This window comes from Oncorhynchus mykiss, chromosome 17, assembly GCF_013265735.2.
Source record: "Oncorhynchus mykiss isolate Arlee chromosome 17, USDA_OmykA_1.1, whole genome shotgun sequence".
Lineage (NCBI taxonomy): Eukaryota > Metazoa > Chordata > Actinopteri > Salmoniformes > Salmonidae > Oncorhynchus > Oncorhynchus mykiss.
Genome location: NC_048581.1, coordinates 93970851 through 94485850, shown reverse-complemented (window position 1 = coordinate 94485850; position 515000 = coordinate 93970851). Strand labels below are relative to the sequence as shown.

General features: G+C 42.9%; 7 protein-coding genes and 1 long non-coding RNA gene across 13 annotated transcripts in view; 5 read left to right on the top strand and 3 right to left on the bottom strand.

Moving 5' to 3' along the window:
* acad9 (acyl-CoA dehydrogenase family, member 9) overlaps positions 1 to 1570 on the top strand; it is a 34924-nt gene extending 33354 nt beyond the window's left edge. For both annotated transcript variants that reach the window (XM_036951004.1, XM_036951003.1), the window contains one exon: positions 1076 to 1570. In XM_036951004.1, the coding sequence (XP_036806899.1) occupies positions 1076 to 1176 (101 nt within the window). In that variant the 3' untranslated portion in view covers positions 1177 to 1570. The remainder of the gene's footprint in view (positions 1 to 1075) is intronic.
* Positions 1571 to 55417: 53847 nt separating this feature from the next.
* Positions 55418 to 87308, bottom strand: nuf2 (UF2 component of NDC80 kinetochore complex). 2 transcript variants are annotated; one of them, XM_036951002.1, is made up of 13 exons: positions 87194 to 87308; positions 84366 to 84493; positions 84134 to 84208; positions 79323 to 79399; positions 74843 to 74904; positions 68197 to 68294; positions 63274 to 63347; positions 62978 to 63071; positions 62799 to 62861; positions 62444 to 62722; positions 60066 to 60241; positions 58057 to 58192; positions 55418 to 56077 (listed from the first exon to the last, which is right to left on the bottom strand). In XM_036951002.1, the coding sequence occupies exons 2-13, from the start codon at positions 84486 to 84488 to the stop codon at positions 55970 to 55972; spliced, it is 1365 nt and encodes a 454-aa protein (XP_036806897.1). In that variant the 5' UTR covers positions 84489 to 84493; positions 87194 to 87308; the 3' UTR covers positions 55418 to 55969. The 2 variants fall into 2 exon arrangements, with proteins under 2 accessions (XP_036806897.1, XP_036806896.1); XM_036951001.1 differs by lacking the exon at positions 87194 to 87308 and adding an exon at positions 84783 to 84931.
* A 5610-nt stretch (positions 87309 to 92918) lies between these two features.
* LOC110494858 (cellular nucleic acid-binding protein) lies at positions 92919 to 122084 on the top strand. The gene is made up of 6 exons (XM_036951000.1): positions 92919 to 93071; positions 102817 to 102938; positions 106691 to 106756; positions 107233 to 107303; positions 116517 to 116644; positions 120493 to 122084. Exons 2-6 carry the CDS (start codon positions 102836 to 102838, stop codon positions 120608 to 120610), a joined length of 486 nt encoding a protein of 161 aa, XP_036806895.1. The 5' UTR covers positions 92919 to 93071; positions 102817 to 102835; the 3' UTR covers positions 120611 to 122084.
* A 7343-nt stretch (positions 122085 to 129427) lies between these two features.
* On the bottom strand, positions 129428 to 130412 carry LOC110494863. Its single transcript, XR_002469334.2, has 2 exons — positions 130256 to 130412; positions 129428 to 129549 (listed from the first exon to the last, which is right to left on the bottom strand). It is a non-coding gene; the product is annotated as an uncharacterized LOC110494863 (long non-coding RNA).
* Positions 130413 to 130777: 365 nt separating this feature from the next.
* On the top strand, positions 130778 to 162130 carry isy1 (ISY1 splicing factor homolog). Its single transcript, XM_036950999.1, has 10 exons — positions 130778 to 130938; positions 135896 to 135918; positions 143245 to 143296; positions 143445 to 143553; positions 143649 to 143761; positions 153547 to 153664; positions 153763 to 153885; positions 160739 to 160851; positions 161003 to 161095; positions 161651 to 162130. Exons 1-10 carry the CDS (start codon positions 130936 to 130938, stop codon positions 161756 to 161758), a joined length of 855 nt encoding a protein of 284 aa, XP_036806894.1. The 5' UTR covers positions 130778 to 130935; the 3' UTR covers positions 161759 to 162130.
* A 2034-nt stretch (positions 162131 to 164164) lies between these two features.
* Positions 164165 to 228700, top strand: LOC110494846 (probable E3 ubiquitin-protein ligase makorin-2). 3 transcript variants are annotated; one of them, XM_036950998.1, is made up of 10 exons: positions 164165 to 164316; positions 185850 to 185978; positions 186111 to 186301; positions 200148 to 200467; positions 200700 to 200894; positions 201024 to 201043; positions 201319 to 201429; positions 207820 to 207964; positions 216668 to 216771; positions 227360 to 227496. In XM_036950998.1, exons 1-9 carry the CDS (start codon positions 164291 to 164293, stop codon positions 216734 to 216736), a joined length of 1206 nt encoding a protein of 401 aa, XP_036806893.1. In that variant the 5' UTR covers positions 164165 to 164290; the 3' UTR covers positions 216737 to 216771; positions 227360 to 227496. The 3 variants fall into 3 exon arrangements, with proteins under 3 accessions (XP_036806893.1, XP_036806891.1, XP_036806892.1); XM_036950996.1 differs by lacking the exon at positions 216668 to 216771 and having other exon boundaries at positions 227360 to 228700; XM_036950997.1 differs by lacking the exons at positions 201024 to 201043; positions 216668 to 216771 and having other exon boundaries at positions 200700 to 200905; positions 227360 to 228700.
* A 5148-nt stretch (positions 228701 to 233848) lies between these two features.
* On the bottom strand, positions 233849 to 512148 carry LOC110494842 (synapsin-2). Its single transcript, XM_036950994.1, has 13 exons — positions 511194 to 512148; positions 475011 to 475068; positions 455339 to 455430; positions 414857 to 415013; positions 413980 to 414069; positions 281079 to 281141; positions 273996 to 274138; positions 265757 to 265831; positions 259147 to 259249; positions 252909 to 253040; positions 247017 to 247068; positions 239349 to 240762; positions 233849 to 236010 (listed from the first exon to the last, which is right to left on the bottom strand). Exons 1-13 carry the CDS (start codon positions 511595 to 511597, stop codon positions 235854 to 235856), a joined length of 2940 nt encoding a protein of 979 aa, XP_036806889.1. The 5' UTR covers positions 511598 to 512148; the 3' UTR covers positions 233849 to 235853.
* LOC110494853 (metalloproteinase inhibitor 2) lies at positions 344359 to 401982 on the top strand. 2 transcript variants are annotated; one of them, XM_036950995.1, is made up of 3 exons: positions 344359 to 344566; positions 353914 to 354038; positions 400477 to 401982. In XM_036950995.1, exons 2-3 carry the CDS (start codon positions 353919 to 353921, stop codon positions 400672 to 400674), a joined length of 318 nt encoding a protein of 105 aa, XP_036806890.1. In that variant the 5' UTR covers positions 344359 to 344566; positions 353914 to 353918; the 3' UTR covers positions 400675 to 401982. The 2 variants fall into 2 exon arrangements, with proteins under 2 accessions (XP_036806890.1, XP_021425858.2); XM_021570183.2 differs by lacking the exon at positions 344359 to 344566 and having other exon boundaries at positions 353789 to 354038.
* Positions 512149 to 515000: the final 2852 nt, after the last annotated feature.

Here is a 515000-nt window from a genome sequence, read left to right as displayed (position 1 = left end):
ACACAACGTCCTCAGAGAGAGAGAATCGGTTACACAACGTCCTCAGAGAGAGAGAATCGGTTACACAACGTCCTCAGAGAGAGAGAATCGGTTACACAACGTCCTCAGAGAGAGAGAATCGGTTACACAAGGTCCTCAGAGAGAATCGGTTACACAACGTCCTCAGAGAGAGAGAATCGGTTACACAACGTCCTCAGAGAGAGGGAATCGTTTACACAACGTCCTCAGAGAGAGGGAATCGTTTACACAACGTCCTCAGAGAGAGGGAATCGGTTACACAACGTCCTCAGAGAGAGGGAATCGGTTACACAACGTCCTCAGAGAGAGGGAATCGGTTACACAACGTCCTCAGAGAGAGAGAATTGGTTACACAACGTCCTCAGAGAGAGAGAATCGGTTACACACCGTCCTCGGAGAGAAAATTGGTTACACAACGTCCTCAGAGAAAATCTGTGACACAACGTCCTCGGAAAGAGAATCGGTTACGCAACGTCCTCAGAAAGAGAATCGGTTACACAAGGTCCTCAGAGGGAGAGAATCGGTTACACTAGGTCCTCAGAGAGAGAGAATCGGTTACGCAAGGTCCTCAGAGAGAGAGAATCGGTTACACAACGTCCTCAGAGAGAGGGAATCGGTTACACAACGTCCTCAGAGAGAGGGAATCGGTTACACAACGTCCTCAGAGAGATGGAATCGGTTACACAACGTCCTCAGAGAGAGGGAATCGGTTACACAACGTCCTCAGAGAGAGGGAATCGGTTACACAACGTCCTCAGAGAGAGGGAATCGGTTACACAACGTCCTCAGAGAGAGGGAATCGGTTACACAACGTCCTCAGAGAGAGGGAATCGGTTACACAACGTCCTCAGAGAGAGAGAATCGGTTACACAACGTCCTCAGAGAGAGAGAATCGGTTACACAACGTCTGTCAGAAAGAAAATCTGTTACACAACGTCCTCAGAGAAAATACATCTGTATATTGTTTTATCAGATCAATAGTTGTAGGCTAGTTTGTGTGTGTGTGTGTAATGAAGGTAGTTTGTGTGTAGGCTAATGAATGTTATTTTTGTTTCAGACTCACCTGAGAACCAAGATGAGAACATTAAGAAGATCGCCAGGGAGGTTTTGGAGAAGAGAACCTATGTCTGTTCCCACCCTCTGGACAGAACCTTCTAGAACCTGAACAGAATAACAGAACTCTGACTGGAGGAGACATGGTGTCCTATTCCCTATGCAGTGCACTACTTTGGGCCAGAGCCATATGTAGCAACCTAAAAGTGGGGCACTGTAAAGGCATTAGGGGGCCACTAGAGACTGACCTCGGGGTCCTGTGACCCTAAATTTCCATCCATGGCTACATGCCTCTACTTTTCTATTGTTAACTAGCAATAACTAACTCCTCAGTTCTGAAGCAACTCTTGATATGATGTTAATTTAATTCTGTATATCATTTATAACTACGATGGAATATAATGACCTTGTTTTACTGATGGTACTTTGGTTGAAGTGAACAGTGGTTGTAGGTTAACGGCCATTTATTCTATTAAAGTGTTGATTTCTTTCATCCAAAGTGCTTCTTGTATTCATAGTGTGGTTTCAGTCTGATGTTGGTCCGAAATGGTACCCTGTTCCCTGAACAATAAGTTGTGCATCATGTAGGGAATGTTGGGCCATTTGGGACTCAAGGTGACATCCCTGACTGGCTGTCATTGGCCGGCTGACTGTCTGATGTCATAGGGGGTGGTGGGTTTCTAGTAGATATGGACTCTCCTCTTCCGTTAGGGGCGGAGCCAACCTCTAGTACTGAAAGGACCTCTGCTTCAGGAACTCCCTGCAGAAAGTGACATCACACTTATGTATTATGGGCCTTTAGGCTGGATAGACCTGAGACGGCTCCTACAGCCATCGGGTACAGACCCTATTTCCCATTTCTAATCAATACTTTTGAAGTCATCTTTATGTCTCTACTGTTATGATTATCTTGTGAACATAATGTTAGTCTGTATGTTAAAGGTTGTGAGGGTACGTGACGTGATGCTTGTTGTGGAAGGAAAGTTGTTGGGGGGATGGTGTTGTCGTCCCAGCTCAGACGGGTCCAGGAACGGTCCCAGGACAAACAACGTGATCTCATCAACAAAGCTGTTAAGAAGCCTTTCGGACCTAGACTTGGCGCTCCGGTACTGCTTGCCATGTGGTAGCAGAGAAAACAGTCTGACTAGAGTGGCTGGTGAGGTGAGGCCAGGCTTTCTGAGAAAGTATTTCATTGGTCGATCCTTCAGCATGTCCTGCAGCTTCCCTGGGTTGGCGCCATCTATGTGGCAGCTCGGATTCAGATATTTAGATTCAGTGTTTAATAGTCACATGTATAGGTGTTATTACAGTGTAATAGTCACATGTATAGGTGTTATTACGGTGTAATAGTCACATGTACAGGGTTGCAGGTGTTATTACAGTGTAATAGTCACATACAGTGTTGCAGGTGTTATTACAGGGTACAGTGTTTAATAGTCACATGTATAGGTGTTATTACAGTGTAATAGTCACATGTACAGGGTTACAGGTGTTATTACAGGGTACAGTGTTTAATAGCCACATGTACAGTGTTGCAGGTGTTATTACGGTGTAATAGTCACATGTACAGGGTTACAGGTGTTATTACAGGGTACAGTGTTTAATAGTCACATGTACAGGGTTGCAGGTGTTATTACGGTGTAATAGTCACATGTACAGGGTTGCAGGTGTTATTACAGGGTAATAGTCACATGTACAGGGTTACAGGTGTTATTACAGGGTACCGTGTTTAATAGTCACATGTACAGGGTTGCAGGTGTTATTACGGTGTAATAGTCACATGTACAGGGTTACAGGTGTTATTACAGTGTTTTATAGTCACATGTACAGGGTTACAGGTGTTATTACAGTGTTTAATAGTCACATGTACAGGGTTACAGGTGTTATTACAGTGTTTAATAGTCACATGTACAGTGTTGCAGGTGTTATTACAGTGTTTAATAGTCACATGTACAGGGTTACAGGTGTTATTACAGTGTTTAATAGTCACATGTACAGTGTTGCAGGTGTTATTACAGTGTTTAATAGTCACATGTACAGGGTTACAGGTGTTATTACAGTGTTTAATAGTCACATGTACAGGGTAGCAGGTGTTATTACAGTGTTTAATAGTCACATGTACAGTGTTGCAGGTGTTATTACAGTGTTTAATAGTCACATGTACAGGGTTACAGGTGTTATTACAGGGTACAGTGTTTAATAGTCACATGTACAGGGTTGCAGGTGTTATTACAGGGTACAGTGTTTAATAGTCACATGTACAGGGTTACAGGTGTTATTACAGTGTTTAATAGTCACATGTACAGGGTCACAAGTGTTATTACAGGGTACAGTGTTTAATAGTCACATGTACAGGGTTGCAGGTGTTATTACAGTGTTTAATAGTCACATGTACAGGGTTGCAGGTGTTATTACAGGGTACAGTGTTTAATAGTCACATGTACAGGGTTGCAGGTGTTATTACAGTGTTTAATAGTCACATGTACAGGGTTGCAGGTGTTATTACAGTGTTTAATAGTCACATGTACAGGGTTGTAGGTGTTATTACAGGGTACAGTGTTTAATAGTCACATGTACAGGGTTGCAGGTGTTATTACAGTGTTTAATAGTCACATGTACAGGGTTACAGGTGCTATTACAGGGTTTAATAGTCACATGTACAGGGTTACAGGTGTTATTACAGTGTTTTATAGTCACATGTACAGTGTTGCAGGTGTTATTAGTGGTTAATAGTCACATGTACAGGGTTGCAGGTGTTATTACAGTGTTTAATAGTCACATGTACAGGGTTACAGGTGTTATTACAGTGTTTTATAGTCACATGTACAGTGTTGCAGGTGTTATTAGTGTTTAATAGTCACATGTACAGGGTTACAGGTGTTATTAGTGTTTAATAGTCACATGTACAGGGTTACAGGTGTTATTACAGGGTACAGTGTTTAATAGTCACATGTACAGGGTTACAGGTGTTATTAGTGTTTAATAGTCACATGTACAGTGTTGCAGGTGTTATTACAGTGTTTAATAGTCACATGTACAGGGTTGCAGGTGTTATTACAGTGTTTAATAGTCACATGTCCAGGGTTGCAGGTGTTATTACAGTGTTTTATAGTCACATGTACAGGGTTACAGGTGTTATTACAGTGTTTAATAGTCACATTTTCAGGGTTACAGGTGTTATTACAGGGTACAGTGTTTAATAGTCACATGTACAGGGTTGCAGGTGTTATTACAGTGTTTAATAGTCACATGTACAGGGTTACAGGTGTTATTACAGGGTACAGTGTTTAATAGTCACATGTACAGGGTTGCAGGTGTTATTACAGGGTACAGTGTTTAATAGTCACATGTACAGGGTTACAGGTGTTATTACAGTGTTTTATAGTCACATGTACAGGGTAGCAGGTGTTATTACAGGGTACAGTGTTTAATAGTCACATGTACAGGGTTGCAGGTGTTATTACAGTGTTTTATAGTCACATGTACAGGGTTACAGGTGTTATTACAGTGTTTTATAGTCACATGTACAGGGTAGCAGGTGTTATTACAGTGTTTAATAGTCACATGTACAGGGTAGCAGGTGTTATTACAGTGTTTAATAGTCACATGTACAGGGTTGTAGGTGTTATTACAGGGTACAGTGTTTAATAGTCACATGTACAGGGTAGCAGGTGTTATTACAGTGTTTAATAGTCACATGTACAGGGTTAAAGGTGTTATTACAGGGTACAGTGTTTAATAGTCACATGTACAGGGTTGCAGGTGTTATTACAGTGTTTAATAGTCACATGTACAGGGTAGCAGGTGTTATTACAGTGTTTAATAGTCACATGTACAGGGTAGCAGGTGTTATTACAGTGTTTAATAATCACATGTACAGGGTTACAGGTGTTATTACAGGGTACAGTGTTTAATAGTCACATGTACAGGGTTACAGGTGTTATTACAGGGTACAGTGTTTAATAGTCACATGTACAGGGTTGTAGGTGTTATTACAGTGTTTTATAGTCACATGTACAGGGTAGCAGGTGTTATTACAGGGTACAGTGTTTAATAGTCACATGTACAGGGTTACAGGTGTTATTAGTGTTTAATAGTCACATGTACAGGGTTACAGGTGTTATTACAGTGTTTTATAGTCACATGTACAGGGTAGCAGGTGTTATTACAGTGTTTAATAGTCACATGTACAGGGTTGTAGGTGTTATTACAGGGTACAGTGTTTAATAGTCACATGTACAGGGTTGTAGGTGTTATTACGGTGTAATAGTCACATGTACAGGGTTGTAGGTGTTATTACAGGGTACAGTGTTTAATAGTCACATGTACAGGGTTGCAGGTGTTATTAGTGTTTAATAGTCACATGTACAGGGTTACAGGTGTTATTAGTGTTTAATAGTCACATGTACAGGGTTACAGGTGTTATTACAGGGTACAGTGTTTAATAGTCACATGTACAGGGTTACAGGTGTTATTAGTGTTTAATAGTCACGTGTACAGGGTTGCAGGTGTTATTACAGTGTTTAATAGTCACACGTACAGTGTTGCATGTGTTATTAGTGTTTAATAGTCACATGTACAGTGTTGCAGGTGTTATTACAGTGTTTAATAGTCACATGTACAGGGTTGCAGGTGTTATTACAGTGTTTAATAGTCACATGTCCAGGGTTGCAGGTGTTATTACAGTGTTTTATAGTCACATGTACAGGGTTACAGGTGTTATTACAGTGTTTAATAGTCACATTTTCAGGGTTACAGGTGTTATTACAGGGTACAGTGTTTAATAGTCACATGTACAGGGTTGCAGGTGTTATTACAGTGTTTAATAGTCACATGTACAGGGTTACAGGTGTTATTACAGGGTACAGTGTTTAATAGTCACATGTACAGGGTTGCAGGTGTTATTACAGGGTACAGTGTTTAATAGTCACATGTACAGGGTTACAGGTGTTATTACAGTGTTTTATAGTCACATGTACAGGGTAGCAGGTGTTATTACAGGGTACAGTGTTTAATAGTCACATGTACAGGGTTACAGGTGTTATTAGTGTTTAATAGTCACATGTACAGGGTAGCAGGTGTTATTACAGTGTTTAATAGTCACATGTACAGGGTTGTAGGTGTTATTACAGGGTACAATGTTTAATAGTCACATGTACAGGGTAGCAGGTGTTATTACAGTGTTTAATAGTCACATGTACAGGGTTGTAGGTGTTATTACAGGGTACAGTGTTTAATAGTCACATGTACAGGGTAGCAGGTGTTATTACAGTGTTTAATAGTCACATGTACAGGGTTACAGGTGTTATTACAGGGTACAGTGTTTAATAGTCACATGTACAGGGTTGCAGGTGTTATTACAGTGTTTAATAGTCACATGTACAGGGTTACAGGTGTTATTACAGTGTTTTATAGTCACATGTACAGTGTTGCAGGTGTTATTAGTGTTTAATAGTCACATGTACAGGGTTACAGGTGTTATTAGTGTTTAATAGTCACATGTACAGGGTTACAGGTGTTATTACAGGGTACAGTGTTTAATAGTCACATGTACAGGGTTACAGGTGTTATTAGTGTTTAATAGTCACGTGTACAGGGTTGCAGGTGTTATTACAGTGTTTAATAGTCACACGTACAGTGTTGCATGTGTTATTGGTGTTTAATAGTCACATGTACAGTGTTGCAGGTGTTATTACAGTGTTTAATAGTCACATGTACAGGGTTGCAGGTGTTATTACAGTGTTTAATAGTCACATGTCCAGGGTTGCAGGTGTTATTACAGTGTTTTATAGTCACATGTACAGGGTTACAGGTGTTATTACAGTGTTTAATAGTCACATTTTCAGGGTTACAGGTGTTATTACAGGGTACAGTGTTTAATAGTCACATGTACAGGGTTGCAGGTGTTATTACAGTGTTTAATAGTCACATGTACAGGGTTACAGGTGTTATTACAGGGTACAGTGTTTAATAGTCACATGTACAGGGTTGCAGGTGTTATTACAGGGTACAGTGTTTAATAGTCACATGTACAGGGTTACAGGTGTTATTACAGTGTTTTATAGTCACATGTACAGGGTAGCAGGTGTTATTACAGGGTACAGTGTTTAATAGTCACATGTACAGGGTTGCAGGTGTTATTACAGTGTTTTATAGTCACATGTACAGGGTTACAGGTGTTATTACAGTGTTTTATAGTCACATGTACAGGGTAGCAGGTGTTATTACAGTGTTTAATAGTCACATGTACAGGGTAGCAGGTGTTATTACAGTGTTTAATAGTCACATGTACAGGGTTGTAGGTGTTATTACAGGGTACAGTGTTTAATAGTCACATGTACAGGGTAGCAGGTGTTATTACAGTGTTTAATAGTCACATGTACAGGGTTAAAGGTGTTATTACAGGGTACAGTGTTTAATAGTCACATGTACAGGGTTGCAGGTGTTATTACAGTGTTTAATAGTCACATGTACAGGGTAGCAGGTGTTATTACAGTGTTTAATAGTCACATGTACAGGGTAGCAGGTGTTATTACAGTGTTTAATAATCACATGTACAGGGTTACAGGTGTTATTACAGGGTACAGTGTTTAATAGTCACATGTACAGGGTTGCAGGTGTTATTACAGTGTTTAATAGTCACATGTACAGGGTTACAGGTGTTATTACAGGGTACAGTGTTTAATAGTCACATGTACAGGGTTACAGGTGTTATTACAGGGTACAGTGTTTAATAGTCACATGTACAGGGTTGTAGGTGTTATTACAGTGTTTTATAGTCACATGTACAGGGTAGCAGGTGTTATTACAGGGTACAGTGTTTAATAGTCACATGTACAGGGTTACAGGTGTTATTAGTGTTTAATAGTCACATGTACAGGGTTACAGGTGTTATTACAGTGTTTTATAGTCACATGTACAGGGTAGCAGGTGTTATTACAGTGTTTAATAGTCACATGTACAGGGTTGTAGGTGTTATTACAGGGTACAGTGTTTAATAGTCACATGTACAGGGTTGTAGGTGTTATTACGGTGTAATAGTCACATGTACAGGGTTGTAGGTGTTATTACAGGGTACAGTGTTTAATAGTCACATGTACAGGGTTACAGGTGTTATTAGTGTTTAATAGTCACATGTACAGGGTTGCAGGTGTTATTAGTGTTTAATAGTCACATGTACAGGGTTACAGGTGTTATTAGTGTTTAATAGTCACATGTACAGGGTTACAGGTGTTATTACAGGGTACAGTGTTTAATAGTCACATGTACAGGGTTACAGGTGTTATTAGTGTTTAATAGTCACGTGTACAGGGTTGCAGGTGTTATTACAGTGTTTAATAGTCACACGTACAGTGTTGCATGTGTTATTAGTGTTTAATAGTCACATGTACAGTGTTGCAGGTGTTATTACAGTGTTTAATAGTCACATGTACAGGGTTGCAGGTGTTATTACAGTGTTTAATAGTCACATGTCCAGGGTTGCAGGTGTTATTACAGTGTTTTATAGTCACATGTACAGGGTTACAGGTGTTATTACAGTGTTTAATAGTCACATTTTCAGGGTTACAGGTGTTATTACAGGGTACAGTGTTTAATAGTCACATGTACAGGGTTGCAGGTGTTATTACAGTGTTTAATAGTCACATGTACAGGGTTACAGGTGTTATTACAGTGTTTTATAGTCACATGTACAGGGTAGCAGGTGTTATTACAGTGTTTAATAGTCACATGTACAGGGTTGTAGGTGTTATTACAGGGTACAGTGTTTAATAGTCACATGTACAGGGTTACAGGTGTTATTAGTGTTTAATAGTCACATGTACAGGGTTGCAGGTGTTATTAGTGTTTAATAGTCACATGTACAGGGTTACAGGTGTTATTAGTGTTTAATAGTCACATGTACAGGGTTACAGGTGTTATTACAGGGTACAGTGTTTAATAGTCACATGTACAGGGTTACAGGTGTTATTAGTGTTTAATAGTCACGTGTACAGGGTTGCAGGTGTTATTACAGTGTTTAATAGTCACACGTACAGTGTTGCATGTGTTATTAGTGTTTAATAGTCACATGTACAGTGTTGCAGGTGTTATTACAGTGTTTAATAGTCACATGTACAGGGTTGCAGGTGTTATTACAGTGTTTAATAGTCACATGTCCAGGGTTGCAGGTGTTATTACAGTGTTTTATAGTCACATGTACAGGGTTACAGGTGTTATTACAGTGTTTAATAGTCACATTTTCAGGGTTACAGGTGTTATTACAGGGTACAGTGTTTAATAGTCACATGTACAGGGTTGCAGGTGTTATTACAGTGTTTAATAGTCACATGTACAGGGTTACAGGTGTTATTACAGGGTACAGTGTTTAATAGTCACATGTACAGGGTTGCAGGTGTTATTACAGGGTACAGTGTTTAATAGTCACATGTACAGGGTTACAGGTGTTATTACAGTGTTTTATAGTCACATGTACAGGGTAGCAGGTGTTATTACAGGGTACAGTGTTTAATAGTCACATGTACAGGGTTACAGGTGTTATTAGTGTTTAATAGTCACATGTACAGGGTTACAGGTGTTATTACAGTGTTTTATAGTCACATGTACAGGGTAGCAGGTGTTATTACAGTGTTTAATAGTCACATGTACAGGGTTGTAGGTGTTATTACAGGGTACAGTGTTTAATAGTCACATGTACAGGGTAGCAGGTGTTATTACAGTGTTTAATAGTCACATGTACAGGGTTGTAGGTGTTATTACAGGGTACAGTGTTTAATAGTCACATGTACAGGGTAGCAGGTGTTATTACAGTGTTTAATAGTCACATGTACAGGGTTACAGGTGTTATTACAGGGTACAGTGTTTAATAGTCACATGTACAGGGTTGCAGGTGTTATTACAGTGTTTAATAGTCACATGTACAGGGTAGCAGGTGTTATTACAGTGTTTAATAGTCACATGTACAGGGTAGCAGGTGTTATTACAGTGTTTAATAATCACATGTACAGGGTTACAGGTGTTATTACAGGGTACAGTGTTTAATAGTCACATGTACAGGGTTGCAGGTGTTATTACAGTGTTTAATAGTCACATGTACAGGGTTACAGGTGTTATTACAGGGTACAGTGTTTAATAGTCACATGTACAGGGTTACAGGTGTTATTACAGGGTACAGTGTTTAATAGTCACATGTACAGGGTTGTAGGTGTTATTACAGTGTTTTATAGTCACATGTACAGGGTAGCAGGTGTTATTACAGGGTACAGTGTTTAATAGTCACATGTACAGGGTTACAGGTGTTATTAGTGTTTAATAGTCACATGTACAGGGTTACAGGTGTTATTACAGTGTTTTATAGTCACATGTACAGGGTAGCAGGTGTTATTACAGTGTTTAATAGTCACATGTACAGGGTTGTAGGTGTTATTACAGGGTACAGTGTTTAATAGTCACATGTACAGGGTTGTAGGTGTTATTACGGTGTAATAGTCACATGTACAGGGTTGTAGGTGTTATTACAGGGTACAGTGTTTAATAGTCACATGTACAGGGTTGCAGGTGTTATTAGTGTTTAATAGTCACATGTACAGGGTTACAGGTGTTATTAGTGTTTAATAGTCACATGTACAGGGTTACAGGTGTTATTACAGGGTACAGTGTTTAATAGTCACATGTACAGTGTTGCATGTGTTATTAGTGTTTAATAGTCACATGTACAGTGTTGCAGGTGTTATTACAGTGTTTAATAGTCACATGTACAGGGTTGCAGGTGTTATTACAGTGTTTAATAGTCACATGTCCAGGGTTGCAGGTGTTATTACAGTGTTTTATAGTCACATGTACAGGGTTACAGGTGTTATTACAGTGTTTAATAGTCACATTTTCAGGGTTACAGGTGTTATTACAGGGTACAGTGTTTAATAGTCACATGTACAGGGTTACAGGTGTTATTACAGGGTACAGTGTTTAATAGTCACATGTACAGGGTTGCAGGTGTTATTACAGGGTACAGTGTTTAATAGTCACATGTACAGGGTTACAGGTGTTATTACAGTGTTTTATAGTCACATGTACAGGGTAGCAGGTGTTATTACAGGGTACAGTGTTTAATAGTCACATGTACAGGGTTACAGGTGTTATTAGTGTTTAATAGTCACATGTACAGGGTTACAGGTGTTATTACAGTGTTTTATAGTCACATGTACAGGGTAGCAGGTGTTATTACAGTGTTTAATAGTCACATGTACAGGGTTGTAGGTGTTATTACAGGGTACAGTGTTTAATAGTCACATGTACAGGGTAGCAGGTGTTATTACAGTGTTTAATAGTCACATGTACAGGGTTACAGGTGTTATTACAGGGTACAGTGTTTAATAGTCACATGTACAGGGTTGTAGGTGTTATTACAGTGTTTAATAGTCACATGTACAGGGTAGCAGGTGTTATTACAGTGTTTAATAGTCACATGTACAGGGTAGCAGGTGTTATTACAGTGTTTAATAATCACATGTACAGGGTTACAGGTGTTATTACAGGGTACAGTGTTTAATAGTCACATGTACAGGGTTGCAGGTGTTATTACAGTGTTTAATAGTCACATGTACAGGGTTACAGGTGTTATTACAGGGTACAGTGTTTAATAGTCACATGTACAGGGTTACAGGTGTTATTACAGGGTACAGTGTTTAATAGTCACATGTACAGGGTTACAGGTGTTATTACAGTGTTTTATAGTCACATGTACAGGGTAGCAGGTGTTATTACAGGGTACAGTGTTTAATAGTCACATGTACAGGGTTACAGGTGTTATTACAGTGTTTTATAGTCACATGTACAGGGTTACAGGTGTTATTAGTGTTTAATAGTCACATGTACAGGGTTACAGGTGTTATTACAGTGTTTTATAGTCACATGTACAGGGTAGCAGGTGTTATTACAGTGTTTAATAGTCACATGTACAGGGTTACAGGTGTTATTACAGGGTACAGTGTTTAATAGTCACATGTACAGGGTTACAGGTGTTATTACAGGGTACAGTGTTTAATAGTCACATGTACAGGGTTACAGGTGTTATTACAGTGTTTTATAGTCACATGTACAGGGTAGCAGGTGTTATTACAGGGTACAGTGTTTAATAGTCACATGTACAGGGTTACAGGTGTTATTACAGTGTTTTATAGTCACATGTACAGGGTTACAGGTGTTATTAGTGTTTAATAGTCACATGTACAGGGTTACAGGTGTTATTACAGTGTTTTATAGTCACATGTACAGGGTAGCAGGTGTTATTACAGTGTTTAATAGTCACATGTACAGGGTTGTAGGTGTTATTACAGGGTACAGTGTTTAATAGTCACATGTACAGGGTTGTAGGTGTTATTACGGTGTAATAGTCACATGTACAGGGTTGTAGGTGTTATTACAGGGTACAGTGTTTAATAGTCACATGTACAGGGTTGCAGGTGTTATTACAGGGTACAGTGTTTAATAGTCACATGTACAGGGTAGCAGGTGTTATTACAGTGTTTAATAGTCACATGTACAGGGTTGTAGGTGTTATTACAGGGTACAGTGTTTAATAGTCACATGTACAGGGTTGCAGGTGTTATTACAGGGTATAGTGTTTAATAGTCACATGTACAGGGTTGTAGGTGTTATTACAGGGTACAGTGTTTAATAGTCACATGTACAGGGTTGCAGGTGTTATTACAGTGTTTAATAGTCACATGTACAGGGTTACAGGTGTTATTACAGTGTTTAATAGTCACATGTACAGGGTTACAGGTGTTATTACAGTGTTTTATAGTCACATGTACAGTGTTGCTGGTGTTATTAGTGTTTAATAGTCACATGTACAGGGTTGCAGGTGTTATTACAGTGTTTAATAGTCACATGTACAGGGTTACAGGTGTTATTACAGTGTTTAATAGTCACATTTACAGGGTTGCAGGTGTTATTACAGTGTTTAATAGTCACATGTACAGGGTTACAGGTGTTATTACAGGGTACAGTGTTTAATAGTCACATGTACAGGGTTACAGGTGTTATTACAGTGTTTTATAGTCACATGTACAGGGTAGCAGGTGTTATTACAGGGTACAGTGTTTAATAGTCACATGTACAGGGTTACAGGTGTTATTACAGTGTTTTATAGTCACATGTACAGGGTTACAGGTGTTATTAGTGTTTAATAGTCACATGTACAGGGTTACAGGTGTTATTACAGTGTTTTATAGTCACATGTACAGGGTAGCAGGTGTTATTACAGTGTTTAATAGTCACATGTACAGGGTTGTAGGTGTTATTACAGGGTACAGTGTTTAATAGTCACATGTACAGGGTTGTAGGTGTTATTACGGTGTAATAGTCACATGTACAGGGTTGTAGGTGTTATTACAGGGTACAGTGTTTAATAGTCACATGTACAGGGTTGCAGGTGTTATTACAGGGTACAGTGTTTAATAGTCACATGTACAGGGTAGCAGGTGTTATTACAGTGTTTAATAGTCACATGTACAGGGTTGTAGGTGTTATTACAGGGTACAGTGTTTAATAGTCACATGTACAGGGTTGCAGGTGTTATTACAGGGTATAGTGTTTAATAGTCACATGTACAGGGTTGTAGGTGTTATTACAGGGTACAGTGTTTAATAGTCACATGTACAGGGTTGCAGGTGTTATTACAGTGTTTAATAGTCACATGTACAGGGTTACAGGTGTTATTACAGTGTTTAATAGTCACATGTACAGGGTTACAGGTGTTATTACAGTGTTTTATAGTCACATGTACAGTGTTGCAGGTGTTATTAGTGTTTAATAGTCACATGTACAGGGTTGCAGGTGTTATTACAGGGTACAGTGTTTAATAGTCACATGTACAGGGTTGTAGGTGTTATTACGGTGTAATAGTCACATGTACAGGGTTGTAGGTGTTATTACAGGGTACAGTGTTTAATAGTCACATGTACAGGGTTGCAGGTGTTATTAGTGTTTAATAGTCACATGTACAGGGTTACAGGTGTTATTAGTGTTTAATAGTCACATGTACAGGGTTACAGGTGTTATTACAGGGTACAGTGTTTAATAGTCACATGTACAGTGTTGCATGTGTTATTAGTGTTTAATAGTCACATGTACAGTGTTGCAGGTGTTATTACAGTGTTTAATAGTCACATGTACAGGGTTGCAGGTGTTATTACAGTGTTTAATAGTCACATGTCCAGGGTTGCAGGTGTTATTACAGTGTTTTATAGTCACATGTACAGGGTTACAGGTGTTATTACAGTGTTTAATAGTCACATTTTCAGGGTTACAGGTGTTATTACAGGGTACAGTGTTTAATAGTCACATGTACAGGGTTACAGGTGTTATTACAGGGTACAGTGTTTAATAGTCACATGTACAGGGTTGCAGGTGTTATTACAGGGTACAGTGTTTAATAGTCACATGTACAGGGTTACAGGTGTTATTACAGTGTTTTATAGTCACATGTACAGGGTAGCAGGTGTTATTACAGGGTACAGTGTTTAATAGTCACATGTACAGGGTTACAGGTGTTATTAGTGTTTAATAGTCACATGTCCAGGGTTGCAGGTGTTATTACAGTGTTTTATAGTCACATGTACAGGGTTACAGGTGTTATTACAGTGTTTAATAGTCACATTTTCAGGGTTACAGGTGTTATTACAGGGTACAGTGTTTAATAGTCACATGTACAGGGTTGCAGGTGTTATTACAGTGTTTAATAGTCACATGTACAGGGTTACAGGTGTTATTACAGGGTACAGTGTTTAATAGTCACATGTACAGGGTTGCAGGTGTTATTACAGGGTACAGTGTTTAATAGTCACATGTACAGGGTTACAGGTGTTATTACAGTGTTTTATAGTCACATGTACAGGGTAGCAGGTGTTATTACAGGGTACAGTGTTTAATAGTCACATGTACAGGGTTGCAGGTGTTATTACAGTGTTTTATAGTCACATGTACAGGGTTACAGGTGTTATTACAGTGTTTTATAGTCACATGTACAGGGTAGCAGGTGTTATTACAGTGTTTAATAGTCACATGTACAGGGTAGCAGGTGTTATTACAGTGTTTAATAGTCACATGTACAGGGTTGTAGGTGTTATTACAGGGTACAGTGTTTAATAGTCACATTTACAGGGTAGCAGGTGTTATTACAGTGTTTAATAGTCACATGTACAGGGTTAAAGGTGTTATTACAGGGTACAGTGTTTAATAGTCACATGTACAGGGTTGCAGGTGTTATTACAGTGTTTAATAGTCACATGTACAGGGTAGCAGGTGTTATTACAGTGTTTAATAGTCACATGTACAGGGTAGCAGGTGTTATTACAGTGTTTAATAATCACATGTACAGGGTTACAGGTGTTATTACAGGGTACAGTGTTTAATAGTCACATGTACAGGGTTACAGGTGTTATTACAGGGTACAGTGTTTAATAGTCACATGTACAGGGTTGTAGGTGTTATTACAGTGTTTTATAGTCACATGTACAGGGTAGCAGGTGTTATTACAGGGTACAGTGTTTAATAGTCACATGTACAGGGTTACAGGTGTTATTAGTGTTTAATAGTCACATGTACAGGGTTACAGGTGTTATTACAGTGTTTTATAGTCACATGTACAGGGTAGCAGGTGTTATTACAGTGTTTAATAGTCACATGTACAGGGTTGTAGGTGTTATTACAGGGTACAGTGTTTAATAGTCACATGTACAGGGTTGTAGGTGTTATTACGGTGTAATAGTCACATGTACAGGGTTGTAGGTGTTATTACAGGGTACAGTGTTTAATAGTCACATGTACAGGGTTGCAGGTGTTATTAGTGTTTAATAGTCACATGTACAGGGTTACAGGTGTTATTAGTGTTTAATAGTCACATGTACAGGGTTACAGGTGTTATTACAGGGTACAGTGTTTAATAGTCACATGTACAGGGTTACAGGTGTTATTAGTGTTTAATAGTCACGTGTACAGGGTTGCAGGTGTTATTACAGTGTTTAATAGTCACACGTACAGTGTTGCATGTGTTATTAGTGTTTAATAGTCACATGTACAGTGTTGCAGGTGTTATTACAGTGTTTAATAGTCACATGTACAGGGTTGCAGGTGTTATTACAGTGTTTAATAGTCACATGTCCAGGGTTGCAGGTGTTATTACAGTGTTTTATAGTCACATGTACAGGGTTACAGGTGTTATTACAGTGTTTAATAGTCACATTTTCAGGGTTACAGGTGTTATTACAGGGTACAGTGTTTAATAGTCACATGTACAGGGTTGCAGGTGTTATTACAGTGTTTAATAGTCACATGTACAGGGTTACAGGTGTTATTACAGGGTACAGTGTTTAATAGTCACATGTACAGGGTTGCAGGTGTTATTACAGGGTACAGTGTTTAATAGTCACATGTACAGGGTTACAGGTGTTATTACAGTGTTTTATAGTCACATGTACAGGGTAGCAGGTGTTATTACAGGGTACAGTGTTTAATAGTCACATGTACAGGGTTACAGGTGTTATTAGTGTTTAATAGTCACATGTACAGGGTAGCAGGTGTTATTACAGTGTTTAATAGTCACATGTACAGGGTTGTAGGTGTTATTACAGGGTACAATGTTTAATAGTCACATGTACAGGGTAGCAGGTGTTATTACAGTGTTTAATAGTCACATGTACAGGGTTGTAGGTGTTATTACAGGGTACAGTGTTTAATAGTCACATGTACAGGGTAGCAGGTGTTATTACAGTGTTTAATAGTCACATGTACAGGGTTACAGGTGTTATTACAGGGTACAGTGTTTAATAGTCACATGTACAGGGTTGCAGGTGTTATTACAGTGTTTAATAGTCACATGTACAGGGTTACAGGTGTTATTACAGTGTTTTATAGTCACATGTACAGTGTTGCAGGTGTTATTAGTGTTTAATAGTCACATGTACAGGGTTACAGGTGTTATTAGTGTTTAATAGTCACATGTACAGGGTTACAGGTGTTATTACAGGGTACAGTGTTTAATAGTCACATGTACAGGGTTACAGGTGTTATTAGTGTTTAATAGTCACGTGTACAGGGTTGCAGGTGTTATTACAGTGTTTAATAGTCACACGTACAGTGTTGCATGTGTTATTGGTGTTTAATAGTCACATGTACAGTGTTGCAGGTGTTATTACAGTGTTTAATAGTCACATGTACAGGGTTGCAGGTGTTATTACAGTGTTTAATAGTCACATGTCCAGGGTTGCAGGTGTTATTACAGTGTTTTATAGTCACATGTACAGGGTTACAGGTGTTATTACAGTGTTTAATAGTCACATTTTCAGGGTTACAGGTGTTATTACAGGGTACAGTGTTTAATAGTCACATGTACAGGGTTGCAGGTGTTATTACAGTGTTTAATAGTCACATGTACAGGGTTACAGGTGTTATTACAGGGTACAGTGTTTAATAGTCACATGTACAGGGTTGCAGGTGTTATTACAGGGTACAGTGTTTAATAGTCACATGTACAGGGTTACAGGTGTTATTACAGTGTTTTATAGTCACATGTACAGGGTAGCAGGTGTTATTACAGGGTACAGTGTTTAATAGTCACATGTACAGGGTTGCAGGTGTTATTACAGTGTTTTATAGTCACATGTACAGGGTTACAGGTGTTATTACAGTGTTTTATAGTCACATGTACAGGGTAGCAGGTGTTATTACAGTGTTTAATAGTCACATGTACAGGGTAGCAGGTGTTATTACAGTGTTTAATAGTCACATGTACAGGGTTGTAGGTGTTATTACAGGGTACAGTGTTTAATAGTCACATGTACAGGGTAGCAGGTGTTATTACAGTGTTTAATAGTCACATGTACAGGGTTAAAGGTGTTATTACAGGGTACAGTGTTTAATAGTCACATGTACAGGGTTGCAGGTGTTATTACAGTGTTTAATAGTCACATGTACAGGGTAGCAGGTGTTATTACAGTGTTTAATAGTCACATGTACAGGGTAGCAGGTGTTATTACAGTGTTTAATAATCACATGTACAGGGTTACAGGTGTTATTACAGGGTACAGTGTTTAATAGTCACATGTACAGGGTTGCAGGTGTTATTACAGTGTTTAATAGTCACATGTACAGGGTTACAGGTGTTATTACAGGGTACAGTGTTTAATAGTCACATGTACAGGGTTACAGGTGTTATTACAGGGTACAGTGTTTAATAGTCACATGTACAGGGTTGTAGGTGTTATTACAGTGTTTTATAGTCACATGTACAGGGTAGCAGGTGTTATTACAGGGTACAGTGTTTAATAGTCACATGTACAGGGTTACAGGTGTTATTAGTGTTTAATAGTCACATGTACAGGGTTACAGGTGTTATTACAGTGTTTTATAGTCACATGTACAGGGTAGCAGGTGTTATTACAGTGTTTAATAGTCACATGTACAGGGTTGTAGGTGTTATTACAGGGTACAGTGTTTAATAGTCACATGTACAGGGTTGTAGGTGTTATTACGGTGTAATAGTCACATGTACAGGGTTGTAGGTGTTATTACAGGGTACAGTGTTTAATAGTCACATGTACAGGGTTACAGGTGTTATTAGTGTTTAATAGTCACATGTACAGGGTTGCAGGTGTTATTAGTGTTTAATAGTCACATGTACAGGGTTACAGGTGTTATTAGTGTTTAATAGTCACATGTACAGGGTTACAGGTGTTATTACAGGGTACAGTGTTTAATAGTCACATGTACAGGGTTACAGGTGTTATTAGTGTTTAATAGTCACGTGTACAGGGTTGCAGGTGTTATTACAGTGTTTAATAGTCACACGTACAGTGTTGCATGTGTTATTAGTGTTTAATAGTCACATGTACAGTGTTGCAGGTGTTATTACAGTGTTTAATAGTCACATGTACAGGGTTGCAGGTGTTATTACAGTGTTTAATAGTCACATGTCCAGGGTTGCAGGTGTTATTACAGTGTTTTATAGTCACATGTACAGGGTTACAGGTGTTATTACAGTGTTTAATAGTCACATTTTCAGGGTTACAGGTGTTATTACAGGGTACAGTGTTTAATAGTCACATGTACAGGGTTGCAGGTGTTATTACAGTGTTTAATAGTCACATGTACAGGGTTACAGGTGTTATTACAGTGTTTTATAGTCACATGTACAGGGTAGCAGGTGTTATTACAGTGTTTAATAGTCACATGTACAGGGTTGTAGGTGTTATTACAGGGTACAGTGTTTAATAGTCACATGTACAGGGTTACAGGTGTTATTAGTGTTTAATAGTCACATGTACAGGGTTGCAGGTGTTATTAGTGTTTAATAGTCACATGTACAGGGTTACAGGTGTTATTAGTGTTTAATAGTCACATGTACAGGGTTACAGGTGTTATTACAGGGTACAGTGTTTAATAGTCACATGTACAGGGTTACAGGTGTTATTAGTGTTTAATAGTCACGTGTACAGGGTTGCAGGTGTTATTACAGTGTTTAATAGTCACACGTACAGTGTTGCATGTGTTATTAGTGTTTAATAGTCACATGTACAGTGTTGCAGGTGTTATTACAGTGTTTAATAGTCACATGTACAGGGTTGCAGGTGTTATTACAGTGTTTAATAGTCACATGTCCAGGGTTGCAGGTGTTATTACAGTGTTTTATAGTCACATGTACAGGGTTACAGGTGTTATTACAGTGTTTAATAGTCACATTTTCAGGGTTACAGGTGTTATTACAGGGTACAGTGTTTAATAGTCACATGTACAGGGTTGCAGGTGTTATTACAGTGTTTAATAGTCACATGTACAGGGTTACAGGTGTTATTACAGGGTACAGTGTTTAATAGTCACATGTACAGGGTTGCAGGTGTTATTACAGGGTACAGTGTTTAATAGTCACATGTACAGGGTTACAGGTGTTATTACAGTGTTTTATAGTCACATGTACAGGGTAGCAGGTGTTATTACAGGGTACAGTGTTTAATAGTCACATGTACAGGGTTACAGGTGTTATTAGTGTTTAATAGTCACATGTACAGGGTTACAGGTGTTATTACAGTGTTTTATAGTCACATGTACAGGGTAGCAGGTGTTATTACAGTGTTTAATAGTCACATGTACAGGGTTGTAGGTGTTATTACAGGGTACAGTGTTTAATAGTCACATGTACAGGGTAGCAGGTGTTATTACAGTGTTTAATAGTCACATGTACAGGGTTGTAGGTGTTATTACAGGGTACAGTGTTTAATAGTCACATGTACAGGGTAGCAGGTGTTATTACAGTGTTTAATAGTCACATGTACAGGGTTACAGGTGTTATTACAGGGTACAGTGTTTAATAGTCACATGTACAGGGTTGCAGGTGTTATTACAGTGTTTAATAGTCACATGTACAGGGTAGCAGGTGTTATTACAGTGTTTAATAGTCACATGTACAGGGTAGCAGGTGTTATTACAGTGTTTAATAATCACATGTACAGGGTTACAGGTGTTATTACAGGGTACAGTGTTTAATAGTCACATGTACAGGGTTGCAGGTGTTATTACAGTGTTTAATAGTCACATGTACAGGGTTACAGGTGTTATTACAGGGTACAGTGTTTAATAGTCACATGTACAGGGTTACAGGTGTTATTACAGGGTACAGTGTTTAATAGTCACATGTACAGGGTTGTAGGTGTTATTACAGTGTTTTATAGTCACATGTACAGGGTAGCAGGTGTTATTACAGGGTACAGTGTTTAATAGTCACATGTACAGGGTTACAGGTGTTATTAGTGTTTAATAGTCACATGTACAGGGTTACAGGTGTTATTACAGTGTTTTATAGTCACATGTACAGGGTAGCAGGTGTTATTACAGTGTTTAATAGTCACATGTACAGGGTTGTAGGTGTTATTACAGGGTACAGTGTTTAATAGTCACATGTACAGGGTTGTAGGTGTTATTACGGTGTAATAGTCACATGTACAGGGTTGTAGGTGTTATTACAGGGTACAGTGTTTAATAGTCACATGTACAGGGTTGCAGGTGTTATTAGTGTTTAATAGTCACATGTACAGGGTTACAGGTGTTATTAGTGTTTAATAGTCACATGTACAGGGTTACAGGTGTTATTACAGGGTACAGTGTTTAATAGTCACATGTACAGTGTTGCATGTGTTATTAGTGTTTAATAGTCACATGTACAGTGTTGCAGGTGTTATTACAGTGTTTAATAGTCACATGTACAGGGTTGCAGGTGTTATTACAGTGTTTAATAGTCACATGTCCAGGGTTGCAGGTGTTATTACAGTGTTTTATAGTCACATGTACAGGGTTACAGGTGTTATTACAGTGTTTAATAGTCACATTTTCAGGGTTACAGGTGTTATTACAGGGTACAGTGTTTAATAGTCACATGTACAGGGTTACAGGTGTTATTACAGGGTACAGTGTTTAATAGTCACATGTACAGGGTTGCAGGTGTTATTACAGGGTACAGTGTTTAATAGTCACATGTACAGGGTTACAGGTGTTATTACAGTGTTTTATAGTCACATGTACAGGGTAGCAGGTGTTATTACAGGGTACAGTGTTTAATAGTCACATGTACAGGGTTACAGGTGTTATTAGTGTTTAATAGTCACATGTACAGGGTTACAGGTGTTATTACAGTGTTTTATAGTCACATGTACAGGGTAGCAGGTGTTATTACAGTGTTTAATAGTCACATGTACAGGGTTGTAGGTGTTATTACAGGGTACAGTGTTTAATAGTCACATGTACAGGGTAGCAGGTGTTATTACAGTGTTTAATAGTCACATGTACAGGGTTACAGGTGTTATTACAGGGTACAGTGTTTAATAGTCACATGTACAGGGTTGTAGGTGTTATTACAGTGTTTAATAGTCACATGTACAGGGTAGCAGGTGTTATTACAGTGTTTAATAGTCACATGTACAGGGTAGCAGGTGTTATTACAGTGTTTAATAATCACATGTACAGGGTTACAGGTGTTATTACAGGGTACAGTGTTTAATAGTCACATGTACAGGGTTGCAGGTGTTATTACAGTGTTTAATAGTCACATGTACAGGGTTACAGGTGTTATTACAGGGTACAGTGTTTAATAGTCACATGTACAGGGTTACAGGTGTTATTACAGGGTACAGTGTTTAATAGTCACATGTACAGGGTTACAGGTGTTATTACAGTGTTTTATAGTCACATGTACAGGGTAGCAGGTGTTATTACAGGGTACAGTGTTTAATAGTCACATGTACAGGGTTACAGGTGTTATTACAGTGTTTTATAGTCACATGTACAGGGTTACAGGTGTTATTAGTGTTTAATAGTCACATGTACAGGGTTACAGGTGTTATTACAGTGTTTTATAGTCACATGTACAGGGTAGCAGGTGTTATTACAGTGTTTAATAGTCACATGTACAGGGTTACAGGTGTTATTACAGGGTACAGTGTTTAATAGTCACATGTACAGGGTTACAGGTGTTATTACAGGGTACAGTGTTTAATAGTCACATGTACAGGGTTACAGGTGTTATTACAGTGTTTTATAGTCACATGTACAGGGTAGCAGGTGTTATTACAGGGTACAGTGTTTAATAGTCACATGTACAGGGTTACAGGTGTTATTACAGTGTTTTATAGTCACATGTACAGGGTTACAGGTGTTATTAGTGTTTAATAGTCACATGTACAGGGTTACAGGTGTTATTACAGTGTTTTATAGTCACATGTACAGGGTAGCAGGTGTTATTACAGTGTTTAATAGTCACATGTACAGGGTTGTAGGTGTTATTACAGGGTACAGTGTTTAATAGTCACATGTACAGGGTTGTAGGTGTTATTACGGTGTAATAGTCACATGTACAGGGTTGTAGGTGTTATTACAGGGTACAGTGTTTAATAGTCACATGTACAGGGTTGCAGGTGTTATTACAGGGTACAGTGTTTAATAGTCACATGTACAGGGTAGCAGGTGTTATTACAGTGTTTAATAGTCACATGTACAGGGTTGTAGGTGTTATTACAGGGTACAGTGTTTAATAGTCACATGTACAGGGTTGCAGGTGTTATTACAGGGTATAGTGTTTAATAGTCACATGTACAGGGTTGTAGGTGTTATTACAGGGTACAGTGTTTAATAGTCACATGTACAGGGTTGCAGGTGTTATTACAGTGTTTAATAGTCACATGTACAGGGTTACAGGTGTTATTACAGTGTTTAATAGTCACATGTACAGGGTTACAGGTGTTATTACAGTGTTTTATAGTCACATGTACAGTGTTGCAGGTGTTATTAGTGTTTAATAGTCACATGTACAGGGTTGCAGGTGTTATTACAGTGTTTAATAGTCACATGTACAGGGTTACAGGTGTTATTACAGTGTTTAATAGTCACATTTACAGGGTTGCAGGTGTTATTACAGTGTTTAATAGTCACATGTACAGGGTTACAGGTGTTATTACAGGGTACAGTGTTTAATAGTCACATGTACAGGGTTACAGGTGTTATTACAGTGTTTTATAGTCACATGTACAGGGTAGCAGGTGTTATTACAGGGTACAGTGTTTAATAGTCACATGTACAGGGTTACAGGTGTTATTACAGTGTTTTATAGTCACATGTACAGGGTTACAGGTGTTATTAGTGTTTAATAGTCACATGTACAGGGTTACAGGTGTTATTACAGTGTTTTATAGTCACATGTACAGGGTAGCAGGTGTTATTACAGTGTTTAATAGTCACATGTACAGGGTTGTAGGTGTTATTACAGGGTACAGTGTTTAATAGTCACATGTACAGGGTTGTAGGTGTTATTACGGTGTAATAGTCACATGTACAGGGTTGTAGGTGTTATTACAGGGTACAGTGTTTAATAGTCACATGTACAGGGTTGCAGGTGTTATTACAGGGTACAGTGTTTAATAGTCACATGTACAGGGTAGCAGGTGTTATTACAGTGTTTAATAGTCACATGTACAGGGTTGTAGGTGTTATTACAGGGTACAGTGTTTAATAGTCACATGTACAGGGTTGCAGGTGTTATTACAGGGTATAGTGTTTAATAGTCACATGTACAGGGTTGTAGGTGTTATTACAGGGTACAGTGTTTAATAGTCACATGTACAGGGTTGCAGGTGTTATTACAGTGTTTAATAGTCACATGTACAGGGTTACAGGTGTTATTACAGTGTTTAATAGTCACATGTACAGGGTTACAGGTGTTATTACAGTGTTTTATAGTCACATGTACAGTGTTGCAGGTGTTATTAGTGTTTAATAGTCACATGTACAGGGTTGCAGGTGTTATTACAGGGTACAGTGTTTAATAGTCACATGTACAGGGTTGTAGGTGTTATTACGGTGTAATAGTCACATGTACAGGGTTGTAGGTGTTATTACAGGGTACAGTGTTTAATAGTCACATGTACAGGGTTGCAGGTGTTATTAGTGTTTAATAGTCACATGTACAGGGTTACAGGTGTTATTAGTGTTTAATAGTCACATGTACAGGGTTACAGGTGTTATTACAGGGTACAGTGTTTAATAGTCACATGTACAGTGTTGCATGTGTTATTAGTGTTTAATAGTCACATGTACAGTGTTGCAGGTGTTATTACAGTGTTTAATAGTCACATGTACAGGGTTGCAGGTGTTATTACAGTGTTTAATAGTCACATGTCCAGGGTTGCAGGTGTTATTACAGTGTTTTATAGTCACATGTACAGGGTTACAGGTGTTATTACAGTGTTTAATAGTCACATTTTCAGGGTTACAGGTGTTATTACAGGGTACAGTGTTTAATAGTCACATGTACAGGGTTACAGGTGTTATTACAGGGTACAGTGTTTAATAGTCACATGTACAGGGTTGCAGGTGTTATTACAGGGTACAGTGTTTAATAGTCACATGTACAGGGTTACAGGTGTTATTACAGTGTTTTATAGTCACATGTACAGGGTAGCAGGTGTTATTACAGGGTACAGTGTTTAATAGTCACATGTACAGGGTTACAGGTGTTATTAGTGTTTAATAGTCACATGTCCAGGGTTGCAGGTGTTATTACAGTGTTTTATAGTCACATGTACAGGGTTACAGGTGTTATTACAGTGTTTAATAGTCACATTTTCAGGGTTACAGGTGTTATTACAGGGTACAGTGTTTAATAGTCACATGTACAGGGTTGCAGGTGTTATTACAGTGTTTAATAGTCACATGTACAGGGTTACAGGTGTTATTACAGGGTACAGTGTTTAATAGTCACATGTACAGGGTTGCAGGTGTTATTACAGGGTACAGTGTTTAATAGTCACATGTACAGGGTTACAGGTGTTATTACAGTGTTTTATAGTCACATGTACAGGGTAGCAGGTGTTATTACAGGGTACAGTGTTTAATAGTCACATGTACAGGGTTGCAGGTGTTATTACAGTGTTTTATAGTCACATGTACAGGGTTACAGGTGTTATTACAGTGTTTTATAGTCACATGTACAGGGTAGCAGGTGTTATTACAGTGTTTAATAGTCACATGTACAGGGTAGCAGGTGTTATTACAGTGTTTAATAGTCACATGTACAGGGTTGTAGGTGTTATTACAGGGTACAGTGTTTAATAGTCACATGTACAGGGTAGCAGGTGTTATTACAGTGTTTAATAGTCACATGTACAGGGTTAAAGGTGTTATTACAGGGTACAGTGTTTAATAGTCACATGTACAGGGTTGCAGGTGTTATTACAGTGTTTAATAGTCACATGTACAGGGTAGCAGGTGTTATTACAGTGTTTAATAGTCACATGTACAGGGTAGCAGGTGTTATTACAGTGTTTAATAATCACATGTACAGGGTTACAGGTGTTATTACAGGGTACAGTGTTTAATAGTCACATGTACAGGGTTGCAGGTGTTATTACAGTGTTTAATAGTCACATGTACAGGGTTACAGGTGTTATTACAGGGTACAGTGTTTAATAGTCACATGTACAGGGTTACAGGTGTTATTACAGGGTACAGTGTTTAATAGTCACATGTACAGGGTTGTAGGTGTTATTACAGTGTTTTATAGTCACATGTACAGGGTAGCAGGTGTTATTACAGGGTACAGTGTTTAATAGTCACATGTACAGGGTTACAGGTGTTATTAGTGTTTAATAGTCACATGTACAGGGTTACAGGTGTTATTACAGTGTTTTATAGTCACATGTACAGGGTAGCAGGTGTTATTACAGTGTTTAATAGTCACATGTACAGGGTTGTAGGTGTTATTACAGGGTACAGTGTTTAATAGTCACATGTACAGGGTTGTAGGTGTTATTACGGTGTAATAGTCACATGTACAGGGTTGTAGGTGTTATTACAGGGTACAGTGTTTAATAGTCACATGTACAGGGTTACAGGTGTTATTAGTGTTTAATAGTCACATGTACAGGGTTGCAGGTGTTATTAGTGTTTAATAGTCACATGTACAGGGTTACAGGTGTTATTAGTGTTTAATAGTCACATGTACAGGGTTACAGGTGTTATTACAGGGTACAGTGTTTAATAGTCACATGTACAGGGTTACAGGTGTTATTAGTGTTTAATAGTCACGTGTACAGGGTTGCAGGTGTTATTACAGTGTTTAATAGTCACACGTACAGTGTTGCATGTGTTATTAGTGTTTAATAGTCACATGTACAGTGTTGCAGGTGTTATTACAGTGTTTAATAGTCACATGTACAGGGTTGCAGGTGTTATTACAGTGTTTAATAGTCACATGTCCAGGGTTGCAGGTGTTATTACAGTGTTTTATAGTCACATGTACAGGGTTACAGGTGTTATTACAGTGTTTAATAGTCACATTTTCAGGGTTACAGGTGTTATTACAGGGTACAGTGTTTAATAGTCACATGTACAGGGTTGCAGGTGTTATTACAGTGTTTAATAGTCGCATGTACAGGGTTACAGGTGTTATTACAGTGTTTTATAGTCACATGTACAGGGTAGCAGGTGTTATTACAGTGTTTAATAGTCACATGTACAGGGTTGTAGGTGTTATTACAGGGTACAGTGTTTAATAGTCACATGTACAGGGTTACAGGTGTTATTAGTGTTTAATAGTCACATGTACAGGGTTGCAGGTGTTATTAGTGTTTAATAGTCACATGTACAGGGTTACAGGTGTTATTAGTGTTTAATAGTCACATGTACAGGGTTACAGGTGTTATTACAGGGTACAGTGTTTAATAGTCACATGTACAGGGTTACAGGTGTTATTAGTGTTTAATAGTCACATGTACAGGGTTGCAGGTGTTATTACAGTGTTTAATAGTCACACGTACAGTGTTGCATGTGTTATTAGTGTTTAATAGTCACATGTACAGTGTTGCAGGTGTTATTACAGTGTTTAATAGTCACATGTACAGGGTTGCAGGTGTTATTACAGTGTTTAATAGTCACATGTCCAGGGTTGCAGGTGTTATTACAGTGTTTTATAGTCACATGTACAGGGTTACAGGTGTTATTACAGTGTTTAATAGTCACATTTTCAGGGTTACAGGTGTTATTACAGGGTACAGTGTTTAATAGTCACATGTACAGGGTTGCAGGTGTTATTACAGTGTTTAATAGTCACATGTACAGGGTTACAGGTGTTATTACAGGGTACAGTGTTTAATAGTCACATGTACAGGGTTGCAGGTGTTATTACAGGGTACAGTGTTTAATAGTCACATGTACAGGGTTACAGGTGTTATTACAGTGTTTTATAGTCACATGTACAGGGTAGCAGGTGTTATTACAGGGTACAGTGTTTAATAGTCACATGTACAGGGTTACAGGTGTTATTAGTGTTTAATAGTCACATGTACAGGGTTACAGGTGTTATTACAGTGTTTTATAGTCACATGTACAGGGTAGCAGGTGTTATTACAGTGTTTAATAGTCACATGTACAGGGTTGTAGGTGTTATTACAGGGTACAGTGTTTAATAGTCACATGTACAGGGTAGCAGGTGTTATTACAGTGTTTAATAGTCACATGTACAGGGTTGTAGGTGTTATTACAGGGTACAGTGTTTAATAGTCACATGTACAGGGTAGCAGGTGTTATTACAGTGTTTAATAGTCACATGTACAGGGTTACAGGTGTTATTACAGGGTACAGTGTTTAATAGTCACATGTACAGGGTTGCAGGTGTTATTACAGTGTTTAATAGTCACATGTACAGGGTAGCAGGTGTTATTACAGTGTTTAATAGTCACATGTACAGGGTAGCAGGTGTTATTACAGTGTTTAATAATCACATGTACAGGGTTACAGGTGTTATTACAGGGTACAGTGTTTAATAGTCACATGTACAGGGTTGCAGGTGTTATTACAGTGTTTAATAGTCACATGTACAGGGTTACAGGTGTTATTACAGGGTACAGTGTTTAATAGTCACATGTACAGGGTTACAGGTGTTATTACAGGGTACAGTGTTTAATAGTCACATGTACAGGGTTGTAGGTGTTATTACAGTGTTTTATAGTCACATGTACAGGGTAGCAGGTGTTATTACAGGGTACAGTGTTTAATAGTCACATGTACAGGGTTACAGGTGTTATTAGTGTTTAATAGTCACATGTACAGGGTTACAGGTGTTATTACAGTGTTTTATAGTCACATGTACAGGGTAGCAGGTGTTATTACAGTGTTTAATAGTCACATGTACAGGGTTGTAGGTGTTATTACAGGGTACAGTGTTTAATAGTCACATGTACAGGGTTGTAGGTGTTATTACGGTGTAATAGTCACATGTACAGGGTTGTAGGTGTTATTACAGGGTACAGTGTTTAATAGTCACATGTACAGGGTTGCAGGTGTTATTAGTGTTTAATAGTCACATGTACAGGGTTACAGGTGTTATTAGTGTTTAATAGTCACATGTACAGGGTTACAGGTGTTATTACAGGGTACAGTGTTTAATAGTCACATGTACAGTGTTGCATGTGTTATTAGTGTTTAATAGTCACATGTACAGTGTTGCAGGTGTTATTACAGTGTTTAATAGTCACATGTACAGGGTTGCAGGTGTTATTACAGTGTTTAATAGTCACATGTCCAGGGTTGCAGGTGTTATTACAGTGTTTTATAGTCACATGTACAGGGTTACAGGTGTTATTACAGTGTTTAATAGTCACATTTTCAGGGTTACAGGTGTTATTACAGGGTACAGTGTTTAATAGTCACATGTACAGGGTTACAGGTGTTATTACAGGGTACAGTGTTTAATAGTCACATGTACAGGGTTGCAGGTGTTATTACAGGGTACAGTGTTTAATAGTCACATGTACAGGGTTACAGGTGTTATTACAGTGTTTTATAGTCACATGTACAGGGTAGCAGGTGTTATTACAGGGTACAGTGTTTAATAGTCACATGTACAGGGTTACAGGTGTTATTAGTGTTTAATAGTCACATGTACAGGGTTACAGGTGTTATTACAGTGTTTTATAGTCACATGTACAGGGTAGCAGGTGTTATTACAGTGTTTAATAGTCACATGTACAGGGTTGTAGGTGTTATTACAGGGTACAGTGTTTAATAGTCACATGTACAGGGTAGCAGGTGTTATTACAGTGTTTAATAGTCACATGTACAGGGTTACAGGTGTTATTACAGGGTACAGTGTTTAATAGTCACATGTACAGGGTTGTAGGTGTTATTACAGTGTTTAATAGTCACATGTACAGGGTAGCAGGTGTTATTACAGTGTTTAATAGTCACATGTACAGGGTAGCAGGTGTTATTACAGTGTTTAATAATCACATGTACAGGGTTACAGGTGTTATTACAGGGTACAGTGTTTAATAGTCACATGTACAGGGTTGCAGGTGTTATTACAGTGTTTAATAGTCACATGTACAGGGTTACAGGTGTTATTACAGGGTACAGTGTTTAATAGTCACATGTACAGGGTTACAGGTGTTATTACAGGGTACAGTGTTTAATAGTCACATGTACAGGGTTACAGGTGTTATTACAGTGTTTTATAGTCACATGTACAGGGTAGCAGGTGTTATTACAGGGTACAGTGTTTAATAGTCACATGTACAGGGTTACAGGTGTTATTACAGTGTTTTATAGTCACATGTACAGGGTTACAGGTGTTATTAGTGTTTAATAGTCACATGTACAGGGTTACAGGTGTTATTACAGTGTTTTATAGTCACATGTACAGGGTAGCAGGTGTTATTACAGTGTTTAATAGTCACATGTACAGGGTTACAGGTGTTATTACAGGGTACAGTGTTTAATAGTCACATGTACAGGGTTACAGGTGTTATTACAGGGTACAGTGTTTAATAGTCACATGTACAGGGTTACAGGTGTTATTACAGTGTTTTATAGTCACATGTACAGGGTAGCAGGTGTTATTACAGGGTACAGTGTTTAATAGTCACATGTACAGGGTTACAGGTGTTATTACAGTGTTTTATAGTCACATGTACAGGGTTACAGGTGTTATTAGTGTTTAATAGTCACATGTACAGGGTTACAGGTGTTATTACAGTGTTTTATAGTCACATGTACAGGGTAGCAGGTGTTATTACAGTGTTTAATAGTCACATGTACAGGGTTGTAGGTGTTATTACAGGGTACAGTGTTTAATAGTCACATGTACAGGGTTGTAGGTGTTATTACGGTGTAATAGTCACATGTACAGGGTTGTAGGTGTTATTACAGGGTACAGTGTTTAATAGTCACATGTACAGGGTTGCAGGTGTTATTACAGGGTACAGTGTTTAATAGTCACATGTACAGGGTAGCAGGTGTTATTACAGTGTTTAATAGTCACATGTACAGGGTTGTAGGTGTTATTACAGGGTACAGTGTTTAATAGTCACATGTACAGGGTTGCAGGTGTTATTACAGGGTATAGTGTTTAATAGTCACATGTACAGGGTTGTAGGTGTTATTACAGGGTACAGTGTTTAATAGTCACATGTACAGGGTTGCAGGTGTTATTACAGTGTTTAATAGTCACATGTACAGGGTTACAGGTGTTATTACAGTGTTTAATAGTCACATGTACAGGGTTACAGGTGTTATTACAGTGTTTTATAGTCACATGTACAGTGTTGCAGGTGTTATTAGTGTTTAATAGTCACATGTACAGGGTTGCAGGTGTTATTACAGTGTTTAATAGTCACATGTACAGGGTTACAGGTGTTATTACAGTGTTTAATAGTCACATTTACAGGGTTGCAGGTGTTATTACAGTGTTTAATAGTCACATGTACAGGGTTACAGGTGTTATTACAGGGTACAGTGTTTAATAGTCACATGTACAGGGTTACAGGTGTTATTACAGTGTTTTATAGTCACATGTACAGGGTAGCAGGTGTTATTACAGGGTACAGTGTTTAATAGTCACATGTACAGGGTTACAGGTGTTATTACAGTGTTTTATAGTCACATGTACAGGGTTACAGGTGTTATTAGTGTTTAATAGTCACATGTACAGGGTTACAGGTGTTATTACAGTGTTTTATAGTCACATGTACAGGGTAGCAGGTGTTATTACAGTGTTTAATAGTCACATGTACAGGGTTGTAGGTGTTATTACAGGGTACAGTGTTTAATAGTCACATGTACAGGGTTGTAGGTGTTATTACGGTGTAATAGTCACATGTACAGGGTTGTAGGTGTTATTACAGGGTACAGTGTTTAATAGTCACATGTACAGGGTTGCAGGTGTTATTACAGGGTACAGTGTTTAATAGTCACATGTACAGGGTAGCAGGTGTTATTACAGTGTTTAATAGTCACATGTACAGGGTTGTAGGTGTTATTACAGGGTACAGTGTTTAATAGTCACATGTACAGGGTTGCAGGTGTTATTACAGGGTATAGTGTTTAATAGTCACATGTACAGGGTTGTAGGTGTTATTACAGGGTACAGTGTTTAATAGTCACATGTACAGGGTTGCAGGTGTTATTACAGTGTTTAATAGTCACATGTACAGGGTTACAGGTGTTATTACAGTGTTTAATAGTCACATGTACAGGGTTACAGGTGTTATTACAGTGTTTTATAGTCACATGTACAGTGTTGCAGGTGTTATTAGTGTTTAATAGTCACATGTACAGGGTTGCAGGTGTTATTACAGGGTACAGTGTTTAATAGTCACATGTACAGGGTTGTAGGTGTTATTACGGTGTAATAGTCACATGTACAGGGTTGTAGGTGTTATTACAGGGTACAGTGTTTAATAGTCACATGTACAGGGTTGCAGGTGTTATTAGTGTTTAATAGTCACATGTACAGGGTTACAGGTGTTATTAGTGTTTAATAGTCACATGTACAGGGTTACAGGTGTTATTACAGGGTACAGTGTTTAATAGTCACATGTACAGTGTTGCATGTGTTATTAGTGTTTAATAGTCACATGTACAGTGTTGCAGGTGTTATTACAGTGTTTAATAGTCACATGTACAGGGTTGCAGGTGTTATTACAGTGTTTAATAGTCACATGTCCAGGGTTGCAGGTGTTATTACAGTGTTTTATAGTCACATGTACAGGGTTACAGGTGTTATTACAGTGTTTAATAGTCACATTTTCAGGGTTACAGGTGTTATTACAGGGTACAGTGTTTAATAGTCACATGTACAGGGTTGCAGGTGTTATTACAGGGTACAGTGTTTAATAGTCACATGTACAGGGTTACAGGTGTTATTACAGTGTTTTATAGTCACATGTACAGGGTAGCAGGTGTTATTACAGGGTACAGTGTTTAATAGTCACATGTACAGGGTTACAGGTGTTATTAGTGTTTAATAGTCACATGTACAGGGTTACAGGTGTTATTACAGTGTTTTATAGTCACATGTACAGGGTAGCAGGTGTTATTACAGTGTTTAATAGTCACATGTACAGGGTTGTAGGTGTTATTACAGGGTACAGTGTTTAATAGTCACATGTACAGGGTAGCAGGTGTTATTACAGTGTTTAATAGTCACATGTACAGGGTTACAGGTGTTATTACAGGGTACAGTGTTTAATAGTCACATGTACAGGGTTGTAGGTGTTATTACAGTGTTTAATAGTCACATGTACAGGGTAGCAGGTGTTATTACAGTGTTTAATAGTCACATGTACAGGGTAGCAGGTGTTATTACAGTGTTTAATAATCACATGTACAGGGTTACAGGTGTTATTACAGGGTACAGTGTTTAATAGTCACATGTACAGGGTTGCAGGTGTTATTACAGTGTTTAATAGTCACATGTACAGGGTTACAGGTGTTATTACAGGGTACAGTGTTTAATAGTCACATGTACAGGGTTACAGGTGTTATTACAGGGTACAGTGTTTAATAGTCACATGTACAGGGTTACAGGTGTTATTACAGTGTTTTATAGTCACATGTACAGGGTAGCAGGTGTTATTACAGGGTACAGTGTTTAATAGTCACATGTACAGGGTTACAGGTGTTATTACAGTGTTTTATAGTCACATGTACAGGGTTACAGGTGTTATTAGTGTTTAATAGTCACATGTACAGGGTTACAGGTGTTATTACAGTGTTTTATAGTCACATGTACAGGGTAGCAGGTGTTATTACAGTGTTTAATAGTCACATGTACAGGGTTACAGGTGTTATTACAGGGTACAGTGTTTAATAGTCACATGTACAGGGTTACAGGTGTTATTACAGGGTACAGTGTTTAATAGTCACATGTACAGGGTTACAGGTGTTATTACAGTGTTTTATAGTCACATGTACAGGGTAGCAGGTGTTATTACAGGGTACAGTGTTTAATAGTCACATGTACAGGGTTACAGGTGTTATTACAGTGTTTTATAGTCACATGTACAGGGTTACAGGTGTTATTAGTGTTTAATAGTCACATGTACAGGGTTACAGGTGTTATTACAGTGTTTTATAGTCACATGTACAGGGTAGCAGGTGTTATTACAGTGTTTAATAGTCACATGTACAGGGTTGTAGGTGTTATTACAGGGTACAGTGTTTAATAGTCACATGTACAGGGTTGTAGGTGTTATTACGGTGTAATAGTCACATGTACAGGGTTGTAGGTGTTATTACAGGGTACAGTGTTTAATAGTCACATGTACAGGGTTGCAGGTGTTATTACAGGGTACAGTGTTTAATAGTCACATGTACAGGGTAGCAGGTGTTATTACAGTGTTTAATAGTCACATGTACAGGGTTGTAGGTGTTATTACAGGGTACAGTGTTTAATAGTCACATGTACAGGGTTGCAGGTGTTATTACAGGGTATAGTGTGTAATAGTCACATGTACAGGGTTGTAGGTGTTATTACAGGGTACAGTGTTTAATAGTCACATGTACAGGGTTGCAGGTGTTATTACAGTGTTTAATAGTCACATGTACAGGGTTACAGGTGTTATTACAGTGTTTAATAGTCACATGTACAGGGTTACAGGTGTTATTACAGTGTTTTATAGTCACATGTACAGTGTTGCAGGTGTTATTAGTGTTTAATAGTCACATGTACAGGGTTGCAGGTGTTATTACAGTGTTTAATAGTCACATGTACAGGGTTACAGGTGTTATTACAGTGTTTAATAGTCACATTTACAGGGTTGCAGGTGTTATTACAGTGTTTAATAGTCACATGTACAGGGTTACAGGTGTTATTACAGGGTACAGTGTTTAATAGTTACATGTACAGGGTTGCAGGTGTTATTACAGGGTACAGTGTTTAATAGGCACATGTACAGGGTTGCAGGTGTTATTACAGTGTTTAATAGTCACATGTACAGGGTTACAGGTGTTATTACAGTGTTTAACAGTCACATGTACAGGGTTACAGGTGTTATTACAGGGTACAGTGTTTAATAGTCACATGTACAGGGTTGCAGGTGTTATTACAGTGTTTAATAGTCACATGTACAGGGTTGCAGGTGTTATTACAGTGTTTTATAGTCACATGTACAGGGTTGCAGGTGTTATTACAGTGTTTTATAGTCACATGTACAGGGTTGCAGGTGTTATTAGTGTTTTAATAGTCACATTTACAGGGTTGTAGGTGTTATTACAGTGTTTAATATTCACATGTACAGGCTTGCAGGTGTTATTACAGTGTTTAATAGTCACATGTACAGGGTTACAGGTGTTATTACAGTATTTAATAGTCACATGTACAGGGTTGCAGGTGTTATTACAGGGTACAGTGTTTAATAGTCACATGTACAGGGTTGCAGGTGTTATTACAGTGTTTAATAGTCACATGTACAGGGTTGAGATGCTATGGTGACCAGCGAGCTGAGATAAGGGGGGACTTTACCTAGCAGGGTCTTGTAGATGACATGGAGCCAGTGGGTTTGGCGGCGAGTATGAAGCGAGGGCCAGCCAACGAGAGCGTACAGGTCGCAATGGTGGGTAGTATATGGGGCTTTGGTGACAAAACGGATTGCACTGTGATAGACTGCATCCAATTTGTTGAGTAGGGTATTGGAGGCTATTTTGTAAATGACATCGCCAAAGTCGAGGATTGGTAGGATGGTCAGTTTTACAAGGGTATGTTTGGCAGCATGAGTGAAGGATGCTTTGTTGCGAAATAGGAAGCCAATTCTAGATTTAACTTTGGATTGGAGATGTTTGATATGGGTCTGGAAGGAGAGTTTACAGTCTAACCAGACACCTAAGTATTTGTAGTTGTCCACGTATTCTAAGTCAGAGCCGCACAGAGTAGTGATGTTGGACAGGCGGGTGGGGTAGGTGCAGGTAGCGATCGGTTGAAGAGCATGCATTTAGTTTTACTTGTATTTAAGAGCAATTGGAGGCCACGGAAGGAGAGTTGTATGGCATTGAAGCTTGCCTGGAGGGTTGTTAACACTGTGTCCAAAGAAGGGCCGGAAGTATACAGAATGGTGTCGTCTGCGTAGAGGTGGATCAGAGACTCACCAGCAGCAAGAGCGACCTCATTGATGTATACAGAGAAGAGAGTCGGTCCAATAATTGAACCCTGTGGCACCCCCATAGAGACTGCCATAGGTCCGGACAACAGACCCTCCGATTTGACACACTGAACTCTATCAGAGAAGTAGTTGGTGAACCAGGCGAGGCAATCATTTGAGAAACCAAGGCTGTTGAGTCTGCCGATGAGGATGTGGTGATTGACAGAGTCGAAAGCCTTGGCCAGATCAATGAATACGGCTGCACAGTAATGTTTCTTATCGATGGCGGTTAAGATATCGTTTAGGACCTTGAGCGTGGCTGAGGTGCACCCATGACCAGCACTGAAACCAGATTACATAGCAGAGAAGGTATGGTGAGATTCAAAATGGTCGGTAATCTGTTTGTTGACTTGGCTTTCGAAGACCTTAGAAAGGCATGGTAGGATAGATATAGGTCTGTAGCAGTTTGGGTCAAGAGTGTCCCCCCCTTTGAAGAGGGGGATGACCGCAGCTGCTTTCCAATCTTTGGGAATCTCAGACGACACGAAAGAGAGGTTGAACAGGCTAGTAATAGGGGTGGCAACAATTTCGGCAGATCATTTTAGAAAGAAAGGGTCCAGATTGTCTAGCCCGGCTGATTTGTAGGGGTCCAGATTTTGCAGCTCTTTCAGAACATCAGCTGAATGGATTTGGGAGAAGGAGAAATGGGGAAGGCTTGGGCGAGTTGCTGTTGGGGGTGCAGTGCTGTTGACAGGGGTAGGAGTAGCCAGGTGGAAAGCATGGCCAGCAGTAGAAAAATGCTTATTGAAATTTTCAATTATGGTGGATTTATCAGTGGTGACAGTGTTTCCTATCTTCAGTGCAGTGGGCAGCTGGGAGGAGGTGTTCTTATTCTCCATGGACTTTACAGTGTCCCAGAACTTTTTTGAGTTAGTGTTGCAAGAAGCAAATTTCTGCTTGAAAAAGCTAGCCTTGGCTTTTCCAACTGCCAGTGTATAATGGTTTCTAGCTTCCCTGAACAGCTGCATATAACGGGGGCTGTTCGATGCTAATGCAGAACGCCATAGGATGTTTTTGTGTTGGTTAAGGGCAGTCAGGTCTGGGGAGAACCAAGGTCTATATCTGTTCCTGGTTCTACATTTCATGAATGGGGCATGTTTATTTAAGATGGTTAGGAAGGCATTTAAAAAAAATATCCAGGCATCCTCTACTGACGGGATGAGGTCAATATCCTTCCAGGATACCCCGGACAGGTCGATTAGAAAGGCCTGCTCGCTGAAGTGTTTCAGGGAGCGTTTTACAGTGATGAGAGGAGGTCGTTTGACCGCTGACCCATTACGGATGCAGGCAATGAGGCAGTGATCGCTGAGATCTTGGTTGAAGACAGCAGAGGTGTATTTAGAGGGCAAGTTGGTTAGGATGATATCTATGAGGGTGCCCGTGTTTAAGGGAGGTACCTGGTAGGTTCATTGATAATTTTTGTGAGATTGAGGGCATCAAGTTTAGATTGTAGGATGGCTGGGGTGTTAAGCATGTTCCAGTTTAGGTCGCCTAGCAGCACGAGCTCTGAAGATAGATGGGGGGCAATCAGTTCACAAATGTTGTAGTTTGGAATTAAAATGTCTGAATTTTTGGTGGTCTTCCTAAGCCAGGATTCAGACACAGCTAGAACATCCGGGTTGGCAGAGTGTGCTAAAGCAGTGAATAGAACAAACATAGGGAGGAGGCTTCTAATGTTAACATGCATGAAACCAAGGCTATTACGGTTACAGAAGTCGTCAAAAGAGAGCGCCTGGGGAATAGGAGTGGAGCTAGGCACTGCAGGGCCTGGATTCACCTCTACATCGCCAGAGGAACATAGGAGGAGTAGAATAAGGGTGCGGCTAAAAGCAATAAGAATTGGTCGTCTAGAACGTCTGGAACAGAGAGTAAAAGGAGGTTTCTGGGGGCGATAAAATAGCATCAAGGTATAATGTACAGACAAAGGTAAGGTAGGATGTGAATACAGTGGAGGTAAACCTAGGTATTGAGTGATGAAGAGAGAGATATTGTCTCTAGAAACATCATTGAAACCAGGAGATGTCATTGCATGTGTGGGTGGTGGAACTAATAGGTTGGATAAGGTATAGTGAGCAGGACTAGAGGCTCTACAGTGAAATAAGCCAATAAACACTAACCAGAACAGCAATGGACAAGACATATTGACATTAAGGAGAGGCATGCTTAGTCGAGTGATCAAAAGGGTCCAGTGAGTGGAGAGGTTGGTTGAGGGTCACGGCGATTTAGACAGCTAGCCAGGCCATCGGTAGCAAGCTAGCATAGGATGGAGGTATGTTGTTAGCCACCTCTTGCGTTCGGTCAGTAGATTAGTGGGGTTCCGTGTGGTAGAGGGGATTAATCCAAATCACACAACAACAACAAAAATAAGAACAATAGATATAGTTATAGAGGCCCGAGAAGAAAACATAATAATAATAAAAATAAATAAATTGTCCGATTGTCTATTCAGATAGCAGCCGGTAAGACAGCTAACGGTTAGCGGGCCGCAGATGGGCGTTCAGGTAACGTCGCGATGGAGGAGCCAGCCGGATCTCCTTCAGGTAGATAACGTCGGCAGTCCAGTTGTGAAGGCCCGGTGGGGCTCCGCGTAGGCAGTAAAACGGGTCCGGATAGGTGACTGCAGCCCAGGAGTGAATGATGGAACTCAGGAGTGATTGACGGAGCTGGCTAGCACCGGAATAATTGATGTTTGCTCCGGAATCGACGAAAGCCGATTGTCACACGGATAGCAGCTAGCTAGCTAGCTGTGAGATCCGGGTATGAATGTCCAGAGAACAGTTGAAATCCAGGGACATGGAGAGAATAATTGGTCCGGTATGTTCCGTTCCGAGCCGCGCTGCGCCGTACAAAACTGGCGATGGATTTTCGATAGATTTTCGAGCTAAAGGATAGCTGATGACCACAAACCGTGGTTAGCTGAATACTAACGATTTGCCAGTAAAGAAGCTAACTAGCTTCTGATTAGCTTCTGGATTAGCTTCTGGGCTAGCTCCTGGCTAGCTTCTGGCTAGTTTCTGGCTAGCTTCTTGGAGTTTCTGGCTAGCTTCTTGGAGGATTACAGATCTGAGGTAAATAATACTTTTTTATAAATATAAATTGGTGAGGCGGGTTGCAGGAGAGTGTTTTGAAGATGAGTTGATGGAAAAAAAAAATGTATGTGAAAAAAGTTGTAAATATATATATAAACAGGACACGACAAGAGGAGGACAAAAGACGTCTGAACTGCTATGCGATCTTGGAGTTATATGTGTATATATATGTGTTATTAGTGTTTTAATAGTCACATGTACAGGGTAGCAGGTGTTATTACAGTGTTTAATAGTCACATGTACAGGGTAGCAGGTGTTATTACAGGGTACAGTGTTTAATAGTCACATGTACAGGGTAGCAGGTGTTATTACAGGGTACAGTGTTTAATTGTCACATGTACAGGGTAACAGGTGTTATTACAGTGTTTAATAGTCACATGTACAGGGTAGCAGGTGTTATTACAGGGTACAGTGTTTAATAGTCACATGTACAGGGTTGCAGGTGTTATTACAGGGTACAGTGTTTAATAGTCACATGTACAGGGTTGTAGGTGTTATTATAGTGTTTAATAGTCACATGTACACGGTAGCAGGTGTTATTACAGGGTACAGCGTTTAATAGTCACATATACAGGGTTGTAGGTGTTATTACAGTGTTTAATAGTCACATGTACAGGGTTGCAGGTGTTATTACAGGGTACAGTGTTTAATAGTCACATGTACAGGGTTGTAGGTGTTATTACAGTGTTTAATAGTCACATGTACAGGGTAGCAGGCGTTATTAGTGTTTTAATAGTCACATGTACAGGGTAGCAGGTGTTATTACAGTGTTTAATAGTCACATGTACAGGGTTGTAGGTGTTATTACAGGGTACAGTGTTTAATAGTCACATGTACAGGGTAGCAGGTGTTATTACAGGGTACAGTGTTTAATAGTCATATGTACAGGGTAGCAGGTGTTATTACAGGGTACAGTGTTTAATAGTCACATGTACAGGGTTGCAGGTGTTATTACAGGGTACAGTGTTTAATAGTCACATGTACAGGGTTGTAGGTGTTATTACAGTGTTTAATAGTCACATGTACACGGTAGCAGGTGTTATTACAGGGTACAGTGTTTAATAGTCACATGTACAGGGTTGTAGGTGTTATTACAGTGTTTAATAGTCACATGTACAGGGTAGCAGGTGTTATTAGTGTTTAATAGTCACATGTACAGGGTTGTAGGTGTTATTACAGGGTACAGTGTTTAATAGTCACATGTACAGGGTAGCAGGTGTTATTAGTGTTAGACTCAACCCACTCATGTCGAGTTTAGCGAAAAAATCCTGGCACGACCTGCCGTACCCTCCTAGGGACGGCATGGAAGAGTACTAGTAAGCTAGCGACTCAACCCCTGTAAGGGTCAGAGGCAGAGAATCCCAGTGGAGAGAGGGGAGCCAGCAAGGGCGGTTCGTCACTCCAGTGCCTTGCCGTTCACCCAATCATAGGACTAACTGAAGAGATGAGTCTTCAGTAAAGACTTATAGGATTAAAAAATGTGTGTCCTAGGTCCTGACAGTTCTGGGCAGACTCAGGACAACTTTTGGAGAAAGACAGAGTAATTTGATATTTTCATCGAAGACGTTAATTAATTCATGGTTGCTGAAGTGAAGGCCGTCCTCTCTTTGAGAAGGCTGCTTTTTAGTTCGCTTTCAGACAAATAAATAATGGATTGTTTTTATTCTCAATTCATTTGGAAAAGTAGGCTGAACAAGCAGCAGTGAGGGCTCTTTGTTACGGTTTTCTTCCGATGAAGGAGAGGCGGACCAAAATGCAGCGTGGTAATTTTGATACATGTTTAATAAACGAAAAAACACAAACAATACAAAACAAAAACGTAACGTGAAAACCTATACAGCCTATCTGGTGCAAACAAACACAGAGACAGGAACAATCACCCATGAAACACTCAAAGAATATGGCTGCCTAAATATGGTTCCCAATCAGAGACAACGATAAACACCTGCCTCTGATTGAGAACCACTTCAGGCTACCATAGACTTTTCTAGATAACCCCACTATACCACAATCCCAATACCTACAAAACCCCAAGACAAAACACACCACATAATAAACCCATGTCACACCCTGGCCTGACCAAAATAAATAAAGAAAACACAAAATACTAAGACCAGGGCGTGACACACTTCGATATTGCTCTATTTACGTTCCAATTTTCTGTTTCTGATTTTCTGGAGCTTCAGGACTCTGGTATTTTCTGTATACCATGGAACTAATTTCTTGTGACAAATGTTATGTTTTTAGAGATGCGACCGCATCCCAGTTATTACGCAAGGTTACCTTTAGATCCTTGGTTAGGTGGTTAACTGATTTTTGTAATCTGACGTACTTGGGTAGGTGGAGAGAGTCTGGAAGAGCATCTTGGAATCTTTGGGTTGTCCGAGAATTTTTGATAATCCTTAGTTGGGCTCTGAGCAGATTATTTGTTGTGATTCCAACCATAATAAAATGGTGGTCCAATAGTCCAGGATTATGAGAAAAAACATTTACATCTGTTGTGGAGAATCGTAACAAAATTTAACACAAGAACTTGTGAATTCAATATAGGCTTTTAATACAAACATATCAGAAGCCTAGATGGTCTGCGGAACACACACTTTTCCAGAGCACTGGCTCTGATTTATACACATACAACATATGAGTCCATCCCACATACAAATGAAGTTACTTCCCTCAGTCCCTCTGCCACCATTATCTTTCAATCTGTGCTTCCTGCTTGTTCACGCCCAATAACGCCCATATCTGCTTTCAGTCAAGTTATAATGGTGACAGGACCTCTTCATGTCCCAAAAATAATACATGCCCATCTTATCCTATGGACCCCTTATGTTCAGTTTGGTGTGGTCTTTGGTATATCTGTCCTTATTAGGACTAGTAGACTATGTGTCTCTTCTCTTCATGTCCTAAAAATATATACCCTATGTCTATAGTCCATCAGTTGGTCATTTGGCTGACCCCCTCCTTGTATGTCCCTCTGACCTTGGTATGTCCAGCTGTCCTATGCTCTCATGGCCTTACTTTGGCTTCCTGTCCTATACAATAGACAATGCATTTTACCAGAATGGCAAATGCACTCTAAGTGTATCTTTCTGTTGTGGTAGAGTATTATGTTTCTCCCTATATGTACATCTCGCTCCCACACATCCACAATATTTATTCCACCGGACCAAACTGGATACAGGGTATGACTGTGGAAATGCGTAGGTCCGGAGGCGTTGCATTTAAATCCATTGAGCCAATGATTGCTCCGAAAGCCTTTTGGAGTGGGTCAGTGGACCATGTGAATATTATATTCCATGACTACAAGGTCCAATAGGAATTCAGTGAACCCAGGAGGCCTGTAAACAGTAGCTATAAACAGTGGGCTGTATAGATCTTATAACTAGAAGCTCAAAAGACAAACGCAGTCTTAATTTCTTTTATTGAAATGTGCTCTCATAAATGTTTGCAACACCTCCACCAGGATGACCAGGGGATATTTAACACAGTAAATTCATTAGGCTTGAGCCATGTTTGTCAGGCCAATCACATCAAGGTTATGATCACTGATTAGTTCATTGTCTACGACTGCCTTGGAAGTGAGGGATGTAACATTAAGTAGTCCTATTTTGAGATGTGAGATATCACAATCTCGTTCAGGAATGGAGGTCTTTATTCCAGTGAGATTGCTAAGGCGAACACCTTCATGTTTAGTTTTGCCCGACCTAGATCGAGGCACAGACACGGTCTCAATGGGGATAGCTGAGCTGACTACACAGACTATGCTCGTGGCAGATCCACTAAGCTGTCAGGCTGGCTACAGCCCGCTGCCTGGCATGCACCGCTGCCTGGCATCTCATAGTGACGCTAGAAGCATTATTGCCCTGTCTGTGTTCATACATAAGATTCAAGATGGCACCAACAGATCGGGCAGCTCCTCTTCTAGCTTTTAAGCAACTTTGTATTTTTTTCTGGGTTATTTCTTATATTATTAGCCCAGAAAATGTTTTGTGTTTATTATATACAGCCGGAAATATCCAAAAGTTATCAGAGCAGGGATAACCAGTATTACGACCGGGAATTGGATCCTTTGTTCGTACCCCCCAGGGCAATTAAACTTATCCCAGAGGATGATCCAAAACACAGCCAGCGGAGAAGAGGTATTCGGAGTGGACTTCTAATCCAACTCAGGAGGCGCGCACACCATCCACTCCTTCCAAGTGTATTACTCGCTAATATTTAGTCTCTGAATAATAAGGTAGACGAGCTCAAGGCGAGAATCTCCTTCCAGAGAGACATCAGGTATTGTAACATACTCTGTCTCATGGAATATACTGTCTTTGTCCTTACAGCCAGCTGGGTTCTCAGTATATCCCGCAGACAGTAATAAAGAACTCTCCAGGAAGAAGAAAGGTGTGATGTGATTGTGATAACATACAGAAACTCAAGTCCTTTTGTTCACCCGACCTAGAATAGCTCACAATCAAATGCCGACCTTATTACCTCCCAAGAGAATTCTCTTCGGTTATAGTCACAGCCATGTATATTTCCCCTCAAGCCGATACCACGATGGCCCTCAAAGAACTTCACTGGACTTTATGCAAACTGGAAACCACATATCCTGAGGCGGCATTTATTGTAGATGGGGATTTTAACAAAAAGTTAAACGCTACCCAAGTTCTACCAACACTGACACTCGCTCTGGGAAAACTTTAGACCACTGCTACTCAGCTTTTCGAAATGTCTACAAGGCCCTCTCCTGCCATCCCGTCAGCAAATCTTATCACAACTCCATTTTGCTCCTCCCTTCCTATAGGCAGGCACTCAAACAGGAAGTACCCGTGCTAAAGACTATTCAACGCTGGTCTGACCAATCGGAATCCACTCTTCAAGATCGTTTTGATCACGCACTCAGATATATTCCGGGTAGCCTCAAAGAATAACATCGACGAATACACAGATACGGTGACTGAGTTTATCAGGAAGTGTATAGGAGATGACGTACCCAGTGTGACTATTAAAACCTACCCTAGCCAGAAACTGTGAATAGATGGCAGCATTGGCACAAAACTGAAAGCGCAAACCATCACATTTAACCATGGCAAGGTGACTAGGAATATGGCTGAATACTAACAGTGTAGTTATTCCCTCCGTAAGGCAATCAAACAGGCAACTCGTCAGTATAGAGACAAAGTGGAGTCACAATTCAATGGCTCAGACACGAGACGTATGTGGCAGGGTCTACAGGCAATCACGGATTACGAAGGGGAATCCAGCCACGTCGTGCACACCGTCGTCTTGCTTCTGGACAAGCTAAACACCTTTTTTGCCCGCATTGAGGATAACACAGTGCAAATGACGCGGCCCGCTACCAAAGACTGTGGGCTCTCCTTCTCCGTGGCCGGTGTTAGTAAGACATTTAACTTCTTATGGCTGAAATCCCACTACCGGGATCGATATTACAACAGCCAGTGAAAGTGCAGAAATCTCATAATTAAAATTCCTCAAACATACAAGTATTTTACACCATTATAATGATACACTTGTTGTTAATCCCACCACAGTGTCCGATTCCAAAAACGCTTTACGACGAAAGCACACCAAACGATTATGTTAGGTGAGTGCCTCGTCACAGAAAAACACAGCCATTTTTCCAGCCAAAGAGAGGAGTCACAAAAAGCAGAAATAGAGATAAAATGAATCACTAACCTTTGATGATCTTCATCAGATGACACTCATAGGACTTCATGTTACACAATACATGTATGTTTTGTTCGATAAAGTTAATATTTATATCCAAAAATCTCAGTTTACATTGGCGCGTTATGTTCAGTAGTTCAAAAACATCCGGTGATTTTTGCAGAGAGCCACATCAATTTACAGAAATACTCATAATAAACATTGCTAAAAGATACAAGTGTTATGCATGGAATTTTAGATCCACTTCTCCTTAATGCAACCGCTGTGTCAGATTTCAAAAAACCTTTATATTAAAAGCACACCATGCAATAATCTGAGTACAGCGCTCAGACACAAATACAAGCCATACAGATACCCGCTATGGAGTCAACAGAAGTCAGAAATAGCATTATAAATATTCACTTACCTTTGATGATCTGAATGCACTCCCAGGAATCCCAGTTCCACAATAAATGTTTGTTTTGTTCGATAAAGTCCATCATTTATGTCCAAATTTATGTCCTTGTTGTTCATGCATTTAGTTCACAAATCCAAATTCATGAGGCGCGATCCCTAGGTCCAGACGAAAAGTCAAAAAGTTCCATTACAGTCCGTAGAAACATGTCAAGCGATGTATAGAATTAATCTTTAGGATGTTTTTAACATAAATCTTCAATAATGTTCCAACCAGAGAATTCCTTTGTCTTTAGAAATGCAATGGAACGCAGCTACCTCTCACGGGAGAGCGCATGATCAGCTAATGGCAGACACCTGATTGAAAGAGCTCTCTTTCTCTCCCCCTTCATAGTAGAAGCCTAAAACAAGGTCCTAAAGACTGTTGACATCTAGTGGAAGCCTTAGGAAGTGCATTATGACCCCATAGACACTGTATATTCGATAGGCAAAGAGTTGAAAAACTACAAACCTCAGATTTCCCACTTCCTGGTTGGATTGTTTCTCAGGTTTTTGCCTGCCATATGAGTTCTGTTATACTCACAGACATCATTCAAACAATTTTAGAAACTTCAGAGTGCATATCTTAGCTTCTGGGCCTGAGTAGCAGGCAGTTTACTCTGGACACCTTATTCATCCAATCTACTCAATACTGCCCCCCAGCCATAGATAGCGGCCCAGACAGTATCCCTAGCCACGTTCTCAGAACATGCGCAGACCAGCTGGCTGGAGTGTTTGGTCGATGGGGGCAACCGAGATTTCTTTAGTCCAGCAGTTGCAAGTATATAAATACAGTCATAAAGTATTCAGAACCCTTGACTTTTCCACATTTTGTTATGTTACAGCCTTATTCTAAAATAGATATTTTTAAATACAGGTAAAAACTCGTCCATCTACACACACTATCCAATAATGGCAAAGCGAAAACAGGTTTTTAGAAATTTTTGCAAATACATATTTAAAAAAATCCATACCTCCATAAGTATTCAGACCCTTTGCTATGAGACTCTAAATTGAGCTCAGGTCCATCCTGTTTCCGTTGATCATCCTTGAGATGTTTATACAACTTGATTGGAGTCAACTTGTGGTAAATTCAATTGATTGGACATGATTTGGAAAGACACACCTGTCTATATAAGGTCCCACAGTTGACAGCGCATGTCAGAGTAAAAATCAAGCCATGAGGTCAAAGGAATTGTCCGTAAAGCCCCGAGACAGGATTGTGTCAAGGCACAGATCTGGGAAAGGATTCCAACAAATGTCTGCAGCATTGAAGGTCCCCAAGAACACAGTGGCCTCCATCATTCTTAAATGAAAAAAGTTTGGAACCACCAAGACTCTTCCTAGAGCTGGTCGCCCGGCAAAACAAAGCAATCTGGGGAAGTAGGGCCTTGGTCAGGGAGGTGACCAAGAACCCTATGGTCACTTTGATAGAGCTCCAGAGATGTGGAGCTGGGAGAACCTTCCAGAAGGACAACCATCTCTGCAGCACTCCACCAATCAGGCCTTTATGGTAGAGTGGCCAGACGGAAGCCACTCCTCAGTAAAAGGCACATGACAGCCCACTTGCAGTTTGCCAAAAGGCACCTAAAGACTCTCAGACCATGTAAAACAAGATTCTCTGGTCTGATGAAACCAAGACTGAACTCTTTGGCCTGAATGCCAAGCGTCACGTCAGGAGGAAACCAGGCATCACTCATCACCTGGCTAATACCATCCCTACGGCGAAAGCATCATGCTGTAGGGATGTTTTTCAGCGTCAGGGACCGGGAGACTAGTCAGGATCGAGAGAAAGATGAACGGAGCAAAGTACAGAAAGATCCTTGATGAAAACCTGCTCAATATCGCTCTGTTACCTCAGACTGGGGTGAAGGTTCACCTTCCAACAGGACAATGCAGGAGTGGCTTCCAACCTGACAGCTTGAGAGGATCTGCAGAGAAGAATGGGAGAAACTCCTCAAATACAGTTGTGCTAAGCTTGTAGCGCCATACCCAAGAAATCACTATCAAATCAAATTGTATTTTTCTATTTTTGAGAATGTGGGAATGGTCCATGGGTATTTAAAGATCAATCATGTCACAGTTGTTTTATTTTGTGACATCAGGAAGAACAGAATAACGGTAGCTTTGGAAGTGTACGTTTCTCAGTTATTCGTTTTCTGCCTGAATGTTGTGTAAAATATATGATTGAATATGAAACTAATTGTGTGAAGATGTAATGTCATATTGGCCTTCTAAACAAGATACTTGTTTATTTATAAAGTTTTAACTAGTCAGTGGCCCCTGTGAGGCCAGACATTTCATCAGGCATCATGGACCACCCCTTCTTCCACAGAGTATAAAACCCACTTCCTACAAAATATACATTAAGTCAGAGAAGGCCCGGGACAGAGTCCCCACGTTGGAATGGCTGCAATTCTATAGACCATTAGACCATACAGCTGTAGTTTTGGCTACACGGCTGGAAATGGTTCAACTCTGAGACTATCGATTACTGCAGAATAAGAGCAATTTCTAGAATTTCTAGCTACAAGTTACGTAAACCGAGAACGAGAATACCGACAACCACCACGCAGCATCTATTCTATGAGAACTTTTCCGAATGGTACTCTGAAGTATCCAGTCTAACCTCCTATAACCGTGAAATACATTGTGACTTCTGGGAAAGTTAACCAGAGACTCTGATGAACTCTACAGAATGATTGAGTGAGAGAGACAATGACATACAAGAGTAAATATGTACATCGCAATTTATTTCAGAATGAGCAGCCGTTCATGTGCAAAATATTAGCATGTCCATGAGTACAATTGATGGCAGGTAGCCTAGTGGTTAGAGCGTTGGACTAGTAACCAGAAGGTTGCCAGATCAAATCCCAGAGTGGACAAGTTAAAAGTCTGTTGTTCTGCCCCTGATCAAGCCAGTTAACCCACTATTCCTAGGCCGTCATTGTAAATAAGAATTTGTTCTTAACTGACTTAAAATAAACAAGTGTGTGTAATCCATCTTGTCTGCCCCACCTCTTTCCTTTGTATACCAAGCTGTCATATCGGCTTAGCCCACTAGGGACTTTTCTATCATTGTTAGTAACCAATATCTACTGTTTGTATTTCTGTAATTATTTAGTTGGTTAGTAAATAAATAATTAAGCCAATTTGTATATTGCTGATTCCTAATGGAAACTAGGCTTCGTGCAGATAACCAAGAATTGTACAACTTTTGGAATGAGACTAACAAGGTAACAATTAATATAATAATCATTCATTGAAGACTGTAATTGATACGATATTATAATATCTGAAGAGTTATATTCAGGAAATTATAACTCGGTAACTCTAAACATTTTCCCGTGGTGCCCCGACTTCCTAGTTAATTAACATGTACATGATTAATTTAATCACGTAATAATTGGATATGGATAAGTCTTCACATTTAATGATACACAAGACTCGACAACACTCACCGTGGCCAGATGACCAGTCCATCGCTGCTCAAGCATCCATTTCAGTTTCTCTCCTGTATATATGGCAGCCACAGTTTGTTTCCTAAGAAACAGTAGCTGCTCACAAACACAGTTGCTCGCACAGTTGTAACAGAGTACAATTTAAATGTTCTCACACCCGGTTGGGTCTTTAGTCCCAACCACTTTAATTGTCTACCATGAATTGGGGGGAATTGTGGTTAAGGCACTAACAAGTTAATCGTCTTTCCTAAGCGAATAATCTAACATCGCCAGCAATAGTCCATCTCCCCCTTGCATCCAAAGTTCCCCTGAGAGGAAGCTCGTTGACAGAAAGGAATTCCACAATGTCCACAATCGATGACAAATACGATTTCTTTCAAGCTGTGCAGAATTCACAAGTGTTAATCTCTGCTCCCTGTGCATTCCTTGCTTGTCTATCTGTCCAAAGTACCATGCATTTCAAATGTTCTTTGCTTAATGCGTGCCTCCCCAGTCCCTTGTTGCTATCAATGGCACGTTGCCAGTTATTATTTCCAGTTTGGGTGAATGCCTTTTCGGAGTTCGCATTGTAGCTGATGTAAAATGTTCAACAAGGATAGCCGAAAGCTGCATCTGCCTTGCAGGAATATTTCAGCCACTCTCTGCCTTTGAACCATGTGTACAAAATGCCCATTTTCTCCCACAGTACAGGCGGGTTGGGTATTTCCCCAGACAATCCTGCGCTGGCTCCTCATCACTGAGGTCATCAGGCACTAACGGAGGCGTCAGTGCTTGTAATATCCTGGCGGTGCTGCTGCTAGGTTCGGATTTGGCGGCTGCAGGACCTCCTTAGGTTGGTTACCTCCTATGTCACCTTCTATGTCACGCAGGTGCCTTGCCTGCTGGGATCAATGGCATTGGCCTCGGTGATTAGCGTTGGCTTATCAGCCTTGGCCTCTGTGGCAAGCTTCTCCCCCTCCCCACCGCTTTGATCTGATGCTGCTGTTGTGCCCTGGCAAAGCCACTTTATAATATTTATTATGATATCAGCTACCTACCTCACAATTAACATTAGCTAAATTCCATCCAGCTGCGCGGTGATTTTTTTTTTTCGTAGAACATAACTTTGAAAGTAAACCTGACGGTCAAATTGACCCCGCCCTTCTACTGTGAAGGCCAATCGTTTTTTTTCAACTGGTAAAATGTGTATGACGTATGTATGATGCGTGCAAGGGAGTTGCATGAACGAAGCATACACAACTAATCGGTTGGGCATGACGGATTGTGGGACCGAATAAGGATCCAAAACTGATGGGGCACAATATTCCAACTAAGGGGGCATTGCCCCCTCGTAGGCCCAGGCCTGAATCACCTCTGCTTAGTCTAATACAGTGACAACTAAAAGATACCAAAACCTATTTAGTCTAACCAACGTAAGCTAAATATGTGACTCGTTTCAGGAAATTAGTTGTGGTACAGGAGCGCCATTGAACGTAAACTTAATTTTCTTAATCAAAATGCGTTTTTTGGCAGAAATGCCTTCTGGACATGTAAACTTTCATGTGGCTTAATAACAAACTTGTATGCCATCTGTAAATATTAATACAATTGTTAAATTACAAGTCTAGTTGTTTTAGCCACCGAAAAAGACAGCAAACTTCCCGCAAGCCATGATTGCCTGAGATAATGAGTGGGCTGGACATGCCGAGAGAGGAGTTTGGATTGGTCTGACATGTAGCACTCTTCTGTCTATATCCCGTGGTAGAACTGCATAAGTGTTGCTCTCCACTTTCTGGAGGACCGAGTTTTGAAATCAGTGGAATTAGAGTATGCTAGCTAAGGAGATGGAGAAAATTCTGGTCTGATTGCAAATATGCAGACGGAGTCAAAAAGAGAACACAGTTGTATAAAACACCTGTCTCCAGATTACATCTTCAAACTAAGGGCATCCATGACAGAGAGGGATAAGCATCTATCCATGTAAACAGGTACGATAGTCTCGCTGGCTACATTTTCAGATATTACACGTTTCTAATTTTGCCAGAAAGTCGTTTTAATTTCAAGTTAGTGTACTATTAGCTAGCTAGCTAGCCTATTAGCTAGCTAGCTAACGTTAGCTGGCTGGCTAGCTAGCTAGCTAACATTACGTGTACGTTACGTGTTAAGTTAGCAAACTTTCAAAGCAGAATTACTTTCCCATTGTTCCTCAACTGTAGTGTATGATATACCAGTCTACTTTTATCCAATGTATAAAACACCATTTCACATTTTTCAGTACTAGGGTTAAAAGAAAATTCATACATCTATACAGTAACATAATAGTATTCTGATTAGTCAGTCCTGATTGAAATGTATACATAGTCATTATTGATAAAAATTCCCTTAACAGTACACTGCAGCATCCACCGAGAGGTTCTTGGGTACACTACAGCATCCACCTAGAGGCTCTTGGGTACACTGCAGCATCCTCCTAGAGGCTCTTGGGTAAACTGCAGCATCCACCTAGAGGCTCTTGGGTAGACTGCAGCATCCACCTAGAGGCTCTTGGGTAAACTGCAGCATCCACCTAGAGGCTCTTGGGTAGACTGCAGCATCCACCTAGAGGCTCTTGGGTAAACTGCAGCATCCACCGAGAGGCTCTTGGGTAGACTGCAGCATCCACCTAGAGGCTTTTAGGTAAACTGCAGCATCCACCTAGAGGTTCTTGGGTAGACTGCAGCATCCACCGAGAGGTTCTTGGGTAGACTGCAGCATCCACCGAGAGGCTCTTGAGTAGACTGCAGCATCCACCGAGAGGCTCTTGGGTAAACTGCAGCATCCACCGAGAGGTTCTTGGGTCACTGCAGCATCCACCGAGAGGTTCTTGGGTCACTTCAGCATCCACCGAGAGGCTCTTGGGTACACTGCAGCATCCACCGAGAGGTTCTTGGGTCACTGCAGCATCCACCGAGAGGCTCTTGGGTACACTGCAGCATCCACCGAGAGGTTCTTGGGTCACTGCAGCATCCACCGAGAGGTTCTTGGGTAGACTGCAGCATCCACCGAGGGGCTCTTGGGTAGACTGCAGCATCCACCTAGAGGCTCTTGGGTAGACTGCAGCATCCACCTAGAGGCTCTTGGGTAGACTGCAGCATCCACCTAGAGGCTCTTGAGTAAACTGCAGCATCCACGAGAGGCTCTTGGGTACACTGCAGCATCCACCGAGAGGTTCTTGGGTACACTGCAGCATCCACCGAGAGGCTCTTGGGTACACTGCAGCATCCACCGAGAGGTTCTTGGGTACACTACAGCATCCACTGAGAGGCTCTTGGGTACACTGCAGCGTCCACCGAGAGGTTCTTGCTACCAAGGGAATGCCTGACAGCTTGAAAGACGTTTTGGACACTACAGTGAAAATGGTTAACTTTGTTAAAGCGAAGCCCCTGAACTCTCGTGTACTTTCTGTGCTGGTTATCAAGGGGCAAAGTATTGAAACGTTTTTTTTAATTGATTAATTGAGAGACGAGCTTAAAGTTTTCTTTCCTGACCATAATTTTCACTTGTCTGGCCTGTCTGGGTGATGTTTTTTCTCGCCTGAATGTTCTGAATCTAGGATTACAGGGACTCTCCGCAACTATATTCAATGTGCGGGACAAAATTGAGGCTATGATTAAAAAGTTCAAACTCTTCTCTGTCTGCATTGCAGGCAAGCTTCAATGCCATACAACTCTCCTTCCGTGGCCTCCAATTGCTCTTAAATATAAGTAAAATTAAATACATGCTTTTCAACCGACCGCTGCCTGCACCTGCCCGCCTGTCCAACATCACTACTCTGGACGGCTCCGACTTAGAATACGTGGACAACTACAAATACCTAGGTGTCTGGTTAGACTGTAAACTCTCCTTCCAGACCCACATCAAACATCTCCAATCCAAAGTTACATCTAGAATTGGCTTCCTATTTCGCAAAAGAGCATCCTTCACTCATGCTGCCAAACATACCCTTGTAAAACTGACCATCCTACCAATCCTCGACTTCGGCGATGTCATTTACAAAATAGCCTCCAATACCCTACTCAACAAATTGGATGCAGTCTATCACAGTGCAATCCGTTTTGTCACCAAAGCCCCATATACTACCCACCATTGCGACCTGTACACTCTCGTTGGCTGGCCCTCGCTTCATACTCCTCGCCAAATCCACTGGCTCCATGTCATCTACAAGACCCTGCTAGGTAAAGTCCCCCCTTATCTCAGCTCGCTGGTCACCATAGCAGCACCCATCTGGAGCACGCGCTCCAGCAGGTATATCTCTCTAGTCACCCACAAAACCAATTATTTCTTTGGCTGCATCTCCTTCCAGTTCTCTGCTGCCAATGACTGGAACGAACTGCAAAAATCTCTGAAACTGGAAACACGTATCTCCCTCACTAGCTTTAAGCACCAACTGTCAGAGCAGCTCACATATTACTGCACCTGTACATAGCCCACCTATAATTTAGCCCAAACAACTACCTCTTTCCCTACTGTATTTATTTTGCTCCTTTGCACCCCATTATTTTTATTTCTACTTTGCACATTCTTCCACTGAAAATCTACCATTCCAGTGTTTTACTTGCTATATTGTATTTACTTTGCCACCATGGCCTTTTTTTGCCTTTACTCATTTGCTCTCATCGTATATAGACTTGTTTATACTGTATTATTGACTGTATGTTTGTTTTACTCCATGTGTAACTCTGTGTCGTTGTATGTGTCGAACTGCTTTGCTTTATCTTGGCCAGGTCGCAATTGTAAATGAGAACTTGTTCTCAACTTGCCTACCTGGTTAAATAAAGGTTAAATATATTTTTTTTAAATAACAAGGACAACACACAGATCTTTCCATCAGTGTGATTTTTTATGTGCAAATGAACTCGAGCTTATGGACAATGTCATGTGATGTAGTGAAGCACCTGAGTGAGTTGGGCGCTCAGTTACGCAGGTACTTTCCCAAAACGGATGACACAAACAACTGGATTTGTTATCCCTTTCATGATCTGCCTCCAGTCCACTTACCGATATCTGAACAAGAGAGCCTCATCGAAATTGCAACAAGTGGTTCTGTGAAAATTGTCGTAGCCTTAGCTGGACGCTGCTGCTGTTTCTGTAACTCCTGCTGCAGTGTCCAAAGGATCCTCAGCTGTCTTCCTCTTCCGGTCATTGTGGCTGTGTTGGGGAGATGGGTCAGAGGTTGATGGAGTTGCAGGGCAGGGAGCACGGGTTCGCCTGGACTGTGGGTTGGGTGTTGGTGAGAAGGGCCTGGGCTTTGGAGAGGGGCCGGGGAGGTGAGCAATCTTAAAACATCTCCATGGTCTACGTTGAGCTAAAATGTTTACCCAAAATAACTGATTTCATAAACATCTGCTAATCATTATAACACCACAGTGCCTGTTTTCAGATGTTTGAACTAGCCCTGCTAATATGTATGATTTGACACAACACAGGCACTGAAAATTTCCCACTCAGAATTTCTTCTTTCCAGAAAAGTAGGTCAGCTGAACGTAAGACCACAAACACACACTGCGGCCCCACTCTTCTCCTTCACCCATTTCAGATTGAGAACACACCGGCCCCAAATCCAAATCTTTCTCAATATTTCTTTGATATCGGTGTTCAAATTTCATGTTCACCGGATGTGCTACCTGTCCCAGACCTGCTGTTTTCAACCCTCTAGAGACAGCAGGAGCGGTATAATAATCGCCTATGAAAAGCCAACTGACATTTACTCCGGTTTCACCCTCGACAACTACTGTGATTATTATTTGACCCTGCTGGTCATCAATGAACATTTGAACATCTTGGCCGTGTTCTAATTTCCACCCGGCACAGCCAGAATGTGACTGGCCACCCCTCATAACCTGGTTCCTCTCTAGGTTTCTTCCTAGGTTTTGGCCTTTCTAGGGAGTGTTTCCTAGCCACCGTGCTTCTACACCTGCATCGCTTGCTGTTTGGGATTTTAGGCTGGGTTTCTGTACAGCCCTTTGAGATATCAGCTGATGTAAGAAGGGCTATATAAATTGATTTTGATTTGATGAGATCTGTGACATATCCCTCCAGCTGTTGTCTTTTGATGCTGCTTGTCAGAATATGACCGCATCGAAGAGTTGTAAAGGTGTTCTCATGTCTCACCAGTTTGCACAGACGCACCTCAAAACTGGACAAACACATAATTGCAGGGAGCAAATCTCAAAATAAAACCACAAAAACAGGAAGATTCTGCTGCTGCTTCTTCTTTTTCTGTGGGTTTTATGGCGGGCTACACTAAAACAAAGTGTTTTGCCGCCACCAACTGGACGGTTTGAAACCAAAACAGGTAACAGCTGTGGCGACCAGTCATTCAGGGCAGGTAGGGCACACCACATTATTAGCAAAATAATTAAAACTCCCACTTCCCTCTTTTAGTTCTCCATATCTCCCTTTTCAGGTTCCAGGACCTGACAGGGCGGTACGGCTCCAGGACCTGAGAGGGTACCACCCTCTCAGGTCCTAGTAATGCACACAAGTTACAAATTACACAAAAAAACACAATAGCACAATTGGTTTGGAGACCGTAAAACAGCAGCTATCTCCTCCGGCACCATCTAATTATATAGTCATGCTATTCAATTGTTTTGTTTAATATACAAAATTGAAAAGTGGTCACATGAATAAACATTAACAGATGGTGACGCCGCAGAGTGAGAATAGATATTTTTATTCACAAATAAAAGTTGCATGTTTGTATGTTACCAAAATAAGACATGGAGAGGAGTCAACTACACTGGGTTAGAAGTTAGCATAGCTAAACTAATGACAGATGTGGAGAAGTCAACTACACTGGGTCAGAAGTTAGCTGAGCTAAACTAATGACAGAGATGTGGAGAAGTCAACTACACTGGGTTAGAAGTTAGCTGAGCTAAACTAATGACAGATGTGGAGAAGTCAACTACACTGGGTCAGAAGTTAGCAGAGCTAAACTAATGACAGGGATGTGGAGAAGTCAACTACACTGGGTTAGAAGTTAGCTGAGCTAAACTAATGACAGAGATGTGGAGAAGTCAACTACACTGGGTTAGAAGTTAGCAGAGCTAAACTAATGACAGAGATGTGGAGAAGTCAACTACACTGGGTTAGAAGTTAGCTGAGCTAAACTAATGACAGAGATGTGGAGAAGTCAACTACACTGGGTTAGAAGTTAGCAGAGCTAAACTAATGACAGAGATGTGGAGAAGTCAACTACACTGGGTCAGAAGTTAGCAGTCATCTTGACGATGTCGTTGTTGCCTTCGACGACGTGGTTCTGTATGCGTTTATGGAAGTGATCCAGAGCTGCCAGCAGACGATCAAACAGGTCCTGGTGGCCATATAGAGAAATATGAAAAGGTGATTGGTTCAGTGTCAAGGTTGATATTCCACCAGTGTACTTGGACTTAAAATTGTGTTGCAAAATGCATTCATATTCAGACCTGCCAACCTGTAAGGTGTGTAGATACACTATATATATTACACTATATACAGTGCCTTGCGAAAGTATTCGGCCCCCTTGAACTTTGCGACCTTTTGCCACATTTCAGGCTTCAAACATAAAGATATAAAACTGTATTTTTTTTGTGAAGAAGCAACAACAAGTGGGACACAATCATGAAGTGGAACGACATTTATTGGATATTTCAAACTTTTTTAACAAATCAAAAACTGAAAAATTGGGCGTGCAAAATTATTCAGCCCATTTACTTTCAGTGCAGCAAACTCTCTCCAGAAGTTCAGTGAGGATCTCTGAATGATCCAATGTTAACCTAAATGACTAATGATGATAAATACAATCCACCTGTGTGTAATCAAGTCTCCGTATAAATGCACCTGCACTGTGATAGTCTCAGAGGTCCGTTAAAAGCGCAGAGAGCATCATGAAGAACAAGGAACACACCAGGCAGGTCCGAGATACTGTTGTGAAGAAGTTTAAAGCCGGATTTGGATACAAAAAGATTTCCCAAGCTTTAAACATCCCAAGGAGCACTGTGCAAGCGATAATATTGAAATGGAAGGAGTATCAGACCACTGCAAATCTACCAAGACCTGCCCATCCCTCTAAACTTTCAGCTCATACAAGGAGAAGACTGATCAGAGATGCAGCCAAGAGGCCCATGATCACTCTGGATGAACTGCAGAGATCTACAGCTGAGGTGGGAGACTCTGTCCATAGGACAACAATCAGTCGTATATTGCACAAATCTGGCCTTTATGGAAGAGTGGCAAGAAGAAAGCCATTTCTTAAAGATATCCATAAAAAGTGTCGTTTAAAGTTTGCCACAAGCCACCTGGGAGACACACCAAACATGTGGAAGAAGGTGCTCTGGTCAGATGAAACCAAAATTGAACTTTTTGGCAACAATGCAAGACGTTATGTTTGGCGTAAAAGCAACACAGCTCATCACACTGAACACACCATCCCCACTGTCAAACATGGTGGTGGCAGCATCATGGTTTGGGCCTGCTTTTCTTCAGCAGGGACAGGGAAGATGGTTAAAATTGATGGGAAGATGGATGAAGCCAAATACAGGACCATTCTGGAAGAAAACCTGATGGAGTCTGCAAAAGACCTGAGACTGGGACGGAATTTTGTCTTCCAACAAGACAATGATCCAAAACACAAAGCAAAATCTACAATGGAATGGTTCAAAAATAAACATATCCAGGTGTTAGAATGGCCAAGTCAAAGTCCAGACCTGAATCCAATCGAGAATCTGTGGAAAGAACTGAAAACTGCTGTTCACAAATGCTCTCCATCCAACCTCAGAGCTCGAGCTGTTTTGCAAGGAGGAATGGGAAAAAATGTCAGTCTCTCGATGTGCAAAACTGATAGAGACATACCCCAAGCGACTTACAGCTGTAATCGCAGGAAAAGGTGGCGCTACAAAGTATTAACTTAAGGGGGCTGAATAATTTTGCACGCCCAGTTTTTGATTTGTTAAAAAAGTTTGAAATATCCAATAAATGTCGTTCCACTTCATGATTGTGTCCCACTTGTTGTTGATTCTTCACAAAAAAATAGTTTTATATCTTTATGTTTGAAGCCTGAAATGTGGCAAAAGGTCGCAAAGTTCAAGGGGGCCGAATACTTTCACAAGGCACTGTGTGTGTGTGTGTGTGTGTGTGTGTGTATGTATGTATATATATATATTACACTGTTTAACTACATACCTCACACTATAGATATTATACATGTAAGGTGTGTAGATATACAGTACCTGAGCTCTCGCCGTCTCCTGACTGCCTGCGGGTGTTCCTCAGGTTGGTCATCTAGACATTTATGTTGTGCCTGTGGTGTGTTACCTGTGCTTTCTCAGTCTCCTGACTGCAGGTGTCCCTCAGGTTGGTCATCTGACTGCGGAGGTGTTGAGAATCTCTGTCTCTCTCCTGGATCTGGTCCGCTATCTGCTCCCTCTTCTGGTGAACATTGTCACACTGACTATAGAGACACACATATTTCATTTAAGCATACTCCTCCCTACTCTTCTCTTCCCCTCCCTACTCTTCTCCTCCCCTCCCTACTATTCTCTTCCCTTCTCCTCCCCTCCCTACTATTCTCCTCTCCTCCCCACACTTCCCTTCTCCTCCCCTCCCTTCTCTACTCTTCTCCTCCCCTCCCTACTCTTCTCCTCCCCTCCCTACTCTTCTCTTCTGTTCTCCTCCCCTCCCTACTCTTCTCCTCCCATCCCTACTCTTCTCCTCCCATCCCATCCCAACTCACCTCCTCTCTCATCCTCCCCTCCCCCTACTCTTCTCCTCCCCACACTTCTCTCCTCCTCCCCTCCCTTCTCTACTCTTCTCCTCCCCTCCCTACTCTTCTCCTCCCCTCCCTACTCTTCTCTTCTGTTCTCCTCCCCTCCCTACTCTTCTCCTCCCATCCCTACTCTTCTCCTCCCATCCCATCCCAACTCACCTCCTCTCTCATCCTCCCCTCCCCCTACTCTTCTCCTCCCCCCACACTTCTCCTCCCCTCTCTACTTCACTTCTCCTCCCATCCCTATTCCTCCCCTCCCTACTCTTCTCCTCCCCTCCCCTCTCTACTCTTCTCCTCTACTCTTCTCCTCCCCTCCCCCTACTCTTCTCCTCCCCTCTACTCTTCCCCTCCCTACTCTTCTCCTCCCCTCTCCTCCTCCCTACTCTTCTCTTCTCCTCCCCTCCCTACTCTTTTCCTCCCCTCCCTCCCTACTCTTCTCCTCCCCTCTACTCTTCCCCCCCCTCCTCCCCCTAGTCTACTCCTCTCCCCCTTAGTCTTCTCCTCCCCTCTCTACTCTTCCCCTCCCTACTCTTCTCCTCCCCTCCCTACTCTTCCCCTCCCCCTACTCTTCTCCTCCCCTTCCCCTACTCTTCTCCTCCCCTCTCTACTCTCCCCCCCCTCCCCACTCTTCCACTCCCCTCCCCTTCTCCTCCCCCTACTCTTCTCCCCCCCTCTCTACTCCCCCCCCCCCCTAGTCTTCTCCTCCCCTCCCTACTCCTCTCCCCCTTAGTCTTCTCCTCCCCTCTCTACTCTTCCCCTCCGCTCCCCTCCCTACTCTTCCCCTCCCCTCCCCACTCTTCCACTCCCCTCCCCTTCTCCTCCCCCTACTCTTCTCCCCCCCCCCTTCCCCCTACTCCCCACTCCTCTCCTCCCCTCCCTCCTCCTCTCTACTCTTCTCCCCCCCCCTACTCCTCTCTACTCTTCTCCCCCCCCACTCCTCCCTCTCTACTCTTCTCCCCCCCCCCACTCCTCCCTCTCTACTCTTCTCCCCCCCCCACTCCTCCCCCCTAGTCTTCTCCTCCCCTCCCTACTCCTCTCCCCCTTAGTCTTCTCCTCCCCTCCCTACTCTTCCCCTCCCTACTCTTCTCCTCCCCTCCCTACTCTTCTCCTCCCCTCCCCCTACTCTTCTCCTCCCCCTACTCTTCTCCTCCCCTCCCCCTACTCTTCTCCTCCCCTCCCCCTACTCCTCCCCTCCCTAGTCTTCTCCTCCACCCTAGTCTTCTCCTCCCCTCTCTACTCTTCCCCTCCCTACACTTCTCCTCCCCTCCCCACTCCTCTCCTCCCGCCTAGTCTTCTCCTCCCCACTCTTCTCTTCTCCTCCCCACTCTTCTCCTCCCCTCCCTACACTTTTCTCTTCTCCTCCACTCATCTACTCCCCTCATCTACTCTTCTCCTCCCCTCATCTACTCTTCTCCTCCCCTCATCTACTCTTCTCCTCCCCTCATCTACTCTTCTCCTCCCCTCATCTACTCCCCTCATCTACTCTTCTCCTCCCCTCATCTACGCTTCTCCTCCCCTCATCTACGCTTCTCCTCCCCTACTCGTTCCCCTCTCATACCCCAGTACATCCTCAATGTATTGATCCTTAATCTCCTTCTTCTTCTGTCGTCGCATATGTTGTTTGGACTCCTTGTCCATCTTCATCCCTAAAGATCTCTTCAGCTGGCCCTCCTCCACACTATGGTTCTTCAGTTCCTTCTGCTGTGCCTCATACACACACACCAGAGCCTGGGCCTACACACACACACCCACACACACACACACCTTAGCCTATTGCACCTCAGACGGCAAAAGCATTACATTTGAGGTCCAAGTAGGACAGTAACACAGTAGGACAGTAAAGCAGTAACACAGTAGGACAGTAACACAGTAGGACAGTAACACAGTACACAGCGGTACTGGAGCTGTTGGGTCTAACAACAGTACTAACCTTTTCCTGGTGCTGTTGGGTCTAACAACAACAACAGTACCAACCTCTTCCTGGTGCTGTTGGGTCTAACAACAACAGTACTAACCTCTTCCTGGTGAAGTTGGGTCTAACAACAACAACAACAACAGTACTAACCTCTTCCTGGTGCTGTTGGGTCTAACAACAACAGTACTAACCTCTTCCTGGTGCTGTTGGGTCTAACAACAACAGTTCTAACCTCTTCCTGGTGAAGTTGGGTCTAACAACAGCAACAACAGTACTAACCTCTTCCTGGTGCTGTTGGATCTAACAACAACAACAGTACTAACCTCTACCTGGTGCTGTTTGGTCTAACATCAACAACAGTACTAACCTCTTCCTGGTGCTGTTGGGTCTAACAACAGTACTAACCTCTTGCTGGTGCAATTGGGTCTAACAACAACAGTACTAACCTCTTCCTGGTGCTGTTGGGTCTAACAACAACAGTACTAACCTCTTCCTGGTGAAGTTGGGTCTAACAACAACAACAACAGTACTAACCTCTTCTTGGTGCTGTTGGGTCTAACAACAACAACAGTACTAACCTCTTCCTGATGCTGTTGGGTCTAACAACAACAGTTCTAACCTCTTCCTGGTGAAGTTGGGTCTAACAACAACAACAACAGTACTAACCTCTTCTTGGTGCTGTTGGGTCTAACAACAACAACAGTACTAACCTCTTCCTGGTGCTGTTGGGTCTAACAACAACAACAGTACTAACCTCTTCCTGGTGCTGTTGGGTCTAACAACAACAACAGTACTAACCTCTTCCTGGTGCTGTTGGGTCTAACAACAACAACAGTACTAACCTCTTCCTGATGCTGTTGTGTCTAACAACAACAACAACAACAGTACTAACCTCTTCCTGGTGCTGTTGGATCTAACAACAACAGTACTAACCTCTACCTGGTGCTGTTGGGTCTAACAACAACAACAGTACTAACCTCTACCTGGTGCTGTTGGGTCTAACAACAACAACAGTACTAACCTCTACCTGGTGCTGTTTGGTCTAACATCAACAACAGTACTAACCTCTTCCTGGTGCTGTTGGGTCTAACAACAGTACTAACCTCTTGCTGGTGCAATTGGGTCTAACAACAACAGTACTAACCTCTTCCTGGTGCTGTTGGGTCTAACAACAACAACAACAGTACTAACCTCTTCCTGGTGCTGTTGGGTCTAACAACAACAGTACTAACCTCTTCCTGGTGAAGTTGGGTCTAACAACAACAACAACAGTACTAACCTCTTCTTGGTGCTGTTGGGTCTAACAACAACAACAGTACTAACCTCTTGCTGGTGCAATTGGGTCTAACAACAACAACAGTACTAACCTCTTCCTGGTGCTGTTGGGTCTAACAACAACAACAACAGAACTAACCTCTTCCTGGTGCTGTTGGGTCTAACAACAACAGTACTAACCTCTTCCTGGTGCTGTTGGGTCTAACAACAACAGTTCTAACCTCTTCCTGGTGTAGTTGGGTCTAACAACAACAACAACAGTACTAACCTCTTCCTGGTGCTGTTGGGTCTAACAACAACAGTACTAACCTCTTCCTGGTGCTGTTGGGTCTAACAACAACAGTACTAACCTCTTCCTGGTGCTGTTGGGTCTAACAACAACAGTACTAACCTCTTCCTGGTGCTGTTGGGTCTAACAACAACAACAGTACTAACCTCTTCCTGGTGCTGTTGGGTCTAACAACAACAACAACAGTACTAACCTCTTCCTGGTGCTGTTGGGTCTAACAACAACAGTTCTAACCTCTTCCTGGTGCTGTTGGGTCTAACAACAACAACAACAGTACTAACCTCTTCCTGGTGCTGTTGGGTCTAACAACAACAACAGTACTAACCTCTTGCTGGTGCTGTTGGGTCTAACAACAACAACAGTACTAACCTCTTCCTGGTGCTGTTGGGTCTAACAACAACAACAGTACTAACCTCTTCCTGGTGCTGTTGGGTCTAACAACAACAACAGTACTAACCTCTTCCTGGTGCTGTTGGGTCTTGTTCATGGAGCTCTGGAGGTCCTGCAGTAGTTTAAATATCAGCTGGATGTCAGCCTCGCTGTGAGTCACACCCTGGACATTACTCTGCAGCCCTACCAGACGCTCGTCTGCCGTCTCGATGGCCAGCTTGATGTTCTTCACATTTTCCTTCATCTTCTCCATCTGAATCTTCATCTCTTCAGGAGACTCAACGATCTGAGACTTTAGCTTACCAATGTTCTCCTTTAGAGTGGCCACATCAACCTTCAACTGGGTCTGACAGACACACATTTTAGTCGTAGGATAATCATTTTAACATTTCAAAGCATTCTTCAGCTTGATCATAACGTACCAATTTTTGGGACTTCTCTGCCATCTCCGTTTTCCACTCTGCAATATTCTCATTGATAGCATTCTGAAACAAAACATAAAGGTTTCTTCTTGAACAAGTCCACAGTCCCTCCCCAGTTGTCTTTTGTTCTGTATGGTACCTAATGAATATGACCTGGTGGAGTACTGTACAGTACCTACCACTTCCTGGTATTGGTGCATGGTGTTGGTCTGCAGGTCAGACAGAGCAGAGTCCAATTCCCTCGCTTCAGCCTGCTGCTCTGGGGGGATGGTACTGGAGAGAGGAGTCAGAGGTCAGAAGTACAACAGATCGTTTCATCTTCCAGGGCTGCATCTCAATAGTCTAATGCACTACAGATCGTTTCATCTTCCAGGGCTGCATCTCAATAGTCTAATGCACTACAGATCGTTTCATCTTCCAGGGCTGCATCTCAATAGTCTTGTGGCATCCTCTCCTTCACTCGCTCAACACTTACGTCAGCTTGTCCATTTTCTTCTGAGCGTCTTTAGTTCCTCGTGAGTAAGCCTGAAGCTTGTCCATGTCTTCTCTCTGAAACAACGAGAACACACTACTGTTACCATACCCTTCACACTACTGTACCCTACCCTTCACACTACCATACCCTGCACATTACAGTACCCTACCGTACCCTGCCCTTCACACAACCCTACCATACCATTCACACAACACTACCGTACCCTTCACACTACGCTACCGTGCCATATACAACCCTAACCTACCGTACCAGAGGTCAGCCGATTAATTAGGGCTGATTTCATAACAATTCGTAATCAGCCTTTTTGGACACCGGTTATGGCCAATTACATTGCAATCCACGAGGAGACTGTGTGGCAGGTTGACCACCTGTTACGCGAGTGCAGCGTCAAAAGGACCTTGTGGCTGCAATGAGCCAAGGTAAGTTGCTAGCTAGCATTAAACTTATCTTACAAAAAAAAAACAATCAATCTTCACATAATTACTAGTTAACTACACATGGTTGATGATATTACTAGGTTAACGAGATTGTCGTTAATGCGGTACCTGTTAATTTATCGTCGAATCACAGCCTACTTCAACTTCGCCAAACGAGTGATGATTTAACAAAAGCACATTCGCGAAAAAAGCACAATCGTTGCACAAATGTAACCATAAACATCAATGCCTTCCTTAAAATCAATACACAGGAGTATATTTTTTGTTTACCTGCATATGTAGTTAACCTCTGCGAGTAAGGCTAGTTTCCTGAATTTCCGCCTGTCTGACTGCCCAAAGTAAACTGCCTGTTACTCAGGCCCAGAAGCTAGGACATTGGATAGAATTGGATAGAAAACACTCTAAAGTTTCTAAAACTGTTAAAATAATGTCTGGGAGTATAACAGAACTGATATTGCAGGCAAAAACCAGAGGAAAATCGATCAGGAATAATTTTTTTGGGAGCTCAGAATGACTTCCAATGCAATGCTATTGAAAGATCTAATTTCCACCTCCCAGATTGCAGTTCCTTTGGCTTCCAGTAGATGTCAACAGTCTTTATACAAGGTTTTAGGCTTGTTTCTTTCTTTTTTAAATGAAGAACTATTTGTAGTCGTTCCAAGTCTTTTTGCGCGCGTGAACGTGGGCGCGCTCTTTGTTCTTTTTTTGCTATTGAACATGGTAATATCCGTCTGAAATATGATCATTTATTTAGATATTAGACAACATGAGGATTAATTAAAAAAACATTGACTCAGAACCTTTTTGGAATCCTTTGTATGCATGTTGAAGGACTGGATTATTGTATTCAATGGCGCCAACTAAACAGCGTTTTTGGGATATAAAGAAGGACTTTATCGAACAAAACAACCATTCATTGTGTAGCTGGGACCCCTGGGATTGCAAACAGAGGATGCTCTTCAAAAGTAAGTAATTCATTTTATTGCTATTTGGTGTCGCCTGTGCTCATTTGAAAAGAATGTTGTTGTGGGGCACTGTCCTCAGACAATCGAATGCTATGCTTTCGCCATGAAGCCTTTTTGAAATCTGACAACGCAGTTCGATTACCAAGATTCTAAGCTTAATAATCATGTATGACACTTGTATTTTCATGAATGTGTAATATTACGATTTTGTATTTTGAATTTGGCGCACTCCGATTTCACCGGATGTTGTCGAATTTGATCCCGCTAGCGGGATCTCCTCTCTAAGAGGTTTTAAAATAAATGCATGTTAGCAGGCAATATTGACTAGGGAAATTGTGTCACATCTCTTGCGTTCAGTGCAAGCAGAGTCAGGGTATATGCAGCAGTTTGGGCCGCCTGGCTTGTTACGAACTGTTGAAAGGCCATTTATTCCTAACAAAGCCTGTAATTAATTTGCCAGAATTTTACATAATTATTACATAACATTGAAGGTTGTGCAATGTAACAGCAATGTTTAGACTTAGGGTCTAAACCCATTCGATAAAATACAGAACGGTTCCGTATTTCTCTGAAAGAATAAGCATTTTTTCCCCGAAATGTTAGCTTTCGGATTTGACCATATTAATGACCAATGGCTTGTATTTCTGTGTGTTTATTATATTATAATTAAGTCTATGATTTAATATTTGATAGAGCGGTCTGACTGAGCGGTAGTAGGCAGCAGCAGGCTTGTAAGCATTCATTCAAACAGCAGCTCTTAGCAATGCTTGAAGCACAGCGCTGTGTATGACTTCAAGCCTATGAACTCCCAAGATTAGGCTGGAAATACTAAAGTGCCTATAAGAACATCCAGTAGTCAAAAGGTATATGAAATACAAATGGTAGAGAGAGAAATAGTTATCGCGTCATAATTTCTATAATAACTACAACCTAAAACTTCTTAACTGGGAATATTGAAGTCTCATGTTAAAAGGAACCACCAGCTTTCATATGTTCTCAAGTTCTGAGCAAGGAACTTAAACATTAGCTTTTTTACATGGCACATATTGCACTTTTACTTTCTTCTCCAACACTGTGTTTTTGCATTATTTAAACCAAATTGAACATGTTTAAATATTTGTTTATGTATTAAGTTAAAATAAAAGTGTTCATTGTTAATTCAATATTGTCATTATTACACACACACACACATATATTATATATATATATATATATATATATATAATATATATATTATATATATATATATATATATATATTATAATATATATATAATATAATATATATATAATATATATATTATATATATATAATATATATATATATAATATATATATATTATATATATAATATATATATATATATATAAAATATATATATATATATAATATATATATATATATATATATACACGTATATACATATATATATATACATATATATATATACATATATATATGTATATATATATGTATATACATATATATATATATATATATGTATATACATATATATATATATATATATATGTATATATATATACGTATATACATATATATATACATATATATATACATATATATATATACATATATATATATATATATATATATATACATATATATATATACATATATATATATATATATATATATATATATATATATATATACATATATATATATATATATATATATACATACACACACATACATATATATACGTATATACATACACGTATATACACACACATATATACACACACACATATACACACACATTCATATACACATACATATACGTATATCAGCTTTTTTGGTCCTCCAATAAATCGGTATCGGTGTTGAAAAATCATAATCGGTCAACCTCTATACTGTACCATACCCTTCACAAAGTACAGACTACTGTTACAGTACCATACTAATAAAGCACACAATGAAACACATAGTAGTGTTTAGTCGGTGTTTAACATCTTAGAACACAATGCAGCTAGTCTGGTACAATGCTTTTTAGTGCAACCATCCAACATTCTGTTGTTACACCATATAGCCTACCCTCACAGCACAGAAAGTCCTGTCTCTGACAATGTGTCTCAGCGGTAACTGAGCAGTAGGGGATAATTTGTCTCAGCGGTAACTGAGCAGTAGGGGGAAATGTGTCCCAGCTGTACCTGAGCAGTAGGGGGAAATGTGTCCCAGCTGTACCTGAGCAGTAGGGGAGAATGTGTCCCAGTGGTAACTGAGCAGTAGGGGATAATGTGTCCCAGTGGTAACTGAGCAGTAGGGGAGAATGTGTCCCAGTTGTAACTGAGCAGTAGGGGAGAATGTGTCCCAGTTGTAACTGAGCAGTAGGGGAGAATGTGTCCCAGTTGTAACTGAGCAGTAGGGGATAATGTGTCCCAGTTGTAACTGAGCAGTAGGGGATAATGTGTCCCAGTTGTAACTGAGCAGTAGGGGAGAATGTGTCCCAGTTGTAACTGAGCAGTAGGGGATAATGTGTCCCAGTTGTAACTGAGCAGTAGGGGATAATGTGTCCCAGTTGTAACTGAGCAGTAGGGGATAATGTGTCCCAGTGGTAACTGAGCAGTAGGGGATAATGTGTCCCAGTTGTAACTGAGCAGTAGGGGAGAATGTGTCCCAGTTGTAACTGAGCAGTAGGGGATAATGTGTCCCAGTTGTAACTGAGCAGTAGGGGATAATGTGTCCCAGTTGTAACTGAGCAGTAGGGGAGAATGTGTCCCAGTGGTAACTGAGCAGTAGGGGATAATGTGTCCCAGTTGTAACTGAGCAGTAGGGGAGAATGTGTCCCAGTGGTAACTGAGCAGTAGGGGAGAATGTGTCCCAGTTGTAACTGAGCAGTAGGGGATAATGTGTCCCAGTTGTAACTGAGCAGTAGGGGAGAATGTGTCCCAGTGTTAACTGAGCAGTAGGGGAGAATGTGTCCCAGTGGTAACTGAGCAGTAGGGGAGAATGTGTCCCAGTTGTAACTGAGCAGTAGGGGAGAATGTGTCCCAGTTGTAACTGAGCAGTAGGGGAGAATGTGTCCCAGTTGTAACTGAGCAGTAGGGGATAATGTGTCCCAGTTGTAACTGAGCAGTAGGGGAGAATGTGTCCCAGTGGTAACTGAGCAGTAGGGGATAATGTGTCCCAGTGATAACTGAGCAGTAGGGGATAATGTGTCCCAGTTGTAACTGAGCAGTAGGGGAGAATGTGTCCCAGTTGTAACTGAGCAGTAGGGGATAATGTGTCTCAGTGGTAACGGAGCAGTAGGGGATAATGTGTCCCAGCGGTAACTGAGCAGTAGGGGATAATGTGTCCCAGTTGTAACTGAGCAGTAGGGGAGAATGTGTCCCAGTTGTAACAGAGCAGTAGGGGATAATGTGTCCCAGTGGTAACTGAGCAGTAGCGGATAATGTGTCTCAGTGGTAACGGAGCAGTAGGGGATAATGTGTCCCAGTGGTAACTGAGCAGTAGGGGATAATGTATCTCAGTCAGACTTACAAATCTCTCCTGGTGTCCCATAGTCATATCAAGCCTCTGCTTCCTGAAGTGAAGGTAGTTCATGATGCCACTCAGGATGGTCACCGTCCTCTTCACCTCTGTAAAGGAAGGACAGACAGGGAGATAGGAAGGTTATCTAAGGGTGGTGGGCGTGGATAGGGATTTAACATATCAGCTAACCACATGATATGAATTAGCAATCTGGTGTCTAACTGCACAGTCGATGACATGGCACACAACCATCGAATGACGCTAGGGATGTGCTTCTTTCCCTTTCAAGACGATTCGATACATGGGCTCTCTAATACGGTACGTTGTAGTTTAAAACTATTTGGTTTGATTAAAGGAATTAATTGATGCAATGCACTAACATTTGTTGCAGAAACATTAATTTCCCATTGTAAATTAAAATCTGCTGCTGATGGAGGTCGTGAGCTAGTGTGCGACCCTCATTTGTGCTTTCACCCTCAACCCTCATTTGTGCTCTGTCACCCTCAACCCTCATTTGTGCTCTCCGTCACCCTCAACCCTCATTTGTGTGCTCAGTCACACTCTCCCCCAATAAGAGATGTCTACTGCAGCCCTCAACCTCCACAAACAACACCCGTTCTGCCAGTCACATTCTGTTAAAGGTCCCCAAAGCACACACATCCCTGGGTCACTCCTCTTTTCAATTCGCTGCAGCTAGCGACTGGAACGAGCTGCAACAAACACTCAAACTGGACAGTTTTATCTCCATCTCTTCATTCAAAGACTCAATCATGGACAGTCTTACTGACGGTTGTGGCTGCTTTGCGTGATGTATCGCCTCGAGTCTTCTAGGGTATGACGCTACAAGCTTGGCACACCTGTATCTGGGGAGTTTCTCCCATTATTCTCTGAAGATCTTCTCAAGCTCTGTCAGGTTGGATGGGGAGCGTTGCTGCACAGCTATTTTCAGGTCTCTACAGAGATGTTCGATTGGGTTCAAGTCTGAGCTCTGGCTGGGCCACTCAAGGACATTACGAGACTGGTCCTGAAGCCACTCCTGCGTTGTCTTGGCTGTGTGCTTCGGCTCATTGTCCTGTTTGAGCGCTCTGGAGCAGGTTTTCATCAAGGATCTCTGTACTTTGCTCCGTTCATCTTTGCCTCGATCCTGACTAGTTTCCCAGTCCCTGCCGCTGAAAAACATCCAACAGCATGATGCTTGACCACCGTGCTTCACAGTAGGGATGGTGGCAGGTTTCCTCCAGACGAGATGCTGGGCATTCAGGCAAAAGAGTTCCATCTTGGTTTCATCACACCAGAGAATCTTGTTTCTCATGGTCTGAGTCTTTAGGTGCCTATTGGCAAATTCCAAGTGGGCTGCCATGTGCCTTTTACTGAGGAGTGGCTTCCATCTAGCCACTCTACCATAAAGGTCTGATTGGTGGAGAGCTGCAGAGATGGTTGTCCTTCTGGATGGTTCTCCAATCTCCACAGAGGAACTCTGGAGCTCTGTCAGAGTGTCCATTGGGTTCTTGGTCACCTCTCTGACCACGGTTGCTCAGTTTGGCTGGACAGCCCACTCTAGGAAGAGTCTTCTTCCATTTAAGAAGTTACTGTCTCGGAGCTCGATGGACAATTCCTTCGACCTCATGGCTTGCTTTTTGCTCTGACATGCACCACCACTGTAGGAAGAGTCTTGGTGGTTCCAAACGCCTTCCATTGAAGAATGATGGAGGCCACTGTGTTCTTGGGCACCTTCAATTCTGCAGACATTTTTTGGTACCATTCCCCAGATCTGTGCCTCGACACAATCCTGTCTCTGAGCTCTACGGACAATTCCTTCGACCACATGGCTTGGTTTTTGCTCTGACATGCTGTGGATCTTATATAGACGTGTGTGCCTTTCCAAATCATGTCCAATCAATTGAATTTACCACAGGTGAATCAAGTTGTAGAAACATCTCAAGGATGATCAATAGAAACAGAATGCACCTGAGCTCAATTTAACTAGGCAAGTCAGTTAGGAACAAATTATTATTTACAATGACGGCCTACCAAAAGGCAAAAGGCTGCCTGCGGGGACGGGGGCCTGGGATTAAAATAAATAAATACAATATCAAATATAGGACAAAACACACATCACAACGAGAAAACATAACACTACATAAAGAGAGACCTAAGACAACAACATAGTAAGGCAGAAACACAGCATGGTAGCAACACAACATAACATGGTAGCAACACAAAAAAAAAATGGTACAAACATTAAATGGGCAGTCAACAGCACAAAGGTCAAGAAGGTAGAGACAACAATACATAGAATGCTAGAATCCTGACTAGAACCAAAAAATTTGATCATATTACTCCAGTGCTAGCCTCTCTACACTGGCTTCCTGTCAAAGCAAGGGCTGATTTCAAGGTTTTACTGCTAACCTACAAAGCATTACATGGGCTTGCTCCTATCTATCTCTCTGATTTGGTCCTGCCGTACATACCTACACGTACGCTACGGTCACAAGACGCAGGCCTCCTAATTGTCCCTAGAATTTTTAAGCAAACAGCTGGAGGCAGGGCTTTCTCCTATAGAGCTCCATTTTTATGGAACGGTCTGCCTACCCATGTCAGAGACGCAAACTCGGTCTCAACCTTTAAGTCTCTACTGAAGACTCATCTCTTCAGTGGGTCATATGATTGAGTGTAGTCTGGCCCAGGAGTGGGAGGGTGAACGGAAAGGCTCTGGAGCAACGAACCACCCTTGCTGTCTCTGCCTGGCCGGTTCCCCTCTTTCCACTGGGATTCTCTGCCTCTAACCCTATTACAGGGGCTGAGTCACTGGCTTTACTGGGGCTCTCTCATGCCGTCCCTGGAGGAGGTGCGTCACCTGAGTGGGTTGAGTCACTGATGTGGTCATCCTGTCTGGGTTGGCGCCCCCCCCCCCCCCCTTAAGTTGTGCCGTGGCGGAGGTCTTTGTGGGCTATACTCAGCCTTGTCTCAGGATGGTAAGTTGGTGGTTGAAGATATCCCTCTAGTGGTGTGGGGGCTGTGCTTTGGCAAAGTGGGTGGGGTTATATCCTTCCTGTTTGGCCCTGTCCGGGGGTGTCCTCGGAGTGGGCCACAGTGTCTCCTGACCCCTCCTGTCTCAGCCTCCAGTATTTATGCTGCAGTAGTTTATGTGTCGGGGGGCTAGGGTCAGTTTGTTATATCTGGAGTACTTCTCCTGTCCTATTCGGTGTCCTGTGTGAATCTAAGTGTGCGTTCTCTAATTCTCTCTTTCTCTCTTTCTCTCTCTCGGAGGACCTGAGCCCTAGGACCATGCCCCAGGAATACCTGACATGATGACTCCTTGCTGTCCCCAGTCCACCTGACTGTGCTGCTGCTCCAGTTTCAACTATTCTTCCTTATTATTATTCGACCATGCTGATCATTTATGAACATTTGAACATCTTGGCCATGTTCTGTTATAATCTCCACCCGGCACAGCCAGAAGAGGACTGGCCATCCCACATATGCTCTCTCTAATTCTCTCTTTCTTTCTCTCTCTCGGAGGACCTGAGCCCTAGGACCATGCCCCAGGAATACCTGACATGATGACTCCTTGCTGTCCCCAGTCCACCTGACTGTGCTGCTGCTCCAGTTTCAACTATTCTGCCTTATTATTATTCGACCATGCTGGTCATTTATGAACATTTGAACATCTTGACCATGTTTTGTTATAATCTCCACCCGGCACAGCCAGAAGAGGACTGGCCACCCATACATAGCCTGGTTCCTCTCTAGGTTTCTTCCTAGGTTTTGGCCTTTCTAGGGAGTTTTTCCTAGCCACCGTGCTTCTTCACCTGCATTGCTTGCTGTTTGGGGTTTTAGGCTGGGTTTCTGTACAGCACTTTGAGATATCAGCTGATGTACGAAGGGCTATATAAAATAAATTTGATTTGATTTACATCACACAAAGCAGCCACAACCGTCAGTAAGAGTCCATGATTGAGTCTTTTAATGAAGAGATGGAGATAAAACTGTCCAGTTTAGTGTTTTTTGCAGCTCGTTCCAGTCGCTAGCTGCAGTGAACTGAAAAGACGAGCAACCCAGGGATGTGTGTGCTTTGGGGACCTTTAGCAGGATGTGACTGGCAGAGCGGGTATTGTATGTGAAGGATGAGGGCTGCAGTAGATATCTCAGGAGGGAGTGAGGTCTAAGAGGGTTTTATAAATAAGCATCAACCAGTGGGTCTTGCAATGGGTATACAGAGATGAGGAGTATAGAGTGCAGTGACGTGTCATATAAGGAGCATTGGTGACAAATCTGATGGTCAAATGGTAAATAACGTCTAGCCGCTCGAGAGCACCCTTACCTGCCGATCTATAAATTATGTCTCCGTACTCTAGCCTGGGTAGGATGGTCATCTGAATCAGGGTTAGTTTGGCAGCTGGGGTGAAGGAGGAGCGATTACGATAGAGGAAACGAAGTCTAGATTGAACTTTAGCCTGCAGCTTTGATATGTGCTGAGAGAAGGACAGTGCACCATCTAGCCATACTCCCAAGTACTTGTATGAGGTGACTACCTCAAGCTCTAAACCCTCAGCGGTAGTAATAACACATGGGAAGAGGGGCATTCTTTTTACCAAACCACATGACCTTTGTTTTGGAGGCCAAAGACCCCCCCCAGAGACACCAATTCTTAGAAGAACGGCCCACAAGAACGAAATGGTCTACGGTATCAAAAGCTATGGCCAAGTCAATAAAAATAGCAGCACAATGGTGACATTGAGTTATTTTAAGGTTGCATTGACACATCCATAATGTGAGCGGAAACCAGATTGCATACCCGAGAGAATACTATAGACATCAAGAAAGCCAGTCAGTTGATTAGACCAGTTTTCCCAACACTTTTGATAAACAGGGAATAATAGAAATAGGCCTATAACAGTTAGGATCAGCTTGATCTCCCCCTTTAAATAAAGGACGAACTGTGGCTGCCTTCTAAGCAATGGGAACCTCCCCAGAAAGGAGAGAAAGGCTAAAAAGTTGGAGATAAGGTTGCTGCCCCCCCATCTGACCCAGATGTTTTTTGGGGGTCAAGTTTAAGGAGCTCCTTTAGCACCTCGGACTCTGTGACTGCCTGCAGGGAGAAACTTTTAGCTCGGCAGGGGAAAAAGAGGGAGAAGCATCAGGGATAGTCACATTAGAAGGGGTGGGAGATGAGGAAATGTTGGACGTGCAAGGAGGCATGGCTGAGTCAAATAGGAATGTTGACTTAATGAAGTGGTGATTAAAGAGCTCAGCCATGTGCTTCTTGTCAGCAACAACCACATCTACAATACTTATGTAAATACGGTATATGTTTTTTACTTTTAATAAATGTGGAAACATTTCTAAAAACCTGTTTTCTCTTTGTCATTATGGGGTATTGTAGGAACAACATTTATTTAATCCATTTTAGAATAAGGCTGTAACATAACAAAATGTGGAAAAAGGGGTCTGAATAGTTTCCGAATGCAAGGGGTTGGGGTTGAGGGTAGCTGAATGATTAAAAACAAACAAAAGATAACTATTGTAAAATGTATAAGCTGGAAGTAGTAAACTAATGAGTAACAACACGTGTTGTTGTTCATTAGTTTACTCCAATTTGGGGGGTGGTAGGGTTAGGGGAAAATAATAAATGAAAATATATATATTTTTCTTCTCATATAAACACACACACATATGCATATACACACATATATAGAAGGGGAAAAATATGTATATCTAGGGGATTGGAAATTATGAAGACAATTACATGGATGAAAATACAATCTATTTGTAATATTAAAGCTCATCTACAAAACAATATTTAAAAAATACCATGTATACTGATTGTTTCGAGCAATACTACCAAAAGTATTGCTGATAGTGAACCTGAACAATTAAAATAAACTCTAATGTAAGCCCCGAGCAGAATGTAGTTTACCTATAGCCAGGTGAGAGTTGTAGCCTAAGCTACCGCAGAGGCACTTTTATTCAGGTAAAACACAATTTTCAACAGCAACAAAAATGTTGATAACAAAAATAACTTACTTACAAATTACTTTGATTGTCACTCAACTAATAAAGCCTAATCTTGCGCAAGCCATTTCACCAAAATCTGAATGTTGAAGGTGACCTGCAGATGTGCCAGATCAGGAATAGGCCTACCTCTCGTTGGTCAGCGGGCGAAGCTGTGCACAGTTTGACTACTGATATTGCCTGGTGTTGTTCAGCATGCAAAATGACTTGTAGATCAATAACTGTCAATATAATTACATGCTTAGTTCAACACTGCATGAGAGGACGCCGAGGTATTTTCCGGAAGGTAGAAAGAAAGCAATTGGAGCAAAACTTTTTAGTGAACCTGCAATTCGTAACCCTGCATGCTACATTTGGATCGTATGGGGTTCCACGCTCATATCTTAAACATTTGAACCTGGGACCGATGCATATTAGTGAATCGTTACATCCCTAATTGATGCAATTCAATGTAGTTGGGCAGGAACTTGATCAAGATGGACGTTCAGTTTCCGACAGCAGCCAGGTGACATCCTCAATGTGAGACAAATATCTGCTAGGTCATATGGTGAAAATAACCCTTCCACTGCAATATCTTGGCATCAGTAAGATAAAGAAGACAGAAATGGCGTAGATGCTCTTTCAGACAGCTCATACTCACTGGGAGCCAGCAGGTCGTTCAGTGAGAAGTCATACACATAGCACATCCGCAGGAACTGACGCCTGGAACAGAAGAGACATACAGGATGAAAAACAGTATAACCGGCTCCACACTGTTAAAACAGTATAACCGGCTCCACACTGTTAAAACAGTATAACCGGATCCACACTGTTAAAACAGTATAACCGGCTCCACACTGTTAACTTCGTATGGCTGGGGGCAGTATTGAGTAGCTTGGATGAATAAGGTGCCCAGAGTAAACTGCCTGCTACTCAGTCCCAGTTGCTAATATATGCATATTAGTATATTTGGATAGAAAACACTCTGAAGTTTCTAAAACTGTTTGAATGATGTCTGTGAGTATAACAGAACTCATATGGCAGACAAAAACCTGAGAACAAAATCCAACCAGAAAGTGAGAAATCTGAGGTTGGTCGTTTTTCCAACTCATTCCCTATTAAAGATACAGTGGGATATTGGTCATGTTGCACTTCCTAAGGCTTCCACTAGATGTCAATAGTCTTTAGAACCTTGTTTGATGCTTCTACTGTGAAGTGGGGCCGACTGAGAGGGGAATGAGTCCGGTGTCTGGCAGAGAGCCACGAACTGGCCACACTCGTTCACGTGAGAGCGACCTGCGTTCCATTGCAATTCTACAGACAAAGGAATTCTCCGATTGGAACGTTATTGAAGATTTATGATAAGAACATCCTAAAGATTGATTCTATACTTCGTTTGACATGTTTTTACGGACTGTAACAACTTTTTGACATTTTGTCTGCAACTAGTGAATGCGCTTTGTGAGTTTGGGTTTCTTTACCAAACGCGCTAACGAAAGAAGCTATTTGGACATAAATGATTGACATTATCGAACAAAACATACATGTATTGTGTAACATGAAGTCCTATGAGTGTCATCTGATGAAGATCAAAGGTTAGTGATTAATTCTCTCTTTATTTCTGATTTTTGTGACTCCTCTCATTGGCTGGAAAAATGGCTGTGTTTATCTGTGACTTAACATAATCGTTTGTGGTGCTTTTGCCATAAAGCCTATTTGAAGTCGGACACTGTGGTGGGATTAACAAGAAGTGTATCTTTAAAATGGTGTGAAAAAGTTGTATGTTTGAGGAATTTGAATTATGGGATTTCTGTTGTTTTAAATTTGGAGCCCTGCACTTTCACTGGCTGTTGTCATGTCAATCCCGTTAGCGGGATCTCAGCCCAAAGAAGTTTTAAAACAGTATAATTGATTCACACTGTGACAACAATATAACAATTTAAAGCAAATCAAGAAAAGTGCTAAAAATAGCCCACATGAACATATGTAGCCCAAGAAACAAGGTTCATGAAATCAATTACTTGCTTGTAACAAATGACATACATATTCTCTCTCTGAAACTCACTTGGATAATACCTTTAATGATACAGTTGTAGCAATACACAGTGGTGACCTAAATATTGACTGGCTTTCATCAAGCTGCCCACTAAAGAAAAACCTTCAAACTGTAACCAGTACCTGCAACCTAGGATTTTAAATTATGTTAAATCGATTTCTTCAGAGTGAGGAAATTGTAGGTTAAGGATTAATGATTTTGTTCATTGGCAAGATTAGCATACTTAGGCATAACTTTCCAGCAACACATGCAAAACCTACACATCCAAGTATAACTGAGCAAATTATGAAAGACAAGCATTGTAACTTTAAATTATGTAAATTGGGTGTGGAAGGGGGGGGGGGGTGGGGGGGGGATCTATCAACAATGACAACTTGGATGGAAAATTACTGCAGGCGATATTGCCACTCCTATCTGCTCTCTCTTCAATCTAAGCTTACAAAAAAAGTGTGTACCATGAGACCTGGAGGGAAGCAAGTCATTCTTCAAACCCAAGAATAGTAAATCACCCTCTACTATTTATTATTTACATTTAACTAGGCAAGTCAGTTAAGAACAAATTCTAATTTTCAATGACGGCCTAGGAACAGTGGGTTAACTGCCTTGTTCAGGGGCAGAACGACGACCTTGTCAGCTCGGGGATTTGATCTTGCAAGCTTTCGGTTACTAGTCCAACGCTCTAACCACTAGGCTACCCTGCCGCCCCCTAGCTCAAATAGCAGACCAATCAGACTGTTACTAACCCTTAGTAAACGTTGTGTTTGATCAGATACAATGCTATTTTACAGGAAACAAATTGGCAGACTTTCAGCACGCTTATAGGGATGGGCATTCAACATGCATGGCACTTACACAAATTACTGATGATTGGCTGAGAGAAATTGATGATAAAATGATTGTGGGCGCTGTTTTGTTAGACTTCAATGCGGCTTTTTATATGATCGATGATAGTCTGCTGCTGGAAAAACGTACATGTTATGGCTTTACACCCCCAACTATATTGTGGATAAAGAGTTCGGTCTTCCAGAAAATGTTCTTTAATGGAATCCAGGTAGAATAAGGCAGGGCAGCTGTCTAGGCCCCTTACTTTTTCCCCAATATTTACTAATGACCTACCACTGGCTATGAGTAAAGCCTGTGTGTCTATGTATTCGGATGACTCAACACTATACAGGTCAGGTACTACAGCAAGTGAAATCACTGCAACACTTAAAGAGATGCAGTCAGTTTCAGAATGGGTGGCAAGAAAAAAGTTAGTACTAAATATTTCAAACACTAAAAGCATTGTATTTGGGGCAAATCATTCACTTAATCGTGTAATGAATAATGAGGAAATTGAGGAGACTGTTATGGTAAAAACATATTGATGCAACAGTTGCTAAGATGGGTAGAAATCTGTCCATAATAAAGCATTGCTCTGCCTTCTTAACAGCACTATCAACAAGGCAGGTCCTGCAGGCCCTAGTTTTGTCACACCTGTACTACTGCCCAGTCGTGTGGTCCGGTGCCACAAAGAGGGACTTAGGAAAATTGCAGTTGGCTCAGAACAGGGCAACTCATGCAAGAAGTAGAATATGGAGAAAAATAATACAAATACACCTAATGGAACAGTGAAGTCACACTCACAGGTACACAAAACACACACCCTACACACCTGGATAGTGTGTTGTAGTAGACTAGTGGCCTGAGGACTTAATGTACTGTGAAATCTGTTGGAAAATGTATTTTAATGTTTAAAAGTGTTACTATAATGTATATTATACTGCCTTAATTTTTACTGGTCCCCAGAAAGAGTAGCTTATGGCTTAGCAGCAGCTAGTGGGGATCCATAATAAATACACCTCCATGACCCCGAGCCATCCACCGGGGATCCATAATAAATACACCTCCATGACCCCGAGCCATCCACCGGGGATCCATAATAAATACACCTCCATGACCCCAAGCCATCCACCGGGATCCATAATAAATACACCTCCATGACCCCGGGCCATCCACCGGGGATCCATAATAAATACACCTCCATGACCCCGAGCCATCCACCGGGGATCCATAATAAATACACCTCCATGACCCCGAGCCATCCACCGGGGATCCATAATAAATACACCTCCATGACCCCGAGCCATCCACCGGGGATCCATAATAAATACACCTCCATGACCCCAAGCCATCCACCGGGGATCCATAATAAATACACCTCCATGACCCCGGGCCATCCACCGGGGATCCATAATAAATACACCTCCATGACCCCAAGCCATCCACCGGGGATCCATAATAAATACACCTCCATGACCCCGGGCCATCCACCGGGGATCCATAATAAATACAAAAAACGGACTCCACACAGTTAGAACATTATGACAGATTCACACTTAAAACATTTCTAACCGTGTGGAATCAGTTTCACAGATCAGTAAAAAGCAATCTCAGGCAGACGACAACAACTCACATCCTGAGGTAGACAATATCATTAACAGCAGCAGTTCACATCCTCAGGTAGACAACAACTCACATCCTCAGGTAGACAACAACTCACATCCTCAGGTAGACAACAACTCACATCCTCAGGTAGACAATATCATTAACAGCAGCAGTTCACATCCTTAGGTAGACAACAACTCACATCCTCAGGTAGACAACAACTCACATCCTCAGGTAAACAACAACTCACATTCTCAGGTAGACAATATCATTAACAGCAGCAGTTCACATCCTCAGGTAGACAACAACTCACATCCTCGGGTAGACAACAACTCACATTCTCAGGTAGACAATATCATTAACAGCAGCAGTTCACATCCTCAGGTAGACAACAACTCACATCCTCAGGTAGATAACAACTCACATCCTCAGGTAGACAACAACTCACATTCTCAGGTAGACAATATCATTAACAGCAGCAGTTCACATCCTTAGGTAGACAACAACTCACATCCTCAGGTAGACAACTCACATTCTCAGGTAGACAATATCATTAACAGCAGCAGTTCACATCCTCGGGTAGACAACAACTCACATTCTCAGGTAGACAATATCATTAACAGCAGCAGTTCACATCCTCAGGTAGACAACAACTCACATCCTCAGGTAGACACTCATGACAGCAGTGGGCCACTCATGGAGCTGGGGGTGCTGGATGTTTTCAGAGAATGGGACCTGTAGGGAAACACATCAGATAGAAATAACAGGGCTCGGATTAATCAGATACATACATACAATGCCTTTAGAAAGTTTTCACGGGCCTAGACTTTTCCACATTTGTAATACAGACGGAATTTAAAATGGATTACATTTAGATTATGTCCCTGGCCTATACACAATACCTGAAAGTGTCAAAGTGGACTTAAGTTTTTAGAAATTGTTACAAATTAATTAAAAATGAAAAGCTGAAATGTCGTGAGTGAATAAGTATTCAACCTCTAAATAAGTTCAAGTCACATAATAAGTTGCATGAACTCACTGTGTGCAAAAACGTTTTTGAATGACTACCTCATCTCTGTATCCCACACATAGAATTATCTGTAAGTTCCCTCAGTCGAGCACTGAATTTCAAACCGATTCAACCACAAAGACAAGGGAGGATTTCCAATACCTTTCAAAGAATGGGTCAAAATAAAAAAAAGCAGACATTGAATATCCCTCAGTTGCCAGAGAGGAAGGAAACCGCTCAGGATTTCACCATGAGACCAATGGGGACTTTAAAATAGTTAGAGTTGAATTGCTGTGATAGGAGAAAACTGAGGCTGGATCAACAACATTTTAGTTACTCCACAATACTAACCTAAATAACGGAGTGAAAAGAAGGAAGCCTGTACAGAATAAAAATATTCCAAAACATGTTATATTTGGGGCAAATCCAACACATTACTGAGTATCACTTCATATTTTTAAGCATGGTGGTGGCTGCATCATGTTATGGGTATGCTTGTCATCAGTAAAGACTAGGGAGTTTTTTGTTTTGAATAAAAAATAAACAGAAAATAGCTAAGCACAGGCAAAATCCTAGAGGAAAACCTGGTTCGGTCTGCTTTCCAACACTCACTGAGAGACAAATTCACCTTTCAGCAGGACAATGACCTAAAACACAAGGCCAAATATACACTGGAGTTGCTTTCCAAGATTACATTGAATGTTCCCAAGTGGCCTAGTTACAGTTTTTACTTAAAATCTGCTTGGAAATCTAATGGCAAGACATGAAAATGGCAGTCTAGCAATGATCAACAAACAACTTGACAGCGCTTGAAGAAATGTATAAAGAATAAATGTGCAAATATTGGACAATCCAGGTGTGGAAAGCTCTCAGAGACTTACCCAAAAAGCCTCACAGCTGTAATCGCTGCCAAAGGTGCAAAGTATTGACTCATATCCTAACTGTAGGTATTGAGTGTAAGGTTTCAACTGGTGAACATGAGTCTGGGACTTAGGGGCCTAATGTAAATGGGATGGATGCATTTCGTTTTCAATACATTTGCAAAAATGTATAAAATGTTTTCACTTTGTCATTATGGAGTATTGTTTGTAGATGGGTTAGATTATTTTTTTTTATTGAATTCAGGCTGTAAGAACTAAATGTGGAATAAGTCAAGGGGTGTGAATACTTTCTGAAGGCTCTGTATCAGTCAAGGGGCGTGAATACATTCTGAAGGCTCTTTATCAGTCAAGGGGTGTGAATACTTTCTGAAGGCTCTGTATCAGTCAAGGGGTGTGAATACTTTCTGAAGGCTCAGTATATACTGCACATACAGTGGGGTCCAAAAGTATTAATGATTGACATCCTTGAAAAAGATTAAAGTAAAAATGAGTTATTTGTAGGAAAATATTTTGGGGAAATTATATTATAGTAATACAATTACTCAGAGATCTTGTTTAACAGGTAATATATATTTTTCTCAAAAAGATCGGGGTCAAAATTATTCACGCACCTTTTTTCAATACCTCACTCTGCTGGGATAACGACAATACCTCACCCTGCTGGGATAACGACAATACCTCACCTTGCTGGGATAACGACAATACCTCACCCTGCTGGGATAATGACAATACCTCACCCTGCTGGGATAACTACAATACCTCACCCTGCTGGGATAATGACAATACCTCACCCTGCTGGGATAACGACAATACCTCACCCTGCTGGGATAACGACAATACCTCACCCTGCTGGGATAACGACAATACCTCACCCTGCTGGGATAACGACAATACCTCACCCTGCTGGGATAACGACAATACCTCACCTGGCTGGGATAACGACAATACCTCACCTTGCTGGGATAACGACAATACCTCACCTTGCTGGGATAACAACAATACCTCACCCTGCTGGGATAACGACAATACCTGCTGGGATAACGACAATACCTGCTGGGATAACGACAATACCTGCTGGGATAACGACAATACCTGCTGGAATAACGACAATACCTCACCCTGCTGGGATAACGACAATACCTCACCCTGCTGGGATAACGACAATACCTCACCCTGCTGGGATAACGACAATACCTCACCTTGCTGGGATAACGACAATACCTCACCTTGCTGGGATAACGACAATACCTCACCTTGCTGGGATAACGACAATACCTCACCCTGCTGGGATAACGACAATACCTCACCCTGCTGGGATAACGACAATACCTGCTGGGATAACGACAATACCTCACCCTGCTGGGATAACGACAATACCTCACCCTGCTGGGATAACGACAATACCTCACCCTGCTGGGATAACGACAATACCTCACCCTGCTGGGATAACGACAATACCTGCTGGGATAACGACAATACCTCACCCTGCTGGGATAACGACAATACCTCACCTTGCTGGGATAACAACAAAGCCTTTTTCTAAAACGATTTATGAGATTGGAGAAGACATTGTGAGGGATCTTAGACCATTCCTCCATACAGAATCCTTCCAGATCCTTGAAATCCTTTGTCTACGCTAATGGACAGCCCTCCACAATTCAATTCACAGCCCTGCATCCCCGCCATCAGACAGTTAAGGATGTTTACACAATCCAAAAACAATCCATTATAAATCACACTCTGGGTCGGGTGGGCATCATTTGAAAGCTTGTTCTATTGCCAACATGACTAGCTAAGTTATAAAATCTAATCTTACAGTGTTGTTAGGCTTTCACAAAGCACCAATCGATTGGTCGATTGGTGCTTTGACTGCAGGAATGTCCACCAGAGCTGTTGCCAGAGAATGTCGTGTTAATTTCTCTGCCATAAGACGCCTCCAAATTCCTTTTAGAGAATTTAGCAGTACGTCCAACTGGCCTCACTACCGCAGTCCACGTGAAAACACGCCAGCCCAGGACCTCCACATTCAGCTTCTTCACCTGCGGGATTGTCTGAGACCAGCCAATGGGACAGCTGATGAAACTGAGGAGTAATTCTGTCTGTAATAAAGATTTTTTGGAGGGGCTCATTCTGATTGGCTGGGCCTGGCTCCCCAGTGAGTGGGCCTATGGGTCTCCCAAGGCCGTGCCCCTGCCCAGTCATATGAAATACATAGATTAGGGATTAAGTTATTTCAATTGACTGATATGAACTGCAAAGCCTTAAAATCTTTGCATGTTGAGTTAAAATTTTTGTTCAGTAAATACAGTACATATATATAGAACATTTATTTAACTAGGTAAGTCAGTTAAGAACAAAATCTATTTACAATTACGGCCTACCCCGGGAAAAACCCGGAAGACTCTGGGCCAATTGTGCGCCGCCCTATGGGACTCCCAATCACAGCCGGATGTGACACAACCCGGATTCGAACCAGTTACTATAGTGACGCCTCTTGCACTGAGACTCACTGCCTTAGACCGCAGTGCAACTCAGGAGCCTGAGTGGGGGCATTGAAAAAAATCAAGGTTTTAATCACACTGGGCCTTTAAGGTCAACACCATCATGAACTTCAACCAGTACCAGGCCATTTTTGCAAAAACCTAGTTGCCTCTGCCAGCAGGCTGAAACTTGTGCGCAAGTTGAGTTGCAAGGAAAAAAACACAGACACTGGACAGAGGAACTCTGCCTAGAAGGCCAGCGTCCCGGAGTCGCCGCTTCACTGTTGACGTTGAGACTGGTGTTTTGCAGGTACTATTTAATGAAGCTGACAGTTGAGGACTTGTGAGGCGTCTGTTTCTCAAACTAGACACTCTAATGTACTTGTCCTCTTGCTCAGTTGTGCACCGGGACCTCCCACTCCTCTTTCTATTCTGGTTAGAACTGTTCTGTGAAGGGAGTCATAGCATTGTACGAGATCTTAAGTTTCTTGGCAATTTCTCAAAATGGAAAAGTCATAATTTCTCAGAACAATAACAGACTGATGAATTTCAGAAGAAAGAAAGTTTTGTTTCTGGCCATTTTGAGACTGTAATCAAATCCACAAATGCTGACGCTCCAGATACCAGATACTGAACTAGTCTAAAGAAGGACAGTTTTATTGCTTCTTTAATCCGAACAGTTTTCAGCTGTGCTAACATAATCGCAAAAGGGTTTTCTAATGATCACTTAGCCTTTTAAAATTATAAATTTGGATTAGCCAACACAACGTGCCATTGGAACACAGGAGTGATGGTTGCTGATAATGGGCATCTGTACGCCTATGTAGATATTCCATTAAAAACCAGCCGTTTCCAGCTCATTTACAACATCTACACTGTATTTCTGATCAATCTGGTGTTATTTTAATGGAATTTTTTTTTGCCTTTCTTTCAACAACTAGGACATTTCTAAGTGACCCCAAACGTGTATACAGTAGTGCATATTGAATTGATTAAAAGTAATATAACCATATTTGTACAAGCATTTTGCTACATCCACAATAAGCTAAACATGTGTATGTGACCAATAAAATATTATTTGTAGTGTAAGTGTACATACCATGTAATGACACTCAGGCTTGAAGCGGTACAGGAGTTGCAGTATTCTCATGTACAGTCTCTGTACTGCATCTGGCTACAATGGGGACAACAACATTGTATTACACTACCAACATTGGCAGCTGCAAATAAATTATAACTTTTATTTGAGTCATATACACAACACAACCTCTGTGTGTGTTATTGGAGAACTCATGCAGTCATATTCATGCTAATTTAAAAACGTGTATTACCTTTGGGCTCGGGGCAAGGTCGTTCTTAGTGAAATGTTTTGCCTCCTGCCCGGTAAGGACCTCAGTGCGGAAAAAGGTTACGATGGCGTCCACTTTATACACGGGGAAAGTGTTCTCCGTCATTGTTCCTATGAATAATATAAAAAACGGAATCAACAAACAATTCGAATTCAGATCAAAGGTTTTACTTGGGTATTTGGTTACGGTACACTACCATTTCTCATATCAGTACATTTGAACTTGTGGTCTGCTTTAACGTTAACTAGCTAACATTCACGACTTAACGTTAGCCCAGATAGCTAACTTGGCTACCTCGCTTGCTTTGTCTGACACACATAATCGTTATAAATGTTTAAAGCTAGATTATTCAAACAGTGATTCTTAGTATAACGACTTTGCAATGAATAGTTTGATTACCTGATATTGTGTTGTTGACTACAGAGCAAACAAGTAGCTAACTATTTCACGTCTGGTATTTCGATTTTTGGCGCTTTCGAGGTAACTTCCGTGTTTTTCGAATTCTTCAGTTGATGATTGGTGCGCCACCGCATGGTTTGGGGTCGTCACTGGTTTAAACAGTCACAAAGTCATAAATCACGGCCATTTCTGCAGTTTATCTTCTTAAATCTAATTTTCAACCTAACCTTAATCACACTGCAAACACTTGGTGGCAGGTAGCCTAGTGGTTAGAGCATTGGGCCAGTAACCAAAGGTTGCTGGATCAAATCCTGAGCTAACAAGATAAAAATCTGTTTTTCTGCCCCTGAACAAGGCAGTTAACCCACTGTACCCTGATAGGTTGTCATTGTAAATAAGAATTTGTTCTTAACTGACTTGCCTAGTTAAAATAAATTAGCCTAACCTTAAATGATGATCAAAAACCCTTTCAGTTTTCGTTAATTTTTAAGACATTTTGGAAAGTTAACGTTAACCAACTCATTTAGAACACGCAGTCCCAATCTACATCTGGTTAGCTAGCTGCCCCAGAGAACTCCACATGTCAAGAGCATGTTACAAGCAGAAAAGTAAACAAAGTACTTATAAGGATGGAAAACTGGGTTACATGTAGCGTAGTCAGTGTATGGAGAAGTCAGGGCTAGCCAGCCAGACACTTCAGAGGATGTGGGCTACTTGGCCTGGGTATGTTGGGTATGTTTTTACATTCTGGAATGTTCAGTTGAACGGAAACGGTGCTGTACTGATTGACAAGTTGGAAAACGGGGAGGGGTTGGGTTGTGAAACGCTGTCAGCATGGCCAACGTAGCCTAGTGGAGCGTTGGGCCAGTAACCGAAAGGTTCCCATCTAGCAAAGAGGAATTGACCCAGAAGCAGCCCTCTTCCGTGGGACCGGAACTGATTGAATCGGCCAGGAATCGTGTTTCGGACTCGGCCCGGAATCAAAATGAATGACTGCCCAGAATCGGCCCAAGTACATCGGCCGTTTCTGTCTACCGGAATTCAGCCGACTTTGGCGGCATCTTAAAGAAACGCCCCAGAAGCGGCCAGATGAAAATAAATGTATACAAAATGACCCAATTTAGTCATTTTAAATATGACTATGATACATTTGATTCATACAAATCATACCCATCCACAAAAAACATTTTGTGTCGGAGGGAACACCATACACCTAGTGACCATGTCAGCGTGCATGTGCCTAGCCCTCCACAAGAATCGCTATAGCACAAGGACATCCCGGCCGGCCAAACATTCCCCTAACTCGGACGACGCTGGGACAATTGTGCATCGCCTCATGGTCTCCCGGTCGGCACGGGTCTCGAACCAGCATATGTAGAAACACAGTTAACACTGAGATGCAGCACAAAATATCCAAATACAAAAATACTACACAGGACTCTCATTAAAATGTTAATTGTATTTTTTTGGTCACAGAAACAATGAGAAAATATGGAATAAATTAATAAATAATGAAATGTTAATTATATAAAGCAGCCCGTTTAATCATCTGGCAGAGTAGCCCAAATCGGCCCAAGCCCCAAGTAATACATTTGGACCAGATAATTCACACAGGAATCGGCCCGAGCTTAATCCCCGCATCCTAGCCATAAGTAATACTGCCGCTGGTGGCCCAGACTCGGGCCACATGACTTTGGCCGAGTGTGACTCTCAGCCGAGTGCCCGACTCTCAGCCGGAATCGGCCCAAATCCACTGTGCTATCTGGGTTGCTGGATCGAATCCCCGAGCTGACAAGGTACAAATCTGTCGTTCTGCCCCTGACCAAGGCAGTTAACCCACTGTTCCCCGGGTGATGAAGACGTGGATGTTGATTATGGCAGCTCCCCGCACCTCTCTGATTCAGAGGGGTTGGGTTAAATGCAGAAGACACATTTCAGTTGTACAACCGACTAGGATTGCAGTCCAAACACTTAAAAGACACAACCTGTCCCCTCAGCCCTCAAATGAAGTGGACACTTCTGATGATGTATTATGACGTCTGACGACGGGATAACACTTGTGGGGGGAGGAGGGAATGATTTTAAAATGGACCATACTTGGCCAGAAATAGTCACTTGTTCATCCAGCTATGATTGTTTTCAACTTGTGGGTGCTTTATATGCGCTACAGTCAATTATGAGTAAATGTCTACTTATATTAAATATATCATTATTCATATAAGGCGAGGGTAAGTATTTTAAGTGTTTGGACCACAGCTCGGGTCTTTCCCTTTCCCAATGCCCTTTACATACGTGCAACCTTTCGGTTACAAGTCCAACGCTCTAACCACTAGGCTACCTGTCGCCCCAAACATGCCGTTCAGTACAAACCGTTCTGCAACGTAGCAAACGTTCAAGTGAACTGAACGCACCTCAGGACAGTGGCGAGGTGGGAGGTGTGGCGGCAGCCCCCTCTCTTTCCCTTGGCTTCTATATCTGATGCTCAGTTGCTGTTCTTTCGGCTTCATACTGCGACACCTAAGGTACCTGGTAAACATTACAGAGAGTTACGTTAACATCGGAGTCAGATTTTCCCAATCAGTTCCGAAGTTTAACCGGAACGGCCATACTGGCTTGGTAAGGTTAGCCAAAGGTGTGCTTAGCAAATGTAATTAACAGTTTATTACAATAGCTGATCATTATTTGAATTTTAAGACACAGTTGCAGTGTAATGATTTGATATTTTCTCAAAATATGTTGTTTGATCAGCTTGGTTTTAAAATCAAATCAAATGTATTTATAAAGCCCTTTTTGCATCAGTAGATGTCACAAAGTGCTTATGCAGAAACACAGCCTAAAACCTCAAACAGAAAGCAATGCAAAAATCTAAATAAACCCATCAGAGAGATAGCAAAAACATTAGGTGTGACCAAATCAACTATTTGGTACATTCTTAAAAAGAAAGAATGCACTAGTGAGCACAGGAACACCAAAAGGCCCGGAAGACCACGGATAACAACTGGTGGATGACAGAATAATTATTCCCTGGTGAAGAAAAACCCCTTCACAACAGTTGGCCAGACCAGGAACACCATCCAGGAGGTAGGCATTTCTGTGTCAAAGTCAGCAATCAAGAGAAGACTTCACCAGAGTAAATACAGAGGGTTTACCACAAGATGTAAGCCTCAAAAACAGGAAGACCAGATTACCAGTTTGCTAAAAAACATTTAAAAAGCATGCACAGTTCTGGCTACCTGGACTATTTGCATTGGAAGAAACCTAGAGAGGAACCAGGCTCCGAGGGGTGGCCAACAGAGAGGGTTGCCTTGCTTTTAGCTCTTTGCAAACTTTGCAGTATTTTGTTTTTTATTTATTATTTCTTACATTATTAGACCAGAAAATATTTTATGTTATTACATACAGCCGAGAAGAACTATTGTATATCAGAGCGGCGGTAACTCACCAGCACTACAACCAGGAATACAACTTTCCTGAAGCAGATCCTTTGTTTGCACCCACCAGGGCAATTGAACTGATTCCAGAGGCTGACCCAAGACAACGTTGGCGAATGAGAGGTACTGAGAGTGGTCTTCTGGTCGGACTTAGGAGGCGCACACACCACCCATCGCTTCCGAGTATATTACTCGCTAATGTTCAGTCTCTGGATAATAAAGTTGACAAACCAGACATCAGGGATTGTACTCTCTTGGGATATACTGTCTGAGCCGGTCGAGCCAGCTGCATTCTCAGTTCATCGCGCAAACAGGAATAAATATCTCTCCGGGATGAAGAAGGGTGTATGTTTCATGATTAACAACTCATGGTGTAGTTGTGATAACAAACAGGATCTCAAGTCCTTCTGTTAACCCGACCTAGGATACCTCACAATCAAATGCTGACCATATTATCTCCCAATACCATTTTTGGGGGTTATAGTCACGGCCACGTATATCCCCACTCAAGCCGATACCATGACAGCCCTCAAAGAACTTCACTGAACTTTATGCAAACTGGAAACCACATATCCCGAGGCCACAATTATCGTAGCTGGGGATTTAATAAAGAAAATTTGAGAAAAAGGCTGCCGAAGTTCTATCAACACATAGACTGTAGTATTCGTGCTGCCAAATCACTCGACCATTGCTACTTCCGGGATGCCTACAAGGCCCTTCCCAACCCTCCTTTCGGCAAATCTGACCACGACTCTATTTTGCTCTTCTCTTCCTATAGCCAGACACTCAAACAGGAAGTACCCGTGCTAAGGACTATTAAACGCTGGTCTGACCAATCAGAATCCCCGCTTCAAGATTGTTTTAATCACGAGGACAGGGATATGTTCCGGGTAGCTTCTGAGAATAATATCAACGAACATACTGATACGGTGACTGAGTTTACCAGGAAGTGTATAGGTGATGTTGTGCCCACTGTGACTATAAAAACCTACCCTAACCAGAAACTATGGATAAATGGCGGCAATCGCGCAAAACTGAAAGCACGAACCACCGCATTTAACCATGGCAAGGGGACTGGGTATATGGCAGAATACAAACAGTGCAGTTATTCCCTCCGTAAAGCAATCAAACAGGTAAAACATCAGTATAGAGACAAAGTGGAGTCGCAATTCAACGGCTCAGACTAGAGACGTATGTGGCAGGGTCTACAGACAATCATAGACTTCAAAAGGAAAATCAGCCACATTGCAGACACCTTGCTTCCAGACAAGCTAAACACCTTCTTCGCCCACTTTGAGGATAACGCAGTGCCACCGACACGGCCAGCTACCAAGGACTGTGGGCTCTCCTTCTCCGTGGTCCAGACAGCATCCCAAGCCACGTCCACAGAGCATGCGCAGGCCAGCTGGCTGGTGTGTTTACGGGTATATTCAATCTCTCCTTCAAATCAAACCGATGCAAGTATGCTCCCTCTAATTCTCTTTCTCTACCTCCCCTCCCGAAGGACCTGAGCCCCGGGACCATGCCTCAGGACAACCTGACCTGATGACTCCTTGTTGTCCCCAGTCCACATGATCATGTTGCTTCTCCAGTTTCAACTGTTCTGCCTGCAGCTATGGAACCCTGACCTTGTCCCGGACCTGCTGTTTTTCGACTCTCTCTACCGCACCTGCTGTCTGTAAGTCTGAATGCTCGGCTATGAAAAGCCAACTAACATTTACTCCTGAGGTGCTGACCTGTTGCAACCTCTACAACTACTGTGATTATTTCTTATTATCTATGAACGTTTGAACATATTGGCCGTGTACTATTATAATCTCTACTCGGCACAGCCAGAAGAGGACTTGCCATCCCTCAGAGCCTGGTTCCTCTCTAGGTTTCTTCCTAGGTTCCTGGGTTCCTGTGACACCCCCCTCCTTAAAATGAGGGTCCCACCCTCAACCCAAATTTCGGCCCAACATATTCAAAACAATCCAAAGTTCCCCAAAAAGAAAAAAGGATACCAGTCCCGGCTCCTAGCAGTATACCCCTTGTCCCCCAGCTGACTGTCCGCCCCTCAAACTTGGCAGCCCTGGTACCTGAGGAGCAATTTAAGAGGAAAGAGGCGCAGACAGCCTGTAGGGGTAAGCAGAGAGAAGATACAAACTAGGTTAAAGGAGCACGGGACTGAGCATCAGCAATGATATTATCCTTACCACTAATGTGTCTAATATCAAGGTTGAATGGTTGCAAGAACAAAGCCCAACGCATCAGGCGCTGGTTGGGATTTTGCAGGGACCTCAGAAAAATAAGTGGGTTGTGGTCAGTGAACACAGTTAAAGGGGTCAAACCAGAACCAACATCGACTTCGAAGTGCTGTAAAGCCCAAATGAGACCTAAAGCCTCCCCTTCAATTACAGAATAGTTTTGCTGATACTTATTACATTTCCGGGAGAAGAAACTGACTGGACACTCAACATTGTCATCATTCTGGGGTGGCAGGGTAGCCTAGTGGTTAGAGTGTTGGACTAGTAACTGGAAGGTGGCAAGTTCAAACCCCTGAGCTGACAAGGTACAAATCTCTCGTTCTGCCCCTGAACAGGCAGTTAACCCACTGTTCCAAGGCTGTCATTGAAAATAAGAATTTGTTCTTAACTGATTTGCCAATTTAAATAAAGGTAAAAAATAAATTATCTTTGATATGGTGTCTACCTGCAATTTGAAAGGTTTCCCAAAATTTGGTGCTGCAAACACACATTTGATTGATTGACCTGAACATATTGGCCGTGTACTATTATAATTGTAGAGGTATAGCTCAGCAGTATCAAGCTGATCATTAAGCTTGAGGCCTTGGGTCAGAGCCCTGTGCAACTGGGTCCTGGACTTCCTGATGGGCAGCCCCAGGTGGTGAAGGTACTGGGGCCCCACAAGGGTACGTGCATCCTGTATCACCGCCTGGTACGGCAACTGCAAGGCTCTCCCGATCTGCAAACTACCTGCCCTCCAGGACACCTACAGGAAGGCCAAAAAGATAATCAAGGACATCAGCCATCCGAGCCACTGCCTGTTCACCCCGCTATCATCCAGAAGGTGCATCAAAGCTGGGACCGAGAGACTGAAAAACAGCTTCTATCTCAAGGCCATCAAACTGTTAAACAGCCATCACAAAAACAGAGATGCATGCTGCTGCCTACATACAGACTTGAAATCATTGGCCACTTTAATAAATGGATCACTACTCACTTTAATAATGCCACTTTAATAATGTTTACATATCTTGCATTACTCATCTCATATGTACAGTGCCTTGCGAAAGTATTCGGCCCCCTTGAACTTTGCGACCTTTTGCCAATAATTTTGCACGCCCAATTTTTCAGTTTTTGATTTGTTAAAAAAGTTTGAAATATCCAATAAATGTCATTCCACTTCATGATTGTGTCCCACTTGTTGTTGATTCTTCACAAAAAAATACAGTTTTATATCTTTATGTTTGAAGCCTGAAATGTGGCAAAAGGTTGCAAAGTTCAAGGGGGCCGAATACTTTCGCAAGGCACTGTATATACTGTATTTTATACCATCTATTGCATCTTGCCTATGCTACTCGGTCATCCATACATGTATATGCATATATTCTTATTACATCCCTTTACTTAGATTTGTGTGTATTAGGTTGTTGTTGTGGAATTGTGAGATTACTTGTTAGATACTACCACACTGTCGGAACTAGAAGCACAAGCATTTCGCTACACTCGCAATAACATCTGCTAACCACGTGTATGTGACCAATAAAATTTTATTTGAAATGTTAGGCTTTCCTGAGAAAAGGACGACCAAATAGGCCTACCAATAAACATTTATCCATTAGCTAAAGCTAAACTATGCCCTGGCACCATAAAACATCTATCAAAGGTTTGATATTTCAGCACTATCGACAGCGATCGGTATTCTACTTTGTGAGTGGCTGTCTGGCAAACACATTTGATTAATAAATTGGGCGTGAACGCCAACCTTGCTAGAGAAACTACGTTACTCCAGTGTCCTGAAGACGGCCTTGTCGGTGGTCTGGGTGGTGGGGGTATGTTGCGGAAGGGAGGACATGACATGGACATTGTGCTTCTTCATCAAGCGGAGGAACTCCATGTTGAAGACGTGACTGCTGTCAGTCCAAATCAAATCAAATTGTATTTGTCACATGCGCCGAATACAACAGGTGTAGGTAGACCTCACAGAGAAAGCTTACTTACAAGCCCTTATCCAACAATGCAGTTTTAAGAAAAATAAGTGGTGAGTTAAAAATAATTAAAGAGCAACAGTTAAATAGCGAGGATATCTACAGGGGGTACCGGTACAAAGTCAATGTATGGGGGCACAGGTTAGTCGAGGTGATTGAGGTAATATGTACATGTAGGAGTTAAAGTGACTATGCAAAGATAATAAACAGAGAGTAAAAGCGTGTGTGTGGGGGGCCCTTGAGCAAGGCACTTAACCCTAATTGCAGGGAGAAAGCTATTTTTACCAGACGCATGCCAGCTCCTGGAGTCTGGGTACATGTCCTGACTCTACTCTTTCAGAGCACCTCTCATTTTCTCCTCACTCCATGGATTGTGTTTCATCCCTTTTCTTCGGTTCTCTTTTCTTTTTTACTGTAGATGGCGTGACGGTTTAACAAGGCTCTTTCCAACAGATACATGCAGTATAAACACAAAGGCCTAGTATGGGGAGACGACTTAATGTAACGGTCTGTTTGAAAACCAGAGCAGAGCCGTGTGCAAAAGCAGCGCCCATGTGGAGGGGAGAAGGACAGGACCGAAGTAGCGGACCGTGTGCAAACCGCGTGTGGCGCAGAGGACAGACCGACAACAACCAGGCGCGGTCTGAGGTGAGTGGCTGTAATAAAGGACACAAATATAACCCGTGGAAGATATGTTTAAATACTTCACATGTGTCGTAAAGATTCGCAGTGTGTCTAAAGTACGACCGAAATGTTAATGAATGCAAGGCGAGCTGTTGTGGTTCCTTGGCTAGCTAGCTAACGTTCAATACATTTTCTAACAACGCACTTTGGTCTACTGTGCGCGGGAAAGGTGCAGAGTTTAATTATTTATTTTTCCAGATCCAGACTTTGTCTCGAAAGAAATCTGCAAATATATTTAAGTCACAATTTGAAATTATTTTATAAAACGCATATCGTCTTTGTTTTGGTGTTGTTTACCTAGTTAGCTAGCGTAGATAGATGCAGTGGTATCAAAGGCAGTTTCTAAACACCATGTAACATCGCGAGACTTCCGGCAACGCTTGACAAGCAGGCCGGGATTTGTGAAGTCTTAACTAAGGAACAATTGTTCACTTCTCAAAATGTCCCCAAATATAAAGGCACAACCTAGATTCGAGCCAATGTCTTATGTAGTTGAACATGTTAAGACTCCAACCGCGTGAAAGTGACAAACTGACACGTTTTCTTTTGAGGCAAAAACAACTTTATATAAGAGTGCCTTTGATTTACACTTTGCACATGCGTATGTTGGCGTTAGATGACCGATGACGTGTTCTGGGAATGAGCGGAGCTAGCCAATGTCGCAACAATAACAACAATACAGGGACATTCCAGTGAAAACAATGAAATAATATAACACAACCCCCCCCCCCCCCCCCCCCCGCCCCCCAAAAATAATAAATCAGGACATCATTAATATGTAACAAAGCAATGAGACCTTAACATACATTCAGAGACATGACTTATAATTTTTCAAACTTTTTCAGTTTCACAAGTTTGAGGGATTTATAAAATTGTAACAGTTCAATGAAAAAAAAACGACAAAATAACGAATTTTTCACCCCATTTACATTTGTGAATAAAATATTTGGCCAAGAGAATAATAATGTTAATTGTTATGATCAGGATTTCAAGGATAAGCATAATGCCATTTAACATCATCAAAGATAAACATAGGTAATTTTGGAGATTTCATACACAGCCATTCATGAATTTCAATCCATAGTTCATACTAGAATAGCGGCATGAACACAAAAAAAGCTCTATAGATTCTGAATCAGAGGAACAAAAAACACAAGGCATTTTGTCAAAATTGAATCTTTTGTGCAAGAAATCATTAACAGGGTAGATGGTAGAAAATATTTAAAAATGTGTTTCTTTAACTTTTGTGATAACTGGACAAGTAAGGTAAAAGGTAGTCTCTTTTGACCATAGCATGGGTTGGTCCCTTCCATAGCATTATATTTCATTATAATCACCAAAAAGGACTTAATTAACTGCCAATCGTATCCACTTATTGTTGCTTTTTTTTAATCCAGAAGATTCAAGTCATTAATTTGTAAACTAGGAAAAGTGGGAACAACAATATAACAAAGTGTTCTTAATAAGTCCATGTAAAGGAAGTGGGATTGCTTTGCAAACCTTCATAGGTGGTGAGGGTAGGTAACAACATCTCCACCCCGCTGATCCTCAACACTGGGGACCCACAAGGGTGCGTTCTGAGCCCTCTCCTGTACTCCCTGTTCACCCACGACTGCGTGGCCACGCACGACTCCAACTCAATCATCAAGTTTGCGGACGACACTACAGTGGTAGGCTTGATTACCAACAACGACGAGACGGCCTACAGGGAGGAGGTGAGGGCCCTCGGAGTGTGGTGTCAGGAAAATAACCTCACACTCAACGTCAACAAAACTAAGGAGATGATTGTGGACTTCAGGAAACAGCAGAGGGAACACCCCCCCCTATCCACATCGATGGGACAGTAGTGGAGAGGGTAGTAAGTTTTAAGTTCCTCGGTGTACACATCACAGACAAACTGAATTGGTCCACCCACACAGACAGCATCGTGAAGAAGGCGCAGCAGCGCCTCTTCAACCTCAGGAGGCTGAAGAAATTCGGCTTGTCACCAAAAACACTCACAAACTTCTACAGATGCACAATCGAGAGCATCCTGTCGGGCTGTATCACCAACTGCTCCGCACACAACCGTAAGGCTCTCCAGAGGATAGTGAGGTCTGCACAGCGCATCACCGTGGGCAAACTACCTGCCCTCCAGGACACCTACACCACCCGATGTCACAGGAAGGCCATAAAGATCATCAAGGACAACAACCACCCGAGCCACTGCCTGTTCACCCCGCTATCATCCAGAAGGCGAGGTCAGTACAGGTGCATCAAAGCTGGGACCGAGAGACTGAAAAACAGCTTCTATCTCAAGGCCATCAGACTGTTAAACAGCCACCACTAACATTGAGTGGCTGCTGCCAACACACTGACTCAACTCCAGCCACTTTAATAATGTGAATTGATGGAAATTGATGTAAAATATATCACTAGCCACTTTAAACAATGCTACTTAATATAATGTTTACATACCCTACATTATTCATCTCATATGTATATGTATATACTGTACTCTATATCATCTACTGCATCTTTATGTAATACATGTATCACTAGCCACTTTAAACTATGCCACTTTGTTTACATACCCTACATTACTCATCTCATATGTATATACTGTACTTGATACCATCTACTGCATCTTGCCTATGCCGTTCTGTACCATCACTCATTCATATATCTTTATGTACATATTCTTTATCCCTTTACACTTGTGTGTATAAGGTAGTAGTTTTGGAATTGTTAGGTTAGATTACTTGTTGGTTATTACTGCATTGTCGGAACTAGAATCACAAGCATTTCGCTACACTCGCATTAACATCTGCTAACCATGTGTATGTGACAAATAAATTAGATTTGATTTGATATATTCTCTCTGAGTAATATTAACCTGAAATGTACCGATTAACTCATCAAACGGCAAAAACTCCCCAGTGTTGTCTACCAAATCACGTATAAAATAAATACTCTTGTCAAACCAAAGGCCTTTGAAAATGGATTTCCTATTAATTTTAAAACTTTATTATTCCTAATCAATGCCTTGTGTGTATGGGTGTGGGGGGGGGGGGTTGTGCTTGAATATAATCTTCCAGAAAAATAACATTTGCTGGTGACACAATTTCACAGGTAATTTTAGAGGGTCTAAATCAAATTTAATTCGGAATTTAAGTCCACCAAGTTCATTGAACAGACTGTTAGGGATATGCTACCACATAGAGGTAGGATTAGACAGACATAATTTTAACCATAATTCTAAAAGCACCCACTAACGACTCAAAATCAATAGCCTGTAAACCTTCACGATCAAAGTCTTTCACTAATTGTGATTTCCGAATATAATGCGTTTTATTCCTCCAAACAAATCTAAATAACAGAATTTACATTTTTTTTTATGTTATTAGAAGAAAGAAAGAGGGACTGATTTGGGTAAATGCTTCTAGATAAACCATCTGTCTTGGACAAAAGAATACAACCCATAATTGAGATATCAATGAAACTCATGGAATTAATCCTATGATTTGATGTTTAAAGGTCCTCTATCTGAAATGTTTTTAGTGATAACAATTCCTAAATATTTACCTTCCTTTTTAACAGGTATTGATGCAATGTTGATGGAATATGACATCGCCTAGTACAGTGGTTCTTAACTGATTTTGCCTGGGGACCCAAAATTGACAATGACAATTGAGTCGAGACCCAATATTATGGACTATTGATTCCATTTTGTAATGTCATATTGCAGCTATCTTCTTGGGCATGCTTCACTTCAAATCAAATTTTATTTGTCAAATACACAGTTAGCAGATGTTAATGTGAGCGTAGCTAAATGCTTGTGCTTCTAGTTCTGACAGTGCAGTAATATGGATAAAGAAATCTAACAATTCAACAACAACAACCTAATACACACATCTAAAAGAGGTGAATGAGAATATGTCCATATAAGTATATGGATGAGTGATGGCTGAGCGGCATAGGCAAGGTGTAATATATGAAATAACTATATACATGTGGTATGAGTAATGTGAGATATGTAAACATGATTAAAGTGGCATTATTTAGAGTTGCATTGTATAAAGTGACGAGTGATCAATTTATTCAAGTGGCCAGTGATTGGGTCTCAATGTATGCAGCAGCCTCTCTGAGTTAGTGTAGTTAGTGATGGCTGTTTAGCAGGCCCTCTGAAACTGGCCTTGAGATAGAAGCTGTTTTTCAGTCTCTCGGTCCCAGCTTTGATGCACCTGTACTGACCTCGCCATCTGGATGATAGAGGTGTGAACAGGCAGTGGCTCTGGTGTTTTTTGTCCTTGATAATCTTTTTGGCCTTCCTGTGACATCAGGTGCTGTAGGTGTCATGGAAGCCGGTAGTTTGCCCCTGGTAATGCGTTGGACCCACCGATCCTGTAGAGGTTAATTAACAGGTTTTTTCAGTGTGTCGCCATGCACTTTGTTGATCAATCTCGAAATCAGCTTTGGGAAACATCTCAATCCTCCTGTTAGAAACATGATTTTCCCAAACGGTAAGCTTCATCTTGAAGGAATCCACTTTGTCCATCTGTTCAAATCGATTGTGCCCCGGTCCCTTTCTTTGGCACATTGAGTGAATTCAGATTAGAGGTCGACCGATTAATCGGAATGGACAATTTAATTAGGGCCGATTTCAATTTCATAACAATAGGAAATCTGTATTTTTTTATTTTTTTTAAAATTTAAAATTATTTAAGAAATATAGATATATTTTTTCATACCTTTTATTTAACTAGGCAAGTCAGTTAAGAACACTTTCTTATTTTCAATGACGGCCTAGGAACGAACGGTGGGTTAACTGCCTTGTTCAGGGGCAGAAAGACAGATTTTCACCTTGTCAGCTCGGGGGAGCCAATCTTGCAACCTTACAGTTAACTAGTCCAACGCAATAACGACCTGCCTCTCTCTCATTGCACTCCACAAGGAGACTGCCTGTTACGCAAATGCAGTAAGCCAAGGTAAGTTGCTAGCTAGCATTAAACTTATCTTATAAAAAACAATCAATCATAATCACTAGTTAACTACACATGGTTGATGATATTACTAGATATTATCTAGCGTGTCCTTTGTTGCATATAATCTGACTGAGCATACAAGTATCTAAGTATATGACTGAGCGGTGGTAGGCAGAAGCAGGCGCATAAACATTCATTCAAACAGCACTTTCGTGCGTTTTGCCAGCAGCTCTTCGTTGTGCGTCAAGCATTGAGCTGTTTATGACTTCAAGCCTATCAACTCTTGAGATGAGTATGGTGTAACCGAAGTGAAATGGCTAGCTAGTTAGCGCGTGCTAACTAGAGGGACGGAAGCTATACTGTTACACTGGCAATACTAAAGTGCCTATAAGAACATCCAATAGTCAAAGGTTAATGAAATACAAATGGTATAGAGGGAAATAGTCCTACAATTCCTATAATAACTACAAGCTAAAACTTCTTACCTGGGAATATTGAAGACTCATGTGAAAAGGAACCACCAGATTTCATATGTTCTCAAGTTCTGAGCAAGCAAAGTTCAAATCCCCGAGCTGACAAGGTACAACTCTGTCGTTCTGCCCCTGAACAGGCAGTTAACCCACTGTTCCTAGGCCGTCATTGAAAATAAGAATTTGTTCTTAACTGACTTGCCTAGTAAAATAAAGGTCAAATAAAAATGTAAAAAATAAAAATGTTCTGAGCAAGGAACTGAAACATTAGCTTTCTTACATGGCACATATTGCACTTTCACTTTCTTCTCCAACACTTTGTTTTTGCATTATTTAAACCAAATTGAACATGTTTCATTATTTACTTGAGGCTAAATTGATTTTATTGATGTATTATATTAAGTTAAAATAAGTGTTCATTTCGTATTGTTGTAATTGTCATTATTACAAATAAAATAAAATAAATTGGCCGATTTAATCGGTATCAGCTTCTTTGGTCCTCCAATAATCGGTATCAGCGTTGAAAAATCATAATCGGTCGACCTCTAATTCAGATGATTAAAAATAACCACCAGGAAATGTTCAGTCAGGTGACTTGTTTTCCGAAACAAACGTGGCAATCTCTGCTTGAAGCTCATAAAAGCGACCCAACGCCATCTGTGGATTCATCAAGCTGCAGTGCGTAATGTCCATTTGCAGTGATGCGCTCTGATGTCTGGCGCGTTGTCCTCCGACATGTCCTGGATTCTCCTCCTCATGGGGATAAGGGTATGATGGTTTTAAGTTTGTTGGTGGCTGACTCTCCCAAGATTTCAGTGCACATATCAATCGCAGCAAGGAGTATGAGATCCTCTGAGCTGGTGTGGGCTTTTTTGCACTTAACAATGCGCTGGGCCACAAGGTATGATGCGCAAAGTGCCTTTTCTTGTACCGTGCAGTCGTTATTCTATGAATCTTGTACGGCCTGTAGATATTGACATTTTATTTTAAAGTCAACTGTCTTATCTCTGTGGCTTGGATGCTTGGTGTCCAGATGCCTCTTCCTTTTGGAGGGTTTCATGCTCTCATTGGCTAACAGCTCATTCCATAGGATGCACAGCGGTCTACACTCACCCTGCCTGTCTTCTAAATATGTAGAACCATATTTGATGAAGTCAGGGTGGTATTTTCTCTTCTTGACCGGGACCGGGTTGTCTGCCTTGTTGACATTGGAAGCAGCAGTAGATAAAGAGGAAGCTGCACCTTTTAAAAACTGCGAGAACGTTATTGTATTGGTCAGTGAGTATGTGCCAACCCTCTGAAACTGAAACATCACTGCGGACGCTCTGCACGTGTAAAGTCAGCAACAATTAGCGGTGCAACGGTATCCTTGCAAAATATAAGTTTAGGTGGAGCTGTTACCTTTCAAAATAATATAATAATTTTTTATATATTCCCGCGACCCCTTAAAATCCTCCCGTGACCCCCAAGTTGAGAATCACTGGCCTAGTATGATTGGGGATTTACAGTGCATTCGGAAAGTATTCAGACTCCTTGAATTCTTCCACATTTTGTTCCGTTACAGCCTTATTTAAAAAATGTCTAATCTACACACAATACTCCATAATGACAAAGCAAAAACATGTTTTAAGACATGTTTGCTAATTTCTTCAAAATAAAAACGGAAATATTACATTTACATAAGTATTCAGACCCTTTACTCAGTACTTTGTTGAAGCACCTTTGGCAGCGATAACAGCCTTGAGTCTTCTTGGGTATGACACTACAAGCTTGGCACACCTGTATTTGGGGAGTTTCTCCCATTCTTCTCTGCAGATCCTCTCAAGCTCTGTCAGGTTGGATGGGGAGCGTTGCTGCACAGCTATTTTCAGATCTCTCCAGAGTAGAGGTCGACCGATTATGATTTTTCAACACCCCGACAACGGTTATTGGAGGTCCAAAAAAAGCCAATACCTAATCATCGGCCGATTTGTTATTTATTTATTTTTGTATACATTTTTTTTGTAATAAAAAAAAAAATTATATATTTTTTTAAATATAATGACAATTACAACAATACTGAATTAACACTTATTTTAACTTAAAATAATGCAGAAATAAAATAAATGTAATTTAAAAAAAATTAGAAAACATGTTCAATTTGGTTTAAATAATGCAAAAACACAGTGTTGGAGAAGAAAGTAAAAGTGCAATATGTGCCATGTAAAAAAGCTAACGTTTAAGTTCCTTGCTCAGAATATGAGACCATGAAAGCTGGTGGTTCCTTTTAACATGAGTCTTCAATATTCCCAGGTTTGTTTGTTTTCATTTTGATTTGGATAGAATTTTGATTAACCTTTCTGATCTCCCCATCCCGGATCCGGGATCGTGAATACAGACTCAAGCTCATTACCATAACGCAACGTTAACTATTCATGAAAATCGCAAATGAAATGAAATAAATATGCTAGCTCTCAAGCTTAGCCTTTTGTTAACAACACTGTCATCTCAGATTTTCAAAATATGCTTCTCAACCATTGCAAAACAAGCATTTGTGTAACAGTATTGATGGCTAACGTAGCATTTAGCATTAGCATTCAGCTGGCAACATTTACACAAAAAAACAGAAAAGCATTCAAATAAAATCATTTACCTTTGAAGAACTTCAGATGTTTTCAATGAGGAGACTCTCAGATAGCAAATGTTCAGTTTTTCCTGAAAGATTATTTGTTTAGGACAAATCGCTCCGTTTTCTGCGTCACGTTTAGCTATGAAAAACCCCCTGTATCCAGGATTGTGTAAATCTATCAGCAAGCTCATTAGCATAACACAACGTTAACTATTTATGAAAATCGCAAATGAAATGAAATAAATATGCCATCTCTCAAGCTTAGCCTTTTGTAAACAACACTGTCATCTCAGATTTTCAAAATATGCTTCTCAACCATAGGAAAACAATCATTTGTGTAAAAGTAGCTAGCTAGCGTTAGCATTTAGCGTTAGCATTTAGCGTTAGCATTAGCGTTAGCATCCAGCACGCAACATTAACAAAAACATAAAAGCCTTCAAATAAAATCATTTACCTTTGAAGAACTTCTGATGTTTTCAATGAGGATACTCTCAGTTAGATAGCAGATGCTCAGTTTTTCCAAAAAGATTCCTTGTGTATTAGAAATAGCTCCGTTTTATACATCACATTTGGCTACCAAAAAAAATCCGAAAATTCAGTCCTCAAAACGCGAACTTTTTTCCAAATTAACTCCATAATATCGACTGAAAACATGGCAAACGTTTAGAATCAATCATCAAGGTGTTTTTCACATATCTCTTCATTGATACATCGTTCTTGGACACATGCTTTCTCCCCTGAATCAAATGGTAAAGTAGAAGCAGCTGGCAATTGCGCACCGAATTCGACGCAGGACACCAGGCGGACACTTGGAAAATGTAGTCTCTTATGGTCAATCTTCCAATGATATGCCTACAAATACGTCACAATGCTGCTAAGACCTTGGGCGAACGACAGAAAGTGTAGGCTCATTCCTTGCGCAATCACAGCCATATAAGGAGACAATGGAAAACAGAGCTTCAGAAATTCTGCTAATTCCTGGTTGATGCATCATCTTGGTTTCGCCTGTAGAATGAGTTCTGGGGCACTTACAGACAAAATCTTTGCAGATTCTGAAACTTCAGAGTGTTTTCTTTCCAAAACTGTCAATAATATGCATAGTCGAGCATCTTTTCGTGACAAAATATCGCGCTTAAAACGGGAACGTTTTTTATCCAAAAATAAAATAGCGCCCCTAGAGCTCTAACAGGTTAACCACATGACAATGATTTTGAGATATAAAGACGTTCTAATAAATTAAATCGTTTCATGAAAACCATAACTGGCAGGCAAATTGGTAGAAATGGTACGAGAAATTGTCATTCCACATGAGAAAGGTTGACGAACCCTAGAGTAATGGCAGAATCAGCGAAAGCCAGCAGGAGCGGGAGGAGAATGGTTGGGTCAGGTTAAGGGTTTTCTCTTCTCCTTATCTAGATCTCTGGCACCCTCTTGATGCATCAAACCTTAAACTTAAAGCATCAGACCAGCTCAATGCACATAGTTGATTTTATTCAAACACCGGGTGTGTCTATATATGAAAAAATGACATGTTGAAATATTTAGAGAATTCAATTGGTCGAAGAACAGATGACTTTCGGTCTACCAAGATTTTGTTTAAATCGGGGACAGCCCTAGACTGTCTGTCTGTATTAGGGCTGACTGTATGTGTCTGTCTCTCTCCTCAGGTTGTAGGAACTAGTGGAGATGAGTAGTAATGAGTGTTTTGGATGCGGACGTACCGGCCACTGGATCAAGAACTGTCCGAATGCCGGGCGGGGACGAGGCAAGGGCCGCGGGAGGGGGAAAGGTAAGGTACTGACTACATTACAGGGTAGTGATCAATAGACGGGGAAAGGTACTGACTACATTACAGGGTGGTGACTACATTATAGGGTAGTGATCAATAGACGGGGAACGGAACTGACTACATTACAGGGTGGTGACTACATTATAGGGTAGTGATCAATAGACGCGGAACAGAACTGAATTACATTACAGGGTGGTGATCAATAGACGGGGAAAGGTAAGGTACTGACTACATTACAGGGTAGTGATCAATAGACGGGGAAAGGTATGGTACTGACTACATTACAGGGTATTGATCAATAGATGGGGAAAGGTAAGGTACTGACTACAGGGTAGTGATCAATAGACGGGGAAAGGTATGGTACTGACTACATTACAGGGTATTGATCAATAGATGGGGAAAGGTAAGGTACTGACTACAGGGTAGTGATCAATAGACGGGGAAAGGTATGGTACTGACTACATTACAGGGTAGTGATCAATAGACAGGGAAAGGTAAGGTACTGACTACATTACAGGGTGGTGATCAATAGACGGGGAAAGGTAAGGTACTGACTACATTACAGGGTAGTGATCAATAGACGGGGAACGGTACTGACTACATTACAGGGTAGTGATCAATAGACGGGGAACGGTACTGACTACATTACAGGGTATTGATCAATAGACGGGGAAAGGTACTGACTACATTACAGGGTATTGATCAATAGACGGGGAAAGGTAAGGTACTGACTACATTACAGGGTAGTGATCAATAGACGGGAAGGTACTGACTACATTACAGGGTGGTGATCAATAGATGGGGAAAGGTAAGGTACTGACTACATTACAAGGTATTGATCAATAGACGGGGAAAGGTAAGGTACTGACTACATTACAGGGTGGTGATCAATAGATGGGGAACGGAACTTACTACATTACAGGGTGGTGATCAATAGACTGTGAAAGGTACTGACTACATTACAGGGTGGTGATTAATAGACGGTGAAAGATACTGACTACATTACAGGGTAGTGATCAATAGATGGGGAAAGGTAAGGTACTGACTACAGGGTAGTGATCAATAGACGGGGAAAGGTATGGTACTGACTACATTACAGGGTATTGATCAATAGATGGGGAAAGGTAAGGTACTGACTACAGGGTAGTGATCAATAGACGGGGAAAGGTATGGTACTGACTACATTACAGGGTAGTGATCAATAGACAGGGAAAGGTAAGGTACTGACTACATTACAGGGTGGTGATCAATAGATGGGGAACGGAACTTACTACATTACAGGGTGGTGATCAATAGACTGTGAAAGGTACTGACTACATTACAGGGTGGTGATTAATAGACGGTGAAAGATACTGACTACATTACAGGGTAGTGATCAATAGATGGGGAAAGGTAAGGTACTGACTACAGGGTAGTGATCAATAGACGCGGAAAGGAATGGTACTGACTACATTACAGGGTATTGATCAATAGATGGGGAAAGGTAAGGTACTGACTACAGGGTAGTGATCAATAGACGGGGAAAGGTATGGTACTGACTACATTACAGGGTGGTGATCAATAGACGGGGAAAGGTACTGACTACATTACAGGGTGGTGATCAATAGATGGGGTAAGGTACTGACTACATTACAGGGTATTGATCAATAGACGGGGAACGGTACTGACTACATTACAGGGTGGTGATCAATAGACAGGGAAAGGCAAGGTACTGACTACATTACAGGGTGGTGATCAATAGACAGGGAAAGGTAAGGTACTGACTACATTATAGGGTAGTGATCAATAGACGGGGAAAGGTAAGGTACTGACTACATTACAGGGTAGTGATCAATAGACGGGGAAAGGTACTGACTACATTATAGGGTATTGATCAATAGACGGTGAAAGGTACTGACTACATTACAGGGTAGTGATCAATAGACAGGGAAAGGTACTGACTACATTACAGGGTGGTGATCAATAGATGGGGAAAGGTAAGGTACTGACTACATTACAGGGTGGTGATCAATAGACGGGGAAAGGTAAGGTACTGACTACATTACAGGGTATTGATCAATAGACGGGGAAAGGTAAGGTACTGACTACATTACAGGGTAGTGATCAATAGACGGGGAAAGGTACTGACTACATTACAGGGTGGTGATCAATAGACGGGGAAAGGTAAGGTACTGACTACATTACAGGGTATTGATCAATAGATGGGGAAAGGTAAGGTACTGACTACATTACAGGGTATTGATCAATAGATGGGGAAAGGAAAGGTACTGACTACATTACAGGGTGGTGATCAATAGACTGGGAAGGTACTGACTACATTACAGGGTGGTGATCAATAGACGGGGAAAGGTACTGACTACATTACAGGGTGGTGATCAATAGACTGTAAAAGGTACTGACTACATTACAGGGTGGTGATCAATAGATGGGGAAAGGTACTGACTACATTACAAGGTAGTGATCAATAGATGGGGAAAGGTACTGACTACATTACAGGGTGGTGATCAATAGACGGGGAAAGGTACTGACTACATTACAGGGTGGTGATCAATAGACGGGGAAAGGTAAGCTACTGACTACATTACAGGGTGGTGATCAATAGACTGGGAAAGGTATTGACTACATTACAGGGTGGTGATCAATAGATGGGGAAAGGTAAGGTATTGACTACATTACAGGGTGGTGATCAATAGACGGGGAAAGGTACTGACTACATTACATGGTAGTGATCAATAGACGGGGAAAGGTACTGACTACATTACAAGGTAGTGATCAATAGACGGGGAAAGGTACTGACTACATTACAGGGTGGTGATCAATAGACGGGGAAATGTAAGGTACTGACTACATTACAGGGTAGTGATCAATAGACGGGGAAAGGTAAGGTACTGACTACATTACAGGGTAGTGATCAATAGACGGGGAAAGGTACTGACTACATTACAGGGTATTGATCAATAGACGGGGAAAGGTATGGTACTGACTACATTACAGGGTATTGATCAATAGACAGGGAAAGGTACTGACTACATTACAGGGTAGTGATCAATAGACGGAGAAAGGTACTGACTACATTACAGGGTATTGATCAATAGACGGGGAAAGGTACTGACTACATTACAGGGTATTGATCAATAGACGGGGAAAGGTATGGAACTGACTACATTACAAGGTATTGATCAATAGATGGGGAAAGGTAAGGTACTGACTACAGGGTAGTGATCAATAGATGGTGTAAGGTACTGACTACAGGGTAGTGATCAATAGATGTTGCAAGGTACTGACTACATTACATGGTAGTGATCAATAGACTGTAAAAGGTACTGACTACATTACAAGGTATTGATCAATAGATGGGGAAAGGTAAGGTACTGACTACAGGGTAGTCAGGGCTTTTGAAACTGTAAAATAACGTTCAGGTAGTATTCAACCTTCCCATGTAACTCAGTTTCAAAAACAATTATCCTGTTTGGTGTTCCAGTGCATGGCCTGTGTGCTAACTTGGCCCTGGGCAGCACTGAGCCTGTGTGCTAACTTGGCCCTGGGCAGCACTGAGCCTGTGTGCTAACTTGGCCCTGGGCAGCACTGAGCCTGTGTGCTAACTTGGCCCTGGGCAGCACTGAGCCTGTGTGCTAACTTGGCCCTGGGCAGCACTGAGCCTGTGTGCTAACTTCTAAGTCAATTCCCATTGTCACATGTCTAGCAAAGCAATGATGTGATTTTCCAATAATAATGTTATTCCTGTTCCTCAGATCTGTTCTGCTATCGCTGTGGCGAGCCTGGTCACGTCGCCAGAGACTGTGAGAGGACTGAGGATGGTGAGGACTTCTCCAGCTTAGAAAAATGTTGACCACATTTGTGTGTACATCACACCAATTTATAAGTTTGATTATTAGTCTGATGTTAGGTTAGTGAGATGTTCCTGTATGTGTTAGTTCTCTCCCAGCATGCTATAACTGTTCTGTGTTTATGCAGCATGCTATAACTGTTCTGTGTTTCTGCAGCATGCTATAACTGCTCTGTGTTTCTGCAGCATGCTATAACTGCTCTGTGTTTCTGCAGCATGCTATAACTGCTCTGTGTTTCTGCAGCATGCTATAACTGCTCGGTGTTTCTGCAGCATGCTATAACTGTTCTGTGTTTCTGCAGCATGCTATAACTGTTCTGTGTTTCTGCAGCGTGCTATAACTGTTCTGTGTTTCTGCAGCGTGCTATAACTGCTCTGTGTTTCTGCAGCGTGCTATAACTGCTCTGTGTTTCTGCAGCGTGCTATAACTGCTCTGTGTTTCTGCAGCGTGCTATAACTGTGGTCGTGGAGGACACATCTCCAGGGACTGTAAGGAGCCCAAGAAGGAGAGGGAACAGGTGTGTTATAACTGTCATGGCTTGGGTGTTATAATATTATTATGTAATATTATTATGCAGGCCGGTGTGTTCATGGTAATCATGTTATTATTAGGTCCCTATAAAATCACATTTTTTTTTTGTCTGATTATGTTCTTTTTGTGGGGGAATGGTGTAGTTCCCTTTTAATACAAGTGTTCACCAGCCAGAGACTGTTGTTTGGTTAGCAGTGTTTCTGTAGTACAGCCACCTAGCGCTGTTGTTTGGTTAGCAGTGTTTCTGTAGTACAGCCACCTAGCACTGTTGTTGTTTGGTTAGCAGTGTTTCTGTAGTACAGCCACCTAGCACTGTTGTTGTTTGGTTAGCAGTGTTTCTGTTGTACAGCCACCTAGCGCTGTTGTTTGGTTAGCAGTGTTTCTGTAGTCACCTAGCGCTGTTGTTTGATTAGCAGTGTTTCTGTAGTACAGCCACCTAGCGCTGTTGTTTGATTAGCAGTGTTTCTGTAGTACAGCCACCTAGCGCTGTTGTTTGGTTAGCAGTGTTTCTGTAGTACAGCCACCTAGCACTGTTGTTGTTTGATTAGCAGTGTTTCTGTAGTACAGCCACCTAGCGCTGTTGTTTGATTAGCAGTGTTTCTGTAGTACAGCCACCTAGCGCTGTTGTTTGGTTAGCAGTGTTTCTGTAGTACAGCCACCTAGCACTGTTGTTGTTTGGTTAGCAGTGTTTCTGTTGTACAGCCACCTAGCACTGCTGTTGTTTGGTTAGCAGTGTTTCTGTTGTACAGCCACCTAGCACTGTTGTTTGATTAGCAGTGTTTCTGTAGTACAGCCACCAAGCACTATTGTTTGATTAGCAATGTTTCTGTAGTACAGCCACCAAGCACTGTTGTTTGGTTAGCAGTGTTTCTGTAGTGCTTCTGTGATTGTGCAGAGTTTTCAAAACAAATGACCACTGGATTGATGCAAATCATTTCTATCATTCTGCCAGGTAGGCATTAGCTACTTTGTAGTTAACATTTAATAGAGGAGGTTTTTGGGAGTCTTTCCCTCTACCAGAAGACAGTTATCATTAGCATTATCTCTAACAGCTGCACAGAGTGTAGACCAGACATATAGAGCAGCACAACACACAGACGGGGGCGTTCCTGTTGTGACGGCCCTGAATTTTTCTGAACCGTCTCAGTGCTTCTCCTTCCAATAGGGTGCTTTCCCTCTAATTCCCAATTAAATAGCCAGCATCTGCTGCGCAAAAGTGGGGTTGTGATGGAGACGTGAATGAGGATGTGTTCAACCCTCAGTTCCGAAGCTTCTCTATTCCGTTTGTTTTGTTGCCGTTAAACGTGTGTTTTGTAGCCTAATAGAGTTTACCCAGGATCAGACTACCTTTCTCAGTTGGTGGATTGGATTGTCTGACTGACCGACTGACTACAACCTTTTTGTATACGGTATTTCATTTGTTTTGATGTATACTGTGATGATTCATGTAGTTAGTTGTAGTTGAGGACTTAGTAAGAGTTGATACGCTTTAAAGTTCTGTGGTAAAATAATTGTTATATTGATTGTATGATTAATACTGGGTTTACGCTACACTTGAATGAACGGACAAACATTGCGTGACTAAGGTCACGGGAGTTCCCTGAACTCCTTTACCGGGCTGGACTCTTTTTAGGCCCGAGGTACAGAACATTTCTGGAGGAATCAGAACTCATTGTGTTATATTATTATTATATGTGTGTGTTTAATCATTTATGTTGGTAATACAACCCACACAAAAGAATACAGTTGTTTTTGAAGTTCTTTCCAATGTTTTAAGGGTTTATGGAAAGTTTATTTCCATCCTGACTTTTACATAAGTCCTTTGTATTGGTGTAGACTTGACGGACCAGATGGGACTCATTCCCTCCCAAACCAAAAGGAGAAACCAATGTTTTCTCTGGTAGGCACAACCTACCTGGCACCCCTATAAATAATAACCTCAAGTCAAAACCGTTACACTGTGCTCTTTCAGAAAGTTGCACTGATCCAATCACTGATCCATTTTGTTAGTATCTTATGATTAACTTGGGCAAATTAATGCATTTCATAATTTTCACTATGTAAATGTATGCACTCACTACTGTAAGTCGCTATGGATAAGAGTGTCTGCTAAATGACAATAATACAGTAAGCTTTCATGAATTTGTTCTGTATTTGGGGACTGTGAAAAGACCCCCGGTGGCATGTCTGGTGGGGTAAGTGTTATGCACGTGAGTGAGGACCCAAAAGCGGTTTAACAAAAACAGAGTCCTTTAATGTCAAAACAAACAACCCGCAGAGAGGGCGACAAATGAAACATAAAGTCCTTCTGAAATCACAGAAGAGTTCCCCTTCTAGCAGCAGAGGAGATTAGCTGGGTTGTAGAGGACAGAGGTACCTGATCACACGTAGCCTCAGATGAACAGGCAGATTCCGACAGGACAGGACAAGGTTGAAGCAAACAAGACGATAGTTTGGTTCTGGCATGAGAAACTCAAACGAGAATCTGACAAAGACAGAAGCAGGAACAGAGAGAGAAATAGAGACCTAATCAGAGGGAAAAAAGGGAACAGGTGGGAAAAGGGTGAACGAGGTAGTTAGAGAAGATGAGGAGCAGCTGGGGGAAGGAGGGGAAGAGAAGGTAACCTAATACGACCAGCAGAGGGAGATGGAGTGAAGAGAAAGAACAGGAACAAGACATAATATGACAATACATGACAGTAAGTGTGTGTGTCAGAGCTGTGTGTAAGTCGACTATGTAAACATTTTTGAGATTTTTAACACCATCTTATTTTTTTATTCAACCTTTATTTAACTAGGCAAGTCAGTTAAGAACAAATTCTTATTTACAATGACGACCTGGGATAAAAAATGTAAATGTTTTTAAATGAACACGTTTATTTTAACTTAATATAATACATAAATAAAATCTATTTAGTCTCAAATAAACAATGAAACATGTTAAATTTGGTTTAAATAATGCAAAAACACGGTGTTGGAGAAGAAAGTAAACGTGCCATGTGAAAAGCTAACATTTAAGTTCCTTGCTCAGAACATGAGAACATATGACAGCTGGTGGTACCTTTTTAACAGGAGTCTTCAGGGCTTTGTGATGGCCTCTCCAATACCTTGACTCTGTTGTCCTTAAGCCATTTTGCCACAACTTTGGAAGTATGCTTGGGGTCATTGTCCATTTGGAAGACCCATTTGCGACCAAGCTTCAACTTCTTGAGTGATGTCTTGAGATGTTGCTTCAATATATCCATGTAATTTTCCATCCTCATGATGCCATCTAGTTTGTGAAGTGCACCAATCCCTCCTGCGGCAAAGCACCCCCACAACATGATGCTGCCACCCCTGTCCTTCACGGTTGGGATGGTGTTCTTCGGCTTGGAAGCCTCCCCCTTTTTCCTCCAAACATAACGATGGTCATTATGGCCAAAATGACCATCGTATTTTTGTTTCATCAGACCAGAGGACATTTCATCAAAAAGTACAATCTTTGTCCCCATGTGCAGTTGCAAACCGTAGTCTGGCTTTTTTATGGCGGTTTTGGAGCAGTGGCTTCTTCCTTGCTGAGCAGCCTTTCAGGTTATGTCGATATAGGACTTGTTTTACTGTGGATATAGATACTTATGTTCCTGTTTCCTCCAGCATCTTCACAAGGTCCTTTGCTGTTGTTCTGGGATTGATTTGCACTTTTCGCACCAAAGTACGTTAATCTCTAGGAGACAGAACGCGTCTCCTTCCTGAGCGGTATGATGGCTGCGTTGTCCCAAAGTGTTTATTCTTGCGTACTGTTGTTTGTTCAGATGAACGTGGTACCTTCAGGGATTTGGAAATTGCTCCCAAGGATGAACCAGACTTGTGGAGGTCTCCAATTTTTTTTTCTAAGGTCTTGAATGATTTATTTTGATTTTCCCATGATGTCAAGCAAAGAGGCACTGAGTTTGAAGGTAGGCCTTGAAATACATCCACAGGTACACCTCAAATGGACTCAAATGATGTCAATTAACCTATCAGAAGCTTCTAAAGCCATGACATAATTTTCTGGAATTTACCAAGCTCTTTAAAGGCACAGTCAACTGAGTGTATGTTAACTTCTGACCCACTGGAATTGTGATACAGTGAAAAAGGACTTGTGTCATGCACAAAGTAGATGTCCTAACTGACTTGCCAAAACTGTAGTTTCTTAACAAGAAATGTGTGGAGTGGTTGAAAAACGAGTTTTAATGACTCCAACCTAAGTGTATGTAAACTTCTGACTTCAACTGTATATACAGCAACACCTCCCCCATAAGCATGTATGTCTCTTCTATAGATGTTTTATCCTTGTATTGTTACTGTTGTATCATCAAATGAATTATCTAAGTGAGCCTCAGAAATGGCTAATATATGAATGTTGTCTAATTTTTTGCAAGTTATTGATTTCATTAACCATATTTCTAAGGCTACATATTTTAATAAGGAATTTTCAGCCCTCTCCCTGGTAGCTTATCAGAGATAAGAATATGGAAAAGAGAAAATAAAGCAAGAGAAAAAATATACATTCAGCAGTCATTAATCAGTTGGTGTGTGTGTGTGTGTGTGTGTGTGTGTGTGTGCTGCGGGGTTGAAGCTACGAAGCCATAGGCTTGGCTCTCTCATCCCTTCCAGGAGGGAGGGTGGACAATGAGCCTGTCTTAGCAGATGTAAGCAAGCGCTTTGTCAGCTTTCAGGGCTGGGATAAGTTCTTTCCTCTTCTGGCACACAGCTTCAGGATAGTCCTCGTTGAGGAAGATATACGTTCCTCTCAAGATCTTGGCTCTTTCAAGAACCGCTACCTTGTCCTTGAACCTCAGGAACTTGACCACTATCGGCCTTGGTCTGTCACCGGGGCCGGTGGTGGGTTTTCCAGTCCTGTGGGGCGCGATCCACCTCAATCTTCTTGTGATTCATCTTCAATTTCTCAGAGATCATTTCCCTCACTTTGTCCTCAGACTCCGTCCAAGTCTCATTTGGAGATTCTGCAATTCCGTCCACAACCATGTTGTTCCGCCTTGGTGGTCCCTTGAGATAATCTGATTTCTCCATCATTGTTATCATGGATTCACATACACACCTGTTCCTCAGGTCCTGAACCTCTCTGGTCAGGTCGTCCATTATTTTATTAGTTGAATCCACCAGTATTTGGACATAACATTTTAAAATATTTTCTTGTGGTAACAACTGCTTTTAGAACTCTATTTACTTTTAAAAGATCCTTCACCTGTGGTTTAGAAACACCTATCACTGGTACTCCAGCCAGCTTTGGTCTTTGTCATGGTAGCAATGTAGGTTATATTGTTACTCCTCTCAGTTCCAGACAGGACAGGTTATACTGTTACTCCTCTCAGTTCCAGACAGGTTATACTGTTACTCCTCTCAGTTCCAGACAGGACAGGTTATACTGTTACTCCTATCAGTTCCAGACAGGACAGGTTATACTGTTACTACTCTCAGTTCCAGACAGGACAGGTTATACTGTTACTCCTCTCAGTTCCAGACAGGACAGGTTATACTGTTACTCCTCTCAGTTCCAGACAGGACAGGTTATACTGTTACTCCTCTCAGTTCCAGACAGGACAGGTTATACTGTTACTCCTCTCAGTTCCAGACAGGACAGGTTATACTGTTACTCCTCTCAGTTCCAGACAGGACAGGTTATACTGTTACTCCTCTCAGTTCCAGACAGGACAGGTTATACTGTTACTCCTCTCAGTTCCAGACAGGACAGGTTATACTGTTACTCCTCTCAGTTCCAGACAGGACAGGTTATACTGTTACTCCTCTCAGTCCCAGACAGGTTATACTGTTACTCCTCTCAGTTCCAGACAGGACAGGTTATACTGTTACTCCTCTCAGTTCCAGACAGGTTATACTGTTACTCCTCTCAGTTCCAGATGGGACAGGTCATACTGTTACTCCTCTCAGTTCCAGACAGGACAGGTTATACTGTTACTCCTCTCAGTTCCAGACAGGACAGGTTATACTGTTACTCCTCTCAGTTCCAGACAGGACAGGTTATACTGTTACTCCTCTCAGTTCCAGACAGGACAGGTTATACTGTTACTCCTATCAGTTCCAGACAGGACAGGTTATACTGTTACTCCTATCAGTTCCAGGCAGGACAGGTCATACTGTTACTCCTCTCAGTTCCAGACAGGACAGGTTATACTGTTACTCCTCTCAGTTCCAGACAGGACAGGTTATACTGTTACTCCTCTCAATTCCAGACAGGTTATACTGTTATTCCTCTCAGTTCCAGACAGGACAGGTTATACTGTTACTCCTCTCAGTTCCAGACAGGACAGGTTATACTGTTACTCCTCTCAGTTCCAGACAGGACAGGTTATACTGTTACTCCTCTCAATTCCAGACAGGTTATACTGTTACTCCTCTCAGTTCCAGACAGGATGGGTTATACTGTTACTCCTATCAGTTCCAGACAGGATGGGTTATACTGTTACTCCTCTCAGTTCCAGACAGGACAGGTTATACTGTTACTCCTCTCCTCTCAGTTCCAGACAGAACAAGTTATGCTGTTACTCCTCTCAGTTCCAGACAGGACAGGTTATACTGTTTCTCCTCTCAGTTCCAGACAGGACAGGTTATACTGTTACTCCTCTCAGTTCCAGACAAGACAGGTTATACTGTTCCTCCTCTCAATTCCAGACAGGTTATACTGTTACTCCTATCAGTTCCAGACAGGACAGGTCATACTGTTACTCCTCTCAGTTCCAGACAGGTTATACTGTTACCCCTCTCAGTTCCAGACAGGACAGGTTATACTGTTACTCCTCTCAGTTCCAGACAGGACAGGTTATACTGTTACTCCTCTCAGTTCCAGATAGGACAGGTTATACTGTTACTCCTCTCAGTTCCAGACAGGACAGGTTATACTGTTACTCCTCTCAGTTCCAGACAGGACAGGTTATACTGTTACTCCTCTCAGTTCCAGACAGGACAGGTTATACTGTTACTCCTCTCAGTTCCAGACAGGACAGGTTATACTGTTACTCCTCTCAGTTCCAGACAGGACAGGTTATACTGTTACTCCTCTCAGTTCCAGACAGGACAGGTTATACTGTTACTCCTCTCAGTTCCAGACAGGACAGGTTATACTGTTACTCCTCTCAGTTCCAGACAGGACAGGTTATACTGTTACTCCTCTCAGTTCCAGACAGGACAGGTTATACTGTTACTCCTCTCAGTCCCAGACAGGTTATACTGTTACTCCTCTCAGTTCCAGACAGGACAGGTTATACTGTTACTCCTCTCAGTTCCAGACAGGTTATACTGTTACTCCTATCAGTTCCAGACAGGACAGGTCATACTGTTACTCCTCTCAGTTCCAGACAGGACAGGTTATACTGTTACTCATCTCAGTTCCAGACAGGACAGGTCATACTGTTAGTCGTCTCAGTTCCAGATGGGACAGGTCATACTGTTACTCCTCTCAGTTCCAGACAGGACAGGTTATACTGTTACTCCTCTCAGTTCCAGACAGGACAGGTTATACTGTTACTCCTCTCAGTTCCAGACAGGACAGGTTATACTGTTACTCCTCTCAGTTCCAGACAGGACAGGTTATACTGTTACTCCTATCAGTTCCAGACAGGACAGGTTATACTGTTACTCCTATCAGTTCCAGGCAGGACAGGTCATACTGTTACTCCTCTCAGTTCCAGACAGGACAGGTTATACTGTTACTCCTCTCAGTTCCAGACAGGACAGGTTATACTGTTACTCCTCTCAATTCCAGACAGGTTATACTGTTATTCCTCTCAGTTCCAGACAGGACAGGTTATACTGTTACTCCTCTCAGTTCCAGACAGGACAGGTTATACTGTTACTCCTCTCAGTTCCAGACAGGACAGGTTATACTGTTACTCCTCTCAATTCCAGACAGGTTATACTGTTACTCCTCTCAGTTCCAGACAGGATGGGTTATACTGTTACTCCTATCAGTTCCAGACAGGATGGGTTATACTGTTACTCCTCTCAGTTCCAGACAGGACAGGTTATACTGTTACTCCTCTCCTCTCAGTTCCAGACAGAACAAGTTATGCTGTTACTCCTCTCAGTTCCAGACAGGACAGGTTATACTGTTTCTCCTCTCAGTTCCAGACAGGACAGGTTATACTGTTACTCCTCTCAGTTCCAGACAAGACAGGTTATACTGTTCCTCCTCTCAATTCCAGACAGGTTATACTGTTACTCCTATCAGTTCCAGACAGGACAGGTCATACTGTTACTCCTCTCAGTTCCAGACAGGTTATACTGTTACCCCTCTCAGTTCCAGACAGGACAGGTTATACTGTTACTCCTCTCAGTTCCAGACAGGACAGGTTATACTGTTACTCCTCTCAGTTCCAGACAGGACAGGTTATACTGTTACTCCTCTCAGTTCCAGACAGGACAGGTTATACTGTTACTCCTCTCAGTTCCAGACAGGACAGGTTATACTGTTACTCCTCTCAGTTCCAGACAGGTTATACTGTTACTCCTCTCAGTTCCAGACAGGACAGGTTAAACTGTTACTCCTCTCAGTTCCAGACAGGTTAAACTGTTACTCCTCTCAGTTCCAGACAGGTTATACTGTTACCCCTCTCAGTTCCAGACAGGACAGGTTATACTGTTACTCCTCTCAGATCCAGACAAGACAGGTTATACTGTTCCTCCTCTCAGTTCCAGACAGGACAGGTTATACTGTTACTCCTCTCAGTCCCAGACAGGACAGGTTATACTGTTATTCCTCTCAGTTCCAGACAAGACAGGTTATACTGTTCCTCCTCTCAGTTCCAGACAGGGCAGGTCGCAGGGAAGATTGAAAAAACAAACAGCAGGGCTCTAGACAGCCACATGCCCGGGAGAGTCCGCTGTCCCAGCCGTAATGGATAACCGCGTTGCAGGCTGCTTTCAAGCCCTCAAGAAAACCCTGCTAGCTTGATAGCCTAGCTGCTAGCTAGCTGCCTATCTGCTCTGCCAAACATCTCCTCAGACCGGTACTTGGTTTGCAGGATGACTGGACATATAGTAGTGGTCCCAGCAACTAATGCTGACTGCGTCTGGATTCCGTCCATATTTTCCACAATGCAGATTTTATAGGCCCCTAATATAATGCAGGTGTGTTATCACTGTGGCAAGGCCGGTGATTATATTCTTAATTGTTATGTTATATTATAACGTTATATTGCAGGTCTGTTATAACTGTGGCAAGGCCGGCCATGTGGCCCGGGACTGTGACCATGCCAACGAGCAGAAGTGCTACTCCTGTGGAGGCTTCGGACACATCCAGAAGGGCTGTGACAAGGTCAAGTGTTACAGGTGAGTTAACGAAGATGTGTCCTAGTAATGGGGGGCATCTAGAAGGGCTGTGACAAGGTCAAGTGTTACAGGTGAGTTAACGAAGATGCACACCATTACTAGGACACATCTAGAAGGGCTGTGACAAGGTCAAGTGTTACAGGTGAGTTAACGAAGATGTGTCCTAGTAATGGGGGGCATCTAGAAGGGCTGTGACAAGGTCAAGTGTTACAGGTGAGTTAACGAAGATGCACACCATTACTGGGACACATCTAGAAGGGCTGTGACAAGGTCAAGTGTTACAGGTGAGTTAACGAAGATGCACACCATTACTAGGACACATCTAGAAGGGCTGTGACAAGGTCAATTGTCACAGGTGAGTTAACTTGTTGAGTGTAGGGGGCAGAATTTTAGTTTTTGGCCAAAAAACATACCCATTTGAAACAGCCTATTTCTCAGGCCCAGAAACTAGAACATGCATATAATTGTCAGATTATGATAGAAAACACTCTAAAGTTTCCAAAACTGTCAAAATATTGTCTGCGAGTATAACAGAACTGATATTGCAGGCGAAAACCTGCGGAAAATCCAAAAAGGAAGTGCTGTCTTGCCTCCATTTAAAGGGATATCAACCAGATTCCTTATTCTATGGCTTTCTCAAGGTGTGAACAGTCTTTAGACATAGTTTCAGCCTTTTATTTTGAAAAATGAGTGAGAAAGAACCCATCGCGTCGGTGCCAGCAGAGTTTTTCATGCGCAACAGCCATTTTCTCTCTCGCTCCTATGGAAGAAGCTACATTCCGGTTGACATATTATCGATTATATATTGTAAAAACAATCTGAGGATTGATTTATAAAAAACTTTGACATGTTTCTATGACCATTACGGATACTATGTGGAATTTTCGTCTGCAATGTCGTGACCGCTCGAGCCTGTGGATTTCTGAACATAATGTGCCAAACAAATGGAGGTATCTTGGATATAAAAATAATCTTTATGGAACAAAAGGAACATTTATTGTGTAACTGGGAGCCTTGTGAGTGCAAACATTTGAAGATCATCAAAGGTAAGCGATATAATTTATTGATTTTCTGACTTTCGTGACCAATCTACTTGGCTGCTAGCTGTTTGTTATATCAAATCAAATTTTATTTGTCACATACACGTGGTTAGCAGATGTTAATGCGAGGGTAGCGAAATGCTTGTGCTTCTAGTTCCGACAATGCAGTAATAAAAAACGAGTAATCTAGCTAACAATTCCAAAACTACTACCTTATACACACAAGTGTAAAGGGATAAAGAATATGTACATAAAGATATATGAATGAGCGATAGTACAGAGCGGCATAGGCAAGATGCAGTAGATGGTATCGAGTACAGTATATACATATGAGATGAGTATGTAAACAAAGTGGCATAGTTTAAAGTGGCTAGTGATACATGTATTACATAAAGATGCAGTAGATGATATAGAGTACAGTATATACGTATACATACGAGATAAATAATGTAGGGTATGTAAGCATTATATTAAGTAGCATTGTTTAAAGTGGCTAGTGATATATTTTCCATCAATTTCCATCAATTCCCATTATTAAAGTGGCTGGAGTTGAGTCAGTGTGTTGGCAGCAGCCACTCAATGTTAGTGGTGGCTGTTTAACAGTCTGATGGCCTTGAGATAGAAGCTGTTTTTCAGTCTCTCGGTCCCAGCTTTGATGCACCTGTACTGACCTCGCCTTCTGGATGATAGCGGGGTGAACAGGCAGTGGCTCGGGTGGTTGTTGTCCTTGATGATCTTTATGGCCTTCCTGTGACATCGGGTGGTGTAGGTGTCCTGGAGGGCAGGTAGTTTGCCCCCGGTGATGCATTGTGCAGACCTCACTACCCTCTGGAGAGCCTTACGGTTGTGGGCGGAGCAGTTGCCGTACCAGGCGGTGATACAGCTCGACAGGATGCTCTCGATTGTGCATCTGTAGAAGTTTGTGAGTGCTTTTGGTGACAAGCCGAATTTCTTCAGCCTCCTGAGGTTGAAGAGGCTCTGCTGCGCCTTCTTCACGATGCTGTCTGTGTGGGTGGACCAATTCTGTTTGTCTGTGATGTGTACGCCGAGGAACTTAAAACTTACTACCCTCTCCACTACTGTTCCATCGATGTGGATAGGGGGGTGTTCCCTCTGCTATTTCCTGAAGTCCACAATCATCTCCTTAGTTTTGTTGACGTTGAGTGTGAGGTTATTTTCCTGACACCACACTCCGAGGGCCCTCACCTCCTCCCTGTAGGCCGTCTCGTCGTTGTGTTGTCCACAAACTTGATGATTGAGTTGGAGGCGTGTGTGGCCACGCAGTCGTGGGTGAACAGGGAGTACAGGAGAGGGCTCAGAACGCACCCTTGTGTGGCCCCAGTGTTGAGGATCAGCGGGGTGGAGATGTTGTTACCTACCCTCACCACCTGGGGGCGGCCTGTCAGGAAGTCCAGTACCCAGTTGCACAGGGCGGGGTCGAGACCCAGGGTCTCGAGCTTAATGACGAGTTTGGAGGGTACTATGGTGTTAAATGCTGAGCTGTAGTCGATGAACAGCATTCTCACATAGGTATTCCTCTTGTCCAGATGGGTTAGGGCAGTGTGCAGTGTGGTTGAGATTGCATCGTCTGTGGACCTATTGGGGCAGTAAGCAAATTGGAGTGGGTTTTGGGTGTCAGGTAGGGTGGAGGTGATATGGTCCTTGACTAGTCTCTCAAAGCACTTCATGATGACGGAGGTGAGTGCTACGGGGCGGTAGTCGTTTAATATTTTGTCTACTGAGAGAGATGGATAGCTTTCGCCTAAAAGCTTTATTGAAATCTGACACGCCAGGTGGATTATCAACAAGCTAAGCTGTGTTTTGCTATATTGCACTTGTAATTTCATGAAAATTTCATATTTTAGTAATTTAATATGAATTTGGCAATTCAGTGGATGTTGATGAAAATGATCCCGCTAACGAGATGGGTGCGTCAAGAAGTTAGCGAAGATGCACACCATTACTAGGACACATCTAGAAGGGCTGTGACAAGGTCAAGTGTTACAGGTGAGTTAATGAAGATGCACACCATTACTAGGACACATCTAGAAGGGCTGTGACAAGGTCAAGTGTTACAGGTGAGTTAATGAAGATGCACACCATTACTAGGACACATCTAGAAGGGCTGTGACAAGGTCAAGTGTTACAGGTGAGTTAATGAAGATGCACACCATTACTAGGACACATCTAGAAGGGCTGTGACAAGGTCAAGTGTTACAGGTGAGTTAATGAAGATGCACACCATTACTAGGACACATCTAGAAGGGCTGTGACAAGGTCAAGTGTTACAGGTGAGTTAATGAAGATGCACACCATTACTAGGACACATCTAGAAGGGCTGTGACAAGGTCAAGTGTTACAGGTGAGTTAATGAAGATGCACACCATTACTAGGACACATCTAGAAGGGCTGTGACAAGGTCAAGTGTTACAGGTGAGTTAATGAAGATGCACACCATTACTAGGACACATCCAGAAGACCTGTGAGCACATATATATATTTTTTTACAAGGTATACTGGCCAGTGTATCGTTAAGCTGCTTATATGTTTGAGTTGCAGCAGCCATGAACAGCTTTATAAATGGACATCAAGAGTGTGTGTGTGTGTGTGTGCTGACCAGCAGGTAGGACTAATGTGTCAGGTACAAATCAGTTGGAAAGGTGATGTTTAGGCCTGATACCAAAAGATGAGACATTATAGCATTCTTGTTTAAATATCAGGACATAAAACATTGTCCCGAATAACAAATGAATGAAAACACTCCCTTCTCTTACCTAAACCTCATCTTTCTCCTCTGTCTCCCACCAGGTGTGGTGAGATCGGCCATGTTGCCGTCCAGTGCAGCAAGGCCAGCGAAGTCAACTGCTACAACTGCGGAAAGTCTGGTCACCTGGCTAAAGAATGCACCATCGAGGCCACGGCCTAGCACTCTGCTGCCTTCCTATGCCCCTCCCTTTTCACATGGATGGTTGTATTATTTTGTCTGAATCGTCCCCTCTGGCCCACGGCAGGCTACGGAGGATAGTCCCACACCAGTTCGCTGGAAAAGCAGGACAGGGGGTGAAACATCCACTTTCTGCATTTAATCAAACATGTTTGTTTAGTTTGGTAGAGGTTAATGTATAATGCTTGTTAAAGAACCCCCTTTCCATGCCACTGGTGACCAGGGATGAATGATGAGTGGATGCCCTCCCTACCAGGTCTGGGAAAACAGCACTTAGTGAGAGTGAGTGGGTAGGAAGTCTGAGCTTCCCATAAAGATTGACTTTGTTTTAGTTTTCTTGAACAAAACGGAGTCTACCTGCAATAGAGTGACTGACGTGCGACAGCAGCCCCGGCCAGCAGTCATTATGTTTACGGTTCAGTCCGACGGCAGCATGTAGGCAGGCAGACAGACAGATAGACGGCAGCATGCAGACAGGGAGATAACATGCCCCAACACTGTATGAATACTGTGAGAGAAATTACAAGATTATGTTATAATACTTTTATTGCATCAAATAGCTGTTTTATGCAACAGAATAGAGGGTTCTTATAACTCTATTGTGTCTGTGTGAACTGAAAGTGGGCCTCTGGGAGATTTAACACAAGAGATTTCCGATGTCTTTTGGGTGATATAACCTAAAGAGACCGCATTCCATAGCATGACTTAATGTTTCTGTTCGTAGTGGTACCAGGGAGAGATGACCCCAGGGCCAAACCCTGGTCTCTACTGTTTTTACAGCAGATACTTGTTATTCACAGCAGACAGTATCGTTCATACTAATCTTAACCTTGTGACCCAATCCATACATTTGTTGTTCGTCATGTAGACTGAAAGGGGTGTCTTGGCTGTAAAAGACCTTTGTACTTTTGTGTCGGGGCTCTATGAATCATCTGGGGGTGATTCGTCGACCAGCCATCGTTATCGTAGAGCACTCAATCGATTCACTTTATATTTGTGTGTTGTATTGACCTGCTCCCTTATTAATAAGTGAATAAAGATTTAGTTTAAGTATAACTCTGACTTGTGATAAGTTTCCCTCATTTGATTGTAAAGAAATTAACCAACACAATAGACAGTCAGCAAATTCATCAAATAAATGATTATCAATTCATAAAAGGTGCATTTCTTTGGACAGTGTTAGTTGCTGAATGTCACTGTAGAAAGAGGATCCCATGATTGGAGCAAGGTGATGTATTATAACCATGGGGAAAGATGCAACTTCACAAGGAATGAGTAGATAAGAAAATCTAAATGTTTTTTTTTGTACAATATATCTTAAGACTACTGTAAAAAAATATATATATAATTTGCTTGTTCTCTGTTTTTAAGTGGAAAGGTAATGCAACTGAAGTCCTAGAATATTAAAATGTCTTAACGTAATTTTAACCTGAATAAAGCACAGGAAGGGAAGTTAGACTGAACATTCTGAGTTCATATCTTCAAACAGTTAATTGCTGATGTATTCTGTTTATTCACATTGATGTATAATGACAACACGAGGCATCCCTCAGCAGCCTCCACTGATTGACAAGCATGTTTACAATCTACAAGTACATACAGTATTTTTCTCGTGGAGTATTGATGACACATTCTACATGTGTGAAGAACTTTGATTTGGTTAAGTGAGTTTTGATCTATTATAGCTAAACAAGGTGTAGGGCTTGCAAACATCACGATCTAGTGTTCGTCTGCCGATCGTTCAGTACATTTTTCACGCGATTCTACATGTCAAATCGGTGCGCGCACTATTCACAAATTTCGTTCACGAAGTACTCAGCCAGCAAATTATATTAGCGTGTCTGAGCCCTTTTAAAGTTGCTGCGCTAGAACTAGTTAAATGAGGGTTACACGGAACCCAAACCGGTTGCGAGCGTGCGCTATCGTGCAAAAAAATATTTTGTCCCCCTACACCAAATGCGATCACGACACGCCGGTTAAAATATCAAAACAAACTCTGAACCAATGACATTAATTTGGGGACAGGTCGAAAAGCATTAAACATGTATAGCTAGTTAGCTTGCACTTGCTAGCTAATTTGCCCTATTTAGCTAGCTTGCTGTTGCTAACTAATTTGTCCTGGGATATAAACATTGAGTTGTTATTTTACCTGAAATGCACAAGGTCCTCTACTCCGACAATTAAACCACACATAAAACGACCAACCAAATCGTTTCTAGTCATCTCTCCTCCTTCCAGGCTTTTTCATCTTAGAACTTACATGGTGATCGCATCTACACTTTCATAGTATTACCATGACAACCAGTTTGTCTTTCAATCACCCACGTGGGTATAACCATCATTGGTTATACCCACATGGGTGATTGAAAGACAAACTGGAGATGGCACGTGGGTACCGGTTTCTATAAACCAATGAGGAGATGGGAGAGGCAGGACTTGTAGCGCGATCTGCGTCAGAAATAGGAGTTCTACCTCACCACTATCTCTCTCTCTCCTGACAGCCTGAGTAACCTGGCACTCCACACCTCACCACTATATCTCTCTCTCTCTCTCCTGACAGCCTGAGTAACCTGGCACTCCACACCTCACCACTATCTCTCTCTCTCTCCTGACAGCCTGAGTAACCTGGCACTCCACACCTCACCACTATCTCTCTCTCTCCTGACAGCCTGAGTAACCTGGAACTCCACACCTCATCACTGGAGTTCCCAAGCAGAGGAAGAAAAAGGACTAAGGTTAGGATTGGGGGATAAACATTTAGGATTGGGGAATAAAGGGTTAGGATTGGGGAATAAACATTTAGGATTGGGGAATAAAGGGTCAAGATTGGGAATAAACATTTAGAATTGGGGATAAACATTTAGAATTGGGGATAAACATTTAGGATTGGGGATAAACAGTTAGGACTGGGGAATAAAGGGTTAGGATTGGGGGATAAACATTTAGGACTGGGGGATAAACAGTTAGGACTGGGGCATAAACAGGTAGGACTGGGGGATAAACAGTTAGGATTGGGGAATAAAGGGTTAGGACTGGGGGATAAACAGTTAGGACTGGGGGATAAACAGTTAGGACTGGGGGATAAACAGTTAGGATTGGGGAATAAAGGGTTAGGATTGGGGATAAACAGTTAGGACTGGGGCATAAACAGTTAGGACTGGGGGATAAATGGTTAGGATTGGGGATAAACAGTTAGGATTTGGGATAAACAGTTAGGACTGGGGGATAAATGGTTAGGACTGGGGGTTAAACAGTTCGGATTGGGGATAAACAGTTAGGACTGGGGGATAGAGGGTTAGGATTGGGGATAAGCATTTAGGATTGGGGGATAAACAGTTAGGACTGGGGGATAAAGGGTTAGGATTGGGGATAAAGGGTTAGGATTGGGGATAAAGGGTTAGGATTGGGGGATAGAGGGTTAGAATTGGGGATAAACAGTTAAGATTGGGGATAAACAGTTAGGATTGGGGATAAACAGTTAGGATTGGGGATAAACAGTTAGGATTGGGGATAAACAGTTAGGATTGGGGATAAACAATTAGGATTGGGGATAAACAGTTAGGATTGGGGATAAACAGTTAGGACTGGGGATAAAAAGTTAGGACTGGGGATAAACATTTAGGACTGGGGATAAACAGTTAGGATTGGGGATAAACAGTTAGGACTGGGGATAAACATTTAGGACTGGGGATAAACAGTTAGGATTGGGGATAAACAGTTAGGACTGGGGATAAAAAGTTAGGACTGGGGATAAACAGTTAATTTTTCTCTCCATATCCCCGGATTCCTACCGCAAACTCTGAACCCTTTCATCTGGATCATGGCAGCTAACCGCAACCCGGGTTGACTACTCCTGGCTAACGTTTCCGTGCAGGAGCACGCACCAACTAGCCTGGGGCTAGCCCATGCTAGACCCATCTCTCGGCTAGGGCTCCTGGGCTACTCTTGAAGCCCACTCCTCGGCTACAATATCCAAACCCCTTCTACTGCCGGTACGGGCCACGGAACCCCGCCGATCCTTCATGACTGGAATACCGACATAATCTGCCCGAGGATCCCAACAGGCCCCTCAGGCGCGATGTCCCCTGAAGGCCCATTCTGCTAACCGCAGCCTGCTAGCTATCTGTAGCATATTGGACTGTTAGCTGATCCACCGGCCAGTTTCTTGGACCACTATACCCATTTTGCCAATTGGACTTGGACCCCTCTGCTACTTGGAACCCTACTAATTCCACAACTGGTCTATCGACTTCGGCCAACTGTCTGAATCGCCGTGTCCCCAGCCAGCCCAACCACTCACTGGACACATACGATCACTTGGCTACACATGCCTCTCCCTAATATGCCTTGTCCATTACTGTCCTGGTTAGTGATTACTGTCTTATTTCACTGTAGAGCCTCTAGTCCTGCTCAATATGCCTTAACCAACCATGTTGTTCCACCTCCTACATATGCGATGACATCACCTGGTTTAAACATCTCTAGAGACTATATCTCTGTCTTCATTACTCAATGCCTAAGTTTACCTCCAATGTACTCACTTCCTACCTTACCTTTGTCTGTACACTATGCCTTGAAGCTATGCTATCGTGCCCAGAAACCTGCTCCTTTTCATCTCTGTACCGAACGTGCTAGACGGCCAGTTCTTATAGCCTTTATCCGTACCCTTATCCTACTTCTCCTTTGTTTGTCTCTGTGAATGGTTTGTCCTCTGACAAATCAACTGTAAATTTCAGTGTTCCTCAAGGTTCTGTTTTAGGACCACTATTGTTTTCACTATATATTTTACCTCTTGGGGATGTCATTCGAAAACATAATGTTAACTTTCACTGCTATGCGGATGACACACAGCTGTACATTTCAATGAAACATGGTGAAGCCCCAAAATTGCCCTCGCTAGAAGCCTGTGTTTCAGACATAAGGAAGAGGATGGCTGCAAACGTTCTACTTTTAAACTCGGACAAAACAGAGATGCTTGTTCTAGGTCCCAAGAAACAAAGATCTTCTGTTGAATCTGACAATTAATCTTAATGGTTGTACAGTCGTCTCAAATAAAACTGTGAAGGACCTCGGCGTTACTCTGGATCCTGATCTCTCTTTTGACGCACATATCGACTGTTTCAAGGACAGCTTTTTTCCATTTACGTAACATTGCAAAAATCAGACATTTTCTATCCAAAAATGATGCAGAAAAATTAATCCATGCTTTTGTTACTTCTAGGTTAGACTACTGCAATGCTCTACTTTCCGGCTACCCGGATAAAGCACTAAATAAACTTCAGTTAGTGCTAAATACAGCTGCTAGAATCCTGACTAGTACCATTTTTTAAAATCATATTACTCCAGTCATAGCCTCCCTACACTGGCTTCCTGTCAAGGCAAGGGCTGATTTCAAGGTTTTACTGCTAACCTACAAAGCATTACATGAGCTTGCTCCTACCTATCTCTCTGATTTGGTCCTGCCGTACATTCCTACACGTACGCTACGGCCTCCTAATTGTCCCTAGAATTTCTAAGCAAACAGCTGGAGGCAGGGCTTTCTCCTATAAAGCTCAATTTTTATGGATTGGTCTGCCTACCCATGTGAGAGACGCAAATTCGATCTCAACCTTTAAGTCTTTACTGAAGACTCATCTCTTCAGTGGGTCATATGATTGAGTGTAGTCTGGCCCAGGAGTGTGAAGGTGAACGGAAAGGCTCTGGAGCAACGAACCGCCCTTGCTGTCTCTGCCTGGCCGGTTCCCCTCTTCCCACAGGGATTCTCTGCCTCTAACCCTATTACAGGGGCTGAGTCACTGGCTTACTGGTGCTCTTTCATGCCGTGCCTAGGAGGGGTGCGTCACTTGAGTGGGTTGAGTCACTGATGTGATCTTCCTGTCTGGGTTGACGTCCCCCCTTGGGTTGTGCGGTGGCGGAGATCTTTGTGGGCTATACTCAGCCTTCTCTCAGGATGTTAAGTTGGTGGTTGAAGACATCCCTCTAGTGGTGTGGGGGCTGTGCTTTGGCAAAGTGGGTGGGGTTATATCCTTCCTGTTTGGCACTGTCCTGTCTTATTCAGTGTCCTGCGTGAAATTAAGTATGCTCTCTCTAATTCTCTCTTTCTTTCTCTCTCTCGGAGTACCTGAGCCCTAGGGCCATGCCTCAGGACTACCTGGCATGATGACTCCTTGCTGTCCCCAGTCCACCTGGCCGTGCTGCTGCTCCAGTTTCAACTGTTCTGCCTGTGATTATTTTTATTTGACCATGCTGGTCATTTATGAACATTTGAACATCTTGGCCATGTTCTGTTATAATCTCCACCTGGCACAGCCAGAAGAGGACTGGCCACCCCTCATAGCCTGTTTCCTCTCTAGGTCTCTTCCTAGGTTTTGGCCTTTCTAGGGAGTTTTTCCTAGCCACCGTGCTTCTACACCTGCATTGCTTGCCGTTTGGAGGTTTCTGTACAGCACTTTGGGTTTCTGTTCAGGCTGGGTTTCTGTACAGCACTTCGAGATATCAGCTGATGTATGAAGGGCTATATAAATACATTTGATTTCCTCTGGTGATGTAGAGGTTAATCCAGGCCCTGCAGTGCCTAGCTCCACTCCAATTCCCCAGGTGCTCTCATTTGTTGACATCTGTAACCGTAAAAGCCTTGGTTTCATGCATGTTAACATTAAAAGCCTACTCCTTAAGTTTGTTTTACTCACTGCTTTAGCACATTCTGCCAACCCGGATGTCTTAGCCGTGTCTGAATCCTGGCTTAGGAAAACCACCAAAAACCCTGAAATTTCCATCCCTAACTCTAACATTTTCCGCCAAGAAAGAACTGCCAAAGGGGGCGGTGTTGCAATCTACTGCAGAGATAGCCTGCAGAGTTCTGTCTTACTATCCAGGTTTGTACCAAACAATTCAAGCTTCTACTTCTAAAAATGACCTTTCCAGAAACAAGTCTCTTACCGTTGCCGCTTGCTATAGACCACCCTCTGCCACCAGCTGTGCCCTGGACACCATATGTGAATTGATAGCCCCACATCTATCTTCTGAGCTCGTGCTGTTAGGTGACCCAAATTGTGACATGTTTAACACCCCGGCCATCCTACAATCTAAGCTTGATGCCCTCAATCTCACACAAATTATCAATGAACCTACCAGGTACAACCCCAAATCCATAAACACGGGCACCCTCATAGATATCATCCTAACTAACTCGCCCTCCAAGTACACCTCTGCTGTTTTCAACCAAGATCTCAGCGATCACTGCCTCATTGCCTGCATCTGCAATAGGTCTGCGGTCAAACTTCATCACTGTCAAACACTCCCTAAAACAGTTCTGCGAACAGGCCTTTCTAATTGACTGGCCGGGGTATCCTGGAATGACATTGACCTCATCCCGACAGTAGAGGATGTCTGGTTATTCTTTAAAAGTGCCTTCCTCACCATCTTAAATAAGCATGCTCCATTCAAAAAATGTAGAACTAGGAATAGATATAGCCCTTGGTTCACTCCAGACCTGTCTGCCCTTGACCAGCACAAAAACATCCTGTGGTGTCCTGCATTAGCATCGAATAGCCCCCGTGATATGATCTCGTTAGCTGGCCCTCGCTTCATACTCGTCGCCAAACCCACTGGCTCCAGGTCATCTACAAGTCTCTGCTAGGTAAAACCCCGCTTTATCTCAGCTCACTGTTCACCATAGTAGCACCCACCCGTAGCACGCGCTCCAGCAGGTATATCTCACTGGTCACCCCCAAAGCCAATTCTTCCTTTGGCCGCCTCTCCTTCCAGTTCTCTGCTGCCAATGACTGGAACGAACTGCAAAAATCTCTGAAGCTGGAGACTCTTACCTCCCTCACTAGCTTTAAGCACCAGCTGTTAGAGCAGCTCACAGATCACTGCACCTGTACATAGCTCATCTGTAAATAGCCCATCCAATCTACCTCATCACCAGACTGTATTTATTTATCTTCCTCCTTTGCACCCCAGTATCTCAACTTGCACATTCATCTTCTGCACATCCTATCATTCCAGTGTTTAATTGCTATTTTGTAATTACTTTGCCACCATGGCCTATTTATTGCCTTTCCTCTCTTTGCACATGCTGTATTATTGACTGTACATTTGTTTATTCCATGTGTAACTCTGTGTTGTTGTACTGTATGTGTCAAACTGCTTTGCTTTATTTTGGCCAGGTCGCAGTTGTAAATGAGAACTTGTTCTCAACTAGCCAACCTAGTTAAATAAAGGTGAAATAAAAAAAATGAATTCAAATGTTAGGATGTTGGAGCCCTGTCTCTCTCTTCATTCAAATGTTTTTACCATATCCTGTATAAAGCAAATGGCTGTTACCATAGTGTATAAAACTAACTGTAAGCACTAAGTCAATTATTTAACAACTAAGTTACTAAATACTGGAGGTCTGGAGGGTAGTAGGCATTTATTTTACAGTATAGTGTGGTTAGGACAACCCCTAAATATATTAAAGGCCCCACACATACTGGGGTTAGGACAACCCCCTTATATTAAAGACCCCTCACATCGTGGGGATAGGACAACCCCTTTATATTAAAGACCCCTCACATCGTGGGGATAGGACAACCCCTTTATATTAAAGGCCCCTCACATCGTGGGGATAGGACAACTCCTTTATATTAAAGACCCCTCACATAGTGGGGATAGGACAACTCCTTTATATTAAAGGCCCCTCACATAGTGGGGATAGGATAACCCCTTTATATAAAGGCCCCTCACATCGTGGGGATAGGATAACCCCTTTATATTAAAGGCCCCTCACATCGTGGAGTCTTAAACACACACACACAGGTTATAATGTTATTTATTTAAACAGCAAAATAAAATAAAAATGTAATTAAAAAGGGTGAACAATAGCTGCAACCTGTCCTTGTAGAGATCTGACATAACGTTCAGATTACTTTCAGAACCTGTAGGGGAGCAAAGGAAAATGAATCAATGTTTTATAGTCGATGCTTAATTTTTTATTTATTTCACCAGGTAGGACAGTTGAGAACAAGTTCTCATTTACAACTGCGACCTGGCCGAGATAAAGCAAAGCAGTGCGACAAAAACAAACAACACAGAGTTACACATGGAATAAACAAACGTACAGTCAATAACACAATAGAAAAAATATATGTACAGTGTGTGCAAATGTAGAATAGGGAGGTAAGGCAATAAATAGGCCATAGAGGCGAAATAATTACAATTGAGCCGAAATAATTACAATTGAGCATTAACACTAGAGTGATGGATGTGCAGATGATGATGTGCAAGTAGAGATACTAGGGTGCAAGAGGGTAAGTAATAATATGGGGGTGATGTAGTTGAGTGTGCTATTTACAGATTGGCTGTGTTCAGGTAGTGATCGGTAAACTGCTCTGACAGCTGATTCTTAATGAACACCACGACAAACATAACAGTTATCTAGGCTATTTCAGCTGTGTGAATAGTAAACAAGCACCATCAGGACAATTCTTAGACATGATGGCTACGCAATATTCACAGTTTTGTGTAGCATTCTTACAATATACCCACAATATATCATGAATGTAGGCAGTTGAGGTAAAAATGCACAGAAATAATGCAACAAACACACTGTCAGAGTCATACAAAAATAAAGAAACAGCTTACACCATGAGATTCAGTTCGATTGTTTATGAAGGCTTTTCAACAAATCTGGACTATTTGATCATAAAAAAATGCGTTATGTATAAACTAAAACAAAAATCCGAATTTCTGCACGTTTGGGTGCCTTTGCGTCAACTTTCAACTTTGACACCAGAACGCAACGTTCTACTTCCTGTTGGTTTCGCAGCGTTTACCGAAGAGTTTCTAAATTCAGAGGCGCAACATCCCTAGACTTCCGGGAACGCTTGCGAAACAGACATGCTCAGAGTTTGGGGTTTGAGAAGTCACTGAGAAAAGTGAAAAATACTTCCTTAGTTGTTAATTTTCGCGAAATCTAAAGGCATAACCTAGATTCGAGACAATGTCTTAAGTAGTTGAACATGTGAAAGTGACAAACTGACTGAAATGATTTTGAATTGACGGCCTGCACATGCGCAGTTTGGCGCGATACGACCGTTAGATCAGACGGCTAGTTTCTGCGCATGAGCTTATCTAGCCAACGTCGCCATGACATCGCCTACACGTGTGAATGGGGCTTTCTATTGCAGAAGCAGTTTTAGCCTATCTTCATACGGTACTGTCTTTGGTGCACCCGCTTTCAACTTGTGAAAAACATCTAGCAAACGTTTTGGAAGAGGTGTTCAAAGACTGAAGTAACTACTTTAGCTAGATAATCAACATATATGGTAAGTAATAAACGTACTTCATGTATTTAGTCAGAGATAAGTAATACTTTAAGAAGTTAATGTAGCTATCAATCTTGCTTTTAGCTAGCTGGCTAACTTTAGCTGCTAGCCCTAGAAGCTAGCTTGTTATCACAAATGTTTTAAAAAAATGTTCCTCGACTAACTAGCTAATTGTTTGAGTTAATTTCCCATGGACCACGTGATGCTACTGATTTTCATAGCTGTAAGAAACGCACAACTAACTTTTAACTTAGGTAAATCCATCACTTTTTGACAGCATCTCTTTTGATTCAAACAACTTTCCATACATGTTTGCCTATGGGAGATGTGGTCAGAACGTTACCTTTTGGACCTGGTTGCCAAAACATTCAGAAGATATAGGTGCTCAAAGTTGACCCTTATTGCATGCATTTACATTTGAGTCATTTAGCAGACGTTCATACCCAGAGCGAATTAAAGGAGAAATTAGGGTAAAGTGCCTTGCTCAAGGGCACATCAACAGATTTGACACTTAGACTGCTCGAGGGATTCCAGCTAGTCAAAAAGTTAAGATTTAAAGTGGGGTTGTTGTTTTGAAATAGATATCGCCTCTCCCTAAATAGCAGGAAGCAGAGTGTACAGTCAACTTGCCAGTTCTTGATTATGGTGACACCATTTACCAGATTGCAGCAGCTACAACTCTTAAACCTTTGGATGCTGTCTACGATGGCGCCATTTGTTTTATCACTGTTGGCAGGTTTAATACTCACCACTGCATCCTGTATCAACAGGTTGGCTGGTCCTCATTAAAGTCCTGTAGATCAATTAATTATTCCATTTTTTTTCAAACGGCGACCGCACAAGCTTCCAACTTCCCTAACTCTGTTGCTAACATATAAAATGTTAGATGAGATGCCATACCCACTAGCAGGATTGGTTAACTCTTGAGGTCCCTCTGGTCTCTTCCAATTGAGGAAAATCCTCCTTTAGCTTATTTGCTCCAAATTGTTGGAATAACCTACAAAATTCATTGCATCTTGATCCCCTAGTGCAGTTTAGGACTTTGTTGTTAAGTGAATTCATTGAGGATTGCAGTTGTTTTTATTGTAGTGGTATATTTGTTGAATTTGTGGTGAGGTTGTGCCTTGTTATTTGTATTCTTGTTTTAATTGTGATCTTAATTGTTCATGTTGTGACAAAATGTTTGTACTCAGTACACCATTGGGAATGAGACGCTGGTTTCAGTTGGGCTACCCTGAATAAATACACGTTAATAATAAATTGAAGAGTTGTCTACTTGTCTGGGGTAAATGGGGGGGGGGGGGGGGGGGGAGTTGGACAACCAGAACATACATTTCAGATGTTCGAATGGACAAGTAAGAAAATCACTATCAAACTATTACTCCGATCAGAATTGGATCAGGCAGTGGCGCTGCCGCAGCACACAGCGGGGCAGTGCATAGTTTACTTTCTGAGTAAATTGCCTATATTCCTATTTGCTATAGCCCATGTCAATTCATGTTATATTTACACAAAGCAAGGGAACAATGTGGACACAGCTAGTCTCACCAAAGCGGTGCAAAATATCCGGTCAGAAAATGTTGTTTCTCTCTCTTGAATGTTGGATGATCTAGGTTATTTTTCTAGTGGACACTCCAGTGTCTGTCTGATTGTTGTATCAGTCCATATATTTGACCTGGCCTATTAAACCACTCAGTGGATATGAATATGACCTGGTCTATTAAACCACTCAGTGGGTATGACCTGGCCTATTAAACCACTCAGGGAATATGAATATGACCTGGTCTATTAAACCCCTCAGTGAATATGACCTGGTCTATTAATCCCCTCAGTGGATATGACCTGGTCTATTAAACCCCTCAGTGGAAATGATTATGACCTGGTCTATTAAACCACTCAGTGGATATGAATATGACCTGGTCTATTAAACCACTCAGTGGGTATGACCTGGCCTATTAAACCACTCAGGGAATATGAATATGACCTGGTCTATTAAACCCCTCAGTGAATATGACCTGGTCTATTAATCCCCTCAGTGGATATGACCTGGTCTATTAAACCCCTCAGTGGAAATGATTATGACCTGGTCTATTAAACCACTCAGTGGATATGAATATGACCTGGTCTATTAAACCACTCAGTGGATATGAATATGACCTGGTCTATTAAACCACTCAGTGGATATGAGTATGACCTGGTCTATTAAACCACTCAGTGGATATGACCTGGTCTATTAAACCCCTCGGTGGATATGACCTGGTCTATTAAACCCCTCGGTGGATATGACCTGGTCTATTAAACCCCTCGGTGGATATGACCTGGTCTATTAAACCACTCAGTGGATATGACCTGGTCTATTAAACCACTCAGTGGATATGACCTGGTCTATTAAACCACTCAGTGGATATGACCTGGTCTATTAAACCACTCAGTGGATATGACCTGGTCTATTAAACCACTCAGTGGATATGACCTGGTCTATTAAACCACTCAGTGGATATGACCTGGTCTATTAAACCACTCAGTGGATATGACCTGGTCTATTAAACCACTCAGTGGATATGACCTGGTCTATTAAACCACTCAGTGGATATTAATATGACCTGGTCTATTAAACCCCTCAGTGGATATGACCTGGTCTATTAAACCACTCAGTGGATATGACCTGGTCTATTAAACCACTCAGTGGATATGACCTGGTCTATTAAACCACTCAGTGGATATGACCTGGTCTATTAAACCCCTCAGTGGATATGAATATGACCTGGTCTATTAAACCCCTCAGTGTATATGACCTGGTCTATTAAACCCCTCAGTGAATATGAATATGACCTGGTCTATTAAACCCCTCAGTGTATATGACCTGGTCTATTAAACCCCTCAGTGAATATGAATATGACCTGGTCTATTAAACCCCTCAGTGGATATGACCTGGTCTATTAAACCCCTCAGTTGATATGACCTGGTCTATTAAACCACTCAGTGGATATGACCTGGTCTATTAAACCCCTCAGTTGATATGACCTGGTCTATTAAACCACTCAGTGGATATGACCTGGTCTATTAAACCCCTCAGTTGATATGACCTGGTCTATTAAACCACTCAGTGGATATGACCTGGTCTATTAAACCCCTCAGTTGATATGACCTAGTCTAATAAGTGAAGTGAAATTGAACAAACAATACAATAATGGGAAAAATCAAATGTATTTATATAGCCCTTCGTAAATCAGCTGATATCTCAAAGTGCTGTACAGAAACCCAGCCTAAAACCCCAAACAGCAAGCAATGCAGGTGTAGAAGCACGGTGGCTAGGAAAAACTCCCTTGAAAGGCCAAAACCTAGGAAGAAACCTAGAGAGGAACCAGGCTATGTGGGGTGGCCAGTCCTCTTCTGGCTGTGCCGGGTGGAGATTATAACAGAACATGGCCAAGATGTTCAAATGTTCATAAATGACCAGCATGGTCGAATAATAATAAGTCAGAACAGTTGAAACTGGAGCAGCAGCACGGCCAGGTGGACCTAATGAGTCAAAACAAAACTTAGGCCACGGCCAGCTACGTGTTTCTTTCCTCAGTTTTCCTCCGCTGTAGCCTATTTTCAGATTATTCTAGCAATATGCAACCAACTACAACACATAGTAGCCTAGGCCTAAGAAAGGAGGAAAACATGGGATCAGATTATAGTGATTCAGTTCTGAGGACAGTAGAGTTGCTCTGCAGCCCATGATGACCATTCAACCATCACAAGACGAACAGCCAGCGAGGCTCCTTGACTGTCACCTGCTCTATCTGCACGCTGCTACCACAGATCAGACCTAGACTTCTACACATCTCTATAGTACCAGATAGACCCAGACTACTACACATCTCCATAGTACCAGATAGGCCTAGACTACTACACATCTCTATAGTACCAGATAGACCTAGATTACTACACATCTCTATAGTACCAGATAGACTACTACACATCTCTATAGTACCAGATAGGCCTAGACTACTACACATCTCTATAGTACCAGATAGGCCTAGACTACTACACATCTCTATAGTACCAGATAGACCTAGACTACTACACATCTCTATATTACCAGATAGACCTAGACTACTACACATCTCTATAGTACCAGATAGGCCTAGACTACTACACATCTCTATATTACCAGATAGACCCAGACTACTACACATCTCTATAGTACCAGATAGACCTAGACTACTACACATCTCTATAGTACCAGATAGACCTAGACTACTACACATCTCTATAGTACCAGATAGACCTAGACTACTACACATCTCTATAGTACCAGATAGGCCTAGACTACTACACATCTCTATATTACCAGATAGACCTAGACTACTACACATCTCTATAGTACCAGATAGACCTAGACTACTACACATCTCTATATTACCAGATAGACCTAGACTACTACACATCTCTATAGTACCAGATAGACCTAGACTACTACACATCTCTATAGTACCAGATAGGCCTAGACTACTACACATCTCTATATTACCAGATAGACCTAGACTACTACACATCTCTATAGTACCAGATAGACCTAGACTACTACACATCTCTATATTACCAGATAGACCTAGACTACAGCAGTCTTTTTTATGGTACATTTTCTTTTATAGCTGGCCGCTAGGGGGCGTTAACATTGTCTTTGGCGGTGGTCACCAACCAAGCGCAGACAATTATTTCAGATCCTTCCTATGTACTTTACTAGTTTTCAGTCACCCGTTTGGCCGATGGTGTTATGGACTCTTTTTCGCACAAGTTAAAAACCCTGTTATCGTTTGTTTTGGCATTTAGGTGCAAAAATGAACTCTCTGAGCACTTCTATAATGGGCAAATATGTATGGAAAGTTTTGTTCAAATAGAAAGGGGTGCTGTCAAAGTGATTGGGTTCAAATGGATTGACCATTTGTTGTTTTCTTTCTAATAGGCTCGTAATGCAGAGAAGGCCATGTAAGTATATGCTTGTCTTATATTGTGATTATATTGAGCCATAGGCCCACTGTCATAAATTAATGTGAGAGAATACTGATGCTATTTCTGTTTATAGTCTACGTGGTGTCTCTGTCATGTAGCCACTGAACATGTCGCTCACTATGTTATGCTCTGGTGTCTAACTGATACAGTGTTTTCTATTCACGCCGGCTGTCGACTAATCAGCTGGTTACAGGCTCATTTTCAGTCAAGCTACGTTTTCCATTTCATATTAACTAGGCTACTTTTCTTTTAAAAGTTTCAATTCGCTAGTCTGTCGAGTCCTTTCCTGCTAGAATGAACAATATGCATCTCCAGGTGATCTATTGATAGGACAGTCAGTCACAAAGCCAGCGATAACGGAATCACAGCAGAGAGGAAGAGGCGACGCGACAGGTTTCACTCTCGCCAAAATCTGTCCAAAATAAGCCCTATGCATTTCTATGGACTTAATCCCATTGTTAGGGTGGAGAAGTGTATATAATGAGATGCTCACATCTCTAGTTGCAGTTGAATTTCTTTACACCAAGGAGGAAGAGAGAGCATGATGCTCGTGGATGATATGGTCGATGATATTACTAGTTTATCTAGCTTGTCCTGCGTTGCATATAATCGATGCCTGTTAATTTACCATTGAATCATAGACTACTTCGCCAAATAGTTATTTAACAAGCGCATTCGGTAAAAAAGCAGTCGTTGCACCAATGTGTACCTAACCATAAACATCAACGCCTTTCTTAAAATCAATACACAAGTATATATTTTTAAACCTGCATATTTAGTTAATATTGCCTGTTAACATGAATTTCTTTTAACTAGGGAAATTGTGTCACTTCTCTTGCGTTCATTGCATGCAGAGTCAGGGTATATGCAACAGTTTGGGCCGCCTGGCTCGTTGAAAACTAATTTGCCAGAATTTTACGTAATTATGACATCAAATTGATTTATATAGCCCTCAATCATATGACCCACTGAAGAGATAAGTCTTCAGTAAAGACTTAAAGGTTGAGACCGAATTTGCGTCTCTGACATGGGTAGGCAGACCAATCCATAAAAATGGAGCTCTATAGGAGAAAGCCCTGCCTCCAGCTGTTTGCTTAGAAATTCTATGGACAATTAGGAGGCCTGCGTCTTGTGACCGTAGCGTACGTGTAGGTATGTACGGCAGGACCAAATCAGAGAGATAGGTAGGAGCAAGCCCATGTAATGCTTTGTAGGTTAGCAGTAAAACCTTGAAATCAGCCCTTGCTTTGACAGGAAGCCAGTGTAGGGAGGCTAGCACTGGAGTAATATGATCAAATGTTTTGTTTCTAGTCAGGATTCTAGCAGCCATATTTAGCACTAACTGAAGTTTATTTAACATTGAATAACATTGAAGGTTGTGCAATGTAACAGCAATATTTAGACTTATGGATGCCGCCCGTTGGATAAAATACGGAACGGTTCCGTATTTCACTGAAAAAGTAAACGTTTTGTTTTCGAAATGATAGTTTCCGGATTTGACCATATTAATGACCTAAGGCTTGTATTTCTGTGTGTTATTATGTTATAATTAAGTCTATGATTTGATAGAGCAGTCTGACTGAGCGGTGGTAGGCAGCAGGCTAAAGCATTCATTCCAGCAGCTCTTCGCTGTGCTTCAAGTATTGAGCTGTTTATGACTTCAAGCCTATCAACTCCCGAGATGAGGCTGGTGTAACCGATGTGAAATGGCTAGCTAGTTAGCGGGGTGCGCGCTGATAGCTTTTCAATCGGTGACATCACTCGCTCTGAGACCTTGAAGTAGTTGTTCCCCTTATTCTGCATGGGCCACGGCTTTTGTGGAGCGATGGGTAACAATGCTTCGAGGGTGGCTGTTGTCGATGTGTTCCTGGTTCGAGCCCAGGTAGGAGCGAGGAGAGGGACGGAAGCTATGCTGTTACACTGGCAATACTAAAGTGCCTATAAGAACATCCAATAGTCAAAGGTATATGAAATACAAAATGATATAGAGAGAAATAGTCCTATAATTCCTATAATAACTACAACCTAAAACTTGTTACCTGGGAATATTAAAGACTCATGTTAAAAGGAACCTTTCATATGTTCTGAGCAAGGAACTTAAACGTTAGCTTTTCTACATGGCACATATTGCTCTTTTACTTTGTTTTTGCATTATTTAAACCAAATTGAACATGTTTCATTATTTATTTGAGGCTAAATTGATTTTATTGATGTATTATATTAAGTTAAAATAAGTGTTCATTCAGTATTGTTGTAATTGTCATTACAAAGAAAGAAAGAAAGAAAAAAAAAAGACCTGTTTTAATTGGCATCGGCATTGAAAAATCATAATCGGTCGACCTCTAAACTGAACAGCAAGTGCTGACTAGTTTATATAGAAGGTGTTAAACTGACTGAATAAAGTCTCTGGGACAGTAGGTAGCCTAGTGGTGGGCCAGTAACCGAAAGGTTGCTAGATCGAATCCCCGAGCCGACAAGGTTAAAAATCTGTCCCTGAACAAGGCAGTTGACCCACTATTCCTGGGTGTCTGTTCCTAGGCTGTCATTGTAATTAAGTGACTTGCCTAGTTAAAAATAAAATCTTAAATCATGCCATGTACAGTGCATTCGGGAAGTATTCAGACCCCTTGACTTTTTCCACATTTTGTTATGTTACAATAAACAGCCTTATTCTAAAATGTATTAAATAAATAACATCCTCATCAATCTACACACAATGCCCCATGATGACAAAGTGAAAACGGGTTTTTAGAAAATTTTGCAAAACTATTACAAATAAAAAAACGGATACCTTATTTCCATAAGTATTCAGACCCTTTGCTATGAGAAATTTAAATTATGCTCAGGTGCATTCTGTTTCCGTTGATCATCCTTGATGTTTACACAACTTGATTGGAGTCACCTGTGGTAAATTCAGTTGATTGGACATGATTTGGAAAGACACACACTTGTCTATATAATGTCCCACAGTTGACAGCGCATGTCAGAGCAAAAACCAAGCCATGAGGTCAAAGGAATTGTCCGTAGAGCTCCGAGACAGGATTGTGTCGAGGCACAGATCCTGGGAAGGGTACCAAAACATTTCTGCAGCATTAAATGTCCCCAAGAACACAGTGGCCTCCATCATTCTGAAATGGAAGAAGTTTCAAACCACCAAGACTCTTCCTAGAGCTGGCCGCACGGCCAAACTAAGCAATCGAGGGAGGTGACCAAGAACCCTATGGCCACTGACAGAGCTCCAGAGTTCCTCTGTGGAGATGGGAGAACCTTCCAGAAGGACAACCATCTCTGCAGCACTCTACCAATCAGGCCTTTATGGTAGAGTGGCCAGAAGCCACTCCTCAGTAAAAGGCACCTAAAGGACTCTGACCATGAGAAACAAGGTTATCTTGTCTGATGCATAGTCACTGTACCTCTACCTACATGTACATATTACCTCGACTGACCGGTACCCCCTATATATAGCCACGCTATTGATATTTTCTTGCTGCTCTTTAATTATTTGTTACTGTTATTGAATTTCTTTACTTTACACTTATTTTTTCTTAACTGCATTGTTGGTTAAGGGCTTGTAAGTAAGCATTTCACTGTAAGGTCTACCTACACCTGTTGTTTTCGGCGCATGTGACAAATACAATTTTAATTTGATGAAACTAAGATTGAACTCTTTGGCCTGAAATGCCAGGTGTCACGTCTGGAGGAGACCTGGCACCATCCCTACGGTGTAGCATGGTGGTGGCAGCATCATGCTGTGGGGACGTTTTTCAGCGGCAGGGACTGGCAAAGGTGAACGGAGCAAAGTACTGAGAGATCCTTGATGAACACCTGCTCCAGAGCACTCAGGACCTCAGACTGGGACGAAGGTTCATCTTCCAACAGGACAACGACCCTAAGCACAGAGCCAAGACAACGCAGTATGGTCTTCGGGACAAGTCTCTGAATGTCCTTGAGTGGCCCAGCCAGAGCCCGGACTTGAACCCGATCGAACATCTCTGGAGAGACCTAAAAAATAGCTTTGCAGCAACGCTCCCCATCCAACCTGCCAGAGCTTGAGGATCTGCAGAGAAGAATGAGAGAAACTCCCCAAATACAGGTGTGCCAACCTTGTATGGTTATACCCACGAAGACTCGAAGGCTGTAATCGCTGCCAAAGGTGCTTCAACAAAATACTGAGTAATGGGTCTGAATACTTATGTCATATCAGTTTTTTATATATACATTTGCCCAAATGTCTAAAATCCTGTTTTTTCAATCAAATCAAGATGTATTTGTCACATGTGCCAAATACAAGTGTAGAGCTTACTGTGAAATGCTTACTTACAAGCCCTTAACCAACAGTGCAGTTCAAGAAGAGTTAAGAAAATATTTACAAAAAAATTAAGTAACATAACGAGGCTGTATACAGGGGGTACCGGTACCGAGTCAGTTTGCTGGGGTACAGGCCATTTGATTAATTGTTCAGCAATCTTATGGCTTGGGGGTAGAAGCTGTTTAGGAGCCTTTTGGTCCTAGACTTGGCGCTCTGGAACAGCTTGCCGTGCGGTAGCAGAGAACATTCTATGACTTGGGTGACGGGAGTCTATGACAATTTTATGGGCCTTCCTCTGACACCGCCTAATGTATAGGTCCTGGTTGGCTGGAAGCTTGTCCCCAGTGATGTACTGGGCCATTCGCACTACCCTCTGCCGCCTTAAGGTCAGATGCCGAGCAGTTGCCATACCAGGCAGTGATGCTCTTGGTGGTGCAGCTGTAGAACGTTTTGAGCATCTGGGGACCCATGCCAAATCTTTTCAGTCTCCTGAGGGGGAAAAAGTGTTGTCGTGCCCTCTTCACAACTGTCTTGTTGTGTTTGGACCAAGATAGTTCATTGGTGACGTGGACGCCAAGGAAACTCTCAACCCGCTCCACTACAGGCTGTTGTCTTGCTCACATTGAGGGAGAGGTTTTTGTCCTGGCTCCACACTGCCAGTTCTCTGACCACCTCACTATAGGCTCTCATCATTGTCTGTGATCAGGCCTGACCGCTGTTGTCGTCAGCAAACTTAATGATGGTATTGAGTCGTGGGTGAACAGGGAGTACAGGAGGGGACTAAAGTTCACACCCCTGTGTGGCCCCAGTTTTGAGGATCAGCGTGGCAGACGTGTTGTTGCCTACCCTTACCACCTGGGGCGGCTTGTCAGAAAGTCCAGGATCCAGTTGCAGAGGGAGGTGGGTCCCAGAGTCCTTAGCTTAGTGATGAACTTTGTGGGCACTCTGGTGTTGAGCTGTAGTCAATGAACAGCATTCTCACATAGGTGTTCCCTTTGTCCAGGTGGGAAAAGGCAGTGCGGATCTGTGGATCTGTTGGGGCGGTATGCGATTTGGAGTGGGTTTAGGGTGTCCGGGAGGATGCTGTTAATGTGAGCCATAGAGCAGGTTACTTTCGCTTCCTTGGGCACAGGGACTATGGTGGTCTACTTGAAACATGTAGGTATAACAGACTCAGTCAGGGAGAGGTTGAACATGTCAGTTAAGACACTTGCCAGGCGGTCCATGCATTATATTTTTTATTTGACCTTTATTTAACTAGGCAAGTCAGTTAAGAACAAATTCTTATTTTCAATGACGGCCTAGGAACAGTGTGTGTCTGCCTGTTCAGGGGCAGAATGACAGATTTGTACCTTGTCAGCTCGGGGATTTGAACTTGCAAACTTCCGGTTACTAGTCCAACGCTCTAACCACTAGGCTACCCTGCCGCATGCTTTGAGTTCTAACCCTAACCCACGTCCTGGTAATCCAAGGATTTTGCTTTGTCGTTATGGTGTGTGTGTGTATTGTGTGTCTATTGGTGAAGGGGAAAAAAATAACAATTTTAGAAGAAGGCTGTAACAAAATGTGGAAAAAGTAAAGGGGATTGAATACTTAACGAATCGCATCGGGACAAGTAAACCAAAATAATTCCTAGGTTTCCTTTCCTAGGATATTTGGGCTTGCCAGACAATGATGGCAAAGTGCGAGACTCTCGTTAGTCAGTATAGCCCACCGAATCACATCGGTGAGAAAGCTGTTCATTTGGCACCCTCATTTTCATAGGATACTGGTGGACTTTTTGGTGAACATCTGCAGATAAATTATGAAAATATTCCATGAAGATGGTGAATCATCACTGTTGGTAGTGGAGAGCCTCATTCTGGTCCAAATATGATCGTTAGGGCCCTCACAGAATCCACACATTAAAACAGAATGAAACCATCTTCAGAAATGTATTGACCTTAGTAGGGAATCAACTGAATGTATTGAACACTTATTCATTTTCCCAAGTTTATCATAAGACATGAACCGAATGCTTCAGTGATTCGTATTTCCTGCAAATTTCTGAATAGGCAACCAGAATGCCCCTGCGTTTATGTAGCCGTTAGCGATGATATTAATGAAAACAGTCTTCTGGGAGAGGGAAAGTTTTCCCAAAAACCTGCAAAGTAGCCTATGTTTACCTGGCAGAATGATATAATGATGATTTTCATCAACCAGTGGGTGTTTGTTTGGCAAACTCTACCATCACTCGTGAACTACAAAAACCCAGCTAAATGGCCTCTTGCTTGGTGCTCACTTGAATTAAAGGATAACTAAAACCACAAATACATTTCTCAAAAGTGGTTTCCTCATGTGGTTTAAGCATTGTTGTGGACTTAACATTCCATTTAGTTGTTTTTCTGTAAAAAAAAAATCATGCTATAAACGGAAACCTGGGAAAACAAAACCTTTAATTTATTTTTCAAGATAATGTGGGCTATTTACTTCATTTCAAATTTATATAATTCATAATTTGAAAAACAAACATCTTTGTGGCAATTCATATTTTGCTGTAAAACTGTAAAGAATATTTTAATTGCAAGAGAAGACAATTTAAATGTTAAAGGTTTACTGTTCTCTTACTTAGAAAATAGTCCTGGTCACATTGGCCTAGACCATATCCAGAACAACTAGCAACTTTCAGTTATTTCAATTGTGAAGTAATGTCTTTCTACACAATACCACAACACATGTTCCCAATCTGAGAGGTAAATTCAATTAAGTATTCAGTTTCTCTGTGTATTTCAGATTGAACCAATGCATTTGGATGCACCAGGGGGGCATTTGGGTGCACCAGGGGGGCATTTGGGTGCACCAGGGGGGCATTTGGGTGCACCAGATGTGAACCCAAAGTGGCCAAGTCCCCCGGGCCGGGGGCGCCTGGCTGGCTACTCTATGTACTGGTCATGAATGTATTATTTATCAGTATGTATTTGTATTAACTTGTGAAATACACCTCGTCTCCCCAGGACGGCCTTGGCCCGGTTCAGAAATGCTCAGCTGGAGGAGGGCAAAGTCAGGGTGAGGAAGATGATGATGATGTCCTAATGTCCTTTAGGGGAATGATTACAAATTTGAGATTTCTTGTCCCAGAGTTCACTAAACACCATAAAGTAATGTCGTCGTGGCTCTTGTGTTGTTATCCTGACATGTTTGTTGACTGTTCCAGGAGAGGAGACCGTTCCTGGCCTCAGAATGTACTGAGCTGCCTAAAGCAGAGAAGTGGAGACGACAGATTATCAGTGAGATCTCCAAGAAAGTTGCTCAGATTCAAAATGGTGAGTTGTCCTACATGTGACATTGAACCGTTAATAAATGTTTATGAATGAAGAGCATAACCTCATCCATGTGTTTGCCTGTTATTCTCTGATAGCTGGTCTGGGAGAGTTTAAGATCCGGGACCTGAACGATGAGATCAATAAGTTGCTGAGAGAGAAAGGTCACTGGGAGGTCAGGATCAAGGAGCTGGGAGGACCTGACTACGGGGTAATAGAGTTGGGAGATTTCAACCTTTATCCTATGGTGGTTATGTGCCCCCCCTCCATCCAGGATGGAATTGTTTCTTTTATATCGCCTTCCATTAAAAGGATCACATACACATACATTCTTACATCATCATATTTAAACCAGTCAGTCCATCATGTTACATTCACTAACAACAGAGGACATTAATACATTCACTAACAACAGAGAAGACATTAATACATACACTAACAACACAGAGGACATTAATACATTCACTAACAACACAGAGGACATTAATACATTCACTAACAACACAGAGGACATTAATACATTCACTAACAACAGAGGACATTAATACATTCACTAACAACAGAGAAGACATTAATACATACACTAACAACACAGAGGACATTAATACATTCACTAACAACAGAGAAGACATTAATACATACACTAACAACACAGAGGACATTAATACATTCACTAACAACAGAGGACATTAATACATTCACTAACAACAGAGGACATTAATACATACACTAACAACACAGAGGACATTAATACATTCACTAACAACACAGAGGACATTAATACATTTACTAACAACACAGAGGACATTAACACATTCACTAACAACACAGAGGACATTAATACATTCACTAACAACACAGAGGACATTAACACATTCACTAACAACACAGAGGACATTAATACATTCACTAACAACACAGAGGACATTTATACATTCACTAACAACACAGAGGACATTAATACATTCACTAACAACACAGAGGACATTAACACATTCACTAACAACACAGAAGACATTAACACATTCACTAACAACACAGAAGACATTAACACATTCACTAACAACACAGAAGACATTAATACATTCACTAACAACACAGAGAAGACATTTATACATTCACTAACAACACAGAGGACATTAATACATTCACTAACAACACAGAAGACATTAATACATTCACTAACAACACAGAGGACATTAATACATTCACTAACAACTTGTTTTTCAACCACTCCACAGATTTCTTGTTAACAAACTACAGTTTTGGCAAGTCAGTTAGGACATCTACTTTGTGCATGACACAAGTTATTTTTCACTATCACAATTCCAGTGGGTCAAAGTTTACATATACTAAGTTGACTCTGCCTTTAAACAGCTTGGAAAATTCCAGAAAATGATGTCATGGCTTTAGAACCTTCTGATAGGCTAATTGACATAATTTGAGTCAATTGGAGGTGTACCTGTGGATGTATTTCAAGGCCTACCTTCAAACTCAGTGCCTCTTTGCTTGGCATAATGGGAAAATCCAAAGAAATCAGCCAAGACCTCAGAAGAAAAAACAATTGTAGACCTCCACAAGTCTGGTTCAACCTTGGGAGCAATTTCCAAACGCCTGAAGGTACCACGTTCATCTGTACAAACAATAGTACGTAAGTATAAACACCATGGGACCACGCAGCTGTCATACCGTTCAGGAAGTAGACTCATTCTGTCTCCTAGAGATGAACATACTTTGGTGCGAAATGTGCAAATCAATCCCAGAACAACAGCAAAGGACCTTGTGAAGATGCTGGAGAAAACAGGTACAAAGTGTCTATATTCACAGTAAAACTAGTCCTATCTCGATTTAACCTGGAAGGCTGCTCAGCAAGGAAGAAGCCACTGCTCAAAACCGCCATAAAAAGCCAGACTACAGTTTGCACCTGCACATGGGGACAAAGGTTGTACTTTTTGGAGAAACTTCCTCTTGTTTGATGAAACAAAAATATATATTTTTGGCCATAATGACAATCGTTATGTTTGGAGGAAAAAGGGGGATGCTTGCAAGCCGAAGAACACCATCCCAACCTTGAAGCAGCATCATGTTGTGGGGGTGCTTTGCTGCAGAAGGGACTGGTGCACTTTAAAAAAATAGATGGCATCATGAGGTAGGAAAAATATGTGGATATATTGAAGCAACATCTCAAGACATTAGTCAGGAAGTTAAAGCTTGGTCGCAAATAGGTCTTCTAAATGGACAATGACCCCAAGCATACTTCCAAAAGTTGTGGAAAAATGGCTTAAGTACAACAAAGTCAAGGTATTGAAGGGGCCATCACAAAACCCTGACCTCAATCCTATAGAAAATTTGTGGGCAGAACTGAAAAAGCGTGTGCGAGCAAAGAGGCCAAAATTCACCCAATGTATTGTGAGAAGCTTGTGGAAGGCTACTCAAAACGTTTGAGGCAAGTTAAACAATTTAAAGGCAATACAACCAAATACTAATTGAGTGCATGTAAACTTCTGACCCACTGGGAATGTGATGAAATAAATAAAAGCTAAAATAAATCATTCTCTCAACTATTATTCTGACATTTCACATTGGTGATCCTAACTGACCCTAAAACAGGGCATTTTTACTAGGATTAAATGTCAGGAATTGTGAAAATTGAGTTTAAACGTAATTGGCTAAGGTGTATGTAAACTTCCTACTTCAACTGTAAGTACAAATACCGATACAATTTACTTTGCATTTAGTAGTACAACAGCACAAGTAAGGAATGAATGTTAGAACACATTCTTCTTGGCCATGGGCATTCTGAAGCGCCGGCCAGAGGGAAGCCTCTCAAACTGATGGTGTGGAGAGGGTGGGAGGGGTCGCCAATGACAGCCAGTGCCTTCCTTTTGGTTGCCTTGCTGAACAAACTGCTCAAATGTGACTGTGGTTGACCAACTACTTTGCTGGCTGTGTTTACTATTCTGGTCTGTTTTCTTTTACTCCTCATGTTCAAATGACCAGACTGTCATATTGAATGTGAGGATCCTCTTCACCAGCTCAGATTACCAGACTGTCATATTGAATGTGAGGATCCTCTTCACCAGCTCAGATTACCAGACTGTCATATTGAATGTGAGGATCCTCTTCACCAGCTCAGATTACCAGACTGTCATATTGAATGTGAGGTTGCTCCTCCACCAGCTCAGATTACCAGACTGTCTTATTGAATGTGAGGATCCTCTTCACCAGCTCAGATTACCAGACTGTCATAATGAACGTGAGGATGCTCTCCACCAGACTGCTGTACATCCTCCAGAACATCCTGGCTGACCCCAAACCCCTTCAATTTCCTGATTTAAAAACAGGCGCTGACTTGCTTTGTATTTATTTTAAGTCTGTATTCTCTGTAAAACTCATATTGTTATCAATTTGTGTCCCTGGGTATTTGAAACACTGGTTGGTCGTTCAGAGACAGTGGTTGAGACATTAGCAGGTTGTTGCCATTGATGATGAGCTCCTTTGTCTCTTCCACATTGATGTGGAGGGCACTTGACCGGCACCATTCTTGAAGGTTGTTGGTCTGTTTATAAATAGCTGTCCCCATCTGACGTAGCATCTTTAATAAAGAGTTCTACCAGAGCCATGTCATCCGCGTACTTGAAAAGGCTCACATTGTTTCCTTGGAGATAAAGACTAACAACGGTGAAATGACACAGCCCTGGGGCGCCCCTGTGTTCAGGGTCAGTTCATCAGAGAGGGGACACAGCCCTGGGTCCCCCTATTTTCAGGATCAGTTCATCAGAGAGGGGACACAACCCTGGGGTCCCCCTGTGTTCAGGGTCAGTTCATCAGAGAGAGGACACAGCCCTGGGGCCCCCCTGTGTTCAGGATCAGTTCATCAGAGAGGGCCCATTCACGAGGACCCTCTGTGGGCGATCAGTTGAAGTCCTTCATCCAAATTGCCAGGCCTCCGTTGACGTTCAGGTCCAGTAGTTGTTTCAGCAGTGTGTGGTTTTGCATTGTATTGAAAGCTGAACTAAAATCAATAAATAAAATGTGATATGATTTAGCATTTTGAAGGTGACTAGCCACCATGTTCACCAAGGTGAGTGTAGCATCCTCAGTCCCCCTCTGCCTTATAGGAACAAAAATTAAAAATGATATTGTGCGAAATAGAATGCAATTGGGTGAATCATGACAAAATATGATAATGTTGAAAGCCTGGGCAGATGCCAAGTGCAGGCAATGGCAAATCTTGAGGAACAGGCTGTCTTACCGTAGTGAGTTAGGTTATAGGACAACATTTATTTATTTAAAAAAACTTTTTTTTACTTGCCATATTGTATTTACTTAGCCACCATGACCTCATTTGCTCACATTGTATATAGACTTATTTTTCTACTGTAAGACGCATCATAGCATTAGTATCAACCAACCCTACTGGGTAAGACGCATCATAGCATTAGTATCGACCAACCCTACTGGGTAAGACGCATCATAGCATTAGTATCGACCAACCCTACTATGTAAGACGCATCATAGCATTCTCTGTTGCAATCGACTGCAAAGATAGCCTGCAGAGTTCTGTCCTACTATCCAGGTCTGTACCCAAACAATTTGAACTTCTACTTTTAAAAATCCACCTCTCTAAAAACAAGTCTCTCACCGTTGCCACCTGCTATAGACCACCCTCTGCCCCCAGCTGTGCTCTGGACACCATATGTGAACTGATTGCCCCCCATCTATCTTCAGAGCTCGTGCTGCTAGGCGACCTAAACTGGAAAATGCTTAACACCCCAGCCATTCTACAATCTAAGTTTGATGCCCTCAATCTCACACAAATTATCAATGAACCTACCAGGTACCTCCCCAAAGCCTTAAACACGGGCACCCTCATAGATATCATCCTAATCAACTTGCCCTCTAAATACACCTCTGCTGTCTTCAACCAAGATCTCAGCGATCACTGCCTCATTGCCTGCATCCGTAATGGGTCAGCGGTCAAACGACCTCCACTCATCACTGTAAAACGCTCCCTGAAACACTTCAGCGAGCAGGCCTTTCTAATCGACCTGACCGGGGTATCCTGGAAGGATATTGATCTCATCCCGTCAGTAGAGGATGCCCGGATATTTTTTTAAATTCCTTCCTAACCATCTTAAATAAACATGCCCCATTCAAGAAATTTAGAACCAGGAACAGATATAGCCCTTGGTTCTCCCCAGACCTGACTGCCCTTAACCAACACAAAAACATCCTATGGCGTTCTGCATTAGCATCGAACAGCCCCCGTGATATGCAGCTGTTCAGGGAAGCTAGAAACCATTATACACAGGCAGTTAGAAAAGCCAAGGCTAGCTTTTTCAAGCAGAAATTTGCTTCCTGCAACACTAACTCAAAAAATTCTGGGACACTGTAAAGTCCATGGAGAATAACAACACCTCCTCCCAGCTGCCCACTGCACTGAAGATAGGAAACACTGTCACCACTGATAAATCCACCATAATTGAGAATTTCAATAAGCATTTTTCTACCGCTGGCCATGCTTTCCACCTGGCTACTCCTACCCCGGTCAACAGCACTGCACCCCCCCACAGCAACTCGCCCAAGCCTTCCCCATTTCTCCTTCTCCCAAATCCGTTCAGCTGAAAATCTTGACCCCTACAAATCAGCCGGGCTAGACAATCTGGACCCTTTCTTTCTAAAATTATCTTCCGAAATTGTTGCCATCCCTATTATTAGCCTGTTCAACCTCTCTTTCGTGTCGTCTGAGATTCCCAAAGATTGGAAAGCAGCTGCGGTCATCCCCCTCTTCAAAGGGGGGGACACTCTTGACCCAAACTACTACAGACCTATATCTATCCTACCATGCCTTTCTAAGGTCTTCGAAAGCCAAGTCAACAAACAGATTACTGACCATTTTGAATCTAACCATACCTTCTCTGCTATGCAATCTGGTTTCAGAGCTGGTGATGGGTGCACCTCAGCCACGCTCAAGGTCCCAAACGATATCTTAACCGCCATCGATAAGAAACATTACTGTGCAGCCGTATTCATTGATCTGGCCAAGGCTTTCGACTCTGTCAATCACCACATCCTCATCGGCAGACTCGACAGCCTTGGTTTCTCAAATGATTGCCTCGCCTGGTTCACCAACTACTTCTCTGATAGAGTTCAGTGTGTCAAATCGGAGGGTCTGCTGTCCGGACCTCTGGCACTCTATGGGGGTGCCACAGGGTTCAATTCTTGGACCGACTCTCTTCTCTGTATACATCAATGAGGTCGCTCTTGCTGCTGGTGAGTCTCTGATCCACCTCTACGCAGACGACACCATTCTGTATACTTCCGGCCCTTCTTTGGACACTGTGTTAACAACCCTCCAGGCAGGCTTCAATGCCATACAACTCTCCTTCCGTGGCCTCCAATTGCTCTTAAATACAAGTACAACTAAATGCATGCTCTTCAACCGATCGCTACCTGCACCTACCCGCCTGTCCAACATCACTACTCTGGACGGCTCTGACTTAGAATACGTGGACAACTACAAATACTTAGGTGTCTGGTTAGACTGTAAACTCTCCTTCCAGACCCATATCAAACATCTCCAATCCAAAGTTCAATCTAGAATTGGCTTCCTATTTCGCAACAAAGCATCCTTCGCTCATGCTGCCAAACATACCCTTGTAAAACTGACCATCCTACCAATCCTTGACTTTGGCGATGTCATTTACAAAATAGCCTCCAATACCCTACTCAACAAATTGGATGCAGTCTATCACAGTGCAATCCGTTTTGTCACCAAAGCCCCATATACTACCCACCATTGCGACCTGTATGCTCCCGTTAGCTGGCCCTCGCTTCATACTCGTCGCCAAACCCACTGGCTCCATGTCATCTACAAGACCCTGCTAGGTAAAGTCCCCCCTTATCTCAGCTCGCTGGTCACCATAGCATCTCCCACCTGTAGCACACGCTCCAGCAGGTATATCTCTCTAGTCACCCCCAAAACCAATTCTTTCTTTGGCCGCCTCTCCTTCCAGTTGTCTGCTGCCAATGACTGGAACGAACTACAAAAATCTCTGAAACTGGAAACACTTATCTCCCTCACTAGCTTTAAGCACCAACTGTCAGAGCAGCTCACAGATTACTGCACCTGTACATAGCCCACCTATAATTTAGCCCAAACAACTACCTCTTTCCCTACTGTATTTTATTTATTTATTTATTTTGCTTCTTTGCACCCCATTATTTTTTATTTCTGCTTTGCACATTCTTCCTTTGCAAATCTACCATTCCAGTGTTTTACTTGCTATATTGTATTTACTTTGCCACCATGGCCTTTTTTTGCCTTTACCTCCCTTCTCACCTCATTTGCTCACATCGTATATAGACTTGTTTATACTGTATTATTGACTGTATGTTTGTTTTACTCCATGTGTAACTCTGTGTCGTTGTATCTGTCGAACTGCTTTGCTTTATCTTGGCCAGGTCGCAATTGTAAATGAGAACTTGTTCTCAACTTGCCTACCTGGTTAAATAAAGGTGAAATAAATTAAAATAAAAAATGAGTATCGACCAACCCTATGGGGTAAGACGCATCATAGCATTAGTATCGACCAACCCTATGGGGTAAGACGCATCATAGCATTAGTATCGACCAACCCTACTGGGTAAGACGCATCATAGCATTAGTTCCAACCAACCCTATGGGGTAAGACGCATCATAGCATTAGCATTAGTATGATAGCATAGCATTAGTATCGACCAACCCTACGGGGTAAGACGGTGGCACTGTGCTATCCTCACAGCGGGCAAAGAAGGTGTTTAGATTGTCTGGAAGCAAGACGTAGGTGTCCGTGACTTGGCTGGTTTTCCTTTTGTGGTCCGTGATTGTCTGTAGACCCTGCCACATACGTCTTGCGTCTGAGCCGTTGATTTGCGACTCCATTTTTTCTCTATACTGACATTTCGCTTGTTTGATTGCCTTGCGGAGTGAATAACTATTCATATTCCCAGTCAACCTTCCATGGTTAAATGCGGTGGTTCGCACTTTGTTTTGCGCGAATTCCGCCATCTATCAATGTTTTCTGGTTAGGGTAGGTTTTAATAGTCACAGTAGGTACAACATCTCTTATACTCTTCCTTATAAACTCACTCACCGACTCAGCGTATACGCCAATATTATTCTGAGGCTACCCGGAACATGTCCCAGTCCATATGATCAAAACAATCTTGAAGCGTCGATTCTGATTGGCCAGACCAGCTTTGAATAGTCCTTAGCACGGGTACATCCTGTTTTGAGTTTGCCTATAGAAAGGGAGGAGAAAAATGGAGTCGTGATCAGATTTGCCCGAAAGGAGGACGAAGGAGGGCCTTGAATGCATCACGGAAGTTAGAGCAGCAGTGATCCGGTGTTTTACCGGCGAGAGTGCTACTGTCAATATGACTGCGGCAAATGGCTTGCTTGCATATAGGCCTACTGTAGCTCTGATTGGCTATGGCGCACTGCTCTGTGGCCTGGACAAGACACATTTTTATTGCTCTGGAATTGTCACATGCCTTACTCTATCATTCCAAAACCTTCTATGGAAGTATGAAAAATGGTCTGCCCCTGAGGTCTCAATCCATTGCATCTGCCTATGTCACTCTTCCGCATCTGCGGTGAAAGGTGACAGAGTTAGACTGGTGTTTGTCAGACCATGAGGCATCTCGAAAATCGGTATTCTCACAAAATCGTCTGTAGCGTACGAACGGTTTGGCTTACAAACTATTATGAACCATCTATGGAGAAATGAGACTCCCACAAACACAATGGTGTTCTCCAACCCCCACAAGCGTCTTGGGACTCGTCTGAAGTTGGACCAGCCAATCTGACAACTTCTATATGTGGTGTCCTAACAGTTTGGGCTACACACACCATCTGTGGAAAGGTGAGACTCTCACAAACACGTACATGTCGGTTGTTTTACAAGAGCAAAAATCCACAAAGCCGAAATCGGAGCACAAGTCAGAATTGGGGCTAGCAACCGTAGATGGGCCAGTGCATGGGTACATGCACATTTCCAGATATCATCAACAGTAATACAATCAGGGCGCGGCAGAGGACTGAGAGAGCTCTGCAATGTTGATTTATGACATTTGATTGTGCATCAGATGGCAACAAGGTCATATTGTACAGCAATTTCATCAGGTAACATTAATACAAACCCGGCGAGAGGTGGTTAAAATAGGATGGGAGGCAAGAGTCTGTGTAACCAATAGAGGGTCAGTCGCGAGTGTGCGAACAAACACATTCCCACAGTCCCACGGCTGGGTAAACAAGCAAGTTCATAGTCAACAAAGCGTGCAGGAGTCATGAGGCAAATACCTTAAAGGACAAGAGAAATTATGTAATGACTTGGGGCCATTGTAAGTTCAAAGAGTCACTCGTCCCAACAAGATAACTTGAGAGAGTAGCTCTCTAGGTCTATACTAGTTAATTAAAGCGTTTCTGAGTAAGCTCACATAATAAGCTTCAAGTTAATTAGCCTCCCTAAAATTCTGATCAGTCCAAAGTCTGCGGTGTGTGTGTAAGTGCATATGTGCTGGAGGTGAGCAAAAGCTTGGGAGAGACAGAAGGGGGGAGTGTGGCGGGGGTACCTGTACCAGACAAGGGGAGACAGGCCAGGGCAGACGGTGAACAGATCGCCAGGTGTAATCCAAGCACCAGGCAACCGGAGTAGGTTTCACACACAAGTGGGAGAAGTTTTTGTTGTGAAGCTGAGTAGGACAAGTCGTGTTCAACCTTACCAAACAGGTGTGTGGTGGAGCAGATAAGTTCAAAGTGAAAAAGCTGAACGAAACACATGAAGACAACCAAGACACCGGTAAAATGGCTAAATTCCAAAGCCAAATCAAACAGCTAGTCAAGTCATTACCTGATCACTGATGTAATGTTAATGAGATATTAAGTGACTCTCAGTACAGTGTTAGTCTTGTCCTGAACAATCTTTATGTTCTCTTGTATCTATCTTCCAGAGAGTGGGACCAAAGATGCTGGACCATGAAGGGAAGGAGGTCCCAGGAAACAGAGGATATAAATACTTTGGAGCAGCTAAAGACCTGCCTGGAGTCAGAGAGCTGTTTGAGAAAGAACGTAGGTTTACTGGCAATTGATACTCCATGGATGATATCCAGTTTAGGTTAATACCATGTTTGATACCACTATGGAATGTGTACTGATCACCCCCCCAGCCATCCCTCCCCCCAGGAAGAGCAGAGCGGAGCTAATGAAGGACATCGATGCTGAGTACTACGGATACAGAGATGAGGATGATGGGGCGCTGGTCCCTCTGGAGCAAGAGTACGAAAAAGAAGGTAGTCCCCTGCTCTGTAACACCCCTCTGCAGTAGATGAATATCCTCCCTGCTAGGTGACACCCCTCTGCAGTAGATGAATATCCTCCCTGCTGGGTGACACCCCTCTGCAGTAGATGAATATCCTCCCTGCTGGGTGACACCCCTCTGCAGTAGATGAATATCCTCCCTGCTGGGTGACACCCCTCTACAGTAGATTAATATCCTCCCTGCTGGGTGACACCCCTCTGCAGTAGATTAATATCCTCCCTGCTGGGTGACACCCCTCTGCAGTAGATGAATATCCTCCCTGCTGCGTGACACCCCTCTGCAGTAGATTAATATCCTCCCTGCTGGGTGACACCCCTCTGCAGTAGATGAATATCCTCCCTGCTGGGTGACACCCCTCTACAGTATATTAATATCCTCCCTGCTGGGTGACACCCCTCTGCAGTAGATTAATATCCTCCCTGCTGGGTGACACCCCTCTACAGTATATTAATATCCTCCCTGCTGCGTGACACCCCTCTGCAGTAATATCCTCCCTGCTGGGTGACACCCCTCTGCAGTAATATCCTCCCTGCTGGGTGACACCCCTCTACAGTATATGAATATCCTCCCTGCTGGGTGACACCCCTCTACAGTATATTAATATCCTCCCTGCTGGGTGACACCCCTCTGCAGTAATATCCTCCCTGCTGGGTGACACCCCTCTGCAGTAATATCCTCCCTGCTGGGTGACACCCCTCTGCAGTAATATCCTCCCTGCTGGGTGACACCCCTCTACAGTATATGAATATCCTCCCTGCTGGGTGACACCCCTCTACAGTATATTAATATCCTCCCTGCTGGGTGACACCCCTCTGCAGTAATATCCTCCCTGCTGGGTGACACCCCTCTACAGTATATTAATATCCTCCCTGCTGGGTGACACCCCTCTGCAGTAATATCCTCCCTGCTGGGTGACACCCCTCTGCAGTATATTAATATCCTCCCTGCTGGGTGACACCCCTCTGCAGTAATATCCTCCCTGCTGCGTGACACCCCTCTGCAGTAATATCCTCCCTGCTGGGTGACACCCCTCTGCAGTAATATCCTCCCTGCTGGGTGACACCCCTCTACAGTATATGAATATCCTCCCTGCTGGGTGACACCCCTCTACAGTATATTAATATCCTCCCTGCTGGGTGACACCCCTCTGCAGTAATATCCTCCCTGCTGGGTGACACCCCTCTGCAGTATATTAATATCCTCCCTGCTGGGTGACACCCCTCTGCAGTATATTAATATCCTCCCTGCTGGGTGACACCCCTCTGCAGTATATTAATATCCTCCCTGCTGGGTGACACCCCTCTGCAGTATATTAATATCCTCCCTGCTGGGGGACACCCCTCTGCAGTATATTAATATCCTCCCTGCTGGGTGACACCCCTCTGCAGTAGATGAATATCCTCCCTGCTGGGTGACACCCCTCTGCAGTAGATTAATATCCTCCCTGCTGGGTGACACCCCTCTGCAGTATATTAATATCCTCCCTGCTGGGTGACACCCCTCTGCAGTAGATTTATATCCTCCCTGATGGGTGATACCCCTCTGCAGTAGATTAATATCCTCCCTGCTGGGTGACACCCCTCTGCAGTAGATTTATATCCTCCCTGATGGGTGACACCCCTCTGCAGTATATTAATATCCTCCCTGCTGGGTGACACCCCTCTGCAGTAGATGAATATCCTCCCTGCTGGGTGACACCCCTCTGCAGTAGATGAATATCCTCCCTGCTGGGTGACACCCCTCTGCAGTATATTAATATCCTCCCTGCTGCGTGACACCCCTCTGCAGTAGATTAATATCCTCCCTGCTGGGTGACACCCCTCTGCAGTAGATTAATATCCTCCCTGCTGGGTGACACCCCTCTGCAGTAGATTAATATCCTCCCTGCTGGGTGACACCCCTCTGCAGTAGATGAATATCCTCCCTGCTGGGTGACACCCCTCTACAGTATATTAATATCCTCCCTGCTGGGTGACACCCCTCTGCAGTAGATGAATATCCTCCCTGCTGGGTGACACCCCTCTGCAGTAGATTAATATCCTCCCTGCTGGGTGTGTGGTACTGAGGCCATGGAGAGGAGTAGGGCAGGTCAGTCAGGAGTCCTCCTGTGTCTCTGGAAAGGGACCGTGCCAGCACAAGACTTTAGTAAAGATGACTCTAGGTTATGACATTAGCCTTCCCCTCTGTTGTCCCAGGTTGTACCATTAGTCTTCCCCTCTGTTGACATTAGCCTTCCCCTCTGTTGTGACATTAGCCTTCCCCTCTGTTGTGACATTAGCCTTCCCTCTGTTGTGACATTAGCCTTCCCCTCTGCTGTTCCCCTCTGTTGTGACATTAGCCTTCCCCTCTGTTGTGACATTAGCCTTCCCCTCTGTTGTGACATTAGCCTTCCCCTCTGTTGTGACATTAGCCTTCCCCTCTGTTGTGACATTAGCCTTCCCCTCTGTTGTCCCAGGTTGTGACATTAGCCTTCCCCTCTGTTGTGACATTAGTCTTCCCCTCTGTTGTCCCAGGTTGTAACATTAGCCTTCCCCTCTGTTGTCCCAGGTTGTGACATTAGTCTTCCCCTCTGTTGTGACATTAGTCTTCCCCTCTGTTGTGACATTAGTCTTCCCCTCTGTTGTCCCAGGTTGTGACATTAGTCTTCCCCTCTGTTGTGACATTAGTTTTCCCCTCTGTTGTGACATTAGCCTTCCCCTCTGCTGTCCCAGGTTGTGACATTAGCATTCCCCTCTGTTGTGGCATTAGCCTTCCCCTCTGTTGTCCCAGGTTGTACCATTAGTCTTCCCCTCTGTTGTGACATTAGCCTTCCCCTCTGTTGTGACATTAGCCTTCCCCTCTGTTGTGACATTAGCCTTCCCCTATGTTGTCCCAGGTTGTGACATTAGCCTTCCCTCTGTTGTGACATTAGCCTTCCCCTCTGCTGTTCCCCTCTGTTGTTCCCCTCTGTTGTGACATTAGCCTTCCCCTCTGTTGTGACATTAGCCTTCCCCTCTGTTGTGACATTAGCCTTCCCCTCTGTTGTCCCAGGTTGTGACATTAGCCTTACCCTCTGTTGTCCCAGGTTGTAACATTAGCCTTCCCCTCTGTTGTGACATTAGCCTTCCCCTCTGCTGTCCCAGGTTGTGACATTAGCATTCCCCTCTGTTGTGACATTAGCCTTCCCCTCTGTTGTCCCAGGTTGTGACATTAGCCTTCCCCTCTGCTGTCCCAGGTTGTGACATTAGCCTTCCCCTCTGCTGTCCCAGGTTGTGACATTAGCCTTCCCCTCTGCTGTCCCAGGTTGTGACATTAGTCTTCCCCTCTGTTGTCCCAGGTTGTGACATTAGCCTTCTGGCCTCTATAGCCTCAACTAGAGGATGGTGGCCTCTATAGCCTCAACTAGAGGAGGCTGGCTTTCAACTAGAGGAGGCTGGCCTCTAGCCTCAACTAGAGGAGGCTGGCCTCTAGCCTCAACTAGAGGAGGCTGGCCTCTAGCCTCAACTAGAGGAGGCTGGCCTCTAGCCTCAACTAGAGGAGGCTGGCCTCTAGCCTCAACTAGAGGAGGCTGGCCTCTAGCCTCAACTTTAGCCTCTAGCCTCAACTAGAGGAGGCTGGCTTCTAGCCTCAACTAGAGGAGGCTGGCTTCTAGCCTCAACTAGAGGAGGCTGGCTTCTAGCCTCAACTAGAGGAGGCTGGCTTCTAGCCTCAACTAGAGTAGGCTGGCCTCTATAGCCTCAACTAGAGGAGGCTGGCCTCTAGCCTCAACTAGAGGAGGCTGGCCTCTAGCCTCAACTTTAGCCTCTAGCCTCAACTAGAGGAGGCTGGCTTCTAGCCTCAACTAGAGGAGGCTGGCCTCTAGACTCAACTCAAATCTCTCATTCACTCTCCATGTCTCCTGCTTTCTGTTTCATCATGATATTATGGAAAAAAGCAGTATTGTTGGTGTCATGGTATCTCTCCCCTGAATTTGTGCCTTAAACAACCCAATACACAATACTTAGCCCAATACACAATATTTAGCCCAATACACAATATTTAGCCAATACACAATATTTAAGACAATATACAATATTTAGCCCTATACAGCCCAATGCACAATTCTTAGCCCAATAAGGGGCGGCAGGTAGCCTAGTGGTTTGAGTGCTGGGCCAGTAACCGAAGGGTTGCTAGATCAAATCCCCGAGCTGACAAAGTTAAACATCTGTCATTCTGCCCCTGAACAGGCACTTAACCCACTGTTCCTAGGCTGTCATTGTAAATAAGAATTTGTTCTTAACTGATTTGCCTAGTTAAATAAAGATTTAAAAAACCCCACAAAAAACAATACTTAACCCGATACAACCCAATACACAATTAACCCACTTGAACCCAATACTACACAATACTTAACCCAATACTTAACCCAATACTTAACCCAATACTACACAATACTTAACCCAATACTTAGGCCAATCAAATCACATTTTATTTGTCACATGCAGTGAAAGGCTTACTTACAAGCCCTTAACCAACAATGCAGTTAAAAAAAGTATGACAAAAAATGAAAGTGCAGCAGTAAATAATAGCAGGCTATATACAGATGGTAATTTGTACATCTAGGTAGAATTATTAAAGTGACTATGCATAGATAACAGAGTAGCAACGTAGGGAGGGGGTTGGGGGCAATGCAAATTGTCTGGGTCGCCATTTCATTAGCTGTTCAGGAGTCTTATAGCTTGGGGGTAGAAGCTGTTTACGAACCTCTTGGACCCTGACTTGCAATGCGGTACCAGAGAGAACAGTCTATGACAAGGGTGACTGGAGTCTTTTACCATTTTTAGGGCCCTTCCTCTGACATCTCTTGGTATAGAGGTGCTGGATGGCAGGCAGCTTGGCCCCGGTGATGTACTGGGCCGTACGCACTACCCTGTACGCACTACCCTCTGTCGTGCCATGCGGTCAGAAGCCGAGCAGTTGCCGTACCAGGCAGTGATGCAACCAGTCAGGATGCTCTCGATGTTGCAGCTGTAAAACCTTTTGAGAATCTGAGGACCCATGCCAAATCTTTTCAGTCTCCTGAGGGGGAATAGGTTTGTCGTGCCCTTTTCACGACTGTCTTGGTGTGCTTGGACCATGTTAGTTTGTTGAGGTGGACGCTCTCAACCTGCTCCACTACAGCCCCGTCGATGAGAATGGGGACGTGCTCGGTCCTCTTTTTCCTGTTGTCACAATCATCTCCTTAGTCTTGGTTACGTTGAGGGAGAGGTTGTTATTCTGGCACCACCCGGCCAGGTCTCTGACCTCCTCCCAATAGGCTGTCTCGTCGTTGTCGGTGATCAGGCCTACCACTGTTGTATCGTCTGCAAACTTAATGATGGTTTTGGAGTCGTGCCTGGCCATGCAGTTGTGGGTGAACAGGGAGGTCAGGAGGGTACTGAGCACGCACCCCTGAGGGCCCCTGTGTTGAGGATCAGCGTGGCGGATGTATTGTTACCTACCCTTACCACCTGGGGGCGGCCCGTCAGGAAGTCCAGGATCCAGTTGCTTAGGGAGGTGTTTAGTCCCAGGATCCTTACTTTAGTGATGAGCTTTGAGGGTACTATGGTGTTGAATGCTGAGCTGTAGTCAATGTATAGCATTCTCACGTAAGTGTTCCCCTTGACCAGTTGGGAAAGGGCAGTGTGGAGTGCAATAGCGATTGCATCATCTGAGGATCTGTTTGGGAGGTATGCAAATTGGAGTGGGTCTAGGGTTTCTGGGATAATGGCATTGATGTGAGCCATGGCCAGCCTTTCAAAGCACTTTCTGGCTACAGACGTGAGTGCTACCGGTCACTAGTCATTTAGGCAAGTTACCTTAGTGTTCTTGGGCACAGGGACTATGGTGGTCTGCTTGAAACATGTTGGTATTACAGACTCCGTCAGGGAGGGGTTGAAATTGTGTTCAAAACAAGTTACAAACAAAATAGCCTGGTTGGTTAAGAGCCAATAAGACGGCAGCCATCCCCTCCGGCGCCATCTTCACTAGTCCAATACTTAACCCAATACTACACAATACTTAGCCCAAAACAACCCTGTACTTAAACCAATACTTAGCCCAATACTTAACCCAATACTACACAATACTTAGCCCAAAACAACCCTGTACTTAAACCAATACTTAGCCCAATATTTAACCCAATACTACACAATACTTAGCCCAAAACAACCCTGTACTTAAACCAATACTTAGCCCAATATTTAACCCAATACTACACAATACTCAGCACAATATAACCTAAGACACAGTACTTAGCCCAATACACAATACTTACAACCCAATACACTATACTTACAACCAATACACTATACTTACAACCCAATACACTATACTTACAACCAATACACTATACTTACAACCCAATACACTATACTTACAACCCAATACACTATACTTACAACCCAATACACTATACTTACAACCCAATACACTATACTTACAACCCAATACACTATACTTACAACCCAATATACTATACTTACAACCCAATACACTATACTTAACCCAATACACTATACTTTACGCAATACACTATACTTAACCCAATACACAATACTTACAACCCAATACACTCTACTTAAGCCAATACACTATACTTAACTCAGTACACAATACTTGGCCCAATACACAATACTTACAACCCAATACACTATACTTGGCCCAATACACAATACTTAACCCAATACACTACACACAACCCAATACAACTCTACTTTACACAATACTTAACCCAATATTCTATACATAACTCAATACTCAATAACTCTATATTTAACCCTAACCCAATACACATGGTCGCCTCAAGAAACGTGTGTGTGTGTCAGTGATATTGAAGGCAGTGGAGAAATGGAAAACGGAGAGAGAAGCGCGTCTTGCAGGAGGAAGAGAGGAGGTCGAGGAAGAGGAGGAACATATGTATGCTGTAAAGGAGGATGAGGTGAATATCAGTCAAAACATACGGACTCTGGTCCCATTTACTGGCCATTTAAAGTCAAAAGGTATTCCCATGTGTGGCCTACTTGTAGGCATAACATTTATCTGTCTGTCAGCATTCAGATGATAACCTAACGTTTTGATCTGTCTCTCAGCATTCAGATGACGAGACTAGAGAACAGATGGAAGGAGAGGATGGAACTCTCACATCCTTTATCGCTCACGTTCCTGTGCCGTCTCAGAAAGAGGTGCCTGCATTCACACACAGATCTCTAGACTGTAGAAAGTCATGTTCCAACTAGTCTGAGTGTGGCTCAGTATATTAATGCTAATCTATTAGTATGTAAATCTCTGTTTCCAGATTGGGGATGGTTAGAGCTAGTTTAATGATATGTCTTTGATCCTCTTCAGATTGAGTAGGGTTAAGTTAAAAACATGCCCAGGAACTTAGTAGTCGACAAAGTATTTTTTAAACGCTTTGGGCTGGATTTGTTAATGTGTAATTCATACATACATAATCTATGAGCAGACTTACTGTTTTACCTCAATTAGGAATGAAATCCCTAGTTTGAAGGTGACTGTTTTCTGGAAACTGCGGCACCATTTTTCCCTATATTGGCCAGCACCCTAGCAGTTCGAATTCTAGCCAATGAGCTTCAGCCCCTCGCCATTTGAGTGACAGCTAGCAAGAGGCACATCATACACACACACAGCAGAGCGATGACGTACAGTGTTTTCTGGGACGTGGACGCTACTTTCAGAACTACTGGCTAAGAGCCTCTTGAATAAATCTTTGTTTCTAGATTGAGGAGGCGTTGGTGAGAAGGAAGAAGATGGAGCTCCTTCAGAAGTACGCCAGTGAGACCCTGATGGCCCAAAGTGAGGAGGCCAAGACACTACTGGGGCTGTAGTGGAGAGATGGAGATCTAGGACTGAATAGGCTGTAGTGGAGAGAGGGAGGAGAGATCTATCTATAGGTCTAGGGCTGAAGGACTGTATTAATGTTGGGATGAGGTGTCATGGCCTGCTTTTCCCAGACTATATAACCAGCTCCTTCTTATTCTTAGTGCTAGTACTAAACTAATCAGAGATTTGGCTGTAGCAGGAACAGACCTGGGACCAGGTTAGTCATGTGAATGGGATAATGTCTTGTTTGGTCTGTTGGAGGTACAGAACCACATTGTGTTATATCATGATGTAATGTTACAAGCCTTGTAAATAAATAACTTTTTTTTTTACAATTTTACATTTTCCGAAGTAAACTCTATTTTCATCTGAATAAATATTGTCCATCATTCCTTTCCATTACTGGTAGTGTTGATTCTAGCATTCCCATTATTGACCAGTTGAATGTTTCTGCTTTAGTCCCTCGTGCCTCCCATCACCCTGTACTGACCTGCAAACAGATTGGAGGAGGCTAGGTCATGTGACAGTAAGACCATAGGAACTAGTGTCTCACTCCCCAGCAGGACTTAAATATACACTGAGTGGACAACATGTTCTTTCCATGACATAGACTGACCAGGTGAATCCAGGTGAAAACTTTGATTCCTTATTGATGTCACTTGCTAAATCCACTTCAATCAGTGTAAATGAAGGGGAGGAGACAGGTTAAAGAATGATTTCTAAACCTTGAGTCAATTTAGACATATATTGTGTATGTGTGCCATTCAAATGGTTAGTGGGCAAGACAAAAGATTGAAGTTCCTTTGAAAGGGGTATGGTAGTAGGTGCCAGGCGCACCGGTTTGTGTTATGGATTGCAATGCTGCTTTTTCACGCTCAACAGTTTTCCGTGTGTATCAAGAATGGTCAACCACCCAAAGGACATCCAGCCAACTTGAACAAGCAGTTAATTTCACATACTAATCTTATCAATCGGAAAGAATACTCTAAAATGTATATATAAAAAGGAATTGTGTACAGTTTCTTAACGTAATATTATTGTCCAGATTTCAGTGACAAAGCTGTAAGTTCAGAGCACACTAGGCTACGCTGCTGCCTCACAACAGCACTCAAGCTAACTGGCTAATATTGGCTAGCTACTTCCAGACACATATGAGAGAACCCTCAATTTGACAATTTTGGTCTAGCTGGTAACTGTCAATTATGTATTATTGTTGTGTACTATTAGGCCTATATATACTGTACAGTCGTGGCCAAAAGTTTTGAATGACACAAATATACATTTTCACAAAGTCTGCTGCTTCAGTGTCTTTAGATATTTTTGTTAGATGTTACTATGGAATACTGAAGTATAATTGCAAGCATTTCAAAGGTGTCAAAGGCTTTTATTGACAATTACATGAAGTTGATGCTTAATATGAAGTTGAGTCAATATTTGCAGTGTTGACCCTTCTTTTTCAAGACCACTGCAATCTGCCCTGGCATGCTGTCAATTAACTTCTGGGCCACATCCTGACTGATGGCAGCCCATTCTTGCATAATCAATGATTGGAGTTTGTCAGAATTTGTGGGTTTTTTTTGTCTACCCGCCTCTTGAGGATTGACCACAAGTTCTCAATGGGATTAAGGTCTGGGGAGTTTCCTGGCCATGGACCCAAAATATTGATGTTTTGTTCCCTGAGCCACTTACTTATCACTTTTGCCTTATGGCAAGGTGCTCCATCATGCTGGAAAATGCATTGTTCGTATTGTTGCATTGCAGCTTTGTTGCATTTTGGAGCTGCCTTACTCAAGACAGCAAAAAAGAGACCATGTTTGTTCGCAGCTATATTAACTAAATTATTATTGTGGTTTTTTTTCAGTTTGTAAACTGATACTGACACCTATTAATGCCAAAATAACATTCAAAACAGGCAAAAAATAAATAAGATTACACTAAACATGTGGGGCTCAAACTCTGACCCTTTTTACACTTCTTGCATTGCATTGGGGTTTGCACGAATGCTCTGGCATGTATTTTTTATATCCCAACTTTACATAGAGTGGTTAATACTCATCAAACATCAGTAATACAGATACACTTTGCTCCCTTTCCCCATACGGGTCATTAGACGTGCATTTAACTACTTCTGGAATTTTTAGCCTATGATATTGTTTATCAATGTCCAACAGGACTCCAGTGATAACACCATCCACCTCCTGGTTACTTTGTCTGCATCCACTTTTCCCAACGCCTTCTTCACCATCCTCTTGACTTCAAACAAATTTCCCCAAATAAATCAATTCTAAGACTTCACTGTTGTCCACTAATCTTTCTCGCTAACTGTACTGGACGTGCTTTCAGCTTTTCGCTTCAAACGACACTTCTACTTCGGCCATTTCCGCGGCGACCAGTCTGCCAACAACGCGTCCGGAACCTTAACATCGGAACCTTATTTTAATTGATTCTGGGGGTTCATAGGCGGGTGTTTCGGTTTGCACTCAAACGTGACAACGATAACATAAATACTGTTGCGCCAATGTTATTGATGAACAAAAATGAGCACGAAGCAAGTCACCTGCAGGTAGAACTGGTTAATGGTTTTACTATTCCTTGAGTACGTTTCTTGCCTCGAGCTGTGTGATGTTTCCGGTCTTGCAATTAGGAAATGTTAGCTAGCTTCTTAGCTAGCTGGCTGGTTGGCTGGCCAACATTAGCTAACTCTTAACCGTTGCTAGTTAGCTTTCTAACGTTAGCGTTGAAGCTGAGACCAGTCTGGTGCGACATATGAGAACATGCGGTAGTGTGTTGCTCAGATTAAACATGTCCATGGATCACGCGATTGGTGATTTTGTTGGCTAGTTAACACTAAAGTGTAGCCTAGGAAGCCGATAGTGGGCGCTAGATCTGCATTATAATCAACTAGGGTTGATGATGACGCGAGTTGGACCGGTTTTATATAAATAGGCTGGACACATGACATTTAACAAAGCTTTTCAGATATCTAGTTCATTGCATCCACCGTGGAGCCCGGTTTCATAATATGACCATAATTCTCAGCTGCTTGCCGTACTTTTGAAGTAATCACGAAAAACAGGCCTTATTTTAGGGCATTTTTCACCCTACCAGCTCCTATTAGTTATATTGAGCACCATGGCACCAACTCTCCTTCTGAATGTACTATTCCCAGCCCATTGTTCTATGTCACAATTTCTGCTTAGCTATTGTTCGCAATCATGCTGACTACACCGCTCGCATCCACGAGCATTACAAAATAAATTTAAACATGCATGTTATATAATTATTGCACCAATGAGCTCTGCTTCGCCAAGCACTAAAATAAGAAGTCAGTTCTATTTGTGACGCTGAACTCGGTGCAAGTCCTGCCTTCTCCCATCTCCTCATTGGTTATACCCACGTGTTTGATTGAAAGATGAACTAAGTTAGGTCGGTTGTCATGGTAACCATAAGTTAGTAATGATGACTAGAAATGATTCGGTTGACTGTTTTATGAGTGGATTAATTGTCGGAGTGGAGGACCTTATGCATTTCAGCTAAAATAACTCAATGTTTATATCCCAGGACAAATTAGCTAGCAACCGCAAGCTAGCTAAATAGGACAAATTAGCTAGAAACTGCAAGCCAGCTAGCTAAATTGCCATAAATGTTTAATGCTCTTTGACCTGTCCCCAAATTAAAATAATTGGTTCAGAGTTTTTGATATTTCAACCCGTGTGTCGTGATTGCGTTTGGTGTAGGGGGACAAAATCAATGTGCGAATGGTGGCGCGCGACCGGATGTTGATTTTTTGTACCCCCACACCAGACACGATTAGGACATGCAGCTGTAAATATCAAAACAAACTGAACCAATTCTATTAATTTGGAGAGAAGTCAAAATGCATTAAACGTTTATGGTAATTTAGCTAGCTTGCTGTTGCTAGCTAATTTGTCCTGGGATATAAACATTGGTTTGTTATTTTACCTGAAATGCACAAGGTCCTCTACTCCAACAATTAATCCACAGTTAAAACTGTAAACCAAATTCCTTTCTCATCATCTCTCCTCCTTCCTCGGGCTTCTTTTTTTACTTTTTGGACTTTATATGGCGGTTGGCAACCAACTTTACTAGAGGTCAACTGATTATGATTTTTCAACACCGATGCCGATTTATTGGAGGACCAAAAAAAGCTGATACCGATAAATCGGCCGTTTTATTTATTTATTTATTTATTTATATATATTAGTTGAAGTTGTAAGTTTACATTCACCTTAGCCAAATACATTTAAGATCTCTTTTTTCACAATTCCTGACATTTAATCCTAGTAAAAATTCCCTGTTTTAGGTCAGTTAGGATCATCACTTTATTTTAAGAATGTGAAATGTCAGAATAATAGGAGAGTGATTTATTTCAGCTTTTATTTCTTTCATCACATTCCCAGTGGGTCAGAAGTTTACATGCACTCAATTAGTATTTGGTAGCATTGCCTTTAAATTGTTTAATTTGGGTCAAATGTTTCAGGTAGCTTCCACAAGCTTCCCACAATAAGTTGGGTGAATTTTGGCCCATTCCTCCTGACAGAGCTGGTGTAACTGAGTCAGGTTTGTAGGCCTCCTTGCTCGCACACGCTTTGTTCTATTGGATTGAGGTCAGGGCTTTGTGATGGCCACTCCAATACTTTGACTTTGTTGTCCTTAAGCCGTTTGTTGCTTCAATATATCCACATAATTTTCCGTCATCATGATGCCATCTATTTTATGAAGTGCACCAGTCCATACTGCAGCAAAGCACCCCCACAACATGATGCTGCCACCCCAGTGCTTCATGATTCGGATGGTGTTCTTTGGCTTGCAAGCCTCCCCTTTTCCTCCAAACATAACGATGGTCATTATGGCCAAACAGTTCTGTTTGTTTCGTCAGACCAGAGGACATTTCCAAAGACCAAAGTACGATCTTTGTCCCCATGTGCAGTTGCAAACCGTAATCTGTTTTTTTATGGTGGTTTTGGAGCAGTGGCTTCTTCCTTGCTGAGCGGCCTTTCAGGTTATGCCGATTATAGGACTGATCTTACTGTGGATACAGATACTTTTGTACGTGTTTCCTCCAGCATCTTCACAAGGTCCTTCGCTGTTATTGGGATTGATTTGCACTTTTTGCACCAAAGTATGTTCATCTCTAGGAGACAGAACGTGTCTCCTTCCTGAGCGGTATGACGGCTGCATGGTCCCAAAGTGTTTATACTTGCGTACTGTTGTTTGTACAGATGGAACGTTGTACCTTCAGGCATCTGGAAATTGCTCCCAAGGATGAACCAGACTTGTGTAGGTCTACAATTTTTTTTTCTGAGATCTTGGCTGATTTATTTAGATTTTCCCATGATGTCAAGCAAGGAGGCACTGAGTTTGAAGGTAGGCTTTTAAATACATCCACGGGTACACCTCCAATTGACTCGAATGATGTCAGAAGCTTCTAAAGCCATGACATAATTTTCTGGAATTTTCCAAGCTGTTTAATGCCACAGTCAACTTAGTGTATGTAAACTTCTGACCCACTGGAATTGTGATACAGTGAAATAATCTGTCTGTAAACAATTGTTGGAAAAATTACTTGTGTCATGCACAAAGTAGATGTCCTAACCCACTTGCCAAGACTATAGTTTGTTAACAAGCAATTTGTGGAGTGGTTGAAAAACGAGTTTTGATGACTCCAACCTAAGTGTATGTAAACTTCCGACTTCAACTGTATGTGTAAATCATTCTCTCTACTATTATTCTGACATTTCACATTCTTAAAATAAAGTGGTGATCCTAACTGACCTGAAACAGGATTTGTACCAGGATTAAATGTCAGACATTGTGAAAAACTGATTTTAAACGTATTTGGTTAAGGTGTATGTGAACTTCTGACTTCAACTGTGTGTGTGTGTGTGTGTGTGTATGTATACACACACACACACACACAGTGGGGCAAAAAAGTATTTAGTCAGCCACCAATTGTGCAAGTTCTCCCACTTAAAAAGATGAGAGAGGCCTGAAAAAAAATCCAGAAAATCACATTGTAGGATTTTTAATGAATTTATTTGCAAATTATGGTGGAAAATAAGTATTTGGTCAATAACAAAAGTTTATCTCAATACTTTGTTATATACCCTTTGTTGGCAATGACAGAGGTCAAACGTTTTCTGTAAGTCTTCACACACTGTTGCTGGTATTTTGGCTTATCATGCAGATCTCCTCTAGAGCAGTGATGTTTTGGGGCTGTTGCTGGGCAACACGGACTTTCAACTCCCTCCAAAGACTTTCTATGGGGTTGAGATCTGGAGACTGGCTAGGCCACTCCAGGACCTTGAAATGCTTCTTACGAAGCCACTCCTTCGTTGCCCGGGCGGTGTGTTTGGGATCATTGTCATGCTGAAAGACCCAGCCACGTTTCATCTTCAATGCCCTTGCTGATTGAAGGAGGTTTTAACTCAAAATCTCACGATACATGGCCCCATTCATTCTTTCCTTTACACGGATCAGTCGTCCTGGTCCCTTTGCAGAAAAACAGCCCCAAAGCATGATGTTTCTACCCCCATGCTTCACAGTATGTATGGTGTTCTTTGGATGCAACTCAGCATTCTTTGTCCTCCAAACACGACGAGTTGAGTTTTTACCAAAAAGTTATATTTTGGGAGAATGTCATACGGTCAGATGAAACCAATCTTCTTCTGGATCATCTAAATGCTATCTAGCAAACTTCAGACGGGCCTGAACATGTACTGGTTTAAGCAGGGGGACACGTCTGGCTCTGCAGGATCTGAGTCCCTGGCGGCGTAGTGTGTTACTGATGGTAGACTTTGGTCCCAGCTCTCTGCAGGTCATTCACTAGGTCCCCCCGTGTGGTTCTGGGATTTTTGCTCACCGTTCTTGTGATCATTTTGACCCCACACATTTTTCAATCCAAGCTGCTTACCTATTGCAGATTCAGTCTTCCCAGCCTGGTGCAGGTCTACAATTTTGTTTCTGGTGTCCTTTGACAGCTCTTTGGTCTTGGCCATAATGGAGTTTGGAGTGTGACTGTTTGAGGTTGTGGACAGGTGTCTTTTATACTGATAACAAGTTCAAACAGGTGCCATTAATACAGGTAACGAGTGGAGGACAGAGGAGCCTCTTAAAGAAGAAGTTACAGGTCTGTGAGAGCCAGAAATCTTGCTTGTTTGTAGGTGACCAAATACTTATTTTCCACCATAATTTGCAAATAAATTCATTCAAAATCCTACAATGTGATTTTCTGGAATTTTTCTCATTTTGTCTGTCATAGTTGAAGTGTACCTATGATAAATTACAGGCCTCATCTTTTTAAGTGGGAGAACTTGCACAATTGGTGGCTGACTAAATACTTGTTTGCCCCACTGTATATATATTTGTATATATGTGTATATTTGTGTGTGTATGTATGTATATATATATATATATATGTATGTGTGTATGTATATACACTGCTCAAAAAAATAAAGGGAACACTTAAACAACACAATGTAACTCCAAGTCAATCACACTTCTGTGAAATCAAACTGTCCACTTAGGAAGCAACACTGATTGACAATACATTCCACATGCTGTTGTGCAAATGGAATAGACAACAGGTGGAAATTATAGGCAATTGGCAAGACACCCCCAATAAAGGAGTGGTTCTGCAGGTGGTAACCACAGACCACTTCTCAGTTCCTATGCTTCCTGGCTGATGTTTTGGTCACTTTTGAATGCTGGCGGTGCTTTCACTCTAGTGGTAGCATGAAATGGAGTCTACAACCCAGTGACTCAGGTAGTGCAGCTCATCCAGGATGGGACATCAATGTGAGCTGTGGCAAGAAGGTTTGCTGTGTCTGTCAGCGTAGTGTCCAGAGCATGGAGGTGCTACCAGGAGACAGGCCAATACATCAGGAGACGTGGAGGAGGCCGTAGGAGGGCAACAACCCAGCAGCAGGACCGCTACCTCCGCCTTTGTGCAAGGAGGAGCACTGCCAGAGCCCTGAAAAACGTGACAGTCTGGAGATGCCGTGGAGAACGTTCTGCTGCCTGCAACATCCTCCAACATGACCGGTTTGGTCAGTCGTGGGGTGGCATTTATTTGGGGGGCCGCACAGCCCTCCATTTGCTTGCCAGAGGTAGCCTGACTGCCATTAGGTACCGAGATGAGATCCTCAGACCCCTTGTGAGACCATATGCTGGTGTGGTTGACCCTGGGTTCCTCCTAATGCAAGATAATGCTAGACCTCATGTGGCTGGAGTGTGTCAGCAGTTCCTGCAAGAGGAAGGCATTGATGCTATGGACTGGCCCGCCCGTTCCCCAGACCTGAATCCAATTGAGCACATCTGGGACATCATGTCTCGCTCCATCCACCAACACCACGTTGCACTGTCCAGGAGTTGGCGGATGCTTCAGGTCTGGGAGGAGATCCCTCAGGAGACCATCCGCCACCTCATCAGGAGCATGCCCAGGCATTGTAGGGAGGTCATACAGGCACGTGGAGGCCACACACACTACTGAGCCTCATTTTGACTTGTTTTAAGGACATTACATCAAAGTTGGATCAGCCTGTAGTGTGGTTTTCCACTTTAATTTTGAGTGTGACTCCAAATCCAGACTTCCATGGGTTGATAAATTTGATTTCCATTGAATTTTTGTGTGATTTTGTTGTCAGCACATTCAACTATGTAAAGAAAAAAGTATTTAATAAGAATTAGCAATTATAACTATTTCTCTCTATACCATTTGTATTTCATATCTTTGACTATTGGATGTTGTAATAGGTACTTTAGTATTGCCAGCCTAATCTCGGGAGTTGATAGGCTTGAAGTCATAAACAGCGCTGTTCATCCCAGCATTGCGCTTCTATGAGCTATGAGCTTCTGTTTGACTAAATGATTACGTGCCTGCTGCTGCCTACCACCGCTCAGTCAGACTGCTCTATCAAATGTCAAATCAGACTTAATTATAATAAACACAGAAATACGAGCCTTAGGTCATTGATATGGTCACTATCATATGGAAACTATCATTTCGAAAATAAAACGTTTATTCTTTCTGTGAAATACGGAACCGTCCCGTATTTTATCTAACGGTTGGTAACCCTAAGTCTAAATGTTGCTGTTACATGGCACAACCTGCAATATTATGTAAAAATCTTGCAAATTAGTTTGCAACGAGCCAGGCGGCCCAACCTATTGCATATACCCTGACTCTGCGTGCAATGAACGCAAGAGAAGAGACACAATTTCCCTAGTTAATATTGCCTGTTAACATGAATTTCTTTTAACTAAATACGCAGGTTTAAAAAAAGAAAAGAAAAAGAAAGGCATGTTTATGGTTAGGTACATTTGTGCAACGATTGTGCTTTTTTTCCCCCCGCGAATCATCACCCGTTTGGCGAAGTAGGCTGTGATTCGATGACAAATTAACAGGCACCGCATTGATTATATGCAACACAGGACAAGCTAGTTAATTCATATCAACCATGTGTAGTTAATTAGTGAATATTGATTGTTTTTTTTTATAAGATAAGTTTAATGCTAGCAACTTACCTTGGCTCCTTGCTGTACTCGCGTAACAGGTGGTCAGCCTGCCACAGTAGTTTCCTCGTGGAGTGCAATATAACCGGTGTCAATGAGGAGATGGGAGAGGCTGGACTTGCAGCGAGTTGAGCATCACAATTCTATTTTAACGCCTGACCACGCATTCTCTCGCTGAGGCGCGCAAGCAATAATTTAATAACGTGTATGTGTACATTTATTTTGCAGTGTGGGTGTGGTCATGATGTGAGACCTGCCCACGTTGCTGGTAGTTAAATTGTAAACAACAACAAAAAATGACTCATTGAACTCTGGTCGTCCCATTGTTTCCTATATGGAAATATCTAGCAATGTGCATATTTCAATTTTTTTTAAAGTCGGACACCATTTTAATCATGAGAATCTCCTCTTTCTAATCATGTAAGTCTGGGCAGCGAGCTCTGTTGTCATCCAATGCTAGCCCAAAATACTTTTTGCCCTTGGAACGCTGAGCTCCCCCCATTGTTTTCCTATGGAGATGCACGCCGGTCTATTTCACCAAATACAGTGCCTTGCAAAAGTATTCGGCCCCCTTGAACTTTGCGACCTTTTGCCACATTTCAGGCTTCAAACATAAAGATATAAAACTGTATTTTTGTGTGAAGAATCAACAACAAGTGGGACACAATCATGAAGTGGAATGACATTTATTGGATATTTCAAACCTTTTTAACAAATCAAAAACTGAAAAATTGGGAGGTGCAAAATTATTCAGCCCCTTTACTTTCAGTGCAGCAAACTCTCTCCAGAAGTTCAGTGAGGATCTCTGAATGATCCAATGTTGACCTAAATGACTAATGATGATAAATACAATCCACCTGTGTGTAATCAAGTCTCCGTATAAATGCACCTGCACTGTGATAGTCTCAGAGGTCCGTTAAAAGCGCAGAGAGCATCATGAAGAACAAGGAACACACCAGGCAGGTCCGAGATACTGTTGTGAAGAAGTTTAAAGCCGGATTTGGATACAAAAAGATTTCCCAAGCTTTAAACATCCCAAGGAGCACTGTGCAAGCGATAATATTGAGGAGGAGTATCAGACCACTGTAAATCTACCAAGACCTGGCCGTCCCTCTAAACTTTCAGCTCATACAAGGAGAAGACTGATCAGAGATGCAGCCAAGAGGCCCATGATCACTCTGGATGAACTGCAGAGATCTACAGCTGAGGTGGGAGACTCTGTCCATAGGACAACAATCAGTCGTATATTGCACAAATCTGGCCTTTATGGAAGAGTGGCAAGAAGAAAGCCATTTCTTAAAGATATCCATAAAAAGTGTCGGTTAAAGTTTGCCACAAGCCACCTGGGAGACACACCAAACATGTGGAAGAAGGTGCTCTGGTCAGATGAAACCAAAATGGAACTTTTTGGCAACAATGCAAACCGTTATGTTTGGCGTAAAAGCAACACAGCTGAACACACCATCCCCACTGTCAAACATGGTGGTGGCAGCATCATGGTTTGGGCCTGCTTTTCTTCAGCAGGGACAGGGAAGATGGTTAAAATTGATGGGAAGATGGATGGAGCCAAATACAGGACCATTCTGGAAGAAAACCTGATGGAGTCTGCAAAAGACCCGAGACTGGGACGGAGATTTGTCTTCCAACAAGACAATGATCCAAAACATAAAGCAAAATCTACAATGGAATGATTCAAAAATAAACATATCCAGGTGTTAGAATGGCCAAGTCAAAGTCCAGACCTGAATCCAATCGAGAATCTGTGGAAAGAACTGAAAACTGCTGTTCACAAATGCTCTCCATCCAACCTCACTGAGCTCGAGCTGTTTTGCAAGGAGGAATGGGAAAAAATGTCAGTCTCTCGATGTGCAAAACTGATAGAGACATACCCCAAGCGACTTACAGCTGTAATCGCAGCAAAAGGTGGCGCTACAAAGTATTAACTTAAGGGGGCTGAATAATTTTGCACGCCCAATTTTTCAGTTTTTGATTTGTTAAAAAAGTTTGAAATATCCAATAAATGTCGTTCCACTTAATGATTGTGTCCCACTTGTTGTTGATTCTTCACAAAAAAATACAGTTTTATATCTTTATGTTTGAAGCCTGAAATGTGTCAGAAGGTCGCAAAGTTCAAGGGGGCCGAATACTTTCGCAAGGCACTGTATCTCACTATGTATATTTAGATTTTTTTCAAGTCAGGCACCATTTTAATCAGGAGAATCTCGTCTTTGTAATTATCTAAGTTTAGGCAGCGAGCTCAGTTGTCACTGATCACTAAACCAGAAATAGTCCAAAGTTTTCATTTGTTTCCCTGCTTTCTCATTACGCAGACAAACACAGTTGACACCATCAAGGTACAGATGTTTACTTTATACACAAGTTTTTTTTTTTTTTTTTTCCTATTTTGTCCGACAAACAGATTGTAGTGGGAAATAAAAGGAGATACATTTTTTTTGTGCTATTTAGGTGAAATGGAATTCCGAAGCATCACTCCAGTCAAAACAGGCTCGGCTAACATTCGATTCCATTCATTTGCTGTGGACTCGCGCTAATGTTCCAGCTTAGCCAACTTTCTTTTGACGTTTTTTTTTTAGCCTTGGGTGAATTTTGACTCGTTCTATTGTCCAGGCTTATATAAAGCATCCTCAATTCAGGCTGCAAACTAAAGGTCGACCGATTATGATTTTTCAACACCGATACCGATTATTGGAGGACCAAAAAAGCCAATAACGATTAATCGCCCATTTTTTTTTTTTTTGTAATAATGACAATTGCAACAATACTGAATTAACACTTATTTTAACTTAATATAAAACATCAATAAACTCAATTTAGCCTCAAATAAATAATAAAACATGTTCAATTTGGTTTAAATAATGCAAAAACAAAGTGTTGGAGAAGAAAGTAATATGTGCCATGTAAAAATGTGTTCCTTGCTCAGAACATGAGAACATATGAAAGTTCGTGGTTCCTTTTAACATGAGACTTCAATATTCCAAGGTAAGAGGTTTTCGGTTGTAGGTAATATAGTATTTATAGGACTATTTCTCTCTATACCATGGGTGTCAAACTCTGGCCCGTGGGCCAAATTTGGCCCGCGGGGTAATTATATTTGGCCCGCGAGACAATACCAAATTACTACTAGAGCTGGCCCGCCGGTATTATACAGCGCATTCACCACTAATACTACGAATCCCATAATGCTCTGCTGTTTTCGCGCGCCAATCAGGACAGGACCCAGAAACGCTCTCTCCTCTGTGACAGTAGTCATAGCAACATAGACGCTACAACTGTCAGCGAGCTAACCCTTCCCAAAAATGTCAAAAAGAAAGGCAGAAAACAGGAGCTTTCTGGACAAGTGGGAGGCAGAATATCTGTTTACATATGTAAAAGACAAACCTGTTTGTCTTGTTTGTGGAGTCAACGTGGCTGTAAGTAAGGAGTACAACCATTAGACGACACTATGAAACGAAACACCATGACAAATACAAGGACCTGGACATGACTCAAAGGAGCCAGAAAGTAGAGGAGATGAAAATAAGTTTGGTTTCACAACAGAATATGTTTAAAAAAGCCACATCACAAAGCGAGGCTGCTGTAAAGGCTAGTTATATAGTGGCAGCAGAGATCGCAAAATCAGCCCGGCCCTTTAATGAGGGAGAGTTCATGAAAAAGTGCATGATGAAGGTTTGTGACCTCGTATGCCCAGAGAAAAAACAAGCATTTTCAAACGTGAGCCTGAGCAGGAACACAGTAGCTGATCGCACATGTGATCTTGCCACCAATCTGTATGACCAGCTGATGGAAAAGGGATTTTGTTGCGTTCTCCCTCGCTGTGGATGAGAGCTGCGACGCATCTGATACTGCTCAGCTGTCAGTCTTCATCCGTGGAGTGGACTCAAATCTGTGTGTTACGGAGGAGCTATTAGGATTCAAATCAATGCATGGCACAACCACAGGAAAGGAAATCTTTGAGGAACTGTAACTGAAATAAAGCTGCCGTGGGATAAACTCGTTGGATTAACGACAGATGGTGCGCCAGCGATGTGCTGTAAAAAGAGTGGACTGGTGGGCATGGTTCGGGAGAAGATGCGGGAAGAGAACTGTGCAGGTGAGCTAACTGTTTACCACTGCATCATACATCAGGAAGCACTGTGTGCCAAAGCCCTAAAGATGGAACATGTTATGACCACAGTAACACAGGTAGTTAACTTTATAAGAGCCAAAGGTCTAAATCACCGCCAGTTTAAATCTTTTCTGGAGGAGTGTGGTTCGGAATACGCAGACGTGCCGTATCACACAGAGGTGAGATTGCTAAGCAGAGGAAAAGTACTGAACAGATGTTTCTAGCTGCCTGAGGAAATATGTCAATTCCTGGAAACCAAAGGGAAGGATACAGCAGAGCTCCGGGAGCAAAAGTTCCTGTGTGAGCTGGCCTTTCTCTGTGACATCTCGAGCCATCTCGATGCGCTGAACCTGCAGCTTCAGGGGCGGGGGCGCATCATCACAGACATGTACGCTGCAGTGAGGGCCTTCAAAACTAAACTGTGCCTGTGGGAGAATCAGATGCTGCAAGGAAACCCTTGCCATTTTCCCTGCTGCCAATCCATAAAAGCGCAGATCTCTACCGCCGTGTTCCCATGCGCACAGTTTGCTGAAAAACTCAGTGTTCTCGCCGCTGAGTTTAGCCGGCGATTTGCCGACTTCGATGCCCAGAAATGCAAGTTTGAACTGCTTAGTAATCCCTTCGCAGTTGATGTGGAAAATGCACCAACCAACATCCAAATGGAGCTGATTGAACTCCAGTGCAACGACACGCTGAAGTCAAAGTATGATGCTGTGGGCGCCGCACAGTTTCCACGGTTCATCCCTGACACAATGCCTCAGCTCCGCACCCAAGCTGCTCAGATGCTCTCCATGTTCGGCAGCACTTATCTTAGGAGCAACTTTTCTCCTCGATGAAGATGACCAAAACAACTCACAGGAGACGTCTGACTGATGAACATCTTCGCTCGATACTGAGGATTTCTTCAGCTCAGAGCTTGAGCCCAGACATTGATGAACTAGCATCCAAGATGAGATGCCAGGTATCTGGCTTGGGCACATCAGATTAGACCAGTGTGCAATAATTAACGTTTTCTTTATGCACTTTTTCTTGCTACAAGGCATGGGCTTGAATGGTTGATTGATTTATTATCATTTCATTTGTAAAATTATTAGCCAGTGGAAAAAGTTTATTTTGGTATTTAAAATCAGAAGGCTGCAAATAGAAAAGAGGCATACAATTTTTATTTAAATTTTATTTATTTAATAAATGAATGCCATTGATGTGTTTTTTCATTTGAAATTCGATTTTGCATGTCTCCACTATTAAATTATATATTGTATGGTAATAAGCGATGCTTGTTCCATATTCAATGTTAAAGCAAAACTTGTTTGGGTCCATATTAAAAGGTTAATTTGTTCAATGTTGGCCCGTGACTTTGTTCAGGTTTTACATTTTGGCCCACTGGGTATTTGAGTTTGACACCCCTGCTCTATACCATTTGTATTTCATATACCTTTGACTATTGGATGTTCTTATAGGCACTATACTATTTCCAGTGTAACAGTATAGCTTCCGTCCCCCTCCTTGCCCCTACCTGGGCTCGAACCAGGAACACATAGACAACAGCCACACTCGAAGCATCGTTACCCATCGCTCCCCTTGCAGCGCAAGGGGAATAACTACTCCAAATCTAAAAGCGAGTGACGTTTGAAACAGTATTAGCGCACCCCCAGCTAACTAGCTAGCCATTTCACATTGGTTACACCAGCCATTAGGCTGATAGGCTTGAAGTCATAAACAGCGCTGTGCTTGTGAAGAGCTGCTGGTGAAACGCACGAAAGTGCTGTTTGAATGAATGATTAAGGGCCTGCTGCTGCTCAGTCAGACTGCTCTATCAAATCAGACTTAATTTGGTCATTAATATGATCAAATCCGGAAACTATCATTTCGAAAACAAAACGTTTATTATTTCAGTGAAATACGGAACCGTTCGGTATTTTATCTAACGGGTGGCATCCCTAAGTCAATGTATGTCATAATTACGTAAAATTCTGGCAAATTAGTTTGCAATAAGCCAGGCAGCCCAAACTGTTGCATATACCCTGACTCTGCGTGCAATGAACGCAAGAGAAGTGACACAATTTCACCTGGTTGATATTGCCTGCTAAACTGGATTAGTAGTTATAACTAGTGATTATGATTGATTGTCTTTTATAAGATAAGTTTAATGCTAGCTAGCAATTTACCTTGGCTTCTACTACATTAGCGTAACAGGCAGGCTACTCGTGGAGTGCAATGGTTAGAGCGTTGGACTAGTTAACTGTGCGGTTGCAGGACTGGAACCCCTGAGCTGACAAGGTAATAATCTGTTGTTCTGCCCCTGAACAAGGCAGTTAACCAACAGTTCCTAGGCAGTCATTGAAAATAAGAATGTGTTCTTAACTGACTTGCCTAGTTAAATAAAAGGTATAAAAATTAAAATAAAATTTAAAAAACGTAAATCGGCGCCCAAAAATACCGATTTCCGATTGTTATGAAAACTTGAAAACGGCCCTAATTAATCAGCCATTCCGATTAATCGGTCAACCTCTACTGCAAACACATAATTTCCCTCCCTATCTAGCTATAATGGCAGCTGTTGGGGGAAAAAAATTGGAAAAATGTGCACTGTCTTAATAAAAAAAAATGTCCACCATTTTCGGACAATTTAGGATGTTGCACACCACGTCCAGCCAAGGGTGTGCAACGTCCTAAGTTAATGGAAAACTGGTTTTATTAGGACGTTAAGGAGGAAAGTGATTCCTTTGCAGCCTGAATGCTTTATGTACAAGCCGGAACACCAGTGTATTGCCTGGAATCCACATCAATCCTAGATAGTGCAGATCTACTGCCCGCTATTGGCTGCCTAGGCTATAAAAAGTGCAGCTACAGATTGTTACAACAGATCATGTGATTTAACCAAAGATTTATGGTGTCCATTACTGGGAGTTACAAGTTAGGTACTGTGATGTAGCACAGAGAATTTTCGGCCAACCTTAACTTGGCGATACTATCTTTGTTCTCGTTTCGGCCAAACATGTATCTTTTAAAATGTCGGTGTCTAGTTGCAGGTGGCGCATTTGAATTTATAAAATGCATTTTCCTCTATGTAATCCAACAATGTGTACGCCGCCATCTGTCCATTTCAAATCTTCTCATTGAGTGAGACAGTTGGGTCCACCCCAAAGTGCCTCGCCATGATGACACTTGCCTGTCTTGATCAATGAGAGATTTGAAATAGACAAGATGGCGGCGTACACATTGTTGGATTACTAAAAGGCCGTCCTAAGAGGAAGTTGCTGCACCCATTTCCAGTAATTCCTGTCCAAGAGTGGAAATTATTTTTTGGGTTCCACCTCTAAGACTGATGCAGGCTGCAAATATATATTCAGGAATTGGAAGTGGGAAAGTTGTGGGGATTTCCACATTTAGCAGAGAAATAACCACAAATAGGCCACTGACTGACAGCTAACCTTAGCCAGCTAATGAAATGTATGTCAATTTTCAGTTAAGACAGGTGTACTGTAAATCAGGTGAAAAATAATCATTTCAGAAAAATACTACCAGCCTACCTGTGAAGAGTCTCAATTAAACCGTGCCTATACGACCTGTTTGTCTCTTGCCGTTTGATCATTCCAGTGAAGCTGTCGGGTTCCAGAAAACATTAATATTTGGACATGAGAGAACAAAGAACCAATAATATAGCTATTTAATCATGTGATTTTCAATCTGTCTTTGTCCTAGTCTGTAATCCCAACATGTTTCAAGCTGACCATCATTGTCCCTGTTCCCAAGCGCTCCAAGGTAACCTGCCTAAATGACTGTTGCCCTGTAGGACTCACATCTGTAATTATGAAGGGCTTTGAACGGCTGATTATGACACACTTCAACACCATCATCCCAGACACCCTAGACCCACTCCAATTCGCATTCCAAAGATGATGCAACCTCAGTTGCGCTTCACACTGCCCTCTCCCACCTGGACGAGGGGACACAACTATGTGAGAATGCTGTTCATAGACTACAGTTCAGCATTCAACACAATAGTCCCTTCCCAGCTCATTACCAAGCTAGGAACCCTGGGACTGACCCATCCCTCTGTGACTGGATCCTGGACTTCCTGACGGGCCGGCCCCAGGTGGTGAGGGTAGGCAACTACGCCATGTTGACCCTCAACATGGGGGCCCCTCAGGGGTGTGTGCCTAGTCACTTCCTGTACTCCCTGTTCACCCATGACTGTCTGGCCACTCAGGACTCCAACACCATCATTAAGTTTGCTAACGACACGACGGTGGTAGGCCTGATCACCGACGGCAATGATTCAGCCTACAGGGAGGAGGTCAGAGACTTAGCAGTGTGGTTCCAGGACAACAACCTCTCCCTCAACATCAGTAAGACCAAGGAGCTGATTGTGGACCATAGGAGAAAGAGGGGAGAGCACGCCCCATACACATTAACAAGGCTGTTGTGGAGCAGGTCAGTAGCTTCGAGTTTCTTGGCGTCCACATCACTAACGAACTAACATGGTACACACACACCCACACCGTCATGAAGAGGGCATGACAGCGCCGCTTCCCCCTCAAGAGGCTGAAAAAATGTGGCATGGGCCCCCGCATCCTCAAGTTCAACAGCTGCGCCATTGAGAGCATCTTGACTGGCTTCATCACCGCTTGGATATGGCAAATGCATCGTCCTTGACCGCAAAGAGAGGCAGATAGCCTAGTGGTTAGAGCGTTGGACTAGTAACCAGAAGGTTGCAAGATCGAATCCCCGAGCTGACAAGGTCAAAATCTGTCATTATGCCCCTGAACAAGGCAGTTAACCCACTGTTCCTAGACCGTCATTGAAAATAAGAATGTGTTCTTAACTGACTTGCCTAGTTAAATAAAGGTAAAAACAAATAAAAAAATAAAAGAGCTACAGATGGTGGTGCGGACAGCCCAGTACATCATTGGTGCCGAGCTCTCTGCCATCCAGGAACTTTATATCAGGCGGCATCAGAGGAAGGCCCGAAAAATTCCCAAAGACTCCAGCCACCCATCCATCAACTGTTCACTCTGCTTCCATCCGGCAAACAGTACCGGAGGATCGGCTCTTGGACCAACAGGCTCCATGACAGCTTATAACCCCCAAGCCATAAGACTGCTAAATAGCTGGACTGCTAATTAGTTTGAGTACCATTAATTGACTATCTGCACTGATTCGCTCTTACACTAATCCTACGCACACTCACTAGACTAAACCGTGCCTTCAGAAAGTATTCACACCCCTTGAGTTATTCCACTTTTTGTTGTGTTGCAGCTTGAATTCAATTTTTTTTTAAATGAGAATTTTTTTGTTGTCACTGGCCTACACTGGCACCACAATTTCAAAGTGTGTGTGTGTGTGTGTGTGTGTGTGTGTGTGTGTGTGTGGGGGGGGGGGGGGGGGGGGATTTCTATTTATTTTGACTATTTTCTACATTGTAGAATAATAGTGAAGACATCAAAATTACGAAATAACACATGGAATCATGTAATAACAAAAAAGTGTTAAATAAATCAAAATGTTTTATATTTGAGATTCTTCAAAGTAATCACCCTTTGCCTTGATGACAGCTTTGCACACGCTTGGCATTCTCTCAACCAGCTTCATGAGGTAGTCACCTGGAATGCATTTCAATTAACAGGTATTCCCTGTTGAGTATAGAGACTAAGTGGAGTTGCAATTCAACAGCTTAGACACGAGAAGTATGTGGCAGGGTCTACAGACAATCACGGTCTACGAAAGGAAAACCAGCCACGTCGCGGACACCAACATCTTGCTTCCGGCCAAGCTAAACACCTTCTTTGCCCGCTTTGAGGATAACACAGGGCCACCGACTCGGCACACTACCAAGGACTGTGGGCTCTCCTTCTCTGTGGCCGATGTGAGTAAGAAATTTAAACATGTTAACTCTCGCAAGGCTGCCAGCCCAGAAGGCATCCCTAGCCACGTTCTCAGAGCATGTGCAGACCAGTTGGCTGGTGTGTTTACTGCCATATTAAATCTCTCCCAATGCCAGTCTGCTGTCCTCACATGCTTCAAGATGGCGACCATTGTTCCTGTACCTAAGAATGCAAAGGTAACTGAAATAAATGACTATCGCCCCGTAGCACTCACTTCTGTCATCATGAAGTGTTTTGAGAAACTAGTCAAGGATCATCTTACTTGTCACTCTAGACCCACTTCAATTTGCTTACCGCCCAAATAGGTCCACAGACGATGCAGTCGCCGTCACACTGCCCTATCCCATCTGGATGAGGAATGCTGCTCATCATTAAGCTTGAGACCCTGTGTCTGAACCCTGCCCTGTGCAATTGGGTCCTGAACTTCCTGACGGGCCACCCCCAGGTGGTGAAGGTAGGAAACAAGATCTCCACTTTGCTGATCCTCAACACTGGGGCCCATAAAAGTGTGTACTCAGCCCCCAACTGTACTCCCTGTTCACCCATGACTAAGCATGCCTCCAACTCAATCATCAAGTTTGCAGATGACACAACAGTGGTAGGCTTGATTACCAGTAACGACGAGACCGCCTACAGGGAGGAGGTGAGGGCTCTCAGAGTGTGGTGTCAGGAAAACAACCTCTCACTTAACATCAACAAAGGAGATGATCGTGGACTTCAGGAAACAGCAGAGGGAGCACCCCCCTATCCACATCGACGGGACAGCAGTGGAGAAGGTGGAAAGCTTCAAGTTCCTCGGCGTACACATCACAGACCAACTGAAATGGTCCACCCACACAGACAGTGTGGTGAAGGCACAACAGCGCCTCTTCAACCTCAGGAGGCTGAAGAAATTTGGCTTGTCACCTAAAACCCTCACAAGCTTTTACAGATGCGCAATTGAGAGCATCCTGTCAGGCTGTCTCACCGCCTGGTAGGGCAACTGTACAGCCCTCAACTGCAGGGTTCTCCAGAGGTTGGTGCGGTCTGCACAACGCATCACCAGGGGCAAACTACCTGCTCTCCAGGACACCTACAGCACCCGATGTCACAGGAAGGCCAAAAAGGTCATCAAGGACAACAACCCCCCGAGCTACTGCCTGTTCACCCTGCTACCATCCAGAAGGCGAGATCAGTAAAGGTGCATCGAAGCTGGGACTGAGAGACAGGGAAACAGCTGTCTCAAGGCCATCAGACTGTTAAATAGCTACCACTAGCACAGAGAGGCTGCTTCTCATATACACAGACTTGAAATCATTGGCCACTTTAATAAATTGAACACTAGTCACTTTAATAATATCTCCATACTGTCACTGCAGTCCCTGGTTCGAATCCAGGCTGCATCACATCCGGCCGTGATTGGGAGTCCCAATTGGCCCATTGTCGGCTGTGGTAGGCCATCATTGTAAATAAGAATTTGATCTTAACTGACTTGCCTAGTTAAATAAAGGTGTCAAAAAAAACGTATCATGCATTACTCATCTCGTATTCTATTGTATTATATACTGTATTATATATATTATATATAGAATATACTGTATTCTATTCTACTGTGTCTTAGTCTATGCCGCTCTGACATTGATTGTCCATATATTTATATATTCTTAATTCCATTCTTTGCTTAGATTTGTGTGTATTGGGTATATGTTGTGAAATTGCTAATTACTTGTTAGATATTTCTGCACAGTCGGAACTAGAAGCACAAGCATTTCGCTACAACCGCAATAACATCTGCTAGCCATTGTGTATGTGACTAATAAAATGTGATATGTTAAGTTCATTTGTGAAATGTATTTTCTTAATGCATTTGAGCCAATCAGTTGTGTTGTGACAAGGTAGGGGTGGTATACAGAAGATAACCCTATTTGGTTAATGACTAAGTCCATATTATAGCAAGAACAGCTGAAATAAGCAAAGAGAAATGACAGTCCATCATTACTATAAGACATGAAGGTCAGTCCATCACTACTTAAGGACATGAAGGTCAGTCCATCATTACTATAAGACATGAAGGTCAGTCCATCACTACTTAAGGACATGAAGGTCAGTCCATCATTACTTTAAGACATGAAGGTCAGTCAATCTGGAACATTTCAAGAACTTTGAAATATTCTTTAAGTGCAGTCGCAAAAACCATCAAGTGTTATGATGAAACTGGCTCTCATGATGACCGCCACAGGAAAGGAAGACCCAGAGTTACCTCTGCTGCAGAGGATAGGTTCATTAGTTAACTGCACCTCATATTGCAGCACAAATAAATGCTTCACAGAGTTCAAGTAACAGACATCTCAACAGAAACTGTTCAGAGGAGACTGTGAATCGAGCATTATTGGTCGAATTGCTGCAAAGAATCCTCTACTAAAGGACACCAATAAGAAGAGACTTGCTTAGGCCAAGAAACACGAGCAATGGACATTTATACCTGTGGAAAATCTGTCTTTGGTTTGATGAGTCCAAATTTGAGATTTTTGGTTCCAACCGTCGTGTCTTTGTGAGACACCGAGTAGGTGAACGGATGATCTCCACATGTGTTGTTCCCACCATGAAGCATGAAGATGGTGTGGGGGTGCTTTGCTGGTGACACTGATTTATTTAGATTTCAAGGCACACTTAACCAGCATGGCAACCACAGCATTCTGCAGCGATACAACATCCCATTTGGTTTGCGTTTAGTGGGACTATATATATTTTTTTTTTAACAGGACAATGACCCAAAACACACCTCCAGGCTGTGTAAGAGCTATTTCACCAAGGAGAGTGATGGAGTAGTGCATCAGATGACCTGGCCTCCACAATCACCAGACCTCAACCCAATTGAGATGAGTTGGACCGCAGAGCAAAGGAAAAGCAGCCAAGTGCTCAGCATATGTGGGAACTTCTTCAAGACTGTTGGAAAAGCATTCCAGGTGAAGCTGGTTGAAAGAATTGTAAGAGTGTGCAAAGCTGTCATCAAGGCAAAGGGTGACTACTTTGAAGAATCTCAAATATAAATCATATTTGATTTGTTTAACACTTTTTTTGGTTACTACATTATTCCATATGTGTTATTTCATAGTTTTGATGTCTTCACTATTATTCTACAATGTAGAAAATAGTAAAAATAAAGAAAAACCCTTGGATGAGTAGGCGTGTCCACACTTTTGACGCGCGTGTGTGAGAGGTCGACCGATTAATCGGAATGGCCGATTAATTAGGGCCGATTTCAAGTTTTCATAACAATCGTAAATCGGTATTTTTGGCGCCGATTTAAAGAAAAAAAAAATATATATATATTATTATTTTTATACCTTTTTATTTAACTAGGCAACTCAGTTAAGAACACGTTCTTATTTTCAATGACGGCCTAGGAACGGTGGGTTAACTGCCTCGTTCAGGGGCAGAACGGCAGATTTTCACCTTGTCAGCTCGGGGGATCCAATCTTGCAACCTTATAGTTAACTAGTCCAACGCTATAACCACCTGCCTCTCGTTGCACTCCAAGGAGACTGCCTGTTACGCGGATGCAGTAAGCCAAGGTAAGTTGCTAGCTAGCATTAAACTTATCTTATAAAAAAATCATAACCACTAGTTAACGATATTACTAGTTTATCTAGCGTGTCCTGCGTTGCATATAATCTGACTGAGCATACAAGTCTGACTGAGCGGTGGTAGGCAGCAGCAGGCTCGTAAACATTAATTCAAACAGCACTTCGTTGCGTTTTGTCAGCAGCTCTTCGTTGTGCGTCAAGCATTGCGCTGTTTATGAGGCTGGTGTAACCGATGTGAAATGGCTAGCTAGTTAGTGGGGTGTGCGCTAATTGCTTTTCAAACGTCACTCGCTCTGAGACTTGGAGTGGTTGTTCTCCTTGCTCTGCATGGGTAACGCTGCTTCGAGGGTGGCTGTTGTCGTTGTGTTCCTGGTTCGAGCCCAGGGAGGAGCGAGGAGAGGGACGGAAGCTATACTGTTACACTGGCAATACTAAAGTGCCTATAAGAACATCCAATAGTCAAAGGTTAATGAAATACAAATGTTATAGAGGGAAATAGTCCTATAATTCCTATAATAACTACAACCTAAAACGTCTTACCTGGGAATATTGAAGACTCATGTTAAAAGGAACCACCAGCTGTCATATGTTCTCATATGTTGAGCAAGGAACTTAAACGTTAGCTTTCTTACATGGCACATATTACTTTCTTCTCCAACACTTTGTTTTTGCATTATTTAAACCAAATTGAACATGTTTCATTATTTATTTGAGGCTAAATTGATTTTATTGATGTATTATATTAAGTTAAAATAAGTATTCATTCAGTATTGTTGTAATTTTTATTATTACAAATAAATACCAATTAAATCGGCCGATTTAAAAAATATATATATATATATATATATTTTGTATTTTTATATCGGGTTTTTTGGTCCTCTAATAATCGGTATCGGCGTTGAAAAATCATAATCGGTCGACCTCTAATCCACACGCTAGCTAGCTTGCTTATTCTGCTGTTTTTTTGTGTGTTGCTATGCAGGTATTTTCTCCATGGAGTCTGCCGAGAGGGGAATAGGTGCATGTTCTCTCATGACCTGACCACCAGTAAACCTTCAACCATTTGTAAGTTCTACCAGAGAGGTGTGTGTGCCTACGGAGACCGCTGCAGGTAAGATCCAATATACTGACCACACTGATGGGCTGGAATGTACAGTTACTGTATGAGTTTTATGCTCATCTATAGTGTTCAGTAAATGTGTGTTTATTATCATTGTGTGTGTTTGGACTGTCTGTGTTGTAGGTATGACCACATCAAGCCATCTGGTGGTGGTGGTGGAGGAGGAGGGAGAGGTGTGCCCATGGACCTCCCTAACAGAAACCCCATCACTGCTGGGGCCTTCATCCCCCCTGGGGTGCCTGGACCTCTCGCCCCCACTGCACCCCAAGCCAGGCATCAGGGGGGGAAGAAACCGCTGGTGCTGAGAGATCGAGGTATGCAAGGTGGAATCTCACTGACCACATTTACATGCACACCAGTATTATTATTCTGTTTTTGAGATGACGCTAGGACTGGGCGATATATCAAATTAATTTCATTCATTTAAATGTTCTCATGTTGTCTTTTTGGTCTTGTCTCGTTCGCTCCTTCTGTGCTGTGCATCTTCCCATTTACACCAGAGATCTGTATATAATGACGAGATGCTCACGTCTCCGTCCTAACAATGGGAGTCGTCTCAAAGGTAGGAAGGCAGGCGACAAGCTTAAGGACAAAATAAGCCCATAGAAAAGCTTTGGCCTTATTTTGGACAGATTTTATCAAGAGTGAAACCTCTCGCTTTGCACCTTCCTCTATGGTTTACACACCACACCAAGCCCCTACATCTTCCTCTCACGCCAACAACGTTGAGAGGTCACATCTTCCCCTGTGAAAAAGCGGTTTCAACTCGCTAGTTGCATTTGAGGTTTGGTCCAACAGAATCAGCCATATCAATCAACTTCTCCTCTAGTACAGTAAAATGAACTTTTCTACCCTTTTTGTCTCAACTACTCAAAATGCACGCAGAGCAGACACTCTTGTTTTAGTAGTATCAATGAACATTGATTATTGAAAATGAATGCTCAGTTTGTCCCGCACAGCGTTGGGGTACCACTGTAATACTAGCTGCCTAGTCTGAAATAAGCATAAAACACAATTATATATATTTTTGTATTGCTTTTTTCCCCCGCATTATTTAACTTATTTTGTACATAATGTTGCTGCCACCGTCTCTTATGATTGAAAAGATCTTCTGGAAATCAGAACAGCGAATACTCACTTCGAACTGGATGAAGATTTTTTTTCTTTTAAGTCCGACGCAAAGGATATACTGCCTCTCCGAGACCAGGCCCAAATCTCAGTCATTCGTGTGAAGAAAAAAAGGAAATTCAGGGGGCCTTGTGAGCATTTGTCTGCGAGTGGGTAACCCGCCTCTACCATCCATTCTATTGGCCAACGTGCAATCACTGGAAAATAAACTGGATGATCTCCGCCTGAGACTATCCTACCAACGGGACATAAAAATTTAATATTTTATGTTTCACGAGTCGTGGATGAACGACGAACGGATAATATTATTTGGGCTGGGTTTTCTGTGCATCGGCAGGACGGAACAGCTATGTCTGGTAGGACGAGGGGTGGGTGTGAAACTATTTGTCAATAACAGCTGGTCTACCAAGTGTTTTCCACACTATCTACCAAGAGAGTTAAGAGAGTTTTCATCTATATTTTTCGTAGGCGTTTATTTACCACCACAAACCGATGCTGGCACTAAGACCACACTCAACCAGCTGTATAAGGCCATAAGCAAACAAGAAAATGCTTATCCAGAAGCGGCGCTCCTAGTGGCCAGGGACTTTAATGCAGGGGAACTTAAATCAGTTTTACCTAATTTCTACCAGCATGTTACATGTGTAACCAGAGATAAAAAAAAATTCTAGACCACCTTTACTCTACACACAGAGACGCATACAAATCTGACCATAATTCTATCCTGATTCCTGCTTACAAGCAAAAACTAAAGCAGGAGGGACTCGTCAGATGACGCGGATACTACGCTACAGGACTGTTTTGCGGGCACAGACTCGAATATGTTCCAGGATTCATCCAATGGCATTGAGGAGTATACCACCTCAGTCATCGGCTTCATCAATAAGTGCATCGACGATGTCGTTCCCACAGTGACCGTACGTACATATCCCAACCAGAAGCCATGGATTACAGGCAACAGAGCTGCACCTTTCAAGGATGGGGACACTAATCCAGACGCTTATAACAAATCCCGCTATGCCCTCAGACGAACCATCAAACATGAAAAGTGTCAATACAGGACTAAGATTGAATCCCACTACACTGATTCTGACGCTCGTCGGATGTGGCAGGGAAACGGACACAAAAACAACAAACCTTTCTGAACGTGATAATACCTTGACAAAGTTGTTAAATAGCATGTTAGTACATATTCTTTCAATATTTTGATGTTTTAGAAAGTTCTGTTGCGTACCTGTAATGGTAGAAAGAACGGACACAAGTTTACGTCTGCATAGTTCTGGCTAAAATGGAGCGCATGCTTGGCCAGAACTTGCTGTTTCTCCTACTGCCACAGTGCAACAGCGCCATCTATTGGCCTGATGGACTAAAGCGTGTTCTAAAGCATGGACAAAGCATAATGCTAAAGCATATGGAATATACAATTTAGATTAAGACAAATGCATAAACAAATTAGTTAAAAATAATAAGGGGTGTCTGTTTATAGTGACTTTGTTTTCAACCTATTGCACCCACAAAGCTCATCACTAAGCTAAGGACCCTGAACCCCCTCCCTCTGCAACTCCCTCTGCAACTGGATCCTGGACTTCCTGACGGACCGCCCCCAGGTGGTAAGGGTAGGCGGCATCATATCTGCCACACTGATCCTTAACACGGGGCCCCTCAGGGGTGTGTGCTTAGTCCCCTCCTGTACTCCCTCTTCACCCACGACTGCTTGGCCAAGCACGAGTCCGACACCATTAAGTTTGCTGGTGACACAACAGTGGTAGGCAGTGGTGATCACTGACAACGATGAGACAGCCTATAGGGAGGAGGTCAGAGACCTGGCAATGTCGTGACCGCTCGAGCCTGTGGATTACTGAACATAACGCGCCAACCAAATGGAGGTATTTTGGATATAAAAATAATCTTTATGGAACAAAAGGAACATTTATTGTGTAACTGGGAGTCTCGTGAGTGCAAACATCCAAAGATCATCAAAGGTAAGCGATTAATTTGATTGGTCACGAAAGTCAGAAAAGCAATCTACTTTGCTGCTAGCTGTTTGTAATGTTTTGTCTGCTGAGAGAGATGTCCTTACATAAACGCTTGGTTTGCTTTAGCTGTAAAGCTTTTTTGAAATCTGACACGCCAGGTGGATTAACAACAAGCTACGCTGTTTTTCTATATTTCACTTGTGATTTCATGAAAATCAAATATTTTTAGTAATTTAAATTGAAGTTGGTGCTCTGCAATCCAGCTGATGTTGAGGAAAATGATCCCGCTAACGCGATGGGTGCGCCAAGTAGTTAAACAGCTTGGAAAATTCCAGAAAATGATGTCATGGCTTTAGAAGGCTTCTGATAGGCTAATTGACATCATTTGAGTCAATTGGAGGTGTACCTGTGGATGTATTTCAAGGCCTACCTTCAAACTCAGTCCCTCTTTGCTTGCTTGAAATCATGGGGAAATCAAAATAAATCAGCCAAGACCTCAGAAAATAAATTGTCAACCTCCACAAGTCTGGTTCGTCCTTGGGACAATTTCCAAACGCCTGAAGATACCACGTTCATCTGTACAAATAATAGTACGTAAGTATAAACACTTTGTGACCACGCAGCCGTCATACTGCTCAGGAAGGAGACTCAGTCTGTCTCCTAGAGATGAACGTACTTTGGTGTGAAAAGTGCAAATCAATCCCAGAACAACAGCAAAGGACCTTGTGAAGATGCTGGAGGAAACAGGAACAAAAGTATCTATATCCACAGTAAAACAAGTCCTACATCGACATAACCTGAAAGTCCTCTCAGCAAGGAAGAAGCCACTGCTCCAAAACCGCCATAAAAAAGCCAGACTACGGTTTGCAACTGCACATGGGGACAAAGATCATACTTTTTGGAGAAATGTCCTCTGGTCTGATGAAACAAAAATAGAACTATTTGGCCATAATGACCATCATTATGTTTGGAGGAAAAAGGGGGGAGGCATGCAAGCTCAAGAACACCATCCCAACCGTGAAGCACGGCGGTGACAGCATCATGTTGTGGGGGTGCTTTGCTGCAGGAGGGACTGGTGCACTTCACAAAATAGATGGCATCATGAGGGTGGAAAATGATGTGGATATATTGAAGCAACATCTCAAGACATCAGTCAGGAAGTTAAAGCTTGGTCGCAAATGGGTCTTCCAAATGGACAATGACCCCAAGCATACTTCCAAAGTTGTGGTAAAACAGCTTAAGGACAACAAAGTCAAGGTATTGGAGTGGCCATCACAAAGCCCTGACCTCAATCTCATAGAATTTTTTGGGGCAGAAGTGAAAAAGCGTGTGCGAGCAAGGAGGCCTACAAACCTGACTCAGTTACACCAGCTCTGTCAGGAGGAATGGGCCAATATTCACCTTATTGTGGGAAGGTTGTGGAATGCTACCCGAAACGTTTGACCCAAGTTAAACCATTTAAAGGCAATGCAACCAAATACTAATTGAGTGGATGTAAACTTCTGACCCACTGGGAATGTGATGAAAGAAATAAAAGCTGAAATAAATAATTCTCTCTACTATTATTCTGACATTTCACATTCTTAAAATGTTGATCCTAACTGACCTAAGACAGGGAAATTTTACTAGGATTAAATGTCAGGAATTGTGAAAACGGTGTTTAAATGCATTTGGCTACGGTGTATGTACACTTCTGACTTCAACTGTATCAATGATGTCGCTCTTGCTGCTGGTGATTCTCTGATCCACCTCTGCGCAGACGACACCATTCTGTCTACATCAGGCCTTTTGGACACTGTGCTAGCAAACCTCCAAACGAGCTTCAACGACATACAACACTCCTTCCATGGCCTCCAACTCCTTTTAAATGCTAGTGAAACTAAATGTATGCTCTTCAACCAATTTCTGCCCGCACCCTCCCGCCTGACTAGCATCACTACTCTGGACGGTTCTGACCTCAAATATGTGGACAACAACAAATACCTAGGTGTCTGGTTAGACTGTAAACTCTCCTTCCAGACTCACATTAAGCATCTCCAATCCAAAATTAGAAATCAGCTTCCTATTTCGCAACAAAGCCTCCTTCAGTCATGCTGCCAAACATGGGGCAGGGTAGCCTAGTGGTTAGAGCGTTGGACTAGTAACCGGAAGGTTGCAAGTTCAAATCCCTGAGCTGACAAGGTACAAGGTATCTGTCGTTCTGCCCCTGAACAGGCAGTTAAGTTAACTAGGCCTTCATTGAAAATAAGAATTTGTTCTTAACTGACTTGCCTAGTTAAATAAAGGTTAAACAAATAAAAATAAAATAAGATAAAAAATACCCTTGTAAAACTGACTATCCTACATATCCTTGACTTTGGTGATGTCATTTACAAAATAGCCCCCAACACTCTACTCAGCAAACTGGCTATCCGTTTTGTCACCAAAGCCCCATATACTACCCACCATTAACGGTCTGAGAGATGTGTGAGTTATTGCAGTCAAAATAGGGTGTCTGTGAGAAAGCACCTCAAGGATAAAGGAGATTCATAGACACAGAACCCTGCAAAGGAGTGAAAGAGATAAGAGACAAGTCAGACATACTACTTTAAAGCCACACGGGAGTGGAAAATTACTGCTGAGCCCTTAGAAAACACTGGAACTATTGTTCTCTCCTGCAAGTTTGTAAAACTGTTATTGTTCACTGTCTTTTTTACTGTTGTTTACCTTTTTTGCACTGTTGGTTAGAGCCTGTAAGTAAGCATTGGATGTGTACAGGTACAATGATGGGTAAGCTGCTCTGACAGCTGATGCATAAAGTTAGAGAGGGAGATATAAGACTCCAACTTCAGAGATTTTTGAAATTCGTTCCAGGAAGGAAAGGTGGCAAAAGTAAGTGTTGGCTTTGGGGATGACCAGTGCAATGTACCTTCCGGAGCGCGTGCTCTCGTTGGCTGGCCCTCACTATAAATATCTGTCGCCAAACCCACTGGCTCCAGGTCATCTATAAGTCTTTGCTAGGTAAAGCCCTGCCTTATCTCAGCTCACTGGTCACCATAGCAACACCCACCCATAGCACGCGCTCCGGAAGGTACATTGCACTGGTGATGCTTTCCAGTGATGCTCTCCTGTGGTTCTCCACTGTGATTATCTGCACAGATCAAAGGGACAGGATCTAGTTTTAAAACCCTAGCCTGTGGTTGACCAATTAGAAGTCCTTACAGTACAACTGAGCCAATGGCCCAATAACAAGTATCCTATTTCAGGCTCACTGCATAGACAAATTCCTCATATGTCTCTGACCCATTTGATAAATGATTCCATATTACAGAAAAACCACTTTCCGTTGATCGTTGTCTATTGACTTCTCGTCCTCTTGACCCTTCGTACTCTGTCTCTGCGTTGTGTATTTATCTTTGAAATATTCTTCTATTTTCAAAAAGATCACTTCAGAAAGTAGGTTACCTGCGCAGTTCGATCCACCATAGATATTTAGCCTACTATCATTAATTTACTATAATTTATAATTAAGTTTCTGCTTATAATTTCCAACATTTGGTTGGCCATTTGTTTGTCAACTATAGTTAGATACATGCAGCTTCTCTTCTGTCTTAACTTGTTGACCTGGCCTAGAAGACTAAATAAATTAGACTTCAAGATGGTCTTACATTGATCTAATGAATGTGTTTAGTAATCTAGTTACACCTGTGAAGTTGAGTTGTTTCCTTTAGGGACCGGGGAGAAAAAGCATTAACTCCAAAACAGTGGAAAGATTGTTCCTGTACAAAATGTCCAAATGTCATGAGTTTGACTGGTTTTAAGGAAATTAAAAGCTGAGAACTAAGAAACACATTTCTTCACATAGCCATGCAATCTTCATAGACAGGCCATTCTAATGCCAATGTTTAACTTAAGAGCTTAGTGACATGGCACCGTTATAGGATGCCACCTTTCCAACAAGTCAGTTCATCAAATTTCTTCCCTGCTTGAGCTGTTCCAGTCAATTGTAAGTGCTGTTATTGGGAGGTGGAAACGTCTAGGGGCTTCAACGGCTCAGCCGCGAAGTATTAGGCCACACAAGCTCACAGAGCGGGACCGCAGAGTGCTGTAGCGCGTCTGTCCTCAGTTGTAACACTCAGTACCAAGTTCCAAACAGCCTCTGGAAGCAACGTCAGCACAATAACTGTTCGTCGGGAGCTTCATGAAATTAGTTTCCATCGCCGAGCAGCCGCACACAAGCCTAAGATCACCATGTGCAATGCCAAAAGTTGGATGGAGTTGGACTCTGGAGCAGTGGAAATGTATTTAACTTTTATTTAACTATAAATACCACCTTGCAGTATGATGGACAAATCTGGGTTGGTGGATGCCAGGAGAATGCTACTTGCCCAAATGCATAGTGGCAACTGTAAAGTTTGGAGGATGAATAATGGTCTGGGGCTGTTTTTCATGATTCAGGCTAAGCCTCTTAGTTCCAGTGAAAGGACATCTTAATGCTCCAGCATACAATGACATTCTAGACAACTTTGTGGAAACAGTTTAGAGAAGGACCTTTTCCTGTTTCAGCATGACAATTCCCCCATGCACAAAGTGAGGTCCAAATTGAAATGGTTTATTGCGATTGGTGTAGAAGAACTTGACTGGCCTGCACAGAGCCCTGATCTAAACCCCATTGAACACCTTTGGGATGAATTGGAACGCCGACTGAATTGGAACGCTGATGCTGTTGTGGCTGAATAGAAGCAAGTCCCCACAGCGATGTTTTACATTTATTTAACTATTTAACTTTTATTTAACTAATTTTATGACTGCCCAACCCGGCCAAACCCGAACCCGGATGACGCTGGGCCAATTGTGCGCTGCCCTACGGGACTCCCAATCACGTCCGGTTGTGATACAGCCTGGAATCGAACCAGGGTCTGTAGTGATGCCTCTAGCACTGAGATGCAGTGCCTTAGACTGCTGCGCCACTTAGGAGCGATGTTCCAACATTTACAGTGGCTTGTGAAAGTATTCACCCCCTTAGCATTTTTCCTATTTTGTTGCCTGGAATTTAAAATTATTTTTTGGGGGGGTTTGTATCATTTAATTTACACAACATGCCTACCACTTTGAAGATGCAAAATATTTTTCATTGTGAAACAAACAAGAAATAAGACAAAAAAACTGAACTTGAGTGTGCATAACTATTCACCACCCCAAAGTCAATACTTTGTAGAGGCACCTTTTGCAGCAATTACAGCTGCAAGTCTCTTGGGGTATGTCTCTATAAGCTTGGCACATCTAGCCCCTGGGTTTTTTGCCCATTTTTCAAGGCAAAACTGCTCCAGATCCTTCCAGTTGGATGGGTTCTGCTGGTGTACTTCAATCTTTAAGTCATACCACAGATTCCCAATTGGGTTGAGGTCTGGGCTTTGACTAGGCCATTCCAAGACATTTAAATGTTTCCCCTTAACTTCTTTGGGACTGGGCGGCAGTATTGAGTAGCTTGGATAAAAAGATGCCCAGAGTAAACTGCCTGCTACTCAGGCCCAAAAGCTAGAATATGCATATACTTAGTAGATTTGGATAGAAAACACTCGGAAGTTTCTAAAACTGTTTGAATGCTGTCTGTGAGTATAACAGAACTCATATGACAGGCAAAAACCTGAGAAAAGAATCGAACCAGGAAGTGGGAAATCTGAGGTTTGTAGTTTTTCAAGTCATTGCCTATCGAATACACAGTGTCTATGCGTTCATATTGCACTTACTAAGGCTTCCACTAGATGTCAACAGTCTTTAGAACCTTGTTTCAGGCTTCTGCTGTGAAGGGGGAGAGAAAGAGAGCTGTTTGAACCAGAGGTCTGGCAGAGTGCCATTAGCTGATCACACGTGCGCCCATGAGAGGTAGCTGCGCCCATTTGCATTTCTAAAGACAAAGGAATTCTCCGGTTAGAACATTATTGAAGATTTATGATAAAAACATCCTAAAGATTGATTCTATACATTGTTTGACATGTTTCTACGAACTGTAATAGAACTTTTTTGATATTTCGTCTGAACAAGTGATCGCGCATTATGCATTTGGATTACTGGGCTAAACACTAAACAAACACTAAACAAAAAGGAAGTATTTGGACATAAATGAATGATGAAACAAAACAAACATTTATTGTGGAACTGGGATTCCTGAGAGTGCATTCCGATAAAGATCATCAAAGGTTAGTGAATATTTATAACACTATTTCTGACTTTTCTGACACCTCTCCTTCTTTGGAAAATCGCTGGATGTTTTTCTGTGACTAGCGCTGACCTAACATAATCGCAAGGTATGCTTTCGCCGTAAAGCCTTTTTGAAATCTGACACAGCGGTTGCATTAAGGAGAAGTGTATCTATATTTCCATGCATAACACTTGTATCTTTTATCAATCTTTATTATGAGTATTCCTGTAATTTGACGTGGCTCTCTGCACTTTCACAGGATGTTTGTTTGAGACCATGCATTTCTGATCATAACATACCAATTTCAAATTAGGTTTTTGGACATAAAGATTAACTTTATCGAACAAAACACACATTTATTGTGTAATATGAAGTCCTGTGAGTGCCATCTGATGAAGATCATCAAAGGTTAGTGATTTAATTTAATCGCTATTTCTGATTTTTGTGAGCACTCTCCTTGGCTGGAAAATTGCTGTATGGTTTTTTGTGACTAGGTGCTGACCTAACATAAAATGTTTGGTGTGCTTTCGCGTAAAGCCTATTTGAAATCGGACACTGGCTGGATTTACAAAAAGTGTATCTTTAAAATGGTGTAAAATACTTGTATGTTTGAGGAATTTTAATTATGGGATTTCTGTTTTTGAATTTGACGCATGAAGCATAGCGGTTGCAGCATCATGCTGTGGGGATGTTTTTCATCAACAGGGACTGGTCAGAATTGAAGGAATGATGGATGGAGCTAAATACAGGGACATTCTTGAGGGAAGCCTGTTTCAGTCTCCCAGAGATTTGAGACTGGGATGGAGGTTCACCTTCCAGCAGGACAATGACCCTATGCATACTGCTAAAGCAACACTCGAGTGTTTTAACTTCTCTAGGATATGTGGGACGCTAGCGTCCCACCTCGCCAACAGCCAGTGAAATTGCAGTGGGATTGTGTTCTCTGGGTGATGAGAGGTGTTGGGTTTGCGCCAGACATAGCGTTTTCCATGATGGCCAAAAAGCTCAATTTTACGCTCATCTGACCAGAGTACCTGCTTCCATATGTTTTGGGAGTCTCCCACATGCCTTTTGGCGAACACCAAACGTGCTTGCTTATTTTTCTTCTTTAACTTCTTGGGTCGAGCAATCCCGTATCCAGGAGCGTAATCATAGCCTCAAGCTCATTACCATAACGCAACGTTAACTATTCATGAAAATCGCAAATGAAAGAAATATATTCACTCACAAGCTTACCCTTTTGTTAACAACACTGTCATCTCAGATTTTCTAAATATGCTTTTCAACCATAGCTACACAAGCATTTGTGTAAGAGTATTGATAGCTAGCATAGCATTAAGCCTAGCATTCAGCAGGCAACATTTTCACAAAAACAAGAAAAGCATTCAAATAAAATAATTTACCTTTTGAAGATCTTCGGATGTTTTCAATGAGGAGACTCTCAGTTAGATAGCAAATGTTCAGTTTTTCCAAAAATATTATTTGTGTAGGAGAAATCGCGCCATTTGTTCATCGCGTTTGGCTAAGAAAAAAAAAAAACGAAAATTCAGTCATTACAACGGCAAACTTTTTTCCAAATTAACTCCATAATATCGACAGACACATGGCGAACGTTGTTTAGAATCGATCCTCAAGGTGTTTTTCACATATCTATTCGATGATAAATCATTCGTGGCAGATGGGTTTCTCCTCGGAAGCAAATGGAAAAATTCACGCAGCTGGAGATTATGCAATAATTTCGACGGAGGACACAAAGCGAGCACCTGGTAAATGTAGTCTCTTATGGTCAATCTTCCAATGATATGCCTACAAATACGTCACAATGCTGCAGACACCTTGGGGAAACGACAGAAAGTGTAAGCTCATTCCTGGCGCATTCACAGCCATATAAGGAGACATTGGAACACAGCGCCTTCAAAATCTGGGGCATTTCCTGTTTGAAATTTCATCTTGGTTTCGCCTGTAGCATCAGTTCTGTGGCACTCACAGATAATATCTTTGTAGTTTTGGAAACGTCTTAGCTGTCAATTATATACATAGTCGAGCATCTTTTCGTGACAAAATATCTTGTTTAAAACGGGAAGTTTTTTTAATCCAAAAATTAAAAGAGCGCCCCCTATATCGAAGAAGTTAAGCAATGATTTTTTTTCTGGCCACACTTTTGTAAAGCCCAGCTCTGTGGAGTGTACAACTTAAAGTGGTCCTATGGACCGATACTCCAATCTCCGCTGTGGAGCTTTGCAGCTCCTTCAGGGTTATCTTTGTTCTCTTTGTTGGCTCTCTCAAACCAGTTAAGTCTATAGGGGCGCTATTTCATTATTGGATAAAAAAAACGTGCCCGTTTTAAGCGCAATATTTTGTCACGAAAAGATGCTCGACTATGCATAGAATTGACAGCTTTGGAAAGAAAACATTCTAACGTTTCCAGAACTGCAAAGATATTATCTGTGCGTGCCACAGAACTCATTCTACAGGCGAAACCAAGATGAAACGTCAAACAGGAAATGAGCAGAATCTCTGAAGCTCTGTTTTCAAATGTCTCCTTATATGGCTGTGAATGCAGCAGGAACGACCATGTGCTTTCTATCGTTTCATCAAGATGTCTGCAGCATTGTGACGTATTTGTAGGCATATCATTGGAAGATTGACCATAAGAGACTACATTTTCCAAGTGTCCGCCTGGTGTCCTGCGTCGAAATATGTGCGCAAGTATTTTTCCATTTGATAGAGAGGAGAAACCAGGCTTCCACGAACGATATATCATCGAAGAGATATGTGAAAAACACCTTGAGGATTGATTCTAAACAACGTTTGCCATGTTTCAGTCGATATTATGGAGTTAATTTGGAAAAAAGTTGGGAAAAAAGTTCGCGTTTTGAGGACTGAATTTTCGGGGTTTTTTGGTAGCCAAATGTGATGTACAAAACGGAGCTATTTCTAATACACAAATAATCTTTTTGGAAAAACTGAGCATTTGCTATCTAACTGAGAGTCTCCTCATTGAAAACATCTGAAGTTCTTCAAAGGTAAATTATTTTATTTGAAGGCTTTTCTTGTTGTTGTTGAAATGTTGCCTGCTAGATGCTAACGCTAAATGCTACGCTAGCTAGCTACTGTTACACAAATGATTGTTTTCCTATGGTTGAGAAGCATATTTAGAAAATCTAAGATGACAGTGTTGTTTACAAAAGGCTAAGCTTGAGAGATGGCATATTTATTTCATTTCATTTGCGATTTTCATGAATAGTTAACGTTGCGTTATGGTAATGAGCTTGAGTCTGTATTCACGATACCGGATCCGGGATGGGGAGATCAGAGAGGTTAATGCCCTCCTTGCCTGGTCCGTGAGTTTGGTTTGCGGCCCTCTCTAGGCAAGTTTGTTGTGTTGCCATAATCTTTCCATTTTCTAATAATGGATATAATGGTCTTCCGTGGGATGTTCAAAGTTTCTGATGTTTTTAAAACCCAACCCTGATCTGTACCTCGCCACAACTTTGTCCGTGACCTGTTTGGATATACTGCTCAAAAAAATAAAGGGAACACTAAAATAACACATCCTAGATCTGAATGAATGAAATATTCGTATTAAATACTTTTTTCTTTACATAGTTGAATGTGCTGACAACAAAATCACACAAAAATTATCAATGGAAATCAAATTTTTCAACCCATGGAGCTCTGGATTTGGAGTCACACTCAAAATTAAAGTGGAAAACCACACTACAGGCTGATCCAACTTTGATGTAATGTCCTTAAAACAAGTCAAAATGAGGCTCAGTAGTGTGTGTGGCCTCCACGTGCCTGTATGACCTCCCTACAACGCCTGGGCATGCTCCTGATGAGGTGGCGGATGGTCTCCTGAGGGATCTCCTCCCAGACCTGGACTAAAGCATCCGCCAACTCCTGGACAGTCTGTGGTGCAACGTGGCGTTGGTGGATGGAGCACGACATGATTTCCCAGATGTGCTCAATTGGATTCAGGTCTGGAGATCGTAGTCTGGCCTTTTTATTGTGGTTTTGGAGCAGTGGCTTCTTCCTTGCTGAGAGGACTTTCAGGTTATGTCGATATAGGACTTGTTTTACTGTGGATATAGATACTTTTGTACCTGTTTCCTCCAGCATCTTCACAAGGTCCTTTGCTTTTGTTCTGGGATTGATTTGATATGGCGGCTGCGTGGTCCCATGGTGTTTATACTTGCGTACTATTGTTCGTACAGATGAACATGGTACCTTCAGGCGTTTGGAAATTGCTCCCAATGATGAACCAGACTTGTGGAGGTCTACAATTTATTTTCTGAGGTCTTGGCTGATTTCTTTTCATTATTACATGATGTCAAGCAAAGAGGCAATGAGTTTGAAGATAGGCCTTCAAATAGATCCACAGGTACACCTCCAAATACACCTCCATTTGACACAAATAATGTCTATTAGCCTATCAGAAGCTTCTAAAGCCATGATATCATTTTCTGGAATTTATCCAAGCTGCTTAAAGGCACTGTCAACTTAGTATATGTAAACTTCTCACCCACTTTAATTGTGATATAGTGAAATAATCTGTCTGTAAATAATTGTTGGAAAAATGACTTGTGTCATGCACAAAGTAGATGTTCTAACCGACTTGCCAAGACTATACTTTGTTAACAAGAAATTTGTGTAGTGGTTGAAAAGCGAGTTTTAATGACTCCAACCTAAGTGTATGTGAACTTCTGACTTCAACTGTATAGATGTCTCAAATTTAAACCAATCGTTTTAGTATGTAGTTTGTCACTAGGAGGTGTCCATGTGATGCAGCCAGTAGTATCAATGGTGAATCCAGTGTTCTGTGGTCTTGACTTTAACTGTATTTCTCTCTCTGTTTGTGCCTGTGTGTTCCAGCCCTGGGGTGTGACAGTACAATGATGCCCTTCGGTGGGGGTGGCTCAGAGGCGGACTGTTGGACGGAGTACCATGACAACAGTGCCCATGCCAAACCTCCACACTCCTACCTAGATGCCATCAGGACCGGTCTGGAGTGTTCTGCCACGGCCGGCCCCTACCATGTCGCTGGCCCCCAGCCACAGCTCTGTCCCTACGCCGCTGCAGGACAGTGTAACTACGGAAACACCTGTCCCTATCTCCACGGTGATATGTGTGACATCTGCCGTCTGCAGGTGCTCCACCCACACAACCCTGAGCAGAGGAGAGCTCACGAGAAGGTAGGACCCATATTTTAACCCTAGCCCCGACATGACCACGATCAGAGGAGAGCTCGCCAGAAGGTATGAGGCCACATGGTTCTGTAGTCTCTAATTACACTGTCTGATGCATCTTTATGTTGATAGAATTGTGTCCTATGTGGAGGACAATGGACAAGTCAAACAAAACTGTTGTCTGAAGATGATACTGTTTAGGATATTAATAGGTACATGTATCACCCGCCTCTGTCAGATGTGTATGTTGGTGTTTGAGGCGGACATGGAGAAGGCGTTTGCAGCGCAGCACAGCCAGGACAAGGTGTGTTCTATCTGTATGGAGGTGGTTTATGAGAAAGCTGCTGCCTCAGAGAGACGCTTCGGGATCCTCTCTTCCTGCTGCCACACATACTGCCTCTCCTGCATCCGCCAGTGGCGCTGCGCCAAGCAGTTTGAGAACAAGTGAGTTGATAACTACTATAAACACCAAGCAGTTTGAGAACAAGTGAGTTGATAACTACTATAAACACCAAGCAGTTTGAGAACAAGTGAGTTGATAACTACTATAAACACCAAGCAGTTTGAGAACAAGATCATCAAGTGTTGATGGTTGCTAATATACTGTGGTAGTGGAGCTTCTACATAATAGTGAGGATGTGATAGTTGATTTACCACAGTAACCACCAGGGGGCTAATATAAAGGCATGTCTAACCTCCACTGTAATTACTGAGTAATACTGTATCAGTTAATCATGTAACCCTGATCACTTCAGAGAGTTTCAACAGGATGCCACTGAAGTAGCACAGAATGACTGGACATAGTATACAATGTTGTGGGTAACTGTGTGTGTGTGTCTCTGTCTGTCTGTGGTCAGGTCATGTCCAGAGTGCAGAGTGGTGTCTGAGTTTGTCATCCCCAGTGGTTTCTGGGTGGAGGACCAGGATGAGAAGAACAGACTGATAGAGGACTTCAAGTCTGGAGTCAGGTGTGTGTGTGTTTATCGATCTCACTATATATATATATATATATATATATATATATATATATATATATATATATATATATATATATATATATATATATATATAGTGCCTTGCGAAAGTATTCGGCCCCCTTGAACTTTGCGACCTTTTGCCACATTTCAGGCTTCAAACATAAATATATAAAACTGTATTTTTTTGTGAAGAATCAACAACAAGTGGGACACAATCATGAAGTGGAACAACATTTATTGGATATTTCAAAATTTTTAACAAATCAAAAACTGAAAAATTGGGCGTGCAAAATTATTCAGCCCCCTTAAGTTAATACTTTGTAGCGCCACCTTTTGCTGCGATTACAGCTGTAAGTCGCTTGGGGTATGTCTCTATCAGTTTTGCACATCGAGAGACTGAATTTTTTTCCCATTCCTCCTTGCAAAACAGCTCGAGCTCAGTGAGGTTGAATGGAGAGCATTTGTGAACAGCAGTTTTCAGTTCTTTCCACAGATTCTCGATTGGATTCAGGTCTGGACTTTGACTTGGCCATTCTAACACCTGGATATGTTTATTTTTGAACCATTCCATTGTAGATTTTGCTTTATGTTTTGGATCATTGTCTTGTTGGAAGACAAATCTCCGTCCCAGTCTCAGGTCTTTTGCAGACTCCATCAGGTTTTCTTCCAGAATGGTTCTGTATTTGGCTCCATCCATCTTCCCATCAATTTTAACCATCTTCCCTGTCCCTGCTGAAGAAAAGCAGGCCCAAACCATGATGCTGCCACCACCATGTTTGACAGTGGGGATGGTGTGTTCAGGGTGATGAGCTGTATAGCTTTTACGCCAAACATAACGTTTTGCATTGTTGCCAAAAAGTTCAATTTTGGTTTCATCTGACCAGAGCACCTTCTTCCACATGTTTGGTGTGTCTCCCAGGTGGCTTGTGGCAAACTTTAAACGACACTTTTTATGGATATCTTTAAGAAATGTCTTTCTTCTTGCCACTCTTCCATAAAGGCCAGATTTGTGCAATATACGACTGATTGTTGTCCTATGGACAGAGTCTCCCACCTCAGCTGTAGATCTCTGCAGTTCATTCAGAGTGATCATGGGCCTCTTGGCTGCATCTCTGATCAGTCTTCTCCTTGAATGAGCTGAAAGTTTAGAGGGACGGCCAGGTCTTGGTAGATTTACAGTGGTCTGATACTCCTCCTCAATATTATCGCTTGCACAGTGCTCCTTGGGATGTTTAAAGCTTGGGAAATATTTTTGTATCCAAATCCGTCTTTAAACTTCTTCACAACAGTATCTCGGACCTGCCTGGTGTGTTCCTTGTTCTTCATTATGCTCTCTGCGCTTTTAACGGACCTCTGAGACTATCACAGTGCAGGTGCATTTATACGGAGACTGGATTACACACAGGTGGATTGTATTTATCATCATTAGTCATTTAGGTCAACATTGGATCATTCAGAGATCCTCACTGAACTTCTGGAGAGAGTTTGCTGCACGGAAAGTAAAGGGCTGAATAATTTTGCACGCCCAATTTTTCAGTTTTTGATTTGTTAAAAAAGTTTGAAATATCCAATAAATGTCGTTCCACTTCATGATTGTGTCCCACTTGTTGTTGATTCTTCACAAAAAAATACAGTTTTATATCTTTATGTTTGAAGCCTGAAATGTGGCAAAAGGTCGCAAAGTTCAAGGGGGCCGAATACTTTCGCAAGGCACTGTGTATATATATATATATACATCAATATATAGTAATGATGGACTTTTGACTGGTACACATTCATATTCTGTCTATCTCTGAAACTCACTTAGATGACACCTTTGATGATACATTGGTAGCAATACATGGCTATAACATCTACAGAAAAGACAGAACTGCCAACGGAGGCGGTGTTGCGGTCAATATTCAGAACCACATTCCTCTAAAGCTTAAAGACGATCTAATGTTAAATACTGTTGGAAGTAATATGGCTACAGGTTCATCTGCCTCACCTAAAGCCCATTCTTGTGGGAAGCTGCTATAGACCACCAAGTGCTAACAGTCAGTATCTGGATTAGAGGTCGACCGATTAATCGGAATGGCCGATTAATTAGGGCCGATTTCAAGCTTTCATACCAATCGGAAATCGCTATTTTTAGACACCGATTTTGCCGTTTTTTTTAGCGTGCGCTAATAGCGTTTCAAACGTCACTCGCTCGCTCTGAGCCTTGGAGTGGTTGTTTGCTCATAGAAGAACAACGTAATACCAGCTAACCTCATGGTGGAACAACGTAATACCAGCTAACCTCAGAACAACATGATACCAGCTAACCTCATAGTGGAACAACATAATACCAGCTAACCTCAGAACAACATAATACCAGCTAACCTCATAGTGGAACTATGTAATACCAGCTAATCTCATAGCGGAACAACATATTGGGGCAAAAAAGTATTTAGTCAGCCACCAATTGTGCAAGTTCTTCCACTTAAAAATATGAGAGAGGCCTGTAGTGTTCATCATAGGTACACTTCAACTATGACAGACAAAATGAGAGAAAAAAATTCCAGAAAATCACATTGTAGGATTTTTAATGAATTTATTTGCAAATTATGGTGGGAAATAAGTATTTGGTCACCTACAAACAAGCAAGATTTCTGGCTCTCACAGACCTGTAACTTATTTTTTAAGAGGCTCCTCTGTCCTCCACTCGTTACCTGTATTAATGGCACCTGTTTGAACTTGTTATCAGTATAAAATACACCTGTCCACAACCTCAAACAGTCACACTCCAAACTCCACTATGGCCAAGACCAAAGAGCTGCCAAAGGACACCAGAAACAAAATTGTAGACCTGCACCAGGCTGGGAAGACTGAATCTGCAATAGGTAAGCAGCTTGGTTTGAAGAAATCAACTGTGGGAGCAATTATTAGGAAATGGAAGACATACAAGACCACTGATAATCTCCCTCGATTTGGGGCTCCACGCAAGATCTCACCCCGTGGGGTCAAAATGATCACAAGAACGGTGAGCAAAAATTCCAGAACCACACGGGGGGACCTAGTGAATGACCTGCAGAGAGCTGGGACCAAAGTAACAAAGCCTACCATCAGTAACACACTACGCCGCCAGGGACACAAATCCTGCAGTGCCAGACGTGTCCCCCTGCTTAAGCCAGTACATGTCCAGGCCCGTCTGAAGTTTGCTAGAGAGCATGATCCAGAAGAAGATTGGGAGAATGTCATATGGTCAGATGAAACCAAAATATAACTTTTTGGTAAAAACTCAACTCGTCGTGTTTGGAGGACAAAGAATGCTGAGTTGCATCCAAAGAACACCATACCTACTGTGAAGCATGGGGGTGGAAACATCATGCTTTGGGGCTGTTTTTCTGCAAAGGGACCAGGACGACTGATCCGTGTAAAGGAAAGAATGAATGGGGCCATGTATCGTGAGATTTTGAGTGAAAACCTCCTCCCATCAGCAAGGGCATTGAAGATGAAACGTGGCTGGGTCTTTCAGCATGACAATGACCCCAAACACACCGCCCGGGAAATGAAGGAGTGGCTTCGTAAGAATCATTTCAAATCATTTCAAACCCCATAGAAAATCTTTGGAGGGAGTTGAAAGTCCGTGTTGCCCAGAAACAGCCCCAAAACATCACTGCTCTAGAGGAGATCTGCATGGAGGAATTGGCCAAAATACCAACAACAGTGTGTGAAAACCTTGTGAAGACTTACAGAAAACATTTGACCTCTGTCATTGCCTACAATGGGTATATAACAAAGTATTGAGATAAACTTTTGTTATTGGCCAAATACTTATTTACCACCATAATTTGCAAATCAATTCATAAAAAATCCTACAATGTGATTTTCTGGATTTTTTTTCCTCATTTTGTCTGTCATAGTTGAAGTGTACCTATGATGAACACTACAGGCCTCATCTTTTTAAGTGGGAGAACTTGCACAATTGGTGGCCGACTAAATACTTTTTTGCCCCACTGTATATACTGTATTCTATGCTATCATTTGCAGCTTAGTCTATGCCGCTCTGACATTGCTCATCCATATATTATATGTTCTTATTCCATTCCTTACTTAGATTTGTGTGTATGAGGTAGTTGTTATGGAATTATTAGATTTTACTTGTTAGATATTGCTGCACTGTCAGAACTAAAAGCACAAGCATTTCACTACACTCGCAATAACTTCTGCTAATCATGTGTATGTGACCAATGTCATTTTATTTTATTTTAATTTATTCATTTCATGGACCTTGTTTCTTAGGCTACATATGTTAATATGGGTTATTTTTCGCACTTTTCTGGGTTGCTTGATTGTTTTACTGCGGAAGCTTATCAGAGGTAGACTTACTCATGTTATTTACATTGGAGTTGATAGTGCAGGGTGAGCTGCATAATGTGGTCTTCCTACTATTGCACACCGCCTCAGTGCTAACAGTGTAACTCTGGTTTATCGGCTCATAATTACTGCTTACGATAGCTGTAGGATAAACAGAGGTATTCCGTGCAATTAGGGGCACATACAGTGCCTTGCGAAAGTATTCGGCCCCCTTGAACTTTGCGACCTTTTGCCACATTTCAGGCTTCAAACATAAAGATATAAAAGTGAATTTTTTTGTGAAGAATCAACAACAAGTGGGACACAATCATGACGTGGAACGACATTTATTGGATATTTCAAACTTTTTTAACAAATCAAAAACTGAAAAATTGGGCGTGCAAAATTATTCAGCCCCTTTACTTTCAGTGCAGCAAACTCTCTCCAGAAGTTCAGTGAGGATCTCTGAATGATCCAATGTTGACCTAAATGACTAATGATGATAAACACAATCCACCTGTGTGTAATCAAGTCTCCGTATAAATGCACCTGCACTGTGATAGTCTCAGAGGTCCGTCAAAAGCGCAGAGAGCATCATGAAGAACAAGGAACACACCAGGCAGGTCCGAGATACTGTTGTGAAGAAGTTTAAAGCCAGATTTGGATACAAAAAGATTTCCCAAGCTTTAAACATCCCAAGGAGCACTGTGCAAGCAATAATATTGAAATAGAAGGAGTATCAGACCACTGCAAATCTACCAAGACCTGGCCGTCCCTCTAAACTTTCAGCTCATACAAGGAAAAGACTGATCAGAGATGCAGCCAAGAGGCCCATGATCACTCTGGATGAACTGCAGAGATCTACAGCTGAGGTGGGAGACTGTCCATAGGACAACAATCAGTCGTATATTGCACAAATCTGGCCTTTATGGAAGAGTGGCAAGAAGAAAGCCATTTCTTAAAGATATCCATAAAAAGTGTCGTTTAAAGTTTGCCACAAGCCACCTGGGAGACACACCAAACATGTGGAAGAAGGTGCTCTGGTCAGATGAAACCAAAATTGAACTTTTTGGCAACAATGCAAAACGTTATGTTTGGCGTAAAAGCAACACAGCTGAACACACCATCCCCACTGTCAAACATGGTGGTGGCAGCATCATGGTTTGGGCCTGCTTTTCTTCAGCAGGGACAGGGAAGATGGTTAAAATTGATGGGAAGATGGATAGAGCCAAATACAGGACCATTCTGGAAGAAAACCTGATGGAGTCTGCAAAAGACCTGAGACTGGGATGAAGATTTGTCTTCCAACAAGACAATGATCCAAAACATAAAGCAAAATCTACAATGGAATGGTTCAAAAATAAACATATCCAGGTGTTAGAATGGCCAAGTCAAAGTCCAGACCTGAATCCAATCGAGAATCTGTGGAAAGAACTGAAAACTGCTGTTCACAAATGCTCTCCATCCAACCTCACTGAGCTCGAGCTGTTTTGCAAGGAGGAATGGGAAAAAATGTCAGTCTCTCGATGTGCAAAACTGATAGAGACATACTCCAAGCGACTTACAGCTGTAATCACAGCAAAAGGTGGCGCTACAAAGTATTAACTTAAGGGGGCTGAATAATTTTGCACGCCCAATTTTTCAGTTTTTGATTTGTTAAAAAAGTTTGAAATATCCAATAAATGTCGTTCCACTTCATGATTGTGTCCCACTTGTTGTTGATTCTTCACAAAAAAATACAGTTTTATATCTTTATGTTTGAAGCCTGAAATGTGGCAAAAGGTCGCAAAGTTCAAGGGGGCCGAATACTTTCGCAAGGCACTGTAAATTGTGTTTCTTACATTGTGTTTGTCAATGCCCCTAGGATCATGTAAATTTGATGCAGCCTTATGATGACTCATTGTCATGGTAGGGATTAACTGAGCTGGTCTTGGATCGTTGAAAAGTTATTGTCTTCCTTCTGCAGTTAGCCATACAAATACTTTGACCAGGGTGCTGGTCCCTAACTCTAACCCTGCCCAGTGTCCTGTTCTCTCCTGTCCTGTTGTCTTCCTTCTGTAGTAAGAAGGCGTGTAAGTACTTTGACCAGGGCCGGGGAACCTGTCCGTTTGGAGGGAAGTGTTTCTACATGCATGCTTACCCTGACGGAACACGGGCCGAGCCGGACAAACCCCGCAAGCAGCTGGGCTCTGAGGGGAACGTGAGGGTAAGACGCATCACTACTACTATCATTACTCAATGACTCTGTTCTGATTTAGACTTCACTACTACTATCATTACTCAATGACTCTGTTCTGATTTAGACTTCACTACTACTATCATTACTCAATGACTCTGTTCTGATTTAGACATCACTACTACTATCATTACTCAATGACTCTGTTCTGATTTAGACATCACTACTACTATCATTACTCAATGACTCTGTTCTGATTTAGACATCACTAATGCTATCATTACTCAATGACTCTGTTCTGATTTAGACATCACTAATGCTATCATTACTCAATGACTCTGTTCTGATTTAGACATCACTACTACTATCATTACTCAATGACTCTGTTCTGATTTAGACATCACTACTACTATCATTACTCAATGACTCTTTTCTGATTTAGACCTCACTACTACTATCATTACTCAATGACTCTGTTCTGATTTAGACATCACTACTACTATCATTACTCAATGACTCTGCTGTGACAACACTATCACCACTCGGTTCGATACTGAGACCAAAACGGTTGCGTTTGTGATCGTTTTTTCTTTGGCAGTGCAACACAATTTGAATTGCTCGCCAGGGTCCAAGGGAAAACATGTACCTGGTCATGGTTCGTTTTTATTTCACAATTAGCTTTTTTTATTATCATGATTTATTCAAACAGTAATGTTTAATTGACCCAAAAAATAAGCCAGCATTCTGAAGTGGCAACAACCGCATGGGAATGCCCCTTTCTGTTTGTGTGCAGTGTGCGTAGGGCCTATATGTCTACCACTGTGTAGCTGCTAGCAATACCAATGATAGCCTAACAGTCTTTGAGTAGAAGGAAAGGCAATTTAAAAGGTAACTACAAAGTAGCATATGCCTACCTGGCAGAATCATGATTATTTGCATCAATCGAGTGGCCATTTGTTTTGAAAACTCAGTCACAAGTGCACTACAGACACTGTAGGCGGCCTGTTCATCTTCCCCTAAAGTACATTTGAATTAAATCGCCAAAATTATGTAGCCGAATTATCAGACTCCTGTCTATACAGACATAAATGTAATAATTCAGAATATGCTACTATACCATGATTTAGCCACAGAGAATCATTAGCTTCTTTAAAAGGAATAAGCTGTGGATTGTTTTAAATTGCATTGCCTACAGTCGGAAGGGCCCACAATTTTTGGAGTTGCGTTGGTCAGTAAAGAGGCCCAGCCAGGCATTTCGCAATATTTCATCATAGTTTGGAAAGCAAATAGCTATTACTGTGAAGAATGAGAAACACTGTCTTTTGCAGTTATTCAAATTCTAGACTTAATTGTCTGAACAGTGTAGCCTGTCTTATTGGCTATACAGCAGAGAGCATTATCCTTATCCCCGGTGAGTGCACATATTGACTCTTTATCATTGTTGGGTCAGTACCGCTTAAATATGTTTTTGTACATAAAGTGAATTAGAATTGCATGAAATGTGTTTATAAAATGCCAAGCAACATACAGTGCATTCGGAAAGTATTCAGGCTCATTTACATAATTTTAAATAATATTCAGACCCTTTAGTCAGTACTTTGTTGAAGCACCTTTGGCAACAATTACAGCCTTGGGTATGATGCTACAAGCTTGGCACACTTGTATTTGGAGAGTTTCTCCCATTCTTCTCTGCAGATCCTCTCAAGCTCCCTCAGGTTGGGTGGGGAGTGTCGCTACCCAGCTAATTTCAGGTCTCTCCAGAGATGTTCACGTCTGGGCTCTGGCTGGGTCACTCAAGGACATTCAGAGACTTGTCCCGAAGCCACAATCTTGGATTCATCAAACCAGAGAATCTTGTTTCTCATGGTCTGAGAGTCCTTTAGGTGCCTTTTGGCAAACTCCAACTGGGATGTTATGTGCCTTTTACTGAGGAGTGTCTTCCATTCATTGTAGCTGGGGATTTTAACAAGGCTAATCTGAAAACAAGACTTCCTAAATTTTATCAGCATATCGATTGCGCAACCAGGGGTGGAAAGACCTTGGATCATTGTTACTCTAACTTCCGCGACGCATATAAGGCCCTGCCCCGCCCCCCTTTCGGAAAAGCTGACCACGACTCCATTTTGTTGATCCCTGCCTACAGACAGAAACTAAAACAAGAGGCTCCCACGCTGAGGTCTGTCCAACGCTGGTCCGACCAAGCTGACTCCACACTCCAAGACTGCTTCCACCACGTGAACTGGGACATGTTTCGTATTGCGTCAGACAACAACATTGACGAATACGCTGATTCGGTGTGTGAGTTCATTAGAACGTGCGTTGAAGATGTCGTTCCCATAGCAACGATTAAAACATTCCCTAACCAGAAACCGTGGATTGATGGCAGCATTCGCGTGAAACTGAAAGCGCGAACCACTGCTTTTAATCAGGGCAAGGTGTCTGGTAACATGACCGAATACAAACAGTGCAGCTATTTCCTCCGCAAGGCTATCAAACAAGCTAAGCGTCAGTACAGAGACAAAGTAGAATCTCAATTCAACGGCTCAGACACAAGAGGCATGTGGCAGGGTCTACAGTCAATCACGGACTACAGGAAGAAATCCAGCCCAGTCACGGACCAGGATGTCCTGCTCCCAGGCAGACTAAATAACTTTTTTGCCCGCTTTGAGGACAATACAGTGCCACTGACACGGCCTGCAACGAAAACATGCGGTCTCTCCTTCACTGCAGCCGAGGTGAGTAAGACATTTAAACGTGTTAACCCTCGCAAGGCTGCAGGCCCAGACGGCATCCCCAGCCGCGCCCTCAGAGCATGCGCAGACCAGCTGGCCGGTGTGTTTACGGACATATTCAATCAATCCCTATACCAGTCTGCTGTTCCCACATGCTTCAAGAGGGCCACCATTGTTCCTGTTCCCAAGAAAGCTAAGGTAACTGAGCTAAACGACTACCGCCCCGTAGCACTCACTTCCGTCATCATGATTTGTTAAAAAAGTTTGAAATATCCAATAAATGTCGTTCCACTTCATGATTGTGTCCCACTTGTTGTTGATTCTTCACAAAAAAAATACAGTTTTATATCTTTATGTTTGAAGCCTGAAATGTGGCAAAAGGTCGCAAAGTTCAAGGGGACCGAATACTTTCGCAAGGCACTGTATATCAATGATGTTGCTCTTGCTGCGGGCGATTCCCTGATCCACCTCTACACAGACGACACCATTCTGTATACTTCCGGTCCGTCCTTGGACACTGTGCTATCTAACCTCCAAACGAGCTTGAATGCCATACAACACTCCTTCCGTGGCCTCCAACTGCTCTTAAACGCTAGTAAAACCAAATGCATGCTTTTCAACCATTCGCTGCCTGCACCCGCACGCCCTACTAGCATCACCACCCTGGATGGTTCCGACCTAGAATATGTGGACATCTATAAGTACCTAGGTGTCTGGCTAGACTGTAAACTCTACTTCCAGACACATATCAAACATCTCCAATCTAAAATCAAATCTAGAGTCGGCTTTCTATTTCCGCTACAAAGCCTCCTTCACTCACGCCGCCAAACTTACCCTAGTAAAACTGACTATCCTACCGATCCTCGACTTCGGCGATGTCATCTACAAAATAGCTTCCAACACTCTACTCAGCAAACTGGATGCAGTTTATCACAGTGCCATCCGTTTTGTTACTAAAGCACCTTATACCACCCACCACTGCGACCTGTATGCTCTAGTCGGCTGGCCCTCGCTACATATTCGTCGCCAGACCCACTGGCTCCAGGTCATCTACAAGTCCATGCTAGGTAAAGCTCCGCCTTATCTCAGTTCACTGGTCACGATGGCAACACCCACCCGTAGCACGCGCTCCAGCAGGTGTATCTCACTGATCATCCCTAAAGCCAACACCTCATTTGGCCGCCTTTCGTTCCAGTTCTCTGTTGCCTGTGACTGGAACGAATTGCAAAAATCGCTGAAGTTGGAGACTTATCTCCCTCACCAACTTCAAACATCTGCTATCTGAGCAGCTAACCGATCGCTGCAGCTGTACATAGTCTATAGGTAAATGGCCCACCCAATTTTACCTACCTCATCCCCATACTGTTTTAATTTATTTACTTTTCTGCTCTTTTGCACACCAATATCTCTACCTGTACATGACCATCTGATCATTTATCACTCCAGTGTTAGTCTGCTAAATTGTAATTATTCGCCTACCTCCTCATGCCTTTTGCACACAATGTATATACTCTCTTTTTTTTCTACTGTGTTATTGACTTGTTAATTGTTTACTCCATGTGTAACTCTGTGTTGTCTGTTCACACTGCTATGCTTTATCTTGGCCAGGTCGCAGTTGCATATGAGAACTTGTTCTCAACTAGCCTACCTGGTTAAATATAGGTGAAATCTTTTTTTTTTTTAAATGTGGGTTGTCTATCAGATCATAGTAAATTGTGATACCTTGCCTCGTAACTAGCTACGCCCCAGGGAACCCAGAGAGCCTGCCAGCAAGACAGAAACACCTCTTTCTACCCGAGGGTATAAAGCATTTTAGTTAAGAATTAACATACCAGACAAGGATGACCACGCACTGCAACCGATTAAACTAATTAATCATTTAACTGTTAATTAACTAGGAAGTCGGGGCACCAAGGAAAATATTCAGATTACAAAGTTATCATTTCTTAAAATAATTTTTCAGATATTTTATATCTGATCAAATAGTCTTCTGATTAATTAATTATTTATTGTACCTCACGTTAGTCTCATTCCAAACGTATTAAATTGTTGGTTATCTGCACGAACCCAGTCTTCACTATGAGTCATCCATACATCAATTGTCTTAAAATAATGTATTTATTACTAACGAAGTAATTCACAGAAATGCATAAACAAAGTCAATATGGTTACAAGAAATGATAAGGGAATGTGCCCTAGTGGGCTAAACCGGCATCGCGGCTTGGTGGACAAAATGGGGAGTGGGGGTCAGCTGAGAAGTCACTACAGAGTTGATAATTATAACAATTGAAATGCTAATCCTTTACACATGAACGCTCACTCATTCGGGAACAATTGCAATCAATATATATATATTTACGCTCAGTGTGTCAGTTCAATCGCTGTTGAAAAGTTTGTTTATTTTGTAGAATTGTCCGTCTCTCTCTCTGTTGTTGTTATAGTGGATAGTTCAGAGTGACATTCATTCGTGTTGTTGTAGAATGGTTGTCGTTCTTCACATTCAATGAAACCGAATTCCTAGCTGCAGACTAGTAATTAATATCAAAGACTTGTTCTTATTCTGTCGGTATCAATAGTCTAAGAGTTTAACCATGTGGTATGGTTAAAAGATTCAGCAATGGTCTGCAATCGTTGTACTTTGAGAGAAACATGGTCTGGTGATAATATCTCAAAGTTGGGTTTTATTCGGATTTGCAGAGAAGGGGCTGTCCCAGGATGCCTGACCCTAACTGGGCTCAGGGGCGGTCCTCTGATTTAGTTAAACTCAAAAGGGAATTGGAGTTTCCTTCATTAAACAGTCCAAAATCACATTGTAAAATCGTGTAAACAGTATCATACTCACTCATTCATCTTTTACGACGATTAGATGTAAACCTCATATCTGAGGCTATTATATAAACAGCATTATGGTAATGTGGTCACACCGTCTCCCATGAGCTTCCCCAAGTTGTGACAAATGGACCAGTTCGTAGCTTGATTCTTCACCAATCTTTTATACCTTCTCCGGAACATGAAATTTGTTCGGACCTCAAGTTCTGTGAAGTGGAAGAAATTCCTTTGTTCTCTATGAAAATTCACTCTGTCTCTTATACTGTGTGGCCATGAGGCCTTCTCCTCAGGAATGTACGACCTCTCTCTGACCACAGCAGCCTAGTTGAATGCGGCCGGGAGAGGGTGATGGGACTTGCTGTACCCAAAGAGGGCAACGTCATGACACAGGTCTGGAGAGAACCAAGGGCTATATCTGTTCCTGGTTCTAAATTTCTTGAATGGGGCATGCTTATTTAAGATGGTGGGGAAGGCATTTAAAAAATAAAAATCAGGCATCCTCTACAGACGGGATGAGATCAATATCCTTCCAGGATACACCTGCCAGGTCGATTAGAAAGGCCTGCTCGCTGAAGTGTTTCAGGGAGCGTTTGACAGTGATGAGTGGAGGTCATTTGACCGCTGACCCATTATGGATGCAGGCAATGAGGCAGTGATCGCTGAGATCTTGGTTGAAGACAGCAGAGGTGTATTTAGAGGGCAAGTTGGTTAGGATGATATCTATGAGGGTGACCTTGTTTGCGGCTTTGGGGTGGTACCTGGTAGGTTCATTGATCATTTGTGTGAGATTGAGGGCATCAAACTTAGATTGTAGGATGGCTGGGGTGTTAAGCATGTTCCAGTTTAGGTTGCCTAGCAGCACAAGCTCTGAAGATAGATGGGGGGCAATCAGTTCACATATGGTGTCCAGAGCACAGCTGGGGGCAGAGGGTGGTCTATAGCAGGCGGCAACGGTGAGAGACTTGTTTTTAGAGAGATGGATTTTTAAAAGTAGAAGTTAAAATTGTTTGGGTACAGGCCTCAATAGTAGGACAGAACTCTGCAGGCTATCTTTGCAGTAGATTGCAACACTGCCTCCCTTTGGCCGTTCTATCTAGTCTGAAAGTGTTGTAGATTTCAGAATTTTTGGTGGTCTTCCTAAGCCAGGATTCAGACACGGCTAGAACATCTGGGTTGGCAGAGTGTGCTAAAGCAGTGAATAAAACAAAGTTAGGGAGGAGGCTTCTCAAATCAAATCAAATTTATATAGCCCTTCGTACATCAGCTGATATCTCAAAGTGCTGTACAGAAACCCAGCCTAAAACCCCAAACAGCAAGCAATGCAGGTGTAGAAGCACGGTGGCTAGGAAAAACTCCCTAGAAAGGCCAAAACCTAGGAAGAAACCTAGAGAGGAACCAGGCTATGTGGGGTGGCCAGCCCTCTTCTGGCTGTGCCGGGTGGAGATTATAACAGAACATGGCCAAAATGTTCATAAATGACCAGCATGGTCAAATAATAATAACGCAGAACAGTTGAAACTGGAGCAGCAGCACGGTCAGGTGGACTGGGGACAGCAAGGAGTCATCATGTCAGTTATTCCTGGGGCATGGTCCTAGGGCTCAGGTCCTCCGAGAGAGAAAGAAAGAGAGAATCAGAGAGAGCATATGTGGGGTGGCCAGTCCTCTTCTGGCTGTGCCGGGTGGAGATTATAACAGAACATGGCCAAGATGTTCAAATGTTCATAAATGACCAGCATGGTCGAATAATAATAAGGCAGAACAGTTGAAACTGGAGCAGCAGCACGGCCAGGTGGACTGGGGACAGCAAGGAGTCATCATGTCAGGTAGTCCTGGGGCATGGTCCTAGGGTTCCGGTCCTCCGAGAGAAAGAAAGAGAGAAGAAGAGAATTCGAGAACGCACACTTATATTCACACAGGACACCGAATAGGACAGGAGAAGTACTCCAGATATAACAAACTGACCCTAGCCCCCCGACACATAAACTACTGCAGCATAAATACTGGAGGCTGAGGCAGGAGGGGTCAGGAGACACTGTGGCCCCATCCGAGGACACCCCCGGACAGGGCCAAACAGGAAGGATATAACCCCACCCACTTTGCCAAAGCACAGCCCCCACACCACTAGAGGGATATCTTCAACCACCAACTTACCATCCTGAGACAAGGCTGAGTATAGCCCACAAAGACCTCCGCCACGGCACAACCCAAGGGGGGGGGCCAACCCAGACAGGATGACCACATCAGTGAATCAACCCACTCAGGTGACGCACCCCCTCCAGGGACGGCATGAGAGAGCCCCAGTAAGCCAGTGACTCAGCCCCTGTAATAGGGTTAGAGGCAGAGAATCCCAGTGGAAAGAGGGGAACCGGCCAGGCAGAGACAGCAAGGGCAGTTCGTTGCTCCAGAGCCTTTCCGTTCACCTTCCCACTCCTGGGCCAGACTACACTCAATCATATGACCCACTGAAGAGATGAGTCTTCAGTAAAGACTTAAAGGTTGAGACCGAGTTTGCGTCTCTGACATGGGTAGGCAGACCGTTCCATAAAAATGGAGCTCTATAGGAGAAAGCCCTGCCTCCAGCTGTTTGCTTAGAAATTCTAGGGACAATTAGGAGGCCTGCGTCTTGTGACCGTAGCGCACGTGTAGGTATGTACGGCAGGACCAAATCAGAGAGATAGGTAGGAGCAAGCCCATGTAATGCTTTGTAGGTTAGCAGTAAAACCTTGAAATCAGCCCTTGCTTTGACAGGAAACCAGTGTAGAGAGGCTAGCGCTGGAGTAATATGATCAAATTTTTTGGTTCTAGTCAGGATTCTAGCAGCCGTATTTAGCACTAACTGAAGTTTGTTTAGTGCTTTATCCGGGTAGCCGGAAAGTAGAGCATTGCAGTAGTCCAACCTAGAAGTGACAAAAGCATGGACCAATTTTTCTGCATCATTTTTGGACAGAAAGTTTCTGATTTTTGCAATGTTACGTAGATGGAAAAAAGCTGTCCTTGAAATGGTCTTGATATGTTCTTCAAAAGAGAGATCAGGGTCCAGAGTAACGCCGAGGTCCTTCACAGTTTTATTTGAGACGACTGTACAACCATTAAGATTAATTGTCAGATTCAACAGAAGATCTCTTTGTTTCTAATGTTAACATGCATGAAACCAAGGCTATTACTGTTACAGAAGTCATCAAAAGAGAGCGCCTGGGGAAAAGGAGTGGCACTGCAGGGAGCACTGCAGGGCCTGGATTAACCTTTACATCAGCAGAGGAACAGAGGAGGAGAAGGGTAAGGGTACGGCTAAAAGCTATGAGAATTGGTTGTCTAGAACGGCTGGAACGGAGAGTAAAAGGAGGTTTCTGGGGGCGATTAAATAGCTTCAAGTTATAATGTACAGACAAAGGTATGGTAGGATGTGAATACACTGGAGGTAAACCTAGATAATGAGTGATGATGAGAGAGATATTGTCTCTAGAAACATCATTGAAACCCACGTGTGGGTGGTAGAACTGAAAGGTTGGATAAGGTATAATGAGCAGGGCTAGAGGCTCTACAGTGAAATAAGCCAATAAACACTAACCAGAAGAGCAATGGACAAGGCATATTGACATTAAGGAGAGGCATGCTTAGTCGAGTGATCATAAGGGGCCAGTGAGTAGTGAGGTTTGTTGGGGTCATGGCGATTCAGACAGCTAGCTGGGCCATCGGTAGCAAGCTAGCATAGGATGGAGGTCTGTTTTTAGACACCTCGTGCGTTTCCGTCGGTAGATTAGTGGGGTTCCGTGTGGTAGAGGGGATCAATCCAATTGGCAAAATAGATATATAGTTACTGGCCCAACGCTCTAAATACTAGGTCATTACTCTGAGATGGTACCATTGCTAATACTGAACCTCTATACAACACTACCATGATGCTAATCCCAAATGGCACCGACAGGGGGCTGCCTTGCTTCTAGTCCTAAGGAAACTGCATTATTTTGTTTATTTATGTATTACTTCTTACATTGTTAGCCCATAAATCTTAAGTGTTAACACATACAGCCGTGAAGAACTATTGGATATCAGAGTAAGGTCAATTTACCAGCACCACGACCAGGAATACGACTTTCCCGAAGCGGATCCTTTGTCCGAACCACCCAGCGCATTTGTACCGATTCCAGAGGCTGACCCAAAACAACATCACCAGAGAAGAGGTAGAGGGAGCAGTCTTAAGGTCAAACTTCAGAGGCGCGCAAACCACCCACCGCTTCTGAGTATATTACTCGCGAATGTCCAGTCTCTAAATAACAAGGTAGACGAAATTAGGGCAAGGCTTGCTTTCCAGAGAGACATCGGGGATTGTAACTTCTTCTGATTCACGGAAACATGGCTCTCTCGAGATATACTATCGGAGTCCGGGGGTGGCTGGTGTGTTTACGGACATATTCAATCGCTGTCCACACATACTTCAAGATGGCCACCATTGTTCCTGTACCCTAGAAGGCAAAGATAACTCCCATTCAGCACCTGTGATTACTGTATGCCTTTTATTCTTTGTCCCCAACGCTCTAGGCGACCAGTTTTGATAGCCTTTAGCCGCACCCTCATACTACTCCTCCTCTGTTCCGCGGGTGATGTGGAGGTAAACCCAGGCCCTGCATGTCCCCCAGGCACCCTCATTTGTTGACTTCTGTGATCGAAAAAGCCTTGGTTTCATGCATGTCAACATCAGAAACCTCCTCCCTAAGTTTGTTTTACTCACTGCTTTAGCACACTCTGCTAACCCTGATGTCCTTGCCGTGTCTGAATCCTGGCTCAGGAAGGCCACCAAAAATTATGAGATTTCCATACCCAACTATAACATTTTCCATCAAGACAGAACTGCCAAAGGGGGAGGAGTTGCAGTCTACTGCAGAGATAGCCTGCAAAGTAATGTCATACTTTCCAGGTCCACACCCAAACAGTTCGAACTACTAATTTAAAAAATTACTCTCTCCAGAAATACGTCTCACTGTTGCCGCCTGCTACCGACCCCCCTCAGCTCCCAGCTGTGCCCTGGACACCATTTGTGAATTGATCGCCCCCCATCTAGCTTCAGAGTTTGTTCTGTTAGGTGACCTAAACTGGGATATGCTTAACACCCCGGCAGTCCTACAATCTAAGCTAGATGCCCTCAATCTCACACAAATCATCAAGGAACCCACCAGGTACAACCCTAAATCTGTAAACAAGGGCACCCTCATAGACGTCATCCTGACCAACTGGCCCTCCAAATACACCTCCGCTGTCTTCAACCAGGATCTCAGCGATCACTGCCTCATTGCCTGTATCCGCTATGGATCCGCAGTCAAACGACCACCCCTCATCACTGTCAAACGCTCCCTGAAACACTTCTGTGAGCAGGCCTTTCTAATCGACCTGGCCCGGGTATCCTGGAAGGATATTGACCTCATCCCGTCAGTTGAGGATGCCTGGTCATTCTTTAAAAGTAACTTCCTCACCATTTTAGATAAGCATGCTCCGTTAAAAAAATGCAGAACTAAGAACAGATATAGCCCTTGGTTCACTCCAGACCTGACTGCCCTCGACCAGCACAAAAACATCCTGTGGCGGACTGCAATAGCATCGAATAGTCCCCGCGATATGCAACTCTTCAGGGAAGTCAGGAACCAATACACGCAGCATATGTGACCAATAACATCCGCTAACCATGTGTATGTGACCAATAACATCTGCTAACCATGTGTATGTGACCAATAACATCTGCTAACCATGTGACCAATAACATCTGCTAACCATGTGACCAATAACATCTGCTAACCATGTGACCAATACCATCTGCTAACCATGTGACCAATAACATCTGCTAACCATGTGTATGTGACCAATAACATCTGATAACCATGTGTTTGTGACCAATAACATCTGATAACCATGTGTATGTGACCAATAACATCTGATAACCATGTGACCAATAACATCTGCTAACCATGTGTATGTGACCAATAACATCTGCTAACCATGTGTATGTGACCAATAACATCTGATAACCATGTGTTTGTGACCAATACAATACTGAAACTCTATGCAACACTACCATGATGCAATTTATTTTTAATGTTTTTATTGAACATTTATTTAACTAAGTCAGTTAAGAACAAATTATTATTTACAATGATGGCCTACCAAAAGGCAAAATGCCTCCTGCGGGGACAGGCAAAAAAAGAAACGTCCTCTCACTGTCAACTGCGTTTGTCAGCAAACTTAACATGTGTAAATATTTGTATGAACATAAGATTCAACAACTGAGACATAAACTGAACAAGTTCCACAGACATGTGACTAACAGAAATGGAATCATGTGTCCCAGACATAGTACCTGTGAGGAGACGGGCATTCTTCTTACCAAACCACATGACCTTTGTTTTGGAGGTGTTCAGAACAAGGTTAAGGGTAGAGAAAGCTTGTTAGACACTAAGAAATCTTTGTTGTAGAGCATTTAACCCAAAATCCGGGGAGGGGCCAGCTGAGTATAAGACTGTATCATCTGCATATAAATGGATGAGAGAGCTTTCTACTGCCTGCGCTATGTTGTTGATGTAAATTGAGAAGAGCGTGGGGCCTAGGATGGAGCCTTGGGGTACTCCTTTGGTGACAGGCAGTGGCTGAGACTGCAGATTTTCTGACTTTACACACTGCACTCTTTGAGAGAGGTAGTTAGCAAACCAGGCCAAAGACCATCGGGGATACCAATACTCCTTAGCCAGCCCACAAGAATGGTCTACTGTATCAAAAGCTTTGGCCAGGTCAATAAAATAGCAGCACAACATTGCTAATACTGAACCTCTATACAACACTACCATGATGCTAAAACTGAGCCTCTATACAACACTACCATGACGCTAATACTGAGCCTCTATACAACACTACCATGATGCTAATACTGAGCCTCTATACAACACTACCATGATGCTAATACTGAGCCTTGATACAACACTACCATGATGCTAAGACTGAGCCACTACCATGATTTGATTTTTATTTATTTAAACTTTATTTTGTAACAGTATTTTTATTGGAATTTCACAATTTGCACCCATATTAAGAGATACAACAACAGAGACCAAGCACACAGAAAAAAAACAAGATAAACGGCACCCACTTACACATATCTACGCGTATATATATATATATACATACATACATACATACAGTGCCTTGCGAAAGTATTCGGCCCCCTTGAACTTTGCGACCTTTTGCCACATTTCAGGCTTCAAACATAAAGATATAAAACTGTATTTTTTTGTGAAGAATCAACAACAAGTGGGACACAATCATGAAGTGGAACAACATTTATTGGATATTTCAAACTTTTTTAACAAATCAAAAACTGAAAAATTGGGCGTGCAAAATTATTCAGCCCCCTTAAGTTAATACTTTGTAGCGCCACCTTTTGCTGCGATTACAGCTGTAAGTCGCTTGGAGTATGTCTCTATCAGTTTTGCACATCGAGAGACTGACATTTTTTACCATTCCTCCTTGCAAAACAGCTCGAGCTCAGTGAGGTTGGATGGAGAGCATTTGTGAACAGCAGTTTTCAGTTCTTTCCACAGATTCTCGATTGGATTCAGGTCTGGACTTTGACTTGGCCATTCTAACACCTGGATATGTTTATTTTTGAACCATTCCATTGTAGATTTTGCTTTATGTTTTGGATCATTGTCTTGTTGGAAGACAAATCTCCGTCCCTGTCTCAGGTCTTTTGCAGACTCCATCAGGTTTTCTTCCAGAATGGTCCTGTATTTGGCTCCATCCATCTTCCCATCAATTTTAACCATCTTCCCTGTCCCTGATGAAGAAAAGCAGGTCCAAACCATGATGCTGCCACCACCATGTTTGACAGTGGGGATGGTGTGTTCAGTGTGATGAGCTGTGTTGCTTTTACACCAAACATAACGTCTTGCATTGTTGCCAAAAAGTTCAATTTTGGTTTCATCTGACCAGAGCACCTTCTTCCACATGTTTGGTGTGTCTCCCAGGTGTTTACTCCATATAAAGGAACTTAGCCATCCATTTACATCCTTTATTACCTTACCTTATTTATTACCTTACCTTTATTACCTTATTGGAGAGTAATACTGGGATCATTTGGATTGGGTAAAGTAGTCTAGGTAAAATGTTCATTTTCAAGAGGGATATCCTACCCAACCAAGAAATCGGGAGAGCGTTCCAGCGCTCCAGATCCTGTCTTATTGTATCAAACAAGGGAACAAAATTGGCTTTGTACATTTGCTGGAATTTAGGAGTTAAAATATACCCAGATACATGAAACCTGAGGAAGACCATTTAAAAGGGAAGGGGGGAGAAGTATTAGGTACAGAGTGTAGGCTACCAAGTGGCATAGCCTCTGACTTAGTTAGCTGAATAATTCAATAATATTAATAAGAGATGTAATTGAAGTCTCGGGACTAGAGATTAATATCAGGACATCATCAGCATACAAGCTTATTTTATGGTGACCATCACCAATGAGCAGCCCCTTTATAGCAGGCGTTGCCCTGATGGCCTCGGCCAGTGGTTCCATAACGAGTGCAAAGAGGAGGGGGGATAAAGGACAGCCCTGTCTGGTACATCTGTGTATAGAGAAGCTATTTGACCTTAGCCCATTAGTAAGGACAGCAGCCTGAGGATCATCATATAAAACTTTCACCCATTTTATAAAGTTGTCACCCAGACCAAATTTATTTAGAGCAAATAATAGGTAAGACCACTCCACACGATCAAATGCTTTCTCAGCATCTAGGGAGAGCACAAGACCATCCACAGCACTTTGTTGGTAGGCTTGAATTACATTAAGAAGCCGCCTGACATTGTTGCATGACTTACGGCCCTTAATGAAGCCAGTTTGGTCTCCTTTCACAATTAGTGGCAGTGAGTCCTCTAATCTTGTGGCTAGAATTTTAGAAAGCAATTTTCTATCCACATTGAGAAAGGAAATTGGTCTGTACGAGGAACAAGACTCTGGACATTTTCCCTTTTTGAGAATAAGTGAAATGTTGGCTTCTCTCAGCGTTTGAGGGAGTTGGTCATTTGAAAATGAGTGATTAAACATATCACGCAGTGGCTCAAGGATCAGGCCATGGAACTCTTTATAGAACTCACTACAAAACCCGTCTGGTCCTGGGGCCTTACCATTTTGCAGATTCTTAATTGCGAACATTATCTGTTCCTTGGTAATAGGGGCATTAAGGAGGGACCTCTGCTCTTTGGAGATAGTAAGGAGCTCAATCTTACAAAATAAGTTTTCCATTAATTTGTGTGCATCATTTGGCAGTTCTGAGGCATAAAGGTTTGTATAAAATGTCTTAAATGAGTCACTTATCAATTTATTTTCATATAAATGATTACCATCAGAATCAGTAATAGTAGCAATTGACGGAGAGTCAGCTCTCTTTTTAGCTAAGTATGCCAAGTACTTTCCTGGCTTATCGCCATGTTCATATAGCTTTTGCCTGACAAATCTCATTTTCTTTGCAGCGTCCTGTGTTAGGAGAGAGTCTAACGTTGATCTAATGACTGATATTTCCTTTAATAGGGCAGGAGTGGGCGTTTTAATGTAGTCCTTCTCTTTAGTTCCTAATTCACCCTCTAACATTTTTTGCTTTTCACGCTTTTTCCGTCTCTTAGTAGCGGTGTATGACATAATCAGACCCCTGGCATACGCTTTACAGGTCTCCCAAAGGAGCGAGGGGTTATCTGTTGATTGAGAGTTAAGAGAAAAATGCTTTAAACTCTGAAATAAAATATGATGTGAATGTATGGTCTTTAAGAATGGTTGTGTTCAACCTCCAATGTCTTGACCGATTGAATGCCCCGTTGAGTTTTATGTCCAGGATCACCTCAGCATGATCAGATATGACTATGCTTCCTATCCTAGCGGATAAAACAGACTGCAAAGACGTCCTGGGCATAAAAAAATAATATATTCTAGTCTGACATCCATGAGGTGCAGAGAAAAAAGTGAACTCTCTGTTGGAGGGTTAAAATGCTCTCCAGACATCCGCATACCCCAGATCATCACAAATAGCTTTAAGTGACTTAGCTTGAGGAGAGAGTGAAGCTATACCGCTGGGAAACCTATCAATAAGGGGGTTCAACAAGCAGTTACAATCTCCTCCATCCACTGCAGTGTCCGAGTTTAATTCTGAAAAGTCTAGAAATACCTTAGTGAGGAAATCAGGGGGGTGAGCAGGGGGGAAGTAAATATTCATTATAGAAAGTACCCTTGTAAAGTACCATTAATTATAACAAAGCGACCAAATTTATCTTTCACACAATTCAAGACCTTAAGTGGTAAGTTATTTTTCACCAGAATTGCTACCCCTCTACTTCTGGATGTAAATGATGAGAAAAACACTTGACCAAACCCCCCTTGTTGTAATTTCAGGTGCTCCTTATCATCCAAATGAGTTTCTTGCAACAGGGCAATATCAATATTTTATTTTTTCAAGAAAGACAGTACCTTCTTCCTCTTAATGGGGTTATGGCTCCCTCTAATGTTCCATGTACATACACGCAGTCCGTTACCTGCCATTGTATCTTGACCATTTAATATCCAGGCTGGATCCCATTGTAAAAGTGGGGTGGTACCTTTTTCCATGTGTTGAACTCTCCTCTATCTCACTGAGCATAAACAAACGATATGAACCCTGAACTCGAACTATACTAAACCCAAAAATTAAACATGTAAAGATCCAAAAGGGGGTTTTCCCACTAGCTAACATGCAGGGGATTTCAACTCTCCAATGTAGACTCTTACAGTGCCTTGCGAAAGTATTCGGCCCCCTTGAACTTTGCGACCTTTTGCCACATTTCAGACTTCAAACATAAAGAAATAAAACTGTATTTTTTTGTGAAGAATCAACAACAAGTGGGACACAATCATGAAGTGAACGACATCTATTGGATATTTCAAACTTTTTTAACAAATCAAAAACTGAAAAATTGGGCGTGCAAAATTATTCAGCCCCTTTACTTTCAGTGCAGCAAACTCTCTCCAGAAGTTCAGTGAGGATCTCTGAATGATCCAATGTTGACCTAAATGACTAATGATGATAAATACAATCCTCCTGTGTGTAATCAAGTCTCCGTATAAATGCACCTGCACTGTGATAGTCTCAGAGGTCCGTTAAAAGCGCAGAGAGCATCATGAAGAACAAGGAACACACCAGGCAGGTCCGAGATACTGTTGTGAAGAAGTTTAAAGCCGGATTTGGATACAAAAAGATTTCCCAAGCTTTAAACATCCCAAGGAGCACTGTGCAAGCGATAATATTGAAATGGAAGGAGTATCAGACCAAGACCTGGCCGTCCCTCTAAACTTTCAGCTCATACAAGGAGAAGACTGATCAGAGATGCAGCCAAGAGGCCCATGATCACTCTGGATGAACTGCAGAGATCTACAGCTGAGGTGGGAGACTCTGTCCATAGGACAACAATCAGTCGTATATTGCACAAATCTGGCCTTTATGGAAGAGTGGCAAGAAGAAAGCCATTTCTTAAAGATATCCATAAAAAGTGTTGTTTAAAGTTTGCCACAAGCCACCTGGGAGACACACCAAACATGTGGAAGAAGGTGCTCTGGTCAGATGAAACCAACATTGAACTTTTTGGCAACAATGCAAAACGTTATGCTTGGCGTAAAAGCAACACAGCTGAACACACCATCCCCACTGTCAAACATGGTGGTGGCAGCATCATGGTTTGTTCCTGCTTTTCTTCAGCAGGGACAGGGAAGATGGTTAAAATTGATGGGAAGATGGATGGAGCCAAATACAGGACCATTCTGGAAGAAAACCTGATGGAGTCTGCAAAAGACCTGAGACTGGGACGGAGATTTGTCTTCCAACAAGACAATGATCCGAAACATAAAGCAAAATCTACAATGGAATGGTTCAAAAATAAGCATATCCAGGTGTTAGAATGGCCAAGTCAAAGTCCAGACCTGAATCCAATCGAGAATCTGTGGAAAGAACTGAAAACTGCTGTTCACAAATGCTCTCCATCCAACCTCACTGAGCTCGAGCTGTTTTGCAAGGAGGAATGGGAAAAAAATTCAGTCTCTCGATGTGCAAAACTGATAGAGACATACCCCAAGCGACTTACAGCTGTAATCGCAGCAAAAGGTGGCGCTACAAAGTATTAACTTAAGGGGGCTGAATAATTTTGCACGCCCAATTTTTCAGTTTTTGATTTGTTAAAAAAGTTTGAAATATCCAATAAATGTCGTTCCACTTCATGATTGTGTCCCACTTGTTGTTGATTCTTCACAAAAAAATACAGTTTTATATCTTTATGTTTGAAGCCTGAAATGTGGCAAAAGGTCGCAAAGTTCAAGGGGGTCGAATACTTTCGCAAGGCACTGTAAGTCTGCATTGCCGCTCCATAGCCTCATCCTTTATATGTATGGAAAAGAAAATCAATAGAAGAAGATTGAGGCTCTTCCACCTAAAACCAAGCCTGGGCACCAATATGGATTCACACATATCTCAGCCTGAGCTATAGCGGCTATTACTTTAGCAAGAAAAATAATAAAGATACAAATATCACTGAGCCGGAGTACGTGAGGACTCCCACCACTGTTTCATGATCAGATTCAACCAAAAATAAACAACGTTATCCAATGCTGCTGAGGTGCAGCTTAAAAGTTATTTACCCGAGAGAGTCAATAAACGCAGCAGCCTCTTCAGGTGTGTAGAGCTTTTTAGGCGATCCGTTGACCATAATCTTCAATGTGGCCGGGTACAACAGTGCGTAGTCCATCTTCATTCTCCTGAGTCGAGCCTTCGCCTCATCAAACGCTTTGCGTCTTCGTACAACCGCAGTGGAATAATCATTGAAGAATGAGACCTTAGGACTTTTACGTTGACTACCATCAGAGCCGATGTTTCTAGCCGCGTCCATGACGCGCTGCTTGTCGGTGAAGTTGTGGAACTTTATAACCACCGGCCGTGGGCGCTGATTGGGACCGGGTATCGGTGCTTGAGAGCGATGGGCTCTGTCCAGCTTCACACGACCAGCCTTAGTGTCCATTTGTAGGTAGCCAGGGATCCATTCCTCAAAGAATTTTACTGAACGTGTCCCTTCAGAATTTTCCGGGAGTCCCACAACACGAATATTGCATCTGTGTCCTCGATTATCCAAGTCGTCAATGTGCTCCGCCATTTCGCGCACCTGTTTCTCAAGTGCTTTTATCTTAGCGTCCATAGATGTAGTTGAAGTTTCCACTGCATCAATTCTTCCTTCCGCCTCAACAACACGTTTCACAACCCTCTGTAGTTCAGCTGAATGGCATGCACATCCACAGGGGTGGTGGTGTTGGTCGACTTCTTAGTAGTTCTGTTGGGCATGTTATCGGATATTTTTGCGAAATAGCCGTCAAGACTCATTATATGGTAACTTATTTAGCCAATTCTACCACTTTTTCAAGCTATGAGATTAATGTAAAAATATAAATTTACGAATGCCACGAGAGCTCGCTGAAACACCGTGTTCTCTCTACGGCGCCATTTTGTCCCCCATTTAAACTTTATTTAACTAGGCAAGTCAGTCAAGAACAATGACTGCCTACACCGGCCAAACCCTAACCTGGATGACGCTGGGCCAACTTTGCATCCCCCTATGGGACCCTCAATCACGGCCGGTTGTGATACACCCTGAAATCGAACCAGGGTCGTTAGTGGCGCCTCTAGCACTGATATACATTGCCTTGGACCGCTGCGCCACTCGGGGGCCCATTGCTAATACTGAACCTCTATACAACACTAACATGATGCTAATACTAAACCGGTACAAAAATTAAAGTAGTTGGTGTGATTTCTCCTGTGTTGTCTTGTAGTTCCTGAACTCTGTCCGTCTGTGGGACTTCATCGAGGAGCGCGAGCAGCGCAGTGTTGCCCAGCCGCAGGAAGATGAGGTCAGCGAACTGAGAGAACTCTTCATGCAGATGTCTGGTCCAGGAGGGGAGGAGAGCAGTGCAGTGTCTGCCCAGCCCTGAGCCCTCAACCTGGGGCCCTAACTACCCGTTATCCAGGCCTAGCCCCAGCCCTCTGACCAACGGCTCATATCAAATTGCAAACATACATACGACACTGGACAATAAAATGTACTCACTAGTAAGCCTTTCATGTTGATGGTTTCAGGCTTTTTTTAAATGATATTTTTACTCATGGTACATTTGTGTGGAAAATAACATAGTAAATCTGTACATAGAGCTGTAATGGTTCTGTTAGAGAAGCTGCTATATTTTCCAGATATGTTTTAGATAATTTATCTCTAGAAGGCTTTTTATATGAATGGGGTAGACATCTATAGAATGAACCATAAGGTCATAGTTTTCAAGTACAGTGAAATGCCTTTACTTTCTTTTCATTGGATCTATAGAATCAGTTTGAGGTTGTATAGATAGATCAGACAGCCTCTCAGCCAGGCCACAACATGTGTTACAGTTAGATCACATATAGACATTTTTAAAAGAAACAAAACGTGGAATTCAAATCAATGCACCCAGGGGCTCTATTCAAGCTGGATTGCTGAAGTGATAGGAATTACTTTCATTTTCGATTGAGCCGACATATTCAGTGTTCACTGTGAATGCGGTCTCTGCTGACGCAGTAACATTGGCTTTAAATTGAAATCCCGCTGTAACGCTGAACTTCCACAATACGGATTGAATAGAGCCCCAAGTCTGTTACATACTCGTTGTCCATGAAGGTATGGTGTGTTCATTTAGAGGCTTTTACATTTACGTTGCAACTAGTTCCTTCTATAGGAACTATTTAGTGTTGATGGATGCTCACATTATGAGGTTTAGTGACTTTATCCTTTTAATGGTATAAAATTATGATGTTGACCTTATTATCCTACATCATTCATCTATAGTAAGAGAATAATGCAGACCCTGGGTGATCTATCAGTCAGCCTGTAGAGGTGCAGAGGAATGAGCTCCTACCAGTAGTCGTCTCTATTATCTAATGTATTGAGTGAAGCTGCCTGGGGAGACTAAACTATAGTGTTTAGATAATATTATACTACCGTGTTTAATGTATATTCTATGGGAAATCAGAATCACTATGTTGGCTTTTATTTATCCAATTTCTTTTCAGTTTGAATGATTATTTCCAAAAAGAAGTTCAATAGCAGCAGTCCATTCATTCAATAAAGAAAATGTTTGACAGCAGAGGAATATGAGTGTTATTTCACCTCCCTTTAACATAGGGGTTAATGTATAGATTGAGGCCAGACAATATAGTACTGCTTTATATCCTGTGGTTCACAACCCTGGTTGTACGGCTGGAATGGTGTGGGTGGGTGTGTCGTAGTTTTTGACGATAGCATGCTATTCACCTGCTAATTGTTCTGGGTGGATATCTAAGAAATGAAGCTGTTGCTATAGTAATGCTATATTCTGACCTTGACTTAATTCCCCCCTACGCGCGAGGAAACCATGAATACGGTGGAGCGAACCTTCCGTTTCCAAGTGGGAAAAGCATCTCCTTTTTCCTGATAGAAATAGCATTCTCCATGCATTGTAATTTATAAATTGATGAGATCTATTGATAAGAGCTAGGTAAATGAGTCATCTGTTTGGAGAAGGGGTTTGTAAATACACATTCATTGTTTTACATGAGTTTTCCTTATGATCCCTAGAGATGAATGTGAAACCAGTTATTTGGAAGCAAACTGAAAGTCCTATCAACATGACATGTATTGTGACTCCTTTTCCATAGTGAAGTAGGCTATACATAGCTGTGTCGTTATTCACAATTTTAATTGTGTGCCCTCGATTTGCTTGGAAGAAATTTGGAGACCCAAGCTATAGGTTTCTGTCGGGCTGAACCAAGCTATAGTCTTCTGTGGGCCGACTCCAAGCTATTGGCTTCTGTAGGGCTGAACCCAAGCTATAGGTTTCTGTAGGGCCCAACATGCCAAGTTGATGTATACACTTCAGAATGTTTTAATTATATACCTTTCTCAGTTTTATTTTACAATTTGTGTCATGTTAAATATTAGACATTATTGCGAGCCACCGTCAGTAATACCAACATACATTTACAGTGCATTCTGAAAGTATTCAGACCCCTTGACCTTTTCTACATTTGGTTATATTACAGCCTTATTCAAAATGGATTAATGAGGAAAACAATTCATTTAATCTACACACAATACCCCATAATGACAAAGTGAAAATAGGTTTTTAGAAATATGTATTTATTTATTTACACAAGTATTCAGGCTTGCAATTGAACTCAGGTGCATCATGTGTCCAATCAATCAAATGTTTTTATAAAGCCCTTTTCACATCAGTCGATGTCACAAAGTGCCATACAGAAACCCATCCTAAAACGGCAAAAAGCAGGCAATGCAGATGTCGAAGCATGGTGGCTTGGAAAAACTCCCTAGAAAAAACCTAGAGAGGAAAAGGGCTTTGAGGATTGGCCAGTCCTCTTCTGGCTGTGCTGGGTTGAGAATATAACAGTACATGGCCAAGATGTTCAAAAATTCATAGATGACCAGCAAGGTCAAATAATAATAATTACAAAGGTTGTCGAGGGTGCAACAGGTTGTCGAGGGTGCAACAAAAAACCTAGAGAGGAAAAGGGCTTTGAGGATTGGCCAGTCCTCTTCTGGCTGTGCTGGGTTGAGAATATAACAGTACATGGCCAAGATGTTCAAAAATTCATAGATGACCAGCAAGGTCAAATAATAATAATTACAAAGGTTGTCGAGGGTGCAACAGGTCAGTACCTCAAGAGTAAATGTCAGTTGGCTTTTCATAGCCGAGCATTCAGAGTTCGAGACAGCAGGTAAGGTGTAGAGAGAGAGAGTCGGAAACAGCAGGTCCGGGAAAAGGTAGCACGTCCAGTGAACAGGTCAGAGTTCCATAGCCACAGGAAAAGCAGGTGAAACTGGAGCAACAGCGCGGCCAGGTGGACTGGGGACAGCAAGGAGTCATCAGGCCAGGTAGTCCTGAGGCATGGTCCCAGGGCTCAGGTAAAAGCACAGACCCCACAACTCTAGAGGTATATCCGCAAACCACCAACGTATTACCCTGAGACAAGGCTTAGTATAACCCAGGAAGCTCTCCCCCACGGCACGATCTTCCTGTATGCCAACCCGGCACCCCTCCTACGGGCAGCATGGAAGAGCACCAGTAAGCCAGTGACTCAGCCCCCATAATAGGGTCAGAGGCAGATAATCCCAGTGGATAGAAGGGAACCTGCCAGGCAGAAAACAGCAAGGGCGGTTCGTCGCTCCAGTGCCTTTCTTTTCACCTTCGCACCCCTGGGCCAGACTACACTCAATCATAGGACCTACTGAAGAGATGAGTCTTCAATAAAGGTCGAGACCAAGTCTGCGTCTCTCTACAGATGTGGATCGTCCGCAAAAGTTAACGTTATGTTTCTGAATGACATCACCAAGAGGTAAAATATATAGTGAAAACAAAAGTGGTCCTAAAACGGAACCTTGAGGAACACCGACACTTACAATTGATTTGTCAGAGGACAAACCGTCCACAGAGACAAACTGATATCTTTCCGACAGATAAGATCTAAACCACGCCAGAACATGTCCGTATAGACCAATTAGGGTTTGCAATCTCTCCAAAAGAATGTGGTGCTCGATGGTGTCAAATGCAGCACTAAGGTCTAGGAGCATGAGGACAGGTGCAGAGCCTTGGTCTGACACCATTAAAAGGTAATTTACCAACTTCACGAGTGCAGTCTCAGTGCTATGATGGGGTCTAAACCATACTGAACGTTTTCATATACAATGTGTGTCTTCAGGAAGGTAGCTTTTTCTAAAATCTTTGAGAGGAATGGGAGATTCGATATAGGCCGTTAGTTTATTACATTTTCCGGGTCAAGGTTTGGCTTTTTCAAGAGAGGCTTTATTACTGCCACTTTTAGTGAGTTTGGTACACATCAGGTGGATAGGGAGCCGTTTATTATGTTCAACATAGGGGGGCCAAGCACAGGAAACCGCTCTTTCAGTAGTTTAATTGGAAAAGGGTCCAGCTTGAAATTTTAGAGGCCATGACTATTTTTATGAATGTGTCAAGAGACATAGGATTAAAAAACTTGAGTGAGTCCATTGATTCTAGGTCCTGGCAGTGTTGTGCAGACTCAGGACAATGGAACAATGCCACTTTATATAATGTTTAAATACTCTACATTACTCATCTCATATGTATATACTGTATTCTATACCATCTACTGCATCTTGCCTATGTCGTTCGGCCAGCGCTCATCCATATATTTATATGGACATATTCTTATTCATTCCTTACACTTGTGTGTATAAGGTAGTTGTTGTGAAATAGTTAGCTTACTTGTTAGATATTACTGCACGGTCAGAACTACAAGCACAAGCATTTCGCTACACTCGCATCAACATCTGCTAACTATGTGTATGTGACCAATACAATTTGATTTGATTCGTGCAGACTCAGGACAACGGAACTTTGGAGAAATAGACAGATTCAAAGAGGAGTCCGTCATTTGGGTTTAGGGTTAGGGGGTTAGGGTTAGGGGTTAGGGTTAGGTTAGGGGGGTTAGGGTTATAGACAAGAGAAATAGACAGATTCAAAGAGGAGTCCGTCATTTGGGTTAGGTTTAGTGTTAGGGTTAGGGGGGTTAGGGGTTACGGTTAGGGGTTAGGGTTATAGACAGGAGAAAGACAGATTCAAAGAGGAGTCCGTCATTTGGGTTAGGTTAGGGTTAGGGTTAGGGTTAGGGTTAAGGTTAGGTTAGGGGGGGTTAGGGTTATAGACAGGAGAAAGACAGATTCAAAGAGGAGTCCATCATTTGGGTTAGGTTTAGGGTTAGGGTTAGGGTTAGGGTTAGGTTAGGGGGGGTTAGGGTTATAGACAAGAGAAATAGACAGATTCAAAGAGGAGTCCGTCATTTGGGTTAGGTTTAGTGTTAGGCTTAGGGGAGTTAGGGGTTAGGGGGGTTGGGGTTAGGGGGGTTAGGGTTAGGTTAGGGGGGGTTAGGGTTATAGACAGGAGAAAGACAGATTCAAAGAGGAGTCCATCATTTGTTTTCTGATGATCATGATCTTTTCGTCAAAGAAGTTCATGAATTCATCACTGCTGAAGAGAAAGCCATCCTCTCTTGGGGAATGTTGCTTTTTAGTTAGCTTTGCAACAGTATCAAAAATACATTTCGGATTTTTCTTATTCTCCTCAATTAAGTTGGAAAAATAGGTTGATCAAACAGCAGTGAGGGCTCTTCAAATCAAATTGTATTGGTCACATACACATGGTTAGTAGATGTTAATGCTAGTGTAGCGATACGCTTGTGCTTCTAGTTCCGACAGTGCAGTAATATCTAAAAAGTAATCTAACAATTCCCCAACAACTACCTAATACACACAAATCTAAAGGGGTGAATGAGAATATGTATATATACATATATGGATGAGCGATGGCCGAGCAGCATAGGCAAGGTGCAATAGATGGTATAAAATACAGTATATACATATGATATGAGTAATGTAAGATATGTAAACATTATTCAAGTAGCATTATTTAAAGTGGCATTGTTTAAAGTGACAGGTGATCCAGTTATTAAAGTGGCCAGTGATTGGGAGAAGGGATGAATGAGCCAATTGTAAGCTGGGGATGATTAGGTGGCCAGGATCGTATCAAGTCCAGTTTGGGAATTTAGCCAGGACACCGGAGTTAACAACCCTACTCTTACGATAAGTGCCATGGGACCTTTGGTGACCACAGAGTCAGGACACCTGTTTAACGTCCCATCCGAAAGAGATATCTACCACAGTATATCGGTCATCGAGATATCTACCACAATATATCAGTCATAGAGATATCTACCACAATATATCAGTCGTAGAGATATCTACCACAATATATCAGTCATAGAGATATCTACCACAATATATCAGTCATAGAGATATCTACCACAATATATCAGTCGTAGAGATATCTACCACAATATATCAGTCATAGAGATATCTACCACAATATATCAGTCATAGAGATATCTACCACAATATATCAGTCGTAGAGATATCTACCACAATATATCAGTCATAGAGATATCTACCACAATATATCAGTCATAGAGATATCTACCACAATATATCAGTCATAGAGATATCTACCACAATATATCAGTCGTAGAGATATCTACCACAATATATCAGTCATAGAGATATCTACCACAATATATCAGTCAGAGAGATATCTACCACAATATATCACATTAATGGTCCCTTCCACCACCTTCTGGACAAAAAGAACAGCTGCATTTATCCATTTATAACAGAACAAGTTAGTCATTGTAAATGGAGGAGTCAGTAATACAGATACATTAGTGGAACGATTTACCACATCTTTATTTATTGACATTTATGTACAGGTAACATTACTATGGTACCAAGGGTCACTGGGTCATATTGGTCATGCAAGGCAGTACTGCATACAGACAAATAAAACAGTACAGGAACCTTCAATACATTATCAATGATTCATTATTACAAAATAAACTCCTGGATGACTCACATACAGTAACGGTACAATACAACATTTACAAAGCATTAATTAAACAATATAACATGTTAGATGGCTGTTGATATAGTTGATATAAGCTGACAGGTTGGTAGAACTGCTGGACACAAAGGTGTTTACAGGACAGATGATCTGAAACGTTATTGAAACTGACCGGTTCTGGTGTTGACACCTTAAAGGACATGACTGACACCTTAAAGGAGAGGACAGACTGATTAAAGGAGAGGTCTTGCACCATAAAAGAGAGGTCTAACCAAGTTAAAGGAGCGGTCTGACTGATTAAATAGAGGTTTGACTGAGTTAAAGGATAGGTCTGACTGATTAAATAGAGGTTTGACAGATTAAAGAAGGGGTCTGATTGATTAAAGGAGGGGTCTGACTGACTAAAGGAGAGGTCTGACTGACTAAAGGAGGGGTCTGAGTAACTAAAGGAGGGGTCTGACTGATTAAAGGAGGGGTCTGACTGACTAAAGGAGGGGTCTGACTGACTAAAGGAGGGGTCTGACTGATTAAAGGAGGGGTCTGACTGATTAAAGGAGGGGTCTAACCAAGTTAAAGGAGCGATCTGACTGATTAAATAGAGGTTTGACAGATTAAAGGAGAGTTTCGACAGATTAAAGGAGGGGTCTGATTGATTAAAGGAGAGGTCTGACTGATTAAAGGAGGGGTCTGACACCTTAAAGGAGAGGTTTGACTGACTAAAGGAGGGGTCTGAGTGACTAAAGGAGGGGTCTGACTGATTAAAGGAGGGGTCTGACTGACTAAAGGAGGGGTCTGACTGACTAAAGGAGGGGTCTGACTGATTAAAGGAGGGGTCTGACTGATTAAAGGAGGGGTCTAACCAAGTTAAAGGAGCGGTCTGACTGATTAAATAGAGGTTTGACAGATTAAAGGTGAGTTTTGACAGATTAAAGGAGGGGTCTGATTGATTAAAGGAGAGGTCTGACTGATTAAAGGAGGGGTCTGACACCTTAAAGGAGAGGTTTGACTGATTAAAGGAGAGGTTTGACAGATTAAAGGAGGGGTCTGACTGATTAAAGGAGGGGTCTGACTGACTAAAGGAGGGGTCTGACTGATTAAAGGAGGGGTCTAACCAAGTTAAAGGAGCGGTCTGACTGATTAAATAGAGGTATGACAGATTAAAGGAGGGGTTTGACTGATTAAAGGAGAGGTTTGACTGATTAAAGGAGGGGTCTGATTGATAAAAGGAGAGGTCTGACTGACTAAAGGAGGGGTTTGACTGATTAAAGGAAAGGTATACTTGTATGTATGAGTGACTGTGGTCAACAGCCACCACAGAGGTATTATTATTGAACAACTGTTAATGATGAAGAACGTACTGCAGACATTTGTACTACACAGGAAGTACAAATGGTGATACAGGAGTCAGGGGTCACCACTCACAGTCACGAATCTGTAATAAAACACATCATCACATTAAGGCTACAACATCTAGAGGCAATGGGTAACATCAACTCAACACAAACATCCATTCTGCTCCACAACACCTACTGATGGAGCCGTCATCTTCATGCATTAGACCATCATATATATCTCCTCCTCCTCACACACTGACCGAGGGCCAAGCTTCACACAGGTAGCTAGCTACAGGTAGTTACAGGTAGCTGGCACTTTGACATCATCACACTCAACTTGCCAATTGAGTCCTCAGAGACACAGAGAGGCAGGGGATGGAGGCGGGACTTGGGAGTTATACAGTTACACACAGTTAATCTCAGACTGGGTCACGTTTATGTCAATGAAGTCATCTGCCAATCCTAGAGCATGTGGGAGAGGACTAATCGGAGAATAGGCTGGCGAAGGACTTGCGGATGTTCCGGATGGTCTCGGCCTTGGCTTCGTCCTCTCCACCCGCCGAGGAGCTGGTCGAGCTGGAGCGGAAGAACGACGCATCTCCCAACGCGCTGAATGCATTGGTCAGGGACTGGGACTTACTGAAACAGACAGAGACATACCGTTAACCCTAACAATAACTCCTAACCTTAACTCCTAACCTGGCCAGGGACTGGTATTTACTGCAGAGACAGAGACATCACATTAAACCTGACTTTAAACTAACCTGGTCAGAGACTGGGACTTACCGCAGAGAAATCACATTAAACCTTTGAATGGAAACACTTTGAAGTTTGTGGAAATGTGAAATGAATGTAGGAGAATATAACACATTAGATCTGGTAAAAGATAATACAAACAAAAAAACATGCGTTTTCTATTATTATTATTTTCATCATCTTTGAAATGCAAGAGAAAGGCCATAATATAATACTGCAGTTTTGCGCAATTTAGCGGGGTGTGTGCATAGTTTCACAGTATTTTGCATCAAGTCTGCCCAAATGTGCCGAATTTGTCAATTGATACATTTTCAACTACATAACTACAGAGAGCATACAAGAATCCTATGGTAATACAACATTTAAGTTTACACACTCCCAGGAATGTCATACATGATGGATCATTAGCTTATACACTGACGTTTCCACATCTACAGGTGAAGTTGGAAGTTTACATACACCTTAGTCAAACACATTTAAACTCAGTTTTTCACAATTCCTGACATTTAATCAGAGTAAAAATTCCCTGTTTTAGATTAGTTAGGATCACCACTTTATTTTAAGAATGTGAAATATCAGAATAATAGTAGAGAGAATGATTTATTTCAGCTTTTACTTATTTCATCACATTTCCAGTGGGTCAGAAGTTTACATACACTCAATTTGTATTTGGTGCATTGCCTTTAAATTGTTTAACTTGGGTCAAACGTTTCACGTAGCCCTCAACAAGTTTCCCACAATAAGTTGGGTATTTTGGCCCATTCCTCCTGACAGAGCTGGTGTAACTGAGTCAGGTTTGTAGGCCTCCTTGCTCTCATTCGCTTTTTCAGTTCTGCCCACAAATGTTCTATAGGATTGAGGTCAGGGATTTGTGATGGCCACTCCAATACCTTGACTTTGTTGTCCTTAAGCCATTTTGCCACAACTTTGGAAGTATGCTTTGGGTCATTGTCCATTTGGAAGACCCATTTGCGACCAAGCTTTAACTTCCTGACTGATGTCTTGAGATGTTGCTTTAATATATCCACATAATTTTCCGTCCTCATGAAGTCATCTATTTTGTGAAGTGCACCAGTCCCTCCTGCAGCAAAGCACCCCCACAACATGATGCTGCCACCCCCGTGCTTCACAGTTGGGATGGTGTTCTTCAGCTTGCAAGCCTCCCTCTTTTTCATTGTAACATAACGATGGTCATTATGGCCAAACAGTTTTATTTTTGTTTCATCAAACCAGAGGACATTTCTCCTTTGTCCCCATGTGCAGTTGCAAACTGTAGTCTGACTTTTTATGGCGATTTTGGAGCAGTGGCTTCTTCCTTCCTGAGCGGCCTTTCAGGTTATGTCGATATAGGACTCGCTTTACTGTGGATATAGATACTTTTGTACCCGTTTCCTCCAGCATCTTCACAAGGTCTTTTGCTGTTGTTCTGGAATTGATTTGCACTTTTTGCACCAAAGTACGTTAATCTCTGAGAGACAAAATGCGTCTCCTTCCTGAGTGGTATGACGGCTGCGTGGTCCCATGGTGTTTATACTTGCGTACTATTGTTTGTACAGATGAACGTGGTGCCTTCAGGCGTTTTAAAGTTGCTCCCAATGATGAACCAGACTTGTGTAGGTCTACATTTTTTTCTGAGGTCTTGGCTGATTTCTTTTGATTTTCCCATGATGTCAAGCAAAGATGCACTGAGTTTGAAGGTAGGCCTTTAAATACATCCACAGGTACACCTCCAATTGACTCAAATTATGTAAATCAGAAGCTTCTAAAGTCATGACATAATTTTCTGGAATTTTCTAAGCTGTTTAAAGGCGCAGTCAACTTAGTGTATGTAAACTTCTGACCCACTGGAATTGTGATACAGTGAATTATAAGTGAAATAATCTGTCTGTAAACAATTGTTGGAAAACTTACTTGTGTCATGCACAAAGTAGATGTCCTAACCGACTTGCCAAAACTATAGTTTAACAAGAAATTTGTGGAGTGGTTGAAAAACAAGTTTTAATGACTCCAACCTAAGTGTAAGTAAACTTCCGACTTCAACTATAGATGGCCGGGCGGGGTGGTTGTGGAGCCAGAGGGGGTTCAAACTGTAGAACCCAGTTCCTACATTTGAAAATAAAAATAGATTTTATCAACAAAACTATGCTACATTTTATTTCTGGGACCCTCAAGATGACAAATCAGAGCAAGATTACTGAATGTCAGTACATTATTTACCTTCAGAGGTGAATGTATCAAACCAGTTGCCGTGATTAAAGTGTTTTGTTGTTTTGCACTCTCCTCAAACAATAGTATGGTATGTTTTCACTGTAATAGCTACTGTAAATTGGACACTGAAGTTAGATTAACAAGAATTGAAGCTTTCTGCCAATATAAGATACGCCTATGTCCTGAAAAGTTTGTTGTTACAACGTCATTCTAGTCACATTAGCGCACGTTATCAACAACCGTCCCAGTATAGGGACATCGAGCCCATAGAGGACCCTAAAGCTAACCTGGTCAGGGACTGAGATTTACTGCTGAGACAGAGACATCACGTTAAACCTGACCTTAAACCCTGAAGCTAACCTGGTCAGGGACTGAGATTTACTGCTGAGACAGAGACATCACGTTAAACCTGACCTTAAACCCTGAAGCTAACCTGGTCAGGGATTTGCTGCAAAGACAGAGACATCACATTAAACCTGACCTTAAACCCTAACCCTAAAGTTAACCTGGTTAGGGATTTGCTGCAAAGACAGAGACATCACATTAAACCTGACCTTAAACCCTAACCCTAAAGTTAACCTGGTTAGGGACTGGGATTTACTGCAGAGACAGAGACATCACATTATACCTGACCTTGAACCCTAACCCTAAGCTAACCTGGTCAGGGACTTACTGCAGAGACAGAGACATCACATTAATCCTGACCTTAAACCCTAAAGCTAACCTGGTCAGGGGCTTACTGCAGAGACAGAGACATCACATTAATCCTGACCTTAAACCCTAAAGCTAACCTGGTCAGGGACTTACTGCAGAGACAGAGACATCACATTAATCCTGACCTTAAACCCTAAAGCTAACCTGGTCAGGGACTTACTGCAGAGACATCACATTAAACCTGACCTTAAATCTAACCCTAAAGCTTACTAGAACAAACACACAGTACATCAGGGTAATGGCTCTGACAACATTATCACCATGTCACCATTTTTGTTTAATGTAGCTAAAGCTCTTACTTCAGCAGTGGATGACCCTTGGGTGCTGGTGGTTCTTCAACCAGAGGTTCAGCTTTAGCTGATTCTGGGGCTGGGGCTGAGACTGGTAGTGGGGATGAGGCTGAGACTGGGGCTGAGACTGGGGCTGCGAATGAGGCTGAGACTGGAGCTGGGGATGAGGCTGAGACTGGGGCTGAGACTGGGGCTGAGACTGGGGCTGGGGATGAGGCTGAGACTGGAGCTGGGGATGAGGCTGAGACTGGGGATGAGAATGGGGATGGGAATGAGGCTGAAACTGAGACTGGAGTAGGCTCTGGAGCAGGCTCAGGTGCCATGGCAGTGCCAGTGGAGGACATGGGCATCATAATAGGGGTAGGGTCTGGGTGAAAGTCTGGGGAAATTACCGTTGGTGGCTGAGCTTTAGCTGGAGACTGGGGCAAGAAAGGGGACTGCACCCTCCCAGGGGACCTCTTTGGGGACAGGGACTGGCCTGGCGCTCTGGATGAAAACACAGCATCAGGACTGGGCTTCAGGCCAAGGGGTGGAAGGGGTGGAAGGGGGGTCTGGGGTTTGGGCTGTATCAGGGGCTTGGAGTTGCGGCGTACAGGAGGTATAGGCTTGGGCTTGGGAGGCAGAGGGGGCAGCTCTGCTGGCTTTCCTGGGGGAGGGGCTGCTGATGGAGACACCTGAGGCTGGGGCTTGGGCTGCTGTGTAGTGGGGGCAGGGGTTGGGTGTGAGGCAGGGGGTGGAACTGGGGGTGAGACAGGAGAAGGGGTCGGGGATAGGACTGGGAGTAAGGCGGGTGCTAGGCTGGAGGTTGGAGCTGAGACAGGGGCAGCAGCTGGGGCTGGGGGTGAGACAGGGGCAGGGACTGAGACAGGGGCCAGGATTGGGGATAGGACTGGGGCTGAGACACAGGCTGGGGCTGGAGCTGGTGCTGGTGCTGGGGGTGAGACAGGAGCAGGGACTGAGACAGTGGCCAGGTTTGGGGATAGGACTGGGGCAGAGACACGGGCTGGGGCTGGAGCTGGTGCTGAGACAGGAGCAGGGACTGATACAGTGGCCAGGTTTGGGGATAGGACTGGGGCTGAGACATGGGCTGGGGCAAGGGCTGGAGCTGGAGCTGGAGCAGGCTTTTGCACCGGGGAAGGGATAGGCTTTGGTACTTGAGCAGAGGTCGTCTTTACCACCGCAGGAGGGGGTGGCTTTGGTGGAGGGGAAGAGGATTGCTTTTGCACTGGGGCAGGGGCTGGCCTAGAGACTGGAGCAGAGTATGGTTTTGCCACTGGAGTGGAGGCTTGCTTTTGAATGGGGATGGTGGCCGCTCTTAAAACTAGAGGGGGTGCTGGCTTTGGCGGAGGGGACACCTTGGGGGCCAACTCTGCTGGAGGCTCCACACTCTGTGGCTGAGTGAGCTGGGCCTGCACGGCACCCCCTAAATGTAGGACACAGAACAGTATCATGTTATAATACATACTGGAAAATACAATACAAAACACAAAATAAAGAAAAACCCTAACAAAAACCAAAAAGCTTTTGTTTAAAATCTTTCTAAATCAAGTGTATGGAGACAGACAGGCAGACAGACAGGCAGACAGGCAGACAGACAGGCAAACAGACAGGCAGACATCACTGGTCTCAGCAAGGGAATAGAGTCAATGTGTTGGAGGGTTAAGAGGGTTAGAGGCTGAAGGTTCTGGTATCTCCAGCAGGGGGAGCCTGCAGGTTCTGGTGTCTCCAGCAGGGGCAGCCTGCAGGTTCTGGTGTCTCCAGCAAGGGGAGCCTGCAGGTTGTGGTGTCTCCAGCAGGGGGAGCCTGCAGGTTGTGTTGTCTCCAGCAGGGGGAGCCTGCAGGTTGTGGGGTCTCCAGCAGGGGGAGCCTGCAGGTTGTGGTGTCTCCAGCAGGGGGAGCCTGCAGGTTGTGGTGTCTCCAGCAGGGGGAGCCTGCAGGTCGTGGTGTGGATCAACATAACAGGAGGATTGACCAGATCAACATGGTGGTTAGCCTGCCCTATGGGATCAATAGTCTTATGTTCATCAATGTATGTCATAAACATCCCAATGGTTGCTTGTGACTCAAATAAGACTTAAAGACATCATTAAAACATAATTTACACCAACATATACATGAAAAAACATAATGTGGTTTTATGCAGGGAGATGTGGGATAATGTGTTGAATATCGTATATGTAACCTCTTCTATATGTTGTATTCTATGTAGTTCTATATGTAGTAGATTATATCTTTATACATTCCATATGTAGTATTCTCATATAAAAAGTATTGCAGCTACAGGTTCTAAAGTGAATGAGAGCATCAACTGGAAGCCAGTAGAGTGTACAAGGAGCGGGGTGACATGGGAGAACTTGGGGAGGTTGAACAGACATACCGTAATATTCCAATTTATGTCTGCAATGTATAAACACAAGCAGAGAATCAAACTATAATTCATCTGAAAATATGTCTCATCAACTGAGATGAAGGAGCAGAGCATAATATGTGGTCTACATTACTGTACTATGTATTACTGTACTATGTATTGCTGTACTATTTATTACTATACAATGTACTACCATGCACTATGTATTACTGCACTATGTATTACTGTACAATATATTGCTGCATGTATTACTGTACTATGTATTACTGTACTATGAATTAGACTTTTGGAGGATGGCCTGGTGTCAAGAAGGGCAGCAAAGAAGCCACTTCTCTCCAGGAAAAACATCAGGGAGAATGATATTCTGCAAAAGGTACAGGGATTGGACTGCTGAGGACTGGGGTAAAGTAATTTTCTCTGATGAATCCCCTTTCCGATTGTTAGGGGCATCCGTAAAAAATCTTGTCCGGAGAAGACAAGGTGAACGCTACCATCAGTCCTGTGTCATGCCAACAGTAAAGCATCCTGAGACCATTCATGTGTGGGGTTGCTTCTCAGCCAAGGGAGTGGGCTCACTCACAGTGTTGCCTAAGAACACAGCCACGAATAAAGAATGGTATCAACACATCCTCCGAGAGCAACTTCTCCCAACCGTCCAGGAACAGTTTGGTGACGAACAATGCCTTTTCCAGCATGATGGAGCACTTTGCCATAAGGCAAAAGTGATAACTAAGTGGCTCGGGGAACAAAACATCGAGATTTTGGGACCATGGCCAGGAAACTCCCCAGACCTCAATCCCATTGAGAACTTGTGGTCAATCCTCAAGAGGCGGGTGGACAAACAAAACCCCACAAATTCTGACAAACTCCAAGCATTGATTATGCAAGAATGGGCTGCCATCAGTCAGGATGTGGCCCAGAAGTTAATTGACAGCATGCCAGGGCGGATTGCAGTGGTCTTGAAAAAGAAGGGTCAACACTACAAATATTGCATCAACTTCATGTAATTGTCAATAAAAGCCTTTGACACTTATGAAATGCTTGTGATTATACTTCAGTATTCCATAGTAACATCTGACAAAAATATCTAAAGACACTGAAGCAGCAAACTTTGTGGAAATTAATATTTGTGTCATTCTCAAAACTTTTGGCCACGACTGTATGTTTTACTGTACTATGTACTGCTGTATGTAGTAATGTAATATGTATTGTTGTACTACGCATGACTGCACGTATTACAGTAATATGTATTATTATCTATATTACTGTACTATGAATTAACGTATGTACTAAGGTACTATGTATTACCATATACCACTATATTTGACTGTATTTATTATTGTACTATGTATTACTAGTAGTATGTATTAATGTTTGTATTACTGTACTCTTTATTACTGTACTTTGTATTACTGTATGTAGTACTATGTATGTATTACTCTACTGTGTATTACTGTATGTATTACTTTACTATGTATTACTGTATGTATTACTTTACTATGTGTTACTGTATGTATTACTATTGTGTGTATTACTCTACTATGTATTACTACAGTATGAATTACTGTATGTATTACTGTTTGTTTTACTGTTTTATGTATTACTGTAAGAATTATTGTACTACGTATTATTGTATGTATTTCTCTACTATTAATTTCTGTACCATATGTTAATTTATGTATTACTGTACTATGTATTACTGTATTTATTATCATACTATTTTTTACTGTACTATATATTACTGTAGGTATTACTGTAGTATCTATTACATATTACGGTACTATGTATTATTATATGTATTACTCTACTATGTTTAACTGTACTATGTATTACTTTATATATAAATGTACTATGTATTACTGTACTATGTGTTACAGTACAATGTATTGTTGTATGTACTACTGTACTATGTATTACTGTACTATGTATTATATTGTGTTTAACTTTATTTTTTTATTTATTTATTTCACCTTTATTTAACCAGGTAGGCTAGTTGAGAACAAGTTCTCATTTACAACTGCGACCTGGCCAAGATAAAGCATAGCAGTGTGAACAGACAACACAGAGTTAGTTACACATGGAGTAAACAATTAACAAGTCAATAACACAGTAGAAAAAAAAGAGAGTCTATATAATTACAATTTTGCAGATTAACACTGGAGTGATAAATGATCAGATGGTCATGTACAGGTATTGGTGTGCAAAAGAGAAGAAAAGTAAATAAATATAAACAGTATGGGGATGAGGTAGGTAAAATTGGGTGGGCTATTTACCGATAGACTATGTACAGCTGCAGCGATCGGTTAGCTGCTCAGATAGCAGATGTTTGAAGTTGGTGAGGGAGATAAAAGTCTCCAACTTTTACAATCTCCGATTTTACAGTCTCCGATTTTTACAATTCGTTCCAGTCACAGGCAGCAGAAAACTTGAACGATAGGCGGCCAAATGACGTGTTGGCTTTAGGGATGATCAGTGAGATACACCTGCTGGAGCGCGTGCTACGGGTGGGTGTTGCCATCGTGACCAGTGAACTGAGATAAGGCGGAGCTTTACCTAGCATGGACTTGTAGATGACCTGGAGCCAGTGGGTCTGGCGACGAATATGTAGCGAGGGCCAGCCGACTAGAGCATACAGGTCGCAGTGGTGGGTGGTATAAGGTGCTTTAGTAACAAAACGGATGGCACTGTGATAAACTGCATCCAGTTTGCTGAGTAGAGTATTGGAAGCTATTTTGTAGATGACATCGCCGAAGTCGAGGATCGGTAGGATAGTCAGTTTTACTAGGGTAAGTTTGGCGGCGTGAGTGAAGGAGGCTTTGTTGCGGAATAGAAAGCCGACTCTAGATTTGATTTTAGATTGGAGATGTTTGATATGAGTCTGGAAGGAGAGTTTACAGTCTAGCCAGACACCTAGGTACTTATAGATGTCCACATATTCTAGGTCGGAACCATCCAGGGTGGTGATGCTAGTCGGGCGTGCGGGTGCAGGCAGCGAATGGTTGAAAAGCATGCATTTGGTTTTACTAGCGTTTAAGAGCAGTTGGAGGCCACGGAAGGAGTGTTGTATGGCATTGAAGCTCGTTTGGAGGTTAGATAGCACAGTGTCCAAGGACGGGCCGGAAGTATACAGAATGGTGTCGTCTGTGTAGAGGTGGATCAGGGAATCGCCCGCAGCAAGAGCAACATCATTGATATATACAGAGAAAAGAGTCGGCCCGAGAATTGAACCCTGTGACACCCCCATAGAGACTGCCAGAGGACCGGACAGCATGCCCTCCGATTTGACACACTGAACTCTGTCTGCAAATTAGTTGGTGAAACAGGCAAGGCAGTCATCAGAAACACAGAGGCTACTGAGTCTGCCGATAAGAATATGGTGATTGACAGAGTCGAAAGCCTTGGCAAGGTCGATGAAGACGGCTGCACAGTACTGTCTTTTATCGATGCCGGTTATGATATCGTTTAGTACCTTGAGCGTTGCTGAGGTGCACCCGTGACCGGCTCGGAAACCAGATTGCACAGCGGAGAAGGTACGGTGGGATTCGAGATGGTCAGTGACCTGTTTGTTGACTTGGCTTTCGAAGACCTTAGATAAGCTGGGCAGGATGGATATAGGTCTGTAACAGTTTGGGTCCAGGGTGTCTCCCCCTTTGAAGAGGGGGATGACTGCGACAGCTTTCCAATCCTTGGGGATCTCAGACGATATGAAAGAGAGGTTGAACAGGCTGGTAATAGGGGTTGCGACAATGGCGGCGGATAGTTTCAGTAATAGAGGGTCCAGATTGTCAAGCCCAGCTGATTTGTACGGGTCCAGGTTTTGCAGCTCTTTCAGAACATCTGCTATCTGGATCTGGGTAAAGGAGAACCTGGAGAGGCTTGGGCGAGTAGCTGCGGGGGGGGGGTGGAGCTGTTGGCCGAGGTTGGAGTAGCCAGGAGGAAGGCATGGCCAGCCGTTGTACTGTACTATGTTTTACTGTACTTTGTATTAATTAATGTATTACGGTACTACGTATTATTGTATGTATTACTGTACTATGTACACTACCAGTAAAAAGTTTTACCACATTGTAGAATAATAGTGAAGACTTCAAAACTATGAAATAACACATATGGAATCATGTAGCAACCAAAAAAGTGTTACACAAATCAAAATATATTTTATATTTGAGATTCTTCAAACAGCCACCCTTTGCCTTGATGACAGCTTTGCACACTCTTGGCATTCTCTCAACCAGCTTCATGAGGTAGTCATCTGGAATGCATTTAAATTATTAACAGGTGTGCCTTCATAAAAGTACATTTGTGGAATTATGGCAAGAACAGCTCAAATAAGCAAAGAGAAACGACAGTCCGTCATTAATTTAAGACATGTAGATAAGCATGATCCATATAAGAGATTAAGGTAAGAAATTTAGCTTGGGCTAAGGCTAGATTGACAGATTGAATTGTGTATCTGAGAGTGGTGGAAATTCAGTTCAATTCTTGAAAGTGGTCAAATCTTTGATAAATAAACTCCCCCCCCCCCCCCCCCCCCCCCCATTTGTGGTATTTTTGATAACCATTTTTCCTCAGCTGGCCATCTGTTTGAAAGAATGGTTTCTGAAAATACCTCAAGTTCCACTAGGAAGTCCTTTATTCACTGCTAAAAAGATAGTTGAGAATAATGTCCCTCCACTCACTCTTTTTTCCATTTGAATCATTTCAATTGCAAAAAAGTTATGCAAAAAAATCCACAGGAGCTGATTTGCTTGATCTCTTTCTACATTTTGTTGCAGTAACATGTACATGTTTAAAGTGGTGGTTTTAATACAGTAGACAACAAATTGACAATACAAAATTCATAACAGTTACATACAGTATACAGTGCACTTTTGCGTGCGTCCTCCGAAACACGACCCTGCCAAGCCGCACTACTTCTTTACACACTCCTCGCTTAAACCGCAAGCCAGCTTACCAATGTGTCGCAGGAAACACGTACACCTGGTGACTGAAGTCAGCTTGCATGCGTCTGGCCCGCCGCAAGGAGTCGCTAGAGCCCGACAGGACAAGGACATCCCAGCCGGCCAAGCCATCGCCTAACCAGGGCGACGCTGGGCCAATTGTGCGCCGCCTCATGGGTCTCCCGGTCATGGCCAGCCTGGGATCAAACCCGGGTCTGTAGTGATGCCTCAAGCACTGCGATGCAGTTAATTTGACCACTGTGCCACTCAGGAGGCCAGCCTGAGATTTCTAACTGGCCAATCACTTGGCCTGAACCTGACTGGTTTCTACAGTAACACCATTACGGTCTAGGATGTAATGTAAACAACCTTGAGATTGGCGCCACTGTCCGGGGTTCTTGGTTGGCTCTGCCACTTCCCTCTGAAACAGACAGAGACATAGACATACATCATGACAGGTAGCACTGGCATAGTTACATGGTGGAATAGCTCAGGTATCAGGTAGCACGGGCATAGTTACATGGTGGAATAGCTCAGGTATCAGGTAGCACGGGCATAGTTACATGGTGGAATAGCTCAGGTATCAGGTAGCACGGGTATAGTTACATGGTGGAATAGCTCAAGTATCAGGTAGCACGGGCATAGTTACATGGTGGAATAGCTCAGGTAACAGGTAGCACGGGTATAGTTACATGGTGGAATAGCTCAGGTATCAGGTAGCACGGGCATAGTTACATGGTGGAATAGCTCAGGTATCAGGTAGCACGGGCATAGTTACATGGTGGAATAGCTCAGGTAACAGGTAGCATGGGCATAGTTACATGGTGGAATAGCTCAGGTATCAGGTAGCACGGGCATAGTTACATGGTGGAATAGCTCAGGTATCAGGTAGCACGGGCATAGTTACATGGTGGAATAGCTCAGGTAACAGGTAGCACGGGTATAGTTACATGGTGGAATAGCTCAGGTATCAGGTAGCACGGGCATAGTTACATGGTGGAATAGCTCAGGTAACAGGTAGCACGGGTATAGTTACATGGTGGAATAGCTCAGGTATCAGGTAGCACGGGCATAGTTACATGGTGGAATAGCTCAGGTATCAGGTAGCACGGGCATAGTTACATGGTGGAATAGCTCAGGTAACAGGTAGCACGGGTATAGTTACATGGTGGAATAGCTCAGGTATCAGGTAGCACGGGCATAGTTACATGGTGGAATAGCTCAGGTATCAGGTAGCACGGGCATAGTTACATGGTGGAATAGCTCAGGTATCAGGTAGCACGGGTATAGTTACATGGTGGAATGGCTCAGGTATCAGCAACATAATCAGCAGTACAATACAGGTCTGTGACAGCTGTAACACATATTTAAGTTTTTCTGGATTGCTAAGACACTTTTAATGAACTGGGGTCCACTTGATCCCCATCAGAACCTAATGAGCACAACAGTATTATTTTTAGCTAAAGTGTAATCAATTTCTCATTGCTTTCACACACAATGCAAATGCAAAAGCTGATACAAATTACTCCCATGAATGTGAAGCTCTTCTTCTCTTCATGTGCAAAACTTATTGTTCAATTAGACCTTATTCATGCATAAAAGAGGCCACCTCTGAATTTCTTTTTGCAAGAATGGACCAAGTAAGAGGCCAAGGGCAAGGACAAAGGAGAGATAGAGGTGCCCATAGAGGAAGAAAGTTCAGCTCTAAGTTCAAATGGAAAAAGTTCAAGAAAAGCCTTTTGTTTCTGGATATTCATGCTCTTTAGTGACATTCTTTCTGCATTGGTCATCTTTGGTCAAATCATTTTTGGAAAAAATAATATAGCCCATGCTGTGATAATATTTTTACCTATTATGGTACATACTGTAATTATATACTAAGCTATATGAAATTGTTTTAATAAGGTCATACCAAGGATAATTTAGCTGTTTGAATATATATATATATATATATATATGTATAAATATATATATACATACAGTACCAGTCAAAAGTTTGGACACACCTACTCATTCAAGGGGTTTTCTTATTTTTTTCATAATTTTCTACATTGTAGAATAATAGTGAAGACATCAAAACTATGAAATAACACATGTAGGTTACCAAAAGAGTGTTTAACAAATCAAAAAATAATTTATATTTGAAATTCTTCAAAGTAGACACCCTTTGCCTTGATGACAGCTTTGCACATTCTTGGCATTTTCTCAGCCAGTTTCATGAGATAGTCACCTGGAAGCATTTCAATTAACAGATGTGCCTTGTTAGAAGTTAATTTGTGGAATTTCTATCCTTCTTAAATTTGTTTGAGTCAATCAGTTGGTTGTACCAAGGTAGGGGTGGTATACAGAATATAGCCCTATTTGGTAAAAGACCAAGTCCATATTAGGTCAAGAACAGCTCAAATAACCAAAGAGAAACAGTCCATCATCACTTTAAGACATGAAGGTCAGTCAATCTGGAAAATTTCTAGTTCTAGTGACAGACACATCTCAACCTCTCAAGAAACACGAGCAATGGACATTAGACCGGTGGAAATCGGTCCTTTGGTCTGATGAGTCCAAATTTGAGATTTTTGGTTCCAACCACCATGTCTTTGTGAGATGTAGAGTAGGTGAACGGATGATCTCTGCATGTGTGGTTCCAACCGTGAAGCATGGAGGAGAAGGTGTGATTGTGTGTGGATGCTTTGCTGGTGACACTGTCTGTGATTTATTTAGAATGTAAGGCACACTTAACCAGCATGGCTACCACAGCATTCTGCAGTGACACGCCATCCCATCTGGTTTATTCTTAGTGTGACTATAATTTGTTTTTCAAGAAGACAATGACACAACACACCTTCAGGCTGTGTAAGGGCTATTTGACCAAGAAAGAGAGTAATGGAGTTTTGCCTCAGATGACCTGACCTCCACAATCACCCAACATCAACCCAATTGAGATGGTTTGGGATCAGTTGGACCGCAGAGTGAAGGAAAAGCAGCCAACAAGTGTTTAGCATATGTGTGAACTCCTTCAATACTGTTGTAAAAGCATTCCATGTGAAGCTGGTTGAGAGAATGCCACGAGTGTGCAAAGCTGTCATCAAGGCAAAGGGTTTACCAATATTTTGGTTACTACATGATTGCATATGTGTTATTTCATAGTTTTGATGTCTTCACAATTATTTTACAATGTAGAAGATAGTACAAATAAAGAAAAACCCTTGAATGAGTAGGTGTGTCCACACTTTTGACTGGTACTGTATATATTTGATGAAAACATTTTTGGGGCCTTACTGCTATTAGCCCATACAAACACAGGGAATAGCTTATATTCGCTACATATTATATATTATATATATTCCTATATCTGAGAGATATAAGAAAGACCAAGAAACATTTGTTCTTTTTTTTTTTACATGTATTTAACCCAATTTGTTTGGCACTCAACAGTATCCATATACATATACAGTGCCTTCAGAAAGTATTCAGACCCCTTGATTATTTTCAACATTTTGTTGTGTTACAGTTTTATTCTAAAATTGATTAATTAAATAAAAAATCCTCATCAATCTACACACAATAACCCATAATGACAAAAGAGAAAGAGGTTTTTAGAAATTTTGGCAAATCGATTCAATTTAAAAACAAAAATACCTTATTTACATAAGTATTCAGATTGAGTATCAACTTCAACTTGATTGGAGTCCACCTGTCATACATTTAATTGATTGGACATGATTTTGAAAGGCACACATCGGTCTATATAAGGTCCCACAGTTGACAGTGCATGTCAGAGCAAAAACCAAGCCATGAAGGGTACTAAATATCTGCAGCATTGAAGGTCCCCAAGAACAGTGTTCTCCATCAATCTTAAATGGAAGAAATTTGGAACCACCAAGATTCTTCCTAAAGCTGTCCGCTCAGCCAAACTGAGCATTCGGGGGAGAAGGGCCTTGGTCAGAGAGGTGATCATGGTCACTTTGACAAAGCTCTAGAGTTCCTCTGTGGAGATGGGAAAACTTTCCAGAAGGACAAACATCTCTGCAGCACTCCACCAATTAGGCCTTTATGGTAGAGTGGCCAGACGGAAGCCACTCCTCAGTAAAAGGCCCATGACAGCCCACTTGGAGTTTGCCAAAAGGCACCTAAAGGACTCTCAGACCATGAGAAGCAAGATTCTCTGGTCTGATGAAACCAAGATTGAACTATTTGGCCTGAATGCCAAGCGTCACATCTGGAGGAAATCTGGCACCATCCCTACAGTGAAACATGGTGGTGGAAGCATCATGCTGTGGGGACGTTTTTCAGCGGCGGTGACTGGGAGACTAGTCAGGATCGAGGCAAAGATGAACGGAGGCGAATGTTCACCTTCCAACAGGACAACAACCCTAAGCACACAGCCAAGACACCACAGGGGTGCTTTCGGGACAAGTCTCTGAATGTCCTGAGTGGCCCAGCCAAAGCCCGGACATTTCAGGAGAGACCTGAATAGCTGTGCAGTAAAGCTCCCCATCCAACCTGACAGAGCTTGAGATAATGGGAGAAACTCCCCAAATACAGGTGTGCCAAGCTTGTAGCGTCATACCCAAGAAGACCCGATGCTGTATTTGCTGCCAAAGGTGATTCATCAAAGTACTCAGTAAAGGGTCTGAATACTTATGTAAATGGAATATTTCCGGGTTTGTTTATTTTATAAATTAGCAAACATTTAAAAAAATCAGTTTTTGCTTTGTCATTATAGGGTATTGTGTGTAGATTGAGTAAATCGTTTTTTCCCCTCATCAATTTTAGAATAAGGCTGTAACGTAACAAAACATGGAAAAAGTCAAGGGGTCTGAAAACTTTCCGAAGGCACTGTATACTTCCATTAATTTTATTCAACTGGTACTTGGGGACCTTCAGATGAGTGTTGTGAGGCCTGTGGGCATCCAAGAGCAAAAAAAAAAACGATGTGTTTGTGAGAGTCTCACCTTTCCATAGAGGGAAAAGCTCAAACTGGTGTAGCTCAAACTGTTCATATGCTACAGACAGAAGTTGGCAGATCGGCTGTACCAACTTCACACGCTTGTAGGGGTCTTATAGCAAAATGTAGGCCAAACCATTCGGACGCTACAGACGATTTTGTGGGATGTCTCATGGTCTGACAAACACAACTTTTACCGTGGAAGTGTGACATCGGCAGATGTGGTGGATTGAGACACATCCAATTAAAAAAACAAATATCTCTAGCTTAAACTGACAGATTTTTATGGGAATTGTTGTATTATGCTAATTTGATTTTTGCTGGAGTCCAGACATCGACAGGGGTGTAATGCATTTTGCAAATTAAGTGGGTTATTTTGGCCACTGTGTTTCAGTTTGGGGCTGCGTGTTAATAGTTTTCAAAAAGTGAATTCTGAGTGGACAAATGTGCTCAAGCAATTGAGAAAAACTGTAACATATAAAGCTGTTGACATATATAGACAAACATGACAGAATGTACAATGAGGAAGGACTGATAATGAGTCTCCCCACCAGGGGGTGCCGTGAGCAAAGACAAACTGTTCTGAAAACAACATGACAGCAAAGATCAAACTTCATCTCCATTTCACTCCTCACATCTTTAACCTGCAACTCAGATATAGTGTCTACTGAGGGATGCAGATACACAGTAGTGATTGCTTCCTTATCGGTCTCTGGACAGGACAGTGATAGCTTCCTTACCGGTCTCTGGACAGGACAGTGATAGCTTCCTTACCGGTCTGGGCAGGACAGTGATAGCTTCCTTACCGGTCTCTGGACAGGACAGTGATAGCTTCCTTACCGATTTCTGGACAGGACAGTGATAGCTTCCTGACCAGTCTCTGGACAGGACAGTGATAGCTTCCTTACCGATCTCTGGAAAGGACAGTGATAGCTTCCTTACCGGTCTCTGGACAGGACAGTGATAGCTTCCTTACCGGTCCCTGGACAGGACAGTGATAGCTTCCTTACCTGTCTCTAGACAGGACAGTGATAGCTTCCTTACCGGTCTCTGGACAGGACAGTGATAGCTTCCTTACCGGTCTCTGGACAGGACAGTGATAGCTTCCTTACCGATCTCTAGACAGGACAGTGATAGCTTCCTTACCGTCCCCTGGACAGGACAGTGATAGCTTCCTTACCGGTCTCTGGACAGGACAGTGATAGCTTCCTTACCGGTCTCTGGACAGGACAGTGATAGCTTCCTTACCGGTCTCTGGACAGGACAGTGATAGCTTCCTTACCGGTCTCTGGACAGGACAGTGATAGCTTCCTTACCGGTTTCTGGACAGGAGAGTGAGTGGCCGTCCTTGGCTGAGCCTGGTTCATCTTAGTCAGCACCAGATCAGAGATGAGCTGCCTGTCCTCTGCCTGGTGCTCTCCGATCAGCTGCATGGAGGAACCCACAACCTGGCAACCCAAAGGCACAGTATACAGCAGTTATAACTACAACCAACCTGGCACCCCAAAGTCACAGTATACAGTCGTGGCCAAAAGTTAAGAATGACACAAATATTAATTTCCACAAAGTTTGCTGCTTCAGTGTCTTTAGATATTTTTGTCAGATGGTACTATGAAATACTGAAGTATAGTTAAAAGCATTTTATTGACAATTACATGAAGTTGATGCAAAGAGTCAATATTTGCAGTGTTGACCCTTCTTTTTCAAGACCTCTGCAATCCACCCTGGCATGCTGTCAATTAACTTCTGGGCCACATCCTGAATGATGGCAGCCCATTCTTGCCTAATCAATGCTTGGAGTTTGTCAGAATTTGTGGGTTTTGGGCTGACCAACCAGTGTTCCCGCACATTGGCTAACTGGGCAAATCTGCATTGTGTTACGCCACCCACCACCCGCCAACGCCTCTTTTAAGCTACTGCTACTCTCTGTTAATCATATATGCATAGTCACTTTAACCATATCTACATGGACATACTACCTCAATCAGCCTGACTAACCGGTGTCTGTATGTAGCCTCGCTACTTTTATAGCCTCGCTACTGTATATAGCCTGTCTTTTTTCTGTTATTTTATTTCTTTACTTACCTATTGTTCACATAACACCTTTTTTGCACTATTGGTTAGAGCCTGTAAGTAAGCATTTCACTGTAAGGTGTTGTATTCGGTGCACGTGACAAATAAACTTTGATTTGATTTTGTTTGTCCACCCGCCTCTTGAGGATTGACCACAAGTTCTCAATGGGATTAAGGTCTGGGGAGTTTCCTGGCCATGGACCCAAAATCTCAATGTTTTGTTCCCCGAGCCACTTAGTTATCACTTTTGCCTTATGGCAAGGTGCTCCATCATGCTGGAAAAGGCATTGTTCGTCACCAAACTGTTCCTGGACGGTTGGGAGAAGTTGCTCTCGGAAGATGTGTTGGTACCATTCTTTATTCATGGCTGTGTTCTTAGGCAAAATTGTGAGTGAGCCCACTCCCTTGGCTGAGAAGCAACCCCACACATGAATGGTCTCAGGATGCTTTACTGTAGCGCTCACCTTGTCTTCTCTGGACAAGCTTTTTTTCCGGATACCCCTAACAATCAGAGAAAATGACTTTACCCCAGTCCTCAGCAGTCCAATCCCTGTACCTTTTGCAGAATATCAGTCTGTCCCTGATGTTTTCCCTGGAGAGAAGGGGCTTCTTTGCTGCCCTTCTTGACACCAGGCCATCCTCCAAAGTCTTTGCCTCACTGTGCGTGCAGATGCACTCACACCTGCCTGCTGCCATTCCTGAGCAAGCTCTGTACTGGTGGTGCCCCAATCCCGCAGCTGAATCAACTTTAGGAGACAGTCCTGGCGCTTGCTGGACTTTCTTGGGCGCCCTGAAGCCTTCTTCACAACAATTGAACCGCTCTCCTTGAAGTTCTTGATGATCCGATAAATGGTTGATTTAGGTGCAATCTTACTGGCAGCAATATCCTTGCCTGTGAAGCCCTTTTTGTGCAAAGCAATGATGACGGCACGTGTTTCCTTGCAGGTAACCATGATTGACAGAGAAAAAAACAATGATTCCAAGCACCACCCTCCTTTTGAAGCTTCCAATCTGTTATTCGAACTCAATCAGCATGACAGAGTGATCCTTGTCCTCGCAAAACACTCACACCTGTGTTAACGAGAGAATCACTGACATGATGTCAGCTGGTCCTTTTGTGGCAGGGCTGAAATGCAGTGAAAATGGAATTCAGTTCATTTGAATGGCAAAGAGGGACTTTGCAATTAATTGCAATTCATCTGATCACTCTTCATGCCATTCTGGAGTATATCTTTTTGGGATAGGGGGCAGCATTTTCACTTTGGATGAATTGCATGCCCATAGTGAAATGCATCCTACTCTGTCCTAGATTGCTAATATATGCATATTATTATTACTATTGGATAGAAAACACTCTGACGTTTCTAAAACTGTTTGAATTATGTCTGTGAGTATAACAGAACTCATATGGCAGTCAAATTTGGAAATTCTGGGGCTGGTTGATGTTAAACTCATCGTCTATTCACATCCCAGTAAGATATGGATCTTTTCTTACTTTCCACGCCTTCCACTAGATGTCAACAGTCAGTAGAATGTGGAATGAAGCCTCTAGTGTGATGTGGGGCAGATGGCAGCTATTTGAGTCAGTGGTCTGGCAGAATGCCAGTTCCTGGTCAGGCGCATTACTCATGATATCGCCATGCGTTCCATTACTCTGTAGGCAAAAACGAATGCTCCGGTTGGAACGTTATTGGATATACAGTGGGGCAAAATAGTATTTAGTCAGCCACCAATTGTGCAACTGTATATGATAACAACATCCTGAAGATTGATTCTCTACTTAGTTTGACCAGTTTATTCGACCTGGAATATAACTTTTTAAAGTTTTCGTCCGAGTTCGCCTGGACAGGCGCCAGCGTTTGGACATGTGAACTAAACGTGCTAGCAAAAGTAGCTAATTGGACACTTTTAATGGACATTATCGAACAAAACAACGATTTATTACGGAACTAGGATTCCTGGCACTGCATTCTGATGAAAGATCATCAAAGGTAAGGCAATATTTATGATGTAATTTCTGTTGACTCCAACATGGCGGAGAAATGTTGTGTACTTTTGAGCGCCGTCACAGACTATTGCATGGTATGCTTTTTCCTAACTGACACAGCGGTTGCATTAAGAACAAGTGTATCTTTAAGTAAAACATGCATCTTTCATCAAAGTTTATGATGAGTATTTTTGTTATATGACGTGGCTCTCTGTAATTACTCCGGATATTTTGGAGGCATATCTGAACATGGCACCAATGTAAACCGAGATTTGTGGATATAAATATGCACATTATCGAACAAAACATAAATATATCGTGTAACATTATGTCCTATGAGTGTCATCTGATAAAGATTATCAAAGGTTAGTGATTCATTTTATCTCTATTTCTGCTTTTGTGACTATCTTTGGCTGGGAAAAATGGCTGTGTTTTTTGGATTTGGTGGTGATCTAACATAATCATATGTTGTGTTTCCGCTGTAAAGCATTTTTTAAATCGGACACGATGGGTAGATTAACAAGATGTTTATCTTTCATTTGCTGTATTGGACTTTTTAATATGTGAAAGCTACATATTTCAAAAAAATATTTTTGAATTTCCCGTGCTGCCTTTTCAGCGGAATGTTGTGGGGGGGGTTCCACTAGCTGAACTTGTGTCCTAGACAGGATATGCAAATTGCCATCATACAAACTGAGGCAGCAGACTTTGTGAAAATGAATATTTGTGTCATTCTCAAAACTTTTGGCCACGACTGTACATCAGTTAGAACTAGAACCAACCAAACAAAATAAACAGTAAATGGAGTCCGGTATGGAGTCCAGCAAAATAACTAGTGGGGGTACTATGGAGTCCAGCAAAATAACTAGTGGGGGTACTATGGAGTCCAGCAAAATAACTAGTGGGGGTACTATGGAGTCCAGCAAAATAACTAGTGGGGGTACTATGGAGTCCAGCAAAATAACTAGTGGGGGTACTATGGAGTCCAGCAAAATAACTAGTGGGGGCACTATGGAGTCCAGCAAAATAACTAGTGGGGGTACTATGGAGTCCGGCAGAATAACTAGTGGGGGTACTATGGAGTCCGGCAAAATAACTAGTGGGTGTACTATGGAGTCCGGCAAAATAACTAGTTGGGGTACTACGGAGTCCAGCAAAATAACTAGTGGGGGTGCTATGGAGTCCAGCAAAATTAATAGTGGGGGTACTATGGAGTCCAGCGAAATTAATAGCGGGGGTACTATGGAGTCCAGCAAAATAACTAGTGGGGGTACAATCGAGTCCAGGAAAATAACTAGTCCCCCTATCAGCCCTGCTACCTCTACTAACCCCAATTTCAGCTATCCTACCTCTACTAGCCCCACTATCAGACCTACTACCTCTACTAGCCCTACTATCAGCCCTACTACCTCTACTAACCCTACTATCAGCCCTACTACCTCTACTAGCCGCACTATCATCTCTACTACCTCTACTCACCCTACTATCAGCCCTACTACCTCTACTAGTCCAACTATCAGCCCTACTACCTCTACTAGCCCCACTATCAGCCCTACTACCTCTACTAACCCCACTATCAGCCCTACTACCTCTACTAGCCCCACTATCATCTCTACTACCTCTACTAGTCCCACTATCAGCCCTACTACCTCTACTAACCCCACTATCATCTCTACTACCTCTACTAGCCCCACTATCAGACCTACTACCTCTACTAGCCCTACTATCAGCCCTACTACCTCTACTAACCCCACAATCAGACCTACTACCTCTACTAGCCCTACTATCAGCTCTACTACCTATACTAACCCCACTATCATCTCTACTACCTCTACTAGCCCCACTATCAGACCTACTACCTCTACTAGCCCCACTTTCAGACCTACTACCTCTACTAGCCCCACTATCAGGCCTACTACATCTACTAGTCCCACTATCAGCCCTACTACCTCTACTAACCCCACTATCATCTCTACTACCTCTACTAACCCTACTATCAGCCCTACTACCTCTACTAGTCCAACTATCAGCCCTACTACCTCTACTAGCCCCACTATCAGCCCTACTACCTCTACTAACCCCACTATCAGCCCTACTACCTCTACTAACCCCACTATCAGCCCCACTACCTCTACTAGCCCCACTATCATCTCTACTACCTCTACTAGCCCCACTATCAGCCCTACTACCTCTACTAGCCCCACTATCATCTCTACTACCTCTACTAGTCCCACTATCAGCCCTACTACCTCTACTAACCCCACTATCATCTCTACTACCTCTACTAGCCCCACTATCAGCCCTACTACCTCTACTAGCCCCACTATCATCTCTACTACCTCTACTAGTCCCACTATCAGCCCTACTACCTCTACTAACCCCACTATCATCTCTACTACCTCTACTAGCCCCACTATCAGCCCTACTACCTCTACTAGCCCCACTATCATCTCTACTACCTCTACTAGTCCCACTATCAGCCCTACTACCTCTACTAGTCCAACTATCAGCCCTACTACCTCTACTAACCCCACTATCAGCCCTACTACCTCTACTAGCCCCACTATCATCTCTACTACCTCTACTAGTCCCACTATCAGCCCTACTACCTCTACTAACCCCACTATCATCTCTACTACCTCTACTAACCCTACTATCAGCCCTACTACCTCTACTAGCCCCACTATCATCTCTACTACCTCTACTAGCCCCACTATCAGCCCTACTATCTCTACTAGTCCCACTATCAGCCCTACTACCTCTACTAGCCCCACTATCAGACCTACTACCTCTACTAGCCCTACTATCGGCCCTACTACCTCTACCAACCCTACTATCAGCCCTACTACCTCTACTAGCCGCACTATCATCTCTACTACCTCTACTCACCCTACTATCAGCCCTACTACCTCTACTAGCCCCACTATCATCTCTACTACCTCTACTAGTCCCACTATCAGCTCTACTACCTATACTAACCCCACTATCATCTCTACTACCTCTACTAGCCCCACTATCAGGCCTACTACATCTACTAGTCCCACTATCAGCCCTACTACCTCTACTAACCCTACTATCAGCCCTACTACCTCTACTAGCCCCACTATGAGACCTACTATCTCTACTAGCCCCACTATCAGACCTACTACCTCTACTAGCCCCACTATCAGACCTACTACCAGACCTACCGTCAGCCCAACTGTTGGCCCTACTGTCAGCCCGACTACAACTCTCAGCCCTACTACCTCTAGTAGCCCCACTATCAGCACTAACATCCCTACTACCGGACCCACTATCAGCCCTACTACCTATCAGCCTGATACCAAACCTACTTAGACGGAAAAACACTTTACACAATTACATACTGTATAAGCTAAAATGAACTACATAACTCTTAATTGCTCTACTGAACACCACCACAGACAAATAGAATGTGTAACATATCAGGTAATTGATGGGATCTTAATGACAATATTATAGAGATCAGAGCATACCTCAGTGATGTAGTCCTTCCCATCCTTTCCACAGATGGCTTTGACTGCACAGATCTCTAGACCTCCAAAGATCTCTGAGCAGATGTCCACCCACTGCTTGTACCTGTCAGGAGAGACAGGGTTAGCCCACAGAGCTAAAGTCAACCACAGCTTGTTCCCGGGAGAGACAGGGTTAGCCCACAGAATTAAAGACAACCACAGCTTGTTCCTGAGAGAGACAGGGTTAACCCACAGAGCTAAAGACAACCACAGCGTGTTCCTGAGAGAGACAGGGTTAGCCCACAGAGCTAAAGTCAACCACAACTTGTTCTCGAGAGAGACAGGGCTAGCCCACAGAGTTAAAGACAACCACAGCTGGTTCCTGACAGGAGAGAGACAGGGTTAGCCCACAGAGCTAAAGACAACCACAGCTTGTTCCCGAGAGAGACATAGTTAGCCCACAGAGTTAAATACAACCACAGATTGTTCCTGAGAGAGACAGGGTTAGCCCACAGAGCTAAAGACAACCACAGCTTGTTCCCGAGAGAGACAGGGTTAGCCCACAGAGCTAAAGACAACCACAGCTTGTTCCTGACAGGAGAGAGACAGGGTTAGCCCACTGATTCAAAGACAACCACAGCTTGTTCCTGACAGAAGAGAGACATCACAATGTCAGTGTAACCAACCAGGTATCAAAATCTGGGTCGTTCACATTAATCAAGACGGTGTAAATCCATTGAGCTAAATCCTGGCCATTATCATGGGGAGCTAACACGAGTCTTCAGGTCTCAGGCAAGGTTACATATCACAAGCACATAGTTCACTGAATCACCTCAGTTACAGCATGTGGACTACAGGCCCTCCAGTGAGCCTACAACTCTAAGATGAGCTACAGTGACTGATGAGACTCATTAGACTCAACCACACTGAGACAACTCCACACCGACTGTACTGTATCTGCAGGCTACATAGTCTCACAAAGTATTTCCTCGAATAACAAGAACCCATATCATTATTCAAGTCTGCTGGCTTCAGACAAAGAGGAGGTTGGCTTCTTGGGGAGGAGGCAGGCAGAGTAGAGCAGCTTGGCCAACATCTGCTTTTGTGATCTACTCAGAACCACCCTGGACAGAACACGCTCCACAACATCCAGGATTTGAGGGAAGTGCAAATCTCTCTGTATTGGGAATCTTTAAAAGGAGTAGAGTGGTGTTGCTAGCATTGTCTATAATTGACTTGTTCAGTGAAGAGTAGAGTTGATAAAACCGTAACCCCTACCATTAACTCTAGCCTCTCCCTATAACCCCAACCCCTCCCTATAGCCCTAATCCCTCCCAATAACCATAACCCCTCACTATAACCCTGACCCCTACATATAACCCTAACCCCTACCTATAGCCATAACCCCTCCCTATAACCCTAACCCCTACCTATAACCCTAATCCCTACCATTAACCCTAACCCGTCCCTATAACCATAACCCCTCCTTATAACCGTAACCCCTCCCTATAACCCTGACCCCTCCCTATAACCCTAATCCCTACCATGAACCCTAACCTCTCCCTATAACCCTAACCCTCCCTATAACCCTAACACTACCTATAACCCTAACCCTAACCCCTACCTATAACCATAACCCCTACCTATAACCTAAACCCCTACCTATAACCATAACCCCTACCTATAACTCTAACCCTAACCCCTACCTATAACCCTAACCCCCCTATAACCCTAACCCCTCCCTATAACCCTAACCCCCCCTATAACCCTAACACTACCTATAACCCTAACCCCTACCTATAACCCTAACCCCTACCATTAACTATAGCCTCTCCCTATAACCCCAACACTACCTATAACCCTAACACTACCTATAACCCTAACCCCTACCTGTAACCCTAACCCCCCCTATAACCCTAACCCCTACCTATAACCCTAACACTACCTATAACCCTAACCCCTACCTATAACCCTACCCCCCCCTATAACATTAACCCCTCCCTATAACCCAAACCCCTCCGTGTAACCCTAATCCCTACCTATAACCATAACCCCTCACTATAACTCTGACCCCTACATAGAACCATAACCCCTATCTATAACCCTAATCCCTACCATTAACCCTAACCCCTCCCTATAACCATAACCCCTCCCTATAACCCTGACCCCTACATATAACCCTAACCCCTACATATAACCCTAATCCCTACCATGAACCTTAACCCCTCCCTATAACCCTAACCCTAACCCTCCCTATAACCCTAACACTACCTATAACCCTAACCCCTACCATTAACTCTAGCCTCTCCCTATAACCCCAACCCCTCCCTATAACCCTAATCCCTCCCAATAACCATAACCTCTCACTATAACCCTGACCCCTACATATAACCCTAACCCCTACCTATAACCCTAACCCCTACATATAACCCTAATCCCTCCCTATAACCATAACCCCTCCCTATAACCATAACCCCTCACTATAACCCTAACCCCTACATAGAACCATAACCCCTATCTATAACCCTAATCCCTCCCTATAACCATAACCCCCCTATAACCCTAACCCCTACCTATAACCCTAACACTACCTATAACCCTAACCCCTACCTATAACCCTAACCCCCCCTATAACCTTAACCCCTCCCTATAACCCAAACCCCTCCGTGTAACCCTAATCCCTCCCTATAACCATAACCCCTCACTATAACCATAACCCCTCACTATAACCCTGACCCCTACATAGAACCATAACCCCTATCTATAACCCTAATCCCTACCATTAACCCTAACCCCTCCCTATAACCATAACCCCCCCTATAACCCTAACCCCTACCTATAACCCTAACACTACCTATAACCCTAACCCCTCCCTATAACCCAAACCCATCCGTGTAACCCTAACCCCTCCCTATAACCATAACCCCTCCCTATAACCCAAACCCCTCCGTGTAACCCTAACACTACCTATAACCCTAACCCCTCCCTATAACCCAAACCCCTCCGTGTAACCCTAACCCCTCCCTATAACCATAACCCCTCCCTATAACCCAAACCCCTCCATGTAACCATAACCCCCCTATAACCCTAACCCCTAACTATAACCCTGTCCCCTACATATAACCATAACCCCTACCTATAACCCTAATCCCTACCATTAACCCTAACCCCTCCCTATAACCCAAACCCCTCCGTGTAACCCTAACCCCTCCCTATAACCATAACCCCTCCCTATAACTGTAACCCCTTCGTGTAACCCTAATCCCTCCCTGTAACCCAAACCCCTACCATTAACTATAGCCTCTCCCTATAACCCCAACACTACCTATAACCCTAACACTACCTATAACCCTAACCCCTACCTGTAACCCTAACCCCCCCTATAACCCTAACCCCTACCTATAACCCTAACACTACCTATAACCCTAACCCCTACCTATAACCCTACCCCCCCCCTATAACATTAACCCCTCCCTATAACCCAAACCCCTCCGTGTAACCCTAATCCCTACCTATAACCATAACCCCTCACTATAACTCTGACCCCTACATAGAACCATAACCCCTATCTATAACCCTAATCCCTACCATTAACCCTAACCCCTCCCTATAACCATAACCCCTCCCTATAACCCTGACCCCTACATATAACCCTAACCCCTACATATAACCCTAATCCCTACCATGAACCTTAACCCCTCCCTATAACCCTAACCCTAACCCTCCCTATAACCCTAACACTACCTATAACCCTAACCCCTACCATTAACTCTAGCCTCTCCCTATAACCCCAACCCCTCCCTATAACCCTAATCCCTCCCAATAACCATAACCTCTCACTATAACCCTGACCCCTACATATAACCCTAACCCCTACCTATAACCCTAACCCCTACATATAACCCTAATCCCTCCCTATAACCATAACCCCTCCCTATAACCATAACCCCTCACTATAACCCTAACCCCTACATAGAACCATAACCCCTATCTATAACCCTAATCCCTCCCTATAACCATAACCCCCCTATAACCCTAACCCCTACCTATAACCCTAACACTACCTATAACCCTAACCCCTACCTATAACCCTAACCCCCCCTATAACCTTAACCCCTCCCTATAACCAAAACCCCTCCGTGTAACCCTAATCCCTCCCTATAACCATAACCCCTCACTATAACCATAACCCCTCACTATAACCCTGACCCCTACATAGAACCATAACCCCTATCTATAACCCTAATCCCTACCATTAACCCTAACCCCTCCCTATAACCATAACCCCCCCTATAACCCTAACCCCTACCTATAACCCTAACACTACCTATAACCCTAACCCCTCCCTATAACCCAAACCCCTCCGTGTAACCCTAACCCCTCCCTATAACCATAACCCCTCCCTATAACCCAAACCCCTCCGTGTAACCCTAACACTACCTATAACCCTAACCCCTCCCTATAACCCAAACCCCTCCGTGTAACCCTAACCCCTCCCTATAACCCTAACCCCTCCCTATAACCCAAACCCCTCCATGTAACCATAACCCCCCTATAACCCTAACCCCTAACTATAACCCTGTCCCCTACATATAACCATAACCCCTACCTATAACCCTAATCCCTACCATCAACCCTAACCCCTCCCTATAACCCAAACCCCTCCGTGTAACCCTAACCCCTCCCTATAACCATAACCCCTCCCTATAACTGTAACCCCTTCGTGTAACCCTAATCCCTCCCTGTAACCCAAACCCCTCCGTGTAACCCTAACCCCTCCCTATAACCATAACCCCTACCTATAACCCTAACACTACCTATAACCATAACCCCTACCTATAACCCAAACCCCTCCGTGTAACCCTAACCCCTCCCTATAACCATAACCCCCCCTATAACTGTAACCCCTCCGTGTAACCCTAATCCCTCCCTATAACCCAAACCCCTCCGTGTAACCCTAATCCCTCCCTATAACCATAACCCCTCCCTATAACCATAACCCCTCCCTATAACTGTAACCCCTACCTATAACCATAACCCCTACATAGAACCATAACCCCTATCTATAACCCTAATCCCTACCATTAACCCTAACCTCTCCCTATAACCATAACCCCTCCCTATAACCTTGACCCCTCCCTATAACCCTAACACTACATATAACCCTAACCCTAACCCCTACCTTTAACCATTTTTATTTATTTTTTATTTTATTTTACCTTTATTTAACCAGGCAAGTCAGTTAAGAACAAATTCTTATTTTCAATGACGGCCTGGGAACAGTGGGTTAACTGCCTGTTCAGGGGCAGAACGACAGATTTGTACCTTGTCAGCTCGGGGGTTTGAACTCGCAACCTTCCGGTTACTAGTCCAACGCTCTAAACACTAGGCTACCCTGCCGCCCCAACCATAGCCATAACCCCTACCTATAAACATAACCCCTACCTACAACCCTAAACCTAACCCCTACCATGAATCCTAACCCCTACCAAAACCATAACCCCTACCTATAACCCTAACCCCTACCTATAACCATAAACCCTACCTATAACCATAACCCCTACCTATAACCCTAACCCCTCCCTATAACCCTAACACTACCTATAATCCTAACCCCTACCTACAACCCTAACCCTAACCCCTACCTGTAACCCTAACCCTACCAAAACCATAACACCTACATATAACCCTAACCCCTACCTATAACCATAACCCCTCCCTATAACCCTAACCCCTACCTATAACTCTAACCCCTCCCTATAACCCTCCCTATAACTCTAACCCCTCCCTATAACACTAACCCCTCCCCATAACCATAACCCCTCCCTATATCCCTAACCCCTCCCTATAACCCTAACCCCTAAATATAACCCTAACCCTAACCCCTTCCTATAACCCTAACCCCTCCCTATAACTCTAGCCCCTCCCTATAACCAACTGTAACCCAGACCAATAACCCTAACCCCTACCTATAACTCTATCCCCTACATATAACCCTAACCCCATGCTGTAACCCTAACCCCTACCTATAACCCTTAACCCTACATACCTATATACCTAACCCCTACATATAACCCTAACCCCTCCCTATAACCCTAACTCATCAATATAAACCTAAACCTAAACCTAACCCTTACCTATAACCCTTACCCCTATCATTTACCTAACCACTACCTATAACCCCTACATATAACCCTAACCCTTACCTATAACCCTAACCCTAACCCCTACCTATAACCCTTAACCCTACATACATATAAACCAAACCCCTACCTATAACCCCTACATATAACCCTAACCTATTACCCTAACCTCTCCCTATAACCCTAAAACATACCTATAAACCTAAACCTAAACCTAACCCTTACCTATAACCCCAGCCCCTACCATTAAGCCTAACCCCTGCATATAATACTAACTCCTCTCTATAACCCTAACTCATTAATATAAACCTAAACCTAAACCTAACCCTTACCTATAACCCTAACCCTAACCACTACCATTAACCCTCTACAATGTAGAAAATAGTACAAATAATGAGAAGGTGAATGAGTAGTTGTTAAACCTAACCCCTACCTATAACCCTAACCCCTACCTTGCTTGTAATATTAGTCAGACCGATGCGACTCACTTGTCTGTCATGGCCACCTGTTCCAGCATGGCTGATCCTGTGTTGCTCTTCCAGTTCCCAGAGATGGATGTCCGCCTGGGGGAGAAAAATTAACAGACATGGTGAACACACACACACACACACCTACACCTATTCAGGACCTTGATACCAGTCCATGTGGGGTCATGTGGGGTCAAACAACATCAGGAGGGCTAGCTCGGAACTTCTGATTTTAAAGAACTGATTCTAGCGCTGAAAGATTCCAAAAAGCGGCTAATAATTTCAGGTCCAGTACCATCGTTGGTCCGCGGGTGTGAAAGATCTGTTGGAAACACTTTAATAGATAACTTTGACACCTTCTGGAAACAGAAGATACTTTACAGGAATGACGGAGTCAATCCAAATCATCTTGGCTCCTGGACTCTGTCCACGCATTTCAAGGCTGCGTTGAGACAATTACTTACCAATGACCCAAAACCAACTCAGTTAATCCCTACCATTGTGTTGCTGCATCAAATGTACATTATCCTTGGGGCATTGGCAGACACAATGTAAGTAACTTAATGTATGTCCCTTTAACTGCCTTGAATACCTCTGTTGAGCCTACAGCTATTGTATGCAGTAATCATGTGCCTATGAACCAGAGTTATACTGTTAGCACTGCATTTCACCCTGCACTATCATCTCCAATATAAATAACATGAGCAAGTCTACTTCTGATAAGCTCCCCAGTAAAGCATTAAAAACAATCAAGCATCCCAGGAAAGTGCTATAAATAGCCCTTATTAAAATATGTATTTTAAAACCTGTTATGGCAAGGCGATCCCCGAGGGGAACTCCACCCCCCATTCAGCTGAAAAGGTGCCGCAGGGAATTCAAATATATTCTTTATGAAACATTTAACTTTCACACATTAAGTCCAATACAGCAAATGAAAGATAAACATCTCGTTCATCTACCCATCATGTCCGATTTTTAAAATGTTTTACAGCGAAAACACAACCTATATTTATGTAAGCCACCACCAAATCAAAGGAAAAATGCAGCCACTTTTTCCAGCCAAAGATAGAGTCACAAAAGCAGGATTAGAGATAAAATGAATCACTAACATTTTGAAAATCTTCATTAGATGACACTCATATGACATGTTACACAATACATTTATGTTTTGTTCGATAATATGCATATTTATATCCACAAATATCGGTTTACATTGATGCCATGTTCAGAAATGCCTCCAAAATATCCAGAGGAATTATAGAAAGCTACGCCAGAACAGAAATACTCATCATAAACTTTGACTAAAGATACATGTTCTACATATAATTAAAGATATACTGGTTCTTACGCAACCGCTTGTGTCAGATTTTTTAAAAACGTTACGAAAAAAGCCTACCATGCAATAATCTGAGACAGCGCTCAGACGTAAAAGTATTTCTCCGCCATGTTGGAGTCAACAGAAATACGAAATTACATCATAAATATTCCCTTACCTTTGATGATCTTTCATCAGAATGCAGTGCAAGGAGTCCTAGTTCCACAATAAATCATTGTTTTGTTCCATAATGTCCAATACTAGTGTCCAATTAGCTGCATTTGCTAGCACTTTCAGCTCACGTGCCCAAAAGCTGAGGCTGGTCCAGGACAACTCGCACGAAAACTTCAAAAATATATATTCCAGGTCGAATAAACTGGTCAAACTAAGTAGAGAAGCAATCTTCAGGATGTTATTTTCATATATATCCAATAACGTTCCAACCGGATCATACATTTTCATCTGCAGCCAAATGGAACGACTGTGGCACCCACAGAGAAATGCGCCACAGGGAAATTGCATTCTGCCAAGACTGTGACTATTTCCGCTCCCATTCGGTCAAAGTTCACACCAGAAGCTCCATTCCACATTCTACTGAATGAAGACATCTAGTGGAAGGCGTAGGAGGTGCTACCAGATCCATATTGTTTGGAAAGGAAGGGGCGATGACGTCAAATTTGACCCACATTCAGAATTTCACTTCTTGTTTGGAAGATTGCCTGCCCTATGAGTTCTGTTATACTCACAGACATAATTCAAACAGTTTTAGAAACGTCAGAGTGTTTTCTATCCAACAGTAATAATAATATGCATATATTAGCAATCTAGGACAGAGTAGGATGCAGTTCACTATGGGCATGCAATTCATCCAAAGTGAAAATACTGCCCCCTATCCTCAACAAGTTTTAAGAAACAGGTTTATGAAGTCAATAACTTGCTTGTAACACATGACATTCATATTCTGACTATCTCTGAAACTCACTTAGATAACACCTTTGATGATACAGTGGTAGAAATACATGGTTATAACATCTACCGAAAAGACAGAAATGCCAATGGGGGTCTATTGCGGTCTATATTCATAACCAGATTCTGTCACACCCTGATCTGTTTCACCTGTCTTTGTGATTGTCTCCACCCCCTCCAGGTGACGCCCATCTTCCCCATTATCCCCTGTGTATTTATACTCGTGTTCTCTGTTTGTCTGTTGCCAGTTCGTCTTGTTTGTCAAGTCAACCAGCATTTTTTTTTGTCTCAGCTCCTGCTTTTCCCCAGTCTCTCCCTTTTTCTCAACCTCCTGGTTTCGACCCTTGCCTGTCCTGTCTCTGAGCCCTCCTGCCTGCCCACTCTGCCTGCCCCTGACCCTGAGCCTTCCTGCTGTCCTGTACCTTTGCCCCACCGCTGGATTACCAACCTCTGCCTGACCTGACCCTGAGCCTGCCTGCTGTCCTGTACCTTTGTCCCTGTTGCTGTAATAAACATTGTTACTTCGACATAATCTGGGTCTTACCTTCAAACCGACCATGACTGACCCATCAGACCCAGGCCAGCTTCGTGGCCTTATGGTGTGGTCCAAATGTTGGCTGAACGCCATGACCAGCCCCTCAGTAACCCAGCTGCTAGCAGCGTCATCTCATCGGCCACTCCACCTTCTCGGGAGCCCCTCTTACCCCCCCCGGGAACGCTTCAATGGAGAGCCGAGCACCTGTCCGGCATTTCTAGCTCAGTGTGCCATAATTTTTGAGTTTCAGCCCTCCTCCTTCACCTCAGATCACTCCAAGATAGCCTAGCTCATCACGCTGATGTCCGGGAGGGCTCTCACCTGGGCTACTGCTGTATAGGAAAAACAGCCGGCCATATGCATTAGTCTGGAGGGTTCGTGGGAGAGGTGAAGACATTTGTTTAGCCCCGTTTTCCGGAAGAGAAGTTGCCTGGAAGCTAATCCAGCTTCGGCAGGACTCCTGTAGTGTGGCCGACTATGCGGTGGAATTCCGCACGTTGGCAGCGGAGAGTGCATGGAACCAGGAAGCACTGTTCGGTATGTTCCTGCACAGCGTCTCGGAGGAGATCAAGGACGAGCTTGCGCTCGGGAGTTACCCACAGACCTCGATTCCCTCATGGTTTTGACCATCTGAATCGATGGGCGACTACGGGAATGACGGAGGGAGAGGAAATTTGACTTCGCTCGCAAGCCCAGGGATTCAACCTTTTCTCTGAGTCATCCCGGAGGTTCCCGATGATCCCGTTGCCGAGAGAACCAGAGGCTTCCCGACCTTCCCCGAGAGTTGCCGAAGACAGCTGAGTCACCGCTTCCCGAGCCCATGCAACTAGATAGAGCTGGGCTAAAACCAGCGGAATGGCAATACAGGATTAACCCAACACTCTTGTCCTTTAAAAAGATCAGGCTCTCTGGTAGGAGTGAGTACTCTGGTGGGCCACAGGGATAACTTTCCTGCTTCCCTTGCTCACACCCCTGTTCATGCCATTCTGCTGTGGGGAAACCAGCCTAAATCTCTCCGGGGCCGGGGGCCGATGACTCTGGGGTCAATGAGAGTTCTTTTGGACACTACCCTGGCTCCTGAGCTGAACATCCTCACTCAGCCCCTCTCCACTCCCATGGATGTTAGAGCATTGGACGGGCTCTCTATAGGCCGTGTCACTCCTTTTACCACTCCCATCAACCTACGGGTGTCAGGGAATCACAGCGAGACTATTCAATTCCTGCTCATCAAGTCTCCTCAGATTCCCAAGGATTGGGATTCTCTTGGCTCCAGCGACACAATCCCCTCATTAACTGGTCTACGGGATGTCTTTCTGGGGGCTTTCTGGGGGCTTGGAAGGTGCCCCAGACCGCTCCGCAATTCCCGTGGAGTACCAGGACCTTCGGGAGGTGTTCAACAAGACCTGGGCCACTTCGCTTCCGCCGCACCGACCATATGACTGCAGGATTAACCTCTCCCTAGTACTCACTGTCGGGTACAAGAGACCGAGGTAATCGACATCTACATTGGGGACTCCCTAGCTGCAGGATGTATACATCCCTCGTCCTCTCCAGTGCAGGATTCTTCTTTGTGGAGAAGAAGGACAAGACCCTACACACGTGCATCGACTACTGGGACTCAATGACATAACGGTGAATAACTGCTATCCGCTACCACTCATCTCCTTGGCCTTCGAGCCACTCCAGGGGGAGCGCCTGTCATCAACATTGATGACATTCTCGTCTTCTCCCGCCCCCAAGAACATGTGCTCCACGTCCAACAGGTTCTTCAATGCCTCCTGGAAAACTAGCTGTTTGTTAAGCCAGAGAAGAGCAAGTTGCATCGCTCCACCATCCCTTTTCTGGGGTACATCATCTCCGCTGGAAGTGTCCAGATGGATCCCGGGAAGGTGAGAGTGGTGGGGGTTTGGCTCCAGCCTTCATAAAGGGTGCAGCTGCAATGTTTCCTGGGGTTCGCCAACTTATATCTCCTCTTCATTCGGGGTTACTGCACCCTTGCTTCCCCCCTGTCAGCACTCACCTCTCCCAAGGTTGCATTCACGTGGTCCCATGCTGCTGACTGGGCGTCCCAGGACCTCAAACATCACTTCACAACTGCTCCCATCCTGGTTCATCCTGACCCTTCCTATCAGTTTGTGGTGGAGGCCTATGCATCTAATGTAGGTGTGGGGGAAGTCCTGTCCCAGAGTTCTGCCCTGGACCTGAAGCTACATCCCTGCGCCTTCTTCTCCCATCGTCTCAAAGCCATGGAGAAAAACTACGATGTGGGAAATTGTGAGCTTCTCGCAGTGAAGATGGCGTTGGAGGAACGGAGGCACTGGCTGGAAGGTGCGGAACACCTGTTCATCGTATTGACTGACCACAAAAATCTGGAGTTTTTCCACACTGCCAAATGCCTCAACTCCAGGCACCCCCCTTTTGACCTCCTCCTTTTCCGCAGCAACCAGTGATCCGGGTCAACAGCATCAATGTAACAGTATAGCTTCCGCCCCTCTCCTCGACCCTACCTGGGCTTGAACCAGGGACCCTCTGCACACATAGACAACTGACACCCACAAAGCATTGTTACCCATCGGGCTAACAAAAGCCACGGCACTTGCTGAGCAAGGGGAACCAAGGTCTCAGAGCGAGTGACGTCACCGATTGAAACCCTATCACCGCTAACTAGCTAGCCATTTCACATCGGTTACACAAGTATAGTAGTTGATTGTGGACTACAGGAAAAGGAGGGCCGAACATGCCCCCATTCACATCGACGGGGCTGTATTGGAGCAGGTCGAGAGTTTGAAGTTCCTTGGTGTCCACACCACCAACAAACTGTCATGGTCAAAACATACCAAGATAGTCGTGAAGAGGGCACAACAACACCTTTCCCCATCAGGAGACTGAAAAGATTTGGCATGGGTCCCCAGACCCTCAAAAATTTCTATAGCTGCACCATCGAGAGCATCCTACCCGGTTGCATCATCGCCTGGTATGGCAACTTCCCGGCATCTGACCGTAAGGTGCTACAGAGGGTTCGTACGGCCCAGTAAAACCAACAACGGAGAGACAGCCTATAGGGAGGTGGTCAGAGACCTGGCCGTGTGGTGCCAGGACAACAGCCTCTCCCTCAACGTGATCAAGACAAAGGAGATGATTGTGGACTACAGGAAAAGGAGGACCGAGTATGCCCCCATTCTCATCGACGGGGTTGCAGTGAAGCAGGTTGAGACCTTCACGTTCCTTGGTGTCCACATCACCAGCAAACTATCATGGTCCAAACACACTAAGACAGTTGTGAAGAGGGCACGACAAAGCTGATTCCCCTCAGGAGTCTAAAATGATTTGGCATGGGTCCTCAGATCCTCAAAAGGTTCTACAATTGCACCGTCGAGAGCATTCTGACTGGTTGCATCCCTGCCTGGTATGGCTCGGCCTCTGACCGCAAGGCCAAGCTTCCTGCCATCTAGGACCTACATAACAGGCGGTGTCAGAGGAAGGCCCTAAAATGGTCAAAGACTCCAGCCACCCTAGTCATAGACTGTTCTCTTTGCTACAGCATGGCAAGCGGTCCCGGAGCGCCAAGTCTAGGACAAAAAGGCTTCTTAACAGCTTTTACCCCCAGGTAATAAGACTCCTGAACAGCTAATCAAAAGGATACCCAGACCCCTCTTTTACACTGCTGCTACTCTCTGTTTATTATCTATGCATAGTCACTTTAACTGTACCCACATGTACATATTACCTCAATTACCTCGACTAATCGGTGCCCACGCACATTGACTCTGTATCGCTACCCCCTGTATTTAGCCTCGTTATTGTTATTTTACTGCTACTGTTAAATTATTTGTTGCTATTTTCTATTTTTTACTTTACTTCTTAAAGCATTGTTGGTTATGCATTTCACTGTAAGGTTTACACCTGTTGTATTCGGCGCATGTGACAAATACAATTTGATTTGATTTGTTCACTGGGGCCAAGCTACTTGGAAGAGGGAGAGTCTTGGTGGTTCCAAACTTCTTCCATTTAAAAATGGAGGTTCTTGGGGACCTTCAATGCTGCAAAAAAAATGGTACAGATCCCTAGATCTGTGCCTTGACACAATCCTGTCTCAGAGCTCTACGGACAATTCCTTCAACCTCATGGCTTGGTTTTTGTGCTGACATGCACTGTCAACTGTGGGACCGTATATAGACAAGTGTGTGCCTTTCCAAATCATGTCCAATCAATAGAATTTACCACAGGTGGACTCCAATCAATTTGTAGAAACATTTTGTGTTACAGCCTGAATTTAAAATGGATTAAATTGAGATACACAATACCCCATAATGTCGCTTTATTCCTCGTTATATGTGCATATCTACCTCAATTACCTCGTACCTCTGCACACCACTCGGTACTGGTACCCCATGTATATAGCCAAGCAGTGGTGGAAAAAGTACCCAATTGTCATACTTGAGTAAAAGTAAAGATACCTTAATATAAAATTACTCAAGTAAAAGTGAAAGTCGCCCAGTACAATCCTACTTGAGTAAAAATCTAAAAGTATTTGGTTTTAAATATACTTAAGTATCAAAAGTAAATGTAATTGCTAAAATATACTTACGTTTCAAAAGTAGAAGTAAATGTAATTTCAATTTCCTTATACATTATTAAGCAAACCATAGAGCGCCATTTTCTTGTTTTTTAAATTTACGGATTGCCAGGGGCACGTTCCAACACTCAGACATAATTTACAAATGAAGCAGGTGTTTAGTGAGCTGCCAGATCAGAGGCAAGGGATTACCAGGGATATTCTCTTGATAAGTGTGTGAATTTGACAATTTTCCTGTCCTGCTAGACATTCCAAATATAATGAGTACTTTTGGGTGTCAGGGAAAATGTATGGAGTAAAATGTACATCATTTTTACAGTACAGATACACCAAAAAGTACTTAAGTAGTTCTTAAGTACAAGTATTTTTCCTTAAGTACTTTATACCACTGTAGCCAAGTTATCGTTGCTCATTGTGAGTCTATAATTACTTTTAAAATACTTATATCATGTTTTACTTTTCTATTATTTCTCTTAATTTTCTCTCTGCATTGTTGGGAAAGGCCCGTAAGTAAGCATTTCACTGTTACACCTGTTGTTTACTCTCTCTCCGCATTGTTGGGAAGGGCCCCTCAGGAAGCATTTCACTGTTACACCTGTTGTTTACTCTCTCTCCGCATTGTTGGGAAGGGCCCCTCAGGAAGCATTTCACTGTTACACCTGTTGTTTACTCTCTCTGCATTGTTGGGAAGGGCCTTTAAGTAAGCATTTCACTGTTAGCCTACACTAGAGGTCAACCGATGAATCAGCATTGAAAAATCGGCTTTGAAAAATCATAATCGGTCGACCTCTAGTCTACATCTGTTGTTTACGACGCATTTGACAATTAAATGCCATAAACACACCTACATACAAGGAAAGGTACTTACATGTAAGCCTTATAATCGCTGCCAATCCGCTGGACCCTGATGTTGTACTTGGCATCTATGAAGGGTTCTGTGGTGGTGTAAGTCTGAGTGATGGCTACCACACTGGCTATGTCCTGGAAGTCACTCAGATTATCCACCTTTACCTGGATACACAGACAGCATAACACAACACATTACATCTAACCCTCAAACAACTAACCCTAACTATAACACACACTCAGGTTATCCACCTTTACCTGGATACACAGACAGCATAACACAACATCATCATTACAGGCTGCAGATATAGCTGAATAAACAGTAGATTACAGACATAACTGAATACACGGCAGATTACAGATATAGCTGAATACACGGCAGATTATAGATATAACTGAATACACAGTAGATTACAGATATAGCTGAATACACAGTAGATTACAGATTTAACTGAATACACAGTAGATTACAGATATAGCTGAATACACGGCAGATTACAGATATAGCTGAATACACGGCAGATTATAGATATAACTGAATACACAGTAGATTACAGATATAGCTGAATACACAGTAGATTACAGATTTAACTGAATACACAGTAGATTACAGATATAGCTGAATACACAGTAGATTACAGATATAACTGAATACACAGTAGATTACAGATATAACTGAATACACAGTAGATTACAGATATAGCTGAATACACGGCAGATTACAGATATAACTGAATACACAGTAGATTACAGATATAGCTGAATACACAGTAGATTACAGATATAACTGAATACACAGTAGATTACAGATATAGCTGAATACACAGTAGATTACAGATATAACTGAATACACAGTAGATTACAGATATAGCTGAATACACGGCAGAATACAGATATAGCTGAATACACAGTAGATTACAGATATAGCTGAATACACAGTAGATTACAGATATAACTGAATACACAGTAAATTACAGATATAACTGAATACACAGTAGATTACAGACATAACTGAATACACGGCAGATTACAGATATAGCTGAATACACAGTAGATTACAGATATAGCTGAATACATAGTAGATTACAGATATAACTGAATACACAGTAGATTACAGATATAGCTGAATACACGTCAGACTACAGATATAACTGAATACACAGTAGATTACAGATATATCTGAATACACAGTAGATTACAGATATAACTGAATAGACAGTAGATTACAGATATAACTGAATACACAGCAGATTACAGATATAACTGAATACATGGTAGATTACAGATATAACTGAATACACGGTAGATTACAGATATAACTGAATACACATTAGATTACAGATATAGCTGAATACATAGTAGATTACAGATATAACTGAATACACAGTAGATTACAGATATAGCTGAATACACAGTAGATTACAGATATAGCTGAATACACAGTAGATTACAGATATAACTGAATACACAGTAGATTACAGATATAGCTGAATACACGGCAGAATACAGATATAGCTGAATACACAGTAGATTACAGATATAGGTGAATACACGGTAGATTACAGATATAGCTGAATACACAGTAGATTACAGATATAACTGAATAGACAGTAGATTACAGATATAACTGAATACACAGCAGATTACAGATATAACTGAATACATGGTAGATTACAGATATAACTGAATACACGGTAGATTACAGATATAACTGAATACACATTAGATTACAGATATAGCTGAATACATAGTAGATTACAGATATAACTGAATACACAGTAGATTACAGATATAGCTGAATACACAGTAGATTACAGATATAGCTGAATACACAGTAGATTACAGATATAACTGAATACACAGTAGATTACAGATATAGCTGAATACACGGCAGAATACAGATATAGCTGAATACACAGTAGATTACAGATATAGGTGAATACACGGTAGATTACAGATATAGCTGAATACACGGTAGATTACAGATATAACTGAATACACAGTAGATTACAGATATAACTGAATACACGGCAGATTACAGATATAGTTGAATACACAGTAGATTACAGATATAACTGAATACACGGTAGATTACAGACATAACTGAATACACGGTAGATTACAGATATAACTGAACACGTCCTGCCACTGCCACGATGGATTTTATCGTCGATAGATATGTGAAAAACACCTTGAGGATTGATTCTAAACATTGTTTGCCATGTTTCTGTCGATATTATGGAGTTAATTTGGAAAAAAGTTTGCGTTTTAATGACTTAAAAAAAAAAAAAAAAAATTCCTTACCCAAACGTGATGAACAAAACGGAGTGATTAGTCGACACAAATAATATTTTTTGTAAAAACGGAACATTTGCTATCTAACAGAGTCTCCTCATTGAAAACATCTGAAGTTCTTCAAAAGTAAATTATTTTATTTGAATGCTTTTATGTTTTTTTTGTGGAAAATGTTGCATGCTGAATAGGCTATCAATACTCTTACACAAATGCTTGTTTAGCTATGGTTCAAAAGCATATTTTGAAAATCTGAGATGACAGTGTTGTTAACAAAAGGCTAAGCTTGAGAGCAAATAGATTAATTTCATTTCATTTGCGATTTTCATGAATAGTTAACGTTGTGTTATGCTAATGACCTTGCTGATAGATTCACACAATCCTGGATACAGGGGTTTTTTCGTAGCTAAACGTGACGCAGAAAACGGAGCAATTTGTCCTAAACAAATAATCTTTCAGGAAAAACTGAACATTTGCTATCTGAGAGTCTCCTCATTGAAAACATCTGAAGTTCTTCAAAGGTAAATGATTTTATTTGAATGCTTTTATGGTTTTTTGTGTAAATGTTGCCTGCCTAATGCTAACGCTAAATGCTACGCTAAATGCTACGTTAGCCATCAATACTGTTACACAAATGCTTGTTTTGCAATGGTTGAGAAGCATATTTTGAAAATCTGAGATGACAGTGTTGTTAACAAAAGGCTAAGCTTGAGAGCTAGCATATTTATTTCATTTCATTTGCGATTTTCATGAATAGTTAACGTTGCGTTATGGTAATGAGCTTGAGTCTGAATTCACGATCCCGGATCCGGGATGGGGAGATCAGAGAGGTTAAGGTATGTAAGTCGCTTGGGGTATGTCTCTATCAGTTTTGCACATCGAGAGACTGAACTTTTTTCCCATTCCTCCTTGCAAAACAGCTCGACTCAGTGAGGTTGGATGGAGAGCATTTGTGAACAGCAGTTTTCAGTTCTTTCCACAGATTCTCGATTGGATTCAGGTCTGGACTTTGACTTGGCCATTCTAACACCTGGATAAGTTTATTTTTGAACCATTCCATTGTAGATTTTGCTTTATGTTTTGGATCATTGTCTTGTTGGAAGACAAATCTCCGTCCCAGTCTCAGGTCTTTTGCAGACTCCATCAGGTTTTCTTCCAGAATGGTCCTGTATTTGGCTCCATCCATCTTCCCATCAATTTTAACCATCTTCCCTGTCCCTGCTGAAGAAAAGCAGGCCCAAACCATGATGCTGCCACCACCATGTTTGACAGTGGGGATGGTGTGTTCAGATGTGTTGCTTTTACGCCAAACATAACGTTTTGCATTTTTGCCAAAAAGTTCAATTTTGGTTTCATCTGACCAGAGCACCTTCTTCCACATGTTTGGTGTTTCTCCCAGGTGGCTTGTGGCAAACTTTAAACAACACTTTTTATGGATATCTTTAAGAAATGGCTTTCTTCTTGCCACTCTTCCATAAAGGCCAGATTTGTGCAATATACGACTGATTGTTGTCCTATGGACAGAGTCTCCCAACTCAGCTGTAGATCTCTGCAGTTCATCCAGAGTGATCATGGGCCTCTTGGCTGCATCTCTGATCAGTCTTCTCCTTGTATGAGCTGAAAGTTTAGAGGGACGGCCAGGTCTTGGTAGATTTGCAGTGGTCTGATACTCCTTCCATTTCAATATTATCGCTTGCACAGTGCTCCTTGGGATGTTTAAAGCTTGGGAAATCTTGTTGTATCCAAATCCGGCTTTAAAGTTCTTCACAACAGTATCTCGGACCTGCCTGGTGTGTTCCTTGTTCTTCATGATGCTCTCTGCGCTTTTAACGGACCTCTGAGACTATCACAGTGCAGGTGCACTTATACGGAGACTTGATTACACACAGGTGGATTGTATTTATCATCATTAGTCATTTAGGTCAACATTGGATCATTCAGAGATCCTCACTGAACTTCTGGAGAGAGTTTGCTGCACTGAAAATAAAGGGGCTGAATAATTTTGCACGCCCAATTTTTCAGTTTTTGATTTGTTAAAAAAGTTTGAAATGTCCAATAAATGTCGTTCCACTTCATGATTGTGTCCCACTTGTTGTTGATTCTTCACAAAAAAATACAGTAGTATATCTTTATGTTTGAAGCCTGAAATGTGGCAAAAGGTCGCAAAGTTCAAGGGGGCCGAATACTTTCGCAAGGCACTGTATGTCTCTATCTCTCTTTATGTATTGAGCTCTCTTTTGTTTGAGCACCTCCATATCACTTTGTCCTCACCTGTGAGTATTGTTTTTGGTTATGGTGTTTGCTTGCTGGTGGGAAAAGGGGGAACCAAGACAAGTCACCCATGGGCATACACTACCCGTAGGTAAACTTTGTTAAATACACTAGTTAGACCTGGGCAGACCACCCACTGTATTTTTGGTTAGTTAGTTAGCTGTTGTTGAAATAGGCTAGTCTAGCTTAGGGGTGTTTTGGGATGCTTATTGTTTCTTTCCTTGGGTCCAGCTCAGCCCCTTTTCCTGCTCCCCCCCATTACCGTGTGTTTTCTAATAAACCATGTGTTTGATGGTAATTTAGTTGTCTGTGGTAATTTCATTCTCACGCTTTCTTTTTCCCTATTATAATTTGCATGAGTTGTGTTACGGGTCTCGTTACCATCTCCCCTAGACTGTCGGGCCAAAAGGGATTTGTAACAGCTGAATACACAGTAGATTACAGCTGTAGCTGAATACAGAAGAGAATATAGAATATAGAAGAGCAGATGAACATGTCAACATGTATGGAACGCAACATGTATGGTTCCAATTATAGTTTCTCCTATTAGTGATTTGTCAATAAGTAATCATAGCTTTCACCTGATCAGTCTGTCATGGAAAGATCCGGTGTTCCTAATGTTCTGTGTAAACAGTGCATTCTGACAGTATTCAGACCCTTTGGCATTTTTCACATTTTGTTATGTTACAGCCTTATTCTAAAATTGCTGAGGATTTTTTATATATTTAATCAATCTACACACAATACCCCATAACGACAAAGCGGAAACAGGTTTTGTGAGATTTTTACAAATTTATAAATAAATAGCTTAAGTACATAAGCATTCAGACCCTTTGCTATGAGACTCGAAATTGAGCGAAGGTGCATCTTGTTTCCATTGATCATCCTTGAGATGTTTCTTCAACTTGATTGGAGTCCACCTGTGGTAAACTCAATTGGTTGGACATGATTTGGAAAGGCACTCACCTGTCTATATAAGGTCCCACAGTTGACAGTGCATGTCAGAGGAAAAACCAAGCCTTGAGGTTGAAGGAATTGTCCGTAGAGCTCCGAGACAGGATTGTGCTGAGACACAGATCTGGGGAAGGGTACCAAAACATTTCTGCAGCATTGACGGTCCCCAAGAACACAGTGGCCTCCATCATTCTTAAATGGAAGAAGTTTGGAACCACCAAGACTCTTCCTAGAGTGGCCGCCTGGCCAAACTAAGCAATCAAGGGAGAAGGGCTTTGGTAAGGAAGAGACCAAGAACCCGATGGTTACTCTGACAGAGCTCCAGAGTTATTCTGTGGAGATGATAGAAACTTCCAGAAGGACAACCATCTCTGCAGTACTCCACCAATCAGGCCTTTACGGTAGAGTGGCAATACGGAAGCCCCTCCTCAGTAAAAGGCACATGACAGCCCGCTTGGAGTTTGCCAAAAAAACAAGATTCTCTGGTCTGATGAAACCAAGATTAAACTCTTTGGCTTGAATGCCAAGTGTCACGTCCTGAGGAAACCTGGCACCAATCCTAAGATGAAGCATGGTGATGGCAGCATCATGCTGTGGAGATGTTTTTCAGCGGTAGGGACTGGGAGACTGGTCAGGATTGAGCGAAAGATGAACGGAGCAAAGTACAGGGAGATCCTTGATGAACCTGCTCCAGAGCGCTCAGGACCTCAGACTGGGGTGAAGGTTCATCATTCAACAGGACAACGACCCTAAGCACACAGCAAGGACAACACAGGAGTGGCTTTGGGACAAGTCTCTGAATGTCCTCGAGGGGCCAGCTAGAGACCGGACTTGAACACGATCGAACATCTCTGGAGAGACCTGAAAATAGCGGTGCAGTGACGCTCCCCATCCAACCTGACAAAGCTTGAGAGGTTCTGCAGAGAAGAATGGGAGAAACTCCCCAAATACAGGTGTGCCAAGCTTGAAGCGTTATACCCAAGAAGACTTGAGGCTATGATCTTCATCAAAGTACTGAGTAAAGGGTCTGAATACTTATGTAAATGTGATATTTCAGTTTAATATTTTTATACATTTGTCAGAATTTCTAAAAACCTATTTTTGCTTTGTCATTATGGGATATTGTGTGTAGATTGATGAGGGGAAAAATAACTGTTTAATCCATTTTAGAATAAGGCTGTAATATAACAAAATGTGGAAAACGTCAAATGACATGTATTTAATTGTATGTGGACATTATACCAGGGCTATTGGCGGCAGGTAGCCTAGTGGTTAGAGTGTTGGACTAGTAACCAAAAGGTTGCAAGATCGAATCCCTGAGCTGACTAGGTAAAAATCTGTCGTTCTGCCCCTGAACAAGGACGTTAACCCACTATTCCTAGGCCGTCATTGAAAATAAGAATCTGTTCTTAACTGACTTGCCTAGTTAAAAATAGGTAAAATAAAATGTCATTTATTTGTATTTGGACATTATATATAAATTGTATATATTTATTTGTATTTGGACATTATATATAAATGACATGTATTTATATGTATTTAGACATTATATATAAATGACACATATGTATATGTATTAGTGCATTACCTTTCCCATTCCAGAGTGCGCGTGTCCTATCTTCACCACCACAGGGAAAGAGGGCATGGAGATCTGAAAGAGAAGACATGTTGGAATGATTGACTGGCTGAATTACTGGCTGACTGGCTCGCTGACTGAATGAACAATTGATTTGCTGACTGACTGAATGACTGATTGGCTGACTGACTGGATGACTGATTAGGTGACTGACTGAATGAATGACTGAATAACTGATTGGCTGACTGGCACACTGACTGAATGTTGCTCCAGGAGACACACCAGGGCTATTAGATATTTAACTATAGAGATAAACACCAGGGCTAGTAGATATTTAACTATAGAGAGACACACCAGGGCTATTAGACATTTAACCATAGAGAGACACACCAGGGCTATTAGATATTTAACTATAGGGAGACACACCAGGGCTATTAGACATTTAACCATAGAGAGACACACCAGGGCTATTAGATATTTAACTATAGGGAGACACACCAGGGCTAGTAGATATTTAACCATAGAGAGACACACCAGGGCTATTAGATATTTAACTATAGGGAGACACACCAGGGCTATTAGATATTTAACCATAGAGAGACACACCAGGGCTATTAGACATTTAACCATAGAGAGACACACCAGGGCTATTAGATATTTAACTATAGGGAGACACACCAGGGCTATTAGACATTTAACCATAGAGAGACACACCAGGGCTATTAGACATTTAACCATAGAGAGACACACCAGGGCTATTAGATATTTAACTATAGGGAGACACACCAGGGCTATTAGATATTTAACCATAGAGAGACACACCAGGGCTATTAGACATTTAACCATAGAGAGACACACCAGGGCTATTAGATATTTAACTATAGGGAGACACACCAGGGCTATTAGACATTTAACCATAGAGAGACACACCAGGGCTATTAGATGTTTAACCATAGAGAGACACACCAGGGCTATTAGATATTTAACTATAAAGAGACACACCAGGGCTAGTAGATATTTAACCATAGAAAGACACACCAGGGCTATTAGATATTTAACTATAGAGATAAACACCAGGGCTAGTAGATATTTGACCATAGAGAGACACACCAGGGCTAGTAGATATTTAACCATAGAGAGACACACCAGGGCTAGTAGATATTTAACTATAGAGATAAACACCAGGGCTAGTAGATATTTAACCATAGAGAGACACACCAGGGCTGGTAGATATTTAACCATAGAGAGACACACCAGGGCTATTAGATATTTAACTATAGAGAGACACACCAGGGCTATTAGACATTTAACCATAGAGAGACACACCAGGGCTATTAGATATTTAACGATAGGGAGACACACCAGGGCTATTAGATATTTAACCATAGAGAGACACACCAGGGCTATTAGATGTTTAACCATAGAGAGACACACCAGGGCTATTAGATATTTAACTATAGAGAGACACACCAGGGCTAGTAGATATTTAACCATAGAGAGACACACCAGGGCTATTAGATATTTAACTATAGAGATAAACACCAGGGCTAGTAGATATTTGACCATAGAGAGACACACCAGGGCTAGTAGATATTTAACCATAGAGAGACACACCAGGGCTAGAAGATATTTAACTATAGAGATAAACACCAGGGCTAGTAGATATTTGACCATAGAGAGACACACCAGGGCTAGTAGATATTTAACCATAGAGATAAACACCAGGGCTAGTAGATATTTAACCATAGAGAGACACACCAGGGCTATTAGATACAGTGCCTTGCGAAAGTATTCGGCCCCCTTGAACTTTGCGACCTTTTGCCACATTTCAGGCTTCAAACATAAAGATATAAAACTGTATTTTTTTGTGAAGAATCAACAACAAGTGGGACACAATCATGAAGTGGAACGAAATTTATTGGATATTTCAAACTTTTTTAACAAATCAAAAACAGAAAAATTGGGCGTGCAAAATTATTCAGCCCCCTTAAGTTAATAGTTTGAAGCGCCACCTTTTGCTGCGATTACAGCTGTAAGTCGCTTGGGGTATGTCTCTATCAGTTTTGCACATCGAGAGACTGACATTTTTTCCCATTCCTCCTTGCAAAACAGCTCGAGCTCAGTGAGGTTGGATGGAGAGCATTTGTGAACAGCAGTTTTCAGTTCTTTCCACAGATTCTCGATTGGATTCAGGTCTGGACTTTGACTTGGCCATTCTAACACCTGGATATGTTTATTTTTGAACCATTCCATTGTAGATTTTGCTTTATGTTTTGGATCATTGTCTTGTTGGAAGACAAATCTCCGTCCCAGTCTCAGGTCTTTTGCAGACTCCATCAGGTTTTCTTCCAGAATGGTCCTGTATTTGGCTCCATCCATCTTCCCATCAATTTTAACCATCTTCCCTGTCCCTGCTGAAGAAAAGCAGGCCCAAACCATGATGCTGCCACCACCATGTTTGACAGTGGGGATGGTGTGTTCAGGGTGATGAGCTGTGTTGCTTTTACGCCAAACATAACGTTTTGCATTGTTGCCAAAAAGTTCAATTTTGGTTTCATCTGACCAGAGCACCTTCTTCCACATGTTTGGTGTGTCTCCCAGGTGGCTTGTGGCAAACTTTAAACAACACTTTTTATGGATATCTTTAAGAAATGGCTTTCTTCTTGCCACTCTTCCATAAAGGCCAGATTTGTGCAATATACGACTGATTGTTGTCCTATGGACAGAGTCTCCCACCTCAGCTGTAGATCTCTGCAGTTCATCCAGAGTGATCATGGGCCTCTTGGCTGCATCTCTGATCAGTCTTCTCCTTGTATGAGCTGAAAGTTTAGAGGGACGGCCAGGTCTTGGTAGATTTGCAGTGGTCTGATACTCCTTCCATTTCAATATTATCGCTTGCACAGTGCTCCTTGGGATGTTTAAAGCTTGGGAAATCGTTTTGTATCCAAATCTGGCTTTAAACTTCTTCACAACAGTATCTCGGACCTGCCTGGTGTGTTCCTTGTTCTTCATGATGCTCTCTGCGCTTTTAACGGACCTCTGAGACTATCACAGTGCAGGTGCATTTATACGGAGACTTGATTACACACAGGTGGATTGTATTTATCATCATTAGTCATTTAGGTCAACATTGGATCATTCAGAGATCCTCACTGAACTTCTGGAGAGAGTTTGCTGCACTGAAAATAAAGGGGCTGAATAATTTTGCACGCCCAATTTTTCAGTTTTTGATTTGTTAAAAAAGTTTGAAATATCCAATAAATGTCGTTCCACTTCATGATTGTGTCCCACTTGTTGTTGATTCTTCACAAAAAAATACAGTTTTATATCTTTATGTTTGAAGCCTGAAATGTGGCAAAAGGTCGCAAAGTTCAAGGGGGCCAAATACTTAAGCAAAGGCACTGTATTTAACTATATAGGCTAAACACTGCTGTTGCCAAAGTGCGCCAAGTGTGAATGAGTCAACTCACAGGCTAGGGAGCAGGTATATAACAAAACAGGCTGGGGAGCAGGTGTATAACAAAACAGGCTGGGGAGCAGGTATATGACAAAACAGCCTGGGGAGCAGGTATATGACAAAACAGGCTGGGGAGCAGGTATATGACAAAACAGGCTGGGGAGCAGGTATATGACAAAACAGGCTGGGGAGCAGGTATATGACAAAACAGGCTGGGGAGACGGTATATAACAAAACAGGCTGGGGAGCAGGTATATGACAAAACAGGCTGGGGAGCAGGTATATGACAAAACAGGCTGGGGAGCAGGTATATGACAAAACAGGCTGGGAGCAGGTATATAACAAAACAGGCTGGGGAGCAGGTATATAACAAAACAGGCTGGGGAGCAGGTATATAACAAAACAGGCTAGGGAGCAGGTATATAACAAAACAGGCTAGGGAGCAGGTATATAACAAAACAGGCTGGGGAGCAGGTATATGACAAAACAGCCTGGGGATACGGTATATGACAAAACAGGCTGGGGAGCAGGTATATGACAAAACAGTCTGGGGAGCAGGTATATAACAAAACAGGCTAGGGAGCAGGTATATGACAAAACAGGCTGGGGAGCAGGTATATAACAAAACAGGCTGGGGAGTAGGTATATAACAAAACAGGCTAGGGAGCAGGTATATAACAAAACAGGCTGGGGAGCAGGTATATGACAAAACAGGCTGGGGAGCAGGTATATGACAAAACAGGCTGGGGAGCAGGTATATGACAAAACAGGCTGGGGAGCAGGTATATGACAAAACAGGCTGGGGAGCAGGTATATGACAAAACAGGCTGGGGAGCAGGTATATAACAAAACAGGCTGGGGAGACGGTATATAACAAAACAGCCTGGGGATACGGTATATGACAAAACAGGCTGGGGAGACGGTATATGACAAAACAGGCTGGGGAGACGGTATATAACAAAACAGGCTGGGGAGCAGGTATATGACAAAACAGGCTGGGGAGCAGGTATATAACAAAACAGGCTGGGGAGCAGGTATATGACAAAACAGGCTGGGGAGCAGGTATATAACAAAACAGGCTGGGGATACGGTATATGACAAAACAGCCTGGGGATACGGTATATGACAAAACAGGCTGGGGAGACGGTATATGACAAAACAGGCTGGGGAGACGGTATATAACAAAACAGGCTGGGGAGCAGGTATATGGCAAAACAGGCTGGGGAGCAGGTATATGACAAAACAGGCTGGGGAGACGGTATATGACAAAACAGGCTGGGGAGCAGGTATATGACAAAACAGGCTGGGGAGACGGTATATGACAAAACAGGCTGAGGAGCAGGTATATGACAAAACAGGCTGGGGAGCAGGTATATGACAAGACAGGCTGGGGAGCAGGTATATAACAAAACAGGCTGGGGAGACGGTATATGACAAAACAGGCTGGGGAGCAGGTATATGACAAAACAGGCTGGGGAGCAGGTATATAACACAACAGGCTGGGGAGCAGTTATATAACAAAACAGGCTGGGGAGACGGTATATGACAAAACATGCTGGGGAGACGGTATATGACAAAACAGGCTGGGGAGACGGTATATGACAAAACAGGCTGGGGAGCAGGTAAATGACAAAACAGGCTGGGGAGATGGTATATGACAAAACATGCTGGGGAGCAGGTATATAACAAAACAGGCTGGGGAGCAGGTAAATAACAAAACAGGCTGGGGAGCAGGTATATGACAAAAGAAGCTGGGGAGCAGGTATATGACAAAACAGCCTGGGGAGACGGTATATGACAAAACAGGCTGGGGAGACGGTATATGACAAAACAGGCTGGGGAGCAGGTATATAACAAAACAGGCTGGGGATACGGTATATGACAAAACAGGCTGGGGAGCAGGTATATGACAAAACAGGCTGGGGAGACGGTATATGACAAAACAGGCTGGGGAGACGGTATATGACAAAACAGGCTGGGGATACGGTATATGACAAAACAGGCTGGGGAGCAGGTATATAACAAAACAGGCTGGGGAGACGGTATATGACAAAACAGGCTGGGGAGCAGGTATATGACTAAACAGGCTGGGGAGACGGTATATGACAAAACAGGCTGGGGAGCAGGTATATGACAAAACAGGCTGGAGAGACAGTATATGACAAAACAGGCTGGGGATACGGTATATGACAAAACAGGCTGGGGAGCAGGTATATAACAAAACAGGCTGGGGAGCAGGTATATAACAAAACAGGCTGGGGATACGGTATAAAACAAAACAGGCTGGGGAGCAGGTATATAACAAAATAGGCTGGGGAGACAGTATATGACAAAACAGGCTGGGGAGCAGGTATATGACTAAACAGGCTGGGGAGACGGTATTTGTGACAGAGTTAGAGTTAGTGCAATAAACAACAAGAGATATTGTATGCAAACAGAACCAAATGAAAGTAACATCTATCAATGTTTTGTTGTGTATCAGTGAGGATATGCTCATGATTAACAACCTGAGACAGGAGAGTAGGTGTGTTGCTGCCCCCGCCGCACACACGCACCACACACACCACACAGAGACTCCACTAGTGTTCACAACATATTGAGGGCTCGTGTCCAGCATAATAATCAAGCAGTGAACCTCCATGATAGAAGATGAAATCTCCACTCAACTGTAACACTCCATTTCAGCACCACAGCTGAACTACAAAGATCCAAACGTGTTCCAGACTGTAATCTAGGTCTCATTAAAACAAATCACACAGAGCCATCAGTCACCTCCTATGATTAAAAACAAGCTGCAGATCTCCTGGTCTACTTTCCCATTGTCAGAGTTGTTCTTCTACTTGTGTTTTTAACTGAGGCACAAACTGAGCTGATGACTGAATACACTCACTCACTGCTGCCTGGTAGGGGTGGAGGGGAGGAGTGGAGGGAGAAGAGGGGAGGAGTGGAGGAAGGGAGAAGAGGGGAGGAGGAGGGAGGGAGAAGAGGGGAGGAGGATGGAGGGAGTAGAGGGGAGGAGGAGGGAGGGAGAAGAGGGGAGGAGGAGGGAGGGAGAATAGGGGAGGAGGAGGGAGGGAGAAGAGGGGAGGAGAAGGGAGGGAGAAGAGGGGAGGAGGAGGGAGGGAGAAGAGGGGAGGAGGAGGGAGGGAGAAGAGGGGAGGAGGAGGGAGGCGGTCCGAAGATGTAGGGTACATAAGAGGTTCCCAGTCTCACCCTCTAAGGATTCATAGAGAGAGAGAGAGCGTGTGAAAGAGTGAGTCTGAAAAAGAGAGAGACAGAGATATAGGTGGTAGTAGCAGCAGATTCTGAACATAACAGTCAGTAGTAATGAGGTTGTTTCTCTAGCAACCTCTCATCTCTCATACAGGACTGATAGATGAAATAGATTGATACTGTGTTGTTCCTCCAGGGGAAATCCAGTCAGGACCAGAAAAAGTGGGAGCTCTGTAGACAGCTTATGTAGACAGACAGCTGATCTCTATAGATTTCCAGGTTAGTCAGGTCAGTCTCTCTGAGATAGAATCTCTTCTACAAGAGGGACCAGGGAAGTGAAAAAGAAGGCGCTGATCTGAAGAGAGGAGTCTTTCTGGTCGGTGAGAGAGAGAGAGAGAGATGGGCATCCCCCTGCCTGGTTGTGTGTCCCTGACCCCCCTGGTCTTGACCCTGACCCTCACCCTGCTGCTGGCCCTCAGACTGGACCACCTGGTGGAAGCATGCAGCTGCAACCCAGCCCACCCCCAGCAACACTTCTGCAGCGCTGAGATAGGTATGTTTATCCATGTAAAGGTCTGTTTACACCTTCATTTAGCCAGGTGTGTTGGTCTTGGTGGATGATACACATCCAGGGAGTGCAGGTGAAGACTGGCTGGTGTTTTCAGTATCTAGACTACAGAGACAGAAAGGTTTGGTGTTTCCAGTATCTAGACTATAAAGACAGAAAGGTTTGGTGTTTCCAGTATCTAGACTACAGAGACAGAAAGGTTTGGTGTTTCCAGTATCTAGACTACAGAGACAGAAAGGTTTGGTGTTTCCAGTATCTAGACTACAGAGACATAATGGTTTGGTGTTTCCAGTATCTAGACTAATCTATGGTCTTTCTCTTTATTTTATTTGACCTTTATTTAACTAGGTAAGTCAGTTAAGAACAAGTTTTATTTACAATGACAGCCTACCAAAAGGCAAAAGGCCTCCTGCGAGGATGGGGGCAAAACACACATCACGACAAGAGAGACAACACAACACTACATAAAGAGAGACCTAAGACAACAACATAGCAAGGGAGCAACACATGACAACACAGCATGGTAGCAACATAATATTACAACAACATGGTAGCAACACAACATGGTACAAACATTATTGGGCACAGACTACAGCAAAGGGCAAAAAGGTAGAGACAACAATACATCACACAAAGCAGCCACAACTGTCAGTAAGACTGTCCATGATTGAGTCTTTCTCTGCTTTCCTTTGTTGAATAGCTGTGAGACAACACTACTAGCTACTACTATTATAATTATGAAAACTGTTGTGAATCATACATTTGGATTTAATAGGCTGATTGTTACAAGGAAAGCTAATCTAGTTCTTGTTATTGGTTTTGTTTGATACTACTAACAGCAGAGGAACATCCTAATTGAATCTGATCAAAGGGTTTTAGCTTAGAGGAAATGGCCATGTTCAAAAATATTAAGTAAGTGCACTCGTGTACTCTCACGTGTACTCTCATGTGCACTCTCACATGCACTCTCACATGCACTCTAAAACCCAATCAAAGTCAGAAGGCCCACCCACAGCATCAAACTGCTCAGAAAACAATGGTCTCTCTTTCTGCCAAAGCCAACAGTTCAGTTTGACTCTGGGTCCCCTGAACCAGATTGAAGAGTTCTAGGGGGTATAACAACATTGAAGAGTTTGCCAGATAACTTTCCTACATATCCTTAAACAAATTCATATGTCTTTAGTGTTAGAGGAAGACTGGAAAGTCAAACAGCTGCTGTATTTGAAGGTTTGTCTTGAGATGGATAACATTTGGATCATACTCTGCAATACAGCCCAGTAGAGATAACTGTAGAGGGGAGAGCTCTCTGACACAAGCGTTCTTGTGATTTCATCTTTATGTGGAGAAAAAAGTGTTGCCTGGCAACCCAAACTCTTTGCTCCGGACAAATACTACACCATGCCCATAGACGTTAGTTTCTTCTCCGCAATGAGTCTGGATCCGAGTACCTCCCTGACGATTTCTAGAATGGAAAAAAATTGAGCAGTTCTGATTGATCCCAGAAACTGATGGGGCTGGGCAAAGCCAGAATACACATGGGTAAAGCGACAGTTTGAAAATGTGTCATTGGCTTTGATGCTCTGATAGGTCAGAGATGATCCAATTGCCGATGACTTTGTTTTATACAAAACTCTAATTTTGACGTTAAGACAAACAACTTCAATGATGGCAGTCTCAGACTGAAGTACGAAGCGAACAGTAGAGCAGCGGAAGAATTCTGTTTGAGTCATCAGGCAAGCAAAAGTGATGAAAATAGGTCTGTTGTCAAGCCTAAAAACACCAACATGAGATCTAGGCCATGAGAACACCCAGAACCCAAATTGAGTCAGTGGTTTTGTGTTTTTAGGACAACAGGCCTAAACTACAGAGTCACTACAGGCCTAACTACAGAGTAACTACACATTTAAACTACAGAGTTACTGCAGAGTTACTACAGGTCTAAACTAGAGGTCGACCGATTAATCGGCATTGCCGATTAACAATCGGTAATTGCCCTTTTTGGACGCCGATTATGGCCGATTACATTGCAATCCATGAGGAAACAGGCTGACCACCTGTTACTCGAGTGCAGCATTAAAATGACCTTTTGGCTGCAAGGAGCCAAGGTAAGTTGCTAGCTAGCATTAAACATTAAACGTATCTTATAAAAAACAATACATCTTCACATAATCACTAGTTAACTACACATGGTTGATGATATTACTAGGTTAACTAGCTTGTTCTGCGTTGCATATAATCGATGCGTTGTCTGTTAATTTATCATTGAAAGACAGGCTACTTCAACTTGATGATTTAACAAAAGCGAATTTGTGAAAAAAGCACAATCGTTGCAATAATGTACCTAACCATAAACACCAATGCCTTTCTTAAAATCAATACACAAGTATATTTTTGTAAACCTGCATATTTAGTTAAAATAAATTCATGTTAGCAGGCAATATTAACTAGGTAAATTGTGTCACATCTCTTGCGTTCAGTGCTTGCAGTGTCACGAATCCCGTTTCCTGAGTCTGTTTTTTACCTATGTTCTGTCCTGGAGAGTTTTTCCGGCGTCCTGGAACGCACCCTGTCTGGTTGCCGGGCAATGTAGCCAGTTGGGGTTTCTGATTACCCGCACCTGTATCCCATCAGCTATCTGCACACCTGGTCCTGATCATCTCTCCTCTTCATAAGCCCGGACCTGACATCCATTCCCTGCCGGATCGTTAGCCATGAACAGTATGTTGTGCCAGAGTATCAGCCTCAAGTTGGATAGAAGTTGTTTTGTTGTTTGTTACGTATTGCTTGCCTTGAACTTACCTCTGTTTGTTCTGTCTTCAGTTACTCACCCGGATCATTTACCCCATTCCCGCCTGGTCGTCAGAAGATTCCGCTTCCCCATTGGATCCACCTATTTACTCCCATCAACTCATCACCGCTACCCGCTACACCACCTGGATATATCTACCCATTCACTTGTAAATAAATACTCACATTTTTTCTACTCTCCTTCTCCTGGTCTGCTTCTGGGTTCAACTTTGAAGAATCGTGACAGAACGATCCGGCCAAGAATGAACCCAGCGGACCTGGATTCCGTTTGCCATGCCATTACCCAGCAGGGAAGGACATTGGGACAACACAAGACGGAGCTACAGGAGATAGCGGTTGCAATCCAGAAATTATCTGCTAGCTTGACACAGATCCAGGATCAGCTCAGTTTGCTGGCGATTCATTCACCCATCTTACCTGCCGTGCCTGATGCGTTTTCCTTCCGTGAACCCAAGGTACCGACGCCTGATAAATATGAAGGGGATTTGGGAAGATGCCGTTCGTTTCTTATGCAGTGTGGGTTAGTGTTTGATCTGCAGCCCCATTCTTACGCCACTGACAAGGCTAGGATAGCCTTTGTTATTGAACTGCTGCGTGGAAGAGCTCTGGAATGGGCTTCAGCCGTTTGGGAACGACAGGGGACCTGCATGTCTTCATACCAGGAATTCACGGGAGAGCTGAGAAGGCTTTTTGATCATCCAGTCCGAGGTAAGGACGCAGCTAAACGTTTGTTCACTCTTCGCCAAGGAGCTCGCAGTGTGGCAGACTTTATGATCGAGTTCAGGACATTGTCTGTGGAGAGTGGTTGGAATGAGGAGTCACTACAAGCGGCTTTTTACCAGGGGTTGTCGGAGCAACTCAAGGACGAGCTGATATCCTATCCAGAGCCTAGTGATCTAGACAGCTTGGTCACTTTATCTATTCGGGTAGATAATAGAGTCCGAGAGAGAAGGAGGGAGAAGCAGTGGGGCCCATCCAATCAATTAGCAACTCGGTTACCATTCGGTTCAGGAAGTAAACCAGAACGTATTGATCGTTATTCCCCACACGGGATTAGTGGAGGGGTCTTGCCACCAGATCCTGAACCAATGCAAGTGGGGCGACACGGGTTAACTAAGGAGGAGCGCCAACGTAGACGTGAGACCAACAGCTGTTTCTACTGTGGTAGCTCAGGACATTACATCTCCACTTGTCCACAGCGCTCGTTAAACTGCCCGGCTCACTAGTTTTGGGAGGAATTTTAGCGAGCCAGATTCAACCTCTCCAGAATCCTGTCAGACCCCGTTTTCCTGCGACCCTTATGAATAAGGATCAGAGCTTAGAGATTAACGCTTTTATCGATTCAGGTGCCGATGGCAGCTTTATTGATGCCGACTTGGTGGAACAGCTGGGGCTTTCTAAGGAGCAATTGCCGGAAGCCATTGAAGCAACCACTCTGAACGGCAGTAGTCTGGCACGGATCACTATGAGGACTGAACCGGTTAAGATGTTGTTGTCGGGGAATCATTCAGAGTTTATCTCCTTCTTCATTCTGTCCTCACCCCATGTTCCTCTGGTTATTGGTTACCCCTGGCTGAAGGAACACAATCCCTCGTTTGATTGGGTGACGGGTAAGGTAACTAGTTGGAGCATTGATTGTCATGCTAACTGTCTTAGGACTGCCTGTTCTCCTGCCATTTCCAGTCAGGTCAGTGACTCTGTTCCTCCTGATTTGTCCCTGGTTCCAGAAACATATCACGAGTTGGGTGAAGTATTCAGTAAACAGAAGGCTCAGTCCCTTCCTCCCCACCGACCTTATGACTGTGCGATTAATCTGTTTCCTGGAGCTTCCTTACCCAAGGGACGGTTATACAGTATCTCTCGACCTGAACGTGAGGCCTTGGAGACCTACATCAAGGAGTCTCTAGCTGCAGGTCTCATTCGACCCTCGTCATCACCTCTGGGAGCAGGATTTTTTTTTGTGAGCAAGAAGGATGGCTCTCTTCGACCGTGTATTGATTATCGGTGTTTGAATGATATTACGGTCAAGAACAAGTATCCCCTGCCCTTGATGAGCTCGGCTTTCGATTCTTTACAGGGTGCTACGGTTTTTACGAAGCTTGATTTACGTAATGCTTATCATTTGGTTCGGATCAAGGAGGGAGACGAGTGGTTGACTGGGTTCAATACTCCGATGGGACATTTCGAGTACCAGGTGATGCCGTTCGGACTGACCAACGCTCCTGCTGTGTTCCAAAGTATGGTGAATGACGTTCTGAGAGATTCTGAGAGATTGGACATGCAGAGTCAGGGTATATGCAGCAGTTTGTGCCGCCTGGCTCTTTGCGAACTGTTGAAAGGCCATTTATTCCTAACAAAGACAATAATTCATTTGGCAGAATTTTACAGAATTATGACATAACATTGAAGGTTGTGCAATGTAACAGTAGTATTTCGACTTAGGGATGCCACCCATTCGATTAAATACGGAACGGTTACGTATTTCACTGAAACAAAAGTTTTGTTTTCGAAATGATAGTTTCCGGATTTACCATATTAATGATAAACGGCTGTATTTCTGTGTGTTTATTATATTATAATTAAATATATGATTTGATAGAGCAGTGATACTGAGCGTTGGTAGGCAACAGCATGCTCGTAAGCATTCATTCAAACAGCAGCTCTTAGCAATGCTGGGAAGCACAGCACTGTTTATGACTTCAAGCCTATGAACTCCCAAGATTAGGCTGGCAATACTGCCTGTAAGAACCTCCAATAGTCAAAGGTATATGAAATACAAATGGTATAGAGAAATATACCTATGATTACTATAATAACTACAACCTAAAACTTATTAACTGGGAATATTGAACACTCAAGTTAAAATCAAATCAAATCAAATTCTACTGGTCACATACACATGGTTAGCAGATGTTAATCCGAGTGTAGCGAAATGCTTGTGCTTCTAGTTCTGACCATGCAGTAATATCTAACAAGTAATCTAACAATTTCACAACAACTACCTTATACACACAAGGGTAGAGCAATGAATTAGAATATGTACATAAAAAATATATGGGTGAGCAAGTGCAGTATAGAGTACAGTATATACATATGAGATGAGTAAAGTAGGGTATATAAACATTATATAAAGTGGCATTGTTTAATGTAACTAGTGATACATTTATTATATCCTATTTTTAATTGTTATGTGGCTAGAGAAAGGAACCACCAACTTTCTTATGTTCTCATGTTCTGAGCAAGGAACTTAACGTGGCACATATTGCACAAATACTTTCTTCTCCCACACTGTGTTTTTGCATTACTTACACCAAATTGAACATGTTTCATTATTTATTTGAGACTAAATTGATTTTATTTATGTATTATATGAAGTTAAAATAAAAGTGTTCATTGTTCATTCAGTATTGTTGTAATTGTTATTTTCTACAAATATATGTATATAAAAATCAACCAATTAACCGGTAACAGCTTTTTTTGGTCCACCAATAATCGGCATCGGTGTAAAAAAAAATCATAATCGGTCGAACACTAGTCTAAACTAAATAATTACTACAGGTTTAACTACAGAGTTACTATAGGTCTAAACTACAGAGTCACTACAGGTCTAACTACAGAGTTACTACAGGTCTAAATTAGAGGTACTGCAGGTCTAACTACAGAGTTACTACAGGTTTAACTACAGAGTTACTACAGGTCTAAACGACAGAGTCACTACAGGTCTAACTACAGAGTTATAACAGGTCTAAACTACAGAGTTAAAACAGGTTTAACTACAAAGTTACTAAAGGTCTAAACTACAGAGTTACCACAGGTCTAAACTACATAGTTACACAGGTCTAAACTACAGAGTCACTACAGGTCTAACTACAGAGTTACTACAGGTCTAAACTAGAGTTACTACAGGTCTAACTACCGAGTTACTACAGGTGTAAACTAAAGAGTCACTACAGGTCTAACTACAGAGTTACCACAGGTCTAAACTACAGAGTCACTACAGGTCTAACTACAGAGTTACTACAGGTCTACACTACAGGGTTACTTCAGGTCTAAACTACAGAGTCACTACAGGTCTAAACTACAGAGTGACTACAGGTCTAACTACAAAGTTACTACAGGTCTAACAACAGAGTTACTACAGGTCTAAACTAAAGAGTGACTACAGGTCTAAACTACAGAGTTACTACAGGTCTAACTACAGAGTTACTACAGGTCTAAACTACAGAGTTACTACATGTCTAAACTACAGAGTTGCTACAGGTCTAACTTCAGAGTTACTGCAGGTCTAACTACAGAGTTACTACAGGTCTAAGTACAGAGTTACTACAGGTCTAACTACAGAGTTACTACAGGGGTAAACTACAGAGTTACTACAGGTCTAAACTACAGAGTGACTACAGGTCTAAACTACAGAGTTACACAAGGTCTAAACTACTGAGTTACTACAGGTGTGAACTACAGAGTTACTACAGGTCTAACTACAGAGTTACTACAGGTCTAAACTACAGAGTCACTACAGGTCTAACTACAGAGTTACCAGACGTCTAAACTACAGAGTTACTACAGAGTTACTACAGGTCTAAACTACAGTTACTACAGGTATAAACTACAGAGTTACTACAGGTCTATGCTACAGAGTTACTACAGAGTTACTACAGGTCTAAACTACAGAGTCCCTACAGGTCTAACTACAGAGTTATTACAGGTCTAAACTACATAGTTACTACAGGTCTGAACTACAGAGTTACTACAGGTCTGAACTACAGAGTTACTACAAGTCTAAACTACATAGTTACTACAGGTCTAAACTACAGAGTTGCTACAGGTCTAACTTCAGAGTTACTACAGGTCTAACTACAGAGTTACTACAGGTCTAAGTACAGAGTTACTACAGGTCTAACTACAGAGTTACTAAAGGGGTAAACTACATAGTTACTACAGGTCTAAACTACAGAGTGACTACAGGTCTAAACTACAGAGTTACACAAGGTCTAAACTACTGAGTTACTACAGGTGTGAACTACAGAGTTACTACAGGTCTAACAACAGAGTAACTTCAGAGTTACTACAGGTCTAACTACAGAGTTACTGCAGGTCTAAACTACAGAGTTACTACAGAGTAACTACAGGTCTAACTACAGAGTTACTACAGGTCTAAACTACATAGTTACTACAGGTCTAAACTACAGAGATGCTACAGGTCTAACTACAGAGTTGCTACAGGTCTAACTACAGAATTACTACAGGTCTAAATGTCAGTGTTACTACAGGTCTAAGGTACAGAGTTACTACAGGTCTGAACTACAGAGTTACTACAGGTCTAAACTGCAGAGTTACTACAGGTCTAAACTACAGAGTCACTACAGGTCTAACTACAGAGTTACCAGACGTCTAAACTACAGAGTTACTACAGAGTTACTACAGGTCTAAACTACAGTTACTACAGGTATAAACTACAGAGTTACTACAGGTCTATGCTGCAGAGTTACTACAGAGTTACTACAGGTCTAAACTACAGAGTCCCTACAGGTCTAACTACAGAGTTATTACAGGTCTAAACTACATAGTTACTACAGGTCTGAACTACAGAGTTACTACAGGTCTGAACTACAGAGTTACTACAGGTCTGAACTACTGAGTTACTACAGGTCTAAGTACAGAGTTACTACAGGTCTAACTACAGAGTTACTACAGGGGTAAACTACAGAGTTACTACAGGTCTAAACTACAGAGTTACACAAGGTCTAAACTACTGAGTTACTACAGGTCTAACTACAGAGTTACTACAGAGTTACTACATGTCTAACAACAGAGTAACTTCAGAGTTACTACAGGTCTAACTACAGAGTTACTGCAGGTCTAACTACAGAGTTACTACAGAGTAACTACAGGTCTAACTACAGAGTTACTACAGGTCTAAACTACAGAGTTAATACAGGTCCAAATTACAGAGTTACTACAGGTATGAACTACAGAGTTATTACAGGTCTAAACTACATAGTTACTACAGGTCTAAACTACAGAGATGCTACAGGTCTAACTACAGAGTTACTATAGGTCTAAACTACAGAGTCACTACAGATCTCACTACAGAGTTACTACAGGTCTAAGTTAGAGGTACGGCAGGTCTAAATACAGAGTTACTACAGGTTTAACTACAGAGTTACAATAGGTCTAAACTACAGAGTCACAACAGGCCTAACTACAGAGTTACTACAGGTCTAAACTAGAGTTACTACAGGTCTAAACTACAGAGTTACTACAGGTCTAAACTACAGAGTTACTACAGGTCTAAACTACAGAGTCACTACAGGTCTAACTACAGAGTTACTACAGGTCTAAACTACAGAGTCACTACAGGTCTAACTACAGAGTTACTACAGGTCTACACTACAGAGATACTACAGGTCTAACTACAGAGTTACTACAGGTCTAACAACAGAGTTACTACAGGTCTAAAATACAGAGTTACTACAGGTCTATGCTACAGAGTTACTACAGGTCTAAACTACAAAGTTACTACAGAGTTACTACAGGTCTAAACTACAGAGTTACTACAGATCTATGATACAGAGTTTCTACAGGTCTAAACTACAGAGTTACTACAGGTCTAAACGACAGAGTCACTACAGGTCTAAACTACAGAGTTACTACAGGTCTAACTACAGAGTTACTACACGTCTAAACTACAGAGTTACTACAGGTCTAAACTACAGAGTTACTACAGGTCTAACTACAGAGTTACTACAGAGTTACTACAGGTCAAAACTACAGAGTTACTACAGGTTTAACTACAAAGTTACTATAGGTCTAAACTACAGAGTTACTACAGGTCTAAACTACATAGTTACACAGGTCTAAACTACATAGTCACTACAGGTCTAACTACAGAGTTACTACAGGTCTAAACTAGAGTTACTACAGGTCTAACTACAGAGTTATTACAGGTCTAAACTACAGAGTTAATACAGGTCCAAATTACAGAGTTACTCCAGAGTTAATTCAAGTCTAAACTACAGAGTGACTACAGGTCTAAACTACAGAGTAACTACAGGTCTAAACTACAGAGTTACTACAGGTCTAACTACAGAGTTACTACAGAGTTACTAAAGGTCTAACAACAGAGTAACTACAGAGATAGTACAGGTCTAAACTACAGAGTTACTACAGGTCTAAACTACAGAGTTACTACAGGGTTAACTACAGAGTTAATACAGGTCTAAACTACAGAGTTACTACAGGTCTAAACTACAGAGTCACTACAGGTCTAACTACAGAGTTACTACAGGTCTAAACTAGAGACACTACAGGTCTAAACTACAGAGTCACTACAGGTCTAACTACAGAGTTACTACAGGTCAAAACTACAGAGTTACTACCGGTCTACACTACAGAGTCACTACAGGTCTAACTACAGAGTTACTACAGGTCTAAACTACAGAGTTACTACAGGTCTAACTACAGAGTTATTACAGGTCTAAACTACTGAGTGACTACAGGTCTATGCTACAGAGTTACTACAGGTCTAACTACAGAGTTATTACAGGTCTAAACTACAGAGTTAATATAGACAGGTCCAAATTACAGAGTTACTACAAATCTAACTACAGAGTTACTACAGAGTCACTACAGGTCTATCTACAGAGTCACTACAGGTTTAACTACAGAGTCAATACAGGTCTAACTACAGAGTTACTACAGGTCTAACTACAGAGTTACTACAGGTCTAAACTACAGAGTTACTACAGGTCTAACTACAGAGTTACTACAGAGTCACTACACGTCTAACTACAGAGTTACCACAGGTCTAACAACAGGGTTACTACAGGTCTAACTACAGAGTTACTACAGGCCTTAACTACAGAGTTATTAAAGGTCTAACTACAGAGTTACTACAGGTCTAACTACAGGGTTACTACAGATTCACTACAAGTCTAACTAAAGAGTTACTACAGGTCGAACAACACAGTTACTACAGGTCTAAACTACAGGTCTAAACTACAGAGTTACTACAGGTCTAACTACAGAGTTACTACAGGTCTAAACTACAGAGTTACTACAGGTCTAACTACAGAGTTACTACAGAGTCACTACACGTCTAACTTCAGAGTTACTACAGGTCAAAACTACAGAGTTACTACCGGTCTACACTACAGAGTCACTACAGGTCTAACTACAGAGTTACTACAGGTCTAAACTACAGAGTTACTACAGGTCTATGCTACAGAATTACTACAGGTCTAAACTACAGAGTTACTATAGAGTTACTACAGGTCTAAACTACTGAGTGACTACAGGTCTATGCTACAGAGTTACTACAGGTCTAACTACAGAGTTATTACAGGTCTAAACTACAGAGTTAATACAGACAGGTCCAAATTACAGAGTTACTACAGGTCTAAACTACAGCTCTAACTACAGAGTTACTACAAGTCTAACTACATAGTTACTACAGAGTCACTACAGGTCTATCTACCGAGTCACTACAGGTCTAACTACAAAGTCAATACAGGTCTAACTACAGAGTTACTACAGGTCTAACTACAGCGTTACTACAGGTCTAAACTACAGAGTTACTACAGGTCTAACTACAGAGTTACTACAGAGTCACTACACGTCTAACTACAGAGTTACCACAGGTCTAACAACAGGGTTACTACAGGTCTAACTACAGAGTTACTACAGGCCTTAACTACAGAGTTATTAAAGGTCTAACTACAGAGTTACTACAGGTCTAACTACAGGGTTACTACAGATTCACTACAGGTCTAACTACAGAGTTACTACAGGTCGAACAACACAGTTACTACAGGTCTAAACTACAGGTCTAAACTACAGAGTTACTACAGGTCTAACTACAGAGTTACTACAGGTCTAAACTACAGAGTTACTACAGGTCTAACTACAGAGTTACTACAGAGTCACTACACGTCTAACTTCAGAGTTACTACAGGTCTAACAACAGGGTTACTACAGGTCTAACTACAGAGTTACTACAGGTCTAACTACAGAGTTACTACAGGGTTAACTACAGAGTTACTATAGGTTTAAACAACAGAGTTACTATTGTACTAAACTACAAAGTTACTACAGGTCTAAACTACAGAGTTACTGCAGGTCTAACTACAGAGTTACTACAGGTCTACACTACAGAGTTACTATATAGTTACTACAGGTCTAAACTACAGAGTGACTACAGGTCTAACTTCAGAGTTACTACAGGTCTAAACTACAGAGTTACTACAGGTCTAACTACAGAGTTACTACAGGTTTAACTACAGAGTTACTACAGGTCTAAACTACAGAGTTACTACAGGTCTAACTACAGAGTTACTACAGAGTTACTACAGGCCTAAACTACAGAGTTACTATTAGTCTAACTACAGAGTTACTACAGGTCTAAACTACAGAGTTACTACAGGGCTAACTACAGAGTTACTACAGGTTTAACTACAGAGTTACTAGAGGTCTAAACTACAGAGTTACTACAGGTCTAAACTACAGAGTTACTACAGAGTTACTACAGGTCTAAACTACAGAGTTACTACAGAATTAGTATAGGTCTAAACTACAGAGTTGTTAGCCCTGTGGACCAACACATCCCTGTAGACCAAGACAGTCCTGTAGACTAACACAGCCTTTTAGACCAACACATTCTTGACGACCAGCACAGCCCTGTAGACCAACATATCCCTGTAGACTAACACAGCCTTTTAGACCAACACATTCTTGACGACCAGCACAGCCCTGTAGACCAACATATCCCTGTAGACTAACACAGCCCTGTAGACCAACACAGCCCTGTCGACCAACACAGCCCTGTAGATTAACACAGCCCTGTAGACTAACACAGCCCTGTAGACCAACACAGCCCTGTAGACCAACACAGCCCTGTAGACTAACACAGCCCTGTAGACCAACACAGCCCTGTAGACCAACACAGCCCTGTAGACTAACACAGCCCTGTAGACTAGTAGTTGGAGGTAACCCAGTGGGAAAGCAACAGTAACACACTACTGAATGTCAATCTGCAGCTCATTACCATCTCTATAGGACCAGGCTCACACTCTGCATACTAATTGTAATTACTTTAAAGGCTCTGACAGCCCATCTTTGTGAACATGACAAGGACACTGATTCATTTGTTGAGTTTGAAGTTTATACATTTGTTCTCAGGCTTAACGTGAAGACAGACATTTTTTATATTGTTCGCTCTATCTGTCATTCATCTGAAAAATGTAATCACCAATGTTCATAGGGTACACCAAGACACTTCAGATACCGTCTATCTACGGTGCACAGGAATTCTATCTATCTATCTATCTATCTATCTATCTATCTATCTATCTATCTATCTATCTATCTAATTCAATTCAAGGGGCTTTATTGGCATGGGAAACATGTGTTAACATTGCCAAAGCAAGTGAGGTAGATAATATACAAAAATGAAATAAACAAGAATTAACAGTAAACATTACACATACAGAAGTTTCAAAACAATAAAGACATTACAAATTTCATATTATATATACACTGCTCAAAAAAATAAAGGGAACACTAAAATAACACATCCTAGATCTGAATGAATGAAATATTCTTATTAAATACTTTTTTCTTTACATAGTTGAATATGCTGACAACAAAATCACACAAAAATGATCAATGGAAATCAAATTTATCAACCCATGGAGGTCTGGATTTGGAGTCACACTCAAAATTAAAGTGGAAAACCACACTACAGGCTGATCCAACTTTGATGTAATGTCCTTAAAACAAGTCAAAATGAGGCTCAGTAGTGTGTGTGGCCTCCACGTGCCTGTATGACCTCCCTACAACGCCTGGGCATGCTCCTGATGAGGTGGCGGATGGTCTCCTGAGGGATCTCCTCCCAGACCTGGACTAATGCATCCGCCAACTCCTGGACAGTCTGTGGTGCAACGTGGCGTTGGTGGATGGAGCGAGACATGATGTCCCAGATGTGCTCAATTGGATTCAGGTCTGGGGAACGGGCGGACCAGTCCATAGCATCAATGCCTTCCTCTTGCAGGAACTGCTGACACACTCCAGCCACATGAGGTCTAGCATTGTCTTGCATTAGGAGGAACCCAGGGCCAACCGCACCAGCATATGGTCTCACAAGGGGTCTGAGGATCTCATCTCGGTACCTAATGGCAGCCAGGCTACCTCTGGCGAGCACTTGGAGGGCTGTGCGGCCACCCAAAGAAATGCCACCCCACACCATGACTGACCCACCGCCAAACCGGTCATGCTGGAGGATGTTGCAGGCAGCAGAACGTTCTCCACGGCGTCTCCAGACTGTCACGTCTGTCACATGTGCTCAGTGTGAACCTGCTTTCATCTGTGAAGAGCACAGGGCGCCAGTGGCGAATTTGCCAATCTTGGTGTTCTCTGGCAAATGCCAAACGTTCTGCACGGTGTTGGGCTGTAAGCACAAGCCCACCTGTGGATGTCGGGCCCTCATACCACCCTCATGGAGTCTGTTTCTGACCAATTGAGCAGACACATGCACATTTGTGGCCTGCTGGAGGTCATTTTGCAGGGCTCTGGCAGTGCTCTTCCTGCTCCTCCTTGCACAAAGGCGGAGGTAGCGGTCCTGCTGCTGAGTTGTTGCCCTCCTACTGCCTCCTCCACGTCTCCTGATGTACTGGCCTGTCTCCTGGTAGCGCCTCCATGCTCTGGACACTACGCTGACAGACACAGCAAACCTTCTTGCCACATCTCGCATTGATGTGCCATCCTGGATGAGCTGCACTACATGAGCCACTTGTGTGGGTTGTAGACTCCGTCTCATGCTACCACTAGAGTGAAAGCACCGCCAGCATTCAAAAGTGACCAAAACATCAGCCAGGAAGCATAGGAACTGAGAAGTGGTCTGTGGTCCCCACCTGCAGAACCACTCCTTTATTGGGGGTGTCTTGCTAAATGCCTATAATTTCCACCTGTTGTCTATTTCATTTGCACAACAGCATGTGAAATTTATTGTCAATCAGTGTTGCTTCCTAAGTGGACAGTTTGATTTCACAGAAGTGTGATTGACTTGGAGTTACATTGTGTTGTTTAAGCGTTCCCTTTATTTTTTTGAGCAGTGACTATTTACCTATCTATCTACAGTACCTATATCTAGAGTATCTATCCATCCGTCTATCTCATGCATGTTGATTTTGTCCATCCACACCAGATTCGAACATGACACGCAGGTTGAAGAGAAAGGCAGTTCCAGAGGGTTGTTTTCAGAACAGGCTGAACAGGGGTTCAAGGTTGAAGAGAGGCTACATTCGGGACAGTTCCAGAGTCCACTTTAAACAATGCCACTTTTATATGTTTACACACCCTACATTACTCTTCTTATATGTGTATATACTGTACTCGATACCATCTACTGCATCTTGCCTATGCTGTTCTGTACCATCACTCATTCATATATTTTTATGTACATATTCTTCATCCCTTTACACTTGTGTGTATAAGGTAGTTGTTGTGAAATTGTTAGGTTAGATTACTCGTTGGTTATTACTGCATTGTCGGAACTAGAAGCACAAGCATTTCGCCACACTCGCATTAACATCTGCTAACCATGTGTATGTGACAAATACAATTTGATTTGATTTTGAACCAACTGTGAACCAACTATAATAATTTTGGGTCAGATCAAAACACACATGAAACATTCCTGGACATGTATCTAGCTACCTGTTGCTCTCCTTTGCTAGCAACATTGTCTTTCAAGCATCCACGTGGGTGTGTATCTTCCTGATATCTGATAAGGAGGGGACTTGCAGTGCATGTAGCGTCTCTAATAAAACGCTTGTTAACCCTAACCCTTGGCTATGCAGACGCTTGTTATCCCTAACCATAACCCTTGACTATACAGATGCTTGTTAACCCTAACCCTAAACCTAGGTTATGCAGACACTTGTTAACGCTAACCTTTGGCTATGAAGACGCTTGTTAACGTTAACACTAACACTTGGCTATGCAGACGCTTGTTAACCCTAACCCTAGGCAATGCCGACACTTGTTCATTTGTGTAAGCGGTGTAGGTGAAATTATTGAATAACATGTATGTGTACATTTATTTTGCAAAACTTGCGCACGCAGGGTGGCCGGTGAGGTTTGCATGTAACCCTTCACAGAACCTTACCCAGCCCCCTGTAACCCTAACCCAGGCCTCTCAGAGGTACTTAGAGGAACTGAACCCTAAACCTCCAGAGGCCTCTCAGAGGGACTTCAGTCTGTACAGCTGAATGAGCATTCAGACTGAACAATGAGGAAGGAATGACAGGCATGTGTTTGTAACAATGAGAAAGGAATGATGGATATGTGTTTGTAATTGTAGGCAGATTATTCAGGGAAGCTGAGTTGTTAGCTGCTTTTCCACCACCCAGATCCCTGGTTTCAGTAACACTGTACTGTACTGTATTGTTCTTAACTCACTGAAACATTAGTACACAACCCTGGTTTAGCTAGTATTTAATGTCAAGACTAACAACAACAACATGTCTATAGTTATAGTTCTCTATTTTTAGGGTAGCTCCAGCAGTGAGAATGGTTCTGTGTTGTTAAATCTGAGCATGGAGGAGCCAGGTACTTGTGATTCCAGGAGGGTCGTTGATTTCTATCCCAGAAATAAGTAAATCAGGACTCATTACTGGTGGATGAGATACCAAGATTTGTCTGTGTAGCAGTGTATGTACAGAGAGTGGATGTGTGGGGGGGGGGTTATCTGAATGTATGTCTTTGTGCTATCCAGGAGTATGAGTACAGGACATAAATACGATGCTCTCAAACATTTAAACCTGCATCAGGACATCAATGCGATGCTCTCAAACATTATAAACCTGCATCAGGACATCAATACGATGCTCTCAAACATTATAAACCAGCATCAGGACATCAATAAGCTGCTCTCAAACATTTAAACCTGCATCAGGACATCAATACGCTGCTCTCAAACATTATAAACCTGCATCAGGACATCAATACGATGTTCTCAAACATTACAAACCTGCATCAGGACATCAATACGATGCTCTCAAACATTTAAACCTGCATCAGGACATAAATACGATGCTCTCAAACATTTTAAACCTGCATCAGGACATCAATACGATGCTCTCAAACATTTAAACCTGCATCAGGACATAAATACGATGCTCTCAAACATTTAAACCTGCATCAGGACATCAATGCGATGCTCTCAAACATTTAAACCTGCATCAGGACATCAATACGTTGCTCTCAAACATTATAAACCAGCATCAGGACATCAATATGCTGCTCTCAAACATTATAAACCAGCATCAGGTCATCAATCAGCTGCTCTCAAACATTTAAACCTGCATCAGGACATCAATGCGATGCTCTCAAACATTTAAACCTGCATCAGAACATCAATACGATGCTCTCAAACATTTAAACCTGCATCAGGACATCAATACGATGCTCTCAAACATTTAAACCTGCATCAGGAAATGTACTTTATTATAGTTCATGTGGGATTCAATGACATTATGAAGGAATGCTCAGAACAACTGAAGATGGATTTTTAAAGAACTGATTGGGACTCTGCTTGACACCAACAAACACCTCATAATATCTGGCCATCTGCCCTCCCTAAATCGTGGCATTGAACAGTTCAACAGACTTTTATCCCTCCGTAACTGGATACCAGACTATTGCAGCTCTGTGGGTGTAACATTGATTGACAATTTTGATACCTTCTGGAATCAAAGATTGTATTATAAGGATGATGGGATCCACCCAAATCATTTGGTTTACTGGATCCTTCACAGCATTATAAGGCTGCGTTGAGACAATGACTTATCACTGACCCGAGCCCAGCTCATTTAATCCCTACCAAATGTACATTATCCCAGGGGCGTTGGAAGACACAATGTAAGTAACCTAATTTATGTTTCTCTTACTGCCCTGAATGCCTCTAATGATCCCACAGTTATTGTATGCAGTAATCATGTGCCTATGAAGTAGAGTGATATGGTTAGGAAGACCACTGTGTGCAGCTCATCCTGCACTAACATAAATAACATGAACATGTCTACCTCTTGTCTGTCTTGTTAGACTTCAGTGCAGCTTTTGACATTATCGATCATAGTCTGCTGCTGGAAAAACTTGCAGTGGCATGTGAAAGTATTCACATTCAGTATTTGCCCATTCTTCAAGGCAAAACTGCTCCAGCTCCTTCAAGTTGGATGGGTTCCGCTGATGTACAGCAATCTTTAAGGCATGCCACAGATTCTCAATTGGATTGAGGTCTAGGCTTGGACTAGGCCATTCCAGGACATGTAAATGTTTCCCCTTAAACCACTCGAGTGTTGCTTTAGCAATATGCTTAGGGTCATTGTCCTGCTGGAAAGTGAATCTCCATCCCAGTGTCAAATCTCTGGAAGACAAACAGGTTTCCCTCAAGAATTTCCCTGTATTTTGCTCCATCCATCATTCCTTCAATTCTGACCAGTTTCCCAGTCCCTGCCGATGAAAAACATCCCAACAGCATGATGCTGCCACCACCATTCTTCACTGTGGGGATGGTGTTCTCGGGTTGATGAGAGGTGTTGGGTTTGTGCCAGACATTGTATTTTCCTTGATGGCCAAAAAGCTCAATTTAGTCTCATCTGACCAGAGTACCTTCTTCCATATGTTTGGGCAGTCTCCCACATTGCCCTTCGGTGAACATCAAACATGTTTGTTTATTTTTTTCTGGCCACTCTTCCGTAAAGCCCAGCTCTGTGGAGTGTACGCATTAAAGTGGTCCTATGGACAGATACTCCAATCACTGCTGTGGTCACATCCTGACCATAGAGAGCCTTTATTTTCTAATGTAGAGTAGGTCAGGTCGTGACTGGGGGTTTAGTCTAGTTTATTATTTCTATGTGGGGTTCTAGTTTTGTTTTTCTATGTTGGTTATTTTGTATGATTCCCAATTAGAGGCAGCTGGTAATCGTTGTCTCTAATTGGGGATCATATTTAAGTAGCATTTTTTCCACCTGTTTTGTGGGATATTGTTTGTGTAGTTGCATGTTAGCACTCCATTGTCGTCACGTTTCGTTATTATTTATGGTTTTGTTATGTGGTTCACTTACTTTTTATAATAAAAGATGTGGAACCCAGATCACGCTGCACATTGTTCCGAGTATGCTTCAAACGATCGTGACAGGAGCTTTGCAGCTCCTTGTCATGTTCTGACCTTAGGTCTTTTGTTATGTCTTTGTTTTAGTATGGTCAGGGCGTGAGTTGGGTGGGTTGTCTATGTTTCTATGTTTTGGGATTTCTGTGTTTGGCCTGGTATGGTTCTCAATCAGAGGCAGCTGTCAATCGTTGTCCCTGATTGAGAACCATACTTAGGTAGCCTGGTTTTACTTTTGAGTTGTGGGTGATTGTTTCCGTTTTCAGTGTTTGCACCATTCGGGACTGTTTTCGGTTTTCATTTTGATTATCTTGTTTTTTTGTATTTTCGTGTTCATTCCTATTAAAATACATGATGGATACATACCACGCTGCGCATTGGTCCTCCGATCCTTCCTACTACACCTCCTCGTTTTGTAGGATTCCCAATTAGAGGCAGCTGGCTATCGTTGTCTCTAATGGGGGATCATATTTAAGGATATTTTTTTCCACCTGTGTTTTATTGGGATATTGTTTTGAGTTAGTGCACGTAGCACCTCTGTAGCCACGGTTCGTTGTTTGTTTCATTCCTTCTTTGTTGTTTTGTGCGTTTTCAAATAAATATAAATAAATAAATAATTATTCCATGGAACGTGACAGAATATCCCATCAAACAGGACCAAGCAGCGTGCCCAAAGAGGAAAGGATTTATGGACATGGGAAGAAGTGATGGGGAGATGTGAAACCCTTCCCTGGCGACAGACGGAAGAAGATTATGGAGGACAGGGACGGTGACAGGGTTCGCGGCTACAGAAAGCCCAAGGACATCCCAAAGTTTTTTGGGGGGGTAGGGGCACATGTAGCTGGCTGCTGAGCAGAGGGAAGAGCCAGAGATATTCTGAAAGTGTGTTCTGCTCAATATCCGACCAGAGGATCCGGTTAGCAGTCTTGTGCAACCTGTGCCGGGTCCACGCTTCTGGCCTCAAGTGCACCTCTACGTCATGTGTCTCCTCCTTGCACTCTCCCTGAAGTGCGTGTCCCCAGTACGGTGCGTCCTGTGCCTGCTCCTCGCACTCTCCCTGAAGTACGTGTCCCCAGTCCGGTATATCCTGTGCCTGCTCCTCGCACTCTCCCTCAAGTGCGCCTTCCCAGTCCGGTACATCCTGTGCCTGCTCCTCGCACTCTCCCTCAAGTGCGCCTTCCCAGTCAGGTACGTCCTGTACCTGCTCCTCGCACTCTCCCTCAAGTGCGCCTTCCCAGTCAGGTACGTCCTGTACCTGCTCCTCGCACTCTCCCTCAAGTGAGTGTTCCCAGTCAGGTATGTCCTGTGCATGCTCCTCGCACTCTCCCTGAAGTGCGTGTCCCCAGTCAGGTACGTCCTGTGCCTACTCCCCGCACTCGCCCTGAAAGTGTGTGTCACCAGTCTGGTGCCACCTGTGCCGGCTCCACGCACTAGGCCTCCAGTGCGCCTTCCAGGTCCAGTGCGTCCTGTGCCAGCTCCTCGCACTCGCCCTGAGGTGCATGTCACCAGTCCGGTGCCACCTGTGTCGGCCCCACGCATCAAGCCTCCAGTGCGTCTCCCCAGTCCAGAGCTTCAGGTGACGGTCCCAGTCCAGAGCTTCCGGCGACGGTCCCAGTCCAGAGCTTCCGGCGACGGTCCCAGTCCAGAGCTTCCGGCGACGAGTCCCAGTCCAGAGCTTTTGGCGACGAGTCCCAGTCCAGAGCTTCCGGAGACGGTCCATGGTCTGGAACCTCCTGAGACGGTCCATGGTCCGGAACTTCCTGAGACGGTGCACTGTGCTGTCCCCAGTTCACCTGGCCGTGCTGCTGCTCCAGTTTCAACTGACCTGAGCCCTAGGACCATGCCCCAGGACTACCTGACATGATGACTCCTTGCTGTCCCCAGTCCACCTGACCGTGCTGCTGCTCCAGTTTCAACTGTTCTGCCTTATTATTATTCGACCATGCTGGTCATTTATGAACATTTGAACATCTTGGCCATGTTCTGTTATAATCTCCACCCGGCACAGCCAGAAGAGGACTGGCCACCCCACATAGCCTGGTTCCTCTCTAGGTTTCTTCCTAGGTTTTGGCCTTTCTAGGGAGTTTTTCCTAGCCACCGTGCTTCTACACCTGCATTGCTTGCTGTTTGGGGTTTTAGGCTGAGTTTCTGTACAGCACTTTGAGATATCAGCTGATGTACGAAGGGCTATATAAATACATTTGATTTGATTTGATTTGCACTGTCCAGAACCTCCTGAGACGGTCCACGGTCCGGAACCTCCTGAGACGGTCCACGGTCCGGAACCTCCTGAGACGGTCCACGGTCCGGAACCTCCTGAGACAGTCCACGGTCCGGAACCTCCTGAGACGGTCCACGGTCCGGAACCTTCTGCGACGGTCGATGGTCCGGAACCTCCAGCTCCATGGCCGGAGCCTTCCCCTGCACCGATGCCCAGTCTAAGCACAGCGTCCAGTCCAGCTTCAAGGCCAGAGTCTTCTTCTGCGTTGATGCCCAGTCCTGGCACAGCGTCCAGTTCCGCTCAATGGCGGGAGCCTTCCCCTGCGCCAATGCCCATTCCAGGCATGGCGTCCGGTCCAGATCCATGGCAGGAGCCTTCCTCTGCACTGATGTCCAGTCCAGATTTGGTGTCCAGTCCCGCTCCATGGCAAGAGCCTTCCTTGATACTGAAGTCCAGGCACAGTGTTCAGCCCGGGTCTATGGCTAGATCCACGGGATGAGCGGGTTCTTCGTCCCGCACCAGAGCCGCCCCCGATGCTGGCGGATCCGCAAGCTGAGTGGAGGCTACGACCTGCACCAGAGCCGCCACCGACACTAATCACCACCCCTTACCCTCCCCATTTGTTTCAGGTTTTGAGGCCGGAGTCTGCACCTTTGGGGGGGTACTGTCACGCCTTGACCATAGAGAACCTTTGTTTTTCTATGGTATAGTAGGTCAGGGTGTGACTGGGGGGGTTTATAGTTATTATTATTTTCTTTCCCAATTAGAGGCAGCTGGCTATCATTGTCTCTAATTTAGTTTAGTTTTAGTTTAGTTTAGTTTAGTTTAGTTTTTAGCAATTTTTTTATTTTTACAGGGACAGTGCACATTAATCAACGTTTCAGTAAAAGTGCCGGTTTTAGCCAGCCGGCAAATTTTCAACCGCAGTCCCTGGGCAGGTTATTAAAAACAATTACAATATAGACAATAGCAGCATAGAACAAGCAAGACATAGCAACATAGGACAAGCAAGACATAGCATACAGACAGAGCAGCATAGGACAAGCAAGACGTAGCATACAGACAGAGCAACATAAAACAAAAAGCAGCAAGACAAAATTCATAAAAGCAACAAAGTGTTTCCACACCTCACAAGCTACAGACAACAGATAACATGGAAAGCGACAACACACAGCTAGGGACCATGTTCACAAATCTGATTGACCTTTAGCCATGTCTTCAAGCATTTTGTGAAAGTGTGATATGTGGTGCAGTTATGTGTGTCTGATGGCAGTGTATTCCAGACATGGGAAGCTCTCACAGAGAATGCAGATTTACTAAAGGTGCTTTTCCTTAGGGGAACTATACAGTCACCTCTCATGGCAGACCTTGTGGATCTGCTGCCATATGTCTGGGTTTTCTGTTTAACAAAAATATTGAGTGGAGGAGGAGCCAGGCCATTAAGGATCTTGAATACAAGACATGCGTCGGTGTATTGCACAAGATTTTCCCAACTCAAGAGCTCATGCTTTCTAAGGATGTGACAATGATGATGGCTATTGGGCTTCCTATCAAGCACTTTGAGAGCCTGTTTGTAGACAGACTGAATAGGTTTTAATGTTGTACAGCAAGCTTGGGCCCAACTAGTCAAGCAGTATGTTAAGTGGAGGAGTATCATAGATTTGAAGTACAGTTTTGCTACCTCTGTAGTCAAACAATTTCGTATAAATCGGAAATTAGCTAGGTTGAATTTGGTTATTTGAATTACCCTTTTCACATGCTTTTTAAAAGAGAGGTTGGAATCAAGTATGATGCCAAGGTACTTAAAATCGGATACCACCTGGAGCTTCTCCCCTGACACATAGACATCTGGCTCAGTAGCATCTGTTGCCCTCTTTGTGAAGAACATGCAAACAGTTTTTTTCACATTGAGATGCAAACACGAGTCACTGAGCCACTTTGTAACCTGGACCATTACAGTAGTGAGTTCTTGTGCAGCTTGTTGTTTGCTCTTTGCATGCACATATATCACTGTATCATCTGCATGCATTTGAACTTCAGACCCAGTACAGACAGAAGGCAGATCATTAATGTACAGGCTGAACAGGAGGGGCCCCAGTATTGACCCTTGGGGCACGCCCACATCATAGCTACGAGTGGGCGACAGCTCATTGCTCACTCTGACACACTGAGTTCTGCCTTCAAGGTATGATTTCATCCATCTCAAGGCATCAGGGGAAAAGTTGAACTTGGACAATTTTGTGATGAGAATCTCATGGTTAACAGTATTAAAAGCCTTCCTTAGGTCCAGAAACACAGCCCCAACAGCACCCCCTTTGTCCATCTTGGACTTCACATTTTCTAGAAGAAAGCAGTTGGCCGTTTCTGTGGAGTGTTTCGCTCTGAAGCCAAACTGCATGGAGTGTAATGTGAAGGGGCTGTTGTTGAGGTGGGCAATCAGTTGTTCTGCTACACACTTTTCAACAACCTTTGACACCACAGGTAGTATACTAATGGGCCTGTAGTTACTCACGTCAGCAGGGTCGCCTGATTTAAAGATGGCCGTTATTATGGCCGACTTCCATACCCTTGGAAACACACCGAGACCAATAGATGTGTTGGTGACCTTAGTAATGGGGCCAATGAGTGACTCTTTGTAGTTTTTAAGAAAGGTAGAGTCCATCCCAAACACATCTTTGGCTTTAGAGTTCTTTAGTGAGCTAATCACCTTGTTCACCTTTGACTCAGAAACCTCCCTTATGATGAAGACAGGTTGAGTGTCATTCACTAGCACTGAGCCCAAGAAACAAGTGGAGGGGTTCTGTGTCAGTACTCTGACAGAGTCAATAAAGTAGGAATTGAAGGCTATTGCTATTTCGACTGCATCCTGTGTTAGATTGTTAATCACCATGATTTCTAGTCTTTTTGCAGTGTTACTATGGTCTTTCCCTGTTAACTTTTTTAGATTCTCCCATATCAATTTAGAATGTCCCTTTGCTTCACCAATTATGTTAATAAAAAAGTTTGCCTTGGCCTGTCTGATTTCTTTCATCACCTTATTTCTCAACATGGTAAACCTACGTCTGTCATGCTCTAATTTAGATTTTAGGGCTATTTTTAGAGCATAATCTCGTTCTTTCATCAATTTCCAGATTTCTCCATTTAGCCAAGGAAGAGTGCTCTTTTGGCCAGGTTTGGATTTGATTCTCTTTAGGAAGCCATTTATTGTAGTCTGGATTGTGGATAGAAAAACCTGACTATCAGGTTCCACGTCTGTATAGGACAAGAGATCATTCCAGTTTATTCCCTTAATTGCTTTTTCAAAATAGTTTAATTCACTCTTAGGTGTTCTGAGTTGATCCGGCTTTCTAACAGTAGAGAGGTTAAACCTGCTCTTAGACAGCTTTCTGGCTATAAGTGTCAGATTATGATCAGACAGCCCAGTAACCATATTGAATGATTCAGTCACACTCTCTGGTTTATTACTGAACACCAAATCAATCTGTGTTTTAGAGCAACAAGTCACCCTGGTTGGCCCTTTAACTAGCTGTGTAAGGTCAAAGGTATTAGTGATCCGTTTGAGGGTTTTCCTACAACACTTGTCTTCATAATTAATGTTAAAATCTCCCATTAAGATGACCTCTTTCCCAAAATCACATTCCCTAAATTCCCTAATTGGGGATCATATTTAAGGAGCATTTTTTCCACCTGTGTTTTATTAGGATATTGTTTTGAGTTAGTGCACGTAGCACCTCTGTAGCCACGGTTCGTTGTTTGTTTCATTCCTTCTTTGTTGTTTTGTGCGTTTTCAAATAAATATTATGTGGAAACCATATCGTGCTGCAGTTTGGTCCGACAATTATTCCATGGAACGTGACACCTTGGTTAGTGGTGTTGCAGACTCTGTGGCCTTTCAGAACAGGTGTATATACAGTCGTGGCCACACGTTTTGAGAATGACACAAATATACATTTTCACAAAGTCTGCTGCCTCAGTTTGTATGATTGCAATTTGCATATACTCCAGAATGTTATGAAGAGTAATCAGATGAATTGCAATTAATTGCAAAGTCCCTCTTTGCCATTCAAATGAACTGAATCCCCCCCAAAAAATTCCACTGTATTTCAGCCCTGCCACAAAAGGACCAGCTGACATCATGTCAGTGATTCTCTCGTTAACACAGGTGTGAGTGTTAATGAGGACAAGGCTGGAGATCACTCTGTCATGCTGATTGAGTTCGAATAACAGGTTGGAAGCTTCAAAAGGAGGGTGGTGCTTGGAATCATTGTTTTTCCTCTGTCAATCATTGTTACCTGCAAGGAAATACGTGCCGTCATCATTGCTTTGCACAAAAAGGGCTTCAAAGGCAAGAATATTGCTGCCAGTAAGATTGCACCTAAATCATCCATTTATCGGATCATCAAGAACTTCAAGGAGAGCGGTTCAATTGTTTTGTAGAAGGCTTCAGGGCTCCCAAGAAAGTCCAGCAAGTGCCAGGACTGTCTCCTAAAGTTGATTCAGCTGCGGGATCGGGGCACCACCAGTACAGAGCTTGCTCAGGAATGGCAGCAGGCAGGTGTGAGTGCATTTGCGCGCACAGTGAGGCAAAGACAGGCTGATATTCTGCAAAATGTACTGGAATTGGACTGCTGAGGACTGGGGTAAAGTAATTTTCTCTGATGAATCCCCTTTCCGATTGTTAGGGGCATCCGTAAAAAAGCTTGTCCGGAGAAGACAAGGTGAGCGCTACCATCAGTCCTGTGTCATGCCAACAGTAAAGCATACAGAGACCATTCATGTGTGGCGTTGCTTCTCAGCCAAGAGAGTGGGCTCACTCACAATTTAGCCTAGGAACACAGCCATGAATTAAGAATGGTACCAACACATCCTCCGAGAGCAACTTCTCCCAACCATCCAGGAACAGTTTGGTTACGAACAATGCCTTTTCCAGCATAATGGAGCACCTTGTCATAAGGCAAAAGTGATAACTAAGTGGCTCGGAGAATAAAACATTGATATTTTGGGTCCATGTCCAGGAAACTCCCCAGACCTTAATCCCATTGAGAACTTGTGGTCAATCTTCAAGAAGCGGGTGGACAAACAAAAACCCACAAATTCTGACAAACTCCAAGCATTGATTATGCAAGAATGGGCTGCCATCAGTCAGGGTGTGGCCCAGAAATTAATTGACAGCATGTCAGGGCGGATTGCAGAGGTCTTGAAATAGAAGGGTCAACACTGCAAATATTGACTCTTTGCATCAACTTCATGTAATTGTCAATAAAAGCCTTTGACACTTATGAAATGCTTGTAATTATACTTCAGTATTCCATAGTAACATCTGACAAAAATATCTAAAGACACTGAAGCAGAAAACTTTGTGGAAATTAATATTTGTGTCATTCTCAAAACTTTTGGCCACGACTGTATATTGAGATCATGTTACACTTAGATTGCACACAGGTGGACTTTTTAAAAAACCTTTCTAGGGCAGGCGTTCCGCTAGCGGAACCCCTCAAACATTCCGCTGAAAAGGCAGCGCGCGAAATTCCAAAATATTTTTTTAGAAACATGTAACTTTCACACATTAACAAGTCCAATACTGCAAATGAAAGATTAACATCTTGTTAATCTACCCATCGTGTCCGATTTCAAAAATGCTTTACAGCGAAAGCATAACATATGATTATGTTAGGTCATAGCCAAGTAAAAAAAACACACAGCCATTGTCACAAAAAGCAGAAATATAGATAAAATTAATCACTAACCTTTGATGATCTTCATCAGATGACACTCATAGGATATCATGTTACACAATACATGTATGTTTTGTTCGATAATGTGCATATTTATATCCAAAAATCTCAGTTTACATTGGCGCCTTACATGCAGTAATGTTTTGATTCCAAACATCCGGTGATTTTGCAGAAATACTCATAATAAACATTGATAAAAGATTAAAGTGTTATTCACAGAATTAAAGATATACTTCTCTTTAGTGCTGTGTCAGATTTTTAAAAACATTTACGGAAAAAGCATAATCTGATAACGACGCTCAGAACCCATAACAACCAGAGGAATATCCGCCATTTTGGAGTCAACAGAAGTTAAAAATAACACCATAAATATTTACTTACCTTTGATGATCTTCATCAGAAGGCACTCCCAGGAATCCCTGTTCGACAATAAATGATTGATTTGTTCCATAAAGTCCATAATTTATGTCCAAATAGTCACTTGTTGGCAGCGTGTTCAGCCCACTGATTCATCTTCAATCAATCGTTAGGATGTTTTTAACATAAAACATCAATAATGTTCCAACTGGAGAATTCCTATGTTTGAAGAAAAGAACTGGAACGAGAGGTAACTCTGTCGGGAGCGCGCGTCATGACACCAAGGCACCCTGCCAGACCACTGACTCAAAGAGGTCTCATGAGCCCCTCCTTTATAGTAGAATCCTCATTCATGTTTCTAAAGACGGTTGACATCTAGTGGAAGCCATAGCAAGTGCAACTTGACTCCATAGAAACTATGTATTCGGTAGGCCAAGCTTTGAAAAACTACAAACTTCAGATGTCCCACTTCCTGGTTGGATTTTTCTCAGGTTTTCGCCTGCCATATGAGTTCTGTTATACTCACAGACATCATTCAAACAGTTTTAGAAACTTCTGAGTGTTTTCTATCCAATACTAATAATAACATGCATATATTAGCATCTGGGACGGAGTAGGAGGCAGATCACTCTGGGCATGCTATTCATCCAAAAGTGAAAATGCTGCCCCCTATCCCAAAAATTGACTTCTGAAGGTAATTGGTTGCAGCAGATCTTATTTAGGGGCTTCATAGCGAAGGGGTGAATACATATGCATGCACCACTTTTCAGTTAAAAAAAATAATAATTATGAAACAAGTTCTTTTTTTCATTTCACTTCACTGATTTGGACTATTTTGTGTATGTCCATTACATGAAATCCAAATAAAAATCAATTTAAATTACAGGTTGTAATGCAACAAAAAATGAAAAAGCAACGTCTAGGTGAGTGAATACTTTTCAAAGAGTTACTTGTCTAACAGAACACAGAGGGTGTTCTTTAATGGAAGACTCTCCACCATAATCCAGGTAGAATCAGGAATTCCCCAGGTAGCTGTTTAGGCCCCTTTTTTACTAACGACATGCCTTGGCTTTGAGTAAGGCCAGTGTGTATGCGGATGAGTCAACATTATACATGTCAGCTACTGAAATGACTGCAACACTTAACAAAGAAACAAATGGGGGACTTGGGTGCCAAATGGGGGACTTGGGAAAATTGCAGTTGACTCAGAACAGGGCAGCATGGATGTACACAGAGAGCTAACATATACATATTTTTTAATTTGACCCCCTTTTCTCCCCAAGTTTAATGGTATCCAATTGTTAGTAGTTACTATCTTGTCTCATCGCTACAACTCCCGTACGGGCTCGGGAGAGACGAAGGTCGAAAGCCAAACACAACAAAGCCGCACTGCTCCTTTAACACAGCACGCATCCAACTCGGAAGCCAGCCGCACCAATGTGTTCGGAGGAAACACCGTGCACCTGGTGACCTGGTTAGCAAGCACTGCGCCCAGCCCGCCACACTGGTGCGCAATGAGACAAGGATATCCCTACCGGCCAAGCCCTCCCTAACCCGGACGATGCTAGGCCAATTATGCGTCACCCCACAGACACAGGTCGCGGCCTGCTGCGACAGAGCCTGGGTGCGCACAGCCAGCACTACAATGCAGTGCCCTAGATCACTGCGCCACCCGGGAGGCCCTAGAGAGCTAATATTAGAGGAGAGATTGACTTCATCACTACTTGTATTTGTAAAAGGTATTGACATGTTGAATGCACCGAGCTCTCTGTTTGAACTACTAGCAGACAGCACGGAAACCAATGCATACTAGAGGTAGACTGATTATGATTTTTCAATGCTGGTACGGATACCGATTATTGGAGGACCAAAAAAAGCCGATACCGATTAATCGCCCAATTTTAGCTAAATATGCAGGTTTAAATATTTATACTTCTGTGTATTGATTTTATGAAAGGCATTGATGTTCATGGTTAGGTACAGTCGTGCAACGATTGTGCTTTTTTCACAAATGTGAAATACTGAAAAATCACATTTACATAAGTATTCAGACCCTTTACTCAGTACTTTGTTGAAGCACCTTTAGCAGCGATTTCAGCCTCGTGTCTTCTTGTGTATGACGCGACAAGCTTGGCACACCTGTATTTGGGGATTTTTTCCCATTCTTCTCTGCAGAGCCTCTCAATCTCTGTGAGGTTGAATGGGGAGCGATGCTGCACAGCTATTTTCAGGTCTCTCCAGAGATGTTAGATCAGGTTCAAGTCCGGGCTCTGGCTGGGCCACTCAAGGACATTCAAAGACTTGTTCCAAAATCACTTGTGCATTGTCTTGGCTGTGTGTGTAGGGTCGTTGTCCCATTGGAAGGTGAACCTTCACCCCAGAGGTCCTGATTGCTCTGGAGCAGGGTTTCATCAAGGATCTCTCTGTACTTTGCTCCATTCATCTTTCCCTCGATCCTGACTAGTCTCCCAGTCCTTGCCTCTGAAAAACATCCTGCAGCATGATGCTGCCACCACCATGCTTCACTGTAGGGATGTTGCAAGGTTACCTCCAGATGTGACGCTAGGCATTCAGGCCAAAGAGTTAATTATTGGTTTCATCAGACCAGAGAATCTTGTTTCGAATGGTCTGAGAGTCTTTTAGGTGCCTTTTGGCAAACTCCAATCGGACTGTCATGTGCCTTTTATTGAGGAGTGGATTCCGTCTGGCCACTCTACCATAAAGAACTGATTTGGTGGGGTGCTGCAGAGATGGTTGTCCTTCTGGAAGGTTCTCCAATCTCCACAGAGGAACTCTAGAGCTCTGACCAAGGCCCTTCTCCCCCGATTGCTCAGTTTGGCCGGTCGACCAGCTCTAGGAAGAGTCTTGGTGCTTCCAAACTCCTTCCATTTAATAATAATGTAGGCCACTGTGTTCTTGGGGAACTCGGAGCTCTACGGACATGTCTTTCGACCTCATGGCTTGGTTTTTGTTCTGACATGCACTGTCAACTGTGGGACCTTATATAGATAGGTGTGTGCCTCTCCAAATCATGTCCAATCAATTGAATTTTTTAATTTTTTTATTCACCTTTATTTAACCAGGTAGGCTAGTTGAGAACAAGTTCTCATTTGCAACTGCGACCTGGCCAAGATAAAGCAAAGCAGTGTGACACAGACAACAACACAGAGTTACACATGGAGTAAACAAACAAGCCAACAACACAAACAAGTCAAATGCACAGTAGAGAAAGGAAAGTCTATATACAGTGTGTGCCAAAGGCATGAGGAGGTAGGCAATAAATAGGCCATAGGAGCGAATAATTACAATTTAACAGATTAACACTGGAGTGATAAATGAGCAGATGATGATGTGCAAGTAGAGATACTGGTGTGCAAAAGAGCGGAAAAGCAAATGAAATAAAAACAGTATGGGGATGAGGTAGGTAGATTGGGTGGGCTATTTACAGCTACAGTGATCGGTTAGCTGCTCAGATAGTTGATGTTTAAAGTTGGTGAGGGAAATAAAAGTCTCCAACTTCAGCGATTTTTGCAATTCATTCCAGTCACTGGCAGCAGAGAACTGGAAGGAAAGGCGGCCAAATGAGGTGTTGGCTTTGGGGATGATCAGTGAGATATACCTGCTGGAACGTGTGCTATGGGTGTTGTTATCGTGAGCAGTGAACTGAGATAAGGCAGAGCTTTACCTAGCATAGACTTATAGATGACCTAGAGCCAGTGGGTCTGGCGATGAATATGTAGCGAGGGCCTGCCGACTAGAGCATACAGGTCGCAGTGGTGGGTGGTATAAGGTGATTTGGTAACAAAATTGATGGCACTGTGATAGACTGCATCCAGTTTGCTGAATAGAGTGTTGGAAGCGATTTTGTAGATGACATCGCCGAAGTCGAGGATCGGTAGGATAGTCAGTTTTACTAGGGTAAGTTTGGCGGCATGAGTGAAGGAGGCTTTGCTGCGAAATAGAAAGCCGATTCTAGATTTGATTTTGGATTGGGGATGTTTGATATGAGTGTGGAAGGAGAGTTTACAGTCTAGCCAGACACCTAGGTATTTATAGTTGTCCACATATTCTAGGTCGGAACCGTCCAGGGTGGTGATGCTACTCGGGTGGGCGGGTGCGGGCAGCGAATGGATGAAAAGCATGCATTTGGTTTTACTAGCGTTTATGAGCAGTTGGAGGCCACGGAAGGAGTGTTGTATGGCATTGAAGCTCGTTTGGAGGTTAGTTAGCACAGTGTCCAAGGAAGGGCCAGAAATATACAGAATGGTGTCGTCTGCGTAGAGGTGGATCAGGGAATCGCCCGCAGCAAGAGCGACATCATTGATATATACAGAGAAAAGAGTCGGCCCGAGAATTGAACCCTGCGGTACCCCCATAGAGACCCCCAGAGGTCCGGACATCATGCCCTCATATTTGACACACTGAACTCTGTCTGCAAAGTAGTTGATAAACCAGGCGAGGCAGTCGTCAGAAAAACCAAGGCTATTGAGTCTGCCGATAAGAAAAAGGAGATTGACAGAGTCGAAAGCCTTGGCCAGGTCGATGAAGAAGGCTGCACAGTACTGTCTTTTATCTATGGCGGTTATGATATCGTTTAGTACCTTGAGCGTGGTCCAGGTTTTTTTAGTACCTTGAGCGTGGTCCTGGTCCAGGTTTTGCAGCTCTTTCAGAACATCTGCTATCTGGATATGGGTAAAGGAGAAGCTGAGGAGGCTTGGGCGAGTAGCTGCTGGGGGGGGCGGAGCTGTTGGCCGGGGTTGGAGTAGCCAGGAGGAAGGCATGGCCAGCCGTTGAGAAACGCTTATTGAAATTTTCGATTATCATCGATTTATCAATGGTGACCGTGTTACCTAGCCTCAGTGCAGTGGGCAGCTGGGAGGAGGTGCTCTTGTTCTCCATGGACTTTAGTGTCCCAAAACCTTTTGGAGTTAGAGCTACAGGATGCGAATTTCTGCTTGAAAAAGCTAGCAGGATGTTTTTGTGCTGGTCAAGGGCAGTCAGGTCTGGAGTGAACCAAGGGCTATATCTGTTCTTAGTTCTGCATTTTTTGAACGGGGCATGCTTATCTAAGATGGTGAGGAAATTACTTTTAAAGAATGACCAGGCATCCTCGACTGACGGGATGAGGTCAATATCCTTCCAGGATACCCGGGCCAGGTCGACTAGATAGGCCTGCTCGCAGAAGTGCTTTAGGGAGCGTTTGACAGTGATGAGGGGGACCCATAGCGGAGGAGTATTTGGAGGGCAAGTTGGTCAGGATAATGTCTATGAGGGTGCCCATGTTAACGGATTTGGGGTTGTATCTGGTGGGTTCCTTGATGGACTCAGGTGGACTCAAATCAAGTTGTAGAAACATCTCAAGGATGATCAATGGAAACAGGATGCACCTGAGCTCCATTTCAAGTCTCATAGCAAAGGGTCTGAATACTTATGTAAATAAGGAATTTGTTATTTATTATTTTGAACACATTTGGAAACATTTCTAAAAACCTGTTTTTGATTTGTTATTATGGGGTATTGTGTGAAGATTGATGAAGAACATGTTTTATTTAATCAATTTTAGAATAAAGCTGTAATGTAACAAAATGTAGAAAAAAACGGAAGGGGACTGAATCGTAGTGTACTGCTAATCAGATCCTCTCTTTATTCTCAGTGATCAGAGCAAAGATCTCTGGGGAAAAGGTTGTGTCTCCTAGCAACAGCACTTCTCCTTACCTGAAGATGATCCAATATGAGATCAAACTGATCAAGGTGAGTCCAGTAGAACCTTGGTCTTGTATCTACATCTTTATCTACAGTAGAACCCTGGTCCTGTATCTACAGCTCTATCTAAAGTAGAATCTTGGTCCTGTTTCTACAGCCTTATCTACAGTAGAAACTTGGTCCTGTATCTACAGCTCTATCTAAAGTAGAACCTTGGTCCTATATCTACAGCTCTAAAGTAGAATCTTGGTCCTGGATCTACAGCTTTATCTACAGTAGAACCTTGGTCCTGTATCTATAGCTCTTTCTGAAGTAGAACCTTGGTGCTGTATCTACAGCTTTATCTAGGGTAGAACCTTGGTCCTATATCTACAGCTCTATCTAAAGTAGAACCTTTGTCCTGTATCTACAGCTTGATCTACAGTAGAACCTTGGTCCTATATCTACAGCTTTATCTACAGTAGAACCTTGGTCTGTATCGACAGCTTTATCTACAGTAGAACCTTGGTCCTGTTTCTACAGCTTGATCTACAGTAGAACCTTGGTCCTATATCTACAGCTTTATCTACAGTAGAACCTTGGTCTGTATCGACAGCTTTATCTACAGTAGAACCTTGGTCCTGTATCTACAGCTTGATCTACAGTAGAAACTTGGTCCTATATCTACAGCTTGATCTACAATAGAACCTTGGTCTGTATCGACAGCTTTATCTACAGTAGAACCTTGGTCCTGTATCTACAGCTTTATCTACAGTAGAACCTTGGTCTGTATCGACAGCTTTATCTACAGTAGAACCTTGGTCCTGTATCTACAGCTTGATCTACAGTAGAACCTTGGTCCTATATCTACAGCTTGATCTACAATAGAACCTTGGTCCTGTATCTACGGCTTTATCTACAGTAGAACCTCGGTCCTGTATCTACAGCTCTATCTAAAGTAGAACCTGGGTCCTGTATCTACAGCTTTATCTACAGTAGAACGTTGGTCCTGTATCTACAGCTTGATCTACAGTAGAACCTTGGTCCTGTATCTACAGCTTGATCTACAGTAGAACCTTGGTCCTATATTTACAGCTTGATCTACAATAGAACCTTGGTCCTCTATCGACAGCTTTATCTACAGTAGAACCTTGGTCCTGTATCTACAGCTTGATCTACAATAGAACCTTGGTCCTGTATCGACAGCTTTATTTACAGTATAACCTTAGTCCTGTATCTAAAAATGGTTGATCAAAGTGAGTCCAGTTGAACCTTGGTCTTGTTCTACAGCTTTATCTACAGTATAACCTTGGTTCTATATCTACAGCTTTATCTACAGTAGAACCTTGGTACTTTATCGACAGCTTTATTTACATTTTAACCTTAGTCCTGTATCTACTAAAGGTTGATCAAAGTGAGTCCAGTAGAACCATGGTACTGTATCTACTAAAAGTTGATCAAGGTGAGTCCAAGGAAAACCTTGGTTCTGCATCACATTTAATAAAGGTTAACCTGCAGTTTTATCTACAGCCAGTGCTTAAATGATAAATGGGGAGGTGCCGGAACAAAAAGTGAGTGCTAGAGGGGGATGACCTGGTGAGTTCTGATGTACCGGAACACATGAGACAAAATATTACCTTTATAATAAAGCATTGCATGCATATCATCACATTTGCGTATTGACATAGAGCAGTAGAGTAGAGGTCACTTATAGTTGCACACATGGGGAACATTTTTAGTAGCTTGGTGTTGGCAGAATCTTTTTTAAGACTGCACAAATTATCGAAATGACAGGCTACTTTGACACTGACAAACTGAGATCAATAAAAATGTCTTGAATACGTCCATAGCCTAGGCCTAGGTGTGTGGAAACACATATTGTAGGCTAAAATAGGAGGAAATTATAAACATATAAAAATATATTTTATATTTGAGATTATTCAAAGTAGCCACCCTTTGCCTTTATGACAGCTTTACACACTCTTGGCATTCTCTCAACCAGCTTCACCTGAAATGCTTTTCCAACAGTCTTAAAGGAGTTCCCACATATGCTGAGCACTTGTTGGCTGCTTTTCCTTCACTCTGCGGTCCAACTCATCCCAAACCATCTCAATTGGGTTGAGGTCAGATGATTGTGGAGGCCAGGTCATCTGAGGCAGCACTCCATCACTCTCCTTCTTGGTCAAATAGCCCTTACACAGCCTGAAGGTGTGTTGGGCCATTGTCATCTTGAAAAACAAATGATTGTCCCACTAAGTGCAAACCAGATGGGATGGTGTATCGCTGCAGAATGTCTTGGTAGCCATGTTGGTTAAGTGTGCCTTGAATTCTAAATTAATCACAGACAGTGTCACCAGCAAGGCACCCCCATACCATCACACCTCCTCCTCCATGCTTCACGGTGGGAACCACACATGCGGAGATCATCCGTTCACCTACTCTGCATCTCACAAAGACATGGCGGTTGGTACTAACAAACTCAAATTTGGATCCATTAGACCAAAGGACAGAATTCTGCAGGTCTAATGTCCATTGCTCGTGTTTCTTGGCACAAGCAAGTCTGTTCTTCTTGTTGCTGTTCTTTAGTAGTGGTTTCTTTGCAGCAATTTGACCACGAAGGCCTGATTCACGTAGTCTCCTCTGAACAGTTGATGTTGAGATTTGTCTGTTACTTCAACTCTGTGAAGCATTTATTTGGGCTGCAATTTCTGAGGCTGGTGTCTCCAACGAACTCATCCTCTGCAGCAGAGGTAACTCTGTGTCCTTCTATCCTGTGGCGGTCCTCATGAGAGGCAGTTTCATCATAGAGCTTGATGGTTTTTGCGACTGCATTTGAAGAAACTTTAAAAGTCCTTGAATTTTTTTTGAGCTGTTCTTGTCATAATATGAACTTTGTATTTTACCAAATAGGGCTATCTTCTGTATACCACCCCTACCTTCTCACAAAATAACTGATTGGCTCAAATGCATTAAGAAGGAAAGAAATTCCACAAATTAAAGTTTAACAAGGCACACCTGTTAATTGAAATGCATGCCAGGTGACTACTTCATGAAGCTGGTTGAGATAATGCCAAGACACACTGTCAAGCCAAAGGGTGGCTACTTTGAAGAATCTCAAATATAAAATATAAAATATATATTTGTTTAACACTTTTTTGGTTACTACATGATTCCATATGTGTTATTTCATAGTTTTGATGTCTTCAATATTATTTTACAATGTAGAAAATAGTAAAAATAAAGAAAATCCCTGGAATGAGTAGATGTGTCAACTTTTGACAGGTACAAATTACCTCAACTATCCTGTATGCACGCACATTGACTCGGTACTGGTACCCCCTGTGTATAGCCTCATTATATTTTTCACTTTAGTTTATATAGTAAATATCTTCTTAACTCTGTTGTCTTAAGAACCGCATTGATGGTTAAGGGCTTGTAAGTAAGCATTTCACGGTAAGGTCTACTACACCTGTTGTATTCGGCACATGTGACTATAAACAAAACAGTTAGTACCACAGACCCAGTGTGGTGCTCCTATGTTTCATTACATAGACAGCATAAAATAAAATATTAATAACTTTCTACAAAAGCAGTCATTCATTCTCGGTTCAACATTACCATGTAACTTATTACTTTGTACAGTAGTAGTAATTATTGGTTAAACATTAAAATGTTTTCCCCTTCGGTATGGTACATGTAGATTATAGTTGGAGCACTGTGCAACACTAGAGGTTTGTATGGTACATGTAGATTATAGTTGGAGCACTGTGCAACACTAGAGGTTTGTAGGGTACATGTAGATTATAGTTGGAGCACTGTGCAACACTAGAGGTTTGTATGGTACATGTAGATTATAGTTGGAGCACTGTGCAACACTAGAGGTTTGTAGGGTACATGTAGATTATAGTTGGAGCACTGTGCAACACTAGAGGTTTGTATGGTACATGTAGATTATAGTTGGAGCACTGTGCAACACTAGAGGTTTGTAGGGTACATGTAGATTATAGTTGGAGCACTGTGCAACACTAGAGGTTTGTAGGGTACCTTAATTCAACACCCGCCATCGCCAAATGCAGGTAGATTTTGGCATTGGCAGGTAAAATGTATATTTCACCAGTCACATTGGTAGGCGGTCAAGGCTCCACAGTGCGCGCATTTCACTCACATTTCTGAATAAAAAGTCAAGTTTGATCACATTTACAGTAAAATAAATGCTGCTGTAGCTGTTTTCAAAGTATTTCTGTCTTTTTGTTTCATAGCTAGTAATGTAATCGCACAAAGTCAAAGAATTACGAATCCTATATAGCCTATCCCACCTAGCGCTGCAACACCTCGCTGGGGGCTGTGCATACCTGAAGAGCTCAGTGAAAGATACATTTTTAGAAGTGCTACTCACAGGTATAAAAGTTGGTCTAATTTACTTGAAACGAAATTCTACTGAAGTGTCCTTGTGTTTCTTGGTTATTTATATTGTTTTGTTCACAAGCTAGGTTGTTTTTCAATGTTTGAGTTTCAACTGTTAGGGAAGAGAATAGAACATGGCTTCTAGTCAGACTCTCAATCTCACAGGCACAAACATGACTTGAGTCGTGTTACCACTGTGATATTTTGGTTACAAAACATGTAATTTTAAACAACATATCACATTACTTCTAAATAATAATACATTTATTGTGTTTGTTGGTGTAATTTTTGCCCAAAATTATATTTTGGCTGATCATTTTAGGCCCTGGCTGGAGCACTGTGCAACACTAAAGGTATGTTTTTGTTCTCCACCCTGTAGATGTTTAAAGGCTTTGAGAAGGTGAAGGACATCCAGTATGTGTACACACCTGTCTTCTCCTCCCTGTGTGGAGTCAAACTAGACTCCAAGAACAAGGTCCACTACTTGCTGTCAGGTAAAGTACTGTTTCATAAGAAAATAGAACACTGCTGGGTTGGGGAATAGAGCCCACAGCCTGTGGTTCATATTATAAAAGAACACTGCTGGGCCGGGGAATAGAGCCCACTGCCTGTGGTTCATATGATGAGAGAACACTGCTGGGCCGGGGAATAGAGCCCACTGCCTGTGGTTCATATTATAAAAGAACACTGCTGGGCAGGAGAATAGAGCCCACCGCCTGTGGTTCATATTATAAAAGAACACTGCTGGGCTGGGGAATAGAGCCCACCGCCTGTGGTTCATATGATGAGAGAACACTGCTGGGCAGGGGAATAGAGCCCACCGCCTGTGGTTCATATGATGAGAGTAAGTTTTAAGTTCCTCAGCGTACACATCACGGACAAACTGAATTGGTCCACCCACACAGACAGCGTTGTGAAGAAGGCGCAGCAGCGTCTCTTCAACCTCAGGAGGCTGAAGAAATTTGGCTTGTCACCAAAAGAATTCACAAACTTTAACAAATGCATAAATCGAGAGCATCCTGTCGGGCTGTATCGCCACCTGGTACGGCAACTGCTCCGCCCTCAACCGTAAGGCTCTCCAGAGGGTAGTGAGGTCTGCACAACGCATCACCGGGGGCAAACTACCTGCCCTCCAGGACACCTACACCACCCGATGTCACAGGAAGGCCATAAATATCATCAAGGACAACAACCACCCGAGCCACTGCCTGTTCACCCCACTATCATCCAGAAGGCGAGGTCAGTACAGGTGAATCAAAGCAGGGACCGAGAGACTGAAAAACAGCTTCTATCTCAAGGCCATCAGACTGTTAAACAGCCACCACTAACATTGAGTGGCTGCTGCCAACACACTGACTCAACTCCAGCCACTTTAATAATGGGAATTGATGTAAAAAATGTATCACTAGCCACTTTAAACAATGCCACTTTTATGTTAACATTCCCTACATTACTCATCTCATATGTATATACTGTACTCGATACCATCTACTGCATCTTGCCTATGCCGTTCTGTACCATCACTCATTCATATATATTTATGTACATATTCTTTATCCCTTTACACTTGTATGTATAAGGTAGCAGTTGTGGAATTGTTAGGTTAGATTACTGGTTGGTTACTACTGCATTGTCGGAACTAGAAGCACAAGCACAAGCCCATCACCTGTGAGAGAGAATAAAGTAGACGGCACGGGTCAAAATTTTGATTGATGACCCTGTGTCCATGATGCCGTGTTTCATGTCCAAATATGGGCCTCCGGCCAGGCCATCCTGTTCCTGTGGTCACGTGTTAGAGGGTGTGTTATTTTATATCTATATTGCATCCTTTGAAGTAGTCATGCTGATTGATGTCTAGGGACCTGGTTGAACTGGGGGGGGATTCAGTGTTTGAACTTTTGAACGTGTATGGCTCCCCACCCCCAGTTTTATTGCCCTTATGGTTGTTATCTGATGAAGCAGGAATGTCCGGGGTATTGGCTGTGGCAGACTCATTATAAATAAATGTCCAGAACAAGGCATGCGATCCCAGAACAGTAAACAAGATTTTTAAACATGGATTTTGCAATCAGTGGCAAAGCTGTGATGACTGTAACAACGGAAGCAGGACCACGGCTGAAACATAGAGAAAGGGCCAAGTATAATGCTGCAATATAAGATGCTCCAAAAAAGGGGTTTCTAAGTGTGTATAGAACCCAGATACCGCCCGCAACTGCGCTGAAAGATCAAGTGCTGATGTCTAATGGACAGCAATGTGGGTATCTATTTGATTACTTGGCCTGTAGAGTAAACCTCTATACGGTAGCCGAAGGAGAAGAATATACCGACCAGACATTAGGAGTGGACTATGGGGTTGAAGACTGGACGGTTTTTCGCCAGGTTTTGTGTCCCGAACTGAGACTTATCACCAAGGGGTATAGCTTGTTCACAGGTTACGAGACCCGTTGGGAAGGTACCCCTGACTCCTCAGGAAGAGTATTTCACAGGGTGAAAATACAAAGAAAGAATGGACTTCCATGTGGCTGCGTGGAGTTCTATATCAGCAACAAGGAAATCCGCAACCAAAACATTTGTGATGGAGGCCTGGCCGGGGATTTTAGGTTGCGCATGCTTATTCCTTTTAAAAGTTGGGATTTAATGGAATTGAAAATGTTGGAGTTGTTGGACGCTCTGTTTGTACAGAGCCAACAGTGACAGAGCATTGTTCGGCTAAAGAAGTGCATAATATATACGAATCCCGAGGATTATGATTCAAAGGAGCCCCAAGAAGGTACATCGGCAGAAGGGTCACCCCCCGAAGAAAACTAAGTACGCGGCTGCGTTAACCACGCCCTGATACCCCGAGGGCTGGTTCAACAATGAAAGGAGGGTCCTTAAAACCTACAGTTCTTCACTTACGCATTAACCATGGATATTCCTACCACATACCAGGACTCCGAAACGTCATGGGGTCCGACCCTAAGGATTGTATGCCTCCCAGCCCAACAATGTATGCCTCCCAGCCCCTGGCAAGACCCACAACACCCCCTACATGTACACAGCCTGAGGACGTGTTTGATGGGGTGGTCAGTACTATTTTTGTGGACACCATCAAGGCCTCTGTAGCCACGCTTTTAGACGTAGTGATTGGAGAATATACAGTGCCTTGCGAAAGTATTCGGCCCCCTTGAACTTTGCGACCTTTTGCCACATTTCAGGCTTCAAACATAAAGATATAAAACTGTATTTTTTTGTGAAGAATCAACAACAAGTGGGACACAATCATGAAGTGGAACGACATTTATTGGATATTTCAAACTTTTTTAACAAACAAAAACTGAAAAATTGGGCGTGCAAAATTATTCAGCCCCCTTAAGTTAATACTTTGTAGCGCCACTTTTTGCTGCGATTACAGTTGTAAGTCGCTTTTGGTATGTCTCTATCAGTTTTGCACATCGAGAGACTGAATTTTTTTTCCCATTCCTCCTTGCAAAACAGCTCGAGCTCAGTGAGGTTGGATGGAGAGCATTTGTGAACAGCAGTTTTCAGTTCTTTCCACAGATTCTCGATTGGATTCAGGTCTGGACTTTGACTTGGCCATTCTAACACCTGGATATGTTTATTTTTGAACCATTCCATTGTAGATTTTGCTTTATGTTTTGGATCATTGTCTTGTTGGAAGACAAATCTCCGTCCCAGTCTCGGGTCTTTTGCAGACTCCATCAGGTTTTCTTCCAGAATGGTCCTGTATTTGGCTCCATCCATCTTCCCATCAATTTTAACCATCTTCCCTGTCCCTGCTGAAGAAAAGCAGGCCCAAACCATGATGCTGCCACCACCATGTTTGACAGTGGGGATGGTGTGTTCAGGGTGATGAGCTGTGTTGCTTTTACGCCAAACATAACGTTTTGCATTGTTGCCAAAAAGTTCAATTTTGGTTTCATCTGACCAGAGCACCTTCTTCCACATGTTTGGTGTGTCTCCCAGGTGGCTTGTGGCAAACTTTAAACAACACTTTTTATGGATATCTTTAAGAAATGGCTTTCTTCTTGCCACTCTTCCATAAAGGCCAGATTTGTGCAATATATGACTGATTGTTGTCCTATGGACAGAGTCTCCCACCTCAGCTGTAGATCTCTGCAGTTCATCCAGAGTGATCATGGGCCTCTTGGCTGCATCTCTGATCAGTCTTCTCCTTGTATGAGCTGAAGGTTTAGAGGGACGGCCAGGTCTTGGTAGATTTGCAGTGGTCTGATACTCCTTCCATTTCAATATTATCGCTTGCACAGTGCTCCTTGGTATGGTTAAAGCTTGGGAAATCTTTTTGTATCCAAATCCGGCTTTAAACTTCTTCACAACAGTATCTCGGACCTGCCTGGTGTGTTCCTTGTTCTTCATGATGCACTCTGCGCTTTTGACGGACTTCTGAGACTATCACAGTGCAGGTGCATTTATACGGAGACTTGATTACACACAGGTGGATTGTATTTATCATCATTAGTCATTTAGGTCACCATTGGATCATTCAGAGATCCTCACTGAACTTCTGGAGAGAGTTTGCTGCACTGAAAGTAAAGGGGCTGAATAATTTTGCACGCCCAATTTTTTCAGTTTTTGATTTGTTAAAAAAGTTTGAAATATCCAATAAATGTCGTTCCACTTCATGATTGTGTCCCACTTGTTGTTGATTCTTCACAAAAAAATACAGTTTTATATCTTTATGTTTGAAGCCTGAAATGTGGCAAAAGGTCGCAAAGTTCAAGGGGGCCGAATATTTTCTCAAGGCACTGTATATGAGAAAAATGCATCGGTTGTGAGATCAATCACCCCAGCCAGCGCAGGCATCCATGCCTATACGACCCCCCAAGATACTACTTCTTCAACCATTTTGAGGCGCTGGTGAAAAGACTTTGGTCCTGCAGGTTTATACCATTTCTGGTCAGAGCCCTGGAGTCTATGGGTCTTGTGCCGTCTATCCCCAGAGTTCACGGGGTAACCGAGGCTTTCCTACATGAACTGAAGGAGGCGATCTACATCCACAAGAAACTCAAAGAAATCCGACACACCCTGGTGGACGATAACAAATACAGGGAGGCTGTGGTGGCTGATGTGATGACTTTCTGGCTCAATAAACCCCAAGAGACCGAGTGACATTTTTGTTATTTAGATGTAAAGCAATGGGTAATGTGTATACGATGTTAGAGAGAATAAATACATGTCTTCTTTTGAGAGAACTTACAAATGTTATGCATCAAATTATTGAAAATAAAGTGAACAATGTATCGTTCTACACAACCCACAATTCCGGGACTAATGTAGAGCGTGTGCTGAAAATGGAACAAATCATGAATCATGTACGACATGCGGGCGAGAGTCTACAATGGACACAATTGGTATCCCGTCTTGGGGGTGATTCTGAAGAACTAGAAACAACTTTGTCTAAGATTTTACTTTATTTGTTTGAAACACCATTTAATTGTAACATGTATCATATTTGTTGTTTATATACTTATATAGCGGATGTGTGTGTTTTAAAAATTCAGCGACACAAGCCTGTTAATCTAAACCAAATATACAGGGTGTTGCATGATGTGATCATTGAGAAAACGGGGACATGTATCCTGCAACGAATTCTGAATTGTCTGTATACGCAATACATAATGTTTTCTTTAAAATAAAAATCCCAAAAATGAAAATGAAATGTTGTCGTTATTTGAAAGTGGCTCATTAACGTTATGGTACCTCAGAGTGTCATGTATTGTCATGTTGTGTCTCTGTCCTTTCCTTTCACCCTGTCTCCCTCTGCTGGTCGTATTAGGTTACCTTTTCTCCCCCGCTTTCCCCCAGCTGTTCCTTGTCTCCTCCTGACTACCTCGTCACCCCGTTTCCCACCTGTTCCCTTTTTCCCTCTGATTAGTCCCCTATATCTCTCTCTGTTTTTGTTCCTGTCCTTGTCGGATTCTTGTTTGTTGTGTTTCATGCCTGAGCCAGACTATCGTCATGTTTGCTGTAACCTTGTCCTGTCCTGTCGGAATCTGCCGGTCTATCTGAGCCTACCTATGTTTGGTTATTAAAGAAGCTCTGTTTAAGTTAGTTCGCTTTTGGGTCCTCATTCACTCACCGTAACAGAAGAATCCGACCAAGAATGGACCCAGCGACTTCGGATCCTCTCCACTCAGCCGTCGAGATCCAGGGAGCGATGCTAGGCAGACACGAGCAGGAATTGTCTGCTGCTCGACATGCCGTTGAGACCCTGGCCACCCAAGTCTCCAACCTCACAGAACAGGTTCACCATCTCCGCCTCGATCCACCGGCCACTTCCAGGGCTTTCGAATCTCCGGAGCCCAGAATCAATAACCCGCCGTGTTACTCTGGGGAGCCCACTGAATGCCGCTCGTTCCTCACCCAGTGTGATATTGTGTTTTCTCTCCAGCCCAACACTTACGCCAGGAGCACTGCTCGTGTCGCCTACGTCATATCTCTCCTTACTGGACGGGCTCGTGAGTGGGGCACGGCAATCTGGGAGGCAAGGGCTGAGTGTACTAACCAGTATCAGGACTTTAAGGAGGAGATGATACGGGTTTTTGATCGATCTGTTTTTGGGGAGGAGGCTTCCAGGGCCCTGGCTTCCCTATGTCAAGGCAATCGATCCATAACAGACTACTCTATTGAGTTTTGCACTCTTGCTGCCTCCAGTGGCTGGAACGAGCCGGCTTTGCTCGCTTGTCTTCTGGAGGGTCTCCGCGCAGAGGTAAAGGATGAGATTCTCTCCCGGGAGGTTCCTTCCAGCGTGGATTCCTTGATTGAACTCGCTATTCGCATTGAGCGACGGATTGATCTTCGTCACCGAGCTCGTGGAAAGGAGCTCGCGTTCTCCGTTGCCCCCCTCTCCGCATCACTACCATCTTCCTCTGCCGGCTCGGGAGCTGAGCCTATGCAGCTGGGAGGTATCCGCATCTCGACTAAGGAGAGGGAACGGAGAATCACCAACCGCCTCTGTCTCTATTGCGGTTCTGCTGGTCATTTTGTCACTTCATGTCCAGTAAAAGCCAGAGCTCATCAGTAAGCGGAGGGCTACTGGTGAGCGCTACTACTCCTGTCTCTCCTTCAAGATCCTGCACTACCTTGTCGGTCCATCTACGCTGGACCGGTTCGTCAGCTTCCTGCAGTGCCTTAATAGACTCTGGGGCGGAGGGCTGTTTTATGGACGAGACCTGGGCTCGGGAACATGACATTCCTCTCAGACAGTTAAGGGAGTCCACGGCCTTGTTCGCCCTGGATGGTAGTCCTCTCCCCAGGATTCAGCGTGAGACGCTACCTTTAACCCTCACTGTTTCTGGTAATCATAGCGAAACCATTTCTTTTTTGATTTTTCGTTCACCTTTTACACCTGTTGTTTTGGGCCATCCCTGGCTAGTTTGTCATAATCCTTCCATTAATTGGTCTAGTAATTCTATCCTCTCCTGGAACGTCTCTTGTCATGTGAAATGTTTAATGTCTGCTATCCCTCCTGTTTCCTCTGTCTCTTCTTCACAGGAGGAGCCTGGTGATTTGACAGGGGTGCCGGAGGAATATCACGATCTGCGCACGGTGTTCAGTCGGACAAGGGCCACCTCTCTTCCTCCACACCGGTCGTATGATTGTAGTATTGATCTCCTTCCGGGAACCACTCCCCCCCGGGGTAGACTATACTCTCTGTCGGCTCCCGAACGTAAGGCTCTCGAGGATTATTTGTCTGTAGCTCTTGACGCCGGTACCATAGTCCCCTCCTCCTCTCCCGCCGGAGCGGGGTTTTTTTTTGTCAAGAAGAAGGACGGGTCTCTGCGCCCCTGCATAGATTATCGAGGGCTGAATGACATAACAGTTAAGAATCGTTATCCGCTTCCTCTTATGTCCTCAGCCTTCGAGATCCTGCAGGGAGCCAGGTTTTTCACTAAGTTGGACCTTCGTAACGCTTACCATCTCGTGCGCATCAGGGAGGGGGACGAGTGGAAGACGGCGTTTAACACTCCGTTAGGGCACTTTGAATACCGGGTTCTTCCTTTCGGCCTCGCTAACGCTCCAGCTGTCTTTCAGGCATTAGTCAATGATGTCCTGAGAGACATGCTGAACATCTTTGTTTTCGTTTACCTTGACGATATCCTGATTTTTTCACCGTCACTCCAGATTCATGTTCAGCACGTTCGACGTGTCCTCCAGCGCCTTTTAGAGAATTGTCTTTTTGTGAAGGCTGAGAAGTGCACTTTTCATGCCTCCTCCGTCACATTTCTCGGTTCTGTTATTTCCGCTGAAGGCATTAAGATGGATCCCGCTAAGGTCCAAGCTGTCATTGATTGGCCCGCCCCTAAGTCACGCGTCGAGCTGCAGCGCTTTCTCGGCTTCGCGAACTTCTATCGTCGTTTCATCCGTAATTTCGGTCAGGTGGCAGCTCCTCTCACAGCCCTTACTTCTGTCAAGACGTGCTTTAAGTGGTCCGTTTCCGCCCAGGGAGCTTTTGATCTCCTCAAGAATCGTTTTACATCCGCTCCTATCCTTGTTACACCTGACGTCTCTAGACAGTTCGTTGTCGAGGTTGACGCGTCGGAGGTGGGCGTGGGAGCCGTTCTTTCTCAGCGCTCCCTCTCTGACGACAAGGTCCACCCATGCGCGTATTTTTCTCATCGCCTGTCCCCGTCGGAACGTAACTATGATGTGGGAAACCGCGAACTGCTCGCCATCCGGTTAGCCCTAGGCGAATGGCGACAGTGGTTGGAGGGGGCGACCGTTCCTTTAGTCGTTTGGACTGACCATAGGAACCTTGAGTACATCCGTTCTGCCAAACGACTTAATGCGCGTCAGGCGCTGTTTTTCGCTCGTTTCGAGTTCGTGATTTCTTATCGTCCGGGCTCTAAGAACACCAAGCCTGATGCTTTATCTCGTCTCTTCAGTTCTTCAGTAGCCTCCACTGACCCCGAGGGGATTCTCCCTGAGGGGCGTGTTGTCGGGTTGACTGTCTGGGGAATTGAGAGGCAGGTAAAGCAAGCGCTCACTCACACTCCGTCGCCGCGCGCTTGTCCTAGGAACCTTCTTTTCGTTCCCGTTCCTACTCGTCTGGCCGTTCTTCAGTGGGCTCACTCTGCCAAGTTAGCTGGCCACCCTGGCGTTCAGGGTACGCTTGCTTCCATTCGCCAGCGTTTTTGGTGGCCCACCCGGGAGCATGACACGCGTCGTTTCGTGGCTGCTTGTTCGGTCTGCGCGCAGACTAAGTCCGGTAACTCCCCTCCTGCCGGCCGTCTCAGGCCGCTTCCCATTCCCTCTCGACCGTGGTCTCACATCGCCTTAGATTTTGTCACCGGACTGCCTTCGTCAGCGGGGAAGACTGTTATTCTTACGGTTGTCGATAGGTTCTCTAAGGCGGCTCATTTCATTCCCCTTGCTAAGCTTCCTTCTGCTAAAGAGACGGCACAAATCATCATCGAGAATGTTTTCAGAATTCATGGCCTTCCGTCAGACGTCGTTTCGGACAGAGGTCCGCAATTCACGTCTCAATTTTGGAGGGAGTTTTGCCGTTTGATTGGGGCTTCCGTCAGTCTCTCTTCCGGCTTTCACCCCCAGTCTAACGGTCAAGCAGAACGGGCCAATCAGACTATTGGTCGCATCTTACGCAGTCTTTCTTTTCGCAACCCTGCGTCTTGGTCAGAGCAGCTCCCCTGGGCAGAATACGCCCACAACTCGCTTCCTTCGTCTGCGACCGGGCTATCTCCTTTTCAGAGTAGCCTCGGGTACCAGCCTCCGCTGTTCTCATCTCAGTTCGCCGAGTCCAGCGTCCCCTCTGCTCAGGCTTTTGTCCAACGTTGCGAGCGCACCTGGAAGAGGGTCAGGTCTGCACTTTGCCGTTATAGGACGCAGACTGTGAGGGCTGCTAATAAGCGTAGAACTAAGAGTCCTAGATATTGTCGCGGTCAGAGAGTTTGGCTCTCCACTCAGAACCTTCCCCTTAAGACGGCTTCTCGCAAGTTGACCCCGCGGTTCATTGGTCCGTTCCGCATTTCTCGGGTCATTAATCCTGTCGCAGTTCGACTTCTTCTCCCGCGATACCTTCGTCGCGTCCACCCGGTCTTCCATGTCTCCTGTATTAAGCCCGTTCTTCGCGCCCCCGCTCGTCTTCCCCCCCCCCCCCCCCCCATCCTTGTCGAGGGCGCACCCATCTACAGGGTCCGCAGGATTTTGGACATGCGTCCTCGGGGCCGTGGTCACCAGTACCTCGTTGATTGGGAGGGGTACGGTCCTGAGGAGAGGAGTTGGCTTCCCTCTCGGGACGTGCTGGACCGTGCGCTGATCGAGGATTTCCTCCGTTGCCGCCAGGTTTCCTCCTCGAGTGCGCCAGGAGGCGCTCGGTGAGTGGGGGGGTACTGTCATGTATTGTCATGTTGTGTCTCTGTCCTTTCCTTTCACCCTGTCTCCCTCTGCTGGTCGTATTAGGTTACCTTTTCTCCCCCGCTTTCCCCCAGCTGTTCCTTGTCTCCTCCTGACTACCTCGTCACCCCGTTTCCCACCTGTTCCCTTTTTCCCTCTGATTAGTCCCCTATATCTCTCTCTGTTTTTGTTCCTGTCCTTGTTGGATTCTTGTTTGTTGTGTTTCATGCCTGAGCCAGACTATCGTCATGTTTGCTGTAACCTTGTCCTGTCCTGTCGGAATCTGCCGGTCTATCTGAGCCTACCTATGTTTGGTTATTAAAGAAGCTCTGTTTAAGTTAGTTCGCTTTTGGGTCCTCATTCACTCACCGTAACACAGAGAGGCAAGAAGGATGGCAGAGCAGATGTTGAAAAACATTTATTATAATCCCTCTAACCCTGCGTCTTATGGGGGTAAGGAACGTTTACAGAGAGCTATAGCCGAAGAAACAGGTAGCCGGTTAAGCGATGCTAAAGTGAATGAGTGGTTATCAGAGCAGGATGCGCAGACTCTACATAAACCCGTAAGAAAACAATTTCCAAGAAATATAGTTTTTTCTACCCAACCATTGTCCCAATTTCAGGCTGATCTATGTGACATGCAGGCCCTTGCAGATAAAAATGATGGAAATCGCTACATGCTAACGGTTATAGATATTTTCTCTAAAATAGCTTTTGTCAGGGTCTTAAAAAATAAGAGCGGGGCAGAGGTGACCCGGGCCTTTGACTCTATCTTGAAGGAAGGAGAAGCCCCCAAGAAAGTGCAGACTGATGGCGGAAAATAATTTGTAATAATACTTTTCAGAAACTCATGAAGAAGCACAATATAGTACATTTTGCTACAGGCTCGGATTTGAAAGCTTCAGTTGTTTAACGCTTTAAACCCACATGCATGATAAAATACATCATAATTTGCGTGTACACCAGAGTGCATCATGGAACACAGCGGCTTCTACCTGACTCCCCAGTAATGCGTCCGTACATATATATCGTAATAATCAGAGTTCGAATTATACAACCAATTTTCCAAAGCCTATAGAGTTATCTGAGGCCTGGGAAGTAGGTCTCAGCGAGATTACATACCCACCATAGCTGGTATAATATCAAAGTTAAGGACCGTGATTTTTATTGCAAAAAGTTATCGAACCTGCGAAACTTATTAAGGTTAAAAAAGGGTTCTGTAGAACCGTCGACAGGATTGTCTCCGAGTTGAATGAACGCCTATCACTGAACAATATGGAAATATTCCTGATGTACAACCCTATACATAAACGTGTACAAATCTCAGGAGATGCTGCCTGGGGAATAAAGACCGGGGGTAATTTAGCCTACATGTTGGGGATGGGTCCCAATAAATGGACGTATGTGAAAGATAAATTATTCCCATTCCCCACGGATATACATGCAGGATTTTACAACATATTTGTGTATACCGACATCATATCCTATCAAAGGGTCGGAGCCAGCTGTGTGCCACTCCTGAGAACGGTTCATATAGACGGAAAGGATGGGGACATAGTCACTGTCACCTACGACAAGCCACACTACGTACCTGTAAGCAAGAAATATATTGAAAACATTCTTGTTGAGCTTAAAATGGATCAGAACGAAACATTGAATTTACTTATGGTAAAACGATTGTAAAAATCCACTTTAGACCCACCAAAACCTCTCTACATATATAATATTAGTATTATATATTTTATATACATAATACAAATAAATTAAAAAGGGTTATGGAACACCAACATCTCGACCCTAACCGTTATGTCTCATACTATGTTGATTGAGTGGGTAATGGGTTACCCGGCTATTATGGTTCCCCAACCATGTATGGTTCGGGGATAGGAGGTATATTTCGTAACCTCTTTAGGATGGTTTTACCGTTTATGAAGAGAGGCCTCAGCATAGCCAAACCGCATTTAAAATCAGCAGCAAAAAATATAGTAAGTGAGGTTGTAGCCAATGCTATGACCAGAAGGGCGTCACCAGATGTCGAGCGTCAAGAAGGCTCGGGGCCGATGATGCTGTCTCGAAGACCAAAAAAGAGACCTCCGGGTATAAGTCGCAGGCTTGCGCCTAAAAAACGGAGGTTAACGGTTAAAAGAAACTCAGTTAGTCAAAGACGGGGTAAAGTGAGGAGGTCTGGACCAAAAACGGTAAAAAGAATACTCTGAAGTATTTTCTAAAAGAACAAGCACCATGGTAAAAGAGCCATGGTCTCTTTTACACCGCATGTCCTTTGAAGCTATATAGACAGAGCTCGATCTTTTTGCCCCCTTAACCCAACATTCAGTAGAGAGGTCCAGTTATATGGAGATAGTCCCACTCTCTGCCATTACAGACAACGGTCCCATAGAGTTTTTCATACCAGGCCACGGTGACAACTATCTGGACCTCAACAACACCTTGGTGCATTTGCGTCTAAAAGTGGCCAAAAGAGATGGTACTAATATTGCAAACGATGCCAAAGTGAGTCTCATTAATTATCCAGTGGCCACCATCTTCTCCCAAGTAGATGTGACTTTGGGTGAATGTCTAATCAGTCAAAGCAGTGCCACATACCCATACAGGGCCATCATGGAGTGTTTACTCAACTACTCTGACGACACTCTCAAGACCCAATTCAGCGCCGGGCTGTTTAGCAAGGACACTGCAGGAGGCTCTATGGAATCGACAGACCCATCCACCGGTGCAAACGAAGGACTGGAGGCACGGGGTCGCTACTGTGCCGAATCTCGAGAGTTTAATCTGCTAGGCCCTATACACTCTGACATTTTCTTTCAAGAACGTTTACTCTTAAATGCGGTTGATTTAAGACTAAAATTAACCAGGGCCAAGGATGAGTTTTGCCTAATGTCTGCACAGGACGGGGACTTTAGTTTAAAAGTGTTGGGGGCCACGCTTTTTATTAAAAAAGTGTCTGTATCTCCGGCAGTTCGTCTGGGTCACTCACAGGCTTTGATGAAAGGAAATGCCCTTTACCCTCTCCAAAGAATTACCATGAAAACCTTTAGCATTACCTGTGGGCAGCAGAATCTGCAGTCAAGAAAACCTATTTCTAGGCCCTTTACCACGATACGTGGTTATAGGTATGGTTGATCACGCCTCCAATACGGGCAGCTTAAATAAAAACCCATTTAATTTTCAACACTTCAATGCAGAGTATGTAGCTCTGTGTCAGGATGGACGTCAGGTCCCTGCTAAGGCTTTCCAACTGCAATCATAATAACAACATATCTGTGCGAGAATTTTACAATCTATTCCTGGCTACCGGGAGGCATCTAAAAGATCTCTCTTTACCTATTGACAGAAATTATTTTGCAGAGGGTTACACAATGTATGCTTTCAATTTATCACCTGATGATGACACCTCAGGAAATCTTTCGGTGGTGTCCCAAGGTAACCTCAGGCTGGAAATGTGTTTCCGTACACCTTTAGCCTGTACCGTTAGAATGATTGTTTATGCCTGCTCTGATTCAATCTTGGAAGTGAATAGCCGAAGACAGGTTTTAGTAGATTATTATTAAGGATCGTTGAGCAAAGACATGAATACCCAAGAGTTGGAAGGGCTCATGAGCCGACTGATTGGAAAACAATTTTGTGGAGTGTTGGCTTGTGATTAATTACCTATGGAGAAATGGACAGTGCAGCCTGCCATGTTTATTGTCAATACCCATCCTAAACACATGCCGGGTGAACATTGGCTAGCTGTGACATTAGAAGAGGAAGGAGGATGGCTTCCCTCCCGGTTTTTCACATTTCCCCAAATCTATTAAAGAATTTTTGACCAAAACGTCTCAAAGATATACTACAGCATCAAACAAGTGCAAGATAACCTTTCCACTACATGCGGTCACCACTGTGTATTCTACCTATGCCAAAGAGCCCGGGGAGTTTCTTTTGAAGATGTTATGTCTCTTTATAAGGATGATTTAAGAAGTAATGATAACGTTGTAGCTTGTTTTGTTAGAAAATATCAAAAGTGTTCAAATGTGTATCCTTTAAGACCGTGTAATCAAGGCGTATGCTCACGTCAAATGTTTCAAGAATGCCACAAATGTTAAATTGCTTAATTTTTTCAAATAAAATGTATTGAATTTAATCATAGTCATTCAAAAGTAATTCAAAACTCTAACCACCCAGAGAGATCGGGATCAGGGAAAGGTCCGGAGGCGTTCAGGGGGGTAAATGGGTTATCATCATTCATTTCATAGGGATGCGTGGTTGTTGGGGCATCTTTAGGGGTGCTGTATCTCGTTGAAGGTTTTTGTTTTAAAGAGTGAATCTGTTGACGAAGCTTATAGTTGGGTACACCCGAGAGGGGAATGTTGAGGATGGCCAGGGCCTTAAGAAACTGAAGCCACCCTGGAGGTCTTCTGTCATCAGCAACCTGTGGGCCGATGTGGTACTTTTAAGCAAGTCAAGCATATGTGAACCCTTGACAACAGAACCCTGAAGGATAAACTCTCCTTTGTCGTTCCAAGTAGCGGCCCCATTTGAGTCTTTTATCTTGTTCATAATGTATCTAACATTTTTCCTGTTACGTGCCGGAACATGGGTTAACAAGTCATGCATAACTTTATCTTTTTATTTTTATTTATTTTTTATTTCACCTTTATTTAACCAGGTAGGCTAGTTGAGAACAAGTTCTCATTTGCAACTGCGACCTGGCCAAGATAAGGCATAGCAGTGTGAACAGACAACACAGAGTTACACATGGAGTAAACAATTAACAAGTCAATAACACAGTAGAAAAAAGGGGAGTCTATATATACATTGTGTGCAAAAGGCATGAGAAGGTAGGCAAATAATTACAATTATGCAGATTAACACTGGAGTGATAAATGATCAGATGGTTATGTACAGGTAGAGATTGGTGTGCAAAAGAGCAGAAAAATAAAAATAAATAAATAAAAACAGTATGGGGATGAGGTAGGTGAAAATGGGTGGGCTATTTACCAATAGACTATGTACATCTGCAGCGATCGGTTAGCTGCTCGGATAGCAGATGTTTGAAGTTGGTGAGGGAGATAAAAGTCTCCAACTCCATCTTCAACAGGCATCTGATCTTCAGACTGTAAGCTCACAGGTACAGGCATTACAGGGGCTTGGCTCTCGCTAGGCTCGTCATATTTTAAAGGGTCCGGTAGGGAAATAGTTAAATGGCCGGTCTCTCTCTCCCCTTGTTTCACCAAGGCCAAATACCTTTGCAAGAGGTTTGTGTATTTTTGGACCTTATCATAGGGCATCAATCCTTTTTGATTCAAAATATCCTTCATGGCCGTATCCAAATCATTTGCCGCGGTTTGTCTGATATTTTCAGGACCCTGCACTTGTTTTTTAAGTCTATCCAACTCTTGTTGTGGCACCAGATACATTTTATTGGCCATCACCCTCTGTGTTCAACCCCCACGTCTGGCAGCAATAAGGCTGGTGATGAAGGGCACGGCTATACTTAGTAAAGGTAGAATAAAACCGCCAGACTGTTGTATGCTATGTCTTTTCTTTTGAAGTCATGCCCCTTTTATTGGCAAAGAGTTTGATCGCGGTCTTTTGTCTCTTTAATTTTTTCAATTGGGTCAGGGTGAGTGGAATGCGTCCTTTGAGAAGGTTCAAAGCAATCTCACATAGGGATAATATGAGATCTGAAGAACAGTGACCCAAGATGGCCTTCCGTTCATTAGATGTAGCCCCAACTAGGCTTCTCAAGAGGGGCAGGTTTATTTTTAAACGCAGAGACATAGCGGTTACTTTTTAGGAATGTACGCAGCCGGCCACTCCCACGGGAACAGACCTGTTCGTAGCCTCAGGTGTTCTGGAGTATTTGCTTTTAAATCAACGATTAAATAAGAAAATGGCGCTTTGGTAGCGTCCTCGTAGCTTTCCATGAAGTAGGATTTCCTTCCCGGGTACATCTGCTGAGCTAGAGTGTTAATTTGTAGTTTGTCTCTAGGATTTTTGAACAAAACCATGTAATTGCCGTTCAAACTGATGGTGCGGCTATTTTTGCACCAAGTAAAGCACAGACAGGTTGAGTATATTGGGTAAACGCTCGGGCAATTTCGGGATGTTCGCTACCTGCAAATAGCATATCGTCCAAAACCAGCAGATTGTTTTTATGAGGAGGTAAAAGTTCATCATCAGACAGGGATTCAGGTAATCCTTCAACAAACTTGATTTTTATTGTCTTCAACAATTCATCATACAGAGGTTGATAACAAGAATAACACCACACAACATTATCAGGCTTTTGAGATAACACATGTTCAGAATTCTCTAAAATACTTTTTACAAAACAAGTTTTACCACTATTAGACGGCCCTGCGAATAAGGCCGAAAATGGTAGTTCCAACCGGGGGTCAAAACCTTCTACAGCAGTCATTTTATCTTAAGCTTTTATGACACACTGCGGCTTGTAGCATAAGTCAGTAGCCAAAGGGCAATGTGGTCCCGTCAGGCAAAAGCAGTCTCTTGTCATAGACTACCCTGAATCTTTTAGTAAGTGGGGCATTCCTCAGATGGAAGCCCTTTTTATCCCTAACAATCTTTTTGTAGGAGCTCAAAATCTCCAAGTCACTATTCCTGTCATTTATGAACCCCTCGACCAAGCGTGTGATTGATTCCAAGTTTACACGCGGGGCATTTTCATAGTTTTGAGTCACGCCTTTGGCTTTCAACACCACGTGATTCTTTTTAGTCCTAAAAGCATAGCTTTTGGGACCACAGGAGGATATATGGGCCCATACTTATATGGGCATTTGGCCTGAAATACATAGCTAAAAAAAATCGTTGTCCCCCGTTTTAAAACACAAATAACTCGTGTTTAATATTACAATAATATCCAGACAATTTAGCGAGTCGAAATCTTAAAGCTGCGTAAATGATAGGGCCCCTAACAAACGTTAGAGAATATTAACAGTTATACGAAATATATACACTTTAACTTATATGTGCATTTGGCTTGAAAAACACAAATAACTTGTGTTTAATATTACAATAATATCCAGACAATTTAGCGAGTCGAAATCTTAAAGCTGCGTAAATGATAGGGCCCCTAACAAACGTTAGACAATATTAACCGTTATACGAAATATATACACTTTAACTTATATGTGCATTTGGCCTGAAAAACACAAATAACTTGTGTTTAATATTACAATAATATCCCGATAATATTCAAACAAAACTTAAAATATATTTTTCACTTACTCACCTCCAGAAATATCCATTCGGTTCAGAGTATCCAAGTCGTTCAAATATCCAAGTCGTTCAGAGTGCCCACTTTTCGTTTTTTAATATATAAACATTCTTGGGTATGTGATTATTTGGTCTTACGCCTAAAATTGATCGCTTCCCAATCACTTATGTCCAGTAGCCTTCAGAAATATCCATTAGGAGAGATTCACTTATTCACATCTCTTTTTTAATCTGTCCTGGCAGCTAAATATTCGGGGCTGTGGGTTTGCGCTAAAGCTGTGCTAACATAGTGTTAAAATATATGCTCCACGTTCTGTCCCTAACTAGCAAAAGTACGGAATGAGTTTACAGGGCCGTGGTGGCATTTTTTCGGGAGATATCATGTATATCATGTACCCTGTATATTTGGTTTAGAGAACAAAGGCGGTGAATTCAAACAACATGGGGGATGTCGAGACAATCTGTCTTACAACCGGGCGCTGATTAGAGATCAATGTTTAACCCCCGGGCGGTCGGCAGATATCTGGACATACCGTATGCATGATAGTGCAAACATTGGTTTCAAACGATTCTCTACAGATAGAATGCTTGGGCCTCTGTTGAACACACACAACCCCTTTGTTTTTGAAACGCACACACACTCCTGCTGCTCCGTCACACGCACACTCACGCACGCCCCCTGATTTTCCGTGTCTTTTTTCCTTCGCGACAGAGCGGGGTGATGATGTAAAATACATTTTCCCATCTTAAAGGGTGAGATACAGTTTTTAAATTCCTTTTATTGAATTCCAAAATATTTCATACCTTTTTTAAGACATGTTAGAATGACCAAATTTGACTAATATTTAAACATGAGTGTTTTATGTAAAAACCTTGGAGGCCTGCAGTTGTATATTATTACAAACTTTAATAACCAGTAATGTTTATAACATACCATTGTAGGAAAGACTATAAAATAATACATGTTTTTTTTCTCCAGACATTTACATTTCTCTGCGACAGACCCTGGCGTGAGAGAAAAGACAGCTTCCCCTTTCGTTAAAGGGTGAGATACATTTTCAAACCCAATGATTTAATTCAGAATATTTAGTACATACATTTTAACACACGTTATAATTCTTTTTTTTTTTTTACTATTTCTTACAGATAAAGGGTCCGTTTAGCCCTGACCATTATCCGTTTCCAATTCACCATTGCATAGTCGCTTGCCCGCTCCATCGAATCTCCGGACGTTTTCACTCCAGGGAAAGATCCGCCTTCGGCCTTGTGGGTCCTGGGTATGTCTCAACGATAACCTCGGCCATCGCTGTAATTGTTCACGATTTTCGAAAAGACTGTCCAGCTTATTCATCAGTGTTCGGAAAATATGGTAATCGCGCCATTTAAAACTGAACACTGGTGTAAAGAAGTTTACATCCTTGCATGCTTTGGAAAATACATATGAACTGACAGTTTTCGTCGCATTTGCACTATCAAATTGTTGACATGCTAAAATTGTCACTCTGTAGTCAGGGGTATACGCCATTGAAGCGATTCTTAGGGCCATCAGATCACTTCGTCCGCAGACCAGTTCTTCCAACGCATATCCGGGTAGACTTGAAGCACTCAGGGCCTGTTCAATTTGACACAGCGCGAGTCTTATTTTAAGCCATTCTCTCATCCTTAGCGCTTGAGAAAAACTCTCGGGTTCTGCCCGATAAAGGGGAAAGGGGTTTGGGGCCGCTGTCTGTGAATATCTTAACCGTAGATTCCTCAGGTTGGAATATGTAAGACATATGTCCCTCACTCGTACCCAAAACTACTTTAAAACATTCTGGAGCCTCACGCAAAACATCCTCCAGGCTTTTGTCATTGGGTTCATGACATGAGCTGCAGAGCACCCCGAGAATTGGCCTAGGAGACATATTTTTACGTTTAATATTCTGGGCTTTATTTTAAAAATCGCATGCCTTGTTCTGGACATTTATTTATAATGCGTCTGCCACAGCCAATACCCCGGACATTCCTGCTTCATCAGATAACAACCATAAGGGCAATAAAACTGGGGGTGGGGGGCCATACACTTTCAAAAGTTCAAACACTGAACCCCCCCCCCCCCCCAGTTCAACCAGGTCCCTAGACATCAATCAGCATGACTACTTCAAAGGATGCAATATAGATATAAAATAACACACCCTCTAACACGTGACCACAGGAACAGGATGGCCTGGCCGGAGGCCCATATTTGGACATGTACACGTCATCATGGACACAGGGTCATCAATCAAAATTTAGACCTGTGCCGTCTACTTTATTCTCTCTCCCGTGGTTCATATGATGAGAGAACACTCCTGGGCTGGGGAATAGAGCCCATCACCTGTGGTTCATATGATGAGAGAACACTACTGGGCAGGGGAATAGAGTCCATCACATATCAAAATCAAATCGAATTTTATTGGTCACATACACATGGTTAGCAGATGTTAATGCGAGTGTAGCGAAATGCATGTCTCTAGTTCCAACAGTGCAGTAATATCTAACAAGTGATATCTAACAATTCCCAACAACTACCTACGACACACAAATCTAACAAGTTATCTAACAATTCCCCACTAAAGGGGTGAATGAAAATATGTACATATAAATATATGGATGAGCGATGGCCTAGCGGCATAGGCAAGGTGCAGTAGATTATATAAAATACAGTATATACATGTGATATGAGTAAAGTAAGATACAGGTATGTAGAAAATATTAAAGTGGCATTATTTAAAGTGGCATTGTTTAAAGTGACTAGCGATCTATTTATTAAAGTGTCCAGTGATGGCCTTGAGCTAGAAGCTGTTTTTCAATCTCTCAGTCCCTGCTTTGATGCACCTGTATTGACCTCGCCTTCTGGATGATAGCGGAGTGAACAGGCAGTGATTCAGGTGGTTATTGTCCTTGTTGAACTTTTTGGCCTTCCTGTGACAACGGGTGTTGTCGGTGTCATGGAGGGCAGGTAGTTTGCCCCCGGTGTGCAGACCACACCACCTTCTAGAGAGCCATGCTGTTGAGGGCTGTGCAGTTGCCATACCAGACTGTGATACAGCCTGACAGGATGCTCTCGATTGTGCATCTGTAAAAGTTAGTCAGGGTTTTGGGTGACAAGCCAAATTTCTTCAGCCTCCTGAGGTTGAAGAGGCGCTGCTGTGGGTGGACCATTTCAGTTTATCTGTGATGTGTACACCGAGGAACTTAAAACTTTCCACCTTCTCCACTGCTATCCCTTCGATGTGGATAGGGGGGTGCTCCCTCTGCTGGTTCCTGAAGTCCACGATCATCTCCTTTGTTTTGTTGACATTGAGTGAGAGGTTGTTTTCCTGACACCAGACTCTGAGTGCCCTCACCTCCTCCCTGTAGGCTGTCTCGTCGTTGTTGGTTATTAAGCCCACTACTGTTCTGTCGTCTGCAAACTTGATGATTGAGTTGGAGGCGTGCATGGCCACGCAGTCATGGGTGAACAGGGCGTACAAGAGAGGGCTGAGCACACACCCTTGTGGGGCCCCAGTGTTGCGGGTCAGAGAAGTGGAAATGTTATTTCCTACCTTCACCACCTGGGGGCGGGTCGTCTGAAAGTCCAGGAACCAATTGCACAGGGAGGGGTTCAGACCCAGGGCCTCCAGCTTGATGATGAGCTTGGAGGGTACTATGGTGTTGAATGCTGAGCTGTAGTCAATGAACAGCATTCTTACATAGGTATTATTTTTGTTCAGATGGGATAGGGCAATGTGCAGTGTGATGGCGATTGCGTCATCTGTGGACCTGTTGGGGCGGTATGCAAACTGAAGTGGGTCTAGGGTGGCTGGTATGGTGGCGGTGATATGATCCTTGACTAGCCTCTTAAAGTACTTCATGATGACAGAAGTGAGTGCTACGGGGCAGTAGTCATTTAGTTCAGTTATCTTTGCCTTCTTGGGTACAGGAACAATGGTAGCCATCTTGAAGCATGTGGGGACAACAGACTGGAATAGGGAGAGATTAAATATGTCTGTTAACACACCAGCCAACTGGTCTGCACATGCTCTGAGGACACAGCTAGGGATGCCGTCTGGGCCAGCAGCCTCGCGAGGGTTAACATGTTTAAATGTTTTACTCACATCAGCCACTGAGAAGGGGGGTGGGGGGGTGCAGACTTTGTTAGCGAGCCGAGACGGTGTCACTGTATTATCCTCAAAGCGGGCAAAGAATGTGTTTAGTTTGTTTGGAAGCATGACGTCGGTATCCGTGACGTGGCTGCTTTTGTTTTTATATTCCGTGATTTCCTGTAGACCCTGCCACATTGAATTGAGACTCCACCTTGTCCCTGTACTGGCATTTCACTTGTTTGATTGCCTTGCGGAGGGAATAACTACACTGTTTATATTCAGCCATATTTGCAGACCTCTACACTGCTGCTTCTTATTATCTATGCATAGTCACTTTACCCCAACATACATGTACAAATTACCTTGACTAACATATACCCGCGCACATTGACTCGGTACAGGTACCCCCTGTATACAGCCTTGTTATTGTTATTTTGCTACTTTTTATTTAAAAAATTACTTTAGTTTATTTAGTAAATATTTTCTTAACTCTATTTCTTGAACTTCATTGTTGGTTAAGGGCTTGTAAGTAAAACATTTCACGGTAAGGTTGTACCTGTTGTATTCAGTGCATGTGAAAAATAAAATGTGATTTCAATCTGACCAATGTATGAAAGACAAGTACTTTTGCGTTCCACAAAGTGAGTGTGGAGGAGGTGAAAAAATGATTGTTGTCTATCAACAATGACAAGCCACCGGGGTCTGACATCCTGGATGGAAAATGACTGAGGATAATAGCGGACGATATTGCCACATCTTCAATTTAAGTCTACTAGAAAGTGTGTGCCCTCAGGCCTGGAGGGAAGCAAAAGTCATTCCGTTACCCAAGAATAGTAAAGCCCCCTTTACTGGCTCAAATAGCCGACCAATCAGCTTGTTACCAACCCTTAGTAAACTTTTGAAAGAAATTGTGTTTTACCAGATACAATGCTATTTTACAGTGACAACAGACTTTCAGCACACTTATAGGGAAGAACATACTGTACAACAAGTACAGCACTGACACAAATGACTGATGATTGGCTGCTAGAAAGTGATGATAAAAATATTGTGTGGGCTGTTTTATAGACTTTAGTGTGGCTTTTGACATTTGTTAACATATTTGTTAAGGCTTTACACTCCCTACTATATTGTGGGTGAAGAGTTACTTGTCTAACAGAACACAGGGGTATTCTTTAATGAAAGCCTCTCCAACATAATTCAGGTAGAGTCAGGAAATCCCCAGGCCTGTGTAGGCCCCTTACATTTTTCAATCATTACTAATAACATGCCACTGGTTTTGAGTAAATGCGGATGACTCAACACCATATGTAGACACATTGCAATCTGAAAGTATTCAGACCCATTCACTTTTTCCACATTTTGTTATGTTACAGCCATATTCGAAAATATATTAAATAGTTTGTCACTCATCAATCAACACACAATAACACATAATGACCAAGCAGAAACAGGTTTTTAGAATTATTTGCAAAAAATATATAACAATAATAATTTTGTGCGTAAGTATTCAGACCCTTTACTCAGTACTTTGTTGAAGCACCTTTGGTAGCGATTACATCCTAGAGTCTTCTTGATTATGACGCTACAAGCTTGACACACCTGTATTTGGGGAGTTTCTCCCATTCTTTTCTGCAGATCCTCTCAGGTTCTGTCAAGTTGGATGGGGAGCGTTGCTGCACAGCAACTTTGCCCCAGTCTGGGGTCCTGTGCGCTCTGAAGCAGGTTTTCATGAAGGATCTCTCTGTACTTTGCTCCAGTCATCTTTCCCCCGATTTTGACTAGTCTCCCAGTCCCTGCCGCTGACAAACATCCCCACAGCATGATGCTGCCACTACTATGCTTCACCGTAGGGATGGTTCCAGGTTTCCTCCAGACATGACGCTTGACATTCAGGCCAAAGACTACAATCTTGGTTTCATCTGACCAGAGAACCACATTACCATAAAGGCCTTCAAAATGGTTTTGATCACGCGGACTGGGATATGTTCCGGGTAGCTTCCCAGAATAACATTGACGAATGTACTTATGGTGACTGAGTCCATCAGGAAGTGCATAGGAGATATTGTACCCACTGTGACTATTAAAACGTACCCTAACCAGAATCTCTGGCTAGATGGCAGCATTTGTGCAAAACTGAAAGCACGATCCAGCACATTTAACCATGGCAAGGTAACTGGGAACATGGTAGAATACAAGCAGTGTAGTTTCCCCTTCGCAAGGCAATCAAATAGGCAAAACATCAGTATAGAGACAATCATGGACTACAAAGGGAAAACCAGCCACATCAGGGACAGCGACTTCTTGCTTTCTGACAAGCTAAACATCTTCTTCACCGGCTTTGAGGATAACACAGTGCCACTGCCGCGGACCGCTACCAAGGACTTTGGGCTCTCCTTCGCTGTGGTTGACGTGAGTAAGACATTTAACGTGTCAACCCTCGCAAGGCTACCGGCCCAGACGGCATCCCTAGCCACATCCTCAGATCATGTGCAGATCAGTTGGCTGGTGTGTTTAGGGACATATTCAATCTCTCCCCATACCAGTCTGCTGTCCCCACATGCTTCAAGATGTTCACCATTGTTCCTGTACCCAAGAAAGCAAAGGTAACTGAACTAAATGACTACCATCCCGTAGCACTCACTTCTGTCATCATGAAGTGCTTTGAGAGACTAGTCAAGGATCATATTACACTATACCTTACCTGTTTAAAAAAAATAAAAAAAATCTCTACCGGAGTTACACAGAAATAGCGTCACTGCTATTAGCGTCACGACTGACATTTGGGCCAGCAATATCAGCCCCATGAGCATGCTGAGTCTGACAGCACAGTGGGCCGTCGAGGATTTCGTACTGAGGAAAGTCATATTGCATGCTCATGAATATGCTGGTTGTCATACCTCTACTGCCATTTCAATGGCATTTGAGAACATGTTTGAAACTTGGAAACATGAACACACTAGCTAGCTCCATTCGAACAACTGACTCGAGAAATAAGCTCATCAACTGCACCTGCAGCAGACGTGTCATGGCCTTGAAACATCTGCTGAACAAACTGACAGGCATGTAAACAAATGTGCACAAAATTTGAGAAGTTTTATGTGCATATGAAACATTTCTGGGATCTTTTTTTCAGCTTATGAAACATGGGACCAACACTTTACATGTTGCGTTTATACTTTTGTTCAGTGTATTCTAATTCCAACGCCACCGAACAGTGGAGTGCGCATTCCCATTCTGACTTCACCAATGCTAAGCTAACCAGTTTTTACTGGCCCACATTGGCGAATGAAACAGTTGCCCTTGACAACAGTTTGCCCCGGCAACAAAACTGCCCACGTAGGCTGTGAACAAGTGTCGCCACCATGCTTTACTGTGTTGTCACTATGCTCGATGCTATGTACAAGGACAGCTACTTTGATGCAGACAAAAAACAGGGTTTACATGAAATGTTACATACTCAGCTGGACAAGACGGAAATGGACACAGTGACAGTGCACACGGAGGAAGAGAGGCCACGGATCTTGGTTGAGAATGAAAAGACTGAACAAATGAAGAGTGAAACAGCACAGCAAGTAAGTGAAAGAAATAGGTTTTGATTATGTTTTACTGGTAATGGGGACATACATAAATTACAACAAAATAACTTTTTGGTCAGTGTGGTGTGTGTGTGTAACCTTTATTTGACTAGGCAAGTCAGTTAAGAACAAATTCTTATTAACAATGACGGCCTACCAAGGCCAAACCCGGAAGACGCTGGGCCAATTGTTCGCCGCCCTATGGGACTCCCAATCACGGCCGGATGTGATACAGACTGGATTCGAACCAGGGACTGTAGTGACACCTCTTGCACTGAGATACGATGCCTTAGAACGCTGTGTCCATGTGTGTGTGTTAACTATTTAACTGTACTAGAATGCTTAATAGGCCGCAAAAATTGTAAATTTTGGGTATCGGTATTGTTTTTTTGTGTAAGGAAAATATTGGATAGCGGTATCGCCAAAAAATATAATATCGGTGCTCGTCACTAATAATGTTTACATATTTTTCAATACTGATCTCATATGTACAATATATACTGTATTCTATTCTACTGCATCTTAGTCTATGCCGCTCTGACATTGCTCATCAAATCAAATCAAATCAAATGTATTTTTATATATATAGCCCTTCTTACATCAGCTGATATCAGCTGATATCTCAAAGTGCTGTACAGAAACCCAGCCTAAAACCCCAAACAGCAAGCGTAGAAGCACATGGCCAAGATGTTAAAATGTTCATAGATGACCAGCAGGGTCAAATAATAATAATCACAGTGGTTGTCAAGGGTGCAACAGGTCAGCACCTCAGGAGTAAATGTCAGTTGGCTTTTCATAGCCGATCATTCAGAGTATCTCTACCGCTCCTGCTGTCTCTAGAGAGTTGAGTTTAGAGTTTATATATTGAGTTTATATATTCTTAATTCCATTCCTTTACTTAGATTTACAATTTACGCTTTTTTACCAACTTTTACTGACACCGGCCATATTCAACTTATGTTGAGTGTTCGTAAATTCGTCAGTTATTCTGCACTCTGACACACTCAGACGAGAGTGCTCTGAAATCAGAGTAGATAGCCAGAGCGCATTTACCAGCTATGTCTATCTACAGTTGTCGCAGTGACATTCTATTGAAATTGATTCTTGTTAAGACATGTAGCTAGCTAGCTAAACAATGAACCATACTCATGACGTTACTACCCTGCATGAATCTGCAGGTAGCTAACCAACCAGGTTCAATGTTAGCTAGATAATATTAGGATTTAACTAGCAAAGCTAATGGCTCTGAGATACGAATAATAAGATCATGCACGTACCGTTAGCTAGCGAGCCAGCCAGCTAACATTAGCTAGCTAGCTAACAGTACACTTTAACTAGAAATGAAAATTACTTTCTGTCAAAATAAGAAACGAGTAATATCTGAAAATGTAGCTAGCTAAACTATCTTACCCGTATACATCATGGATGGGTGCTTCTCCCTGTCACAGATGCCATGGTTACCCTTAGTTTGAAGATCTAGTGTTTTCTCCATCTCCTTAGCTATCATACTCTAATTCCACTGATTTCAGAACTCGGTCCTCCAGAAAATGGCGAACAACACTTATGCAGTTCTACTACGTGATACATAAAAATAAAGCTGTGTTAGACACATACACATACTGACCAGCTCAAATTGACCGAAGTGTGCTATATGGCAGACCAATCCGAACCTATCTCTCGGCATGTCCAGCCCACTCATCATCTCAGCCAATAATGGCTAGCGGGAAGGTGGCTGTCTTTTTCTGTGGCTAAACCAACTAGGCTCTAATTTAACAATTTTATTTGTATTTACAGATGGCATAAAAGTCTGTTATTAAGGCACATGACAGTTCCAGAAGGCATTTCTGCCCAAAAACATATTTTGATAAAAAAATAAGTTTACATTCAAATGGCTCTACTGTGAAGTAGTAACCCGTGACATACGCATAGTTTCCTGAAACGAGTCACAAATATTCCAAAACATGAATCCTGTTTGCAATAACGCACTAAAGTAAAACTGCTAAAAACATGTCAAATGAACTTAATCTCCTGAATACAAAGTGTCATGTTTGGGATAAATCCAACACAACACATCACTGAGTACCACACTTCATATTTTCAAGCATGGTGGCTGCATCATGTTATGGATATGCTTGTTATCTGCAAGGACTGGAGAGTTTTTTAGGATACAAATAAACGGAATAGAGCTAAGCACGGTCAAAATCCTAGGGGAAAACCTGTATGGTACATGTAGATTAAAGTTGGAGCAATTTGCATCTCCAACAGACACTGGGAGATGAATTCACCTTTCAGCTGGAAATTAACCTAAAACACATAGCCAAATATACACTGGAGTTGCTTACCAAGAAGACAGTGAATGTTCCTGAGTGGCTTAGTTACAGTTTTGACTTAAATCAGCTTGGGAACACTATGGCAAGACTTGAAAATGACTGTCTAGCAATGATCAACAACCAACTTGACAGAGCTTGAAGAAATGTAAAAAGATAGTGCAAATATTGTACAAAGCTCTTACAGAGTTACCCAGAAAGACTCACAGCTGTAATCACTGCCAAAAGAGATTCTAACAAGTATTGACTCATGGATGTGAATTCTTATGTACATTTCTGTATTTTATTTTCAATAAATTTGCTAACATAAAAAAATCTGTTTTCACTTTGTCATTATGGGCTATTGTGTGAATCCATTTTGAATTCAGGCTGTAACACAACAAAATGTGGAATAATAATAATGAATACTTTCTGCAGGCACTCTACAACACATACCGTACCTTCATTGGCTTACAGTGTTGACCCAATTTATGTTGTTTTGCAGGTAGTATGTGGAGTGATGGGAAGGTGTCTGTGTTGTCCTGCAGGTAGTGCGTGGAGCGATGGGAAGGTGTCTCTGTTGTCCTACAGGTATTATGTGGAGTGATGGGAAGATGTCTGTGTTGTCCTGCAGGTAGTATGTGGAGTGATGGGAAGGTGTCCATTGGACTGTGTGATCTGGTAGAACCCTGGGACAACCTGTCCATGTCGCAGAAGAAGAACCTCAACTACAGATACCAGATGGGCTGTGACTGCAAGGTGAGTTCTCAATGTCTCACTGTCTTTGTTTTTTTTTTATCTCTATCTCACAGTAAACTATAACATAACCCAAACCCCTTCCTGTTGTCCCCAGGTTGTCACTATAACCCTTCCTGCTGTCCCCAGATTACCACTATAACCTGGTTGTTACCAGATTGCCACTATAACCTGGTTATTGTCCCCAGATTACCAATATAACCTGGTTATTGTCCCCAGATTGCCACTATAATCCTTCATGTTGTCTCCAGATTGCCACTATAACCTGGTTGTTACCAGATTGCCACTATAATCTGGTTATTGTCCCCAGATTACCAATATAACCTGGTTATTGTCCCCAGATTGCCACTATAACCTGGTTATTGTCCCCAGATTGCCACTATAATCCTTCATGTTGTCCCCAGATTGCCACTATAACCTGGTTGTTGTCCCCAGATTACCACTAGAACCTCGTTATTGTCCCCAGATTACCAATATAACCTGGTTATTGTCCCCAGATTGCCACTATAATCCTTCATGTTGTCCCCAGATTGCCACTATTACCTGGTTGTTGTCCCCAGATTACCACTAGAACCTCGTTATTGTCCCCAGATTACCACTATAACCTGGTTATTGTCCCCAGATTGCCACTATAATCCTTCATGTTGTCCCCAGATTGCCACTATTACCTGGTTGTTGTCCCCAGATTGCCACTATAACCTGGTTTTTGCCCCCAGATTGCCACTATAACCTGGTTTTTGCCCCCAGATTGCCACTATAACCTGGTTTTTGCCCCCAGATTGTCACTATAACCTGTTTTTTTCCCCCAGATTGCCACTATAACCTGGTTCTTGCCCCCAGATTGCAACTATAACCTGTTTTTTGCACCCAGATTGCAACTATAACCTGGTTTTTGCACCCAGATTGTCACTATAACCTGGTTGTTGTCTCCAGATTGCCAATATAACCTGGTTGTTGTCCCCAGATTGCCACTATAACCTGGTTGTTGTCCCCAGATTGCCACTATAACCTGGTTGTTGTCCCCAGATTGCCACTAGAACCTCGTTGTTGTCCCCAGATTGCCACTATAACCTGATTGTTGTCTCCAGATTGCCACTATAACCTGGTTGTTGTCCCCAGATTACCACTATAACCTGGTTATTGTCCCCAGATTGCCACTATAATCCTTCATGTTGTCCCCAGATTGCCACTATAACCTGGTTGTTGTCTCCAGATTGCCACTATAACCTGGTTGTTGTCTCCAGATTGCCACTATAACCTGGTTGTTGTCCCCAGATTGCCACTATAACCTGGTTGTTGTCCCCAGATTGCCACTAGAACCTCGTTGTTGTCCCCAGATTGCCACTATAACCTGGTTGTTGTCCCCAGATTGCCACTATAACCTGGTTGTTGTCCCCAGATTGCCACTATAACCTGGTTGTTGTCTCCAGATTGCCACTATAACCTGGTTGTTGTCCCCAGATTGCCATTATAACCTGGTTGTTGTCCCCAGATTGCCACTAGAACCTCGTTGTTGTCCCCAGATTACCACTATATCCTGGTTATTGTCCCCAGATTGCCACTATAATCCTTCATGTTGTTCCCAGATTGCCACTATAACTTGGTTTTTGCCCCCAGATTGCCACTATTACCTGGTTATTGTCCACAGATTGCCACTATAACCTGGTTGTTGTCCCTAGATTGCCACTATTACCTGGTTGTTGTCCCCAGATTGCCACTATAATCCTTCATGTTGTCCCCAGATTGCCACTAGAACCTCGTTGTTGTCCCCAGATTACCACTATAACCTGGTTTTTGCCCCCAGATTGCCACTATAACCTGTTTTTTAACCCCAGATTGCCACTATAACCTGGTTGTTGTCTCCAGATTGCCACTATAACCTGGTTGTTGTCCCCAGATTACCACTATAACCTGGTTATTGTCCCCAGAATACCACTATAATCCTTCATGTTGTCCCCAGATTGTCAATATAACCTGTTTGTTGTCCCCAGATTGCCACTATAACCTGGTTGTTGTCTCCAGATTGCCACTATAACCTGGTTATTGTCCACAGATTGCCACTATAACCTGGTTGTTGTCCCTAGATTGCCACTATTACCTGGTTGTTGTCCCCAGATTGCCACTATAATCCTTCATGTTGTCCCCAGATTGCCACTAGAACCTCGTTGTTGTCCCCAGATTACCACTATAACCTGGTTATTGTCCCCAGATTGCCACTATAATCCTTCATGTTGTCCCCAGATTGCCACTATTACCTGGTTGCTGTCCCCAGATTGCCACTATAACCTGGTTTTTGCCCCCAGATTGCCACTATAACCTGTTTTTTAACCCCAGATTGCCACTATAACCTGGTTGTTGTCTCCAGATTGCCACTATAACCTGGTTGTTGTCCCCAGATTGCCACTATAACCTGGTTGTTGTCCCCAGATTGCCACTAGAACCTTGTTGTTGTCCCCAGATTACCACTATAACCTGGTTATTGTCCCCAGATTGCCACTATAATCCTTCATGTTGTCCCCAGATTGCCACTATAACCTGGTTGTTGTCCACAGATTGCCACTATAACCTGGTTGTTGTCCCTAGATTGCCACTATTACCTGGTTGTTGTCCCCAGATTGCCACTATAATCCTTCATGTTGTCCCCAGATTGCCACTAGAACCTCGTTGTTGTCCCCAGATTACCACTATAACCTGGTTTTTGCCCCAGATTGCCACTATAACCTGTTTTTTAACCCCAGATTGCCACTATAACCTGGTTGTTGTCCCCAGATTACCACTATAACCTGGTTATTGTCCCCAGATTGCCACTATAATCCTTCATGTTGTCCCCAGATTGTCAATATAACCTGTTTGTTGTCCCCAGATTGCCACTATAACCTGGTTGTTGTCTCCAGATTGCCACTATAACCTGGTTATTGTCCACAGATTGCCACTATAACCTGGTTGTTGTCCCTAGATTGCCACTATTACCTGGTTGTTGTCCCCAGATTGCCACTATAATCCTTCATGTTGTCCCCAGATTGCCACTAGAACCTCGTTGTTGTCCCCAGATTACCACTATAACCTGGTTATTGTCCCCAGATTGCCACTATAATCCTTCATGTTGTCTCCAGATTGCCACTCTAACCTGGTTGTTACCATATTGCCACTATAACCTGGTTATTGTCCCCAGATTACCAATATAACCTGGTTATTGTCCCCAGATTGCCACTATAACCTGGTTATTGTCCCCAGATTGCCACTATAATCCTTCATGTTGTCCCCAGATTGCCACTATAACCTGGTTGTTGTCCCCAGATTACCAATATAACCTGGTTATTGTCCCCAGATTGCCACTATAATCCTTCATGTTGTCCCCAGATTGCCACTATTACCTGGTTGTTGTCCCCAGATTACCACTAGAACCTCGTTATTGTCCCCAGATTACCACTATAACCTGGTTATTGTCCCCAGATTGCCACTATAATCCTTCATGTTGTCCCCAGATTGCCACTATTACCTGGTTGTTGTCCCCAGATTGCCACTATAACCTGGTTTTTGCCCCCAGATTGCCACTATAACCTGGTTTTTGCCCCCAGATTGTCACTATAACCTGGTTTTTGCCCCCTGATTGTCACTATAACCTGGCTTTTGCACCCAGATTGCCACTATAACCTGGTTTTTGCCCCAGATTGCAACTATAACCTGGTTTTTGTCCCCAGATTGTCACTATAACCTGGTTGTTGTCTCCAGATTGCCACTATAACCTGGTTGTTGTCCCCAGATTGCCACTATAACCTGGATGTTGTCCCCAGATTGCCACTATAACCTCGTTGTTGTCCCCAGATTGCCACTAGAACCTCGTTGTTGTCCACAGATTACCACTATAACCTGGTTATTGTCCCCAGATTGCCACTATAATCCTTTGTGTTGTCCCCAGATTGCCACTATTACCTGGTTGCTGTCCCCAGATTGCCACTATAACCTGGTTTTTGCCCCCAGATTGCCACTATAACCTGTTTTTTGCCCCCAGATTGCCACTATAACCTGGTCGTTGTCCCCAGATTGCCACTATAACCTGGTTGTTGTCCCCAGATTGCCACTAGAACCTCGTTGTTGTCCCCAGATTACCACTAGAACCTGGTTATTGTCCCCAGATTGCCACTATAATCCTTCATGTTGTCCACAGATTGTCAATATAACCTGTTTGTTGTCCCCAGATTGCCACTATAACCTGGTTGTTGTCTCCAGATTGCCACTATAACCTGGTTATTGTCCACAGATTGCCACTATAACCTGGTTGTTGTCCCTAGATTGCCACTATAATCCTTCATGTTGTCCACAGATTGTCAATATAACCTGTTTGTTGTCCCCAGATTGCCACTATAACCTGGTTGTTGTCTCCAGATTGCCACTATAACCTGGTTATTGTCCACAGATTGCCACTATAACCTGGTTTTTGCCCCCAGATTGCCACTATAACCTGTTTTTTGCCCCCAGATTGCCACTATAACCTGGTCGTTGTCCCCAGATTGCCACTATAACCTGGTTGTTGTCCCCAGATTGCCACTAGAACCTCGTTGTTGTCCCCAGATTACCACTAGAACCTGGTCGTTGTCCCCAGATTGCCACTATAACCTGGTTGTTGTCCCCAGATTGCCACTAGAACCTCGTTGTTGTCCCCAGATTACCACTAGAACCTGGTTATTGTCCCCAGATTGCCACTATAATCCTTCATGTTGTCCACAGATTGTCAATATAACCTGTTTGTTGTCCCCAGATTGCCACTATAACCTGGTTGTTGTCTCCAGATTGCCACTATAACCTGGTTATTGTCCACAGATTGCCACTATAACCTGGTTGTTGTCCCTAGATTGCCACTATTACCTGGTTGCTGTCCCCAGATTGCCACTATAATCCTTCATGTTGTCCCCAGATTGCCACTAGAACCTCGTTGTTGTCCCCAGATTACCACTATAACCTGGTTATTGTCCCCAGATTGCCACTATAATCCTTCATGTTGTCCCCAGATTGCCACTATTACCTGGTTGCTGTCCCCAGATTGCCACTATAACCTGGTTTTTGCCCCCAGATTGCCACTATAACCTGTTTTTTAACCCCAGATTGCCACTATAACCTGGTTGTTGTCTCCAGATTGCCACTATAACCTGGTTGTTGTCCCCAGATTGCCACTATAACCTGGTTGTTGTCCCCAGATTGCCACTAGAACCTTGTTGTTGTCCCCAGATTACCACTATAACCTGGTTATTGTCCCCAGATTGCCACTATAATCCTTCATGTTGTCCCCAGATTGCCACTATAACCTGGTTGTTGTCCCCATATTGCCACTATAACCTGGTTGTTGTCTCCAGATTGCCACTATAACCTGGTTGTTGTCCCCAGATTGCCACTATAACCTGGTTGTTGTCCCCAGATTGCCACTAGAACCTCGTTGTTGTCCCCAGATTACCACTATAACCTGGTTATTGTCCCCAGATTGCCACTATAATCCTTCATGTTGTCTCCAGATTGCCACTCTAACCTGGTTGTTACCAGATTGCCACTATAACCTGGTTATTGTCCCCAGATTACCAATATAACCTGGTTATTGTCCCCAGATTGCCACTATAACCTGGTTATTGTCCCCAGATTGCCACTATAATCCTTCATGTTGTCCCCAGATTGCCACTATAACCTGGTTGTTGTCCCCAGATTACCAATATAACCTGGTTATTGTCCCCAGATTGCCACTATAATCCTTCATGTTGTCCCCAGATTGCCACTATTACCTGGTTGTTGTCCCCAGATTACCACTAGAACCTCGTTATTGTCCCCAGATTACCACTATAACCTGGTTATTGTCCCCAGATTGCCACTATAATCCTTCATGTTGTCCCCAGATTGCCACTATTACCTGGTTGTTGTCCCCAGATTGCCACTATAACCTGGTTTTTGCCCCCAGATTGCCACTATAACCTGGTTTTTGCCCCCAGATTGTCACTATAACCTGGTTTTTGCCCCCTGATTGTCACTATAACCTGGCTTTTGCCCCCAGATTGCCACTATAACCTGGTTTTTGCCCCAGATTGCAACTATAACCTGGTTTTTGTCCCCAGATTTTCACTATAACCTGGTTGTTGTCTCCAGATTGCCACTATAACCTGGTTGTTGTCCCCAGATTGCCACTATAACCTGGATGTTGTCCCCAGATTGCCACTATAACCTCGTTGTTGTCCCCAGATTGCCACTAGAACCTCGTTGTTGTCCACAGATTACCACTAAAACCTGGTTATTGTCCCCAGATTGCCACTATAATCCTTTGTGTTGTCCCCAGATTGCCACTATTACCTGGTTGCTGTCCCCAGATTGCCACTATAACCTGGTTTTTGCCCCCAGATTGCCACTATAACCTGTTTTTTGCCCCCAGATTGCCACTATAACCTGGTTGTTGTCTCCCGATTGCCACTATAACCTGGTCGTTGTCCCCAGATTGCCACTATAACCTGGTTGTTGTCCCCAGATTGCCACTAGAACCTCGTTGTTGTCCCCAGATTACCACTAGAACCTGGTTATTGTCCCCAGATTGCCACTATAATCCTTCATGTTGTCCCCAGATTGCCACTATTACCTGGTTGTTGTCTCCAGATTGCCACTATAACCTGGTTGTTGTCTCCAGATTGCCACTATAACCTGGTTGTTGTCCCCAGATTGCCACTATAACCTGGTTGTTGTCCCCAGATTGCCACTAGAACCTCGTTGTTGTCCCCAGATTGCCACTATAACCTGGTTGTTGTCCCCAGATTGCCACTATAACCTGGTTGTTGTCCCCAGATTGCCACTATAACCTGGTTGTTGTCTCCAGATTGCCACTATAACCTGGTTGTTGTCCCCAGATTGCCATTATAACCTGGTTGTTGTCCCCAGATTGCCACTAGAACCTCGTTGTTGTCCCCAGATTACCACTATATCCTGGTTATTGTCCCCAGATTGCCACTATAATCCTTCATGTTGTTCCCAGATTGCCACTATAACTTGGTTTTTGCCCCCAGATTGCCACTATTACCTGGTTATTGTCCACAGATTGCCACTATAACCTGGTTGTTGTCCCTAGATTGCCACTATTACCTGGTTGTTGTCCCCAGATTGCCACTATAATCCTTCATGTTGTCCCCAGATTGCCACTAGAACCTCGTTGTTGTCCCCAGATTACCACTATAACCTGTTTTTTGCCCCCAGATTGCCACTATAACCTGTTTTTTAACCCCAGATTGCCACTATAACCTGGTTGTTGTCTCCAGATTGCCACTATAACCTGGTTGTTGTCCCCAGATTACCACTATAACCTGGTTATTGTCCCCAGATTGCCACTATAATCCTTCATGTTGTCCCCAGATTGTCAATATAACCTGTTTGTTGTCCCCAGATTGCCACTATAACCTGGTTGTTGTCTCCAGATTGCCACTATAACCTGGTTATTGTCCACAGATTGCCACTATAACCTGGTTGTTGTCCCTAGATTGCCACTATTACCTGGTTGTTGTCCCCAGATTGCCACTATAATCCTTCATGTTGTCCCCAGATTGCCACTAGAACCTCGTTGTTGTCCCCAGATTACCACTATAACCTGGTTATTGTCCCCAGATTGCCACTATAATCCTTCATGTTGTCCCCAGATTGCCACTATTACCTGGTTGCTGTCCCCAGATTGCCACTATAACCTGGTTTTTGCCCCCAGATTGCCACTATAACCTGTTTTTTAACCCCAGATTGCCACTATAACCTGGTTGTTGTCTCCAGATTGCCACTATAACCTGGTTGTTGTCCCCAGATTGCCACTATAACCTGGTTGTTGTCCCCAGATTGCCACTAGAACCTTGTTGTTGTCCCCAGATTACCACTATAACCTGGTTATTGTCCCCAGATTGCCACTATAATCCTTCATGTTGTCCCCAGATTGCCACTATAACCTGGTTGTTGTCCCCAGATTGCCACTATAACCTGGTTGTTGTCTCCAGATTGCCACTATAACCTGGTTGTTGTCCCCAGATTGCCACTATAACCTGGTTGTTGTCCCCAGATTGCCACTAGAACCTCGTTGTTGTCCCCAGATTACCACTATAACCTGGTTATTGTCCCCAGATTGCCACTATAATCCTTCATGTTGTCTCCAGATTGCCACTCTAACCTGGTTGTTACCAGATTGCCACTATAACCTGGTTATTGTCCCCAGATTACCAATATAACCTGGTTATTGTCCCCAGATTGCCACTATAACCTGGTTATTGTCCCCAGATTGCCACTATAATCCTTCATGTTGTCCCCAGATTGCCACTATAACCTGGTTGTTGTCCCCAGATTACCAATATAACCTGGTTATTGTCCCCAGATTGCCACTATAATCCTTCATGTTGTCCCCAGATTGCCACTATTACCTGGTTGTTGTCCCCAGATTACCACTAGAACCTCGTTATTGTCCCCAGATTACCACTATAACCTGGTTATTGTCCCCAGATTGCCACTATAATCCTTCATGTTGTCCCCAGATTGCCACTATTACCTGGTTGTTGTCCCCAGATTGCCACTATAACCTGGTTTTTGCCCCCAGATTGCCACTATAACCTGGTTTTTGCCCCCAGATTGTCACTATAACCTGGTTTTTGCCCCCTGATTGTCACTATAACCTGGCTTTTGCCCCCAGATTGCCACTATAACCTGGTTTTTGCCCCAGATTGCAACTATAACCTGGTTTTTGTCCCCAGATTGTCACTATAACCTGGTTGTTGTCTCCAGATTGCCACTATAACCTGGTTGTTGTCCCCAGATTGCCACTATAACCTGGATGTTGTCCCCAGATTGCCACTATAACCTCGTTGTTGTCCCCAGATTGCCACTAGAACCTCGTTGTTGTCCACAGATTACCACTATAACCTGGTTATTGTCCCCAGATTGCCACTATAATCCTTTGTGTTGTCCCCAGATTGCCACTATTACCTGGTTGCTGTCCCCAGATTGCCACTATAACCTGTTTTTTGCCCCCAGATTGCCACTATAACCTGGTTGTTGTCTCCCGATTGCCACTATAACCTGGTCGTTGTCCCCAGATTGCCACTATAACCTGGTTGTTGTCCCCAGATTGCCACTAGAACCTCGTTGTTGTCCCCAGATTACCACTATAACCTGGTTATTGTCCCCAGAATACCACTATAATCCTTCATGTTGTCCCCAGATTGTCAATATAACCTGTTTGTTGTCCCCAGATTGCCACTATAACCTGGTTGTTGTCTCCAGATTGCCACTATAACCTGGTTATTGTCCACAGATTGCCACTATAACCTGGTTGTTGTCCCTAGATTGCCACTATTACCTGGTTGTTGTCCCCAGATTGCCACTATAATCCTTCATGTTTTCCCCAGATTGCCACTAGAACCTCGTTGTTGTCCCCAGATTACCACTATAACCTGGTTATTGTCCCCAGATTGCCACTATAATCCTTCATGTTGTCCCCAGATTGCCACTATTACCTGGTTGCTGTCCCCAGATTGCCACTATAACCTGGTTTTTGCCCCCAGATTGCCACTATAACCTGTTTTTTAACCCCAGATTGCCACTATAACCTGGTTGTTGTCTCCAGATTGCCACTATAACCTGGTTGTTGTCCCCAGATTGCCACTATAACCTGGTTGTTGTCCCCAGATTGCCACTAGAACCTTGTTGTTGTCCCCAGATTACCACTATAACCTGGTTATTGTCCCCAGATTGCCACTATAATCCTTCATGTTGTCCCCAGATTGCCACTATAACCTGGTTGTTGTCCACAGATTGCCACTATAACCTGGTTGTTGTCCCTAGATTGCCACTATTACCTGGTTGTTGTCCCCAGATTGCCACTATAATCCTTCATGTTGTCCCCAGATTGCCACTAGAACCTCGTTGTTGTCCCCAGATTACCACTATAACCTGGTTTTTGCCCCAGATTGCCACTATAACCTGTTTTTTAACCCCAGATTGCCACTATAACCTGGTTGTTGTCCCCAGATTACCACTATAACCTGGTTATTGTCCCCAGATTGCCACTATAATCCTTCATGTTGTCCCCAGATTGTCAATATAACCTGTTTGTTGTCCCCAGATTGCCACTATAACCTGGTTGTTGTCTCCAGATTGCCACTATAACCTGGTTATTGTCCCCAGATTGCCACTATAACCTGGTTGTTGTCCCTAGATTGCCACTATTACCTGGTTGTTGTCCCCAGATTGCCACTATAATCCTTCATGTTGTCCCCAGATTGCCACTAGAACCTCGTTGTTGTCCCCAGATTACCACTATAACCTGGTTATTGTCCCCAGATTGCCACTATAATCCTTCATGTTGTCTCCAGATTGCCACTCTAACCTGGTTGTTACCAGATTGCCACTATAACCTGGTTATTGTCCCCAGATTACCAATATAACCTGGTTATTGTCCCCAGATTGCCACTATAACCTGGTTATTGTCCCCAGATTGCCACTATAATCCTTCATGTTGTCCCCAGATTGCCACTATAACCTGGTTGTTGTCCCCAGATTACCAATATAACCTGGTTATTGTCCCCAGATTGCCACTATAATCCTTCATGTTGTCCCCAGATTGCCACTATTACCTGGTTGTTGTCCCCAGATTACCACTAGAACCTCGTTATTGTCCCCAGATTACCACTATAACCTGGTTATTGTCCCCAGATTGCCACTATAATCCTTCATGTTGTCCCCAGATTGCCACTATTACCTGGTTGTTGTCCCCAGATTGCCACTATAACCTGGTTTTTGCCCCCAGATTGCCACTATAACCTGGTTTTTGCCCCCAGATTGTCACTATAACCTGGTTTTTGCCCCCTGATTGTCACTATAACCTGGCTTTTGCCCCCAGATTGCCACTATAACCTGGTTTTTGCCCCAGATTGCAACTATAACCTGGTTTTTGTCCCCAGATTGTCACTATAACCTGGTTGTTGTCTCCAGATTGCCACTATAACCTGGTTGTTGTCCCCAGATTGCCACTATAACCTGGATGTTGTCCCCAGATTGCCACTATAACCTCGTTGTTGTCCCCAGATTGCCACTATAATCCTTCATGTTGTCCCCAGATTGCCACTATTACCTGGTTGTTGTCCCCAGATTGCCACTATAACCTGGTTTTTGCCCCCAGATTGCCACTATAACCTGGTTTTTGCCCCCAGATTGTCACTATAACCTGGTTTTTGCCCCCTGATTGTCACTATAACCTGGCTTTTGCCCCCAGATTGCCACTATAACCTGGTTTTTGCCCCAGATTGCAACTATAACCTGGTTTTTGTCCCCAGATTGTCACTATAACCTGGTTGTTGTCTCCAGATTGCCACTATAACCTGGTTGTTGTCCCCAGATTGCCACTATAACCTGGATGTTGTCCCCAGATTGCCACTATAACCTCGTTGTTGTCCCCAGATTGCCACTAGAACCTCGTTGTTGTCCACAGATTACCACTATAACCTGGTTATTGTCCCCAGATTGCCACTATAATCCTTTGTGTTGTCCCCAGATTGCCACTATTACCTGGTTGCTGTCCCCAGATTGCCACTATAACCTGTTTTTTGCCCCCAGATTGCCACTATAACCTGGTTGTTGTCTCCCGATTGCCACTATAACCTGGTCGTTGTCCCCAGATTGCCACTATAACCTGGTTGTTGTCCCCAGATTGCCACTAGAACCTCGTTGTTGTCCCCAGATTACCACTATAACCTGGTTATTGTCCCCAGAATACCACTATAATCCTTCATGTTGTCCCCAGATTGTCAATATAACCTGTTTGTTGTCCCCAGATTGCCACTATAACCTGGTTGTTGTCTCCAGATTGCCACTATAACCTGGTTATTGTCCACAGATTGCCACTATAACCTGGTTGTTGTCCCTAGATTGCCACTATTACCTGGTTGTTGTCCCCAGATTGCCACTATAATCCTTCATGTTTTCCCCAGATTGCCACTAGAACCTCGTTGTTGTCCCCAGATTACCACTATAACCTGGTTATTGTCCCCAGATTGCCACTATAATCCTTCATGTTGTCCCCAGATTGCCACTATTACCTGGTTGCTGTCCCCAGATTGCCACTATAACCTGGTTTTTGCCCCCAGATTGCCACTATAACCTGTTTTTTAACCCCAGATTGCCACTATAACCTGGTTGTTGTCTCCAGATTGCCACTATAACCTGGTTGTTGTCCCCAGATTGCCACTATAACCTGGTTGTTGTCCCCAGATTGCCACTAGAACCTTGTTGTTGTCCCCAGATTACCACTATAACCTGGTTATTGTCCCCAGATTGCCACTATAATCCTTCATGTTGTCCCCAGATTGCCACTATAACCTGGTTGTTGTCCACAGATTGCCACTATAACCTGGTTGTTGTCCCTAGATTGCCACTATTACCTGGTTGTTGTCCCCAGATTGCCACTATAATCCTTCATGTTGTCCCCAGATTGCCACTAGAACCTCGTTGTTGTCCCCAGATTACCACTATAACCTGGTTTTTGCCCCAGATTGCCACTATAACCTGTTTTTTAACCCCAGATTGCCACTATAACCTGGTTGTTGTCCCCAGATTACCACTATAACCTGGTTATTGTCCCCAGATTGCCACTATAATCCTTCATGTTGTCCCCAGATTGTCAATATAACCTGTTTGTTGTCCCCAGATTGCCACTATAACCTGGTTGTTGTCTCCAGATTGCCACTATAACCTGGTTATTGTCCCCAGATTGCCACTATAACCTGGTTGTTGTCCCTAGATTGCCACTATTACCTGGTTGTTGTCCCCAGATTGCCACTATAATCCTTCATGTTGTCCCCAGATTGCCACTAGAACCTCGTTGTTGTCCCCAGATTACCACTATAACCTGGTTATTGTCCCCAGATTGCCACTATAATCCTTCATGTTGTCTCCAGATTGCCACTCTAACCTGGTTGTTACCAGATTGCCACTATAACCTGGTTATTGTCCCCAGATTACCAATATAACCTGGTTATTGTCCCCAGATTGCCACTATAACCTGGTTATTGTCCCCAGATTGCCACTATAATCCTTCATGTTGTCCCCAGATTGCCACTATAACCTGGTTGTTGTCCCCAGATTACCAATATAACCTGGTTATTGTCCCCAGATTGCCACTATAATCCTTCATGTTGTCCCCAGATTGCCACTATTACCTGGTTGTTGTCCCCAGATTACCACTAGAACCTCGTTATTGTCCCCAGATTACCACTATAACCTGGTTATTGTCCCCAGATTGCCACTATAATCCTTCATGTTGTCCCCAGATTGCCACTATTACCTGGTTGTTGTCCCCAGATTGCCACTATAACCTGGTTTTTGCCCCCAGATTGCCACTATAACCTGGTTTTTGCCCCCAGATTGTCACTATAACCTGGTTTTTGCCCCCTGATTGTCACTATAACCTGGCTTTTGCCCCCAGATTGCCACTATAACCTGGTTTTTGCCCCAGATTGCAACTATAACCTGGTTTTTGTCCCCAGATTGTCACTATAACCTGGTTGTTGTCTCCAGATTGCCACTATAACCTGGTTGTTGTCCCCAGATTGCCACTATAACCTGGATGTTGTCCCCAGATTGCCACTATAACCTCGTTGTTGTCCCCAGATTGCCACTAGAACCTCGTTGTTGTCCACAGATTACCACTATAACCTGGTTATTGTCCCCAGATTGCCACTATAATCCTTTGTGTTGTCCCCAGATTGCCACTATTACCTGGTTGCTGTCCCCAGATTGCCACTATAACCTGGTTTTTGCCCCCAGATTGCCACTATAACCTGTTTTTTGCCCCCAGATTGCCACTATAACCTGGTTGTTGTCTCCCGATTGCCACTATAACCTGGTCGTTGTCCCCAGATTGCCACTATAACCTGGTTGTTGTCCCCAGATTGCCACTAGAACCTCGTTGTTGTCCCCAGATTACCACTAGAACCTGGTTATTGTCCCCAGATTGCCACTATAATCCTTCATGTTGTCCACAGATTGTCAATATAACCTGTTTGTTGTCCCCAGATTGCCACTATAACCTGGTTGTTGTCTCCAGATTGCCACTATAACCTGGTTATTGTCCACAGATTGCCACTATAACCTGGTTGTTGTCCCTAGATTGCCACTATTACCTGGTTGCTGTCCCCAGATTGCCACTATAATCCTTCATGTTGTCCCCAGATTGCCACTAGAACCTCGTTGTTGTCCCCAGATTACCACTATAACCTGGTTATTGTCCCCAGATTGCCACTATAATCCTTCATGTTGTCCCCAGATTGCCACTATTACCTGGTTGCTGTCCCCAGATTGCCACTATAACCTGGTTTTTGCCCCCAGATTGCCACTATAACCTGTTTTTTAACCCCAGATTGCCACTATAACCTGGTTGTTGTCTCCAGATTGCCACTATAACCTGGTTGTTGTCCCCAGATTGCCACTATAACCTGGTTGTTGTCCCCAGATTGCCACTAGAACCTTGTTGTTGTCCCCAGATTACCACTATAACCTGGTTATTGTCCCCAGATTGCCACTATAATCCTTCATGTTGTCCCCAGATTGCCACTATAACCTGGTTGTTGTCCCCATATTGCCACTATAACCTGGTTGTTGTCTCCAGATTGCCACTATAACCTGGTTGTTGTCCCCAGATTGCCACTATAACCTGGTTGTTGTCCCCAGATTGCCACTAGAACCTCGTTGTTGTCCCCAGATTACCACTATAACCTGGTTATTGTCCCCAGATTGCCACTATAATCCTTCATGTTGTCTCCAGATTGCCACTCTAACCTGGTTGTTACCAGATTGCCACTATAACCTGGTTATTGTCCCCAGATTACCAATATAACCTGGTTATTGTCCCCAGATTGCCACTATAACCTGGTTATTGTCCCCAGATTGCCACTATAATCCTTCATGTTGTCCCCAGATTGCCACTATAACCTGGTTGTTGTCCCCAGATTACCAATATAACCTGGTTATTGTCCCCAGATTGCCACTATAATCCTTCATGTTGTCCCCAGATTGCCACTATTACCTGGTTGTTGTCCCCAGATTACCACTAGAACCTCGTTATTGTCCCCAGATTACCACTATAACCTGGTTATTGTCCCCAGATTGCCACTATAATCCTTCATGTTGTCCCCAGATTGCCACTATTACCTGGTTGTTGTCCCCAGATTGCCACTATAACCTGGTTTTTGCCCCCAGATTGCCACTATAACCTGGTTTTTGCCCCCAGATTGTCACTATAACCTGGTTTTTGCCCCCTGATTGTCACTATAACCTGGCTTTTGCCCCCAGATTGCCACTATAACCTGGTTTTTGCCCCAGATTGCAACTATAACCTGGTTTTTGTCCCCAGATTTTCACTATAACCTGGTTGTTGTCTCCAGATTGCCACTATAACCTGGTTGTTGTCCCCAGATTGCCACTATAACCTGGATGTTGTCCCCAGATTGCCACTATAACCTCGTTGTTGTCCCCAGATTGCCACTAGAACCTCGTTGTTGTCCACAGATTACCACTAAAACCTGGTTATTGTCCCCAGATTGCCACTATAATCCTTTGTGTTGTCCCCAGATTGCCACTATTACCTGGTTGCTGTCCCCAGATTGCCACTATAACCTGGTTTTTGCCCCCAGATTGCCACTATAACCTGTTTTTTGCCCCCAGATTGCCACTATAACCTGGTTGTTGTCTCCCGATTGCCACTATAACCTGGTCGTTGTCCCCAGATTGCCACTATAACCTGGTTGTTGTCCCCAGATTGCCACTAGAACCTCGTTGTTGTCCCCAGATTACCACTAGAACCTGGTTATTGTCCCCAGATTGCCACTATAATCCTTCATGTTGTCCCCAGATTGCCACTATTACCTGGTTGTTGTCTCCAGATTGCCACTATAACCTGGTTGTTGTCTCCAGATTGCCACTATAACCTGGTTGTTGTCCCCAGATTGCCACTATAACCTGGTTGTTGTCCCCAGATTGCCACTAGAACCTCGTTGTTGTCCCCAGATTGCCACTATAACCTGGTTGTTGTCCCCAGATTGCCACTATAACCTGGTTGTTGTCCCCAGATTGCCACTATAACCTGGTTGTTGTCTCCAGATTGCCACTATAACCTGGTTGTTGTCCCCAGATTGCCATTATAACCTGGTTGTTGTCCCCAGATTGCCACTAGAACCTCGTTGTTGTCCCCAGATTACCACTATATCCTGGTTATTGTCCCCAGATTGCCACTATAATCCTTCATGTTGTTCCCAGATTGCCACTATAACTTGGTTTTTGCCCCCAGATTGCCACTATTACCTGGTTATTGTCCACAGATTGCCACTATAACCTGGTTGTTGTCCCTAGATTGCCACTATTACCTGGTTGTTGTCCCCAGATTGCCACTATAATCCTTCATGTTGTCCCCAGATTGCCACTAGAACCTCGTTGTTGTCCCCAGATTACCACTATAACCTGTTTTTTGCCCCCAGATTGCCACTATAACCTGTTTTTTAACCCCAGATTGCCACTATAACCTGGTTGTTGTCTCCAGATTGCCACTATAACCTGGTTGTTGTCCCCAGATTACCACTATAACCTGGTTATTGTCCCCAGATTGCCACTATAATCCTTCATGTTGTCCCCAGATTGTCAATATAACCTGTTTGTTGTCCCCAGATTGCCACTATAACCTGGTTGTTGTCTCCAGATTGCCACTATAACCTGGTTATTGTCCACAGATTGCCACTATAACCTGGTTGTTGTCCCTAGATTGCCACTATTACCTGGTTGTTGTCCCCAGATTGCCACTATAATCCTTCATGTTGTCCCCAGATTGCCACTAGAACCTCGTTGTTGTCCCCAGATTACCACTATAACCTGGTTATTGTCCCCAGATTGCCACTATAATCCTTCATGTTGTCCCCAGATTGCCACTATTACCTGGTTGCTGTCCCCAGATTGCCACTATAACCTGGTTTTTGCCCCCAGATTGCCACTATAACCTGTTTTTTAACCCCAGATTGCCACTATAACCTGGTTGTTGTCTCCAGATTGCCACTATAACCTGGTTGTTGTCCCCAGATTGCCACTATAACCTGGTTGTTGTCCCCAGATTGCCACTAGAACCTTGTTGTTGTCCCCAGATTACCACTATAACCTGGTTATTGTCCCCAGATTGCCACTATAATCCTTCATGTTGTCCCCAGATTGCCACTATAACCTGGTTGTTGTCCCCAGATTGCCACTATAACCTGGTTGTTGTCTCCAGATTGCCACTATAACCTGGTTGTTGTCCCCAGATTGCCACTATAACCTGGTTGTTGTCCCCAGATTGCCACTATTACCTCGTTGTTGTCCCCAGATTACCACTATAACCTGGTTATTGTCCCCAGATTGCCACTATAATCCTTCATGTTGTCTCCAGATTGCCACTCTAACCTGGTTGTTACCAGATTGCCACTATAACCTGGTTATTGTCCCCAGATTACCAATATAACCTGGTTATTGTCCCCAGATTGCCACTATAACCTGGTTATTGTCCCCAGATTGCCACTATAATCCTTCATGTTGTCCCCAGATTGCCACTATAACCTGGTTGTTGTCCCCAGATTACCAATATAACCTGGTTATTGTCCCCAGATTGCCACTATAATCCTTCATGTTGTCCCCAGATTGCCACTATTACCTGGTTGTTGTCCCCAGATTACCACTAGAACCTCGTTATTGTCCCCAGATTACCACTATAACCTGGTTATTGTCCCCAGATTGCCACTATAATCCTTCATGTTGTCCCCAGATTGCCACTATTACCTGGTTGTTGTCCCCAGATTGCCACTATAACCTGGTTTTTGCCCCCAGATTGCCACTATAACCTGGTTTTTGCCCCCAGATTGTCACTATAACCTGGTTTTTGCCCCCTGATTGTCACTATAACCTGGCTTTTGCCCCCAGATTGCCACTATAACCTGGTTTTTGCCCCAGATTGCAACTATAACCTGGTTTTTGTCCCCAGATTTTCACTATAACCTGGTTGTTGTCTCCAGATTGCCACTATAACCTGGTTGTTGTCCCCAGATTGCCACTATAACCTGGATGTTGTCCCCAGATTGCCACTATAACCTCGTTGTTGTCCCCAGATTGCCACTAGAACCTCGTTGTTGTCCACAGATTACCACTAAAACCTGGTTATTGTCCCCAGATTGCCACTATAATCCTTTGTGTTGTCCCCAGATTGCCACTATTACCTGGTTGCTGTCCCCAGATTGCCACTATAACCTGGTTTTTGCCCCCAGATTGCCACTATAACCTGTTTTTTGCCCCCAGATTGCCACTATAACCTGGTTGTTGTCTCCCGATTGCCACTATAACCTGGTCGTTGTCCCCAGATTGCCACTATAACCTGGTTGTTGTCCCCAGATTGCCACTAGAACCTCGTTGTTGTCCCCAGATTACCACTAGAACCTGGTTATTGTCCCCAGATTGCCACTATAATCCTTCATGTTGTCCCCAGATTGCCACTATTACCTGGTTGTTGTCTCCAGATTGCCACTATAACCTGGTTGTTGTCTCCAGATTGCCACTATAACCTGGTTGTTGTCCCCAGATTGCCACTATAACCTGGTTGTTGTCCCCAGATTGCCACTAGAACCTCGTTGTTGTCCCCAGATTGCCACTATAACCTGGTTGTTGTCCCCAGATTGCCACTATAACCTGGTTGTTGTCCCCAGATTGCCACTATAACCTGGTTGTTGTCTCCAGATTGCCACTATAACCTGGTTGTTGTCCCCAGATTGCCATTATAACCTGGTTGTTGTCCCCAGATTGCCACTAGAACCTCGTTGTTGTCCCCAGATTACCACTATATCCTGGTTATTGTCCCCAGATTGCCACTATAATCCTTCATGTTGTTCCCAGATTGCCACTATAACTTGGTTTTTGCCCCCAGATTGCCACTATTACCTGGTTATTGTCCACAGATTGCCACTATAACCTGGTTGTTGTCCCTAGATTGCCACTATTACCTGGTTGTTGTCCCCAGATTGCCACTATAATCCTTCATGTTGTCCCCAGATTGCCACTAGAACCTCGTTGTTGTCCCCAGATTACCACTATAACCTGTTTTTTGCCCCCAGATTGCCACTATAACCTGTTTTTTAACCCCAGATTGCCACTATAACCTGGTTGTTGTCTCCAGATTGCCACTATAACCTGGTTGTTGTCCCCAGATTACCACTATAACCTGGTTATTGTCCCCAGATTGCCACTATAATCCTTCATGTTGTCCCCAGATTGTCAATATAACCTGTTTGTTGTCCCCAGATTGCCACTATAACCTGGTTGTTGTCTCCAGATTGCCACTATAACCTGGTTATTGTCCACAGATTGCCACTATAACCTGGTTGTTGTCCCTAGATTGCCACTATTACCTGGTTGTTGTCCCCAGATTGCCACTATAATCCTTCATGTTGTCCCCAGATTGCCACTAGAACCTCGTTGTTGTCCCCAGATTACCACTATAACCTGGTTATTGTCCCCAGATTGCCACTATAATCCTTCATGTTGTCCCCAGATTGCCACTATTACCTGGTTGCTGTCCCCAGATTGCCACTATAACCTGGTTTTTGCCATCAGATTGCCACTATAACCTGTTTTTTAACCCCAGATTGCCACTATAACCTGGTTGTTGTCTCCAGATTGCCACTATAACCTGGTTGTTGTCCCCAGATTGCCACTATAACCTGGTTGTTGTCCCCAGATTGCCACTAGAACCTTGTTGTTGTCCCCAGATTACCACTATAACCTGGTTATTGTCCCCAGATTGCCACTATAATCCTTCATGTTGTCCCCAGATTGCCACTATAACCTGGTTGTTGTCCCCAGATTGCCACTATAACCTGGTTGTTGTCTCCAGATTGCCACTATAACCTGGTTGTTGTCCCCAGATTGCCACTATAACCTGGTTGTTGTCCCCAGATTGCCACTAGAACCTCGTTGTTGTCCCCAGATTACCACTATAACCTGGTTATTGTCCCCAGATTGCCACTATAATCCTTCATGTTGTCTCCAGATTGCCACTCTAACCTGGTTGTTACCAGATTGCCACTATAACCTGGTTATTGTCCCCAGATTACCAATATAACCTGGTTATTGTCCCCAGATTGCCACTATAACCTGGTTATTGTCCCCAGATTGCCACTATAATCCTTCATGTTGTCCCCAGATTGCCACTATAACCTGGTTGTTGTCCCCAGATTACCAATATAACCTGGTTATTGTCCCCAGATTGCCACTATAATCCTTCATGTTGTCCCCAGATTGCCACTATTACCTGGTTGTTGTCCCCAGATTACCACTAGAACCTCGTTATTGTCCCCAGATTACCACTATAACCTGGTTATTGTCCCCAGATTGCCACTATAATCCTTCATGTTGTCCCCAGATTGCCACTATTACCTGGTTGTTGTCCCCAGATTGCCACTATAACCTGGTTTTTGCCCCCAGATTGCCACTATAACCTGGTTTTTGCCCCCAGATTGTCACTATAACCTGGTTTTTGCCCCCTGATTGTCACTATAACCTGGCTTTTGCCCCCAGATTGCCACTATAACCTGGTTTTTGCCCCAGATTGCAACTATAACCTGGTTTTTGTCCCCAGATTGTCACTATAACCTGGTTGTTGTCTCCAGATTGCCACTATAACCTGGTTGTTGTCCCCAGATTGCCACTATAACCTGGATGTTGTCCCCAGATTGCCACTATAACCTCGTTGTTGTCCCCAGATTGCCACTAGAACCTCGTTGTTGTCCACAGATTACCACTATAACCTGGTTATTGTCCCCAGATTGCCACTATAATCCTTTGTGTTGTCCCCAGATTGCCACTATTACCTGGTTGCTGTCCCCAGATTGCCACTATAACCTGTTTTTTGCCCCCAGATTGCCACTATAACCTGGTTGTTGTCTCCCGATTGCCACTATAACCTGGTCGTTGTCCCCAGATTGCCACTATAACCTGGTTGTTGTCCCCAGATTGCCACTAGAACCTCGTTGTTGTCCCCAGATTACCACTAGAACCTGGTTATTGTCCCCAGATTGCCACTATAATCCTTCATGTTGTCCCCAGATTGTCAATATAACCTGTTTGTTGTCCCCAGATTGCCACTATAACCTGGTTGTTGTCTCCAGATTGCCACTATAACCTGGTTATTGTCCACAGATTGCCACTATAACCTGGTTGTTGTCCCTAGATTGCCACTATTACCTGGTTGTTGTCCCCAGATTGCCACTATAATCCTTCATGTTGTCCCCAGATTGCCACTAGAACCTCGTTGTTGTCCCCAGATTACCACTATAACCTGGTTATTGTCCCCAGATTGCCACTATAATCCTTCATGTTGTCCCCAGATTGCCACTATTACCTGGTTGCTGTCCCCAGATTGCCACTATAACCTGGTTTTTGCCCCCAGATTGCCACTATAACCTGTTTTTTAACCCCAGATTGCCACTATAACCTGGTTGTTGTCTCCAGATTGCCACTATAACCTGGTTGTTGTCCCCAGATTGCCACTATAACCTGGTTGTTGTCCCAAGATTGCCACTAGAACCTTGTTGTTGTCCCCAGATTACCACTATAACCTGGTTATTGTCCCCAGATTGCCACTATAATCCTTCATGTTGTCCCCAGATTGCCACTATAACCTGGTTGTTGTCCCCAGATTGCCACTATAACCTGGTTGTTGTCCCCAGATTACCAATATAACCTGGTTATTGTCCCCAGATTGCCACTATAATCCTTCATGTTGTCCCCAGATTGCCACTATTACCTGGTTGTTGTCCCCAGATTACCACTAGAACCTCGTTATTGTCCCCAGATTACCACTATAACCTGGTTATTGTCCCCAGATTGCCACTATAATCCTTCATGTTGTCCCCAGATTGCCACTATTACCTGGTTGTTGTCCCCAGATTGCCACTATAACCTGGTTTTTGCCCCCAGATTGCCACTATAACCTGGTTTTTGCCCCCAGATTGTCACTATAACCTGGTTTTTGCCCCCTGATTGTCACTATAACCTGGCTTTTGCCCCCAGATTGCCACTATAACCTGGTTTTTGCCCCAGATTGCAACTATAACCTGGTTTTTGTCCCCAGATTGTCACTATAACCTGGTTGTTGTCTCCAGATTGCCACTATAACCTGGTTGTTGTCCCCAGATTGCCACTATAACCTGGATGTTGTCCCCAGATTGCCACTATAACCTCGTTGTTGTCCCCAGATTGCCACTAGAACCTCGTTGTTGTCCACAGATTACCACTATAACCTGGTTATTGTCCCCAGATTGCCACTATAATCCTTTGTGTTGTCCCCAGATTGCCACTATTACCTGGTTGCTGTCCCCAGATTGCCACTATAACCTGTTTTTTGCCCCCAGATTGCCACTATAACCTGGTTGTTGTCTCCCGATTGCCACTATAACCTGGTCGTTGTCCCCAGATTGCCACTATAACCTGGTTGTTGTCCCCAGATTGCCACTAGAACCTCGTTGTTGTCCCCAGATTACCACTAGAACCTGGTTATTGTCCCCAGATTGCCACTATAATCCTTCATGTTGTCCCCAGATTGTCAATATAACCTGTTTGTTGTCCCCAGATTGCCACTATAACCTGGTTGTTGTCTCCAGATTGCCACTATAACCTGGTTATTGTCCACAGATTGCCACTATAACCTGGTTGTTGTCCCTAGATTGCCACTATTACCTGGTTGTTGTCCCCAGATTGCCACTATAATCCTTCATGTTGTCCCCAGATTGCCACTAGAACCTCGTTGTTGTCCCCAGATTACCACTATAACCTGGTTATTGTCCCCAGATTGCCACTATAATCCTTCATGTTGTCCCCAGATTGCCACTATTACCTGGTTGCTGTCCCCAGATTGCCACTATAACCTGGTTTTTGCCCCCAGATTGCCACTATAACCTGTTTTTTAACCCCAGATTGCCACTATAACCTGGTTGTTGTCTCCAGATTGCCACTATAACCTGGTTGTTGTCCCCAGATTGCCACTATAACCTGGTTGTTGTCCCAAGATTGCCACTAGAACCTTGTTGTTGTCCCCAGATTACCACTATAACCTGGTTATTGTCCCCAGATTGCCACTATAATCCTTCATGTTGTCCCCAGATTGCCACTATAACCTGGTTGTTGTCCCCAGATTGCCACTATAACCTGGTTGTTGTCTCCAGATTGCCACTAGAACCTCGTTGTTGTCCTCAGATTACCACTATAACCTGGTTATTGTCCCCAGATTGCCACTATAATCCTTCATGTTGTCTCCAGATTGCCACTCTAACCTGGTTGTTACCAGATTGCCACTATAACCTGGTTATTGTCCCCAGATTACCAATATAACCTGGTTATTGTCCCCAGATTGCCACTATAACCTGGTTATTGTCCCCAGATTGCCACTATAATCCTTCATGTTGTCCCCAGATTGCCACTATAACCTGGTTGTTGTCCCCAGATTACCAATATAACCTGGTTATTGTCCCCAGATTGCCACTATAATCCTTCATGTTGTCTCCAGATTGCCACTATAACCTGGTTGTTGTCCCCAGATTGCCATTATAACCTGGTTGTTGTCCCCAGATTGCCACTAGAACCTCGTTGTTGTCCCCAGATTACCACTATATCCTGGTTATTGTCCCCAGATTGCCACTATAATCCTTCATGTTGTTCCCAGATTGCCACTATAACTTGGTTTTTGCCCCCAGATTGCCACTATTACCTGGTTATTGTCCACAGATTGCCACTATAACCTGGTTGTTGTCCCTAGATTGCCACTATTACCTGGTTGTTGTCCCCAGATTGCCACTATAATCCTTCATGTTGTCCCCAGATTGCCACTAGAACCTCGTTGTTGTCCCCAGATTACCACTATAACCTGTTTTTTGCCCCCAGATTGCCACTATAACCTGTTTTTTAACCCCAGATTGCCACTATAACCTGGTTGTTGTCTCCAGATTGCCACTATAACCTGGTTGTTGTCCCCAGATTACCACTATAACCTGGTTATTGTCCCCAGATTGCCACTATAATCCTTCATGTTGTCCCCAGATTGTCAATATAACCTGTTTGTTGTCCCCAGATTGCCACTATAACCTGGTTGTTGTCTCCAGATTGCCACTATAACCTGGTTATTGTCCACAGATTGCCACTATAACCTGGTTGTTGTCCCTAGATTGCCACTATTACCTGGTTGTTGTCCCCAGATTGCCACTATAATCCTTCATGTTGTCCCCAGATTGCCACTAGAACCTCGTTGTTGTCCCCAGATTACCACTATAACCTGGTTATTGTCCCCAGATTGCCACTATAATCCTTCATGTTGTCCCCAGATTGCCACTATTACCTGGTTGCTGTCCCCAGATTGCCACTATAACCTGGTTTTTGCCCCCAGATTGCCACTATAACCTGTTTTTTAACCCCAGATTGCCACTATAACCTGGTTGTTGTCTCCAGATTGCCACTATAACCTGGTTGTTGTCCCCAGATTGCCACTATAACCTGGTTGTTGTCCCCAGATTCCCACTAGAACCTTGTTGTTGTCCCCAGATTACCACTATAACCTGGTTATTGTCCCCAGATTGCCACTATAATCCTTCATGTTGTCCCCAGATTGCCACTATAACCTGGTTGTTGTCCCCAGATTGCCACTATAACCTGGTTGTTGTCTCCAGATTGCCACTATAACCTGGTTGTTGTCCCCAGATTGCCACTATAACCTGGTTGTTGTCCCCAGATTGCCACTAGAACCTCGTTGTTGTCCCCAGATTACCACTATAACCTGGTTATTGTCCCCAGATTGCCACTATAATCCTTCATGTTGTCTCCAGATTGCCACTCTAACCTGGTTGTTACCAGATTGCCACTATAACCTGGTTATTGTCCCCAGATTACCAATATAACCTGGTTATTGTCCCCAGATTGCCACTATAACCTGGTTATTGTCCCCAGATTGCCACTATAATCCTTCATGTTGTCCCCAGATTGCCACTATAACCTGGTTGTTGTCCCCAGATTACCAATATAACCTGGTTATTGTCCCCAGATTGCCACTATAATCCTTCATGTTGTCCCCAGATTGCCACTATTACCTGGTTGTTGTCCCCAGATTACCACTAGAACCTCGTTATTGTCCCCAGATTACCACTATAACCTGGTTATTGTCCCCAGATTGCCACTATAATCCTTCATGTTGTCCCCAGATTGCCACTATTACCTGGTTTTTGTCCCCAGATTGCCACTATAACCTGGTTTTTGCCCCCAGATTGCCACTATAACCTGGTTTTTGCCCCCAGATTGTCACTATAACCTGGTTTTTGCCCCCTGATTGTCACTATAACCTGGCTTTTGCCCCCAGATTGCCACTATAACCTGGTTTTTGCCCCAGATTGCAACTATAACCTGGTTTTTGTCCCCAGATTGTCACTATAACCTGGTTGTTGTCTCCAGATTGCCACTATAACCTGGTTGTTGTCCCCAGATTGCCACTATAACCTGGATGTTGTCCCCAGATTGCCACTATAACCTCGTTGTTGTCCCCAGATTGCCACTAGAACCTCGTTGTTGTCCACAGATTACCACTATAACCTGGTTATTGTCCCCAGATTGCCACTATAATCCTTTGTGTTGTCCCCAGATTGCCACTATTACCTGGTTGCTGTCCCCAGATTGCCACTATAACCTGTTTTTTGCCCCCAGATTGCCACTATAACCTGGTTGTTGTCTCCCGATTGCCACTATAACCTGGTCGTTGTCCCCAGATTGCCACTATAACCTGGTTGTTGTCCCCAGATTGCCACTAGAACCTCGTTGTTGTCCCCAGATTACCACTAGAACCTGGTTATTGTCCCCAGATTGCCACTATAATCCTTCATGTTGTCCCCAGATTGTCAATATAACCTGTTTGTTGTCCCCAGATTGCCACTATAACCTGGTTGTTGTCTCCAGATTGCCACTATAACCTGGTTATTGTCCACAGATTGCCACTATAACCTGGTTGTTGTCCCTAGATTGCCACTATTACCTGGTTGTTGTCCCCAGATTGCCACTATAATCCTTCATGTTGTCCCCAGATTGCCACTAGAACCTCGTTGTTGTCCCCAGATTACCACTATAACCTGGTTATTGTCCCCAGATTGCCACTATAATCCTTCATGTTGTCCCCAGATTGCCACTATTACCTGGTTGCTGTCCCCAGATTGCCACTATAACCTGGTTTTTGCCCCCAGATTGCCACTATAACCTGTTTTTTAACCCCAGATTGCCACTATAACCTGGTTGTTGTCTCCAGATTGCCACTATAACCTGGTTGTTGTCCCCAGATTGCCACTATAACCTGGTTGTTGTCCCAAGATTGCCACTAGAACCTTGTTGTTGTCCCCAGATTACCACTATAACCTGGTTATTGTCCCCAGATTGCCACTATAATCCTTCATGTTGTCCCCAGATTGCCACTATAACCTGGTTGTTGTCCCCAGATTGCCACTATAACCTGGTTGTTGTCTCCAGATTGCCACTATAACCTGGTTGTTGTACCCAGATTGCCACTATAACCTGGTTGTTGTCCCCAGATTGCCACTAGAACCTCGTTGTTGTCCTCAGATTACCACTATAACCTGGTTATTGTCCCCAGATTGCCACTATAATCCTTCATGTTGTCTCCAGATTGCCACTCTAACCTGGTTGTTACCAGATTGCCACTATAACCTGGTTATTGTCCCCAGATTACCAATATAACCTGGTTATTGTCCCCAGATTGCCACTATAACCTGGTTATTGTCCCCAGATTGCCACTATAATCCTTCATGTTGTCCCCAGATTGCCACTATAACCTGGTTGTTGTCCCCAGATTACCAATATAACCTGGTTATTGTCCCCAGATTGCCACTATAATCCTTCATGTTGTCCCCAGATTGCCACTATTACCTGGTTGTTGTCCCCAGATTACCACTAGAACCTCGTTATTGTCCCCAGATTACCACTATAACCTGGTTATTGTCCCCAGATTGCCACTATAATCCTTCATGTTGTCCCCAGATTGCCACTATTACCTGGTTGTTGTCCCCAGATTGCCACTATAACCTGGTTTTTGCCCCCAGATTGCCACTATAACCTGGTTTTTGCCCCCAGATTGTCACTATAACCTGGTTTTTGCCCCCTGATTGTCACTATAGCCTGGCTTTTGCCCCCAGATTGCCACTATAACCTGGTTTTTGCCCCAGATTGCAACTATAACCTGGTTTTTGTCCCCAGATTGTCACTATAACCTGGTTGTTGTCTCCAGATTGCCACTATAACCTGGTCGTTGTCCCCAGATTGCCACTATAACCTGGTTGTTGTCCCCAGATTGCCACTAGAACCTCGTTGTTGTCCCCAGATTACCACTAGAACCTGGTTATTGTCCCCAGATTGCCACTATAATCCTTCATGTTGTCCCCAGATTGCCACTATAACCTGGTTGTTGTCCCCAGATTGCCACTATAACCTGGTTGTTGTCTCCAGATTGCCACTATAACCTGGTTGTTGTCCCCAGATTACCACTATAACCTGGTTATTGTCCCCAGATTGCCACTATAATCCTTCATGTTGTCCCCAGATTGCCACTATAACCTGGTTGTTGTCTTCAGATTGTCACTATAACCTCGTTGTTGTCTCCAGATTGCCACTATAACCTGGTTGTTGTCCCCAGATTGCCACTATAATCCTTCATGTTGTCCCCAAATTGCCACTATTACCTGGTTGTTGTCCCCAGAATGCCACTATAACCTGTTTTTTGCCCCCAGATTGCCACTATAACCTGGTTTTTGCCCCCAGATTGTCACTATAACCTGGTTTTTGCCCCCAGATTGCCACTATAACCTGGTTTTTGCCTCCAGATTGCAACTATAACCTGGTTTTTGCACCCAGATTGTCACTATAACCTGGTTGTTGTCTCCAGATTGCCAATATAACCTGGTTGTTGTCCCCAGATTGCCACTATAACCTGGTTGTTGTCCCCAGATTGCCACTATAACCTGGTTGTTGTCCCCAGATTGCCACTAGAACCTCGTTGTTGTCCCCAGATTACCACTATAACCTGGTTGTTGTCCCCAGATTGCCACTATAACCTGGTTGTTGTCTCCAGATTGCCACTATAACCTGGTTGTTGTCCCCAGATTACCACTATAACCTGGTTATTGTCTACAGATTGCCACTATAATCCTTCATGTTGTCCCCAGATTGCCACTATAACCTGGTTGTTGTCTCCAGATTGCCACTATAACCTGGTTGTTGTCTCCAGATTGCCACTATAACCTGGTTGTTGTCCCCAGATTGCCACTATAACCTGGTTGTTGTCCCCAGATTGCCACTAGAACCTCGTTGTTGTCCCCAGATTGCCACTATAACCTGGTTGTTGTCCCCAGATTGCCACTATAACCTGGTTGTTGTCCCCAGATTGCCACTATAACCTGGTTGTTGTCTCCAGATTGCCACTATAACCTGGTTGTTGTCCCCAGATTGCCATTATAACCTGGTTGTTGTCCCCAGATTGCCACTAGAACCTCGTTGTTGTCCCCAGATTACCACTATATCCTGGTTATTGTCCCCAGATTGCCACTATAATCCTTCATGTTGTTCCCAGATTGCCACTATAACTTGGTTTTTGCCCCCAGATTGCCACTATTACCTGGTTATTGTCCACAGATTGCCACTATAACCTGGTTGTTGTCCCTAGATTGCCACTATTACCTGGTTGTTGTCCCCAGATTGCCACTATAATCCTTCATGTTGTCCCCAGATTGCCACTAGAACCTCGTTGTTGTCCCCAGATTACCACTATAACCTGGTTTTTGCCCCCAGATTGCCACTATAACCTGTTTTTTAACCCCAGATTGCCACTATAACCTGGTTGTTGTCTCCAGATTGCCACTATAACCTGGTTGTTGTCCCCAGATTACCACTATAACCTGGTTATTGTCCCCAGATTGCCACTATAATCCTTCATGTTGTCCCCAGATTGTCAATATAACCTGTTTGTTGTCCCCAGATTGCCACTATAACCTGGTTGTTGTCTCCAGATTGCCACTATAACCTGGTTATTGTCCACAGATTGCCACTATAACCTGGTTGTTGTCCCTAGATTGCCACTATTACCTGGTTGTTGTCCCCAGATTGCCACTATAATCCTTCATGTTGTCCCCAGATTGCCACTAGAACCTCGTTGTTGTCCCCAGATTACCACTATAACCTGGTTATTGTCCCCAGATTGCCACTATAATCCTTCATGCTGTCCCCAGATTGCCACTATTACCTGGTTGCTGTCCCCAGATTGCCACTATAACCTGGTTTTTGCCCCCAGATTGCCACTATAACCTGTTTTTTAACCCCAGATTGCCACTATAACCTGGTTGTTGTCTCCAGATTGCCACTATAACCTGGTTGTTGTCCCCAGATTGCCACTATAACCTGGTTGTTTTCCCCAGATTGCCACTAGAACCTTGTTGTTGTCCCCAGATTACCACTATAACCTGGTTATTGTCCCCATATTGCCACTATAATCCTTCATGTTGTCCCCAGATTGCCACTATAACCTGGTTGTTGTCCCCAGATTGCCACTATAACCTGGTTGTTGTCTCCAGATTGCCACTATAACCTGGTTGTTGTCCCCAGATTGCCACTATAACCTGGTTGTTGTCCCCAGATTGCCACTAGAACCTCGTTGTTGTCCCCAGATTACCACTATAACCTGGTTATTGTCCCCAGATTGCCACTATAATCCTTCATGTTGTCTCCAGATTGCCACTCTAACCTGGTTGTTACCAGATTGCCACTATAACCTGGTTATTGTCCCCAGATTACCAATATAACCTGGTTATTGTCCCCAGATTGCCACTATAACCTGGTTATTGTCCCCAGATTGCCACTATAATCCTTCATGTTGTCCCCAGATTGCCACTATAACCTGGTTGTTGTCCCCAGATTACCAATATAACCTGGTTATTGTCCCCAGATTGCCACTATAATCCTTCATGTTGTCCCCAGATTGCCACTATTACCTGGTTGTTGTCCCCAGATTACCACTAGAACCTCGTTATTGTCCCCAGATTACCACTATAACCTGGTTATTGTCCCCAGATTGCCACTATAATCCTTCATGTTGTCCCCAGATTGCCACTATTACCTGGTTGTTGTCCCCAGATTGCTACTATAACCTGGTTTTTGCCCCCAGATTGCCACTATAACCTGGTTTTTGCCCCCAGATTGCAACTATAACCTGGTTTTTGTCCCCAGATTGTCACTATAACCTGGTTGTTGTCTCCAGATTGCCACTATAACCTGGTTGTTGTCCCCAGATTGCCACTATAACCTGGATGTTGTCCCCAGATTGCCACTATAACCTCGTTGTTGTCCCCAGATTGCCACTAGAACCTCGTTGTTGTCCACAGATTACCACTATAACCTGGTTATTGTCCCCAGATTGCCACTATAATCCTTTGTGTTGTCCCCAGATTGCCACTATTACCTGGTTGCTGTCCCCAGATTGCCACTATAACCTGTTTTTTGCCCCCAGATTGCCACTATAACCTGTTTTTTTGCCCCCAGATTGCCACTATAACCTGGTTGTTGTCTCCAGATTGCCACTATAACCTGGTCGTTGTCCCCAGATTGCCACTATAACCTGGTTGTTGTCCCCAGATTGCCACTAGAACCTCGTTGTTGTCCCCAGATTACCACTAGAACCTGGTTATTGTCCCCAGATTGCCACTATAATCCTTCATGTTGTCCCCAGATTGCCACTATAACCTGGTTGTTGTCCCCAGATTGCCACTATAACCTGGTTGTTGTCTCCAGATTGCCACTATAACCTGGTTGTTGTCCCCAGATTACCACTAGAACCTGGTTATTGTCCCCAGATTGCCACTATAATCCTTCATGTTGTCCCCAGATTGCCACTATAACCTGGTTGTTGTCCCCAGATTGCCACTATAACCTGGTTGTTGTCTCCAGATTGCCACTATAACCTGGTTGTTGTCCCCAGATTACCACTATAACCTGGTTATTGTCCCCAGATTGCCACTATAATCCTTCATGTTGTCCCCAGATTGCCACTATAACCTGGTTGTTGTCTTCAGATTGTCACTATAACCTGGTTGTTGCCCCCAGATTGCCACTATAACCTGGTTGTTGTCCCCAGATTGCCACTATAACCTGGTTGTTGTCCCCAGATTACCACTATAACCTGGTTATTGTCCCCAGATTGCCACTATAATCCTTCATGTTGTCCCCAGATTGTCAATATAACCTGTTTGTTGTCCCCAGATTGCCACTATAACCTGGTTGTTGTCTCCAGATTGCCACTATAACCTGGTTATTGTCCACAGATTGCCACTATAACCTGGTTGTTGTCCCTAGATTGCCACTATTACCTGGTTGTTGTCCCCAGATTGCCACTATAATCCTTCATGTTGTCCCCAGATTGCCACTAGAACCTCGTTGTTGTCCCCAGATTACCACTATAACCTGGTTATTGTCCCCAGATTGCCACTATAATCCTTCATGCTGTCCCCAGATTGCCACTATTACCTGGTTGCTGTCCCCAGATTGCCACTATAACCTGGTTTTTGCCCCCAGATTGCCACTATAACCTGTTTTTTAACCCCAGATTGCCACTATAACCTGGTTGTTGTCTCCAGATTGCCACTATAACCTGGTTGTTGTCCCCAGATTGCCACTATAACCTGGTTGTTTTCCCCAGATTGCCACTAGAACCTTGTTGTTGTCCCCAGATTACCACTATAACCTGGTTATTGTCCCCATATTGCCACTATAATCCTTCATGTTGTCCCCAGATTGCCACTATAACCTGGTTGTTGTCCCCAGATTGCCACTATAACCTGGTTGTTGTCTCCAGATTGCCACTATAACCTGGTTGTTGTCCCCAGATTGCCACTATAACCTGGTTGTTGTCCCCAGATTGCCACTAGAACCTCGTTGTTGTCCCCAGATTACCACTATAACCTGGTTATTGTCCCCAGATTGCCACTATAATCCTTCATGTTGTCTCCAGATTGCCACTCTAACCTGGCTGTTACCAGATTGCCACTATAACCTGGTTATTGTCCCCAGATTACCAATATAACCTGGTTATTGTCCCCAGATTGCCACTATAACCTGGTTATTGTCCCCAGATTGCCACTATAATCCTTCATGTTGTCCCCAGATTGCCACTATAACCTGGTTGTTGTCCCCAGATTACCAATATAACCTGGTTATTGTCCCCAGATTGCCACTATAATCCTTCATGTTGTCCCCAGATTGCCACTATTACCTGGTTGTTGTCCCCAGATTACCACTAGAACTTCGTTATTGTCCCCAGATTACCACTATAACCTGGTTATTGTCCCCAGATTGCCACTATAATCCTTCATGTTGTCCCCAGATTGCCACTATTACCTGGTTGTTGTCCCCAGATTGCTACTATAACCTGGTTTTTGCCCCCAGATTGCCACTATAACCTGGTTTTTGCCCCCAGATTGTCACTATAACCTGGTTTTTGCCCCCTGATTGTCACTATAACCTGGCTTTTGCCCCCAGATTGCCACTATAACCTGGTTTTTGCCCCAGATTGCAACTATAACCTGGTTTTTGTCCCCAGATTGTCACTATAACCTGGTTGTTGTCTCCAGATTGCCACTATAACCTGGTTGTTGTCCCCAGATTGCCACTATAACCTGGATGTTGTCCCCAGATTGCCACTATAACCTCGTTGTTGTCCCCAGATTGCCACTAGAACCTCGTTGTTGTCCACAGATTACCACTATAACCTGGTTATTGTCCCCAGATTGCCACTATAATCCTTTGTGTTGTCCCCAGATTACCACTATTACCTGGTTGCTGTCCCCAGATTGCCACTATAACCTGTTTTTTGCCCCCAGATTGCCACTATAACCTGTTTTTTTGCCCCCAGATTGCCACTATAACCTGGTTGTTGTCTCCAGATTGCCACTATAACCTGGTTGTTGTCCCCAGATTGCCACTATAACCTGGTTGTTGTCCCCAGATTGCCACTAGAACCTCGTTGTTGTCCCCAGATTACCACTAGAACCTGGTTATTGTCCCCAGATTGCCACTATAATCCTTCATGTTGTCCCCAGATTGCCACTATAACCTGGTTGTTGTCCCCAGATTGCCACTATAACCTGGTTGTTGTCTCCAGATTGCCACTATAACCTGGTTGTTGTCCCCAGATTACCACTATAACCTGGTTATTGTCCCCAGATTGCCACTATAATCCTTCATGTTGTCCCCAGATTGCCACTATAACCTGGTTGTTGTCTTCAGATTGTCACTATAACCTGGTTGTTGCCCCCAGATTGCCACTATAACCTGGTTGTTGTCCCCAGATTGCCACTATAACCTGGTTGTTGTCCCCAGATTGCCACTATAACCTGGTTGTTGTCCCCAGATTGCCACTATAACCTGGTTGTTGTCCCCAGGTTGCCACTAGAACCTCGTTGTTGTCCCCAGATTACCACTATAACCTGGTTATTGTCCCCAGATTGCCACTATAATCCTTCATGTTGTCCCCAGATTGCCACTATTACCTGGTTGCTGTCCCCAGATTGCCACTATAACCTGGTTTTTGCCCCCAGATTGCCACTATAACCTGTTTTTTAACCCCAGATTGCCACTATAACCTGGTTGTTGTCTCCAGATTGCCACTATAACCTGGTCGTTGTCCCCAGATTGCCACTATAACCTGGTTGTTGTCCCCAGATTGCCACTAGAACCTGGTTGTTGTCCCCAGATTACCACTAGAACCTGGTTATTGTCCCCAGATTGCCACTATAATCCTTCATGTTGTCCCCAGATTGCCACTATAACCTGGTTGTTGTCCCCAGATTGCCACTATAACCTGGTTGTTGTCTCCAGATTGCCACTATAACCTGGTTTTTGTCCCCAGATTACCACTATAACCTGGTTATTGTCCCCAGATTGCCACTATAATCCTTCATGTTGTCCCCAGATTGCCACTATAACCTGGTTGTTGTTTTCAGATTGCCACTATAACCTGGTTGTTGTCCCCAGATTGCCACTATAACCTGGTTGTTGTCCCCAGATTGCCACTAGAACCTCGTTGTTGTCCCCAGATTGCCACTATAACCTGGTTGTTGTCCCCAGATTGCCACTATAACCTGGTTGTTGTCCCCAGATTGCCACTAGAACGTTGTTGTTGTCTCTAGATTGCCACTATAACCTGGTTGTTGTCCCCAGATTGCCACTATAACCTGGTTATTGTCCCCAGATTGCCACTATAATCCTTCATGTTGTCCCCAGATTGCCACTATAACTTGGTTTTTGCCCCCAGATTGCCACTATTACCTGGTTGTTGTCCCAAGATTGCCACTATAATCCTTCATGTTGTCCCCAAATTGCCACTAGAACCTCGTTGTTGTCCCCAGATTACCACTATAACCTGGTTATTGTCCCCAGATTGCCACTATAATTCCTCATGTTGTCCCCAGATTGCCACTATAACTTGGTTTTTGCCCCCAGATTGCCACTATTACCTGGTTATTGTCTACAGATTGCCACTATAATCCTTCATGTTGTCCCCAGATTGCCACTAGAACCTCGTTGTTGTCCCCAGATTACCACTATAACCTGGTTATTGTCCCCAGATTGCCACTATAATCCTTCATGTTGTCCCCAGATTACCACTATTACCTGGTTGCTGTCCCCAGATTGCCACTATAACCTGGTTTTTGCCCCCAGATTGCCACTATAATCTGGTTGTTGTCCCCAGATTGCCACTAGAACCTTGTTGATGTCCCCAGATTACCACTATAACCTGGTTATTGTCCCCAGATTGCCACTATAATCCTTCATGTTGTCCCCAGATTGCCACTATAACCTGTTTGTTGTCCCCAGATTGCCACTATAACCTGGTTGTTGTCTCCAGATTGCCACTATAACCTGGTTATTGTCCCCAGATTGCCACTATAATCCTTCATGTTGTCCCCAGATTGCCACTATAACCTGGTTGTTGTCTCCAGATTGCCACTATAACCTGGTTGTTGTCCCCAGATTGCCACTATAACCTGGTTGTTGTCCCCAGATTGCCACTAGAACCTTGTTGTTGTCCCCAGATTGCCACTATAACATGGTTGTTGTCCCCAGATTGCCACTAGAACCTCGTTGTTGTCCCCAGATTACCACTAGAACCTGGTTATTGTACCCAGATTGCCACTATAATCCTTCATGTTGTCCCCAGATTGCCACTATAACCTGGTTGTTGTCCCCAGATTGCCACTATAACCTGGTTGTTGTCTCCAGATTGCCACTATAACCTGGTTGTTGTCCCCAGATTACCACTATAACCTGGTTATTGTCCCCAGATTGCCACTATAATCCATCATGTTGTCCCCAGATTGCCACTATAACCTGGTTGTTGTCTCCAGATTGCCACTATAACCTGATTGTTGTCTCCAGATTGCCACTATAACCTGGTTGTTGTCCCCAGATTGCCACTATAACCTGGTTGTTGTCCCCAGATTGCCACTAGAACCTCGTTGTTGTCCCCAGATTGCCACTATAACCTCGTTGTTGTCCCCAGATTGCCACTATAACCTGGTTGATGTCCCCAGATTGCCACTAGAACCTCGTTGTTGTCTCCAGATTGCCACTATAACCTGGTTGTTGTCCCCAGATTGCCACTGTAACCTGGTTGTTGTCTCCAGATTGCCACTATAACCTGGTCGTTGTCCCCAGATTGCCACTATAACCTGTTTTTTAACCCCAGATTGCCACTATAACCTGGTCGTTGTCTCCAGATTGCCACTATAACCTGGTCGTTGTCCCCAGATTGCCACTATAACCTGGTTGTTGTCCCCAGATTGCCACTAGAACCTGGTTGTTGTCCCCAGATTACCACTAGAACCTGGTTATTGTCCCCAGATTGCCACTATAATCCTTCATGTTGTCCCCAGATTGCCACTATAACCTGGTTGTTGTCCCCAGATTGCCACTATAACCTGGTTGTTGTCTCCAGATTGCCACTATAACCTGGTTTTTGTCCCCAGATTACCACTATAACCTGGTTATTGTCCCCAGATTGCCACTATAATCCTTCATGTTGTCCCCAGATTGCCACTATAACCTGGTTGTTGTCTCCAGATTGCCACTATAACCTGGTTGTTGTCCCCAGATTGCCACTATAACCTGGTTGTTGTCCCCAGATTGCCACTAGAACCTGGTTGTTGTCTCCAGATTGCCACTATAACCTGGTTGTTGTCCCCAGATTACCACTATAACCTGGTTATTGTCCCCAGATTGCCACTATAATCCTTCATGTTGTCCCCAGATTGCCACTATAACCTGGTTGTTGTTTTCAGATTGCCACTATAACCTGGTTGTTGTCCCCAGATTGCCACTATAACCTGGTTGTTGTCCCCAGATTGCCACTAGAACCTCGTTGTTGTCCCCAGATTGCCACTATAACCTGGTTATTGTCCCCAGATTGCCACTATAACCTGGTTGTTGTCCCCAGATTGCCACTAGAACGTTGTTGTTGTCTCTAGATTGCCACTATAACCTGGTTGTTGTCCCCAGATTGCCACTATAACCTGGTTATTGTCCCCAGATTGCCACTATAATCCTTCATGTTGTCCCCAGATTGCCACTATAACTTGGTTTTTGCCCCCAGATTGCCACTATTACCTGGTTGTTGTCCCAAGATTGCCACTATAATCCTTCATGTTGTCCCCAAATTGCCACTAGAACCTCGTTGTTGTCCCCAGATTACCACTATAACCTGGTTATTGTCCCCAGATTGCCACTATAATTCCTCATGTTGTCCCCAGATTGCCACTATAACTTGGTTTTTGCCCCCAGATTGCCACTATTACCTGGTTATTGTCTACAGATTGCCACTATAATCCTTCATGTTGTCCCCAGATTGCCACTAGAACCTCGTTGTTGTCCCCAGATTACTACTATAACCTGGTTATTGTCCCCAGATTGCCACTATAATCCTTCATGTTGTCCCCAGATTGCCACTATAACCTGGTTGTTGTTTTCAGATTGCCACTATAACCTGGTTGTTGTCCCCAGATTGCCACTATAACCTGGTTGTTGTCCCCAGATTGCCACTAGAACCTCGTTGTTGTCCCCAGATTGCCACTATAACCTGGTTGTTGTCCCCAGATTGCCACTATAACCTGGTTGTTGTCCCCAGATTGCCACTAGAACGTTGTTGTTGTCTCTAGATTGCCACTATAACCTGGTTGTTGTCCCCAGATTGCCACTATAACCTGGTTATTGTCCCCAGATTGCCACTATAATCCTTCATGTTGTCCCCAGATTGCCACTATAACTTGGTTTTTGCCCCCAGATTGCCACTATTACCTGGTTGTTGTCCCAAGATTGCCACTATAATCCTTCATGTTGTCCCCAAATTGCCACTAGAACCTCGTTGTTGTCCCCAGATTACCACTATAACCTGGTTATTGTCCCCAGATTGCCACTATAATTCCTCATGTTGTCCCCAGATTGCCACTATAACTTGGTTTTTGCCCCCAGATTGCCACTATTACCTGGTTATTGTCTACAGATTGCCACTATAATCCTTCATGTTGTCCCCAGATTGCCACTAGAACCTCGTTGTTGTCCCCAGATTACTACTATAACCTGGTTATTGTCCCCAGATTGCCACTATAATCCTTCATGTTGTCCCCAGATTACCACTATTACCTGGTTGCTGTCCCCAGATTGCCACTACAACCTGGTTTTTGCCCCCAGATTGCCACTATAATCTGGTTGTTGTCCCCAGATTGCCACTAGAACCTTGTTGATGTCCCCAGATTACCACTATAACCTGGTTATTGTCCCCAGATTGCCACTATAATCCTTCATGTTGTCCCCAGATTGCCACTATAACCTGTTTGTTGTTCCCAGATTGCCACTATAACCTGGTTGTTGTCTCCAGATTGCCACTATAACCTGGTTATTGTCCCCAGATTGCCACTATAATCCTTCATGTTGTCCCCAGATTGCCACTATAACCTGGTTGTTGTCTCCAGATTGCCACTATAACCTGGTTGTTGTCCCCAGATTGCCACTATAACCTGGTTGTTGTCCCCAGATTGCCACTAGAACCTTGTTGTTGTCCCCAGATTGCCACTATAACATGGTTGTTGTCCCCAGATTGCCACTAGAAACTCGTTGTTGTCCCCAGATTACCACTAGAACCTGGTTATTGTACCCAGATTGCCACTATAATCCTTCATGTTGTCCCCAGATTGCCACTATAACCTGGTTGTTGTCCCCAGATTGCCACTATAACCTGGTTGTTGTCTCCAGATTGCCACTATAACCTGGTTGTTGTCCCCAGATTACCACTATAACCTGGTTATTGTCCCCAGATTGCCACTATAATCCATCATGTTGTCCCCAGATTGCCACTATAACCTGGTTGTTGTCTCCAGATTGCCACTATAACCTGATTGTTGTCTCCAGATTGCCACTATAACCTGGTTGTTGTCCCCAGATTGCCACTATAACCTGGTTGTTGTCCCCAGATTGCCACTAGAACCTCGTTGTTGTCCCCAGATTGCCACTATAACCTCGTTGTTGTCCCCAGATTGCCACTATAACCTGGTTGTTGTCCCCAGATTGCCACTAGAACCTCGTTGTTGTCTCCAGATTGCCACTATAACCTGGTTGTTGTCCCCAGATTGCCACTGTAACCTGGTTGTTGTCCCCAGATTGCCACTAGAACCTCGTTGTTGTCCCCAGATTACCACTATAACCTGGTTATTGTCCCCAGATTGCCACTATAATCCCTCATGTTGTCCCCAGATTGCCACTATAACTTGGTTTTTGCCCCCAGATTGCCACTATTACCTGGTTATTGTCCACAGATTGCCACTATAACCTGGTTGTTGTCCCTAGATAGCCACTATTACCTGGTTGTTGTCCCCAGATTGCCACTATAATCCTTCATGTTGTCCCCAGATTGCCACTAGAACCTTGTTGTTGTCCCCAGATTACCACTATTACCTGGTTGTTGTCCCCAGATTGCCACTATAATCCTTCATGTTGTCCCCAGATTGCCACTAGAACCTTGTTGTTGTCCCCAGATTGCCACTATAACCTGGTTTTTGCCCCCAGATTGCCACTATAACCTGTTTTTTAACCCCAGATTGCTACTATAACCTGGTTGTTGTCTCAAGATTGCCGCTATAACCTGGTTGTTGTCCCCAGATTGCCACTATAATCTGGTTGTTGTCCCCAGATTGCCACTAGAACCTTGTTGTTGTCCCCAGATTACCACTATAACCTGGTTATTGTCCCCAGATTGCCACTATAATCCTTCATGTTGTCCCCAGATTGCCACTATAACCTGTTTGTTGTCCCCAGATTGCCACTATAACCTGGTTGTTGTCTCCAGATTGCCACTATAACCTGGTTATTGTCCCCAGATTGCCACTATAATCCTTCATGTTGTCCCCAGATTGCCACTATAACCTGGTTGTTGTCTCCAGATTGCCACTATAACCTGGTTGTTGTCCCCAGATTGCCACTATAACCTGGTTGTTGTCCCCAGATTGCCACTAGAACCTTGTTGTTGTCCCCAGATTGCCACTATAACATGGTTGTTGTCCCCAGATTGCCACTAGAACCTCGTTGTTGTCCCCAGATTACCACTAGAACCTGGTTATTGTACCCAGATTGCCACTATAATCCTTCATGTTGTCCCCAGATTGCCACTATAACCTGGTTGTTGTCCCCAGATTGCCACTGTAACCTGGTTGTTGTCTCCAGATTGCCACTATAACCTGGTTGTTGTCCCCAGATTACCACTATAACCTGGTTATTGTCCCCAGATTGCCACTATAATCCATCATGTTGTCCCCAGATTGCCACTATAACCTGGTTGTTGTCTCCAGATTGCCACTATAACCTGATTGTTGTCTCCAGATTGCCACTATAACCTGGTTGTTGTCCCCAGATTGCCACTATAACCTGGTTGTTGTCCCCAGATTGCCACTAGAACCTCGTTGTTGTCCCCAGATTGCCACTATAACCTCGTTGTTGTCCCCAGATTGCCACTATAACCTGGTTGTTGTCCCCAGATTGCCACTAGAACCTCGTTGTTGTCTCCAGATTGCCACTATAACCTGGTTGTTGTCCCCAGATTGCCACTGTAACCTGGTTGTTGTCCCCAGATTGCCACTAGAACCTCGTTGTTGTCCCCAGATTACCACTATAACCTGGTTATTGTCCCCAGATTGCCACTATAATCCTTCATGTTGTCCCCAGATTGCCACTATAACTTGGTTTTTGCCCCCAGATTGCCACTATTACCTGGTTATTGTCCACAGATTGCCACTATAACCTGGTTGTTGTCCCTAGATAGCCACTATTACCTGGTTGTTGTCCCCAGATTGCCACTATAATCCTTCATGTTGTCCCCAGATTGCCACTAGAACCTTGTTGTTGTCCCCAGATTACCACTATTACCTGGTTGTTGTCCCCAGATTGCCACTATAATCCTTCATGTTGTCCCCAGATTGCCACTAGAACCTTGTTGTTGTCCCCAGATTGCCACTATAACCTGGTTTTTGCCCCCAGATTGCCACTATAACCTGTTTTTTAACCCCAGATTGCTACTATAACCTGGTTGTTGTCTCAAGATTGCCGCTATAACCTGGTTGTTGTCCCCAGATTGCCACTATAATCTGGTTGTTGTCCCCAGATTGCCACTAGAACCTTGTTGTTGTCCCCAGATTACCACTATAACCTGGTTATTGTCCCCAGATTGCCACTATAATCCTTCATGTTGTCCCCAGATTGCCACTATAACCTGTTTGTTGTCCCCAGATTGCCACTATAACCTGGTTGTTGTCTCCAGATTGCCACTATAACCTGGTTATTGTCCCCAGATTGCCACTATAATCATTCATGTTGTCCCCAGATTGCCACTATAACCTGGTTGTTGTCTCCAGATTGCCACTATAACCTGGTTGTTGTCCCCAGATTGCCACTATAACCTGGTTGTTGTCCCCAGATTGCCACTAGAACCTTGTTTTTGTCCCCAGATTGCCACTATAACATGGTTGTTGTCCCCAGATTGCCACTATAACCTGGTTGTTGTCTCCAGATTGCCACTATAACCTGGTTGTTGTCCCCAGATTACCACTATAACCTGGTTATTGTCCCCAGATTGCCACTATAATCCATCATGTTGTCCCCAGATTGCCACTATAACCTGGTTGTTGTCTCCAGATTGCCACTATAACCTGATTGTTGTCTCCAGATTGCCACTATAACCTGGTTGTTGTCCCCAGATTGCCACTATAACCTGGTTGTTGTCCCCAGATTGCCACTAGAACCTCGTTGTTGTCCCCAGATTGCCACTATAACCTCGTTGTTGTCCCCAGATTGCCACTATAACCTGGTTGTTGTCCCCAGATTGCCACTAGAACCTCGTTGTTGTCTCCAGATTGCCACTATAACCTGGTTGTTGTCCCCAGATTGCCACTGTAACCTGGTTGTTGTCCCCAGATTGCCACTAGAACCTCGTTGTTGTCCCCAGATTACCACTATAACCTGGTTATTGTCCCCAGATTGCCACTATAATCCCTCATGTTGTCCCCAGATTGCCACTATAACTTGGTTTTTGCCCCCAGATTGCCACTATTACCTGGTTATTGTCCACAGATTGCCACTATAACCTGGTTGTTGTCCCTAGATAGCCACTATTACCTGGTTGTTGTCCCCAGATTGCCACTATAATCCTTCATTTTGTCCCCAGATTGCCACTAGAACCTTGTTGTTGTCCCCAGATTACCACTATTACCTGGTTGTTGTCCCCAGATTGCCACTATAATCCTTCATGTTGTCCCCAGATTGCCACTAGAACCTTGTTGTTGTCCCCAGATTGCCACTATAACCTGGTTTTTGCCCCCAGATTGCCACTATAACCTGTTTTTTAACCCCAGATTGCTACTATAACCTGGTTGTTGTCTCAAGATTGCCGCTATAACCTGGTTGTTGTCCCCAGATTGCCACTATAATCTGGTTGTTGTCCCCAGATTGCCACTAGAACCTTGTTGTTGTCCCCAGATTACCACTATAACCTGGTTATTGTCCCCAGATTGCCACTATAATCCTTCATGTTGTCCCCAGATTGCCACTATAACCTGTTTGTTGTCCCCAGATTGCCACTATAACCTGGTTGTTGTCTCCAGATTGCCACTATAACCTGGTTATTGTCCCCAGATTGCCACTATAATCCTTCATGTTGTCCCCAGATTGCCACTATAACCTGGTTGTTGTCTCCAGATTGCCACTATAACCTGGTTGTTGTCCCCAGATTGCCACTATAACCTGGTTGTTGTCCCCAGATTGCCACTAGAACCTTGTTGTTGTCCCCAGATTGCCACTATAACATGGTTGTTGTCCCCAGATTGCCACTAGAACCTCGTTGTTGTCCCCAGATTACCACTAGAACCTGGTTATTGTACCCAGATTGCCACTATAATCCTTCATGTTGTCCCCAGATTGCCACTATAACCTGGTTGTTGTCCCCAGATTGCCACTGTAACCTGGTTGTTGTCTCCAGATTGCCACTATAACCTGGTTGTTGTCCCCAGATTACCACTATAACCTGGTTATTGTCCCCAGATTGCCACTATAATCCATCATGTTGTCCCCAGATTGCCACTATAACCTGGTTGTTGTCTCCAGATTGCCACTATAACCTGATTGTTGTCTCCAGATTGCCACTATAACCTGGTTGTTGTCCCCAGATTGCCACTATAACCTGGTTGTTGTCCCCAGATTGCCACTAGAACCTCGTTGTTGTCCCCAGATTGCCACTATAACCTCGTTGTTGTCCCCAGATTGCCACTATAACCTGGTTGTTGTCCCCAGATTGCCACTAGAACCTCGTTGTTGTCTCCAGATTGCCACTATAACCTGGTTGTTGTCCCCAGATTGCCACTGTAACCTGGTTGTTGTCCCCAGATTGCCACTAGAACCTCGTTGTTGTCCCCAGATTACCACTATAACCTGGTTATTGTCCCCAGATTGCCACTATAATCCTTCATGTTGTCCCCAGATTGCCACTATAACTTGGTTTTTGCCCCCAGATTGCCACTATTACCTGGTTATTGTCCACAGATTGCCACTATAACCTGGTTGTTGTCCCTAGATAGCCACTATTACCTGGTTGTTGTCCCCAGATTGCCACTATAATCCTTCATGTTGTCCCCAGATTGCCACTAGAACCTTGTTGTTGTCCCCAGATTACCACTATTACCTGGTTGTTGTCCCCAGATTGCCACTATAATCCTTCATGTTGTCCCCAGATTGCCACTAGAACCTTGTTGTTGTCCCCAGATTGCCACTATAACCTGGTTTTTGCCCCCAGATTGCCACTATAACCTGTTTTTTAACCCCAGATTGCTACTATAACCTGGTTGTTGTCTCAAGATTGCCGCTATAACCTGGTTGTTGTCCCCAGATTGCCACTATAATCTGGTTGTTGTCCCCAGATTGCCACTAGAACCTTGTTGTTGTCCCCAGATTACCACTATAACCTGGTTATTGTCCCCAGATTGCCACTATAATCCTTCATGTTGTCCCCAGATTGCCACTATAACCTGTTTGTTGTCCCCAGATTGCCACTATAACCTGGTTGTTGTCTCCAGATTGCCACTATAACCTGGTTATTGTCCCCAGATTGCCACTATAATCATTCATGTTGTCCCCAGATTGCCACTATAACCTGGTTGTTGTCTCCAGATTGCCACTATAACCTGGTTGTTGTCCCCAGATTGCCACTATAACCTGGTTGTTGTCCCCAGATTGCCACTAGAACCTTGTTTTTGTCCCCAGATTGCCACTATAACATGGTTGTTGTCCCCAGATTGCCACTAGAACCTCGTTGTTGTCCCCAGATTACCACTAGAACCTGGTTATTGTACCCAGATTGCCACTATAATCCTTCATGTTGTCCCCAGATTGCCACTATAACCTGGTTGTTGTCCCCAGATTGCCACTATAACCTGGTTGTTGTCTCCAGATTGCCACTATAACCTGGTTGTTGTCCCCAGATTACCACTATAACCTGGTTATTGTCCCCAGATTGCCACTATAATCCATCATGTTGTCCCCAGATTGCCACTATAACCTGGTTGTTGTCTCCAGATTGCCACTATAACCTGATTGTTGTCTCCAGATTGCCACTATAACCTGGTTGTTGTCCCCAGATTGCCACTATAACCTGGTTGTTGTCCCCAGATTGCCACTAGAACCTCGTTGTTGTCCCCAGATTGCCACTATAACCTCGTTGATGTCCCCAGATTGCCACTATAACCTGGTTGTTGTCCCCAGATTGCCACTAGAACCTCGTTGTTGTCTCCAGATTGCCACCATAACCTGGTTGTTGTCCCCAGGTTGCCACTGTAACCTGGTTGTTGTCCCCAGATTGCCACTAGAACCTCGTTGTTGTCCCCAGATTACCACTATAACCTGGTTATTGTCCCCAGATTGCCACTATAATCCTTCATGTTGTCCCCAGATTGCCACTATAACTTGGTTTTTGCCCCCAGATTGCCACTATTACCTGGTTATTGTCCACAGATTGCCACTATAACCTGGTTGTTGTCCCTAGATAGCCACTATTACCTGGTTGTTGTCCCCAGATTGCCACTATAATCCTTCATGTTGTCCCCAGATTGCCACTAGAACCTTGTTGTTGTCCCCAGATTACCACTATTACCTGGTTGTTGTCCCCAGATTGCCACTATAATCCTTCATGTTGTCCCCAGATTGCCACTAGAACCTTGTTGTTGTCCCCAGATTGCCACTATAACCTGGTTTTTGCCCCCAGATTGCCACTATAACCTGTTTTTTAACCCCAGATTGCTACTATAACCTGGTTGTTGTCTCAAGATTGCCGCTATAACCTGGTTGTTGTCCCCAGATTGCCACTATAATCTGGTTGTTGTCCCCAGATTGCCACTAGAACCTTGTTGTTGTCCCCAGATTACCACTATAACCTGGTTATTGTCCCCAGATTGCCACTATAATCCTTCATGTTGTCCCCAGATTGCCACTATAACCTGTTTGTTGTCCCCAGATTGCCACTATAACCTGGTTGTTGTCTCCAGATTGCCACTATAACCTGGTTATTGTCCACAGATTGCCACTATAACCTGGTTGTTGTCCCTAGATTGCCACTATTACCTGGTTGTTGTCCCCAGATTGCCACTATAATCCTTCATGTTGTCCCCAGATTGCCACTAGAACCTCGTTGTTGTCCCCAGATTACCACTATAACCTGGTTATTGTCCCCAGATTGCCACTATAATCCTTCATGTTGTCCCCAGATTGCCACTATAACCTGGTTTTTGCCCCCAGATTGCCACTATAACCTGTTTTTTAACCCCAGATTGCCACTATAACCTGGTTGTTGTCTCCAGATTGCCACTATAACCTGGTTGTTGTCCCCAGATTGCCACTATAACCTGGTTGTTGTCCCCAGATTGCCACTAGAACCTTGTTGTTGTCCCCAGATTACCACTATAACCTGGTTATTGTCCCCAGATTGCCACTATAACCTGGTTGTTGTCCCCAGATTGCCACTAGAACCTCGTTGTTGTCCCCAGATTACCACTATAACCTGGTTATTATCCCCAGATTGCCACTATAATCCTTCATGTTGTCCCCAGATTGCCACTATAACCTGGTTGTTGTCCCCAGATTGCCACTATTACTTGGTTTTTGCCTCCAGATTGCCACTATAACCTGGTTATTGTCCACAGATTGCCACTATAACCTGGTTGTTGTCCTCAGATTGCCACTATTACCTGGTTGTTGTCCCCAGATTGCCACTATAATCCTTCATGTTGTCCCCAGATTGCCACTATAACCTGGTTGTTGTCCCCAGATTGCCATTATTACCTGGTTGTTGTCCCCAGATTACCATTATTACCTGGTTGTTGTCCCCAGATTGCCACTATTACCTGGTTGTTGTCCCCAGATTGCCACTATAATCCTTCATGTTGTCCCCAGATTGCCACTATAACCTGGTTGTTGTCCCCAGATTGCCATTATTACCTGGTTGTTGTCCCCAGATTACCATTATTACCTGGTTGTTGTCCCCAGATTACCATTATTACCTGGTTGTTGTCCCCAGATTGCCATTATAACCTGGTTGTTGTCCCCAGATTGCCATTATTACCTGGTTGTTGTCCCCAGATTACCATTATTACCTGGTTGTTGTCCCCAGATTGCCACCATAACCTGGTTGTTGTCCCCAGATTGCCATTATAACAACCTAACCCAAACCCCTTGTCATTATCCTCAGATTGCTACCTGCTACTCAGTGCCTTGTGCCACCACTACGGATAATGAGTGTCTTTGGACCGACTGGCTGCTGGTTAACAGTCTGAGTGGGGAGCAGGCCAGACAGTATGCCTGCTTCAAAAGCTCAGACTCTTCCTGCAGCTGGTACCGGAGCGGCCCGCCACCAGAGAATGACTTCATGGACATGTCAGACCCCTGAGAGGGGTAGGATTGGGGTTAGGGAGGTGCTACTTTACTCCAGTACAGAGAGAGAAGACGGGCCGGGGTGCTGAGTACACAACTGCTGCGTTCATGTGCCTCTTGGAAATTCATACATGCTTGACTGGGAAACTTGAGTTGCTGTTTTCTCATGGAATTATCAATATTACAGTTTCCAACATCCAAAACAACGTTTGGTAGGATTGCTTAGTTTCTGATTTTCAGAGGAGCACATGAACGGAGCACCAGACACAGAATATCTCTTCCTATTTCCTGACTAGTTCTCCAGAGTCCAGAGGCTCCTTGTATCTCCTCCTCACTCTGATTTAGGGATGAGGTCTGTCCTGTCACAATGTATGTATGACTATGAAGCTAACAAGAGACAGGACATGCCCAGACAACCCATTCAGAAGAGGAGAGATGGAGAGTGATGTATGACTATGAAGCTAACAAGAGACAGGACATGCCCAGACACAACCCATTCAGAAGAGGAGAGATGGAGAGTGATGTATGACTATGAAGCTAACAAGAGACAGGACATGCCCAGACACAACCCATTCAGAAGAGGAGGGATGGAGAGTGATGTATGACTATGAAGCTAACAAGAGACAGGACATGCCCAGACACAACCCATTCAGAAGAGGAGGGACGGAGAGTGATGTATGACTATGAAGCTAACAAGAGACAGGACATGCCCAGACACAACCCAGGCAGAAGAAGAGAGATGGAGAGTGATATCAGCCTCTTCTGTGTATGTTCCCTCTCGTACTGTAAAGAACAAACTTTCCATGCATTCAGGTTTATGTGTTTTCTCACTATATTGCATGTCCTACTGCCATCTAGACATTACAGTAGATTCTGAAGCTTTGGAAATGAAGTACAAAACCCCATGGATTCAGTCCTTTGAGCTTGTACAAGTGTATGAAATCAGCACTAGACACTCAAGTCTTATATTCAGTATGTTGGAAAAATTATCCCCATTAGACAAACATCTAAATTCGCGTAATGTACGATATCTACAAATTATCCATAATGAACACTAAAATGCCTGTGTCCTGTGTGAGAATGTGTATATACTGTATGATTATAACTGTTCCAGTGTTAACAACAGCTAACTTAGAGTAAAGAGGTACTCTTGAGTACAACATTGATGTCCATTTTAATAGTTGTGTGTATTACTTCCTTGTGGCCCACATACTGGGGCGGCAGGGTAGCCTAGTGGTTAGAGCGTTGGACTAGTAACCGAAAGGTTGCAAGTTCCAATCCCTGAGCTGACAAGGTACAAATCTGTCATACTGCCCCTGAACAGGCAGTTGTTCCTAGGCCGTCATTGAAAATAAGAAGCTGTTTTTAACTGACTTGCCTAGTTAAATAAAGGTAAAATAAAAAAATATATAAATAAAAAAATTGGCAAAAAGCTAATCCACTGGTTTAACATACACATCAGTAGAAGTCAACATGTTTTATATTTAAAGGAATGTTTTAAAAAGTATTCAATTGTCTTTTTCTATAGCTTTCTATTTCACTGTACCAAAAACATATAAAATCCAGATCCAGAACTTCACGTTGTTATGGGTCCATTATTCTCAACCATTCTAATGGTTTAGGTAGAGACAGGTAGTTCATATGGTTTAGGTAGAGATAGGTAGTTCTTATGGTTTAGTTAAAGATAGGTCGTTCTTATGGTTTAGGTAAAGATAGACAGGGTCATGACTGTCCTGTGAGGATCCAAATAGGTCAGATCAGGTTTGCAATTAATAACTTCAATTAGACCCTCTCTCACCCGCAGAGGGGGGAGGAAGGAACTGGTGGGGGTTAATTAAAACCTCTTGAGGATAGGGAGACGCTAGCGTCTCAATTGGCCAATTGCCAGGGTAAATGCAGAGCGCCAGATTAAAATAAAATGCTATAAAATTCAAACTTTCGTTAAATCACACACGTAAGATACTCAATTAAAGCTACACTCATTGTGAATCCAGCCAACATGTCAGATTTTTAAAATGCTTTGCGGCGAAAGCATAAGAAGCTATTATCTGATAGCATGCACCCATCTTCACCAGTAGTAAACAAAAGAGCTACGCTGAAATAAACGCTGAAATAAAATATAAAATATGCATTACCTTTGACGAGCTTCTTTTGTTGGCACTCCAATATGTCCCATAAACATCACAATTGGTCATTTTGTACGATTAATTCCGTCCATATATATCGAAAATGCCCATTTATAAAGCCCGTTTGATCCATAAAAAAACAGCTTAGAAAAACACAACGTCACTACAAAATATTTCAAAAGTTGCCTATAAACTTTGCCAAAATATTTCAAACTACTTTTGTAATACAATGTTAGGTACTTTTAAACGTTAATAATCGATCAAATTGTAGACGGGGCAATCTGTATTCAATACATGAACGAAAAGAAACCAACTCTTCTCATCACGTCTTGTGCAACTCACAAAAGGGTCCCCCGTTCCGAGTTGGCCTACTTCCTGCTAAGACAAAGAAATAACCTCAGCGATATTCCAAACACTGGCGACATCGTGTGGAAGATGTAGGAACTGAAAGTATATTTCTATTACATTTCCAATGGCAAAGACAATACAGGGAAGAGAGATGGGAAAAAAATAATAATTCTGAACAGTTAGTCCTCGGGGTTTTGCCTGCTACATAAGTTCTGTTATACTCACAGACATGATTCAAACAGTTTTAGAAACTTCAGAGTGTTTTCTATCCGAATATGAATAATATGCATATCTTATATTCGTGGCATAAGTAACAGGAAGTTGAAATTGGGCACGCTATTTATCCAAAAGTGAAAATTCTGCCCCCTAGCTTTAAGAGGTTTTAAGAGAGGGGCATGATTTTAGGAGTCATAAGAGATAATTGTTTTACATAAACTTTGCACAGTGACAAGCCACGTCCCTGAGTGAGGTCAGAGAGCTTGTCAGACTGACAGAAACGCCCTTTCTAACAAACTGTATGAAATGATGGGTTATAAATTAACATATAAGACCAGAGAGACGTAGAGCTGCAGGTCACGCTTCAAAGTGGTTTGAACTCTGAATCTCAACACGAGGTAGAGACGATAATGTCACCTCCCGGACCAGCAGTGGTACGGCTGATTAGCTGTCCTAAGTAAAGTATCTAAATAAGCTAATTGAAGCGGAGCCATTTTACTATTCTGCTCAAACCACCATAGTGCGCTACTCTCATCACCCCACTGGGAACCAGCGACATGGCAGAATAGCCTATCATCAAAGAAGCATCTTCCAGAGCGAATGGAAGGAGAATAAACTCTGTATTTCTGTTCAGGACTACACAACAAATCACCAGATACCAGACAACTACAGAAAAGGACAACAGTAGAAGACTTCTCAGAACCATTTCGGACAATCATAGCCTTACCGCGAAAAGGCCTAACCCCCTTTCCAAGGTGGCCCAACTCTGAGAGAGATACACGGCGAACCAAGGCATTTTCACGTAAATACCTTCATGATTTCTTACTCCAAGCGGGGGACGGCTCCTGTGCAAAGTACAAGAGTACTATAAGTGAGAGTAGTTTCTAAATGTACCAAAGTTAAGTGTCTCTGTCCCTCTCTCTTGCCCTCTCCATGTATTTTGTAACAAGCAGACATATTGTTGTCAGTCTGGTAGGGACCTGTTTTTAATGTATTAAGTGTGTATGTTTATCCTGTGTTACCATTTAGTTTATCCTGTGTTACCATTTAGTTAGCTAGTAAATAAATAATTAAACTAATTTGTGTAGTACTGAATCATAAGTAAGGCTTGTGTTTTGCAGATGCAAATAGGTTACGACTGTTCAGAATGATGATATGATACGAGGTTATGATTAAGTTAACTGTTTATAGATGTGATAGGTAAAGAACTTTAGAGTTGAATTCTGGAGATGATAACTCTTTAAAGAACCGCTCTTGTGGTGCCCCAGATCCTAATGACTTAATTGTTACATTATTAATTTAATCAGGTAACAATTAAACATGTTTAGGTCATTAGATAAATAACAGTATTCAGATTGATGATAAGGTCATGTCATAACAACAGATAGGTAGTTCTTATGGTTTAGGTAAAGATAGATACATTGGTAGTTCTTATGGTTTAAGTAGATAGGTACATATGTAGTTATTATGGTTTGGGTAGAGATAGGGAGATATGTAGTTATTATGGTTTGGGTAGAGATAAATAGATGGGTATGTTGGTAGTTCTTATGGTTTGGGGTTAGATTGGTAGTTATTATGGTTTAGGTAAAGATAGTTCTCATGGTTTGAGTAGAGATAGGTAGATATGTAGTTATTATGGTTTGGGTAGAGATAGGTAGAGAGTAGTGATGTCCATCTCTCATTGCATTAACTATTTGACACGCATCTACACTGAAAAATAAAATATAAATAAAATATAAACGCAACAATTTCAAAGATTTCACTGAGACACAGTTCATAAAATAAAATCAGTCAATTTAAATAAATTCCTTAGGCCCTAATCTATCAATTTCACATGACTGGGAATATAAAATGTTCATCTGTTGGTCAAAGATACAATTTTTAAAAAGGTAGGGGTGTGGATAAAAAAAAAAGTCAAAAAAGTCACAAAGTCACCATTTGCCTCGTGCAGCGCGACACATCTCCTTCGCATAGAGTTGATCAGGCTGTTGATCTTGTCCCACTCCTCTTCAATTGAGACAATTACTTATCAATGACTCAAGCCCAGCTCAGTTAATCCCGACCATTGTGTCACTGAGTTGTCATAAAGCTTCAGCAAATATGCATCATTCTAGAGGCTTGGGAAGACACAATCTAAATAACCTAATTTATGTCCCTCTTACTGCACTGAATGCCTCTGCTCAATCTACCACCTCAGTGCTAACAGTATAACTCTGGTTTATCGGCACATGATTACTGCATACAATAGCTGTTGTGCACTAGTAGGAAGTTCACTGGGTGCAGCTCACCCTGCACTAACATAAATAACATGAGCATATCTACTTCTGCTAAGCTTCCCAGTAAAGCAATGAAAACAATCAAGCATTCCAGAAAGTGGTTAATGAAGTCAATAACATGCTAGTAACAGATGACATACCTATTCTGACTACCTCTGAAACTCACTTAGATAATACCTTTGATGATACAGTGGTAATACATGGTTGTGACATCTACAGATGATCTACAGAGAAGACAGAAATCCCAATGGTGGAGGTGTTTTGCTGTTTATATTCAGAACCACATTCCTGTAAATCTAAGAGAGGATCACATGATAAATACTGTTGAAGTAATATGGCTACAAGTTCATCTACCATCTACCCTGTTGGGAAGTGAGCACTCAGTTTGTTTGTTTGATCTGACGAAGCACCTATGTTTTTAAGAATATGCATATGACAACAAACGTTTCTATACAGGTTAATCTGCCTCATCTAAAGCCCATTCTTGTGGGAAGCTGCTGTAGACCACCAAGTGCTAACAGTCAGTATCTGGATACCGTGTGTGAAATGCTTGATAATGTCTGTGATATCAACAGAGAGGTATATTTTATGGGTGATTTAAATATTGACTGGATTTCATCAAGCTGCCCACTCATGAAAAATCTTCAAACTCTAACCAGTGCGTGCAATCTGGTTCAGGTTATCAGTCAACCTACCAGGGTAGTTACAAACAGCACAGGAAGGAAATAATCAACGTGTATTGATCATATCATTACTAATGCTGCAGGAATTTGCTTTAAAGCAGTATCCAAATCCATAAGATGTAGTGATCACAATGTACTAGACATATCTTGGAAAACCAAAGTTCCAAAGGCTGGGCCTAATATAATGTATAAGAGTTCATACAATAAGTTTTGTAATGACTCCTATGCTGTTGATATGAATAATTTTTGTTGTTCTGTGGTGTGTAATGAGGAGCAACTAGATGCTGCACTTGACACATTTATGAAATTGCTGATTCCACTTACTAATAATCATGCACAAAAACTGATAAATCGTTGTGGAATTGAGAAATTGTATGGTTGAAAGGGAGGCAAAAGGAATGGCAAAAAAAGTCTGGCTGCACAACCGATTGGCAAACTTACTGCACATTGAGAAGTCATGTGACTAAACTGAATAAAAATAAGAAAATGTACTTTGAAACAAAGATTAATGATAGTAAAAGTCTTTGGAGTCCCTTAAATGATATTTTGGGCAAAAAGGCAAACTCGGCTCCATCATTCATTGAATTAGATGGCTCACTCACCCTGAACAGGCAGTTAACCCACTGTTCCAAGGCCGTCATTGAAAATAAGAATTTGTTCTTTAACTGACTTGCCTAGTTAAATAAAGGTAAAATAAAATAAAATTCACCACAAAACCGACTGATGTTGCCAATTACAATTAAGATGAGCAAATTTAGGCATGACATGCCAGCAACAAGAGCTGACACTACACATCCAAGTACAACTTATCAAATTATGAAAGACAATCATTGTCATTTAACATTTTGTAAAGATGAAAATTACTGAGGATAATAGCGGATGATTTTACCACTTCTATTTGCCATATCTTCAATTTAAGCCAACTAGAAAGTGTGTGCCCTCGGGCCTGGAGGGAAGCAAAAGTCAAGTAAAGCCTCCTTTACTAGCTCAAATAGTCGACCAATCAGCCTGTTACCAACTCTTAGTAAACTTTTGGAAAAAATTGTGTTTGACCAGACACAATGCTATTTTACTGTAAACAAATTGACAAGACTTTTAGAGAAGGACATTCAACATGCACGGCACTTACACAAATGACTGATGATTGGCTGAGAGAACTTGATAAAAAGATTGTGGGAGCAGTTTTGTTAGACTTCAGTGCAGCTTTTGAAATGATCAATCATAGTCTGCTGCTGAAAAAGGTATGTGTTATGGCTTTACACCCCCTGCTATATTGTGGATAAAGAGTTACCTTTCTAACAGAACACAGAGGGTGTTCTTTAATGGAAGGCTCTCCAACATAATCCAGGTTGAATCAGGGATTCCCCAGGGCAGCTGTCTAGGCTCCTTATTTTTTTCAATCTTTGCTGATGACTGTTACATTCCCAATCAAAAAAACAAATAATGTCGCTCAAACAGAAGGGGGAACTAACAAAGAATCACTGACCAACAACCAAAATGAAACAAGATCGGTTTTAGGATGGGTTCTGAAAGACACTCATGGGGGTGAACACTGAAAGTTGACTGGCAACAACAACTGGAACCTAAAAGACACCGAACATGATCGCCCACTAAATTTGCCTATGAAGAGGCAAATAAAATAAAAATCCACACCACACTTAAAGACAGGAAACGAAATCAGGGAAATCAGATAAAGGATGCTCGTCTAGAAATCAAAATACGGCAAGCCAACTAAAGGTTAACACTCAGAGTATTTTATTACATTTTTTATTTAACTAGGCAAGTCAGGTAAGAACAAATTCTTATTTACAATGACGGCCTACCTCGGCCAACACTGGGCCAATTGTCTGCCGCCCTATGGGACCAATCACGGCCGTATGTGATACAACCAGGAATCAAACCAGGGTCTGTAGTGATGCCTCTAGCACTGAGACGCAGTGCCTTCGAACACTGCCCCACTCGGGAGTAGGTAAATGGATGACCTCCGTACCTGTGGTTCCCACCGTGAAGCACGGATGAGGAGGTGTGACAGAATTCAAGGCACAATTAACCAGCATGGCTACCACAGCATTCTGCAGCGATATGCCATCCCATCTGGTTTGCGCTCTGTGGGACTATCATTTATTTGTCAACAGGACATTGACCAAACACACCTCCAGGCTGTGTAAGGGCTATTTGACCAAGGAGGAGAGTGATGGAGTGCTGCATCAGATGACCTGGGTCCACAATCACTCGACCTCAACCCAATTGAAATGGTTTGGGATGAGTTGGACCGCAGAGTGAAGGAAAAGTAGCCGTGTGCTCAGCATATGTGGGAACTCCTTCAAGGCTGTTTGAAAAGCATTCCTCATGAAGCTGGTTGAGAAAATGCCAAGAGTGTGCAAAGCTGACACCAAGGCAAAGGGTGGCCACCCTATCAAGTCAACATAAGCACTGGGCCATCCACTCTTTAAAAGCACCTGGTCCAGCACAGGTGAAACACCTTCCAACTAACGAGATGGCAATCAGCATAGGTGCAACACATACTGACTAATGAGGTGACACCAATCAGTGCACCCTGCTAACAAGCTTTACGTGCTAAAGAAAAACCTCAAAACATAAATGGAAAAAACAATGCCGATAACATGACATGCCACTGGCTTTGAATAAAGTTAGTTAGTCCTAAATATTTCAAAAATTAAACGCATTGCATTTGGGACAATTCATTCACTAAACCCTAAACCTCAACTAAACCTTGTAATAAATAATGTGTAAATTGAACAAGTTGAGGTGACTAAACCGCTTGGAGTAACCCTGGATAGTGAACTTTCATGGTCAAAACACGTTGATACAACAGTAGCTCAGATGGGGAGAAGTCTGTCCATAATAAAGAGTTGCTCTGCATTTTTAACAACCCGTTCAACAAGGCAGGTCCTACAGGCCCTAGTTTTGTCGCACCTGGACTACTGCTCAGTCGCCTGGTCAGGTGTCACAAAGAGGGACCTTGGAAAATGACAATTGACTCAGAACAGAGCAGCATGTACATGGCGAGCTAACATTAATAATATGCACAGTGCCTTGGGGAAAGTATTCAGAACCCTTGACTTTTTCCACATTTTGTTACATTAAAGCCTTATTCTAAAATTGATTAAAACCTGTTATGGATGATGCGAATTTTCGCAGCTTTTTGTAAAAAATCGCGCAACATTTCAAAGTCCTGCTACTCATGCCAGGGATATAGTATATGCATATGATAAGTATGTGTGTATAGAAAACACTCTGAAGTCTCTAAAACTGGTTAAATCGGGTCTGTGGCTATAACAGAACGTGTTTAGGAATAAAAATCCCTGGTAAAACTGTTTACCAAAAACACAAAAAAACCTGTAAACGCCTACAGCTTCCACACGATGTCGCCATTGCTATCAATATATGAATCATTTATCCTTGGTTACAACACGAATAGACCCCTCCTTTCTTGAGGCGCACCACAGTATGTTGTGAAACTGAAAAAATGGACAATGATTTCCAGACTTGCTGCTATCGAATACAGATCGCCCCGTGATCAATTTGATACATCATTAACGTTTATTAATACCTAAAGTTGGTTTAGAAAAGTCGTTTGAAGTGATTTGTAAAAGTTTATAGGCGACTTTTGTAATTTTAAAAAGTGACGTTGCGTCTTGTAAATGGGCTTTTCGCAGCATCAGACTGGCCTTCAGCAAACGACATTTTGGGTATACAATGACGGATTTAATCGGGAAAAAGACCCAATTGTGATGTTTATGGGACACATAGGAGTGCCAACAAAGAAGCTCGTCCAAGGTAATGAATGTTTTATATTTTATTTCTACGTTTTGGGTAGCGCCGGCTACCGCAAAATCTGTTGTTTACGTGTCGTGCTGGTATTTTGGGGGGGTGCATGCTATCAGATAATAGCTTCTCATGCTTTCGCCGAAAAGCATTTTACAAATCTGACTTGGTGGCTAGATTCACAACGAGTGTAGCTTTAATTCAGTACATTGCATGTGTATTTTTATGAAAGTTTGAGATTTATTGAGTACTATACTCGAGTACTATAGGTGGCGCTCTGAAATTTCCGCTGAGCTGTCCCTGTGCAGGGACCACCTCCATAAGTCGTTAAATTGTTTTTTTCCATCAATCTGCACACAATACCCAATAATGACTAAGCAAAAACTGTTTTTTAGACATTTCTGGTAATAAAAAAAAATGGTAATATCACATTTACTTAAGCATTCAGACCTTTTACGCAGTACTTTATTGGCAGCGAGTGTTCTTTGGCAGCGAGTGTTCTTCGGTATGACGGTACAAACTTGGTACACTTGTATTTGGGGAATTTCGCCCATTCTTCTCTGCAGATCTTCTCAAGTTCTTTCATGGATGGGGAGAGTTGCTGCACAGCTATTTTCAGGTCTCTCCAGAGATGTTCGATCAGCCACTCAAGGACATTCAGAGACTTGACCCGAAGCCACTCCTGCCTCGTCTTAGCTGTGTGCTTAGGGATGTTGTCCTGTTGAAAGTTCTCCCTAGTCTGAGGTCCTGAACGTTCTGGAGCAGGTTTTCTTCAAGGATCTCTCTCTACTTTGCTCTGTTCATCTTTGCATCGATCCTGACTAGTCTCCCAGTCCCTGCCGCTGAAAAACATCCCCACAGCATGATGCTGCAAACACCATGCTTCACTGTAGGGATGGTGCCAGGTTTCCTTCAGACTTGACGATTGGCATTCAGGCCAAAGAGTTCAATCTATCAGACCAGAGAATCTTGTTTCTCATGTACTGAGAGTCCTTTGGGTGCCTTTTGGCAATCTCCAAGCGGGCACTTATGTGCCTTTTATTGAGGAGTGGCTTCCGTCTGGCCACTTTACCATAAAGGCCTGAATTCTGGAGTGCTGCAGAGATGGTTGTCTCCCTGGAAAGTTCTCCCATCTCTGGAGCTCTGTTAGAGTGACCATCGGGTTCTTGATCTCCTCGCTGATCAAGGCCCTTCTCCCCGATTGCTCAGTTTGGCCAGGCGACCGGCTCTAGGAAGATCCTTGGTGGTTCCAAACTCCTTCAATTTAAGAATGATGGAGGCCACTGTGTTCTTGGGGACCTTCAATGCTGCAGAAATATTTTGGTACCCTTCCTCAGATCTGTGCCATAACAGTCCTGTCTCGGAGCTCTACGGACAATTCCTTCGAACTCTTGGCTTGTTTTTTTGCTCTGGCATGCACTTTCAACCTTGGGACCATATATAAACAGGTGTGTACCTTTCCAAATCATGTCCAATCAATTTCATTTACCACAGGTGGACTCCAATTAAGATATAAAAACATCTCAAGGATAATCAATGGAAACAGGATGCACCTTTGCTCAATTTCGAGTCTCAAAACAACGGGTCTGAATACATATGTAAATAAGGTATTTATGTTTTTATTTTTAATATATTTACAAAAATCTCTAAATAACTACATTCACTTTGTTTTTATGGGTTATTGTGTGAAGATTTATGAGGAAAACACTTATTTTAATCAATTTTAGAATAAGGCTGTAACATAAGAAATTGTGGAAAAGGTCAAGGGGTCTGAATACTTTCTGAAGGAACTGTATGTAAATCTCTCATTGTTCAAAGTCACTTCATCACTACTTGTTTTTGTAAGAAGCAGTGACATGCTGAATGGACCAAGATGTCTGTATAAACTACTAGCACACAGCTTAGCTTGGACCATGCATACCCCACAAGAGATGCCACCAGAGGTCTCTTCACAATCCTCAAGTCAAGGACAGACTATGGGAGACGCACAGTACTACGTAGAGCTATGGCTACATATAACTCTATTCCACATCAGGTAACTGATGGAAGCAGATAAAATTAAAACAGATAAAAATACACCTCGCGTAACAGCGGGGACTGTGAAGAAACACACACACAGACACACATACACATGATAAGACACGCTATATACACATACAGTGGGGCAAAAAACGTATTTAGTCAGCCACCAATTGTGCAAGTTCTCCCACTTAAAAAGATGAGAGAGGCCTGTAATTTTCATCATAGGTACACTTCAACTATGACAGACAAAATGAGAAGAAAAAAAATCCAGAAAATCATATTGTAGGATTTTTAATGAATTTACTTGCAAATTATGGTGGAAAATAAGTATTTGGTCAATAACAAAAGTTTATCTCAATACTTTGTTACATACCCTTTGTTGGCAATGACAGAGGTCAAACGTTTTCTGTAAGTCTTCACAAGGTTTTCACACACTGTTGCTGGTATTTTGGCCCATTCCTACATGCAGATCTCCTCTAGAGCAGTGATCTTTTGGGGCTGTTGCTGGGCAACACGGACTTTCAACTCCCTCCAAAGATTTTCTATGGGGTTGAGATCTGGAGACTGGCTAGGCCACTCCAGGACCTTGAAATGCTTCTGTGGGTGCAAGCTGTACATATAGGGACAAACATAATACTGTAACTCAAAGGTGTACATTAGACCACAAGAGGAAGATACATTTAGAGTGCATTTGCCATTCTGGTAAAAACAGGAAACCAAGAAATAACAGACGTAATGGCCAAAGCCATAAAATGCATAAATGTTTAGGGTAAAATGCATTGTCTATTGAATAAGACAGGAAACCATAGTAAGGCCATGAGAGCATAGGACGGCTGGACATACCAAGGTCAGAGGGACACACAAAGGAGGGGGTCAGCCAAATGACCAACGGATGGACTATAGACATAGGACATATATTTTTTGGACAGGAAGAGAAGAGACACAGTCTTCTAGTCCTAATAATGACAGACATACCAAAGAACACACCAAGCTAAACATAAGGATAGGATAAGATGGGTATGTATTATTTTTGGGACATGAAGAGGTCCTGCCACCATTATAACTTGACTGAAAGCAGATATGGGCGTTATTGGGCGTGAACAAGCAGGAAGCACAGATTGAAAGATAATGGTGGCAGATGGACTGAGGGAAGTAACTTCATTTGTATGTGGGATGGACTCATATGTTGTATGTGTATAAATACAGAGCCAGTGCTCTGGAAAAGTGTGTGTTCCGCGGACCATCTAGGCTTCTGATATGTTTGTATTAAAAGCCTATATTGAATTCACAAGTTCTTGTAAGTGTTATATTTTGTAACGATCCTCCACGACACTTCTTACGAAGCCACTCCTTCGTTGCCCGGGTGGTGTTTTGGGATCATTGTCATGCTGAAAGACCCAGCCACATTTCATCTTCAATGCCCTTGCTGATAGTAGGCTTTGTTACTTTGGTCCCAGCTCTCTGCAGGTCATTCACTAGGTCCCCCCGTGTGGTTCTGGGATTTTTGCTCACCGTTCTTGTGATCATTTTGACCCCACGGGGTGAGATCTTGCGTGGAGCCCCAGATCGAGGGAGATTATCAGTGGTCTTGTATGTCTTCCATAAAGAATCCTACAATGTGATTTTCTGGATTTTTTTCGCTCATTTTGTCTGTCATAGTTGAAGTGTTCCTATGATGAAAATTACAGGCATCTCTCATCTTTTTAAGTGGGAGAACTTGCACAATTGGTGGCTGACTAAATTATTCTTTGCCCCACTGTATATAGGTAAATAGGTAGACAGGTAGTTAAGCAGATAGGTAGCTCTTATGGTTTGTGTACAGATAGGTATTTAGCTAGATAGGTCGTTAAGTCGTTCTTACCATGTCCTTGTGGTTTGGGTAGAAGGTCTGGTCGATCAGAGGGAACTTGTCAGGGCCTAGTTTCTTACAGGTGGCGATCAGCTGGGCAAACTAGTGGAGGGGTACAGGAGACAGTTAGTAGAGGTGGCATGGGACTAGTGATTAGGCCTGGACTAGGACTGAAGAAGACATAGCAGCTGAACCAAAATCCTAGACTTTTCCTCCAGACACCGGGTAAATGTAAAGAAAAAGTTTTAACTAGAGGAACAAATGAGGCCAATAAATCTAGAGGTCTCTCCTCCAGACACCTGGTCAATGTTCAGATAAAGCTGTAGAGGAACGGATGAGCCAAATTATTTACAGGACTCTCCTCCAGACACCTGGTCAATGTTCAGATAAAGCTGTAGAGGAACTGATAAGCCAAATTATTTACAGGACTCTCCTCCAAACACCTGGTAAATATTCAGATAAAGCTGTAGAGGAACTGATGAGCCATATTATTTACAGGACTCTCCTCCAGACACCTGGTCAATGTTCAGATAAAGCTGTAGAGGAACTGATGAGCCAAATTATTTACAGGACTCTCCTCCAGACACCTGGTAAATGTTCAGATAAAGCTGTAACTGGAGGAACATATGAGGCAAATAATTCTCTAAATGATTATCTGTTAGCTGGCTGGGGCACTATGATGGGAAGTACTATTATAAAACAGGTTATTGTGCTGGTGGTGCTGCTACAGTGATCTGGTCCATTCACATCCAACATTAAATCAATGTTGTGCTGAGTTATGAGGTCAATTTAAAAGCCAGTTGTAAAAATGTCAGGCTCTGTGTTTAATAGAGGAGCCTATTTCCCCAATGTATAGCCTTACCACCCCCTGTGTATGTGTGTGTCTCACCGCCCAGGGCTTGTCACAGAGGCTGTAGATGGACTCCAGTGAGTTGATGCTGGGGACTCCTGCGTACTGCAGGCCGATGATCATGTTCCTGAAGTCCTCATTGTGGGCCATGCTATAGGCATGCTGCCTCATCAAGACAAAGTCAGGTTTAATGGACCTGAGAGGATTAGAGGACAAAGTCAGGCTTGAAGGACCTGAGAGGGTTAGAGGACAAAGTCAGGCTTGAAGGACCTGAGAGAGTTAGAGGACAAAGTCAGGCTTGAACAACCTGGGAGGGTTAGAGGACAAAGTAAGGCTTGAATGACATGGGAGGGTAGAACAGATGTGATTTGATCACACTCAGAAACAGGGTCTGAAGTGATCAATCTGAGACATTTAAACTCTGCTGAGGTAATGTCCTGGAAAGCATACAGCCTAGGTGCCCTTAGAAAAATGAATGTGTTACTGCAAACTTCCTCCAATTAAATAGTGTGCCACAAAATGTTGCTAGAAGTTTCTAAACGTTTGCTACTAATGGTGAATCGTCGGCAAACTTTTGGCAACAAAAATATTTATTGCCACTAGTGGGAAACAGTTCACAATAGTTTTTTTCTGACAGATAATTCTCTCAAGATTCTATTTGAATCTGTGGCAAACCTGAGGCAGAAACATATAGAGAGCCTTTCAAAAGTATTTAGACCCCTTGACTTTTTCCACATTTTGTTACGTTACAGCCTTATTCTAAAATAGATTAGATAAAACTATTTCCTCAGCAATCTACACATAATACCCCATAATTCCAAAGCAAAAATTATTATTATTTTTTTTAATTTGTGCAAGTTAATTAAAAAGAAAAAACAGCTAACCGACGACACCCCAGATAAATGGGAGAAACTGCTAGAATCATTGTTACTAGAGTAGAAGGCTCTGTCATAAACGGAAGCCCATATAAGAAATATAAAAGTATTTCCTGCTGTACGCGTCATTACTGCACTTGATATAGTCTCTGAGGTGATGAGTCATCACTGCCTTTGACAGAGAGGATGAGGAGCGGATCCGGTGCAGAGAAACAAAAGGTATATAAAGAGAAATTGCCATTAAATTGGCGCTGCCTTCTTGAATCTTGAATTCATTTAGACAACCATTTGACTTCGAGCCATTAATGCTCGACTCAAATTATCTATAGATTCTAACTTGCTGGAACTCGGGTTTGTGCCGCTTACCTATCGGACAGTTGTACTTGTCGCCATTTGCCCTGTGCTCGGTTTATCTTGAGGCAATAATATCTTAACTGATTGAGCTCAACATTCCGGCTGGGTATTTTCGCCACAGACGCTGCGGTAGATCAACGGTGAACCTCTGATCTCTCCAGACTAACTTGAATCTTGAAATTTAGTTGAACCACTCAAATTATCTATAGATTCTAACTTGTTGGAACTCGGGTTCGCGCCGCTTACCTATCGGACAGTTGTACTTGTCGCCATTTACCCTGTGCTCGGTTTATCTTGAGGCAATAATATCTTAACTGATTGAGCTCAACATTCCGGCTGGGTATTTTCGCCACAGACACTGCGGTAGATCAACGGTGAATCTCTGATCTCTCCAGACTAACTTGAATCTCAAAATTGAAGTGAACCACCGATCTCTCATAGGAGGAATTGATACCGAAACTAAATTCTCAGAACTCTGACCGATTGAAACTCTGTTCCTGATCTCGTGGGTCTCCCCGTCATCTCTGAAAGGTAATTAAAGAGCTATTATAAGCATTAATATAGAGATAAGTGTTATCATTGTACCAGGCTTCATAGAGCATTAAGGCATTTGCATGTTTTTGATTAACGCTGTGTGTGACCAAGTAACAAATTGTGTATTTTGAAGTGTGTTTGATGTAAAAGACAAAAAACTGAGTGTTTCCAAAAATAAACGGTAGCCTTATTTTGTCTCGAGTAAAACGCCCTCCCAAGACAGTTAACGGCACGGGAGATAACAACTCTGACACTCCCCTCTACCGGGACACTGGAAACGGAGACCAATACTCTATGACAAAGTGAGTTACCATTAAAAGACAAAGAGGAAGGTGTGTCCAGTAATGATTCACTAATTGTCTTATCGATCTATCTAAGTTTTATTTTCCAAGCGATACATAGCCGACGGGCAGAGTAGTGAGACTAAGTTGACTAAAGGTCTTCGCACTTTAAACTAGATACATCACAGAAGGGAAATACTCAACCACAGGGAAATCATATAGAGACTGGTAGGACTAGTGCTTAATAACAACTCAAGGATCAATTAGTGTTGAAACAAAGAGTCTAGAGGATAAACGTGGGGTTCACACATCCCAGCTAGAGCTAGACCGTTAAGAGTGACAAGGCAAAAGACCTCTCTACGCGGACAACGTATCGATATAGAAAGAGAGGCAGGGCTACGCGAGCGGTCCTGGTTATACCGAGATAACCTGAAGTATCTATAGTGCCCTGTCCAATCCAGGGAACGGGACGCTAACCACCTCTAGCACCCCGCTGCCGGCCAAGGGGCGGGGCTGAAGGTTTCGTATCGCGACAACAGTTATACATTTTAAAAACATTACAATACATTCATAACTGATTTCACAATATATTAAGTGTGTGCCCTCCGGCCTCTACTCTACTACCACATATCTAGACCAAAATGTATGTTATTGTGTGTTTATTTGCATGGGTCTATGTCTGTGATGCTTCACAGTCCCCACTGTTCCATAAGGTGTATTTGTATCCGTTTTAAAATATAATTTTACTGATTTTACTTGATGTGGATTAGAGTTCCATGTAGTCCTGTGTTCTTGACTTGGGGACTGTGAAGAGACCTCTAGTGGCATGTCTTGTTGGTTATGCATGGGTGTCCGAGCTGTGTGCCAGTATTTTAGACAGACAGCTCGGTGCATTTATGTCAATACCTCTCACAAACACAAGTAGTGATGAAGTCAATCTCTCCTCCGCTTTGAGCCAGGAGAGATTGACATTCATATTATTAATGTTAGTTGTCTGTGTACATCCAAGGGCCAGCTGTGCTGCCCTGTTCTGAGCCAATTGCAATTTTCCTATGTCTCTCTTTGTGGCACCTGACCACATAACTGAAAAGTAGTCCAGTTGCGACAAAACTAGGGCCTGTACGACCTGTCTTGTTTATAGTGCTTTTAAAAATGCAGAGCAGCGCTGTATTATAGACAGACTTCTCCCCATCCTAGCTACTGTTGTATCAATATGTTTTGACAAAGCAGTTTAGTCTCCTCAACTTGCTCAATTTCCACATTATTCATTACAAGATTTAATTGATGTTTAGTGCATGATTTGTCCCAAATACAATGCTTTTAATTTTTGAAATATTTAAGACTAACTTATTTCTTGCCACCCATTCAGAAACTAACTGCAGCTCTTTGTTAAGTGTTGCTGTCATTTCAGTTGCTGTGGTAGCTGACGTGTATAGTGTTGAGTCATCCGCATACATAGACAAACTGGCTTTACTCAAAAACTAGTGGCATGTCGTTAGTAAAGATTGAAAAAAGAAAGGGGCCTGGACTGCTGCCCTGGGGATTTCCTGATTATTCCTGGATTTTGTTAGAGAGGCTTCCATTAAAGAACATCATCTGTGTTCGGTCAGACAGGTAATTCTTTATCCACAAAATAGAGGAGGGTATAAGCCATAACACAACGTTTTTCCAGCAGCCGACTATGATCGATAATGTCAAAAGCCACACTGAAGTCTAACAAAACAGCCCCCACAATCTTTTTATCATCAATTTCTCTCAGCCAATCATCAGTCATGTGTGTACGTGCTGTGCTTCTTGAATGTCCTTACCTACAAGCTCACTGAAAGCCTGTTGTCAATTTGTTTACTGTAAAATAGCATTGTATCTGGTCAGACACAATTTTTTCCAAAAGTTTACAGAGGTTAGGTAATAGCAGTGGCAATATCTTCCACTATTATCCTCAGTAATTTTCCATCCAAGTTGTTAGACCTCAGTGGCTTGTCATTGTTGATAGACAACAATAGTTGTTTCACCTCTTCCACACTTACTTTACGGAATTCAAAATTACAATAATTGTTCTTTCAGAATTTAGTCAGATATACTATACTTGGATGTGTAGTGTCAGCATTTGTTGCTGTCATGCCTAAATTTGCTAATCTTGACAATTAAAAAATCATTAAAGTAGTTGGCAATATCAGTGGGTTTGTGACAAGTCGTCTTGCATGAAATGTCAACAGGTACGTCAAACGTCGGTCAAACGTCATTTCCGGTCACGACTTGCAGACTTGTTTTTGAGTTGCTGTGCGTTTTGTTGCCAACCTGTTTTGCTACCTGACAAATTTACGGTTTTTACTTTTTAATTACCGTTTATATTTTTGTTTTTTCCTACTCAACTTTTTCACTCCGGACGCTTTATCTGGACACGATTCGTCAGGACCTCCAACGGCCGAAGCTAAGTAGTAACATTAACATGATGCCTTCTAATTGCAGTCGCTGTACTCGCCTTACGGCGAGGATAGCTGTGCTACAAGCCCAGCTTCAGACGCAATCGCTAGGCAAGGGTAATTTCAGTGTAGGAAAGGATGAAACAGCGTCTGTGCCACCAGTAAGTACAGATAGTAGTATAAATCCCCTGGCACAGTCCCCGCAGCCGGACAACTTTCTCACGGTTTCTGGAAGGAAATGCTGTAGGAACGCTCAACCGGTGTCGCTCATTCAGCCGACAGAAACTTTCAACCGGTTTTCCCCATTAAGCAGCGGGTCGGAGTCAGAGGCCGAGTCTTCTCTGGTCTCTACTCCTCCCGTTACGGGGTCTGAGACGCCGAAGCTTCCCACCATTAGCTCTGACAAATTGAAAACTGTAGTCATTGGCGACTCCATTAACCCGCAGTATTAGACTTGAGAATCATCCAGCGATCATACACTGTTTACTGGGGGGCAGGGCTACCGACGTTAAGGCTAATCTGAAGATGGTGCTGGCTAAAGCTAAAACTGGCGAGTGTAGAGAGTATAGAGATATTGTTATCCACGTCGGCACCAACGATGTTAGGATGAAACAGTCAGAGATCACCAAGCGCAACATAGCTTCTGCGTGTAAATCAGCTAGAAAGATGTGTCGGCATCGAGTAATTGTCTCTGGCCCCCTCCCAGTTAGGGGGAGTGATGAGCTCTACAGCAGAGTCTCACAACTCAATCGCTGGTTGAAAACTGTTTTCTGCCCCTCCCAAAAGATAGAATTTGTAGATAATTGGCCCTCTTTCTGGGACTCACCCACAAACAGGACCAAGCCTGACCTGCTGAGGAGTGACGGACTCCATCCTAGCTGGAGGGGTGCTCTCATTTTATCTACCAACATAGACAGGGCTCTAACTCCTCTAGCTCCACAATGAAATAGGGTGCAGGCCAGGCAGCAGGCTGTTAGCCAGCCTGCCAGCATAGTGGAGTCTGCCACTAGCACAGTCAGTGTAGTCAGCTCAGCTATCACCATTGAGACCGTGTCTGTGCCTCGACCTAGGTTGGGCAAAACTAAACATGGCGGTGTTCGCCTTAGCAATCTCACTAGGATAAAGACCACCTCCATTCCTGTCATTATTGAAAGAGATCATGATACCTCACATCTCAAAATAGGGCTACTTAATGTTAGATCCCTTACTTCAAAGGCAATTATAGTCAATGAACTAATCACTGATCATAATCTTGATGTGATTGGCCTGACTGAAACATGGCTTAAGCCTGATGAATTTACTGTGTTAAATGAGGCCTCACCTCCTGGCTACACTAGTGACCATATCCCCCGTGCATCCCGCAAAGGCGGAGGTGTTGCTAACATTTACGATAGCAAATTTCAATTTACAAAAAAAAAATGACGTTTTCGTCTTTTGAGCTTCTAGTCATGAAATCTATGCAGCCTACTCAATCACTTTTTATAGCTACTGTTTACAGGCCTCCTGGGCCATATACAGCGTTCCTCACTGAGTTCCCTGAATTCCTATCGGACCTTGTAGTCATAGCAGATAATATTCTAATCTTTGGTGACTTTAATATTCACATGGAAAAGTCAACAGACCCACCCCAAAAGGCTTTCGGAGCCATCATCGACTCAGTGGGTTTTGTCCAACATGTCTCTGGACCCACTCACTGTCACAGTCATACGCTGGACCTAGTTTTGTCCCATGGAATAAATGTTGTGGATCTTAATGTTTTTCCTCATAATCCTGGACTATCGGACCACCATTTTATTACGTTTGCAATTGCAACAAATAATCTGCTCAGACCCCAACCAAGGATCATCAAAAGTCGTGCTATAAATTCACAGACAACACAAAGATTCCTTGATGTCCTTCCAGACTCCTTCTGCCTACCCAAGGACGCCAGAGGACAAAAATCAGTTAACCACCTAACTGAGGAACTCAACTTAACCTTGCGCAATACCCTAGATGCAGTTGCACCCCTAAAAACTAAAAACATTTCTCATAAGAAACTAGCTCCCTGGTACACAGAAAATACCCGAGCTCTGAAGCAAGCTTCCAGAAAATTGGAACGGAAATGGCGCCACACCAAACTGGAAGTCTTCCGACTAGCTTGGAAAGACAGTACTGTGCAGTACCGAAGAGCCCTTACTGCTGCTCGATCATCCTATTTTTCTAACTTAATTGAGGAAAATAAGAACAATCCGAAATTCCTTTTTGATACTGTCGCAAAGCTAACTAAAAAGCAGCATTCCCCAAGAGAGGATGACTTTCACTTTAGCAGTGATAAATTCATGAACTTCTTTGAGGAAAAGATTATGATTATTAGAAAGCAAATTACGGACTCTTCCTTAAATCTGCGTATTCCTTCAAAGCTCAGTTGTCCTGAGTCTGCACAACTCTGCCAGGACCTAGGATCAAGAGAGACACTCAAGTGTTTTAGTACTATATCTCTTGACACAATGATGAAAATAATCATGGCCTCTAAACCTTCAAGCTGCATACTGGACCCTATTCCAACTAAACTACTGAAAGAGCTGCTTCCTGTGCTTGGCCCTCCTATGTTGAACATAATAAACGGCTCTCTATCCACCGGATGTGTACCAAACTCACTAAAAGTGGCAGTAATAAAGCCTCTCTTGAAAAAGCCAAACCTTGACCCAGAAAATATAAAAAACTATCGGCCTATATCGAATCTTCCATTCCTCTCAAAAATTTTAGAAAAGGCTGTTGCGCAACAACTCACTGCCTTCCTGAAGACAAACAATGTATACGAAATGCTTCAGTCTGGTTTTAGACCCCATCATAGCACTGAGACGGCACTTGTGAAGGTGGTAAATGACATTTTAATGGCATCGGACCGAGGCTCTGCATCTGTCCTCGTGCTCCTAGACCTTAGTGCTGCTTTTGATACCATCGATCACCACATTCTTTTGGAGAGATTGGAAACCCAAATTGGTCTACACGGACAAGTTCTGGCCAGGTTTAGATCTTATCTGTCGGAAAGATATCAGTTTGTCTCTGTGAATGGTCTGTCCTCTGACAAATCAACTGTAAATTTCGGTGTTCCTCAAGGTTCCGTTTTAGGACCACTATTGTTTTCACTATATATTTTACCTCTTGGGGATGTTATTCGAAAACATAATGTTAACTTTCACTGCTATGCGGATGACACACAGCTGTACATTTCAATTAAACATGGTGAAGCCCCAAAATTGCCCTTGCTAGAAGAATGTGTTTCAGACATAAGGAAGTGGATGGCTGCAAACTTTCTACTTTTAAACTCGGACAAAACAGAGATGCTTGTTCTAGGTCCCAAGAAACAAAGAGATCTTCTGTTGAATCTGACAATTAATCTTAATGGTTGTACAGTCGTCTCAAATAAAACTGTGAAGGACCTCGGCGTTACTCTGGACCCTGATCTCTCTTTTGAAGAACATATCAAGACTGTTTCAAGGACAGCTTTTTTCCATCTACGTAACATTGCAAAAATCAGGAACTTTCTGTCCAAAAATGATGCAGAAAAATTAATCCATGCTTTTGTCACTTCCAGGTTAGACTACTGCAATGCTCTACTTTCCGGCTACCCGGATAAAGCACTAAATAAACTTCAGTTAGTGCTAAATACGGCTGCTAGAATCCTGACTAGAACCAAAAAATTTGATCATATTACTCCAGTGCTAGCCTCTCTACACTGGCTTCCTGTCAAAGCAAGGGCTGATTTCAAGGTTTTACTGCTAACCTACAAAGCATTACATGGGCTTGCTCCTATCTATCTCTCTGATTTGGTCCTGCCGTACATACCTACACGTACGCTACGGTCACAAGACGCAGGCCTCCTAATTGTCCCTAGAATTTTTAAGCAAACAGCTGGAGGCAGGGCTTTCTCCTATAGAGCTCCATTTTTATGGAACGGTCTGCCTACCCATGTCAGAGACGCAAACTCGGTCTCAACCTTTAAGTCTCTACTGAAGACTCATCTCTTCAGTGGGTCATATGATTGAGTGTAGTCTGGCCCAGGAGTGGGAGGGTGAACGGAAAGGCTCTGGAGCAACGAACCACCCTTGCTGTCTCTGCCTGGCCGGTTCCCCTCTTTCCACTGGGATTCTCTGCCTCTAACCCTATTACAGGGGCTGAGTCACTGGCTTTACTGGGGCTCTCTCATGCCGTCCCTGGAGGAGGTGCGTCACCTGAGTGGGTTGAGTCACTGATGTGGTCATCCTGTCTGGGTTGGCGCCCCCCCCCCCCCCCCTTAAGTTGTGCCGTGGCGGAGGTCTTTGTGGGCTATACTCAGCCTTGTCTCAGGATGGTAAGTTGGTGGTTGAAGATATCCCTCTAGTGGTGTGGGGGCTGTGCTTTGGCAAAGTGGGTTGGGTTATATCCTTCCTGTTTGGCCCTGTCCGGGGGTGTCCTCGGAGTGGGCCACAGTGTCTCCTGACCCCTCCTGTCTCAGCCTCCAGTATTTATGCTGCAGTAGTTTATGTGTCGGGGGGCTAGGGTCAGTTTGTTATATCTGGAGTACTTCTCCTGTCCTATTCGAATCTAAGTGTGCGTTCTCAATTCTCTCCTTCTCTCTTTCTCTCTCTCGGAGGACCTGAGCCCTAGGACCATGCCCCAGGACTACCTGACATGATGACTCCTTGCTGTCCCCAGTCCACCTGGCTGTGCTGCTGCTCCAGTTTCAACTGTTCTGCCTTATTATTATTCGACCATGCTGATCATTTATGAACATTTGAACATCTTGGCCATGTTCTGTTATAATCTCCACCCGGCACAGCCAGAAGAGGACTGGCCATCCCACATATGCTCTCTCTAATTCTCTCTTTCTTTCTCTCTCTCGGAGGACCTGAGCCCTAGGACCATGCCCCAGGAATACCTGACATGATGACTCCTTGCTGTCCCCAGTCCACCTGACTGTGCTGCTGCTCCAGTTTCAACTATTCTGCCTTATTATTATTCGACCATGCTGGTCATTTATGAACATTTGAACATCTTGACCATGTTTTGTTATAATCTCCACCCGGCACAGCCAGAAGAGGACTGGCCACCCCACATAGCCTGGTTCCTCTCTAGGTTTCTTCCTAGGTTTTGGCCTTTCTAGGGAGTTTTTCCTAGCCACCGTGCTTCTTCACCTGCATTGCTTGCTGTTTGGGGTTTTAGGCTGGGTTTCTGTACAGCACTTTGAGATATCAGCTGATGTACGAAGGGCTATATAAAATAAATTTGATTGATTGAATTTGATTGTGATTAATGAGCCATCTAATTCAATGAATGATGGAGCCGAGTTTGCTTTGTTGCCCAAAATGTTATTTAAGGTGCTCCAATGCTTTTTACCATCATTATTATTGTATTTATCTTTGTTTCATAGTGTAGTTTCTTCTTTTTTTATTCAGTTTAGTCACATGATTTCTCAGTTTGCAGTATGTTTGCCAATCGGTTGTAAAGCCAGACCTATTTGCCATCTCCTTTTTCTCTCAACCATACAGTTTTTAAATTCCTCATCAATCCATGAGGATTTAACAGTTTTGACAGTCATTTTCTTAATGGGTGCATGCTTATTAGTAACTGGAATAAGCAATTTTATAAATGTGTTTAGTGCAGCGTCTGGGTGACCGTCATTACACAACACAGACCAACAAATATTCTTCATATCAACAACATCACCACAATCACTACAAAATTGATTGTATGATGTCCTATACACAATATTAGGCCCAGCCTTTATGACTTTAGTTTTTGTAGATATGGCTAGTATATTGTGATTACTACATCTGATGGATTTGGATACTGCTTTCAAACTAATTTCTGCAGCATTAGTACAGATATGATCAATACATGTTGATGATTTCATTCCTGTACTGTTTTTAACTACCCTTGTCATGTACTGTCATGTTGTGTCTTGTTTCTGTCCTTTCCCTTCACCCTGTCTCCCTCTGCTGGTCGTTGTTAGGTTACCTTTTCTCCCCCTCTTTTCCCCAGCTGTGCCTTGTCTCCTCCTAACTACCTCGTCACCCCTTTTCCCACCTGTTCCATTTTTCCCTCTGATTAGTCCTCTATATCTCTCTCTGTTTCTGCTCCTGTCTTTGTCGGATTCTTGTTTGTGTTGTTCATGCCTGAACCAGACTATCGTCATGTTTGCTGCAACCTTGTCCTGTCCTGTCGGAACCTGCCGGTCCATCTGAGCCTACGTTTTGTTTTGTTATTAACCTTTCTGATCTCCCCATCCCGGATCCGGGTTCGTGAATACAGACTCAAGCTCATTACCATAACGCAACGTTAACTATTCATGAAAATCGCAAATGAAATGAAATAAATATGCTAGCTCTCAAGCTTAGCCTTTTGTTAACAACACTGTCATCTCAGATTTTCAAAATATGCTTCTCAACCATTGCAAAACAAGCATTTGTGTAACAGTATTGATGGCTAACGTAGCATTTAGCATTAGCATTCAGCTGGCAACATTTACACAAAAAAACAGAAAAGCATTCAAAAAAATCATTTACCTTTGAAGAACTTCAGATGTTTTCAATGAGGAGACTCTCAGATAGCAAATGTTCAGTTTTTCCTGAAAGATTATTTGTTTAGGACAAATCGCTCCGTTTTCTGCGTCACGTTTAGCTATGAAAAAACCCCTGTATCCAGGATTGTGTAAATCTATCAGCAAGCTCATTAGCATAACACAACGTTAACTGTTTATGAAAATCGCAAATGAAATGAAATAAATATGCTAGCTCTCAAGCTTAGCCTTTTGTTAACAACACTGTCATCTCAGATTTTCAAAATATGCTTCTCAACCATAGGAAAACAATCATTTGTGTAAAAGTAGCTAGCTAGAGTTAGCATTTCGCGTTAGCATTTAGCGTTAGCATTAGCGTTAGCATCCAGCACGCAACATTAACAAAAACATAAAAGCCTTCAAATAAAATCATTTACCTTTGAAGAACTTCTGATGTTTTCAATGAGGATACTCTCAGTTAGATAGCAGATGCTCAGTTTTTCCAAAAAGATTCCTTGTGTATTAGAAATAGCTCCGTTTTATACATCACATTTGGCTACCAAAAAAAATCCATAAATTCAGTCCTCAAAACGCAAACTTTTTTCCAAATTAACTCCATAATATCGACTGAAAACATGGCAAACGTTGTTTAGAATCAATCCTCAAGGTGTTTTTCACATATCTCTTCATTGATACATCGTTCTTGGACACATGCTTTCTCTCCTGAATCCCAGGAGAAAATGACCGCACCTGAAGATTACGCACAAATTTAGACAAAGGACACCGGGCGGACCTCTGGAAAATGTAGTCTCTTATGGCCAATCTTCCAATGATATGCCTACAAATACGTCACAATGCTGCTAAGACCTTGGGCGAACGACAGAAAGTGTAGGCTCATTCCTTGCGCAATCACAGCCATATAAGGAGAGAATGGAAAACAGAGCTTCAGAAATTCTGCTAATTCCTGGGTGATGCATCATCTTGGTTTCGCCTGTAGAATGAGTTCTGGGGCACTTACAGACAAAATCTTTGCAGATTCTGAAACTTCAGAGTGTTTTCTTTCCAAACTGTCAAGAATATGCATAGTCGAGCATCTTTTCGTGACAAAATATCGCGCTTAAAACGGGAACGTTTTTTATCCAAAAATGAAATAGCGCCCCTAGAGCTCTAAGAGGTTAAAGAAGCTCTGTTTACGTTAATTCGCTTTTGGGTCCTCATTCACGCACCGTAACAGAAGAATCCGACCAAGAATGGACCCAGCGACTTCGGATCCTCTCCACTCAGCCGTCGAGATCCAGGGAGCGATGCTAGGCAGACACAAGCAGGAATTGTCTGCTGCTCGGCATGCCGTTGAGACCCTGGCCACCCAAGTCTCCAACCTCACAGAACAGGTTCACCATCTCCGCCTTGATCCACCGGCCACTTCCAGGGCTTTCGAATCTCCGGAGCCCAGAATCAATAACCCGCCGTGTTACTCTGGGGAGCCCACTGAATGCCGCTCGTTCCTCACCCAGTGTGATATTGTGTTTTCTCTCCAGCCCAACACTTACTCCAGGAGCACTGCTCGTGTCGCCTACGTCATATCTCTCCTTACTGGACGGGCTCGTGAGTGGGGCACGGCAATCTGGGAGGCAAGGGCTGAGTGTACTAACCAGTATCAGGACTTTAAGGAGGAGATGATACGGGTTTTTGATCGATCTGTTTTTGGGGAGGAGGCTTCCAGGGCCCTGTCTTCCCTATGTCAGGGTAATCGATCCATAACAGACTACTCTATTGAGTTTCGCACTCTTGCTGCCTCCAGTGGCTGGAACGAGCCGGCTTTGCTCGCTCGTTTTCTGGAGGGTCTCCGCGCAGAGGTAAAGGATGAGATTCTCTCCCGGGAGGTTCCTTCCAGCGTGGATCCCTTGATTGAACTCGCTATTCGCATTGAGCGACGGGTTGATCTTCGTCACCGAGCTCGTGGAAAGGAGCTTGCGTTCTCCGTTGCCCCCCTCTCCGCATCACTACCATCTTCCTCTGCCGGCTCGGGTGCTGAGCCTATGCAGCTGGGAGGTATCCGCATCTCGACTAAGGAGAGGGAACGGAGAATCACCAACCGCCTCTGTCTCTATTGCGGTTCTGCTGGTCATTTTGTCACTTCATGTCCAGTAAAAGCCAGAGCTCATCAGTAAGCGGAGGGCTACTGGTGAGCGCTACTACTCCTGTCTCTCCTTCAAGATCCTGCACTACCTTGTCGGTCCATCTACGCTGGACCGGTTCGTCAGCTTCCTGCAGTGCCTTAATAGACTCTGGGGCGGAGGGCTGTTTTATGGACGAGACCTGGGCTCGGGAACATGACATTCCTCTCAGACAGTTAAGGGAGTCCACGGCCTTGTTCGCCCTGGATGGTAGTCCTCTCCCCAGGATTCAGCGTGAGACGCTACCTTTAACCCTCACTGTTTCTGGTAATCATAGTGAAACCATTTCTTTTTTAATTTTTCGTTCACCTTTTACACCTGTTGTTTTGGGCCATCCCTGGCTAGTTTGTCATAATCCTTCCATTAATTGGTCTAGTAATTCTATCCTCTCCTGGAACGTCTCTTGTCATGTGAAATGTTTAATGTCTGCTATCCCTCCTGTTTCCTCTGTCTCTTCTTCACAGGAGGAGCCTGGTGATTTGACAGGGGTGCCGGAGGAATATCACGATCTGCGCACGGTGTTCAGTCGGTCCAGGGCCACCTCTCTTCCTCCACACCGGTCGTATGATTGTAGTATTGATCTCCTTCCGGGAACCACTCCCCCCCGGGGTAGACTATACTCTCTGTCGGCTCCCGAACGTAAGGCTCTCGAAGATTATTTGTCTGTAGCTCTTGCCGCCGGTACCATAGTCCCCTCCTCCTCTCCCGCCGGAGCGGGGTTTTTTTTTGTTAAGAAGAAGGACGGGTCCCTGCGCCCCTGCATAGATTATCGAGGGCTGAATGACATAACAGTGAAGAATCGTTATCCGCTTCCTCTTATGTCTTCAGCCTTCGAGATCCTGCAGGGAGCCAGGTTTTTCACTAAGTTGGACCTTCGTAACGCTTACCATCTCGTGCGCATCAGGGAGGGGGACGAGTGGAAGACGGCGTTTAACACTCCGTTAGGGCACTTTGAATACCGGGTTCTTCCTTTCGGCCTCGCTAACGCTCCAGCTGTCTTTCAGGCATTAGTCAATGATGTCCTGAGAGACATGCTGAACATCTTTGTTTTCGTTTACCTTGACGATATCCTGATTTTTTCACCGTCACTCCAGATTCATGTTCAGCACGTTCGACGTGTCCTCCAGCGCCTTTTAGAGAATTGTCTTTTTGTGAAGGCTGAGAAATGCTCTTTTCATGCCTCCTCCGTCACATTTCTCGGTTCTGTTATTTCCGCTGAAGGCATTAAGATGGATCCCGCTAAGGTCCAAGCTGTCATTGATTGGCCCGTCCCAAAGTCACGCGTCGAGTTGCAGCGCTTTCTCGGCTTCGCGAACTTCTATCGTCGTTTCATCCGTAATTTCGGTCAGGTGGCAGCCCCTCTCACAGCCCTTACTTCTGTCAAGACGTGCTTTAAGTGGTCCGTTTCCGCCCAGGGAGCTTTTGATCTCCTCAAGAATCGTTTTACATCCGCACCTATCCTTGTTACACCTGACGTCTCTAGACAGTTCATTGTCGAGGTTGACGCGTCAGAGGTGGGCGTGGGAGCCATTCTTTCTCAGCGCTCCTTCTCTGACGACAAGGTCCACCCTTGCGCGTATTTTTCTCATCGCCTGTCGCCGTCGGAACGTAACTATGATGTGGGAAACCGCGAACTGCTCGCCATCCGCTTAGCCCTAGGCGAATGGCGACAGTGGTTGGAGGGGGCGACCGTTCCTTTTGTCGTTTGGACTGACCATAGGAACCTTGAGTACATCCGTTCTGCCAAACGACTTAATGCGCGTCAGGCGCGCTGGGCGCTGTTTTTCGCTCGTTTCGAGTTCGTGATTTCTTATCGTCCGGGCTCTAAGAACACCAAGCCTGATGCTTTATCTCGTCTCTTCAGTTCTTCAGTAGCCTCCACTGACCCCGAGGGGATTCTCCCTGAGGGGCGTGTTGTCGGGTTGACTGTCTGGGGAATTGAGAGGCAGGTAAAGCAAGCACTCACTCAAACTCCGTCGCCGCGCGCTTGTCCCAGGAACCTTCTTTTCGTTCCCGTTCCTACTCGTCTGGCCGTTCTTCAGTGGGCTCACTCTGCCAAGTTAGCCGGCCACCCTGGCGTTCGGGGTACGCTTGCTTCCATTCGCCAGCGCTTTTGGTGGCCCACCCGGGAGCATGACACGCGTCGCTTCGTGGCTGCTTGTTCGGTCTGCGCGCAGACTAAGTCCGGTAACTCTCCTCCTGCCGGCCGTCTCAGGCCGCTTCCCATTCCCTCTCGACCGTGGTCTCACATCGCCTTAGATTTTGTCACCGGACTGCCTTCGTCAGCGGGGAAGACTGTTATTCTTACGGTTGTCGACAGGTTCTCTAAGGCGGCTCATTTTATTCCCCTTGCTAAGCTTCCTTCTGCTAAAGAGACGGCACAAATCATCATCGAGAATGTTTTCAGAATTCATGGCCTTCCGTCAGACGTCGTTTCGGACAGAGGTCCGCAATTCACGTCTCAATTTTGGAGGGAGTTTTGCCGTTTGATTGGGGCTTCCGTCAGTCTCTCTTCCGGCTTTCACCCCCAGTCTAACGGTCAAGCAGAACGGGCCAATCAGACTATTGGTCGCATCTTACGCAGTCTTTCTTTTCGCAACCCTGCGTCTTGGTCAGAACAGCTCCCCTGGGCAGAATACGCCCACAACTCGCTTCCTTCGTCTGCGACCGGGCTATCTCCTTTTCAGAGTAGCCTCGGGTACCAGCCTCCGCTGTTCTCATCTCAGTTCGCCGAGTCCAGCGTCCCCTCCGCTCAGGCTTTTGTCCAACGTTGCGAGCGCACCTGGAAGAGGGTCAGGTCTGCACTTTGCCGTTATAGGGCGCAGACTGTGAGGGCTGCTAATAAGCGTAGAACTAAGAGTCCTAGATATTGTCGCGGTCAGAGAGTTTGGCTCTCCACTCAGAACCTTCCCCTTAAGACCACTTCTCGCAAGTTGACCCCGCGGTTCATTGGTCCGTTCCGTATTTCTCAGGTCATTAATCCTGTCGCAGTTCGACTTCTTCTTCCGCGATACCTTCGTCGCGTCCACCCGGTCTTCCATGTCTCCTGTATCAAGCCCGTTCTTCGCGCCCCCGCTCGTCTTCCCCCCCCCCCCCCCATCCTTGTCGAGGGCGCACCCATCTACAGGGTCCGTAGGATTTTGGACATGCGTCCTCGGGGCCGTGGTCATCAGTACCTAGTAGATTGGGAGGGGTACGGTCCTGAGGAGAGGAGTTGGGTTCCCTCTCGGGACGTGCTGGACCGTGCGCTGATCGATGATTTCCTCCGTTGCCGCCAGGTTTCCTCCTCGAGTGCGCCAGGAGGCGCTCGGTGAGTGGGGGGGTACTGTCATGTACTGTCATGTTGTGTCTTGTTTCTGTCCTTTCCCTTCACCCTGTCTCCCTCTGCTGGTCGTTGTTAGGTTACCTTTTCTCCCCCTCTTTTCCCCAGCTGTGCCTTGTCTCCTCCTAACTACCTCGTCACCCCTTTTCCCACCTGTTCCCTTTTTCCCTCTGATTAGTCCTCTATATCTCTCTCTGTTTCTGCTCCTGTCTTTGTCGGATTCTTGTTTGTGTTGTTCATGCCTGAACCAGACTATCGTCATGTTTGCTGCAACCTTGTCCTGTCCTGTCGGAACCTGCCGGTCCATCTGAGCCTACATTTTGTTTTGTTATTAAAGAAGCTCTGTTTACGTTAATTCGCTTTTGGGTCCTCATTCACGCACCGTAACAACCCTGGTAGGTTGATTGATTACCTAAACCAGGTTGCAGGCACAAGTTAGTATGAAGCTTTCTCTTGAGAGGGCAGCCTGATGAAAGGCAGCCAATATTTAAATCACCCTGAAAGTATACATTGTCAAGCATTTTACAAATGTTATTCAGATAAAGCGTGCCCAGAGTAAACTGCCTCCTACTCAGTCCCAGATGCTAATATATCCATATTATAATTAGTATTGGGTAGAAAACACTCTGAAGGTTTTAAAACAGTTTGAAGGATGTCTGTGAGTATAACAAAACTCATATGGCTGGCAAAAACCTGAGAAAAAAATCCAGAGGAAGTGGGAAATCTGAGGTTTATAGTTTTTGAACTCAGCCCTTATCAAATACACAGTGGGATATTGGATATGTTGCACTTCCTAAGGCTTCCACTAGTTGTCAACCATCTTTAGAACATTGTTTCAGGCTTCTTCTGTGAAGGGGGGGCCGAATGAGAGGTGTATGAGTCAGAGGTCTGCCAGCAGCCTTGAGCTCAGTCACGCCCATTCACATGAGAGGCAGCTCTCGTTCCATTGCTTTTCTACAGACAATAGAATTCTCCGGTTGGAACATTATTGAACATTTATGATAAAAACATCCTAAAGATTGATTCTATACATAGTTTGATATGTTTCTACGACCAGTAATATAACTTTTTGGAATTTTCGTCCGACCTTTCTGCTGGAAGTTGTACGCGCGTTTCGATTTGTTTACCAAGCGTTGTAACAAAAGGAGGTATATGGACATAAATGATGAATTTTATCAAACAAATCAAACATTTATTGTGGAACTGGGATTCCTGGGAGTGCATTCGGATGAAGATCATCAAAGGTAAGTGAATATTTATAATGCTATTTCTGACAAATTTTGACTGTGCAACATGGCGGATATTTCTTTTGGCTGGTTTGGGCTCTGAGCTCTGTACTAAGATTATTGCATGGTATGCTATTTCCGTAAAGTTTTTTTGAAATCTGACACAGCGGTTGCATTATCCTACAAACCAAGAACCTTGCTTTTCCTGTCGTGTTGGGAATTGATTTCATGTACTTCAGGGGTTCAAATGTGGCAGTCTTCTCTGCCGTTGCTCCGGTACCAGTTACCCAAGACAGACCATCAACAACAGCCAGAGACTCCAGCCAAGACCCCTCTCATGTTCTGTTGGAGATGTAGCCAAAAGGGACATTCTTCAGCTACATGTCCAAGACCGTATCAAGTAAACCCTTCCAGAAACCACAAATCACAACAGGCCAACACACCTAACTCTCTTCGCAGGAATGACCATTCTACTCTGGGTGCTTTAACCAGAGCTGAAACCCCAAGAGTCACTGCCTACGCCCCCTCATCGACATCCCCTTCCTTTCAGTTAATAACGCACCAACTGGTGTTACCCCTGTCCATAGGCCCATGGACAGGAAGAGCCATCTTGGATACCGGGTCATCCTACACACTGCTCAATGAGAAACTGTGGAAGGAGGTTAAAGGTCCACAATACAACTTGAAGCAGTGGACAGAAGGTCCACTCTATCTGGCTGATGGTGAGGCTAAACGACCACTTGGATGGAGTGAGGTAGAGTTCCGCCTGTGTAACCGCTCCTATATGATTCCTTCTGTTATCCTACAAACCAAGAACCTTGCTTTTCCTGTCGTGTTGGGAATTGATTTCATGTACTTCAGGGGTTCAAATGTGGCAGTCTTCTCTGCCGTTGCTCCGGTACCAGTAACCCTTGATAATCCTTCTGATGATCTCCTTTTACAGGCTGTGAGAAGAGCTCAGCTGGAACAGCCAGAGGAGTTAAGGCTAAGCTAAGAGCTAAGAGAAGCTGGTCTGACCTTGAATATGAAGAAGAGCAACTTCTGCCAAACCTCCCTGAAGTTCCTTGGCCATATTGTGTCTTTTGACGGCATTCATGTGGATCCTGAAAAGACAAAGGCTGTACAAGACTTCCCTGTGCCAACCACACACTCAAGGCCCTTCAACGGCTCCTTGGTATGGCTGGATGGTACCATCGGTTTGTGTCGAACTTCTCCCAGTTGGCAGAACCCCTCAACGCGTTGAAGCGAAAAGGAGCGAAATTCCAAGTGCCAGACCTCCTTTGAAACCCTGAAACGACACCTCGTCACACCTCCCATTTTAGGTCATCCCAACTTTGATTGCCCTTTTGTTGTTTACACTGATGCAAGTAATGTTGGACTTGGTGCTGTCCTAGTCCAACAGACTGGACTTGGCGCTGAAGAAGTGCTAGCATTCGCCAGTCGGACATTGAATGGACAGAACGGAACTACTCCACAGCCGAGCAAGAGTGCCTTGCAGTTGTCTGGGCTTTGGAAAAATGGAGGTACTACCTGGAGGGAAGACACTTCACTGTGGTCACTGACCATTCCTCCCTTTTGTGGGTGTTCAAGACCAACAAACCAAGTACCAGACTCATAAGTTGGGCTCTACGGTTGCAAGAGTTCACCTTTGCAGTAGAATACAGGAAAGGAAAATACAACACTGTTCTAGATGCCTTGTTCAGAGCTCCTGCTTGTGATAACGGTGGCCCTCATCTTACTTATGCTACTGTCCTGTCAAGCAGTCGAGACTCGCCCAAAACTGACTTTCCCATCTCTGATGAGGCCATATGGATAGCCCAACAGGATGATCCATAAGTACAGGCTTTGTACCAGACTATCCTGGAAGATGGAGAAAAGATGGTCAATCCTACCACAAAGCTGACCATCATTGAAGACAAAGTCTACTGAGTTGTACAACTACCTCACAGAACACTCTACCAAATGTACATACCTGAAACTCTACGCCTTCAACTGCTTCAACATTTCCATGAAGACCCATTAGCTGGTCATTTGGGCAGGTTCAAAACCTACAAGCGGTTGCAAGCGTTACTGTACTGGCCACATCTGAGCATGGATGTGAAGTCACACATCCGAAGCTGTCAGGTTTGTCAAATGTACAAACCAGAAGGTAGAAGCCTGCTGGCAAGTTGCAGCAAACGGTGGTTACCCGACCTTGGGAAATGTTAGGAGTGGATTTGATGGGTCCATTTCCTAGAAGCTCCAATCAGAATGTGTACATGCTTGTTTTTGTTGATTACTATTCAAAGTGGGTGGAGCTCTTTTCCCTGCGTCAGGCCACAGCAAGGACCGTCTCTAACATCCTTACGAAAGAGATCCTGACTCGCTGGGGAGTGCCTGATTATATCCTGTCTGATCGAGGTTCCCAATTTGTCTCTGATCTCTTTGAGGAGACCTGCCAAAGATGGAACCTGAGACAGAAGTTGACCACGGCCTATCACCCACAGACCAACCTTACTGAGAGGGTAAATCGAACCTTGAAGACAATGATGGCTTCATATGTAGGGACCCAGCACAAACACTGGGACAAGCACCTTCACGAGTTTCGATTTGCCCTGAATTCTGCTGTGCAAGAGTCCACTGGAGTCACACCTGCAGAGCTGAACCTACGTCGTCCCCTCCGAGGACCCTTGGATATGGTGCTACAGCCCCAGCAGCTTACTCCAGACGCTGCTTGCTATGACGAGGTAGTCAATCTCCACGACTTGAGAGCTCTTGTCTCAAAGAACATGATCCAGGCTCGACTCAAGCAGAAGAGAAATTATAAGAACAGACGAGACATGCAGTTCCAGCTTCGGGATCGGGTGTGGCTTCGCTCTCATCCTTACTCGAAAGCTGAACAATTCTTCTCGGCCAAGCTCGCTCCTAAATGGCAAGGACCATATAGGATTGTGGAGCAGATGGGCCCTTTGAACTAATGTGTGGTGAAAGAGGACACAGGTGAAGATATGCGCGTTGTCCATGTCTCACGCCTTAAGGCCTGTTACCCCTCGGCTGAGGAATTGGAGGCGATTGAGCGCCGCAAGGTCCTGGATATCTTTGAAGAGGAGAGTGAGGATACTTTTTTTCTCGGATTCCCAGACCCAGAAATCTCACACCTTAAGGACTGTGACCCCTCAGCTGAGGAGCGTGAGCTCCAAAAAGTAATGGATATTTTTGTAGAGGAAAGTGATGAGGAGACCTTTCTCGGTTTCCCCGACCAAGATGTGCCTTCCAGTGCAATGGTCGGCTTTTTCCAGAGGAGGGGGTGTGTGACGGCCCTGAATTTTTCTGAACCGTCTCAGCACTTCTCCTTCCAATAGGGTGCTTTCCCTTTAATTCCCAATTAAATAGCCAGCATCAGCTGCGCAAAAATGGAAAATAAAATGCGATGGAGACGTGAATGAGGATGTGTTCAACCCTCAGTTCCGAAGCTTGTCTATTCCGTTTGTTTTGTTGCCGTTAAACGTGTGTTTTGTAGCCTAATAGAATTTACCCAGGATCGGACCCACTCTTTGCGTCCGTGAACTACACCTCTCTGTTCTTGTGGCTTTTCTCTGCTGGAGATCTGTTAGCGGATTGGACTGACTGACTGACTACAACCTTTTTGTATACGGTATTTCATTTGTTTTGATGTGATGTATACTGTGATGATTTATGTAGTTAGTTGTAGTTGAGGACTTAGTAAGAGTTGATACGCTTTAAAGTTCTGTGGTAAAATAATTGTTATATTGATTGTATTAATACTGGGTTTATGCTACACTTGAATGAACGGACAAACATTGCGTGACTAAGGTCACGGGAGTTCCCTGAACTCCTTTACCGGGCTGGACTCTTTTTAGGCCCGAGGTACAGGACATTTCTGGATGAACCAGAACTCATTGTGTTATATTATTATATGTGTGTGTAATAATTTGTTGGTAATACAATCCACACAAAAGAATACAGTTGTTTTTGAAGTTCTTTCCAATGTTTTAAGGGTTTATGAAAAGTTTATTTCCATCCTGACTTTTACATAAGTCCTTTGTATTGGTGTAGACTTAACGGACCAGATGAGACTCATTCCCTCCCAAACCAAAAGGAGAAACCAATGTTTTCTCTGGTAGGCACAACGTACCTGGCACCCCTATAAATAATAACCTCAAGTCAAAACCGTTACAATGTGTATGTGAGAAATTAAATTGGATTTGGTACACGCTTTATGCACGTCTATGGATAGGACCAAGGATATCCATGTTTGTGACCATCTTTTTGCCCGTTTTGCTAATCCAGCTCGGTGTAGGGCGCTTCAAGCAGTGTCTCTCTCATTGGATTGTGGAGGCTGTCTCCCTGGCATTTGACAGCAAGGGTTGCCTAGCGGTGTGCATTCTCACTCCACTAAGGGTGTGGCGGCTTCTTGGCTATTGTACAGGGGCATGATAATTGGTGATATCTGTGCTGCAGTGAGTTGTGGGTCCCCCATACTGCTCCCAGTGTGGCTAATAAGGGTATTATGGCTGAGTCTGGGAGCAGGCGGGTTGCACATTTATCCGGGTTACCACAGTCTGCTGTGGGTTTGAGCTGTAGGTTTCAAGGTTACCACAGGTTTCCTGTGGGTTTCGAGGTTACTGCAAGTTTCCTGTGGGTTTCAGCCTCAGGCTGCCTTCGTTCATCGACTCCGGTCGATGCTAGGTAGTGCGCGTGTGCGTTTAACCAAGTCATCACAGGTTTTCTGTTGTTTTGGACTTGAGGTTCCTTCCTTGAGTTCTGACATTTCAGGCTGACAAGGTAAGTATTGTTCTTGGAATCTTGGGTTCTATGTACTTGAGCTGCAGTGGCAGCGTGTCGGTGTGAATAGCCAAGTTGCAGCAGGTTCTGGTTCCCTATATGGGGCTCTGACAGTTCAGGCTTCCTGGGTAAGTATTATGGAAGAAGATGGATTCTGTAACCCCTTTTTGGAGCTGGTGGAATCTGTGTTTGGGTTGTCGTGTGCCTCCTAGTTTGATATATTCTGACCCGGCTTGGGGCTTGATTGTATACCCCCCATAATATGTTATACAGAGGGACTGACTGAAAGGGAATATGTGACTCATTTCAGGAAACTAGTCATATGTCGTGCATCACTACTTCAGAGGAGAGTAATTTGAACATAAACTTTTATTTTTAGAGAAATATGTTTTTAGGCAGAAATGCCTTCTGGAACATGTGAACTTTCATCTGCCTTAATAACAACCCTGTATGGCATCTGTTAATACGAATCCAATTGTTAAATTATGAGCCTAGTTGTTTTAGCAATGGAAAAAGACAGGAACATTCCCACTAGCTATGATTGGATCAGATAATGGATGGGCTGGACATGCCTAGAGATTAGTTCAGATTGGTCTGCCATGTAGAATTCCGTCTGTAACATGAGCTGGTCAGTATTTGTAGGTAATCCTTTCTAACACAGCTTTTTTTAAAGATGTCAAAGTGTTGCTCTCCACTTTCTGGAGGACCAAGTTTTGAAATCAGAGGAAGTCCCGGTGGAATTCTAGTTTGATAGCTGGAGATTAACAGGGAAAGACCATAGTAACACTGCAAAAAGACTAGAAATCATGGTGAATAATAATCTAACACAGGATGCAGTCGAAATAGCAATAGCCTTCAATTCCTACTTTATTGACTCTGTCAGGGTACTGACACAGAACCCCTCCACTTGTTTCTTGGGCTCAGTGCTAGTGAATGACACTCAACCTGTCTTCATCATAAGGGAGGTTTCTGAGTCAAAGGTGAACAAGGTGATTAGCTCACTAAAGAACTCTAAAGCCAAAGATGTGTTTGGGATGGACTCTACCTTTCTTAAAAACTACAAAGAGTCACTCATTGGCCCCATTACTAAGGTCACCAACACATCTATTGGTCTCGGTGTGTTTCCAAGGGTATGGAAGTCGGCCATAATAACGGCCATCTTTATATCAGGCGACCCTGCTGACGTGAGTAACTACAGGCCCATTAGTATACTACCTGTGGTGTCAAAGGTTGTTGAAAAGTGTGTAGCAGAACAACTGATTGCCCACCTCAATAACAGCCCCTTCACATTACACTCCATGCAGTTTGGCTTCAGAGCGAAACACTCCACAGAAACGGCCAACTGCTTTCTTCTGGAAAATGTGAAGTCCAAGATGGACAAAGGGGGTGCTGTTGGGGCTGTGTTTCTGGACCCAAGGAAGACTTTTGATACTGTTAACCATGAGATTCTCATCACAAAATTGTCCAAGTTCAACTTTTCCCCTGATGCCTTGAGATGGATGAAATCATACCTTGAAGGCAGAACTCAGTGTGTCAGAGTGAGCAATGAGCTGTCGCCCACTCGTAGCTATGATGTGGGCGTGCCCCAAGGGTCAATACTGGGGCCCCTCCTGTTCAGCCTGTACATTAATGATCTGCCTTCTGTCTGTACTGGGTCTGAAGTTCAAATGTATGCAGATGATACAGTGATATATGTGCATGCAAAGAGCAAACAACAAGCTGCACAAGAACTCACTACTGTAATGGTCCAGGTTACAAAGTGGCTCAGTGACTCGTGTTTGCATCTCAATGTGAAAAAAACTGTTTGCATGTTCTTCACAAAGAGGGCAACAGATGCTACTGAGCCAGATGTCTATGTGTCAGGGGAGAAGCTCCAGGTGGTATCCGATTTTAAGTACCTTGGCATCATACTTGATTCCAACCTCTCTTTTAAAAAGCATGTGAAAAAGGTAATTCAAATAACCAAATTCAACCTAGCTAATTTCCGATTTATACGAAATTGTTTGACTACAGAGGTAGCAAAACTGTACTTCAAATCTATGATACTCCCCCACTTAACATACTGCTTGACTAGTTGGGCCCAAGCTTGCTGTACAACATTAAAACCTATTCAGTCTGTCTACAAACAGGCTCTCAAAGTGCTTGATAGGAAGCCCAATAGCCATCATCATTGTCACATCCTTAGAAAGCATGAGCTCTTGAGTTGGGAAAATCTTGTGCAATACACCGACGCATGTCTTGTATTCAAGATCCTTAATGGCCTGGCTCCCCCTCCACTCAATATTTTTGTTAAACAGAAAACCCAGACATATGGCAGCAGATCCACAAGGTCTGCCATGAGAGGTGACTGTATAGTTCCCCTAAGGAAAAGCACCTTTAGTAAATCTGCATTCTCTGTGAGAGCTTCCCATGTCTGGAATACACTGCCATCAGACACACATAACTGCACCACATATCACACTTTCACAAAATGCTTGAAGACATGGCTAAAGGTCAATCAGATTTGTGAACATGGTCCCTAGCTGTGTGTTGCCGCTTTCCATGTTGTCTGTTGTCTGTAGCTTGTGAGGTGTGGAAACACTTTGTTACTTTTATGAATTTTGTCTTGCTGCTTTTTGTTTTATGTTGCTCTGTCTGTATGCTACGTCTTGCTTGTCCTATGTTGCTCTGTCTGTATGCTATGTCTTGCTTGTCCTATGTTGCTATGTCTTGCTTGTTCTATGTTGCTATTGTCTATATTGTAATTGTTTTTAATAACCTGCCCAGGGACTGCGGTTGAAAATTAGCCGGCTGGCTAAAACCGGCACTTTTACTGAAACGTTGATTAATGTGCACTGTCCCTGTAAAAATAAAAAATGAACTCAAACTCAAACTCAGATGGAGAAAATTCTGGTCTTTGATTGCAAAAATGCAGAGGGAGTAGAAAAAAGAACACGCAGAAGGGTGTATAAAACACCTGTCTCTGGATTACATCTTCAAACTAAGGGCAACCATGGCATCCGGGACAGAGAAGGAGAAGCATCCATCCATGTATAAGGGTAAGATAGCTACATTTTCAGATATTACACATTTCTAATTTTGTCAAAGTTGTTTTCATTTCAAGTTAAAGCGTACTGTTAGGTAGCTAGCTAACTTTAGCTGGCTGGCTCACTAGCTAACGTTACGTGTATGATCTATGTAGTAATATTTTCTCTATCTCGGAGCCATTTGCATTGCTAGTTATAGCCTAATGTTAGCTAGCTAACATTGAACCTGGTTGGTTAGCTACCTGCAGATTCATGCAGGGTAGTAACATTATGAGTTGGGCTTATGGTTCATTGTTTAGCTAGCTAGCTACATATCTAAACAAAATAATCCACTATGCATGTAACCATTTTAAAAGACTGTCCATGATGTCACTGCAACAACTGTCAATAGACATAGCCATAGCAAATTTACACGCTATCATCTTCGATTTCAGAATACTCTCGTCTGAGTGTGCCAGAGTGCAGAATAACTGACACATTTACAAATGCTCAACACCAGTTGAATATTACCTGGTGTCAGTAAACGTCGGCACATTTAGTCACCAACGCTCTGAATAACATAAAAACAGCCTTACCAGCTCTGCTAGGATGATTAAAATGGTCCGAGTGAGCTGTTCTCTCATATGTCTGGCAGTAGCTAGCAAGCTAGCCAACGTTAGCCAATTAGCTTAGGAGCTTGACTTCTGTTATTAGGTTAGAACGCTCGGATCAACACTACTCCTCAGCCACAGTGTCCAGTGTGTGCTCTGAATACTCCGAGAGTGAAACACACTGAATTTATGAACTGCCAATCTGACAGCGCTCTGAGTTTACAAATGCCCAGATTGAATTTACGAATACACCCTTAGTATAAACCTGCCTTTAGTCTTGAAATCTTTGATTGTTTAGTCTATGGCCTCACATGTCAATTGATGGGGGGATGGTAGGGGATGCCATGTGCAACTGACGTGTTTTCCATTTGCTCCCGTGGTATTCTTAAAGTTTATGTGAATTCTGCAGCAGAACCGTATTTATTTTCAAATATTAATTTGGTGATCCCTTTCCGTAAAAACCAAGACTACTTTGCTTCCGAATGTCAGCATGTCGACCAAACATAAGGCCAAAAGCATGACTTTGAGAAAACCCGGCCTACAAGACCCGCTCTCATCACCGCCCTCTCCTGAGTCTGAGGGCCCGAGTCTGATTGATCGAGCCCACCGGTCGCTGCGCCCAAAGCCCCGGGATGGGGAGAGGCCCTGTGAGAAGATGGAGATCCTCTGACGAGCCCGCAATACCAATCTGAGCTTTCAAGGACAGAGCTTTTCCATCTACCAGGACTACTCCCCCACTGTTTCCAGGCAGCGCGCAGCTTTCGGACAGGCCAAACGAGTACTTCGGGACCATCCAAGTGTGAAGTATGGACTGCGATTCCCGGCCCGTTTATGGATATCTCATGAGGGTAAAGAATACACATTTGAATCTCCGGATGAGGCTATGGCTCACATTCGACGTCACATCAAGAAGTCTTGAATATGCTCACAGTTCAACAACTGTTGCTTGCGAACTGTGGATAGTAAGTAACCCACTTGTGGTACAATTATGTTTAGATATAACAGGCTAGTCTTGTATAGTTGGTGAAACTATTCAGGCTTATTTGATGTGATCTAATGTTTTGATCATCTAGTGTGCGTGCCTTATCTCGCTCACCTATTTAGTTTGTTTACACATTGTCTCAGTGACTCAAAATATTTTTGGTTATTTGTTTACTGCATCCGTTTGCATTGACCCAGTAAACAGTAAATGTCTCCCGAGGCTACACGGTTTTTGGGGCCTCACTTTAATTTTAAAAGTTTTGAGCGTCATTTATGCCCAGCAAACGTTCAACGTTGCGCACACGTAGTTTTTTAGTATTGGTTGTAAGCTGTCTCAGCTTCAACTAGACTACTATTATAATTACTATTATTTTTGATTGTCTTACTACGATTTCCTTACTTCAAATGAGATTTTTGGCTGAGAGCCTTTATACATTTTATTTATTTTCTCTCTCAATGCCTGTTATAAGACTGGGAATACAATTATATACATCTACAAGTGGTGCTTTTGTCATTCCGTTTGCACAAGGGATTCACCTTTTTTTAAATTTTTTTAAATACATACAAATCTTTCTTTTTGCTGCTTGATCCACTAACAAAACGCGACTTTAAAGAGCGGGACTGTGGGTTTAGGTTTAAGACCGCACTCTCACAGACATACTGTGCGAAGAGAACATGTTCTATTTAGGCTTGTACCTCGTTTGGGGAGGTATTGTCTGGGATGGGGGGAGGGGAGGGGTGGGGGGGCAGGTTGAATTGTTCAGTTCTAATGTTGTCATTCTGTCTTTTTAGTTTTTTTTTCTGTTTTTTTTCTGTACTTTTTCCAAACATTTACCACCGTACATTATTACTCTGAGACAAGTTATTCTGGGGGTTTTGGGCGCTCATTGCTTTTCCATTCTATGCTCTAATGACAGGGTTGAATAACGGGAATGCCCAGAGGGGCCGAAATAATACGATCAAGTACATTTCTTGGAATACCAAAGGGGTTAACAACCCGGTGAAGCGTAAGAGGGTGTTGACACACTTAAAGGGTTTGAATGCAAATATTGCATTTCTACAAGAGACTCACTTGAGGACTGGTGAGCATTTTAGGATGCGCAAGGACTGGGTTGGTCAAGTGTTCCACTCAAACTTTCATAGTAAATCAAGAGGTGCTGCTATTCTGGTTGATAAAGCTACTCCCTTGTAGCTTCTGAGGTTATTGCTGATCCTAAGGGACGATACGTCATAGTAACCGGTGAACTGTTTTCTACCCCTCTTGTTTTGGCAAGTGTTTATGCTCCCAATTGGGATGACACAAGTTTCATTTCTTCCTTTCTGTCTGCTATTCCCAATTTAGATTCTCATTTGTTGATTTTAGGGGGGGATTTCAACTGTAAAATGTCCCCAGTTCTTGACAAGTCCTCACAAACAAATACAGGCCCATCTAAATGTGCCCTACTTATTCAATCCTTTCTTCAGAAATATGCTATGTTTGAGGCCTGGCGTTTCCTACATCCTACAGATAGACAGTATTCCTTCTATTCTCATGTTCATCAAACATACTCCCGGATTGATTACTTATTTTTGGACAAAAAACTTCTGCCTAACCTTCGGCAGTGTACTTACGAGAGTATTGTTATCTCTGACCATTCACCATTAGTGCTTGAACTAGAGTTTCTCCAGCGACCTCCTATGTGTTATCAATGGCGTCTCAACCCCATTTTACTCTCAGATAAGGAGTTTGTCAATTTCATTTCTTCTGAAATCACCTTATTCCTAGAAACTAATTCAACACCAGGTATGTCCTGCTCTACCATATGGGAGTCTCTCAAAGCATACCTACGTGGCCAAATTATTTCTTATACAGCCAACCAAAACAGAGTTCGCTCCCAGCGACTTCGGGACCTGAGCGAGTCCATAGCCACATTGGATGAGAAGTATGCTACGGATCCTTCCTCTGATCTGCATAAAGAGCGCCAACTACTCCAATCTGAATTTGATGAGCTTTCTACCAGGCAAGCTGAACAGTTACTCTTGCGAGCTCGATACAAAGTCTATGAACAAGGCGACAAGGCCAGTAAACTCCTTGCGCATCAGATCCGTAAATCTGAGGCCTCACGTTTAATCCCACAAATAAGGACCCCGTCTGGTGCCACCATAGTTATACAAAAAGAGATCAATGATCAATTTAAACAATTTTACTCTGCGCAATACACCTCTGAATCCCCTCAAGACCCCTTGCTGATTGACTCCTTCTTTAATGGCTTGAATATGCCTTCAATTGATACAGACTCCCATGACTGTCTAGAAGAAGAATTTACGCTTGAGGAGATTGCAACAGCAGTGTCCGCAATGAAAAGTGGTAAATCACCGGGTCCGGACGGTTTTCCAACCGAATTTTACAGGACGTTTTCTGGTCTGCTTTGCTCATTCTTGTCTCGACTATTTGCAGAGTGCCTCAATACTTCAAAGCTACCGCCTAGTCTTTATCAGGCTTCAATTTCATTACTACTAAAGAAAAACAAAGACCCCCTGGAATGTGAATCCTATTGCCCAATCTCGCTTTTAAACTGTGATTACAAAATCCTAGCTAAGCTTTTAGCCATCCGTATGGAAGGCTTGCTGCACCAAGTAATACACTCTGACCAGACTGGCTTTGTGAGAAATATGCATTTATTTTTTCAATATTAGGCGCCTTAGGAATATACTGTACTCCCCAGCGTCGGAGGACCCGGAGGTGGTGGTCTCACTTGATGCCGAAAAAGCGTTTGACCGCGTTGAGTGGGATTACCTAACAGCTGCCCTTTATAGATTTGGCTTTGGCCCCAAATTCATTGCGTGGATAAAGATTCTTTATTTTTCCCCCATGGCTTCGGTACGGACTAATAACTTGTCCTCTGACTATTTTCCCTTGCACCGCGGATCCAGACAGGGTTGCCCACTCTCCCCATTGCTGTTTGCTTTGGCAATCGAGCCTCTTGCCATTGCACTACGCTCTAATGATGCCATTCAAGGCATAATCAGGGCGGGCTGGGAGCAGAAAGTCTCGCTATATGCTGACGACCTCCTTTTGTTTATCTCCAACCCCGATACCTCATTGCCACGTGCCCTATCTGTTCTTAAAAAGTTTGGGTCAATCTCAGGGTACAAGCTGAATCTAGGCAAGAGTGAGCTTTTTCCGGTAAACAAGGCTGCTTTAAAGTGCTCTTTTACAAGTTCTCAGTTTAGGATTGTCCGGGATCAATTCACTTACTTGGGAGTAAAAGTGACAAGGAAATATTCAAATTTGTTTCAGGAAAACTTTGTTGCTCTAGCAGACAGATTGAAACAATCTTTACATTTTTGGAATTCGCTACCCCTTTCTCTTATCGGAAGGATTAATGTCATTAAAATGAATGTGTTGCCCAATTTTTATATTTATTTCAATATTTACCCATTTTTATTCCAAAATCTTTTTTTATTTCACTGGATCAAACATTCATGCATTTTATTTGGGATGGCAAGGTACCACGGATTGGTAGAAAACATTTACAGAAGCCCAGGTCATTGGGGGGTTTAGCTCTACCAAATTTTCAGACATACTACTGGGCTGCAAATTTCAGAGCCGTTCTGTACTGGCTGCAGACTGATCCTATTGGCCCTAGACCACTCTGGGTCCAGATGGAGTCTGAATCGTGTAAACCTGCAGCACTTTCCTCTGTGCTGTGCTCGTCTCTCCCAGTGTCCAAAGGCAAAAGGTGTGTCAACCCAATTGTAAAGCAGTCTCTTAAAATTTGGAATCAGTTCCGTTTAGCCTTTAGCCTCCGAGGCTTTTCTCTATCAGGCCCAATCAATCAGAACATTTTATTTCCTCCATCTTTGAATGATGGGGCTTTTGGCGTTTGGCACTCACTAGGCCTCTCCTCGCTAGCCCAATTATTATTTGATGATACATTTGCCTCTTTTTCTCAGCTGCAGGAAAAGTTCAATCTCCCCAATCCCACTTTTTCCGCTATCTCCAGACTAAAAACTTTGTCAGGGCTAACACACCTGGATTTCCCAATAGGCCTGTGAATACAGCTATAGAGAGCATCTTGGAGCTGAACAAGCTTCCTAGGGGCGCAATTTCAGATGTATATGCAATCATTCATGACTTACAGAACCCTTCTTTGGTGTCTTTAAAGACTCGATGGGAAAAGGATTTGGGGGAGGAACTTGGGGAAGACGCCTGGGAATCTGTGCTGCACAGGGTGCACTCGTCCTCTTTTAGCACTAGACACAACCTCATTCAATTCAAGGTGGTTCACCGTATCCACTGGTCGGGGGCCAAACTTGGAAGAATATTCTCTGATTTTGATCCTACCTGTGTCAGATGTAAAGTGGAACCAGCCACACTGTCAGGTTTCTGGGAATTAATATTTAAATGTTTCTCTGATATATATGACACTGTTATAGATCCGTCTCCCCTTACAGCCCTTTTTGGAGTACTGCCCATGGGTACCCCCCTATCAAGAATCCAGTCGGACACTGTTGCTTATACAACTCTTTTAGCTAGACGGCTAATACTACAGAACTGGAAGATGGCAGCTCCCCCATCTTATAAATATTGGGTAAGGGATGTGTTGTGCTCTCTGAAACTAGGAAAAATTCAATTCAATTCACGTGGGAACCCCAAACTGTTTGATGAGGCTTGGGCTCCATTCCGGTCTTACTTTAAACAATCCATCCTCTGATGGCATTCCAATTAATACTAAAATAAGTCTGTCTCTTAAGGGTTGGAGGAGCTTCTCTCTGTGTTTTTGTTGGGGGGGGGGCATTAAGGTCCATGTGCTTATTGATTGTGATCCGCAGATGCCTTGTTCATCTTGCCCAGGCAGAGACTGAAGTGTGAGCTTGTTTTTCCCAGTTATTTTTACATTTTGTTCACGCCTACATGAATAATCATTTTATTTTTTTATTTTAAAGCATTGTAAACTTTTTTTCTGTCCAGTACGGATGGTCGGTCTGTGGCCATGACTCTCTGTGAGTGGTTGCATTTCTCCACCCTTATCCCTTGACTGTTTACAGGAACAATGGTGAGGTGTTTGCTCTGTCCCTGTAATATAGATTGCCCTTTAACCTCTGTAGCCTTCTGCCTGGTGTGTTTAACTTGTCTAAAGTATGGTATCTTTAAAGCTATTTTTTTTTATTTTTTTTTATTTGTATTTTTTTTCTAGTTGAGAATATTATTTATATTGATTTGTCTTGTCTGTGTGTGTGTGTGTGTGTGTAAAACTTAATAAACAGAGTTAAAAAAAGAATAATAAAAAAAACACCTCTTGATACTACCCATCCTGGGTCCGGGAGCGTAATCATCAACTGACACTAATTAGCATAACACAACAGACATAGATATTACTAGAAAATATTCCTATTCATGAAATCACAAGTGAAATACACTGCTCAAAAAAATAAATGGAACGCATAAACAACACAATGTAACTCCAAGTCAATCACACTTCTGTGAAATCAAACTGTCCACTTAGGAAGAAACACTGATTGACAATAAATTTCACATGCTGTTGTGCAAATGGAATAGACAACAGGTGGAAATTATAGGTAATTAGCAAGACACCCCCAATAAAGGAGTGGTTCTGCAGGTGGTAACCACAGACCACTTCTCAGTTCCTATGCTTCCTGGCTGATGTTTTGGTCACTTTTGAATGCTGGTGGTGCTTTCACTCTAGTGGTAGCATGAGACGGAGTCTACAACACACAAGTGGCTCAGGTAGTGCAGCTCATCCAGGATGGGACATCAATGCGAGCTGTGGCAAGAAGGTTTGCTGTGTCTGTCAGCGTAGTGTCCAGAGCATGGAGGCGCTACCAGGAGACAGGCCAGTACATCAGGAGACGTGGAGGAGGCCGTAGGAGGGCAACAACCCAGCAGCAGGACCGCTACCTCCACCTTTGTGCAAGGAGCAGCAGGAGGAGCACTGCCAGAGCCCTGCAAAATGACCTCCAGCAGGCCACAAATGTGCATGTGTCTGCTCAATTGGTCAGAAACAGACTCCATGAGGGTGGTATGAGGGCCCGACGTCCACAGGTGGGGGTTGTGCCTACAGTCCAACACCGTGTAGGACGTTTGGCATTTGCCAGAGAACACCAAGATTGGCAAATTCGCCACTGGCACCCTGTGCTCTTCACAGATGAAAGCAGGTTCACACTGAGCACGTGACAGAGTCTGGAGATGCCTTGGAGAACGTTCTGCTGCCTGCAACATCCTCCAGCATGACCAGTTTGGCGCGGGGTCAGTCATGGTGGGGGGTGGCATATAGCTAATAGCCTGACTGCTATTAGGTCCCGAGATGAGATCCTCAGACCCCTTGTGATTCCATATGCTGGTGCGGTTGGCCCTGGGTTCCTCCTAATGCAAGACAATGCTAGACCTCATGTGGCTGGAGTGTGTCAGCAGTTCCTGCAAGAGGAAGGCATTGATGCTATGGACTGGCCTGCCCGTTCCCCAGACCTGAATCCAATTGAGCACATCTTGGACATCATGTCTCGCTCCATCCACCAATGCCACGTTGCACCACAGACTGTCCAGGAGTTGTCGGACGCTTTAGTCCAAGTCTGGGAGGAGATCCCTCAGGAGACCATCCGCCACCTCATCGGGAGCATGCCCAGGCGTTGTAGGGAGGTCATACAGGCACATGGAGGCCACACACACTTGTGAGCCTCATTTTGACTTGTTTTAAGGACATTACATCAAAGTTGGATCAGCCTGTAGTGTGGTTTTCCACTTTAATTTTGAGTGTCACTCCAAATCCAGACCTCCATGGGTTGATACATTTGATTTCCATTGATCATTTTTGTGTGATTTTGTTGTCAACACATTCAACTATGTAAAGACAAAATTATTTAATAAGAATATTTCATTCATTCAGATCTAGGATGTGTTATTTTAGTGTTTCCTTTATTTTTTTTAGCAGTGTATATTGAAACACAGCTTAGCCTTTTGTTAATCACCCTGTCATCTCAGATTTGAAAAATATGCTTTACAGCCAAAGCAAGACAAGCATTTGTGTAAGTTTATCAATAGCCTAGCATAGCATTATGACTAGCTATCAAATTAAATAGTTTACCTTTGATGAGCTTCGGATGTTTTCACTCACGAGACTCCCAGTTAGATAGCAATGTTCTTTTTTCCCAAAATATTATTTTTGTAGGCGAAATAGCTCAGTTTGTTCTTCACGTTTGGCTGAGAAATCGACCGGAAATTGCGGTCACTACAACGCCGAAAAATATTCCAAATTAGCTCCATAATATCGACTGAAACATGGCAAACGTTGTTTATAATCAATCCTCAAGGTGTTTTTCAAATATCTATTCGATAATATATCAACCGGGACTGGTGGCTTCTTAGTAGGAAAGAAAGAAACAATAGCCGCATTTGTCCTTTTACGCACCAAAGACTCAGAGACTTCAGCTGACCACTGACAAAATGTTGACGTTCAGGCTCATTTTTCAAAATAAAAGCCTGAAACTATGTATTGTGACACTAGACACATTAGGGAAGCCATAGAAAAGGTAATCTGGTTGATATCTCATTCACTGCTCAATAGGGACGCATAGGAACGCAGAGCTTTCTAAATAAGAGTCCCTTCTCGATTAGATTTTTCTCAGGTTTTCGCCTGCAATATCAGTTCTGTTATACTCACAGACAATATTTTTTACAGTTTTGGAAACTTTAGTGTTTTCTATCCTAAGCTGTCAATTATATGCATATTCTAGCATCTTGTCCTGACAAAATAGTCGTTTACTTTGGGGACGTTTATTTTCCAAAAATGAAAATAGTGCCCCCTAGATTCAAGAGGTTAAAGAGATGGGCCGGGCTAAGGCTTAAGAGGGTGTCAATGATGCTGAATGTGTGTAGACAAAGAAGAGCTCTCCAGTAGGTTTACCAAAACATTTAAGGGCCTTTTATTTTTTTAACCCTCTCACAAGGAACCTTAGGTGGGTCTTTGTTTTGTCCCTGTAGAGGAACCCAATTGGCTTTTACGTAGAAACCTCTGGTTCCATGGTTTTGTCACCTGTCCCTATGGGAGAATCTTTTTGAGTTCCATTTAGAACCCTGGCCTTTCATTTTATACGCCTGCAACGTTGTGAATGTTGCCTGGGCATCTCCTTTAGCATATGCATCAGATGCATATCAACCCGCTTCAAAAATAGTACATAAACAATTGTAATGGACGAATTCCATGAGAGAAATATATCCATGAAAAAATATAATAGTTATTTCTTTAGATAGACTCAAGTATATGGTTTGTAGAATTCTACAGTCCTAGTGAAAGATGTTGACCAATAACCAACTTTCCACACCACTTCCTGCCAATGACACAATAACATTCTAATGGTCTAATACATATTTGATATATGGACGAATAATCATTTGGTTGTGTTTATGAAGATCTTAAGTAACATTAGAATAATAAAAAACATTTTAAGAGAACATAATAGCATTTTCATTAGTTTGTTACTCAAGTCTATAAGTAAAAAATAAAAACCACTAGTGCAAGAGTCGACTTATGGAGGTGGTCCCTGCACAGGGACAGCTCAGCGGAAATTTCAGAGCGCCACCTATAGTACTCGAGTATAGTACTCAATAAATCTCAAACTTTCATAAAAATACACATGCAAGGTACTGAATTAAAGCTACACTCGTTGTGAATCTAGCCACCAAGTCAGATTTGTAAAATGCTTTTCGGCGAAAGCATGAGAAGCTATTATATGATAGCATGCACCCCCCCAAAATACCAGCACGACACGTAAGCAACAGATTTTGCGGTAGCCGGCGCTACCCAAAACGCAGAAATAAAATATAAAACATTCATTACCTTGGACGAGCTTCTTTGTTGGCACTCCTATATGTCCCATAAACATCACAATTGGGTCTTTTTCCCGATTAAATCCGTCATTGTATACCCAAAATGTAATTTCCTGAAGGCCAGTCTAATGCTGCGAAAAGCCCATTTACAAGACGCAATGTCACTTTTTAAAATTACAAAAGTCGCCTATAAACTTTTACAAATCACTTCAAACAACTTTTCTAAACCAACTTTAGGTATTAATAAACGTTAATGATGTATCAAATTGATCACGGGGCGATCTGTATTCGATAGCAGCAAGTCTGGAAATCATCGTCCATTTTTTCAGTTTCACAACATACTGCAGTGCGCCTCAAGAAAGGAGGGGTCTATTCGTGTTGTAACCAAGGATAAATGATTCAGATATTGATAGCAATGGCGACATCGTGTGGAAGCTGTAGGCATTTACAGGGGATTTGCATATATTTTCTGTCGTCTTAAACAATACATTGAATGGCGGACAAATATTTTTTTTGTGTTTTTGGTAAACAGTTTTACCAGGGATTTTTACTCCTAAACACGTTCTGTTATAGCCACAGACCCGATTTAACCAGTTTTAGAGACTTCAGAGTGTTTTCTATACACACATACTTATCATATGCATATACTATATTCCTGGCATGAGTAGCAGGACTTTGAAATGTTGTGCGATTTTTTACAAAAAGCTGCGAAAATTCGCATCATCCATAACAGGTTTTAAATCTATCACAAAGAAATACATTCTAATTTAATTTTGGCAGGACTAAAAAAACATTGTAGAAATAAGAACATGTATTGAAAGAACAATCGCATATTTTAGGCTTATTATGTTAGTAAGCTTTGCTTACTAGCTAGAGCACTGCTGCCACGCAAGTGGTCATGTGGTGAAATCATGGACAGTGCAGATATTCTTGGAAAAAGTGATATTTGGAAATAGAGCTGCACCTCTCAAATTTTGAGAGTAATTTGACAAAGGAACGTGTCACAGAAACTGGAGAATATGCTCCTTCTGATATATCAAATGTTTTACCTGCATGTGACTCTGAAGGAGGATTTGATAAAGTGGTGATGCTCTGTCAATTCCAAATGGCGCCTATCTCTTCATGTGCAATTTGAAAACTGATAATTTTGTAACTCAGACTATTGTCAATTTAATCTTGTCTATAGGCTAACTCTTATTATGTGTGAAATTAGTTTTGGTAGTCTCAATGGGCTGGCTGTGCAGGCTGACTTCCTGTCGCTCATCAAGTTGAATAGATTCAAGGACATGTTTAGCATTATTGTAAAGGTCTACTGCAACACATAGAATGTTTTCGTTTCCCAAAATATGTCTGACTACTAATAGAGTTATAGTAAATTCAACAGCCCTGTAACAGCTTCTTTTTACAAAGTAAAACATAAAAAAGACATCTACACGCAACCCGCATGGTCAAATAATTTGCTATAAACATGAGTGCCAGCGCTGATAAATAGCCATAGCAAACTGATCATTACGCTATTGTTCTAAATTAAATCATCCTCTTCACACTCCTTATCATTCAATTAGGCCTCATTTAAATTTGATTGAAGTAATGTGCACAATTATTGCCCGTTCAACCATTTGTCATTCATTCAGTGAGGAGAGACACATTAGCGCCTGGTTGGGTACCAACGTGCTACAGTGTATTGTCTCAGCGGGTTAACTTTTGGGATAGGAGGCCGTATTCGGAAGTTTGGATGACTGAGGTGCCCAAAGTAAACTGCCCGTTACTCAGGCCCAGAAGCTAGGATATGCATATAATTGGTAGATTTGGATAGAAAACACTCTAAAGTTTAAACTCTTTAAACAATGTCTGTCAGTATAACAGAACTGATATGGCAGGCGAAAACCTGAGAAAAATCCATCCAGGAAGTGGGATTTTTATGATGTGGGTAGTTTTCAATTGAATGCCTATACAGTATGTAATGGGTTAGGACCCAGATTGCAGTTCCTATGGCTTCCACTAGATGTCAAGTCTTTAGACATTGTTTCAGGCTTGTTTTCTGAAAAATGAGGAAGAATGAGACCATTGTCAGTGGACTGTAGAATGAAGCAGAGCTGGTTTGCGCGCGTGACCAATTGCGCGCCCTTCGTTGTTTTTCCTTTCTATTGAATACACTATTGTCCGGTTGAAATATTATGAATTATTTAGACAATAGACAACCTGAGGCTTAATTATAAACCTTGTTTGACATGTTTCAACAAATTTTATAGGTACTATTCGGATGTATTCGTCTGCATGTTTTGACCGCCTTTGAGCCAGTGGATTACTGAACAAAACGCGCCAACAAAACAGAGTTTTGCGGATATAAAGAGGGACTTTATCGAACAAAACAAACATTTATTGTGTAACAGGGACTCTTGAGACTGCAACCAGATGAAGGTTATCAAAGGTAAGTGATTTGTTTTCTCTATTTCTGACTTTCGTGACTCCTCTACTTGAAAATGTTAGTATGCTTTTGTATGCGGGGCGCTGTCCTCAGATAATCGCATTGTATGCTTTCACCGTAAAGCCTTTTTGAAATCTGACACAGTGACTGGATTAAGTTAATTTTTAAGCCGATGTATAACACTTGCATCTTTTATGAATGTTTATTATGAGTATTTCTGTATTTTGAATTTGGCACTCTTCAATTTCACCGGATGTTGTCGAGGTGGGTTTGCTAGCGGAACGCCTATCCATTGAAAATTGGTTCCAAATGCTTTTCTGTTAGTGATTTCAAAATTGAGCAATGTTAAATACCAACATTTAGGAAAAGTCAGGGAAGGAGCAGAACTTTGTTGTCTTATAATTAAAAATATATAATCATTTACAAAATCAAATGTCAGATACGAAAGAGAGGTTGAACAGACTAGTAATAGGGGTTGCAACAATGGCGGCGGAACATTTTAGAAAGGGAGGGCCCAGATTGTCTTGCCCAGCTGATTTGTAGGGGTCCAGGTTTTGCAGCTCTTTTAAGAACATCTGCTATCTGGATTTGGGTGAAGGAGAAGCTGTTGAGGCTTGGGCAAGTAGCTGTGGGGTGTGCGGAGCTGTTGGCCGGGGTTGTGGTAGCCAGGGGTAAAGCATGGCCAGCAGTAGAGAAATGCTTATTGAAATTCTCGATTATCGTGTAGGTATCGGTGGTGACAGTGTTTCCTAGCCTCAGTGCAGTGGGCAGCTGGGAAGAGGTGCTCTTATTCTCCATGGACTTTACAGTGTACCAGAACATTTTGGAGTTAGAGCTACAAGATGCAAATTTCTGTTTGAAAAAGGTAGCCTTTGCTTTCCTAACAAAAAAGCTAAATGTATTGGTTCCTGACTTCCCTGAAAATGTGCATATTGCGGGGACTATTTGATGCTAGTGCAGTACGCCACAGGACGTTTTGTGCTGGTCGAGGGCAGTCAGGTCTGGAGTGAACAAATGGCTATATCTGTTCTTAAGTCCAAACATTTTTTGAAATGGGCATGCTTATTTAAGATGACGAGAACATTACTTTAAAAGAACAACCAGGCATCCTCTAATGACGGGATGTGGTCAATATCCTTCCAGGATACCCGGGCCAGGTTGATTAGAAAGACCTGCTCTCAGAAGTGTTTTAGGGAGCATTTGACAGTGATGAGGGTGGTCGTTTGACCACGGACCCATAACGTATACAGGCAATGAGGCAGTGATCACTGAGATCCTGATTGAAAACAGCAGAGGTGTATTTGGATGATAGGTTGGTCAGGATAATATCTGAGGGTGCCCATGTTTATGGATTTATGGTTGTACCTGGTGGGTTCCTCGATAATTTGTGTGAGACTGAGGGCATCTATCTTAGATTGTAGGACGGTGTTAAGCATATCCCAGTTTAGGTCACCTAACCGAACAAACTCTGAAGCTAGATGGGTGGCGATCAATTCACAAATGGTGTCCAGGGCACAGCTGGGAGCTGAGGGTGGTCTGTAACAGGCAGCAACAGTGAGAGACTTATTTCTGGAGAGTTATTTAAAAAAATTGAAGCTCGAACTGTTTGGCATAGACCTGGAAAGTATGAGAACTTTGCAGGCTATCTCTGCAGTAGATTGCAACTCCTCCCCCTTTGGCAGTTCTATCTTGACAGAAAATGTTGTAGTTGAATGTATTTGGCTAAGGTGTATGTAAACTTCCGACTTCAACTGTATGTAAATCTGATAATGATGTTTTTTATTTGTAATACATTTGGTAAAATTTCTAAACCTGTTTTTGCTTTGTCGTTTGGGATATTTTTTTACGCATGTTAATTTTGCTGAAAATAAACGCAGTTGACTGCGAGGACGTTTATTTTGACTGAGTTTTTGACTGCAATTATTACTGATATTACTACAGATATTTGGACTGTACTTCTACCGCTCTAATATGGGTAGAATTCCTAGAAGCCTATATTTAATCTAAAATAGGACCTCATTAGTTACAAACACAGCGGTGTTCAATATGGCCCAGCTGCACTGAATGTATTGGATGTATGTTGGCGTGTAATAAATAACCTTTGATTTAAGGGCTCAGAGCACTCAGATGGTGCTAAGTAGTAGAAGGTCTCTGGATGGAAACATTACTCACCTCACCACTTTGGTTCCGTTCCTGATCAACTGTATGTCCACGTTACACGACCCGTTGGCATGGGATACCAGGTTGATCTCTGAGAACGCCGCCTGACACACACACACACACACACACACACACACACACACACACACACACACACACACACACACATTTGTAACACTTTATTTGAATCCACCAATCAAATGTACAAAAAAAGGATCCAAACATCTCAAAAGTCACTGTATGCATGGCACTCAAGGGTACAGAAAGCAGCTCCTTTTCCAAAAATCTAGGCTGCCCACGACAGCTGAAAAAGAGCAGTACCTAGCCAATTGCTTTGCCCTAGTTGTTGTCAGGCCCGCAATGTGGAGGCAACGCACTGTAAGCCTGTGTATGTGTCCGAGACTCCTGAATACCAGCGCCACCAGCTTGCACCTACTACATGTAGCTTTCAATTGAGCAGCCCACTTCCAAAATGAGCACATCCCCCTGGCCTCCCCCGTCAACAACAATATCTGGTTTATTTGGCATACAGGAAAACACATCAACCTCATCATACCAGCATCCCCTTACACTAGGATGTTTATTCATGTGTGCTGTTGGTGAGACCACTTGTCTCACCTCGCTGGCTATCAGGTCAATAAGACGGTCATGTCTAGCAATGTACAAATCCTTGTATGAACAGCAGCCATTAACATGGGCAATGGACTCCATTACATTTGACTCAATACAAAATGGGTCATGGCTTGCAAGGTACCAATGTGCTAGATTATATTTTGTTGGTAGAACTTGCAGCCTCGCCTTAACAGTAAAGTTGAAATTGCCCTCACCAATGGGAGCATTCTGGTACATGGAATGGGAGACAGAGTGGTCAGCATAGTCCAGAGCAGCGAGTTTCCTCTGCAGCCTCAGGACAGTCCAGTGTTGCAGTAGCTGCATCCGTCTGATACCAATGAGTGTTGTCCTGGATGTAAGATGAGATGTTCCATCATGGGTGACAGAAGCCTCCACATCAACACCTCAATCTGCCACAACTGCATCAGAGGCAGTCACAGGCTCAGTTTGCATATCAGTCCGTGTCCACCTGAGCTCCACTCCAGTTTGGTTGCACAGGTTGCTGAGGTCCGGCCAGTCTGACCAGACTCCAAAGCACGAGTGTCCAATTTTCCATTGGCTTTCTTCCTAAAGCCCAGGAAGTGAGTGGAACTCCTTAACTGGCTAACTCCTTAACTGTCACATTGAGCATGTTCAACAGGTGAGTCTGTCTTGTAGCAGTGTAAATCCACTCAATATTCGGGACACCTAAACCCCCGTCTCTTTTTCTTCAGGAAGACAACATCACGTGTGTTGAAACATAGCCACCTAAACCCCCGTCTCTGTGGCTCTAACACTTTTTTGGTTACATGATTCCATATGTGTTATTTCATAGTTTTGACGTCTTCACTATTATTCTACAATGTAAAAAAATAAAGAAAAACCCTTGTGTCCAAACTTTTGACTGATATTGTACAGTATGTAAAATGTATGCAGAGATTGATTCTATGCGGAGGTAGATATCAGGGTTCTTGTTAGGAAAACATTGCACTAGACATTTGAACAGCAACATTTTAATATACCTGGCATTTGAGAAATCTGCAAGACCCATATGCATTGGGTGCGTAACCTGAATAGGGCGTCCACCTACAGTGCTCAGAATGACAGAAATCCCATTTAGATTATGGTAAATTATATTAAAAGAACATGCAAGTCCAGGATGCATAGATGTGCAGACCTTCTTACCGAATTCTGATGTGCACTTTGAAGATGAGCAACGAACAGCAAAATAGTCTATTCCAAACAGACTCTGGGACAGTTGTGGGAAGACAGATCCCAAGTTCATACAACATCTAGGCCTAGCCTAAATCAATTGTTTTTTTTAAAGCAATGAGTCTGATGCAACCGATCAGAACATTTAGCTTAAAATGTTGATAAACTATTGTTTCCTCACATTATAAGCGCAGCAATGCGCACAAGGCTGTAGGCTACGTGCAAATGTTCGTTCTATAATGCATAATACGTTTGCAGATGACACAACAGTGGTCGGCCTGATCACCGACAACGACGAGACAGCCTATAGGGAGGAGGTCAGAGACCTGGCCGGGTGGTGCCAGAATAACAACCTATCCCTCAACGTAACCAAGACTAAGGAAATGATTGTGGACTACAGGAAAAGGAGGACCGAGCACGCCCCCATTCTCATCGACGGGGCTGTAGTGGAGCAGGTTGAGAGCTTCAAGTTCCTTGGTGTCCACATCAACAACAAACTAGAATGGTCCAAACACACTAAGACAGTCGTGAAGCAGGCACGACAAAGCCTATTCCCCCTCAGGAAACTAAAAAGATTTGTAATGGGTCCTGAGATCCTCAAAAGGTTCTACAGCTGCACCATCGAGAGTATCCTGACTGGTACGGCAATCGCTCGGCCTCTGACCGCAAGGCACTTCAGAGGGTAGTGCGTACGGCCCAGTACATCACTGGGGCTAAGCGGCATGCCATCCAGGACCTCTACACCAGGCGGTGTCAGAGGAAGGCCCTAAAAATGGTTGAAGAGCCCAGCCACCCCAGTCATAGACTGTTCTCTTTACGACCACATGGCAAGGGGTACCGGAGTGCCAAGTCCAGGACAAAAAGGCTTCTCAACAGTTTTACCCCCAAGCCATAAGACTCCTAACAGGTAATCAAATGGCTACCCGGACGATTTGCATTGTGTGTGTGTGTGTGTCCCCCCCCCCCCCCCCCCCCCCCAAACCGCTCTTTTTACGCTGCTGCTACTCTCTGTTTATCATATATGCATAGTCACTTTAACTATGCATTCATGTACATATTACCTCAATTGGGCCGACCAACCAGTGCTCCCGCACATTGGCTAACCAGGCAAACCTGCATTGTGTCACGCCACCCACCAACCCCTCTTTTACGCTACTGCCACTCTCTGTTCATCATATATGCATAGTCACTTTAACCATATCTACATGTACATACTACCTCAATCAGCCTGACTAACCGGTGTCTGTATGTAGCCTCGCTACTTTTATAGCCTCGTTACTGTATATAGCCTGTCTTTTTACTGTTTTTATTTCTTTACTTACCTATTGTTCACATTTTTTGCACAAATGGTTAAAGCCTGTAAGTAAGCTTTTCACCTGTTATATTTGGCGCACCTGACAAATAAACTTTGATTTGATTTAATGGGTTACTTTGAAGCAAGGTAAGACATGCCTCACAATATGTATTAAAATGTTCAGCTTTCAAAAATTTAAGAATATTTATTCTAAATGCATAGATACTGCCTCCAGCTCATTTCAAAGTGGTGTCTGATGCGCTGATGAAGCCTGCCTTCAGTTGCCATTTGAGATGCTGCTGCAGCAGCTCTCATGCTGTCAGGCCGATTTTCCCCTAAAAGGCTCTGTATCTGTATGCTGTGCACATAAGATACATAACGCACATGCTGTATCCTACACATGCGCCAATTTAAGTCCACTAAATTATGCAAATTAACCTATAGACTGATAAGCATAACCAGTCAAATGTACTTCCATCGACTGGTATTTTCATCAATGAATAGGCTAAAAGCATTATTTCGCAATGGGATTTTTCTTGTTTTTCCCTGGACAATTGGCCGGAACCAATTTTATTTATCGGCTTTTCACATTTTTTTATAGGCCAAAAGCCAGCTATTACCGGCTAATGGAAACCCTGTTTGATATTCTACACTATAGCTGTGTTTGAAATGGCAAACTACTCATACTAACCGTACAATTTGCGACATAATTTGAGTATGCTTATTGTACAAAGCCTCCAGTATTTATGCTGCAATAGTTTGTGTGTCAGGGGGCTAGGGTGAGTCTGTTTATATCTGGAGTATTTATCCTGTCTTATCCGGTGTCCTGTGTGAATTGAAGTATGCTCTCTCTAGTTCTTTCTTTCTCTCTCTCGGAGGACCTGAGCCCTAGGACCATGCCCCAGGACTACCTGGCCTGATGACTCCTTGCTGTCCCCAGTCCACCTGGCCGTGCTGCTGCTCCAGGTTCAACTGTTCTGCCTGCGGCTATGGAACCCTGACCTGTTCACCGGACGTGCTAACTGTCCCAGACCTGCTGTTTTCAAGTCTCTAGAGACAGCAGGAGTGGTGAAAATACTCTCTATGAACGGCTATGAAAAGCCAACTGACATTTACTCCTGAGGTGCTGACCTCTTGCACCCTCGACAACTACTGTGATTATTATTATTTGAACCTACTGGTCATCTATTAACATTTGAACATCTTGGCCATGTTCTGTTATAATCTCCACCCGGCACAGCCAGAAGAGGACTGGCCTCCCTTCATAGCCTGGTTCCTCTCAAGGTTTCTTCTTAGGTTCTGGCCTTTTTAGGGAGTTTTTTCCTAGCCACCGTGCTTCTACACTTGCATGGTTGCTGTTTGGGGATTTAGGCTGGGTTTCTGTACAGCACTTTGAGATATCAGCTGATGTAAGAAGGGCTTTATAAAAATAAATTTGTTTATAAATAAATTTGATTTGATGATTTAGTATTCCAAAAGTACCTGGGCGACGTTTTACTTTTGTCCAAATACAAAATATAAAATCTATGGACACTATTGCTGTGCTATGTCACCCCACAATGCAATTCTTCAGAAAATTGCCGAGTATTGAGATATTGTTATCCACTTCGGCACCAACGATGTTAGGATGAAACAGTCAGATATCACCAAGCGCAACATAGCTTCAGCGTGTAAATCAGCTAGAAAGATGTGTCTGCATCGAGTAATTGTCTCTGGCCCCCTCCCAGTTAGGGGGAGTGATGAGCTCTACAGCAGAGTCTCACAACTCAATCGCTGGTTGAAAACTGTTTTCTGCCCCTCCCAAAAGATAGAATTTGTACATAATTGGCCCTCTTTCTGGGACTCACCCACAAACAGGACCAAGCCTGACCTGCTGAGGAGTGACGGACTCTGCCAGCATAGTGGAGTCAGCACCCATTATTGAGACCGTGTCTGTGCCTCAACCTAGGTTGGGCAAAACTAAACATGGCGGTGTTCGCCTTAGCAATCTCACTAGGATAAAGACCTTCTCCATTCCTGTCATTATTGAAAGAGATCATGATACCTCACATCTCAAAATAGGGCTACTTAATTTTAGATCCCTTACTTCAAAGGCAATTATAGTCAATGAACTAATCACTGATCATAATCTTGATGTGATTGGCTTGACTGAAACATGGCTTAAGCCTGATGAATTTACTCTGTTAAATGAGGCCTCACCTCCTGGCTACACTAGTGACCATGTCCCTCGTGCATCCCGCAAAGGTGGAGGTGTTGCTAACATTTACGATAGCAAATTTCAATTTAAAAAAAAAAAAAAAAAAACGTTTTCATCTTTTGAGCTTCTAGTCATGAAATCTATGCAGCCTACTCAATCACTTTTTATAGCTAGTGTTTAGCCTACTACTCAATGAGGAACGCTGTATATGGCCCAGGGGGCCTACTATTTACAGGCCTCCTGGGCCATATACAGCGTTCCTCATTGAGTTCCCTGAATTCCTATCGGACCTTGTAGTCATAGCAGATAATATTCTAATTTTTGGTGACTTTAATATTCACATGGAAATCATCGACTCAGTGGGTTTTGTCCAACATGTCTCTGGACCTACTCACTGTCACAGTCCATACTCTGGACCTATTTTTGTCCCATGGAATAAATGTTGTGGATCTTAATGTTTTTCCTCATAATCCTGGACTATCGGACCACCATTTTATTACGTTTGCAATTGCAACAAATAATCTGCTCAGACCCCAACCAAGGATCATCAAAAGTCATGCTATAAATTCACAGACAACACAAAGATTCCTTAATGTCCTTCCAGATTCCCTCTGTCTACCCAAGGACGCCAGAGGACAAAAATCAGTTAACCACCTAACTGAGGAACTCAATTTAACCTTGCGCAATACCCTAGATGCAGGTGCACCCCTAAAAACTAAAAACATTTCTGATAAGAAACTAACTCCCTGGTATACAGAAAATACCCGAGCTCTGAAGCAAGCTTCCAGAAAATTGGAACGGAAATGGCGCCACACCAAACTGGAAGTCTTCCGACTAGCTTGGAAAGACAAGGAAAGTGCAGTACCGAAGAGCCCTTACTGCTTTTCGATCATCCTATTTTTCCAACTTAATTGAGTAAAATAAGAACAATCCGAAATTCCTTTTTGATACTGTCGCAAAGCTACCTAAAAAGCAGCATTCCCCAAGAGAGGATGGCTTTCACTTCAGCAGTAATAAATTCATGAACTTCTTTGAGGAAAAGATCATGATTATTAGAAAGCGAATGACGGACTCCTCTTTAATCTGCGTATTCCTTCAAAGCTCAGTTGTCATGAGTCTGCACAACTGCCAGGACCTAGGATCAAGAGAGACACTCAAGCGTTTTTGTACTATATCTCTTGACACAATGATGAAAATAATCATGGCCTCTAAACCTTCAAGCTGCATACTGGACCCTATTCCAACTAAACTACTGAAAGAGCTGCTTCCTGTGCATGGCCCTCCTATGTTGAACATAATAAACGGCTCTCTATCCACCGGATGTGTACCAAACTCACTAAAAGTGGCAGTAATAAAGCCTCTCTTGAAAAAGCCAAACCTTGACCCAGAAAATATAAACTAATCGGCCTATATCGAATCTTCCATTCCTCTCAACATTTTTAGAAAAGGCTGTTGCGCAGCAACTCACTGCCTTCCTGAAGACAAACAATGTATACGAAATGTTTCAGTCTGGTTTTAGACCCCATCAAAGCACTGAGACTGCACTTGTGAAGGTGGTAAATGACCTTTTAATGGCATCAGACTGAGGCTCTGCATCTGTCCTCGTGCTCCTAGACCTTAGTGCTGCTTTTGATACCATCGATCACCACATTCTTTTGGAGAGATTGGAAACCCAAATTGGTCTACACGGACAAGTTCTGGCCTGGTTTAGATCTTATTTGTCGGAAAGATATCAGTTTGTCTCTGTGAATGGTTTGTCTTCTGACAAATCAACTGTACACTTCGGTGTTCCTCAAGGTTCCGTTTTAGGACCACTATTGTTTTCACTATATATTTAACCTCTTGGGGATGTCATTCGAAAACATAATGTTAACTTTCACTTCTATGCGGATGACACACAGCTGTACATTTCAATGAAACATGGTGAAGCCCCAAAATTGCCCTCGCTAGAAGCATGTGTTTCAGACATAAGGAAGTGGATGGCTGCAAACGTTCTACTTTTAAACTCAGACAAAACAGAGATGCTTGTTCTAGGTCCCAAGAAACAAAGATCTTCTGTTGAATCTGTTAATTCATCTTAATGGTTGTACAGTCGTCTCAAATTAAACTGTGAAGGACCTCGGCGTTACTCTGGACCCTGATCTCTCTTTTGAAGAACATTTCAAGACTGTTTCAAGGACAGATTTTTTCCATCTATGTAACATTGCAAAAATCAGAAACTTTCTGTCCAAAAATGATGCAGAAAAATTAATCCATGCTTTTGTCACTTCTAGGTTAGACTACTGCGATGCTCTACTTTCCGGCTACCCGGATAAAGCACTAAATAAACTTCAGTTAGTGCTAAATACGGCTGCTAGAATCCTGACTAGAACCAAAAAATGTGATCATATTACTCCAGTGCTAGCCTCCCTACACTGGCTTCCTGTCAAGGCAAGGGCTGATTTCAAGGTTTTACTGCTAACCTACAAAGCATTACATGGGCTTGCTCCTACCTATCTCTCTGATTTGGTCCTGCCGTACATACCTACACGTACGCTACGGTCACAAGAAGCAGGCCTCCTAATTGTCCCTAGAATTTCTAAGCAAACAGCTGGAGGCAGGGCTTTCTCCTATATAGCTCAATTTTTATGGAATGGTCTGCCTACCCATGTGAGCGATGCAAACTCCTCTTCAGTGGGTCATATGATTGAGTGTAGTCTGGCCCAGGAGTGTGAAGGTGAACGGAAAGGCTCTGGAGCAACGAACCGCCCTTGCTGTCTCTGCCTGGCCGGTTCCCCTCTTTCCACTGGGATTCTCTGCCTCTAAACCTATTACAGGGTCACTGGCTTTGTAGGGCTCTTTCATACCGTCCCTAGGAGGGGTGTGTCACTTGAGTGGGTTGAGTCACTGATGTGATCTTCCTGTCTGAGTTGGCGCCCCCCCCCCCCCCCCCCCCCCCCCCCCTTGGGTTGTGCCGTGGCGGAGATCTTTGTGGGCTATACTCGGCCTTGCCTCAGGATAATGGTAAGTTGGTGGTTGAAGATATCCCTCTAGTGGTGTGGGGGCTGTGCTTTGGCAAAGTGGGTGGGGTTATATCCTTCCTGTTTGGCCCTGTCCGGGGGTGTCATCGGATGGGGCCACAGTGTCTCCTGACAGCCTCCAGTATTTATGCTGAAGTAGGTTATGTGTCGGTTATGTGTCGGGGGCTAGTTTGTTATATCTGGAGTGCTTCTCCTGTCCTATCCGGTGTCCTGTGTGAATTTAAGTATGCTCTCTCTAATTCTCTCTTTCTCTCTTTCTTTCTCTCTCTCGGAGGACCTGAGCATTGCTTGCTGTTTTGGGGTTTTAGGCTGGGTTTCTGTACAGCACTTTGAGATATCAGCTGACGTAAGAAGGGCTATATAAATACATTTGATTTGATTTAGTGTATATATTTTTTTTAAATCCTTATCTTAATTTCCATAATTACCAATTCATATTTGTAATAATGTAAGCAGTTTATGCAAGTTAGTGTTACCTCGTACCGTATTGCCATTACATAAAATTAAATTTTTGGGAAGCAATTATTATTTTAGCAAACAATTATTGTGACTCATCCTATATGAGAGATGAGAGTTGCAGTATCATGCCAATCACAGTAGAGAGAGGGAGAAATATCATAGAAAGAAAGTGAATCTCATTTTAGTTCTGTAACAGGTACAGGAGCACTTCTCAGACAGCCAAGGGGGTAGGAGAATTAACGAAGAGGCAACTCAAATTAACTCTGATGGATTTTATAAAACAAATTACTTAATGAACATTCTTTTTCATATCACGATAGGTACCAGATTCATCCAAATAGGTTCTGGAACAAAACAGTCCAAAATGGAGAGGTGACGGATCCTTTTCAAATTAAGCAATGGGTATAAACAGAGATGAACAACAAATTAAGTCATTGAGAAGATGTTCTGTACTAGAGTTACTTGTCTAACAGAACACAAAGGGTGTTCTTTAATGAAAGCCTCTCCAACATAATCCAGGTAGAATCAGGAATTCCTAATTTAGTCCCCTTGTTTAAGCCCCTTGCATTTTTTTATTTTTACTAACGACATGCCACTGACTTTGAGTAAAGCCAGTGTGTCTATGTATACGGATGACTCAACACTATACACGTCAGCTACGAAAGCGACTGAAATGACTGCAACACTTAACAAAGAGCTGCAGTTAGTTTCAGAATGGGTGGCAAGGAATAAGTTAGCCTTAAATATTTCTAAAACTAAAAGCATTGTATTTGGGACAAATAATTAGCTAAACCCTAAACCTCAACTAAATCTTGTAATAAATAATGTGTAAATTGAGCAAGTTGAGATGACTAAACTGCTTGGAGTAACCCTAGATTGTAAACTGTCATGGTCAAAACATTTTGATGGAGTAGTAGTTACGATTGGTTACGTCTGTTCATAATAAAGCGATGCTCTGCCTTAACACTATCAACAAGGCAGGTCCTACAGGCCCTGGTTTTGTCGCACCTTGACTACTGTTCAGTCATGTGGTCAGGTGCCACAAAACAGGACATAGGAAAATTGCAATTGGCTCAGAACAGGGCAGCACGGCTGGCCCATAAATGTACACAGAGAGCTAATATTAATAATATGCATATCAATCTCTCCTGGCTCAAAGTGGAGGAGAGATTGACTTCATCACTACTTGTAATTTTGAGAGGTATTGACATGTTGAATGCATCGAGTTGTCTGTCTAAACTACTGGCAAACAGCTTGGACACCCATGCATAAACCACAGGACATGCCACCAGAGGTCTCTTCACAGTCCCCAAGTCCAGAACAGACTATGGGAGGCGCACAGTGCTACATAGAGCCATGACTACTCTATTCCACATCAAGTAACTGATGCAGGCAGTAAAATTAGATTTAAAAAAAACATTAAAAAAACACCTTATGGATCAGCGGGGACTATGAAGCAACACAAAAAAAGGTATGTTTATTTATTTAACCTTTATTTAACTAGGTAAGTCAGTTAAGAACAAATTCTTATTTACAATGACGGCCTACCAAAAGGCAAAAGGCCTCCGGTGGGGACGGGGGCCTGGGATTAAATTGTTTTAATAAATACAATATAAATATAGTATAGAGACAACACAACACTTCATAAAGAGAGTCCTAAGACAACAACATAGCAAGGGAGCAGCACATGACATCACAGCATGGTTGCAACACAACTTAACAACAAAATGGTAGTGGCACAAAACATGGTACAAACATTATTGGGCAAAGTCAACAGCACAAAGGTCAAGAAGGTAGAGACAACAATACATCACACAAAGCAGCCACAACTGTCAGTAAGAGTGTCCATGATTGAGTCTTTGAATGAAGAGATTGAGATAAAACAGGCACAGACACATGCATACACACACACTCAAAAACTTGCACGCTATACACACACATAGAAATGGATTTAGTACTGTAGATTGTGGTGGAGTAGGGGCCTGAGGGCACACAGTGTGATGTGAAAAACATGTATTGTAATGTTTTTTGTATAATTATATAAACTGCTTTTATTTTGCTGGACCCCAGGAAGAGTAACTGCTGCCAAGACAGCAGCTAATGGGGATCCATAATAAATACAAATACACCTGTATTTGGGGAGTTTCTCCCATTCTTCTCTGCAGCTGTACATTGTCCATCAGTAAATAGCCCACCCAATTTACCTACCTCATCCCCATACTGTTTTTATTTATTTACTTTTCTGCACACCAGTATCTCTACCTGCACATGACCATCTGATCATATATCACTCCAGTGTTAATCTGCAACATTGTAATTATTCGCCTACCACCTCATGGCTTTTGCACACAAAGTATATATACTTTTTTTTTTTTTTTCTACTGTGTTATTGACTTGTTTATTGTTAACTCCATGTGTAACTCTGTGTTTTTGTCTGTTCACACTGCTATGCTTTATCTTGGCCAGGTCGCAGTTGTAAATGAGAACTTGTTCTCAACTAGCCTACCTGGTTAAATAAAGGTGAAATACATTTTTTTAAATAAAAGATCCCCTCAAGCTCTGTCAAATTGGAAAAGGAGTGTCACTGCATAGCTTTTTTCAGGTCTTTACAGAGATGTTCGATCAGGTTCAAGTCCGGGTTCTGGCTGGGTCACTCGAGGACATTCAGAGACTTGTCCCGAAGCCACTCCTGCGTTGTCTTGGCTGTGTGCTTAGGGTTGTTGTCTTGTTGGTAGGTAAACCTTCGCCCCAGTCTGAGGTCCTGAGCGCTCTGGAGCAGGTTTTCATCAAGGATCTCTTTGAACTTTGCTCCATTCATCTTTCCCTCGATCCTAACCAGTCTCCCAGTCCCTGCCACTGAAAAACATCACCACAGCATGATGCTGCCACCACCGTGCTTCACCGTAGGGATGGTGCCAGATTTCCTCCAGATGTGACACTTGGCATTCACATCCTGTTTCATCAGACCATGAATGTTACTCCTCATGGTCTAAATGCAAACTCCAAGTGGGCTGTCATGTGCCTTTTAATGAGGAGTGGCTGCCGTCTGGACACTTAACCATAAAGGCCTGATTGGTGGAGTGCTGCAGAGATGGTGGTCCTTCTGGAAGGTTTTCCCATCTCCACAGAGGAAATCTGGATCTCTGTCAGAGTGACCATCGGGTTCTTGGTCATCTCCCTGACCAAGGCCTTTCCCCCCCTTATTGCTCAACTTGGCCTTGCAGCCAGCTGTAGGAAGAGCCTTGGTGGTTCCAAACTTGTTCCATTTAAGAATTACGGAGGCCACTGTGTTTTTGCGAACCTTCAATGGTGCTTCAAATGTTTCGGTACCCTACCCAGATCTCTGCCTCAACACAATTCTGTCTCGGATCTCTAAGGACAACTCCTTCGACCTCATGGCTTGATTTTTGCTCTGACATGCACTGTCATTTGTGACCCACCGGCTCAAAACGGTCTTACAGTGGCTTGCAAAAGTATTCACCCCCCTTAGCATTTGCAAAATAATTTTGGGAGTGAAAACTTGTGTGCATAACTATTCACCCCCCCCCCTCCCAAGTCAATACATTGTAGAGCTACCTTTTGCAGCAACTACAGCTGCAAGTCTCTTGGGGTATGACTCTATAAGCTTGGCACATCTAGCCACTGGGATTTTTTCTTTAAGTCATACCACAGATTCTCAATTGATTCTCAATTCTCAATTGGATTGAGGTCTGGGCTTTGACTAGGCCATTCCAAGACAAATGTTTCCCCTTAAACCACTCAAGTGTTGCTTTAGCAGTATGCTTAGGGTCATTGTCCTGCTGGAAGGTGAATCTCCATCCTAGTCTCAAATCTCTTGAAGACTGAAACAGGTTTCCCTCAAGAATATCCCTGTATTTAGTGCCATCCATCATTCCTTCAATTCTGACCAGTTACCCAGAGAAGGTGGAAAGTCTTAAGTTCCTCGGCATACACATCACGGACAAACTGAAATGGTTCACCCACACAGACAGTGTGGTGAAGAAAGCGCAGCAGCGCCTCTTCAACCTCAGGGGGCTGAAGAAATGAGGCTTGTCACCAAAAGCACTCACAAACTTTTACAGATGCACAATCGAGAGCATCCTGTCGGGCTGTATCACCGCCTGGTACAGCAACTGCTCCTCCCACAACCGCAAGGCTCTCCAGAGGATAGTGAGATCTGCACAACGCCTCACCGGGGGCAAACTACCTGCCCTCCAGGACACCTACACTACCCGATGTCACAGGAAGGCCAAAAATATCATCAAGGACAACAACCACCCGAGTCACTGCCCGTTCACCCCGCTATCATCCAGAAGGCGAGGTCAGTACAAGTGCATCAAAGCAGGGACCGAGAGACTGAAAAACAGCTTCTATCTGAAGGACATCAGACTGTTAAACAACCATCACTAACATTGAGGGGCTGCTGCCAACATACTGACTCATCTCTAACCACTTAAATAATTAAACATTGATGTAATAAATGTATGTCACTTTCTGACCTTAGTTCCTTTTTTATGTCCCTTTTTGTTTGGTCGGGGCATGAATTGGGGTGGGAATTCTATGTTTTTCAGTCTGTTTTGTTCTGTGTGTTGTATTTCTATGTGTTTGGCCTGGTATGGTTCCCAATTAGAGGCAGCTGTCAATCGTTGTCTCTGATTGAGAACCATACTTAGGTAGCCTGTTCCCACCTGTGTTTGTGGGTAGTAGTTTGTGGGTAGTAGTTTTCTGTTTTGTGTATTGCACCTTGCAGAACTGTTAGTTTGTTGGTTTCGTTCAAGTGTTCGTTTTTATTAAACGTATTATGAATACTTACCACGCTGCACCTTGGTCTTCTCCTTCTCCCAACAACAGACGTTACAGAACTACCCACCACCAACGGACCAAGCAGCGTGGTAAAAAGAAGGAATGGACATGGGAGGACATTCTGGACGGTAGGGGGGCTACACATAAGTTATTTTACTAGGCAAGTCAGTTAAGAACAAATTCCAAATTCTTATTTTCAATGACGGCCTAGGAACAGTGGGTTAACTGCCTGTTCAGGGGCAGAACGGCAGATTTGTACCTTGTCAGCTCGGGGATTTGAACTCGCAACCTTCCACTAGGCTACCCTGCCACCACATGGGAGAAGATCCTGGCTGGAAGGGATCGCCTCCCATGGGAACAGGTGGAGGCAGCCAGGAGAGCGGAGGCAGCAGGAAAAGGGAGCCAGCAATATGAGGGAACACTGCTGGCAAGGAAGCCCCAAAAAGATCTTGGGGGGAGGGACACGGGGAGATTGGCGGAGTCAGGTAGGAAACCTGAGCCAACTCCCCGTGCTTACCGTGGCGAGAAGTTGACCGGGCAGGCACCGGGTTATGCGGTGAAGCACACTGTGTCCCCAGTACGCGTTCTTAGCCCGGTGTGCTACATCCCAGCTCCCCGCATCTGCCGGGCTAGGGTGAGGATCCAGCCAGGGCGGATGGTGCCAGCCCTGCTCTCCAGACAGCCAGTGCGAATCGGGCCAGGATATCCAGCGTTGGCTTTGCGCACTGTGTCTCCCGTGTGTCTGCACAGCCCAGTGCGTCCTGTCCTGTGCCCCGCACGTGCCGGGGTAAAATCACCATCCAGCCAGGACGGGTTGTGTAGGCCCTTAGTTCGAGACCTCCAGTGCTCCTCCACGGCCCAGTCTATCCTGTGCCTGCTCCGAGGACCATGCTGTCTCTCCGTCTCCTCCCTCCAGGTTCTCCCTCCTGTCCGGAGCTGCCAGAGCCGCCCCCCTGTCCGGAGCTGCCAGAGCCGCCCTCCTGTCCGGAGCTGCCAGAGCCGCCCTCCTGTTCGAGGCCCACGGTAAGGGTCCCCAGTCCGAGGTTGGCGGCGAGGGTCGCCACTCCAGAGGCGCCACATAAGTGGGCCAAGACTAAGGTGGAGTGGGGTCTATGTCCCGCACCAGAGCTGCCACTGCGGTGAAATGCCCACCCAGACCCTCCCCTATAGGTTCAGGTTTTGCGGCCGGAGTCCACACCTTTGGGGGGGGGGTACTGTCACGTTCTGACCATAGTCTCTAACCTATGTTTGTGGGTAGTCGTTTTCTGTTTTCTGTATTGCACCTTGAAGAACTGTTTGTTTGTTGGTTTTGTTCAAGTGTTCGTATTTTAACATATATTTAAACATATTATGAATACTTACCATGCTGCACCTAGGTCTTCTCCTTCTGCCGACAGACGTTACAATGTATCACTAGCCACTTTAAACAATGCCACTTTATATAATGTTTACATACCCTACATTACTCATCTCATATGTATATACTGTACTCTATACCATCTACTGCATCTTGCATATGCCGTTCGGCCATCGCTCATTCATATGTTTATGTACATTTTCTTATTCATTCCTTTACACTTGTAAACAATGCCACTTTATATAATGTTTACATACCCTACATTACTCATCTCATGTTTATACTGTACTCTATACCATCTACTGCATCTTGCCTATGCCGTTCGGCCATCGCTCATTCATATATTTTTATGTACATTCTTATTCATGTATAAGGTAGTTGTTGTTAAATTACTTGTTAGATATTACTGCACGATCGGAACTAAAAGCACAAGCATTTCGCTACAGTTGCATTAACATCTGCTAACCATGTGTATGTGACAAATAAAATTTGATTTGTTTAGATTTACTCAGCCTATACTAATATTTATCAAATTAGTATAGGCTGAATTAGGTGCTTTTGGCTGGGGTCAAAATTATTCCAAAGACCTTACATTTTTAATATTGATACAGAAACCTTAAACAATTATTTAGATTTGTTAACCTCTCAAGTGCATTTCTTGTGACCACACCCCAAATCTAATGAGAAGACCTTAACCTCTCTAGCGTCCCACCTGGCCAACATCCAGTGAGATTGCAGAGCGCCAAATTAAATTACAGAAATACTCATTAAAATTCAGAAAACAAAACATTTTACATAGGTTTAAATATTAACTTATTGTGAATCCAACCACGGTGTCAGATTTAAAAAATGCATTACGGCGAAAGCATACCTTACGATTATTTGAGAACATAGCCCAGCAGACAAATCAGTGGCATTGACTAGAAAACCAAAACAAAAAAAAACGACTTCCTGAATGGATTTTTCTCAGGTTTCGCCTGCCAAATCAGTTCTGTTATACTCACAGACACTATTTTAACAGTTTTGGAAACTTTAGAGTGTTTTCTATCCATATATGCATATCATATCTTCTGGGCACGAGTAGCACTCCATTTAATTTGGGCATGCTTTTCATCCAAAATTCAGAATGCTGCCCCCTACCCTAGAGAACGTTTTCAGAACAAGTTGAATGATAAAGTCATGAAAAATGTAATTACCCTTCCTGGTTTGAATTACCCTTCCTGGTTTACCCTCTAGGGTTTCCTGGTTTACCCTCTTTTTTTCACAGTAAGGTTTGACTAACACATCTGTAGAGGTATTAGCCATATTAAATTAAACTGCTCAGACTTTATTGAGACAGACTCTTTTCTCTGTATATATCAATGATGTTGCTCTTGCTGCGGGCGATTCCCTGATCCACCTCTACGCAGACGAAACCATTCCATATACTTCCGGCCCGTCCTTGGACACTGTGCTATCTAACTTCCAAACGAGCTTCAATGCCATACAACACTCCTTCCGTGGCGCTAGTAAAACCAAATGCATGCTTTTCAACCATTCGCTGCCTGCACCCGCACGCCTGACCAGCATCACCACCCTGGATGGTTCCGACCTTGAATACGTGGACATCTATAAGTACCTAGGTGTCTGGCTAGACTGCAAACTCTCCTTCCAGACTCATATCAAACATCTCCAACCTAAAATCAAATCTAGAGTCGGCTTTCTATTCCGCAACAAAGCCTCCTTCACTCACACCGCCAAACTTACCCTAGTAAAACTGACTATCCTACCGATCCTCGACTTCGGCGATGTCATCTACAAAATAGCTTCCAATACTCTACTCAGCAAACTGGATGCAGTTTATCACAGTGCCATCCGTTTTGTTACTAAAGCACCTTATACCACCCACCACTGCGACCTGTATGCTCTAGTCGGCTGGCCCTCGCTACATATTCGTCGCCAGACCCACTGGCTCCAGGTCATCTACAAGTCCATGCTAGGTAAAGCTCCGCCTTATCTCAGTTCACTGGTCACGATGGCAACACCCACCCGTAGCACGCGCTCCAGCAGGTGTATCTCACTGATCATAACTAAAGCCAACACCTCATTTGGCCGCCTTTCGTTCCAGTTCTCTGCTGCCTGTGACTGGAACGAATTGCAAAAATCGCTGAAGTTGGAGACTTTTATCTCCCTCACCAACTTCAAACATCTGCTATCTGAGCAGCTAACCGATCGCTGCAGCTGTACATAGTCTATCGGTAAATAGCCCGCCCAATTTACCTATCTCATCCCCATACTGTTTATATTTATTTACTTTTCTGCACTTTTGCACACCAGTATCTCTACCTGTACATGACCATCTGATCATGTATCACTCCAGTGTTAATCTGCAAAATTGTAATTATTGTCCTACCTCCTCATGCCTTTTGCACACAATGTATATAGACTCTTTTTTTCTACTGTGTTATTGACTTGTTAATTGTTTCTATGTGTAACTCTGTGTTGTCTGTTCACACTGCTATGCTTTATCTTGGCCAGGTCGCAGTTGTAAATGAGAACTTGTTCTCAACTAGCCTACCTGGTTAAATAAAGGTGGAATAAAAAAAAAGTACATTAAAAAAATTGTGCAAGTTCTCCCACTTAAAAAGATGAGAGAGGCCTGTAATTTTCATCATAGGTACACTTCAACTACGACAGACAAAATGAGAGAAAAAAACCCAGAAAATCACATTGTAGGATTTTTAATGAATTTACTTGCAAATTATGGTGGAAAATAAGTATTTGGTCACCTACAAACAAGCAAGATTTCTGGCTCTCACAGACCTGTAACTTCTTCTTTAAGAGGCTCCTCTGTCCTCCACTCATTACCTGTATTAATGGCACCTGTTTGAACTTGTTATCAGTATAAAAGACACCTGTCTACAACCTCAAACAGTCACACTCCAAACTCCACTATAGCCAAGACCAAAGAGCTGTCAAAGGACACCAGAAACCAAATTGTAGACCTGCGCCAGGCTGGGAAGACTGAATCTGTAATAGGTAAGCAGCTTGGTTTGAAGAAATCAACTGTGGGAGCAATTATTAGGAAATGGAAGACATACAAGACCACTGATAATCTCCCTCGATCTGGGGCTCCACGCAAGATCTCACCCCGTGGGGTCAAAATGATCACAAGAACGGTGAGCAAAAATCCAAGAACCACACGGGGGGACCTAGTGAATGACCTGCAGAGAGCTGGGACCAAAGTAACAAAGCCTACCATCAGTAACACACTACGCCGACAGGGACTCAAATCCTGCAGTGCCAGACGTGTCCCCCTGCTTAAGCCAGTACATGTCCAGGCCCGTCTGAAGTTTTTTAGAGAGCATTTGGATGATCCAGAAGAAGATTGGGAGAATATCATATTTTCAGATCAAACCAAAATATAACTTTTTGGTAAAAACTCAACTCGTCGTGTTTGGAGGACAAATAATGCTGAGTTGCATCCAAAGAACACTGTGAAGCATGGGGTGGAAACATCATGCTTTGGGGGTGTTTTTCTGCAAAGGGACCAGGATGACTGATCCGTGTAAAGGAAAGAATGAATGGGGCCATGTATCGTGAGATTTTGAGTGAAAACCTCCTTCCATCAGCAAGGGCATTGAAGATGAAACGTGGCTGGGTCTTTCAGCATGACAATGATCCCAAACACACCGCCCGGGCAACGAAGGAGTGGCTTCATAAGAAGCATTTCAAGGTCCTGTAGTGGCCTATCCAGTCTCCAGATCTCAACCCCATAGAAAATCTTTGGAGGGAGTTGAAAGTCTGTGTTGCCCAGCAACAGCCCCAAAACATCACTGCTCTAGAGGAGATCTGCATGGAGGAATGGGCCAAAATACTGGCAACAGTGTGTGAAAACCTTGTGAAGACGTTTGACCTCTGTCATTGCCAACAAAGGGTATATAGCAAAGTACTGAGATAAACTTTTGTTATTGACCAAATACTTATTGTCCACCATAATTTGCAAATAAATTCATAAACAATCCTACAATGTGATTTTCTGGATTTTTAGTTGAAGTGTACCTGTGATGAAAATTACAGGCCTCTCATCTTTTTAAGTGGGAGAACTTGCACAATTGCTGGCTAACTAAATGCTGAATGCTGAATGCTACTTAGCCTATTGCAGATCTGGACAAACAATCCACCTACCATTATTGTCACTATGACTGGTGGATAGAAGGCAGGATATACTGGTAGACTATACTGACCTGCGGCATAGTTGGTGTGCTGAAAAATGTAGTGCATAAGGGAAGATGAGGAAACTTGGCTAGGATGTAAAAAAATTATAAAGTATAACCTGCAAAAGAGTGAATGTAGACCGGGGAAAATTTGCACTACCTTCCCCTCTGCCCATTAATAATAAACCACACATCCCTCCCCAAAGCAAAAAACCCTAACCTTCTTGGTACATCCACTAACCCTAACCCTCTGGGTATGGGACAGTAGTGTTTATTACCTGAATGTCCTCTAACCCTAACCCTCTGGGTACAGGACGGTGAACAGGATGAAAACTATTTAAATGGTTCTGGAATGCACTTTGGTTCAGATTTCAAATGTTTGCCAACACGACAAATGAAGTACATACTTTTCAGTACACAACTCCATTCCTGTGTTCTTTGTGGTTGTGCCAGTTGTAAACATTGTGGTGCTAACTGATAAATATAATACTAATGGTACAAATTAACTGGTGATGAATGAATTCAAATTACTGGAGTGTGTGTGATTGTACACACCTGTTCCACTTTGATGTCATAGTCTCCTTGGATCTTCTTCCCTCTGAACAGTCTGGACCTGAGAGACAGAGATATACAGTATTTCAAATAAGAGACAGAGACATAGTCACTGGTCAAATAACCATATTGCTTGGATAGATAGGTCCTCTAACCCTACCCTCTGGGTACAGGACAGTAAACAGGAAGACAACTACTGAAATGGTTCTGGGGTGCACTTCTGTTCAGATTGCATAAGCGTGGCAATACAGCAAATGAAGTACATACTTTTCAGTACACAACCCCTTCCCTATGTTATTTTTGTTGTGCCAGTTGTACACATTGTGGCGCTAACTGATAGATATTACAATTACTATTGTTCACATAATAGGAAAGGGATGAGATTACTATAGCGTCATACTATACTACCGAAACCCATGCAGTGCAGGACTGTTATGTATCACAACCCAGGACATTAGCAGAAATGAGCTAACCTTTTTGCATTGGCTACTAACCTGTACCCAGGCACCACTATACTACCCAGTAAGCTGTTAGCAGCAGAGCAGCTGTGGAGGATGATCAGTCACTCACTGCAGCATCCAGCCTAAACCTCATTGTCTCTGGAAATGTTCCTTCAACAGAGCAGAGATTAGTTCACACACCCACACATCTAAAGGTACACTAAATGCCCAAAATTATGTTGACACCCCTTGAAAATAGTGGGTTTGGCAATTTCAGCAACACCCGTTGCTGGCAGGTATATGAAATCGCGCACAAAGCCATGCAATCTCCATAAGTACATTGTCAGTAGAATTTCCCATACTGAAGCGCTCAGTGACTTTCAACGTGGCATAGGATACCTTTCAAATGTATGCCATACTTGAGCTGCACTGGTCAACTGTAACTGATATCATTGTGAAGTGGAAACGTCTAGGAGCAACAACGGCTCAGCCGCGAAGTGGTAGGCCACACAAGCTCACAAAACGGGACCGCTGAGTGCTGAAGCTTGTGAAAATTGTCTGTCCTCGGTAGATACACTCACTACTGAGGTCCAACCTGCCTCTGGAAGCAACATCAGCACAAACACTGTTCGTCGGGAGCTTCATGAAATGGGTTTCCATGGCTGAGCAGGTGCACACTAGCCTGCGATTGCAATTCCAAGCATCAGCTGGAGTGGTGTAAAGCTCGCCGTCATTAAACTCAGCAGTGGAAACGCATTCTCTGGTGTAAGGAATCACGCTTCACCATCTGGCAGTCCAATGGACAAATCTGAGTTTGGCAGATGCCAGGAGAACGCTATCTGTCCGAATGCATATTGCCAATTGTAAAGTTTGGTGGAGGAGGAATAATGGTCAGGGGCTGTTTTTCATTGTTCAGGCTAGGCCCCTTAGTTCCAGTGAAGGGAAATCTTAACTCAACAGCATACAATGACATTCTAGATTATTCTGTGCTCCCAACTTTGTGGCAAAAGTTTGGGGAAGGCCATTTCCTGTTTCAGCATGAAAATGCCCCATGCACAAAGCGAGGTCCATACAGAAAGGGTTTGTCGAGATCGGTGTGGAAGAACTTGACTGGCCTGCACAGAGCCCTGACCTCAACCCCATTGAACACCTTTGGGATGAATTGTAAAGCCGACTGCAAGCCAGGCCTAATCTCCCAACATCAGTGCTCGACCTCACTACTTCTCTTGTGGCTGAATGGAAGCAAGTCCCCGCTGCAATGTTCAAACATCTAGTGGAAAGCCTTCCCAGAAGAGTGGAGGATGCTATGGCACCAAAGAGGGGACCAACTCCATATTAATGCCCATGACTTTGGAATGAGATGTTCAACATCTCAGACCGAGAAGGAGACTCTCGTTCCGCTAGAGGAACACCTCGCCAACAGCCAATGAAATTGCAGGGCGCCAAATACAAATCAACAGAAATCTCATAAATCAAATTTCTAGGCACCATTTAGGCACCATTTTAAAGATAAAATTCTCGTTAATCCAGCCACAGTGTCTGATTTCAAAAATGCTTTACAGCGAAAGCTCCACAAACAATTATGTTAGGTCACCACCAACTCACAGAAAAACACAGCCATTTTTCAAGCCAAAGAGAGGAGTCACAAAAAGCACAAATAGAGATTAAATTAAATTAAAAATTAAATAAAATTAAAATTAAATTAAACCTTTGATGATCTTCATCAGATGACACTCATAGGACTTCATGTTACACAATACATGTATGTTTTGTTCAGTAAAGTTCATATTTATATCCAAAAGTCTTATTTTACATTGGCGTGTTACGTTCAGTAGTTCCAAAACATGCAGTGATATTGCATGATGATGAATGCACTCCCAGGAATTGCAGTTCCACAATAAATGCTTCCATTTATGTCCAATAGCTTCTTTTGTTAGGGCTTTTGGTAAACATATCCAAATCTGCGATCTGGTCCATTCGGACGAAACGTTCATTAAGTTATATTACAGGTCGAAGAAACTTGTCAAACTAAGTATAGAATCAATCTTTAGGTTGTTTTTATCATAAAAGTTCAATATTGTTCCAACCGGAGAATTCCATTGTCTGTAGAAAAGCACTGGAACGACAGCTACCTCTCAAGTGAAAGTGCGTGACTGAGAACGAGGCTGTAGGCAGACCACTTACTCAAAGAGCTCCCATCCGGTCCCACATCACAGTAGAAGCCTGAAACAACCTTTTAAAGACGGTTGACATCTAGTGGAAGCCTTAGGAAGTGCAACATAACCAATATCCGACTGTGTATTCAATAGGGGTGAGTTCAAAAACTACAAACCACAGATTTCCCACTTCCTGTTTGGATTTTTCTCAAGTTTTTGCCTGCCACATGAGTTATGTTATACTCACAGACATCATTCAAACAGTTTTAGAAACTTCAGAGTGTTTTCTATCCAATACTAATAATAAAAAATGCATATAGCATCTGGGACTGAGTAGGAGGCAGTTAACTCTGGGCACGCTATTCATCCAAAAGTGAAAATGCTGCCCCCTATCCCAAAGAAGTTAGAAATATGGCAAGCGCCCCCTTCAAAAGGTAGGCAACGCATCGACCTCTGCCTGATTGAGACGGTGTGCCTCTCTACAGCCAATGAACTAAACAAGTTCTTCATCCACTTTGAAACAGTGGTTGCCTCCGATCCCCTGGCCTGTCTGGAGGAGGATGTCATGGCAACCAAGAGCACGCTTGTCATCGATGAGGAAGTCGTACAACGAGTGTTTAAAAGCACTGGAGCACGAAAGAGCCCGGGGTCTGATAACATAAGTGGTCGTGTCTTGAAACACTGTTCCACTCAGCTGAGCGATGTCTTCTGCTCTCTTTCAGCGGTCCCTGAATACATTGGAAATTCCATCTTTTTGGAAAAAAATATATTGTTATATTGTTGTACCTGTCCCAAAAACCTCTCATCCGTCTGCATCAAATGATTACAGACCTGTCGCTCTGACCTCTCTCTTGATTAAATCTATTGAAAAGATCATGAAAGCATACATTATCAACACTACCAGTCATCTTCTTGACCCCTTTATTTTGCATACCGGTCAGAGAGAGGAACAGATAATGTCATCCTTTCGCTCTTACATCTGGTGTACATGCATTTGGAGGGTAGTAAAACCCATGTGCGGATCATGTTTATAGATTTCTCCTCATCATTTAATACAATCAATCCGTTGGCCCTCCCGGACAGACTTCGGACTTGATGCTTATCACATGGATCACCAACTTCCTAACTGATAGGTCTCAGCAGGTACGAGTTGGCAACACACTCTCTGAGGTGGGCACTGCTTCAGTTGGAACCCCACAGGGCAGTGTTCTTTTACCAGTACTATACATACTGCATATAGGCAGCTGCCGGAGCCAGTTCCCAGGGCTCCACCTGATCAAATACGCTGACGATGCGGCTTTGGTCAGTCTTCTCGAAGGGGATGAGATGGAGCCCGGACCGGCTCTGAATGAGTTTACTGTCTGGTGTGAGTCATCCCATCTACAATGAAATACATCAAAAACAAAGGATCTGGTAATTGACTTTGGAAGGAACACTACCATGCACACACCATCAATTATAAAAGGTGAGCCCATTGAAATAGTGGAGGATTACAAATACCTTGGGCTAGTCATCGACAAGCAGCTGTCCTTGTACTGACGATATTTTTAAGAAAGGCCAACAGAGACTGTATTTACTATGGAAACTGCACTTTTTTAATTGAGATCATTCTGCCCTACTGCTTGCTTGACCTGCTGGTTTGGGAATATCAAGGTTGCACAGAAAAATAGGTTGGGCAAGATTGTCAGTGTCACTTGTGCTCCCTCCAGCCTCTAGGTCACCAGACCTCTCATTATGGTGCACAGCTGTCACCATCTTTATGCGCACCTGCGTGTCATCAGACTCACTTGGACTCCATAACTTCCCTGATTTTCTTCCCTATATATATATACAGTGTGGAGAATTTGACACACTGTCGATTTTGCAGGTTTTCCTACTTACAAAGCATGTAGAGGTCTGTAATTTTTATCATAGGAAAACTTCAACTGTGAGAGACGGAATCTAAAATAAAAATCCAGAAAATCACATTGTATGATTTTGAAGTAATTAATTTGCATAAATATTATTTTTTTGTGCCTGACTCTCTAGTTAATTACATTTACATGATTAGCTCAATCAGGTGATATTAATTACGGATGAATTATTTTATCGAATAGCATGTCATATCACTTAATCCGGCATAGCCAAAAACACGACACTGCACTTAGCACTTGTACTATGAAACTGCACTTGCCCTGCCTATTTGTTTGTAAATGTAATTTGCTGTTTATTTTACATTTTTAGATGTTATGTTTTATGACTGCTGCAAGATGAATTGCCTCTGAGGACATTCAAGTTTTCTGAATCTGAACAAACAGATGTCCACATACTTGTGTACTGTATGTAGTCTATAAAGTTGAACAGCTGTAGGTATATAGTTTATAATGTTCAACAGGTCCATGTAGAATAAACAATCCTTTACATAATACCATAGAAGCAGTGTTCTGTTAATATAACAATGTTCACCTTTCATTGTCATTCCCAGCCGCTACAGATACTGTGCCTATTGACGTTTTGTCTGGTCGTAATTGGGCTACCTTGGCAAACATGTCAGAGTGATCATACCTTTGTGGTGTCCCATATAGAACAGGGTTTCACTGATCCTGGTGCAAAACACACAGGGTTCATCCCTCCCCATATTAACTGATACCATTCCATAATACAAAAGACAATACAAGTAAAGTAAATGTTGTGTCAAAAATAAGAGAAACATGATGGCAAACCAATGGCGCTGGAGGAGATGGCTGCCATTTTACGGGCTCTTAACCAATTGTGCTATTGTGTGTTATTTGTAACTTATTTTGTACATAATGTTTCTGCTACCGTCTCTTATGACCGAAAAGAGCTTCTGGACATCAGAACAGTGATTTCTCACCTCGTACTGGACAAAGATTTTTGTCTTTAAGGAGTCGGATGTGAAGGAATTACTTCAGACACCGAACAAGGCCCAAATTCCTGTAATTTGCATGAAGAAGAGATGGAGATATATGGGTCGTAGGTTGGGGTAAAGAGGTTCATTCGCCATTGACGATTCATACCGGAAGGAGCCACGCATGTTGCGCACAGCATTGTTTTGGTAAAGCGCATATTCAGCTGTTTATATATCAATTAGTTTGGCGACTAAGTCAGGGAAAGCTAAATCTAAGTCTAGATATACAGATGTACACACAATTTTAGAAGAAATTGATCAAGGACGATTCATTTAGCAATTCCCAAATGGAGGAACATTTTTTGAACAGAGAGGACATCGTTTTGGACTGGTAAGTTCTTCTCATGCTAATGCCGTTGTTTGAAATTAATAATATAAAATATTACTTGTGAAATGACATAGCCTATTTGAGGCTGTTGAGGGGGGGGGCAGGCCCACAACAATGGCCAAAGTGAAATGGAGACAGTAGATACAGCTGGTCTGTCATAATATAATAGAGACAGTAGATCTAGCTGAAATGTCATAATATAAATGAGACAGTAGATCTAGCAGGTCTATAATAATATATTCAACCTTATGTTCCCTGTACTCTATATATATCTGTTTATTATACCTGTTGATACAGGGCTCATATGTGAAACTATTCTAAATGAACATTTTCTTTCACAGTGACACTGACTCTGAATGGGAGCCCCCAGTGCCAAGGTGTCCATCCCCCACTGAAGCTGGTTCATCCAGCTCCTGCCACAAGTTCATGTTCATCTGCCCAAATGTATTTCTGCAGGCATGGATGTGCTATGGCACCTGGCATCAGCAGCACAATAGTGTGTAGAGGACTGAGGGTCTTCCAAATACTTAAAGTATTTTTGTAAATGCATATATTTTTTTCATGTTTTTAATCCAAAAAATTTTTTTTTTTGGGGGGGGGGGGGGGGGGGGGTGTTAGAATACCATTTTGGTATTTTGTATATAGTTATTCCATTCAAAATGTATAACATCCCCAATTTGGCCACTTGGGTACATTTGGGTTACTTGTGTGGGACACCTGGGTGACTTCATGATAAATGTCATGTAGCACACTCATTTTGGAAGTTATCATTCTGAAACGTTGCACAAGTACTGTTGCCCTCTTATGTTTTTCACTGAAATTGTCCTCATCATCCTATCTGAATGTTTGTTTTATCTTGTTCATTTATTTTAAAGATGATACAACAATAAATAGAAAAAACATGTTTTTTTCATTGTATGAAATCTATTCATTGTACCAGATCTATTGTGTTATATTCTCCTATATTGAATTCACATTTACACAAACTTCAGAGTGTTTTCTTTCAAATGGTACCAAGAATATGCATATCCTGAGATTAGATTTAGAGGTTAGATTTGGGTATGTCTTCAGGCGGAAATGTAAAAAAGTAGGGGGTAGCTCTAAGAGTTAACTCTATCCTCCTGATTCCTGCTTACAAGCAAAAACTAAAGCAGGCCTCCAGGTCAAGAAAGATTTACTATTTTAATCACAGGTAAAGGTCAAAACCGATCTGTTTACTTCTTAGGGCTGAAATCCTGTTAACGGGATCTATATGACAACAGCCAGTAAAAGTGCAGGGCGCCAAATTCAAAACAACAGAAATCTCATAATTAAAATTCCTCAAACATACATGGACCTTATACCATTTTAAAGGTAATCTTGTTGTTAATCCCACTACAGTGTCTGATTTCAAACAGGCTTTACAGCGAAAGCACCACAAACGATTATGTTAGGTTAGAGCCACAGAAAAACACAGCCATTTTCCAGCCAAAGAGAGGAGTCACAAAAAGCACAAATATAGATAAAATGAATCACTGACCTTTGATCTTCATCAGATGACACTCATAGGACTTCATGTTACACAATACATTTATGTTTTGTTTGATAAAGTTCATATTTATAAATAAAAAAAATCTGAGTTTACATTGTAGCATTATGTTCAGTAGTTCCAAAAACATCTGGTGATTTTGCAGAGAGCCACATCAATTTACAGAAATACTCATTATAAATGTTGATAAATACAAGTGTTATGCATGGAACTTTAGATACACTTCTCCTTAATGAAACCGCTGTGTCAGATTTCAAAAAAGCTTTACGGAAAAAGCAAACCATGCAATCTAAGAACGGCGCTCAGACAAAAAATACATATATGTGCCATGTTGGAGTCAACAGAAGTCAGAAATAACATTATAAATATTCACTTACCTTTGATGATCTTCATCAGAATGCACTCCCATGAATCCCAGTTCCACAATAAATGTTAGATTTGTTCGATAATGTCCATCATTTATATCCAAATAGCTACTTTTGGTAAACAAATCAAAACTCACGAAGCGCGTTCACTAGTTGCAGATGAAATACCAAAAAGTTTCGTTACAGAAACTTCAGAGTGTTTTCTATCAAAATATACTAATAATATGCATGTATTAGCAACTGGGACTGAGGAGCAGGCAGTTTACTCTGGACACCTCTGGGTACCTTATTCCTCCAAGCTACTCAATACTGCCCCCAGCCATAAGAAGTTAAAATCAATAAATGACAAACTGGGTATACTTGAACTAGTCAGTAAGGTATAAAAGAGTTGAAGGCAAGCCTCGAGATGAGTGACGAAAAAGCCTCAACATTGGAGAAAGACATAAGCTAAAAGGGGCGGTCAATAAGATTGAAACCGAAGTTAATGAACTTAAAAAAGGAGAACATCGTTTTGAGAGAAGCCTTACTTGACATACAGACTAGATCCATGAGAGAGAATTTGGTACTTACAGGTATCCAAGAGAAAGGACAACTTCCTGAATCTGTAGTTAGAAAGGTCCTCCTTACAGCGCTTCAGATCCCACCCAAAGCTATCGACAAAATCCAACTGTACACCGATTCGGGCAGAGGTATGAACGCCCAATTGTTGCCAAATTTTCTTTCTTATTTATTTTTTTATTTTTTGAATATTACCCCTTTTTCTCCCCAATTTCATGGTATCCAATTGTTTAGTAGCTACTATCTTGTCTCATCGATACAACACCCGTATGGGATCGGGAGAGACTAAGGTTGAAAGTCATGCGTCCTCCGATACACAACCCAACCGCACTGCTTCTTAACACAGCGCCATCCAACCCGGAAGCCAGCCGCACCATAATCAATCCTCAAGGTGTTTTTCAAATATCTATTCGATGATAAATCCACCGGGACAATTGGTTTTTCAGTAGGACCGATTGGAATAATGGCTACCTCTGTATTTTATTTGAGAATCACTCTGGGAGCCATCAGGTGACCGGTTGCGCAATGTAGCCGCTTACGGGTATTCTTCAACATAAATGCGTAAAACTATGTCACAATGCTGTAGACACCTTGGGGAATATGGAGAAAGATTATCTGGTTGATAGCCCATTCACTGCTCAATAGGGACGCATTGGAACGCAGCGCTTTCAAAACATGAGGCACTTCCGGATTGGATTTTTCTCAGGCTTTCGCCTGCAACATCAGTTCTGTTATACTCGCAGACAATATTTTTACAGTTTTGGAAACTTTAGAGTGTTTTCTATCCTAAGCTGTCAATTATATGCATATTCTAGCATCTTGTCCTGACCAAATATCCATTTTACTACGGGAACGTTATTTTTCCAAAAATGAAAATACTGCCCCCTAGTCACAAAAGGTTAATGTACAGGCTAAACAAGAGGGGCCCGGGTATTGACCCTTGGGGCACGCCCACATCATAGCTAAGCGTGGGCGACAGCTCATTGTTCACTCTGACACACTGAGTTTTGCCTTCGAGGTATGAATTCATCCATCTCAAGGCGTAGGGGGAAAAGTTGGACTTGGACAATTTTGTGATGAGAACCTCATGGTTAACAGTATCACAAGCCTTCCTTAGGTCCAGAAACACAGCCCCAACAATGCCCCCTTTGTCCATCTTGGACTTCACATTTTCCAGAAGAAAGCAGTTGGCCGTTTCTGTGGAGTGTTTAGCTCGGAAGCCAAACTGCATGGAGTGTAATGTGAAGGGGCTGTTGTTGAGGTGGGCAATCAGTTGTTCTGCACTTTTCAACAACCTTCGACACCACAGGTAGTATACTAATTGGCCTGTAGTTACTCATGTCAGCAAGGTCACCCGATTTAAAGATCGTCGTTATTATGGCCGACTTCCATACCCTTGGAAACACCTACTGACCAATAGATGTGTTGGTGACCTTAGTAATGGGGCCAATGAGTGACTCTTTGTAGTTTTTAAGAAAGGTAGAGTCCAGCCCAAACACATCTTTGGCTTCAGAGTTCTTTAGTGAGCTAATCACCTTGTTCACCTTTGACTCAGAAACCTCCCTTCTGATGAAGACAGGTTGAGCGTCATTTACTAGCACTGAGCCCAAGAAACCAGTGGAGGGGTTCTGTGTCAGTACCTTGACAGAGTCAATAAAGTAGTAATTGAAGGCTATTGCTATTTCGACTGCATCGTGTGTAAGATTGTTATTCACCATGACTTCTAATCGTTTTGTTGTGTTACTATGGTCTTTCCCTGTTAACGTTTTTAGATTCTCCCAGATCAATTTAGAATTTCCCTTTGTTTCACCAATTATGTTAATAAAATAAAAAGGTTTGACTTGGCCTGTCTGATTTCTTTCATCACCTTATTTTCAACATGGTAAACCTATGTCAGCCATGCTCCAATTTGGATGTTAGGGCTGTTTTTAGAGCATAATCTTGTTCTTTCATCAGTTTCCAGATTTCTCCACTTAGCCAAGGAAGAGTGCTCTTTCGGCCAGGTTTGGATTTTATTTTCTTTAGGAAGCCATTTATTGTAGTCGATTTGTGGATAGAAAAACCTGACTATCAGCTTCCACATCTGTATAGGACAAGAGATAATTCCAGTTAATTCCCTTAATTGCATTTTCAAAATAATATAATTCACTCTTAGAAAGCCTGATCAACTCAAAATACCAAACAGTAGAGAGGTTAAACCTGTTCTTAGAAAGCTTTCTGGCTATAAGGGTCAGATTATGATCAGATAGCCCAGTAAACATATTGAATGATTTAGTCACTCTGTCACGAGTCCGACCGAGGGTGGTTCCCCTTCCCGGGCGGGTGGCGCTCGGCGGTCGTCGTCACCGGCCTATTAGCTGCCACTGATTGTCTTTCCTCCCCCTCCTTGTATGTTTATTGGTAGCACCTGTTTATGTATGATTAGTTTGTCTTTATTAGACAGCCGGCCCGCCTGGTTGTTGTGCGGGATTATTTCAGTGTAACCTTCGGCTCTGTTGTAGAGGTACGTGTTAGTGCCTGGTCGTGATTTTTCTGTTGTACATTTTGATTCCCTGTGTTTGGGAACGTAACTATTGTGAGCACCCTGTGGTGCGTTGGTGCTATTAAAGACGCACAGCATTGTACTCTCTGTCTCCTGCGTTTGATTCCACACCCACGACACCCGGAGCATTACACACTCTCTCTGGTTTATTGCTGAGCACCAAATCAATCTGTGTTTTAGAGCAACAAGTCACCCTGGTTGGCCCTTTAACTAGCTGTGTAAGGTCAAAGGTATTAGTGATCCGTTTGAGGGTTTTCCTACAACACTTGTCTTCATAATTAATATTAAAATCTCCCATTAAGATGATCTCTTTCCCAAAATCCCATTCCCTAAGCATGTTATTAAACTGATCAAAAAACACACTTTTGGTACAAGGTGGTCTACACATTCCACTAAGGATAAAATACATTTGGGGAGATGGTGTAACATTCAGACCAATGCATTCTAGTTCATTATCACATGACCACTCAATTTGTTTACATAGGATATGTTATTTAATGTAAATCATCACGTCCCCTCCTCTTCCTTCAATCCTGTCTCTCCTGAAAACATTGTAGCCAATCACAATCAAAGCAGCAGATGGAGATTTTTTATGGAGCCATGTCTCTGAGAGGCAGAGGAAGTCAAGGTTGGAGCCTGTGAGTAAATGTTGAATTTGATCACTTTTTGGAACGACACTACGAATGTTCAAGTGCCCCCCTAGTAGTCCCTTGGGCTTACCTCGTGGGTCCCAGATGACTCGAGAGGGATTGACACATTGAAAAAAGTTAGATTTTCTGTTTTTTTCTGACGGCTGGGTTAACCGTTTTGTTTCGTTTTGATTAGGGGCAGTTTGGTAGTGCAATTAACTATCCCTCCCGCCTGCACTGGAGACGGGGAACTAATTAAAACAGCTTGCGTACCAGAAGCAGAGTCAGAGATCGCATATAGCGACATATAGCGACTTCCCGGAGAGCAGGAGGGTAGTGAACAGGTAGTTTAACAGTTTCCGATAAATGTTGGACTTGTGTTTGTTATGCCTAAGCGGTTCAGTAGAATAGGGAGCGAGGTAGACTTGGCCATTATTCAGAACATTATGGTATGCTGTGTACTGTCCGCTCCGGTGGAACGGTGAACCAATGTGTTTGGTGTTGGTATTCTCCGGCAGTAGATTTGTGTCATCCCAGCAAGGACACACTAAGATTATCAGTGGAGCAGCTTCATAATTGACAATCATGGCGAAGTACTGGAGATAAAACACATAATTACGCTTTAAATCTTTGCATTAGTTACTTAGCTGGGGTCGGCGTACACCTGATGTTTTAGATAAAATAACAGCATTCGTATGATAAGCGGCACCTGCCGCTGCACCCACCCTTCAGTCTGCCATTTAAAACAACAGTTTTTGTGACAAAACTATGGGAGACACAGACTACTCCATGGCTTTTTTTAAATTACAAAGTTCTCAGAGGAGGCAAATAATGAAATGCACAATTCTAGCCCTGTTATGGATTGTAATAATACAACAAACATTATAGCTTTTCTATCTTCAAATATAACTAATTGGAACACAAAGGCACAAATTCAACATGGTGGAGATAAAAACAGAAGACTCTGTGTGTATGTATTGAGTGTGGTGTTTGAGAAAGTGTGGCGTTGAGTGAGAAAGGAAATGGTTGAACCAATGTATTTCTGTGAGCAGGGGTTGTGAGAGAGCTTTCAGTGTTGTGCATATGAGGGATATACATTTTATAATGAATTATACATCTTATTTATTTATTGTCCTATCGTGGTGGAACAGTGTTTTAAAATAAATTATACATATAATGTATTTATTGTCCTATCATGGTGGAACAGTGTTTTAAAATAAATTATACATCTAATTTATTGTCCTATCATGGGGAACTACATTTAAAAAAATATATATATACATCTAATTTATTTATTTATGGTCCTATATTGATGGAACAGTCCACAACCCTATACCATAGACACCCACCTGAATGACCCAGATACTAAGGAGAAGTCCCTAACTGTTTTATGGGCCTGCTGTAAGCAGTCTGTATGCAGCCAAAATGCAGTCAGAGACCTAGAGCAGCACTGCCCCCTCAAGATTCTGAGCCTGCTTGGCAGAGTTGGTCCTGCAAAGCCAAAGTCCCCTAAAGGGAGAGCATAATATACAAGAAAATTCTCAAAACTGCTAATGAGAACCTTGGCGGCCTTGTACCTAGCTGGTGGGGATTCCGGTGGGGTGCCTTCACTGAGGCAGTGGCAGTGCTGGCAAAACTAGCTGCAGTAACCCATGGGGAGGGGGTCACACTCGGACATTCAGAGAGAGGGCATATTATTGTGACCCTGGATGCACAAAATCAAAGGTCTGACTGCACAGAGATGCTTGGGAATATGGTCACTACGGGGGACCATGTTATGGGTGTTTCAGGGGAAGAGGGTGTTATCTAGGATGTGACCATGGTTAATATATCAATGAAGTCGCTCATGCTGGTGGTGATTCTCTGATCCACCTCTACACAGACGACACCATTTGGTATACTTCTGGCCCCTCTTTGGACACTGTGCTAACAAACCTCCAAACGTTCTTCAACGACATACAACACTCCTTCCATGGCATCCAACTGCTTTTAAATGCTAGTAAAACTAAGTGCATGCTCTTCAACCGATTGCTGCTGCCAGCAACCTCCCGCCCGACTAGCATCACTACTCACTACTCTGGACGGTTCTGACCTAGAATATGTGGACAACTACAAATACCTAGGTGTCTGGTTAGACTGTAAACTCTCCTTCCAGACTCACATTAAGCATCTCCAATCCAAAATTAAATCTAAAATCGTCTTCCTATTTTGCAACAAAGCCTCCTTCACTCATGCTGCCAAACATACCCTCGTAAAACTGACTATCCTACCGATCCTTGACTTCGACGATGTCATTTACAAAATAGCCCCCAACACTCTACTCAGCAAATTGGATGGAGTCTATCACAATGCCATCCGTATCACCAAAGCCCCATATACTACCCACTATTGCGAACTGTATGCTGTCGTTGGCTGGCCCTCACTAGCTATACGTCGCCAAACACACAGGCTCCAGGCCATCTATAAGTCTTTGCTAGGTAAAGCCCTGCCTTATCTCAGCTCACTGGTCACCATAGCAACTCCCACCCATAGCACGCGCTTCAGCAGGTATATTGCACTGGTCATCCCCAAAGCCAATTCTTACTTTGGCCGCCTTTCCTTCCAGTTCTCTGCTGCCACTGATTGCAATTGCAAAAATCTATGAAGCTGGAGTCTTATATCTCCCTCTCTGACTTTAAGCATCATCTGTCTGAGCAGCTTACCGATCACAGTACCTGTACACTGCCAATCCGTGAATAGCACACCCAACTACCTCATCCCCATATTATTACTTACCCTCTTGCTCTTTTGCACCCCAGGATCTCTAAATAAATCAAATAAAATGTTATTGGTCACATGCATATGGTTAGCAGATGTTAATGCGAGTGTAGCGAAATGCTTGTGCTTCTAGTTCAGACCATGCAGTAATATCTAACAAGTAATCTAACAATTTCACAACAACTACCTTATACACACAATTGTAAAAGAATGAATAAGAATATGTACATATTTGCATATCATATTTGCACATTGTACATACTTGCACATCATCATCTGCATATCTATAACTTCAGTATTAATGCTACATTGAAATTATTTTCACCTCTAGGGCCTATTTATTGCCTACCTCCTTATTCTTCTACATTTGCACACACTGTAAATAGATTTTGGTATTGACTGGTATTGATATTGACTGTACGTTTGTGTAACCCTGTGTTGTTGTTTTTGTCGCACTGCTTTGCTTTATCTTGGCCAGGTCGCAGTTGTAAATGAGAACTTGTTCTTAACTTGCCTACCTGGTTAATAAAGGTGAAGAGAAAAAAAGGAAATCTCCCCATTTCTCCCATTTTTTTTGCTCAGTTTTGCATGCCTTCTCATACAGCTGCAACTGTATATGCATTCATAAATAAAGAACTTTCTTGAGTTGGTGCAAATGTTGAGAATCTGAGTCTATAGTTGTTGTGGGCGAAAATGGTTGTGTGTGTCCCACAACTGTTGAGAGGGAGTAAAAGATGTTAGGGACAATATAGGATGATTCACAATAATTGTTTGCTCATATAATAATTGCTTGCCTTAATGTAATTTTGGTAATGGTGAGAGGTAAAAATCCTTTGCATAAATTGCTGACATTACTATAAATATGAATAGCTAATTATGGAAAATAAGACATAGGGTTAAAATATATATATATATATATATAATACACACACACTTGAAGTCGGAAGTTTACATACACTTAGGTTGGAGTCATTAAAACTCGTTTTTCAACTACTCTACACATTTCTTGTTAACAAACTATAGTTTTGGCAAGTCGGTTAGGCCATCTACTTTGTGCATGACACAAGTAATTTTCCAATCAATTGTTTACAGACAGATTATTTCACTGTATCACAATTCCAGTGGGTCAGACGTTAACATACACTCAGTTGACTGTGCCTTTAAACAGCTTGGAAAATTTCAGAAAATTATGTCATGGCTTTAGAAGCTTCTGATAGGCTAATTGACATAATTTGAGTCAATTGGAGGTGTACCTGTGGATGTATTTCAAGGCCTACCTTCAAACTCAGTGCCTCTTTGCTTGACATCATGGGAAAATCAAAAGAAATCAGCCAAGACTTCAGAAAAAATTATAGACCTCCACAAGTCTGGTTCATCTGTGGGAGCAATTTCCAAACAGCTGGAAGTAACACATTCATCTGTACAACCAATAGTACGCAAGTATAAACACCATGGGACCATACAGCCGTCATACCGCTCAGGAGTGAGACACATTCTGTCTCCTAGAGATGAACGTACTTTGTAGCGGAAAGTCCAAATCAATCCTAGAACAGCAGCAAAAGACCTTGTCAAGATTCTGGAGGAAACAGGTACAAAAGTATCTGTATCCACAGTAAAACAAGTCCTATATCGACATAACCTGAAAGGCCGCTCAGCAAGGAAGAAGCCACTGCTTCAAACCCTCCATAAAAAAAGCCAGACTACGGTTTGCAACTGCACATTGGGACAAACATCGTACTTTTTGGAGAAATGCCCTCTGGTCTGATGAAGCAAAAGTAGAACTGTTTGGCCATAATGACCATTGTTATGTTTGTAGGAAAAAGGGGGAGGCTTGCAAGCCGAAAAACACCATCCCAACCGTGAAGCACGGGGGTGGCAGCATCATGTTGTGGAGGTGCTTTGCTGCAGGAGGGACTGGTGCACTTCACAAAATAGTTTGCATCATGAGGGAGGAAAATTATGTGGATATATTGAAGAAACATCTCAAGACATCAGTCAGGAAGTTAAAGCTTGGTCACAAATGGGTCTTACAAATGAACAATGACCCCGAGCATACTTCCAAAGTTGTGGCAAAATGGCTTAAGGACAACAAAGTCAAGGTATTGGAGTGGCCATCACAAAGCCCTGACCTCAACCCTATAGAAAATTTGTGGGCAGAACTGAAAAAGCGTGTGCGAGCAAGGAGGTCTACAAACCCGACTCAGTTACACCAGCTCTGTCAGGAGGAATGGGAAGTGGGAAGTTTGTGGAAGGCTACTCAAAATGTTTGACCCATGTTAAACAATTTTAAAGACACTCATTTAATGTTTGGTAGCATGTGAGCATCTGACCTTCTGGGAATGTGATGAAAGAAATAAAAGCTCCAATAAATTGTTCTCTCTACTACTATTCTGACATTTCACATTCTTAAAATAAAGTGATGATCCTAAGACAGGCAATTTTTACTAGGATTAAATGTCAGGAATTGTGAAACTTAGTTTAAATGTATTTGGCTAAGGTGTATGTAAACTTCCGACTTCAACTATATACAGTATATAATACAAATTGAGGTGAGGGCGATGGAAATGCATTTGGCGGTTATCTGTTTCTGTTCTGTGAGTGGCACTGTGTGCTCTTTTCGAAGAATGGGTCGGGGGTGGTCTGCCGGGGATTGGGATGAAAACCCAGCTCGGGATGAGGGGTTTTAGCAGATGAAAATGTGGGGAAAAATTGGAGGTTTACTTAGGGAAACGCAAATATTCATGGTACAGCTATATAGACACTCAATCATCATGTCACTTTTTAATGGTATGTTTACAAACATATATTTTGATAAACAGAATTGAATCTTGTCTCATTATGGTAAGTGGTGAAATAAGAATAGCCAGTTATAATTGTAATGGCTTAGCAGATAATAAGAAAAGTCGATCAGTATATACCTGGCTAAAAGAGAAGGAATATAATATCTATTGTTTACAGGAAACTTATTTATCAACTCTACAAGCAACACCAGACTCTATTATTATGGTGGGATATTTTAATACGGATTTAAATACCTCTATGGACCGTAAAGGAAATCACACTACAAACTATCACCCACAGGCACTTAAGGAAATCATGAATGTCATGGATATATTGGAATTAGTGGTATATGGAGGCTTAAATACCCTGACTTAGTGAGATATACTGTATATGGCAGAGGCTTAATCAAGCTAGTCATCTTGATTACTTTCTTATGTCATTCTCTCTGGCAACAAAAGATAGTGTTGATAGGGGACAGAATGCGGTCGGATCATCACATAATTGGCAAATACAGAATATCCACATGAGCGAGGATATTGGAAATTTAATCAGCCTACTGGATGATAACTTGTTTATAACTAGGATTGAAGAATTGATAACTGATTTTTTTCCGACAAAACATACGTACAGCAGATACACTTATTGTATGGGACACTTTTAAATGTGCCTTTGGAGGCCATGCAATTCAGTACTCATCTATAAAACAAAATCAATTTAGATCAAAAGAGTCCATATTAACAAAGGAAGCAGTACAGTTAGATAAACTGTGGTACAGTTTGGTACAGAGTAATTTAAAGGAAAAACAAAAATAAATGGGTTAGGAACTTATTCAAGAAAGATCCAGTGTTATATATTCTAAAAATAAATCAAACTGGATGGAATTTAGGGTAAAAAATGCCCAAATTTGGAAATGGTACCAAAAAAAATGTATTGAAACTTGAAACAAATGATGGATTCACAGAGGAAGTACTTTAAGAATATGTTTTAATTTCAGTCTCCTCCATCTCCACTAACCGAAGCTAATTGTATGGATTTCCCAATTAATAATGTAAAGTTAACATATGTACTAGAGGTCGATTAATTAGGGCTGATTTAACGTTTTCATAACAATCGGAAATCTGTATTTTTAGACACCGATTTGGACGATATTTTTAAATTTAAAATGTAGAATTTTTTTTAAATGTATTTTTTTAACCTTTATTTAATTAACTAGGCAAGTCAGTTAAGAACACCTTATTTTCAATGACGGCCTAGGAACGGTGGGTTAACTGCCTTGTTCAGGGGCAGAACGACAGATTTTTACCTTGTCAGCTCGGGGATTCAATCTTGCAACCTTACAGTTAACTTGTCCAACGCTATAACCACCTGCCTTACATTGCACTTCACGAGCAGCCTGCCTGTTTTGCGAATGCAATAAGAAGCCAAGGTAAGTTGCTAGCTAGCATTAAACTTATCTTATAAAAAACAATCAATCAATCATAATCACTAGTTAACTACACATGGTTGACGATATTACTAGTTTATCTAGCTTGTCCTGCGTTGCATATAATCGATGCGGTGCGTATTTGCGAAAAAGGACTGTCGTTGCTCCAATGTGTACCTAACCATAAACATCAATGCCTTTCTTAAAATCATATATATTTTTACACCTGCACATTTAGTTGTAATATTGCCTGCTAACATGACTCGTTGCGAAATGTGTGACCTGGCTCATTGCGAACTGTGTGAAGACTATTTCTTCCTAACAAAGACAGCCAACTCCAGGGCTGGATGGCATACCAGTGAAATTATACCAAGCTTTTTTTGATATACTCAGAGGACCATTATTAGCATGTTTTAACCACTCCTATATAAACGGTAGATTTTTGGACATGCAACAAGGTCTGATTTAATTTTTAAATAGGTTTTGTCGTGCCCACTTCACGACTGTCTTGGTGTGCTCAGTTTGTTATATCTGGAGTACTTCTCCTGTCCTATTCGGTGTCCTGTGTGAATCTAAGTGTGCGTTCTCTAATTCTCTCCTTCTCTCTTTCTTTCTCTCTCTTGGAGGACCTGAGCCCTAGGACCATGCCCCAGGACTACCTGACATGATGACTCCTTGCTGTCCCCAGTCCACCTGGCCGTGCTGCTGCTCCAGTTTCAACTGTTCTGCCTTATTATTATTATTCGACCATGCTGGTCATTTATGAACATTTGAACATCTTGGCCATGTTCTGTTATAATCTCCACCCGGCACAGCCAGAAGAGGACTGACCACCCCACATAGCCTGGTTCCTCTCTAGGTTTCTTCCTAGGTTTTGGCCTTTCTAGGGAGTTTTTCCTAGCCACCGTGCTTCTACACCTGCATTGCTTGCTGTTTGGGGTTTTAGGCTGGGTTTCTGTACAGCACTTTGAGATATCAGCTGATGTACGAAGGGCTATATAAATAAATTTGATTTGATTTGATTTGATTTGGTTTGATTTGCTTGGATCATGTTAGTTTGTTGGTGATGTTGACACCAAGGAACTTGAAGCTCTCAACCTGCTCCACTGCAGCCCCATTGATGAGAATGGGGGCGTGCTCAGTCTTCTTTTTCCTGTAGTCCACAATCATCTAATTTGTCTTGATCATGTTGAGGGAGAGGTTGTTGTCCTTGCACACGGCCAGGTCTCTGACCTCCTCCCTATAGGCTGTCTCGTTGTTGTCGGTGATCAGGCCTACCACTGTTGTGTCATCGGCAAATTTAATAAGGATGGTGTTGGAGTCATGCCTGGTCATGCAGTCATGAGCGAACAGGGAGTACAGGAGGGGGCTGAGCACGCATCCTTGAGGGGCACCTGTGTTGAGGATCAGCATGGCGGATGTGTTGTTACCTACCCTTACAACCTGGGGGCGGCCCTTCAGGAAGTCCAGGATCCAGTTGCAAAGGGAGGTGTTTATTCCCAGGGTCCTTAGATTATTAATGAGCTTTGACGGCACTATGGTCTGGCCCAGGAGTGTGAAGGTGAACGGAAAGGCTCTGGAGCAACGAACCGCCCTTGCTGCCTGGCCGGTTCCCCTCTTTCCACTGGGATTCTCTGCCTCTAACCCTATTACAGGGGCTGAGTCACTGGCTTACTAGGGCTCTTTCATACCGTCCCTAGGAGGGGTGCGTCACTTGAGTGGGTTGAGTCACTGATGTGATCTTCTTGTCTGGGTTGGCGCGCCCACTTGGGTTGTGCCGTGGCGGAGATCTTTGTGGGCTATACTCGGCATTGTCTCAGAATGGTAAGTTGGTGGTTGAAGAGATCCCTCTAGTGGTGTGGGGGCTGTGCTTTGGCAAAGTGGGTGGGGTTATATCCTTCCTGTTTGGCCCTGTCCGGGGGTGTCATCGGACGGGGCAACAGTGTCTCCTGACCCCTCCTGTCTCAGCCTTCAGTATTTATGCTGCAGTAGTTCATGTGTCGGGGCTAGGGTCAGTTTGTTATATGTGGAGTACTTCTCCTGTCCTATCCGGTGTCCTGTGTGAATTTAAGTATGCTCTCTCTAATTATCTCTTTCTCTCTTTCTTTCTCTCTCTCTCTCTCTCTCGGAGGACCTGAGCCCTAGGACCATGCCTCAGGGCTACCTGGCATGATGACTCCTTGCTGTCCCCAGTCCACCTGGCCGTGCTGCATCTCCAGTTTCAACTGTTCTGCCTGTGATTATTATTATTCTGTTATAATCTCCACCCGGCACAGCCAGAAGAGGACTGGCCACCCCACATAGCCTGGTTCCTCTCTCGGTTTCTTCCTATGTTTTGGCCTTTCTAGGGAGTTTTTCCTAGCCACCGTGCTTCTACACCTGCATTGCTTGCTGTTTAGGGTTTTAGGTTGGGTTTCTGTACAGCACTTTGAGATATCAGCTGATGTATGAAGGGCTATATAAATACATTTGATTTGGTGTTGAACGCTGACCTGTAGTCAATGAATAGCATTCTCACATAGGTGTTCCTTTTGTCCAGGTGGGAAAGGGCAGTGTTGAGTGCAATAGAGATTGCATCATCTGTGAATCTGTTGTGGTGGTATGCAAATTGGAGTGGGTCTAGGGTTTCTGGGATCATGGTGTTGTGAGCCATGACCAGCCTTTCAAAGCACTTCATGGCCACCGATGTGAGTGCTACGGGTCGGAAGTCATTTATGCAGGTTACCTTAGTGTTCTTGGGCACAGGCACTATGGTGGTCTGCTTAAAACATGTTGGTATTACAGACTCGGAGAGGTTGAACATGTCAGTGAAGACACTTGCCAGTTGGTCAGCGCATGCTCGCAGTATATGTCCTGGTAATCCTTCTATCCCTGCGGCCTTGTGAATGTTGACCGGTCTAAAGGTCTTACTCACATCGGCTGCGGAGAGCATGATCACACAATCTTCCGGTAGAGCTGGTGCATAGAAGTAGTTTAGCTCGTCTTGTAGGCTCGTGTCATAGGGTAGCTCTCGGCTGTGCGTCCCTTTGTAGTTTGTAATGGTTTGCATGACCTGCCAGATTCAAAGAGCGTCAGAGCCGTTGTAGTAGTATGACTCGATTTTGGTCCTTTATTGACGCTTTGCCTGTTTGGTTCATCGGAGGGCATAGCAGGATTTCTTATAAGCTCCCGGGTTAGAGTCCCACTCCTTGAAAGCGGCAGCTCTAGCCTTTAGCTCAGTGCGGATGCTGCCTGTTATCCATCGCTTCTGGTTGGGGTATGTACGTACGGTCACTGTGGGGACGACGTCATCGATGCACTTATTGATGGAGCCTATGATAGATGTGACATACTCCTCAATGCCATTGGAAGAATCCCGGAACATGTTCCAGTCTGTGCTAGCAAAACAGTCCTGTAGCTTCGCATCTGCTTCATCTGACCACTTTTTTTTATTGAACTAGTCACTGATGCTTCCTGCTTTAATTTTTGCTTGTAACTAGGAATCAGGAGGATGGAATTATGGTCAGATGTGTAAAATGGAGAGAGAGCTTTGTATTTGTCTCTGTGTGTGGAGTACACGTGGTCCAGAGTTGTATTTTTCCTCTGGTGGCACATTTAACATGCTAATAGGAATTTGGTCAAACTAATTCAAGTTTCCCTGCATTAAAGTCCCCGGCTACTAGGAGCGCCGCCTCTGGGTGACCATTTAACTGTTTGCTTATGGCAGAATACAGCTCATTCAGTGATATCTTAGTGCCAACCTCTGACTGAGGTGGTATGTAAACATAAGAATAATACAGATTAACTCTCTCGGTAGGTAGTGTGGTCTACAGCTTATCATAATATACTCTACCTCAGGCGAGCAATATCTCGAGACTTCCTTAGATCTAGTGCACCAGCTGTTATTTACAAAAATACATAGTCCACCGCCCCTTGTCTTACCAGACGCCGCTGTCTATCCTGCCGGTACATCGTATAACCAGCCAGTTGTATGTTGATATTGTCGTCGTTCAGCCACGACTCCGTGAAGAATAAGATGTTAGTTTTAAATGTCCCATTGGTAGTTTAATCTTCCACGTCGTCGATTTCATTGTCCAAAGATTGCACGTTTGCTAGCAGAATTGAGGGAAGTGGGGATTTATTCGATCGCCTCCTACTCCTCAGAAGGCAGCCCGCTCTCCGGCCCCTCCTTCTCCGCCTCCTCTTCACGCAGATTACTGGGGTCGGGGCCTGTTCCCGAGGGAACCGTATATCCTCGGGCTCGTCACTGTCGTGGAAGAAGAAAAAGGATTCTGCTAGTCCGCTGTGAGGAATCGCAGTCCTAATGTCTAGACATTATTTTCAGTCATAAGAGATGCTAGCGGCAACATTATGTACAAAATAAGTAAGTAAATAAGCTACAAACAAGGCAGATCAATAAAAAAAAACACATCAGTTGGGGGCATGTAAAACGTCTGCCTTCTGGTCAGGCGCCATCTTACAGTTCTGTAGTAATTTTCACCTCCCCCCACACAGGTCTGCTGTAACTTTCACACCTTCACACAGTTCTGTTTTTACTTTCATATCTTCACAGTTCTGTTTACGTCTTCACAGACTTCTCCTGTCATTTTCACACAATTCTGCTGTATACTTCAGACCTTCACACAGATCTGCTGCCACCTTCTCACAGATCTGCTGTCACCTTCACACAGTTTTGCTGTCACCTTCACACAGTTTTGCTGTCACCTTCACACCTTCATACAGTTCTGCTGCTTACTTCACATGTTCACACAGTTCTGCCTACATATTCACACAGTTCTGCTGTCACCTTCACACAGTTCTGCTGTCACCTTCACACAGTTCTGCTGTCACCTTCACACATTTCTGCTGTCAACTTCTGCTAAGGCAGCAGCAGCTACTTTTACTGGGGTCCAGCAACATTAAGACAGTTATATACACAATAAAAAAGATTACCTGACATTACATTTCATAACGCTGTCTGTAGCTTATGTGGGGCGGCAGGGTAGCCTAGTGGTTAGAGAGTTGGACTAATAACCGAAAGGTTTCATGTTCAAATCCCCGAGCTGACAAGGTACAAATCTGTCATTCTGCCCCTGAACAGGCAGCTAGCCAACTGTTCCTAGGCCGTCATTGAAAATAAGAATTTGTTCTTAACTGACTTGTCAAATTAGATTTAAAAAATGCCTACCCAGGTACAAATCTCAGCTTTATTGTAACACAGTACAATCTTTGAAATTATTGCATGTAGAGGCTTCTCTGCCTGATACCAAGCATGGAAATGTAATGTTAACTTATTAACTATTTACCATAGAATGATGATAACATGTGTTTGCTCCAAAGCATGATGTGGAGAGGAACATTGAATATTGCAGTTGACATTCTGTTGTGCATTACGTTTTACACATTCATCCAAAAAGATGGCGGTGCAGATGGAAACATAACAGTGGGAACTCCAAAAGCCATTTCATATTCGAATGACGCATGCTAATATTTCTATAGCAAAGGTGTCACTCCCTCTTTCTCCCTCCCTCCCTCGCTCCCTGTTTCTCCATCCCTCCCTCCCTCCCTCCGTCTCTCTCTCTCCCTCACCCTTTTTCGCTCACTCTCTGATAACATCATGGCGCAGTGGACTGGAGTAGAGTAGCCCTGAGGAGGTCATGTGACGTTGTCTCAGACTGATGCAGCACGTGTCACTACTCTGGGCGTCAGGCAGCCGTTTCCCGGGCAACAGAACAGAGTGTGGAACCCCACGGCCTCTTTTCACTTCCCATCAGCGTCTGTTCATTGTGTGTGTGTACTGAGAGTCAATGTCATTACAGAGCAAGGTAGAACAGAGCACTGAGTACTCTCTCTCCGCTTTGTCTCACTAGCAGGAGGAAATGTGATTATTTACCCAGCAGGTCTTGCAGCTCAGAGGCAAATTGTGTTGTGTCCTCCGGTTAATCAGCGTTCTTTAATACCTAAAATAGATTCCTGTCATTTCATATGAAACTCAGGGATGGTTTTATATTTGAGAGGGATCTGAAAAAACAACAGGGACACAGAGCTGGTACATGATGTCACATACCACTGTGTTTCACAGTGTAACATAATGTGACATCTCTGGGTTTCGTAATGTGACATTACTGTGTAGCATAATGTGACATCAATGTTTCACGGTGTAACATAATGTGACATATTACTGTGTTCCACTGTGAAGCATAATGTGACATATTACTGTGTTCCACTGTGTAGCATAATGTGACATATTACTGTGTTCCACTGTGTAGCATAATGTGACATCTGTTTCACGGTGTAACATAATGTGACATATTACTGTGTTCCACTGTGTAGCATAATGTGACATATTACTGTGTTCCACTGTGTAGCATAATGTGACATCTCTGTTTCACGGTGTAACATAATGTGACATCTCTGTTTCACGGTGTAACATAATGTGACATCTCTGTTTCACTGTGTAGCATAATGTGACATCTCTGTTCCACGGTGTAACATAATGTGACATATTACTGTGTTCCACTGTGTAGCATAATGTGACATATTACTGTGGTCCACTGTGTAGCATAATGTGACATCTCTGTTCCACGGTGTAACATAATGTGACATATTACTGTGTTCCACTGTGTAGCATAATGTGACATATTACTGTGGTCCACTGTGTAGCATAATGTGACATCTCTGTTTCACGGTGTAACATAATGTGACATATTACTGTGTTCCACTGTGTAGCATAATGTGTTGGAATTATCCCTCTAACCACATGGCATTATTGCATCAAAAATAATATGGCATTCATTCATAATACTGCAAATTCCAAAATGAAACTAAAAGATCAGGTTGGTGTAACATGATGTGACATATCACTGTGTTTCAGCATGTAATACGACTGTGTTCTACTTTGTAACATAACGTGAATAAGATGATGATTGAACGATTGATTACCTGAATGCAATGGGAAGGCCTGAGAATACCTTGGTGAATGTTGCTCTTAGTGTACCAGTGTTTAAGGGTGACCCACTAGACTACAGGTTCTTTGCACGTGTCTTTGAACATACTATTGAAGGCAGTACCGAGCAATTCACCATGGGGCAACCCAGAGATCGATTCCGCAGTTGCCAACATATGGAGGCCGACAGAAGTTATAGGGGCCTCCAATTAGGGTTGAAGATTCCGAATCCTTACAAGCCTTTGCAGTTTCTCTCACTGGATGCCTCAACACTATGAATAAGCTCCAATATGTGACCGACCTGCTCGATTCAGTCTTATGTATTTTTTAAAAACTTTTCTTTACGTTGGATAAAAGTAGAGACTCAGAGCTAGAAAATAGTATGTAATTTACTGCAGTTGAGGAACAATTGGAAAGTCATTCTGCTTTGAAAGTTGATAAACCTGTAATTCTACTTTTGAGAAAATGTCCCTTGAATAATTTGGTACACCTAGTGGAGAGCTCTTCTTTGTCTACAATTATTCAGTATCGTTAACACCCTCTTAAGGATTCACAGGAGGCCTTTGCTAAACAGAGTGAGTACAGTAGTGTACTAAACAACCAAAGATTTCAAGACTAAAGGCTAGTTTATGCTACGTCCATTGAGATGTCTGTATACAGTTGTCGCAGTGACATCATTAACATTATATTGTTGTCCCACATCAAAATTGTCGTTATGAAAAATCATAAACACAAAAAGGACAGGCTGCATGACATCAGCAGCCTGGTGGTACAAAATGGCATAACTGGTGTGTTTTAACACCAATAAACCTATTCGTTTAAAAATGTATTTAATATGTCAATCTAGAAAATCAGGTAATTAAAAGCAACTTTCTAAACAAAGTTTTGATTCGTATCTAGCTTGTAAGCTATCTAGCTAATGCTAAAGTAGCTGGCTAGGTAGTTAAAATATTGACCATATCATATACAGTTGAAGTTCGAAGTTTACATACACTTAGGTTGGAGTCATTAAAACTTGTTTTTCAACCACTCCAAGCATCCTCTGTATAACAGGACATCTCTCTATCCTCCTCATAATATAATATTGTATCGGTATTTATTAGAGAGGGGTAAAGAAAGATTTTGTTCGGGCGCCAGGCAGGTATTAACCATGCCGAAAGGAAAAGAGTAGAATAGAGAGAGTACCACTACCAGACCCACACACATCATCAGAAGAGACTGCCTAGAGTGTAGCCTGTTTACCAGATAGCCAGTGGAGGGAAAAGAGAATACACACCATATAAAACCCACATCACAGCACAGGGGTAACCCCGACAAGAATACCTCATACAATAATACTAATACTAATAATGGCAGAGCAATTCATCAGCAACTTCATACAAGAACGAACCCAGTCATCAACAGAGGATTTGCAATAATCTGTATTATTTTCTAGTGGATGAGTGCAGAGGGTATGTTCATCGACACAACAAAGGCCTTAAAAATGTCCACAGTCTTCTCGGCCACATGTCATTAGTACACCTCACCTCAATACAGTTCACATAACAATACACAACTTGCAAGCAACCTCCCTTTTAACAAAAATGTCCATCAAAATACTTCTGGCAGGGCAATAATAGTCCAGCTCTAATGAACTTCAATGGGAAGGGCATTTGAAGAATAGAGAGTCTGTTGCAGGGTAAAGCACTGGAACGAGAGGGAAGAGAAAGAGAGAGAAAAAGAGAAATCTTAGCTGTGGTCTTCAGGCCTGCCGGTGTACTGTCTGACTGTCCGATGGTTTGTTGGTTTGTATGTTAAAGCTTCGCAACAATGTTGCTACTAATCCATGCGATCCATAACGCGCGGTCCCAAACAAAAACAACCACGATCTAAAGCAATCACACCGATAATTGAGTTAAATACTTTATAGACTACAAACGCTGAAAACAAACAAAACGTCTGCAGCACAGCACACACAATCAAACTGTCGTGCCACCCAAGAGCCCCTCCCAAAAGAGCTGAATGAGCTCTCTTTATTTCCTCCTTCCTTACTGCTCATGCGCTCTTAAAGTGGCAGTGCACGGTGAAGGCTCCGTGCAGATTTCGCCACACTCCCCCCCTCATGAAAAAACAATGCCTGTAGAAACAGAGAGGATGCAGGCTTTGACAGGTTCATGTTCCTGCTACACAAAACCAGGGAAGTCCTCCTCATCAGAGTCCTCCACGAAGAGGTCCTGCAGGTGTTGCTTTTGCCTGCGATCCAGCTCTTCTGCCGTTTGGTAGCAGGGCTTTAGGTCAACAACATGCACTGTCCTGACATCTTCCCCAGTGTCCTCCAAACAGACCAAGTAGTTCACTGGTCCCAACTGCTGCACTACACGGTATGGACCTTTTCATCTCGAAGCTAGCTTGGCAGTGAACTTCTTAGATGCCTTTGACAGATGATGTGAACGTACCCAGACACGAGACTGGGGTGGAAAACACACGTCTCGTCTATGTTTGTCATAGTTTCTCAGCTGTCGTTGTTTGGCTTTGGTTTTGCTGGCCTCCACTCTGGCTAGCAAGGTGTGGTGGTGTTGTACGGCATCAAACGCTGGGCAGTCAGGTGAAACATTCAAACTTTCCAAGACCCTGTCCATCGGACCTTTTAGTGGTCTTCCCAGGTGGAGTTCGGTGGGAGTGACCCCAGAAGTCTCCTGCACGGCAGAGTTCAGTGCAAAGCGAAATTCTGGAAGATGCTGATCCCAACTTGTGTGCTGATCCCCCACGAATGAAGAAATCATCCCTTTCAGGGTTCGGTTTACCCTCTCGGTCAGGTTGGTCTGAGGATGATAGGCTGTGGTCAACTTGGCAATTACACCCCAGTAGGTACAGAGCTCTTTGTAGATTCCTGATATGAACTGCGGACCTCGGTCAGAGAGGATTTGGTCTGGAATCCCGAATCTGGTAAAGACCTCCCTTCTCAGAATTAGAGCAATGGCTGATGCAGTGGCTTTGCGGAGGGGAAACAACTCCACCCAGTGTGTGTAGTAGTCCACTACCACTAATAAAAATTCCTTCCGCGTCCCCCGGCTGGGAGGAAAAGGTCCCATGAGGTCAATTCCCAACATTTCATTTGGATGGTTCACCACGGTCTGCTGCATTTTCCCGGCAGGTCTGCCAATGTCTGGTTTGTATTTCTGGCAGACTTCACACTGCTGTACAAACTTCTGGGTATCAACCCACATGCCTGGCCAGTAAACCACCTCTTGTAGTCTTCAATAAGTTTTAAAAACTCCAAGATGGCCACTCATGGGATTGGCATGATAAGCTTGGATTATCTGGTCACTCAATGTAGAGGGAATGAAGACGCGATAATGGGTGCTGTGTATTCCATCTCCTCTTGGAGTTTTTCGATACACTTTATCCTGAATTATACTATACTTATCACTGAAGCGACTCTTGGAGTCTTCTTCAGACAGACTCTTGTGGATCGCCATGATAGCAGCATCCTTCTGCTGTGCTCTCCATACACTCTCATCATCCAGAGGAAAGGAATCATCCAGACATTTAGCGGTAGTATAAGTACTGCACAAGGGAGGACAAACATTGACAGTCTCTGTAATCCAAGAAAGGGCATCTGGTACAACGTTCAGTTTTCCTTTGCGATACTCAATGATGAAGTCAAACTTCTGCAGTCTGATAGACCAGCGAATAAGACGGCTGTTGGTCTTGCTTGATGCCAGAACCCACTGCAGAGCAGCATGGTCTGTGACAACGGTGAAGATCTTTGCCTCCAAGTAGTAGCTCCATTTCTCCAAAGCCCAGACCACAGCGAGGCACTCCCTTTCAGTCGTTGAATAATTCCTCTCGGTGGAATTAAGGGTGCGACTTGCATAGGCAAGAACTTCTTCTGTTCCAAGTCCTGTTTGTTGAGTCAAGACTGCTCCAAGTCCTGTTTGACTTGCATCCGTGTACACAATGAAATGAGCATTCAGGTTAGGATGTCCAAGGACTGGAGGAGTAATTAGACTGTTTTTGAGTGCTTCAAATGCACCTTGGCATGCAGGGGTCCATTGGAATTTCACACCTTTCTTCTTAAGGTGGTTGAGGGGTTCGGCTACCTTTGAAAAATCAAGCACAAACCTGTGGTACCATCCAGCCATACCCAGAAACCGCTAAACAGCCTTGAGGGATGTGGGAATTGGGAATTCCTGGACGGCTGCAACTTTGGCTGGATCTGCATAGATACCTTCAGCATTAACCACATGATCAAGGAACTTGAGTTCTGGCAGTCAGAAACGACACTTCTTCAAGTTCAAGGTCAAACCTGCAGCCTTAAGTCTGTCAAAGACGGACTGAATGTCTTGCAGATGATCCGCGACAGAGGAGGAGTAGATTATGATGTCATCCAGATACACAAGACAATTTCTACCCCTCAAATCTCCCAGGACAGTCTCCATCAACCGTTGGAAGGTTGCTGGAGCATTCTTCAAACCAAAAGGCATGATTTTGAAGGAGTACAAACCAGCAGGGGTGACAAAGGCAGTCTTGTCCTGACTAGCGGGATCCATTGACACCTGCCAATAGCCACTGTTCAGATCCAGATTACTAAAGATGGATGCTCCTGCCAGAGATTCCAGTATGTCATTTATGTTTGGTAGAGGGTAGGCATCGCTTTCTGTTATGGCATTCGGCTTCCTGTAGTCCACACAGAATCGATATCCACCATCTTTCTTAGGAATCAGGACAACCGGAGAAGCCCATCCAGAAAAAGAAGGTTCCACAATTCCATTCTCCAATATGCTTTTGAGCTGTTCATTGAGAATTTCCAGTTTGGTGGGGGACAGCCTGTAAGGACGCTGCTTAATGGGGATCTCATGCCGGGTATAGATTTTGTGTTTGAAGACGGTTGTACGGCCGAGTGTAAGAGTACAAACCTCACTGTTCATGTCCAACATCTGGGAGAGCTGCCACCTTTCATCATCCGACAGACATGCCTGTTCCACCGCTTGTTTGATGTAGAAATCAGCATCAGGTTTGCTTTTGCCCTCGGATAGAAGGGGGGGTACGGCGGTAATCAGGGTGATAGTTGGGTTCTCAGACTTCACTGGTGGAACATGTTTTTGTCTTTGTCTCTTTATATTTTCTCTGTCTCTGACTTGACCTTGTCTGGACTCTGCATAATGTAGCAGGCTCCAACCTGAAATCAGTGCATTACCAGGTTGAAATGGATGAGGCTGGGAATAGTCAGATTGTAGCCGATAGGAGGGTTCGGACATAGAGATGGTCAGTCCACTGAAGAACAGGAAGTCTAGGCCAAGGACTACAGCAAATGCAAGGCTTGAATCTGCAAGAATTGCCACAGGAAGGTTAATAGTCTCACCATGCAGTTTTATTATTATACTAATCCAGCCCAAGGGGGTGGTAGGTTCTCCATTGGCCAAGTACAATGGTCCCTCCTCCCATGTTCGTAGCTCCTCATGAGGTAATGCCATGTTCTGCCACAGGGCCTCTTGCATCAGGGTGTAAGATGCCCCTGTGTCGATTATGGCCTTCCCTCTCCAGTTCCTAACAGTCAGAGGAACCAATAGTTGTTGCGGAATAGGAATAAGACCGCTAGCTGTGCTGTCTAAAGGCTTCATGGTGGGCATTAAGGCTGACCCATTTGTATGCAAGCCACCACGCCTGTCTAGACTTTCAGTCTTCGGTCCTTTCTGACCTTTTCCTGAATCCTGACGCTGGACATAGAGCGGGCAAGAATCTGGAGGATGTTGAACTTTACACCTCCAACACACAACTGGACATTTGTCCTGGATCTTGGGTACAAATATCTGAGACAGTTTAGCCCCAGGAGAGTTATGGGTATACTGGGATGAGGGAACAGGGTTTTTAGTTTGGAGGTGGTGCTTCCAGTCCTTCTCAAACTGAGTCCCAAGACGCACCAGATCATCCAGATTTTGCACACGTTCTCGAAGTTGACTAGCAAGGCGGGGAACCATGTTCTTAAGAAGGAGTTTGACCATCTCCTGCTCAGTAATGTCAGCCTTCCATCTCCTACATAGAACTCGATAGGAGAAGGCAAAGTCCCGTATTGGCTCTGCTTCACCCTGGACTCTGTTACGAACACCTTCCGCCAGTTCATCCCCATAGTCTTCTGAGAGGAAGGCTAAGAGGAATATTTTTTGAAACTCCTCCCAGGTTGACACATGTTCACGGGATATCTCCCACCAGTCTCTTGCTGTACCATGGAGAACACTGCGGAGGGTGGCAAGAACCTCCAAGTCAGTAAGGGGCCGGATTGAAAGAAAATCATTACACTTCGATAAGAAAAACAGTGGATCAACATCATCTTCTGGACTGCCAAAAGTGGGGAAAAGTAGTTTAATAGGGAGGGAGCGCTCTAGAGGAGGCATGACAGTGGCAGTGGGAGTTCTGTCAGTACAGGTGCATCAAAGCTGGGACCGAGAGACTGAAAAACAGCTTCTATCTCAAGGCCATCAGACTGTTAAACAGCCACCACTAACACTGACACTGACTCAACTCCAGCCACTTTAATAATGGGAATTGATGGGAAATGACGTAAATATATCACTAGCCACTTTAAACAATGCTACCTTATATAAATGTTACTTACCCTACATTATTCATCTCATATGCATACGTATATACTGTACTCTATATCATCGACGGTATCCTTATGTAATACATGTATCACTAGCCACTTTATACTATACTATGCCACTTTGTTTACATACTCATCTCATTTGTACATACTGTACTCGATACCATCTACTGTATCTTGCCTATGCTGCTCTGTACCATCACTCATTCATATATCCTTATGTACATATTCTTTATCCCCTTACACTGTGTACAAGACAGTAGTTTTGGAATTGTTAGTTAGATTACTTGTTATTACTGCATTGTCGGAACTAGAAGCACAAGCATTTCGCTACACTCGCACTAACATCTGCTAACCATGTGTATGTGACAAATAAAATTTGATTTGATTTGATTTGATTTGATTTCTGTTGTTTAACAGTATCTTCAGAGGGGTTTTTGTAGTGCTACCTGTTCCTATTCCATTACTGGCCAAGCCAGTGGCAGAGGTAAAACCCGAGGGAGGTGCAGAAGATTTGTCCAGAAGGGAAAAGCACTGCATTACCTCCTGGTGCAGCCCTTCCAGTTGAAGGTCTGTGGCCTTCTGTGCTTTTTACATCTCATTAATGGTGTCCTTTTGAGTCTGTTCAATCAAAAATCGTAGTTCCCCTGTGAGAGAGTTCTTCATGTCCTCCATAACTTCCTTCAGATAAGAACACACTCCCTTCACAAGAGAGGCTGACTCCTCTGCTCTCTGTTTTTGTTCGTCCTCAAGAAAGATTATGACTTGATGATGGTTAGTTTCCATTTGTGTTTTGAACCGGTGCAGTTTTCCTTGAATATCCTGCTTCAGAGAATCTTGTAAATATTTCTGTCTCTGAACAATTTGTTGTTGGTTTTCCTCCATTTGACAGGGAAGGTAATCCAACCTCCTCTGCACATCTGTCTGATGAGCCTCCGCACATTCACTGAGTTTGCGAATGGCATTCTCCTGCATTGTCAAACTATGATTGGTGTGTGTCCATTGATGTTCCAGTTGTCCAGTGATCACAGAGACACCTCTCCCAGTCTCTCTGGACAGGGTAACCAGAAGGGTTTGAGGGGAGGGTAATGGTGGAGATGTTATAGGTGAGCCAGAAGCCTGGGGATTAGGGTCAGTGCTATCCAACTCCATTAGTTAATCAAGTCCTTCCACAATGAAAGAATCCCGAACATGATTACCATCAGGTGTGTCCACATTGACACAGTATGGGGTTCCAACAAAAGACATGATTCAACCTTGTGTGGATGGTGTCATGGGTGTTTCTCTTCAAGTCCCTGTTTGGGTGCCAATTCTGTAGCGGTATTTATTAGAGAGGGGTAAAGAAAGATTTTGTTCGGGCGCCAGGCAGGTATTAACCATGCCGAAAGGAAAAGAGTAGAATAGAGAGAGTACCACTACCAGACCCACATCACAGCACAGGGGTAACCCCAACAATAATACCTCATACAATAATACTAATACTAATAATGGCAGAGCAATTCAACAGCAACTTCATACAAGAACGAACCCAGTCATCAACAGAGGATTTGCAATAATCTGTATTATTTTCTAGTGGATGAGTGCAGAGGGTATGAATGTGAGGGGTGTTCATCGACACAACAAAGGCCTTAAAAATGTCCACAGTCTTCTCGGCCACATGTCATTAGTACACCTCACCTCAATACAGTTCACATAACAATACACAACTTGCAAGCAACCTCCCTTTTAACAAAAATGTCCATCAAAATACTTCTGGCAGGGCAATAATAGTCCAGCTCTAATGAACTTCAATGGGAAGGGCATTTGAAGAATAGAGAGTCTGTTGCAGGGTAAAGCACTGGAACGAGAGGGAAGAGAAAGAGAGAGAAAAAGAGAAATCTTAGCTGTGGTCTTCAGGCCTGCCGGTGTACTGTCTGACTGTCCGATGGTTTGTTGGTTTGTATGTTAAAGCTTCGCAACAATGTTGCTACTAATCCATGCGATCCATAACGTGCGGTTCCAAACAAAAACAACCACGATCTAAAGCGATCACACCGATGATTGAGTTAAATACTTTATAGACTACAAATGCTGAAAACAAAGAAAACTTCTGCAGCACAGCACACACAATCAAACTGTCGCGCCACCCAAGAGCCCCTCCCCAAAGAGCTGAATGAGCTCTCTTTATTTCCTCCTTCCTTACTGCTCATGCGCTCTTAAAGTGGCAGTGCACGGTGAAGGCTCCGTGCAGATTTCGCCACAACATCTCTCTATCCTCTTTATAACATTAAATCTCTCTATCCTCTTTATAAGACAGCATGTCTCTATCCCCTTTATAACACAGCATGTCTCTATCCTCTTTATAACACAGCATGTCTCTATGCCCTTTATAACACAGCATGTCTCTATCCTCTTTATAACACAGCATGTCTCTATCCTCTTTATAACTATAGAGGGTAGTGCATACGGCCCAGTACATCACTGGGACTAAGCTTCCTGCCATCCAGGACCTCTACACCAGGCGGTGTCAGAGGAAGGCCCTAAAAATTGTCTCTACTACCACATGGCAAGTGGTACCGGAGTGCCAAGTCTAGGACAAAAAGGCTTCTCAACCGTTTTTACCCCCAAGCCATAAGACTCCTGAACATGTAATAAATTGACTACCCGGACTATTTGCATTGTGTGCCCCCTCCAACCCCTCTTTGTACGCTGCTGCTACTCTCTGTTTATCATGTATGCATAGTCACTTTAACTATACATTCATGTACATACTACCTCAATTGGGCCGTCAACCAGTGCTCCCGCACATTGGCTAACCGGGCTATCTGCATTGTTCTATAACATAACATATCTCTATCCTCTTCATAATATAACACATCTCTTTATCCTTTTTATAAAATAACATCTCTCTATCCTCTTTATAACATTACAGAACATATATCTATCCTCTTTATAACACATCTCTCTATCCTCTTTATAATATAGCATCTCTCTATCCTCTTTATAATATAGCATCTCTCTATCCTCTTTATAATATAGCATCTCTCTATCCTCTTTAAAATATAGCATCTCTCTATCCTCTTTATAATATAGCATCTCTCTATGCTCTTTATAATATAGCATCTCTCTATGCTCTTTATAATATAGCATCTCTCTATGCTCTTTATAATATAGCATCTCTCTATGCTCCTTATAATATAGCATCTCTCTATCCTCTTTATAATATAGCATCTCTCTATGCTCCTTATAATATAGCATCTCTCTATCCTCTTTATAATATAGCATCTCTCTATGCTCCTTATAATATAGCATCTCTCTATCCTCTTTATAATATAGCATCTCTCTATTCTCTTTATAATATAGCATCTCTCTATCCTCTTTATAATATAGCATCTCTCTATCCTCTTTATAATATAGCATCTCTCTATCCTCTTTATAATATAGTATCGCTCTATGCTCTTTATTACATAACTTGTCTCTATGCTCTTTATTACATAACTTGTCTCTATGCTCTTTATTACATAACTTCTCTACCCTCTTTATCACATAGCATCTCTCTATGCTCTATATCACACAGCATCTCTCTATGCTCTTTAACAGAACATCTCTCTGTCCTCTTTATAACAGAACATCTCTTTATAACAGAACATCTCTCTATCCTCTTTATAACAGAACATCTCTTTACAACAGAACATCTCTCTATCCTCTTCATAACATCTCTCTGTCCTCTTTATAACATAACATGTCTCTATCCTTAACATCCCTCTTAGCCCAGAGCTAGCAGGGGGCTGTTGATTCCCAGGGAATAGAGTGGTAGCTGTGTGTTGAAATAGTATAACCATCTGACTATCAAGCTTCAAACACTGATTTCAATATGGGAAAAGGGAAAAGGAAATAGGATGTATGCATGTAATAGAATATCATTGTCAATGCTCAGTGCTCACACACCTCAGATGCATCTTGTGCAGTCATATTTTACTGTTGTCCAACCTAATCCTAAATCAATCCAACCTGATCCTGCAGCTCACCAATGAGAACTGACATTACATTTCCATTTCAGACATTTAGCACACTCTAATTCAGAGCAACTTACATTAAGACAGTTATGACAACAAACCCAACTCCAACATCAATCTGAGTGTGTATTCTGATCCATACGGTTATCCCTATGCCCTAAGCCCTGTGCAGGTTCCTACTGCCCTATTGGAATCCACCCTGACTGTTCTCATATAGCTAACAGGATGAGCTGATTTGTTGAGTCATGCCGTCCAGGTGTCCACTCACCACACGTACTGCTGCTCGTCGATGACCAGCAGTATCTTAAATCTCATGGAGACATGACCAGGCCCGGGTGCTGGGTTCTGATCCACCAAGCCAGCTGACACTGCTGTTTGTTTTACCACATTAGTGATGGAACTCAGAGAGGTCAGGGAGCTGAAGAACCCAGAGCCTGAAGAAGGGGCCGGGGCTGGGGAAGCCTGGGCAGGCTGGGGCCCACACTCTGGAGCTGGGGGGGCAGCATTGGGAGCTGGTGCTGGAACTTGTCCTGGGGATGTGGCTGGGACTCCTGGGGTGGCTGTAGAGGGGGGAGGCGGTGGAGGGTCAGATCTCTGGAGGTCTGTCATGTAGCCATTAGGAAGATTAGCTATAAAGCTGCTGTCAGACAACCGGCGACGTAGGAAATTCATGGTAGCGGTTGAGAGAGAGCTGACAGAGAAATTTGAGAGAGAGAGCTAGTCGGATGGAGAGAGCTTTGCAAGTGGAGTGGAGAGCTATCGGATGGTCGGATGGAGAAAGCTGTACTATCGAAGTAGAGCTATGTATGAGGGTTGTTGCTGCTAGAGGATCCTGGAGAGCTGGATGAGGCTCCTGCACGGTGTGGTGGTGTAGCAGAGGCTCTAGTCCAGTCTTCTAGCTCTCCACACCACAAAGAAGAGATGCTTGTTTCCCCCTCCGAGCTTCACCAGCTTCTCCTATGGAGTGTTGTGGTGTGTTTTTGTGAGTGCAGGGTGTGTATGTGGTGATGCTGTCCCTCGATAAGGTACTGGTGGTATCCTGCTACTCTGCCTGTCCCCATCAGCGACAGAAACCCGAATGCCTGCAAGAGATGATTTCACTCTGCCTCTCGTCCTCTTTCTGCTTCTCTCTCTCTCTCTGTAGCTCTGCTCTCTCCTCTGCCTCTCTCTCTCTCTGCCTCTCTCTCTGCCTCTCCTCCACCTCTCTCCTGCACCTCTCTCTCTCTCTCTGCCTCTCCTGCACCTCTCGCTCTCTCCTCCACCACCTATATCTCTCTCTCTTTCTCAATTTCTCTCCTCCGCCTCTTTCTCCTCCACCACCTCTCGCTCTCTCACTCTCTCTCAATCTCTCCTCCTTTCTCTCTCTCTGCTAATCTATCTCTCCTCTATGTAGTATGTATGGTGGTTGGTTGTCCCCCTCCCCCTCTCTCAATTGTATTCAATTCTATCTCTCCCCCCCCTCTATCTCTCTTCCTCTCTGTAGTATGTATGGTGGTTGGCTTTTCCCCTCCCCCTCTCTCTCAATTCATTTCAATTCTCCTTCTCTCTCAATCTCTCTCCTTCTCTCTCTCTCTCTGCCGCTCTATCTCTATTCCTCTCTGTAATATGTATTCTGGTTTGCTGTCCCCCTCCCCCTCTCCCTCATCATAGTTATGTGACGCAGCTCTGTGTACTGCAGCCTCTGAAGTGTTAGGGTTACAGGGAGGGAGGCTTAGTGTATAGTAGTGTGGCTTCTGAAAGGGTTTCCAGTCAATGTGAATGTGTATAGAGAGGGAGGTGCAGTGTTACTTACGCACAGACTCCACTCTACTCTGCTGTGACGGCTTCCCTCTCTGTCTCACTCCCTATTCCTCCCCCTCTTCTTCTTTTAGCCTCATAATAAACATGAAAGCCTTTGGAAAGCCTCCTGTCTGGGTTGCCCCCCCCACCCTTGGGTTGTGCCGTGGCAGAGGTCTTTGTGGGCTATACTCAGCCTTGTCTCAGGATGGTAAGTTGGTGGTTGAAGAGATCCCTCTAGTGGTGTGGGGGCTGTGCTTTGGCAAGGTGGGTGGGGTTATATCCTTCCTGTTTGGCCCTGTCCGGGGGTGTCCTCGGATGGGGCCACAGTGTCTCCTGACCCCTCCTGTCTCAGCCTCCAGTATTTATGCTGCAGTAGTTTATGTGTCGGGGGGCTAGGGTCAGTTTGTTATATCTGGAGTACTTCTCCTGTCCTATTCGGTGTCCTGTGTGAATCTAAGTGTGCGTTCTCTAATTCTCTCCTTCTCTCTTTCTTTCTCTCTCTCGGAGGACCTGAGCCCTAGGACCATGCCCCAGGACTACCTGACATGATGACTCCTTGCTGTCCCCAGTCCACCTGGCCGTGCTGCTGCTCCAGTTTCAACTGTTCTGCCTTATTATTATTCGACCATGCTGGTCATTTATGAACATTTGAACATCTTGGCCATGTTCTGTTATAATCTCCACCCGGCACAGCCAGAAGAGGACTGGCCATCCCACATATGCTCTCTCTAATTTTCTCTTTCTTTCTCTCTCTCGGAGGACCTGAGCCCTAGGACCATGCCCCACTACTACCTGACATGATGACTCCTTGCTGTCCCCAGTCCACCTGACCGTGCTGCTGCTCAAGTTTCAACTGTTCTGCCTTATTATTATTCGACCATGCTGGTCATTTATGAACATTTGAACATCTTGGCCATGTTCTGTTATAATCTCCACCCGGCACAGCCAGAAGAGGACTGGCCACCCCACATAGCCTGGTTCCTCTCTAGGTTTCTTCCTAGGTTTTGGCCTTTCTAGGGAGTTTTTCCTAGCCACCGTGCTTCTACACCTGCATTGCTTGCTGTTTGGGGTTTTAGGCTGGGTTTCTGTACAGCACTTTGAGATATCAGCTGATGTACGAAGGGCTATATAAATACATTTGATTTGATTTGATTTGATTTGGAAACAGTGGTAGGCTGAATTTTATTTTTGGGGGGGATGGTTTGTCCTCGGGGTTTCACCTGCCATATCAGTTCTGTTATACTTACAGACATTATTTGAACAGTTTTAGAATCTTTAGTGTTTTCTATCAAATTCTACCAATTATATGCATATCCTGGCTTCTGGGCCTGAGTAACAGGCAGTTTGCTTTGGGCACGCTTTTCATCCGGACATCAAAATACTGCCCCCTAGCCCGAAGAGGTTAAGGGTTAGAGTTTGGGGTAGGGTTAGGGGTTAGGGGGTTGGGGTTAGGGTTAGGTTTTTGTTTAAGGAATCCACAAGGTCAATCTGATACCTTCAAGCTAATTCAGAGACCGGGGGGAGGGTTGTACTTCGCTTGCAGAATAGGGGAGTTAGGTTTAGCGGTTAGGGGTTAGGGTTGGGATTGGAGTTAGGGTTAGGGGGGGGAGTTAGGGGGGGGACAAATTCTTAATACAGAATAGGGTTAGGTTTTTGTTTGTTAAGGTTATAGGGTTGGGGTTAGGGTTGGGGGTTAGGGGGGGTTAGGGTTGGGGTTAGTGGTTAGGGTTGGGGTTAGGGGTTAGGGGTTAAAGGTTTAGGGTTAGGGTTTGTTTCTGGTTCCTAGTTTTGAGTCGATTGATCCACTTCCATCTCTGACACGTGGATGCCGAAGGGGGGGAAGCGGAATGGGTGCACTCCACAGCATTGAAGCGCGAGCCAGGGGGGTCCAGATGCACCCGGCCAAAGTTGTAGACCTCATGGTTGCCCAATTGTAGAAATTCCCTGGGGTACTTTGGTTGGGCATAAAACAGTCCATCCGTAGGGTTAAGGTTAGGGTTAGGGTTAGGGCTAGGTTTCTAGTTTTGAGTTGGTTGATCCACTTCCATCTCTGACACATGGAAGCAGAAGGGGGGGAAGGGGAATGGGTTAGGGTTGGGTTAGGGTTGGGTTTGGGTTTGGGGGTTAGGGTTAGGGTTGGGTTTGGGGGTTAGGATTAGGGGTTAGGGTTAAGGGTTAGGGTTAAGGGTTAGGGTTAGGGGTTAGGGTTATGATAAATTCTGTTTTTGAGGTTTTTCACCTTGCGTTGCACTGCACCTATTGTGATCTCTGTTATTGTTTCCATTCTGGGTTTATT

Excerpts from the sequence above, each read along its gene's own strand:
- nuf2 (XM_036951002.1), bottom strand. The coding sequence starts at position 84,488 with ATGACGGAGAACACTTTCCCCGTGTATAAAGTGGACGCCATCGTAACC. Across the intron at positions 63,348-68,196 it reads TGGGACACCAGGAGAGATTT|AGAGAAGACATGGACAAGCT; the intron begins GTAAGTCTGACT and ends TCGTTGTTTCAG. Across the intron at positions 60,242-62,443 it reads CCCAACAGCACCAGGAAGAG|GCCCAGGCTCTGGTGTGTGT; the intron begins GTTAGTACTGTT and ends GTGTGTGTGTAG.
- LOC110494858 (XM_036951000.1), top strand. The coding sequence starts at position 102,836 with ATGAGTAGTAATGAGTGTTTTGGATGCGGACGTACCGGCCACTGGATC. Across the intron at positions 106,757-107,232 it reads CTGTGAGAGGACTGAGGATG|CGTGCTATAACTGTGGTCGT; the intron begins GTGAGGACTTCT and ends GTGTTTCTGCAG. Across the intron at positions 107,304-116,516 it reads CCAAGAAGGAGAGGGAACAG|GTCTGTTATAACTGTGGCAA; the intron begins GTGTGTTATAAC and ends GTTATATTGCAG.
- isy1 (XM_036950999.1), top strand. Across the intron at positions 143,762-153,546 it reads TGGGAGGACCTGACTACGGG|AGAGTGGGACCAAAGATGCT; the intron begins GTAATAGAGTTG and ends TCTATCTTCCAG. Across the intron at positions 153,665-153,762 it reads AGAGCTGTTTGAGAAAGAAC|CCATCCCTCCCCCCAGGAAG; the intron begins GTAGGTTTACTG and ends TCACCCCCCCAG.
- LOC110494846 (XM_036950996.1), top strand. The coding sequence starts at position 164,291 with ATGAGCACGAAGCAAGTCACCTGCAG. Across the intron at positions 185,979-186,110 it reads GCCTACGGAGACCGCTGCAG|GTATGACCACATCAAGCCAT; the intron begins GTAAGATCCAAT and ends TCTGTGTTGTAG. Across the intron at positions 200,468-200,699 it reads AGAGGAGAGCTCACGAGAAG|ATGTGTATGTTGGTGTTTGA; the intron begins GTAGGACCCATA and ends CGCCTCTGTCAG.
- LOC110494853 (XM_021570183.2), top strand. The coding sequence starts at position 353,886 with ATGGGAAGATGTCTGTGTTGTCCTGCAGGTAGTATGTGGAGTGATGGG. Across the intron at positions 354,039-400,476 it reads AGATGGGCTGTGACTGCAAG|ATTGCTACCTGCTACTCAGT; the intron begins GTGAGTTCTCAA and ends CATTATCCTCAG.
- LOC110494842 (XM_036950994.1), bottom strand. The coding sequence starts at position 511,597 with ATGAATTTCCTACGTCGCCGGTTGTCTGACAGCAGCTTTATAGCTAAT. Across the intron at positions 455,431-475,010 it reads ATGACATCAAAGTGGAACAG|GCGGCGTTCTCAGAGATCAA; the intron begins GTGTGTACAATC and ends TGTGTGTGTCAG. Across the intron at positions 414,070-414,856 it reads TCTGTGACAAGCCCTGGGCG|TTTGCCCAGCTGATCGCCAC; the intron begins GTGAGACACACA and ends CCCCTCCACTAG.